At 50.4% G+C, this 562291-nt stretch overlaps 14 protein-coding genes and 1 long non-coding RNA gene across 59 annotated transcripts in view; 8 read left to right on the top strand and 7 right to left on the bottom strand.

Annotated features, from left to right (window-relative positions):
* EPB41L1 (erythrocyte membrane protein band 4.1 like 1) overlaps positions 1-67895 on the top strand; it is a 70797-nt gene extending 2902 nt beyond the window's left edge. Inside the window, exons 2-26 of one of the 15 annotated variants that reach the window (XM_068701072.1) lie at positions 6236-6285; positions 34067-34259; positions 34619-34783; positions 37800-37904; positions 37987-38029; positions 39106-39181; positions 39521-39739; positions 39846-39933; positions 40585-40737; positions 41503-41600; positions 42103-42278; positions 42747-42895; positions 43685-43720; positions 45794-45985; positions 47337-47435; positions 52408-55092; positions 55672-55779; positions 56969-57367; positions 58750-58857; positions 59297-59377; positions 59610-59672; positions 60566-60661; positions 62110-62190; positions 63190-63306; positions 64685-67895. In XM_068701072.1, the coding sequence (XP_068557173.1) occupies positions 34092-34259; positions 34619-34783; positions 37800-37904; positions 37987-38029; positions 39106-39181; positions 39521-39739; positions 39846-39933; positions 40585-40737; positions 41503-41600; positions 42103-42278; positions 42747-42895; positions 43685-43720; positions 45794-45985; positions 47337-47435; positions 52408-55092; positions 55672-55779; positions 56969-57367; positions 58750-58857; positions 59297-59377; positions 59610-59672; positions 60566-60661; positions 62110-62190; positions 63190-63306; positions 64685-64693 (5514 nt within the window). In that variant the 5' untranslated portion in view covers positions 6236-6285; positions 34067-34091 and the 3' untranslated portion in view covers positions 64694-67895. Of the gene's footprint in view, positions 1-6235; positions 6286-34066; positions 34260-34618; positions 34784-37799; positions 37905-37986; positions 38030-39105; positions 39182-39520; positions 39740-39845; positions 39934-40584; positions 40738-41502; positions 41601-42102; positions 42279-42746; positions 42896-43684; positions 43721-45793; positions 45986-47336; positions 47436-52407; positions 55096-55671; positions 55780-56968; positions 57368-58749; positions 58858-59296; positions 59378-59609; positions 59673-60565; positions 60662-62109; positions 62191-63189; positions 63307-64684 lie in introns of all 15 variants that reach the window. The other 14 variants (XM_068701070.1, XM_068701071.1, XM_068701074.1 and 11 more) reach the window with 14 other exon arrangements.
* Positions 67896-68463: 568 nt separating this feature from the next.
* AAR2 (AAR2 splicing factor) lies at positions 68464-74768 on the top strand. Its single transcript, XM_068701087.1, has 3 exons — positions 68464-69457; positions 70862-71091; positions 73529-74768. The coding sequence occupies exons 1-3, from the start codon at positions 68701-68703 to the stop codon at positions 73694-73696; spliced, it is 1155 nt and encodes a 384-aa protein (XP_068557188.1). The 5' UTR covers positions 68464-68700; the 3' UTR covers positions 73697-74768.
* A 39878-nt stretch (positions 74769-114646) lies between these two features.
* Positions 114647-261112, top strand: DLGAP4 (DLG associated protein 4). 7 transcript variants are annotated; one of them, XM_068700972.1, is made up of 15 exons: positions 114647-114813; positions 136294-136431; positions 190810-190903; positions 199376-200417; positions 201767-201937; positions 206711-206928; positions 209545-209659; positions 212636-212686; positions 213497-213740; positions 252290-252651; positions 254001-254092; positions 254547-254956; positions 256631-256722; positions 258295-258447; positions 259266-261112. In XM_068700972.1, exons 4-15 carry the CDS (start codon positions 199467-199469, stop codon positions 259479-259481), a joined length of 3075 nt encoding a protein of 1024 aa, XP_068557073.1. In that variant the 5' UTR covers positions 114647-114813; positions 136294-136431; positions 190810-190903; positions 199376-199466; the 3' UTR covers positions 259482-261112. The 7 variants fall into 7 exon arrangements, with proteins under 7 accessions (XP_068557073.1, XP_068557074.1, XP_068557075.1 ...); XM_068700974.1 differs by lacking the exon at positions 201767-201937 and adding an exon at positions 201040-201093 and having other exon boundaries at positions 114650-114813; XM_068700973.1 differs by lacking the exon at positions 212636-212686 and having other exon boundaries at positions 114649-114813.
* Positions 261113-261941: 829 nt separating this feature from the next.
* TGIF2 (TGFB induced factor homeobox 2) lies at positions 261942-268405 on the bottom strand. Of its 2 annotated transcripts, none has more exons than XM_068700186.1 (3): positions 268158-268405; positions 267106-267344; positions 261942-264596 (listed from the first exon to the last, which is right to left on the bottom strand). In XM_068700186.1, the coding sequence occupies exons 1-3, from the start codon at positions 268192-268194 to the stop codon at positions 264027-264029; spliced, it is 846 nt and encodes a 281-aa protein (XP_068556287.1). In that variant the 5' UTR covers positions 268195-268405; the 3' UTR covers positions 261942-264026. The 2 variants fall into 2 exon arrangements, with proteins under 2 accessions (XP_068556287.1, XP_068556288.1); XM_068700187.1 differs by lacking the exon at positions 268158-268405 and adding an exon at positions 267469-267728.
* A 5648-nt stretch (positions 268406-274053) lies between these two features.
* MYL9 (myosin light chain 9) lies at positions 274054-281477 on the bottom strand. Its single transcript, XM_068700188.1, has 5 exons — positions 281354-281477; positions 280400-280473; positions 275779-275982; positions 274937-275098; positions 274054-274764 (listed from the first exon to the last, which is right to left on the bottom strand). Exons 3-5 carry the CDS (start codon positions 275960-275962, stop codon positions 274592-274594), a joined length of 519 nt encoding a protein of 172 aa, XP_068556289.1. The 5' UTR covers positions 275963-275982; positions 280400-280473; positions 281354-281477; the 3' UTR covers positions 274054-274591.
* Positions 281478-283790: 2313 nt separating this feature from the next.
* Positions 283791-287444, top strand: RAB5IF (RAB5 interacting factor). The gene is made up of 4 exons (XM_068700365.1): positions 283791-284005; positions 284683-284786; positions 286021-286150; positions 286826-287444. The coding sequence occupies exons 1-4, from the start codon at positions 283877-283879 to the stop codon at positions 286865-286867; spliced, it is 405 nt and encodes a 134-aa protein (XP_068556466.1). The 5' UTR covers positions 283791-283876; the 3' UTR covers positions 286868-287444.
* Positions 287445-291807: 4363 nt separating this feature from the next.
* Positions 291808-311906, top strand: GGT7 (gamma-glutamyltransferase 7). 4 transcript variants are annotated; one of them, XM_068700363.1, is made up of 16 exons: positions 291808-292074; positions 292381-295130; positions 295620-295846; positions 296670-296821; positions 297596-297710; positions 298258-298325; positions 298966-299039; positions 299454-299647; positions 301768-301855; positions 302570-302697; positions 303140-303228; positions 303947-304099; positions 304863-304980; positions 306239-306376; positions 307086-307185; positions 308850-311906. In XM_068700363.1, the coding sequence occupies exons 3-16, from the start codon at positions 295679-295681 to the stop codon at positions 309011-309013; spliced, it is 1749 nt and encodes a 582-aa protein (XP_068556464.1). In that variant the 5' UTR covers positions 291808-292074; positions 292381-295130; positions 295620-295678; the 3' UTR covers positions 309014-311906. The 4 variants fall into 4 exon arrangements, with proteins under 4 accessions (XP_068556464.1, XP_068556461.1, XP_068556462.1 ...); XM_068700360.1 differs by lacking the exon at positions 292381-295130; XM_068700361.1 differs by having other exon boundaries at positions 291808-295130.
* A 3664-nt stretch (positions 311907-315570) lies between these two features.
* On the top strand, positions 315571-359678 carry NCOA6 (nuclear receptor coactivator 6). Of its 5 annotated transcripts, none has more exons than XM_068700632.1 (15): positions 315572-315780; positions 327735-327887; positions 327982-328256; positions 330716-330871; positions 331446-331568; positions 332903-333031; positions 334032-334847; positions 337687-337833; positions 338697-339816; positions 345307-345428; positions 346216-349191; positions 351182-351250; positions 352958-352994; positions 355716-355864; positions 359081-359678. In XM_068700632.1, exons 3-15 carry the CDS (start codon positions 327992-327994, stop codon positions 359125-359127), a joined length of 6156 nt encoding a protein of 2051 aa, XP_068556733.1. In that variant the 5' UTR covers positions 315572-315780; positions 327735-327887; positions 327982-327991; the 3' UTR covers positions 359128-359678. The 5 variants fall into 5 exon arrangements, with proteins under 5 accessions (XP_068556735.1, XP_068556737.1, XP_068556733.1 ...); XM_068700633.1 differs by lacking the exon at positions 315572-315780 and adding an exon at positions 322136-322253; XM_068700634.1 differs by lacking the exon at positions 351182-351250 and having other exon boundaries at positions 315571-315780.
* A 3018-nt stretch (positions 359679-362696) lies between these two features.
* On the bottom strand, positions 362697-381003 carry TP53INP2 (tumor protein p53 inducible nuclear protein 2). 3 transcript variants are annotated; one of them, XM_068700637.1, is made up of 5 exons: positions 380842-381003; positions 375256-375583; positions 371986-372292; positions 371039-371146; positions 362697-370538 (listed from the first exon to the last, which is right to left on the bottom strand). In XM_068700637.1, exons 2-5 carry the CDS (start codon positions 375377-375379, stop codon positions 370286-370288), a joined length of 792 nt encoding a protein of 263 aa, XP_068556738.1. In that variant the 5' UTR covers positions 375380-375583; positions 380842-381003; the 3' UTR covers positions 362697-370285. The 3 variants fall into 3 exon arrangements, with proteins under 3 accessions (XP_068556738.1, XP_068556740.1, XP_068556739.1); XM_068700639.1 differs by having other exon boundaries at positions 371986-372115; XM_068700638.1 differs by lacking the exon at positions 371039-371146.
* Positions 381004-398839: 17836 nt separating this feature from the next.
* Positions 398840-419323, top strand: PIGU (phosphatidylinositol glycan anchor biosynthesis class U). Its single transcript, XM_068700056.1, has 12 exons — positions 398840-399057; positions 400461-400525; positions 401701-401760; positions 402726-402788; positions 404129-404238; positions 405911-406011; positions 407718-407815; positions 409758-409912; positions 410379-410522; positions 412660-412784; positions 414721-414863; positions 417743-419323. The coding sequence occupies exons 1-12, from the start codon at positions 398928-398930 to the stop codon at positions 417854-417856; spliced, it is 1308 nt and encodes a 435-aa protein (XP_068556157.1). The 5' UTR covers positions 398840-398927; the 3' UTR covers positions 417857-419323.
* Positions 419324-419675: 352 nt separating this feature from the next.
* TLDC2 (TBC/LysM-associated domain containing 2) lies at positions 419676-424922 on the top strand. Its single transcript, XM_068700057.1, has 6 exons — positions 419676-421183; positions 421949-422110; positions 422821-422973; positions 423110-423205; positions 423665-423738; positions 423822-424922. Exons 1-6 carry the CDS (start codon positions 421148-421150, stop codon positions 423955-423957), a joined length of 657 nt encoding a protein of 218 aa, XP_068556158.1. The 5' UTR covers positions 419676-421147; the 3' UTR covers positions 423958-424922.
* A 53-nt stretch (positions 424923-424975) lies between these two features.
* On the bottom strand, positions 424976-449333 carry SAMHD1 (SAM and HD domain containing deoxynucleoside triphosphate triphosphohydrolase 1). The gene is made up of 16 exons (XM_068700055.1): positions 449076-449333; positions 448931-448997; positions 445239-445308; positions 443182-443342; positions 441932-442047; positions 441231-441301; positions 440044-440199; positions 438145-438245; positions 437930-438038; positions 437279-437370; positions 435537-435652; positions 432678-432817; positions 430026-430121; positions 429031-429135; positions 428533-428670; positions 424976-426924 (listed from the first exon to the last, which is right to left on the bottom strand). The coding sequence occupies exons 1-16, from the start codon at positions 449266-449268 to the stop codon at positions 426802-426804; spliced, it is 1854 nt and encodes a 617-aa protein (XP_068556156.1). The 5' UTR covers positions 449269-449333; the 3' UTR covers positions 424976-426801.
* A 2370-nt stretch (positions 449334-451703) lies between these two features.
* On the bottom strand, positions 451704-476916 carry RBL1 (RB transcriptional corepressor like 1). 5 transcript variants are annotated; one of them, XM_068700412.1, is made up of 22 exons: positions 476693-476915; positions 476468-476601; positions 475661-475861; positions 474181-474245; positions 473961-474089; positions 473681-473841; positions 472864-472913; positions 471105-471291; positions 469537-469703; positions 467918-468030; positions 467268-467371; positions 466265-466402; positions 462780-462944; positions 462467-462602; positions 460676-460942; positions 459518-459696; positions 457843-458019; positions 457258-457329; positions 456984-457068; positions 454978-455144; positions 454374-454538; positions 451704-454104 (listed from the first exon to the last, which is right to left on the bottom strand). In XM_068700412.1, exons 1-22 carry the CDS (start codon positions 476840-476842, stop codon positions 453934-453936), a joined length of 3183 nt encoding a protein of 1060 aa, XP_068556513.1. In that variant the 5' UTR covers positions 476843-476915; the 3' UTR covers positions 451704-453933. The 5 variants fall into 5 exon arrangements, 4 of the variants coding, with proteins under 4 accessions (XP_068556513.1, XP_068556514.1, XP_068556516.1 ...); XM_068700413.1 differs by lacking the exons at positions 451704-454104; positions 454374-454538 and adding an exon at positions 455967-456024 and having other exon boundaries at positions 454984-455144; positions 476693-476916; XM_068700415.1 differs by lacking the exons at positions 451704-454104; positions 454374-454538 and adding an exon at positions 455967-456021 and having other exon boundaries at positions 454984-455144; positions 476693-476916.
* Positions 476917-481315: 4399 nt separating this feature from the next.
* Positions 481316-548546, bottom strand: CHD6 (chromodomain helicase DNA binding protein 6). Of its 11 annotated transcripts, none has more exons than XM_068700406.1 (37): positions 548398-548546; positions 523076-523572; positions 520521-520668; positions 520024-520173; positions 518307-518372; positions 517838-517896; positions 517382-517499; positions 516072-516158; positions 515656-515805; positions 515256-515377; positions 514380-514623; positions 513744-513920; positions 513005-513148; positions 511965-512220; positions 511336-511546; positions 510747-510942; positions 510301-510465; positions 509348-509527; positions 508554-508664; positions 507234-507436; positions 506613-506815; positions 502240-502399; positions 501714-501803; positions 501133-501236; positions 500792-500921; positions 500442-500502; positions 500091-500148; positions 499071-499290; positions 496598-496806; positions 493898-495454; positions 493228-493376; positions 492736-492942; positions 491253-491699; positions 490378-490569; positions 488704-488823; positions 487281-487385; positions 481316-485221 (listed from the first exon to the last, which is right to left on the bottom strand). In XM_068700406.1, exons 2-37 carry the CDS (start codon positions 523537-523539, stop codon positions 484331-484333), a joined length of 8154 nt encoding a protein of 2717 aa, XP_068556507.1. In that variant the 5' UTR covers positions 523540-523572; positions 548398-548546; the 3' UTR covers positions 481316-484330. The 11 variants fall into 11 exon arrangements, with proteins under 11 accessions (XP_068556507.1, XP_068556508.1, XP_068556502.1 ...); XM_068700407.1 differs by lacking the exon at positions 548398-548546 and adding an exon at positions 530625-530742; XM_068700401.1 differs by lacking the exon at positions 548398-548546 and adding an exon at positions 530687-530728.
* A 9436-nt stretch (positions 548547-557982) lies between these two features.
* Positions 557983-561427, bottom strand: LOC137865378 (uncharacterized). The gene is made up of 2 exons (XR_011101878.1): positions 560914-561427; positions 557983-558278 (listed from the first exon to the last, which is right to left on the bottom strand). It is a non-coding gene; the product is annotated as an uncharacterized lncRNA (long non-coding RNA).
* Positions 561428-562291: the final 864 nt, after the last annotated feature.

Below are 562291 nucleotides of genomic sequence, written 5' to 3'. Positions count from 1 at the left end.
CAGTCAGGTGGCTGTGAGTCAGCAGGTTTGGGTTTGTCACAACCATGGTGATTGTGCCAGAAGACCTGGGAGGTTCGGCAGCCATGAGCAGTGTGGGCTCTTCCTCCACCTGGGCGGGCGGGGGTTTGAGCCTGGATTGGGGCTCACTGCTGGCTTGTGCTCTCCTCTGAGCAAGGAAGAAGTTGTGGTGGTGGTGGGAGTCTGGGAGCTGTTTGCCTTGGTATCTCCTTCCTGGCTGGATGGATTTGCCTGCCTTGGGCCTCCCTGTTACTCAGGGTGGCAGCCTGCCGAGCGAGCGGGTTTTCTCCTGCTCATCGCCTTGTCTGGATTACAGGAGATGGGAACAGTGGTGGGAAGAGACTGTCCTTGGTGGGGACGTGGCACAGTATTTCCTTGTGGTTCCAAACCCATCTATCCTCTCAGCCCTTGAGTGGAAGCTTGTGGTTTGTCCAAGGACTCTGAGTGTGAAAGGGAAGAGATTTGGGTGTCTGTGTCTGCTGCCGTGGAAGCAGCAGCTGCTTTCTGCAGCAGCTCTGCTGTCCCCATGGTGTGTCTTTGGTGCAAAGTAGGATGTTCAGCCCAGGCCTGTGGATGTCCCTCATCTAGGATGATAGTTGCTCCATCCATCCTTCCTTTCTCCAAGGAGGTGAACGGAGGAGGTATATAGGGGCATCCGAAACAGGAGGTGTTTTGGTTGAGCTTTTCTACAGCTGGGGCAGAAGCCAAGGTTTGTTTTCCTTGTGCTGGATGGGGGAATGTAGGGCTATATGGAAAGGGAGGGTCACCTTAGAACTCTGGTGATTTGGTACAAATGCTTCATGTCTGCATGTCTCAGTACACAGCTGAGGGTGCTTTGAATTGAAGCTGAGAATTATGTAGTGCCTGCTTATAGTGTATGCATGTACATGTGCATAGTCATGCACACATCACAGGCTTACTGTCTGGGAGGGAGGGAGTAATGGACAGAGCCTGAAACACAGAAAATAATGGTCTGGAAGGGGAGGGAATTTCCTTCCATCTTATGCTGATGGTCCCCTCCATAGGGGGCAAACAAAACAAAACAAAACAAAAAACCTCGTCCAATGTTAGCTGTCCTGTGGGCTTGACAGTGTCTCAGAACGACTCTGCCCTGTGTGGGAGCAGCTGGGTCTGGGCAAGGAGCATCCTGGCTGGGTCTGGTGTGATCACAGAGCGGAGAGGAGACTGGGCTGGCCCCATTGTGCTCAAACCACGAGACAAATGAGGTTGAAGCTGCAGATCTGCTGTTCCCAGCAGATCAGCAGTTTTATTTGTGTACTTGGTCTCTTTGTAGAGATGAAATGTGGTATCACTTTAATATCTGATCCATTTCCCTTTCAGAAGCCAGCTCTCTCCCCATCAGCTGTAATCAGACCCCATGGTAGTCTTGTTGGCCTTGTTTTGCCTTATCTCTTCTGTTTCCCAGTCTGGTCCAAAAGACTGATGCTCCTTTCCAGGGTATTGGAGACGTGGTCAAATCTGGGTCCAGGTGCTGTGCTAGTGTAAAATGCATCCCGCGTTTGAGCCGATGCTGAATGAGGATTTACAGTAGAATTTTTCTGCCAGGTTCCACCCACCTGACTCTTTCCTCTTCTGTTCCTACTAACCCACTGCCTTGGCCCTACTTACTGACTGGTGGCGGAGCAGAGATGTGTGCCGGTATACTTCATGGAGTATCAGATGAAGAGGAAAACACAGGGTGGAGTCATCTTTTGCACAAAGGAAATGCTGAAGTATCGTTTCTGACTTGGGTGGATTTTTAGGTGGCTGGGGAGAGGTTAAACAGGATCTTAACACATTCACAGCCCCCTTCCCACTTCATTTTCCTGTGAATCTGTTGCTGCCGTGGTATCCTTCAGAAGGTATTTTTAGCTTTGCTCCCCCGCTCCCTCTCTCTGCCCGTATCAGGCTTTTGAATGGAAACAGATTTCTATGGCAGAGCAGAATAAGCCATTTCACGAGGCATTTTGTTACGGGTAGAAGAGACGGGAATCTGAATGTTCATTTTACATGACATATCCCCTTTGTAATCAGCAAATTGTGCTTGCTGTGGTGAGCGCCAGCAGAAAGCTGGCCTGGCTCATCCGGAGGCAGCTAGGTGCGCACGCTGGCAGCCTGCTGCAGGGGGGACGGGCTGCAGGGGGGACAGGCAGCTCCTTCACACCCTTCTCTGGCCCTTCGGAGCCATCATCCAGGTGGCCCAACATGAAGGGCTGCAGCACTGGGAGTGGTCCTGCAGGTTTTCCTCTCTAATTATCCCGTTGGGGAACAGTACCCCTGAATACGAGAGAAGCAATTAAATGTTCTCGTTAGATGCACTATTGATCTGGCAGTGTCTGCTCCTGCTGAGCACGGTATGGCATGGCACCTGACAAAATGTTGCGTCTCATCTTTGCCAGTGACCAGAGGGAGGTGGCAAAAGTCACAAAGCGGGGGAGTGATGCTGTGCAAAGGTGCGAGGCACCCCTCGCCAGACAGTGAGGTTTACTGCTTTCCAAGGGAAGGTGGAATTTTTGCCAAGAACACAAACCCAACAGTGATGCTCACCTTTGGGTCAGGAAACTTCCAGCCTGAATTCTCAGTAGTATTGCCTTTTAGGAGAGATTTATTACAACTCCTGATAGGTGATGTTGTTCTACCACTACTCTGCAGAAACAAAAATACCCTTTGAGGTCTGGTCTGGGCCAGAATATATGCATGCCTACATGAAGCAAGGACCATTACCTGTGCAAATTCATTGGGGCTCTTCCCTGAGGAACCAAAAAAATGCTTTCTGATAGTATGGCATGAGTACATCCTTGCTGGTTACCTTGGTCTAGTGTGTAATACATCTGTAAGAAATACAGCTGACTTTAGGATGACTGTTGAAAGTAGCAGAGGGGGTACAGATAGAGAAAACACAGCTGCTCCTGCTGTGTTTTGGTGGCAATTTCCACTGTAGCTATAAGCCTGCTTGGCCACTTCCACGCTGTTGCGTTGAAGCTCAGTCCCACCACATGTGGGCAGGACAACCTGCAAGGCCAGAGTTACCCATGGTGGTGTTGTCCACGGTCATCTGCTGAGTGCTGGCTGGGCTGTGCATGCTTAGGTCACTGGAGCTGATGTGATCGCAGTTTGGGGTGGAGCTGTGCACAGCTGGATCTCTACCCAGGTGTGCTTCATGTTCCACTAAGCTGCCCTGGGGCTGCTGTACTGCTGTGCCCTACTCGTGGTCTCATTCTGGTGAACAAGTGGAGGGGACAGTATGAATCCCCTCCCTTGCCCTCTGTTCACAGAATATCCCAAGTTGGAAGGGACCAAAAGATCATCTAGTCCAAGTTCTAGATCCCTAGAGGACGACCCAAAAAATCAGACCATCTGTCTGAGAGTGTTATCCAAATGCTTCTTGAACTCAGCAGGCTTGGTGCCGTGACCACTGCTGTCGCAGCTGCAAGCTGTTCCCTCCAGTCCTTTCGCTGGTCACCAGAGAGGAGATCAGCGCCTGCTCCTCCATCCCCTCTCTTGAGGAAGGACTGATGAACATTTTTGCAATGCTCTGGCCTAGATTTGAGCAAGCTGGGCATGCCATACGGCTTCCTCCTAACCCCCGCAAGGAGCTAAGCCTGCCAGCATTGCTGGCTGGGCTCTGCCCCTTGAAGGGACTGCAGCATTTGTCGGGCTGATTCAGCCTCCTGCCTGTGGTCAGTGTCCCAGTGCCTGCTTTGACAGCCAGCCCTCACGCTTGCCCTGCCAGGGTCAGGCTGGATAATTGCTGTGAGTTTGTGACAATGTGGGTCATCACGGGATGTTTCCAAGCCGGAGGCACTTGTCTGTGGCTGAAATGGCGTACGGCAGCCTTGTGCTGGGAGAGCTGCATGGCAGAGATCGCGATACAATCTAGCAGGCATTTTTGCTAGCGGGAGTGTTACAGGGAGTCAGAAGCTAGCAGGGATGGGGGAGGGTTTGTTCTCAGATGCCTGCCTTCTCAAAGCACTTCATTAATATGATATTAATTGATGCAGTAGCTCAGATCCCAGAGTGTCTCCCTGCTGAAATGCAGACAGCCCCGGTGAAACCCGCTTCAGCAGCAGCAGCAAACAGGAGGGACGGATGCTCCGTGGCTGATTGGGAGCACAGGGCTTTGTTTGGCAGCACACAGGTGCTGGTGCCATAGCACACGCAGATGGGGGATGCTGGGTGCCTCTGCCCTGCCCTTGGTGTCTGCCCCCTCTGTCTTCCTGCTCTGGGGGAACGAGTTGCAGCCCCGGGGCTGCTGACAGATGGGAGCTGGGCTCCTGCTCCTGGGGGGACTGACAGGCTGCTGCGTGCCTGCTTGCTCCCCTCTACCTCTCGACTTGCCCTCGAGCTGGGACAGAGGAGGCCGAGTGCATGAGTTTGGGAGCAGCATGGGGACCCCCCAGGAATCTCTGGGCTTGGTAGAGTAGGAGCAGGGCTGTGGGGGTTTGTTGTCACGCCAATGAGGAGAGTGGCTGGGAGTGATCCCTGCAGGTCCCTGGGGTGTTGTGCAGCCGTCTCAGGGCAGGTCTTTGAGCCTGGTCAGCCTGGCCTGCTGGGCACCTGTGTGTCAGCTGCCGGCAGTGGAGCTGCACGAGCTGGGCTGCTGGTGGGGCTCCTCCACCTGCGTCCTCAGCCAGGGCAGCACCTGCCTGAGAGAAGGAGGCAGAAGCAGGAAAGAAGTCTGCTGTGGGATCGAGGGGTGTGAAGAGCCAGGAAGGTGAAGCTGCTCTTTCTTCCTTGGACTTTACCCCGTGCAGTGAAGGGACGCTGGCCAGGGCAGTGCTGGCAGCCGTGTCCCTTGGGATGGCCTGGGCAGTAAATTTGCCCTGCTCAAAGGTGATTTTGTTTCCCTGGAGGTGCTGAAGCTCCTGGCTTACTGCATCAGGTCTGATGGACAATGTAATGTCCTGTCCTTGTTCGCAATGATGTGGACTGGAGCCAGCTGCAATATCTGAGCTAGCTGCTGAAGGCTGACAGTGTAAGTGCTTGGATGCTGCGTGTCACCTTGTGCTGCTTGGGGACTCTGTCCAAATGGAAGTGGAACAGCTTTTGTGCCCTGAGCAAGCTTTTGAGAAAGTTGCTGTGGATCTGTGTTGCTCCTGTGGAGCCAAAGCCTGGTCTTGGCACTTTCATACAGTGCAAGCTGCGTAGGGCTGCATGTGGCTGACTTTTGTTGACAGGGAGTGAAAGGGTTTTACTGCATCTGTGTGAAATGTGGAACAAGCGAGCTCTGAGTCCTTGATGCTGAGTGCTCAAAGGGCTTTTGGTTTGTTTTTGTTTGTTTGCTTATGATGTTTCTGAGGTGATTGAATTTTGCATAAGCAAGTTATTCTGCTTTTGCATTTGTGCTTATGAGAGGATCGCCTGTGCATGTTGAACTTATATTTGAAAATTAACCTTTGTAAAAAAGGAGGAGGTGTCCTTGCTGTGCTGTTGGACGTTGCTAATTCCTTTATGTAACTGTAGAGACCACTGGACTGCAGCTCTTCTCTGTGCCTGCAAGGGTCTCCTTTATTTTTTCCTTGTTCCATTAGACATAGCTGTCATCCAACACATGGCTCTGAAAATGCTGTTGCAGGATCCGGTTCTTGGAGCGTTTCCTTTTAAAGCTGCTCATTTTACTACTGGTATGCCAAACCTGCCTGTCTCTCTGTGGATGGGTGAGCCAGACTGTTTCCCCATGTATCGTGCGTCATTGCCCAGGAGGAGAGTCCTGCAGACCAGATGTTGCCCTCACTGCCCCTTGCCTGGGCTATCATTGTCAGAGGGGCTGTGCAGGTGAGACAGAGGGACAGAAGACAATGACATGGCACAGATGGCCCTGAAATGAGAACTTGGGTAGCAATTGGCTGTGCAAGCCAAGAATGTATCTGTTTCACTTCTCAGAGGTGTCTTGGTTCTGCAGTGCTGCCTGTAGTAAATACTTGCTTTTACCAGTCAGATTAGCAGGGCTGGCTCCGAACACATGCAGCGAGCAGATATGCTGCTTTAGAAGGTGCTGTTTTCACGTAACTCTCTTTGAGAGTAAAGCTGCATTTAAAGAAATCTGTAGCGGAAATTCTTCAGCAAGCGAATTTGTATGGTGTCTAAATGCGGTGCTTGAGCGGTTTGGGCACCATCTTGTGATGAAACCCCTGGCTACTGCCTGTCCATGTGCCTGTCATCATCCCTGGGATGATATTTTTTTTCCTTTTAACCAAATCCGATTTCTTCTTTGCAGGTTCTGAATTGTGCCTGAGCAGAGTGCTGAGATAAGCCCCTGGAAGCAGTGTGAGTTTATCTTGAAAGCCTTTATTCTCCTTTCTAGATCTCGTGTCAGACCAACTGGATTTTGTAGGGTAGAAGGGCTTGTGCTGGCTGGTGGCAGGAGATTGGAGATGGTGCTGCAGTATGAAAGAGTTTTGTGTGGTGGCTGGTTCTTTGCTAGAAACCCACATAGGATTACAGGAAACCTGGCCTGCTACTGCTGAAGTGCAGAACTCTTGGAACTGGGATTCTTATGGCTTTTCTAATGCTTTGGGATTTTTCCTATTTTAGGAGTTAGGCAATAGCCCATTTGCCAACAGGAAGGCTCCTACCGGCTGTCTGAATCTTTGCTTATTGACAAAGCTGTTTTGGGTCACGCTTACATTAAGTTTCCATGTGCAGCCTTTTAGGGAAGGCAGTGCATTTGCAAACCAGCAAAATGTGCCACTGTGTTTTGTGAGGAGGTCCCAGGGTTTCAGGTTTGGTTGGGCACAGCTGGCACGAAGTGTGTCCCGGGTTTGCAACTTGGAGTCGAAGACAAGTGAGGGCAGAGATCTGAGCCGCAGATTTAAATTTTTGGGGAACCGGAAAGAGTGAAGCCCTTTTTTTGGAGAGGGCTGTAACACCTTGGGTCCCTCCAGGTGGGTGGTCTGCTCTGCTCCACTGCCTTGGTGCAGGTCTGCATTACACTGTCACCTCTGTACCTCCTCCAGCACCCTGCTGTTGCTGGTTACAACACCATGCACTTGAGGGTATGGCTCCTGCCTGTCTGAGGCAGGCAGTGCTCAGGTTATGGGCAGGGACTCCACATCCTTGCTGAGAGCTGCAGATGTGCTCCTTGGGGCTGGAGGTGTCCTTGGATCTGAACAGAACAGCTCGTTAGTTCTTAGGAGCAGTTCCTCACCAGCAGAGAGCTAGGAGCCTGGCCCTCCAGAGGGCTTCTTTGCAGGTCCAGTTCTGCCCATGTCCAGAGGGAAAACAAGGAGCACAGAGTTTCCTGTCCCTTCTCTCTGTGCTGCACAGACATTTGGGTGTTGGAATACCAGTTTTGGAATTAGAGAGGTAGAAGTGCAGTTCTAACTTGAGTGTTGGTTTGCACATGACCCTGCATCACCGCGTGCCTCATTTTCCCTCTGGCATGGGGTCTGAGTGCTGCTGCTCTGGGGTTCTGAGTGAGGAAGGCTGCCTGGCATGGCAGTGTTTGGCTGCTGTGTGATGCCTGCTGGGAAACTTTGCCCCTGTGCTGGAGGGGTGAGTCCCTGTCTTTACAACAGGGCTGTTGAGGTTCCCCTGCAGAGCCGTCCCCTTCTTGCTACAAGCTCCTTTTTCTTCCCTCTCTGGGGAGAGGAGTGTCCCCTCCCATCCTGGGCAGCTCCTGCCTGCCCTCCGCGGCTCCCTCTGCTCTGGCAATTAAGACTATCCCTGAGAAATGCTGGGGAGCCCCCAAGGGCTCCTTGCTCCCTTCTCACTGAACGTGAGCTTGGCTATGCTTGAGAGGACAGGGTGAGGTGTGTGGCGATGGGGACGGAGACTCCCCTGTGCTGGGTGCCAAACCAGAAGCTTTGAGTGAGCCCTGCTGCGACTCCCAGCACCCCGCCATGCCCTTGGCTTTGCTGGCAGCCTTGGTGCCCTGGGTGCAGCAGGATGTCAGTGGCTCAGCTCTGGGTGTGTTGGGTTTCTTGTGTCTCTTTCTTGCTTGTACTTTGTTTAATAGGTGTCCTTGTTAGCTGTGTGAGGCACAGATGCACCAGCAACTTGGAGAAAACACTTGCACATTGAAGCAGAACTGATTTGTTCCTGTGCAGTTCGGGGAAGCTTGCTGAGCCATGCGCTGGGGTGACAGCACGGAGCCTGTGGGCCCCGCTGCCTGGCAGGTCCTGGCAAGCAGAGCATCGCTGGGGCAGCACGTGTGGCCTGACCCGCTGCTGTGCTGTGCTGAGGAGCGTGTCCCTGCCCTTCGGTGGGGGCTTGTGATGCTCCCAGTCTTGGCGTAACTGTCAGCCTTTCATTCTACATTTCTGCATCTTCCCCACAGCTGACTGTACCTCATCAATACCACGAAGGGCTTGCTGCTGAATTTTGGCAGGCAGAGGTGAAGAGGAAGAACTCTCCTTGGGATCTTGCTCTAAGGAGCTGGCCTTCCTCCTGGAAAGTGATGCACAAGATGTGACTGGAGGAAATGGCACTTTGAATCCACTGCTTTTGGCCCTGAACAGGGCTCTTTTGGGGCTGAAGATCACGAAATGGTTAGGGTTGGAAGGAGAACACCTTGTCGAATCCCTCTGCTCAATCAGGAACACCCAGAGCAGGCTGCCCAGGATCATATTCAGATAGATTTTGAAGAACTCTTGAGGAGGAGGGAGACTCCGCAACTTCTGGGCAACCTGTGCCAGTGCTTTCCTCCCCTCTACAGTAAAAAGGAGGACTAAGACTGTACAGTATTTGCTGGTCAGCTTGCCTGAGAGCTCGTGGTTGCCTTTAGCAGGGAAAAGAGGTTGGGAGAAGGCAGGGCCGAGTGCTTGACTAAGCTGGGTTCCCTGTATTGGCTCCTCTTGCTCTGAGTGCTCTTCACCTGCAGCTGCTCACACTCTTCTTTCCCAGTGCTCTGCTTGGAGGCTGGGCTTGTAGTTTCCCGGCTGTCTGCTTCTGTGTCCTTCTTGCAGCTGATCTCCCTGGCTGCTATGGGCCAGTGCAAGACAACAAACCCCATAGATAGTGCCTTCCTCTTCTTGGTTTTGCCTGTGAGCAGATTGCCACAGAGGCAGCAGGTGACTTGGAGTGTGGATAGGAGCTGCTTTCTGCAGTCACTGGTGGAGGAGGAGTGTTCCTTGGTGATGCATGGTCCAGATGTCCTAACACCCCTGCCCGCTTCTGACACAGGTCTGAATGTCTGAATGATATTTCCACAGGGCATATGTGCACGTGGGTAAGCTAGAACTTCTTTCTTCTCCTTCTTAATGCACTAATTTTGCTTTTTGAAGCTGGTCACAGTTACCAGCCTTTGGGTCAGTGTCCCTCCCTCTTCTAAATATGCTTCCACAAAACAGCCCCAGTGTCTACTGCAGTACCTTCCCTGCATGGCTGTGAGAGCAGGAGGGAAGGAATGGCTGCGGTGCTCCAGGGCTGAGATTGTCATGGTCCTGACATCTCCCTGGAGAGCCTGGTCCAACCCAGGCTGATGGCTCTGGAGTGTGTGGCATGGCATCTCCCGAGCAGCCCCTTCCCTGCCACTCCCAAAAAAGTGCAGCGGAGTGTGGAGGCCTGCTGGGCATGGCCAGCTCTTCACATGGCAGTCCTGTCACCAGTGCAGAGACCCCTGTGCTGTCAGGACGTGCACATGGCACTGAGATGATTTAGCCCTATAACTCTGCTTGCAGGCAGTTTCTAAGAGCAGCAAAGCACAGATGAGCACAGAGCAGCTGCTGAGGTCCCACCCCAGTGCCCCAGGCAGGATTAGCTCCTTATTGCAAGAATTGGCTCAAGAAGTTGCACTAATCACATTTTGCCTGAGAATTGCTTTTGGTCCATTTCACAGAGTAGCTGGGAAGATGAAGGTGCTCTTTCTTCTTTGGACTTGACCCTGCATGGTGATGAGACTTTGGCCGGGTTGGTGCTGCCATCCCTGTCCCCCAAGGATGGCCTGGGCACAGCCCGCGGGAGCTGGCACCCACAGTGTGGGGCAGGTGTCTGCTCTGTGGCGTTACTGCCCAGGGTGGGTGCTGCGGCACCGTGCCTGCTCCACTGCCCTGGCTCAGGGGCACTTTGCTCTTCATCCAGGGCCTGTCCTCACTGGGTATGTGTCTTGGTCAATGAAGCTTGCTCTGCGCCATATCAGCTGCTTTGGCGTTGTCTAAGCAAATTGGTTTGTGGTATGTGGCAATGTGTGCCTTGAAGGCTGGTGAGAACGCTGCCAGCTCCCTCAAACTCGTATTGGGAAAGGCTGGCTTCTGGCCAAACATCCTGCTTGCTTTGGCTGCTACTTTTAACCTCTTCTGTATCGCCTTAGTTAGGAGCCTGCTTTCCCCCAGGTTGCCCTACCGCTGGGATGTAGGCCCACTGCTGACACACCCCCGTCTCCCTGCCCAGCTGTTGAAGGTTTCTCTGCCAAGATCCACGCTGGGGCTGTAATCTTGCCCCACCTTTAGGTGTGCATTCAGAGCCGGCTGCTTGGCTGGCAGGAGCTGTGGCTTTCCTTTGAAGATAGAGTTTTGCTGCTCTCGTGGTTGTGCGTCTCTGAAGGTGTTGTGTGGGGCTGCTGTGCTTGTTCATCTGAGCTTGCAGGGCTCAGCTCCCTCCTGGGTGCAGCTCAGGGATGCCGTGGCTCACCTGCCTCTCACTGCCCATCTGGTGCCAGTCCAGGGGCTGTGCCTGCCGCCGTGGCAGGGTGCTTTTTGTGCCTCTGTGTATAGCTTCTTGGGCTGCTGGGAGGGTCTTTGTCGTGGCTGTTATCTTTTATATTGTGGGATTGCATGAGGTTGCCTGGAAATGGCCAGTTCTCCATCAGGCCATGTGCTGCCCAGGTGTTCAGGTCTCGGCTGGTGTCCTTCACGCCCCTACAAAGGCTGCAGGACACCTGGTATAGCAATGGGGATCTGGAGGGAGCTTTGTGCTGTGGTGAGCAACTTTCGGAGCCTGAGAGGCAGCTGAATGTGTGGGTTGGAGAGTTGGACCCCTGTGGTGTCACGTGGGGGAAGATGTCCTGCTGCCACGTGCACGTAGTGGCCCAAAGGCTGTTCGGGTGGAGCTGGCGCTGTTTTCCTGCCCTGGAGTCGCATCCATCAGGCGACTGCAGCACAGGCCCCACCTGCCTCGAGCCAAACCGGCCCGGGCCACATGGGCAGGCTGGCAGGGGGCTGCTGCTCCCGGGGGCACAGCTGTGACCATGCTCCTTCCTGACCCTGAGGCGATAATTCAGTGCTGTGTTTTGGATGAAAAGGGCAGGAGGACGGGGAAAGAAAAGGCTTGCTGTAATTCTGTTAGGATTCTGTGTGATGCCTTCTTCACAAGGCAGCACGGCTGCGAGCGCCGAGGTGCCGGTATCTGTGTTGCCAAGGAAACGGAGGCTCGTGGTGGCTGGGGAGATGGAGATGGGGCTGGAGCCAGCGTTGTGGCTCTGAGCCAGAGGCCACCCCTCTGCTGCCACCGGTGGCATCCTGGTGGCTGTCCCCAGGCTTTGTTGCAGAGGACACATCAGATGGCATCCATGCCTGCATCTTCCTGCAGCAGTTCCCGAGGTGCTGGTGACAGTAGGCCCATGAGGGTGTTTCCCTGGTGGTCTGGGCCTGGGGCTCCCTGAGGGGGTCCCTTGAACCTGGGGCAGACAAGGGAGAGGCTTGCGGAGGTGAGACAAATGCAAGCGCTGCAGGTGTTCGAGCCACCTCCACACAGTTCCCTTGTGCTGGCCCCAAGGACTCCGCTCTTGCCAGAGGGTCTGGTGCTGGTGGGTGCTGCCCAGTTTGTCGCAGGTGATGGTTTGGAAGGGAGGTCTTCCCTCTGCTGCTCAGCTCCTCCATCCTGTAAATGAGGCATGCGGACCCCCCCCTCCTGGGGAGTACAGACTTGTACCCTCTGCTGGAAGGCACCCGTCATGGGCCACCTTCAGCTGAGGAGTGACCACGGACCAGCCAGCCCACGGCCTTTGGAGCTGTGGGTCTTCTCCTGTAGGCCCAGAGCTGGGTGTGACCTGTCACCCCTCTGCCGGAGCCGATCTGTGCCTGGTGGCCTCCTACCAGACAGACTGGGACACGTGGGATAGAAGAGGTAGGCTGGGATGGACACGGCTGAGACTGCTTGTCTGTAGCCCAGGGCAGTGCAGATCAACGTAGGAGCTGTCGCTGCCTCTGCTCCCTTTGTCCTGGCTGTGGTGTGGTCCCCAGTTTTGCTGCAAGGACAGGAACCACGCCATCCTGTGCCCAGCTCTGCTTGGCACAAACACCCTCACGGTGCCCGCCACTGTGCTGGGGAGGTGCTGCTGCTTCTGGCAGCGAGGCTGTGCCCAGATGGTCAAAAGTGTGTTGTGTGGCGGGGCTGTCCTGCACCATGGTGGGGCTGAGAGCTCTCCTCTAGTTCTGCAGAGCTCACATCCAGACCTGGCAGGTGTCGGCTAAGCCATGATGATATTTTGAAAATGTTTTTCTACCTGCCAGATCAGGGGAAAAAGTTATGATCAGGAACTTCGCGTATCGTGTAAACTTTAATCTTTTTCTGATTGCTTCGGTGGTAAAACATTAATTTCTTTCTTTGTGCCGTGACTGCTGAATGGTGCTTCCCCACTGCAGGGTGAGCTTAGCTGCGACCCCAGGCACAGCCAGCTGGATCCTGATCTCCCAGTTTAGGTCTGTCTGCAGCAACCTCCTGGGCAGGGCTTTGTGCCCCTACATGCCTGTGTTATTTAGTGGAACTTTCCTACCAGCCCTGTGTGACAGCAGGAAGCTCTGGTAGGCCTTTCACTGGTTCTTGCTGAGGGCTCTGCCCTTGGGTGTGGTGGAAAGGAGAGGCTTAATTCAGTTGTAGGTTTTGTGTTTTTTTTTTTTTTTTTCTCTTGCTTCATTTGTTTGTTTTTAACCTCTCCAGCCTTTCCTTTTCTTGTCATTTAATTGTTCAAGTTCGCTGAGTGCCTGTCACCTGCTGGGGGTGGGGGGCGAATTTGGAAAACAACACCTGCTGAGGATTGTCCAAGAGGTAAATGGAAGGGCTGGGGGAGAGCAACAGAAAACTAGCAATATTTGCTTACCAGCAGTTGCCCCCCTCATCCCTGGGAGGCCTGCTGGGATGTTGGGTTCCCCAGGGAAGATCTGGCTGGATGTTGAGGGGGGAAAACAAGGCTGGAGCTGGTTTACAGTGGGAACTGGGGGTCTCAGTGTGTCTCTCCCATTTTGGTATTGGCATGGGTTTGTGCATCTGTTTGTCAGAACTGTATTTGTGCATCATCTGTATGACTGACTGTGATATCCCCATCTACTCAGGGAGTCTCTGCTCCTTCCTCTGGAAAAACTGGGTGCTCATCTGTTCCTGTGCAAGCTTTCCCTCTGCAGCTCCCCTGCAATGGGGGAGCATTTGCTCAACGGGGTTCTTGGAAATCCAATTGTGTGTGGAAAGTGGAAGAGAGGTGCCAAGAATGAAAAGGGTTAAAATTAGGCAGCAGACTTGGTGCCATACCTGGGCTGGGTTCTTTCCTGGGCTCTGCAGGGGCACCGGGCAAGGCGCGCACTGCCCTGGGCAGCAGAGGGGCACCCACTGGCTGGCTGCGTGGGCCCAGGCTGCAGGCAGCGACTGCTGTGTTTGAAACCTGCCTGGGCATGGGGACTTTGACTTTCTGCTGAAGAGAGGAAAAAGAAATGAATTTTGATCTTTATATTTGCAAATAATACAAAGCAAACGAGATGAATTGGTGGCATTGTTTGCAGTCTTGGGACAAGTTTAAACCAGCGCCTGGGGAGGTGTCAGCAGCTCAGCCTCTAGCAGGAGCAGTCTGCTGTGCGGAGCAGCTTCAAGGCGCACGAGGGAGCGTGGTGTGGGCATCAGCAGAGGAGCTCCTCGTGCTAGCCAGATGCTAATCTGTCCTCACTCAGAAACGAGCTGAACAACAGCATACCTTGCAGGCACTGTCCAAAAAGATGTTTGCAAGAACAGTTCCTTCACTGAACTGCAGCTCCTGATTGGTTTCACTTACTGATTTGCTTCTTTTATTCCTGTGGACTTGCATCACTTTCTTCCTTACAAAAAAATTTTGCAATGTTTGGAAGAATTTCTCCAGCATGTTGGTCTGTATCAGTTGGGAAGCAGCAGCAATGTTGAGGGTTGTGATTTGCCCTTGGTGCAGAGCACTCCCTTCTTATGCCCCCAAAGGCTCTGTCCAGTGGGTTGGCATGTTATGGAGGTGGAGAAGTGCTGTCCCGGGCTCGTCGCTGGTTACAACCAGTGATCTGTCGAGCAGCAAATGTGAGCATGGTTTGGTGGAGGATGGAGGCAGTGTGGCAGGTTGGGAATCCTGCTCTGCTGACGTGGCTGATTGCCAGCGCACAGCGTGCAGGGAGCAGGTTGTTTGGGCAGGTGCTTCTGGGTTTGTAAGGCTTTGCTGAACCTGGCTGTGTCCTCAGCACTTGGAGCTCAGGGCCTTGGGGGAGGAGAGCCAAGCTGGAAAGGGTTATGCCGGTGAGAGCACGGGGGGAGCACAAAAGGATTGCTGTCCTTGGGAAAGAAGGTTGTGTGGTGTTATGGAAGTGCTGCTTCCCAAGCAGGCTGGGCTGGCTGCCTGAGATGGAGCGGAGTGGTTTAGATTTGTTCTTTTCCTTTTTGTATCCATCATTTGTCAGCTTCCAGAAGCAACTGGACTCGGAGTGGAAGGTCTGCCTTGTCTAAAAGCATTTCTCCCTTTCCTCTAGGCCTTGGGTACAAAGCGAAGCTGGGGGCCATGCAGTGGGAGGTTGGTTCTGCCTGGTTCTGCCAGCTTGCACCAAAACAGGGAGAAGAGCCAGGAGCCACAAGGCTCCTGCAAGGCCCCAGCACCAGATGCAGCCCCTCGGTCAGGGCAGGGGGCTGGGAGATGCTGGGCAAGGTGGGTGAGCACGTCTTCCCTCCAGTCAGTGCCAGGTTATGCAGGTGAAGCATTGGGGGCCTTTAGTCTTCATTACGTGGTGGCTGTGTCGAGACAGGGATGGGCAGAAGAATATCCAGGTGCTTCAGAAGGGTTCGGATGACCTGTGAAGGCATCAGTGGCTGCGCTGCTCAGGTGTCAGAACTCCAGGCTGTCCCCCAGGGCAATCGCAAGCCTGTCTGGGGAAGTTATTGCCTTGGGTCTGTTTTCTTAACAGACCATTCCCAGTCCCAGGTGTTTGTAAGGCACTTGGAGAATCCTTTCTTAGAAACAGCGAAATGCTTTGGATCAAATGAGATCCGCTGGTATGAGAAAGATCTGTGTTTGTAGCTGCTGTAGGCTGGAGGAAAGGGAGGCTGCTGTGGGTGGTGGCTTAAACCCTATAGCGCAGAGCATCCAGAGGGTGCATCACACAGGGGTGCTGACTGTGTGACACGCACCAAAGGATTTTTCATGTTGAATGTTAAGCGAACTGCTTTCTCCCTTTTCCTTAACACTTGGGAGGTCCCTGTCCACGTCCAGGACCTTTGCTGAAACTTTTTAAATGCCTGGGGTCTCATCATATTATGGTATCATAAAACTCCTGTCTCCCTTCTATGCTTCTAGCATCTCCCCTATACTCTGCTGACAGTGCAGATGTCCCTTTTAAAGGTATGTGCTTGCCTGGTAGAGGCACATTCCTGGCTTCACAGAGCTGCTTGACTTGGTGGAGGAGGCAAGCTGTGCAATGCTGTGTTTTGCAAGAAGCCTTAATGAACTTTGTGCCCCCTACGCTCGTTCCTGGAGCGGAGGGCAGATTTCAGGCAGCCAGTGCAGGGGGACAATTTGCAAGGTTTGCTGACAGTGGCACGGCTTGTGGTGTGTGGCTGCTGGGGCTGCTGCAGGCTCTGCTGTGCACAGGGCTCTGCCCTGCCAAGCTCTGTCTGTTCTGTGCCCTGCCCTGTGCTCCTGGGTGCCCGAGCCCAGCAGCTGCTCCCGTGCTGGCAGTGCCAAGTGTCCTGTGCCAGCAGTCACCACAGGGCCAGCTGTGGGGACACTGCTGCTTGTCACCACCAGCCCAGCTTGGGCACAAGGCACACTTGTACCCAGGACAGGAGAGGGCAGGTGCCTTCAGTGTTTCGACCTCTACTTTCCTGGAGGCAAAAGCCTCCTGGGCTGCAGGAAGAGCGTGGAAGTAAGGAGCTACCCAGCAGCTGCAGGGGCATGTGTCCAGCAATGGGCAGGGCATCAGCTGGGTGCTTGCCCTGTCCCACATCGCAGGGCTGGGTGCTGGTGTGGAGGACGGCCCTGTCCTGGCCTTACATGGCCCTACAAGAGCAGGGAGGAAAGCAAACTGCGATGTGAGATGTGGATGAGGCATCGCAAGTTGCAATCTGTGCCTGCGTTTTTGTCTTACTGCTAACGTCTCGGCAGCACTTGAATCTGGAGAAATGTATGGTGTTTTTGCAGGGCTGAATCATGCTCTCATCTGACCCACCAGTTGAGAGATCTTCATTTGCATGCTAATGAAGTAGTGTGAAAGGTATTTCTTGGCTTCCTGAGCTGTCCCCTGGGAAGGGTCAGAGCCATTTATTCCTGAATTTCAGCTGGGAGGTGTCACTTGAGATGGTAGGAGCTTGGTGGCTGAAACCCTGTTAAAATGTCCCTGGTCTTGAAAATCAGCTGTTTGCTGATGTGTGTGGTGGGAGCTGGACAGCGGGGAGCACAAAGTGCTGCTTTTGCATCTGGACAGGCTTGGGCGTGGAGCAGCCCAATCCCACCAGGATCTGTGAACTTTCTCATGGTTCATGTTTTACTGAAGTCCTGTGTGGCACGATGCTGTTGACTTTGGAGCCACAGAGGGGCTAAGCAGGCTTTCTGAGGAGAGCTTGGTGAGATCTGTATGGACCGTCTTATTGACACCAAGCTGGGGGTTATCGTTACAGGAGATTGCTGCCCATCTCCAGAGGGCAATGCCACTGGAGGAGTGGTGTGGTTTGTTGCAGGGGAGGCACTTTGCTGGCTGTCAGGCATGTTGGAAAAGTACGGCTTCATGCTCCAGGGTCAAATGTCTCCGTGCTGCTGGGCTAACACATGATGAGTAAGCAGATGTCCAGGCTCTTGGCAACTGCTGACATAATATAAAGACATAATTGCCCAAACACAGATTCAACATGTGTCAATGAAGTCTGATCTCACTGCATAAGAGCAACTTTGCCAGTCTCACTCAGAGAGGCTGCGAGCAGGCTGTCCTCACCGTGTCTGGGCTGGTACTGTGGGGATCTTTGTGAGGTGGACCCCAAAGCTTGTGGAAGTGTTGCATATGATGACTGTCCTTGTGTAAATATTTTACTTCAGGGTGACTTCCTCCTCCCATCTTTACCCTCGTATTTTTTCCTACTTGGACCAACTCGTAGCTCAGCAGCTCCAGCCCTGGCCTTTATGTGCCCTGAGGATGATGATCCACCATCTGCTTCTCACCACAGTGCTCAGCAGCTTCTTCAGCCCTGGGTTTGACTCCTTTTCCCCAGCCCAGCGCCCTGGTTGCTCCCAGGAACTCAGGATCTGGTCAGTAATTGCAGAGCACACCAGCTAAACAGCCCAAGCTTGCCAGGCCCTGTTCAGAGCTGGAAAGCAATCACCTATCCTGCCAAACATGTCTCTGTTTGGTTTGGTTTGATTTGATTTAACATTATAAGATACGGCTGCTAAAGGCATATATTGATTTAAGACTGGAGGAGACTGTTCCAGCCTGCCTCGATGAGACCTTCCTGCCCTCTGTTACCAGCTGGGCTTTGGGATAGAGCTGGCATCTGCTGGAGGGACAGGAGCTGATGTGTCTCTGTGGTTTCACTGGGAGCATTCCCTTGTGGTTAGTTAGTGGTGATCTTCTCCAGTGCCAGGATCGTGCTTTATTGTTCTCAGCTGCCTGAAGATAGGAGCTGTGTAGGGCCAGGTGCTGCTGACACTGTGCTGTTGTGTGGTGGGCCAGGCTTGCTCTGATGAGCAGAACGAGGCAGCAGAGCCCTGTCTGGGCAGGGCAAGGTCTGCCCACAGGCTGGTGGAAAAAGTGTCTGAAGTGAAGAGGGAATACACTCGCTATTCAGCATGTTTCTGGCATGACCTGCTCCTGCTCAGACAACATGTTGAGCAGGACATCATGCTATGTTGGTCTGACCTCTCATTTCCAAAATCCTTCTGGCAAAGGGATGGGAGGGAGCAGGTTTGAAGGTGATGGAGAAAGAGTGGATTACAGGGACTGCGGCTGTCAGATATGTTTATTCAGTAGTGCGGATGGACCTCAAGGCTTGTGGGTGGGTGGAGGAAAGGTGTCTGCAAGAACCTCGTGGTTCCACGGGGGCCGGGATAGTAGTGGCAGGGGATGGATGGGTGGGGGAGCCTTCAGGCTCTCCGGCGCCGTGCCATTGCTGTGGTAACTGCTGCGCATGGTGCCTGTGGGCTGCAGAGGCATGTGTTCATCTTGCCTGTTGCGTGCAGGTTGAAATTCTTGCTGGGCAGAGGAGTTGGGTCACTGAGAACTGGAAGATGCCTTGGGTGCTGAACAAAGAGGGAAATGCTTTAACATAAAGGGAGAACATCAAAAGAGCTTGTGATTGCCTGGAGAGACTTGGATGCTAGAACATCCTTCTCTGTGACTGATTTGAAGAAAAAGTGGGACATGAGGAGGGGATGTAGAGAACTTGAGGCAAACGTGGGGGTGAAGGGTCTTAGAAATCTAGCATTGCTGTGCTGCATCCGTGGTTACATACCAGCAGGTAAATCTCGGTGCTGCAATAGCAAAGCTTTGTTATCCTGGCTAGCAGAGATCTGCAGGAGCCAGGCAGAGAGGAGGGCTGAACCATAGTGTCTGTCCAGCTGTGGGCAGCAGGGTTACTTGGAACAGACCCTCGCTGCATGGCCGAGACCCCAATGGCAGGAGGAGGAGGAACCAGCGCTGCCTGGTTTGGACACAGCACTGCTCCATGGCCTGGGAAAGATGGGGAGATGCAGATCTGATATTGTGGAAAGGTGGGAGCAGCTCTCCCCTGGTGCCCAGGGGACAGGGACAGCCACAGCCCAGGACTGCAGGGCTGAGATTTGGATGAGACACCGGGGAACGTCTCTGATGAGAGGAGAAGCAGGCTGTGGAGGGAGAGGAGTTTCTGCTGCAGAAACTATTAAAGGCTTGTCGGGCTGGTGGACCAGCTCTGTGTGTTGGGCTGAAGGGGATTAAACCAACTCTCCAAGCATCTCTGCTGCAGTGCTTGCCTTGCTGATGAAAGGATGCGGTGACCTCCTGGGGGTTTGCAGGGGAGGCAGCGCAGGCACTGGAGGCCTGCGGGATGTGAGCGCAGGCGGCTGTGGGGACGAGGGCTTCCACGTCAGCAGCATCTGGAGCCTCACCTCTGTGAGTCAGCGTTTTGGGCACTGATGATTCACAGCCATACTGCAAGACAGCCACGGGCTGATGCAGGGCTGAAATTAATTGTCTGGAAGGAGGGCAGCTCGAGAGGAGGGAGACAAGCTGTTTTCCCTCAGCTTTTCAGTGTTTACCAAGCAGGGCTGTGAGTTATGCCAGCACTGAGATGTGCTCAGCCTGCAAAGCATGCTTCACCTTTCAGCCCCCTGCCCTGCCTCCTGTTGCCGTGGCACTTTGGTGAGCAGGCGGCTGATGCCCGGTTGTCACCGTCCTGAGGCTGCAGAGCACAGCCCCCTGCTTGGCTGTGCCTTTTAGGACATTGTTTCAGTCATATGCATCCCCTACCATCCTGAATCTCCAGGGCAGAGAACAGGATAATCTCCCTCCTCTGTGGGTGCATGTGCCAGGAGACACCTCTGATCCCCAAACCCACAGTACCAGGCTCCTTGTTCACTGCACGTGTTTTTAGAATTCAAATTAAAAGTGGAGACTGAGATGCAGGAGCCGGTGGCTGGAAGCTGCTGCCCTGTTGTGGGGTGGTGGGAATGGTCGGAGTGGCCAGGATGGTTTTGGAGTGGAGATGATCCTATCGTGTGCCACGTGCTCAAGTGGGGTGAAAAAGGAGGCACCACACCTCTGCTTTCAGGCAGACACTTCAAGAAGCAGCCTCTCCTGGTAGGAGTCTCCCATGTTTGTCTGCAGTATGCTGGTGACCTTGGAACACACGTGGACACCCCTGAAAATCCCTTGAGCTGTTCTGAACCAGCTCGAGGCTGAGTAACAAGTACCGTTTTTATGCTTCAGGAAAGTTAGTCAGGGTTTTTCTGAATTCTTTCTGGGCTCAGTTAACCTCAGCATGAGGTTTAAATTGTAATAACTACCACAGACGTGTTCTTCTCAGAAGGCCTGGCCCCATCCTCGATGCTGTAGCTCAGCTCGGAGTGTGGCGAGGTCAGAGGCTCAAGTAATGGGTCCTCAGTGCATGTGTGTCCAGCTCAGTGATTTCCAAGCTTGAGATTTCTTTATGGACACTTGAAGGATTTTTGCAGACGAGGTGCAGAAGCCCTGCAGCAAGCTGAAGCCTGACAGCAGTACATTTTTTGCTTTTATATTGCAAGTCATTGCAGGATTTTCCATTTGTCCTTTTTGGTTTTTGTGGTGTCTGGCCACTCCGAAAAGCCAAAGGGCAGATTTTCCCCAGCTCTGTGGCAGATTCTCCCTCTCTCTTTGGGAGACCAGTGAAGCGTGTTGCTAGCATGGTAGACCTGCAGCAACATAAGGAAGGTTGTGCAAATCCATGAGACTCTTGTCTTCCCTCTCTGAGGCAACTAGCTGAATTTTGTCTCTCTGCAGCTGAGCTTGATGGGGAGGTGTCTGGCTGGCCAGCCATATACACCGCATCCCTTTCCACATGCGTTGCCTGGGCTCCTGGTCACCGTTTCTGGCTCCTGCTCAGCCCTTTGACTTCGAGTTGCTTCGACATCTCATTGGTCCTACTTTGACATATCTGTTAAATGCTTTAGAGCATGAAAATTTCCAAGTCACAGATTTTCCCACAGCAGATGTAACTCATCTCTGCTGCAGGTATATTTTGGGACTCCGCTGTATGAGTGAGCACTGCAGCGCTGGGCACCGTGGGTGCGTTGGAGGCCAGCGTTGGGGTGGCTTTGGGAACTGGACCTGAGTTTCTGGTGATCGGTGTGTCACTGTGAGGATACAGCACTGCGTTAATGTGGTTTTGTTTTCTGTCCTGAATATAAAGCAAGGACAGAAAGCAGCACAGGCAGAGCTAATTGCTGCCGACAGACAAATGGGATGTGTAAAAGGTGTAAAGTGGGAGAGGATGAGGGTAAATCTGTTCCAGAAAGTCAGTTATTTTGTGTATGAATGCTTTGTGCGGCAGAGCCAGCCCAGGGCAGGGCTGGGCTCGCCACCCTCCATTCCCCAGAGGCAATACCTTGGCCCCTGGAGAAATGCCTGGGAGGGGAGTAGATAGGAGAGCAGAGTGGCCTGGCTGCAGGCAGGGGTAACTGCTGCTTGCATCCTGCTCCTGTGCTTGGACCCTGCCCTGGGGCTCACCCAGTGCCCAGGCTCTCCAGTGTCAGCAAGAGGAGGGCAGGGGACCATTTTCTTGTCACCTCTGAGGCATCCCATGCTCAGCCTAGCTGAGCCTTGATCTAGTGAAGTGGGCAAGCAGCTGTTGGCTCCATGGATGCTTTCCCTTGGCAAGCACCTTGGATCCAGCCAACAAATCTCCTGGGGAGCTTTGTTTTGGGTCTGGTACGAGGCATGGTCTGTGGGAACCCCAGGTACTGAGACACCATCTGAGACAAGGTGGAAGTGAGTGCGCCCGGCAGATGCGGGAGGCACTGGGAGGTTCCCCAGGCCAACTGGGACCATGGGCTTTGCCAGGGAGCAGAGCTGCGAGGCTGGAGGCTGCCTGGGGGAGGCTGCCTGAGGGATGCTCATCTCTGCAGCTTCAGGGCTGCTATCAGTGCTGATCATCTTGCACCAGCCCCAAAGCGTAGGCTCAGCACAGGGCGGATTGTGCACTGCATAGGGCCGGACAGAAGTGCCAGTGCTGCCAAAGGGGCGGTTTGGGCTGCTGGGAGACCTGGTTGTGCACAGACTGGGCACTAAGGATCGCTGGACTGTCCCACGCACCCAGGTCACAGTGAGCATGTCCAGTGCTTTGAGTGGAGGTGGGCAGGAGCTTGGTGACACTGCTTGCAGAGGGTGCTGTGGGTTGGGGGGCCGCCCACAGCGCAGAGGGGCAGCTGTGGTCCTGGGGCAGGAGATACCTTCTTGTCAGCAGCAGTTGTTTTTCTCAGCAGCCCCAGATCTGCTCGTATGTCCTGAGTCCCTGCAGGGTTCCCTTGCATCCCCTGTGCAGGTCAGCTGCTGAGCTGACGCATGCTGCTCTGCTCCCCACCCTGCAGGAGCTCCAGGATGACTTTCCCTTTCTTCTCCCTGCACTCTGTTATCCTGTCTTCCGTCTGTTCTGTGCTTTATAACATTTGCCTCTTATCTTTGATAATTGCCTGTGAGGCTTGAACGTCTCCAAGGCCTAAGAGATGTCTTTGCTTTGGAAAGAGGCCAACTCTCTGGCTAAAAAGGTCATTTCTTCCGTTCCTGGGCATATTCAGGGAGTGTGAGGCCCCTTCTCTGCAGCAGCCTGGGAAGACGGGGATATTTCTCCATTCGGCATAAGCCAGAGATCCTCCTTTTTGCATGTCCACTCTGCATTTGAGCTGTGGGTCTTCACCAGTGGCTGTGCTGCTTGCTAGCTTGATCCTGCCCTACCTGCCCAGCCCTTCACCCTGCTGCTGGTGCTGCAGCGGCTGCTCTGACTGTGTTGGGAGGTCAGTGCCCTGTGCTGCGATATGCAGGGAGCCCTTGCTTTGCAAGTTCCTCTCTCATCCTCTAGGCCTATTTGGAATTACTTGCTCTGGAATTTCCTAGAGTCCCAGCCTTGCTTTGATCTGTTCTCAGTAGTGGGAATGTGGTTCATGCTGCCTTTGGTGCTTGTAATGTGAGATGTTAAACAGGAGATCTTAAACAGGGACAGGTAGGTCAAGTCGGGTATTTCAGGAAAGGACCATTTTGGGCAGGGACCAGGCATTATGCTCCTGCAACCTGTGCACTGCTCCTGCAGCCCTTCTGCTCGGGCCACAGATGGACAGCAGCTGCCCCCAGCCGTAACTTCTTTAATGAGTTGATCCACATTGGTAGGCACCAGGCCCAGTAACACTTCTCCTCTGGTTGATGTCTAATATCTGGACCAGGAATTTATTCTCAGCACACTCCAGGAGTCTCCTTGCTTACAGCCTGCTGTGTGGCTCTTCCAGCAGGTGGTTGAAAGGATCATCAGGGTGACAGGACTCATCGGGATGAAGGCCTGTGAATACAATGCTTCTTGTAGTTGTAGGCCTCATCAGCCAGCTCCCCTTAATTAGGTGGCCTGTAGCAGACCCCAGCCACAAACTGTCCCTTATTGGTCTGCTCCTTAACTTTTACCCCCAGGCTCTCAATCTGTCCATGGCTGTTTCTCAGAGACCTCTGTTCCCCAGACCTCTGGTGCTGCTGTGGGGCAGTGGGTGTGTGGGTATGGGTGTCCCTGGGCATGCCCCAGGTATGTGGTACCCTTGTGGTGGCCTGAGCTGGTCCACAGCCGGGTGTCAGAGAGGCAAAGGGAGGCCTTTATGTTTCCTTGCTGTTGGGATGGGATTTTGGTTCTAGATTCCTTTTCTCTTTATCTCTAAACATCTGCCCTGCAGGACTGGCAGCTTGGGGACCGGTGTAGAAGAGGACAAGAGTGAGAAGATCCCTGTCTCTTTGTCCCTGCCAGCCCCCACTGGCTACTCCTGGCTTTTGAACCATCCTCAGGTCGGGTCCGGCCTTGAAGAGCCTTGTCCCCTTAAGCAGCTTTTGTGAGCAGGAGAGCACTCAAAATCAAAGGCTTATTTGGGGTTGAAGGAAACCTTGAATCAGGCTTGTAGATAAAACTGCGCAGTATAGGAGAGAGTATCTCTTCCTCCTGGTTTGTGAATGTCTCCAGAATAATGGCTGACAGACAGTTTCACCAGGCTGGCATGGGGGGAACTGAGAGCAGTACCTCTCTGCCCCAGCAGAGTGCTGCTGCAAGCCAGGCTTCTCTTGCCTCTGCTGGGATCTAAGGGCTTACTGTGTTGTTGAACTAAAACCTAACCCCAATTTAGCCGTGACCCCTTCTAAGAATTGAGACGCATCCCACACTGGTCAGAGGGAGCTGGCAGTCCTTCAGCATCTGAGTCACAGAGCAGCATTTTGAATTGCTGCAGGGAATACAAACGTTTGCCTCCTCTGTCAGCTGTGATTGCAAGGATGAGAGAGAATGGTGCTGCAGTTCAGCAGGGTGAGCAGAGGTGGTGAAAAGCAAGGGCAGACGAGTCAGCAAGCCACGGTGTTTGCAGGACCTTGCAGCAGGCACGCGTAGGTCAGTGCTTGCTCTGGGGGAAGCATCGCAGCCCTGGGGCTGGTCTTTAGACTGCTTCTCCCCTGGGAGGCCTGCAGTGAATTTTGGGGTGAAGGTGAGTGACCTGGGACAGCCCAGGCTTTGGCTGGCTTTTCACTAAGCCCAGTCACACCACAGCAGAGTTAGGGATGGCACCACTGCTGCTGTCTTTCTTCTGGCCCTAACTCTGCGCTAAAATGCACGGAGGTCTCCGAGACCCTGCCAGAAAACTGTGGCATGCTGCCTGGACCTCTGCTTCCCCGTGGGGCTCGTTTGCCTCTCCCTAGAGTTAAAAGCTAAAACCAGGGGAGCTTGTCCATGGGGGCAGCAGTTCTCACTCCAGGCAGTGCACACTGTGCTCTGCCACCACTGTGGCTTCCTCCCCTCTGGGGTGCTGTCCTGTGGCTTCCAAGCACCCATCTCCTGCAGTGCCTGAGCTGAAGCACCACTGGGTGTGCAGTGAGGGCCTCCAAGCATCCCTGGAAGGCTGGGGCTGCCCAGTGTCCTTGCAGGGACAAGTGGAGCTTGGTGGGGATTGTCCTCCAGGGAACATCCCTTTGTCTGTATTTGGGATTGTTGCAGTTGCTTGCAAGAAGTTGAATAAGGCATCAGGGCTACATTCACCTCTTTAACCACTGAGGACGGTCTCTGTGCTGGTCCTGCAACAGGTGTCCCTCACCTCTGAATGCGGTGATGATGGCTGCATTGCTCCTGACTCATTTTTTTTTGGGGTGGTTAAACAGATGGCTTTCCAAAAACAAAGACAGCCCAAGACAAAACTGAGCTAATTGTCCTGGCAGCGGGTGTGCAGTGACTGTCAGGACTGACTCCGTGGTGCTGATGTGCTGTAATGTGTTGCCACGGAGAGTGTGGCAGTTTTCTTTTCTACCAGGTTTTTGTAAAAGTCACTCTTGCTGTTCTGGCAGCATGCAGCCGCCTTAGGAAGGGGCTCCACGTTGTCCCACTGTGACCCACATACGCTGGGTCTTGCAGTTGAGCCCTGTCCTGCCCCCACGGCCCAGCATGGCCTCCTCTGCCTGTTCTCTATTGCTATTTTGGTGTCCCATTTCTACTCCAGATCTCCACTGCCTTCCCTGACCTGGGATTTTACGCAGATGTTTAGCTGTTTGAGGCTGAAAGGTGTTAAACCTCAGTCCATCTGTCTGCTGGCCCAGCTGCTCGTGCAGTGGGAGGGATGCTGCTGTCCCCACCTTTTATTTTGCTCTCTTCCTACTCCTGGAGCTGCCCATGCCTTGCTACCAGGGCTGTGTCCCCTTGTCATGGGGGCTGGGGGTGGCAGGGCACCCTGTGAAGGGCTGGGTGCTTCTGGGTGCTGGCAGCCAGGAGCGATGCAGCCTGAACCCCCCAGCCGGGAGGCAGTGCAGGCTCATGCCGTGGGTTGCCCAGCAGGGTTCTGCTGCTGGTAAGCTCTCAGGTGCCTTGTGATTCCCATGGGCTGAGCTGCCTGCGGGTTTTGGAGCAAGAGAAAAGCCTTCCCCTGAAGGCAGGTTGCCAGGGGCTTTACATTCTGCAGAGCCTCAGGCTGCAGCCAGCTGGCCCTTCCCTGGGTGCTCCCCACCGCTGAAGGCGTTTGAGATCCGTGTGTCTCCGCTGTGACATTTGGTGTGCCTTAATGCTGGCCAACGTGTCCAGCCCGATGCAGATACCTGCCATGGGGGCAGTGAGGGGCAGCTGCCTCCTTGCCCGTGTCCCCATCCCCGTTGATGTTCCTGGGCTGGAGGTGTGGGTGCTGCGGGTACCTCTTAGCCTGGCACCCAGGGGCTTGAGCGCCTTCCTGCCTCTGGCTGGGTGCACTGCTTCTTGCCAGGGGCTGCCGTAGCATCATTTCTTCTCCTGTTTTCCACACGCTTCCCTGAAGAGCTGGTGCAGGGGCATTTCGTGCGCTTAAGGGCTGATCGGGTGGTGGGGGTGTCCCATGGTTATTGGCAGGCCTGCCGAAGGCCCGCTAGCTGCCCTGGGGTGAGCGGCACGGCGTTAGATGGCAGCGCTGCTGCTGCCTCCCTCCTGCCACGCTGCTAAGGGCTGGGGAGTTTGGCTGAGCTGTTGTTGTGCCGGGGTGTGCATGACATGATAAATTAGGTCCTTCCCATCATGTGTCAAGTCCAATCGGAGCCATGGTTATGGGCTCAGGGTCTCTCTCTGACTGCTCCATCGCTCCCTTTCTGTCTGCTCCTCCTGTCAGTCTCCTCTCAGCCCTGGCCTGACCCTGTCCCTCTGTTTTCTGCTCATCGCTTCCCTGTTTGTGGTTGCTTCTCAGCTGCTGTGGCATGCTGTGGAAGAGGATTTTGGCTCTGTGCCTCCATGCCCTCCACGTTTTCCCCTTGTTTGGACACTGCGAGGTGGCGGTAGCCCCATGGCAGTGGATGGGGATCTCCATGGAGCAGCACCACGTCTCACCACCTGGCCCTGTGAGCTGTGGCCAGGTGCTGCAGTGGTTCTGGTGGTTTCACAGCTGCGGGTGCTGAGAGATGAGTGACACCAGATCGTGATGCCGTGATGCACTGTGCAGAGGGCTGTCCACAGGGTTTTGGGTCTGATGTGTGCCCACGTTTCCAAAGGGCACAAGGAAGAAGCTCATCTGGTGTGTCCCACTGGGAGCTGTGGGCTTGGCTGGTCCATGTCTGCTCTCCTGGGGTCAGGGAGTTAATTAAGGATCCAAATCATCCAAATTAGGGCCAAAATGTACTGAGCATGAGGGGCTGTTCAGAGAAGTGTGGGATGAAGCCTTTGACCTTGCTCTGTCCTGCTACCTCTTGCTGGCTGGGGAGCAGCCTGAGCCTTTCTCCAACGTGTCCCCGGCTGTAACCATGCTCTTGTCACCACCAGGGCACTGAAATTCCAGCATATTTTGCAGGATCCATGCTGGTGATGGTGGGGAAATCTTCACCTTAAAGCCTGTTTCTCTGAACTGTGCAAGTTGGGTGCTCTCCACGAGCCCCCAGCCTGCTGCAGCACGGCCCTGCAGCCGCTGCTTCCCTGCAAGAGTGAGTGTGGCACAAGGGCAGGGGGTGCAGCCCCCATGCTGCCTGCCCCACATGGGCTGCTCAGGTCAGGGGTGTTGGGCACTACCTGGGCTGTCCCACAGCAGCTCTGACAGTGCAGCTGCTTGTGTTTTGGGGTTTCCTGCCACTAACTGAAAGCGGGATCCTCTGCTGCAGTGATGTGAGCGCTGTGCTTTAATGGATACTCAAGCACTCTGTGCTGTTGGGTACCATGGGAGTGCAATGTGCAATCACACACATGTGATGCAGTAACTGGCCCCAGTGTGTGCTCTACGGTGTTTTTCCTCCCTGGGGGGGCAGAGTGGGACAAGGAGCCACATGTCCCATAAGCAGAGAGATGCTGGATGTCACACTCAGCTCTTTGGTGTGGACAGGGCTGATGAAAGAGCTGCTGTTCAGCTTTTGCTGTCAGTACATCTTCAATCTGACTGCAAGTGGGGTACCTGGATATCCTATTTCAGAGCTAGCATGTTATTTTCTGCCCTACAACCCATTAAAGAGACCTCGTCATGGCATCAGAATGATTGCAGCCTGTCCTCCGGTACTTGGCCTGGGATGAGTCAGATGTTTGCAGGTGAGAGAGGCTGAGCACTGGGATGGAGGCGGACAGGGCTGGCGTAATCTTCCCTGCGGGGTCTGCGCTGTGCCCGAGGACTGCAGTGTGGGTGCAGAGCTCCTGGTGAGGTGGGAGCCTGAGTGCTGCGGGGGGGAGAGCAGGGAGATCCCCGGCTGGCAGGGCAGGAAGGCAGCCCAGTTCCCAGCGCCGCTGCGGCTGCAGTACGCATCAATCAATGCACGGGGGTGTTGGAGTTGAGGAAGCGCCTGCTCTGCAGAAAGCGCTGCCTTGTGCACGGCATCAGCCCAGCAGAGAGGAGCTGTGCTGGCAGCATGGGGACTGGGAGATCGCACCAAGGTAGGAACTGCCCTGCTATGCAGAAGGCAATCCATGCAGGATGCTCTGTGGCACCGCGTGCTGCCCAGGGCCATCCGGACCTGGCTGCTTCCCTGCAGGCAGCTGCAGCATCTGGGCTTTCAGCAGCAGCACCTGCCCAGCAGAGCAGCAGTCTGGGTGGGCTGTGGGTCCTAGAGACCATGCAAGGGGAGAGGGGGCGGGCAGTTTTCCAGCTGGGGAGCAGGGTGCGGCCGTGCAGGTCTCCATCCCTTCCAGCCTTGCAGGAGGAGGAGTGGTGTTGGCGCTCCAGGAGCCGGGAGCACCCCATGTTCCTGACCTCCTCACCCTGCTCTCACCGGGGCAGCTGGTAGGATTTTTTGGCCCTGTTGTGAGGCCTGTGGCAGAGCTGTGTGTCTGCAGGCAGAGAGCCCTCTCACACAGTGCTCTGGGCTGCTCCTGCAGTGCAGGGGGCTAGCCACGGTCTGGGGTTTGTGATCCCTGCTGGGATGGCTGGGCACACGTCCCCTTGGGCTCCTCTCTGTTTTTTCCAGGATGACTGGAAGGCGCTGCCTGTGCTCCTTACCACACCTGAGGCCTGCCAGTATACCTGCATGGCTGCTGGGGGCCTGGCAAGCTCCTCAGCCCCTCTGAGGGCTGGAATCAGCTCTGGAAAGCTGCTGCCTGTGTCTGAGCGATCGGTGATGTAGGTGGGCCCCCACGTGTGGAGTCGCGAGGCTGCCACCTCCCTCGTGGCGCTCCCCACACTGGTGCTGTTTTGCTGGGAGCACCCCATCTCCAGCAGTCCCTGGGGCTGCGATCTGTCCTGTGGTGTGGCAGCGGGTTTTGCTGCCTGGAGCAGCCCTGTGGGGCCCTTGGCAGCTGCTGTCCGCAGTGGTGAGGGAGAAGGGCACCGCCTGGTTGTTGTCCAGCTCCGAGCACCCTGGTTACTCTGAGGTTTGGGATGTGCGTGCAGGCATTCTGTCCTGCACAGGAATACATGCTGCAGAAACAGAAACCTCCATCCCCAGCTTCTGCATAGACAGCATCCTCAGGGAAGAGAAAGGAGAGGATGGCTAAGCCCGGGAGCAAAGCGTGATGCTCAGCCTTTAAAGCTAACCCAGCAGCACAGAGTGAATGGGAAGGCTCAGGCAAAACCCGGTTTGTTTGGAGGCAGCAGGGATGGGGAAGCTCTGGGAGGGGAAGCACTGCGGAGGCTCAAGCTGTGATGTGCTGGGGAAGTGTGGGGGCAGAGCTTCTGGGTAATCCATGAATCCACATGCCAGCTTGAAAGGGGGTGAGGAGGAAAACACCAAGTAAAAGAGAAGAGGGAGGAGATTATGGGAGATCTTAGGCATTGCAGGCAGGTCCACCTGTGATCCCATTAAGTTTTGTTTTGGTTTTTTTTGCTATTCTGGTGTGCCTGTCTCTGCAGCGTGGAGCTCTGACCAGCTCCAGCTGTGTGACCTCAAGTTCACCGTGCTGCGAATATCCTCCAGCTGATTGTGTATCAAGTTTCAGCACTAGTGAGGCAGCTGTTGCCACAAATCTGGTTTGGGGAACCCAGCTGTGCATGGCATGCAGTCCTGTGGCCTGCAGGTGTGGAGGAGTCCTCCAAGTGCCCCATCCCTGCTGCCAGACACGGGGATGGTGCCCACCCCCTCCTGCCCATCCTGCCTTGACTGCTGCTGGCCTAGTCACAAGAGCTGGGGAGCAGGGGGGCAGCAGGGGTGTCTGGAGCAAGGCGTGGGTGGGCAGAGCCTGCGATGGGCTGCAACAGGGCAGAAGGGGGGCTCTGGGAGTAAAAGGCAGCTGGGCTGTGTGAGAAGGGCAGGGGTGAGGTGCTGGGTTGGGGGTGTAGGCAGAGGGCTCTGGGGCTACGCATCCCTGTGCTGGAGTGGGATCTGCAGGTCCAGCAGAGCTTGGTGGAAGCCACTGGCAAAGCCACCACTGAGTGCCAGCCTGCACCATGGCATGCCACTGGCCCTGGTAATGCTTTGGCCTCTGTCTCAGGGGTGCAGCAGCGGCCCTGTGAAGTCAGAACCTGCTTGCAGCTGGCTCCAGGGGTGCTGTGGTTTTGTCAGCAGAACTGGAAAGGAATAGTGGAGTTAATCTTGCCTCTGCAGATTGGCTTTGAAATGGAAATTGTGAGGCTGCCAGGTGGTGGGACAGGAGTGCTGAGGAGGTGCAGGGTGGCAGCCTCTGGCACAGGCAGCTCAGCCCACACACCAGAGGGGCTGTGCTGGGCATGGCTTTGCTCCAGGGAGATGCATGAGGAGTGTCACCGGGAGCCAGGGACAGCGACGGGACAGCATGGGCAGGCTGCTTACCCTGGAGGTTTGGGTCCTGTCCTGCTCCTGCTGTAGGCAATGTTTAGGAAAAAAAATGAACTGTTTGGGACAGCATTTCCACTGGTCTCAAACAGTTTAGCTGCACTTCTGATCTAAACCTCTCCTGTCAGTTTGTGGTGCCAAATGTATGTTAGGTCATAGCAAGCTGCCAAAAGGATGGTTTATTTCCTTTTCCTATTGCACCCATGGCTCTCCACATCAGGGGTTTCCTGTGCAGAGGTGCTGAACTTTCTTCTGCAAGGGGAGGTGGCAGGAGCTGAGTTTTGCATCCGAAAAGCAGTGTGAGATGGCAAGCACTGCGTAACCAGCTTCTTGCTGCCTGGAAGTGTGCTTTCCATCAGATAATTCCTGCTCAAGTCATATAGATACTCTGGTAATAAACATCCTCTGGTTTCAGAGCTCTTGAGTGATGCAGCAAAATCCTTGGGGGAAATAAGCTGCCCAGGCTCCCTGGGGGGGTGGGGAGAAGGGGCTGGAATTGCTTGTTAACAATGAGCTGGGAGTGTGGGCCGTGTTTGTCTGTATGGAGGATGGCTGGGAGACGTGGTGCAGCGGTGGGAAGCCAGGCTGTGTCCCCGAGCACTGTGGGGACAGTCAGTGCAGTGGTTGTTCCTGCCTTCCTTGGAAGCCTTCTCCTGTGGCTGGGCCTGCAGCAGGCATGGGCCACACTGTTTGATGGAGCTCTGGCAGTGCTGGAGGGTGGCAGCGTCCTGCACGGGGGCAGGAAGGAGCCAGGCTGAAGCTGACCCCCAGTGCCCAGCCAGCCCTGAGCATCCCTGGCCCTGTTTCTGCCTTCCCCATGCCCGTTTTGCCTTGGGGTGACCCCTGGGATGTGTTCAGCTGGGCTGGCAAAACAGGGCACAGCCTGGGCTGCAGAGGAGATGGGGTCTCAACTTGGGCCCCGGCTGCTGCTGGTGCTGCCCAAGAAAAGCTCCAGAAAGCTTGTTAGTTATGAACTATGAGTTATGAACCTGCCAGCCGCGATGCCCTTCCAAGCAGCAGCTCAGCCTTTTACTCCCTGAGCTGCTTCTGAGCCCTGACCTGAGAGCACTGAGGGGCCCCGCGTGGCCTCCTGGATGCTCGTGGGGATGGGCTCGATGGGCCCTTGCCGTGCCCCTGATGGGTTGCTCTTGTATCCATGCTAAGCCTTAGCTTCCCGCTGTGGCCCAGGGATGCAGGTGCTGGTGCTCCAAGGAGCTGGGTGGCACCTGAATCCAGAAGGAGGAATGGCCGGGGGGGGTGAGCCATGCTGGGACTGGTGAGAGGGGGCCAAGGGGGGTGGCAGAAGGCAGGAAAAGACAGGGTAGGATGTGAGTGAGGAGATCAAATGTCTTTGGGGCCACATCAGACCCCTTCCTTCTGGCTTGGTGCTTCTTCTGGCAACATTACACGTTGGCTCAGCCGCCCTGAAGTTTCTGCATTGTGCTCTCGCCTGCTGCAGCAGGTCCCCGTGCCTTATAGCCTGATGCACAGGGACCCTGGAGCTCATGCTCCAGGTGGGCACCGCATGCACTTGTGCAGGTGATGAGAGTGGTGATGAAGCCCCAGCCTGCCAGCTTTGGGTGAAACCGATCCGGTCATAGCTGAGGTGTTTCTGTGGGGATTGACATGTTGGGGTGGGGACACACGTACTTCATTTGTAGGAAAGTTTAGAAACTTTAAGTGAAAAATTTAGGGTAGTTTTGGCCCAAAGCGACCATTGCTATTTAGAGACTCCACATTAATTTAAAAAAATCACACATCAAGAAGTGTTTTGAAGTGTTTCACACACCCATTTGAAGTGGGAGCGCGTAACATTTATCTGAAGTTGAAAAGCAGCAGCCCTCCATCCCATTTCCTCCATGGAAAAAATAAACCAGTGGTGACCTTCAGACTATTCTCATGCCCTCAGCTGAGTGCTTGGGATTGTCAGGCGAGCGGGTGTTTCTCAGGAGGCAGAGGCAGGTCGTCCTGCCTGTCCCTGGCCACGTCCACGTGGGGCTGGCCACTCTGTGCCTCTTGGGACAGGGGCAAGGGAGAAATTCCAGCTCTTTTGGTGTCAGCTGAGTCTCTCTGTGGTGACCTCAGGCATTGCCTGCTGTGCCACACACCGCTGGGACTGGCCTGCCACAGCTGTTGTCTGGGCAAGCATGCTGCTCCTTTTCTGCCTGTCCCCTACCACCTGGGGAAGCCAGGTGTAGCAGTACTTCTGGATGAAGTTTCACAACTCCCCTCTGTGCTGAGGACACCTGAAAGATGCAATGTGAGATGCTGCGGGGGTTCCTTGCTGATGGCTAGCTGAACTCCACCATGCCGTGCTCTCGTTCCCCCTCCTCAAAAGAATGGGGGGGAGAAAATATGATGGGGGAAAAAAAAAAAAGAGCTCATCCCTGCGTTAGCACAGGCAAGCACTGCTAGGGGATGAGCAGCCCAGGTGGCAGAAGGGTGATGGGTACAAAGGGTGCTCCATGTCCTGTGGAAGCGGGGGCCGTCCCCAACAGCCCCCACCAGCCCCGTGGCTGCCCACACCTGCCCTGCAGCCTCAAGCCATGTGCTCAGACTGCCCGTGCTGCCTCTTCTATTGCTTCTGTGCCTTGTGCTGCCCTGGTGAGGGCTTGTCAGGGGCACTGGTAGAAACCAAAAGTGGGGCTCTGTGCCTCGGTTTCTCCACTTCATACTCTGAACAGCAAGGTCTACATGCCAGCAGATCTACTCTCTTAGTTTGCACTTTCCTGCCTTTAGTACAGCTTTTCTGGGGGAAGGAGATAGTGTGCTGCAAGCATAATGTGCAGAAAGGACAATGTCAAGGGCACCATTTCAAAAATACATTACTCAGCACCCCAGTAAGGGACAGTAAGCACTGAAGTTGCCTTCCCCCTGTGCTCCTGGCCCTAGTTTTGTTTTTGCATCTTACACAGGATGGACAGCTGGAGCTGGAGGCAGGTTTTGTCCCGCCTCCCGTGCAGGGTTCAGCCTTGCTGGCTGTGGGAACCCAGCGTGCTGTGCTAGTGGGAATAGAGGGGAGAAAACAGCCATTCCGGATGCAGGATGGAGAGTTGTCCGTGTTTGCAAATTCCTGTGTTAATGCAGCATTGTAACCTGACTCAAAGCCTGATTTTTTTCTTCCCTGAATAAAATATTTCATTGGTTTTATATATGTATATGTTGTGTATAAATATTTATACATATTTATGTAGGAGATTTATATATATACATACGTTCTGCTGCAGTTACCAAAAGCTCTAGAGCTGGGATACAACCCCAGCTCCCTGAGTACAGTGCTGGGGAGGGAGCCTGGCTTCCTGCCTGCCCCCACGCACCCTGCCTGCCCCCAGCTCCCCAGCAGGCTGCAGTTGCCGTGGGGTTGAGGTGCTGCCATCGCTCTCCACGCCTCAGGCTACCAAAAGGTTGGAGGCTGAGCACTCTCTCGTCCGTGGTTGGCAGGGCAGAACGCACACAGCAGTCTGCGTCAGGGCAGCTTGGTGCTAGGGACTTTGGGGCCACACGGGAGCAGGGAGCAGGGCTGCTGGTGTGGGACTGGGCTGCTGGTGTGACGCTTTCTGTCTCTGTCTCAGTGCCAGGGCAGGGTGACGAGCAGCCATGACAACAGAGACAGGTCCTGATTCGGAGGTGAAGAACGCACAGGAGGAGGCCCCACAGCAGCAGCTGGAGGCGGCCACCCACGGCCCCACTGCCGTGCCTGCCAGCCGGGAAGCTGAAGCCAACGAGAAGCCCGGGGCGCAGCCCGACGCCCGAAACATGGAGCCGGTGAGTAGGCAAGGGACAGGAGCTGTGGCCCAGGTGGGACAACATGGGAAAGACTGTGGGTCTGGCAGGGGAGCCCCAGCTCCATGCTGCTGCCAGTGCTTCCAGCAGCCACGGAGCTGCCTCAGCCCTGCCTGCTGCAGGAGGCAGCCAGATAGGGAGGTCTCAGCTGCTGAACCAACACCAGGCTCACAGGCATTCTTTTTGCAGGGTCACTCTTCCAACCATGTGGCAACAGTGGGGGGTGGGGGTTCGGGGGTGAGCTCCTGGCTGTGGGATCCTGCATTGCTAAGGGGCAGAGGAAGTGCTGGCCTCCTCTGCTGGCCAGTGCCAAGTAACTCTGTGCATCTCTCACCTTCCAGGGCACAGACATGGAGGAAAAGGACTACAGCGAGACTGATGGGCTCTCTGATAAAACAACACCTAGCAAGACCCAGAAGTCGCCCCAGAAAATTAACAAGAAAATCAAGAGTGCCCTCTGCAGAGTGACTCTGCTTGATGCCTCTGAGTATGAATGTGAAGTGGAGGTGAGTCAGAGGAGTGCACTGGCGCTGAGCAGGGGACGTGTCTCAGCCCAGGAACCCTGCCCAGCCCACAGCTGGCCTCCAGCAAGTCCTTGATGTCAGGGCTGTTCCAAGGACAGCTTTGGAGTACTTGTCATACAGACAAAATGATCCACAGAAATGACCGTTTAAGTCAGAATTTCAAAACAAACAAAAAATCTGGAAAGATAGACCTTAGCAGGAAATTTCAGCTTAGAGAGTCCAAATTTGTTAGCTACTCATTATGGAAAACAGTGTGTAGAAAGCAGAAGCTTAATAGATGGAGATAAAGCTCTGCATGAAAATATGTGCATGACACATATGTATGCCAGTGTTTCTGTTGACACCTCAAGAGCACAGCGTGTTTGCTGTCCCACTTGCTAAGGCACAGGATGTGTGTGCATGTGTTTGTGCAAAGAGGCCAACATGTGCAGATACACATGGCTCCCTGAGATGGGTTTGCATGTGTGCACACAGACCCACATGGGTTTTGGCAGCATTACAAACTGCACCTCACCCCAGTCTCCCTGTTTTCATCCCTTGTGTCCTTCCCCATAAAACTGGCAGGCCAGGGACCGTCTGGGACGTGTGCTGAAGCCTGGCAGGAGTGCGTGTGTGAATAAATAGAGGTGATACACATGCATGTATTTGGCAATGCACCCTCATGTGCGTTGGCAGAGCAGCGGGCCTGGGCACCCTGCTGTGGGTGTGTGGGCTGCTTGCTATTTGTGCAGTGTCGCAAGCGTGCAACGCGAGTGTGGGCGAGTGTGTGCTTCCCTGGTAGTGGCTGTTGCTGCAGGAAGGGACAGAAGGGACTGGCGCCCGCCAGTGGCCACCTTTACACTGGGATGTATTGCAGGCCTGCTTGAGCTGCTGTAAGCACAGGGTTAGGAGACACCATCAAGCCCAGAGTTTGGGCTGGGATAGGGGCTCTATGAACCCACTCTAGGGAAGAGGCAGCTCGGAGAAGGGTTGTGAGTCGGGCGTGCCCATTTCTGTACTTGCTTCTGTCTCCTGCCTGCATTCAAGGAGGCAGCACATCTCAGACCAGTAGCATCTTCCTGGTCAGAGGGACATTTCTGAGAAACTTTGCTTAAAAATGCAGAAGTTGACACTGTTCAGAAGCAGAGATCCTGGAGCCTTTGTCAGGGAGACCTTTGCACTTGCTGCTGGTGAGTGGGTGGACGGGGTTTTGTTCTCAGCAGGGTGGCAACAGCTCAGGCTGCGCACAGCAGACCTGCATCTGTATGCAGGTCCTGGCTCCATGAGGTCTCAGCTGCACAGGATTAATGAACATAAGGAACGCTCCTCTCTCTGTGGCTGCACAGGAATAGTGAATGCCCCAAGGCAGCTGGCGGGGGAGGTCTGGCCTCTGGGTTCCAGCGCCAGCAGTGGTGCCTTTGATCTCTGTGCTCCAGCAGCCCTTACTGTCACTTTAGTGGTAAAGTCTGTCACAGAGAGCTTTAGTGGCTGTGGAAAGATGGATTGTCATGAAGATGAAAGTCTCTCCCAACAATATAACCAGAGCTGAGTGGTCCTGTGACTCCAGTGGGCTCATGGGGCAAAGGAGTGACTTCGGTCAGCCCTGAAGCAGCATGTGGTGGTGTCATCCTTCCCCAGATCCCCATTCACATTTGCCAAGCAGAACCTGCATGCAAACACAAGTCTGGGATGTACAATGGCTGGCTGCTTTGTTAGCAGAACAATGATTCTCAACAAGCTTAGGAAAAGCAGAGCATTACAGTCCCAGCCCCCCTAGGCTTTGTTTCTGATTTTGTTCCCAGTGCTTGATGTTGGCAGTGAGCTGGGGCATGCAGGGCTTTATTCACAGTGAGGTCAAGTTCTCTGTTGTTGCAGTGCAGAGGACAGGGTTGACTCAGCAAACACGGAGCTTCTGCTCTCTAAAAGTGTAATTTGGGGTGTAGGGGAGAGGAGGAGGAATTGTTTAGCACAGAAAGGCTTGTGCTGAATTTCTTCTTTCTCTCTGTTGGGCCCCCTGGAAATAGTTTTGCCTTGTCTGCACACAGAGGATGTTAATGCTTAATTCTGTAAAAATCAAAAAGGAAAATCAAACCATTTGGTGTTACACCCCGCTGTGTGCTGTGTGCTGAACCCCTGTCGTGGAAATCTGGGTTAGCTGGAAGGGGAGGATACAGAAAGGGTATGGCAGGAACTGCTGGGGTCTGGAGGAGATTGGAAGTCAGGAGGAGCTCATGGCTGGGGTCTGGCAGCAGTGAGACATTGTAAGTTGTGCTGGTTTCTGTGAGAGTGGCTCCAGTGCTGCAGTGCTTGGTAGAGGTACTCAAAGAAATGGGTACCCCTCGGAGAGGGTAAATCAGGAGCTCGTGCTCAGAGAAATCTGTAAATACGTGAGAAACACATGAGGCTCTCCATGAGCAAGCATGGGCCTCACTGCCACCGGTAGTGAATAGAAAATATACAAGCGAGTGCAGAGGACCAGTAATGAGGGCACCCTCCATCGTAGCATGTGTCTTAGGCTCTTCGTGCTTCTCTTCCATCCTGCTGTGCTGTGAGGAGGGCGTTGAGAAGGAGCTTGGCTGGGATGTGTTTGTCCCAACCCTTTGCTCTGGAGCAGAGGTGCCTGGTCTGGCTGCACCCTGATCTAGTTTGGCACCGCTGTCCCCTGGTGTGATGGGGGATGAGCCAGGTGGCCGCTGGGTCTCCACCAGCCTGTGGGACCTGCCACGGGCTGCACTGTGGGCTGTGCGACCTGGGGAGCACATGGCACCCTGATATGGGGTCTGTGGGCCCAGGCCAAGCACTGCCAGATGAGGGGGCTGCTCTCAAAGGCAGCCCCCAGCAGTTTTGTGTGGTGGCCTGAGGGGACAAGGGCTGCCCTGATCCTGGGGCTGCTCCCAGCCAACACCGATGCAGGTGGGGATGGAGGTGTCCTGTGTCCAGCAGGCGCTGCCTTCGCCTGCTGGCTCTCTGGAAACACAAGGGAGCTGCTTCACTGTGAGCCTCTCTGTATCTCCTGCAGAAACATGCCCGAGGCCAGGTCCTCTTCGACATGGTGTGTGAGCACCTTAACCTCCTGGAGAAGGATTACTTTGGCCTCACCTTCTGCGACTCCGACAGCCAGAAGGTGAGCATGGGGGACCCCTCTACGGCCACCCCAATGCTGAGCGGGGTCCCCAGCCCCCTGACATGTTGTCTTCTCCTTTCAGAACTGGCTGGACCCCTCCAAGGAGATCAAGAAGCAGATCCGCAGTAAGTGGTTGGGGAGGGCCATTCCTCCCCAGCGCTGGGCTCCCAGACAGTTCGGCCCCAGCCACTGCTTGCGGTTGGGCTGAGCCCTCACCTCAACTTGTAACTCTGTGCCCTTGATGGGTTTCAGGTCCCCGGCTGATCACAGGACAGGGCAGGGATGTGGCCGGGAGCCTGGTGTGCCACAGGGTCACACATGAGAAACCTGGGAGGTAGTGGCTGGAAACCAGGCCCCGTGCAGGTTCAGCCGCTGTGGCAGGGAGCCTCCCTGCTCATTGCCCTCTCCCTAGCACACTGTCCCTGGCTGCTCAGTCCTTGCTGTGCCCTCCATCAGCTCATTTTAGTAGCATGGCAGAAAACGATCGTCCTTTTCTGTCAGGTTAGTAAGTTAAATCAACTGATGGGGCACTCCAACAAACTCAAGCACTGAGGCATGGTCAGGGCCAGGAACAGCCCATCTTATTCAGGTGCCTGTTAGCCCTGCCCATCTCCCATTCTGTTCATGACAGGTGTGGGCATCACAGACATTGTCTGTGCTTCTGGAGAGCATCTGAGACCTGGTCCCTGCCCTGGGTACCATCTCCTCTTGCCCAGAGCAGGGAGGATGGAGATTGGGTGGAGGCAGGGTGAGCGTACTGGGATGCAGGAGTGCCGTTGTCCAAGATGTTGCCTTGCTGCACCATGCACTGGAGAGGCAGAAGGGCTGTTGCCTGTGATGTCACCTCACTGGGACACGTGAGGCTTTTGCTGTGACAGTGTTTGTCTCTGCATGGAGTGAGCTGAGCCGATGGGTCCCAAGATGTGATGCTTTTCTCTCCCCGGCTGTTTGGGGACGTTTACCCGAATTGCACTGTTGTCCTGACAGCTGAGTGGCTAGAGCAGCTGGGAGCTGCACAACAGGGGTTCATCTGCCTCATGGCAGACTTTGGAGCTTCCTGACCCTGTGCCAGGCTTGGGTGGAGTCCTGGGACCCTTTAATAAATGCCTGGATGCTGTGTGCACGCCCTGTGCAGGAGTGAGGGAGATTCCTGCAGGCAGCCAGTGTAGCCCCTGCCCTTACTGCTCCCTACCTTTGCTAGGTGGACTCTGGAACTTCGCCTTCACTGTGAAGTTTTACCCTCCTGACCCTGCCCAGCTCACGGAGGACATCACAAGGTGAGGACTGCCCTTAGGAACCTACGATGTGGTGTGCCCTCGGGCACAGCTGCTGGAACAGCTTCCAGAGGGCCAGGTGGGAAGCATGAGGAGGGGCAGCACTCAGGACAGCAGCAGGGGTAGCCAGGGGAGTTGTTAGGGGCTCATTGTCTTTCCTCTGTGCATGGCATCTCTAAATCGCACAGAATGGGGTTGGGAAGGCATCTATCAAAGGTGGCAGTCGCACGGTGAGTGGTGCAGAGGGGGTGTTCTTTACATGCAGAACCTCCACAGGGAGCCCCAGCCTGCTTCTAGGGCACGCGCCTCTGCCTTGCTCTTACCCTCTGTCCCCTTCTGCAGATACTACTTGTGCCTGCAGCTGCGTGCGGACATCATCACAGGGCGCCTCCCCTGCTCCTTCGTCACGCACGCCCTGCTGGGCTCATATGCCGTGCAGGCTGAAATGGGCGACTACGATGCCGAGGAGCATGTGGGCAACTATGTCAGCGAGCTTCGCTTCGCCCCCAGCCAGACACGGGAGCTGGAAGAGCGCATCATGGAACTGCACAAGACCTACCGGTGAGCTGCGGCAGGGAACAGGCTATTGGTGAGGGAAGGCACTGGGGAGCTGGCCTGTGCCCCGTGGGGTGTCTGGCCATGTGTCCCCGTCTCTGTCTCTCTGCAGGGGCATGACTCCTGGGGAAGCAGAAATCCACTTCCTGGAGAACGCAAAGAAGCTTTCCATGTACGGGGTGGACCTGCACCATGCCAAGGTACTGGGCTGTGGAGCTGTGGGAGCGATGGCCAACGCCAAGCCCCATTATATCCTGGTGCCAGCATATCCCTGGCACATCAGGGCTTACAGCAGCTCCAGCTCCTGTTTCCTACAGTTGGTGCAGTAATGAGAGAGTTTAAATGTGCAAGCTGCTTTGGGTGCCCGTTGAGCGCAAGAGCTGAACAGGGCTGGAACTGTTATTTTAGCAAGGGAAAGTGCCAAGTCGTGCCTCAGGGGAGGAACAAGCCCAGACTCCAGGACATGCTGGGGGCAGCTGGGCAGGGAAGACCCTGAGGGTCCTGGGGGACAGCAAATTGAACATTGATCAACATTGTGCTCTTGCAGCAGAGTACGTCAGTAGTATTCTGGGCTGCATTAGGCAGACCGTTACCAGCAAGTAAAGGGAGGTGGTTCTTCCCTGCTGCTCAGCACTGGTGAGGTCACACCTGGAGCCCTGGGTGGCCTTCTCTGATCAAGGGGATTGAAACACATGGTCCCTTCCAACCTCAACCATCCTGTGATTCTGTGACCTCTGCCAGCTGGTCCCACTTAGCAGAGCGCTAGGCAGGAGGGAGCATGGCACTCTGGAATGGACTGGTCCTTACTGGGCTGCTGAACCGCCTCCTTCTGTCCCTCTTGCCTCCTCCAGGACTCAGAGGGTATCGACATCATGCTGGGCGTCTGTGCCAACGGCCTCCTCATCTACAGGGACCGGCTGAGGATCAACCGTTTTGCCTGGCCCAAGATCCTTAAAATTTCCTACAAGAGGAGCAACTTCTACATCAAAATCCGCCCTGGTGAGGTGAGTGCAATGGGTCCAGTGCAGCCTGAAGTGGAGCTGTGCGGGGTGGTCCTTTCCTAGCCTCATCTTCTGCCCCAGGAGTCCCAAGCTAATGGCTTCAGCTGGCCAAGAGAGGAAAGCTCTTGTGGTGAATGGAGGCTTTCAGCAAGTGCTTTCTTGTTTGCACTCTCATTTTCTCACTGGCATAATGTCTTTGGCCACAGCAATTCAGAAGGTTCAGGACACCCCACACTCCTTTCCCCATAAGCCAGACACTGTGACCCTGCTGGTAAAAGAAGGTGTCCCAGGAAGGGAATTTCAGGACCATTTTTGATATTTGTCTTCCATACTTTTTTTTAAAGAAAAAAAAATTTCTTTTCTTTCATTTTCTGTCATTGTTTTCTGACTTTACTTTCACTCTCTTTTACTTGCACTGATGGGAAAATGCATTTCCACCCACACATTTCCCAGTGGACAGTGCATCTGAGATGGAGAGAGAGACTCTAGCCAAAACAAGCCGTAAAAGTTTTATGTTTCTTGAGGGAATTTCTCTCACACTGAAAATCCATTTACAGTTGAGGAAAGTGCTTAGGCCAAAAATTTAGGAGGTATGATCCTACCACCCAGTGGGGCTGGGCATGGAACTTTCCAGCACTGTTTTGAAGATGTTTTCTGCGTCATGGCTCCTGCCAAAGCAACCTGAGGACCTTGGCAAGGCAGGTCCCATCCCACTGTATCCTTGAGGGCAGGATCTGCCTGTAACAGCATGTCTCTGTCTCCCCCAAGTACGAGCAGTTTGAGAGCACCATTGGCTTCAAGCTGCCCAACCACCGCTCTGCAAAGCGTCTCTGGAAGGTCTGCATAGAGCATCACACCTTCTTCAGGTGAGGAGTCCTTCTCCAGGCGTGCTCCTGCCTCTGGCCCATTCCAGCATATTTGTGTGGGAAAGGGGAGGTCCTGCCATGCCCCCAGCTGCCTGTGCCCTTCCCAGGCAGGAGCTGGCCATCCTCCCACTTGGTGTAGGTGGGCTGTCCCCTGCCTTTTAACCCCCTGGGTCTGGCCACTCTGCCTTTTGTGTGCAGGGAGGGAGCAGCTCTGCCCCTCTGTCAGCCACAGACCTGCTATGCCCCGGGTGCAGAGGCTCTGGTTTGTCCTCCTCATGTGTGGAGCCATCTCTGCTCTGTTGGCTGCCCTGTGCCACTGCTGCCCAGGACCACTTGCTGGTTCAGTCCTCATCTTACGGCCTTAAATTCCCCCCATCTCTCCTTTAGCCCTGCGCTGTGGCTGGCCCCTCTCCTTCACCACGGTCTCAGCTCTGCTTTGCACACTGGTGTTGGAGAGCAGGGCTGGGACTCACCGATGCGACCCCACCTCTCCCATCCCCAGGCTGGTGTCCCCAGAGCCACCCCCGAAGGGCTTTCTGGTGATGGGCTCCAAGTTTCGCTACAGCGGGCGGACGCAGGCGCAGACACGGCAGGCCAGCGCCCTCATTGACCGCCCAGCTCCCTTCTTCGAGCGCTCCTCCAGCAAACGGTACACCATGTCTCGCAGCCTTGACGGAGGTATGCCCCAAATTGGGGAGGGGGAGGGAGATTGGTCCGCTGGCGGGAGCAAGGAGGCAAGGAGGAAGGTTCAGAGGGGTGCAGCCAGGGTCGCTTCTGGAGGCTGTCCCTGACTAGGTGCCCCTGGCCTGTCCCTACACCAAGTGGTGGCTCAAATCCTGTGAGCAGCAGCACAGCTGGCTCCGCTGAGCCAGGGCTGGGGTCTGGGCAGCCTGGGGATGGGGCTGTCCCCAACTCCTTGTACACAAAGCAGGCGTGGAGGCCAGGGTGGTGGAGGGAGGGAGAAGTGGGCTGAACTTTGGGTCATCGACACTACCAAGAAGCCCTAGGACACATATTTCCTGCTACAGATGCTCTTGGGGCTCCACAGCCATCGTCTCCTAGCCAGACTGGGGTGGAAGGCTGGGGCAGGTAGGGCTGGGATAAAATGCTTGCTGCCTGTGACCTGGGCTCTCCCTGCACACACAGAGTTCTCACGCCCAGCCTCTGTCAGTGAGAACCACGATGCTGGAGCAGAGGGTGAGAAGCAGGATGAGGATGGTGAGTTTGGCAGTGGGAGACGGTCCGAGACGGAGGATGAGGAGGTGACTACCCCAACAAAGATCAAGGAGCTGAAGGTACAGACCCCGTGGGCAGAGGACTGTGAGTTAGATGGGTGGGCTGGCCCACGTCCACAGCAGACATGCAGCAGGCTCGGACGTGGGCATCAGGGCTCTGTCTCCCTGTCTCAGGGCCATTCTGCAGGTGGGAAGGATCACATCAGGGAAGAATCATCTGGAGCCCTTTCTCTACCAGGCAAGCCCAGTGCTTGGTGTGACCTGTCCTGCTTGGGGGCATGGCTCTTGGCCTCACTGCTGGACACAGAGCTGTCATACCCTACCAGCAGCTCCAGTTTCCCCAGCACCCTCCAGCTTTCCTCAAGGCTGGTCCCCCAGCAGAGCCCAGGCTCTAGGCAGGACTGGTCCCCAAGCAGGGCTGATCTCGGGGCAGTCCCGTGCTGGTGTGCAGGATGGGGAAGGACCAGGCATGCCAGAGGTCACCACTATGCAAGCAAGGAGTTCCCCAGCCATGGGAAGCATGCTGGGTCCCTGCTCCCTTGGCACCCTGTAGCTCTACACAACCCTGTTTGGGCACCCCATGGCCGTGCCCACAGCCCCATTCGTGTGCAGCTATGGCCCTCTGCTCTCTGCCCTGGCACTGGGTCGGCTCAGGGCACAGCCCAGCCCATCTCGGCCCTGTACTGAGCGGGGGTTCGGTCCTTCTGTGCTGATAGCCAGTTCTGACTGGGGGCAGGGGGGCACAGCCAGGCCCTGTGCAGGCACCTGAATTCAACTTAATTGTGATGCTCTTGAGAAGTTTCCTCGACTGACCCTGCTGGTTACTTTTAACCCTCTCTTTGCTGCCAGCCGGAGCACGAAACAACCCCCAGGCACAAGCAGGAGGTATTCTCTCTCTGGAGTATCTTAGTTCTCATCGGTGCATCATATTGTCCATCCTTTTCAAAGCACCACTGTGTGTCACCCTATTTACTGGAATACAAGATGCACCGAGGCAGGGGTTGGCCTGCTAGAGATGCCCGATGAGCAGACAGCTGGGGATCTGCCCCAGAGCACACACAGCATCTTCTATCCCACTAAGTAAGGTAGTCCTAACTGTATGTGTGAGCAAGAGCCCTCCCAAGGCTCAATGGCCAGGCCACCATGCCGAGGCCTTGGCCCACTGGGAACACTTGGCTTCTGCTCATGTTACTGACTCCTCCATGTCCTCTCCTCATGTCTCCTCTCTGTCCAACCCTGTGGCCCTATCTCTCCCACTGAAGAGACAGCACTGGCACAGGCTGGCCCCATCATTGCCACTTCCTGGCCTATGCTTTGCTTTTGGCTTTCCTGACTTGGGCTCTGCATCACATGCCCTGCACAGAGGCTCGCTTTTCATGAAGCCCCTTGCTGCCTTTCTGCCCTGCCGGGAGCAAACGAGTCCCTGAGCATCCTTTGGCACTGACCCGTCAGAGGCAGACACTGACATCCACCCCCATGCAGCGGAGGGGCTTCCCAACCAACTGTGGCTAGCCTGGCCAGGGTGAGCTATCACAGGCAGGAGGGAGGCTGTGTTCTCCCCTCACACAAATTACCTGTCTGCAGTGCTACCTCCAGCAGAAATGGGCAGCAGAGATCCCCCCGGCCTGGGTCTGCTGATTCATCCCAGCCTAAAATTCACAGTTGCTCTCCAGGTTTCTCTTCTACTCACAGTGGGGTTCAGATCATCGCTGAACCAGTCAACAGAGGCCAGTACAGCCCTAGCAGTGCTAGCCAAGTGGCCATGAAATGGGGCTTGCTGTACTTCCACTACGCAGCCCTCGGCATTTTGCTCAGCACAGCAGGGCAAACCCTGCTGGTGCAGTGGGCACCATGGCTCCTGCAGGCTGACATCTCGCCCCCCAGCCCAGCGCTGGTCACGGTCCCTCCACTGTCTGCTTCATTGCTTACCCCTGCTGCATGTGCATGTGCTGCTCCCGCAGCCCTGTGCCCCCTGGCACCACCCTGAGCCTAGAGGTGGGCAAACCATGAAGCACATGCAAGTGGACAGGAGAGTTTCTTCATTAATTCTGCTGAGCCTTCAGGATCTGTATAATTTGTCTGGGCTTTTCATGGGACTCCTTTGGATCTCTGGGATTTCACTGAGCAGAGATATGGGGGAGGGGAGATACTTCAGTCGACTCATTTCGAACCTCAAACCAGGTTTGAGTTTGAAGCAGAAGCCGGGTTCTTGTTCGGAGCTAGTTTGCCCACCTCTGTGGCAGAACAAGGGGAGCCACCCTGGTGCCTGTAACATCACCAAAGGATTCTTTAACACCTAAACGTAACCTCGCGCTTGAGCTCTCTGAGCTGTCCTCTTTCTACAGTAGGCAAGACCCAGTCCCACCCCAGACTGCCGTTGGGCCCAAGCTGGTCCATGTTGATGCAGGTTTGGATCTGTGTTGGTCATTTTTGACCAGCCCTTGACCTCTTGCCCTTCAGCAGAAATCCCCCTTTGAAGCCAGTCCTTTGGAAATGCCAATGGGCAACTCCCTGAAGCTCTTGCTCAGAGGACTGGCCAGTTTCCTGCCCTGCTGGGACAGAGGCTCTTGGTCCTTTTGTGCCTTGCATGTGAGAGCAGCAGAGATGAGGTTGCTGATATTTCCAGTGGGCCCCTATCCCTTGCCTGATCCCTAAGGAGAGCCCTCTCTCTTCTGTAGATGGTTCAGCTCATCCTCAGCAGCCTGTGCTGGAGATGCCGAAGGGGCATATTTTGCCCTGCACAGGAGGAGGGCCACTGTGGGTGTTCCATAATTGCAGTTCCCTGCAATGATTGTAGTGAGAACTGCAGCCCAGGGTGCTCTTATATGCTATTCATTTGGCTCTCGAGACCCTGAATTCAAGCCCAGTGTAAAGCAACCTCTCCCCAGTGTCCCTGATTGTCTCTTTTGCCTTGGCTAGTGCTTTAACCATGGTTACCTTCCTCTCTCCTTCCCCAAGTTTTTAGACAAACCAGAAGATGTTCTGCTAAAGCACCAGGCCAGCATCAATGAGCTGAAACGGACCCTGAAGGAGCCCAACAGCAAGCTGGTTCACAGGGACCGGGACAGGAGGCTGCCTTCCTCACCAGCCTCTTCCTCACCCAAGCATGAGGATGAAACACCAAAGGGAACCCCAGAAAAGGCCAGCGAGGTTTGTTCTGCTGCTTGTCTTACGGATCAGATCAAGCTGTTCATTAGTTGCTGGGCACCTGGTCTCTGCCTCTAGCACAGTCATGGGGAGAGCACGGTGGGAGCTATGTGTTGGGCACAGCGGGTAAAGCAAGGGAGCCTCTGGCCAGGCTGTTGTCTCTAAGTTTTGTAAGGAGCTAACTGTTTCCTCTCTGCTGGTAGTGATCTCCCTTTATCCCAGGCACTGCATGGGGTCAAACTTGTCCTCTTCAGAGGGATGTGTTTGTTGGCTGTGAGATGGGGCCTTCTTCACCCTTTATCCTATCGGGGCTCCTGGATGTCAGCACCCTGTGCAAGTCTCGTGCAGTGGGTGTCCCCAGGAGCGTGGGGCTGGGCTCCTGCACAGAGGTGTTCGGTGGCACACTGACCTGCCACGACCTGGTTGGTGGGAGCTGGAGGAGGGGTGCTGGGTTGAGTGGTGCTGTGCTGGGATTCTGCATTCGTGTCCTCTCCTCCTGGCATTTTATCTGCTGGCTTTGCAGTGGGACATCTGCCCTAGGAGAGAAAGGAAGATGCCTGGGTTGCTGGAGCAGGACATCTGAGATGTCTCCCCACTGCCCAAGGGGAGTGGATGCAGTGCAGCTGGGCTGCACGGGGTTGGGCTCGTGCTTGTCTCAGCCCAGGCAGTGGCCCAGGTCTCAGTGGTGAGGGTATTCCGCAGCTCAGACACCCTCTCCCTCCCATGTGGGCTGAGAGCACTGGACCCTCCATGCTTGCTCTCCCCACCTCAACGTCTTCTCCCCTGCAAGAGCTGTGGAGCCAGCAGCCGTGAGCTTCAGGCCTCATACACTCTGCATGTGGGGCACTCCCTGCCCCAGCTCTGTCCTGGAACCGTTTCACTGAGCAAGTGAGGTCATGGCACTGCGATACCAGGAGGGGCTTTGGGGGGAGGCTCGTCTGGGGCCTCTCCGTGGAGAATTTGTGGTGTGCACATGTGCCTGCTGGTCCCCTGGAGATACGGGGCTGGCTCGGCTGGGGCTGCAGAGCAACCCAGGCAGAGGTGAGTTACAGGAGGTAACGACCCCTCACCAAAGTGCCATGCTGGAAAGAGGAGGAAGGTTTTTAACCTCACATCTGTTTTAGAAGCATATGTATAGTGTGCAAAGAAAGACCTAAACATAACATCTAGACCTGGCATAGCTGGTGATCTCTGTTCATCCATCCATCCATCATCCACCAATTTGTTCCTTCATTCCTTCTCATGTGCTCTCTCTCTTTCTGTGTCTGTCTGTCTGTCTCTTTCCCTCCCTCTCTTTTCTCTTTCTCTCTCTCTCTCTTTCTCCATGGGTGCTGGGGTTTCTGTGCTGACACAGAGGATGGAAGAGGACACCTTAGACGATTTTGCATCTGAGCACGGAGCTGCCCTGTGCATGGAGTCTTTCACGCAGAAAAGCCTTGTCTCCTCTCCTGAGGTTATCATCATCCCCTTTCTCTTCCCACCATCGGCTTCACATTTTGCCCTCTCATGGTGCCCCTCAGGCAGTGTGAGGCGTTCCTGCCCTCTGAGCAGAGCCCAAGCTGTTTGCTGGCATCCCTGGATGGGTCTCTGGGGCAGGGCTGTTGGTGGAATCTGCTCCTGTTCCTATTGCTTAGAATCTGTGAGACAGTCCTGAGAGACCTTCCAGTGAAGCCCCACTGGCCAGTGGTGGCAGGGCATCCCCCAGGGCTGGCTGTGCTCTGGGTGAGGGTCCGTGCTGGAGCTGGTGCCAAGGGTCCCAGGAGGCAAGTGCTGAGCCCCACAGCACAGGTTCTCTGCAGGTGTCTCCTCCAGGAGCAGACAGGCACCCAGCTACAGGCTGTTTTCAGCAATCCCTTGTGCTTTCCCCTCCCTTCAGCTGCAGTTAGAGTTGCTGAGGCCCTGGCACCCAGAAGTAGGGCATCTCTGGATGCATCAAAAATGTTGGATTGGCACCTGTACAAAGCAGGATCACCCTGCCTTCCGAGGCCTTGTGTGCTCCCTGCCCGTGAGGGACTCCTTGCGTTCAGGGTTCGTTGTCGTGTGATAGCGATGGTTTCCTGGGACAGGTGAAAAAAGATACCACTGAGAAGAAGAAAAGTGGTCTTCGAGACTTGGTTCTGATGTGGTTGGATCCAATCGTGCTGAAATGTAGTGCACAGCGGTGCTGGGGTGCGTGTCCTCCCTGAGTGCCCCCAGAAAAGGCAGCAGGGGAGCAGCAGCAGCCTGGAGCAGGTGGAGAGGGTAGGGGTGGAGGGGGCAAGGGTGAGGCTGGTTCCACCCTGATGCTCCCTGATGTCCCCAGGTGTAGAGATCCCAGCACTGGCAGGGGCAGGCTCTGCTCCACCAGGACAGCTGGAGTGTGAACCTGGGCTGAAGCTCGTGTCCCCGAGAGGGGGGGGTGGATATGAGTGAGGGTTTGAGCATAGCCTCGGGCTTCAGCAAGGATGCATGCACCTTCGGTGAGGCTTGGGCTCTGTGGCAGCATCTCCTGTGTTGTTCTGGGGCCCTCTATGTGCCAGTACTTGGGGGTTGCTGTGAAATACTTCTAGGTGCCAGTACTGCACTAGTCTATAGAAGTGAGATGCAATCTCTGCCAGAGCAGAATGCGGCAGCCTTTGCACAGAAACAGCAGCAACGAGGTGTGCACGCTGCACTTAATGCACGCCTTCCTCTCTTCTGCCTTCCAGAGGCCCTCGGGGTGCCAGGGCTGTGCTGAGGTGCTGACAGCCAGCTGGTCTCACCTGAGGTTTCTCTCTGCACATCGGCAGCTGAGGTTCAGCATCCGATGCATGCAGCCTTGCCCACATGTGGCTGGTGCTCTCCGTGAGGAAGTCAGGATCCCATGAGCATGATTGTACGAAGACCGGCACGTCTGCAGAGCTTGCATCATGCCCAAGTGGAAAGTCCCTTGGTGCCCATGGGGTTGCTGAGGTTGGGTTATCTGCCACCCCTGCCTATGTGAGGTCACTTCTCCACCTTCCCCTCCTTGGTTCTCACTCTTGCTGGACTGGGGGTTGGATGGAGTCTCCTCAGCTTCAGGTGACAACAGTGTCGTCTTGATCTTGGATTCATTAATTCTTCCCTCCTTATTGTGAGGCTTGTGCATTCCTTTCAGGTGAGCTGGGTCTTTTCATTGCAGGGGAGCAAAGAAAAATGGCAGGTACCTTGAACAGTGCCAAAAGGAAAACCTCCTGACTGCTCTGGGCTCCTCTGAGGTTGTGAGCTTTGCCTGCAGCCATCAGGTGCAAAAGGCTGTCTCTGTTCCACATTGTCATTGCACTTCTTTCCCATCTCCGTGTTTGTCCTTTCTTGTGACACGAAGGCTGTGGTGAGAATGTCCTTCCCAGCTGCTCCTGTTCTCTGGAGAAGGCATGTTAGGGGAAAAAACAAACAAACAAACAAACAAACAAACCTCCAAAGCTCCAGAAGTTCTCTGCTTTCATTTCACTGAACATTCCCAGGAGTCCTCAGGCTCAGGGGGGCTGCCAAGAGCTGTGGGACCAGAGCTGTGGCCAGAGCTAGCCTTGAGCCATCTGCAGCAGAGAGTTCAGGACATACCACAGGGCAGGTGGCTGTTTCCCTGGCATGGGCTATGCTCATCCCAACAAAGTTTGAGGAGAAGCTGTTTTAGAGATAAATCTGGAGATTTCGTTTTTTCCTTACTGGTTATGAGGTACTGCTGTGGATCAACACATTGTTCCAGGCTTCAGAAGACTTAACCTAACGCTCTTTAATGTACAACATTTGTCTAGAGCCTTACCTCAGAGCAGGATCCTGACCAGGCTCATCATCTTTGTCTGGGGAAGGTCTCCTCCAAAGGACTCTGTCTTACAGACAGAGAAAAGGGAAGAAAAAGATGAAGAGATCTGTACCTGTGCTTGTGCCCTGTCTATCAGTGCATTTGCTGCAGAAAGGGTTGATCAGTGAGGTTGCGTTGCAGGACCAGAAGAGCTGTACCCTCAGGGAAATAAGCAGTCCTCTGGCTGAATCAACCGTGAGCATTCCTAGTGTTCAGAAAAGGCTGGAAACTGACCTGGGCATCCTGGTAGTACCCATTTAGCTCATGGTAGTGGTGCTTCCTGGGTCAAACTCACCCACGAAAGACACAGATGTGCCTGGGAGTCACTGAGTACCTCTGCTGTGGCTTCTGTGGACAAACAAGAAACAAAACCACGTGAGGAGACCACTCGGGGAGGCAGAAAGTGGCCTGCAGAACAGACAGTTTTGGGGAACGCGGGTACACTGAGAATTGATACCAGGAGGCTTGTGCAAGGGGTGCTGTGGGAAGCTGGCAGAAGATGGCTCTACTGAAGGTCTAGGCTCCTGGGTGCTCACAGCCAGTTTTCATGGTGCAGGCTTGCTCCATAGCCTCCTGCTGCAGTGCAACAGCCACTTGCTCTCACCAGAGCATGGCAGGGAAAGGAGCCAGCACTAGGCATGTTGACTGCCCAGGTGGTGCTAGCACCACAGCCTGGGATGCTGAGTGCCAGCAGCCATAGACCTTTCTTTGGCACCTGGTAAAGAAGGCAGGAACTAGGGGTTGGCATCTTTTTTGTTGAGGGCTCTCACCAATTTTTAAACTAACGTTTTGAACTGAAAGAGGGTAGATTTAGATTAGATAAAGGAAGACTTCTTTTACTCTGAGGGTGGTGAGGCACTGGCACAGGTTGCCCAAAGGAGCTGTGGGTGCCCCATCCCTGGAGGTGTTCAAGGCCAGGCTGGATGGGGTGGAGGCAGCCTGGGCTGGTGGGAGATGTCCCTGCCCATGGCAGGGGTTTGGAATTGGGCGTTCTTTAAGGTCCCTTTCAACCCAAACCATTCTGTAATTCTGTGATTTCTGATTCCCCTCCTTGTGGAGGCCTTTCCATTATCAATTGTTTTTCCTCCTTTCTCTCTCTCCTCTAATCTCATTTTCCCTTCTCTCTCTGTGCTTCCTTCTGTCCTCTGTTTCTCTTTATTCAGTATCAATTAGGTTTCCGTTCTGGGTGTAAGCACTCCCAACATTCACCCTGGCCCCTCTGTGTAGGGTACTGACAGTCCAGCTCTACTTTGCATTACTTTGTTTTCCTCATTTGAGTAGGGAGAGTGCAGCCAGCCCCAGCTCCCTGCAACTGACATGCAGGAAGGTGCTGCAGCAGGTCAGTTTCTCTCACCCTGCAACAGCAACGCTGGCTCTGTCCTACTGGCCAGTGTCCTGGACATCCCATGGTGTGGGCAGAGCTAGCCCAGAGTGGCCATGGGAGCCCCGTGGTGAGCTTTACAGGACCTGCAGCTCTGCCCTTCGTGTGCGTGCAGTATGTACCTGGCTGAGGAGGCTGCTGGGCTTCCTCATCAGTACAAATGCCCATTGCTGTTTTCCTGCTTGCTGCATTCTCATGGGTGATTTTCAGCCTTCAGTTCCAGAAGTGGAAAAATTTTCTCCATGTTTTGTCCTTGGAGCTTGTGAGGTCTTCAGGGGTCTTGCGGGACAAACACATGAATGTACCAAGTGTATGTACTAAAAGTAATCTAGCATCCACCCCTGCACAGCAGCATGTAGCTTCACTGTGTGCTATATCAAATACTCACTGTGTCTTTGCTGCAGGATGCTGCAGCCTTCGCTTGGTCCTTGCTGCAGTCCCTGCAGCTATCTCAGCCGCTGAGCCTGTTTTTTAATTTTACAGTTAACTGTTTACAGGTTACTTTTCTGAACTGCATGGTTTCAGCATTGCTAGAAACCTCTGCTAAATAATTGGTTTTGATGATATTTCCCAGGAGATCTGGAAAGGAAGGATGGACCTTGGAGTGAATCCAAGTGGCAGCGTCTGGTAGGAAGGGGAAAGGGCCTTGCTGATGCCTAAGGTGGCTTCTCTTCTTGCTCATGCTGCTTCTTGCTCAGTCCAATTTGGTATTAGGGCATGTGGATGAAACTGAGAGTAAAGCTAGACAAAACAACCACTGCTTACAACAAAATCTCACCCTTAGCTCTCATAGAAACTATTAGGGCCACCTAAAAACAGGAGTGAAATGGAGAGTCCCAGTTTGGTTTAATCTGCTGTATTCCCCTGCCTCGTGGGGAGCTCTGTTAATGTGCCTGCTGAGAGCATTGCTCCCACTTCTTTATTTCCAAAAAAGTGACGGATTTTGCAGGTATGTTGGTAGGCCGTTGCCCATAACAGAAGGTGGTCCAAGGCCCTGGAGAGTATAGAGGGGCTCAGCCACTTTCACAGCATCAGTCCCCTTATTTTAAGTACCTTCTCTCCATCAATGCCATCAGTTGTCAGGCTCTTCATATATACCCTGCCTCAACTCTTGCATGAACAATAATATTAATTTAGTCAAGACCATCTAAGGCACATCAGCTTTCTGTTATTCATGAAAGCAATCATCAGCTGTTAGGTAAAGTATGTTTGATGCTAACTCTTCTTGCTCCAATTGCAATGCAGGGCTCGGAGCATTGGGTATTTATAGAGAGAGAAACTTCTAGGCTGGAAGAGGTAGCTCTAAAGAAAGCTCTGGGAGTCAAGAAAGAAGAAGCACGTGCAGGTACTTCAGAGGTGGAAATGAGTGTGAGCATGTCGAAAGTGGAGATGGCAGTAGGGAAAGCCAAGGAAATGGCAGGCCAGGAAGAGACAACAGATGCAGATCTGGAGACCTGGAAGAGAGCAAAAATGATTGCTAGTCCCGAAGATTTTGAGTCTGTCTGGGAGGATGAGATCTATGAGAAAGAAACCAGGGAGGAGCCCAGCATGGAGGCAAAGTGCTTGCCACCTGAGAGAGCAGAGGAGCCCAAAGAGAGAGGTGAGGGGGTAACTGCAAGTGAACCAGGTCTGTCCAGGCCAAGCCAGAAGCCTGAAGAGAAGCAAAGGACCAAGACTTCGGGGCCAGATCTGCCCCAGGGAGAAAGCAAGATGATCCCTGAGGAGTATGTTTCTGCAGCCTCCAAGAAACAGGATTCCAGAGTGCTAACTGCAACCACAGAGTTCATTAAAATTAAAGTGAAGTCTAGTGATGACAACACAGAGACTTCTGCTACACAGAGGATCATCTACTTAGGAGACCTAGAGGGAGATGAGAAGGACAACAAAACACATCTGCTTTCAGAGGCAGGAGGACAGCTTGACTTGGTGGAGAGGCCAGAAACTACAGTGAATGGGCCAGGAGAGGGATCAGAGCCCACAGTACCCATGGAAGAAAGGTCCCAGTCCACTTCCTCAATGTATGAGCAGCAGAGAGCAGTATCAGAAAAACCTGCTGTAGTGCCAGAGCAGCCTGAGACAGGCTGTGATGAGACAAGCCCTGCAGGACGTCCTCCCTTGGAGCAGGAGCACTGTTTGTCAATGAAGCAAGAAGAAGCAACAGCGAGTCTTAGGGGCTGTGAAACACAGGAGAAAGATGAAACCACATTGTGTTCCCAGGAGGTGGGCTCAGATGAAAAGGATCTGCAAAGCCCAGAAGGAGGATTGAAGCTGTGTGCCCTGGAAGGGGAAGGCAGTAGGGCTGAGGACCCTAAACAGAGCCCAGCTGCAGGAGAACATTGGGGCACAGACATCTCTGTGACAGAGTGGAAGATCTCAGAAAGAACCATACCTGATAGGAATGAGGAGGAAAGCTCCAGAGTGGTTCTGCAGATGGAAGAGATAGAGACTAAATCATCCTCTTCAGCTGTGCCTCAGCAGGGCTGCCCTCATACCTCTGCAGGGCTGGAGGAAGATGAACCCAGCACTCCCACCCCTGGGCCCTTTCCCCAGAAACCAGGCCCTGTCCCTGCAGAGCCAGCCCAGGACGCAGAATCCGAAGGCCAAGACCTGTCCCGGGGCACCAGCCTTGTTAGAGGTGTGGGCACACTGGAGGATGTGAACCCCTCAAAAGAGGTGACATGCAGGGAGGCAAGTTCTGCAGTAGGTAAAGGGACTTTCAAGGACGTGAGCCCTGTGACAGAGTATGAAACACCCAGGGATGTGAGTCCTGAACCTGAAGAAAAACCACAAGACGTGGGCTTTGCTACAAGGAAAATACACCAAGATGCAAGTCCTGTTGCAGGAGGACTACACCAAAACATAGACAGTGCAGCAGAGCCAGTCCTGGTCAGAGATCCGGCCACAGGGGAGGATGTCCGAGACTCAAACCTTGTCACTACAAAAGAAGTCCAGAGAATCACAGAAAAGCCACTCCAGGAAGAAAAGCCTGTGATAAAAGAGCTCTCCCAGAACACAGGGCCCAGATCAGGAAAGCTGATGGGAGATGAAGGCTGTGGAGTGCAAGAATTATCCCATGACAAAAGCCTTTACATGCAACAGCAGCCTCCCAAGGCAGAAGAACCAGAACAAAAGACTGAGACCATTATAGGATACCTGCCCCCAAAGGGTCCTGAGTCTGGAGGGCCACTCCACACTGCACATACCAAAGCACAAGAACCGCCCTGGGACTTGGAGTTCAATGTGGGACAAGCTCTGCAAGGCAGGAGCTCTGTGGTAGGAGAACCTGCTAGGGACAGTGACCTTGCTTTGGGGCAGCCACTGCAGCCTCCCAAAGAAGCTGATGTCCTGCACTCCCACTCCACTGTAACGGGAATACGTCAAGAAAGCACGATGTTCCAGCTATCAACCTTCAGTGAAGAGCTGCAAGTGAGCAGTGGGATACAGAAAAGAGGGTCTGGGCCATCGATGTGCACTGATGGTAGGACAGAAACTGTGTCCCAGGAGCACAGAGGTGTCACCAAGGTCCCACTCCTGGGTAGCTGGCAGGACAGTGAGAGCTACAAGAAGACCTCAGTGGCCTCTAAGATTAAGATGTTTGAGCAAAGTGAAGCTGAGCGAAGGGCAGCCCAGGAGGAACAAGAGCATTTGCCTGAAACTGAGACGCCACCAAAAGCAAAGGGGAAGATGAATCTGACACAGGACGTGCCTTTGAGCACAGGCCTCATCTCACCTCTGTCGCTGACAGGTACTCCGGTGGAACTGGCATCCAGTGTGGGCTCATTTGCCCTCAAGGGGCAAGGGGCTAGTTCAGGAAACTCCTCTCAGCCCCTGTCTCTGAAGGAAGATGTGTCTGTTGATCTGGAGCATGGAGAAGACAGTGCTGACCTGGCTTCCCCTGACTCCGGCTGTGAACTCACACTGGCAGAAGCCGTGGTAACTCTTCCAATGAACTGTCCGGATGGAAAGTTCATGCGCATGTTGTGTGGCTCTTTATTTACCATGTCCAGTGGCACCTCACACATCCATTGACTGAGAACAGTCGCTTTGCATCCCCTGTCCTTTTATGTATGTGTGTGCGGTCAGGCTTATTTGCTGAATGCAGACCTGCTGGCCAGTTGGTTCATTGGCTTTTTGTTTTGTGATACGTCCCCCCCGCCCCCCCCGCCTGACATTTTGGCAACCTGGAGAACGCCACTTGCTAAACCTGAAAATGGGCACCCAAGCCTCATGTCCAGGAGCAAGAAAGGGAGATGGGGGGTTGGATTCAGGAGGTGTGGTTCTGCCACAGGTGTACATACACCGATCAGCAACATGTCCACGCTTCCAGCTTCACCCCTGCATTTCTTACGTTGATAACCCTTCTTGCTTAGCGCACCAGCCTCACCCATCCTCCCCTGTCTTCGGCAAGCTGGTGGCTGGATGATGAAATAGCTTTCTTCACTCTTGTAAGCATTAGATCAGCTCCTATAGAGTTAATTTCCTTAAAACTAACCATTTTCTCTAATCCAGAGCAAATCTCAGGAACCAAGTGGGGAAGAAAAGGATTTATCTGACCCGTCTGTAAAATCCAGCATGAAAGAAGAGAATTTAAAGACTGCTGTTCCAGTGGTCTTACAGGTCTCACTGCTGTTTTACTAACTGCTTTTTGCCATAGTATGATAGCTCACCTTAAGCAGCTGAGGACTGTATGCTTCCAGCTCCTCTCCCCCTGGTAGAGCTGTTGTGAATGTATTTATACACACACACACACACACACAAACACATATGCGGCTGTGTTCCTCTTGCATTTGTTTGACACCCTGTTTCTCATACCTCTCAACCTCCCAGCAGTGCAAACAAAAAGTGCCTTTGCCAGCAGAGCCTGGCACATTGCAGGGGATGGCTCTGGCAACAAATGCTTGGACCAGAGTCCAGGAGGTGGGCTTCCCGTGGCATTAGTGGGATGATTTCTAAGGGAGAAATGCCTAGAGCAAGATGCAAAATAAAGCAAACGCATGGGTCTAGATTTCCCATCACTTCATGACAAAATATGGCAAGAAGAGATGTACCCTCTGATGGCAGAGTTGAGAGGTATGTCTGTGTTTGGGGAGCAGCTAGTGGAGGGAGGTGGTCCCTGGGCTCTGATCGTGCTGTCAATTACACTGACCCAACACATGATCTGATGCCTTAAGTCACCCCTGGTTGCGTGAGGCCTTTGGAGGGGGGCTGGTGGGCAGCTGTGGTGTGTCTAGCCCTCCTCCCTCTGGGGCGATGTCCCCCAGTCCCACATGGATGCTCCACTTGGGCTGAGCTCAGTGCAGCTGGCACGCTCCTCTGCTTCTCCTTCACCGTACCTTGCTGATGGGGCCCTTTTCTTTAAAACTCTTCTTTTTTCCCTGTCTTTTTTTTTTTTTTTTTAATTCCCAGTTTTACCGGTGTATGATAGCATTGGCGTTTGAGCTGTTTCTGAATGTCTCTTGACAGAGCTGTTGTTTTGCATACATCTGCTTTCACCAGGTGCACTGATGTGCCTCTAAGCTGGCCAAGCTTTTCTGTGTGACTGACCCTTTTTTCCAGCGATTAATTACCAGTAGGCTTTTGGCAAAGTCAGATTAAATAACCCTTCTCCCGCCACCCCTGCAAAGTTGCTGCTGTCAGAAAGGTTTCAGTTTCCATGCTTGAGTTGTGTTGAACTCTACTCTGTGATGTTCGCTGCAGCCTTTTCTCCTCCTCCTCCTCCCCCCTCTCCTCCGTCAGCGCAGCCCGCGTTGCCGTGCCATGCCGTGCTCACTGTCTCCATCTCTCTCCATCATTGTGTCTCATTCAGAGAGCGGGCTTGAGGGAGGGCACCGAGGAGAAAGCTAAGCCACCTCGGCACAGGGCTCCTGAGAGTGACACTGGCGATGAGGAGCAGGACCAGGAGAAGGACGCGGTGTTTCTGAAGGACAGCCACCTGGCCATCGAGCGCAAGTGCTCCAGCATCACGGTCAGTTCAACCTCCAGCCTGGAAGCAGAGGTGGACTTCACAGTGATTGGTGACTTCCACGGAACAGCCTTTGAGGACATCTCCCGGAGCCTGCCCGAGCTGGACAAGGACAAGAGTGAGATGGAAGATGAAGCCCTGGTTTCCTTCCAGCACACTGACAAAGTAGTTCCTGGACTGGAAGAGGATGTCAAAGACAGGGAGAAAGTCTCCCAGCCCAGCACAGATGTCTCCCAGCCAGAGGTACACAAGGAAGCCGTTCCACCAAGATTGCTTCGGTGCTGTCATCTCTCCATGTTCTCTGTCCTGGTGCTTGGTATTGCCTTCCTGGTGTGCAGTCCCACATCAATTTGGAAGAGCATGCTAGCTTTCTGACTGCCTGGGTTCCTGTCTGGTGTAAATATTTTACCATGATGCATGCTCTTGTGTGTCTTGCATGGTTCTTTCTGTTTGGGCAGGGGCATGGCTCTGTCGCATGTTTTGTGCATCTGCTAACCAGAAGAAGTCATCACTGTCCCTTAATACACTGTGTCTGGCTGCCTACCCTGTCCCCCACACCACTACAGCATGTCAGCAGCTGGAAGGGCATGTTTTGCTAACTGATGGCTCTGGCTCTGTATTTTGCATGAAGTCAGTGCCCAGTTTGTACAGCGAAGAGAAATGTGCTGCCAACTATCCTGTCTGCTCATGCCTGGGCAGGAGAGGTTTGCAGAGTAGCCTGTGAGAGCAGCTCTGAAGGTTGTGGGGGACCAGCCATATGCTGGGAGTACTTATAGCAGGGCTAAGAAAGCTGCATGTGGCACATGTGTGTCTGAGGGGAAGCTGAGCATATGCTGCTGAGAGAGGACAGTAGAGCCAGCCCCACCTTGGATGAAATATAGCATGATCTCTGCACGGGACCAGAGCATCTTCTGCTTGGGCCAGTCAGTGCTGGCCACAGCTCCCCAGCCCCAGCCAGGTGAATTCCCCAATTGCTCTCTGGAGCTGCTCGCAGCATGAGTCCAGTCCTGGAGCCAGGAAGAAGCTACAGAAGAAAGCAAGTTGCCTCTGAGACAGCCCTTGTTTGGAGCATCATGTGCTGCTGGGCTGTGGGCTTGGATTATCAACTCCAGCTCTCAGCAGGGGCAGCTGTCTCAGAAATGCTGGGCACATGCTGGAAACCCAAGTTTCCCCAGGTTAGCCTCTGGCAGCCAAGTGTCACTGCAGCTGTCAGGAACTGAAGCAGATCATAGAAATGCCAAAGGTCACGAGAGAAATAGAATTGGTGGGTGAAGACCAATTTGCCCTGCCCTGTGGTGTCTGTAAATCTGTCAAAAAAAATCCCTGGCAACCTTGGGATGGAGCATCGGGTCTGATTTGAGGTATGTCAGTCCTGTAGGGCTCTTTGCATGGTAGCTATTAGCCCAGTGTAGCAGCTGGGCTCTGCTCTTGGTCTGGTGAGGGCCAGCATGACACGTGCAGGTTGTCACACACAGTGGCACTTGCAGAAGATTACAGTGGGGCTCTGATCAGGCACACTGGTGCAGGAGGAGCACTGAAGTGTCCTCCAGGCAGGGCTGCCTTGGTGCGCCCAGGGAAGCAGGTTTTGTGGGAGCAGTGGCTGACTTCCCATGTTTCTTCTGCAGTCACGAGCCCTGAAAACGGATGCTGTGACTTTTGGCCTGGGGTTGGGCACAAAGAATCCTGAAGACGCCTCTGCTCCTCACCAGATCAGCACCCCAGAGGCAGCCCAGGTGACGTGGCTGGGTCTGTCCTCTTGTGGACCTGCTCTCAGGTGGCTCTGCAGAGCCTCAGTCCAGCAAAAACTGGCCCCAGACACCAGTGCTGTGAGGGCCAGTAGCTAAGCTAAGACCGTTGGGGTTCTCTGCTTTCTCTTGTCTTGCTGTACTCCCCAGAACATCAATTCAAAGCCTGTCCAAAGTTACTCTGCATTTACTTTTCCATGCAGGCACCCTTGAACCCTTCCCCTACACGTGCTTCCCTTGCCCAGCCTGCCATGCTGCAGTGCTGGATGTGGCGATGTCTGCAGAGGGGTCACCGTGTGCTCCGCACTGTGCTGCTGGGCCCACAGGCATTGCTTCCCTGGCAGCAGGGAAGTAAAGCTCCATCTCTGTAGACGTAGCCCCTTCACAGGCACCTCCAGGCTCACGAGGCTGCCTTTGCCTTTGGCAGGTGGAAGGAAGCGCCCTCGGCCACAAAGACACGACAACTGCTGCTCAGGCAGTCACCGCAGAGACTGTGCCAACAACCTCAGTAAGCGGGGCTGGCCCTCACGGTGCTGGGGTTGCGGACATCCCGTGCCATCCCCCTGTTTTGGGGAGGGAGGCTGGAACAGGCCGTGCTGCTGGGGTGGGGAGAGGAAGACCTCGCCTCGCCAGCGAAGGCTCTGGGGCGAGCTGCCCTGCTCCAAAGCTGCCCTCTGGAGCTCGCCGCGCTGGCCTGCGCGTTGTGCCCGAGCTCACCTGCCCGTGTGCTCTTCTTTCAGGATAACACCACCAAGCCTGGGAAAGGGGCTGGCCCCGTGACAGAACTTCGCTCTGTGTCACCGGTGAGTGGGGTACGGGAGGGAGGGAGGGAAGGAGAGGGGTAGGCAGTCCCTCGAGGCTGTGCTGGCCATCCCGCTGGCCTCCTGCCTTCGCAACGCAGTGACTGTGGCTGATCCCATGGTACTGGGCGAGAACAAAAGGGTGCGTAGGTGCTGGGGAACCATGCCTGTGGTGTTTCTCCTGTGGTGCATGTACGCCCTGAGCATCAGCTGAAGGAGGAGGATAATTCCCCAAAATAAAGTAGCCAAGTTCCTGGTGAAGTCTCAAGTGGGCTGAGATACCTTTAGCGCTGAGGGTGCTGCCAGACTACCCGGGGTCATGCTTAATGACTCCTAACTCCCTGGAGGTGACAGCCGTCAACAACCCTGCCCAGCAGCAGCCCTTCCTGTATAAAGCATCTTCCTGCTTGATTATTCCTTTGAAATGGAATCAAGTGTGGCCAAATGCCATGTGCCACCCTATGCTGGTCACCCAGTGAGCCTGGAGCCCAGGGAGGCAGCGCTTGGCTCAGGCTTTCCAGATGTTTCCATGAAAAGCAGAAGAAAGTGCTGCGTTTAGGGACAGAGGAAGCCTGAGAGCCCTGCCTTTACAGTAGCTCTAAGGTACCGATGGGCAAGAGTGAGATGCTGCGATCAAATCATCTCCTTGCTGCAGAGACTTTTTTGTTGGTCTAGGCTTGGGGTAGCTGCACCGCATGAAAACACACATCCAGTCAGAAGCACAGCATGTCATCTTTTCCCTTGCCGTGCTCTCCCTTCAGCAAGGCAGACACACTCACCTCAGCAACATTGTCCCAGTGGGAAGGTCCCAGACCTTTGGAAGCGCCAAGGGAGCCAGTCCTAAATAAAGGCTCCCCCGTGGCAGCCCCTGCTGACACTGCTGCTCTGTCCTGCAGATCACCGGCAGCTCCGCTGGGAAGGAAGTGCTCACCAGCATATTCAGTGCCACTGCAGAAACCCTCTCCACTTCCACCACTACCCATGTTACCAAGGTAAGAGCATCTCCAAAAGGGGCAGCCAAGAGGGGGCTGATGAAAGCCAATGGAGTTTGAGGAAAGTGGAGTTATGCTGGTTTTGGTACAGAAGAATCATAGAATCATTCAGGTTGTAAAATACCTAAGACTTCGGACTTTGTCTTGAAACTTCATCACTGCCTACTTGAAAAAATACTAACGGGTAATAGTCTGAAGGCTGAAACAGGGCAGAAAGTTTTCTCTTCACGTCCCTAATCCAGGCCCCAGGGAGGCAGCAGACCTCCATGTGAAGTGGGTCTGGTCTGCATATTGGGCCTTCTGTTCCCTTCAGAAGGGAGTCTCCCATGACAATGACCTGTCTCTAAGAAGATGCCTTTCCCTTCCTTACAACCTAAAAAAGTGGCTGCTGGCCTGTGGGAGATCATCATCTGGCCCTTTGCTGCACTCCAAGAGCCCCTGGCCCAGTTCAGCCCTGCTGTGCTACCCATTCAGTGCAGCTAGGCATGACTCCAGGGGGTTTCAGACAAGGATAAACTGTGTTAGACTGACTTTGGGTGTTCAGCACCCCCATGGACTGTGCCCTAGTGCCATGCCCACCTCTGTGCCTTGGTATATTGGGAGTGAAGGGAGTCACTGGATCAAGAAGGAAAAGCAAAGCTTGACATTGCTGAATTATTGGTCCTCAATGCAGCAGTGGGGATGGAAGATACTGCATTAGGCTGCCACCAGTGTGTGTGCATCTCCTTGTCCTTGTAACTGGTGTGTGTTAATCCAGGCATACCTCGAGTCAGATCCCTTGTCCAGAAAACCCATAGCACAGCTGCCAGGTACCTCACATCAGTGCCAGAGCACCTCACCTCACCTCAGCTCAACTATGGGACCCATGTTCATGTTGGTATATTGGGTTTATTAGAGATTGGCTCAGGCAAGGGGGAGAGATGTTAGAAAATTAAGGAAGTATAGCTGCATCAGAGGACCTCATCCACAGCCACTTCATTCCCAAAGTAAGTACACATAAATGAAAGTAGAAACCCGGCAAGATTGGTGCTCCACTACCTGCCTGCCACTGGCCCTTTTCCTTTGCTGTTACTCCTCCCCTCCCTGTGACTAGGTGTGTTGTGCTAGCTCCAACCATGCACTGAGTCAAGCTTAGGGGGAGATGCATGAAACAACCAGGGAGTTCCTAAGATGATGCTGGCCTTGTCCCTCCTCTGGTGGGCAGTTACACCTGCCAGGAACTGGTTTGTTGGGTGCTCTCCGACTCCTCTCTTCCACACGAAGACAGAGGCAGCATGATGACTCTTGGTTTCTGAATCTTACTGTCTGTCCTGTGACCAAGTGGCTGCAGGCAAGGCCTTGTGTTAGTGTTTTTTCCCCAGAAGCGTGTAGGCTGCAAGGTGTGGGGCTGAGGCAGGGCACTGGTCCTGGGGGGCTGCAAGTGAGTGCTGTGTCTTCTTCTTGTGCAGACTGTGAAAGGAGGATTTTCAGAGACCAGGATAGAAAAACGCATCATTATCACAGGAGATGAAGATGTGGACCAGGACCAGGTAGGAGCAGAATACCCTGGCTTTGCCCAGCTGTGGCTGCCCCTGGCTATGTCACTCAGTGCTTCTGGTTCTGGCTTGTACATGTTTGGTCCTTCACTCTGAAAACAGAGCCCTGAGGCCCCAAACCTACCAGCACTGCACAGACCATAGCAGAGGGCAGTTGTGTACCTCCAGGAGGTACAGTGGTACTCACGGGAATCCCCAGCTCCATCTCGGAAGGAGTAACATCAGTCATCACCCACTTGGCCTGCAAAAGGACAGGATCGTTTGGTTTATACTGAGCAAGAGTTCCCAGCCCAGCTCCCATCAGCACCTGTTGCAGAAGTGAAGCAGCAGTACAGATAATGTTTCCAGTTGCCTTTTCTCTGTTGCAATACCCTGGAGTGAGACAAGTTCTCCCTTTCTTGCAGTCTTACTATGGGTTGACTCCCTCCAGGTGACTTTGTTTTGCATCTGCCTCCTTGACATAGGAACGAAAAGTGAAAAACTTCTTACTGACATAAATCCCTCAGGCTGCAGGGTCATTTCCCTCTGAGCTAATCCTTTAGGATTTGTTGCTTAAAAAATGAAATTGAAGTTCTAAAATACTTTAAGTGATCTTCAGCAGGCTCTAAAATTAATTTTAGATTTTTTAGAATTATAATAAATTTAGTAAAAACACTATTTTAGTTTTTTTCTAGGGTATTTCTGCAGAGAATCGCTGCTCTTCCTTTGCTTGGGTTTCTGAAGGGAGCCTGGGACATTATGCATCTCTACAGAAAAGACAGCAAATGAAGGGCAGTGCACAAGGCCTCCCAGTGCTGTACAAACACCTGGTCGGTGATAGGTTCCAGCCTTTTCTGCCAGGCCATTACGTGTAGCTTCAGCTTTGAATCTCTGCATCTGTGTCTGCCTGGAATCCCATTCAGCTCCAGCTGTTTTTCATCTGCTGGTTGAGAGCAATGCTAGTACCAGACTTGATGGAAATGTTAATGAATACTTTCATCATTCTGATTTTAGGCACTTGCTTTAGCAATCAAAGAGGCAAAACTACAGCATCCTGACATGCTGGTAACCAAAGCTGTGGTATACAGAGAAACAGAACCTTCTCCGGAGGAAAGAGACAAGAAACCTCAGGTAGGTGGAGAAGTTATCAGGTACAGCTTATACCTGCTGTGTAAGAGATGTATGTAATAAAGTGTCTCTGCATATCCCTTACACCATATCATGTGGAATAACGCAGTGGAGCCCTTTGCAAAGGTTCTTCACTGATGCTTGCTTAGGTCTCCATGCGATTGCATAGGCAGAGCATGCATTTCCACAGTGCATGGGCTTTGCTCACTTTCCTGCTCAAACAGCCCGGGCACATTTCCACAGCTAGTCATGGTCGGTATTTGGGACTGACCCCACCAGCTGCAGGTGGTGGTAGCAATTGCTGCTGCTTTGTGACACAGGAGTGGCAGCTCTCAGCCAGCAGTTCCAGTATGATGGTGATTGCAGGCATGGCCACATGGCTGTGGTTATAAAGCCAGTGCCACATCACCAGAAGCAATGTTGTATATGTCACCTTGCTCTCCTGCTCAGCAGGGGGGTCAGAACCATTTGCATGTAAAGAGGAAGGACCTGCTTATCTCCCTGGGGCAGAGAGTGAGAGAGGTGATACCGATATGGATAGCCTGAAAAACTTGGCAACAGGTTTTGTAAAGTCATTCCCAAGTATCAGATCAGTATTGGCAAAAGAGGTTTTTATAATCCCTGTTCCGCAGGTTGTCCTTTTAGAACCATGCAGGTGCAGGCAGCAGCACACAAGGTTTGCATCTCCCTGCAGGGTACCTCAAAGCAGATACAGCTCCGCACACATTTTTCTCCAGGGCAAAACTGGCTTGAGGAGTCCTGCTCTACCCTTACCCCCTTATTCTGACCCCTTTGCTCCCCGATCAGATCGCTACAGCTATTTTGTAGCCATCTGTACAGCAAGGCCATGGCACCTCTCAACAAACTTCTGTAATAGAGCAGCTAAGGGGCAGAGGAGCATGTTGAAAAAGGGAAGGGGAACTTTTGAAGGCAGCTTCACTACTGAAAAATGTTTGAGGAGCTGAGTTGCGAGCTAGACAATACATTTCAAGAAGCCTCTTGGAAATGGGATTTCATGTTTCTTTATTATATGAAGATTTTCAGTTTGGAAGGTCAGAAAATCTGTCTACTCTTACTTCTTTTAACACAGCACAAATAAGCCTAGACATTTTTGCACCTCTTAGGGAGCCACTCAATTATAATTTAATGGCCTAAAGTAATCAGTGATCCACTGATATCTCCCCCATACACCAACACCAGCTGAGGGAGAACTAAGAGGTCCTTCTAATGACCGACATCCTGGTAAAGAAGTGAAAACAGTGTCCCTAAATGTTTGCAAATTTACTGTCCATTGCCCTCATACAAACAGGAAACCTGTTATAGTTGAATAAGTCAGAAAAGGAACACCCCATGACCAATCATTTTCATCTGCCTTGTACAGGAATCTTGACCAACATGTTCTTGGAAGTCAACATCTGTATTCAAACCTGGAGAACAGTGAAGAAGGAGCCTTCATGCTGGATTTGTCAGCAAGACATAGACATCCTGGCTGCAATGTTTATGGCGAGAGACAAAATTTTTAAAAAAGGAATAGCAAATATATTATATATATATATATACATACACACACACACACACATATATATATATATATATAAAAACAGGAAACAAAATGCATCCTTGCACTGCTGCTATATGCTGGAAATGAATAGCAAACAACACCAACAACAAACAAAACCACCCTCTTTGCAGATAAATTGAAGAATTTACTGGATTGGTGATAAAATAAGATTATAAAAACATAATAATAACAATAATACAATAAGCCACCATCCTGCATGTTACATTAAAGGATACACAATCATGAGTTCATTTGTTGCACATTAAATGGAAAGGAAAACTGCTTTGCAACAAAGCAAGAAATAAGCAAACTGAAATAAAACAAACACAAGCAGAAGCAAAACCATTCCCCACCTCTGGAAAGAAGAGAGAAAAACATTGAGTTTATTACTTTAGAGTTATTTTCCGATTTGGAAGTTTGATTTCACCCTTCTCCTCATTCCATGCTGGTTCTTTTGCATCTTTTGGGGTTCTGTTAACTCTTCCCCTTCTCTGTGCACTTGTCCAACCTCTTGTTCTCTGAAGGTATTTAAGAATTGATTTCATTTCAAACAAAACAAATTATATGTATATGGTTTCTCATTTATAAAAATGCAGCCTGTAGGGGTTTCATATGGATGTGCATTTAAGTTATGTATATTATTATATATAACAAGGGGGGAGGGGGGGAACAATACTGAAATAATTCAACAGCACTGGTAAACATGATGACATTTTTAAATTATTACTTATTTGATTGACTGTGGTTGGTGTATTTTGAGACTCTTAGATCACATTGGGACTCTTAGTCCTGCAAGAAGAGAACAGGGAAGGTGTCAGCCCCTGCTGTTTGGAGGGAGGAAGGGGAGAGAGAGAGGTGGGAGAAGTCCTGCTGACTGATCCACATGACAGAGGAGGGCTGGGTTTCCTGTTGCAGTATGTGGTGTTTGGAAAAGGTTGCTCAGTGGTGAGTTGGCAGGGCGAGGAAGGAGGTTCAGGCTGCTCCTGCAGCCCTAGATCCTCTCCCTGGCTCCCACCCAAAGGCATCAGCATCAGCTGGGATCAAGGTTGCAGCTGCAGGACCATGTTCATCACTTCTCCTCAGCTCATTGAGCTGTGAAGACTTTTGGGTTGTTTTGGATTGATTTGCATTGTTTCTGGACCCCAGTAATGCAATTACTTAAGATTTGTAGTAGGAAGGGTTGGAGGCAGAATAGTTGTTTCTGCCCTGCTTTCCTTCCGCCCCGGCTGCGATGGTTAGTGATGGTGATGGCAGAGCAATGGCAGTCCTTCCCTGTCCTTGCCTCCAGGTGCTGCCCAAGGGCAGGCAGTAGAGAGACCACGTTGTCTCCATCACTGCAGTGTCCCAGATGTACGAGGCTGGATGACAGAGCCTGGTTCTTCTATGTAAGGAGGCATGTGTCAAGGAGATACCAGTGAAGCTGCCTGCCCCACAACTCACGATGACTCTGCCTTTAGAGACAGACCTTCTCTATGGCTGCCTTTGGAAGGGGATTATGGGCCAAGCCCAGGGTCTTGTACACTGTGAACCAGGCAGTTAGAGTAGACTTGGAACAAAAATCAGAAAGGAAAGGAAATTAACACATTTCTGTTTTGGGATTATCTCTGTCTCCTGCGTAAACAGAAGGGCCCACAATTCTGCACCATTTTGCCTTTAGTCTCCCATCCTTCAAATAGACTGCCCAGAAATAGGTGCATTTAACCGGTTTCTGCAATGGATCTGAGGATGACGGTGAGCAGGGAGAGCCTGAACCACTAGGATGTTGTGGGCAGACCTGCCTTACCAAATCTCCTGTCTTGGTCTCTGGCAGCCTTGGATCATCAGCTGCTTGCTATAGTGTCCTCATGAAGTCTGTTCTCCTTCTGGTGTATACGTTTCCCCCACAAGCATTGAAGACTTGAGCACAGGCTACTTGGACAGTGGACAGAGCTGATGGCTGATGCCAGTGCAGTCATGTTCCTGAAGTTGGTTATGGGGTCTCCCTCAGCTTCTGTCTGAGTGTGTTCATCTGCTTGTGACCTGCTGCTTTTAGAGACCGGACCCCAAAACAGAAAGAATTAAGCCAGTTGCAGAGAGGCTAATTTTCTCTCTTTCCTTTTTATATACATCCAAGCCAGCTGTCAATAGCAGTCACACTTTCAGAGGGACACATCGGGTGACAGAGGACCAGTTCTCAGTGCCTGCACAGGGCATCTAGCCCTTCTTGCCTATTAGCAATGACCTGCACACCGTGCTGGTTGTTCTTCAGCACACTGTAGTTTGTACTCAGAGCAGACCATGTGGCTTTGCTACCCTTACAACCAACCACAGGCCACTCTGAAGATAGATACCTGCATTTTTCATCATGTGTACCATTATAAAAATGAAGGTTACTCTTTAAATTAGGGGCCTTACACAGTTAGAATTGATGTGAGTTTGGACTCAGACTAGTTATGTGTGGAGTGAATGGATCCAGTTCCCTGGCTTCCGCAACTTGTTTAATGGGGGGTGACAATGTTCAAAAAAAAAGAAGAAAAAAAAAAAAGAAAAAAGAAAAGGAAAAAGGAAAAAAAAAAAAGAAAAAAGGAAAAAAGTTCACTGCTTGTTCACCTGGTGAGGTGTGGGTTTCTGCTGCTCAGCAACAACTGATGCCCCTGCAGGCTTGGCTCTTGCAGCCTGCCCCTCATGTTGCTGCCGTTCTGGATAGCTGATTACCATTTGTTTTCTTCCAGGGGCCTTTCTGTTGAAAGGAATGAGAGACATGAGTGCCTGTTTTTACCTGATCCCATAAATCCATTCCAAACCTGGCCTGCAATTGCATGAGTAATATTAACAGTAACAATAACAATAAATATTTATTTTTATTTGAAAAGCACCTTACCAACCAGCTGCAGTGCTCTGTTGTTCCTTCACTAACTCCCCTTTTCTCTTCCCTTGTTCTTCTTCTCCCCCCTTCGGTCATACTCCTTTTCAGTGCTCGGTGGTGTATGCGTGTGTGCTCACTGTTCTTGTATTCAATAAAAGTGAAATAAATGTGTTTGATGCTAAACCAGCTTGTGGCCTCATTGGACTCTTTCCCACCAAGAGGATGGACAAGCTGGGGGGTGGGGGGCATGTCCAACCAGGTTTTCTGCACATTAAAACACTGGCCTCTCCCTTGTATATAGCAAAGCCGCCAGTTTGGGTATTGCTGTCTAATGGGGAGGTGAAAGAAAGTCAGTTCTTTATGGCTTATCCCTCAGCCCTGCTGTGTGGCGTGTTTGTATGATGCAGTTAGGAAGGCTGTAGTGGCTGTGAAGATGTTCAAAACACGGGGAGGAGGGGGCTGCGCTTGTCTTTGAGGAGCTTCCCCTGCCCTGGGAGGTGATGCTGCTGTCCGGGTGTCTGTCCCGGGCTCTCGGTCTCCCTGTCCCACCACGGGGCTCTGGGTGTGCAGTTAGGGGCTGACTGCCAGCCTCGGGGGCTGGAAAAGCGACAGTCCTTCCTGGGGGGAGGAGGGACGCGATTTTGGGTCGAAACGAGGCAACTGCTGGCCTTGGAGCGGGAGGCAGCTCTCTAGGAGCAATGGGGGGGGGGGCACAGGAGAAGGGCGCCGGCTGCCAGGCGGGGAGACCTGCGGCAGCGAGGGACTGTGGGCAGGGAGAGGAACCCTGGAGGCACCCTGCGGGGTGCGGGGAGCCCTCGGGAGCCTTTGTGGCCCCAGCGGGCCCGGAACGGCGGCGCTGAGGCGTGGGGCTGCCCGGGCGCTTTCGGGGAAGGAGCGGGCGGGGCGGAGCGGGGCAGGGCCGCCTCTCTCTGCGGGGCCGCTCGGCGGTGGCGGTCGCGGCGAGCCGAGCCCAGCCGAGCCGAGCTGAGCCATGGCGGGGCCGCAGCTGGACCCCGAGCTGGCCAAGCGCCTCTTCTTCGAGGGCGCCACCGTGGTCGTGCTGGGCGTGCCCGAGGGCACCGAGTTCGGCATCGACTACAACAGCTGGGCCGTGGGGCCCCGCTTCCGCGGCGTCAAGATGATTCCCCCCGGCGTCCATTTCCTTCACTACAGCGCTGCCAGGGGAGCCGGCAGCCGGGAGACGGGGCCGCGGGCGGGCTTCTTCCTCAGCCTGCAGCGCCGCGAGGTGCGGGTGCTGCGCTGGGACCCCAGCAGCGAGGCGGTAGACCTGGCGGCCCCAGCTCCCGGGGAGGCTGAGGCCTTCAGGGAGAACCTGCAGGAGATGGACAAGTTCCTCGGGCCCTACCCGTACGAGAGCTTGAAGAAGTGGATTTCCCTCAGCAGCTTCATCAGCGAGCCGGTGGTGAGGAAGCTGCAGCCGGAGAGCGGGCAGATCAGCGCCTTCTCCGAGGTGCTCCCGGTTGCGTCAGGGAAGCGCAGCGAGGACCGTGCAGGGCAGCAGCTGCCCCCGTACGATGCGGGGTGCAGGAGCTATGCCGAGGGCATGGCACGGCTCCCCGAGATGAAGCCGAGGGCTGGCACTGAGATCCGATTCACAGAGCTGCCAAAGCAGATGTACCCCGATGGGGCTACTCCGGAGGAGATAACCAGGCACAGCATGGACCTGAGCTACGCGCTAGAAAAAGTGATCAACCAGCGATATGCCAGCCAGCCTCAGGATTTGCTTGGTGAGTACGGAGTATCCCACTTGGGTGCTTAGGAAAAATGAAGTCGTTTCACTGTAAAAATGAGAGCCCCAGCACGAAGCTTTTGGACCTTGTCCACATGTGGCCTTTTAACTGTGTGACTGCACGGGACAGAGGAAGTTTTTGGGGCTGCAGTCTCTGCAGGGCCTGTATTATTGGTGGTACCAGGGTGCGAGTGCTCACATTCCTAGTGTCTGTTGCTTCTCTTGCTCCTGGGTGCTGCACTAATGCATTTTGAGCCTGGATTGCCTCACATTAAGTCAAAAGCATCCACTGCAGCTGGCTGTGGTTGGGGGGCACTGCAGATCCCCCCCCGGCCAGCAGGCACAGCACGCTGCTGCTGGCGTGCAGGTACCAGCCTGGCAATTTGGCTATGAAATGATTTGAGGACAGAGCCAGTAGGGTCCTGGGAGCATTGAACAGGGCTGAACATTGCAGTTCTCAGATCCTTCTCCCTTTCCTGGTGGTGTGCTGGTATCAGTTCACCCACACGCACTGGCAGGGAGGCACAAGGAGATCCTGTACTGGAGCTGCGCCTCCTGGTCACAGTGCTGTAATTACTTGCTAGCCTTCTCTGACAGCTTGTGATACAAATAAATATCAAATCCGTGGCAGTCCTGGGGGGTGTGTTCAGTGGCAGCATGGACAAAGGACATGAGCCAGAGCGTCAGGATTGCTGAGCTTTGGAGTAAGCCTTTGTTTTTCCCTTCATCCATCTTTTCTATATTAATGTTATTTAGTTCATTCTTTATCAAAATTGTTGTAGACAATTCTAGCATATACAAAGAGCTGATTACATCGTCATATGTTAAGTTTCCCAGAGCCCTGGGAAATGGTGACACCATTTTTCTGGCTGATGCTAAGCATCCAGTGAGGACATGTCCTGGCTCTTAATTCAATGATGGAAAAACATCCATTAATCCAATGCTCACCTCTTCCAGTGTTCCAGCACCCTTCTGCTCAAAGGCATTTGCATTCCTGTATGGCTTTAGAAACCCAGGTACAGGAGGAACAAATGCTTGCAGAGTACCAGCTGTGTCTGTTTTTATAATGGTGTATCCTGAGTGGTTTTAAGAAGATGGACGACACTGAAGTCCTAAGGTAGCTCTGTACTTTGATTTCCAGCACAGTCACTCTCCAAAGATGATCATTAGAGTTACAATGAGCTCTGCCCAGTTATGCTAAAGCTGAAGAACAGAGCATTAGGAAATAGTATTTGGAGTATCAATTCCTGTTAGCAGAATCACTTGGAAGGCAGAATTTTGTTTATATGCAAAAGTTAAACCCAGCAGCTATGCAGTCATTTACAGAGATTTTAAGAGGACGTGTACTTTGGATATTCTTTAACTTATGTAGCTTTTATTTTGTTTTGTTCAATATGTGCAGCTGAGTTGCAGTTTGCTTTTATCTGCTTCCTGATCGGTAATGTATATGATGCATTTGAACACTGGAAAAGACTCTTAAATATTCTGTGCCGTTCTGAAGTTGCTGTTGGAAAGTATCAAGACCTTTACACCAATCTCATCTTTGTGCTGTATCACCAGCTCAATGAAATCCCATCGGATTTTTTTGTGGACATTGTCTCCCAGGATAACTTTTTAACCAGCACTTTACAGGTACGTCTGTGACTATCTCTTGAAAAATGGGAGTGGGAGGAGAGAACTTACAGAAATGCCACTTGCTTGTCATCCCCAAGCTTGATCTGATGATGAGTTTAATGATGAGTTTAATTGATCTTCTGCCTAAAAGAGTTTAATGTATTATCAACTTGAGTTAGTCCACATGTACAGAGGCCAGCAAAGTGAGGCAGTGAGATAAAACACAAATGAAGATAGCTACAACACAGAATGGGGACTGTGTCTGTTTTGTTTTCCTTGCAAATAATGCTGGAAGTAGTCTGGTACATGAGCACAGTTTTAGAGTTCTGGAGCAGCTCATCTAATGTGACTGGATTGTACCAGCATACTTTTTTCTAAAAATGATTCATGCTTTTAGCTGCATTAAGCTGAACAGCTGTGAGAGAGGCTGAGCAAGTGCAAGATGATGTCTGTTGATATTTTTTAATGTATTTATTTTTTATATTTTCTTCCCCCAAATACCATTCATTTTAAAAAAAAAGGGAAAAAAAGTGTAGCATAAAATACTGATGATGATAATTTTTGGTCAGCTTGAATGGTATGATTAGCATGCAGAAGAGTTGAAGTTAAAACTTATTGAGTTTAGGGTATTGATAGTATTTAAGAGGCCTTGCCATTCCTGCTTGTTTTATACAAAGGTGAAGGTTTTCTAGAATCAAATTCTTACTCATAGGAAATCTATGGTTAGTCCAAAATGTAGAAATGCTCTGCTTATACTGAGGTGGGCCTGAGCAAATCTATAAACCAGCAGCAGTAAAGCCACTTACTTCCACTCACTTTAACCATGCGAACAGATCAGCAAATAGAAATTTCATATCTAAGGAAAAACTTAGATTAAAAAAACAAGCCATAACCAAATACACTGGTAAAACTCAGCAATAGAAATTTAATCCCAGCAGGAACCAGTAGTAAGTTATGTTAGAGATGCTTGTGGCAAATTGATATTGCATTCTCCTTTCTTAGGGAATGGTTTCTTTTCTCTAGTTGTAACTCCAAGATCCTGCTGTACGTTTTGGGGAGTGGAGGGGGGGCTGAAGCAGTGCTAGGAGTTGTGTTACCCAGTCACTTCATGTGCACAGTCAGCAGAGTTAACAGTCTTACCTGGATGTGGACAGGTGGATGGAAGTGCCAAATGGGAGAGGCTGGGGGTTGATATCTGTGTGTTCAGCTTTGAGTGCAGCAATTTTATCTTTGGAGTTTGATCTAAAGCAGGAAGAGTGCAGCATAACCTCCACTGAGTATGCAACCTTGACAATGTTTAAAGAAAGAAAGATTGATGAAATAAGTTATGAAATTTAATGTGCAATTCATTGAGGAGAAGTGGGAGGTATAATCTTTTAATTTTTTTTGTCATAGCGGTCTTTCTGTGTAAGGGAGCTGTGTTACCAGGAGTTAGTTTTACACTACAACGATCAGGGAATGGGCAAATGATCATAAGCAAAGCAACAAACTTTGCTGCTCATTGTCAGTGTTTTATGCAGCTGTCAGTGGGTCTCTTCCAAGTAAGAATTTGTTTTTTACCCCAAGCAGTTTTTCCTTCAATTCCATTGTGCAATGAAATTTTTCTTTGACTTCTGAATTATAAATTTCTTCCTATGGAAATAAATTCTGGACCACAAATTTGGTATAGGATCAGGTGTGGGCTGATGAGAAATGGGATTTCAGGATAAATGACCTGTTTAATCGTACACAGGTACTTTAACTCTTAAAATGCCAACAGAAGGCTGTGAATTTATGAAAAGTTTACGGATTTGTGCATTTGAATGGTGGGGAGGAGCCAGCCTCAATGGTTATTCCAGATTTCAGTGCCCTGTGCTGAAATGAATAGCTGTGCTCGGAATAACTGGACTTTTTCAAGAGAGCTCCCATTCCTTTCTTACCTTCAAGACATTTTATTGCATTTCCTCTATGTTTCCTAAGGTGTTGATGATACAATATTACAAAAATATGCTGGGAGATCTCATGGTCCATCCAACCGTGAAAAAAAATAGTATAATTACCTGTTGGCCTTGTTGATTCATGCTGTAAAATTGGATATGTGGCAGATAAAAATTCACAGTCTCTTTTTTTTCCCTTCTGCTCTGCCAGAGGGTTTTTCTTGCTCACACTTAGGTATTGCAGAATTCTGAAATATACTTAATAACATATATACTTCTGCCTGAAACAAAGTTACTACCTTAGTGCAAATATTTCTAAGGCTAACTCAGTGGAATACAAGCAGAACGTCCGTCTGTCTTGGCTGTGGGATGAGAGGCAAAGTGCAGGCTTTGCACTTAGGTTGCCCCCAAGATGTTTTCCAGGATGTCTGATCTTTTCCCAGTGGACCTAACTTTAAACTTTACGTGGTACACACTGTTGATGATGCACAGTTTGTGCCACAGCTGAGTTCTTACTGACATTTGCTCTGTTCTTTTAGGTGTTTTTTTCCTACACATGCAATGCTGCCGTTGAAAGGACCCTAAGGAACAAGGCTGAAAAATTCAAGGCTCACCTAACGAAGAAATTCAAGTGGGACTTTGAGGCAGAGCCTGATGACTGTGCTCCTGTAGTGGTAGAACTTCCTGAGGGCGTGCAGGTGGACTAAGCAAATCACCCACATAAAAACAGCTTTTTAAAGAACTTTGTCTCTACACCCTCTTTAACTTTTCCAGCTTCCTAGAGTCTGTTTCTGCACCTAATTCCTCTTTGTGCTGTAGAAACAAATGTAGAAAACATGGAAGGAGGAAGGATTCATCACCTCATGAGAAGATCAGAGTTACTGGAGCTGTTTGAATACAGTCGTATGGATGCTTTGGACACTTTGTTCCTGTTTTCTAGCTCTTCTGCAGCAACTTCTCATTCTATACTGAACCAACTACTAGACCCTTGGTCTCTTCTGTCCTCCTGGACTGGAGGTTGCACCCAATTCAGACAGAAACTGCATTTAACACTTGGAGCCTTTACTGATCGTGTTTTCTGTCTCAGGAGTGAGGAGTGTAAGCCCACAGTAGGTCATCACAGCTTTTTGCAACCTGAGCCCAAACTGTGAATGGGGAACCTCTGCTTTTCTAGGCTTGTATTACAGGAATATAACCAGAACTGTTTCAAAACTGTTGGAGACTTATGCTGCTTACTGTGATTTATTCCCATGTTGTGATGGAGGACTCAAAGCCACAGCAGAATTCAGGCCTATTTTATACCACTTTTATACCGCTAATACTGATATTTTATACCACTAATACTGAGATAGCTTTTCTTCTAATTCTGTTGAAGCTTTTGTATTTACTGCAGATGCTCTGTTTAGCATGATGTAAACGAATGTTAAAAGTTTGATAATCAGAAATATAGTGACTGGACAATAGTCACACAGGTTTTTTTGGTTTTTTTTTGGAGAGTCACATGAACTGGACACTTCCACTTTGCTGTAAACAGAAATCTCAAGTGCTTTCACAGGTGATGGTGTTTTCTTTCTCCCCATCCCCCCAAGTTAGGCTGTAAGAAAATTCTGTGGGGCTCATTCAGAGCTGCACAAGGATTTAGTCCTGTAACTTGCTTGTTACTTTCTTAGCTGTTAGTCTCCTTCAGGTATTTGTTTGTATGCATGTCTAACAAAATAACATGCTTGTTAGTCTGTAAAGTTTAAAATAAATCTTACTCTCTTGGCTTTGCCTACAGAAGACATCTGTACAAATTTTTTATGAATTATTTAGCCCAAGCTTTTGGTATTATGACACTGCTGTGTCTCTCACTTTGGGATGTCCAGTGTCACAATGGTATCTGTGGTATCAAAGGACAACTCATAGTACAATGGTACATGGCATGATGCAGAGATGTTCTAGGAAGGAGGTATGTGGTGATGTGATATAATCAGGAACTCACCACAGGAATCAGCTGTCACAAGCCCTCATGTGCTGCTTCATTACCATTTCCTCACTTTCCCTATGGGATTCAAACTCCATTACTCTGTTGTCTTGATTTGTCCATTTTAAATACTCAGTATTGGCCAAATGCTCCTAGGGGAGGTTACTCCAAATTGGTGAGTGTTTTGTTCTTAAATCTTTCTTTACATGCTTTTTTGGCCTTGAGATCTTGTATACTGTTTGACTGTGCTCTTCTCCTGCCTTGCTCTTTGTTTGCTTATATCCACAGGGGGTACTGTTTTTGCAGTTGCCATTTGGACAAATAATTTGTAAGGAGTGTTTCCAGGTTTGATGAAAGATGCCTTTCAGTTTGTTGGCTCTTTGCACCAACCTGGTGACTGGTTCTGTTGCTTTGGAGCAGAACAGGAGTTACTGATGTAAGTAAGCAGCAAAGGTAGCATGGAGCCCGGGGGCCTTCCTGTGTGGCAGGGAAACAGGAGGATTAGTGCTCTGCTTTTCTTGGCTCAAAACCAGCCTGTCCCAGCAGCCTCTGTGAGTCTCAGCAGACTGTCCTGGCAGTGCTCACACTTGTTTGATGGATAGGTTACTTTGAATGTGTCTTTGGAAATTAATTAGTGGTTTTTGTTTTTGAGATTTAACAAAGTGTGTAAGAGCCAGATTCCTATAATGAACTACACTGTTAGCAACCAAGAACAGAAAATGTAATTGTCCTTCCATTGTGCTTTTTTTTTTTTTCTTTTTGCAAGGTTGTAATAGCAAGAGGTAATATCTTTAATTAGACCCACAAAACAGGTGGGGAAGAAATAGGCCTTTGGGGAAACTGTTGTTAGATGTGGAACAGAAGCAGTGAACATTCAGCTAAATACAGGTTGAGGTCAGGAGCTCAGAATTCACCTCTGTTATGTGAATCAATTGCATACTTGAGGGGAAGAGGGAAGCTGGCACATACAAAGCAACATATGTTGGTTGTTGGCAAGGGGAGGGGGGTCGTAAATCTGGGAGGGGAAAGAGGAAGGCTGTTATTCTTGCTGAAGTCTACAGGAAGGAGGATATAAAAGGAAAGTTGTAACGTGTAATGGAAGAAATATTTTCTTGCCTTTATATAGCCTGAGGTGATCTGTTGCTATAATAACACCACCCCTTCTTTCCAGCTAAGACAGATATAATAATCTGGAAGCAAAAGAGAGATTTGTGTGTGTGTGTAAATATACATTACTGCAAGCTAATGAAGTGTAAGAGGTGATGTCAGCAATGAATTAGGGTCAGGCTGAGCAGCTTCTGGTGCATTGTGAAATAGCACTGATGTGTGAGGTATGTTGGCTTTCTGATTATGTAGAGAGTTGTCCAGCTGCCAGAGTTGTGCAAATGAGGCAAACTGGTATTGTTTCTGTCCTGTGACTTGTGCTTGCACTGCAAATTGTCTTGAAGCTTGGACTCTGCTCAGTACTGGGTGAGGCTAATCACGTAGAGATCTACCATGACATGAGCTGACCACTGGATACCCTGAAGATGCACTGGAAACCACATCTACAATGCAAAGCTCATTGTGGTTATATTGAACCCTGAGAGCCACCATTCCATTTTTTTCACTTTACTCCTAGGCTTAGTAACATTAGCCAAACCAGAGTTTTGAGACTCAGTGATATTTATTCTGTTTGTGATGGCCTCTGTTCTGCACCAGACTGAAGAGAGTTGCTCCTGTTTCATCGACCCTGCAAATTCAAAGATGTGAAACGATCTAGCTGGGGTTGGAGAAAGCTGCCCTCCCATCCGAGTGCTGTGGCACGCCCTTATTTCATTGGGAAAAGAAATGGCACAACCTGCCCTGCCAGTTAATGCTGCCTCCTTTGCCATTCGACCTATATCTTTCCCACCATTTCCATCGGTTTTTAGGTGGACTGCTGCTGATGGCTTCATTGTGTCACCAATGAACATCTACAGTGTAGTTTTGCAGTTTGTTTTCACATGGGAACTGTCTCACCAGTGTTTTAGCTCCTGTGACAGCAATGCTTGCAAACTTCGCACAGCACCAAGGCCATGCAGTGCTAACGCTGTGCAGACAGGTAGAGGTATTTTTGTCTGCAGTGCAAACTGAAGATGAAACCGAGCAGATGCAGAAGCTGACACTGACACTGCATAGCTTGTTAGTACTGTGTTTTTAACAATCTGAAGTGAGCTTAGGGTTGTTTATTATTTGAAACAGCAACTCTTCCTCAGTCCTTTTTACACTGCTTAATGGTGAGTTGAGTTTGTAGTTATTTGCTGAATGGTCTCTAATGCTAACTCAAGCTTTTCTGTGTATGTCTTATTTCAGTTAAAATCTTCTCTGTTTTTATTAGGCTGTTCTATTGTTAGTGTTGTACCTTTATTTTTCTAATCCAAAAATAAGAAACGATAGATACCTATTTGTCATTTGTGCCTCTAGCAATTAGCAGGAGAGAGATTTTTAAGTATCTTGACATAACATCACCTTTGTTTGGAGCAACGTTTATTTCTGCTACTGCTCAGGTGCACCTTTGACAGCTGGACAAAGAAAATGCCAGCTGTTGTTGATGGAGCTGTTGGCACCGAGCTTCTGGAATATGGACAGAAACGAAACAGAATGTCTTGATCCCTTCCTCTGAAAAAGGAAATAACCTTCCCCTGATAGTGCTGTGCTTTGTCCAGCAGAGCTATGGCAGTGGTTTATTCTGCAGCCCTGTTACTATAAAAGGGATGTGCTGTGAATGGCCATTCCTTCACGATGTGGTCAGCTACTTCACAGCTATTTCTGCTCCCCCTCAGAGAATGTACACCTCCCATCTTCACTGCGTGCAGGCTGCTGAGCAGACTGGGAGCCTGTCCCACTGAGGTAAGTGTTGTACAGGCCACAGAGTGGAGCTGAAGTACAGCTGGGAGGATGCTCCAACCAGCATGGCCGAGCTGGAGCCTGTAATTAATACAGAGGAGTCATTGACTCTGCGGGGGCCACTTTAAGAGAGCATAAATGAGCTGCCAGGCAGCCTTACTACAAATAAATAAACTAAGTCTAAATGGGTTAATCAATAGGAGGAAAAATCCATACACACAGACTTTCAGAGCCACTGTTTTGGATTCATTGGGTGTGCTTCAGCCGGCTCTGAGGGCTTTGCACTTTCAGGAGGAGCATGCTGCTGTCAGGGCGCAGCAGTTGGTGCAGAAATGGGTCATGCAGCTGTAGCAGTGGGGCAAGGTCCAGACCTTGTGGGCCTCCAGCAGAGCTTGGCTTACGCTCCCAGCAGCGCTGGTCAGCTGCAGTTGGGAGGGCCCCAAGGATTTAAGCGAGAAGGCTGTGCGAGACTCATGGCATGTTGGTAAGCCCCTGCCGTGCCTCAGCTTTGGGCAGGCAAGAAGTGAGGTGGAGAAAGGATCACACAAGGGTTAATTGTTTGTCTCAAGCCCATTTGTAGGGATGTGACAGCTGTGCTGGTGGCCTGGCTGGTGGCCTGCCGTGTCCTGCACCTCCTCCAGCAAATGGGATGTGGATCTGAAGTGCAGAGAAACTTCCCAAATTTCACATCTCCAGAGCCTTAACGCTTGAATTTTTTCCCCATCTGCTTGTGAGCCTGCAGCTCAGTCACAGTGGTGTGGGTGCCCTGGAACACTACCCTGCCTAGAGAGAGGTGCTAGTTAGCAGGGGCACTCTGCCCTGCACCATCAGTGTCCCTTTGTTCATTCACCTCTTGCTAGGGTTCTTCATCTTGTAAAAGTCCCGTCTCTTTCCACCATAGCCATTAAAAGTAATTCCATATATCTAGCGGGACTTGCAAAGGATGGGTGGTGAAAAATGGGGGCAGTCAGCAGTGAGTGGGGGGGGGTGAGGTGGGGTGCCCCAGGCCTCCTTGGGAGCGGAGGGAGAGGAGCTCTTGGCTGCAGCTGGAGGTACTGAAAGCCTCTGTGCTGGGCTGCAGGCGAGGGATAGCCTTTACCTGGGGCATGTGCAGGACTTGCCAGAATGGGAGGTGATGTTACCCTGGGCTGCAGTTTTCATCACTTCCCCTCAAAGCTGAATCTAGCAACGTTCAATTCATTTAGGAAGCTGAGGTTTATTTTAAAAGCAAAAGTTGCTTTTCCTTCCCAGCCCTTGTCACTATGGCTGAATTCGTTAGGATGAGAAGACAGCATAAAAGTAATTACCATGGTTTTTATAAAGCAAGTTTAAACCCTAATACAGATGACAAACTTCAAATTTAAAGGTATTCATTAAAAAATAAATAAATAAATAAAAGAAAAAGAAATGGGTCTTTTGTTTTTAGATTCAAGACTCCCTGATTTCCGTCTACCTGAGGAGCCGCTTTATGGGTGAGGAAGAGCAGGTGACATCCAGAAAGGCTTCATCCGGGAGGAGCTGCAGTCTCACAGGAGGCTGCTGAGGTCTGGAAATGAGGGACATGGAGGATGTTGCTATCAAAAAAGCTAAGTTTGGAGAAGATATTCCCTCTCAGCATTGAAGTGCAGGCACTGTTTTGTCCTTGCTTTTGGAGGTATTGCATGTTGTATGAAATCCTGTGACAAAAGAGCTGCTTCTTCTGACTGAAAGCAGAATTTACTATTCTTCAGGAAACACGGAACAAGTGCACTTGAGCAAGCAGAGATGACTGTGTTTGTTCAGAAAGGATCTCCAAGGAGAATGGATTTCCTTGAGAATCTGACCAGTTTAATCCTCTTTTGATTTTGCTATTTTTGGGGGGCAGCAGGCTTTTCATTGGTTGTTGGTGGTGGTTGTTTTTAAAGATGCTATCTTTGTTTAGATGGAGTTCTGTTAATTGGTTTTGGGAGTCTGTGTTGGGCATCCCAAGCTTACAGAAAAACAATTTTCAGTGAAGGTGAAGGACCTTTGAATATCTCCATCTTCACCAGTTTGGCACTGGATATTGCAATTCCTGCATGCATGCTATATGAACAATTTTATTTAGCCAGTCCATTCTTGTGGTTTAGGCACTCAGCAGCTCTGGGTGCTCATGTAGGGAGCTAGAGACCATCCTACTCCAGCCAGTCCAAGGAATTGGTTGTACTGGCAGTTCTTCCACGGGGTGATCTCTTATCACTGGGTGCTGGTGACATATTCTGTGTTTGTGCTGGGCTTTCTGCCACAAAGGCAACGCTCGTGCTGGTGCTGAGCCTTACGTTCACATGCTCGTCTGGGAAGGGGCTGGCTGCTCGTGGAGCCTGCTCGCAGGAGCAACAAAACAGGCTTTGCACCAGACTGTTCTGGGACACCCCGCACTTTGGGGTTCAGCTGATCGGAGGGGAGTCCCAGGACCTCGCTTGACATCGGGGGGGCTCAGCTGGCAAGGGACCTGAGCCCAGGGGCACACCAAGGGGGCACGGAGGGCCCTGTTCCCACTGCCCTTTGATGCCCACGGACCTGTGAGCAGCAGACACGGCCTGGTGGTCATCATATCGCTGGGGAGGGGAGGCGATGCAGGGCTGGGTGCCCTGCAAAACACGTCCTGTTTTCACTTCCTGTTTTCACTAAGTGTGGTCTCTTGTTTGATGTCCTGTTTTTTTTTTTTTTTGTTTTGTTTTGTTTTGTTTTGTTTTTTGTTTGTTTTGTTTTTGTTTTTGTTTAAAAAAAAAACAAAAAACAAAAAACAAAAAACAGCCACTTTAGAATTTAAAAAAAAAAAAAAATCACTTGAGATTCTGCTGATCATTACTGTGAGCCTTACAAACTGGTGAGAGACCTTCTGTTTGCAATCCATCAGGGACCTGTTAAGCACATCATCCAGCGGTGGTGTGTGACCCCTTGGGGCCTCTTGTGGCTTCATTTCATTAGCAGGGGATCACCAGGGAGGGCTGTGCATGTGTAGTGTTGCCAGAAGTTCACACTGCCTAAGTGTATTCGTTTAATGGGCCTACTTTCTTAATGAGACCAATAACCAGAGTGATCTAATGTTTGTTTTGGGGGCTCTCATTCCCTTTATTCCTCAGCAGAAGCAGACAGGTCAAGAGTTCTCCACGTTATCAAGATGTTCCACCTTCCTTTTTATCCACCATTCCCTGCAAAGATTCTTTTACACTCACAAAGAAAATGTTATCTTCGATTTACATTTTTTTCACCTCTTCCTTTGCTTCTTCAGTGACAAAGCACTCATCTGTGCTTCAAAAGACCAGCCAACTTCTCTTGCCATGTTAGGGGTCCCAGTCCAATTCTAGCGTGATTGACACCTTCTGCCTCCCCTGTGCTGCAGTACTGAAAGGAAACTGCACTTTTTGTCTTCAACCAGCTATAACCTTTTTTTTTTTTTTCTTTTTTCCCATGTCCATCTAAGCTCACTACTCAGGCAGGTACTGCGCAGGTTCCCCGGGAGCTGACTGAGCAGCCTGTGCAGCACACAGTTCTGGAGGTGCAGATGCTTGCAGAGCACAGCTGCCAGCCCAAGTCACCTCTGAACCTTGCCCTGGCTCCTGCAGATGCCTCTCAAAACCTTCTATCTCCCTCTTGTTGCATGGTGGGTGGGCTCAAACCTGCGTTGTTTCAGTTCTTGCAGTGGAGGATGGAGGTGCTATAGAGAGGCATGCCTGGGATGAGACCTGTGGGTCTGCAAGAGCTCAGCATCCACAGCCAGCCCTCTGTTCTCTGAACACACTGGTGAGCACCTGTGCAAAACCGCTGTGAAACACTCCATGAAGTAAAGTGAAAGTGACCCAAGGCCTTGGATGTCCTGAGATGTGGATCCTCAGCTGCTCTAGGAGCAGCAGAGGGCACTGGGGTTGTTTAGTCTGGAGAAGAGGAGGCTCAGGGCAGACCTCATTGCTCTCTAAACTACCAGAAAGGAAGGTGTGCGGAGCTGGGGGTCAGCCTCTGCTCACAGGTAACTAGTGATAGGCCTAGAGGGAATGGCCTCAAGTTGTGCCAGGGGAGATTTAGGTTGGAAATGAGGAGACATTTCTGCTCAGAAAGAGCAGTCAGGCATTGGGACGGGCTGCCCAGGGAGGTGGTGGCGTCACTGTCCCTGGGGGTGTCTGAGGAAGGGTTGGATGATGTGGTACTTAGGGACATGGTTTTGTGGGTAATATTGGTGTTTAGGGGATAGTTGGACCAGATGATCTTGGAGGTCTTTTCCAAACTTTATGATTCTGTTTCAGTAATGAAAGCATCGTGAGGCAATGAAATCAGTCTCTGTGGTATGTGAGCAAAGGATTACTGCATCCAACCACTGGCTGTGGCTGGGAAGAGACACGTACAGCTGTGACTATGCTGTCTATGTCAAAGTCCTGTGCCCATAAAATCAAAGCAGCAGCATCTTTATGCCTGCTCTGCAGTTAGTGGAGCCGAGGGATGGAATGTCCTGCTCAGCTGCTCCCTGACCACCAGTAGAGTTCACCAGTAGCCACCAGTCTGCGCACTGGGTTTCAAAGCTGTTTCTCCTTCTCTACACCCCACTGTATATTCCCTCTGCTACTTATCTTTGCCACTCTTGACTCTACTGACTTGCCGAGAAAACGTGTACACCCGCAGATGTTATCCACCCATCTGGGGCTGGCAGGCTGCAGCTGAGGAGAGGGCTCTGGCACCGTACGCATGGCTGTGCAGGCTGTAGTAACAGGCGTGCTGAATCTTTATACCTCAGCACCAAATGAACAGGCCTAAATTGATGTAGGAAGGAGAGATGAAAACGCTATCGAGCATCCTTGTGCTGGCACATCTGCTGGTGCCTGGTACAGCAGCTCCCTTTGGTAAAACCCAAGGTGCTCTGTGTTCCTCTGCTTGGCATGGCACAAGCTACTGAGGAGGATGGGTTTGTGCATGGCTTTGTACAGCCCACAGGCAGAACCTGGCCATGAAAGAATACATCCTGGCTTTGTACATCCTGGTTCCCAGGCAGCCAAAGGCAGTCCTCTAGCCTGAGCCTGGATGGGAGCAGAGGTTCAAGGTGCAGTGATGGGTTTAATGCTTTCTCCAGAGCTGTGGCTTGCGAAGAAGGGCAAGGAATGCTCTTGCCCTGAATAAGGTTTCCAGCAAACCACCTACTGGCTGTCCCTGCCAGGGTGTTTGGCATCATTTCCCTGGGGAATTTCTGCCTTTGCCTGGCACCAAGAGAAACCTTAAGAGAGGTTTGGCTCTCATGGAAGTTGACAGCTTCCAAGGGAGTTACATGCTCTGAGGAAATGGCTCTTGTAGTGAGTGTGGTCTGGTGGGGAGACTGCTGAGCTGCGGTTCCTCCTGCACTTCCCCAGCAGGGAAGTACTGAATGAAGCACAAAGCAAGGAGACGCCTCCTGGGGAGGACACACTGTACCAGAAAATCGTGTGCGTGGCCTGATAATGATATGATATGATACTGTTTTGGTTCGTGTGAGCAGCAACAAGAGACAGGAGCAGAATTCAAGGAGCCAAGCACCACAACTGGCAGAGAGCTGTGGGAAGGAGATAGGGAAGAGCAGATCCAGCCTGCGACAGGATAGTTGTGTCTAGCTTAGGGCTATGGATCTGTCCATCCCTGGGGGAGGATGGGTGGGCAAAAAATGGCCTTTTGCTTTCCCCTCCACCTGGTAGAGAGATCCTGACTTTGGTTACGCTGTCACCTTTGCTGGGAGGTGGCAGTGATGGTGTTTGTTTGCCCCTCTTGTCTGGAGTCTGTGCTCCGTTGGCAGGAGGGGATCAGCTCCCCATGCCTGGGAGCATGTTTTCATTTTTGCTTCAGGCTTTGTTTTCTTAATTGGATGAAGCGTTTTGACATGCAGCCACCAGTTCTGTGAGCAGGCTGCTGAGGAGACTGGCATGCTCAGGGGAAGCTGGCTAACAATGCAGGGAACTGCATGAAGCTTCACTGGGGGATGCCTCATGCAAATGCATAATATGCATTATTTACTGGGACTTTAATATTAATGATCAACATAGCCTAACCCCTTGTAAAAACAATTAACAACAAAACTGCCTCTGCAGCTGTGTAGATGTCTTGTTCTTCCAAAGGCAGCAGTGGGGCTTTTCCTCCTCTGCTCCGTTTTGCCCCTTTTTTTTTCCCTTGGAGCAGGAAAAGGAAAAAGACAACTTTTAAAAGCTCCAGGCTGCTCTCCAGGGCCATCAAGGAGCTTGTCCTCTACCTCTGAAGATCAGCACAGCCCCAAGGATTCCTTGCCCAACCTTTCCTTCCAGACATGGAGAAGATTTCTCAAGTTGTGGCACCATCAAAGTTTAGGGGAGGTTGGCAGTGTGGAAGGATATGGTTGGAGGGGAGGAGGCTGAGGAAAGGATAACACGCCATCTGCTTTTCAGCCTGCCTTCATACCCCAAAGGAGGCAGGCAGCCAGCCCAGGCTGTGACTCACACGCCCCTTGCAGCATATTTGTGTGTCTGTACACAAACTGCTAGAAGGACCTGCAGAGAGCTCTGCTCTACAAAACCAGGGTGTTGGTGGCTCCCTGTGTTCATGACAACATTGTTCCTCTGTCAGAAGGCCTAAAGGTGAAGAACCCATGGCCTCTCAGCACTCCTGCTCTGACCTTCCCTGTCTTTTCCTTTCTGCTGATAGCATGGCCCTTTTTTTTCTTTTTTTTTTTTTGAAATTCTTGAATGGTACAATGCCGAGCAGGCCTTCCAGTCTGTGGGGTTGGGGTGCAGGAAATGCCTTCTACTTTAATGGCTGCACTTAAGCAATCTTTCTTTCTAGAAAATGGGAGACTGAATGGAGAGCATCAACCCATAATGCAGCTTTCCTTCTCCTGCTAACGCTCAGTCACCAGTGAGGGGGGAAGCACAGGCTCTCAGCTCCTGCCAACCAAGTGATGCACTGTCATTAAAGCTCTGAAGCAGGAAAATGCTTAGGCATATTTTTGAAGTGCCTTCCAGAGCCTGGAGTGAAATCTCACAGCTGCAGCACAAGGCTGAATCCCACCAGGTGCTTGGAGGAGCTCTTCTGTTCTCTGCCTGCGGGTCGAGAGCCTGTGCGCCTCTGCTCCAGGCCTGGCCAGCCTGGGGATCAGGCTGGGGGCCTGCTCTGCTCACGGGGGCAGGTGGTGTCCCTGGAGCTGTGGGCAGGTGGCTGCACGGTTCAGTCTGGCTTGTGTTTCCCTGGCAAAACTGACCGTGCAGTCGGGTTTCTCCTTTTGCCTCCTGAAGTTCTGAGACACGGCAGAGGGCACATTTGGACTGGGATGGTCCAACCTGGTGATCTTGCAGAGATGTTTTACCTTTCATTGAAAAAATGAGGACTACCATATGCCTCCCACAACGGGACATCACTGGGATGTGCAGGGTCCCAGTTCCCACACCTGGTGCCTGGTGGTGATTAAACTCACTAGGTGCTGGAGGCACTGCACGAGGCTGGCAGACCAGCACTGGACCCGAGTGGGAGGCTCAAATACTCCTCTCCTCCCTGCCCTCTTCTGCCCCTTTGGGGTCTGCTGCCCTGCTCCCTAACCCACAGCTCCAGCCCCCCACAAATGCCCTCACTGCCGTGGAGCAGGGCAGAAGAGGAGGGGAGCAGAGATGGGGCCAGCGGGGCACCCCCTTTCTCACCACCCCTGTGCCGATGGGGGAAGAGCAATGCTGAGCTGGAAGGCATCGCCTCTCTGCCCAGTGGCCACATTGCTTTGCTCATCTCTTCTCCTCCCTGCTGCTGCTGTCATTTGGCTGCTTTTTCTAGATGAAAAGCGGCCTTTAAAATATAGGACAAGGTCACCCTTCCCTTCTCACACAGCAATAGCAGTTCTGTGCAGCTGTGCTGTGGTGCTCAGTAACAGCAGTTTTGCAGAGGCACTGCCTGCACGTGCCAAGTGCCTGTGGGGACGCAGAGCCAGCGGTGACACGCAGCCATCAGCAAGGGCAAGAGGCAGTGCTGCTGGGGTGCCCTGCTCCCATCCCACCACTAAGCCCATCCAGGGCAGCATTGTGCTGCTGGCCAGAGGGCTGGGGCTGGCATCCAGCCATGCCGCCGCTGTTTCAGAGCAGGTTTCTTTGCATTGCACATCCCCTACACCCCCGCCACCAGCCGTGCTTCAGCACGTGCCATCGGCTTTGTGCCATGCTGAAGCCCTGCTGGCCACCCCACGGTGAAGATGCCCAGTCCTGCCCGGGTGTCTGCACAGCAGGGGGACTCTGGGATGGGTTCATGATTGCTCCTGGGCCAGTGTGAGCTACTGCAGGTGGAAGTTTGTTGCCTCATGAGCAGGAAATGTTGCTTGCTTGCTCCTCCTGGCACTGCCAGTGCTACTGACAGCTCTATTTGTTCATGGCGCATCTTGGTGGAGGAAACAGCACGCCAGCAGTCTGACGAGTGTTTACAGAGCTGATGCCTTGCAGACATAGAGATGTTACCAGAGTCAGGTGGGCATGTTGTGAACGTTCATGAGCATTGTCAGAATGGGACCCATGGGTGCTGTCTGGGAGGGCTCATCAGTGTCCGGCTGCCCCGAGCCCACTTTATTGCACCTTTCTGCTCACTGCTACCAGACATTGTCCTCTGAGTCCCGAAGCCCTCAGTGGTCTGGACAGTCAGTACTCCAGCCTGCTTGACCCAAGCTGAATGTGCATGTGCAAGCATGTGCAAATGAACTTCCTTGGGAGCAGTCCAAGCCTGGAAGTCATTTGCCCTCCCTCCAAGCATAAAGAGGTTGAATATAAACAGGCTTGTTATCTCAAGGGGAAACAGGACTCAAGGACTCCCAGAAGCAAATGCTGAGCAGTGGCAGCCTGTCTTGATGTGAAGTTTCCTCATGCCTGTCCTTGATGACTTTCCAGGTGGATGCCAGTACTCCCATAGTGCTTTTAATTAATGGAGAATGAAAAACCCAATGTCCTGGCCAGCACTGTGTCTGTGCAGTGCCCAGGGCTGTGCAAGCTACTGATGGCTGTTCTGTTTCCTTGTGCAGCTGCATTCTGCCAGGATCTAGCTCTCTGACTGGAGTGCCTGAGGCCCTGAGAAGAAGGCAAGCTGCTACCCTGGGCCTGGGACCCTCCTGTTCCCCAGGGTGCTGCAGTGTCCAGGGGGGAGTGATCCAGAGGTGGAGGAACGGGAGGCCAAGGGCAGCACTGGCATGGGTGCTGTGAGCACACTTTTACACTGAGCTGTTGGCTGGGTGCCTTCTACCTGCAGATTTTCCATAGCAATCTCTTGGCAAATAGATGCTATTGCTGGAGAGAGGTGGCCGGTTGTCAACCCAAAATAACCAGATGGTGTTGTGCCTCTGAATGTAGGACAAGGTGGACCTGTAGCTCCCAGTGTTCTTGAACTGAGTTGTGTCTGAAGGCCTCCTTTCGACTCTCTGACTGTTCGTGCAAGGCTCAGACATTTTATGCCAGCTCCTCACCCAGGGCAGGACTGGCTCGGTGGATCCAAAGCACCACAAGAGCTGAGTAGATCCACAGTCACCTCATGGGTGCAGTGCTGGAGGCAGGATAGAGCTGCTGCAGGGGTGTACTTGGCCTTCTGGCCAGGCTCAAAAAGCTCTTTTTGTCACAATACCAAGACAGACTACGGTTTTATTGTCAAACTACGGTTTTGTTGCTAATATTGTTCCCAGCCTGATTCCTGAGAGATGGAGTTGCTAGTGCAGCAGACCCTGCTGCCATGTCTGCACATCCCAGAGCTCAGGGCAAAGGAGGAGGTGGGATCTAGCTCTTCTGGTGCTGGAGGTTGTGCATGCTGATGACAGCACCCATCTCTTGTGCAGTCAGGTTCCTTCCTGCACGTGCAAATCAGATTTGCTGTAACAAAAATACTGGCTCTGCACATCCAGTGTGGCTGTCCCATTCGTGGACCTAGCCCTCTGAGTGGTACCAGGTGAAGCATCCAAAGGGTTGGTCTTTCTTCAGCAGGAACCTCCTGTGCCTGTCTCTTGCTGAGACTGGGAGGAAGCCCCTTTGAGCAGAGCCTGTCTTCTTTGAGTGATCACAAGAGCATTTCACTGGATCAAGTCTCTAACCCTATCTTTGTTCCAATAAAACCCAATAGTATTCAGATTTACAGAATCACAGAATCATCTAGGTTGGAAGAGACCTCCAAGATCACCTAGTCCAACCTCTGACCTAACACTAACAAATCCTCTACTAAACATACCACTAAGCTCCACATCTAAACATCTTTTAAACACCTCCAGGGATGGTGACTCAACCACTTCCCTGGGCAGCCCATGTAGGTTTAGTACCTAGGAAGTGTATTTTGACCATGCTGACTCATTTACACAAAACATTCACAACTGTGTGATGTTTACTCTGCTCTCTCATAAGCATAAATGCCACATGGCTCACCAGAGCTTCTTCTTGGTCCTTACAAGCCAGGTCAAGTAGACACAGAAGGGATGAGCTATTCCACACTGCCTCCACCAGGGACTCTGCAAAAGAGCTCTGCAGTGAAGTTCAGGCACCATTAAACATCATTAAACTTGTCCTAACAGACTGGCAACATGAAAATTTCATGTGGCTTATTGTATTTTAGTAACACTGGGCAGAGCATGTAAAAAACCTAGATCTTGAGAAGGATGAAGGAAAAAATCTGGGCCAAGCCAGGCAGTCAAGAAGTACATTGAAACTACACCAGAATGATTTCAGGCTGGTGGTGACCTGTGGGGGATATCCAATTACTCTACCAGAACAATGTGTTTAGTGGTGCTTTGTTTGTTTGTTTGTTTGTTTGTTAGTTTGTTTTGCTTTTAAGCATCTATGTGATTTGGGGGCAGGGATTTGGGAAGCAGTTGCTTGTTGCAGAAGATTTTAGAAACTCTGACCCTTTTATTCGTCTACCTGTGAGGGTGGGGAATGAATGGTAAGAGTTCAAAGGAGACTTGCACTCCTGCCACCATCTCACCAGCAGTGCCTGCCTCTAAGGCCTCCCAGATCACTGCAGTGTGCTGTGTTGGTGTTTGCTATGGTAATGCTGGTCCTGAGCCCCATGGGATATCTGTGGAGTCAACCCATCAACCCATCCCCATTTGTACTTTTTGGCCTTGTTTCCTATCAGAGCTGTGATATGCTGGGCTGTGTTTCAGAACTTGTCAGAACTTCAGTGTTATAGATGGGGCAGGACAGAAGCACCTGGAGAAGAGAAGCTGTCTGGGTGTGCAGTTGGCTGTGCTAAATGACCCACGTGGCAGCAGACATCACCCCAGGCCAGGGGTTTGCTTTTGGTCCTCCTCCAGGGACTGCTTTGCACTCCCATGGCCATACTCCAAGCAGGGGTCGGTGTCCTTGCTGCCAGCATGTTCCCAGCTGAACACAAGGGATTTTGTTTTCCAAACCTGAGCCATAAATAAAAAAATTAACATCCCTGGTACAGCAATGTTTTTCAGCAAAGGCAGCAACATGACTCTCTAGGACTTGCCATAGGGAGGGATAGGGATGTGTGGAGGGCAAGAAGCCATCCTGGAGTCTTCTAAGGATGTCTGTACGCAGGTTTCACTTCCAACCAGCCCAGGCTGCCAGCCTTGCCACCCAAATGATGCATGCAAACCCAGGCATGCTTAAAGGCATCAGCAACTTATGTGTGCAGAGCTGTGCATCCCTGTGCATTTGGAAAGCTGGTCAGCTCTCTTGTAGCTGGGGAGGGGAACAGGGCTTGTATTTGTTGGTGACCTTGGCTATTGTTTTGTATAAAATTAACCCATACTTGCTGCAGCTCATGGGTCTGCATGGGGATAACAGTGCAGTGAGTGTCCCACAGCTCTGCACACCTACCAGACCCTGCTGCTGTATCTTGCACTCAGGGACTGAACCCAGACTCCTAGGGCAGGTTTATTTGCCTGAGCTGGCTGCAGTCCCAGGCTTCAGATCACTGTTTCTTCAAGGCCTAAAACTAGACATTGCTATAAACCGCCATTTGCCTAACTGAGACTTCGGGGAGGGGCAAGGGGGCTGCACAGATCCCACTGCTCTGTCATAACACCCCTTGCTGCAGGGTCAGATTTAGAGGAAAACCTGAGAAGCCTCTTCTGTCACTGTTGGAGGGGCATGTAACTGTCCACACGCCTTCCTGAGGGGCTGTGCTGCAGAGCCTGTACACTCCTTGGCATGCAAGTGTCCATCTCCTTTTGTATGTCATTTTCTCAAAATCTCAGCCTGAAGGCATGGGCCTTTGCCTGTCAACCCTGGCAGCCTGGGCTCCTGCTCCCCTCCTCAGCTGGAGCTGCTGCCTGCTCTGCTGCTGCTGTGCGGCCGGTGCCAGCAGCTCCCTGTGCCCCGTGCACAGCCTGCCAGCCAGCCCTGCCTGCACCGGGCCCAGCCCCGCGCTGCTGAGCCCGCCAGAGACTTCGCACAAGAACGTCTGGGGGTGTGTGCAGGGGATTTATTTATAAGCTCTCTGGTTTCACCTGTCTGCTCAGTCATAACAGTCCCAGACACGCTGCCTTTCCTCCCCCGTTTTCCATATGCTAATGCTTTCCTCTCACCTGCCAGGGGCTGCTAATAGACTTGTTCATGTCAGCGTGATAGACAGCCCTTTAATTTTCTCCTCCTGCAAACTGCGTGGCTCCAGGAGAAGGAGGCCATCTGCCATAAGAAGCCTCATAGGCCGGCAGGTTTCCCAACCACTTGGGTCCCTGAAAGGTGGGAGCTGACATCTGGTTTGGGACAAGGCCCTTGCTCCACGCTGTCATGCCCCATTTGTTCCTGGTGTGTAGCTGGGGTTGGCAGGACACTGGTCTTCACCAACATTTGGTGTGTTTGCAGCCTGTCTCACAGTTTTCTGGGTCTGCAGCAGGGCAAGGTAGGACCTGGCCCATGTTGACTGTTCCTCAGCCACTGCCACACCGCTCGGTGCCAGTCCCTGCAGGCAGGGGGGCCCAGGGCTGGCCCAGGGCTGGCTATCTGGGGCCACCTGACAGCAGAACAGTGCCTTGGCACGGGCAGGGAGGGCCAGGCACAGAGCTCACTAAGGTCCACCAGCTCTCCTGCACACTGCTACCCGCAGGACCTTTCCTGCTCCTGTCCCCAGGCCTGTCAGAAGGGCTGAAACCATCCCCAGGTGGATGAAACCATCCCCAAGCTCTCTGCCTGCCTGCTTGCACTGTTCCTTCTGCTTTCAGTTCCACGGATCCTCAAGCCAAGGCAGTTCTCATCCTGTCCCTCACTTTGCTTTAGGGGCCCTCACTAATCTATTTCTTTCAGAAGGGTGAACATGAACCTCCATTTGTCACCTCTGTGTCTCCTGCAAGCCCTCCCATCCTTGCAGGGGTCTGTGCTGCCCACTGCCCTGCATCAAGCCCAAATGCAGCCCACTGCACTTCTCCTTGGGCCTCACTGGACACACGACTGTTTTTCTCACCAGATAATGCCCATGTTGAACACCTCCATCTGTTCTTGGACCTTCTGAGCATCTTACGTTTCCCATCCGTTATTCCCTTCCTCCCCTCCCCCACCCTCCTTTATTTTTAAATTAAAAAGAAAAAAAAATGTTTCCATAGGAACTTGGTGAGAGGCTGATATCCCGACCTCATTATTTGCTCAGTGAAAGGAACTTTATTTTCGTCTGTTTGTGTACATTGTCAGATTTTGGCTAAACCTACTTTCCTGACTTTGTACAGTGTGTTCTTTTAAACTTCATTTCAAATGCATTCATCCAGTGGCTTAATTTATCCCATATTGTGATCAAATTTAGCTGAAAGTGATCTGCTTTGCCAATTTTGAATATTCATCAGCTGCCTCATTCATTCACTGAAGCAAACCCTGCTCAAAGCAGGCGGCTGTGTCCGCAGCAGCCTCCGTGGTATGCTGGCAAGCGGGACATTTGCTCAGGGCGCTGCCTTTCCTCTTCCCATTATCTGCTGCAGACACGTCCCCTGCAGCCTGCCGCTGGTGCTAGTGTGAAGGCGAGCTGTGTGCTCGCTGCCTGGCGGTGCTGGCACACCGGGAGCCTTGCACCACGCTGGCTGACTCACCGGGAACAGCCGGCCTCGGCACAGGCTCCTTGGTGGCATGCTGCAGTGCAGCACAGCGTGGTGCAGGGCCATGATCACAGGGCTGCTGGTACCATTGATTTTGGACCTGTCTGAAGCAAGGGGAAAGGAAGCTGCCCTGCCCAGAGGGAGAATCACAGGATATTAAGAGGTGGATAGGGTGTATATCTTTGCCAGGGCCACCAGTAGGGCTTGGAGGTGGTTGAGGACAATTCTACTTCCCTCCATGCCTGTTTGGGATTTGTGCACAGACAGGAGCTCCCAAGCCTCTCCTTGTGATCCAGTTGGCCCCCTGTTTATCCAGAGGGTTTTATCCTCTTGGCAGTGTGTGAATGCACAGGGAGGTGATTCTTCCCCTCTGCTCCACTCTCATGAGACCCCACCTGCAACGCTGCATCCAGATCTGCGGCTCCCAACATAAGACGGACATGGACCTGTTGGAGGGAGTCCATGTGGGAAGCCCACAAAGATGATGAGGAGACTAGACTGCCTTTCCTATAAAAACAGGTTGATGAAGTTGAGGATGTTCAGACTAGATAATAGATGACAAAGCTCCAGAGAGTCCTTACAGCAGCCTTCCAGGACCTAAAGGGGGCTACGGGAAAGCTGGGGAGAAACTCTGTGCAAGGGTATGTAGTGATAGGACAAGGATAATGGTTTTAAACTAAAAGTGGGTGAGTTTAGATTTGATGTAAGGAAGAAATTTTTTATTCAGAGGGTGGTGAGGCACTGGCACAGGTTGCCCAGAGAAGCTGTGGATGCCCCATCCCTGGATGAGGATTTGGGCAGCCTGGTCTGGTAGGAGGTGTCCCTGCCTGGGGCAGAGGGGTTGGAACTGGGTGGACTTTAAGGACCCATCTAACCCAAACCTTTCTGTCATTCTATGGACTCAATAACCAAAGAAAAATTCATGAGACCTTTAGGGAAACATGGCCAGCTGGCCAGCAAGGGGCATATACTGTGTTTTCCAATAGTCCCCAGCTGGTGTTGGAAGACAAGCTGCCCCTTCCCAGTTACCACTTCCCCCTCTTCTGGGCTTGTCTTGGCTGTGACTGTCTGCACAAAGTGCAGAGCAATGATACCCGATCCCAGCTGTGTATTAGCAGTAGTGAAGGTGGGCTTGTTCTTTCTGTGGGGATGCTGCACCTGTTTGGGCCAGCTGGGTGACGAATGTAGCAGTTAAGTTTGCTTTTCGGTGTTGGGGAAAAAAAAAAAAAAAAAAAAAAAAAGGCTGAATTTGCTGTAAAGACTTGGGGTAGGTGTAGAGAAGGAGCGAGAGGATATATATATGTTTGTAAGGTCTCAGGAATCTACAAAATATCAGGGTTCCACCCTTTCCCCTTCTCCCCTTGGTGTGCAGAGCAAGAACCCCACACACCTGCAGCACTAAAATGGCATAAAGGTGTGTGGTTCTGGGGATCTGAACAGCCCCAGGCAAACACCATGACCAAAGGGAGTTAGCAAAGCGTGAGGCAACATTTGTAAAAGGGAATGAGCCATTTGTGCATCATCTTTCTCTGCAGAAGGGCTAGCATGAGATGCCCAGTGAATTCAGAAATTCATGCATATTGCTGCCTCCAAGTCTCCCATTTAATCCATCTCTTGGTATTAATGTCACTTTACAGCTCTTGCACTAGTGTTGCGCTGCCCCTAGAGACTAGAGATTGCTGAGGAGGAAGCACACTGGTGCTTTGTCATGGGCTCCCAAAGCACCGTGCCACTTTACACTAGCTGAGCATCTGCCCCTGATCTGGTTTAGCCAAATACAGCTCAAGAAAAACACTAAGTGGATTGATTCTTATCTCTTCTCCACTAACCCAATCTGTGAATTAGATCTGTCTGTTTTTTTCGCATGGTGTACAAGTCTGTCCCTGAATCATTCAGGAAATTTGTACTGTCAGGCTGCCTTGGTGGCTCAGCATAGTCCCGGAGCTGGCTGGCTCCACATCCACAGCTGTGCCAACCCCTGAGCTACTGGGCACAGTAAATGCCCCCCACCCCATCTCCTCTGCGTCCTGTGCAGACCCAGGTCACCTCCCATCTCCCTTTGGCTGTTGCAGCAAGGGAAGCAGCATGTTCCATCCCTGCACCAATTCATTTATTCCCTTATCAGCAGCACTGTCCACACTGAGAAGACTTTGAAGGCAGGAGCTGGGAGTCCTGCTGGGGCAGCTTTCCTGTTTATTACTGTGCTGGCAAAGGCTCTGGCACAGTGGGAGGGACAGGGGAAGATGAAGGAATAAGCGGGGTCAAGGCTATTGGAAGTTCCTGTCCTTCCTTTGACTTCGGCAGGACTGCTCCTGCCTCTTGAATCCTTCAGGCCACTGGGCCAGTGATATAGCACAATGCTCACAGCCTATCTGCAGTTCTCTGCCTGTTCGCACCAGAGACAGCACCTTACAGCCCTGGAGCAAAATCATACAGCCCTGCCAGGACATAGCATTGCTTGCCTTCTTCTGCCAGGTAAAGAAAGCCGAGGTGAAGAGCAGGTGGTCGAGGGCTCCACTTGGGCATCCATTTGATGCCCTCCAGGGGCATCATCTAAGCTCGGGGTGGTGTGATGTCCCCCAAGCCATCAGGTCACATCTGCAGGGCCCTGTGAAAACAGAGCATCCCTGCCTCCACAACTCCAGGCACAGGGCAGGAGCAACACTGTCCCAAAGCCAAGACTGAGACAAAATATCCTGGACTAAAAGCCCCTACTTATAGAAAGAAATAAGAAAAAAAAATACAACCCAAAGCATTCTGCTCCCTAAGAAAATTGGGGATGAAAGGCATTTTAGCCCCTGAAGTCCCACCTTAACCCCATCATCCTTTCGTCAGGGAGCAAGAGGTGGCCTTAGCAGAAATGAGCAGACTTAATTTTCTCCCTGCTGCTTGCCAAGGACAGGCTGTCTCCAACCAACAGCACTGCAAGATGTGCAATTCTTGCTGGAGCCACATTACACCAGAGATGTGCTTGGCCTTTTGCAACCATCTTTATGGCTCCCTGGCCTTTCTGATTACTGGGCTTGTTGCTATCATTTCTCGTTTGTGGCTGGTGCTGGCTTTTTAATTTGCCAAGCTGCTTGCTAGGCAAGAGCAAATTGCCAGTTGGAATCAATTGAGATTGGATATGTGTTCTACCAGGATAGCCACTGTCTTGGGTTTCTTTGTTTGTTTGTTTCTGTGTTTGTTTGTTTTTTTCTTTAAAGAAAAATATAACCACCAAAGCTTTCAGAGACAGGTTAAAGGTCACTCATCTCCTCAAGGCTCCAATTTAGTTCAGCTTATTCATACTGTGAAGGTAAAGGACAGAAAGGGAATAATTTCTGGAAATGTCCAGAGAGCTCTTCTCCTCCCAGCTGTACACCTGACACAGCTCCCTTCCAGTCCCAGCTGCAAGTGTAGCACCTTACGCTCAGCTGCTACCAAGCATCATTTGCAGACAGGGATGCAGCAGAGATGAACGTTAGATTGGCTTTGTGACACTAAAACACATTGAGAGAGAGGCTGGTGTGAGGTTTTATGCTTTGAGATGGCTATTCAGGTCTAAACCCGCCGCCCCTCTGAGACCACCTCTCCCCTCTACTCTGCCTGAGCAATGGCAGTGACCCTTCTACTTATGGTGCTCCCATCTCTCTCCAGTGAAGCCTGAAAATGAGGCTGACAGAGCTGGAAACCACGATTCTCTTCTATAGCAAACAAGGTAGGGAAAAGACACACACCTCCGAAACCCCAGGCCACCTGGGACCTTTACACCTCTTCCAGGTTGCTGTGCTTTTCCTCATGTCTTACCTCCTTTGTGTGGATGCACACGCAGTGCCCTGTGCTGTAAGTTCTCTTTCGCAATGTCCCAGCACGCCAGCATTCAGCACTAATAACAGCTAGTCACTGGGCTGACTTGATTTTTGATGGCAGAACAAGGTAAGTGCTGTGCCTTGGCAAGACCTCACCCTCCTCCCTCAGCAGTGCTGACAGGAAGATGAGGAAAACGAGGCAGACAAATGCTCCTGGTTGTGTTTTGTCCTTGGGAGCAAAGAGGAGTGGAGAGGAGCTTGTGGTATGTTGGCAGTGACACCTGAGCATCCGGTATGTCATGGGACAACCAATCTCACTTCCCCACTTCTCGTGACTCTTGGGATAGAGCCCTGATACCAGCCATTATCACCTTGTATGAACAACAGGCAGCAAATGCCTCTTGGTACAAACTGGGAGGGTTTAATCCCTCTGTGAGCAAACCAAGGTCAGAGGAGGTTTGCCATGTTCAGCCTCACCCATGGTGGTTTGGATCTGGTCTCAGCTCTCATGCTGTGTTGTCCTTGCTGCAGGCAGGACTGGGAAAGCCAGTGCCAGGCAAGGCTGTAGATCCATAATGGTTCCAGTGATGGTGGCTCTGAATGTTTCTTCACCAGTCTACAACTGTTGTCTGAGCACAACCACTGCTGTGGGCCCTGCCCACCCTGGCATCAGCCCACTTTGGCTCCTCTCACCAGAGCACCATGTGAGGATGTAAGATGGTCACCCATCTTTTCAGAGAAGGTCTCAAATCATCTCCTCCAGACGCATAACTGGCCTCTCTGAGTCTCCTAGCCCTGGGCTGGTGCAGGATGTGATGGCTTTAGGACAGACTTCATCAACCACCAGAGCAAGGTCATCAGCACCCCAGGGGCAAGTACAGACCTACAAAAAGCCCTGAACAAGGCATGACTTCTTGCAAAAGTGGCAGGGTGGGAGGGAAAATTTAAATGGTGCTTCCTTGTTTCCCTTCAAGCAGTGGATGAGCTGGAGAAGGAAGACTATCAGAAAACAGCTTCACTTCTTACACCTGCTCTGAAGCACGTGACGTTTTTAATACTTTCAATTAAGGCAGGCAGAGGAAGCTAACTATCACAGGGTATTACAGAAAATTGAGGAGTTCCGCACTCTGCACAAAACCTGAGCAGCTGAGAGGTGGCTTTGAATAAAGTGCAGAAATCAACACAGAGCGCAGAAGAGTTTGGCTCTTACAAATCTAGAAAGGCAAAATCACCAGGGCTAGTGGATCCCTGATAAGAGGTAAGATCTCTTAGCAATTCAAATATAGGGGGAAAAAAAACACAGAAAGTCAACAGAAAGACACAGAATTAACCTCAAACCAAGTAGGATTTGCTCACCAGAGGAAGATATCCAAGCTGGCTCCTGGAGCACGAGTAGTCCTGTTGCTGTTGACCTGTTAGAGGCCATTGCAGAGGGAACACCCCGGCTCAGAGTTTACAAGCTGCAGCACACGGGCACTCGAGTAAAGTGATCCGTGGGGAACAGTGGTGAAGGGGGACAGCCTCCCTCCCTCTGCAAGATGTTGCCCAGGATGGGGAAAGAAGCAGCTGGTTCAGCATTCATGCTGGAGGGGTGCTCTGGAGGGATGATACACAGCAGGTAGCAGCAGGGGAACATGAGAACCATTTTTGGTTCAGTGCCCTGTGCAGCATGGTGCAAACAGAGGGATGAAAAAAAGCCCATATCCCTTCCCTGGTCCTTGATGAGTAGAAGGAGAGCTGAAGGAATACAATGCATCTCTACACAAGTAAGCATGTTCTGCATGTTCTGCTGTCTCAACCAGCTCCCCCCACAAATTAATTCCTGCCCCAGGTGTATCCGCAGTGATTAATCTAAGGGTGATGCCCTTAGAGAAAGCGAGCACATTTTTTTGAGGATTCAGCATCTACAACAAGAGGTGTTTTCATCTTTGTCCCTTGTCTTCAGCATTGAAGTTCTTCCCAGAAAACGGTCCATTTTGGAAAGTATGGCAGGCCCAGGTTTGCCACTGATGTTTTTTCTATCTAAGAGAATCGATCAAAGAACATGACCAGACCTGTGAGAAGTTTTGTGAAGAGTCAGGACTAGGACTAATGAACTAAATTCATGAAAAGGATATCCTTCAGTAAATAACGTCTGGGACAGTGATGAACAACATGAGGTGCCAGACTTGGCTCTGGGAGATCACTGGAAAACGCCAATTATAGCAGCAGGAGGGACATCTGGCCCAATTAGCAGCTGTGGGAAGTTGCCTAATGTCATCCAGACACCCAGGATCCCCAAGTCTCACTGAGCAGCAGGGGCTGTGCTCTGTGCTGCTGTCACTGAAGGCAGGACTCAGAGAGGCCGTGAAGGAGCTGGGGCCGCTGACCCTTGGATGTGGACGTTGTCCGCACGTGACATCCATTGCCTGAGGTGCTGGTCTGTGCCATGAGGTTTCTTACAAACACCCATGTGGGGATTCTCCTGTCCCAGTACTGGAGCTGAGATTAGTCCCTGTGGTTACAAAGGGCTGTCAGTTTGCTGAGACAGCTTCACACAAAAGATCTGTCAGCTTCCGAGGCTGTCTGGCAGGAGGGTGACAGTGTGCTGTGCCAGAAGCTGCTGTTATCAGAAAGGGGAGAATGGGAAATGTAACGACATCAGAAACAAACTGGGCAAGAGAGGGGGAATGGCGAGGCTTGGGGTTACGTAGGCAGCAGCACATTTTGGTAGCTCAACTGGAGGATGAAGGATCTTTGCAGTGCCCACCTTCCCCATCTGCACGGCTGCAGCCAGGCCTTAATGCTGAGGAGCCCCCATCCCTACTGCTTCCCTGCACTGGCAGCATCCTCCACCCTCCTCCCCTCACTGTAGGGGAAGATCAAGTTCAAGACCAGGTGAGGAACCTGAAGGTGCACAAGTCCATGGGGCCTGAGGAGATGCATCCCTGGGTCCTGAGAGAACTGGTAGATAAAGTTGCAAAGCCACTGTCCATCATATTTGAGAAGCTGTGGCAGTCTGGTGAAGTTCCCACTGACTGGAAGAAGGGGGTTATGTTTATAACCCCCATTTTTAAAAAGGGAAGAAAGGAAGACCTGGAACACTACAGGCCAGTCAGTCTCACCCCTGTGCTTGGCAAGATCATGGAGCAGATCCTCCTGGAAACTGTGCAAAGGCACATGGAAAATAAAGAGATAATTGGTGACAACCAACATGGCATCCCTAAGGGCAGATGTTTCCAGTCAAATCTGGTGGCCTTCTACAATGGGGTTAAAGCACTGGAGGATAGGGGAAGAGAAACTGACATTATTACGTGGACTTGTGCAAAGCACTTGATACTGTCCCATACAATATCCTTGTCTCAAATGGAGAGAGAGAGATTTGATGGATGGACATCTCAGTGGGTGAGGAATTGTCTGGATGGTCACACTTAAAAAGTTACAGTCTCCAGGTGGAGATCCTCACAAGTGGTGTTCCTCAGGGGTCAGTACTGGGACTGGTGCTGTTTAACACCTTTGTTGGTGACGTGGACAATGGGATGGAGTGCAACCTGTGGTGCAGTCAACACGCTGGAGGGAAGGGATGGCATCCACAGGGACCTGGACAGGCTGGAGAAGTGGGCCTGTACGAACCTCATGAGGTTCAATAAGGCTAAGTGCAAGGTCACGCACCTAGGTCAGGGCAATCCCAAGCACAAATACAGGGTACAGAATGAATGGATTGAGAGCAGCTCTGATGAGAAGAACCTGGGGGTGTTGGTGGACAAGAAGTTCAACATGAGCAGGCAATGTGCACTTGCAGCCCAGAAAGTCATCCGTATCCTGGGCTGCATCAAAAGAAGCATGGCCAGCAGGTCGAGGGAGGTGATTCTCCCTCTCTACTCTGCTCTCATGAGACCCCACCTGGAGTCCTGCGTTCAGGTCTGGGACCTCCAGCACAAGAAGAATGAGTCCAGAGAAGGGCCTTGAAAAGGATGAAGGGGCTGGAACACCTCTCCTGGGTTGGAAGTGACCCCAAAGACCTCCCAGTTCCACCACCCCTGCCATGGGCAGGGACAACTCCCACCAGACCAGGCTGCTCAAGGCTCCATCCAACCTGGCCTTAAACACCTCCAGGGTTATGGCATCCACAGCTTCTCTGGGCAGCCTGTTGCAGTGCCTCACCACTCTCACAGTAACAAATTTCTTCCTTGCATCAAATCTAAATCTCCCCTCTTTCAGCTTAAAACCATTACCCCTTGTCCTATCACTATACACCCTGGTAAAGAGTTCCTCTCTATCTTTCTTGTAGGACTTGTAGGAAGTATTGGAAGGCTGCTTTAAGGTCTCCTCAGAGCCTTCTCTTTTGTAGGCTACCAGGCAATATTTATCTTCTGTAGGAGTTAAACGACCCTGTGTGGTATTGTCCTTAGGCTGCTGCTGGCTGCTAAGCCTGGGTGGGCTGCAGGGTCCTACCTCTGCCATATGAGAGTCCAGAAGAGCCTTGAACTGGCAGGATGGAGTGAGAAAGGGGGAGTTCCCCCTGCCTTCAGCCGGTTCCCTGCCAGAGGTTTGTTACACACCAGCTGCTGGGGATTGCCCATGCAACACTGCCACGCTGACCAGTGTGATGTTCCTTGGTCTCTCACACAAGGACAGCTGGCTCCTTGGAGGAGTATTTCTTGATTTGTGTACATGTGCTGGCACATGGGGGTGGACAGCTTCGCCTCACCACACCAAGCCTGCCAACAGCAGTTGGCAGCATCCTACACAAAGTGACATTGCTTTCTGGGTACCTGTCACACCCAGAAGCATCTGAAAGTGCCATTGTCACCTTCCCTGTTAGGCGTGCGAGCCACATTTTGCCATCCCAGCATCTGCACCGGTGGGACGCTGCAGAGCTCCTGGGTGTATCCACCCACGAGGGCAAGGCCGGCAGGGCTCCAGGCCAGGCACAGCACGGCCAGGGGTAGTTCCAGGAGGCTCCGTGATGGCCAGCACTTGCCACAGCCCAGCCTGCAACCGGCTGGGCCCTGGCTCTGCTGAGCCCACGGGTCAACTTGGTGGCATCAGCCCCGGCATTCAGCACTGCTCTGGCCTTGCTGGGTGGTCACTGCGTGTGTCCAGCCCCCGTTACTGCCACCACACCTACAGCGCAAGGCTGAAAGGGTTAGTATCCTTTAAACTGTGGTAAAGGAATACAGAACGAGCAGAAATCTTGCTTTATATAATATGCCATGCGAATAAACATGGTTTATGCATCTGGCTAGGAATTCCTGCAGTGCTTCTGGATGTTTCCTGCAGCCAGGGGAGCCACAGAGAGCAGCAGACTGCCTCTTGCAGCACATTATCAAGGATCAGGGACCAGGAGGACAAATTGCCTCTGCTGCCCGATACCCAGCTCCTTCCCAGACCACAGGCTAGGCACTAGAAGCCATACACTTGCTGTACATTTGCACACGAGAAGAGCAGTTACCACACAGAGGAGGATTTTGAGGAGAGGAGCTCAAAGCTCTGCTGCCAGAACAGGCTGTGGCCAGTAGAGGATGTTTGTGAGGAAAAGCTTAAGAAGCAGAACAGGCCCCAGCTGCCCTCCCTGGCCATCTCATCGTGGTGTCATGGTATTCAGAAGCTTCTGAGGTTCTGTGCAGATCGTCATCTCAGATCATTGTTCTAGACCTATTCCATCTTGAGTCCCTTTATTCTCTTTGCCAATCTGATGCCCTGTGGAGGTCCACAATTTCCTCGTACATTTGTATGGACAGACCCTTCCATTTCCAAGTTTTAAACCTAACAGCTTCCTTGCTGGCTCAGCTCCTGTATAGTGAGAAAGAGTGAATAACTCTCTCTGACTTGTGTTCCCATCCTCCTTGTCTCATCACCTATATCCCGCAGACCCTGCAGGAGCGGTACCCAGCTACTGGGCAATGTTTGACATTTCTGATGGAATGCTTCCCTTCATTATTTATTTATTTATTTTTCTCAGAACAAAGTCTTTTGTCTTCCTGAAATTCTGAAATAAGGTGCAGGACAAGTTTATAGTCTGGCTAATGCTCACAACAGGCAAGCAGCAAACTGGATTTCCACGGCTTTTTCTGCCTGGGTCCCTGGGGCTTTGGCAGAGCCAACAACAGGAGGTAACCTGCGTTTCCCTGCCCACCTACCCATGCCAGCCAACTGCTTCTCTTCTGATCTGATCCTGCTGCAGCAGGAAGTCCAGCCCTGGATTGTATAGCAACTGGCTAGACAAAACCCATCTGAATTAGCAGAAATTAAGCAAGCTGTATGTGAGACAAGGAGCCTGGACTGGGCACGAAATGGCTCTGTCCCTCCCCTGCAGTTAATTTCTAGATTGTCAGAGCCATTTACAGATGTCTTCCAGCTGCAGTCTTCTTGTTCAGGAATACAACAGTAGCCAAAACAATGACAAATAATAAAATTCAGTGGTTTTATATATTAACCGTGTATTTCAGGCACATGCTCACATACACAGTACAGAAATCTGCAGAGCACCAGGAAAGCTCAGCCCCCTGTCCCAGGGCACTGCAGCTGTGCAAACACTTTACCTAGACTACTCTTCATCTAAGTTTAGAGATGGACAGGAGACAGATAGCTTTCAGATCCACCCACCTTCAAATCCCGTCAAGTCCTAACATTTTTAATTTTTTTTTCAAATTTCACTTGGGAAACAATACTTACTCGCAAAACTAATTTTGTTTTCAAGATCATTACTCTAGTTCTCTGTTTTGTATCACTTATTATTTTTATATGGTGGTCCAGTGTACATATCACCTCATCAAAAGACACATCACGGTGTGTACAATCATTACTGATGAATCCTAATACAATTGTTTTGTAGTGAAATGTTTTGACAATTCACACAAGATAGGAAGACAAGCACACCGCATACTAATTAGAGGACCAGAAGTTTTCAATATATTAAATAATGATTTTAAACTAACACAGAGCTATTGTGTCAAAATATTTCATTAAAACACAATGAAACACTTTGATCTAGAAAATAAGATGTTTCGGTCTATGCTAAGTATATGCAGAATGATATAAAACAAATACAGTAATTTGAGTAAAATAATGGAAGAGCAAGAATCCTCTACCCCGGTGTGTCTGATGCATGTTACACAGTACTGCTGTTGACACATCTTGAATGACGGAAATGTAAAGAAATGCAATTTGTATCCATGATGGAAAGAATAAAATAAAATAAAATAAAATAAAATAAAATTGTATGAAATGAACATTTTATTTTGAAACACAATTTGTTCTTTTGTCTTCCAAACTATATTTGTTCCAGAATTGCTTATTTTATAGGACAGTTTTCTCCTGAGATGAAATTAAAGCAGGTCCTCAAATGTGCCAATTTCACATTAAATGCAGTTTCCAGGTTTCGGTGAGTGGTAACAGCAGCTCATTGTCCCTCCTTTGGATATCTCTTGCCTGCCCTTGGATGGTGCAGGCCAAGCACCGCCTGCCTGAGCCGAGTGGCAGCGAGTGCCAGGCTCCCTGTGGGCTGGTGACTTGCAATGACCTGGTGACTGCAATGACCATGGCCCCGACTGCTGCAGCGGGGCCAGAAGTGGGTCTCCCTACTCTCCTGTGATGCTGACACTCTTTGCAAAGCTTGCAGGCACACAGGGATGGAGCTGATGCTGCTGGTTCCTTGCCAGGCTCCCGCCGGCACAGCGCAGGGCAGTGCTGAGGGACAACTCCTCTGCTGGGAGCACTGGGATCCTCCATGGACCTACAGCATCGTTGGAGAAGACAGCATCAAAGGGCGTCACTGTCAGCCTCCGGATTTCCCTCTGGGCTCTAATTCAGTTCCTTGTTTGCACAGGTGAGGCCCGGCTCCCTCGTGGGGCTATGGTGTCACTGAGTACATCCTGAGCTTCCCGGGAGCGTATCCGAGCTGTGTGGTCTGTCACTGCTAACACTGTCACCGTATCAGACAGAGGACCTGTTCCCCATCCCACGTACTGTGAGGGGGCAGCCTGGGGTGAGCTGCACGTTGTTCACCCACCCCTGGTTGCTCTCGTGGCTCAAGCAAGTCCAAGGAGCCACACAGCAGTGTCCCCGCAGCACCATGCAGCATTTTCCTCCTGTCCCCAAGACATGACCCTGTTTCTCTTCTCACTCTGAGCAGTTCTCTGGCCCCCATTCAAATTTCCACAGCGCACATGCCAGCCTGCCCCAAGAGCTGCACGCAGCAGCCAGGACATCCCATTGCTCAGCCTCCCTGGTCAGGCGGCAAGCCTCATGCCTTCCCTTCAGCTGGGTGTTTCATATATATGCTAAGCAGGTAATCCTGGCTGGAAGACATAACCCATTCATCTTACCTTGGCTTGAGATTCATACATTTCTTTCTCATGCTTTGCAGGGTAGTGCCAGAACTCACTGGCAGTACCAGCAGCTGGGGAAGTGCCGAGATGCTGCAAATCTGTCAGGGGCACTGCCCAAATTCCTTGTTAGGCACACAGGTAGCGCAGCTCTCAGGCATGTGCACAGCCAGTCCCATTCGCCTCTCACAGCCTTAGCGGGGCAGACAAACCCCACGCCCCAGTGGCATCTCTGAAAACTTGCGTGGCCTTGGACCAGGTGCTGCTGCTCCATGAGAGGCTCCAGGGAGAGGAGCTGGGATGCTGGGCTGTGCCAGAGATGCTACTTTTAATGCCCCAGTCCCACACAGGTAGTAGCAGCCATCAGGAAATGTACAGATTGTCAGTAAAGGAGAAAAAAAATGGCTCTCAGTGAAAAAAAAAATATATATATGTGTGTATGTCACTAAGAATGACAGGATAATTCAGAAAAATCTGCTTTTCTTCCCTCAGCTTCAGTCTCTCAGTGGTGTCAATGCCTTGAACAAATGTGGATGTAAGGGCTGCTGCTTGTTTCAAAGATTCAAAATCATGGATTTGGTATAAAGGGGAGGACTGCTCTCATGGTGCATGCCTGGTGTGGTCTGTCCGTGCTGTTGGTCTGTCCCAGTCGTCCCCGGCCACAGGCAGGGTTCTTCCTCTGCATTTTGAAGCAGGTGATGTGCCTGAACCACCCTGGTTGTGGCCCAGGCACAGCTGGGAGATATTCCCATGCAGGTGATTGCTGCTGACTGGGTGGGCTCCCACCTGGATATGTCTTGGGGACAGACATGATGGGGACTTGGTAATTTTTCCTTCCAAAACTGGCCCAGGGAGTCAGCCATCTGAGTCAAGTCCCGTTGTGAACCTCCATCCCCAGCACAGATGTGATCCGATCCTACTTTGTGAAGGGCAGGAGGATCTCCTCATCTCCCAAACGCAGGGACAGGCTCTGTGTAACCCTGGAGAGCCCTACTCACAGCCAAGGCTTCCCTTCCTGCCTGAGTTCAGCCCTAGCCTCCTCCTGCAGCTCTGCTTGCTCTCACCAAAGGACCCTTCCTCTACCGACAATATTGTCAAGGCTGTTCATGGGTTTTAGAGATGTCCATTAAAAATAGGCCTCAAGGAGATCTGTGCTTCTGATCTGCTCACAGCAGTGCCAGATGTACCAAACCAGATGTGCTATTTACAAGGACTATTAAAATTCTTCCCACATTAATCTGTCCTCCCCAATAAGGGGTCTAGCTCCCCTCTCAGACTAGAATCACTGCTGTAAGTGGTACAGGAAAAAAAAAAAATCTCAAAACCCAGTGACAATAATTAATGTATGCCCAGCTGTGGGTCCAGCTGGCCCTGGCTCTGGGCTCCACCCATGCCAGCAGGAGCAGATGTCAAGGAAGGAGGAGGAAGAGGACAAGTTCACATCAACTTTTCTCCTAGTATTACCCAATGTTTTCAGCTCAGGGACTACACAAGCCAGATCTGGTTTGTGGATATTTAATAACCTCCCTGAGGATTTCACTTATTTCCATTTATTAATTTATTTTCTTGCTTGTTATAGGTGAACCCTCATGCATTTCTCTTTCAAGCAGTTACCTGGTCTCCTTCTATTCCCATATGTTCTTGGCACCTGCGACATCCCACGGCAAAGAATACCACAGGCCTGCCCCTGCTGCATCCCAACACTCCCATTTGGCCCAAGCCTTGCTGCCATCGGTTTAGTGAAACTGATGAAGTAATATGCTGTGAACTTTCTCTAGTTCTAATGTCTTTGTGTGCTTGGGGGAGCAGAACCGCAGCTGGTGTTCAGGAGGGCAAAATCATGGTTTTCAGATTGCCTGGTGGCTCTGCCATCTCCTTTCTTCTCAGCCTGACCACTGCAGGACCAGGCAGCATCATGGTGCTGGGCAGTTCCTGGGGTCCCATGCAGCTCCCCTGCTCCATGTGCCCAGGCCATACGTCCTCTGAAGGATCAGGGAGCCCTTCCACTCCTGAGGCACCACAGCATTCCCTGCACTTTACAATGGCCTTTTTATTTCATCTCTAAAATGTGCCTTGTGTGCTTTCTGTGTCTGAAAAATAGAAAGAAAAAAAAAAAAAAGAATGTGCTATCTCCACACTGCAGGGAGGTAATTAAGACTAATAATGATCTGTGTTGTAAGTGATTTTAAAAACAAAGCACAGCTATTTCTATTTCTATTAGGCTTTTGTAAAGCTTTTATAGGCTTTCATGAAGCTTATAGTTGGCTTTTTTAGATAATTAACTGTTGGCCCTATCCTATGGGATGCTGATGCTGCACCTTCAAACCCGCCATACTCTGCCACCCTGCACCAAGAACCCCTAGTCTGTGGATGCCTCTCAATCCATTGAACAAAATACCTCCTTGTGTTTCTTGACTTTCCTCCATGCAGGTGTTAAGCTAATTGCTCTGTGATAGCTCAGTGATGCCACTCGTTGAGTTTGCCAATCCTCAGCCCCTGGAAATCTTGCCTTTTTTGAGGGAACTCAGACCTGATCTTTATCTGCAAGCTGCATTTCTCTTGTCTCCAAGTAAAAGCTGGTCCTTTCCTCAGCTGAGTTTTTCTAAAGAAGCACCCTGCAAAATGGGAAGTGACACCTGACAGCTGGGTCTTCACTTTGGGCAGGAATGGTATTTGGAGATGGTACCTGGAGATGGAAGCTCCTGGTCACCACCACCTGCCCTACCCTCACCTCTGCGGCCACCACTTGCTAATGAGATGGAGCAAGTAAAGGAGATTTTTGCTGATATGCAACTGCTGCGTTTTTTATAAAGCAGTAGTGGATTTGAACCAAGAAAAGGGGATTTGATTCCTTTTGTGGTAACTTGATGGGCTTGATCATTAAGCATGAGAGAAAAAAAGAAAAAAAAAAAAAAAAAAAAGGAGTCCCTGTGTTCACCATTGCACATTTTTGCCTCACTAACTAGAAAGGATGATTTTATGGCATACATGATGTCAGACCCTTAGCCCCCTCAGAAAAACAGAAGTGTTATTTGAGACATATCTTTGAGAAGAAATATCTCACACTGGGCACAATTTCAGAATTGCTTACTATATCCGAAGCAAATAAAGTAAGGTATCAAAGTCCTTTTGAGAAAGCCTTTTACAAGGTAACTGGAAAAGCTAAAAGAAAATGTGTTAGGTATGACCTGCCAATCAAACGTCTTATGAGATCAGCTGAATATAGCATGAAGAAAGGCAGGGAAGATGATGAAAAAGATTAGTCTGGTACTGAGGCCTATTCATCATGGTAAAACATCCCCAAAATAGCAAGAGCTACTGCCCAGCAGGTCTGTGCATACCTGGTTTCCAAACCAAGTCCTCCCTGGGCAAACCCCAGTGTGGTTTGGGTCAGAGGTACTGGCAAACAGACAATTTTGGAAAGGTTTCCCCAGCCTGAGCCAAGCAAGTACAATCCTGCAGCCATCAACGTGGTGGTGGATGTCTGCCCACCTCTGCTTTGCTCTGTAGATGACAGTTTCATCATTTCTAAGCGTTTTGGTTTGAATTCAGTGAGGTTGTAAAAATATTCATTTTATCACTAGCTCAGATGTTGAAATCAAATGTCATTTAGAAGCAGAAACCCAGAATTATTCTGTGAGAAAAATGCTAAAAAGAGGTTCTTCAAACTTTTGTCCAAAAATAAAATTTTCTACCAAGGCAAAGTGCTCCTCTAGCTCCCGTGCTCCCTCAGCCCGGCTGCCCCTAGAAGAGTCTGGTCTGTGCATCTGCTCTGGGATCTTTCCAGCATCACTGCACCCATTATCATACACCTCTGACAGCGGGATGAGCACACCCAGCAGCTCCAGGTTTCACCAGGAACTTCACTGTAGGTGCAACCTGCGACAGTGCTGGCTCACATGCAGGCGGGTGTCCCAGCTCCTCTCCATGCTGGGGGCACGCTCATGTAGAGAAATTGGAAAAGTACAAGGTGTAAAGGTTTATATACCAGAAAGCAAATACAGCTACCAAAAATTATTATTTTTAACTTCTCCAAATCTGTAATCCAATCACATGGATTTAAGAAACAGCAATTTATCCTATTGTACTTTTCAGCGAGGCTGTTTTTTTCATGCTTGGACTTCACCATGGAGTTACCCCTTGCTCCTACCAGAGAACTGGTGCCACAGCAGCCTGGGTTTATTGTGTCTGCTGACTGAGCAAAATCAGGAGCTGGGCTGGGTGAGAGCTGGGCTGCCTTGGGTATTATGGCTTGCCTTTAGACTCAGCTTCCTGGCATTCCACACACCAGTTTCTATAAGGAACCCAATTCTCATCAATCACTGACCAGTTGCCAGTGTAGGATCCTAGTGCCAGGGGAAGACACGGGTACCCAGAGGGATGCTGCACTGCGAAAGCCAGGCTGTCAGCTTCTCTGTGCAGCCTGTTCCCAGGTCCAGCCCCTGTCATGGACATCTCGTGTGGCCAAGTGACATTACACCATTACACTGCCATCTTTTTGTGGTTAGAACACTGGCTTTTCTGTGCACATAATTCACCTGCATCCTCCCTGGCAGAAACACGACTTGCTCCTGGTCGTTTGCATGCTGAGAGCTATTACTGTGCCCACTGCAGCTGAGAGCAGTGTATAAAAATACTGAGTTTTGGGGAGGGTGCGTAGATTTTGGGTGCATGGTTTTAATTAGAAATTGACATTTCTAAGCCTTTGGCTGCCAAGCAACAAGCATCTAGAAAATTATCTCAGTTGTGATATGTAGGTACCCAGAGTCCATCCAGTATTCATTGCTGCATTTAAAGCCTCAGACAGGGCCACCTCACCATTCATCAGTGGTTGTTGGCAATTAAACTGGAAAAGAACCACAGTACAGTGGCTGACTCGGGATGCCGTCAGCCCCCCTAGCACTGCTGGAGTAGCAGAGCATGAACATGAAATGAGGTGGGAATGAAATTTGGTACCAGAGGCAGCAGGATGCTCTAAACATGGAGTCTAAGCCCTGGCTGAACGGGCCACGGCTGCTCTCTGTGGGTCAAGCCCAGGGCTTTCCACATAGCAGCCTGGGAACTCATCCCTGTATTCGGAGGGTGACCGTGAGAATGCAGCCGCAGCCCAGAGCCCATACAGACAAAATGGAGCAGGAGGCAGGGAGCACAGAGAGACACTTGCACAGCAGTGCTGGCACTGCCATCTAGCCTCCCCAGCCTCATCCCTACGGAACAAGCAGCTTCTTCCTCATCCTTCCTTCCTTTCTGGAAGGGATTCTCGCCTCGCATTAGCCGACTGACTCACTGCACTCTTCTCAAACTGTTTTGTCCTCCCTGGCTCACAGCACCTCCCCTGGAGCTCTGCAGCTGGGCTGGCAGCAGAGGAGAGCAGCGAGGGACAGCCTCCAGGAGCCGAGCGCTGCAAAGCAAAGTGCAGGCACTGGCACCTGGGCACCTGCTGGCTGGTGGGGAGGTGTGGGTGAGCGCAGTGTGCTGCCCTGCGTGGCCCTGGCCCTGATGGCTGTTACACAATTACCCAGAGCTTTGCAGGGATTAAGTATCTCTCAAGGAAGAGCTGGGCAGTATTGTGAACTGTTTCCTAGTGCCCAGGACACGATTTCTTGCACTAGAATGTGCAGTCTCACTGGAGCAGACCGATGGCCTGTCTGGTGTGGCACTTTATGTCCAACAGTGGCTCGTGGCAAATGCTCCCAAGGAAGTCATGAAGTGCGGATAATGTGCTTAACTCTGCAGTCCCTCTTGTTGGGGAGATTCCCCTGATCCAGCTTGCCGGCAGCCTCTGTTCTGCAGCAGGAGGTCAGCTGTCCCTCATTCCCTATCTGGCCTAGTGTGGCTGCAGATGCTCCTCTTCTCTCGAAGTGCCTAAGCTTTTTTTCTGAAGTGCCTGAGCTCTTTGATTCAGTTTTATCCCATTACTCCTCAGCCTTCCTTCCAGACATCCCTGGACGTAGCATGATATGGCCTTACACTCTTAGCTCTCCTGCACTCGTTGCTCGTCTTATGTATTGAATTGACTTTGGTGCCTTACAAATACTAGAGTGTGGCTGGGTTTTGTCCAGTTAATTATTTCACCTTCCCAAGTCCTTAGTTCTTGGTGTGCTCCCTCCTGCACACTCTCTGAGGTGGTGGTTTACCTTCAGCTACAGGTGATGACTGTAGTTTGCATGGAACCTGCTTCTCTTCAGGTGTGCCAGTGGTCTGTCTCATTCAGGTAGGGTAAGAGATCCATAATCTGGTTTTAGTTGCCCAAGGGACAACTGCCCCATCCTTCCTCAGAAAGAAGGTGAGCTTCAAGCCTCCAGTGAAGCCACATTGTTTGGAGAAATGAGACATTACCTACCTGGTTAGGAGAAATTTTATGACAAGGGGTAGAAGAGGCTGGTGTGATGGACCATTCCTCTTTGGAGGGAACAGACTTTAATAACAGCTGCCACCAAAAACGAGTGCAGGGGGACAGGGAGTTATCTTCTGTGAGAAGGATACAGAGAGCACAGGGAGCCTGGGACCAAGGTTTGGGCATGTGTGCATGCTCTGAATAGTGTTGTCTTGATTTCTTGGTGGTTAAGCCAAAAGATCAGCTGTGTTGGACTTTCCCTCATCAGGCAGGCAGCACTGGTAGGCACTAGTTTCACACTCTGAGTTTTGTTTTCTGTCTCCTAAAAGACAAGGCTTTGGTTTTGCCTGGAGACTCCTCAAAGTGAGACTGCACTAAAGCTGAGCAGTAAGGGGGACCCTGATGGGTCAGTGCTAGTTTTTGTGACATCTGGCTTGATTCTAGCTTTCACCTTTAGCGATATTTTTTTTCTTTTAGGGGTATTGCAGCCAGGCTGTTACTTAACAGTGTTTGCTTTCAGCAGGGATCCGAAAGGAGAAAAGTTTATTTCTAAGTATTTCAAGAATCAAAGCAAACCAGGCCTGTGCTCTGCCTAGCTGGGACACTTAGGCCTGCACTGAGCCTTTCTGAGCTGTGCACATGGCTCTGAACATTACAACCCAGTGCTGCTTTTCTGTCCTTTCACCCCTCAGTAGTCTCCCGAGGTGCCGGCAACATCCTGAGCGTGCAGGGGGCTGTAGGTTCTCAGAGGAAGAGCCACATCACTCTTCATAGGAAATGCCAATTTGTCTCGTGTTCAGTGCATCTCCCCTTTTCTGTCCTCCCGTGTCTGAGAGCACAGGCACCTGGTCCTGAGCATGAACTGCAGTGCCCCTCTTCGGGCTCACTATGTGCCTCTCCTTTGCCCACTCCAGCTCCACAGCAGGTACAGTTGTTATTCTCAGGGTCCTATAGACTCAACAGCTCCAGCACTGCTTTGTGCACGATCACCACTACGTCTATGACTCTACACTGCCTCATACAGAGCTGTAGTGCAAGTCTCATTGAGATCTCAGTGAGAACTAAATCAGTTTTCTTTGGCTTTGGTTCCTCCCTAAATGACTCTGTTTCTCTCATCAAATTGACCTCCCACACAGCCTCCTGCCACCACCTTCATAAGGGGTGTAAGAGATTCTGACTTGGCCAGTGCTGTCCTCTTCTGCTCCTCTGTGGAACAAATCCCCCCTGGCAACTCAGTGGGATTCTTATAGACCCCCCTGCTTCCCCTGGCCACCCTGTCCCCTCCATCCCACGGGGACAGCCCCCTCACACCCTTCCTCTCCTCTGTTCTGCTCACTCCCTAACATCCTGCTGTGCTACAAGCCCTTATGCCTACAGTGCAAACATTTCTGTGCCTTGAGAAATCCCCTCAGGCTGTTGTTCTTCTCCCTCAGGCCTTCTCCTCCTCACCTCTGTAACCACACCATCTCTGTTCTGTCCCACTTGCTCAGCACAGAGTCCAGGTTTCCCGTGGTGGTTTCAAAGCTATGCTCATTCTTCATCTTTGATCTTTCTCCTAGTTCTCTGCACATTCAGCCATGCTGCTTAGAAGTCTGATCCTTCTGGGGTTCGCTGATGTCCTTCCCTGGTTTTCTGCCTGCCTTTCTCATCTCCACTTCTCTGCCTCTTCCTTACGCCCGCCTCTTCTGCTGGATGCCCACAGCATCCTGTCCTTCAGCCCTTTCTGTTCTCCTTTCACACATTATCTCTGGGTAATCTCCACCACCCACCAACTCCAACTGCTATCTCTATGGTGACTCTCAGATCTACCGTGCTGTGCCAGACTTGTCTCTTTCTTTCAAAAAAAAAAAAAAAAATCAGCCAGCCTGGCTGATGTTTCCTTGTGGTCTAGCCCATCAGCCCAATTCAGCCTAGTGAAAGCAAAGTTCACCATCCCTCACGGCAGCTTTCCCTTGTCTCTGCTGAGCAGACAAGACCTTGGTGCTGCCCTGCCCAGCGCCACCTTCAGCTTTGCACCTGTGGCCCCAGCTATGCCTGAGTCCCACAGGTTCTCTCCGTAAAGTGCTTCCAGATAAAGCCTTTCATATTAATTCGTCCTGCTAGAATTCTTGTCTGGGCTTGAGCACACTGCAGTTTGATTATCACCAAATTCTTTTGTCTGGCCTGACAACAGCAGCCTTTTTAATGAACTACACTGGTTCCTGTAAAGATCTTCACCTTTGCCTTGACTCTATAACATATCTTCCTATGCCCCCTTGATACTTTCCTTTACCACCAGGAATGTGATCCATATGTCTTTACATGGAAAGGCCTCTACAGCCAGCTGCAGCTTTCCTATTAGTGTCCATGTCCCTTCTTGATTCCTGGACACCTGAGAAGTGAGATTTGGGGCTGTTTTCCAGATAAACCTCTTTGCACTCTCTCCCCAGCTGCCCTGCATTCCCAACATCCTTCCTTATTTCCCTCCTCCCCATGTTGAAAGCATACAGGTAGCCTTCATTGCTCTGCAAAAGGAGCCAGGCACCCCTGGAACTTGGGAGAGGAGATTGCCTGGGTTAAGAAAGCCTTTAGAGGGTGCAGAGAGCACTGTGGGGCTTGTTGTTCCTCTCTACTTGGTTATTTCCCCTTGGGGATGAACTGAATGGTCAATTCTGTATTCAAGGCTGTGAAAGCAGCTGCACTTTTGCTGAATCTGCTGCAGGAAGGAAAAAAAAAAATCTGTATATTTCCATTTTCCTTAGAGAATGAAGCTTTTTCCCCAGAAAGCCAAGCTCTCCATTTGGAAAAGGACTAGGGTGAAGTGATGAGAAAATATCTGTGCATCTTGTACCCCTGTTATCCCTCAGGCCTGACTCCAAAGCCTCTGAGCTGCACAGCAGCTGCAGGGTTAGTCTGCAGAGATGACCATGGCTTGGATCCCCAAACGCCTCACTCTCATATGGGGCATCCCTGGTCATCAGGCCTCCCAAACTCCTGAGTTAGCAGCCACCTCCAAAACCACAGCTAACCGAACTGCCCGTGGCCAGGCTGTGAATCCATAGCAGGGGAAGTAGCCCAAGAGCCAAAGTCCTGCCCCTGAGCACAAGCAGAGCTGCCCCCTTCTGCCTCAAGCTGCCCCCTTCTGCCTTGGGCCCACTGGAACTTAGGAGCTCCTTGCTTGTCCAGCACACACCAAAGGGGTATCTGGACAGAGGGACCACCTCCGTGCCGGTGCTGGTACCCAAATAGGATCCTAGGAGGGGGCTGCACAGGGGCAGGGGGAATTCCTCCCACCTGGCTGCGGATAAAGGGCACTAGCAGGGATGACCAAAGGAAGCTTGAGGAGTGGGGCTCCTGCCGCAGCCCACCGCCGGCTGCCAGGCCGGGCAAGGTCACCCCCAGCCCATGGCAAGCTGGTGCCTGGGAAGACACCAGGCAACAGAGCCATGGGCGAAAGAGGAGAGACAAGTGAACAGTTGATCCTAATTTGTGCAAGGTTGTAAATGAAAATCGCTGCGGCAGATGGTCAGTGGATTAATTTCCAGAGGGTTAAGAAGGCCTCAGATTAGGAAAATCTGAGCAACTTTGATGTGGGGTGCAGGATGCTGTGCTGGGGTCCAAGACCCACAGAGGTCGGTGCTTTCTGAGGGGCTCCCAGATGCGCGTGGGGCTGGAGCCTTGGCTGCGGGGTGCAAAGCAGGGGCAGGGGCAGGGGCAGGGGTAGGGGCAGGGGCAGGGGCAGGGGCAGGGGCAGGGGCCGGCCCATCATGCAGGCTCCTTGGCAGTCCTCACACTGGCCCAGCTGCACAGAGAGGGTGCCCCTGCACTTGACGCACGTTGGAAGCCAGGCTGCTGGCTGGGGAGGCTGTGCCCTGGCTGGTGCCAGCCCTGTCCTAGGGGGACACGGTCCTGTTTCCTGGGGGGCCCTGATGCCAGCCTGCCCTGACGGCTGCCCACATTCCCCAGGCTTTCTCTTGCCCTTGCCACCAGCACAGCATCCCCGGGCGCAGTGCTCGGCCCGCTGGGGGGGCTCGTGCTGGCCCAGCTCTGCTCCCTGCTCCAATTTCCTTGTGGAAATCCCGGAGTCTTCTCCAGATCCAGCTCTGGTTTTGGGGGCAGCCATCGCCCGCTGTCTCTCCCGCTCCCTCTCTCTCTCCCTCTCTCTCTTTCCTCTTCCCTCCTTCTGCTCTCCTTCCTCCTCCTCTCCCTCCCTCCTCTCCGCACTGTGCTCTCCGGGGGCTCCGGGTACCGCTGCAGTATCGCCAGCCACCTCCATCCAGGAGGCTGGGAGCGCGGGGCGGAAGGGGAGGGCTGCGGGGGGGACAAGCTGAATGAATGGGCATCGCCTCGGTGCTGCTGGAGCCTCCGCATAGGGGCGAGGCGGCCGGACCGCGCCGCGGGCAGGGGGGCAGCGGCTGCCGGCCAGCGGCCGGGGCCGGGGCCGGGGCTGGGGCCGGGCCGGGCCGGGCCGAGCCGAGCCGGGCCCCCCGCCTGGCCCTCCGCTGCCGGGGCGCTGCGAGCAGCGGGCGCTGCCCCGCCGCGGGACCGCTCCGGCACGGGCGCTGCGTCCCGGCGCTGCGGATCGAGGTGAGCGGGCGGCGGGGCTGCGGCGGGGCCGCCCGACGGGGCGGGTGCGGCTGCGGCTGCGGCTGCGGGAGCGGGTGCGGGTGCGGGATGGGGCCGGCGCGGCCGGGGAGGGGTAAGGATGCTTAGGGTGCGGGGTGAAGCCGGGCCCCAGAAGGGCTAGACGGGGCGGGCACGGGGCTGGACGGAGCTGGGGCCGGGATGGATGGATGGTGCTGGGGTCGGGATGGACGGTGCGGGCACGGGGCTGGACGGGGCAGGCACGGGGCTGGGTGATGCTGGGAGCGGGGCTGGACGGTGCGGGCATAGGGCTGGATGGGGCTGGGGATAGGATGGATGGTGCGGGGACCGCGTTGGGTGATGCTGGGGCCGGGATGGGTGATGCTGGGGCCGGGATGGGTGATGCTAGGGCTAGGTTTATGGTGCTGAGGCCGGGCTGGGTGATGCTGGGGCTAGGCTTTATGGTGCTGCAGCCGGGATGGATGGTGCTGTGGCCGGGCTGGATGATGCTAGGACATGGCCGAGTGGTGCTGGGGCCAGGCTGGATGGTGCTGAGCAGGGCAGGATGGTGCAGGGCCAGGCAAAGAAGGAGTTAAGTGTGTGCGGAGCATTCGGTCTCTGTGTATGTGTGATCAGCACCCCCCGGGGGGCGTGGTCCCTCCCACCCCGGGGTGTCGGTGCGCAGGGTGAGCACGAGGCAGTGGGGAGGCCGAGGCATGCAGGTGCTGGGTGCAGCGTGTCAGAGCTCCATGGCTGCACAGGGGTGTGCGACAGCCACGGCGAAGCGTGGCCCTGTCGCTGTGTCCCTGGGAGCCACACTGCACTTGCGTGTGTGAGAAGCCCAGGCTGTGTTTGTGTCTGCGTGCATGCGTGTGCGAGCCACTGCGGAGCCGGTGTGCGCGTTTGTGCCGGGGTGTGAGCTCCACAACAAGCCTGTGTGTGAGATGCAGAGCTGAGCGTGTCCTTGTTTCTGCAGGCATGCAAACTGCACCGAGCCTGTGTGTGGGAGCAGCCCCAGCCTGAGCGTGTATGTGCATGTGTGTGCGTGCTGGTGCATGCTTGTGCACTGCTCCCCTGGTGTGCAGGGTGTGCATGCGTGTGGGCTGGTAGTGATGTGGGTGTTGGTGTGTGTGTGTGCTGCAGGGTCTGTGTGCATGTTGGTCTGCGTGTGTTTTGGGGGCTGTGGGTGGGTGCTGGGCAGCACACAGGCGTGGAGAGAGCAGGCGCATGTGGGGAAGGCAGGGGGGTGAGCGTAGTCTGCGAGCACCCATGTGCAGGGCCGTCCACTTCCCCCGTGGGCTGGGGATGGTGTCTGAGAGGAACCCCTAGCCCCAGGCTGTCTCTGGGTTCCTCTGAGTGAGAGGGGCTGGGGGCTCCTCCAGCCAGCTGCCCCCTCTCCGGAGGCTGCTGGCACGGGCTTCAGGTGCCCCAGGGGAGGGAAGCAGGAGCTCAGCCCTCCCTTCCCTGGTGGCCCCCCTCCTTTTCACGGGTGTGTGGGCAGGCAGGGCGGCCAGCCTGCGCCTCAGCCTCTGCTGCGCTGCTAAAGGCACTCCTGCTGTGTGCTGGACAAAACTGACCTGGCGGGCCTGCAGGGAAATGAAACCTGCTGGCAGCGAGCAGTGGGGCTGTGCTCTCTGTTCCCACATGGATGCAGCTGCAAGTAGGCCCCCTCTGTGCATCTCTGACAGTAGCAATGGCACAGATAAGCCCTGCAGCAGTGGCAGGGTTGCTACATTTGCATTAGGCTTTTGGGGGGCAGACCGTGCCCCTCCAGGAAAGAGAGCAAGCTCCTTTGTGCGCCTTTGCCATGACGCAGTTAGGAAACACCAGTCCAGGATGAGGCCCAGGCAGAAGCAGGGTTTAGAGCCTTGTTGCCATCATTTTGATCGGTTTGGCACTGAAATGCCTGTGAGATCTTCCCTTGGTGATCTTCCCACCACCGTGCCACCATCATGACATCGAGCTGGTGTTGGCTGTCCTGTGCACAGATGTGGCAGGGGACTGGCAGCCCACAAGACCTGGGCATCGTGCAGCGCCTCCTGCAAAATGGACTCTCAAAGGCTTGCAAATCCACCTCCGACTGCTGCTCCTCCAGTGAAGCACAAGGCAGAGCTCGCCCAGAGGCTTCCTGCAGGAAGCTAATGCCTGCTCTGAGCACCACTCCCGCTCCTGAGACCTGGGGCTGCTTCGCGCACCAGCAGGAATACGGCGCTTTAACAACCTGGGGCTCGGCAGCTGGTGTGTGCGAACCCAGGTCTGATCTCCACAGAAGCTCAGCTCCCTCACTCCTCTTTGTGTACATGACATACCAGTGCAGTTTAAGTGGTGAAGGAACAGAGCAGTTCAAGGGAAACGTGCCACTGTGCAGCAGGAGACCTTCGTGCCTTCTTACACCCTCATGCCAATCAAATGGCACTGGGCTGAATTTCACCCTTGGAGCATAAACATCTGGCAAGACAGAAAAAATGTAAATCAAATAAACATCGGTAGTAACTGGAGACCTGTTTTGAAATTGATTTGATACCTGCATGCCTCCCAGGCAAGCTTTTCTCATGTTAACCATTGTGCATCTTTGCATGAAAAATGAGGCTTTATTTTCAGACTGGGTAATAGCAGCACAGCATGGACAGAAATGAACACGCTGTTTCCCCTCTAATCTGTCCACAATCAGCCTTCACCCAAGCACTGAGCTGATGCTGCAGTCGTCAGAGATGAATAGTCCTGTACCCAGATGGCAGCCTGCTTTCCTTGGTGCCTGCAACATCCCTTCGCCATCCGCAGAGGAGGGGAGCAGCATGCGAGGCAGTGTTCCCGGGAGGACCACGGTGCCTGTAGATGCCCTCGTCCCTGGTTTTGCTGGCCGTGTCTCGGGCCAAAGCTGTCAGCTTGTGCTTAGCGGCATAAACCACAGGCGAGGCATCACCTGTTTGCCAGAAGCTGTGCTGACTTCCGATTTGCTTTTGGCCACGATTCAAGGTGCTGATTCTGAGTTCTGAGCTCGGCGTGGTTGCTTTCCTCACCGCCTTCCAGCCTGTGTGTCCCGCCAGGGGCTGAAGCTGCAGCTGACAGGTGTGCCCCTGACGGCTCCGCCAGCCCCTGGCTCAGGCTCTGCCACCCCGGGCAGCCTTTTTGGCCCCCTGGATGTGGGTGAGGAGTGCTGAGTCAGACCTGGCCAGGCCAAGCAGTCACCCTGCCCTGCCCACGGGAGGCTGGCTTGGAGGAGGTGACTCTCAGCCATCTCTACCGAAAGCAAAGGGGCTGCAGGCAGGCCACAGGCCGCAGCTAGAGGAAGCTGGGGGGATCATAAGGAGTTATTTTGATCCAGGAGCCAGCTTGATTATGCTAAATTTTGGAGGGGATTTTAGGTGCGTGCAGAATAGATGGACGTGAAGATTCAGCTCTTCTGCTTAGGGCTGGGCTGGGGGTGTGAGGGAGGTCCTCAGCACAAGCAGCTGTTCCAGGTGCTTTGTGCTGCTGCGATTTGGTTACGTGACAGTGAAGCTTTGCTGAAACCACACTCCCTGAGATGTTTACCAATCTCAGCTTGGACTTGATGGTGTATTCCACTGTTTGTGGCATAAATATGGTGATGCTTTGTAGAATGTAGCCACATTTCACATTTCATAACTGCTTTCCATGTCTCGTTCGGGAGCTTAGCTAGGTTCCTCTGTGGATGCTGTCTGACAAGAACCTTGCAACTGCTAGCAGTTGTCAGTGGACTCCTTGTGTGAATTTGCATTACAGTTTTGTGTGCTCAAGAAAAAGGGCACCTCTTGGTTGTAAAGGCATTATGCAGGGAAAGTTCCCAGAAGGCTGGGCTCTAACGTGCCTGCTCTGCTTTTGCTCAGGCTCTCATGGATGTCATCCTTTCCTGGCTCTAATGGCTGTCTGTTGGGCTTAGATCATGGGCTGTCAGGAAAATTACCTTTCTTGAGAGCTTTCTCTGAATGAGGCCTAGCTCACTGCAGCTTTTTCCAGCAGCTTGAAGGAAGCACGTTTCAACTTCCAGAGCTGCTATGGCAATCTCCGTGGTTCCTGAAACTTTATGTCCTCTAAGGACAGAGGGGATGTGTGACAAGCAGCCACAAACCTACACTCTGATGGCTGCATGATCATTTAGGCATGTCCCCTGGGTCTGGCTCCTGCACTCCCTGGCAGGGCATGGACCCTTCTGCACATCCCTTGGGCAACTCTCACATGGAGGGACGCTGCTCCCTCACGTCCCCATCAACTGCATTCGGGTTTGGTACCCCCTTTCTTCTCCAGGCCTGCCTATAGATAAGACGCTGAGTAGCTGGAGAGCTCTGCTGGGAGGGACCCAGGAGCTTTGAAGAACGGTGTTGACACTTGCAGGTGGGCAGAGATCTACCCTGTGGGCAAGGCAAGTAGCTAGCAGCCTGTGTGTGCATAAAATATGTACAAGGCAGATGTATTAAAACTACTCAGCACTGGCTTAACCCTGCGTTGAAGAGGGAGCAGTATGAGACCAATGACAAATGTCATGAAAGTTCCTTTACATAATATTCATAATATTGCATGACATATATATATTCATAATATTATATATTATATGATGCATAATATTCAAATCCCTCAGCCATTTGTTTCAACGTGCCCTGGCAGGACAGGGGCCACCCACATAATTTTCCTTGCAAGATGACAAATGCATGACAGAGCAGCAGTCCAGCTATTCCCCTCATTCTGGCTGGCTGGCATGGCCGGGGTGCCTGGACCCTGTTCCACCCTCTTCCTTTCCATTTGTCATTCACCTCAGACATGGTATTTTCTTCATCCACATTATCTCAGGGCCTTGGTAGAGGAGTAGACACTGGAGGTGGGTTATTGAATTGTCACGTTTGGTGCCCAGGATGGCCCAGATGATGCCCAGGGCTTTGCAGGGAGCAGCTTCTCTCTGTGCTGTGTGCGCTGCAAAAAACTTGTGGCAAATGTCACTGGGATATTTGAGGGGACCTGCTTGTGCCTGAGGAACCTCAGCTGCTCTTGTGTGAGAAGCCCCTCTACTCCTGGGGAGCATAGGGAAGGGCTGGCTGTGTGTATCAGGCTGGTCTAAGTCAGTCTGAAGTCCTCGGATGCAGAGACAGGGAGCCTCACCGTTTGCTTTGCAAACATCCTTTGAGTGCTAATGCTTTCCACCTTCTTACCTCCATCCCCTCCAACATCTCCAGGGCCTATACAGCCCATGTCACATCCGTGCCAGCCACAGCTGTCACCCAGCCAGTGGGATGCTCCAGCTGCCCCAAGTGAGCCCAGCCATAAGGCGTCCTTCTGTCCTTGTGTCCTGGGTCCCCTCCCCTCAAGGAAGGGCCAGGCAGCTGCCAGCTCTGCCGATGGCTGGGGCTTCCCCGTGAGGCTGCTGGGACTGGCACTGTGGTGGGCAAGGGCCATGTCCTGCTGCTCCATCAGCAGAGCAGCACCCCACGAGATATTTATAGGCTCCATAATGTTATTCCCCTGCCAAACTATTACTGAAATAGGCTCAGTGTGTGTCATAGGAGAGAGGATTTTAATGGCACAGTTTCTTCACTGCAGGAATGAAGTTGATGCTCCCTCACCATTTCCTTCGTCTGATTAATCCTTTCGACACACAGCAGCTATGAGGGGTTGGCTAGTCCCGTGCCTTGGGGGGTGTTCAGCACCTTGTTTGCCACACTGCCCTTCGTGAAGTCCCCGAGACAGGCAGCCCAGGCACATATTCCACACCAAGGGAAGGCTGGGCAGGAATAGGGCACCTGAGCTCTTCAGCCGTTCCCTGGGTCTGGCCAGGCATTGGCATCTTTACTTGGTTGTCCTGGTCCCAGAGGGTCAGAGAGGTCTGTCTGTGGGGTTTGAGCCCTGAAGGAGGCATGCTGAGGAGACAGCAGCCCAGCACATGATGTGCAACAGCACAGGAGAAGAGGTAGCCGTGACTGCCCTAAGGTTGTGGGCTCTGAGCCATGGGGAGCTGCATGATGTGGGAATGGGAGGCTTTTGGACATTGGGGCTCCCTGGGGCTTGTAAATTTCCTTGGGACACTGGGAGGAGCAGCTCTCGTGTAGCTGGTGGCCATGAAACCCTTGTTCTTGAGATCCTGATCTCTCCAGCTATATGCTGGGGACAGAAACCTCCCTAACCCATTGCTCCCGGTCCCTGGTGGCCTCTGGCGCTGCCCACGTGTGACACACGCAGCCACCTCTCCTGGGGGTCTGGGGCTGGTGGCCAGCAGCTGCCAAACACTGGGCCCACTGGCCACGGCCACCCCACAGTGCCGCTGACAGCACAGCAGACAGGCCCTTGCGGAGACAGATTGGAAACGGAGAACCAATGCGCCGAAGAAAAATGTCCTTCCCACACAGCCCAGCCTGTCCTCCTCCCTCCCCCAGCAATGCTGCTGGCGAGCTGCAGCCGTGCCAAGCCAGGGCACTGGGGGCCTGGCAAAACACTGGTGCCTGTGGGAAGGAGAGAGCCGAGGGCAAGGGCAGGGAGCGCAGATGGAGCAGGCAGCCTCGGGAAGGCTGCTCCTGTGATGCAGCAGGCACCTCCTAGAAGAAACACCTGGGGCTCTGCAGGCCTCCCTCTGCCTCCTGGCTCAGCAAACTGCCTTTCGGTGGAGGTTGTTTTGGATGGGGCACTGGAGGTGGCTGTGTGGCTCCGGGGGCTGCCTCCCTTCCCTGCCCTCCTCCTGCCCACCCATCTTTTTTCCTCCACCTTTGCCAGTGGGCCAGCTGGGCCCCTCATCCTTTCCTCCCCAGTTATTTTCTGGATGGTTGTTCCTCTCCTTCCAGTGGCTGTGTATCCTGAGATCAAGCACTGAGTGCTCTCCTCCTCCTCCTTGCTGTGTTGTCCCCCAGGACAGACCCATTCAGCTTGCTCCTCCTCCTCCTTTTCCACTTCATTAATGAGTCTCTGTGCACTAAGAAGTAGCTGCTGGGGGACCTGGGAGGACAGGCTGCACTGGGGACAGCAGTGGGGCTGTCAACCAACCCAGCTCCCATCAGGATCTAGGCTTTGGGGTGCTGGGCGCTGGCTTGGGGTTCTGCTGTGGTTGCGCGATGCTGGCTGAACCTGGCACTGGCTGTGCAGGGCTGGAGGGAGGCAGGGAGTGCTTTGTGCTTCTCACCTGCAGTTGCAGGAGGTAAATGAGTCAGTGATGGGCAGCTCCCAGCTGCTCCACTCTGGTTTTGCACTGTCGCTGTGGAGCACAGAGCTCCCCACACTGCTTCAGGGCTTCTCCGTCAGGGTTGTCCTGGGCAGAGGGTGTGCAGCCCCTGGGGTGCCCTCCCAGCTCCATCCCCACTGCAAAGCTCTGTGTGGCCACGTAAGCTCCTGAAAAGGCCCCTGCCTGTCACAGGGGTCTTTCCACCGACTTTGGTGGGCTTTGGAGCCAGTGGGCTCCGTGGGGGTGTGCAGCAGCCTCCAGACCCTCACCCAGCAGCTGGTGCTGCAGCCCAGTATGTGCTTGTTGGCAGCAGGGGGGCCTGTGCATCAGCTGTATGTGGCTCAGAGCTTTCTTAATGAAAATGACTTTCAACGCACATTTTGTGGGCAAAACGTTAACTTCACCATGTCTCAACACTCTCCAAAACCTGAGAAACAGAGATGGTTTCTTCTCGGTGGGGAGGGAGGCTCTTGTTGTCACTCTCTTTCATATGCACACACACGCAGACACACACACACAGTGGCTCTTCTTTCTCTCCCATCCCACTTTCCTCCTCCAAAAGACTTCGAACACTTTATGGAAATGTTATTTTCTCCCCAAACTGTTGCCTTTCTGCTGCGTTCTCACCAAGCAGCCTGCTTGCTGGCTTTCCCTGGGCTCCGCTCCCAGCGCGGGCAGTTGCAGCCGTCCCACAAGTGCAACGTCAGCGATGTCCCTGTGGTGACAATGCTGAGCCTGTGGAAGGCAAAGGTTCTGGGGTGGCCGTGCTGGGCTGCCAGGGGTCGGGCTAGCAGCACACCTCCCTTTGCTTCTGCTGGGGCTGATCTGAGACCTCTTAAATTACTCTAGACACGATTAAGGAAAACCCTCCTTCCACCATCCAGCCATGCTCTTCAGGATGCCAAGGAGGTCCTGCTCACCAGAAGCACATTTGAAGACGTCCACAGCCCTGCCCACAGCTGGCCTTCCTTGGCAGCTGCCCTGCCCCAGGGGTGCTGTGCATGAGCCTGCTCCCCTTGCACATGCCCAAGCGTGGGCTTCATCCAAGGGTCCTGCAGGAAGGGACAGGGCCCAGAGACAGGCTGGAGGTGGGCTGGAGTTAAAAAACCCTTTGTTGTCTTGTATGAAGGGGACTGACTCACTGCTCTCCCGTGCTGTCATAAGCAGATGGATGATTTAATCACCTAGCAACCAAAATAACGTCAGGTGAGGAGCGCTACCCCAGCCGCTCTCGGCCCACAGCCCCTCCATCAGCCTGGTGGCAGGGGCCAGGCAACCTCCAGCCTCTCCCCAGTCCTCGGGCTGCCCTGGGCTGAGGCTGGCAGGGACCCTCTCCTGTCTGCCCCACCACGGCGCAGTGCAGGGCTGTGCCATGTGTCGCACATGCAACTGGCAACCCAACAGAAGAGGCTCCCAAACCATGGCTGGAGTGGGGTGCACAGGGCCATGAGGGGAGCCCCCAAGGCCAGCTCCTGGGAAGGCTGAACATCCTGCCAGCATCCACAGAGTGGCCAAACCTCCAGCACTATTTCATCAGGTTTCTGACTATCTGGAGCATCCAGAGGTCCCTTATGAGAAGAGGGTGGCTGGTGATGGCTGGGATCCACGAACTTCTCTGGACCCCCTTGTCTGCATGCACTGTTCCAGTGCCAGCCCTGAGCATCTCTGGCTCCTGCCAGGTCTTCTTGCCTGGCACCTTCAAAGGGTGAGAATAACCCTAGGAGCCAGTGTGTTCCTTCATCGTCTTCTGTTAAGGACAGAGAGGTATTCGCCTCCCCTGCATGTGCTCATGGCATAGACCTGATGCTGTCACCCCTGTCCTGAGATGTCAGGTACCTCCTGATGGCTCCAGTCAGGCTCTTGGCATGAGCCATTCACTACAACCCATCCTGGCCCAAGCTGGGGCTGCAGGTGACAAGATCTCATGGAACAGATTCTGAGCTGAGAGGGATAACCAGTACTGGGCAGGGACAGGGCTGCCACAGCCTGACCTGGTGAGGCTCAGAGGTGGACACAGACATGTGGCTGCTGTCACCATGTGCAAGGTGAGGACGCATCCGCTCAGGCTATGAGCACCATCTTCCTTGTGCATTCACACTGCAGGACTGCCCAGGACTCTTTCCTTGAGTACCTGATGCTTGGACCTCTGTGTCAATGTGAGATTGCTCCCAGTCCTGGGCTGGAGGGTGGGATGGGACAAGGCTGCTTGATGAAATGCTGACCTAGTCCCATGCAACCATCTCCCTCCCTCCAAAACAGCCAGCAAATGTCTGGACTGGGGATTGGGTTGTGCCTCACTGCCTCCTGGATGTGGAGATGTGGGTGGTGGGGAGCAGTTTCTCCCCTCCTCCAGATGATAGGCCCGAAGGATGCGGGGCCACCATGGCACCTGGCTTAGGGACAGGCTGGCACCAGCATTGCATCTGCCAGAGGCCACGTAAATAGGGCACCCTGTCTCCCAGATCCTCTTTGTGGGACAGAGCTGATAAAATTAGCCGATACACCCTGTTCTGTGCAGCATGCTGAGGAAGTCTCTGTGCCACCATGGCCCAGGGGAACCAGGCAGCCCTACTTCGGTGCCTGCTTGTCCCGGTGAAGGTGAGCCACTTCCAGGCGACGAGTCCCAGCCAGTTTGTTCCCTGTGCTACTCCAAGAAGTTGCAGGTCTAGGCAACCATGTCCTCTCTCCTTTGCTTTGGGGCTTGATGGCTTTGGTAGACTCTGCTGACTTACGAGGGAGGCTGATGAGGGGTTGCTGACTGGAGCTGAGCACAGGTCAGCAACTGAGACTCTACACAGGCTGATCCAAACCCCTGTGGGTGAACCAGGGAGGGTTCTGTATGTCATTATTTCACATCCCAAACAGCATCTGCCTTGCCCCTGGAGTTCCATGTCCCTGAAAATATGCATGCAGCCATTCTGGGGTAGCTCAGAAGTGCAGACTCCTGGTAGCATGTGCTCCTGTCCAAGTCTGATTGGGATCTGTGAGTGCTCCCCTTGGAGCTTGGCCTAGGAGCATCCCTTGTGTTACCTCTGCCACAGTCTGCCTCAGAAACAGCCGAAGTCTGTAGAAACCCAGGCAAATTTCAGACAGAGAAAAGGGTTTTAAATCCTGTTTCCACAAGTACATGTTTATCCTGGTCTACTGGTTGACACTGGAGAAGTAAAGCTTTGTTAACCTCCCTGTCTTAGAGAGGTGTAAAGGGTTGTTTACATACGTCAGATGAGGTACCACCAGGTTGGGCCTTGGATCAAGTCCCTTTAGGGTCATACTGGGGTGGAGGGGAGGAGTATGTCTGCCTTTGTGCCTTGAGTGTGTGGGTAATGCTTTTGAGGTCTGTCTGTCTCCTATGGCAAGTCATTGCATGGAGCTTGGAGCCCTTCTGGAGGTAGTTGAGGTGGTGGTTATGTACTCGTCAGTGGTTTGAGTTTTAGAAGGCATGTGATGCTGGGGAGTGTGTCAGCACTCTTGGGCACACCATCCTTTGGATGGCTTTTGGGAATGCAAAAGTTGTAGAGGAACTCCTGAGATGGTCCTAGACTCACTCACCTGATGTACTATTTGCCCTGGAGCAAGGAGCCCAGGAGAAAGGAGCCAAGTCCCACAAGGATCTACATAGGAAATAAGGAGTCTAAGACCCCGACTAGGGACAGCAAGGGCTCCTGTAGGGGCAAGACCATCTCCACTGTCCCTCTTTGTCTAAGAGCTGTGTCTGGACTCCAGACACTGTCCAGAGGAAGTCTACGGAGAGGTCTCCACACACATGATGGGTATCCCCCAAGACACATGCATTCATGAGTGCAGCTTCAAGCCCTGACTTTGGCCTCGGGGCTGGAGTTGTCTCTCTGGGGTGCAGTCAGGCCTGGCTGCACACACAAGGACTGTATTGCTCCACGGCCCTCAGGGCGTCCCAGCAAAGTGCAGAATGGCCAGGCTGGGCTTTCCTCTTGCAGTCCTTCCCCAGTCAGAGCTGCTACCGCCCTGCAACCTGCTGCCACATGGAGAAGGAGACGAGGGGGGGAGCTCCAGGAAAGGTGGGAACAGCCTGCGGCGCTTGCTGTGTCCCTGCGGGACTTGGCAAGAGGAGGACAGGAGGGTCTGTGTCCTCCTAGGGACAGCACAGGTGGCTCCAGCCTGGCACCAGGCTGCCCTTCTCTCGGAGCAGTGTGAAGATTCAATTTGTCTCCCCTGCCTTAGATTGGCCCCACTAAGCAGGCTTTAATTTTGTTAAGTAAATATAAAGTAATGGCAGCGGGGATAGGAGCCAAATGGCCTGGAGACATCCTGGAGAGCCAGACGAGATCTGCAGCAAGGCAGGGCTCCCTGCAGGAGCTGGGCATCCAGCAGAGCCTCCCAGGGAGAGAGGGAGCGGGACTAGTGGGGCGGGCCTGGGTTTGCTGGCATGGAGCAGATGCAGCTCCATGCTGCCGTGTGCTTGCAGCACCTCCCTGCCTTCAGAGCAATTTCTAAATGGCTGCTAAGCATCACTGTCAGAAGCATGCTCATCTTCCACTCCTAATTAGTGGATCAGGCAGTAATTTGTAATCCTTTTGAATAGGACTATCTTAGCATCTAGCACTGGAGCCTGGGAATGACATGGGGGAGGGCAGAACAGAACAGAGCAGAGGTTGCTCCAGAAGGCAGGACTGAGAGGAGTGGGAAGCAGAAGGGCTTTCTTCAGTTCCCTTGGTGTGCACAAGTATCACTGCCTCCTGCTTCTGTGGTCCAATGCACCTTCCTCTTCTTTCTCTCCTCTCCAGAGTTTTGACATTTTCATTTCTCTCTGTGTGAAGTAATCAGCATGGCAGCCCTAGCGGGCTCGCCACTCAGCTCATCAAGGCTGGTGGGGCTGCAGAGAGGTGCACCCGGCAGGAGCTGGAGCCCCGCACCCATGGCCAGGCAGTGGGTCACAGCCGTGCCAGGGCAAGGAAGGCCCCCCAGTGCAAACCTGCTCCTGTGCAGCTGGGAACAGGTCTGGCCTTTCCTGTGCTGGTTTGCATTTTGCATTTTCAAGGGTGAGGATAAGATGGCACCTGGGAGAAGAAGCAGCAGCAGCCAACAAGCTGAAAAATAAGATGCAAAGAGTCTGAACTCACAGGGGCTTGGGAGAAGGTATGAGGGCAGTGTGTGGCTCTGTCGTAGATGGGCAGTGGGTGATGTGTTAACAGTGTTAACAGCTCCGTGTGGCCTTACTCATGCTCCAGGGGGTCCGAAGAGGTTGGGATGGCAATGGAGGCTCACAAAGGGAGTGCAGCAGTTCCTGTGCATGTGCTAGAGCAGGGGAGGGGAGGGCGGTTGTGCTGGAAGTGGGGCTGAGCCAGGGAGGTCTGCAGGCATGGGGTGACAGCTGGTGTAGGGCTTACGGAAAGCTCTGGGTGACAGCGGTGGTAGGCAGGAGTGGGGCTTTGTGTAGGCTGAGGGGGCCAAGTAGTAGTCCTGCTGTGCTGCATGCAGCACTGAGCAACTCCTTGCTGTTGGTTGGTGTCTTTAGCATCAATCCATCTGGTAAAAGCTTATCTGTCCTGAATGCATTAACCTTTATAAATGACTTAATGTAAGGTACAACCACAAAGAAGGGGAAGGGTCATGGGAGTAGTGCAGATGCATTCAAGTTGTCACCTTGGGCCCCAGTGGCATGAGGGTCCTGGCCCCAGGGGCCACAGCCTTGTGGGGGCAGGTGCCTGGGGGGCAGACAGGGGAGGGGGAACAGAGGGGGAACAGAACCGTTCCAGGTCATGGAGCAGAGATCTTGCTAGACGAAAACAGCTACTACCAGTGACTTCAAGGAACACCGCTTCCCTACTTTATTTCTACAGCCTTTAGAAGAAAGTGTTTATAATAGCATCAGTGACTCACTGAGCGCTCTTTACTCACCAGTTAATGACTGAGCAGAGTTCCAGGGCTCTTAGTGATTTTGGCTTAAATAAACTCCATCCTTCTTTCAGATTTCCAATAATATGTGAGAGTGGTCTTGGGCATTCAGAGAGGGCAGGAGATAAGCACACAGAAAAGGAGAGCATCTTCTTACCCCAGTGTCAGCACCCCAGCTATTGTGATGTTGAGGGTCTGCATCACAGGTAAAGGCAAAAGGAAAATAAAGTGATTCGGCAGGAAGGCCAGGCAGTCTCGTATGTAGAGACTTCAGAAGTCACAAGTTCTGGTTTTGGTGTTCATCCTTGCAAACAGGTTTTATTCACCTCCCCAGCCATCCTCCATGCATCTCCACCCAGAGGCGGCTGCCCACATTTGTGGAGAGGGTGGTGAGAGCCACCCCATCCCCAGTCCTTCCATCTTGGCATAGCCTGGCTCCAGAGAGGGACAAGCTCTGGCTTTCTGGGAGGGAATATGCCTGCCCTGCAGAGATGACCAAGCTCCTTGAGACATGCTGCTGCCCCAGGGAACTGCTGGTGCCGTTCAGTGTGTGCTGACTGCAGGGGTCCCAGCCTGTTCCACGGGTACCAGGGGTGCCACAGGGAGCCTGTCCACTGCATGCCAGCCAGCACGGTGCCAGTGACCTTCCTTGTGCCATGACTGCTGGCTGCTCCTGCACCCACCTTGTGCTGCTGGGCTCTCACCCCCGGCCTGCCACACTGCACTACCAAAGCAGTGAATCATGAAGCCAGGGTGAGCAAGTGCTTGCAGGTAGTCGCAAACCTGTCATCACGGTCGTGGGCTTTGCCCTCCAACCTGCCATGCTTGTCATGCTCTTCAGGTTTGGTGGCCCCCGGCACACCAGAGTCAAACCCTCCCCGGGTCCTCTTGTCTTGGTGCAGCTCTGAATAAAGCCACTCTGCATGAAGTGGCAGCACTGACATCAGCAGTGGCACTGATGAGATAAACCACAGAAATGGTGCAGTCAAAACCCTTGTGTGCCCGCAGCACACACAGATTCAGTTCGTGGGGGACAGGGCTTGGATGGATGCAAGGGCTGCTCTTCTCTGCCACACGCTCTCCTGGCCTGTTGTGAAGCCAGGAGGTGAAGATGAAAATACAACTGATGCTCAAATGCCTGGGATGGGGAGGGGACTCCTGGGAAAGGAGATGGGGAAGGTGAGCTCTGCACTGAGACCAAGAGCCAAGGAAAGGGCCCAGTGTCTGCAAATAAACTTTGTCCCCATCCAGACCAGCTCCTGGGGTGGTTCCTGCCTGTGACAGCCCCAAACTGTGCCCCGAACCCAGCCAAGGACTGTGCTGAGGAGAGGGCTGTGCTGGCTGCTGGGCTGGAGGGGGTCACACTGTATCCTAACCAGGCATGCGCCAGTTCGTATGGACCAAGGAAACCCTTTTTCGGTCAGAGGACTGAGGAAGAAGGAACAGTGTGGGAGCTCAGAGAGGCTTTTCAGACACCTGCCCCAGGGAGCAGCTCCTCAGGAGTCACTGCTTCGAGCCGAGCACAGCTCATGCTTAGAGCTCTTCCTGATGGGGACATGGGGTGCAGGGCTGCATTCCTGCAGATCCAAACTGTTTCCAAACTGCTTTTGACAAAAACTGCGTGCTTTGGGCTGCTTATTCTGCTGTAACGGGGTCCTTTGTGGCTGCCCTGCAGCCTCTCTGGGCTGCAAGGTGTCATCTCTTCCATGTGCTGGGATCTGCCCTGTACGTCCCCAGCCTGGGTCCCCCGGGGACATCAGGCTGTCCCATTCACCCCCAGCCCCCAGCCAGGTCACAGAGCTCATCTGAGCCATCAGCCACAGCTCTGCGTGCGTGTGAAGGATGGGGAGGTTGTCTCAAACCTTTGCACCAGGAAGGGGACAAACAAGTATTTATAGAGGAGATAAGGGGATTGAAGAATTCATTTCAAGATTTTTTTCCCCCACTTTTCCTTTTTCTCTCAAAATTACCAAATCTGAGCCAGAGAGCTGGCTGTTTGCAGTTGTCACACATACACACGATGTTATATCTATACATTATCTTGACATCAAAGGGAAAGTGTGACATTTTTCTGGCTGTGCAAGAAAGGAAGGACACTGACTGCTTTTGGGAGAGAAGCAGTTATTAACAAAGAGTTAAAAGACAGCTCCTGGAAAGGAGAATGAGAAATAAGGAAGGAGAGCACAGAACTGGGAATGACAGCCAGGAGCTGCAAAAGTAAATTTTCTCCTGGCCTTTTCATCTTCCCTCTCTATTAAAGCAGGGTGACAGAGAGTCTCTCAAGGCACTCACTGAGTTATTATTTTAAAGAAAAGGAAGCTGCAAATGTGGTAACAGCAGAGAGTTGGGGGATTTTGTTTGAGGAGGAGACCAAAGGAAACCTGTCTGCACGCAAGGCATCACCACAGTGAGGTGCGAGGTTAGGCCGACACAGCCATGTCACGCGGCAGGCCCAGCCCAACGCTGCGCACCTCATGCTGGTGGCAGTTGTGTCACCGGGGCCCAGCCACGGGGATGGTGCAAGGCCCTCATCCTGTGCAGGACACTGATCCTGCCCTGCCAGCAGGCATTGGGCAGGTCCCAGAGGCCAGCTGGTCCCAGGGTGACTTTGGTGTTGGCATGTGTTGCTCCATGCAGGGCCACGTGTCAGGCAGCTGGGCTGGGCAGCCCAGGAACCCTGTGCTTTAGTGCCCGTCTGCTTTCAAACAAGAGAGAATTGCTTAAATCCTTTTCCTTCTTTCGTACAACTTTGACATGAACGTTTTCAACTTCCACAAGGCCTGCATGAAACCAGACTTGTGGCAAAGAAGCAGGTCTGGGCCCAGCTCCCCCAGGGCTGGTGAGCATGAGGACAAGGGGTTAATGGCAGACACACACCCAGCTGCAGTGGGGGATGCAGAAAAACCCATTTGAGCACAAACAGTGCATGCATGGGCAGCTGTGTGCCTGGTGCAAGAAATGTGCCTTGCCCCAGCAGGTGTTTCCCCAGCCCATCCGTGCTACACGCTGCCAAAGCAGTGCAGCTGGCAGGAGCAAAGCGCTCTCAAGGCAGAAGGGGCAATTCCTAAAGTTCCCAAAGCTGCCCTGTCAGCTCCGGCCAGCTCCAGCAGTGCTGGGTACTTGACAGGACAATCACTCCTGATGCAGAGAGCTGCAGAACCACCATCTTTCTGCTCCATCTGCCCCAAGGCTGTGGTCTGGGTAGCCAGGAAGAAATGCAGGGCTGTGGCTGCTGCTGCCCAGCTGGGTTGTTTCCTAAGGGACCCCACTTTCAGCCCTTGCTCTCCCCTGCTGGTCACTACATCAAAGCAGTGTGGCTGAGCTCCCCTCTTCTCTGTGCACCCGCTGTGGGAATGCAAACAAACCCAGGGCTGCAGGGAATCTGGGTATGAAATACAGTCAGGAAGAAAACTTGCAAGCCTGAGGCCAAGGGTAAGCCCTCATGTTGAGTTTCTGCGGGAGCAGCTGTGTCCCACCCGGCACGCAGCACAGTCAGCCTGCAGCATTTCTGTGGAGGCAGTGGCAAATGGAGAGCTGCAAAGCAGGCGGGCAGGGGGTGCTCGTTGTCCCTCCTGCTGGAGCTTCTCATCTGCCTCTGGGGGAACCTGGAAGGTGAAAAGGCTCCCGCTGTCCTTGGAGTGACCAAGGTCATTCCTGGGACCCAGAGCAGATGCCAGATGTCCCATGGCTCATGCCCACAGCACCGCACGGCAATCAGCTGGAAAGATGGTCAAGCAGCATGGGCAAGGAAAGAGGGAAGACTACAGGGCAATGCCTGCACAGGGGCAGAGGAGGAGGATCTCTTCATGAGGGACCTTCACAGTCAGATTTTCAGACCCTGGAGGTATGGGAGGACTAGGTGAGATGAGGACGTGGGCTGTCTGAGCTGCCCAAATGGCATCTTGGTTCTGCATCAGGGTAGCGTGGTCTCCCCATGGGGCCTTCGCGGTGCCCCCAGACATCCCTCCCCAGCCCTCCATGGACAGATTGTGTTTGTTTCAGCTCAGCGCGCTCATTAGATTAAAGTGGAAGAGTCGATCTGATCAAACTTGGAAACAAAAATAAACGTGCTGGGTTCAGCAGATGGAGGGAACAGTCTGGCAAGTCGGGCGAGCCCTGGCAGTGCCCCGCAGCAAACACAGCAGCTGTGTCGCAGCAGCCCCCTCAGACACATCTTCCCCGCACCGGTGTGCACAGTTCTGGCCCAGCGGGATCCCAGCTGTGGCCTCAGAAGGGGGCTGTGGGTGATGGGGTGTGCGCTGGGGGATGTCTGGGCCCAGTGCAGGCATGAGGTTTTTCCTCCAGCACTCGCAGCTGCATGCTGTGGAGGGGTTCCGACTCACACCTTTCTTTTCCCTGTTTTGCTGTCCCACCACTTTGCATCTCCTGAGCCCCCTTGGCCATGCATGAGCCCAGGGCACTGCTGCTGCTGCCCCCAGGTAGCCTGTGCTGGGGATCCCAGGACACCCACCACTCCCACAAGCATTTACCAGGGGCACAGATTTGCTGTGTGCTTCCATCGTAAACTGCAGCAGTGCAAACAATTATTCTTGATCTCAAAGGATTGTGCTGGGAACAAAGATGAATGAACCTATGTGCTATAGTACAGCTGCCAGATGAACATTTTATGGGGTGTTTACTTTGCTTATGCGATGCTGAAGTACCTCTGGAGTTCAAGCACTGCTGAAACACATCTCCTCTGTTCATTACACATCTCATCTGCTCATTAACACCCATACCCAGCCAGGCCCACAAAATAAGCAGCAATGCCTCTCCTCTGGGGACCTGATGCATGCTGTCTTAGCAGAGAAAGCCCCCTCCAGTAGAGCAGAGGAGTCAGGGGGAGTCTTACCCTCAAGCCCTGCCCTCGTCCTTTCCTGGATCTCACCTCCAGGCTGGTGGCACTAAGAGCCTTCCTGGCAGTGTCCTGCCCTGCATTCCCGTGAGCTCCCCAGCACTGAGGGGGTGACTATGCAACCAAGGGCTCAGCCAGCAGAAGGGAAACTGCTTCTGCTGGAGACATCCCTGGTCTGTCTCAGCTGGGATATTCCCATATATTTTGCCCCTTACGTTTGGAGTCGACTGACCCCCAATTACTTCCCTGCTCCGCCAGCCCAGTGAGGGCTGCTTGTGCCTAGACCTTCTTAGTTAAATCTCTGATGGGTTTTGCCCAAATGGGGGGGGGGGCTCCCACTGCCTTGTGCCTGGGGGTGGCATATATATCCAGGTATATCTCCTCAGGGTGCACAGTGGAGATCTGCCCAGGGTGGAGACACTGCTCCAGCGTGACTGTCCCTGAAAGTAGGTCTTGCTCTGTTTGCATGCTAGAGGACCAGGCTCCCACACTGATACTACAGAATGGATTTTACACCCTTTTTGGCGGATTTGAGCTGTATTTAAGAGAGAGCTCCTGGCAGCAGTGATCCCAGGAGCTCTACTCAGATCATGATCTGGTGGTTCTCTGTTAAGTGCATCTTGCTGCCCAGAGTGTGCTGCTGATGAACCAGAGTGGTTTTTGGGGAATGGTTCTGCACAGACCATGTACCTTCTTATCCATAACCCCCTTGCCTCTGAGATGGATGCACTTGGGGTTGCTCTGGGTTGCAGCCAGCTTGTGTGCTGGATAATGAGGCTAAAAGTGTGGGAGCTGGGAGATGCAAACTCTATTCCTGGGTCTTCTGTTTGCTCCCTGATATCTCCTGGGCAAGACATTACTCCTCTGTGCCTTGTGATACCTAATTGCAAGGCAGTTGTAAGGATCATGAGACATACTGGGGATGGTGTTGTGCAGTGGTGGGAGCTGTAGCGTGGTGGAGCATTTACAGCAGAAGCAATACAACCCCTCTCTGCAGAGTGGTGGGACAACCTGGGCCAGCCCAATGCCATTGGCCCCAACCTACTGGGAAACAATGGGGCTGGGATGAATACCTCTCCCTGAGCTTCTCTGGGAAACATCCCTACTGGCAAATACTTCTGGGTTTGCAGATCTCCTCATGGGTCTGCAAATACTTGGGGTTATCCAGGACACTGAAGCAAACTGGTTTTTAAAGAAAAGCAAGACTGCAGGTCAGAACTATACTTTGCATTGTAGCAGGTGGCCTGCTTGGGATCAGGCAATCACATCTGCTTGCAATTTCAGCTGGGTTATAGAGTCAATAGAGAATGAAATGACTTGGGAGACAGCTGGACAGGAGGACTCTGATTATTGCTTGGTACTGAGGGAACAAGAATTGAAAGCTCGAGGGAGCTGCCTTGATCCTGACAAAAATGGAGGTGAAGCATGGGGAGACTCATCCCTGGGCTGTGCCAGGAGGGTGTGGAGGTGCTGTGGAGGTGACCAGGTGCTAGGCAGGGAGGCTGGTACAGCAGTTTGCATTTTCTAATGGGCCTGGGAGCAAATAACTGCAGCGTTGAAGGTAGGAGGTGGAAAGTCATAATGCTGGGGGAGAGGGAGCTGTGACCTCCCCTGTCTGCCCATACCACCACAGGCAGAACCCCCTGCCCCATGGATGGGACTTATCTCCAGGCTGCTGAGCAGTTTGACTGCTGGCCACAGCTCCTCTTTTCAGGGGTGGCCTCTGTCTGCTGTATCCTGGAACAAAGAGGGGAGTTTTGAACTCTCTTCTGTCTTATTAACTCAATTTGTACTTTTATATACAAATGTCTTTCTCCCCTCTTGCCAAGAAAGCTGTCTGATCAGCAGCAATTAACAAAGCAAACTGCAGTGATGACTTTTATAGCATGTTCTGTGTGGCCTTGCTGAATGCCCTCAAGAAGAAGATGCCAGAAGTTTGGGAATTTCTGCTGTGCAAAGGCAGGGCCAGGACATGACCATGTGCAGAGAGAGGGGCTGTGCTGGGCAGGCAGTCATGGTCACTGGTCTCTCTTGGCCTCATGCTGCTGAGCTGTGCCTGGGGCAGGCCTCCATAAGCGTAGCATCTGCAGGCATCCTAACGCCAGCTGGAGGATGCAGGACCAACGCTGGCTGCAGGGTCTCTCACCAGGACTGGGAAACGTAGAGCTCAGCAGGGACTGTGCCTCCGGAGCTGCGTAAGTCCTGCAGGCACCTGTGGCACCCCAGGCGCTTCCAGTGGTTTGATCTCAGCCCTCCCTGTCTTGCTGCTGTTCAGGAGTAAATCCAGGAAAATGCTGGACTGCTTTTCCATCCATCATTGATGATTCTCTTTTCATTTGCTTTTTGGGCTTCACCCTCTTAATCCAGCTGTCTCTTGCCTTACAAATGTTCTTTCCTCAATTACTTATACCAAGCTGCAGGGCTGTTTCGGTTCGTCTCAGGAGCACGATGAAGCTTTGCTGTCCTGCAGGCACAAGCCTAGTGTGGGAACAGATCGCCCACCTCTGCCTTCATCAGAAGCTTCATCATTATTCCCTCCCTCCCAAGAAGTGCAGATGCAGGGTTATGTCTCAAGGCAAAAGGAAGAAAAGTCCCAGCTTGGAGCTGATCTGCAGTCGGTGCTGGGAGGTGCCAGATGCCCTTACAGAAAGGAGGGAATACGGGGAGAGATCCCTCCCCACTCCAAGATGGGGAGGGATGGTGGGGACTGTGCCATCCTTGTTCCCACTTGGGATTTCAGGATGCTGGTATGAAATATGAGCTTTATGACCAATCCTGACTTCTTTGCCTCACCCGTCTTAGAACTCCTCCACCTCTTGCACTGAGGCATGGAAACACAGGTCTGGTCTTTCTAGCCAGCTCTGATGTGCAACTTCCCAGACAGGGGACCAGTTCAGGCCATTCCTGCACCAAGGCTGCTTTATCCCCACTTCATAATGCTCTTATCTTGAAGGCTCTGCTCAGATTAAAGCCCAGGCAGTCAGTCCCCTCCCTAGATGTTTTGCAATGAAGTTTTCTTCCTTTAATCCGATGAGAGTGTAAGCTGCTCTTTTCAAAGTGCACAGATGTACATGTCACTGGTATGGTGAACTAGACTGACTGAGGGCAGAGGGAGGGTGCCCTGTGCTTCAGCTTGGTGGCACTTGTGGCTGTTGTCACATTTCTCCTCCAGGCCTCCGGGAGCAGCTGTGTAATGCCCAAGTCCACCAGCAGTCATAAAGGCTAAAGGCTCACATGGGAGCAGGATGAGTTGTTCATCAGACGAGTCTCTTGACCTTCCCGGACACCTTCAAAAAGCTAAATTCCAATTTTGGTCTCAGACAGCCATGGAGGTCCTAGAATCAGGGGAATGGTGCCGGCCATTTCAGTGGGAACCCAAGGGTGGAAACCTCAGCAGCTGTTTAGGTGGTGTCCGAGGACGTGGCCTTAGCTGTGTGACTGTCACCTAGCCACAGTGGGCTGTTTTTTCTCAGTGAGCTCTTGAGTCCATGGCCATGAGTGGGCTGTGGGAAGGCTCGGGAAGATGGTTCTCTTGCAGCGGGGAAGGGACTGGAGTTAATCCACGCCTTCCTGAACTTACAGCTGTCTTTGTCCTCCTCAGCCCAAGGAGCATTGTCAAACAGCTGCCGCCTGGCTCTGCCTGCCCCACAGCCAGTGCATGGACCAGCAACATCCTCCAGCTCATGCATGACAGCAGTACACTGGCAGAAGAGGCACCTCAGACAGCAACGTTCAGACTGTGAGTGCTCTGGGCACCATGGGCGGTGCAGGACCCTGGGGTCATGATTCTGCTCCTGCATGGAGTGTCCCTGGGGTGAAAGGCGACAGGAGCCTGTGGGTCTGGGGAAGCTGTGGGGTCCTTTTTTCCTATGGGGACGGTCCAGCATGCAGAGCTGAGCTGCTGCGAGATGTGGGCATGGCCTCAGCAGCCTGGAGTGAGCAGATAACTTGGGCACAGGGTGGCTCAAGGACTCTGTTACTGATGGGCGAGGGGGGAGAAGGAAGAGCTGTGATCCTCTGAGCAAGCCAAAGGAGGAGATTGTTGCAAGGGAAGGCTGAAATTGCCTTCAAGCCACTGCTTTGCCATGTGGAACAAGCTCAGTATGTCTGTGCATGGATGCAAAGCCAGGTACTGCTGCATATTTGCTGAGAAAGATTGTCCAGTTCTGCAGCCCTCTCAAACACACGGAAAGCCTGTATTTCTCCCCCACGGAGAGAGATGAACTCGTGCCAAGGACAGTGCTCTGGATTTCAGGAGTGTTGTCGCAGCTGCTGGGGTCCGTTGGGAAGGAACTTGTTCTGGAAGCAGCAGACACTTGAGAGGTGGTAAATAGGCATGTCAAACCTATGGAGGAATTAATCACATGCCTCTCCTGCATCAGGAGCAATGTCTTGCCATGTTCTGGGGTGTGACACCAGCAGCTCAGACAAGCCCAAGTTTTCAAAAGGCCTTAATTTGGCCTCCCAAAAGGAGGTGGTCATAAAATCCAGTAATCACCATGAATATGTAAGGAGTCTGGTTCGATTCTCCTTCACAGCCCTGCAGCCTCAGTCAACAGAGCAACTAAGGGATGCCAAGGGGTGGTCGAATGGGAGACAGTGCACAGGCTGGTGTGGGTGCTCTGTCCTGGCCCTGACACTGTTTGGAAGCCAATAGCTGTTACTCCAAAGATCACATACTATGAGGAAGCTCCTGACCCTCACAGGACATGGCTTTCTCAGCAGTTACAGCAGCTCCTAAAATCCTTCTCTGAGCTGTTGTTGCAGAAAAAAATAAATAAATCCATGACACTTTATAAATCAAGTTGATCTTTTTGCCCTCCATCTAGGTCAATAAAAGAGTGTCTTTGTAACCTTCTGGGGTCATTCAGAAAGAAGAGGCATGTGATTTTCTGCAAGCCCAGAGCTGACATATACGGAGATTTCTCTTTGAAATTAAGTCTTTGGCTGGTGGTGCAGACGTCAAGTAGATCTGAGGATGGGGTAGAGGTTGGGTATGTGTGCATTGAGGAAGGAGTCATGCACCTGGCACGGCTACTGCGTTGGGTTGTGGTTGTCACACACAACCCTATCCCCTTCTGTACTTCAGGAAAGACCTTCTCAAACCTTCCCACTGAATAACACATGCACAAACACAACCCATCCAACAAATTGAGCACGTAGTTTGGTGATGAGTGAGATGCAGCAAAGTTCTAGGTATCTCCTGCATGCTGTTGTGCTATGGACAAGGAAAGGCCAGAAGGAACTGAAATCTGATGGGCTTGGGTTCTTCTTGGATGTTACATCCAAAAGAATGGGTGAGATGGAGTCTGCTGTCTAATTTGGGAAGGAAACTGGCAAACACACATCTGCACCAACCTGACTCTTGTGCCTGCATACTGGAGTCTTCCCCTGGTCTGCACTGGGTGGTGCCGTGCTGTGTCCCACACCTTTGGGAGGAACATGTGTCTCTTCTGTCTTTTCTGACTTTAAATACCGGGGAAACACCAAGGAAGTAAAAAAGGCAAGTCAGTCCCCAGCAGAGACCTGAGAGCAAATGGTCACAGTTCCTATGGGGCACAAAGGTGGATGGGTGCGTGGGGGGACAGTGATGTCCTCGAGGTAGGAGAAATTTATGGGGTCACTCCTGGGCACTGGGACGCCTCCTCACTGGGCACATGGCTGGGACTGCCCCTGTCCCACAGGACCCATATGGCAACACTGGCCCTGGTCCCAGGCTGAAGGAGCAGTGAGCAGTGGCAGCAGGGACTTCCCCACTCCCTGGTAATCACCCACCCGCCTCTTTATTCTAATTGCAGTTGTTTGATCTCTCTCTGGGTTCTCTCTCTCTCTCTCTTTTTTTTTTTTTTTTTTTTTTTAATGTAGGAGACACATGTTTTGTTCCAAGCACTTAACTACCTCTTGGGCTGTGTTTCATTTACTCACTACGATAGAAATCGGAGTTGTCAGGTTTGCTTTTTTATTTTTTCTGTTTTTTTTGTGTTTTGTTTTTTTTTTTCCTTCTTTCTGCTCCTTCTCTATTTTGTAACGAAAGTGATAAAAATCCCTGCATACTCCAGCGTGCCCAGCCCATCTCCTGGCCCCAGCTACCTCCTATGGCTTCGGAGCAGAGGAGCAGCAGTGAAGAGGAGCAGTCCTCCTGGGCAGGCTGCTGGCTCACATGGCTCCTTGGGAACTGGGAGGTTACTGGTGGTGCCAGTTCAGCTGCCACACTGCTGGGAGTTGCTGGGAGAATTTGTCTAGGGCTAGAGAGGTGGGTGCCTGTCTCCCTGCCTGCAAAGCAGCACTCCTGCTCTGGGTTTGGTGTCTCTGCCTCATCAACACCGTCCTGCTCAGTGAGCAGCCCGTCCTCCTGCTCGTCAGCCCCTGGCACCTTCCCTTACCAAGAGCCTGCACAAATACTTTGCACCTCCTGTGCTTGAAGTTCAGCAAGGTCTCGAGGCAGTGCTGGATGGCCCAGGGCCGTTCCCCACCTCTGTCGTGCAGCCATGCACACCTCTTCTCCCTGGCTCCACAGGACAGGCGCTGGTGTGTGCAGGGCACTGCAGGCTCTGCTGGGTGCAGCAGTGATCTCAGGGCAGCCTGGCTGTGGGCATGCATAGCGGCACTGTTGGATCAGCTTCCCACATCCTTTAACCTATGGCTAGGTAGCAGGTTGGCACCCAAGGCAAGAGTTTAGTGATGCGAGGTGGAGGGGAGAGGGGGCAGGGAGCAGCAGTCAGCATCTACCTGTTGCTACAGCTGCCCGTCCCCCTGCGGAGGGCACACAGCAGGGGCAGAACACAGTGGTGGGATGCAAGTACTGCATTGGCACAGCAACCTCTGAGTGCCTCTGCCCTCACATGTTTGGGGACTGGAAAGAAAGGCCCAGTCTCTCCTTGAGCCTCTCCCTGGCACAAAGGTGCGCCCATCACCAGGCCAGGCTGGGAGCCCTGGCTGCGTTTGCAGTGGGTTGTTTCCCACACTTGTGTGTGTGCCTGCTGCCAGCCCAGCTCCCTGCAGGCAACCCCTTGCGTGCCCACAGGTGGGGACAGAGCTGCAGAGCAAGACCTGGATCTGCTCTCGTCTCTGCTCACTCAGCCAAGGAGGCCAAACCCCTTGTGGCACTGGTCTGGGAGCAGCTTGGTCCTTCTGCAGGACTTTCATAGAACCACAGAATGGCCTGGGTTGAAAGGGACCTCAAAGACCAGTACCAACCCCCCTGCCATGGGGAAGCCACCCACTAGCATCCACAACTTCTCTGGGCAACCTGTGCCAGTGCCTCACCACCCTCTGAGTGGAGAATTTCCTTCTAACCTCTAGCCTACATCTCCCCTCTTTTAGTTTAAAACCATTCCCTCTCATCCTGTCATTATCTGATTGAGCAAAGAGTCGCTCCCTGTGCATCCTCAAATGCAGCAGGAGGTGGATGGAAGAGGATGGCATGGTGGCCATTTGCACTGTTGAACTGAACACCTGGCCCATACTCACTGGGTTTCCTCTTGAGAGAGGAATGTATTCCCCGAGCACATCTGTAACTGCACGTGGCTGAGGACCCATCCGTTCTCAAAGGGTCTGGCACAGCCCAGAGCAGTGGTGTTTCCTTAGTGGTGAGGGTTTGCTGGGGGGGGTGCTCTGAGCTGATGTTCAGCCTGGAGAAATGCTGGTGTAGGAGAAGGTGAATAAAATGGAGCCATGAAACCTAGCACCTGACTTGCAGGCTCAAACTTGCAGTGGGTCCTTCTTTCAGAGAGAAGAGGTCTGTGATGTCTGGAAAGTCAACTTTAACATTTATACATTGAGAGTTTGTGAGATTGGTTTGTTTTTCACACTCTGAAGGCCACTGGTGGAGACAACTGTGCTCATTCTGGGAGCTTGCTTGCTTAGAGACTGAATAAAAGCAAAGAAAACACTTTAAGGCTTGGTGACTTAGTCACCAAGCACCCAGACCTCTGCATTTTCTGGCTGGCCCAGAAGTAGAGCACACTTTCTTCCGTGTGGAGAAGCACACAGACGCATATTGGAGCTAATAAATGGAGATCTTACTAGTTGCCTGGCTACCTTGCTTGACAAACAGCAATCCAGACAGCCAATGGATTTGGGATGCGTGTAGATAAAAGAAAACTACGAAAAGACTGATGGACAACAGTGCAGGTGGATGGATGGATGGATGAATAGTTTGTTCTAAAAAGATGAGCTGAATAAATTCTGAGGTGAAGAAAGCCTATGGCTGTAGTGGGGAGGATGGGACTGGACAGGCAGATCTGCAGGCTAGCTTGAACAAGGGCAGATGGGTTGGGCAGCCTCCTGAACCTGCACATCCTGATGGTGCTTCTTATCAAAAGTCTTGGTGCACAAAATCCGGGACCTTGTCCTTCTCATGAAAGGGTCCCTGGTCCAAATGTGGCTCTCTGTAGAAAGCCACCTGCACACCTACTGAACCTCAGTTCCGTAGTGCTGCTGAACCCCCCCCAAAGGCTTGTCACCTGCAAAAAATCTGCAGATACTTTCCCTGGACTTCCAGACTCTCAGTCCCTCAGCACCTGTGCTAGGGAGCACAAAACCAACCTCTCCTCGGCAAACATTGAGTAAGTTAGCTCCCAAAAACTTGGCAGTGGAGGAACTTGTACACCAGCAAACACAAGGATTGTTTTGCTGTGGATTCCCAAAAGATCTGCATAGCCAAGTAGTGCTGTGTGTCTAGCCTGACAAATTGCTGTTCAAAGTGGGAGCTTGCAGTTGCAGATGAGCCCTTCCATGTATTTCTAGGTAAGGACCGTGGGTCTGCTCTTCGTTATTCTCTGTAAACCTCAACAGTTTGCAGCATGCGGTCACTCCTCGGGGAGCTCAGGGGGCTCAGGCCACAGTCTCTCATACAGACCAGGCAGAAACAAGCAACTTGCCCAACTTCACGTGCCAAAAGGGCAAAAAATCCCCCCAGTCCTCATTCTTCCCATCCTGGAACCTCCAATATGTCGATCAGAGGGACTGCACAGAAGCACAGGGCACACAGATGCATGGCAAGGCGCTTCCCAGGAGCTATCTGGGCCTCACTGCTAAGGGGCCGCAGCCCCGCGCCATGAGCCCTTGGCTGTGTCGCTCCCACCATTTCTCACAGCTCTTGTTCTGCTGCCAGCCAGCCTCCGCAGACCTGGAAGCCTTCCTCCCTCTGCCTTTTCCTCCTCTCCTCCTGCTTCCTAAGTTTGAAGAAAGAGCCTAGCCAGGACTATCAGTGCCAGGGACAAACACAGGAAAAAGGGAACGGATGGTTCTCGCTCTCAGCCAGCCTCTCTGCTAGGGAAGCTTTAGCTTTATCTATAGAGCTAGGCTCTCCTGGGGTCAGTCCCTGGACTTGCTTTGGGCAGAAGATGCCAGTGCTATTCCGGACCCCTTTCCTCTCCAAAGTGGTTGTTTTCCTTCTAAGCAGCACTGCAGTGCTCAAATAAGAAGGGATTTGCAATGCAGAGAAAAACCTCCCACCCGCCACTCAGCAGCGTGTGGGCTGAGAGCAGAGCTAGGAGCAGCTGTGCCACTTTGCTTTAACTGCTCAGGCTCAACAGTCCTCCTGTCCGTACCCTCAAGCCTCGGCCACTTTACAGCAAGTTCTGGGTCAGCCTGTGGCTCTGGTACCTGCCAGGTAGTGCCCTGGATTGTGGAGTGCTGCCCAGGGACCATGGAGGTGCTGGTTTAGGGCTTACTGCTTCCTTGCAACATTCCTTATTTTCCTGATCTGCTGAGCAGGGACAGTACAGCTGGCTTCACTCTGTGCCTTCCTAGGCATGAAAAATGCTATAGAGGGAACAGAAGCATAGAAGACAGCAAGACTTTTATGTCCACGATCCAGGAGATTACTGTGTTCGCAGAGGAAGTCGGTGGGTGCTTTGGGGCCCCAGGGAGAGGGCCAGGAGGGCCGAGAGGGACTGCAGGTTAATCCTGCACCAGAAGGAATGGCCCTTGATACTCAGGGTCCTCTCAGGTCTGGGCATACTTTGTTTTCTTGCTGGGAAAATGAGGATGAGTGATGGAGGCTGGTTTTGAAGGATCAGTGTATGCTTTGTCTTGGCTGTCCCCCTCCACGCTGGGCCAGCAGAATTTCAAGCAGGCCAGGTGGGATAGGGCCCCAACCCCAGACTTGGAAATTGAGTGCTGACCATGTGTCCTCTCCTGGGAGGACCACCACGCTCTGTTCCCTGGGGAAGCTTCAGTGTTACGTACAGAGAGAAGGAAGCTCCCTGCTGGGCACAGGAAAGCTATTTGTGCACTTCCCAGTCTCAGTGGGACAGGAAAGGTTTGGGTGATCCCAAGGTCATCCCCTCACTGGGGCTGTGATGAGGGAGAGCACAGTGATGATGCTTTGCACTTCGGGCTGCTCTCCGTGCTTCCAGCCTGAAAAAATTGGTCGTGATATCTTACATGGCTCCACCCCAAACTGAGAGGAACCTGGGGATCAACTGTAGGTAACATGCTGTAGTTGCTTGGTTCAAGGGAGCCCCTGAGCCCATGCAGGACAGGCATCGTTTCTCCAGCACTGGCTAATGAGCTCAAGCATAGAGTCCCATCTCTCTTCCACCCTTATTTTCATCTTACATGGCTGAGTGTGGGGTCTGAATGTTAGCTCTGGGCAGCTGGAACAGAGCGGGAGCACTTCCCTTCCCCAGGGTGTCGTGCTGCTCTGGTTCCTTGAAGAGTCATAGCGTGGCCATGGGTCCCTTGTGGCCCAAGCACCTGCTGAGAGTGGCCAGGAGCACTGGAGGCCCAGCTGCTGAAGCCTCTGAAGCTGTACCATGAAAGCCTGGGGTTTACCTTCCAGGAGTTAAAGAAGATTAGCTTCCACTACTCCCGTCTTGGTTTGCCAGTGGCTGCTAGGTTGCCTTTCCTCACTACACTGGGGGGAATTTCTGGGGAGCTGGAAAGAGGGCAGCTGATAACCTCTGCGCACATCTGCAGGGATGTGGTGGCTCAGCACAGGGGGATGCAATGGGTGCAACTCAAGTGATGCTGCACAGACTGGCAGGGACATGGCTCTTCCCTGAGAGACTCCACCACAGACACGCAGGTGCTGTGAGAGGAGAGGAATCTGAGTTCAGTGCTTCTTTTCACTGGCGCAAGAGAGAGAAGCAAACTCTGTCCCCCTCCCAGGTTCTGGTTGCTCTGGCTTGCAAGGGGAGGCAAAAGACCCCAAGGCTCTTGGGCTAGGACCACCTGGGACCTCACTGGAAGGATGTGTTTTCTTGCTTGGAGCACAACTGTCAATGGAAAAGTCTCAGCACAGACTTCAGTGCTCAGAAACACTGTGGGCTGGGACACTTTGGGGAAGATTTTTAGCTGCAGCAAAGAAATTTGGCAGCTTGGAAGCAATCTAATCATCCTCCTCCCATATGCTTGGTTCTATTTAAAAGGGAGCATGTACCCAATTCCTTCCGACCAGCACGGTGACATTTCCAGAGTGCGTTTGGAAATAAATTTGGCATCCGCTGTCAAAATCTCAGATTGAGCCCAGTGCAGCTAATTTGGGCTCTGAATGCCTTTGCCACTGCAGAGCACCTTTCCCTGCTGACAGATCCTAAAGATGGCAGTGGCAGGGGTTGCTTCCCGCCACCGGGATGGGGCAGGCACTGGCCAGGCTTTAGGGGCGAAGGGGATGACCTCTTTCTCCAGGAAAGAGGGCAGCATTGGCAGCACAGTCCTGGTTCAGGAGAAGGCACAGTATCTACAAACTCCAGAATCAGCATCTCTACCACAGGGTTCTTCTGGCTGTGTGCAGAGCAAACCCCAGCGTGAAGCTGTTTGCTCATCCTCAGGTGGATTTAAAGCCTCAGGTGACTTTTGGCAGTATACGTCCTGTTTCCAGTGAAGTTTCCATTGACTTCCCAAGTGATTTGGTTACTGAAGGTGGCTCAAGACCCTTTTCAACTACCACTAAAGCTGAGGAGGCCATTCCCAGCTGAGCAGGAGCTGCGTGCCTGGCTTTGCTGAGCCATTCACAGCCCAGCATGGAGGCAGCAGGAGCAGTGGACACAGAGGCTTATCCTGCCAGCCTCCCAGCACAGACAGGGTGGCCTCCTTCCCCTTGCTCGCTAACAGAATCCCAGACTGGTTGAAGTTGGAGGCACCTTTGGAGAATATCTGATCCAAACCCCTGCTCAGGCAGGGCCACCCAGAGCAGGTTGCCCAGGACTGACCATGTCCAGATGCCTTTTGACTATCTCCAAGGAGGGAGACTCCACAACCTGTGCAGCAGGCTGTGCTGCTCTGTGCAGCCTGTGCCGGTGCTCAGTCACCCACCCAGTAAATGAGTACTTCCAGATGTCCTGTGTTCCAGTTTGTGCCTCTTGCCCTGGCACTGGACAGCCCAGAAAAGAGCCCATCTCCAGCTGTCTGCAGCTGAAAACTGGAAGGCAAGTGAGTCACTCTGTGGGTATTTGTGTTGGGTACCTGAGCAGGTTGGTGGGCCTGTCCCCTTCCTGCAGATGTGGCTCTGTTCTCCTCAGGAAAGTGAACTTTTCTCTTTACGTCCTGGTCTTTGCCACCTGCCTGCAGCCAAACCTTTGCTCCCTGGGCTCATAGGCTGCGGGTGAGGTAGAGCCCAGATGGTGCTCCCAAGGAAACCTGTGGCTTTGGGGCTGGGATGCACAACTCATGGACAGCAGCAGTGGTGACAATAAGATTCAATGCCACATGGGTGCTCCTGGGAACACTGCACACAAGGCACATCACCTGGTTAGATTAGAATTGATGAACTCTATCTAGAAATGAGAGCAGGTACTACATCTCTGACCGGGAGCAGTTCACCCCCCTCACCCAAAATCTCCACTCCCTTACCCGCTTTGTCTCCCTGGTCCTACCAAACCTCTGCTCATTCCGGTCTCTGACACCAGCTGCTGCAGGCTGGTAGTGTACAGAGATGGGAGTGCACATGTCCACCCCTTCAAGGGACACTCTTTCTCCTTTGCTCTTTCTCCCTTAAAGGTTTGTTCTCCCCCAGTGCTTCAGAAAACATTGGGGTGGGGGTGGAAGAGTAAAGCAGGTCGAAAGCATATGGCCGGATTAATGCTTTATCTCTGCCTCCTAGCTATACATGTGTTCCTTCTCTGACTATACCATTAGCTTCGTTAGCACCACTGGAGTGATGGATTAAATCCAGTGAGCTGTGCAATGAACCTCATTGCTTGAGTCAGTTTTAAGGATTATGGCAAATTATGTAGATCAGAATCAGACAGCAATCCTAGCATGGCCTGTTGTCTCGAGGGGGTGACAGGGCTGTAGATTTGCCATTCGGGAAGTTTGCTGTAATCTAATCAGATGTTCAAACAGAGCCTCCTGGCCACAGCTACGCAAATGCCTGCCTGCACTTACCATTCTCTTTTCTGTGCTCAACTTTGCTCAGTGTCTGTAAACTGCACGGTCTGGGCTAGGCCAGGGGACAGAAAGGGGCAGGATATGTTGTGATTAGTGTCCAGCTGGCAGCGGGTCCTGGAGCCATGGAGGGAGTGAAAGGAAGGAAAGAAAGGTGGGAAATGAACAGATCCCATCTGGCATCAGGTAGGAAGCAGGACTTGATGTCTCCCTCTGCCCAGGCTGAGTAATACAGGACTGCAGGGATGTGCCTGGGTGCGAGGCGCACCCCTGTTCCCCACTGTGCAGGACTGTGTTGAGACAGACGTACATACTGTTTTTTCCTGTCTCTCTCCTTGACCCTGTTTGCTCTGCAGTGATATGAAGTGACACTGGCAGCAGCCAAAACGCTGTGGCCCTGGGGGCAGGGGAGCAGCCTGTGCTGCTGGAGAGGGCACCAGTTGCCAGCATGCCCTTGCCATATCCTTCAGCATGCTCAGCCCCAAGGAGAAGCCCTTCCAGGAGAAGGGCTGAAGGGCTGGGGCTGCAGCATGTAACCAGTGCCAGTGAGCCAAGGCCAAGGTGTACTGGAATGGAGAGGTTTCCGATCTTGGCCAGCTCTGGGTTTCCCTGGCTGTTTCAGCCAGGTGAGCATGACAGGCTTGAGGGCCTGAGATCAGGTTTAAACATTACTGACTGGAGAGTACCTGGGCAGACCCCTGTCCTGTTCCTCCAGGCTGATGCCTGTACAAACCTCATGACGTTCAACAAGGCCAAGTGTAAGGTCATGCACATGGGTGGGAGCAATCCCAAGCACAAATACAGGCTGGGTGCAGGATGAATGGAGTGAGAGCAGCCATGAGGAGAGGGACCTGGGGGTGTTGGTTGGTGGGAAGCTCAACATGAGCCAGCAACATGGGCTTGCAGCCCAGAAAGCCAACTGTATGCTGGGCTGTATCAGAAGAAGCATGGTCAGCAGGGCAAGGGATATGATTCTCCCCCTCTGCTCTGCTCTTGTGAGACCCTACCTGGAGTGCTGTGTTCAGCTCTGAGACCCCCGCATCAGGAGCACATGGAGCTGTTGTAGCAAGCCTAGAGGAGGGCCACAAGGGTAAGGGTGCCCGGAGGGCTGGAGCACCTCTCCTATGAAGACAGGCTGAGAGAGACGGGGTTGTTCAGCCTGGAGAAGAGAAAGCTCTGGGGAGACCTAATAATGGCCTTCCAGGATCAAAGGGGGTCTGCAGGAAAGCTGGTGAGAGACTCTTTGTCAGGGAGTGTAGTGATAGGACAAGGGTAATGGTTTTAAACTAAAAGAGAGTAGGTTTAGATTAGACATTAGGAAGAAATTCTTTACTCCGAGGGTGGTGAGGTACTGAAACAGGTTGCCCAGAGAAGCTGTGGATGCCCCATCCCTGGAAGTGTTCTAGGCCAGGCCAGATGGGGCTTTGGGCAGCCTGGGCTGGTGGGAGCTGTCACTGCCCATGGCGGCTGGAAGTGGAATTAGATGGTCTTTCAGGTCCCTTACAATCTTATTAAATCTGGATTTTTTTACAAAAAAATAAAATCCTTTCTATGACTCTGTGACTCTATGGCTCTCTTCGGGACAGGAAAAGGACAGGCCTTGCAGAAGCACGGCAGTAGCTCTCCCCCAGAGCTCAGACTGAGCAGTGAGGGCAGCCAGTGCCCAGCCCTGGGCATCCTGCTCTGAGTGGCCCTGCTCAAACAGGGGGTCAGCCCAGAGGGCCTCCAGAGGTGCCTTCCATCCTAAACCAGTCTGGTTCTCTGGAGTTCTGAACAATAAAACCAAAGGTGTCTGAGGATGGCCGGGGGAAATGTACATATCTTCACAGCCTGCTCTAGCTGCTGCTTTGCTACAATAAATCCATTAGGATTAAATGAGGAGTGAAACTTGCCCTTGTGTCTCTCTGTTGTCACTGTTGTTCTTTGCAGTATGAGGCTATAAATTCTCTGCCTTGACCAGGCATTAAAATGCTCTCCCCCTTCGCTGAATGCTGGAAACAGCCAGGCTAAGGCTGCAGTTCAGCTGTACAAAGTGTGCACTACCTCACAGCTCCTCCTTCACCAGGGCTTCGAAGGCTGTGAGCAACGTGAGCTTGGCAGTCCTCCTGTAAGCCAAAGGGGAGCCAAGACATTCTGCAAGAAGTGTGGAGAGCTGAGGCTGACTTAGGTTTGTGCAGCAGGTCAGTGGCCCGGGAAGGGCCACTGTCCTCTTTGCCAGCCATGGCTGGGGGACAACAGCTGTCCTCTGCATTGTGGGGCTGCTGCTCTCAAGAGACTCCACAAATGCAACCTCTGCTGTCCCCAGCACCTCCCTGTGAGAGGTGCATGCATGCACTGCCCACTCCCAGCCTCCCAGACCTGCTGTCTGTGGGACTGTGATGACCCCACTTGCACCCCAGGCAAAGGAGTGCTCTGTGAGCCAGGGAAGCCCAATGCCCACCGGTGCTGCCTAACCCTGACTCCTGTCTAAATAACAAGGCCAGGATAGCCAAGAGCCTGTGCAAATCTTCTAACTGTGCCAGAAAATAAGGAGGCTGAATCCTGCAAGACAGGTGCACAACAACAAAGAGTTTCTGACTTGCGGGGTGTCCCAAGCTGAGCATTCCTCTGAGCTCTGCCCATCCTTCCTGCTTCATTCTTCAGCCACCCCTTGTCTCACTGAGCCCTACCAAATGTTTGCACCACAGATGAAGCACAGCAGAGAAGGAGCTTGTGGTTTGTATTCATTGAGCCCTAGGCAGAAGTCCTAGGGGCAACCTATGCAGAGACCATCACATGAAGTGTTGGATGCAGAAGGGATTAGTCTAGCCTGAAACATCTTTGGCATCAGTGGTAGCAGTGCTTGTCATGAGTCTGTTCCTGATTTTATGGATGAAAATATATCTGTTGGTATGAATCAGGATAACCTCAGCAAAATCTCGGATGGGCACACCCCAAAACAGGAAAGGTCTGGCTCGCGTGGGTTATTCACAAGGCCTGTAAACAAATGGGTGACAGATGCAGTCTCCATGACAACCCACAGCTGGCTGGGCAGGCAGTAAAGGGCACCGTGCTTCAACGGAGTGCCAGCGTCTCAGATTCATCTACTGCTTGTAACTTGGATAATTACAGAGGCACTTGAAAATGTGCAGATCCAAACATGTTCTCATTTTAAGCCCTTTGGAGATAAGCAAATCCAAGTACAGTCATCCAAAAGGCTTATCTGCTGCTCGAGCTCCTGCCTCCCTGCGGTTTGCCTCCACAGCCGCTTCCCCTGCGCTCAGGATGGCAATGTGAATGGCGAAGCCTCGCCTGGTCGCCAGCAGCTTGCTGGAGGAGGAGAGACACTGGTGCCAGCACACACGACTTTTGTGTTTTGCATCGGGTTGTCTGGTAAACTGGTGGTTTGCAAAGAATCCTCTGTGCTCTGAGCCATGCAAATTAGCTGTAATAGGTAGAGAACAATTAATGGCAGGTTTAACTGAACGCCATCTCGCAAAAGCTCTGCCCCATGGCCTGGGCTTCCTTTGCTGTAAGGACACAAATATGACGGATTCCTGATGCTGGAGAAGTTTGTCACTGAGATGCTGTTCTAAGTAGGGCTGCTGAAAGCAGAACCTGCCCCATTTAAATTTGTGAAGGGACTTCATCAATGTAAAGAAACAAATGGAGACTGGTCCTCTCCTCTGAAAAATCTCTTGCTTGTTATTACTATAATAAGTCCCAAGTCATGTGTCTGAAAGGGCTGAAGGGAAAAATCTATTTTTCTCTGTTTTTTTTTAGGCTGCTGCCTCTGTGACAGTCGCTCTGCAGTCGCTGTGCTGGGTTCTGCGTAGAGGTAGCCAGTTTTTCCTGTTGTTTGTGTGGGTTTTTCACATGGCAACGACAGAGAGAAAATCTTTTTTTCTTTCTTCTGTGTTTTGAAGAAGCAAATGTGATTGCATTTGCAAGGAAGAGAGGGGAAAGGGACAGGAACACAGGCATCAGTGTACTTCACTCCTTTCTCCATTTTGGGACCAGTGCAGTTATTGTGCGCTTCTCAGACAGCCAGGCTCAGGGTGTCATCTGCACCATCTCTCCAGAAAGAGACCCCAACTGAGCTGCCTGTCTACGTTTCCAAATGGCCAAGGCAGAAGGAGCTCAGCCTGATGCTGAAATTTTGCAGGCAGGCTCAGCCATGCAGTGCTAGAAAGCATTAGGGGTCTGGATGCTTTGGTCTTCAGGGACCCTTCAGAAAGCTGACATAGCAAAGGGAGCAGGAGGAGGCTGCTGTCAAGAGAGTGGTCCTAAGCCCACAGGAGACACACCAGTGCTAATGCACCCTGTGCTAAGGCAGCTCTGGTGTGCTGGTGTCTGCAGGGGAAGGTGCCACCCTGCTACCCTCATGCAGGGCAGCCTTGACTGTTTTTGGGCACCTCCCTTGCTGCTTGTGCCAAGCTGCTCCTTCCCAATCCTCCTTGCTCTGACCGTGGCCACTGCTGGGAACCACGTGCAGGCTCCAGGCACGCTGTGCTGCTCTCTGCCCACCAGGCTGTAACAGCCCGCCATGCTCCCTTGGGAAACTGTACCCTTCTTCAGTCCATCACATCCCTCCCACGGCTGGTGCATGCGTCACTTTTTTTCCCCTTCTTCATACAACTGCCCTTTAGATATTTATATAGTGTTATCATGTTCCCCCTCAGGCATCATCTTTCTAGGCTATACAAATTAAATTCCCTTAGTCTCTGCCCATAAGTCATCCTCACCAGTTCTTGTATCAGTTTGGCTGCTGTTTTCAGGGTGGCTTTTTACTCTTTCTCTATGTGATGTCTCTCTTCCTGTAAAAGCCACACTGGGTATTGTAGGGCACATTTACTACCACAGTGTTAAAAATAGGATTAGGACCTGTTTTGTCCAGTGAAAGATCCATCAGGGCTCAGAACTGCAAACATGCACTGCCTTTCATCAGGCTCTGTGCTGCATCCCCACCCAAGCGCTTCCAAATCTCTGGTCTATGGTTGCTCTGTAGCTGATTGTGTGCCTGCTTTTTCCTCACCAGCAGCTCCTGCCCAGCCTGTCCTCCTTCCCAGCCCACAGGGTCTCAGTGTGAATCCTCAATGTAATTCTTGGCGTGAACCCATGGGAAAATTTTGCCTGCATCTCCCTGGATGCCCCCTGGTTTGTGGTAGCCCCTCATCAAAGCACTCGACCTGCTTGCATGCCTGCTGCCTCCACTGCCGGTAGCTTGGCAGTGCCAAGTGCCCTGTGACATCCCACGAAGAGCAAAGGAAAAGCCTCACCATTCTTCTGGACACACCTGGCTCAGTGACCGAGGAGGCAGTTTGGGAAGTGCAGGGAAAGGTGGCGTGGTCCCAGCTCCCAGCTCCTTGCTGCTTGATGCCAATGAAGCATTGGTTTGTCCTTAGCCTGTAAATGAGTCAGTTACCAGAACTGAATGCAATTAAATACTTGCGCGCTCTACCTCAGAAACCTGCAGCTGTGGTGGTAGAGCTTGGTGACATTTTGTGCTGCAGCCATGGCTGTGGCAGAACAGACAGGGAAGAAAACATGTTAACATCGCCTACCCTCAGTGCGACAGAGGCCATGCCAGCGCAGTAACAAGTGCTTAACAGAGAATAAACTCATTCACACAGCAGCTACATTCTATTTTACTCATATTTTCCCCCAGAAAATTAGATTTCATCTCCAGCTGTTGCTTCTTTTTTACACTCAGTATAAAGTTAACAGAATGATGTGTGTTAATGGGGTGCCCCAGAGCAATACTAGCAGGGTTTTCATGCCTGCCTAGCAGACAGCCTGGCTCTCACTGCCTTTCCAGTGAGCATGTGCAGTTGTAGGGAGGCTTCTTGGGGGGAAACTTTGTAAATTTGGGAGTTCCCATCAACCAAAATGCTTTCTGTAATTCCTGCCACCACATTTGGGATTTGTTCTTATATTTTGTCGGGCTCTATATTCAACCAAATCTATTTTGGGGACAAAATACGTGTGTGCGTGTTCACCAATACTCAGTCACAAGGAAACACCTGCAGAGGACGGAGGGAAGCAACACGATGGGCAGAGGCCAAGGGGATGACATTCAACATGGCCAAGTGCTGGGTCCTGCACTTTGGCCACAACAACCCCATGCAGTGCTAGAGGCTTGGGGCAGAGTGGCTTGAAAGCTGTGACAGTGGTGGTGTCACTGTCCCTGGGGGTGTTCAAGGAAAGGTTGGACCTGGTGCTTAGGGACATGGTTTAGTGGGTGACATTGGTGGTAGGGTGATGGTTGGACCAGATGATCTTGGCAGGCGTTTCCAACCTTAATGATTTTATGATTCTCTGATTCTATGAACAGTGCTTGGCCTGTGCACATCAGCACCAGGGACACAGGGTGCCCACACCTGACCAACAGCATGCAGCCAGCAGGCCTACAATGGTGTAAACGCCTTGACACGTGTGTGCTTGTGCTAGTTTTTCTCCTAGACTCTGCCAGCAGGGGTCCCGAGTGTGCTGGGGTGCAGAGAGCTGCCTGAAGGCTCAGCACACCACTGCAGGGAGAAGGGGGATGAACCAAAGCATGCGTGTGTCTGGTGGGTTTGCAACCACCAGCCCCCTGAGCAGGGGCTTGCACCCCTAAAGGATTTTGTTCTTATCCTGGGACCTCTTGGAGGTTGGCTACTGCCAGGCTTGACTTTGCCAAGCTGTTTGCCTCCTGGGCTGTCTCCCCTTTCTCTCCAAGATGTGCAAACACAGCCCAGATGCTGCCCTTCTCCAAACTGCCGCAGCACTGAGCACAATACAGCTGAAGGATTCGGAAGCAGAGGGATGGCAGCAGGCTTGGACAGTCTCTGACTTCCACATGCCAGGTTAGGTTTTTCTCTTGTTGCACTTGGAATGTCATCTGGGGTGGTACCATCAGAGATCTGCATAACAAATGAATAGAATAGAATAGAATAGAATAGAATAGAATAGAATAGAATAGAATAGAATAGAATAGAATAGAATAGAATAGAATAGAATAGAATAGAATAGAATAGAATAGAATAGAATAAGGAACGGAACGGAACGGAACGGAACGGAACGGAACGGAACAGAACAGAACAGAACAGAACAGAACAGAACAGAACAGAACAGAACAGAACAGAACAGAACAGAACAGAAAAGAAAAGAAAAGAAAAGAAAAGAAAAGAAAAGAAAAGAAAAGAAAAGAAAAGAAAAGAAAAGAAAAGAAAAGAAAAGAAAAGAAAAAAGAAAAGAGCAGCTGATGCAGAAGGGACCTTCAAAGATCGTCTAGTCCCGCTGCCTGACCTACCTGAAAAGTTAAGGCCTGGTAACAAGGGCATTGTCCAAATGCCTCTTGAACACTGACAGGGTCGAACACTTCATTAACCTCCTTGCTAGGAAGCCTCATCCATTCTTGGCCACCCTCACAGCCCAGACTATTTTCCCAATGCCCGGTCTGCCCCTGGCACAGCTCTGTGCCCTTCCCGTACATCCTGCCATCGGTCCCCAGGGGCAGAGACCGGCACCTCCTTGGGAAGCTGCAGAGAGCAGCGAGGTCGCCTCTTGGCCTCCTTTCCTCCAGCCTGGAGCACCCAGGTGCCCTCAGCCTCTCTCACAGGACAGGCCTTCCAGCCCTTTATCCAGCTTTGTTGCCCTCCTCTGGACGCTTTCAAGGACCTTAACATCTTTCTAACACTGCGGGGCCCAGAACTGCACACAGTATTCCAGGCGAGGCCCCAGCAGCAGAAAAGCATCTCATGAGACATGATGAGAGGATTACAAAGGTAAAGTTAATAACATATTTTACTTTGCAGCTTCCGTTTAAGCTGGGTTGAACTGCCTAGACAGGTGGGGACATGTGAGAGACAACATATAGACTGTCTTGGATGACTTACAGACTGTTATCCAGCAGTCTGGATTCAAGCAGTGAGTGCCTTGCTGGGGGGCTGTCAGCCACACAGCCCTGCCTCACTCTTGTACTGTGGCAGCCTGCACATTTGGGATTGCTTGAAACCTTCTGCTTTCGTCCTCTTTTCCCTTAAAGGGGAAAATCTCCACAGGATTTGCCCTGTTTTTAAATCTGCCATAACAGCATCCCAAGTCTTTGCTCTGTATCGGTACTGCTCTGACTTCCCCTCACTGGTCACATCAAATTTGACAGGTCCTTTTGATGTCCTGTTTAATTCAGTCGGGTGGCACTGGAGAGGCTTTTTGCCTGCTGGAAAACAAAGAGTTACCTCTTTAATGTCTGTGTAAGCCTTTGGGAAGAGTGGAGCTGGGGAAATTAATCCTGAAATGAAAAACCTGCTCTTTGCATTGACAAGGGTGGCTGAAAAAGGAAACCATTAAATTACTGGAAAAGCAGACACTCTGGGGAAGACAAAGAATTAGGGTAGCATGTGTAGATTTGGAAACATAAGAGCTGGCAGAGGAGCAGAGGACAGCAAGAGGAGATATGATATGTTTTAGAACTCATTGGATGGATTCTGATCTCAGCGACAAGCATTTCTCCTGGAAGCAAGGCTGCTGGGTTGTTCCTGCCGTGCCAGACCTGTCTAGATTTTTTTCTCCCCCTACTGCTTCTGACTTTCTGCTCAAGGAATAAGAGCAAAAGGAAATCTTGTTTTCCGAGCTCTTGCAAAGCTGTCAGCATCAGCAGGGAAAGTACAGCATAGCCTGGATAGCTCCTGCCTGTGATCTTGGATAGCTCCTGCCTACCCAGGAGCAGAAGCCTGGGTAGCTCCTGCCTGTGCTGAGGACTAAACTGTGCAAGCAGGGCAAACTGAGCCCAGAACATGGACTCAGAGTACAGCTAGACAAATACAACACTGAAAAAACTGCTGCCTGAAGGAAAAAATCCCTGAGCAGGACAATTGGTCTCCATCCCTTTGAATAACACGATTGGACCGTTTTATTCTGACATAAAGCAACACTTTAAAAAGCGAATGAGTGAGAGCTCATCTTGCTGCGCATGCATGACAGAGAAAGAACAGATTTTCTGCAAGACTGGCAAAGCATAATTAGAAGTTTAGCCATTATAATCTGATATGTGTGTCGTCCATCCCCCCCCCCCCAGCTTCTCCCCTGGTGTGTACAGTTGCTGTGGGTGTGTCTTGCTCGTCTCCTCACCGTGTAGGCATGCACAACATCCTGATGTGCTTTGTTTCCTAGCTGTCTGGAGGATAATCTGAAGGGTAGGCAGAAAGGCTCGTACCATGGTATGCTGAGTCCTCTGCATGTCGGAGCCACTACAGGGCACCAAGAGTCTGTAGTCCTTCTGCAGAGCTGTTTTTCCTATCCCCAGCATAGTACACAGTGCCTACAGCCTGCTCTGAGCATCTCCTCTGGTTCTCAATGTCTCCTTTCAGCTCACCTCATGACAACAGGCAGCAGGAAAGATATGGCAGAATAACCTTGGAAACATTATAGGGAGGGGTTGCATGAATGAAGCTCATCTACCCTAGGTGTAGACAGTCCCAGGCACTTTGTTCAGGAAGGACACTGCCAAGGCAGGGGCTAAGCAAGTGCCAGACCTGTGGAAAACATGGATCTAAGATGATAATGGGGACCGGAAGTGAACATTGCACTGTTCATCACAAAATGAGGGCTGCGAAGGAAGATGGTGACTCCCTAAATACAGCTGGGTGGGCACAGTGGAGGGAGAGAGCAGCCCAAGGTGAAGAACACTGCTGGCACCAGAGCAAGTGGGTTTTGACAAGTGCTATTGATTATAGGGCAGCTGTGGAGGAGACCTCCTACTACTGGAAATGTACTGAAGCCAGCCAAATGTCAGGGCAAAGTCTGAACTGCATTTTGGCTGGATGTTGCTAAAAACACTTGGCTGAATGCACAGGACAAGCCCTCCTATCCTGTGTCCATGCAGAAACTCAGGGAAGTTAGAGACATCTACAAAGATGAGGCTCCTTCAAAGGCATGTATTGAGCAGCTGTGAGGAGCTCCCATATCCATCAGCCGACAGAAGCAGAGCTACAGATGGACTTTGCAGCTGGGCCTGAATCCCAGACCTGCTGAAGACAGGATCCTGACCCAAGCATTACGCATCACTGCCCACCAGTTCCATCTTCTCCCACACTCCATCGTCTCCTCCCTCTGGTGCCTGCCTGTATCACAGATGCCAAGTTCTTCTAGGATATGGTAAAAGGGCTGCGTCTCCTCTGCCTGCAGCATTGCTTGGCCTAAGGTGGTTGATGCAGGCAGACTGGAATGGGAGCCTGGTGGCACAGGGGCACAGGTTGGTCCCTGGGGAGCACTGAGAACACCAGAAAGGGACAGCTCTCCAGAGCTCAGGTTAACACTGGACAGAAAAGCCTTTTTAGTTTCCAGAGACATAAACTGTCCTACACTAATGCCAATTAAATTTTACAGGCTTTTAAAAATTTAATCTGAGTATAATCTCCTTTGCCAAAGCCATGAGTCTCTGATAAATACTTTATTTTCCTCCATTATGAGTCCTTTACCCCGCTTTGGCCCAATCACAGGATCCTGCTTTCAGGCAATGCTACCACCTGCCCCACGCTGCCCAGCATGCCAGGCCACAGAGTCAGCAAGCAGGGGCCAGTCAGATGCTTTTTGCACTGTGTGCCTCATTGAGCAATTTGTAAAAACTGCTTCTGTAGATAATGAGAGAGTTTTGCTGGTTGCAGCAACATTTGAAGAAGGAAGAAAGAAAGGCAGATGAGAAGGTCGCTGCTTTCTCTTTGGAGGGTTCATTTTTCCCTCAATGAAAGAAGCTGCTGTTTTCCTGGTCATTTGGAAATTGTGCTTATAGTATGATGACATGCTGTGTTGGCACACTTTATCAACACCTTCTGCTCTCCTCAGAGCAGGGGAGTTTTAAAAAGCATTTTGTTCAAAACCCATTGCAGGTTATGGGAAATGCAGCAGTAATTAGACTCCAAGTATAGCAGCAATAGATGAGATTTTTGGCAGGGAAAGATCTTCTCAACTTGCTAAGGCAGGGAAGAGTTTTCTGTGGATTCATGGACATGGCTTCTTACCTGATGAATGAGCAACAGTAGTTGCAGGAAGATGAATGTGAAAGAAGCAAGCTTTCAAGGGAGGGTGAGTGCAGCTTCATGGTAACATCGGATTGATGGAGCTTGGCTGAGTTATAATGGCTTTGTCATGGAGCAAGTGGCTGCACAGAGCAGAGAAATTATATTATCACAAAATCTCAACAGAAGGAGTCCATGAAAGTCCATTCAGTGCACACACAAGGAAAACCTGTCAGGATAAATCTGCTCCCCAGCGAGAGCAGGAGGACTGCTCTTTCTGCATTGGCAGAAAGCAAGCCAGGAGGGGTCTGGAGGAAACAAACTGGGCTGTTGTTAGTTTTTCCTGCTGTGAAATATTCATCTGACCTGTGGTTTTGAAGCCTGTGGTAGATGGCTGTTCCCTGGGAGCCTTATAAGAGCCATCTCCATCATCCACTCTGTGTTGGAAACTATCTCTACTGTGGCCCTCCATGGGCCTCCAGGGTCAGCCACAGCTGATCTGGGACGTAGAGGTGGTGGGACATGGTTCCTGGTGTGACAGGTGACATTCTGCTTGCCCACCCAACATATCAGAGGAAAATTGAGCATCTTCCCCTCACTCCATTGTCAGCTTGTCAGAGGAGGCAAGAGTAGGCTGCCGCAGATGGGTAGATTATGGGGAGGGACCTCAGGAGATGTGCCCCCCACTGCCATCACCCCATGTATTGGACAAACTCAGTAGCATGGAGGGAAGCACGGCAGCTTGGTCAGCCTAGGCAGGAGCCTGCATGCAAACCAGACCTTCTCCCAGCACCTCAAACCAGTCCAAAGCACAGTTTTGTAAGTGAATCCATCCACTGGCAAGTGGCAAGCAGGGTGGGTGGCAAGGCTTGGCTGACAGAGGTGTTACACTGGCCCATCAGCTGCAGCCTTGCTCCCCTCTGGGCAGGGAATGAGCCAGCATGTTACACCATGTGCACTGTTGTGGCAGCTTTTTTCCTGTAATTCTTTATTTTTTTGGCTGAAATAGTGCTTGTAAAAACAGACATAAAGAAGGTAAAAGCAATGTGCTGGCTCAAAGGAGTCATTCAATATCCTTATTAAAGATCTGCACTGCTAGAGCCATAATAGTTCGTGGCACTCTGAGGACACCTTTCATCTCACAAGTTCAAGTCACTTTACAAGCACTAATGAATTAAGCTTCATAACAGCTTCCCATGAAGAGCCTAGCAAACAAATTATTCATCTGTTCTCACAATATAAGCATTAAATAATAATAATAAGCTGGTTAATTCTGTCTTTCTTCTGGTCTGGGGATTGCCTCCGAGCTGGTATCAATTCCCTCCCATTTATCCAGGTCAATATTTCTAATGTGCAGGATTGGGTGAGCAGGGTTTTGCTGGCACACTCAGCAGCCAGCCTTTGTGTGGGCACAAGCATCTGGCTGGGGGTCCTCCCCCAGGCTGGGGATTCACGCTGGCCAGGCTCTGAGCCTCGGACCCTGCCAGGGGCTCTGCCTGGCCCAGTAGAGCTGCCTTAGCTGAAGTACACAAGCAGATAACATCCAGGAAAGCACTAACCTTCCAGCAAACAATACATGTTCTGTAGGGTTTTCCTGGCTGGAGATAGAGTGCTTCAGAGGGTGAATCCAGAAATATGTGCTCGTGGAAAGATTCAACAGTCATTCTGAATTGGTCCAAGTGCTTAAATTAAGCACATTCTGAAGATCCCATTGCATCAGAGTATGGGTGAATGGTCTGTTGATGGCAGATATTGCCATCAGAAAGTTGAGGTGAGTGCAGGGCTTCCTGGGGCAGTTCTGCAAGTCTGCGAGGGAATCAGTTTGGTTTGGACCAAACCAGGAAGCAGTGACACTTCTCAACCAAGCAAAAATCGTAAAATCCACTCTGAAACAACTTGAAGTGTTTCATCTAGTGGAAACTGAAGACTCTCATGCCCCTTGGGACTGTCTAATCTCTGGGACTATCTGATCCTCCTGCTTTTGCTCTTTCTCTGCTAATCTGTGAGGTTTTGATGTTTAAGTTTAAAAAAAACCCTCACAGTTTCAAACTGGCACATATAATGTTGAATAGAATAAAGCAGCTGCTTCTGCACACCTAACACAGAAGTTATCCCTTATATACAATAAAAGGCTCTTCAAAATGCCTTTTAGATTGACACTTCCACCTTCATTTTTGGCCAAACCTCTTCACCCAATATTTAATTGAAGCAACTAGATTTAGTCTAGATTAGTTTCGGCATCAGATGGTTTCCCTTGGTCAGGGCACATTATAGAAAGATGCCGCGTTGTATTGATGACATTGGTGGCACCTTCCTGGAGACGCCTGCAGAAATATTGAGGGGCTGAGACACAGTGAGGACTCTCCTGGTCCCAGTCCTAGTGGGTATCTCTTACAAAGAACCCAGGACTGATAGCCATGGGCTCTGAGGCCGTGGCACTCTCAGTCCTGGCCCCAAGGGCAGTGGTGCAGCGGGCAATGCAGAAGCACAACTAGTCGGTATCTCTCCAGCCCTTGTTCTGTGAAGGTCACTGGTGTTGTTAAATGGGGTCAGTCAGCACTGGGACATGCCAAAAACCCCAGGAGCTTGCCTGTGCTGGAAACTGGGACAGTTAGGCCACACAACTGCTCCTGGAGGCTGCTGGGGCCAGCACAAGCTGGCCATGGCAAGCTGCAGGCATCTGCCCTTGCAAAGAGGGGCTCATGGACCTGCTGCAGAGAAAGCAGAACAGGCAGTGAGCCAGATCCATCTACAAAGTGACTTAGAGCCAAGGCAGACCTCTTGTGTTCTGGGCAAGGCTCCAGCTGTCTCCCCAAGGCATCTCTCACAGCCCCTGGCTATAAAAATTGATACCTGTTTTGTGTCTCGATGTTGCCAGTCTTGTGGTGGCCACAGGGATGTGGCACTGTGATGTCCCTGCTCTGTCCCTCACACAGCACATTGGTGAGAGCAGGGGAGTGCAGCACTTAAGTTGGGCTCTTCCCTTCCCAATCCCAAAAGCAGTAACAGCAACAATGTGGACATGCTTGTCTTCTTCCTGGTCCCTCCCCCTCGTACCAAAGTCTCCCCCCTTCTGTTGTTTTCCATGGCATATATTTGGGCAGTAATTATAAGGATACTGCGGATGAACTCACTGCTATATTAATTTGTCTGGGTGCTGAGGTCACTGTCTTCACACTAACAATAATTATAGCTATAAAACACAATAAAATAAATCTCCAGTTGAAGCCCAAGTCTAAAGGAAGAAAAAATAATCTCGGGAGCTGTTTCTCTTGCAAGGATGTGAGATAAAGGGATGCTCACTAACAGGGATCTGCCATTTTCTCCCTGTGATCTGGAGAACACAAACACATTAATGCGCTCCTGCACAGAATTTGGATGGAATGGTATGGCAGAGCATGAACAAGTCAGGTGTTCATATCACCATCATGGGCTGGGCAGCGTATCCCAGCAGGGGGTGCCAAGCCTCCCCAGCAGTGGGGCCGATGGATGTCTCAGTCCAAAAAGCCCAGGGGAGTGAGAGCCGCACAGAGCGGGGACACCGGGGCATCGGCCCTTACTGTCTGCCTCCAGCACCCAAAGCCTCTTGCTAGGGGTTCCAGCACTCACAGAGTCCCACAGATAATCTGTCCTTGACACCTGCTGTGCGTGTACGCGTGTGCAAGGGACTGCACGTGGCCCTGGGCATGGGTGTGACAGCAGTGCAAGGCCTCGTGCTGGCACTGCAGGGTACTGTCACCCGTGGCACCTGGCTCTGCTCCACCCGAGCAAGAGGGGATGTTTGAGAGCTTGGAGAGCAGAGCCCGTGATCACAGCTTGATCTTGCCTGATCATTGCTGTGTCAGTGACCGGAAATCAGAATGATTTTCATGCCTTTCTGAGCATAAAAAACAGTTAGGAACCAGGCGCTGAGTGTCAGCGGAGGGGTATGTGTGCGTGGAAATAGCATAAGATTAATTACAGGAGGAACAACTACAATTGTTGATAAATCAGCTCCCGTTAGGAAAGTACCCATGGTCCTGTATCTACCATTCTCAAGCTGAGATGAATGAACTAGCTAATTGTTTGCTGTGCTGAAAAGCAATCTTCAGGGAGCAGCACATTACATTAAATGAGTCAGCTCCATGCTGGCAGGACTATTATCAAATATTATAATATTTAGCTGGACGATTTCTACTCAAGCTCGGAGTCGACAGAGAAGGGTGTTGTTTTCATCAACGTATAAAGAAAGAAAGACATCAGATACTGTTTGTTTCCTGATGAGCAGAGATCTGGCAAAAAAATGGGATCATTTCACTTGTTAGTGCACTTTTGAAATGAGTCATGCGTATTTCAGCACTGCTTTCAGAAACTTAATTGAAAGTTCTGGTGTCTGTTGTTGTAAGGGGAGAACCATATGCTATGGAAAGACATGACTTGTTTTTTATAGTCCAGAATGATTATAACAGCATCAAAACCCAACTGTTGTGGCAATGAATTCAGAGAGCAGGAATAAATCTAGGAGCTTCTACTGTAAGGAGATCAAAAACTTGACAACAACAGAAAAGGAGAGACTGTGAAAACACAGCTTTGTTGCGCTGTGTGATATATATAGGTATAGGTAGTCATTGATGACTGATCTACTTGAGGGCAAATGGCTGCAGGACTGTCTCACTCTGCATGCAGTGGTGCTTGGCTGTCCTGATTGCTGGCCCATCTTTGATATCCTGGTTAATCATCCCATACCATCCCATTCATCCTTTCTTATTATTATTTGCAAAGCTCTCTTGGCTGGAAAATAAAGTCAGTGAATAACACGCTGAGAAACAAACAAGCCTCATGATGCCAATCCCCAGCAGCATCAGGAACTGAGCCGTGAATCTGAGGAGTGTGGTGGTAAGAACATTGCTCCCGACATCCTCGTGTAACAGCTTCCTTGAGAAGTGCTGGAGTCCCTCTGTGACCATCTCATCAAAGACCGCATCCAATTGTAAAACCGAAGGCTTGCTAAGACGGCCTCTGCAAAATGACTGAAAGAAAACAAAATGCATGAAACAACAAGAGTGATGATGTAAGTTGTTTTGCGTAGCGAGAGCAGTGAGGGTAGCTGAGGGTGTTTATACAGTGCCATCCCAGAGAGACTAAGCCCTCATTCATCTATTGGAGATGTGTGGACATAGTTTGCCAAGCACGAGTGTCACAGATTAGAAGAATAAGTTTACTTGGCAATGTCATTGAAGAGTGGTAAGAGTTGGGTTATTGACTTTTGCTCCTTTAGTTGGGATTTCTATTTAGGTAGACTTTGAGCAACCCTTTCATTTACATGGCAATCCTAGTACAACCCCACACCTCTCCTGTGCCTCCTCTACCCACTTTCACATTTAGTCCCTTCTTTCTGAAAGTCGTCTTCAGCAAAGCTTGTAAACAAGTGCATAGCTTTAAGGATATTCTTGAGCTCCAAAATAAATTGAGCCCCTACTTAAAGTTAGAAACATGCTTAGTGTTTTGTGTGCTGGGGATGAAAGGGACTGTCACCCAAGCAGGGGTGTGTGTCCTGGACTGCTGTATCCCAGTCAAGAACCAGTTGGAGCAGGAATGGCCCCAGACCATGTTTTCATGAGGCAGCGAAGAAGAGAGTCCTTTCAAAGTCATACTGTAGGTGGGACTGCAGTAGATACAGTAATGAAATAATAACAGCCACGTCAGAAGTGGTAACTCAGCCTTTTCCTAATTCTGCATTTCCTTCTTTTATACATATGCCATATGCTACAGTGGCATCTGTCAGAAGATAAATTGCATGTGGCAGAATAGTACATTATGTATAACTTGAACACAGTCTTCCTATCATTGATAGATTTTTTTTTCCTTTTTATTTCTTTTCCTCCATTGTTTATCAATTCAGAAAACCTCTTTTCCCCCAAAGACGACCTGAGAGCGTGCAGAGCTGTTCACTGCAAATTTAGACAAGGGCCTATGAAAATGAGCATAATTAAAGAGCAAAAAGGGGAGAAACTTGGCTGAGGGGTATCAACTTAAAAGTAGGGTGATAAAATTGAATTGGGTTTTTCCATGGGTACAGATGATATCCTTGGGTTATTAGCACGAGGAAAAGGTAAGCAAATGCTCAGAAGTGTGATGCTTTGCTGTTGGAAGGAATTTTATGAGGGCCCACCAGGCCTGGCTACTGAAGCAAAGGTACTGAGTTCATTTTAGCTAACATCTATTCCTCTCCTTAAAGGGGCCCTGTAGGATATTATGGAACCAAAAAACAACAACAACAACAAACCTGCAATTTCTAGTGCTCTAATGAGATACCTAAATAGCTGGGGGAGGGGTGGGGGAGAGGTGTTTTGTTTTTTTTTTTGGTTGGTTGTTGTTTTTTTTTTCTAGTTATTTTGTCTCAGGCACAGGAATGAAAACTCACTTTGGCAAGGCTGATCCTGCAAGTCTGGGTTGCTGTGCTCCATGAATGGGGGAGAACGACCTAGGACTTTCTGGGGTGTGTTTAGCAGCTTGAGTGATGATGGGATCAGACTAAAGGTTCAGAAAAGCCCGGTCTGACCTAAAGAGACAGTGCTGGGATCCAGCACTGCTGCTGGGATCCAGCAGCAGGCTGCTCTCAAGGCCTTAGAAGTTTGCTGGTCTATGAAACCTTCAGATAAAGCAGCTGCTCTGGAGCACATTCATTCACTTGCACTGCAGACAGGATGTGACTATCTCCTAGACACAATTCAGAGCAAAGAGTCAGGAAGAGCATCTCTCAGAGCACTTACAGCCTGGAGTGACACAGATACAACAATCATTTTCAAGTACCGCAGCGAACTCCCCACAACTGCAAATGGGAAGCCAGGGCAGGGAGGTGAGGATACAGATGGGCACCTCACTCTGAGGCTGTGCCCTGGGAGGGGGGAGATGCGCCCTTCTCTCCTGGGGCCAGAAGTTGCAGAGGGCACAGCAGTGGGGAGGAAGGCACAGAGCCTGCATTTAGGTTGGGGTCTCTGTAGCCTCCTTCCATCTCATCCAAGTCACCTGCAGTAGCCATCCCTTGGAAGCGCCCTGGGTACTGCGCTGTCAGCAGACTGTCAGAGATTTTCAAGAATTTATCATTCGTTTTGGAAATCACCATCTTCCTCCCTCAGTGTTGGCAAAGCAGGGCTGTGGAATGCTTCTTCTCTGCACTGCATATGAGAACAACAGGAGCACTCACAAATTCAGGGTCATGCAGGAAAAGCAGATTTTGAATGGCTGGATGGGTCTTTGATTCCAAATTTATATATATATATATATAGCATTATGAGTCATGACAGTGCTCTGGAAGAGCATCAGCTTAATAATCCACAGGAGGACAGTAAAAAGTGTGTCTGACCACTAGCTAATTTTAAGAGCTCCCTCTGTGCCAGATGCTCACCAGTACTGAGACACTGCTGACCTAGCAGATCACAGGGCGTTTGGGAACTCAGCAGCAACCAGGATCCAGCCTCTCACCATGTAAATCAAACAGCAGCCTGAAAAATCCCCTGTGTGCCTATTCTGTGCAAGGCATTGAAGAATATCCTGTTGCCTTTCATTGTGAAGCACCATATTCGTTTTAAGCTGCAGATATAGGAAATGGCATTTCTGAAATAACCAAGTGTCTATTCCTTCCATCTCTTCTCTGTAGAGGTAAATTCCATCTTGCAAGGGGCTCACACAAAGACCATGTCCTCTTGCATCTCTCCTTTGTTCTATGTTACAGAATTTTTGGCAAACAGCAAAGGTTGTAGCAACCGTTACTGTAGGCCCACAAGTTGATATTCCTCCTGTTCCAGTGGCTTAGGAAATCCAAATGGTCTTGCAAACCCAGGGCTGGCTGTATTGTTTCAGAAACAAATTGCAGAGATGCTAAAGGAAGCAGACAGAAAGAAGACACACCAGTGTGTGCTCTTCTGGAAGCACACAGAGAAGTAGGACCTCTTAAGGGGGAGATGTCTGCAGGTGGCTGAATTTAAATTCCCAGTGATTTGGACACACAAACACATCATGGGAGGCATGTTTTATAGATTCGTGCTGTATGCAGAAGCAAAGCCAATTACAAAAATTGCAAACTGGAAATTTGGCAGCACCAAATAAACCAAATTCTGCCATCAGTCAGAGGAGAGGGGAGCTTTAAACACAAGCATGAGATGTTGTCCATTTGCCTGCCAAATTTCAGTCCACATCTGACTGCTCTAATGGGCCCAAATGCTGCAACACCCCACAGGGCATGCAGGGATCTTTGTGAGACACGAGCAGTCAGTGCCTTTCCACATCCCTCCCTGTGTCACTTCTTCTCTGCCAACAGCTGCAAAGGCTTGCCAGAGGTTATTGACAGAATGTTTCTTGCCATTAGGAGTGTTGGTTTTGCCCTTCGTAGAGGCCCAGCCGTGGCAGCCCCAGGGCTCAGAGCCACCCAGCAAGCTGAGGGCAGCATGTGGGCAGCCCCAGGGTGCTGGCACCTCCAGAGCACCCAGTGAGGGGCTGGAGGCCACTTTGCTCCCATTCGAGGGCAAGTCAGCGAAGTGGCCGAGCTCACAGGCTGTGACCAGGCAATTCTCAGCGTGCTTAGATGAACCAGTTGGATATGTTTGTTGGAGAACAATAATTTGCCCATGCTGGCAGGTCCCTTCCTCTCACTTCTCAAGTAGTATTTATGTTTTACAGTGCACGGAAAGGGAGAATGAGCTCAAGCCCATCAAGAAAACGCTGAGGAAGGAGATCTTGTGAAGGTCATAGGTGATGGCTTCCTTTACTATTTACAAGTTTTGTCTCCTCAAGAGCTTCCACATGATGCTTTTGTCCTTCATCCTGTTTTGGAGAGAAATACTGTAAGAAAGCACAGTCTACAGTAGCTCTTTCCTCCTTAATAATTATTGCCCTTGCTGCAGCTGATGTATACACAGCCCAGGGCAAAGGTTTTGTGGTCCCTTTGCAAGATGCTCTATGGCCAGGATGCTCTCTGGGTCCTGCTGACATGACTGGGTGGAGGGAGGGCAGGGTTGTGTTGTAGGGCTGAGGAGGCAAAGTCACTTGGAGGAATCACCTCGAGTGAAATCCTTACCCACAGGCAGCAAGACAACAATAGTGTGTTTTCCGAGTTGTTGAAACAGGAGTTGATCAGCTGTGCAACGTAATGCTGCTTGGTAATCTACAACAGTAGCACACTCCATTTATTCTAACGCAGCTAAATATTGTCCCAGTGGCACAAATGATAAATACAGCACACCGCAAGTCGTCTTCACCACCTTCACGGAGCAGGCAGACAAGTGTCTACAGTCACCCAGGAGGACAGGGACCAGCCACATCTGGGAGCTGGGTCTGGGGAATAAGCAGCCCCTGGGGACAGCTGACCACTGCCTCTACCAGAAGACAAGGGAGTGAAAAAGGGGTGGGAGGGATGGGAGGTTACAAAGAGCCCAAGGGCAAGTCCTGGGGCTCTTAAAAGAAAGATCAAGCCACAGACAGAGCAAAGATCCAGCTGCGGTTAGCCCTAGTGCTGTGCTGGAAGGAGGGCCCTGGCTGAACGGGGGAGGCTCAGGGCATTCACAGGGTGGTTAACAGGATGGATACCCTGCAGTCTTGCTGGCTGCTGGACTGAGCACTGCCAAAGCTTGAAAATCAACTCGCTGGAGCCTGAGCTTTGAGCTCTGTGGCATCTTTTCACAAACACGGGGCAACATGGGAACTCTGTAAGGGCCTTGAGGCTCCACGGCTTCATCTTCATTACCAGGTGTTTACACCTGTTTGCTGTCTCCTCTTCACAGTGCTTTGATTGTGCAAGCAATTAGCAGGTCTGGCACTAGGGAAAGGTGTTGTGGCATGTGCTGTGGACAGGAGCAGGAGTTATTTTTAGTTCTGTAGAGCTGCAACCATAGCACCCCTGTGCTGCACCTCTACCCAAGGCGGCACCCTTCTGTCTGTCAGCGTTAAGATCTGCCAAAGGGGGCAGAGGGCTTAGCCAATGACCCCAGCACCCCTGAGCTGCTGCCTGCTTGCTAATACTTGTGTCATGCCGCACAGCTGACACCCACTGCCATGCTCATGTCTCTTCACATTGAAACAGGCAGGGAGACTGACTCTTAGTGGGCCAGTCAGGGGTGCGTGTTGGACCAGCCAGGTAGGCCAGTGGAAAAAAGGCATCTTCACAGCCAAGGAGAAGAGTGTGTTTATCTGGACCACCAGTGTGAATGTGGAAAGACTATGGCTAAATCAGCTTTTTTTTTTTTCTTCCCGTTTGCAAAAACAAACAGTCTTGAGTGCCCTGCTGCAAACTCTGTGCAAATCTATGCACATTTAGACCTCACACATCTGAGCCCTGCTGGAGGGCGGCATATGTTCCTGGAGCTACTCCTGGTACAGGATCAGAAATCTTTGGCAGCACTCAACCCTATACTTGCAGAGTGCACACCTTCTTAGCTCAGCCTGGACCAAGAACATCTCGAGAAGGTGACCCTGAACATGCCTTGACCTGTGAGGCTGGCAGGAACAAGGTGGCACCCTGGGGCAGCTGGGCAGGCAGGACCCTCGAGTTGGATACAGTCCCAAAGGCAGCCAAGCAGTGAGCTGAAGCTGACAGCTGCCTGCAGGGGCCAGGGAGCTGTGGTGAAGGAGTCCCTCAGCTATCCGGGGGAGCTGTCATCATCCCTGTGGCTTCAGGAAACTTCTCATGCTGTGGGAATGATTCATTAGCAGCGTCTTGGCCTCCCTTCTGGCTGCTACATGGGATGTGACATGCTGCACTCCGTCCCAGGGGAGCTGGCTTTGCCCTGAGTGCTGAAACTTAAGGAGTCAAAAACCAAACCAGCTGGAGAACTCTGGAGACCAAAGGCAGAAGTCTCTGTAGGCATGGTGCAAAGCCTTCCAGCAGGTAGCTGTGTCATCTGGAGCTGGCCCTGCCCTGTCCTGCCAGTGGTGTTCATAGAATCATAGAATATCCCGAGTTGGAAGGGACCCATAAGGATCATCAAGTCCAACTCCTGGCACCACACAGGTTGGTGTTGATTTTCTTTTCCTAGTCAGGGGATTGAGTGGAGAAGATACCAACCAATACTTATTGGAACACCTTGTATTAATGAAGCTGTTATTATTAATAGAATCAAGCTGTTAGCAACAGGTTGGTATTCACACAACAGTAACTAACTCCTACCTGCAGTTCCCTGGCTGGAACCCCAACAGGGAGCTGACCCTGGAGGGTCACAGTGATGTGCCAATGTCTTGTACGCTGAGAAAGTCCTTCAGGGGTCCCTTGCATTCATCAGATGTATGTATAACCTGTAGCCATAGTCTGCAGGTAGCGCACACACCCTTTTGGGTGTGATCCCAGAATGATCCATACACAGCCGGCTGTATATGGCAGTGATGCTGTGCCTTGTAACCTTGAGGTTACTGGTTCTTGTGGAACCAACAGCAGTGCCAAACTCCTGACCATATCCATCTTTGGGAGGCTCCACACACGTGCTTTTCTTTTCCTCCCCACAGCCCATGTGCCTCTTGGCACAACCATTCCTGGAGGGTGCCCTGGACTGGAGGCCAACAGCTCAAGTTGGCTGATGGCCACCCAGTGTGTCTCTCCTGCCACCTCAGCCTTGCCAGAACCCAGGGCAGGCATGTTCTTGTGCTTTAACCTGGTGGCAGCTTAGCACCATGCAGCCTGCACTGTGTCACTGTCCCAGAAGAAACTCCATGCAAGGTATGATGTGACTCACACGGTAGCTTAGGTTCAGAGTGTGTCATGTGTGCTGTCTTCAGGTCTACAGACCATTCCCCCAGGCTGCTGAAGTCTCCACTTCACTGTGCTATTACACTGAAGTCCCGCTCCGATCCCAGGATACTTGGGCCCACACCAGACTTCTGGGACCACTTCTGCCAAATGCGAGGTAGAAGTCTCTGGGTGCACAGGCAAGCACAACACTGCTGAGTTGGAAAGGGAGAAAGGAGGTGGCTGGTGGCAGCAGTGGTGCTCCCTGGTCACCCTGTGCCACAGCCAGCCTTGTGGTCCAGCAGGCAAAGGAGCAGTTCTGTCACAGGAAAGAGGATACATGAGGTAGGAGGAGGAGGTGATGCAGCAAATTTGCCTCTTCAGAAGCAGGTCTCCGAGTAAGTAACAGGCTTAGCACTTCATCTCCACCTTGCCTGACCCAATTGCATCAGGGAGTCTCTGTCCTGAAGGCCATCTGTCTTGGCATCTGGAGGATCTTCTTGTTTGCTTCTGCCGTTATTTACTTATTTAGTCTTACATCCCCCAACCTAGAGCCCAAGTAGAAGACCTCTAGGAAAACCATGCATCTCTGTGAGCCTGACAGCTTGATTTTTCTAAGGCAGAAAGTCAAAGAACAGCACCAGCTTACAAGACCTTGGAGACATCATGAGAAAGTAGGCAAAGATGACCAGGAATAGTCAGGAGAAAACGTGACGAAGGTGATGAGAACTGTTTTTAAACATCATGAGATGATTCCTTGTCTCTGGTACACAAAAAACAGGCCCTACAGAACCCCACACGGAGCTCAGCACCGTTGATTTGAAGCAGTGTTGCCCAGTGACGAAGCAAAACAGAAGAAGAGGGTGGTCTCAGGACAAGTTGACTGGAACTTTGAAAAAAATCATCATCTCTGGGAAAAATTGTGATGGTGGCCAAACCCCCTGCAGCCTCAGCAGGGTTTTGGATCTGAGGTGGCTGGAGGAGCTTTTACTGTGACACGCTGTGCAACAATACACTGCAAGTCTCTGAGCCACTGAATCCCTCGTGCCCTGCACCCCTCACCCTAAGCTGCAGGGTAAATGATGGCAGAGGAAGGAAACACCGCTTCCTCCTGGAAACTCAACGCAGCCAGAGAGCTGTCATCTGGGGCCTGCCTTTTCTGACCTGCAAGCTGAGAGCCTTGGTCTGGAGCTGCTGGGGGCTTTCCACTGGCCGCATTCTCTCCGCCTGGGTACCAGGCTCCTGTCCACATTGCTCTGTTTCACCAGCTGGGCTCTAAAATGGATACAGTGACATTTGCTGCCAGAATAATATTTTCTGCAGGAAGAGGCTGAAGAAAGCAAATTAGGAGGGGAGTTATTTGTCCCTGGCGATGCCACAAGCTGGTCATGGATATTGTTTATATCCTGTACAAAAGTCCCTTCCCTCCACCCCAGGGCAGAAGCAGCACGGACAGCACAAAGAGGCTCTACGTGCCCGGGCCGTGCCCTCACATCTCCCCAGCCTCGCCACAGCAGCCAGCCCGCTCCCCCAGCCAGACCAAGGGATCCGTGCTGTAAAGGCAGAAGCAGAGCCCGTTGCCATCCCCTTGTGCTGGCTGTATGCTCTGGGACACGTCCGTCTAATGAGGCCGTGGAATCACCTGCGTCGCTCACTGACCAGCTGGCCAGCCTGGCCAGGCCCTCAGCCCCCGCTGCTCCTGCGCTGCGCTGTGGCTGTGATGGGACCCGAGGAGCACACCAAGTCCTGGCCTTTCTCCACACGGCTGCTGCCAGCAGCTCTGCTCAGGCTGGGCTCCACCACCCGCAGTGAGTGGGCACCAGAGACACCCAGACCCGTGAGGGGAAGGGGAAGGTCAGTCAGCGTGAGGCTGGCGGGGCTGTGCCAGGACAAGGGCTCGGGCAGAGCAGGGCAGCCAAGCTCCCTGGCTTACCCACAAAACTGGCCCGGAGGTGCCAGACTTTGTCTGCAGGGAAGTGAAATACCCTGCCTGGCCTGCTCTGCCCATGCTGGAGAGGCTGGCAGCACAGCGACCGGAGCTGGTGGAGGGACCAGGGTTAAAGGGCTGATGGCAGGGCTGTGGGTTCAGCAGAGAGCTGCATCCTTGTGAGGGAATGTGGGACCCTGTCAGTGCCATCACGCGTGGCTTTGCAAAGGGACACAGCACTGGTGCTGTGCCAGGTCACTGGGGAAGTGTCAAGGAGCATGTGTGTTTCTTTGTTGAAGACAAATGAAACATTTGTCAGTCCCAGAAAGCAACATCTGCACTGGGCCTTAATGAAAAGTCAGGTAGCAGGTAATATAATTACCATCTGAATTGTCAATAACAAACGAAGCCCTGTGTAGGCTGGATGCTGGCTTTCCTCAGGGGTTATTTTCCACAGGTAGAAGATCATGCAGGCGCCTGGGGGTCAGAGCTTTTCTGTTATTTGTGGGGATCTTCTCTCTCATGGACCAGGTCCCCAAGTTTCTCCTGCCCTGGAGCATTCAGCCTCCTGCCTCTTCTGATGCTGCACAGGCACAAGAGGCAGCCTGACCCTTGATGCCCTGTCCTGCAGGGACAGATGACACCACCAGGACAGTCAGAGCCCTGTCTGTAGGGTGCCAGATGTGCTGTTTCAAACTCTGCTCCCAGCCTGGGCAATTGTCAACTGTGGGAGAAAATTCAGGGCATGTCCTGAGGGATGCTGAGCATTTTCAGCACCCCAAGGAGAGGCTTTGTACACACCACAGCTCTGAGAACAGTTGCTTACGCGGAAAGTGACTGGTCTGCTACCTCACTCCTGTGCCCTGAAGAAAGACCTCAGAGCAAAGGAAGGTTGAATGTACTAAACTGGGTTGCAGTAGCTTTCTGGGTGCAAAGTTCTCCTGGGTCCCAGTTCACCAAGTTAAAGCTGGTGCCAGTGTCACCCCAGAGCAGGGATGAGCCTGAGCAGATCTTCAGCACCCAGCCAGAGGGTGGGCCCTACACAGGACCATGCGGAACTGGGATCACATCAAAAAAAAAAAATTGCTTGGCAGCCTCCAGCAGAGGTCCTTAAAGCTGGGAGAGATGTGCTAGGACGTGAGTGGCAGCGCTGCCACTACCCCAGGCAGTGAGTGACAGCACATCTTTTTTCCTTTGCCTCTTCCACACTCCTTGTGCTTCCAACTCCCTTTTTTGACCATGCATGACATTAGCAGCTGTTCTTAGATAATCACAGATGTACGGGAAGCCAAGACAGCTGACGGAACAAACATCCCGTCTCTTTTCCTTCCCCTGTCTGATTCTGCTCTTGGTTCCTCTGGCGTGGAGGAGACCGGGGCATGTCACCAGGCAGCTCTGATGAGCGTGTGGCCTCCCTGCATAGCAAATTTCTCTGAAAGCCCCAGTGCCAGGAGCCAGGTGAGGATTTCAGTTGTCCCCTTCCCTAAAAGAGGATTTTGTCCTCTTGGTGGCAAAAAATGTGCTTCCAAAACATGCCTTCTGGTGGGTTGACAGCCAAAATAACTGCCTTTGCCTGCATCTCCCATCAGCCCCAGTCCTCTAAGTGCAGCCTGAGAATTTCCATCAGGAGCCTGGGCTACAGGAGGCCAAAAGAGAGTGAGGCATCCTGTCCAGTGTCCATTTGGGAGGGCTCAGAAGCACTTTTGGGATCTGTGGGTCAGAAAGGCTTGTATAGATGGGCTGGTCCAGTCTGCTGCTGCAGAGCAGGTGAGGGCTGAAGCCACACCTGTAATGTGCAGTCTATTCCCCTTCATTCTCTTGCTTCACATTTAGGCAAAATCTCCTCTCCTGGCCCTTTGAGTACGAGTGCTGGCTATTGTGCCAGCCCAGACCCAGGCAGCCTCCTCGGCAGCAACCCTCAGAAGCGCTGAGGGTTCACAAGCGCCTTGGCTTCTTGTGCCATATGCACAAACAGCTGTTGGGAGGATGGCTTTAAATCCCACTCTCTGAGCAGCTGGCAAATGCAAGCTGGCGCACACAGGCAGACCAGGACCCTATGGAAGTGCTGGAGCATGCAGATCAGCGCTGAGCTGTGCTGCCAGTTTCCACCCTCCTGGCCTCCCCAGGCACCACCAGGCAGGCAGGGGTGTAAGCAGGCTATGCCAGCCTCTGGGGGACACTGTCCCTGGGCCAGGGCAGCCCCACAGGCTGGTGAAGGGATGGGCTTGGGCATAAGGGCATGTTTTTGCCATCCTGGGTAGTGGAGGATGCTCCATAGCATCCTGATGAGGTCTTGTCTCTTGAGGTGCTTCTGATGATAAATCAGCTCATCCTGCCTGGCAGTACATCACACTTACCAGGCAGCACAAGATGCCCTGATAATAAATAGTTTCAAAGACAAGACTAGGTAGGGCCCAATATATTATCTTACTATTAACACAGAGCTTCAGGTGCCAAAAAAAGCAGCTTTCCTGGCATGCTTTCAGGGCCATTATGCCAGACCTGTATCCCAGCTGTAACTTTGACAATGACAGTCTTGAGCTGTACTTATTCAGGTGCAGCAGGCAAACAAACCACAGAGCAACCAGGCAATTAATAGGATTCTCAGCCTGGCCTGGCCCAGATGTTATTTCTGAGCGTGTCCTTGGCCAGGACTGCTCAGGGTATTTCAGTACCATGGACTGAAGGTCCCAGGGATCCCTCCCCTCTGGGGCTGGTGGAGATGAGGAGCTGCCTCCTGTCCCTGTTGGTAGGTCCAGCCAGGAGCAGGGCTGAGCCAGATGCCCACGCAGCCTGCAGGACTGCTGAGCACAGAGGGACTCTCAGGCATGAGGGCAGCACTGTGTGGCTACCCATGGAGATACAGGGTACACAAACAACCCCATCCTCCTTGTGAGGCTCGGTGAAAAACCCTTTCATGAGCATCCTCGGTACGCAGCTCCCAGGCCCTCCATCTCTCTAGGATTTGACTCCAGCACTGCCTCTTGCACTCACTGGCTGGTCTGTCTCAAATTCACTGCTGAGTCTGGATCACACAAGGATGATCCACACACATGTGAGGATGCACAACAAGAAAATCAGAAATGAGGACAGACTGCATGCTTGTTCCTCTGTGATCACCTGGGTCCCTCCCTTCTTCCACCAGGAAGCCTTCCCTTAAACCTTCCCATAACAAGCCTTGTGCAATACCCAAATTGACATGTTCAGTCCCCAAACTTACCCCACATGTCCCACAGGAGGCTCCTGGGCACTTTAGCTTGCACAGCTTTCCAGAGGGTTTCTTCTGCTCTATCCCTTCCACAGCAGCAAAGATGTGACTTCACCTGTGTGATGGTTTAGGGGTACCTGTGCAGAGAGGCCAGGTTAGCTGAGGTCAGCACTGCCTTATCCCCACTGGTGACTTTCTACTTGAATCATCCTTCTACAGCCACCTTGAAGGAAAAGCACTGGGAAGCAGCAGGGAAAGTGTGAAAGAAGGATGTTTATCACAGCTCTAGGTGAGCATAACTCTCATTTAAGGTGTTGCACTTCTGTATCATGTAAATATGTGTGAACACACAAGCACCATAGCAGCCCTGTCTTCGAAGAGTATTTGTGACCCCTTATCAAAGTCTGCAGTGAAAGAAAAAAAAAAAAAAAAAGATAAACTAGTGTTTGTGAATGCTGAAGCTGAGACCACCATACTTGTTACATGGAAGTGCAATTTGCTAAATTCCTGTCTCTGAGTACAGGAATAAGTACCCACAGCATTGTATTTCTCCTCACTAGATGCAGCACAAATGATCACATTAGCCCCTAGAGAGCCCAAAGCCCCAGTGTGCAAGTCAGACACAAATTCATATTCAGTCCCAAATGGCTTATGAGTTTTCCTGGTAAGACAGACAGATGAAATATAATAAGCCTTGCTTTCCAGATGGGAAATCGAAGTACCAAAAGGTTGAAGTGATTTAACTGGGCTTTGGAAAGGAGGCTTGCTGCAGCCCAAGCACTGAAGCTTCGCTGGAAGAAGTCTTGACCACTCAGCATCCACCTCATCTAAAATACTGGCTGGCACAAAAAGGGAGGTGCCAGCACCTATGAGAGCAGCATTCATGCTGCCAGCCAGCTCCTCCTCACTGCAAGGGGCTGGCGGGATGGAGGGAGCCCTGGCAGAAAGCTGTGCCCCTTCCTATTCCAATCCTGTGGGCAGGGGCTGCCCCCTCCTCCGGGCAGCATGCACAGAGGGCACACGGAGCAGCACACAGGACATGAATGATGCTTGCACAGAACTGATGCCATGGTTAGAAAAGCAGCTAATCTATAGACGTGAATGAGGTTCATCAGCAGCCCATATTGCTGGAAGCCTCCAGTGCACACTGGCACATGTGAGGAGAGCTCTGGGGCTGGGTGGGAGCTTGCTTGCAAGTCCCAGGGAGCCCTCCAGGTCCTGCTGAGGTTGTACAACTCAGTTTCTCCCCTGCCAGCTGCTGTCAGCTAGACACTCCTAGGGTTTTCTCAACTGATTAGTCTCCTACTGCTTTGCTTCTCCTTCTCTTGGGTACTTGCGGTGTCTCTAGTGTGTTTTGTTGTTGCCTAGGGAATTGTGTCAGCACCTACCTTGTCCCTGCTCATGTGTATGTGTGTGCATCAGCATGTGTTTGTACACACGTGTGAACGTACAGACATGCCTGAAAGGGGAGGGAGAACCCCACAGTGTAGATAATCTAGCTCGGTAGCCCTTGGGGCTGGGGTTCCCCAAAGATTCGTCACCCAGGCACCTGAGGTGGGATTACAGAGTCAGTCCTGGCTTTCTCCTTTCTCTCCAGCACAGACAGGTTTGGTCAGCACGGGGTGACAAAGCTTTCCTGCACTTTGTAAGACTTCAGGAGGAGGCCTGCAGAAAAACGAATATTCTTAGAAACAACTCGGGTTTCCATACATGGGAGACCAGGATACTCAAAGCTGGATGCTGGGATGTCACATTTGGCTTTCTAAACAGTCAGAGATTGAAGATTTTGAAAATGCTACATGCTGAGACTTTTTTGATTCTTCCTGATTTTACAAGCTATTTGCCATGCTGTCAACTCACTGCAATCAGAAGACCATAGCTTGTTACTTAAAATACAGAAAATCAAGCTCAGATTTGGCATAATCCCACAACTCCAGGAGCAGCACTGCTTGAAGACCACACCAAATACTGTGAGCTGAGAAGTTCACACGAGTCAGCCAGGGGCTGCGCATGTTTGTGAATGAATAAATCAGCGGATGGACTCTGAGCAGGGGGGGGAAGAGCTTTAGAAATTTCCCGCAGAAGTGCGAAGTGACAGAAAGGCACTGCAGCATTTGCAGCCTTGGCACGGAGGCTCCTGGCTTCAGCCAGGGAGGGACATGTCTCAGAGGGGCTCCTGCAGGCTCAGGTGTGAGTTGCTGTGCAGCCAAACTGCCCCACGCTGCTTCACACCCCCAGCAGGCGGGCTGGGAGCTTGGCCAGGCTGCAGCGGGCGCATGGCCCCTGCGTGCTGGCAGCACTGTGCAGCCCTAGAGGTTACCCTGTCACCCCAAGGCCCAGCAGCAGTCTTTATTTGCAAACCGGTACTTTGGAGGGTTAAAAAAAAAATAATAATAATTCGCTGCTGTTCTTTTTCCCTTGCCTTGCCTTAAGATGTAAAGTGCTTTAGCAATAGTGGTGGATGAAGGTGCTGAGATGGCACAGGACTCGAGGAATTGCTTAAGAGAGCAGGTGTGTGGCAGTGTAATTGTAGGTGTGAGTGCCGTGCTGCAGGCAGTGTTGGGGGGGGGGGGGGGGGCAGGGAACAGGGATTTGCAACACAGCTGCTACAAAGCTTGAGCAAAAGGACCTTGGTGGTTTTTAATCTCCTTACCTGGAGATAGAAACCTATCTGCGCAAAACAGAGCCTCGCAAGGCAACTGAGACCTGGTCCAATTTTGGCAAGGGAAGTGCTACACAACTGCTGTTGCTGAGCTGGCCTAAGTGTTTTTCCTGATGATTGAGGGACCACAGTGAGGAGGGACGGCAGAGCAGGGTGCTTGGCTTCATAGCCACCCAGCACAGGGCTCGCCCTGTCACTGTCCTTGTCCACTGCCAAGCACTGCAGTGCGTGCTCCTCACAGGAGGCTCCCACTGATAGCAGCTCCTGGCAGAAGCAGCTCCTGGGGCTCCCTGCCTGCCCATCTCTAGCACCGCACCTCCTGGCAACAGGCCTTCCCTTCCCTTCCCTTCCCTTCCCTTCCCTTCCCTTCCCTTCCCTTCCCTTCCCTTCCCTTCCCTTCCCTTCCCTTCCCTTCCCTTCCCTTCCCTTCCCTTCCCTTCCCTTCCCTTCCCTTCCCTTCCCTTCCCTTCCCTTCCCTTCCCTTCCCTTCCCTTCCCTTCCCTTCCCCTGAGCCCCATTTCCTGGTGCAGGAGCATTGAGCACTCCCCACCTGCCTCTTGCTAAGGCTTATCCCTTCAGGGTGGGTCCTCCTCAGCCCTTGGCCTATTTTGTTTCTCTGATTGAGTGTGAGTCACAGAACGAATGTCTCTGTGACTTGTCTCTGCCCTTGTTATATTTTTTTTTATTTTTTTTACTGCTGACCTATTTTAATGTGCTTTGCTTTGCACTCTTCATTACCTCACCTTTGTCTTAGCAGTGGCTGAACCTTTTGAATGCAGACCCGTGCACTCCACAACAGTACTTTAAGCTCAGCTTTTTGGTGTTCCCCTGGTCTCTCCAAAACCATCCCTGTGCACATCCTGTCTACACCATGCCCCTCGGTGGGGGCATCTCTTGAGCTGAGGCCATTCTGCTCACTGGAAGCAGGGGCTGGGCACCAACATCTGACTAAAGTTCAAGTGCTGGGCTATGGCATGGAGGGGGTGGGGAAGTGGTAAGCCTTGTGCACAGCCAGGCAAACCCATCTCTGCTTTTTGGAGGAATTTTGTGCCCCTCTGCAGACCACAGGACTCACACACAGGATAGAGAGCCCTGCAGCTGCTTGCACTAGGGCATAACATCATCCTGTAGCACCAACCCAAAGGTTTACTTTAGAAGGAGCCAGCTGAATGTGGACTGCAAGCAAGAAGGAGAGCTGCAGCTTGCACCGACACAGGCAGCTGGTGTGCCTCCGAGGCAGAGAGCACGCAAGCCCCTGCAGTAGTCATCGTGGCCAGAAATACTGCTTTATTTCTTCAACAAAAAATGGTATTCAAGTGCAGTGTGCAAATCAGGCGCTTGGAGTATCAGAGCCAGAGAGTGCAGGTGCAGGACATGGGGAGAAAGCAGAGCTGGGGGTGATCCACCTGCAGGGGGGCAGGCGGGGGGGAGGCATTCAGATGCAGCAGGCTCCTGCAAGCACCAGGCAGTGCTGGGCAGAGCTCTGGTGGGAGAGCAGGGCTGAGTCTGCTCACCCCCTGCTCTCCCACCCCTGATCAGACAGAGCAAGAAACAAGAGACCCAAAACCTAAGTCCACGTACTCTGGCAATGGGGAGTTTCTTGTCGGTTCTGGTGTCATCCCCGAATGACATGTTTGGTCACAGTCTCCAATCTGGAGATCCCCATCTGGAGATTTCAAACCCCAAACATGACTTCCCAGACCCCCCAGATTTCTTCAAGCTCCCTGCCCATCCCAGATGAACAGAATCCTTGTGACCCATCACTTTGGCCTTTGAAGTTTGGGTCAGCTCTGCCTGGAGCAAGGAGAGCAGTCACCTCAGCTCAGAAGTCACCCCATCCATTTGGGGTGACTTGGATGAGTCACCCCATCCATTTGGGGTGACTTCCGTCCTTTTCTCATCCTCTGACTCTCCGAGTCTGAGTGACGAAGGGCTAATCTCTGCCTCAGCAGAGGTGAAGGCAAGACAGGGCAATAAGGTCCCATGCCCATAGGTCTCCTCTCCATTGCTGAGTGTTTGCACAGTCCTCTACTGGGAAACAGCTCAAAAGGCAGGGCTGGATGCATTATGAGCTGGGACCCATCCCATAAGAAGGGCTGTTGTAGGAAAGACAGCAGAGGAAATAGCAAGGTATCTCTGGGCTAGTGCCAGCTGACCTGACACCTCAAATTAGTGTGTGATCGGTGCAGGGCCCCTTAGAGGAACAGGAACTAAATGTACTGGAACCCATCCCTGTATGCAGAAGGGCCAGAAAAAAACAGTCTTCTACCAAGTGCATGTGTCTGTATGAGATAGGTCAAGGTTTACTTCAAAAGCACAGCCTGTTCTGTAGCAGGTTTTCTCCAGCCTTAACCAAGTGAAGCTCCCAGAACCAGACATAGCCATCTCCAGAAAAATTCTGTGAAAGGACTGTAAGATCTTATGCAAATGGACTGTGTCTTTCCAGACCTGTGGGCAGACGAGTGAGAAGAGCCTCTGATCTCTATTTTTGGCCTTTGTATGCTGCTGTGTTTAAAAAAAAAATATTAGGTATAATTTCGGGCACAGCAGGCAAGTCTCTCTGTGATGCAATGGACTGGTCCAATTGAACTCAACCTCCATGAAATCAGCAGGACCTTGGCTTGACTTTGGGTTTCCTAGATCCCTGGGGATTCCCTGAAATTGTAAGCCTGGAGGAGTCCAGGAGGTGAGACACAAAGAGAGGGAACAGCACCAGCTGTCAGCAGGGACCCCTGTCCCCTGCCAGCCTCAGTGGCAAGCACAGCACGGTCTCACAGATGGACATGCATCACCTGGCAAGGGGGGTTGTAGCCAAAATGCTTCCTAACAGCCGGCTGCAAGAAGGCTGAATGCAGGTCACATCTTACAGGACAGGGAGTGACATCCTAGTATGCAGTGATCCTGAAAAGGAATTAGGGGTTGAGATAGAGGAAGCATTGAATACAAGCTCCCACTGAGGCAAGTCCTAAGTGAGTACAGTCAACCTGCAAATCCCAAGGATGATGGGCTTGTTCAGGCTGTTGAAAAAAAAAAAAAAAAAAAAAAAAGCGTGATGCAGCAGCTCTCTAGTGATGCATAATGGGGTAAACACTAGAGAAGAAAGATTTCAGCAGGAAAGGTCACAAGAAATGGTGCAATGTTTGGAGATGTTTAAGCTGGGAAGTCATACGAAAGCACAAGCGAACACTGTAGGGAGGTGCTGCAGCAGCCCCGGCCCCAGCTCCGTCTGGTTGTACATCAATAGTGGATGAGTTCCGGCTTTGTCTGGGCTGGGGAATACACGTTGCAGCTAGTGATGCTAATTAAATGGTAACTAGACTAATGGAGATTTATTTTCAGGCTTCTTGATAGAAACTGGTTATACACAGCTGGGAAATTGAAATCTGACCTCCTGCTCATTTCCTCTCTTCTCCAGAACAGCAGTTAATTACTGCAGTAGCCTGCAGAAGCTATGGGACAGGCTCGTCCACACCGTGTTCCCTTGGGGCCACCCAGCCAGGCCTGGCAGGAAGCATCTCCCCAGCCTGGCTCCAAAGGCTGGGCCTCATCTTCCTGCATCCCAGACCCAGATCCAGGTGATCAGCCCTGGGGGTGGCCTGGTGTGGTCTCCCAATGCCCCTGCCTTGCCTTCCTGCAGCTCCCCAGGGAGAGACAGGCTGTTCATAAGTGTAGAGATCTCAAAGCCGTGATCTGCTCCTTGATGTGTTTTCCTCCCTCTGACTTTGCACACATTTCTATCTGTGCATTGCACAGAGCTGCTGGAGCCCTGAGATCTTCTTGTCTACGTGGAGCTAACGGGGCACTGCTGGACCACCCCGGGTACCTCCCCATCTCCTGGGCTGGGTGGGCTGTGAGTTCCCTACTGTGGGGCCAGCTCCACACCCCTCATCTCCTTCTGCCCGCAAAGGAGAGATGGTGCCAAAGGGATGCAGGCAGAGGGAAAAGCAGCAGCTGCCTGAAATAGGCCTAAAGGGCTTTGCAGCACATCTGGCTTAGCGCTGGGGGCCGTGGGTCCATCTGCTCCCATCACAGCCAGCAGGAGGGGCACAGTAAGTGGCACTCAGAATTTTTGGGTACCTTTAACCCTTGCATTTCAGGTGGCGTGCAAACAAAGCCCACTGCCTACACACAGTCTCCTGGTTAGCACCAAGAAACGACACAGCAGTCACCCACAATGCTTTTATAATCTGCTTTCTGCGAGATGACTGTTCCCACAAGAAAGGAGGAGGAGACATGATTAATTTTCATTAGCCTTGTAAATAATAAGCTAGTTTCCGCTAGTCTTGCCCTGTAATTAGGGCTCTGGTTCCAGGGACCTGCAGAATGAAGCAGGTGACTCATAGGAAGGCAGGACAGCCTGGCCATCTCCCATCCACCCACACTCCCCAGGAAAAGGGAAGCGGCTGAGGCACCGCTCAGAAGAGGATGGGGTTAGGGTTGGGGTTGATGTTAAGGTTAGGGGAGGTTAGAGGGCAAAGCCCACCCAAAGGAAGTGCAGGCTGAGGCTGGCACATCTTAATTATTCAAACAAACAAAAAAAAAATAATGCAAAACTTCTGGTCCAGGACTGGCAGTGTCTGACCTGAACATCTGGATGTTGTGTGGATGTAAGGTGGTCTCAGGAGGAGCCAGTGACACGGAGGTGAGGTGCAGAAGGGGCGCCTGGGTGCCTGCAAATAGTCCAGTACTAAATAACCAGCAGCCAGCAGCACCCAAGCACACATCTTGTGTCCAAGGTAACAGTGGAAGTCACACTCAGGAACCGGAGTAAACAAACCTCTACAGCTGAGGACACCACTGTGCCTCTGTGAGAGACACCACACAACGGAGATGGGTGATCTTTTGGGTAGGTATGTGACTTGAGGGAGCTCAAAAACTTTCATGAACAAGAGAGGAGTTTTTGGAACCTCCATTTCCATTTTGGTGCCTGCTAAACTAAAAAAATAAAATAAATCAGTTTTTAATATGAAAATATAATTCTGATATATTTTAAAAAGTGATATTTTACAACAAAAAGACTGAATGGTTTAATAAACCCAATCCAAATGAAAGTATTTTATTATAGACCAAAGAAAATGGTCATTCTCATCCCCAAACATTTTTCTTATGCCAATTCCTTAAGGAAAAAAAAAAAAAAAAAAAAAAAAGTAATTGAAGAAGAACCTTCAAAAATAAGCACTTTTTTTCCTAAATTTAGCCAGAAACTGAATAGTTTCTGTGCATGCAGATTCCCCTGGCCCAGTCTCCAGGAGCTGTACATACGTGGCTTGACCTTCCCTACTCGGAGTTGCTCTGGACAAAGTGGCACTCACCAGAGGAAGAAAGGACCTGGCTGACACTCATCCAAGGGAATTGTATGAGAGGTAGACCTCGAACCCAGCTCATCTGTGCCCAACATATGAAGAGCAGGGCTTGGCCCTACCCTACCATACACCCGGTGCAAAGCAGGGGTGCCATGCTCACCACAAACTCTTCTGTTTTTCCCCACAAGGAACATGCATTTCACTGCCTCTCTGATTTTATTTTTCCATAGTTTTACTGAGGCTGCATCATACCCTCCCTTGCTGGAGGCTGGATCCTATGACTCTGTGTGCCGCAGAACGCCTTTCCACCAAGACGTGTTTGGACACAGGGCTTTGGCTTGGCTGGAGACAGAGGTGGCCAGGGAAATGCAGCATTTGCAGTATTTGGCCATTCACTTCACCCAGTGTAGCCTTATTGCTTGGAGCCAGACTGAGCACTGTGTTTGCCAGGTCAACAGCTCCCCCAGGGGCAGAAGATGCAGGATATTAGGCCAGAGCAGAGGTGACACAGCCACTGTAATAGATGTCTGCAGAAAAGTGTAGTCAGAAAATGTAGTGCCTTTAGGAGATCTGACGGATAACTCCCTGCTGGGAAACAGCATTCAGGCAGCGTGTAGGTGGCAGAGGGCAGCAGTGCTGGAGGCAGGGGTGCCTTTAGCTGGTCCTTCCCTGCAGTGCGGACTGGTGTTCAGGGAATGCTGCCCAGCCCGCCTGCCCCACAGCAGCCACACAGCAGCAGGAGGCTCGTGGCTGAGCAGCACAACTTGTTCTGACCCAAAAAAATCACCTGGGGAGAAATACAAGGGAACTCATGGGGCTGAGGTCTGTGAAACAGAGCATGTTCCAAAGCAGGGAACTCTGCTGCTTTCGTGAAGCTTTTCCCTAACACAGGGACAAGGTGAGGTCCTTTTTCACAAGCAAAATTTACCTCTGGCACTCACTGCCATGAGATAGGTATAAGAAGCACAAAACTAAAAACATTTCAAAAGGGGAAAAAAAAAAAAAAAAGAGAGAGAGAGGTGAATAAGAATGTCTCTGCCTGAATGAAGGAAAAACACTCATTGGGCCCCCTGAAAAATGCCAGGGCACTACTACCTGCACAGATCACTTCCAGGACTGCCCCCGTCCTGGAAGCATGCACATGATCCCTTCTCTCTGCAGGGCTCTGTGTGCAGCTCAGGTGGTGTGAAAGTCTCTCTGTGCACCTCAGGCAGCCTGTGAGCTGAGCTGCCTCTGGCATACCACAAAGCCAGCCAGGAGCCACTGAGGCAGGGCAGACCTCCAATATCTGTATGCAAGGGGGTGCAGTCTTTCATCAAGGCAACAGCCTGTCACAGCTAAACACTACAGCAGTCAGGGAAGTCATCCCTTGTTGAGGTGACCTTTTATTTTACAGCCACCCCAAAAGTCAGAGAACAGCAAGTGGCTCCTCTGCTGGGCACTCATCCCTGGTGTGAGCCATGGGCTGGCAGGACACAAGCCCTGTCCTGCAGCCTCCTTGGCAGGAGCCTCCTGCTGAAAAACACAGCCCATTCTGGGAACAGACTTTACCCAAAACAGCAGATGCAGTACTAACCCATCTCGAAAGAACAGTTCACTAAGGAAAAACAATTGGCACATTAATTAGAAGTGACTGATTAAAGAACTGAAAGGGAATTACTCATCTTGTTAGAGACAGGCACCTGCAGAGTTCTTGCTATCAGAGCAACAGCATCCTCCACACCACTGGTAGGACACTGCTGCTCAGCAGCACAGCACATCCTCATCCAGCACAAACACACAGCCACCAGCCCAGTGCATTCCAAAGCCCCACAAATCGATCCACCACAAGGCAGTGCCAGCCGTGGCCATCAGGATGACAGCACAAAACAGTGAGTGTGATGGGCCAGGCTGCCCAGACAGTGCAATTCACACCCAGACACACAACACAAGCAGAGATGCATACAGAGGGGAGCACACATGCATGCTCCCTCTTCTGGGTAGGCTGTTCTCTTCTAACACCAGCCTGGTCTGCCCTTACTTTGCTTTTCCACATACAGCTTCTCCACGTGCTTTGTCTCTTCCATCCTTTGCAAAGGTACAGCTGGTGGCCGTGTCAGAGCAGGATTTGGGCAAGAAGCACAGAGTAGAGACCTGTTCCAGGCAGCCCAAGGGTTTCTGCATCACTGGCACTCTCTTAGGTGATTCAGGTTATCCCAGGTGTTGTGCCAGGAGCTTTGCATAAAAGCTCCTCTATAAACGCTCCATAACACCTCACTGGAACAGGGAAGTTCACCACTGCTTTTCCTGGCCCAGTAGAGGGTCTGGCATTTGGGCCAACCCATCCATGGGACTAAACAGTACTGAGATGATATGTCCATATGATGCTGTTCTGCAACTGTGGTACTCACGGTGCTATTTTAAGAAAAAAAAAGGGAAAAAAAAAAAAAAAAAAAAAAAAGCTGGTCTGTTTCCTGGAAGACATAAATGTGAAATCAGAGGCCCTGAACTTGTGTGACTGTCCCATTTATCACAGTGTCCTAACACTGAAGTACAGCCACTTCTGGAAAGGTAAGAGCAACAGAGGAAGAAATAGCTGAAATCATCTATCCTTCAGATCTCTGAACTGTGTTTGAACTAAACATCTTGGGAAAAACCTCCCAGGTAACTTGAACTTTTGCCCAGGATGGAGAATGCACTGCTGCACTCAGTGGAGAGTAATCTTTTTAATGGCTGATTGCTCTTTTTAAAAAATAATACCTTACCTTTCCTGTGGTCTGGACTGGCATACACTTTGCACTGCCTGTCCCTGGATGTTGTTGGTGTTCTGGAGCCTCTGTTGTCAAGCTTTTATGGACTTGTGTTCTGCAGCTAAGGCACTTCTGTTCCTGGTATCTCCCTGTGTGAGGCACATCATGCACTCACTCCCTGTGGCTCTTCTCTAAACTATCTCTAATTTATCAACACACTTCCAGATACCACCTGCTATAAAAGGACCCTGTTTTCCTGTAAGATACCATCTTTGCCACACACAGGTCCTGCTACTACAGTGTCCTTCACGCATCAAGGCAGAGTGCATTTTAATGATCATTTTGTACAGATGTCTTGAGTCCAGCTGCTGAGTCACCGTGGCCTTCGAGTCCATGTCGGAGGGTCATACTAGGACACAGTTCTCAGCACAGGTCACTCCAGTTAAGTTCCTTATACCAAGGCAACCTGTTTTCCATGTGTATCTGTGGTGATTTTACTCAGGAGCAAAATGCTCCAGCATGGGTCCCCCATGGGCAGCGGCTCCCCCCAGACCCCTGCTCCTGTGTGGGCTCTCCATGGGCCGTAGCCTCCTCCAGGCCACATCCACCTGCTCCACCGGGGGCTCCTCCACCCATGGGGGGGCTGCAGCGTGGAGATCTGCTCCATGTGGGACCCATGGGTGCAGGGGGACAGCCTGCTCCACCAGGGGCCTCTCCACAGAGGGACATTCAATGTCCCTCTTTGGACCCTCATTCCTCCCTAACGGTGTTGATTTTAACATTTGTTGATTTTAACATTCCAATTATATTTCTCTCCTAGCTGGATTCATGCTCGTACGTGAGCAGAGTTTATTATCCAGGCTCCTTCTCCTCAGTGTGAAGGCAATTAAAGAATTTCTTCTCTTCAAGTCCTCTTCAAGAACTCTTCAAGTTCTTTCTTAAAGTCTGGAATGACTTTATTCTCAATACCATGATGTCAGACTAAATGAGGTCCTTCCTACTTGTCCTTCTCCTTCATTGTTTCATATCCTGTTGGGTACTGGATGCCCTGTGCCCTCCTTGCTCCCCATCCCCTCGGAGGCAGGTCTACCATCATGAGCAACATCTCCTAGTCTGCTGCCATACCAGACCCACCTCACTCCCTCAGGCTGCCTGCTGGGCACTGCCACAGGAACCTTCATTATGCAGAGACATAAAGGCTCTCCGGGGCAGCTGTTGCCTGTGAGAAGAGGCATTAGTGCAGATTAATGAAACCCTCCTCACCAAGTACGGGCTGCCCAGCCTTGAGTATCAGGGCCCCGGGGAGGGAATGAACCACCTGTCTGGGGACACCTCAGTAGGAGTATCCCTCTTCCCTGCTGGGTGTCATGATTATCCTACTGCATGGACTGGACAGGATTCAGTCTTGTTCCATCTCTTGTTCCTCCACCAGGAAACTCAGAGCTGGTTTCTGCTGTTTGCACGCTAAGAGCTGGTCACCTCCACTCACAGGGAATTGTGTCCTCTGCTCTTCTCTCCAGTGCTGCTGGCCTCTCTCTAGTCAGGCAGAGCAGAACCCAATTGTCTCTGTGCTAATTTAGTAAATTAATGAAATAAAATTTAATAAAGAACATTACTGGAAGGGAAGATGGTATTTCTTTCAAATAAAACAGATTTCAGTCACTCAGACTTATTCTCTTCTAAGTCTTAGTCATGATCTCACAAGCTCCAAGACTTGTTTCCTGGTGGTCTTGCTAGTATCATCTGTAAACAAGAAGGAAGAAAAGGAATGCTGCTGTTGAGTCCCCACTACATCTCTTGGTTCTTCTTGATTAATAGTGATGTGGATTTTGGGTCACCCTTTAAGAGTTAATGGTCACTATGGGTGGATTTTGCCACAACTTCTTGCTTACTTCCATTTCCATAAATCTTGTGCAAGAATAGTGCGTATTGTCTTTGTGTCCTTGTTCACCATATCTTCCTGTCAGGAAAGTAGGAAAAGAAACAGCATATGCAGTGTTCTATAACCTCGTTTTCCTCCTCCCGTGACCCAAACACAACTCTTCTGCTGACAAATCATCTGTGCAGGGACCTTCACACAGCACAGCCCTTATGGACCCAGAGCAAGGAACACAGTTTAGCAGGACTTTGTCACTCTTCCCACCCTTGCTTTATTGTTTCCTCTGATGCTTTCATACACAGATTTTCACATTCATACCTCCTTCAAACCAATCTCAACACTGACTACAGATCTCTTTGTTTATGAACAGACACATCTCATCTGTGCTCTCCACTCTATACACAGCATCTTTTTTTTTTTTTTCTTTCTTGAATGTGAGGCAGTGATAGCTCTCAAATCAGGCCACAAGCATCCTTCAAATAAAATTTAATTCTTTCTAGGAGACACAAAGGAGTTCAATCTATTTGTTTTAACCAGATAAATGGTTATAGGATTAAAAGTACAAGAACACAAATATATTTATTTTCATTATTTCTGTTCCTGGTATTGCACAGAGAGATGTTATGGTCTATTATATAAAGGAGAGCAGAGCAGATATTTGTAATGACTATAGCTGAACTTTCAGCCTGTAAATCTAGATATTAGGGGGAACTTGAGTTATGGATGATAGCAGGAAGAGGGGAACATTGCATTTTCAGCAGTCCCTGCCATTGCTGGCAGCTGGCATGCCTCACTGTGCTCTTCACCCATTTCTTATCGCCCCTGTGTTGGAGCTGCTAGTTGTGGTTGTCTCTGAAGTGGAAACACCAGAGATTACAAATCTCAGATCAGTATCTCCTCAAGGTCTTTCCCAATCACATTTTAAAGCCAAAAGGACCATGTGGGTACAGATCAGCAGGCTGTGGCCCACCTCTCCTAGACCAATGATCAGAGGAACAAAAATCATGAGCTGATTTTATTTACATCCCTTCTAAGGCCTTACTACTAAAGTCATTCCATATGCTGGTTACTCACAGCAACTGAAATGATGAGGAGACCCCTCTGGGAAGGGTGCTGCTCTCCCACTCCTTCCTTTGGTGAATAGGAAAACTTCCAAGTGCTAACATGGGTGATTTGCAGTACCAGGCAAAGGAAAGGCTGGGCACGTGTTAGCCTCAGGCTGCAGACGGACAAGAGGAAGCAGGCTGCAGTAGTCAGTCCTGACAGCCTTAGAGGACAGAACCTCAGCAAGAGGTCTTGATAGAGAAATGGTCTCAAACATCATTCTGCAGGTGACATGCAGCCTGAAATATGAGCAGATCAGTTCCTCCAGTCTTGAAGGAACCAGGTTCAGGGCAATTTGGCATCTTGAAACCACACATCACACTCAGAAGGACTATACCTGCACCGAGGAGACACTTAGGGCTCTAGACAGCAACACCAGGCTTATTTGCTCTGTGGGCACTGCTGTGAGGGTGACACTGGATGGTACAAAGTTAGGGCAGCCTTGGAAGGGGCTGGCAGGAGGACTGGAGTCCAGCAAAGCCCAGGAGGTGACCAGGTTTCACCAGTGAGGTTTGGCTGCAGAACATCTGAGGCCTTGGGTCACCAAAAGTGTCTCAAACCACGTGGCGGAGAAAGATCAGTTTGTCAACAGGGCAGCTCTGAGAAAACAAGGTGGGAGCATACAGACCATGTTGGCAGCCTCCTGTGCCTTCAGTGCCTGGAAGCTCAAGGGCCCCAACGTGCCCACAGCTCCCCACCTTTCCCCTCACTCTGCAATCCACTTGCCTGAGGTCACACCACCTCTCATAGGTGTCCTTCCACACACGTCTCCAACCTCACCCCCTCCATGCAGCAGCCATGAGGTGGTGATCGAGCTGCTCCTGAGAGTAGGAGAAAGATGGGGATGATCGACATGGATGTCTGGTGGTTAACATAATGTAATTGTGCTGGTGGCACAGTGGTTCATTTGCATTTCCTTGAGATGTTTATGTTAATATTAATTAAAGGTAATCATAGCACTGCTTGCTCAGTGCAACACTAACATACAAAGACAAAAGCAGTATTACAGAAAAAAAAATGCTATTTCCTCCAGAGTTTCACCTTTTGTTTTGAGAAACCTGCAAGGTGAGTGGAGGCCTGGAGCTCAGGCACTGCTCTTCCCACCCCTCACAGCCACTCTGTGGCAAGGGGCTGCAGGATCATCACCATCTCCAGAAGTACCCCGGGATACGCTGACAGTGCTGGTGGCAGACACAGAGGTGGTGGGTGATGGTGTTGTGGTGTTACTGGGAACAGATACTTGCAGCACAAGGAGCTACTGGTGGTGATACGGGATGCTGGGCAGTAGGAGTGAATACCTGGGCATGCCGGAGGGATGCTGAGAGCATTGCTAGCAGACACTGGTGACTTTCATAATGGACACTGGCGGTTCTAGTGACATATAGTGTTGCCCTTTGTAACAGCACTGGTGGCATTAGAGCAGGAGGGCAAGATGCTGGTGCTGTGGGTATCTGCGGGTGGCACTAGGCACAGATTCCGTCTGTGCTAATGGCTGCTGCAGTTCCTGCATGTCTGGGTTACTGCCTCAAAGGTAACCCAACTTGTCATGTGGGGAGTGCTGGGAAAGTGCTAGGTGGTGTCAGTGCAATTACTGCTGCATGGCCATCTGCAGCAACCAGGCTTGTCATACCTAGTCTTATCACATGCACAGAGTGCTATATTTAGTGATGGGAGCAGTGGCCTGTGAGCAGCAACTTGCAGCCTCATTCACATCTCTGAGCTCGGAAATGTCTGAGTTTGCAATGAGGAATTGTCCCTTGTCTTCAAGAGCTGATGCCTCCACAGTGAAGGCCTCCTTGGTTAGGGGAAGCATGTTTGCTGAGGCTGCTGGATAGAGTTTCTGTCTAGATTTCACAGCTGAGTACATACTCAGCAGCAAGAAACTCAAAACAAACAAACAAACAAAAATGTTTTGGTGTAGACAAAGACAGGTGACTTCTGGGGAAGGACACAACTGCCTTGTCTAAACAACAGCTGTCTCTTGCTTGGTTCTCCCAGGGCATTTGGTTTTCCTTTACCCACTTCCTCTGCAGCACTGGAGTTGAAGTGGTACAGAACTGGTGGGAAGCAGAAGAGGGCTTGTACCAGACTTAGGAGGGCAGTCTTCTGATCTTTCCAGGCTTTCCATTCTTCTGTCTGTTGGGATATCCATTGAGAGTCTCTAAACACCTCTTGAACACCAAATACTTCTACCTGTGCTGTATCTGTCTGTCCATCTTATCTAGCCTTTCAAGACCCAAGGGGCTCTTTGGTCCAATGAAGAGAACTACTAGCAGAGGAAGGCTGACTCCTCAGGCTGTTACTGTGCTGTTCCCGTCCCTCGCTTCTCAGCAGTGAAAAGCTGAATGCCCCAGATTGTCCTAGCAGAAAACACACACACGCATACACCCACCTTGGAAATTAATTGACATAAAACCCAAATAATATTTAATCTCGCTAATAAAATAATGCAAGCTGTGCTCTATGTTGTGATGCATAGGTTTTAGAGAACATTAAGAAACGTTATTTTTAACCTGTATTTACTTTTTCTTTTATTTACTTTCCTAACAGGGAGTATTTTTTTCAGTTGGTGGCAGTGTGGTTGATGGTGAATGACGATAAGGGAAGAACCACAACATTTTAGCTGAAATACAGTAGCACCTAGTGACCAGTTACAATGTGGTCTGCTCAAGCAGAAGTTTAATGAGTACTGATAAATGAAAGTAAGCTGCAGATTTTGGCAGGGGTATTAGCTAAACACACCAAAGGTGGCTGGCCACTACAGGGAAGGTGTTTATCCCCAGGACCAGACTTCCTTCTGTTCCAGACTGTGTTCTCCCAGGACTCAGAGCAAAGTGAAGAGCCCAAAGGATGAGGCACAGCGGGCTGCAGAACCATCCCTGCTCAGGACAGTAAGATCCTGGCATGGCTAAGAAACAAAGACAGAGCCATGGGCAGCAAGGGGAGTCCTTGAGGGATTATTTCAAGACAGAGAAACAAGGGAAGGAAAGTCAAAGAGCCCTGTGCCCCAAGGCTTGCACAGTTTCCTCCCCACCCAGCTGATTTCCAGTCCATCCTTTCGCTCCATGTGTGATGCAGAGGAACATGGGACTCACTGCCACATCTTCCCACCACAGGCATCACCTTTGCCTTTCTGTGTAGGATGCTTTACAGCATTTTCCTTGTGCCTTTGCTGAAACTTAATGAAGACAACCTGTGTGTCAATCAGAGTTGCAGCAATTTTACATCTGGGACATTTGGCAGGGAAGCACTGTTGTGCTCTGTGACCTGAGGACATTTTCCCTTTTCTCTTTGCCTGGCAGGTCTTCATGAGGGACAACTCTGGAGCCCAGAGAGCAACACGGTGCACAGGATGCTGAATCTGGCCTAGTCCTGAAACCCAGCAAGCTGTGAGAGGTACGGCATGGCCCAGGGCTGGCTGCGGGGCTGTTCAGAAATGGCTGGGAAGGAGGGGGGGGGTAGCTCTGTGCATGTGATTTAAGAAGCAGTGGTGGGGAGGGAGAAGGAGGCTGGGGAAGGGAAGATGAAGAGGGCGTTTCAGTAACAACCCTCCCTCCATCTAGTAGTGAATCCTGCAACACACCCATCGCCATTTATGAAAGTTATGAAATCTAATATTGATTGCTATAGTAACATCACGCCTCCACGCTGACCTAGTTTGAGACAAAGGAAGTACTCCGGCAGCTTTGAGCATGCAGGATGCTGCAGATGAGTTTCAGTGTGTTCTCCGGGAAGAATGGCAGACGGAGCTGCTGAGTTTTCCACCTGCTCCCCCTTGCCCCAGGACCCTCAGGCACCATGAGCTGCTTTGTCTCGGGCACGGAGCAAACCAGTACCAGACAGCATCTCCATCCTGCCTCCCTCATGCAGGCATTAGGGCCCACCTAGCTTCATCCAGGCATTCAGGTAACAGGAACGCCTGCCCTGGAACCAAGCAACATCCTTGCAAGCTGCAGAGATCCTGTGGTACAGCAGTAACAGCCAGCGCCATTCAGAGCACCCTGTTACTGTGTCACAAATTTTCACTGCAAGCACAGAAAGCCTCCATCCCCAGGAGCAGCAGCATACTCTGTAAGGTCAAAGGCAGATGTGTAAACTGCTCTTCATCCTCTGCCTGCTCCATGGAGGGCTCTGCAAACACACACACACCCCTCCAGGCCTCTTGAACAGCACTGAACAGAAAAAAATCATTTTTTTTTCCCAAGCTGTCTCATTAGCTGCTCTTCCAGAGAAGCCACAACATGCACCACCATGTGCCCAGGGTGCCTTGTAAGAGAGCACATACCTGCAGCTAGGCTTCAAACCACAATGACCCTCACTGACTTCCCTGGTCCTTCTGCCCCATCTCATCAGCTCTCCTGCCTTCTTCCTAAAAACTGGCCCTTTCTTATCCTATTCGCCCTACTTAGTGTTTTGCATCTCTTTCTTCAGAGCAGATCCCATCTCCTGGAGAATTTTGAGAAACTTCTATTTAGGGACAGTCAAATAGGTTGTAAAGTTTCTGGGTTTTTGTTCCCTTGAGAGTTGATTATATTACCAGTGACATTTGCATGAAAATAAGTTCTCTCTCTCTGGGGCTCATCTGCTCCTCCAGATTAGTCAACATCTGAAGTCAAAAATCTTTGTCATATTGCAGTTACTGATTTTCACTGAAATTGGTTGTGCTGATACAAAAAAAAAAAAAATGTGTCTAGCATACAAGGAAAAAAGTTATGTTCTGTCTGTTTTGGGTGTTTTGGGATGTCTCCAGCCACATCCTGTCCCTCCCCATCACCACAGTGGGCATCAGTCAGTCCCAGAAGACCCTTCCCTTTGCCCAGAGAACAAGAAGAAGATGGCAGCTCCCAGGGCTGCTGGAACACACTGTTTATCTACCACAAGACCCTGGAAGCTGTATGCAGATTCTTTTTTTACATGGACACAAAATACTCATTCTGGTGTGAAGTCGGATGTGAGTCGGTCCCTCCAGTGGTGATACGGGACTCGGTAGTTTTGAGAGGTCAGTGCTGCATGCTTTTTTGGTCTCGAACACCAGCATAGCCATGCTGGGATTTGCTTCATCTATCTGTAACTGCCTGGAATGTGGGTGAGTAGATGGGCTGGGTAAGCCCAGCGGGACACCTTCAAGCAGTGGGACAGACTGGCCCTTCTAAAGCAGGTCACCCACCTTCCAAGGAGGTATCTTAGGCAGATGGGCCAAATCACTTGCAGGAACCCCCTGTCCTGCTCCCTTGCTGTACAGAGTGAGGGGGAAGGGTGGGCGAGCCTCAGCTCCTGGTGATGCTGTCACACGTCTCAGTGTGATGTTAGCCCTGGGGGGGCTCCCTGGGAGACCCTGGCTTAAGCTCTCGGTGGTGGTCCACAGCATGCAGCACTTCTTGGCCCTCAGTCCACTGGAAGAAAGCTCCCTGGCAGCACTGGCAAACTGCCACGGGAGGAACAAGAGGTAGAAGGAGCCTGGAGGAAGGTCTGATGTATAATGAATAGCACTAAGCAGAAACTGGTTATTTTTATCCCCTGCGATTAGATTCTGAACTCTTTGAATCATCATTAATGCAACGCCCTGGAAGCTGGCGGCCCCCCTCGCTGAATGCCACATGAAGTGTTCCTGCTAATTCAGGGAACATTTGAAATCATGCGTGTAGGCAGACCAACGTCACCCACACCACAGCATACAATTTTAAGCTTCTTGAGGTAGGGTGTGAGGAGTCATTTTTCTTGTGCAGGTTGCAAATCATTTATTCCGTATCTAGCTAGTTATTAGCATGCTGCTAGGTTGCTATATATAAAAGCCACCCATGTGTTTGCAGCCAGCTTGGATGGCTGGGCCAAGGTTTACGTGGGCGGTGATGGTACACGGAGCCCTGGCAGAGCTGATCAGCAGAGGGCACAACTAGTCGACTCCCAAGGGTGTCTGCAGCCCCATCAGGTTTGGGGCTGGTCCCTGTGGAGGGCTTACGTCCTGAGCAGCCTCGTGTTACGGGCTGCCAGCACCTGAATGGCCTCCTGGCCCTTCATGGACAGCCCTGCCTCAGGACGCGTCCCTCCCCAAACACTCCTGCTCAGGCAAACCCTTCTTCAAAGGTTATGATCTCAGGAGGTCTCTTCTACAGATTAGTCCATGATTTTTATCTGGATGCCAGCCAAGACGGCTCTCTGACTTCTCACTTGGGCCAAAGTCTGGTGTCTGGTGCATTGATTTTGTGGTACGTTATGATTTAATAGGGGATATGTCAGAGGTTAGGATGAGAGAGCTGAGCTGTCCTAGGAGATATCCACCGGAATAAGGTCCTCCTTCTGCTTAGCAAGGACAAAGGCCCCTGGGCTGGCATGTGGGTGGAGGCACAGCTTCGGTGTTTCCACAGGGAGCAAACTTAGAAGCTGGTGGAAAGCTCTGCTGCTGTAATTCACTATGACTGTGAACTGACCTGGAAGAGAGATGGGAACTGCAGGAAAAGCATGGCTAAGCTGTGAGGGGGAGGCAGAAAAGAGAGGGAAGCAAGGAAGGAGAGGAATTATGCTTTCAGTTGTGATTATGTAGCTCTTCAAGTGCCTCTTCAAGGCACCTCTCAGGCAGGGCAGCCACAGCTGTGTTTGCAGATGAGGGTGGCCAGGGGGAGGACATTAACTTTGTGCATGGAGGATGTGTGCCAAGGGCATGGTAAAAGGGAGGGAGGCAGCACAGAGCCTGCACCTACAGCTGGCAGGCAGGAGGTGAAACACATCCATTCCTGCAGCTCTACTGCTTCTACAAGAGCAGAAGCACCCGCATGCAGATTGCAGTCCCTCATGCTGTAGAAGCTGCAGAGGTGCAGCTGGCCTCCTTCTAGGCCACCTCTAGCGCCCGGCAGGGCGAGCCCAAGCCCTGCACATGGGTCTCCACCATGCACACGCACAAAATCCGCAGCCCCACAGATGTGTTTGTCCTCATGGTCCACTCCCAACATGCATGCACAAGCAGCAGGAGTCTGTAACTTGCTCATGCAGTTCCTCCAAGCAGGCATGACAAAGTGTGATGCTCCAAACAGCCCAGGTAACACACACCGTTTAGTTTTTAACACATACATATCTCAACAACCCTGCTCTACTGCTGGGGGCACACTGCAGCATTCACTGTCCACTCTTAAGGTGAGTTTGTAGAATTCAAGTTGGGAATTTGGCCAGCAGGAATCCAGAGACATGAGAAAAATTGTAGTTTCTCCTGGCTTCCCCCTAGAAGTTACAATGCAGGCACGGTGGGAAGTGACAGCTGGTCTGCCCAAGCCCCTCACACAGTGCAGAGTCCCAGCGCAGAATTGGGTCAGAGCGCAGAGGGGTCTCCCAGACTTTGTTGCTCCATGTCTTAGGGCTCAAGCCTGTTCAGAATGGGCAAGTAGCAGCCTCCATGGAGCCTCCAGTGGTCCTCTGGCAGGACAAGCACCTTCTGCTGCCCTCACCATGTTAGGGCAATGCAGGAGGAATTTCTATGGAGAGATGGAAATGAAACTGGCCAGCATCTCCTGGGCAGCCGTCCTCTTGAGGACATAGTGCACAGTCTGGTGGGGGCACCTCCCAAAGGACATGCAGTTAGTCTCCAAGGATGGGAGGGAGAAAAGAGATCTGTTCTCCATGTGGAAAGGGGACAGGACAAGACATCACAGGCTGGAGCCGCCACTAGAGAGATCCTGGCTGGACAGAAGTAACTTCAGAGGGCTTACAGGATTGCACGGAGAGACAGACATCTTGAGAACAGCTCATTGGACTTCAGTCCTGGGTGACGTTTTGACAGATCTCTCTCACACTTTCTGCCAGGAGTTACAAACCATAATTGCAAGGACTTTTGTCAGAGTAATTCAGAGGCTGCCAGGCTGCTGGGCTGGGTGACTGGGTGGATGGACAGACAGAAGCTGAGCAGGCATGTGAGAGTGAGGACAAGATAGACAGCTGGGAAAACTGTGCCTTACTAGTATATGCACTGCATTGCAGCTGGCTTCTCTTCTCCATCCAGTTCCTTTTGGATCTCCTGCTCTGTCCAGAGTTCAGGCCAGCCTAATCTCTTTGCTTTTAAAAAGAGACTGAAAAGCAAATATTTGCACTCAGTGAAGTATCTCTTACAACAATGGAAGATTTTCAGCTCACGATGAAGATGTGATTCAGTCTTCCTGGAGTGGAGTGAACCATCTCCCAACAGCTTCAGCAGACCGTGGACCAGCCCCGTCTCCCACACAGCATGCAGCAGCTGTGGGCCCTACAGGAGGGAGAGGTTGGCAGCTCCCTGCCAGGGGAGGAGAGGACTCCCTGCTAAGCAGGAAGCTTCTTCAGGCAAAGCTATCATCTGCCTTGTTTGAGATCTCATATGCTATTCAGTCTTGGGAGCTGCAGATGTATTTTGCAGGATGTGCTGCTGCAGGTGATTCAGGCCTGAGCCTGCAAGCAGCAGCCCCCGTGCTGCTATCATAAACTGTGCCCAAGAGGAGGATGACTCCAGCTGGGGTTTGGAGTGGCTTGGGGCACATAAAACTGCCATAAATCAGCTCAGGTCGTTTGCTGCACCTCAGGGACCTCCAAGCATCAGCAGAGCTAGTGGGAAGAGGGACCCAGAGAATGGAGTCAAGCTGTGACAGGGGAAGTTCAGGCTGGATATCAGGAAAAGATTCTTTGCCAGGAGGGTGGTTGCACACTGGGACAGTCTGCCCAGGGATGTAGTCACAGCACCAAGCCTGAGAGTTCAAGAAACATTTGGACTATGCTCTTGGTCATATGGTCTGAATTTCTGGGTAGACCTGTGTGGAGCCAGGAGTTGGACTCAATGATCCTTGTGGGTCCTTTCCAGCTCAGGATATTCTGTGATTCTATGAGAACACAGGCTGAGGGGAAGGAAGGTGAAGGGGCCACATAGCAAAAGCTGCCCCTTCCCCTGGGCTCAGGGATGCATCCACTCCATGCTCTGGCAAACCCCTGCTATGAGCATCTCCTAAGCATGGCCCTCCCCTGCTAGAATGTGGGTGAAATGGGGGTGAAATGGCAGGGCACCGGACAGCTGGCAGGGGACACCACTCTTGCCAGATCTAATTCTAAATGGGCCTTGGCCTTCCTTGTCACATCCCTGCATACTCTGACAGTGTCCCTACATTCCTTCCTCTTGCTCAATTTGTGAGCTTCAGAGTCATGGATTTGGGAGATTTATTGTCAAAATGCCAAGATATTTCATCTCTCCAAACTAAAAAAAAAATAAAAAGTATGGAAGAGGCTTGGTTTTGTTCCTTCCCCAACACCACCTCTTGAGGAACTGCCAAGGGATGCAGAAGGGAACTGTAATGAAAAGAGTTTAATTCATCGTAAAGAGAAACCAGCTCACAGAGGATGCAACAGCCACCGTGAGGTGGGTGCCAGCAGCTGGAAAGCCGTGACCACCCCACCAGCCTTGACCCACATATGCCCAGCATTGAGGCTGCATCCCACATAGCAGCTGGCAATCAAGCGAGGGGATGCCCACAGCAAGCAGGACAGGATCAGGACTGGTTGGCATCCTTGCAGGAGGCCAAAGGGGGGAAAGGGAATTATAAACTCTGCCATACAGAAGCAAGTGTCCACCCTTGGCAAGAGCACAGCAGCCTGGGAGAGAGGGTGCCCCCTGTCCCCCCTGCTCCATGCCCACCCACCTCCTTTCCCCCTATCCCTTCTGCTTCCATCCTCGCAGCCCCTTGCACAAACTTCACTTTTCCTCCCTGCCCACTTGTTCCAATAGCCCCTCAGTCTTACCTCCCCACCCCTCTGCTTCTTGAGCCTTCCCCAAGCCAGGCCGGACCCTGGCCCCACTTTTTTCCCCTTATAAGTCAGGCTTTCATTTTATTTCATTTATTTTCACGTAATTTATTTCATTTCATTTCCCTATTTATTTTTAATCCTAGGGGCATTTTTACTTTATTTGCGGCCCAGTGCCCAGGGAATACTAAAGCAGTGATGCTGATGTGCTTTATGCAGGCACTGGGCTGAAGTCTTTCTCAAGACTGCCTGGGAGATTTCTTCTTCAAATATTGACTGCCCTTTGTAGGAAAAGACATATTTATTATCAATATCCAGGGACATCCCATTATAATCAAATCGGCAGCTGCATTGTCTCCTGAGGGAGTGTCTGACTCCCACAGGGTAATGTTGCACGGTAGCCACCAGAGCTGGGATGTCCACGTGTGGCAGTGCCAGAGTGAAAAACCTTGCCAGGAGTCCGGACCTGGAGAACAGAAGGAAGGAAAAAAGAAGAGAAAGAGGCCATAGTGGGCAGAACTAAGCTCGGGCAGGTCTTGCTGGCATTCCAGGAGGATTTGGGCTCCCTGCTGCCTGCAGGGCTTCCCCTCCAAGTCAGGCAGTGTTGAGCCTGTCCGTTCACAGCCAACTGAAATTTAGAAGACACACCATTATCTGACTGGCTTCTTGAGGAATAAGCAAACAATGCTTTTTCCTCCCACAAGCTCCCTGGGGCCTCTGAGGGTCCAAGCATGATTTCCCCTTCCAGTTGCATGTTGAGGAACATTGGCTCAACCTAGGGTTGGCAAATGGCTCATCTGCACAGACCCCCTTCATCCCAGCCCCCAGGGCAGCCAGTTCATCTCACCAAGGAAGAGCCATTCAGCTACATTTAGATGTTTTGGCACCCTGGATTTTGCAAAAGTAAGCTAGGATCCCATTTCTCAGAATTTTTACACCCATAATATGCTTCAGTGTTTGCTAGTTATCTTTAAACTGCATTCAGTCGAAAACAAGAAACTAAACTAAAATGTCTAAGGGAATAAGAATTAGCTTATATGCTACATGATTCCAAAGCAGTTTTAAATACAGTAAATCAACTAATTGATTGATCACCTTGGCTTATCCGTATGTTGATTGACTCTCTGTAAACTGAAAGTTTAAAAGTTTGTCTTTTCTCACTGTATAAAGCAGCACAGACGGGGATTCCTCTGAGTAGAGCAGGACAGAGTCAGTGCACCTCGGTGCTCCCCTCCCCACACAAATTAGTCTGTCCCCTCCAGCACGCTGCAGGGATGCCTGTACCTGCTGCATGGCCCATGGAGAACCAGCCTCAGCCCCTTGCTGTGGCAGAGCAAGAGTGGCACAGCTCCCCCAAGAGCAACGCAGCAGGGCAGAAAAGATCAACTGAGCAGCAAACAGCTTCTCAGGTCAGGCTCGGAGTGTTCAAAAACACCTCTGCTCTCATCATAGCTACTGAAACATTTTCCTCTGGGGTAAAACATGCCATAAACACCAGCGCTTGTTGGAGAGGAGACGTTTGACATCATATCACATTAGTGCAGCTGCAAGCAGCACAGAGCAGGACTGCCAGCTCCCTTCAGAAATCCAGTAACCACCGAAACACAAAACATAATGCAGCAGACCGGATGCTCAGCTCCTAGCTTCCCTTGGCTCAGGCAGGGCCTATGTGCAGTGTTTGACAGCAGATTTTTCTCCAGCCCCTGCAAACCAATGGGACAGGAGCAGTGATTTGCTGGCAGTAGCCCTGCTATCTTTTGTTATGCTGGCCAGGGAAGAGACTTTATTAAATAAACATGTGCAGAGACCAGAAAAATAGCTGCAGCATTATTTAAGCAGCCTGTGGATGAGCCCTGGGTCCCACAAGCACTCAAAATGCAACTAAAAAGAAATAATCCTTCCTGTGCTCCAATTCTGTACCCTGTTCTCTCCAGTCCCTGGTTCTCATGCCCCTTCTCCTTCCCTCCTGCTGTGTGATCTCTCTCCTGTCCTGCTTCTCTCCTTCATCCCTTAACCTTGAGGCATTTCCTTTTAGAGCTGGTACAGCCCTGCTAAGGTTGCCCCAGTGAGCAGTGGGCTGTAGAGCTTCTCAGCACCCTCTGAGCATCTCTCTTCTTCCTCCAGGTGCAGAGGATTCTGCGGGGAGCAGGGTCAGCACTTGTGCAAGGGCTCTGCTGCACCATCCCCGAGCAATGCTCTAGAAAACGCTGGGATCATGAAGGGCTTAGGAGATAATAGAAGCCGCCACCTCTCCGATAACCTGGACTCCCCTCAAGACTCTCTTTATGCCCCTCAGGACAGGAACCCTTATCTCCTCAGCCCCACTGACTCCTTCACCATGGACCCCCGGTTCCCAGCCCAGAATACCCTCCATGGAGACTGTCTCCTCCCACTCAACAACCAGATCTCCAACAGCAGCACTTTCCCCCGCATCCATTACAACTCCCACTTTGAGGTCCCAGACGAGAACCCTTTTCCGAGCCATGCCCAAGCCACTAAAATCAACCGCCTGCCTGCAAACCTCCTCGACCAGTTTGAGAAGCAGTTGCCCATCCACAGAGATGGCTTCAGCACCCTCCAGTTTCAGAGGAGCGATGCAAAACACCGGAGTGAAAGCCCCGGGCGGATCCGGCACCTTGTCCACTCTGTCCAGAAACTGTTTGCCAAGTCCCAGTCTCTGGAGGGCCCCACCAAAGGCAATGTGAATGGCAAGAAAGGGGCTGATGACCCCAAGCAAAACCGGAGGAGCAAGAGCAAAGACCGAGCGAAGACATCTGAGCCCAAGCGCAGGACCAGATCCAACATATCAGGCTGGTGGAGCTCAGATGACAACTTAGACAGTGACACCTGCAGCTATCGCAACCCCATGGGCCTCATGACACTGGGCCGGCAGCCGGACCACAGCCAGCCTAAGTATTTCATGCATGCTTACAACACCATCAGCGAGCACATGCTGAAATCCTCCAAGAGCAATAATGACCTCAAGGTCACCCCTTGCACCAATATCCCCATCAACAACGACTCCAACTACATTAAGAGGGGCTCCTGGTCCACGCTGACACTCAGCCATGCCCGGGAAGTGTGCCAGAAGGCCTCAGCCACGATTGACAAAGCCTTGCTGAAATCCAAGTCCTGCCATCAAGACTTGGCCTACCACTACCTGCAGGTGGGTGCAGTGGCGGGTTATGGCATGCTCCGTGAGGGGACAGTGCAGGAGAGCAGGGGACACCCTCTCAGTGGGCACCCTATTGCCTGGCAGAACTTATCAAACAACTCCAGATGTTTCAGCGGCCACTTCAAGTCGCATTGCCAGGAGAGGGCTAGGGGGACATGGAAAGGGTGAAGTCACCCAGGCCCCAGCTATGCCCAGGGACAGCCCACCACATCTTCCATGGGGACATGGCACTGTCAGGGTCGGGCTGCTCCAGGCTTCCACCAGCCCCTGTGCTGGGCCACGGCAGTGTGGTCAGGAGACGCAGTGCCCACAACACGGGTGACCTGCCAGCCCCCTGCTCCCTACCCCACAGCAGCCTCAGTGCCCTCTGCTGTGACCCCAGTTTGCCGGGAGACCCCCTCGCACCACGCGTGCCCTGCTGCCCACTCAGACCCTGCAGCCATCGTGGCCGGGGCAAGCCCAATGCTCGGGCAGCTGCTTCTGTGGGATGCCCAGGCAGCCAGGCACACCGAGGGGCCACTGCACTGCATGGCCTCCAGCCAAGCATTGCCGCCATCCCATGAAGGATTTCAGTAATAACTGATGTTAACCCCTTATATCCATGTGTCGCAAGGACGTGCCAGCGTGCCCCATCAGTCCCGCTCCACAGAGTTTCCCTGGAGTGCTGGTAGGACCTGCAGCGCAGCGGGGCTCAGCTCCCTTTGCTGCTTACCCCAGGGCTGTGGCGTGAAGAGGGCAGCGCCAGCCACCCGGCTTGCATGGCAGGGCCTGCATGGCTAACGCTGGGGGCCACAGAAGCCCCATGGTCACTGGGTGGTCCAAAAAGCTGCACCTGAAGAACCCAGGCCTGGGAGATAGGAATGAAGACAAATAAGCCAGGCCTGGATGGGGGAAGGCAGGGGACAGGATGATTGAATGGGCTACCTAATGTCAATCTCCAGCATACTTTTCTAATGCAAAGGTGTCATCAGCTCCCCTGGCTGTGGCCAGCAGGCTTAGGGGCTTTAAAGAGCCGTGAATTATTGAAGCACATACTGCTTCTGATATCTTGCTGGCCACTGCTGCACATCAAATTGTGGCGGGAGTTATTGCATCGGGTATGTTGTCAGAGACATGTCCTCGGCCTGGTTTCTTTTTCTTTGCTCCCTCCTTTCACTGAGGAGTTTAAAAAGCCGCAGACCCCTTCTGTGTGAGCCCAGCACAGGTGGCCCCAGGTGCCAAGACCCCGCAGCCCTTGCCCAGTGCTCACTCACTCCCCAGGCTCTGGCCAGGCCCAGGTATGAGAGACCACCCTGATGGTTTGTTCCCCACCCATGTAATGAGCCTCCGTTTCTTGACAGCCTGACGGAGGGCTGTGGGCACAGCTGGGTGGCGTGAGCCCAGCCAGCAGCTGGGCAGCCCCACCGCTCGGCTGGGAGGACACGGGTGCTGCCCCGCTGCCACCGAGCGAGCCCCCGCGGAGGTGGGACCAGCCCCTCAGCCCCGGGCCAACCGACGCAGGCAGCGGCCAGGTAGGGATCTTGTTTTGAGGGGAAGATTTGCCCAGTTCCCTCCACTCCCTGACCCTCCTGGGACTATCGGATGAGGCTGGCAGCCCCCCACCACAACTCTGGGTAGGGCACAGAGCCAGCACCACGGGCACTGAGTCCAGGAGACACGATGCACATAATGTACCCCCACCCCCAAAAGCCAATAGACCATGGGTGCTCGTGGCCAGCCCCGGCCAGACTGCATCCAGCCCTTAGCTTAAGAAGGGACCTAAGGCGGAGGTGAAGTCACCTCCGATGTGGGAAATGTCCCTGTGGAGTAGGACAGGCCCTCTGCCAGCACCTGCTCCTGCAGTGCCTCTGCCTTCTTGCAGAGCCCGGTGTGTGGGGCCCGGCCCCAAGGTGCAGAAATGCCATTTTGACCCAAGGGAGGGCAGGAGAAGCAAAATGGGGACAGGTCCCCCAGTCTCCAGGCTGGAGTAAGACTCTAAGGCTTTTCACCTCCCCTGCTCCATTTGCAAGCCCTGGGAAGGCTCCAGACTCATCAGAGACTATTGGGGCTCTTATCATATCTTCAGGCCCATTCCCAGAACCAGTCAGTCACTGGAGCTGAGAGCAGCTGATCACCCAGCTCCGCTCAGGTGCAGCCCTGTCCCTCAGTCTGGGGCTTTCTCTGGAGCAGCCCTCAGGGCAATGGCCTGGAAGAAAGTCTGGAGCACAGCTCCCAAGAGATGGAGGCCGAGCTCCCCATCCCCATGTCTTCCCCTCCTGGTGGACCCCATGCATGGCCAGCAGCCATGCAGCCTGTGCCCAAGGGGATCTCTGGAGCAAGAGATGCCCTGGGCCGGGAGAGAGCAGGAGCGGGCAGGGCCAAGCAGCCTCTGCCCCACAGGCACTCAGGCCCCCATCTGGGCAGTGCTGTCCATTTTGGGCAGCCCACCCTATTTACACACACTGTGTGCAAGGGAGGGACAACTCCATGCTGCCCAGGCACCACGGCATCCTTCAGAATTTTCAGGGGACGCTGTGGTTCAGCCTTGCTCATGCCCTGGGTGTTTCCCTCTCATAACCATATCCCAAAATAAGCAGTGAGACAGTCGGGGTTGTGGCTGTTCTGGGCTGTGGGGAGGGGGATGAAGGGCCCCAGCTCCAGCGACACAGCCCCCTGCCTCCCTGTGCTCCTGGGGTACAGGGTCACACCACTGTCCATTAGCTTGGAGCTTCATCCAGGTTAGCCTCCCTGACCACACCAAAGCTTCCTCACCCCCCCAGTAGCATCAAATATGAATTCATGAGCCAGGGCAAGCAGCCTATTAAGTGTCAGACATGCTGCTGATTGCTCCCATGGAGCAGAAAACCCAGCCCTGGTCCCTCCCAGAGCCACCCCTGCCAAAAGGCCAGGTCAGGCATGTAGGCAGCCTGGGCTCCAGCTTTCTTTCTTGGGGACACACCTGAGACCACAAGGAGCCCTCAGGACACCACAAAGGATCAGCTCTGGAGGGAGCGGCAGTGTGCCCCCATCAAGCTCATTCTTACGTTGCAGCCTGGCTGCATGGCACAGGCATCCCTGTGTGCTGAGCCCAGCTCCGTGGGTGCCTCAGCGGGTACGCTCATGTGTGCTGCATGTCCGCATGTGCCAGGCTGGGCTGCATGTTGGAGCTGTCACATACGCAAACTGGAACCCTGCTTGCTCTGCAAGTCTCTCTGCCCCGTGCCCTCAGAAGTGATGTGAACAGCAGGGCTCTTCTGTCCCTGCCAGTGCCAAGGAGGTGAATTTTCCCTTTCACTGCTCCCTCACTTCTGGTAATGCTCAGTTTTTTTCGGTGACTGGGGAATGCTCCATACTTAAGGAGGGGAGAAACCCCCATGTGGCCCCTTCTTTTCTGTCCCCTCTGTGCTTAGCTCATGATAACAGGGTCAGAAGAGCAGTATTGCACAGAATGGTGCCAGTGGAGCCCAGCTCCAAGGGACAGTCAAGTGCCTGTGCCAAAGGACACCATGCAGCAGCAAGACCAGGCAGAGAGGAATCTGCATCCCAAGCCCTGGCAGATCCTCTGCTGTCCACTTCTCCCCAGTGCAGCCCCCTGGGCAGGGAGGATCCTCAGCTTTCTGTGGCCACTGGCCACCTGTAAGAGTAGTGGACCTGGGCATCCTCTTGCTCCCACTCCTTTCACACCAAAAATAAAAAAAAGAAAAACCACCATGGGTAAGACCAAGCCTACATCTGAAAAACAAAGTACACAAGGACTCCCCACAGCCTGTGTGGAGCCTCCTGATCCTTCCTGTGCCAGGCCTACAAGTAACACATGGCAGCTCTCATTTCATTTTTGTCCTTGTTTTAAAACATGGGCAGTGTGCAGAGCTCAGGGTTCCAGCTTCCACGAGAGATTCTACCAGGGAGGTGCTGCGTCAGTCACTATCAAGGTCTGTCCCTTGATATTAGGAGATGCTCTGGGTTCTTCATCCCCTATTTCAGAGCTTCAGAGTCTGTTGGACAGGCTCTTCTGGGCCTTGGGTACTTGAAGATGCAGAGAAGCAGCCAGCAGGATCCTGAACAGCGCCTCAAATACCTGCACTACTTTAGAAGTTCCCTGGGGGCGCCTACGTGAAACGCTTACCCTGCACTCTGGTCCATGGGCAGCAAAAGCTGTGGGAATCCCTGTGGACTTTGTGTGCTGTGCTGTACACAGGATACACTCCAGACTGGGTCACTGGATTCAAAGGGTATCCTGGCAAGCATCATCCTTACCCTTGCTGCTGCTAAACTGAAATGTGGAGCACACTGAGAGTAGCTTTGTTTCTGGCACCAGGTAGGCTGCCCTGCAGCTAACTCTCCCACAAAATACAGCATCTGTCTCTATATAGGGTGTGGTCTTCTGGCCCCTGCTTGGCATGCCTGGCCACTGAGGAAATGCCACTCTTAGCCATGGCTGCAGACTCCAACCCTCTCTGACCCCCCACCCCAGCTGCTTGCTGGCCCAGGAGCTGTGTGGGAGGAGGCTGCAATTCATCCTCGGGAGAAGGCAGGCAGCAAAATCCAGCCTCAAGCCAGACCTGCCGCCAGGGCCCATACAGTAGGTATAACAGTGACATCCAGGGCTCCTGCCTCCTTTAGGAAGGGTCAGAGCCAGCTACCCTGTGACCCAGGGGCATGGAGAGCTCTCCTGCAGCAGAGACTCAGCTGGAGCCAGCAGGATCCCTCCTGGCTGGCCTCAGGGCCACTCCATGCGGGTGGCTGGCTGGGGCAGCTGTGAACAAGGTGGGGAACAGGAACCAAGTGGTGCTTAGCAGCTCTGGCTCATCACAGTTAGCCGCAACTCAGCTCTCTGCATTCCCAAAGTACTATATGAACACTGGCTGATTAGTCCCACAGCCCCCCAGGGAGCTGAGTAAATCCAACAGCTCCATCAGCACAGTAAATGCGGATGCTCTCAACAGCATGAGCTGATGCAGCACATGGCCCTTTGTTGCTCCCCATGGCGCTCTCCAGCCAGCCTGCTTCCCGCAGCAGACTGGGCAGCCTTGGGCTGTCCTGGTCTGTGTGTGTTTGTAAGAGGGTATCTCCTCCAGACCCACTTTCTATGGCTTTCCCTCACCATCACCTCTATTTGGTCCTGTTGTAGCTGCAGTCAGTGCAGGTGATACTGCAGGGTGCTGGATGTCCCAACCAGCCACAGCAGACCCTGTCTCGGGGAATACTCTTGCTGGGAATACCCCAGGCTCGCCTGCCTTCCCACACTGTTGCACACTGGATATGCAAACACAGCCAGGCAGACTGCTGAAGATGAAATCCCTTGGGAACCATTGCAGCAAATTGCTTCAGTCCTCACCTCAACCCTCACTTCTCGACCATGCTTCCTCGTTCCAAGGACTGGCTGTGGCGCTTCCTTGCTCCTGGCAACTCGGGTAGCACAATCTTTCTTCTGGACTGTCCCACACCACTTGTGGCTCCTGTTTTGATCAGTCCTAGGCTCACATCTGACTCTGCTGCTGGCCCAGTGCCTTGGCCATGCCTCCGGTCACCTACATAAACCCTTTGCAGGGCAGACAGGCAATGGTGTTAGTTCCTTGAGATTCTCAGCACTTCAGGCCTCATGGAAAGCATTAGCTTGCCCATCTCTATGGAGGGAATGAAAGAAGGCCTTAAATGAATAGCAGAGTTGTCACACTAGTGAAGATAGAAATGCTTTTTTTGCACAAGTTACTCACCTCTGTGCAGGCACCACTACAAAGTCTATGTAACCAAGCTGCTCTAGGATTTGTGAGGGCCTGGCTTGGCTTTTGAAATGAATTTCAGACACTAGGAGTCCCATTCAACTCAGAAACCTTAGAAGGAGGGCTGGGCTCTGATCCGTAGGTCCTGTCTATGACAGCTTTTACAGACTTTGACCTGAACAATGTGTGCAATTACTTTAATAAGCATGGGCTTTGTGTTAAATGAATGTGTGCCGCTCCTGTCCCAGTGTGCAGTGCAAATCTGGTGAGGCTCTTCCCTCATTATGTCTGATGTTGTGCAGCTTATATCAACTGTGTAAGCATGGTCCTGTGTGAAGTTGGTCTGCAGTGGTCATTGGGTGAATGCGTGTGGGTAGATGCTGAAACGGAGGCAATCAAATGCAAGGCTGCCTGGCTCAAGCTGTCAAGGGAGGGCTGGAAAAGAATTGTGTTTCCCATTTCCCCTGTGCTCCATCTGAGGGTCCAAAACTTGGCTTTGCTGCCAATTCCCAAAATCCCCGTGGTCCCCTTGGTCCCAGAGATGCTCTCTCACAAATGCTCATGCTCCCCTTACTCTTGCAGGTGCCTCAGGGGGAGTGGAACAACACGCTGTCTCGGGACAAAGACAGTGAGATCCCGTGCCGACGCATGCGAAGCGGGAGTTACATCAAAGCCATGGGGGATGATGATAGTGAAGACTCAGAAACCAGCCCTAAACCATCCCCGAAAACTGCAGCTCGGAGGCAGAGTTACCTCAAGGCCACCCAACAGTCCCTGAGTGAGCAGAGCACTACCCAAAGGTAACTCTGGGGCTCCCCTAGGAGCTCTGTACAGGTTCCCAGGGACCACCCCAGAAGCAGTCCTTGGGGTTTGGTCATCAACACCCACATGGAAACCCCACATGGGGATCAGAGCCCAGCAGAGCTCCCACACACCAGCTCAACTGGCCATGGGACAGGATGATGAGGAAACAAGCGTGACAGAAGAAGATGTGGCAGGGGACTGAAGAGACCTGGTGACTCCAAATAGCCCTGGTGCTAGGAGTCTGCCCCAGGTCCCTGCACTCTTGGTGATAGGGGGAATCCTTTGGTGGAGCTGTGTGGGTTTTCTCTGGCTAAGGATCTGCTCCTCTAAGAGATTGTGGAGAACCCAACCCAGGGATGCTATTTAGATGCTCAGCCAGTGTGGCTGGGAACATGTGGCACACAGGCCACAGGCTACTGCAACTGTGCCATCTGCTTTGCTCCACAGGTGTCCCAAGGTGTCTGGGACCAGCCAGAGAGTGCCCCCTTCACACACTAGGCTGGGTGGTCCCCTGAAGACAGGAGAGATGAACTAAGAGGCCTGGGACCCAGTGTGGAGGGAGGAAGACTCACAGCGTCTTGAGCTAGCCAGCCTGCAGAGCAAGGGGAACACAGCAAACGTGCTGGGCAAGGGGCTAGCTCCCTGGATGGGGTCTGTGTGAACCACCTGAACAGAGGTTGTGCTTCCCAGGACAAAGCACCCAGCGGCTGTGAAAGGCTGTGGGGAGTTCAAATGCTGTAGTCAGCACCAGACCGTGAGTGGCACAGGAGCAGGAGGAGGCAGGAGCAGCTGCAGATGAACTGCTCACAGTTTGGCAGATAGAGCCAGAGAAGTGAGGAAAAAGCAGGCAGTGTGGAGACCCCTCACAGTGTCATCAGACTGTGGAGCAGATGCTGTTTTCTGGTGGGAGATGGGGACAAAGCTAGCTGCAGGGAGCCCTGGAAATGCCTGCTCTGAATCCATCCCTGCTCCATGGCCTCACACGTACTTAAGGGGAAGCAGAACTGGGTCCAGGGGTCTCTGGTGTAAAATACCCAAGTTGAGACATTCGGGTTCTTCCTGTCTTGGGCTAATTAACCACTCAGGTCACATCCATCAGAGTGTGAAACTTCACTTGGGCTGCTGGGGCCCTGCACCAGGCGGGAATGGAGCATGGGCACGGCTGCCATCTGCTGACCACCCCCTCGGCTCTGCCCCCACCAGGGAGCCTTCTGGAGCTGTGGCCACTCTGTTTTTTGCAGGGTCTGGCCGCTTCCCCAGCCTGTCATGCCGGTGGGACAGCAGCTAGAGCAGAGCCATGGCCCCATGCCCTGGCATGGCTGTACACCCACCCACAATGCAGGCCTCAGTCTCCTCAGCCAGGGCTGCTGGGCCCCATCCTAGCGAGGGGGTCATGGACAAAGCCCTGTCATGCTGAGGGGAACAACAAGCTGAACAGATAGCCCAGGGCTTAGAGCGCCAAGGGACCGTTGGTGGGGGTGGCCAAGCTCCACAGTGAGTCCTCTGGGGGCTGGGTGTCTCCATCACCCCTGGCAGAAGAGGCCCCTCTCCACGCTCATCAGCTCTGGGATGGAGACTCAGGAGGTGCCACCATCCTTCCTGGAGGTCTGCCTGGCCAGGACACTCCCTGCACTCCGTCCTGCTGGGGTACAGACAGACTGACCTCCTGCACACCACAGCCTCCCCAGGTGAGGCAAGAGCTTCACCCCCATGCTGCTCTGCAGGGCCCACAGGTGGTTTAAGAGGCAGACCCTCTGCAGCTCACCCCTCACCACGCCTGTCTGTCCCCTGCTACATGCCCAGAGCCCCAGCAGTCCACATGGAGACCACACCAGAGAAGTGCGTGCATAAAAGATGGCACTGAGCTAATGTGCAGGGCTGTCACACACCTGCCTGGTCTGCCCCCCTGCCAGGCAGGATCACCTAGAGCACATTGCACAGAATGGCATCCAGGCAGTGTTTGAACATCTCCAGAGAAGGAGACTCCACAACCTCTCTGGACAACCTGTCCCAGTGCTCTGTCACCCTCCCAGTCAAGAATTGCCTCCTCATATTGAGCTGGAACCTCCTGTCCTTCAGTTTGTGCCCGCTGCCTCTCGTCCTGTCGCTGGGCACAACTGAAAAGAGACCAGTTCTGTTGTCTCGACACCCTCCCCTCAGATACTTATACACATTGATGAGGTCTCCCTCAAAAGCCATCAAAAAGTTTTGAAGATGTTTCTAATTGTGAAGTCAATAACAGTATCATTGAAAAATCGTTCCCCCTAACACCTTCCACCCCCTGCCCGCCAGTCCGGGCAGGGAAGAGCAGGATTCCCCCAGCATCAGCCTGTGCAGGAGCAGGTCTGTAGCCAAGGCTTTGACTCTGGGGGCTGGGACAGATACCATGTGCTCCCTGGGCTTGGGTTGGACAAACCTGGCATCTGCATTGCATTCCTGGGGACTGGGGGACACAAGGTTTTGTCTCCTCTCCTTCTTCTGCACCCCACAAAACCTTTACCCATGTACCAACTTAAGCCAGTGGCCAGCAAGGTGAGAAAGTGTTTCCAGCTTCTCCAGCAGCTCCAGCACAGCCCCAGCTCTGCCCCTCACACCCTCTCTCTCTGCTGCAGGAGCCTGGACCGCCTGGACTCTGTCGAGATCCTCCTACCTCCAAAGTTCCCAACCTGGGAGGAAGAATACAACCAGATCTCCGACAGCGTCAATGAGTCCAGTTGCATCAACCAGGTGAGATGCCAGGAAGGCAAACCCCACTGCACACCCAGCCCAAAAGAGAATGGAGGCTGGCTGATTGGAAGAGGAATATCCTTTTGCCCCCTAAAAATAAGGCACCAGTTGCATTCCAGTAACAGGGGTGCTGTTCTCTGGCAGTGTTATTAAACTCTCAGGGACAGCTCCCTAATTCACATTAGACCTCTCTGGCTCTAGCTTTTGCCTCCTCTCAGCACTGCTGGTGCAGTTGCAGTCCCTGCAGCCGTGACCATGGGTATGGCAGCCCAGAGCTCCCCCATGCTTCACAGCAAGAGGAAAAGCTCACTCAGGGCTGCTCCTTGTGCAGGCTCACGCTGTGCACCACCTAGCAGCTGCCTGCAAGGCCGCCCACTCCTGCTGCAAGCTCCGTTCGCTCGCGGAGTGGGCACAGAGCCTGGGCCAGCCTCACTGGTGCAGAAGGCAGCACGCAGCCTGAGGCCAGCTGCCAGGGAGCCTGCAGAGGTTCACAGGGGACAGAAATCCTGCTCTGCTCTGAGGGTCCCGTCCTCAGGAAGCGAGTTGAACCGAGGCACAAGGTGCCTGGAATTCAGGAGGCTGTCCTGCCAGCTAACTGGGGGTGTCTCTTGTGTATCCCTGGTTCTCATGCCACAGGGAAGTCCAGACAAAGCCAAGTGGAGGTGCCAATGGTGGGTAGCAAACCCTGACCTTGGCCTCTGGGTTTAACTCCTGGTCCCATGCTATGTCCCATCCTCCCCTTGGTATGAAACCAGAGTGGCTAAGGACCTGTGGCTGTAAGCCAGGTGCCAGCAGCCAGGAAATAACCCACGCTGGCATAAGGCCGTTGCACAGTTCCCATGTGCTCATCTCCACCCCAGGACAGGGACCCCTCCTTTTGGAGGGGGTGTCTGGGGCATCAGTGGCTCCACGAGCTTTGCCCAGCTGTGTCACTGTCACCCTGGGCCTCTGTTATGTCCCTTCTCTGTCCTTGTGTGCCTACGTGGGAACATACACACACATGCCCCCCTTCCATGCTGCTCCAGTCTGCCTCCCCACACGCTGCCAGTGCTCCCCGGTCAAGGGAGGCAGCACGAGGTTAACAAAGTGGGCTGGACACCAGGAAGCACAGCATGGAGGAGGGCAAGAGGTGTGTGCCGGCACTCCCCTCCAGGTGCACAGGGCTCTGAACCCACATCCATCCCCACCTGGCTGCTCCAGCCACACTGCTGGCTTCTTCTGCTGCTACCTGCAGCTGGAGCCATTTGTGGAGAGCTCTGGGGAAAGGCACAGAGCATTGCTTGTGGGTGTACATGTTCCTTGTGGTCAGTCTCGTTACTTGTATATTGATAAAAGCGTTCTGGATGTTTTGTCGCAATGAGAAAGAGGTCAGGCCCATTGCATTCCTGTCCTTTGCATGTAAACCTGTGTCTAAAGCCAGGCCTTTGCAGGGAAGGGGAAACCACGGGCAAGCTGAGTCTGTGCTCTCCCCCACCCCATGTTTGCCTTTTAGCAGACAAGTGCAGCATCCTCACGAAGGCATCAGAAGTATCTCGAGGGGCTGAGCAGCCTGCACTGTGCCAGGAAGTGCCCAGCACATGCTCCTTTCCAGACCCAGACCTGCAGCTCTGTCATACTGACTGCCATGGCACCAGCTCAGCCATGGGGCTGGTGTCATCATTTTGCTTTGCCTGCCTTCCTCCAAACCAAAGACAGTCCAGTTGCAGCTGAACTGGGATTTAGAGGCCTCTCACAAACTGCGTAACTCTTGATTCAGGGTGGAGCTAGTACAGCCACCTCGCGTGTGCTGGCCTGATCCTCTGCCAGGCCTGCCCTGCCTTTTCGTAAGTGCTGCAGGCAGCTCCTCCTCCGCCCTCCTTTTTGGGTGACCCCCAACATCTTCTTTGTTTGTCCAGCAAGACTTAGCATCCTCCCATACAGAAACATATCTGTCTCTCAAAGACAAGTCCACTCTGCCTGGCTTTGTGCAAGCTGAACTCCACCTTGCAAACCTCTGGAAGTCCAGGGTTCATCTGATGTGTGTCAGCATCCACCTCTCACAGGAAGGGACCTGCTGCCAGACAGAGCCAGCTGCTGACCCCCAACACTGCCGAGACACAATTTGAGCTGTGCCTTATGTAGGATGGCCAGACCCGACCCCCAGAGCCAAGGCTCTTCCCTGAGGTACATTTTGAACCTGGATTCTTCCCAAGATGGGTCATCTTGAGCAGCTCGTGAAGGGAGGAGCTCCTGGGGTGGTTGTGCTCTGCAGAGCGGGGATGGAGGGAACAGCCAGGAGATGGGGAGAAAGAATTCCTCCTGGCAGGCAGTGCAGTGTCTGTCAGGCGTCTGTCCATCTGCCAAATGTGTGCCATGGCTTTGCTATGGAGAGAAGGGAGCATTGCTTCCAGGGGGCCTCTTCCTGGTGCAGGGGCAGAGGAGATAGCAGCAAGGTGGCCAGCCCAAGTCCCAGCAGGGCAAAGGATGGTTCCCCTGATGCGCAGTGCTCAGCCTGCCCGTGCACCCAGCTCTGCAGCCGCAGGGCCATCGCTGCTCCTGGCCATGCCACGAGCACTGGCCAGTGCTGGGGCTTTGCAGGGTGCTAACCAGGAGCCACACACCTCATCCCACAGCCACAGGCACCCTGTGTGCGCCCAGGGGTGCCCCAGTCAGGGCATTGTGTTTCTGCTGTCAGAGTGCCAGTATGCCCTGTGTGTGTATATATTAACACACAGTGCATACAACGTGCTGAATGCATCAGCAGCTTATCTCCATCTCAGAGGCGTCCCGTGGAGCTTTGCTGTGCCTTGTTTGTGGGGCCTGTGAGGCATTTTGTTTGGCATCTTATGGGCTCTGAAGTTTGTACTGAAGTGTCAGCAGTGGTGGCCCAAAGGAAAGGGCTGTGTGCTCCCCTCGTCCTTGGTCCCTGTGCAATGGCTGTCTCTGTGAGGGCTGCCCCTTTCCTGGCCTTTAACCTTCTCCAACTCTTTCTTCCAGATCTTTGGACCCCCCTCACTTATCCCTCAGATATTTACCCATGGAGAGCAGGTACCGTCCCGCTGCCATTCCCTCTTCCTTCCTCATGGAGCTTCCTTAGGTCTCCCTGGACCCCCACTGCAGGGTGCGAGGCAGCTGTGGGGTACCCTTGCCCAGGGCCACAGGAGGAGGAGAACGATGCACTCCCCAGCCCAGAGCACTGCAGGGTGACTGGACAGTTTGGTTCCCCCGGCCTCAGCAGAGGGTTCAGGGGTGTTTTTGGGGATCATGATGAGTTTTTTCAGCCAAACCCTGTGGAGCTCGGGGAAAGGCTACAGATGCCAGCACTGGTCATAAAATCCTGTCCTTGAAGCCAAAGAAAGGGCCAGGAGAGGTGGAAGTGGCTGACAGGGCAAACCTCAGCATCTCTCATCATCAGTATTTCAAAACACTTGCTGTTCCAGGCTGGCTCTGGTTTGATCTGGGTGAGTCTCCCGAGCTGAAACTGGATCAGCTACTGCCCCTCAAGGACAGGGCTGGGCCAGGGGAGGTGGAGGCAGCAGGGGAGCAGGGAGTGGAGCTTCCCTGCTCAGGTCTCAGCCTGCACCGAGCTCTCTCCTGCTCCCCATCTCAGGGAGTGCTTTACTGGCACCGTGGTGCTAAGCGCCTCCTGCTCCCGCAGGGATCCTCTGGCCTGGAAGGAGGAGCCCCTCTCCCCTGGCCGGGACCCCCATGCCAGTGCTGCTCCTCCAGCTCTGCCTGTGCCTGGCTGAGATCGCTTGGGAGCCACCACACGGAGGGGAGCGGAGAAAGCTGCAGGAGGGAAGGGAAGGGGCCCAGCCCTGGGCAGGGGGTGACTGCTCTGCCCCTCTTCCTGTGCAGGCGAGAGAGCCGGAGCTGGGGGAGCAGTATGAGGCGGTCTGTGACTCTACCTACAGCGAGGCCGAGTCGGCTGCCGCCGAGGTGCTGGACTTGCCTCTGCCCAGCTACTTCCGCTCCCGGAGCCACAGCTACCTCCGAGCCATCCAGGCGGGCTGCTCCCAGGACGAGGACACCGGCTCCATCCGCTCCATCTCCCCCCCACCAGCGGGCAGCCTCAGCGGCAGCAGGACCCTGCCCACCAACAGTGAGTGCCAGCGAGGCCACGGCAGTCGTGGGGATGGGGTGTGAGTGCCCAAGGTGCTGGGGGTGCAGGGCGCTGCCCTCAGACACCTTGCAGGGTGTCTCCAGCCTCGGTTGTCCAAGATTTCCACGGGGACTGCGTCTCTGAGTTTGCTGTGTGCTGGCAGAGCACGGCAGGGATGCTGCCAGGATGGCCATGCCCAAGTCCCTGGATGTGGTGCCGAAATGGCAGACGGGCTCTGGTTGCACAGTTGTTGCAGGCTGCAGAGGTCGGACTCAGCGCCTTCGCTCAGTGAAGGCAAACCCGGCTGGGAGCGCCCCATGGGATGCCCACCTCACCCTGCTGCGTGTGGGGAGCACTGCCTGCCCTCCTCACCCCAAGTCCCACGGGGCTGTGGGTGCAGTCCTGCTGCCTGCAGTGCTGATAGCTTCCCTCCTCCTCCTCCTCCTCTCCGTTATGCATCTGACCGTAACTCCTCCAGTCTGGGCTGCGCTTGGCAGCTTTGGCCTCTCCCTGAAATTCCTGGAAGCAAAAATTGAGGTCAGGGACTCAGCATTCATTTCCCCTGAGTCTGAGTGAATCCTGATCTCTTCAGCCCCTTCTGCCAGAGGTGGAAATTGGCGCTGACAGAAGGAGGGAAGGCAGAAGATAACTGCCTCCATCCCTCAGTGGCAGAGAAGTGACAAGGCTTTGGGGTTCACACAAAGTCTTTTACAAGAGAATCATAGAATTGTTTAGGTTGGAAAAGACCCATAAGTTCATCAAGTTCAACCATCACCTAATGGTACCAAGTCCACCACTAAACCACGTCCCTCACTGCCATGACCACACATTCCTTAAATACCTCCAAGGATGGCGTCTGTCTTCCATGGGCAGCCTCTTCCAATGCCTAACCACTCCCTGTGAATAAATTCTTCCTGATGTCCAATCTAAACCTTCCCTGGCACAACTTGAGGCCATTTCCTTGTGTCCTATCACTTGTCCCCTGAGAAAAGAGACCCACACCCTCCTTACTGCAGCCTCCTTTCAGGTAGTTGTAGGGAGAGACGAGGTACCTTTTCTGCAGACTGAACAACCCCAGTTTCCTCAGCCGCTCCTGGTAAGTCTTATTTCTTTGCAGACTCCCGTACAGGGCAAGACTCCAAAAACAGGTCTGGGGTGCCAAGTCTGGGGAAAAAGGTGAACAGTGCAAGTTTGCCCCCTCTGGACCCTCAGGGTTTGTGATTTTGCCCAGCAGTCGCAGGCAGATCAGACCATGCCCAGCTAGGAGAGGAGTGTGCATGGCCAGAGGTGCTCCTGCGCAGCCCAAGCATTGGCCCAGTCCGTGCAGCAACCAGGGCAGAAGAGGTGACAGTGACAGTGTCACCTGGCCACCCCCAGCCCACAGGCTGCTGCTGGCATTATAGCCTGGAAGAGAGTCTTCCAAAACCTTCTGACAAGGAGGTGCTGGGAGTTTATCCTTTGGCTGGACTGGCTCCAATTGCTTTCTTTCCTGGAGACATGCTGGGTGGCGGCAGCCACACAGATGTCAGAGGCATCTAGTCGTGTATGTCCCTCACCCCTCAAACGTACTAACCTGGAGACCCCCGTCTGACATCTCGGGTGTGAGGTACAAACAGGTCTTGCTCTGAATTTCAAGGCATTAAGGAGCCTTTCTGAGCTCCAGTGCCTAGCACCTATAGCCTGAGTTCTTGTCCCTGAGTGGTTAACAGCGTATGCCCACCTCTAGATGCCTCTTCTGGCATTGCTCACACCGGGCAGGCCCTTCTCTTTTGATTAGTAACTACAGTATTGGACAAAAGCCCGGCCTCTTCCTCAGAGGTGACTCCAGGGCAACTCCTTCCCCTTGGGCAGGGCAGAGGCTGGAGGCAGCACTGTTCAGATGTTCCTGACCCTTGGGCTGTCTCTCCCAGCACCGCAGCAGAGCCGGTAATTTTGCAGAATGGTTGCAGGAGCCAGCTCTGCCCCACTGAGCACCGCTGCTGGGGTGAATCACTTTGCCAGGGTGCTGGGGTCACCAGCCCAACACAGCAAGGTACAGTGAGGGCAGCTCAGACCCTGTGGACCTGGCATCAGGGAAGCCTCAGAGGGCAGAGCTGGTGCACTGTTGCTCCCAGCTCCTTGCCAGTGCCCCAGATGACACTCACCTGTAACACAGAGGAGCAGAGGTCTCCCCTCTTGCCTGTCCAGCACACCCTATGTATCCTGTCAGTGGTGTCACCATGAGGCTGGGACAGCAGCGGCAGCGCTCTGTCCTCAGCCAGGCTGCACAGAGCACATGGTTTCCGTCCACAGATCCAAATTGCTGCTTCAGCCCCGTGATGAGCTGCAAGGAGGCTGTGTGACTCTCAGTAATGCTTTTAGGAACACAGATGAAAAGATGATGCACTGGATATGGTAATACTAGGCAGACCGCAGAGCAGGCAGGAGTGAGAGACAGCATCTCAAGCAGCAAGCCCTGTCAGCCACAGGGACACCCAGACAGGTCCAGCCAGGCAGGGTGATCCCGGCATGGAAGCACTGGAGAGCACACGACCCAGCGCTGGGTTGGCGCCCTGTGCCAGCAGTAGGGAGGGGGAGCAGGAAGGGGAGCACGGGCAACCCACAAGCACAGCCCACTCCCACCCTGCTCGTCCTGACAGCGCAGAGGATGCAGAGCTCAGCACTGCTGCAAGCCCCCACCAGTGCTGGCAAACAACAGCAGGTGGAGCACAGGAAGGGGCTTTCAAGGCTTTCAAAATGACTCGTTGCCACCGTTCAAGCGTCACCTCTCTGTGACATGACCCAGCGGAGATTTGCTGATTTTCAGAACACCTTCCATCCCTTTACTTTTGCTGCAGGGGCTTCGGGAGGGAAACAGATTTGATGGGGGGCGTGGGGGGGAGGAGGAGGAGGAGCAGAGAAGAGCATCTGTGTTTGTGTGTGTGCACAATGGGGAAGGCAGGAGACATATCCGGACAGCAGTCACACCTTTAATCAGCCACATGGTCCCAGTTCCTCCTGCAAATGCATGTGTTCATCCCTGAATTGTTTGCAGCCCCTGCTCCACGCTGGGCTCTGGGAAGAAACAACCGGGAGTCCTCCCCCCGTCCCCCTCCCGTGGGCACCCTCCTCCTCACCATCCACGCACTGGCCCAGGGGAACTGCTCCCATCATGTTCCCGGTCACCAAGGGGAGGAATGGGTTTCTTCACATCCTACAGAGGCACCAGCTGCAGGAATGCTGTGCCTCACACAGGTTTCTTGATCTTTGAGGGGCCGAATGGTAAAGCTGAGCAGTACTGTGGGGGTTCAGCCCCCAGCTGAGGAGAAGAGGACATGCAGCAGGCTGTATTTCCTGGAGGACTGCGAGCCTCAGGGTCTGCGGTGTGCGCAGACAAACTCCTGTGTCACTAGCATATTACAGGGCAATTAACTCCCATTTGACAGCCAGCTAGACAGATGATGAGCTGCCCTTGATCAGCCTTAAACAAAGCTTTGTGCTTTGCAAAGCGGGAGACTGAAAAGCCCCAGTGAAACCTATTCATCTAATTGCCAGGCGTTCTGCTGACAGCCACAGAGACTCCTGTGTATTACAAAGGGCTCCCCAGCCCCAGTTCCTTCTTATTAGAGGCATTACTGGGAATTGCTTGCTTAATAGACTGCGTGAGGATACAGAGCTGCTCTCAAAGGGCCTTGAATATTTGATGTCCAGGGCAAGAGGGAAAGCAGAGAGGTGAGCAAAGCACAGAAAAATAAGGGGAGACCCCAGCCCAGCCTCCAACCTATGCCCCAGTGACAGCAGGGAAAGCTTACACCAAACCAGTCCCTGCTCAAGCTCTTCTCCTGATGCTTTTTGGTAATGTCAGCCTTGCTCATGGCAGCACCCTGCCCTGGGATTCAGCAGCCTGTTCCCAGAAGCCCAGGTGCCCATCTCCTTACTCTGTGCCCAGATCTCTTCTGGAGAGGCCAGGAGATCCAGCTCTTACTCCTCCTTCAAGGCCTGGGCTCTGTTGATCTCTTTTTGCTATGAGTCGCTGAGACAAAAGACATCCCCCAAAAAGAGAGGGTGAGCTCCAGACAGCAGGTGCCCTCCAGTTCTCCCTCTCTGCTGGCCCCGTGAAGCAGAGGCTGCAGACCCTGAGCCCAGCCTGGCAAGGGAATCACAGAACCTGGTGCAGAAGGAGCCCAAAGAAGCCCAGTCCTTGGCTCCAAGCAGCAGCAGGCACGAGGTCTGTGCCTACAGCGGCCAGGGTTGCACACACCTTGTGCCCATCCGCAGGCCGTGGCTTTGCCAAGCCCAAGCGGGTATGAGGCTCTCTACCTGGAATAGATACTTCTCAAAGGCATGACAGAATAGCTCCTCTTCTGCCTCCAGCCGGTTTTGTGTCTCCTTTGTATTGCTTTTTTTTTCCACAACCCAGTTAGTGAGATGGTTCCCAGGACCGGTGCCGTGCCAGGAACCCTGCCCTGCCCTGGGGGAAGGCAGATCCCAGCCCTGGCACTGACAGCCCCGTGCAGGGCTCTTGCAGGAAGGGGCACGGCGAGACAAAGCACCTGCACACCTCCACACCGTGTCACAGGACAGCAGCACTGTGCAGCTACCCAAACCCCCAAAGGCTGCTGTGCTGTGGAACGAGTTTCCATGGCTTCCAGAAAAGAGATGTAGCAACAGCTTTTGAGGGAAGACTCCCTTCCTCCTCCTCTGCAGGTCCCAAACAGACAAATTGTGCTCTTCTCCTCCCTCAGCCACAGAGGCCACGGGCACACCTGGAGCTGGAGCAGAGCACTCCCTTGGTGGGGAAGAGCCAGCGGTTTGAAAGCAAGGCACAGGCCAGGACACACTGCTCAGCCAGGGTGTGAGGGGCTGCAGCTGAGCAGTGAGGTACCGGAGTGGCCCCTTGCTAATCGTATCAACCAGGGCTGACCCCATACGGCCTTTGAAGGGAGAGACTCTTATCGTTTCCTTCAGATTTTCTCCTTCTTTTTGACCTAGATTTCACGTTCCAGAAATAGCTTTCTCTGACATAGCAGCAGGAAAGAGATTAAAGAGAGAGAGAGAGAGAGTTGTCTGTGTGCGCACCAGAGAAAGATTTATGGTGTGTGCTCCCTGAGCACTTGTAAGGGAAAGGGGTGTGTGTGCGTGTCCCATGGTCTGTTCTGCAGGACACAAAGCAATGACATCTGTTCCTCTCCACACCTATCTGCTCATTCCTCATCTCTAACCTTTTCCTTGTTATTACGGAAACTCCACCACCAACCCCTGACCCCATCCCGTTCCCTTTCCCCCAGGATCTCCCTAACGCTGCTCCCCGCGCCCCCCGCCCGGAGCCGAACCCGCGCCCTGCGGGGCGGGGCGGGGCGGGGCAGGGGGCGGGGCCTGGGGAGGAGGGGGCGTGGCCAATCCCGCTCCCGCCGCGCCTGCGCGGTGACGCGCGGGGCGTGGCGGCGGCTTTAAAGGCGCGGCCCCGCCCGCAGCGCGCAGGCGGAGCGGCGGGCGGGCGCGGTGAGTGCGGCGGCTCCGCGCGTCTCCTACTTTCTCTCGCCGGCCGCGGCCGCAGGAGCACCGAGCGCGGCCCCAGCCCCGGCACCCGCCCTTCTACCGCCGGGCCCGACCTCCCCGGCGCGGCCGAGCGGCCCGCAGCGCCCCCACCCACCCACCATCCACCCACCCACCCCCATAATTAATTCAGCCTAGGGGGCGAGGCCGAGCAGCGCCTCCCGCGCCGCGCCTCTCCCGTGTTCTCCGGTCCCCTCCGCCCCTCCTTTGTGTCTCCCCATGGCTTTGTGTCTGGAGCTCCTCAAGCAATGTGAGTGAGTGCCCGGGGGCGCGGCGGGCGGGCGGGCGGGGGGCCGGGCCGGGCCCTGCATGGCTCCGCGGCGGGGGATGCCGCGCCCCCGCCTGCCTGCGCCGCTCCGCTCCGCTTGCTGCTCCCCCCACACACACACACCCAGCGGCCCGGGCCCTGCTTCCTTCCCCCCGCTTCTTGCCGTGGCTGCCGCCGTGGGGTCGGGGCCCCCGTGCTTCGCTCCGCCCGGCCGGGGACGCTCTGCAGCCGGCCGGCGCCGCCCCGAGGGGCGGGAGGGCTCCGGGAGGTGGCCCCGGGCCCTCGCTCGCTTTTGTGCCTCGGCCCAGGGAGCCGGGAGCGGGGGGGAGCGGGGGGAGCTCCGTTCCCGGCCGGCCCGCACCCTGCTGCTGTCCCCAGCCTGTGCTGAGCGAGGCGGGGTCACGGCAGGTCAGCGCCCGGGGGCCCCAGCCCGGTGCTTAAGGGCTTTAAAGAGTCCCTGGGGGCTGTAGGGAATGAAATAGTGTTCAGATCGCACGCTTCCCGGAGTGACACCCACCCCTTGTCAAGGTGCTGTTGGGATCCGGCCTCCCCTTGGGAAGGGGTGTCTGGGTGCTGAGTGAATGCTGAGGCTTCCAGGGGCTGGCGCTCAGCAGCACCCCACTGGTGCTGGGCACAGGGCTCCAGTCTCTGTGGCCTGGGATGAGATCAGGTCGTAGCTGAGGCTGTCTGGTGTTCCATGGCAATGGTGAGCTGCCCTGCCCTCCTTTATTTAATTGAATGCCTCTGAATTTAATAGCAGGAACAGTTCTGGTAGTGGTGTGAGCTGTCAGAGGGAAGGGTGTTTGACAGTTGCTTTAAGCACTGAGTAACTGCAAACTCTTAATTTCTACTGGAGTCTTTGTTAAGAGGTTCAAAGAGATTATTTCTAGGATGATGTTGGTAGGAGAAATATTACTTATTCCGTGAAAGCATGGACCTTGACCTCAGGTCATACCGGAAACGTGTGTTTGAGATGGGAATGGAACTGGGATCTCTGGCTCCTGGGCTTTAACTTGTGAGTTGGAGGAGGGCAAAAAAAAAAGCACCACAGCATGTGGCATTGGATCCTAAAAATAAATTCCAATCATGTGGGATGATAACAAGCCAGATTGCCAACTCGTGTAAGTTGGCAGACTTGACTCTGAAGGGTCCAAATTGCTTAGCTGGTGCTTGTTGTTCCAGGAGAAATTTGGTGGTGTGAAGTTAGTGCTTTAATTGTGTTTGTGGGGAAGAGCACGCATAACTAGTGATCAGATCTAGCCTGCTTGTCTTTCAGATAAATGTGTGCTTGCTCTGCAGCAGTACATGGGTTTCAGGAAAAGGTTACTTGTGGCAGACAGATGTTGTAGTTAAGGAAAACCTAGAAGCTTGTCCTTCTTTATTAAGATGCAGGTGCTAAACGGCTGTAAGGAGTTCTGCATCTGTAGCCTGTTACTTCTGTAGTGTCTGTACAGGACTTTTCTCTGTAGCTGAAATAGGCGTCAGGAGGCCCCTGGATCTGTAATGTGGCTCTTAAGTACCGGGGCACAGGCACTGTGTGGCATGGCAGCTCTGAAAGGACAAGAAGGCCCTGTGCATCCCCACCAGATCCTTGTCAGCAAGGGCAATAATGACAGAACTTAATTTTCTTTACTTGTGAGTTGGCTGTATGGAGAAGAGTGAAAATAGAGTGTGAGTTGGTAAATCACACAGCCCTCAGCACCTCTGAGGTCAACAGGTACCTTTGTGGAACTTGATCAGCTGTAGCTTGTGCTCTGCTTCTCTGGCTGAAGGGGCAAATGTTGTCAGCTGCTGGGGAGAGCTTGCATTTTGCTTTGCAGCTGTGGGTGAGTCAGTAGTTGGATTCCTAATCTGCATGTGCAGTTCAGATTTGTGGACACTTCTGGCTACTTAGCTCAAGGTTATGTCTGCTGGTCTAACGTACTGTGTAATGCATGGGAGACCTGCTGCTCTGTGAGCTCGCTCTGAGCTGTGCATGCTGCCAGAGCAATGTAATTTTAAAAGCTTTTAATGCATAACTAATAACTGCCAAGCACTTACAAGTAACTGTGTGTCAGTTCTGGTCTCCTCTGTAGAGTTGAGTCCAGCCTCCAGTAGTTTGGAGTGAACAATTCAGTGGTCCCTGTAAAAGTCTCTGATGCTAATTCTCTTACTGCTGTAGGTGTCTCTGCAGAAATAAGGTTGCAAAGCCATGCTGCAGCAGGGCCTGTTTTCGTCTCCTCAGCTGATATTTCTGCTCCGTGCAACCTGTGTGACAGCCTTAAATATTTTTTTAATGGATTGAGGAGGCATAATTGGATTCAGTGCAGTGCAAGTTACAGTAACATATGTGAGCTGCAAGGATTAAGGCTGTGCAGGCGGGTGGCCTTGTTCAAGAAAAATCTACTTTAATTTCTTCAGTGAAAAGTTGTCAGTGTGTTTCCTGTCAGAGCAGATTTTAAAGGGGAGGGGAGAAATACTAAGTATAATTGCAGTTGCTTGGAAAGGAGATTAGAGTTCAGGCTATTGGATCAAGTTCTGTGCTGGCTGTATTTGAGGCTTGAGGGATGAGAATGGTTGAACGAGGTCCCCCTGGGAGAGCTCACAGAATGTGTTTATCCTTCCCTTCTCTCCTGGTCTGCAGCCTGTGACCTCTTGCTAGCCTACCACCTGGACAGAGGGAGAAGTGGGGGGACAGGATGATACCAGGGTGTTTGAAGTAAACTGTCTTTAAACAAGTGAAAGGTAAACTATTCACAGGTGTGCTAGTTAATGAGGAGAGCAGGAATTGTCTGCTTCAGTTCCTCTCGTGGTATTAATGAATTATTGGCCACTTGGTGCAGATGAGCACCCTGTGATTCTTCTGTCCTCTGGAGAAGCAGTAGGCAAGGGAAGTAACTGCCCCATGACTGAAGTCCTGGCTTCAGTTTAGCCCTCTGCTTCACTTCTCTGCCCTGCCAGGTTATGGCCTATGAGCCTGAAATGTGCTGTTTCAGAAGTATTTGCAAGCTCTGCTGAAGATAGTTAAGTGTTCAAATACATAAATGTATGAATCCATTCTTTAGTTTTTATGGAGACTGAGCGTAACAGACAAGGTGAGGTAGGGCAGTAATAGCATTTACATCCTGCAGTGTGGGAATTCCGCTGTCCAGGTAGGTGACAAGCAGTCCTGGGGGAAGTGACAGTCCTTGCCTGCAGGTGATAATGAAGCAGAAAGGTTGTAGGGAAGTCTCTTGGGCCATGCTGCTATAGTGACCTGGAAACTGTAAGAAGGTAAACAGACAGATTCACCCAGCAGTGTGTAACAGTAAGGTTATATAGGAAAGAAGTAGGGGGCCTGAAGGCAGCACTTGTGGCTGAGATGCTGGGGTCTGCTGAAGGTCTGAAACCTGAGCAAGTGATTTGTTGGACAGGGCTGTGAGGAGAAGATGCACTTGATTAGGGGCTTCACAAGCTGCCTTTCTCTGTCAAGAAGAGGAAACTGGAATTCCCCTGGAGGAATTGTTCCTGAATTTTTGCTTGCAGCATTTAAATACTCTGGAGAAAACAGCAGCAGAGTTGTGGTTCTCTTACCTTGCCAGGGCTGGTGGCTGGGTCTTGTGAAATTACTGCTGAAGGGGCACGTACATGTACTGGATGCACGAAGGATGCATATGATACCTATCTGATACATACCTGATACCTATGTGAGTTGAAGTATTACAGCCTGCCTGCTGCTGCTCCCTTGTAGCAGACAGCGTGTGCAGGAACTTGATCATCCTCATTGCCATATGGGATGTCTGGGGGTTACGCTTGTCATCTCTTCTTGCAACACTGAGAGAACAAAAAGTCTCTTTACACTGGACTTGCCAGAAACAGGCTGCATCGAATGGCAGCACTCATAAGAGAAGCAGTACAAGGATGCATAAATTTAACTTACCACTAGTATTTACATTAAGGACATGTTGACTCTCTGTTTTGTATGTGCTATTCAGTACTCTTTGTTAAGAAGTCCAGGTTTGACTGCAGCGATCTCCTCTTTTAAGCCTAATTCTAAGATCAAAGCTTAAGCTACTGTGTTGTCTCTCCAGTTTGAAACTGATGGAAAAACTCAAGTAGTGAATGTCTAAAGTAAGTTCTTACGTGATGTCTAAAAAGTAAATTCTTATGTGTAGTGTGAGCTGTCAGTGTAAAATTAAAGCAAAGATTAGAAGCCGAATGTGACTTTCTACTGATGCTGTCATAGTGCAAGGTAGCATTTGATGAAAGCTGAAAGATATTTAAGAGTTGATAAAAGGGAATTTTTAATGGAAGTTCTTGTCATAAGATTAGTCAGACTTCTAAGAAATACTTGCATTTTTTTTTATATTTGGGGAATGTTCAAACTGAACACAGTCCCAGCAGGGCATTTGCTGTGCTCAAGAGGGATCTCAAACTTCATAGCCGGGGTGGGGATACCTACAGTTGCAATAAACTGAAACTCAAAACTGGGAAGTTAACCCATATCTCTAGGGCCTTATGTGCAAGGCAGTGTGGATGTCTGATGCTAGAAAGTGCCCCAGGCCACAATGGAAATGTCCCCATGAGGATTCTTGAGCCTTCCTCTAAAGGTGCTGGTTAGGAGCTGCAGCACTGCCTGTTTGGCTGCCAGACTGGTTAGTGCTGCTCTTACAGAGAGCAGCATGCGTCAGAGCAGCTTGACTGCCAGCGTGCTATTGTACAGCCAGACTCCCCTTGCTTCTTGTAAGGTCATTTCAGTAACTGTTTTGTTAAGAAGCCTTCCCTTCCTTCTTTGAACCCTGAGGCTTTTCGCAGTCTCTCAGTGTGGCCCAAACATGAGGTCCTGAGTCACAACTCTTCTGTCCAGGAACTCTTCCAGGTTTTCATGCTTTCTCTATTGAAAGGCTACCAGTGTTTTCTCGTCTGACCTGCCAGTTGAGTAACAATCCTGGGCCGAGGATTTTGGCCTCTTAGTGCTGCTCCTCTGAGCAAAGCAAGCTCCTTGGCAGTGTGGAGCTGGTGGCATGCCCAGCCTTGTACGGTGTGCAGGGGGACTCCCATGGGGAGAAGATGGGTTTGGGAAGATGGCCCTAGTGGAACAGGGATGGGGAACTTCCACCCCCAAGTGCTTGAACAGCTGCTTATTCTCCTCCATTGGAAGGAGAAGGAAGTTGGACAGTGTTTGCACAGCCTTGAGCTCTGGTGCTGCTTGGATTCAGAAGTGCTGGATTCATAGAATCATAGAATATCCTGAGTTGGAAGGGACCCTTAAGGATCATCAAGTCCAACTCTTGACACCGCACAGGTCTACCAGTGACCCTCCAGGTTGCAGTGTGCCAAGGACAAGGCCTTGAGCAGGGAAATCCTGGGTACCAGGAAATGGAGCTCTGTAACCTGCAGCCGATGGTGCCTCGGCCACCAACCTTCTGCTGCTTGGGCTTGGCTGTGCACTTGGCACCTGGCTCCAATGTCTGCATCTCACTGTCACCCTGCAATCTCCTAGGGTGCTCTGGAGGCTGCTGCTGCTAATAGTTACATTATGCCTCACATAAGCTTTTATCACTGCTCTGTTAACTTGCTTACTAGAGATGAGTACTGTAAAATGCTCTGGGTTGCTGAGGGGAGGCTGCCAACGCAGGCTCTGGTGTTTCTGCTATTGTGGAAGCTGCTCGTGCTTCTCAAGCCAAATGATGGGGAGGAACCAGAGGCCTTTTGGGAAAGGAAACAAAAGGCCTGTGTGGATCTGTCCCCAGTCCTGAGCAAATGCTGTCCCTGTCTGCTATACACATTGTGCATGCCTTGTGTGTGCTTTCAGTGGACATCTTTGTCCCTCAAGAAGAGGCCAGTGTTTAAACTGACCTGCCTGGTGGCTGTGGACTGGTATCTGCAGTTTCAGTACATTGGCTCTCTTGGCTTTTCATTTTTGTGATGCTTTAATTCCTTTTCAGAGCGCTTCAGGGAGCTGATGTCAAAGAGCCATCAGATCTGAAGAAATATATAAATGTTAGAAATAATGTAAATAGGAGTTAGGCCACTTTAGCTGTGAACATCTGGCCTGCAGGAGATGTAAGGGGCATGAAGGATGGCAGCTGGGTGCAGAGGAGCTGCTCTGTGGTTCTGGCTGCTGTTCTTTGCTGTAGGGTGAGGTGAGTGGTTGGGCATGGTGGTACCATCCTCCCTGGGAGGCCTACAGCTGACAGGATCCAGGCACGCTGGCCCCTGACCCCTGCTGCTGTCCAGTTGTTTGAGAGGAGCATTAGGTCTCCGTGTTGCCAAGTTCTGGGTCCTACACTTCAGCCACAATAACCCCATGGAGTACTGTGTTCAGTTTTGGGCCCCTCACTACCAGAAGGGCATCGAGGCCCTGGAGCGTGTCCAGAGCAGGGCTATGAAGCTGGTGAGAGGCCTGGGGCACAAGTCCTGTGAGGAGCAGCTGAGGGAGCTGGGGGTGTTTGGTCTGGAGAAGAGGAGGCTCAGGGGAGACCTCATTGCTCTCTACAGCTCCCTGAAGGGAGGTTGTGATGAGGAGGGGGTTGGCCTCTTCTCCCAGATAATGAATGATAGAACTTGAGGAAATGGCCACAAGGTGTGTCTTAGACTAGATACCAGGATTTTTTTCTCTCAAAGAGTAGTCAGGCACTGGAACTGCCCCCCCAGGGAGGTGGTGGAGTCACTGTCCCTTGCAGTGTTTAAGAAGTGCCTGGACGAGGTGCTATGAGATACGATTTAGTGTGTAGAATTGGTGATAGGAGGACAGTTGGACCAGATGATCTTGGTGGTCCTTTCCAACCTCAGGTTCCTATGATTCTGTGTGTTGCTGTGACCCTCTGGAGCTGTGCAGTGACAAAAGGGGGCCAGCGCAGGGCGCACCGAAGGCTCCCAGCAGGCATGAGCCTCGCCTTGTCTTCCAGCCCCGAAGCGGTGTCTCCAATGCTGTTCAGGGCTGGAGGAACAAACGCTCAGCAGTGAGCTACTGACACCACGTGTGGGTGAGGTATGTACCCCTCCTCCTGTTGGGGCCTGCCCTGGGGAGGTGGCTCACCGGAGGGCTATTGAACATGCAGAGGAAACTTCCTCACCTGTCATCTTGGGTGTTAAATAGAGAGCTTTAAAGAGCAGAGATGAAAGTGTCTGTCAGCTTGCCTCTTTGAAGTGCTGCGCTTTGTCCTGTCAGACTGACATTCTGCTGCGTTCCCCAGGCCTGCTGCAGCTCTCATCAGCTGCCCCAGCATACACGTGGCAGCTCTCCAGAAGAGTTGGTGGAGTTGCTGTGTGCTTGCTCCGCAGAGCAAAGCAGGACTCGGGCTAATGAGGCCTCCTTGAATCAAAGGACAGAATTGGGCCAGCCATTTAGGCTGCTGGTGTTGTGACAGCATTAGGCTTTGAAGCACTGTCTTCTGGCATACTATTTGTGTGCTTACCTTTGATTTTTTTTCTGATTTTTTTTAAAGTGTCTGAGTATCCAGGGTGCTGGGAGAGGTAGCTCTAAAAATAACTTTAGAGGCTGGTTGCTTCTGAAGTTGTTGTTTCTGCTTCTCTGATTTCTTTCCCTTCTGTTGATAATGTGTTTTTTTCCCTCTGCTTCAAGGTCTGGTTCACACTTAATCATGTGTTCCGCTTTCTTCTAGTTCTTGCTATGTTAACAAACATGCTTTGGGTATGGGTGATGGTATGTGTTCAGATAGCTGGTGGATGTGAATGCAGTTCTGGGTGAACTAGGTTGTGTACAGTGACTCTCACCTGGATGGATTTATGGCTAAGAACTGCTTCTGCTGTAGTTGTTAAGGGTACCTGTTAAATGTGTTTTATGCTATTTCTTACAGTGCAATGATTTTCAGCATCACTTTTTAAGCAACTCAATTACAGTTCTTGCCATCTGTGCCTCTTACTATAAAACAGCTTCTTTCCTGATTACTGCCTGGCCTCCACTTGACACAAGGCAGCCAGGGCTAGGACCTGTGCTCTGTTTCCCCTGCCAAGAGTGACAGGCCTCTTCTTCCCATCAAATTGTATGAGAAGCACAAAACAGGTCTGCTCATTGCAGGTCTGGCAAGTGGTGTTATCCTCGAAGGCTTAATGCCACAGCTCATGAGCATGATCAGTATTGCTGTGCTTAAGCTGCTCTGCTGGGTGCAGCTGTTCTCACTCCAGCCTGACTTCATCCTGTGGCTTACACCTTCACGTTTGCTTTCTCAGAAAGTAACCCCAAGTATATTCATATCCTGCTGTTGTGTTTAGGCTACCTGAGAAGAGTGCTGTAAAATGTATTCCTGAATGTAGCTGTCTGAATCCAGAGACGAGAAGTGTCTGAGGCTTAAAGCCTGACTGTGGTACGCTCCAAGCAGCTGCTCTGTCCCAGGGACTTCCTAGTAGCTTTGTGGTGCTCCAGGCCACTCTGCAGCAGTGCAGCTAGCAGTCACCTCATCTCTGGGACCAGAGGAAGATTTTCGTGGTTAACACGTGCAGTAGGATGGAATGTGGGGAGCAGTCAGGGAATTTGGCTGAAATCGTTTGGATATTATTAGAGGCAAGTTACCTTCCCATAGCATAGATGGGTTCTTTCTTACTGCTTTGGGTGTTGAAAACAACATGGTGTAGATACCTAGAACGTGCAGATCGTGTTCATGTAATCCGTTTCAAATCCCAAGTTTGTTCTATCTTTGAAGGTAGTTTTAGCCGGCATGATTCATTGTGTGGATTGGCAGCCTTGGGTTGGTTTCTTTTGTGTTCTCTTGTATGTGTGTGCTAATTGTAGCATGCTGAAAGGCACTCGGGAAGATTTGCTTAAGAGTGATGGGCTGAGAAGCCTCTGAAGCATGTGGGCAGGCTACAAAGGAAGGGAAAACCTGGTATGAGAGAAGAAAAATGGTATCTCTGATCCAAGCTGTGCTCTGTGTTCTCAGAGCTAGGAAAGAGGCTAACGATATGATGACTATTCCAGTGTTAGAAGGGCTTCTTATGCATAGACATGGTTCAGGAGCTTTAGGTTCACCTGGCAAACTCAAAGCAAGGTTTTTGTTGTTGGAATGATGTACTTGCTCTAACAGCTTCTCTTATTTTTATCAATTACTATGGTTCAAACAACAAAAGAGCTTTCATTTTCTAACTGGCCTGTTCTGATTCAGTTGTGTTGCTCTGTCCCTGTGTTGACAATCATGATGTCCCATGCTGTGGCATCACTCAGAAGTAGCTGCGAGGCAGTTGCAAATATTCCCCTGCACTCCTCCACCCCAGTAGCCAATACCTGGGAGGAGAAGGCACAACAGCTCAGATGTCTGGGATGATGCAGAGCCCTTAACTGAGGCTGAATGTGGTGGAAGAGGTGTAATACAACCACTTTCCTGAAACTGTTCATTGCTGTGTGTTGAGCTCACTTGAGGGAGGAAAAAAAAAAATGGCAGGAAGCCCAAAATCTCCAGCTATCACAGCGCTGCTTCACTTGAGCCCTGTTAACAAATGTTTGATGCCAAAAACCCAAGTGCCTACTCGGCTGCATTCCAGTCGCCTTGTAGTGGGCTGGGTGCTTTTTGTGGCTGGATCCCAGGTACACTGAGCTTGTCACAGAAGCTCTGGTACCAGCTTAGAAAGCTGGTACATCACCTTTGTGGCCATTTGAGTGAACTCTGGGGGTCTCTTGCTACTTTTCTAACTTCTGAAACAACTGTTTGCATTGTGGGAGCACTTAACCACATAATGGGGTAGCAGGGCTGTTGAGAGCTGTGCAATGAGATCACGAAGGCCAACAGGATTTGACATGTATCCCCTCATGTGTGAGCTCAGTGAGGACGGGAATGTAGCGGAGAACTGGGCTTCTTTTATGGCTTAATTCTGTTCTTTGCCAAAGTGCTGGGAACTTGCCTTATTTCCTGGAATGCCATGAGTCACCATTGCTAAAACAATGTGTGAGAAATGTGTTCTGGTGTGTGCAGTCTCTTCCATGCATTTATCCTCAGCTTTGGCTGTTTTTTGTAAGGTGGCTGAGTGCGTGGCACAGCGTGCTGTGAGCTGTAACCACCTCTCAGTCTCCTCTTGGTCAGTGCAAAGCCGGACTCTGGTCTTCAGTGCTTCGCCTGGCAAACACATTGTCTGTGAAAAGGGGGCTTTGTCATAGCTATCACAGAAGCACATTGACTGTAACTCTTCTGTTTGCATTTTTCTGATATTATGGAGGAGGAATGTAGTTACCCCCTGCACAGGAGGGGTAGCTGGAGCTCTGGGATGAGGTTGGGGTGCTCAGTGTGTTGGCCCCACTGTTCAGCAAGAACCCTCTGCACTTGCATCAGTTGGCTTGGGCTGTTCTGGGCTGTGATCTATCGGGACTGGTGCTTGTTTTAAGCGTCCTTGTGTTCAGACAAAAGGGATAAAATATCTTGTAAGATGGAAGCTGAAACATTCTTTTTAGTGAGAAATTTCTGGCTGTATTCCTGAAGGGATCAAAACTGTTTTCCGACAGTTCTGCTGACAGACGCCTCTTCTTGTTTTAATTTACTTTGTGAATTGCTGGGTTTTCAAGCTGAAGGGCTAGAGCAGCTTGTAGCATGAAGACAGTGGTGTTCGTGTCATTCGGAACTGTTTGAGTGTCCTGTGGAAGGAAAAACATGACCAAGGTCAATTGCATTTGAATCCATGTTAATTGGTAATGGTGTTGATCTTAATACAGCTGTCTGGCCAGCTTGGTTAAAACAGAAGGGTGTAGAAAATGTTTAGTTTTTCACCTGGCATAGGTCACATCTGTCCTGATCCCTACAAGGGGTGTGGAGCTGCCTGTACTGAGGCTACTTGACTCTTCAGACTCCTAATGTAATAGTTTCTTAAGAGAAGAAAAGGGATGCTAAAAAGTCTGACTAAAATTGCTTTAGACTATAGGTTGCAGACAGAAGTAATTCAGGAAAAAAAGTTAATGGCTCATCTGTAATTATACATGGTCTAAGTTTATATGTATTTAGCATGCTTTGAGTTCTCAGTATGTGTAGAAAACTACCTCATCTCTGGGAAGGACAAGACAGTGTTTCCCTTGTATACAGCAAAATAGCCAATTCCAAAGTATTTGGAGATTTCCATTAAAGGCTAGGAATAGATTGCTTACTAGGAAAAAATCTAGTCCCTTCATTACGCATGGGCTTGTCTAGCCAGCTGTCCCCAACAGATTTCTTTATTTAACAGAACAAGTGGCTGTGAAATGGCTTATTCTTTCAGGATGAGACTGCGTGGAGTTCCTTATCCCCAAACCTATGCCCTCTAGGGAGTTAACTGGGGGTAGTTCTGTGGATGAGTCTGTGATCGAATATTTGCAGTTGCTTTGTTCTTACGCCAGTGATGGCTTTTGGCGCACTTGAATACCAGCTATCCATCAGATAATCTGATGACCAGATAATTTCTACTACGAAGTTCTGAATAATACATTATATGTAATGAGCTCAGTGGAAGATCCTATGTAGGTTGTCTTTTGTCTTTCAAAAAATATGAAGTACCTGAGTGAATTCATGGGGCAGCTTGGAAGCTCTTCTCCTTTCTCCGTGGTTTCAGCAGGTGACCTCCGGCAGTGAGAAATGGGCTCATCCAGCTCAGGAATGGGCAGAACAGGAGAGGCTCTCACAAGTGACAGATCTCTGGGTGTTGCTTTTTGATCGGTTCTTCCATGGTTGCTATTAGATAAAGGAAAACTAGGTCAGCATGGTGCTGCTTTGGGGAGCAAGAGGTTGGCAATAAACAGAGACCTCTTCTGTTGCAGCTGTGTGAACACCAGTATTTTGGGCTTCCTTGCAGGTCATCTGCAGCCTCTGAACTGTTTTCAGCAGCATGTCTGTGCTGACCACCTTGCACTGTAGCGTAGATGCTTTAACGTGTTTGCATGGTAAGATATCCTTTCCCCCATGCTAACCCCTTTTTCTACTTGCAGATTTCTTGAATTAATGCAATCCCTCAGACTGACTTGGCTGACATTTATAACGGTTGCACTGCAGAAGGAAAAAGAGGCCAGCCAAAGTAGACAGCACTTGAGGAGGATAGGAGCAGAACCAAATCGATATACTGCAAATCAGTGTATTCCACTGTGTTCTCTGAAATGTAGACGGAAGGGCATGTATCTGTCTCTCAAACAAGATTTGGCTGTAGATGGTCACCTACAGGATGAAAAGCAGTTTCCAAGTTAGTAGCCCACTCTTCCCTTTTAAACTTTTTTCTTTGCAGAATAGCCCTCTGAAATGTATTTAAGTTGTTAAGGAAAATAGCATTTCTGTCTGAAAGATAAGGTAGTGAAAATCATTACAAGTTTGTCTGGGCATCTTTCCATTGCTGAAGCTGGAGACATTCTTTCAGCACCAGTTAGCTAAGGGTTGTGACACCAAGTGCTTGTTCAGATTGCAAGTCATCAGGTTGCGTGCTGCAAGCCAGGACCTGGAGATAAAAATCAAGTTGTCTTGTGTGATTTCTGATAGACTTGGAAACTAGAGCTGCCTGATCATGTAGCAGCAATGGCCATGCAAACTTTTTCAAGGGTAAAAAGCTCCTGCATACATGCAGAAATCATCCAAGATACAGATTTGTGCTCAAAGCAAACTTGCAGAGAAAAGTAGGTGGTGTAAAGCTGTCAGGTGCTCTTAAGATAACTAGAAGTGAAGTCACTTAAGTGTATCTGGAAGCCTCAGGCTCCCTTCTAGCTAAGCTACCATGCTTCAGAGTGGTAGAGTAGGACTCTGTATTTTAAGTCTCTCTACCATTTGGTAACTTCTGATCAGTGAGTGGCAAGAGATAATGGAACCCTTCTCTCTTTCAAGAAAAATGCAGTTGTTCTTTGTCTTGTACATTCTTTTCCAGTCCCTCACCAGAAGGAAGATAACGTACTGAACCAAGGTCTGGGCTTGTCTGGGCTCTTTCCAGTCACATTGAGCACTGCTTACTAATACAGTGTCACGTACAGGGCAAGCATAAAGACAACAGTAGCACTTTACTGTTTCTGTGTCCAAGATCTCCTGGCCTAGCCAGTAGTGACATACTTCCAGGATGTGAATCAGTTCTGTGTCAGTGGTACTTTTTTCAGACAGACTTTGTGCACTGTAGTTTGGGCAACGCTGAGTGAGGATAGGGTAGAAACATAGGTGGATAATGTTCTGCTGCACTGCTTGATCCGAACTCCTCACGGCTGAAAGTGGAGCTGCTGGTTTACCTCTGGTGCTCAGGTTGGTGCTGAAGCCTGTTTGCAGGATTTGAAGGCCTGGCCTCAGAGGCAGCATAACCTCCTCCTGCATTGCGCTTCACCAGAAACTGCAAAATCCTCCAAAATCCTTTGAGGTTTTCGTGTAGAAAATGTATGCAGGAGGAAGCTGGTTTGGGAGATACCTGTGCATGCTCTGCTGTGACACCGACAGAATTGTAGACCTGTTTTGTCTGCCCGCTGCATATGGTTGGCTTTGAATTATTAGCAGTCTGTCTCCCTTGAAGGGGGAGCTGATGCTGTTCAGCTGGCCCTGTTCTGAGGTTCTTCCCGCCTGTCCATGTGTGCTGTACCTGATCCATGCCATGCTCAGCACTGCTTGTGATTGACTGTGACAGTTCACGGCTGCATGGGCACAGGGTTTGTTGTGTGTAATGCACAGCAGCCCAGCACGCAGGGGCAGTAGGCTGCCACCCGTGTCCCTTGCAGGAGCGCTGATCGCAGTTCTCGGCTCCGTGGGCTGGTCCTCTGGTTACTCTTATCCTGTACCACAAAGTGGTGAAGGTTGGAGCTAAGGCTTCTACACAGCCATGATCATGAGTGTAGGAAGTAGTCCAGCAGTATCTACCAAAGGGGGAACTTCACATTTTCAGCAGTGGAGTTCATGCATATGTGAGCTTTTGTCCCTGCAGTTTATACCTGTTCCAATATCTAATTAAAAACTAAAGTTCCTTTTTCTTTTTGTGGATGATATTTATGAATAACTTTCTTAGCTGGCTTTATGGTAAAATCTCTTTGACAGAGGAAAGGAGTGAGGTTCCGCAACACGGAGTCTGAATAGGTCTACTTTTTTTCTGATATTAACTACTACCAGAAAGCAGAATGCTTGTTACCCCGAGTGGTACACTTTGGTGCCAGACACACTATGAAGTGAAAACCTGGGACGCTGTTCTCGAAGTAACCATCTGTTTCAAATGCTGTGATTCCAGCTGTGCTCATCCAGCTGTGTTCATGCTCCTCAGTGCGGTAGCTCTGCTGCTCGCATCCCCATGAGTGGGACATCACAGTTTTTGTTGGTTTGTTTGTCCTAGGTGGTAAGTCAGATTGCAAGCTAGCTTTAAAATTTCAGAAGTACCTATTCCATGTTATTGCACTGTTGCTCATGTACATATCTAATAGAAACTAATGAATGTTCTGGTAGTAATGTGCAAAATATATATTCTATGTATCTAAAAATCAAACACTTTAGATTTAGGTAACTTAAACGTTAATGTTTTGAAGCTTCTTGCATCTCGTGCAGGAGCCAAAGCCCAAGGCAAACTTGTTCATTCTGGCAGGGACTGCTGAATTAAACCACAAAACAGTTTTCTAGTTAGTCAGGCTCCTGAGAGTTTTCTCTAATAACATCCTGGATTTGAGAGCAGCAATAACATTTGCCTACTTGAACCCACTTCTAGCTTTACGTGTTGCCATCTTCCGTGTTTTTCCTCTGCGTGGAGTGCTGCATGTACCAGAGGAGGTGGCTTCTCCTGGAATCTGGGTGGGCAGGCGAAGGACAGAACATCCTGGAATGTAACTTCCTAATGAAAAAAGCAGTGTGGTAAAGCCAGACATCCAGTGACTGCAGATTCACACTGTGTTAAAATTTGTTTTAAATCATGCTCTTGCTTCAAGATCACTGCTGAAGCAAGCCAAGAGGAAGAACAGGTCAGAGTCCTTAGTCTTGAATTTATTAAAGAATTTTCTTAGCTTGCTGGATGGTGGTACTGGACATTCCAGTGAATTTGATTAAGTGTTGTCCTGAAATTGCGTATGTGCCTGGGTAACAAAATACCTGCAGAACTTAGGTGAAATGGTTTTGTGCAAAACTTCCCTGCTCATTCAAAATGCATGGTGAAGCTGAACCTGGGTGTTTTCCTTCTGCATTGCTGTAGGGTGTGAACTGTCCTTTAATTGCAAACAGGGAGTGGTTCTAAAACTGTCCCTGACAGAACAGTCCTGGGGTAGAGGCTGAGCTGCCCCAGAGGCATGTGTCCAGTAGGGCAGGAGTTGGGAGGCTGTGTCCTATTTCAATTAGATATGACCCCGGCTCCAAGCAAAGTGGTGCTTAATTTAACAGAATACTGTTAATACTGTTAATAATGTTAGTGTTAATTGTACTGCAAATTGCCATATGCTTGGTTTCCTGGCCTAGAGAAACCACAAATCATATGGATCCTCTGTTCTGTGTGGTCAGTGGGATGCAGGTAACAGCTGCAAGGAGAAAGAAAAGGGTTTGAGTCTCTGGGTTGCTTTCATAGCCTTGCTTTTTTTGCCTGGCCCCTAGGTCTGCTCCTGTGGTGCAGAGCGCGTGGTGCGTGGCTTGGCTGAGCTCTGTGCTGCCCATCCAATGCAGTGCTCCTGTGCAAAGTGTTCCTTCTGGTCTCACAGGTGTGGATCGAGGTCTGCTGATGGATCTCATACATACTAATGTGAGCTTGAGCAACATGAAGGGTAGTCTTTCACACAAATACCTTGTTTTCATGCCTTGCTTTCTTGGTGTCTGAGCTGTTTGCATCTTTTTTTAAGCACTCATTAATGACTTCCTGGTGTGAGGCCTGCTGAGGTATGCAAATGGAGTTGAAATCAGAATGGATCCTTGTGTAAATCCCCACACCATGGTGGCCTCCCGTGTGCCCAGCGTGACTCACTTGGGTTGTTACACCCTTTCCCTGGGGACAAGGCCACCATGCTGGGAGGGTGGGGGATAGCAGAGGCCTAGGTTGCATGGGGCTTGGTAGCAATTCTGCCAGGTGTCCTGTCAATTAACTGTTAATTAAGCTTGATGTAGAGGTGCCTCCTTTAACTGTCCTTGTAGTTGTTTGCAGGAGGGGGAAGCCCTGCAGGACCAAGGGAGGTGGCACTTCACAAACTGTTCCAGGTGTCTTGCAGCGCAGGCTGCTGATGTTGCAGCTGCATGGGAATTTACTGCTGAAGGTGATGCAAGCTGCTGAAAGCTTGCTGTTACATAGCCCTATGAGCGCTCTGCTGTTCTGTCAGAGCCTCCTTGTACTAATGTTCCTGTGATTAGATAACTGGCCATGCATCTATTTACAAAACAGTATCCAAAATAACTTGTTGCTATTGTTTCCTCAGCTGTGTGGTGCATGTTGGTTACAGATAGAGAAACAGAAGAACTAGATGTCTATTGCTGAATGGGAGGCTGGACTTTTTTCCCATCAGTGCTTCAATGCATTGTTGTTTTCACAATCTCAGAACTCAGCCTTGTTGGTACGTAGTGTCTGCTATCATCTCCCAGGTGTCTTGGCTTCTGGAAGTCTGGGCCAGTAACAGAAACAATTTCACATTGCTGCCTGAAGTTTGGATTCCCTCTTGGTGTGACTGCTGAAGACACCAGCCCTAGCAAGCAGGGAATAGTCACTGGTGCAGGAAGGGCTCTCCTAGCTACTCATTGCACCCCTGTGAATCAGTAAGCACCACCCTGCTGCTGGGTGCACAGAGCCCCTTGGAGCAGGCAGAGCAGCAACCCCATGGTGGGTGCGGGGGAAAGTGTCCACCCATGTGGGGCTGTCTTGGGACCTGATAGTTGAAAACTAAAGGCACTCATTTGGTGTTTCCCCACCTCTTTACTTGTCACAGAGGTGGGGAAATTTTAATTTCTAAAGCACTTGGTTGTTTTGGCCTTTGAAAGACTATTAAGGAATTTATATTTTTCTCTCACTGCAGTATATTGACAGAGCTGACAACAATAGTGGCTTCTTTATACAGGGGAAAAAAATCTGCAGCATGCACTTCAGGTTTTTAACTTACGTTGTAATGGGAACAGTTTCAGCATTCCAGTCTTTTAGCTACTTGACAGCACTTCTCTTTCCCTGTGTCATTCTCATGTTGATGGCATGTTCACACTGCATCTGCTGCCTGGCAGGAGCCATGCAGAGGAGGTTCTGGTGGTGTTATTCTGTTCTTACCCAGCTTTAGCTAAACCCTGGCTGAGGCTTGGTAGGAGGCTCAGTAGCTGTCTTGTAAGGGATGGAGATCGGGTGCTTAGTTGCTTACTGAGCATCTTTAGTCAGCATGTAGTAACTGTCTCAACTCTTCTGGCAGGGCCTGGATCCAAGCAGCTTGACTGGTCTCTCCCACTGAAAGTATGGCTTGAGTATCTGAAGCTGAATGCTTTCTTGAAGGTACTTCACAGGAAAATGTAGACAGCAGTGGTTAGTTTGCTTCCCAGTCCAATATCACAGGCATCAGGACTGACTCTGAGGCACTCAAGTGCACTGTCCCCTTACTGGAGACAGACCAGCTGCAGCATGTGGTGGGGCAGAGCAGCTCCCTCTGCCTTGGTGGTCATGGTAGTTCCTACTTGCAAGGATGTGAAAGCACTTGCTGACCCCAGAGTGCCTGACATGGTGTGAATCTATACTGGAGCTTACCTTGTAGTAGCTACTCATGTATCAGTGTGCTCAAGGCAAAGACTGAGCTGGTGGAAAGCACTTCATCAGAAGATGGGCATTTTGTTGGGAAAAGTCAGCTGCTCTTACTGTGAATTTCATCCTACCGCCAGTCTTGGTGTTTGATAATTGGCATGAAGAAGAGTGGATGCTTGAATGCAGTGATTCATTCCAATTCAGTAATTGTTCCTGGTCCAAGTGTGGGGAACTGGCTAAGTGGAGAAATAACTCCAGCCTTGGGCAGTTTTTAAAGTGTCTGGGTTAGCTGGGCTTTTCAGAGAAATACAGAGGGTTGGTTTTGTTGTTGTTTTTTTTTTTCCCACTAATTGCTGGTAGAAGTGTGCTCCCCTTAGTGTTGGTGTGGGAGCAGGATCAGGCCAATACTCAATGCTTTGGCTCCTTGTCCTGGAAAATCAAAATTCATTTTTTCTTCAAAGCCTTTTTCATCCTTATTGGTGTAAGGAAGTCTCCCCAAGGAGCAGTTTCAGTTTGTTCATTCCATTCCACCCTTGCAGGAGGAGTTTTCTTGGCATGTGGACTTTGGAGTTGTCTCTACCATCATGCTGTAGCAGCTGTCTGAACGCTCAGATTTTGGGCAAGGGGAAACTGGGAAGAGAGAGGGTTGTGGTTAACAACTGCCTGGCACCTGCTTGCTGAAATCTCTGATCATGTTCTCCAGAAGGGTTGGTAGCACAGCTGCTTGGTAGGGTTGTGACTCCAAAGACCCTTGCAAGAAGACACAGAACTTCCCTTCCAGAACTTCAGACAGGGTAAGTCCCTGATGTGAGAGGCAGGGCTGTTCCTCCTGTAGCTGCTGTGTCAGTTCCAGTGTTGGACTTGCATACTGCTGTACCAACAGAACAACAGATCCTGTGTCTTTGCTGTGGTACTGCTTCTTACTGATGAGGTTTCTCTAATGGAGAAAAGACTTGTGTATGTTTGGAGTGTGGGATTTGCAGCTAAAAAAACACTTTGTGGTGTTTGTGCTGCCTGGTACAGGTGTAGATGTCTGACATAGCCTTATGAAACTGTTGGATGTGCTAAAGAGAAAGCTGAAAATGAACAGGAGAAAGCAACATTTTAGGCTTCTGAGGCTGTTCTGTGCTTCTAAAAACTGCCGTGGAAAGCTTGCTTGTGACATCTCTTTACAACTTTTTGACTACAGAAAGCCAGAGCAGTGTCTTTCAGCAGGCTTCCCTGGAGGCTCCTCCAGCTTTGGGCAATCAAGTGAATGCTGTTCTTCAGGGTTAGACAGCCGTGGTTGAGCAAGGAGTGACTTCTTCCAAAAAACATCCCTGGTAAACTGTTTTCTACTGGAATAACTTTAAAACAGTCTGGCTCGCAGTCATTCTCAGCGCTTTCCTCAAGCCACTCTGTCAGTTTGCTACCTTCTTCCAACCTGGTCAGACTAACCTTTTCTGTATAGTGTGGTGGAACAAATTTGGAAAAGCAAAAGTGCCAATGCTGGAAGCTCTGCTTGATCTGCTTGTTGGTATTTAGCTTTTGCAAGTGGAGTCCTGGGAGTAAGTGTGTTGGAGTATCCTACACAACAACCCAAAGACTCCTGGGAGCCTGAGCTAGATGATGTTTGTTGCTGAGGAGGTTATGCAAGTAGAAAGCTGAAAGGTGTGCAGGGAAATTAGTGATCTGTCAATAGCAATAAATCCCATGTGGAAAACAGAGCCCAGGCTGGAATAAGCAACAGGGGAGGTGAAGCCCAGAAGTCTTACAGCACAGAACTTTCAAGGCAGGAAAATAAGCTGCTATGGCTGTACAGGTTCCTGACAGCAGCAGGCTATGCTCTAGTGCCATACAATGCTCTTCCTTGAGAGTGGAGTTCAGTGGTAACCCTGCCTAGAAGGTCAGGGAGTTGTCGTGTACAATACCGAGCTCCAGACAGCTGAAGACAAAGGGTTAGGTCCTGAGCCTACCATGGTGGGCAAAATGTCAAGAGAAGCAGCACAGCTAAAACGGTGCCTTCCAGGCTTGTTGCCTAGTGACTGAATCTGTGAAATTGATGCAGTAGGAGTCTTCGCCTCTCCTCGTGTTCCTTTTCTAGGTAATAGTCTTAAATCTTTAAAGAATCCATATGGCAGGTTGGAGGACCAGGTTAATGTGGTTGTGGGTGAGCAGCTCCTGCGTGTAAATCCGTGTCTCCTTGATTCCTGAATCAGAATAACCCACCACTCTCTGGAATTACTCTAGGAACCCCCTCACCCCAAAGGCTGGGAGAAGGGATCATTGTTATAGGGAAGTGTTTGTGGTCTTTGAAATTCCTCAGAAACCAAAGTTGAGGCCTCTGGGCAAGCAGTGTAGGTTAAGGAGCTGCGGATACACCCTATGGTACCAACGTACCCCCTCTGTGCACAGCAGTGTGGAAGGAGGGGTATTACAGAGTAGTCAGCTCAGCTTTGTAATGTGGGTTAGTTCACATATGCAGAAACCCCAAGCAATGATAACAGCTATACTTTCAAAAGCTTTTGAATACCTCATCCAAAAGGATTAGAAAGCTGGTGTATTTGCTTAATTGCATGCCCTGACTCTTGAGCACTGATTTTCTCTTTAGATCAGATGAGAGGTTTGCAGCACTGCCTGCTCTGATTGGTGCAGCAGCTCAGCGCTGTCAAATTTAATGCTAACGAAGGAGAGAGGGAGCAACCTGATGATAGGAGCCTACTACAGCCCTTTGCATCCGTGTTTTTAATCTTATAACTAATGCCATATTAGATTAGGAATTAGAATGTGGAGTCGTTTCCTGTAACTTGGAAAGCTCACACTGTCAGCAAACAGAAGTTTCCCAGCAACTTTGACTTTGATTCTCTGGTATTAGCATAATGTTGCCACATCTTGGTTTGTACATACTTAAGGGAGGAAATAGCTTCAATTGAATCTAAATATTAAAACTTGTTGATGACTGCAGCTTTGAAGATGTAAGCCGTGGTTGCTTGCTGCCTGAAAACAAATGTCCAAGTGGAAAAAGGCCATCCTGATTAATGTGTAGATTTTTCATAGAGTGGGTAAGTGCAGGGAGAAGTATATCTAAGCCTGATGGTTTTCCCCATCTCCATTGCACAGAGACTGCTCTATTGTTGTCTTGTCTGCTGACACATGTGCTTTCCCTGGCCCTGTGGGTACAGGGTGTGGTTTGTTTTTAGCTTACAAAGAATTTCTAGTCATCTGGGTGTGGGGAGCATTTTTCATAATGTTCTGGCAAAACCACCTCTGCTGCTCTTGGTGGCATCACTGAATATTTGCTGCAACCTAAAACAGCTGGAATCTCATCCTGTGAGCGCAGATGCCAGCAATTCCCTGTTTGGGTAAAAACTGGAACATAGTAAGCAAATACTGTGGTGAAAACCTTGAGACGGAATAAAGTAATGGGGGATTTAATTCTTCTCTTGCCTTGAGGCTTTTCTGCAGCAATGGTGGCAACTTCTAGATATTCTGTCTGAGGTAGGCTGGAGAACTGCTGCTGCTCCTGTTCTTGGGAGTGAAACAATCTTCTAGGAGCCCTGTTTACACCAGGGGAGTGCTAACAAGAGCTTGGTTGTTGCTGACACCAGTGCAGCCCTGTTGCTGTTATCACGGTATCTGACAAGCTGCTGACTGCCATCAGCACTTTCAGCACCCTCTTGGCCAGCTCTTCTATGAACAGTGTTTAAATGGCACACTTGAAATAATACCAACCCATCCACGATGCTTCCAGGACTGTTGGTGGGACCAAGCCACTACTGCAAGAATTCTACATCTGTAGAAGCTTCCTGCAGGACCTCCATCTCCCTGGCCAGGCTGGCGTTGGTGCAGTTCCACCATACTGCAGTGTGTTCCTGCAGCTGCCCAAAGACCTGGACCAAAAGTGAGATTGAGATTGGACGATGGTCACTGAGCTGAAAGGGACATGTGGGGAAGTACTGCAGGATAACATTGCTATTCGTAGCATGGTAGGTGGACAAATCCTTTCTTAGAAGGCAAGAAGTTGGGTTGTTGCGCTCTGCAGGGTTTCAAATTGCAGGCAATAAGCTGCATTTGAGCACCATGTGTCTCCTTTCATGTGAACAAGTGCTTGAGAATGACTTTGTGCTTTAGAGGTCATCAACTGCTAAAATAAGTCTGGGCTGTCGTTCTTTGGCATGGACGAGAACAGACTTGGGTTATCGAGCTGTCCTGCATGGGTTTCTAGCAGTGTGTTTTTTGACTGGGTGTGACTTCGAGGAAGTGTTAAGATACCCTGGATTTCCACAGTGACACAAGTTAAAAGCATCTGCAATGCCATCCTCTGAATGAGAGTAGTGTGGCATTGCCTAAAGTGAAGTGATGGCAAGCAGGAAGGAGTGTTTCGTGTGATGCATAATTAGCGCGTAGAACCTACCTCTGCAGGATATACTAGAAACTCGGAGAAAAACTAATAAGAGCTGCTTAATTATACTAGCTTTCCTAAATACTTTAATGCTAATACTCTAGGTGCACTTAGAAGTGGCTGTAGTAGTGGATGAAGAGAGGGTTCTCAGTCACTTGTTATTAGAGCAGTGTCTCCTAAATACCTGTCCCTGGTTGCTGCAGCTTGCTACTTCACGTAGCATCAATCGCTTCTGACAGCGATGGATTAATGTCCCCAGTGGAGAAGGGAAGCAGCCTGCAACACGGTGGCACTGGCTAATTCATACCTGGTTCATGTATGTGCTGTACGCTGTCTCTGTCCTTCTGAACAGAGCTCCAAGTGGTGTTGGGACAGGGAGAGGTGCAGAGACTGCTCAGTGCTCTGTGTGACAGCAGTGCTGCAGCAGCCAGCTTGGGCAAGTGCTCCTTCAGTGCTTCTCTGCGTATGTTGGCTGTGGTCTTGGATGTCCTGCACAGCTCTTGCTCTTCATGAGGCCTTTCTAATACACCCAGGGCTGCTGACCAAAACTGGCCCAGATACAAGCTTCAGTGTGCGGCCTGCTGTAACAGGCTCCTCCGGCCCCTCAGTGGAGGAATCATTGTTTCTCGTCACCACAGTTGGCCTTTAAAAGGAAGGAGGAATGAGGTCTGCAGTAAGTGCTGTTCCTGGAAATGTTCTTTATGGAAAGCAAGACTCTTTATGCATCTTAAAGCACCTTCTCTCTCCCGTTTAGCTAGCAGATCAGTCTAGTCTCTCCGCTCTCCCTGCAGGACTCTCAGGAGAGGACTCGCTGCAGTGCTTTCTTCCCTCTGCCCACGATGGCTCTCAGCTGGGGCAGAGCTGCTGTGCTGCTGCTGTGATGGGAACGATCCTGTTCACATGGATATGAGAGGGGGTGGGAGTGACACATTCAAAGCCAAGCTGAGCTTCTGTTGCTGCAAGCTTTCTATGCTTGTAAAAAAACCTACTGTGGGGTTAGGATTGTGCTGGCACCGCTCTAGCTGCTGCTGTCTGCTCTGCTTGTTGAGCTGTGCTGCACTTGGTTGGGAAGTGGTCGTGCTGTGGTTGTGGGGGAAGGCAACTCTTTGCAAACCTGCAGGCTTGCCTTTGTAGGCTTGTGGGGTCCAGGTGAGACAGGCAGTGGAAGGAATCAGCTGGTGTCTCCATTGCTGCCCAACCTATGCAGGGCAGATGCTTGGTCACCCCTTTGCTGCTGCCTGGGAGCCTGCTGAGGCTCTGGTGACTTCTGCTGTGCTGGCTGAATTTGTAGAGGAGGATCCTGGCCCAAGAGGATAGAATCCTTGGTAGAGCTTGTGGGGATGTGATGGGTGAGCAGAGCCCAGGAGAGGCGATGGGGATGTGGGGATGGGCATCTGGTCCTGCCTGAGCTGGAGTTCTGCCTCCTCTGGCACCATGCATGTGGCATTTCACTTCTTAGTGATGTCTCAAGGCAGGGCTGTGGCTTTTTCCCAGATTCTTTGTGCTTATTAATGAATTAACAGCTTGGGGGGAGTAAAAAAAAAAAAAAAGCTCCCTTACAATGCTGCCCTGTGCTAGTTGGATTGGAGACTGCCTGACTGCACAGTCCAGATGGAGAGCCTTCTGCATGGGCATCTGCAGAGCAGGGTGGAGTTGTGCATTGCTGCTCTTACTTGCTTCAGAAACCTGTCCCGAAAATTACTTTGGGGAGGGTGGGGAGAAATTACAATGACACTTCTGACACGAATAGAAGCCCCAGTAATAGTTACTGCAGATGGGTTTGGGAGTGTCTGTGGCTGGCGTTCCCTGCAGCATGTGTTGTCCTGACAGTAGTGTAAACTGCTGTAGCAGTCAGTGGCCAATATCAGTCCGAAGTCCAACTGTGCAAGATGCGGTATTTTTAAACCCTCAGCATTCCTGGATGGTGTCATCTAATGCTTTATACCTCTTCTTAAATTTGTGACCTTCTATAAGTGGCTGCCCTTTTTTAAAAAGGGAAGGGGAAAAAAACCTGCCTTCCCAGTGAGGCAGTTCTTGGTGTACAAGTACTTACTGTAACTTCCCTGCTTCAGTATTGATGTCAGTTCCTAATAAGAGCATCTCCAAGGTGCTCAGACCTCCGGTACATTGAAAAATCCAGAGCCCCTAAGGTAGAGATCACAGCCCTCTTAGTGTTCCCTTCACTGCCTGAACATCTGCTCCTCCTGCAAAATACCAGGGACTAGTCATCTCACCAGAGGTCTGAAAATGTACTGCAGTACTGTGTGGTGACTTGTGCCATCCTGCCTGCCCTCCTTTAGCTGCCTCACCCTGTGCCTGCTGTGCCAGCACAGCTGCTCCTTGCTGTTAACTAATGCCCCTCTTCACCCTGGAGGCATCTCCGTCATGGCTGGGCAGAACACAAGTGGTTGTACAGAGCATTCTGTGGTGGTTCTGGGTAGAAGCGGTACCTTTAGTCCAGAAATCAGCGGCTGATATCAAATAAATACCTGCCAGAAATGCTATCCAGTCAGCTTAGCGCTAGAGATTTGCAAGGATGCTGTGACCAAGGTGGGTACTGAACCAGGTGCTGAGGCTCTGCAATGTCTGTGCTTGCTTGGCCAGAAAGTATTGTCCCAGCTAGGAAGCAAAGACCTCTCTGTGTGGGTCTGACTTTAATACTGTAGCTCTAGCAAATGTGGTGGTGTTTGCTGCTTAGTGGTGAGGAGACAACTGCTAGCTTCTTGGGCTGACCTGTGGTTGGGTTCAAAGGAAGTATTTCTCATGCCTTAAAGCTCAAAAGTAATTTTTCTTTCTGCAAAAAAAAAAAAAAAAAGCCAAGTAGCAGAAATTTAGTCTAGAAGCCTGCTACAGGCCCTGGGCAGCAGTGAGCTGGGATATGCATCAGGTGTGTCCACGGTGTGATGGTGAGTGCTCCTGGAGGAAAGCACTGTCTGTGTGGGAAGAACAGTGCTGTTAGGGCACATCTGGCTGATGCACGTTCATCTCACAGGTGAGGTAAGGCTTGTGCGAGTGGAAATAGCCAGTTTCTGCTGCTGTTTGGGTCAGGAAAAGTGAGTTGGGCACAAACTGAACTGAGGTCTGGTTGTTTCCCAAAGCTGCTGCTGGTAACAGCTGCTGTGTGATGGAGCAGGGAGCTGGGGTGTGACCTTCAGCTGGTTCTTCCTCAGGATGAGGTGCAAGGGATGAGCGTACTTCCCTCCACCTCTCCTTGACCTCGGCTGCAGATACAGCTTCACTCCCTGTGGCCTTTTTGGTTGTGTTCCCTGGTGTTGCAGTAATGTTGCATCTGGCTGGGTGTCCCAGCAGTGCTGGTGCTCTGCTCCGGGGCTGGCTTGAGGGGGTGCCCGCTGCCTGGGAAGAGATGGGGCAGTGCACAGCAGCCCCAGACCTCACTGCATCTGTCCTGGAAGCAAGTGTGGTGGTGGAAGAAGCAGTGGTGTGGTGGTGGCCACCTTGCCCTGGCTGCAGTTCAGATGGGCTCGGTGCTCTATCTCCAGAGCTGTGTCATGGCCAAGGCCTGAGGATGAGGGAGGTGATTGAGGGGGAACATGAGCTTGGGTTTCTCTAACCTCCTCCCGAAGTACTTGCAGCGTTCTGGGTATGTGCAGGCCGTTGTGTGCATGGCATTAAGCAGGTGCTATAATTTTATGCCTGGTGGTGCTTCCTCCCAGATGTCTGCACACAGCTCCTGGTGGTCACTGAGCATCACCTGGTGCACATGCTGCCATCTGACTTGAGACCACAGCCAGGGTTATCTGCGTGATTACACAGTGGCAGCAGCTACAAGGAAGGCTGGGTGGAGCTGGTTGGGTGCTGAAGGAGTTGCTCCTGATGATCTGAGAGCTTCCAAAGGGCCTGCCGTGGATGTAGTGGCTGGTGGGGAGCCTGAGCAAGAACTCTGCTTCCCACATTGCTCTTCTGGCCTGGTCACTGTCAGCTGCTCGTTTCCTTCTCTGACGCTTATTTTATTCTATGTAGTGTGGAGATCTTTTCTCAAAGATTGCTACTGCTAAAATGGACAAATGGGAAGCACTGAAGGAGGAGGCATTTACAGCCTTTCCACAAACAACATATTTAAACAAGTATAGTCACTTAGTTTGCTTTCCAGGAGTGTGGCTTTGTTTAAGTAGTGTAAGTCTTCTGTAAAGGCAGTCACGTGCTCGTTTGAGGAAATGGGAATCGTCATGTGAAGGTGCCCATCTTGTCTAGATGGAAATATTTTCCTGTTGATTAATAAAGGTACCTAGATTTCTCTTCGTGCCTTAGCCAGTTTAAGTATCTTCATCAGTTGGCAAATCTTCACCTGTCTCAATGGGGGAAGTGTTTCATGGCCCATAATCTGGTGAGATGGATGGAGAGGGCTTTAAACTGGGATTGAGGGAGGAGGGGTATACCATTAGGAGCACTGAGGTTAAGCCAAGGGATCGGGTGGCACCATCTGAGGTGGCAAGGCTCATGGAGCATCCATGCTGCTCCGGGGAGCAGTGAGGCTTCAGGAGCATGTCTGAAATGCTTATCTGTCGATGCACGCAGTATGAGAACAGATGTGATGAGCTGGAAGCTCTGGTCCTCTCCCTGATGATATCACTGATAGTAGTGGGGCTTGGTGGGATGAGCCCCATGGCTGGATACTCGATAAAGATGGTCACCCAACAAGTAGGGATGAGGAAAGGGAGGCATTTAACGCCTTTTTTCCCCTCTGTTTTTAATATTGTTAATATTAGTGATAGATCCTGTGGTGCCTGGTCTCCAAAGCTGGAGAACCATGAGTGGGGGAGCAGTGCTTTCCATCCAAGATGTTAAGGGCCTTGAAAGCATCCGGAGGAGGGCAACAAAGCTGGATAAAGGGCTGGAAGGCCTGTCCTGTGGGAGAGGCTGAGGGCACCTGGGTGCTCCAGGCTGGAGGAAAGGAGGCTGAGAGGCGACCTCGCTGCTCTCTGCAGCTTCCCAAGGAGGTGCCGGTCTCTGCCCCTGGGGACTGATGGCAGGATGTGCGGGAAGGGCACAGAGCTGTGCCAGGGTCAGACCGGGCATCGGGAAAAAGTCTGGACTGTGAGGGTGGTCAAAGACTGGAAGAGGCTTCCTAGCAAAGTGGTTAATGAAATGTTCGACCCTGTCAGTGTTCAAGAGGCGTTTGGACAATGCCCTCGTTACCAGGCCTTAACTTTCAGGTAGCTCTGAAGAGGTCAGGCAGTGGGACTAGAGGATCTTTGAAGGCCCCTTCCACATGAGCTGTTCTCAAACAGACCAGTTTCTGGTCAGCTTCTATACAGTCCAAATACAGTTTCAGGTAGGCCTGTGTGCTGTGGCCACTGTCTCAAGGGCTAGAAAGACTTTGCTTAAGCACAAGAATAAGGTCTGAAGAGATCGCTGTGAACCATAAAATCAATAAAAATCTGTATTGTGTTCAGTAGCAATTGTTAGTGGGAATCATTTTTACTTGGACTTCCTACAAATAAAACATCCTGCAGTCCATTATAGTTTTAGCTTTGAAGTATTGTGCAAGTTCATGAAAGTAGAGGTCAGACTGTTTGGAATGTGCCTGTTCTGGTTCTATTTGCTATTGAAAACCACCTCTAAATGTATGTACCCCTTAAACGAGTCCAGAGACATGTGACTAAAACCTATGGGGTTAATGCAACTGAGGGTTCTTGTTTGCTGTAATATTAAGATGTTTAATTTAAATGGCAAATGAACTTGTAGTGGGAGAGATTTGGGAACACACTGCCTCAGGCATGGGGAAATGAGGTCATTTCTTCAGATCTTCCCATGGAGAAAGGGGATGATGCACAGGGCAGGAAAGTGATAGCAATCTGAGCCCTGCTACAGTTGAGGGAGATCTAACTTGTCATCACAACTAATTGTGGCTTGCAGCTTTTGAGATGATTTAATAAAAATGAGGATGGCTTGAATGGATCTTCAAAGCCATGGGAATGATTATAAATACGACCTGGCTGTATTGAATCAGCAATAGCAACAAAAGAACTGCACTTCATGCCAGACACACACTTGACAGCAATTTCAATGTTTAAATATAAAACCAAATACCTTGGCTATGATCTTGGCAGTGCTGCAGGTACTAAACAGGTAAGCACTGCCTCGTGGTATTTAAACAGGGGCCTCTTAAAGCACTGCTGGGTTTAATATTACTTTAGGACTCCTGTGCCTTAGTCTCTCAAGATGCAGTTCCCTGATTGTGCAGGAGAAGGAGAGGATCATGGCATGCTCAACTGTTCTTGAGGGTCAGGAATGCCTGTCCAGGCTCTGAAAGTGCATCTCTTCTGCCTGAGGTGAAGTCAGTGGGTATTGCCCAAGCCTTCAAGAGCAGCAGGTAGTGTCGTGAGGAAGATGTTAACTTTCATACATAATGCTTTCTAAAAACAGCTACACAAGGAAGACTATAAAAAGACTGCTCCCCCAACAAATCAATCATCCACATCAGCTATGAATTCAAACAACTTACTTAGGAGTTCCTATGGGCAGGATATTTAACTGGAAGCTTAAGCAAAACTTCAACATTTCGTGTTCTTCTGTGCCTTTTTGCGGTGTGGGCTAATGTTCACAAGCAAATTTAGCTGATGGTGCTGTACACAATGGGCAAACAGCAGAGTGAAATGTATACCTGACCAACTACCTGTATGGATTGCAGCTCCACATAACATCACAAATCTCTGGAGGGTTTTTAAATACCATAGGTTATGACCTCCAGCAGCTCTAGAACTGAGACCTGGTGGGATTGATCTCTAGGAGTCCATGCGGGTGTGCTGCCTGCTCCTGGTGCAGCAGTATCTCCCTTACAGAAACAGCAGGTGGCACTTGGTTTCCTCACTGCATCCTTTGGCTTCTCGTCTCTTCCCATGGACTGAAGAAATGTTGAAATGTGGTTCAGAATTGCATTGAGGAAGAAGGGAGCTGTTTTAGGTGTTTACCCAACTTTGGCTTTTGAAACCCATTTTAGCTAAGGTGTGGTTTCTGGGTTTGCAATCAAAAGTCTGTGCTTTAGGGTTGCAGAGGGCTTCAGTGGGATTTATTTCCAACTGTGCTCATCAAGGCATTCTGAGGAAGATCAGGAGACCTGAACTGTGTTCCTTTCATTTGCATGAGATCTTAAGAGCCATAAACTCCTATAGGTCACAGTCAATTCTCACTACACTTACATTAATGGGGCATTTTGTGTGTGATGGGTGTGATGGATTCCCTTCTAACAATCTGTGCCCTTCAGCTGGCCAGGACAGCGCAAAACCATCCCCTGGAACAAAAGTCGCTTCTTTGTTCCATATATACAGCACCACAAACAGTATTCTTACTGCCTGTAGGTAAATGGAAGGCTGAATTTATATTCCTGACCCTGAACACCACCCATCTTTCTCAGGAAACTCTACTGCCGCCTTCTGTCTGACGTGCTACCCTCCCCTTGTTTTTCCTAGCTGCACTATTCAATACCAGATAATTGATTAACTTTCCTAAGTGTTACATACAGCCCTGTGGGCATAAACAGCAGCTGGGAAATTCAAGCTGTGCTAATTCATACACACGGCAGCAAACCACTGAACCCCTCCCATGGGTTCTGCCCCTGCCCGCTGGTGTCACAGAGGCTCTCTGTGAGGTGACACGGGGCACGCTATGTCTGAGTGCCATGCGCAGAATGGAGGTGATGTGTCAGGTGCGTATTTTCAATTGGAGGGGCAGGCAGGCTTTCTCCCCTTCCCCTTGGGGTGGTTTTTGCTTGTCTTAGTAGCTGCTGCAGCCTCCTGGTACATGTGGCAGCATGAGCTTCCTGCGTTTTGGTGGCATAGAGTCACAGAAGGGCTGGAGTTGGAAAGGACCTCAAAGACATCCAGTACCAACCCCCGCCATAGGGATGCCACCCACTAGATCAGGTTGCTCAGGGCCTCATCCAGCCTGGTCTTGAACACCTCCAGGGATGGGGCACCCACAACCTCTCTTGGGCAACCTGTGCCAGTGCCTCACCACCCTCTGAGTGAAGAACTTCTTCCTAACATCCAATCTAAATCTCCCCTCCTTCAGATTAAAACCGTTCCCCCTTGGACTCTGCTTGTGTAGATAATGATAGGACTTCTCTGTCCTTTTTATAAGAACCCTTTAAGTGCTGAAAGGTCACGAGGAGGTCTTCCTGGAGCCTTCTCTTCTCCAGGCTGACCAGCCCCAGCTCTCTCAGCCTTTCTCCATAGGAGAGGTGCTCCAGCCCTCTGACCATCTTAGTGGCCCTCCTTTGGACCCACTCTAATAGCCCCACATCTTTCTTGTGCTGGGGGTCCCAAAAGTGGACACAATGCTCCAGGTGGGGCCTCACCGGGGCAGAGCAGAGGGGCACGCTCCCCTCCCTCCCCTGCTGTGCTCCAGCAGGCAGCAGTGAGCTCAGCACCTGAGCAGACACATGCACAGGCTGCTTTCGCTTTCACACTCCCTAGCACATGTCTGGAGCTGAACTTTCTTCCTCCACTTGCCAGAGCAGTCACCAGAGAGTCATCCTGCGTGAGCAGGTGTATGTGCAGATGAGCTATTTCACCACGCACCCAAGAGGCCGTTCAGGTGTACAACTGGGGGGGGAATGCTCTCCTGGCCGTGCTGACATGAGCACTGCACCAGTCTGACCTCGTGGCTGTGGCTGTGTAGGTGCAGCCAGGAGTTTGTCCTGAGAGAGCAGAGCAGGCAAACATCTGTAACAGTCAAGTTTTAACTTGACCAGGTTTACAGCATACTAAAGGAGGTGTTGGGATGTCCAGCAGGGATCATGGGGAAAGAGGGTGCAGTCCTGCAGTAGCTGGTGCTCTAGCATCCCTCTGCCTCCTGCTGAGCTGGCGATTCATACATGCGACAAACAAGATGCAGAAAAGCAGCGCTGTGGGCAGAGGTCAGCTCTGTGCTGCCATTCAGCCTGTACAAGTGGTGCCATCTGATCTAGGGTTTCTGCTGAACTGAGCATCCCAGGGGTGAGACTGATTGAAGACAGTTCTGACCTAGCGTTGCTTGAGCATCTGCAGCAAGTCCCGCTGCTGCCCTGCTGGATGAGCTTGCGCCCTGCTGAGGAGGGAGGTGGCGTGGGAAGGGGATGCCGGTACTGCTGCAGTTAGCAGTGACCTTGCAGTGCAGGGGCACGCTGTTACATGACTGACCCATTGGCTAGAAGATGCGTGTAGCTGTGTTTTGGTCCATAAATTTAACAAGTTGCAATATTTGTATCTGACCTTCTAGGAAATGACTGTGGGTGGTTCTTAAAGTGCATAATAAGTTCCTGTCCCGGCTGGACATGCAGCAGCTGTGGGCTCAGGCTGCCCTGGGCAGTTTCTGTGGCTTGCGCCAACACAAGGAATAGTACCAGGAACAGGTCAGGGTGAATTGTCCTGGATATATTTCAGCTGCGTGGCTCCCTGTTGCATGGCCCACAAGGCTGCAAGAGGGACTCACGTCAGAAGGTGGTGTAGGGGCTGGGATGAGCAGTTAGGAGAGGTCCTGCTCTTGTGGCCATCAGGACACTGCTCAATTTGTTCTGGAATTCTGTGTATTAAGGGCAGGAGGGAGCAGCTATCAGCTCTGTCTTCCTGAGTTCCTGTTTGGATTCACACTGAAAGGCAGCCTGTTTGGCAGCCTCACGGGCTCCCTAGTTCTCCTGTAACAGCAGGACCATTACAGGACTTCTCAGCATCTTCAGGCACATAAATACTTCTGGAAACGTAGATCTCCTTCTCTGTAACCCCTTCCTTTTAGCTCCCTTTGGAATGGAGCTTGCAGCTATTAATGTGGTAGATGTGGGGATGTGTAACAAGTCAGCAGCGCACAATGTGTAGCTGTGCAATTTCGCTGCAGAGGATGTGGCTGTGGGAAGCCTTGGGAACAAGGGGATGAGGCAGGCCTGGAGCAAGAGCACATGGTCCTGTGTAGGTGTGATGGCCTGTGCTGCAGCTGGGGTGTTACTTCAGCATCAGGCTCAGATCCAGGGATCCAGAGGCCATCCAGTGGGCAGATAAAGTGAGCCCAGCTGCTGGAGGGTCCACCTTGATAAGGCCGCTGCTGCTGTCACCTCTTCGTTTAGTTGCTCCCGTCTGATGTGTGGCTGGCCGTGTACGTGTATATATACGTATGTACTCGATGTGTTTTCTGTGCGTGCTCACACTGGGAGCACATCTTCAGCCTCGATACTGGTTGGACCTGGGGATGTGGAGCAGCACTGCCTGGCCTGTCCCAGGCTGTAGGATCCAGCACGATGTATTTTGCTGTAAATGCATAGCAGATAGTTTTGTTTTGTTTTGTTTTTTTAAGGTTCTTCACAAATGTTCATTCCTACTATCAACATCTAATACACTTTATGGCTTCTTTCCATTTTTATAGGAAAAACCACCACCCTGATCCAGACACTGAAATTTGTCAACTGATGGGACAAAGAGCTGAGACACTTGGCTGTACTAGGACACTAAAACATAGTGCTTAGCCAAACAGAATTCCCCCACCGTGGAGGCTTATATTGGCTAAACTTTGTAGCATCCTTGGGAGGCTTCTCTGTACTTCTTTTCTGCTTCTAGCCTTTCACCCATCATGGAATTTCTTTTGACTTCTTTTGCAAGCTAGCTCTGGCTCTGCCTTTTGCTTCCCAGTATGCTTTGGTGTGGGTTACCCAGTGTGAGTTGCTGGCTGTAGGCTGTTGCTGCATTTTTGCCTCCAGCTTCTACTTGGAGGCTCTTCTTGGATGTTGTGACTGACCTGCTTTTTCTTTCTCTTTTACTGTGTTTCTCCCTCTCTCTCTCTCTCCCTCTCTCTCCAATCTGTCTCTTGCATTCTCCCTTCTTCCCACCTCCATCCCTGCAGGTTCATCATGCCTAGTGGCATATAAAAAGACTCCACCTCCTGTCCCACCTCGGACCACATCAAAGCCGTTCATCTCTGTCACTGTGCAGAGCAGCACTGAGTCAGCGCAGGACACCTACCTGGACAGCCAGGACCACAAGAGCGAGGTGACCAGCCAGTCAGGGCTGAGCAATTCTTCAGACAGCTTGGACAGCACCAGGACACCCAGCGTGACACGGGGCAGTGTTGTGACTCCAGCAAGAGACACTCCAGAATTACCACAGAAAAATGCAACCTTGAAAAGTGACAAAGGGACTCTGACTAACGAAGAGCCTAAAGTGGAAAACGTCCCCAAGAGAAAGCTGTCGTCTATAGGAATACAAGTATGGAATAGTTTTGTTTTCCTCTGTGTCCTCAGGAACGTCCTTAGCCCATCCATTTAGCGTGTGCATTTTGTGTGACCAGGTGTGCATCTGAACTCACCTTGAATAGCAAGATAATAGCTTGTCAGACTAACTTCCCGTGCTCCCAGGGTGAAATACAGCAGAAGCTGTTCATAGCAGACCAGAAAGGAATAAATTATTTTAGTACAAAATTAAAACACTTCATAAAGCAGTGGGACCTGTTAACCAAGTGTCTCTCTAAAGAGGCCTTGTGCTGCTAGTACACCTGCGGGTGACCCTGTGCTCTGTATTGTATTACATAGTGTCAGTCTGCTCCTTGTCCCTCATGTTTTTTTGGGACAACTTTCTGAGTGGTGGGCTGTCCTACTTGCTGTCTGTGTGGTGTGGGCTGCTGCAGTGTGAGTTGGTCCCAGGGCTGTAGGCATGCCAGGAGCACTTCCTTGGTGGCTGGCTGCGCCAGTGGGTTGCTGCTGCTCCTGCTGGAAGCACTTAACTCTGTGGAAACTGGTGGTAATGAGCTGTAGGTTATACAGTCAAATGAGATCCCCCTGAGTAGCATAAACCCATGCTTTTATCCAGCAAGGGTTATCATCTGCAATTGTCAACCTTTTCGTGAGAACAGATTTCCCAGGTACAGGTGGCTGGTCCCTGCAAGCAGTGGTTCTGTCCCAAAGCGCTGGCTCCGTGCTGTGGGTTATAACCTGCAGGTGGGACCTTGGGCACTCGAGCAAGTCCCAATGTAGGAGCTGGGCTAGGCTTCTTTGCGTGGCTAGCAGGGCAAAATGTGTCAAAGAACAGTAAGCAAGAGAAGTTGCATTGGAGATGCTGACTTCTCTCCTCTTCGTTTTCTGAGATGGTTCCTAGCCTACCTGCCCTGCAGCTGGATTTCCTTTCTAAAACCTTCTAAGCCTCTTATCCAGGGCTATGGAAGGTGTCAGTCCCTGGGAGAGAGGAAGTTGGGTTTTGCTGTCAGCCTCAATCAGATCGCTGCCCTCTCAGGAAGCTCCCTGGTCTCGGCCAGTCTCTCACCCACCACATGCAGGTGCTCCCTTGGGCACATGCAGCCCTTCCCCAGCCACTGCTGTGCAAACAGCAGCAGATATTAGAGCCAGGTGCCCTCAGAGCAGACACCTAGCAGCAGTCCTGGTGCTCAAGTGGAGGCAAACACGAGCAGCAGCCTCGCACCTCTCCTAGCACAGCCCTCCAGTTGATGTGTGGTGTCTGCATGCTGTGCGTGTGTGTGTGCAGCAGCCCTCCCGGTCTACTAATGTGAATTCCAGCAGCAAGTTCTTGTGTCTGTTTTTGTCTGTATTTTTTTGTTCAATAAGGTTGACTGCCTTCAGCCAGTGGCAAAAGAGGAGCCTCCTCCACCAGCCACCAAATTCCAGTCCATCGGGGTACAGGTAGAGGACGAGTGGCGGTAAGTGAAAGACGCAGGCTTTTGCAATTCTTACTCTTTTCTTTTAAATTGCGCTTCCCTCTAGTTTTGCTTAGGCCTTCTCCTTCTCCCGTTCTCTGTTCTAATGCAAGTGGGGTAGAATGGGGGCCCGTGGAGAGCTCTTCCTCTGCAGCACACACCGCTGAAAACAGCACTTGTTCTGTAAACAGCCAAATCAATGGGGGTTCGAAATGAAATAAAAAGTCCAAGATGTAATTATAGATGTGCATCAGTCCTCTCATCTGAATGGCCTATTGCAGTAAGCAGGCAACCTTATAATTCTGTCTGTCTGAATGTGTGGTGTGTGTTTGTGTGTGAGGAGGGGCAGGGGAAAGCTCAGCTGCAGCCTTAATAAACAAATGCATTTCATTGTTGATGTGTGCAGCCAGCCCCGTTGTGTTCTGCTATTTAATACGTTTGCTTCTGATCTCTCTAGAAACAGTCGCTCTCGCAGTATGTCCTCCAAACAGGACACAGACTCTGACACGCAGGAACCTAATAACTCTAGCTGTAAATCATCTGAGAGAAGTGTTGCTGAGTGCCCCCAACACAACAACTCCGTTAGTGTTGATACTAGTACCAGGCAACCAGCCAAGCCCTCACAGATGAAGAGAAACCTCTCCTATGGAGATAACAGTGACCCAGCCCTGGAACCTTCCTCTCTCCCTCCTCCTGACCCTTGGCTTGAGACATCCTCCACCTCGCCATCAGAACCCATACAGCCAGGAGCCTGCCGGCGGGATGGGTACTGGTTTCTGAAGCTGCTTCAGGCAGAAACAGAACGTTTAGAAGGCTGGTGCCGCCAGATGGACCAGGAGACCAAAGAGAACAATCTCTCTGAAGAAGGTAGGTGCTGCCAGCCTCTGGATGCTAAACTGGAGCAGCCTAGCAGCTCTTCCTTTGAGAAAGAATTCAAGCCAAGTATTGGTTTAGCTTTCTGTGGTTAGATGGCTGATTTGCCACAGGGTAATGGCGAAACCTGGAGGTGAGAGTGGGACAAGAAGCAGTTTGTCCTTGGGAAGGATAGGATAGGAAAGGATAAGGCAACTTTCTCTAGCAGATTGGGTAAGAAATAATACTAAGATGCAGTAGAGAAGACTTCAGAAGCTGCCATCATCCACTGACAAGTCAAAACAGCTGAAAGCTTGACTAAATTGCTTTCAGGGAGGCTGTGCGGTCTTTGTCCCTGCCTAACCCATTGTAGCTGAGTGGACAGGTGAAAGTTTACTTGGTGGTGGGGCAGAAGGAACTGCGACTGCTGAGCCTGCCTAATTGGGCTTGTCTTAACAGCAAAGAGGAGGTTTCTTCATACAGGAACACTTTAATGAATTCACACTAAATACACCAAAAGTACGCATACAGGAAACATAAGGCCACTTGACTTTATTGGGTTCAGCCCAGTTGGGCTTGTTTCATTATTTTAAAATGAGATGGCAAAAATTGTACTGTTTACAATTAAAATCATGCCTAGATGCGTACAGAGTGACAAAAGCGGCTAACTAGGCAGCAGGGGGCACGATCTTTGGGGCCTGTAAGTATCTGAGAAAGTTGAAATGATGATGAGACTTGATTATAGCTCACTGTCACTGCTGGGGGTGGGGGCAACTAATCCCTAATCCTGTTGCACAGCGATGCTGCACTGGCTGCCAAGCTGGACAGGCAGAGCCAGGGTTCTGGTTGCCTCCAGGGGGTGGGGTGTATCAGGTCTCCCTGCCAAGAAAAGACAGGGAGACTGACCTTAAGAACAATCTCCTAGCAGATCCTGTAACAGAGAACATAGTGCATTTAAAGGAAGCCCAGCTTATGGCTGTCTGGCCAAGCACAGATCTATAAACGTTCAGAACCAATTCAGTAGATGCTGCAGCAGGCCAGGGAGGAGAAAACACGTTTCAACCCTTTTCACGATGTATTTGCATACGCTGTGGGCCTCTCAACCCTGCCTTTGGAATGGAAAAGCCTGTATTCGGTGTTCTTCCATTACTGAGCAGAATAATGTTGCTATACTCAAAGGTTTCTTGGAGATTCACTAAGAGCAGCATAAAGTCCTGGATTTTAAAAAACATCCTGATTAAAATCCCTTGCCAGTCAGTATTTGAATTCCTTCTGGTAAATGGAGATCAGAGGCAGTTTTCCTGCCCCTTGCCATCTTTGCCTTGTACATGACCAGAAGAGCAGGTTATGGTCTGTGAGCAGGTGCCAACAGATCTGCTCACTGAGGTGGTGCTTGTGGCTTGTTTGATGGGCTGAAGCCTGCTTAAGGAACTTCCTGCGAGCTCTGATATCACGATCTCGGTCTGTTGGCCTGCTTTTGGCCTGCTCTAGAAGGAGCAATAACAGATTGCAAAGCCAATCACAGACTGCAGTTTCAGTGCAGTGTCTTTATCAGAGAACAGGTAGTTCCTTGGGGATCTCTGGAACTCCTAATGACTCAAGAGTGTTCCTTGCTCCAAACACTTGAACTTGTGGCTCTATTTGATGGTCTGTTCAACTGAGGTCCTTTTTTCTCCCCCACTACTGCAGTCTTAGGAAAAGTCCTGAGTGCAGTGGGCAGTGCACAGCTACTAATGTCACAGAAGTTCCAGCAATTCCACGGCCTCTGTGAACAAAACTTGGTGAGTCTGGCTCTTTTTCCTGTTTGTTTGTTTTGGGGAGGGTAATGCATCTGTTTCAACAGCAAAACAGGAACGCTATCGGGTATTAATTAACAGGCTGCTGTCAGTGGGACAGGGTTGCAGGCCAAAGCCAAAGCAGCTGTACACCATGCCACAATGGATGAATGCTGTTTTTAAATAGCAGGTGAGCAGTGGGAGGTTGTTTGGGCAGTTCTTAGGCTGTGCTCTGTTCAGGGATGAGTGTTTGCAGTTCCTTTTGGTGCTCATGCTATCGCAGGAATTTTCTTGAACTGCTAATCAGGGTACACCAAATACATTGACGCTGTCTGTAGCTCTGGTATGTCAGCTGGCCATTCGGCTGCGTGTCCTGGAAACCAACTCTCCTTTGTTACTTCCAAAGGACTTTTTGAGGTGAACCACAGATTTTGCCAAATGGGGGCAGTGTTTGAAAAGGCTACTGTTCCTCTCCAAATATGCTTGCTTTGCATGTAGTTTATGTGGATGGTTACTGTCCCAGTATCACTGACCCTGGTTGGTCACAAAGCACTATTTGAACTGGATCTCTATGAATGTAATGCAAAGGCTTGCCCTTGCTGAGATCTAAATGGAGATAACTTAGGGATGAGTGAGAATCTGGGTTTGGGTTGGTTTTTTTGTTTGTTTTTTTTTAACCCCTCAAGCTTTATTATGGCATGGATTTTGCAAAATTCTTGAGGTACATTCTCCTTTATTTGCAAGAAAATTGAGAAGGAAGGGGTTGAAGCACTGGGCATCTCCGTGCTAATCTCTGGCTGAACGTGGCTGAGAGATTAGCAGCAACACCACCAGCAGCCAGGCTTTCAGCAGGGTTCTGTGCTGAAGCTTTCCTTAAACTCTTTGTGCTGTGCTGCTCAGATTTGATCCCGTGCTTCCCTAAGAAAATGCAGGCTTATGATGGCAGTTCATATGCCTGAAAATTGGGGAAATTCTGTTTATAATGGGGAAAAACTTACTTTAGCTACTTAGTTTTTCAACCTAGCCTGAGAAATACCGATACTCTCTCAGGGGCATGTAGAAAAGTGATCTGAGTGAGACAATTTTGAATTTTGCTTGTGAGAAGGCCAGCGTGCAATTTCTCCAGGTGTCAGAGCTGTGTTTTGCATTGTGCTGTATCAATTTCCCTTGTTACAGCCTTTGAAGTTATGATCTGAGTACAAAACTGTGTTCTAGCTTAATCACATGCTGGGGAGCTTCAGCTGGGTGTTACTGCTGTGGGGCTGGACTAACTACGGGTGCTTTGGGGAGAAGAGTCCTATTGCTTTTTACTACAGTGCCTTTTCAGGATTACATTTCAGGCTCCTAAAGGAGAAATGTCATCAGGATTTCTGCCTCCTGTTTGCTACAAAAATATTCTTGACCGTAAATGATGGTCATGTGCCTCTGTCCTCTTCGGGCTGGTGTCTCTTATGTGTTCTTGAAGTTTCAGTCATTGGGCAGCTGTAAGGTTTAAAAGGGGTGTATATGTACCCTGTGCGGACTGCTCTACTTGTCAGGAAGGTGTATTCTAACATGCTTTTATGCTTTCCCTGGTAGAATCCTAACGCCAATCCCAGACCCACAGCCCAGGACCTAGCTGGGTTTTGGGATCTCCTGCAGTTGTCCATTGAAGACATCAGCATGAAATTTGATGAGCTGTACCACCTGAAAGCTAACAGCTGGCAATTGGCAGAGACACCAGAGAGAAAGGTGAGTGTGGGGCAGCGTGGAGTGGCCAGAGTGCCTTGCATCAACTCCTGTTTGTAATCAGAATGTCTGTAGGACCTTTACCACCTTCTAGTTACGCAGTGTAATCTCTCCATATACTACAGCTGCCTCTGATAATGCTTTTAGCACTTGTACTATAAGATTGCATTGTCTGTCAGCCATCTTCCCCGAGCATGCAGTCACAGCCTTGCAATGCATTGAGAACATTCCTCTTGAGTAACAGTGGAAACAATTTTGTACAAGAGGAAGAATATTACGATGGGGAGAGAGGAGTGGTGCTTTTAAAGCAGTGATGCAGAGGAGGCCTCTAGTGTTAAAAGCACTGCATAAGTAGGTTGCAACTATTCCTGGTATCTGGGTGGTATAAAAAGCATCTGCTGGAGCCTTTTCAAAATTCAGGGTGGGCTGTGTACCAGGGCCAGGCTGCTTTACCAGATATGAGGGGAGGAAAGATTCTATGGCTGCAAGCAGGACAGCGTATTAAAATTTTGCAGTTCCAGATGCTGTCTGCTGTACCCTGACCCACAGCTGGGCTACAGACATAGCCAGAAAACTCCAGTCTGGGCCACAGAACACTTCTGTACAAATTTGAAGTACAAAATGTTCCATTTCTAGAAGTTGGGAAAGCTGAATTTATGATGAGTGTCTTGCTTGGGAAGCGCTCCTGCTTCTTTCTCCTGACACTCCATAATCTCATTACTTAGTCCCTCAGGACGTGAGTCCCCACCATAGCAGAGAGCAAGCTTCTGTATATGCATTTTTATTTTATGTTTGGGTTTTTCCTTACTGTCTCCCTAAAGGAAGAGAAGAAACCACCCCCTCCAGTGCCAAAGAAGCCAGCCAAGTCCAAATCCCAACTGAACCGGGACAGAGCCTCTGATTCAGACAAGCAGCGCCAGGAAGCTCGCAAGCGTCTCATGGCAGCCAAGCGGGCTGCTTCTGTCCGGCAGAACTCGGCCACGGAGAGCGCAGACAGCATCGAGATCTACGTCCCTGAGGCACAGACCCGCCTTTGAGCAAAGGGGCAGAGGAAGGAACCGCGTGGTTTTTATAAGTCATTAAAAAGGAAAAAAAAAGGTTCTCTCTAAACTAGTGTGATTTATTCAGTCTAGAGACAATGAGCCATCCTTGAAAAGGGCTCCTGAGTTGGCTTTTTTTTCTCTCAGCTTTAAGTAATGAAGATTTTAAAAAAAGAAAAAAAAAAAAGGAAAAAAAAAAGAAAAACATACCCCTCGTTTTCTCACTGGCTGTGGTGTTGCTGAATGGATTGAACATACTCCTGGAAATTCCAGCCCCTCAACTTGGAACTTCAATATTTTTACTTGTTCTATCTAATGAGAATTATTAGCTTGTTTACAAGAAGAGGACAACAAAAAACATGAAGCCTTGAGCACTTGCCATCCTATGTTCTTCCTCCTCCTTAGTTCTGTTCTTTCATCCTTTATTTTTCCCCCTTCTGCTCCTTTTCTCCTACCCTCTGCATGGCTTTGTTTACTGTGTTAGAAATAACCTCTCTTCCACAGAGCTCCTGAAGAGAACACCTATTCAGTGTGTACTACTGTTGCACTCTGCTAGCAAGCAGCCTTTCTTGGGTTTTGTTTTCCTTTTGATGGGGATATTGGGGTGGGGGGAGAAGGGGTGGGAAGGGACAGGGCCATGGGTTTGTATTCCTGTGTTAATGAAGTGAGAGGATGACAGGACCTGTGGAATGTAATGCAGAGTTGCTGAAATGCAGTACAGAAGCAAATGTGCAATAAGCTGGCAAAGAGGGGCAGGGATGGTGGTTGGCTGGCTGATCCCGAGAGCAGTACCCTACCCCAGGCGCAGGAGGGGAACAGAAGGACCACAGAGCAACTACGGACATGATCCCCACATGCTTCACTTTGATTTTTATTTTTTTTCCTCTTCCCTGCCCTTCACAAAATTATTTTCCCTGAATTGCTTGTTGAGAAAGAAGCTGCTACACTATGGGACCTGTTTCAAAGTGGGCTGGGGCAGGGGAGGGCTGGGTTGAGTATGCTGGTATTTCAGGGTGGGAGGATTGGGTTTTGTACAAAGAGGAAGGCAGGGGTAGCTGAGAGTAGGCTGCCCGCCTGTACGTATGTGTACATATGCACATATACAGTTAGTAGTACCTGTACATTTAATTCATACACATGTATACATGCCCACACACACAGTGCAGACGGTGTAGTAAAGGCACCTTGGTGAGAATGGGCATATGTATAGCATATATTTTTACATGTACTATATCTAGATGTGTGTAAAAGTGTGTGTAAAAATATATACCCTGTGTGTAATCAGATGACTATTTTTTCCTTATCTTCCTGCTCTTTGGGTAGAGGAAGGATTGCTAAATATTTTTTAGCCCATTTTTCCCCTTTGTAGGCCTCCTTTTCAGTCTGACTTCTTGAAGCCAGGACTGCCACCACCCAGTTCTCTGCCACCCCCTCAAAATAAGCATCTGGTCCCATCCTGAGCGATCTTGCTGGGGATTTTTTGTTGTTGTTGTTCACTTGTTCGGCTGAGCTGGGAGATAGCGTGCTACGTTCACGGGGGTGGGGGTGGAATCCCAAAGAAGTTTCAGCGAGGGTGTTGGTGATCCAGAAGGCAAAAAAAATAAATAAAAGTGAAATCTTGAACGATGCCGGAGTGCGCCTTGTCTGTTGTTTTGTCCTGTGAGTGCATGGTACTGGGGGTGCTCCCGCTGCCATCAGCCAGCAAAGGCGATCCCACCAGACCCTGACTGTGATGCAACCTGCATTTAATGTTGGGCTCTGGGTGTGGACTAACAGGGTGTGGGTATTTTATTTTTTTATTTTATTTGGGGGGGGAACGGGTCGAGGTGTGCGCGTGGGGCGGAGGACCCCTGAGGAGCCCCGTGACGTTTAACAAAATGGCCGCTCCCGCCATAAAATGGCGGCCGAGACAAAATGGCCGCCCCCGCTGCGCAGCGGGGAAGGGCCTGGTGGGGCCGGTGTGCTTCCGGGGAAAGCGCAGGGGGCGGGGCGCGCCCGTCCGCCTAGCCAATGAGCGCGGGCCGTGCCCTGAAGGGGGGAGGAGCCCCAGAGGGGGTGGGCGGGGCTCTGACAGGGGCGGAGCTCTGATTGGCGGGCGGGGCTCTGAGGGGGGCGGGGCTCCTCCCCTTGGCGCTGTGGCGAGGCGCAGAGCGGCGGCCGCCCCCCGGCGGCTCGGTGCGGAGGGGGGAGCGCTCCGCGGCCCGCACCGGCACCGGGCCCTGCCCCGCTCTGCCCCTCCACAGAGCGGCCCGGGAGCTTCCCCGGAGCTGCAGCAGTGAGGCGCGGCTGTCCCCAGGTGTCCCCAGGTGTCCCCATCCTTCCACAGCCCCTGCCCAGGACATGGGGTCAGGCAGCAGCGTGCCCGTGAGGCACCAGCGCATGAGGTGTCCGTGAGGCACACAAGAATGACATAACCCAGCCTGGCTCAGATCTCGTGTTTTTAAAAAAAAAGAACAAAACCAAAAAAAAAACCTTTTATTTGACAACAGAAGAACAAAGAAAAATATATTTACAGTAGTTTTTTGCTCCAAAATTTCATTCAGAACATCACCCCCCCCCCCCCAGTCCATCCTCAGGGCAGCGACACCAACCCCACCCCACGGGGACAGCGGCAGCGCTCCTGCCCCCAGTGCAGCAGCACTGCCCCTTCCCGCTTTGGTTTGACTGAGGCAAAAACAAGAGGAGGCGAAGGAAAAGTTTCCCCCTCCCCTGGGAGGGAGAGAGCGCTGTAGGGAAGGGCTACCTAGAAATAAGGGAGGCAGTCCCAAAATAAAGGACGTGCTCCAGAAAGGGGGCAGAGGGCAAAGGCTGCACATAAATTGGAGCAGGGGGAGCTGAGAAGGGCAATGCCTGTAGCCACAAGGTGAGCCTCAGCCCCAGCAGTACTGTGCTGGTGCCCCTGCCCAGCTGGGAACCACCAGCGTTGGAGCCATCCCTGCACTGCATGGGAGCGCTCGGCAAAGTGAGGCACCACCGGTAAAACTTCCCCAGCCCCTGAAGCACTTGGTAACGCCCCCTCCTTTCCTCTGAACAAGAAAACGGGGAAAAAACAGACCCCCAAATCACTGCCTTCTTCTGGCACTGCTGGCTCCAGCTGCTGCAGAGCACCAGATCCTGTGGACGTCATTATCTCTATTCATGCAACTTAACAATCAGGCTAATAACCTAGGATTAGTGTTTCTCAGGATAGATTACATATGTGTGTACGTATCACTATTTAACTTAAATTTACAGTGAAACAATAGTCCCAGGACCTCTGCAGTGCCCGGGCTCCTGCTCCCCACAGACGCCGGCTGTCACTAGAGGTCACCAGCACCACAGCACCGGCCCCACCACGCTCCCCCGAGCACGAGGGGAGCAGGGAGCAAAGGGACTCGACACCCCCACACCCCCCCCGGCCTTCCATGCGGCTCATCGCGCCTGGCTGATGAGACAACTGCATTCCGGGGGCTGCACCTGCAGAGGGACACACAGGTAGCCCATGCCCACAACATGCTTCTTTCCAAATATTTTTTAAAAATAAAAGCGTTGGATACAAAAAAAATTCACAGTCTCAGCTTCGCGTCCGCCCCCAGCAGCAGCAGCCTGCAGTCGGCGTTTCCCAGGCTCTGCGACGCGCTCTCTGTTCCAGGAGACAACGTGCACATCTTCAGCAGGAACGTGAGAGAAATACAGGGAAGTCGCGGAAATGTTTGTAGAAGAAATTAAAAAAAAAAATAGAATAAATCACAATTAGAGGGAAAATGTTTCAACAAAAAACTGCTAAACAGCACCATGGAGTTTTCTACTGGCAGCATCTGTAACACCCTAAGGCAGAAGAGGAGACTCCCAGGTTTTCTGTGCAAGAAAATCCCACGGATTTCAGGTTTCCAGTTCATCTGTCCTTTGCGCCTCCCCAGGCAAGGCACGGCTCCTGGCCAGCACGAGGTACCAGAAAGGTCCTCCATAAAAATAGGAGAAAGGTAGAAAAAAAGGAAATCAGAAAGATTTGGGAGAAAAAGCTTTTCATCTGTGGTCCTTAAAACAGACACAAACTTTTTTTTTTTTTTTTTAAACGGAAAGAGAGAAAGAACTCTCTCTCCCCCTGAAGAAGTGGTGTTGGCTGGACCCTTGTTTACAGGACAGGGCAGTCAGCAGGTTTTCCGAGGGAGCTCCGTGGCCTCGCACAGTGAGTGCCGGTCGTGGCAAGGAGACGTCGCTCAGCTGCAGAGGTTTTTTTCCGCACTGGCCAGGCTGCAGCAGCCACATCCTCCTGCCTACCCGGCGTCCTGTCCCTACCAGGAGTGCAGACGGCGAGGGCTCTGAAGGATGGTGAGCGTTTCCCCAGGACAGGACGAGGACAGCCCTTCCTCTCCTCTCCCCCATGGCCAGCGGAGGTACCGGAGCCCCTTGGGACGCAGAGTCCGCTTCTGAGATGAGCTGTTTGGGGGTGCAGGCAGACAGGGGATCCTGCGGACCGGAGAGAAGGGACCCTGTGGGTGGCACGAGGCTGGAGGCTGGGTGCCCCCAAGGAAGGGCACCCCGTGGGACCTGGCCCGGGGGCTATTTGGCGACGGAGGCCCCTGGGGGCTCAGGCTGGGGTGAGAGGGGCAGCTGCCCGCCCTGGCGCTGCGACTCCAGCTCGGCCGCCTTCTGCAGCGCCACCTCCACCAGCAGCTGGAAGCTGCTGAAGTCATCGCCGAAAAGCTCCGGGGGCGTGGGGGGCGGCGTGTTGAACAGTCCGCTGGTGGGGCTGGCAGCCTCAGCCCGTGCCAGCAGGGCCATGGTGCTGCCGGCGGCACCCAACGGCGCTTTGGGGTGAGGGTCTGGCTCCGTTTGCTTCTCCCGCTCGGGGCTGCGGGCACCCGGCACCGTCAGGTTGCTGCCCAGCGCCTGGGCGGGGTGGCACAGTACCTGTGAGCACATGGACATGGGCAGCACCTTGGTGGCCCCCGCCGCGGTCATGGGAGGAACCACCAGCACCCCAGAGCCAGCAGCAGCCCCCCGGGGCAGGGCCACGTCGCCAGCCTTGCCACCCCTGCGGGAGATGGTGAACTGGTTGGGGTCCTTGCCGTCCTTGCGCAGCATGTCGGGGAGCAGCCGCCGCCGGGCGTTGATGAACCAGTTGCAGATCTGGGAGGAGAGAGGCGTGCAGCGCTGTCAGCAAGCAGCTCCCGAGCCCCCCACAGCTCTCCCCCGCCTCGCACCTCCTTCACCCACGGCTCACGGAGGCAGAGGTGCCCCAGCAGGGGCTGCACATGGAAACCTCAGCGCCGGCTGCTTCCTGCCTGCCTGGGCAGCCCCTTCCTCCCTGCACCTTTGCTGTGGTTGCCCATGGGCAGGCAGAGCAGGGCGCAGCTCCCACACCCTCCCTCGACATCTCTGACACCAAACTGCCTGCTCACGGAGCTCCCCATCCCCTGAAGGACAGCAGGGATGGCAGCAATTCACTGACGTGTTCCCGTGCCTCCTGCTAACTAGCAAAGCTGGCTTTGAAGGCATTTCCAAACAGCTGGATGCAAAAGAGGCAGACCTCTGCAGCTACACCTCTGGAAGCCCCTCAGAAATGCAACAACCACATACAAAAAGCTAGGTTAAAAAAACTGCCTTCTTCCTAGAAAACAACTAGAAGAGAATAAATCAGGCGAAAAAAAATCTTTCCTAAATCAGTGTCTCTGTAAAATATTTCCCCTGGGTAGAAAGAACTTACCACAACTTCAATCACAGCAAGATCTCAGCTGTCCTTTTTTTGTCTTTCAGACAATATTTGGCATTTAACGCTCTCAAATATGTGAGACTCACCCCCTTTTTCCTTGTGTGTGAACACACTCCCTTGCAACCCCTTTGCCAAGAGCCCTTGACGTGCTCCAGCGCTCCCACGGCCATCAGCAGCTGTAAATCCCCAACCAGAGGGCTGCACCCTGGCACCCACAGAAAGCCCGACCGGCTCTGCAGTGCCCAGGAGCCCCCACGAAATCCCAGCTCCTGCTCCTTCCACGCAGCGAGCAGGGCAGACGGGCACGCTCAGCCACCCGGCCGGGACGCAGGCTGCCGCATGGCATTCGCTTGCGGGGGGGAGCTAGACAAGCCTCAGCAGTTCCCCTTCCAAGCAAGCAGGCTTATTTTTAACGTTTCACGTTTTTAAACACCGCTGCGATGAGAGCAGCATCCTCTGCGCTCTTGGGGAAGAAAAGCCTGGCCCTGCTGCACACCCCTCTCCCTCAGGATGAGGGCAGGGAGGCCGGTAGCCGCGGGGCTGGCCCAGGAGCCTGCACAGCTTCCTGACCCCGGCTTTCTGCGTGGGGCTCGAGGCTGCCCGGTCGCCCTGGAGACCTGGGGCCACCGCACTGCCGCCGCCTCGTCACTGGCAGCCAGGCAGGGGCACACATAAACAAACTGCAGGGCGCAGGGCCCGGCTCGGCCACTGCGCTCAGGAGGCGCCCGGGGGAGTGGGATCAGCACTGCTGGTTCAAGCACCCCTCCTGAGGCTGGCCCCCGAGGCCTCTCCGGCCTTGCCTTGCCATGGGGTGTCCCACTCCACCACCCCATCAGGCAGAGGATGGCCGAGCAGTGCCCCGTGTGTCACCTCAGAGCAAGGGAGATCCCACAGCAGGAGAAACCTCACTCACACCTCCTGCCAAGGGCCAGCACCTTCTCACAGCTCCCCACCACAGAATGAGGATGCCCCACTCCATCCCTGGGGTGGCTGCATGGCTCTGTCCGTTCCCACTGTCCCCGGTCCCACTGTCCCCGGTCCCACTGTCCCCGGTTATGGCTGTGGCCCCCATGGAGCCAAAGCTCAGGCAGCACCCAGGCTGGGTACAGCCGTCAGGCCCAGTAGCACCAGTACCATCCTGGGCCAGTCACCACTTCACAGCCGATCCGCCTGACAGCGCCCCAGCACCACCAGCCTGCCCTGCAGCATAGCCCAGCTGCTGGCTGGACACAAATCTGTTGCTTTCAAACATTTCAATAGATAAGTAAAACATTAAAAAAGAAAGTTTGCTGTGCCGGTCAGGGAGAGGGAAACCAGACAGACTGTCACGGCCCACACACCAGTGTCTGGGCCAGCTGGCCAGGACTGCGCTGAGAGCAGGGCAAGGAGACAAGAGGTGCAGAGGAAGCCCCATGGAGGTGAGCTCGGCTGGGCTGGGCTCCCCTTTACACTGCCAGTGTGACCAGGGCAAGCAGGAGAGCCAGCACCCGGTGCTACCTGTGGTCCACCCAAGGCCCGAGCCCAGCCCTGTATGGCGCACTCTCTCCGGGGACACTTGTCCCCTGCCCAGCTCTGACCTGGAAGGTGGCCTGGCCCCTTTGCTGGGGGGTGCCCAGGGAAACAGGATAAAGCAGCCTGAACCCCTGGAAGCCCCCACTCGTGGCAGCATTTACTAACAGAGTGGTATCGCTTCCTTTTTCCCAATCTGGGTCCGTCTTCTGGCCAGCCGAAAACGCCTGCTCCATTGCTCCCTGGGCCACAGACCTCTCCCAGTTAAAGGCTGCCTACACACAGCACTTCTGCCTCCCTGCCATTCCCTCTCTGCCTCCTTACTGTCCCATGCTTCAAGCATGCCAAGTCCTCTGGGGTCTTCAGAGGGGTTGCCCCAGCCCGTCCCTTCCCCAGCACACGGGGGCCGGCTCATACCTGCAGCACGGAGAGGCTGGTCTGCCCTGAGAGGCTGAGCTTCTCCTGCTCGGAGGGGTAGGCATTGAAGCGGTGCTCATACAGCCAGTCCCGCAGGATCTTCACAGACTCCTTGGGCAGGTTGCCCCTTCTTTTCCTCTTGTTCAACTGAGACGCCTCCAGACATGTGGTGCCGTCGTCCTCCCCGGGGTCGCTATCCGACATGGTGGAGCTGCCTGCGGACCTCTCCTGGTGAAAGCCTGGCGAGGTGGAAACCAAACAGCGCACACATCACCTGGTGCCCTGGCTGGGGGCGCGGGGCACGCAGCCACACAGCCCCCTCACCGCCCGAGCATGGGGGGCAGCTCCCCCCCCAGCACCCACCCCACAGCACTTCCCGAGCACAGCCCCCGGAGCTCTGCAGGGACTTCACAGGGTCCACGAGGAGCTGCCCCCGCAAAGCAGCGAGAGGAGCCGGGAGGGGGCAGAGCCGGGGGGGCTCCGCTCATTGTTCGCCGGGGCTCGGGGCGGCTCCGGGCGGCCGCTGTCAGCTCCGGGGCAGCCCCGGGCACCCCCCCCCCGTATCCCTGCCGCAACAGGTAGCGGGGCGCTCGGCCCACACAAAGCCGGGAGCCCGCCCCGCACGGGGAGCTCGGGAAACGGGAAAGAAACCCGAAACCGCGGCGAGAGCAAAAAAAAAAAGAAAAAAAAGAAAAAAAAAAAAAAGAGGCCAGAAACCAAACGCTGCCCCCCCACACCCCCCCCCCACACACACACCCCCGCCGCTAAGAGAACCCAAAGCCACCAAAAAACCTCCCCCGGCCCCGCAGCAACTCTCCCAAACTCAACACCCCGCGACAACAAAGAGGGGAACGGCGCCGAGCGCCAACAAAACCCCCCCGGGCGCTCCGAGACGGCACTCGCCAAAACTTTTCACGCCGCCCCGGCCGCACAAAGGCAGCGGGGGCCGCCCCGCACGGGGAAGCCGAGCCCCGCAGCGCCCCGCCGCAGCCCGGCCCGGCCCCGGGCAGCCCGCGGGGGCTCCCCCGTTGTGCCTTGTGCCCCGCTCTTACCCCCGGGCCGCCGCCGCCGCCTCCTGGGGCCTTGCATGGGCCGTACCGGGGGGGGGGTCGCGCCGCAGCCGCCGCCGCCGCCGCCGCCGCCACCGCGCCGGGGCCGGGGTGCGGCGGGGCCCTCCCGCAGCGGCGGGGCCGGCGGCGAAAAGTTTTCGGGCCGCGGCGGTGACAGATGCCGAGACAGAGTTCCCTTTGTTCCCAAGGAGGCAGGAACTTGGGCCGGGCCCCCCGCCCCCGGCCCGCCCGCCCGCCCCCGGCTGTCACCGCCGCGGCCCACGGGGCAGCCGCCCGGCCCCCGCCCCCGCCGCGCCTTTGTGCGGCCGGTGCCTGGCGGAGCCCCGGGACCCCCCCCCCGGACCCGGACCCGGACCCGGAGCCCCGCTGCCGGCGGGGAAGGGGCGCGGTGGGCACGGGCTGCAGGGCCCGGCCGGACGCGTGCCCGGGGACGGGGGCTGCAGACCCCGGGGCACCGCCTGGGCTTCGTTTGGGGGCTTTGTAACTTAGGGCAGGGGAAATCAGAAACTCGGCAAGCACTGCCGTGCTGCTGGAAAGCGTTTCAAAGTGAGTGTGGTGATTGGGAAAGCACCAGAGGATGTTTGCTCAGAGGACAGCACGCCTGCTCCTTCCCTGACCTGCCCGCTGCCCTGTCCCTGTCCCTGTCCCTGTCCCACCACTGGTGTGGTGGCATCACCCGTAGGTGCAGGGCAGCATCACCCGTAGGAGTGGGGCCAGCCAACGCAGCGAGGTCTTTGGAGGCCTTACCGTGCTGCCACCACTCCCTGTAACCACAGCGACCCTTTCGGGTTTTGGAGACCAAGCTGCTCTGCTTACCCCCAGGCACACTGCCAGTCCCAGATGAGGCTTCCCGTAGGATGTCCCCGTCGCGTGCTCTGCGCCCTTCTGCAACGCACAAAGGTCACTCTCAGCCGGCCAGAGCCCACGCCACAGCTGGCCAGGTCACGCACGTGAGCAGCACCAAGCCCAGCAGGGGCCGTGCCCAGCATGGTGGCACATTTTGTCAGGGTGAGCCTTGGGAAGGAACCACAGGGAGAGCCGCTCTGAGCAGCAGTGCCACGTCCTGTGTGTCAGGCACTGAAGGGTATTGAGAAGGGCTGCCAATAAACTTCTGTCACAGCAGGCTTGTTTTCATACCGATACAAGCCTGAAGCAGGAGAAAAAAGTTCAGCTTGGCAGCACCGTGAGAGCCCAGGAGGCCAGGCTGGAGATCTCTCCTTCCCCAGCCCCGTGCCCAGGAGGGGACAGGTCTGTTTCGGAGCAGCAGCGCATTTGCCGGCATTTTCAGGCAGCCCTGATTCAAACCCCTTCACTTGGCTTTCAATAGGAGCAGGCGCCAGGCTCTTAGCCCTGAATTGTCCATCCCAAATGTGTGAACTGAGCTGATTATGGTGATTAGGGGGCCTGGGCGTGGGAGAGGGGCTTGAGTCTGAGAGGGAAAGGAGCTGGAGAGAGCTGCCATATACTGAGGCTGTTTGTCATGGCCAGCACCTGCATGGCTCTGGTTTGCAACGCGAGATGGGCCGGAGCAGCCGCGTTTCCATGTGGTGGCTGCTGGCAGCAAAGCTGCAGATCTGCACAGAGCGGCTTTCGTGATGCAGGAGAGGATTAAATAACAAAAAAAAAAGGAGAACTGCTTAAAGCCTTTCTTTAGGTGCTGCTAAATCTGCAACGTCCTGAGTGAAACAGTACCCGAATCGCTACTGGAAGCGCCAGTGGAAGTGCCATGAGGGACAGTGAACCACAGATGAGGCATGGAGCCCGTGCAGGGTGCAGAGCCCCCCTGCTGCCCCTGCCCACAGCACCTTGCAGCCACCACTGCGGCCTCAGTGAGCCCATGGCCCTGCCCCGGCTCCTGCCCAGCGGGGCTGAGCTGGGCCCCGAGCCCCCCGAGCCCCCCGGGCCGCAGGAAGGCCCAGCGGGCCGCAGGGGCCGGGGAAGGTGGCAGCAGCCCCCGGCTGAGGGCTGGTCCAGGCTGAGTGTCCCAGCCCAGCTGGGCCACCTCCCGGGCAGCGCCATTGACATGATCGCACTGTTAAACCTCTGCAATTCGGAAAACAATCGGGCAGCCAAGGCCTGAAAGGGGCTGCTGGAAACCTCGGGCAGCCTTCGACAGGGCCGCAAGCTCTGCCCAAACAGGACTCCTTCTTTACCCACCCTCTGCTGATCTGTATTATTTATCTATCTATTTATTTATTTATTTATTTATTTATTTATTTATTTATTTATTTTTGCTAGGAAAGGGCTTCCATTCCAGCTGTGGGGTTCTGCTGGGGTGCCAGTTGTCCCACGTTCAGGGGGCCACTGGCTGGGCTTGCCCCACTGGGACGCCTCATGTGCTGGCGTTTTGCTGGGAGCAGCTTGCCTTCTCTGCAAAGGCATTTGCCAAGGCTGCCGGGGTCACGCTAGTATTAATTAGGAGGGAAATGAAAGCGTTCCCAGGGCTGGCCTGGCTGCCTTCATCATTTCCCTGCTCAAGGGCTGGTGTGCTCCTTTTGCCCAGCTCCAGCAGAGCTTTAAGGGCAAATTTCTAAATATTCAGTGACGAAACTGGTGGCTGCCTCAGGGCACTTGTAAATGCTTGGGGACCAGCACTGTGAGAGCAGCGCACAGCCCAGCCCAACACCCAGGCCTCCCACCTTCAGGTGCCCTGCTCTGGCCTCCTGTGGTCTCCCACCTCCCCTCATTCTGCCCACTCTCAAATAACCTAGAGCTGGGCTCCCCCACAGCTTTTTTTTAAATTATTTTATTTTATTTTATTTTATTTTATTTTATTTTATTTTATTTTATTTTATTTTATTTTATTTTACTTTATTTTATTTTATTTGTTTTATTTTATTTTATTTTAAGCTGGAAAGCAGCAAGGCAGAAGAAGACCTGGCTTTGAACAACCTGGTCTGGTGGAGGTGTCCCTGCCCATGGCAGGGGGTTGGAATTGGGTAGGCTTTAAGGTCCCTTCCAACCCAAATTATTCTGTGACTCTGTGATCTGAGCTGACCAGGAGCCACCAATGTGCCCTTGCTGCAAAGAAGGTCAGCAGTGTCCTGGGCTGCATTAGGCCAGGAACAGCCAGCAGGTCGAGGTGCTCTTGTCCCTCTGCTCAGCACTGGTGAGGCCACATGTAGAGTGCTGGGTCCAGTTCTGGGCTCCCCAGTGCAAGAGACACGGAGCTACCTGCTCTAGGTGGCCCTGCCTGAGCAGGGGTTTGGAGCAGATGAACCACAGAGGACTCTGCTCACCACAACCATCCTGTGATTGAGCGGGCGGCTTGGTGGCAGCATGCACTGGCCACTGAGGAGAAGCCAGGAAAGAAAGTATTTCAGGGTGCTGTGCTAACTTCAAGCTTCTTGGAGCTCTGAATGCAGGAAAAGCAGCAAACAGGTGGGGGAGGAGGGAGGGGTGGTTTGCCAGATTGCTCTGGGTGTAGGCAGAGAATCAGCTCCTCTCAGCAGAAACAGGCAGCAGCCACTGGTGGGCCTCGTGAGCCAAAATCCAGGCAAAGCTGCTGGCATCAGGAATCAGTGGACTTGATGGCTGTGCACCTCGGAAAATGATCAAAATCCTTCAGTGTTACGGGAGGAGGCAGGAGACTGGGTAAGTCAGCAAGGAGAGGGGAAAGAAGCTGCGACAGGTTGACCCCCAGAAGTGTATTCTTAAGTGTCCCTGCCCCAAGCAAACACTTCTGAAATTAAATGTCTAGTTTTGTTTTGGGGATGTTTAATACGTTTGAAGAAACTGTTTTTATTTTTCATTTATTTTTTATTTTTATTTTTAAAGAGAACATCCCCTAGAAGTAAAGCCTGGGAACCTTTCACAAGAAACTAGTTTGGAGGTTTGCTGATGTTTCTTTCTCCCTCTGTGGATGAAGTGGCTTTGACCAAAGTGGATGAAAAACATTTGGGGCATGCACAGCTGACAGCACAGAAGGCAAACAGCCCCAGCTGCTTGTGTTGGTGACAAAGCACAGAAAAGGCTCTGAGCATTGCTGATAGAAGCCCAAACACGAGCTCAGGAGGTAGCACAGGAGATGCAGTCAAAGGGGAAAGGGCTGAAGGAGCCAGTACCCAGAAGCTACTTCTGCACCACTCTGTGTAGCCAGCACAGCCCCGTTACATGTGTGCCCTTAGTTCCTTTTTCACCTAGTTTAAGTCAATCTGCTTTAGTAAACTAAGTTCCTTGATGTCAAACCTCCCTGGTGCTCTCCTCTGCATGCTCCTAGCTTGGTGAGATCTTTTTTATACTCAAGGTGTGGGGGGCATAGAGACTGAGACAATGGCCAAACAGCACTCCCTCTTGGAATCCCTTCTTTTCCTAGTAATTCCTAGTATCTGACTGTTTTTTTTTTTCTTTTTCTTTTTTTTTTCTGTTGTTGTTGGTTTATTTTTTTTTTCTTCACCAGCTGTTGGGCTCTTCCCTTTCCTTGGGGCTGCCCCTCACCTGCTGCTGCTCAGGGTGACACGCTGAGCTGGGGCATTGCAGCTGTGAAGCCGGGGCTGATCTTCCCCACGTGCTTGACTTCACATCAACCCACTCAGAGCAGCACCTGCCTTTTGGTGCCTCCCTGCAGTCTCATAAGGCCCTCTGCAGCCCTTTATGGCAGCCTCATCTCCGTGTGCTCCACCTGCAAGGAGCTCCAGCAGCCAGGGGAGGCGGGATGGCACCTTGCAAAGCACAGATTTATTCTTCCCACACACACCCCTGTGTCCACTAACAAGGTTTCTCTACTTTGCTGGCATCAGGGTTGAGGGATATCTTCTGAAAATCAGCTCTGAGATCAGACCTGTGAGTGGATGGAGCCGTTGGCCCTGTGATGTCTGTGAGATGTCTGCTTTGCCATAAAGCTCAGTGAAGAAGCTTTTTAAAAGCATCCTGCCTTTCAGCAGCCTTCAGGCCTGGGACTTTGCTTTGCAAGTGGGAGGACTGCATGTTTTTCCCCAGTATGCAAAGCATTAGGGAATAAACAGTGCCCAGCTTTGCTTTGTGAGCCTGGAGGTGGGCTTGTACCTGGCTGCTGCTGCAGAGCACGAGACCCCCTGGGAGAGCTTGGCCTGCCCTCTCCCCTCTCTGTGCCCCGATAATACAGCTTCTGCTTCCTTGCATTGGCAGTGCCTGGGAAGCAGAAGCACCAGGAACCGAGGACAAGCTCTCAGACCATGGGCCATGTCCCAGGCGAGGACACGGCCCCAGGCCTGGCAGGTCTGGGGTAGGGGAGTGCCAGCCCCAGCTCCACATGTTCCTGGGGCGCCACCAGCCCCATCTGAGCTCTTCTGGCAGCTGTGCCCTGGGCACCACCTCGCCAGGCTCTCTGGGTTTGTCATCACATTTCCCTCCTCAGCCTTTGAAGGGATGGAGGTGGAGTGACCTCCAGCAATGTGGGAACCCCCTTATCCCCTCCCGCTGTGTCAGGATGGTGTTAATTAATCAAACCACTGGGACAAACAGCACAACAAAGCTGACTGCTGAGGAAGGGCTGGCAGTGCAGGGACCGTGCTGCCCCAGCAGTCCTGGCTTAAACAGGGGTGTTGGCAGTGGGCATGGGATGATGCTGGGTGCTTGAGGAGAGGGGAGGAGAGGAGAGGAGCAGAGCAGAGAGGAGAGGGGAGGATTCCACCCTTTTATCTCAGTCCCTTTCCTCTGCCTGTCCCAAAGCACAACTATCAGCAAAGGCAGAAAATGATGCTTAAGCCAATTTTGCACAGAGAGGTTGGAAATGATTCGGTTTGAAACAGGGTGTCGTCAGGAGGAGACCCCGGTGGGCAAGGGCAGATGCTGGGGGATGTTGTGTGGGAGCCAGAGGCACAAGTGGCCCTCAGCCCCAAATCTGAGTGGCACAGCACCAGGGCTGTGCTGGTCAGGGAGGGAGCCACACAGCACCGTGTTGTGTTACACCATCAGACTTTATAGGCTGCTTCAGCTTTCTGACCCCCTCAAATTACAGGCTCTAAAGCCATAAAACAGACATAGATGGGGAAACAAAAGTGTTCTTCTTTTTCTTTCCTAAAGGAAGGGAGTGTGGGAGGTAAAGGGAGAGCTTCTTTCTGCATCAGGTCCCCTGGACTGCACTGGTTTGAGCCAGCCAAAATCCCCACCGGCCGGTGCTCACCTGGGCTGCTCGCCCCTGCCCTAGGACCCCCCCCTGCTCCACGGGGAGAGCAGCTGCTGGGTGGGGATGGAGCCTGGCTGGGTCCTGGGGGCTGAGCCTGCAGGCAATGAGAGGCGATGGGGAAGGACGGATGCGCACGCAACGGCACAGTGAGGGGAGTGTTCCTCCAGCAAGGGCACGGTGCCACGCGCCAGCATCGGCATGACATGGAGCAGGGTGACGTCCTGGGTGAGGGGAAGCCTGCTGTGGGGCTGGGCAGCGAGGGGGCAGGGGCTGGGCAGCATGCACAGGAGGCAGGGAGCGGCTCTCGGCACTAATCGTCTTTGTCCTTGGCCCCGTGCTTCAGAATGCGGGTGAACTCCACGTAGTTGAAGTTGCCCTTCTTGTCGATGGGCGCCTCCCGGTACATCTCATCCACCTCCTCGTCGGTGAACCTGTCCCCCATGGTGGTCAGCAGCTCACGCAGATGGTCCTCGTGAATGAACCCTGCGGGGACAGCAGGGACTGCGTCAGCACGGGAGGCCAGAGGGGTGGCCGGGGACCTTCACTGCCTCCCCTGGAGGCTCCCTGCTGTCCCGCTCCCAGCCCTGCACCTGAGGCCATGCCCCACACTGCTCCAGAGCTGCCTGGGGGCTCTCCCCAGAGCTTTGCCCCGTACCTGATGCCTCCTCGTCGAAGCAGGCGAAGGCGTTGCGGATGACGTCCTCCGGGTCGGTGCCGTTCAGCTTCTCCCCAAACATGGTGAGGAACATGGTGAAGTTGATGGGCCCTGGTGCCTCGCTCATCATGCCTTCCAGGTACTCGTCGGTGGGGTTCTTCCCTGCCGGGCACAGGTGGGGGGGTGGGTGTGGGCAGCCCCCATCCCATCCCCAAAGTCAGCCCCCCCACCCCCAAACACCTTTTCATTCACCCACGCCACGAGCAGTGGTTTCTGCAGCACCCACGTCTGCTGCCTCAGCACCTCTCCCCACGCCGTCCCCGGCCCCTCTCCGCACGACCCCATGGCAGAGGCAGTGCTGGGATGTCCCAGGCACAGTTTGGGCTAAGCTGAGTGCAGCCTTAACGCCTATGGGCCCCTCAGTGCATGTCCCCTCTGCTCTGAGATCTTTCTCTCGCAGGCAGTACCTTCAGAAGGGGTCTGGCCACCGTGCCAACGGGTGCCAGACCTTGCGGTGTGGTGCTGAGGCAGCAGGGAGCTTTTCCTGACCGGTGAACATGGCTCTAAGAGCAACAGCCGAGGCTGCTGTCCTTAAATACCTCCATAAATGCACTTTCTAAGGTCAGCTAGCACCAGCAGAGCAAGTTGCCCATTTTTACAGCATCAAACAGCCCCAAAGCAGGAGGGCTGTGCCCCAACACCACCCCAACAGTGGCTCCTCAACACAGGCAGTGACCGGGGCTCCTCGCATGGCACCGTGTGCCCCCAGCAGCAGTCCCTGCTGGCCGTTACGAGCAAAGGGGCCGAGGGGTCGGCCGGGGACCAGGACAGGGTCTCCTCACCCATGGAAGCCAGCATGTCGTGCAGATCCTCCTTGTCGATGAACCCATCGCGATTCTGGTCGATCATGTTGAAGGCTTCCTTGAACTCCTGGATCTGGGACTGATCAAACATGGCGAAGACATTGGAGGTGGCGCGCTGCGGGCGCTTCTTGGTGGTCTTGGCTTTGGCACGTTTGCTGGACATCTTGGTGGCTGGGGGGGTACCTGCAGGCAGGACATGGTCACAGATCGGAGCACAGGGACAGGTGAGACTCAGGCTCTGCTCAGTCCCCTGGGAAGTCCCACGAGCAGGCAGCTCTCCCTGTCCCCCTTCCCAGCACGTCCCAGGGCTGTCCCCACAGGCTGCGGGCAGAGCTCCCCACACCCTCAGCCCCCACACCCACGTGCTGCCCGTCCCCTTCATCCCGGTTGCAGAGAACGATGGTGAACCCAACGCCGCATTGGGTTTGGTCTGTGAGGGCACCCAAGGGTGCTTTCTAGGTGCTGCCTTGGGTTTTGGGGCAGCCCCCCCCCCTCCTGGAGGCTGCCCTGGGGTGAGCAACCGGTGCCTTGCCGGGCTGGGGGCTGAGCCAGAGCCAGGGGTTATCGGCTGCGGGCGCATTCCTCGCGTGCCGCCGCTTCCCTGCCCTCCCCCCTCACCCCAGCTCCAGCCCTGCTCCTCGAGGAACCCCGAAATGCGGGGAGGGGAACACCCAGGGGGGGTCACAAGGAAGCAGCTGAGGGCAGGAGGATTCAGAGGAGCTGTGAGGTTGTTGCAGGCGATGAGCAGCACGAGAAGGGAGCGGGCTGGGAGGGCAGGAAGGGAACAGTGGATCCACAGGACGAAAAGATAGACCCAGGGGGAACTCAGACAGGGAAATACATGGCCCAGAGGGGATGGCAAAGGGGACAGCCACCACCTTCCCAGCAGGAATAGTGTCCGGGTGAAGCAAAGAGCCATTTCCCAGCAGCGAGGACGATCAGAGATAGCACCTGAGCCCCTGAGCAATGGTTTGGTGTCACCGTCCACGCTGCCAGGCTCAATATTTAAGACCTTGCACCATGGTGCTGGGGACCCAGCCCTGATTCCCACAGGTTGTGGCTGCCTCTGGCGTTACCCAGGATGAGGATGCTCAAAGCTCTCCCAGCCAAATCCCGTTAAGTGAAACTCAGCAAGCAGCTGTCAGGGACAAGCCTGGCACAAGGACACTTCCAGTTGCTGCCAGCTCAGCATGGCCCTGGGAGAAAGCCCGGGGTGACAACAGAGACAGTGGCCACAACAGAGATGCTGCTCAGATTTTTGAATTTTGCCCGTGGTCAATTCTAACTCACAGAAAGCCCCGTGCCTCAGTTTCCCCATCTGGGGCAGGGAGCCCATGCCTGCTGCAGGGTGGGGAGTCAGAGTTAACAGACTGTGAATGAGGTTCCTCAGGTGAAGAGCAGAGTATTCCTGTAACCGTTGTGTGTTACAGGGAGCATCCTGCCCGGCTGACAGAGCGAGCAGCCTTTTCTCACAGCTGCACAGCTCCTGCGAGCCCTTCCCAGGCTGTGCCTGCCTTCCAGCCATTTCCCTGCTTCACTCTGTCATCTCTTCACTCCCTGCTACCCCTCCTTTGTTGGGGTAGGAGCACACAGCCCCCCCAGCCTGCCCTTTCCCCCCCCCCAGCTGCAGCCCCCAGGTTCCCCTGGCTGGGCTCCATGGGAAGGAGCCCCGGTGGCTGCAGGCACTGGGATGGAAATGCCACTGCCCCCATCTCCCTGCCCACCACCACCTTTGCCTGCTCTGGCTGGCACCCAGCACCTACCGCCACTCGTGAAATCACCCCAGATCGCCCCCAAACCTTTGATCCTTTCCCAGGCATTTGCCACCAGCCTGCTGAGGAAAGCAGCACCACCAAAGAGCCACGGCATGCCCACGGCTGTGTGGGCAGACAACAGCCCCGTAGCCCTCCTGCCCACTTCTTCCCCTGCCCCGCTGCACCACAAAGCTCCTTGCAGTGGCACAGCCCTTGCCCGTGTACCCTGCCAAACACCAGCATGCGCGGGCATCAGCCCAGTGCAAGGAAATTCAGCTGAGCAGCGTGGTTCACCTTAACCTGCTGCACCGGCCAGAGCCAGCAATAAAAGCTCTGGTGCCGGTACACGGCATTGCTGCAGCTCAGCCAGCGCTGAGCTTCCAAAACACAGGGAGCTATTAGCAGAATTATTAGCAGAAGACTCGAGAAATAAACAGGAGCTTTGCTCTCACCGCAGGAGCTAGCGTTATCAAGATATTTACCCTGCCCCAGCTGTGACCAGTGAGCATGAGCACAGCTTGGCACGCTCCCCTGAGAGATGGTTCTTGTTTAGGGGGATTAAGCGCGATTTGGGCAGCCCATGGTTTTGCTGTTCGATTCTGCTGTTTGATCCAAAACATTCCCTGGAAAGATGCTTGGTCCCAAGGACAAGCTCAGCTCCTCATTTTATTTCTCTTTTTAGCAAAACTCCTAGGAGCCAGCTGGGACTTGGAAAGGGACTTTTTTTTTGGCTGGGTGCAGGGAAAAGCACCCCTGCCAGGAGGCAGAAGTGATTTGCAGCCAGGCCCGATGTGCCGCGGGCGATCCATGCCCTGCTGGAGGCTCGATGGCTCTGCACACAGCTCCAGGGCCCGGCTGCAGGGCTCTGGCTGGCCAAAAAGCCCCACGGCCAGACTGTTTGGTGGCCCGGCCACAATGTCCTGCATGCCTCAGTGGCCTCAGGCAGGCTCAGGCAGTCTGAGCACCCAGCTTTTCCTCAGCAAAAAGAAAAAACACAGGATAGGTCCTGCTCCTCCAGCCCCCTGCCCTTGCCCCCGTGTCCTTCTGCTCCCTCTGCAGCCAAGCGCCATCCCTGCAGCCACGGGGCTGCCTTGAAAAGTTATTAAATAGTTGCAGGTTTAAAGAGAAAGAGCCACGGCTCGCTGTTATCGGTAAAACAAGCCACCATACATTTCCTCGCTGGGAAACTGCAAGGAATTTCACCCTGCTGCCGTTTCCTGACCATGCTGGGGAGGGCAGGACAAGCCAAAGGCACATCTCGGTGCTGCCAGGAGGGATCTCCACCTCGCAGCTGCAGCACAGCCCGGCTGCTTGTGATGCCTTGAGGCCGTGTGGTACAAACACAACGTTGTCTACGTGTGTGCTGGGTGCCCCATTTCCCAAGGGTGGCTCCTCCAAGGCTGGGCAGACAGCTGCAGGAGCTCTCTCTGGAAGTGCTGACAAGGCTCCCGCTCTGCACGGGGCTGCTGCAAGATCTCCAGCATAGCTAGAGAGGGAAGGACGTCATCTCCACAACATCCCGGCACCCAGATGCACGATGTACATCTGCTGGATGCTTTTGGTCAGGCTTTATAGGGTAGGGGGAAGGGCAATGCAAACAGCCTGAACTGTTCCACAGGACATCCCTGCGGGGATAAATGCTGGGCTCTTTGAAAGACCGTGGTTAAATCTCTGCCCCAAGACTCTTCCCAAGGTTAGCTGCAAGTAGCAGCAAGCCAGAACACGTTTAGCGACAGGTAAGTATGCTGGGGGAATGAGCAGTGAGCAGCCCATCTTCCCTGCTGTTAGAACAGCCTTTTTCTCCCACTAGCCCTGGGATTTAGCATTGCTCAGCTCTGTCCTCACTGCAGAGCTGCCTGGGGGGGCAGTGCCAGGGTGAGCCCAGGAGCTGCAGCAGGATCCTCCTGCACCACTTGGCGTGGCTGGAACAGAGACGGGCTCTTCTTTATGGCCTTAGAATCATTGAATCATTCAGGTTGGAAAAGCCCTCCAAGACCATCTGGTCCAACCATCCCCCTACCACCACTGTCACCCCCTAAACCATGTCCCTCAGCACCACGTCCAACCTCTTCTTGAACACCCCCAGGGACGGGGACTCCACCACCTCCCTGGGCAACCTGTCCCAGTGCCTGACTGCTCTTTCTGAGCAGAAATGTCTCCTCATTTCCAACCTGAGCCTCCCCTGGCACAACTTGAGGCCATTCCCTCTGGTCCTATCAGTTACCTGTGAGCAGAGGCCGCCCCCCAGCTCCCCACACCTTCCTTTCAGGCAGTTGTAGAGAGCGATAAGGGAGATCGTAACACAGATGGGTGGGGAAAAGAGAGCTCGGAGCATGGGGAAAGCAGAACCTGAGTCCCGGGCTGTGTCCCCCAGACCAATTGCAGCCACCAGCACTAATGCCAGTGAGCAGGATGTAAGTGTGAACGGAGCAGGCAGGTGTTGAAGAGACAGAGCCAAGGGCACAGGGACAAGGTCCCCACAGTGACCCGACAGGACACAGAGGCTCTGGGGCTGGGTAGCAGCAGGGGAAGAGCCCTGAAGCCCTGTCCCTCTCCGCCAGCCCGGCAGCGCCAGGCACTGCTCGGCTCCTCTGGCAGAACACGAAGGGCTGGAGGCTTCTGTAACTCTGAAGATTTTGGGGTAAGAGAGAACAGCACGGTTTCTGGGCCAGCTCCTTCCCACTGCATTTAGGGGACAAGGGCATCACCATGCCTGTGAGCATCAGGAGGGTGATGCAGAGGGTGTCGTGGGAGCGCGGGGCTGGAAGCCTTTGTGGCCTTTGGCCACCAGCATCATGTGCCCTGGGCTGGCTTTGACATTCTCCTAGGGGAATGAAGGGGCTCACCTGGGTGGGAGAATCTGGCCTCTGGACGTCAGAGGGGGAGGTGACCGCAAACTCCTCCTACAGCAACCCAGAGCCTGCCAGTGACGAGAGGAAAAAATTCAAGTGACCGAAGAAACCAACCATCTTTGGTAAGCAGCGCTGCTTGTTGACACTTCGGGATGTTCCATTCCAAAGAATGCTGCTGCAGCCACTGCTTTCTTTTACACGTCGATGCTTAAGAACCTCCCTGGTTTTTATCACCTTCATAACACTTTGTACCGAAAAGGCATGCACGGAGGGAAGCAGCTGAGCGGAAGAAGCCAAGAGGACCTCGAGTTTTCACAGGCAAAACTACGTAAGACACAAAGTTCCTCTGCATCTGAGGGAAAAGAGCTAAATAAAGCTTTTCTGCCTCCCAACAGTTTATTGCCTCAAGTCGCTCGCAGGTCACTTGGGACATCTCTGGAGTGTCATGCATGCATCTGGATCCTGCCCCTGGCCCTGGGTGAAGACTTGCGGGGGGGAAAGCAGCAGATCCAGCCAGCAACAGCTCCCACTTCAAGGAGGCAGGGGGAGCCTCGCTCAGGCTGCACGGATCAGCTCCTGCAGCTCTGGCAGCCCGGGCAGGTCACCGCAGTGCCCGGGAGCTTTGCTCAGCGCCGTCCCTCGCCTCCCCCGGCTGGGACACCCCGAGCAGGGTCCCCGGGGCGAGTGGCTCCCCGCCTGCCGGCCCCCGGGGCTTCTCCTGCAGCCTCCTCGCCCCCCATCCCCCGGCTGCCCCCTCCCCGGCCCTCCGCGTCCCTCCCGAGCCGCCTCCCGCCCCGTCGGGGCTGCAGCATCGAGGGCAGCCCCGGCTCCCTCCCGGTCCCTCCCGCCCCGTCGGGGCTGCCCAAAGCTCTCCGGAGCTCGGAGCCGGGGGCAGGGGGGAGCCGCCCCCCGACGGCCGCCCCCCGACGGGCGATGCCCGAGCCTCACCTGTGCCGGAGCGGGGGCACTGCGGGGCGGGCGGCGCTGCTCTGCCCGGGACCGGCCGGTGGCTCGGCCCTAGGTGCTGGAGGGCGACCGGGGCGGTGCCGGGCCCCTCGTCCCGCCCCGGCCGGCCCGGCTCGGGCCATACAAGGCAGAAAAATGCGGCGGGGCCGGGGCGGAGGGGCCGCGCTGCCGGCCTTGTACGGACGGGGGGGGCTCCTGGGGGGGGCACCCCTGGGAGCAGGAGGCTGTGGGGGACCAAACCCACGCGGTGCTGTGCTGCCGGGGCCGGGGGTCGCGGGTCTCGGTCCCCTCTCAGCGGCCGCCCCCCGCCCCGGTCCTGCTCAGCTCCGCGGGCACGGAGCGGCCGCCGGTGCCGTGGGGTCCCCGACGGCGAGCCCGGGGGGTTCGCGCATGGTGGGGGGCAGAGCTCTGCCCGCAGCCGAGCGGTGGCACAGGGGGGATTTGGGAACGTTTCCGAGGGGGATTCGCCCTCCCCGGTCCCCAGCTGGGGGAGGGTTTGGGCGACACCGCCCGCAGCGGGGTCCGTGCACCTCGGGGGCTGCTCAGCGTGGCGAGGGACGGCCCGGGGCAACGCACGGGGATCGCTGCCACGAGCAGTGGTGGAAAAGTTCACCCTGATGTGGGGCATCCATCTGCAGGGAGCCCAGCAGAGCGCAGGGCTGCGCGGAGTCTGCGCTGAGCCTGAGCTCCGTCCGGGGCTTTCCCACGGAGTTTGCCTTTTAAAGAAAAGGAAGGAAAGGGAAAAAAAAAAAAAAAAAAAAGGAAAGAGAGAAAGAGAGAACACGGTCTCAGGAGGCAGAGAGGCTGGGGGCAGCGATGGAGCAGGATACTGGACGTGGCAGCTCCTCGCACGCTTTGCAGCCTCTGCAGCTGCGTGCACATAGGGAACTGCTGCTGGAACACCTGCAGGACTCTCCTTCATCCCTTCCAACCCTTCCCACCTTCCCCTTACTCCTCTCAGTGCTCCCTGTGTACTCTTCCTCTGCCAACTCGTGTCCCTTAGCAGGGAGCGTGTTTGTTCCTCCACACTATCTTGTGTCACCTCTCTTCTGCATCCTCCTTGTTCTTTCAAGCCATAATTTCACTTGGTTTTCTCTCTGAGCAGCAGGTCAGGGAATGGAGATGGGGTAAAAATACAGTTTTTTAGCATGTCAGTTTAGATCTGTTCCCTGATCCAGGCATTTCATCATCATGTAAATGCTTCTGCCTTGGCAAAGCGGCATGGGGCAGGAGCATGAAGCTGGGGATGCTGAGACTCAGCACACAGGACGCAGCCTGAAGTCCTGGAAGAGATGAGCTGTGGTGTCCCTCATCGCTCCCGCTGTGCTCCGTGACCATCTCTATCACAGGGTGAGGGCACAGAGCAGGCTGCCATGTCCCAAACACCTGAGGAACCCCAAGGGCAGCAAGGACAGGGCAGGATATGTGAGCCCTGGCCCCTCAGCAAAGGACTCTGCCATAGTGGGGATCAGATACAAAAGCTGCTGTGGGAGATACAGCAATGACCCCCCTCCACTGGGTGTTACCTCCCTGCTAATGTGACAAGGGTCACAGAATCACAGAGTTTCTAGGTTGGAAGAGACCTCAAGATCATCGAGTCCAACCTCTGACCTAACGCTAACAGTCCCCACTAAACCATATCCCTAAGCTCTACATCTAAACGGCTTTTGAAGACTTCCAGGGATGGTGACTCCACCACCTCCCTGGGCAGCCTGTTCCAGTGCCTCACAACCCTTTCGGTAAAGAAGTTCTTCCTAACATCCAACCTAAACCTCCCCTGGCACAACTTTAGCCCATTCCCCCTCGTCCTGTCACCAGGCACGTGGGAGAACAGGCCAACCCCCACCTCGCTACAGCCTCCTTTAATGTACTTATACAGAGCAATAAGGTCACCCCTGAGCCTCCTCTTCTCCAGGCTGAACAAGCCCAGCTCCCTCAGACATTCCTCAAAACACTTGTTCTCCAGGCCCCTCACCAGCTTCGTCGCCCTTCTTTGGACCCGCTCAAGCACCTCCATGTCCTTCTTGTAGCGAGGGGCCCAAAACTGAGCACAGCACTCGAGGTGCGGCCTCACCAGAGCCGAGTACAGGGGGACGATCACCTCCCTAGCCCTGCTGGCCACACTGCTTCTGATACAAGCCAGGATGCCGTTGGCCTTGCCCCCCTGAGCACACTGCTGGCTCATACCCAGCCCACTGCCCACCACCACCCCCAGCTCCCTGTCTCCTGGCAGCTCCCCCCCCTCCCCCCCCGCCCTGTGTCTCTGGGGCTGTGCCCCAGCCGCAGGCCCCGCCCCCTTTAGCCCCGCCCCCTTCAGCCCCGCCCCGCGCCCAGCGAGCTCCGCGCCGCGCGCTGACCCCCTTCCCGCGCCGTACAGCGGGGGGCGTGTCCCGAGCCATCACGTGCCTCTCCCTCCGCTCCCTGATTGGCGGCTGAGGGGCGCGCGGCGGCCGCTTCCGGGCCGGTCGGTGTGGTGGCGGTGGCGGTGCCGGTGCCCGGTGTGCGATGAGCGGCGGGCGGCGCAGGGAGGAGGCGCCGCACCCGCAGCAGCACGCGGTGCCCGACGGCGGAGCGGGGCCGCGCGGCTCGGCCTGGGGCAGGGCGCTGCGCAGCGACTCCGCCTGGCACGACAAGGTGAGGGGTTATGGGGGGGGCTGCCTCAGGGGGGAGGGGGAGCGGGGCCCGCCCGGGCCGTGAGGGGGGGGGGGGGTGAGGGAAGGGCTGGGGCAGCGCCGTGCGGCCCTGCGGTGGGGTCAGGGCTGCGGGAGGGCAGCGGTGAGCGCTGCTGCTGCCAGGGGAGGGTCCCAGGGAGGTTACAGCAACGGCCTGGCCTGGGGTTGGCAGCGGTAGGAGAGGGCCTGGGGCACCCAGAGCGGCTCCAGCAGGCTGAGAGGTTCCCACAACGTTTTACGCGTTGTTTTTGATGGATTTGTACAGAATGGAGTCTTCAGCAAACAATGACCTTAGCTGCTGCTTCGTTGCTGCCGCTAGTGTGTTAGAGGGCAACGCCGTGTGTTTAATCTGGGAGCTGGAATGTCCGGGGTGCACGATACCATAAACTGCTTTATTTGCTCAGAATACAGAACCACAGAATCACAGAACTTCTAGGTTGGAAGAGACCTCAAGATCATCGAGTCCAACCTCTGACCTAACGCTAACAAGTCCTCCACTAAACCATACCCTATATACAGCTTCTAACAGAGGGGTGTTCGGTGTTAAAATTTCACTTGTCAGTCATATGATGGCTTTAAAAAAAGAAAAAAGAAAAACATAATCAATGCCAAAATACTTATTTTGCTTTATCTCCTCAGGATGAGTTTTTAGATGTCATCTACTGGTTCCGGCAGATCATTGCAGTTATTTTGGGAATCATCTGGGGAGTAGTTCCTCTGAAAGGCTTCGTGGGAATAGCAATGTAAGGTTTATTTCCTTTTCTGTCTCGTGTACTTTCCCACATTTGGACTTTACTTCTTGTCTGTTTTAAGCTTGTGTTATAAACAGTGGAGTGGCCAAATGCAGTGTCTGTGTCTGTCACATGCCTTAAATCCAGCATCGCGTTCCAGACTGTTATTTGTCATGAACTTCATACTAATTACAACACGTTGTCACCAGCCTCTTTTCCTATCCTTGACCTAACTATTGTTTGTTTTTTTTTTTTTCTCCCGTTTTCTAATATATTTGCTTATTCCTGTTAGAGGGGGGCAGAGGTGGAAGAAGGGAATAAGAAGCTCAATTGGCTTGTGAAGTGGCCTGTTCCCGTAAATGCTTCTATTGGTTTGCAAATGTCTCTGCCTAGTCAAGGTCCTGCATGCCCTAGCTATGGCAAGGAAGTGGAAGGAGCGTCTCTAAGGGAAAAAAAAAAAAAGAAATTTGAAACTCACAGACACATGCTATAAAGCTGTGGTGCTTTAACAGGAGCTCATCAGCTACGTGCAAACAGTTAAATCTGAATTGCTCCTGGTAATAGATGTGGAGTGGTTGGGAAGCATTGTCCTTACTTAGTCATCCATTAATTCATGAGACACCTTCAGGCACATCAGCCAATTCCTGGGCTAAATGTTAGAAATAAAAGCGATGTGGTGTCCGATGGGAAGCTCAAAGCTTCTAGAACTGTGTCCGTGGTTTCTCTGTGCTGTATAGGTGAACAGCTGCTCACAGCTTGCTGCCAGTCTTTGAACCCGTGAGTCTTCCAGTATTGCCTTTCCTACACAGTTTTATTTCCAGGAAATGTACTCGCTTCTTCCCAGGTTGTCTCAGCCCTAAGCTGGGCTGGTATAATTCCAGACTGTTCTAAGAAAAAATAGGAGGCCCCATTTTTTTTGTTTCTATTGCAGCAGAACTGTTGGTGCAGACTACAGAGTGCTAAGACTTGCCTTAAGTTGAACCCCAGTGCTATGGCTCTGAGGGCGGTACGGAACCTTCAGTTCTCGTCTCTGGCATGTGGTCATGAGACACTAACACAAGGGTTTAACATGGAGCGGAGAGCCTAACGCTCTTCCCTTGGCAGCCTCAAGATCGAGGAGCGCATGAAAGGAAATTGGATTCTGTGTTGCTGTGCACAAAGTATGCTTTGTATGTGGCTGTATGGTATATTGGGTATCTGCATTCTGGGTCCTGGAAAATGATGGTTCCTAATCTCTTTCTTCCAGATTCTGTCTGATCAATGCTGGTGTTCTGTATCTCTACTTCAGTAGCTTCCAGCAGATAGACGAGGAGGAGTATGGTGGGACATGGGAGCTGACAAAGGAAGGATTCATGACATCTTTTGCCCTATTTCTGGTAACGTGTCTCGCTTTAACTTGATTTGTGAATTGTGTTGATAAACTTCATTGGGAAAAAGGCCTGGAAGAAAAGTAGGTGAGCTGGGGATCTGGTAGAAAGAGATGTGTTAGTGTCCACTAATAAGGGAGATTTGATGGGAAAGAGAAGCCTGAAATCTGTTGTTTGCTGGTTGTGAAATAAGACAGTATTAATGCACAGGATTTCAGTGTCAGAAAGGAAATGGGAACGGAGTGCCATGTTTCTGCATCTACCGCTTTTATGCCATCCCTTCCTCTGTCCCAGATACACTGCTACCTTGTCCTAGCAGTTTCATCTAGGTATACCCAAACTGGTCTAGGTAATACCAGCTGATGTTTGGGGTTCTTTATGTTTTCCCCTGTTACTGCCCTTCCACAAGTCCCTGAATATGCTCGTGGCTTGATTTGCTGGTGTTTCTAAATCACTAGAGAGACTGTGATGGATTTACTGGAGATAGGTTAGTCACTCTGGAAGCCGATCAAATGGAATGCCACCGTTTGTGCTGTACAGTGACCCTCATATATCTGATACAATCTCAAAAGCTAGAATTCAGTCCCCAGTGCTCAGCTGAGGGCAAGGCCTAAGGCTTGTTTTCTGTGTTTTAACCCTTTTCGGAGGCATGAAAACAACTTTCCCTTCCTTTCCTCTCCACAGGTTGTTTGGATAATCTTCTACACTGCCATCCACTATGATTGACACAGTCTGCAGCTTTTGTCTGTTAAATCAGTTGTCAGTAAATCAAGAAGATTTTTAATAAATCATAATCTCTGGCAGACTGGTGGGAAGGTTGGGGATGTCACATCAACTCCCTTCTGTACCAGCGGTATGATTAGAATGGAAGAGCCCCAACTCTTCTGCTGGAGAAGCCAGTCCATCTCCGTTTTATATACCTGTTAATTACTGGAACTATTAAAAAAGCCATTGGAATTTTTGGAAGCAGTTCAAGACTGTTCAGATTTTGAACTTTCTGCAACTCTAGCCAGTAACTGTATTGTTGTCCATTGGGACTGCAGTATCAAACGCCTGTATGCTGAAGGTTGTATCTGTTAATTTAATGTATGTATGCTCCTTCGTTTGAAATCTGTCATTACATCCTGACTTGTCTTCCATTTGTTGTCCTTTAGACAGACGGTTTTTAAAAAGTGATTGTAGGGTACGTGGGAGGAAGGCACTGCAGCATCCAGGATATGAGTTCAGTGGCTGTCCTCAGCATGTTCTGTAGTAATCAAACCTGATTTGATTAAACAGACTGTGTCGTTACCATTTCTAATAAGTTTTGTTTTACTTGTGGATCATTTGTTCACCAGAATTTTCAAATGCTGAAATGTTGTCTTTGAAGACAAATTTTTAAGCAACTTCACTAGAATGAGTTGTGATTAATTTGGTTAATGAACGTTTAACTTGCGAGATGTGTTTGGGAGGTTTGGAAACACCCCTGCATTCTGCTGGCCTATGAAGTTGTCAGCATTTACCTCAGAGCTCAGCAGTCTTGAAGAACAGTCATTCTGGAGGTACACTTTTAATGTTATGTATGTAAATTCTATTTTTTTTATTTAATTCTTGATTTCAGCTGGCTTCAGATGCTCAGTGCTAATTAATGCAAGAGACTAACACACAGTTGAGGCAGCTAATATCTTAAAAGCAGAATTACTAGCTTGCAAATGAGGCGCATTCAATATGTAGTGCATTATCTCTGGTTAAAGGGGTGCTCTTTGCGTTGGTCACTTCATAGTGCAATTCTTCCCTAGTCCGTGGGAATTTGTGCATCAATGGGGGAGTAGTCTCTGCTCTAAAATATTTGTAAGGACCTGTATTTCAGAAATAGATCTTGGGAAGCATGCACAGTCCTTGTTTTTGTCAGAGGACCTTGCAGTCTAGCTGCCACGTAGTCCTTGTTTTTCTAAACAGCTCGTGCTGCAGCTCATGCTGTACCCAAAAAGAGTACTGACCTAGAGGTGCCTTATAGTAAGGAGTTGATAGTTTTGGTGTACTTTTGGTGGAAGTCTGTGTTACTTCCTTGTTGGCAGAAGTCCAACAGCTTGGTTCTCACATGTGACTATGCAAAGTCAGGGATCTAATTCTCCAAGTGCTGAGCTGGGGCTCCAGAATCACCTACCTATGCAGGCCTCCATGCTTACCAGGGAAAATGGTGTCTGTTTTTGGTGAAAAAGACACACCTGGCTATCTTAGATCCTTGGAATGCAGAGGGAAAAATGCAATAGCAGACAGCTTCTGCTATGTGAAAGTTGCCAATTTAAATGATATCAAACAAAAATGTCTATATTTGATCTCCGCATCCCCAAACTTGCTCAACCTTTCAGTCTGATGCTTTCAGCTGAAATAAGAGGAAAAGAAAGCATTAATCTCCCACAAGAATTACATAGCCTGCTGGTTCTAGGTCACCCTTTGCTACTGGCATTGTTTGCATCTTAGCTGTTCTCAGCCACCAGTAACATCACTGTATACTTGAAATGCTGTAATAAATGTGGCCTGAATAATCCACTGTGGAGCTTCTGTATGCTCTGGTCTTTGAAGTTCTGCAAAATGTTGGGAGTGTGGGATTCCATTAGGAGTTTTAACTTTGATAAATACTTTAGCTAGCGGTTCTCTGGGATTCTTAGGTCTCTTGTATTGTAGGCTTGACTGCAATGCTTTCAAAAGTGGTTAGAAACATTTCTTGTGTAAGTAGGTAGCTAATGCTTATATCCATGCTTTAATGGGTGATTAAGAAGGTTAAGCCACGTGTTGCCTCTGTATAAGCTCTTCTGCCTCTTCAGCCCCTGCATGGCGACGCACAAGCATGGCAGAGCTGCACTGCAGCATGCCCCTGTCAGGTCCAGGGCATGACTTCAAGCACCATTGTAAAACCTGCAGAGTGAAAGAGTGGAAAACAGGAGGGTTGCTTATCTGCCTTTTCCTCAGTTGCTCACAGCCCCACCAGCTAAGTTTCTTGGTCTTTGCAGTTCATTACTATTATGTTGGACAGAAGCTGCCAGCCTGAGCTGAGGAGGATCCTCTGTTGAGGACTGTGACCACGTGGAAAAGACATTGGTTTCTGGATCTCCTCGAAGCTCCTGGTAATTTTTGTTGGTGACTGCAGTTGCTAAATGGCAAGTTTTTAACCTCTTAAGGTTTCTGCTTTAAGGAGTACCTCAGTGGCTGGAAGCAAATTCCTCTAGTGCTGGTCTCTAAGAGAACTAAACTCATGGCATCTGCCCTGAAAGAAGGGAGGTCAACTTTGAGAAGCCCACGGGGAAGGGGCAGCCTGCAGAGTGGAGCTGAGCATCCTTCAGTGATGAGCACTGTAAAAACAAGGTATTTTTGCAGAGCCTCAGGTGACTGACAGAGGAATGGTCTAGGAGAAAACATGAAGGTGGCAGTATGAAAAACAGCAACAGCTGGGATGAGGCAGTGCAGTGGGTTTGGGCAGCACCGTTGTGCTCAGCAATTTTGGTACTGGCACCATGAGCATGCTTGCTTTGCTCTTCCTGCTCCTTGAAGAGTTGGTGATTAAGCTGATGGCTGGTGGGAGTCTGCTGCCGTGGAGCTGTGACCAGTGGAGAAAAGGAGTCAGAGAGCTAAGTTGTGCAAGCTGCAGCTGTTGGGACACAGTTCCATCAGGAGGCCACATCCTTCAGGGTCCACATGATGGTGCAGAGAGGAGGCTGTACTCTTTGCAGGCTCTGTGAAATTCGCTGCTGGAGGCAGCCCTGTAGGAATATCAGTTTGGCTCTCAGCAAAAAGCTGTGGGTCCCTGGCAGGAAGGAGCATGAGGAAGATATTCCCTGACTTGATTGTGAGGCAAGGATCTCATGTGGAATTGGCAGAGAAGTTTTCTGTGGTCTTTCTAGAGCTGTCTGACCCTAGCTATAACAACTGCTGTCAGTGTGGTGTAGCTCTGCAGCAGTTACGGCTGAGTACACAGCATGGGGTATGTTTGTTATCTGTAGTTTTGGTCCAGCAAAGGAATTTTACGGACATCACTTTGTTTAATGGAGCTTGGGATGTCCTTAAATCAAACAGTGTCTCTTGAGGATGGAGCACACCGATGAGGTTTCAGAGTCTCCGTCTGCTCCACGGAGGTGTCATTTGCATCTTCCTGCATCTTCCCAGATTGATTTCCAAGCTTCCAAAGGCTGTGCTTGCAGCTTGCTGGGATTCAGCCATATGCAGGTGACAGAAATTATTTGGTGTGGTTCACCAGCAAACATAAGACTAGTAGGGGCTAGAGTTGGGTTGGTCTGGGCCAAGCAGGGTCAAGAAAACCCAAGAAGCGTGAAGTAGAGCTGTGTCTTCAAGCACTGTTAAATCATGTCACAGACCAGACAACTGGTGATGACACTGAGAATTTCTGGGACAGTGGGGTTACTAACACGGTGAAGGGCCTAGAGGGGAAGGCGTACGAGGAGCAGCTGAGGTCACTTGGCCTGTTCAACCTGGAAAAGAGGAGGCTGAGGGGAGACTTCATCACAGTCTGCAGATTCCTCATGAGGGGGAGTGGAAGGGTGGGCACCGATCTCTTCTCTTCAGTGACCAGTGATAGGACCTGAGGGAATGGAGTCAAGCTGCAACAGGGGAGGTTCAGGCTGGATATCAGGAAAAAGCTCTTCACTGAGAGGGTGGTCACACACTGGAACAGGCTCCCCAGGGATGCAGTCATGACACCAAGCCTGTTGGGAGTTTAAGAAGCATTTAGACTATGCTCTTGGTCATATGGTCTGCGTTTTTGGGTAGACCTGTGTGGTGCCAGGAGTTGGACTCGATAATCCTTGTGGGTCCCTTCCAACTCAGGATACTCTATGATTCTACTTCCTAGGGTGTTGAATTTCAAGATGTCTGTTAATACTTTATCAGGCCAGTGAGCGTAGGAGGATGCAGTATGCACGAAGTTCCCAGCCTTGGAGGAGATACTGTGGTGGGGAAGGGACCCCCTCCAACTCCTGGGGATGGGAAGACTGGAGAGATCTGTGAAAACAAAGCAGGCTGAGAGGGGCTTCCAAAAGCCAAACAATCCTCCCGTGAGCCTTTATCTGGTTGTGCCCATCATCCCCTCTCCATGAGCAAAACCCCTGCCCCAGCAATGGTTAGGTGTGCATCTGTCTGCGTGAGGAAGCATTGAGTAAGCCAGGAGAGATCCTCCTGTGCTTGAGCCTGAGAAGGGCAGGGGGCTTTAGCTAGCTCCTTGGAGGCAAGCGGGGCATGTACCCCGGGGGACTTCCCAGGGCCAAGCAGCCTGTCATCACGCAACATGTTCTGCTTACAAAAGCAGCAGCTGTCCAGGATTAACCAGGGCAAAGGCTGAATTCTGCAGATTCAGCAGCCAAGCACCACGCATCAAGCTGAGAGAGACAGCCCCGTGTCAGCATGGGGGCACAGGGAACTCATTAGCACAGTGCTTTGGTCAGCCCAGAGCGAAACGACCTCTTCCATCTCCAATGGAAGATTTATTTATTTATTTATGTATTATTTATGGTCAATTTATCGCTGTTTTTTAGGTCAGCCCCTCAAGCAGCCCCCCTCTCTGAGCTCTGGCCCGGCCTCCCTCCCTCGCCGGGGGGCGCACGGAGGCCGCTCCGGGCCCTTCCCGGGTCTCGTCAGGCGGGGCCCGGGGGCTGGGGGCGCTGCGGAGCCGCCTCTGAGCGGAGCCCGGCGGGGCCCGGCCCTTTCCGGCAGCGCGGAGCCGGGCGGGATGGCGGCACCGGGGGGCGCGGCGGGGCCCGCGGTTGAAGCGGAGGCGGCGGCGGGGGGGGGCCGGCAGCGCGCCCTGGGCGCCTACTCCCCCGTGGACTACATGAGCATCACCAGCTTCCCCCGCCTGCCCGAGGAGGAGGCGGGCGGAGCGGCCGAGGGCGGCCTCCGAGCCCGGAAGGAGGAGGACGCGTTCCTGGGCGAGCAGGACACGGGTGAGGGGCGGCGGCCCGGCCCCGCATGCTCCCGGCCCCCGCGGCGCCCCCCAACCCCGCGCCGTGCCAGGGCCGCCAGGTCAACCCGGCACCCACCCACCTCCCCCCCCGCCCGGTCCCTCGCGGCCTCCCCGGGGTCGCTGCCGTCTCCCCCCGCGTTCCCCTCCGAGCTGCGGGCGGCACGGCCGAGCCACGGCGACCCCAGGGCCCTGGGGGCTGCCGCACGTTGTCGCCTCGCTGCCCGGGCAGAGCGGATCGGCGTGGGGGATGCCATCAAAGCACAGCTCCGTCTCATTCATTTCACAGCTCGCATCCACATTTCAGCCTTTCCCACTGCAAACAGCTGGTGTTGCTCGTCCTGTCTGCCTCGGCCATGTGCTCCAGGGGGGCTGAGTGGTGCCTTCCTGGCCTTGGTGCTGTACACAGCACGCAGGAGCTTGCTGGGCTCCCACCTCCTTATTTTTCCCAGTCCTTGCAGAGCCCCTCATTGGTCTTGCTGGGCCATGCCTAGAGTAGCAGGCACTGGGACTGCCCTGGAAGATGGTGTTAGCAGCAGATACAAGGACTTGGGCAAAGAGCTAGCACTCCTTCCTGCCAGATGCATGATTTTAATAAAGCCAGGTGTACCTTTCATCCTTGAGAAAACCTTTTGCCTGTTTTTATTTTATTGCTTTCTTGTAAATAGTCCAGAGTATTTTTTTTTCTCCTCCATGTCATGTTTCCACAAGCAACATAGGCCTTCACTGCCTAAGATTCCCCAGTAACTACCACAAGCCCTGAGCTCTTCCTTGTGTAGCACCACTGACTGCAGTTCACTGCACGTGGTTTCGTTAGTCCCAGGGCCTGCTCCTGCTCTGACCCATTTGCTGAGGGAGCAGGATTTGGGGTCTGAGGAGTGACAACAATTGGTCACAAATTGCTCCGCAGCCAAGTGCATGCAGCTCCTGGACTGCTCGATAACCCGCAGGTGGATGTCAGCGCCACTCGTACCGTGTCCTAGGCCTCATCTCACTGTGTCCAAGTGGTTTTCATTGTCCTCATCCCATTCCTCCCAGTACTCCCCTGTGACTGGACCCTGCAAGGTGAAGTTGCCGTGGGCAGTATGGCAGGAGTAGCACGAGATCTCTTGTTTTGTGTGTGGGGCACAAGCAGAGGTTTCTGTGGTTTGGGCTATGCTGGGGTCCTGCCAGGTGCAGGTCTCCACTCCGAGCACTTGGTGTCCCCAGGTGCCACCTGGAAGAACTGCATTTCCTGTGCTGCCACGTGGAGCCTCGCACTCGTCTGACATCATGTGTGTGTTGCAAAAGCCATCCATGCTTCTTCATGCCACATCATCTGCCAAACCCATAGGGGAGGTAATCCAGACCTTTGGTTTCTGCCACACAGATGGTCTCACTAACAGGGGTGTACACTGTTGTGCTGTTGGTGATGGGGAGAACCACCCCAAAGGACTGCAGAGTGCCATGTTCAAGTGCCCACTGGGGCACGCAAACAGCTCTGGCCTCTGCTGGCCCCACCGCAGCATGTCCTGAGCCAAGGTGGTCCTGTGTCCCCACAGCGCCGGTTCCCACAAGAAAACAGGCCTCCTCCACAGCTCCTGTGGAAGCCAAGTAGGGTTTGGTGGCTTCTCTTGCAAGGAAGAAGGGGGAACACTGGTGCTGGGACAGGCACCTGCACATTAACCGCACAGGATGCTTCTTGCCCTGTGCTCCAGATCAGCCCGTTCCTGCCAAATCATGGCCACGCTGTCCACGTGTGTGGTGGTTTTACCTTGCTAGGCAGCTGAACTCCACCACAACCATTCTCTCATCCCCTCAGAAGAGGAGGGGAAGAAGAAAAGGAAAGAAACAACTCACGGTCTGAAATAAGGATAATTTAATTAAATGAAAAATAATTATTAAAGGAAAAATATTATTAATGAAACAATTTAACTAAAGGGAAAAGGGAAAGGGAAAAAAACAAACAAAAAAAAAACACAAGCAAAGGCTGTGTGGAAGTGCAGAGGAAAGAAATTACTCTCTGCTTCCCACCAACGAGCGATGCTTGACCACGTCCTTGCAGCAGGGCCTCAATGCATGTAGCCGGTGTTTGGGGTACTTTGCCCTCAGCTGGGTCCCCCTGCCCACACGCTGCAGCTCCATGTGCTCAGACCAGAGGTGCCAGTTCTGTGGCCTTCCCAGCTCTGCTCCTGAGTCCCTGTGGTATGAAGGGGATTAATCTCACTCCAAGGGGATTCTCTGGCTGTGGGGTTGCAGCGCTACTGAAATTAGAGCTGCCACCCCCCTGCCTGGTCCCAGCGACCTGCCTGGGGCTGAGCATGGCCCTGGGGTACTGTCACAGGACAGGGTGGCAGCCCCCAGGGAGGTGCTTCTGACAGAGGAGGCAGAGGTGCAGCGGGGCTGTGGGGCTTTCTGCTTGCTTGTCACCACATCCAGAAATGTCCCCAGAACAGAACGGCCCCAGGACAGGCACACAACCCTGCCACCACCATCACCACCCCTTGGATGTCTGCTGAGCGAGTGACGAGCTGGGCTGTAGGGACCCCTCAGCCTTCATCTCCCCAGCCAAAGTTCCAGGTTTGTGCCCCAAACTCCTGCTGGGCCCCAGCAGCTCACAATCCCCCAGTCCAGGCCAGCCCCGCTGCAGACTGGTGGGGAGCAGTCCTGAGCACCTCGCCCTTGCTGCTGAGTGCTCCTCTTCCTGCCCTGCTTGTTTTTGGGGAGCCCCAGGACCTCCTGGCTGCCCTGAGCCGATCGGGGCCAGGTGGTGACCATCAGGGACAGCCCAAACGGTGCTGTCTGGGTGTGCTCAGCAGGCCTCCTCCCTACCTCAAAGGCAGCAGCTGATCTGGGCAGAGTCAAGGTATGTTTTGGATCTTTTTGGTCACCCTGAGACTTGCTTTCTGCCTGGCCAAAACTCTCTCCCATTGCATTCACCACCTGGGCATTCAGCACGCAGCTGGATCTCGTAGGGGATCTCGTCAGCCAGAGGAAGGAATTCAAGCAAAGCCTGTCCTGCAGCCAGGCCTGGAGGACCCGCTGAGGTCCAATTTGCAGGTTTGTTCTTCTCTGCCCCCCACTTCGTCATGCTTCAGTGGATGTTTCCTGTGCCTGGGCCTCTATTTTGCTCAGATGCTCAAGCATAGCTCCAAATAAGGCTGCTGCTCTTTCAAATCTGAATTTCCTCTTCTTCAGTCTTGATGCATTTCTGAGACCTGTTTGCAAGTCAGCCATCCAAATGGGTCCGTCCCTGGAAGCTTGTGAACAGACTAAAATGGAGAAAAATTCCATCTTTTTTTTTTTTTTTTTTTCCCTCTTAATCTCCATGGAAGTCATCTTGGAATAGGTAGAGCTAAAGGAAGGAAACAATAAAAGAGCCCAGAGCAGCATCTGAGCCAGAAAGTCTATTGAGAGCTGGTATCAATAGGGAAGGTAATAGCCTTGCTGGACACAGCTCCATGTAATGTTAGTGCTGGGTAAACACTGCAACAGGAGCCCTGTGTTGCTCAATACCTAACCCTTGTTTTCTCCCTGCTGCTCACAAAGACCCAGACTCCTTCCTGAAGTCTGCACGTCTCCAGCGCCTGCCCTCGTCCTCCTCGGAGATGGGCAGCCAGGACGTGTCCCCTCTGCGGGAGACCAGCAAGGACCCGTTCTCCGGAGACTGCAGCTGCCGGCAGGATGGGCTGACTGTCATCATCACTGCCTGCCTCACCTTCGCCACAGGGGTCACGGTGGCCTTGATCATGCAGATCTATTTCGGGGACCCTCAGGTAAGATGAAACTGGCTTTAGAGCATGCTGTGGGCTTTGGCTCTGAAAACAGAAGAGGTTCCCTCATCTGCCTCCTTGCCAGTGGTTTAGCCCTGGTAGGTGTCAGCGAGACCCTGGGTGCTGAGTCCCTCTCTCAGCAATTGTCCTAAATTCGTAGAATCATAGAATATCCCGAGTTGTCTGAAAGCTTTATCGTGTTGCTTTTTTAGGAGCTGGGGGCAATTGGTGGTGTCAGACTGAGGTCTGAGCTCCTGCACCGTGCTGGGGCAGCTGTGCCCAGCAGGTCTGGGGGTGATGTGGGGGCAGCAGGCAGCCCCACTGGTGTCTCTCCAGCCATAGTCAGAGCCAGCTGTGAATGCTTTTCAAGAGCTGCTCTTAGAACAGCAGGAGGTAATGTCTGTGCATCTCCACTTGCAGAGTTTTAGGGATCCATATGTCAGGGCCCATCTCTGGAAGGATCTGTGCAGGGGGATTGCTGAAATCAGAGCTGACCCCTCAGCAAAACCCTCCCATGGAGCAGTGCTCCTCTGCAGAGCAAAGGCAGCGTGGTTGTAGGGTCATGCCACCTTCAGGAAAAATACACCACAGAACATTTTCAGCTGTAGCCTGAGGGGCATACAACCATCATGGTCATCTTCTCCACCTCATGCCCATCAGGGCAGACCTGGCTGCAAATCCAGAATGGGAGTTTTGTGCATTTTTTTGATTATTTGCTTTCTTACTGGAATTCAAAACGTGGCTGTTGGGAGCAGAGCAGCTTGGCCCTGCGGCTACCTGGCCGAAGCGGGTTGACAGCCTGGTACAACCATCTCCTCTCCGGCAGATCTTCCAGCACGGTGCCGTGGTGACGGACGCTGCCCACTGCACAGCCCTGGGCATCAAGGTGCTCAACAAGCAGGGCTCCTCGGTGGATGCAGCCATCGCCTCAGCCCTCTGCGCGGGAATTGTGAACCCCCACGTGTCGGGCATCGGCGGGTAGGTGGTGACCCCTGCCCTCTGCGGGTGGGCTCAAGCGTGTTGGTTCCTGTCCTGCCAAGCTACAGCATGCAGGACCAGGACTCTGGCCTCAGGACGTGTCCATGTCTGCATGGGGATATTGACCTTCCCACAGGCTGCAGCCACTGAAAGGGCCCGATGTGGCAGCAAGGGACAGAGCCCCCTGTGAGGGAAATTCTGTGCCTGTGGTAGCAGCTGCCAGCACAGTGCCAGCCGCAGGCTTGAGAGAGTTGAAAAGTGACTGTGGGTGACTGAGCCCCAGTGCGGGGTGCCAGCAGCTCACAGCACCCAGGGTCAATCCCAGCACCTGCAGAGATCGAGCGCTTCCCTCTGTAAACTCTGCTTCTCGTTAGCAGGAGCCCAAGGCCCGATTCCAGCCGGCCCCGACTCCCCTCCTGCTCCCGGTACATCCCTGGGCTGGCGCCTGCGTGGGCCCAGTGCACTTGGCTTCACAGGAGATCCTGGGAGCATTGCATAAAACCACCTGATAGCTCCTCCAAGCTGGGCAGGAGGTTGCTCCGTTGTAAGCAAAGCACCTGCTTTGTTGCAAAACAGCTAGTATTAGAAAGCAAATCCCACACTGTCCTAGCCCAACAGTGGAACAGAGCCAGTGGCTCTCTGGGCAGGCTGTCAGGGGCTGACCCGGCCTTGCTGCAGGCTCAGTCAATTCAAACCCATGCTTTGTGCTGGCATTATGGCAGTGGCTGCATCTGGGACAGACGGTGCCATGCCATGACCCCACTTTTGCCACAGGGGTGGGGTGATGCTGGTCCACGACATCCGGAAGAACCGGAGCCAGGTGATCGACTTCCGTGAGGTGGCTCCCCTGGGCATCCCGCTGGAAGGGGACCTGCAGAAGGACACCAAGGTGAGGAGCCCTCCCTCGGGGCCAGAGCTGGCTGGTGTCCCCAGCTGTCCTCTCCCAACAGCTCCTGGGTCCAGTGGAAGATGCCCAGGGAAGTGGCTGGAGACCTCGTCCACCATGGGACGTCCATGCCCTGCAGACATGGGGAGCCTGTGGGAAACGCTCCTTCATCATCCCTGGAATGCCTGGAGTGTGCAGGGCTTGGGGAGCAAGGAGGTCCGCTGGGGTGAGGGCAGGGAGTAAGGCATCTCCCTCCAGCAGGGGGTAGCTGGGAGAACAGAAGTTCCAGGAGGGAGCAAGGTCCTGTGTCATTCTGCTGGGTTATTTCTCCTGACCTAGTTGGGCTGACACTGGTATTGCAGTTTCCTCTTTCCTTCCAAGGACTTATTCCCTAATTTAGTGTGTTGCTACAGACCCCTTCTTGTCTCCTAAAAACGATGCAAACACCTTCCTTATGAGCATGAAGTGCAGCTCCTTGACTTGCAGCTGGGGACCATGTCCTCACAGGAAGGAGACTCTACTCTTCTTTTTCATCCTTCCTTTTCTACAGCCAGGTCTGCTGGTGGGGGTGCCAGGCATGATACAAGGCATGCACCAGGCGCACCAGTTGCATGGGAGGTAAGCTCTCTGCCCCGCGCAGGCTGTGCCCCACGGTCCCCGGGGAGCTGGGAGTATGCAGCCCCTCACCATCAGACTGTGCTCTCAGCCACTAGTCAAAAACATTAGTAAGCGGGTAGCTGTGGGCTTGTGTTGAAAAGTACCTTCATCTTTTGGCGCTTTATTTAACGAAATAAATCAGCTTGGTCAGATTTTCTACAAAGTGAAATTCTGGCAAATGTTTTCTAACAGGACAGACAGTTAATGTTATCTTAGAAATATGTGCAGAATATTTTCACGCATTTTCATACATTTTTCAGCTCTCTCTTTAGATAGACACTGAGAAATGTGGTTGTCCTTGTTGCCCTACTGGGACAGCAAAAGGGAGAGTCTGAATAACTGCTCAGGAATGTGAGGTTTTGCTCCAAAGATGCCCATTTCCCCATCTTTGCATTGTCATTTCCTCTGGGGCACAACACGGATCACTGCGATGATCCTGCTGAAAAGAAATGACAAAGCTCAGTGCTCATTTTGGCCACAACTGGCCCTGCAGCCTGGTGTGCCGAGAGCCCCCAGGTGCAGAGGCCAGCCCCTGCCCGCTCCGGTGGCTGTGCCACGCACCTCCAAGGCACACGGCTCCTCCTCTGCTCTCCTTTGGCAGGCTCTCCTGGTCAAAGCTGCTGGGCCTCGTGGCTGCTGTTGCTCAGGACGGGTTTAATGTCACACATGACTTGGGTGAGCACATGCTGGGGAGTCAAGGTGGCTGCTCCGTGCAGAGGAAGCCACCACAAGGGTACCAGGCTGTAGGCAGGGCTTGAGAGGGAGTAGGTGGTTGTATGTGGGGTATCAGAACGCTTTGGAATTGGGAATGGGTGGTGGTGGGAGGTGAGCAAGTCAAAGCAGGGGTCTACAAGAGGGGAGCACGGTGACAGCTAACCTGGAGCCCTTCCCCCGGGCTGGTGGGGAGGTGGTGGGGTTTCTTTGGGTTTCCTTCCTAGCTGCAGTGGGGATGCAATCTACCCGCCTGTGGTCTGTCTCGCTGGTTTGGAAATGGCAAGAGGCAGCAGCAAGTCCCCAGGTCCCCTGCATGTCCACGCATCCTGGGGTTTCTGGATGCCCTTCCCCTGCCCCTCCCCTTCTCACCCACAGCCAAAGCTCTGACTGAACTGAAGGACCTGAACTACTCTGACAAATTCCGGGAGATCTTCCTGCCAGACGGCCAGCCTCTGCTGCCTGGCATGTTTGTGAGGCGCCTGGACCTCGCAGCCGTCTTGGAGCTGGTGGGAGCAGAAGGGCCATCAGCCTTCTACAGCGGCAACTTGACCCAGGAGATCATCTCTGAGGTGAGACACATCTGTCCTTGTCTCTGCCCAAGGCCACGGCACAGTACAGCCTGGGAGGGGAATGCCACCTGTCACATCACCTCGTTAAGCTGGGACAACACCTGGAGATAAGCTCCTCACTCCTTATTGGAGAGGTGCACTACTGGTGAGAAGAAAATTGTTGTCGTTAATGGGACTGTGTGAGTTACAGGCTCTGTGAGGATGATTTGAAAACAAAACTGTGAGCTTTGTGGGTGGATGATCAGACAGTCTTGGTTCCACTTAGGTTTGCCCAAGTTTAACTCCTGTTGCTGGAGGTGCTCTAGAAAAGAAGGAAAAAACAAGGAATTACTCCAGTAAAAAAAACAAACAAAAAACAAAAACTACTGTGGCCAGAGTGGGAGAGGTGATGAATATTTATGAGCACACTAAGACAATTTTTATGTAAGTTATACTGGAAATCTACTTTATACCTGTGTAGCTGCAGTCAGGGTGGTTAGTGGGACCATTTTCCCCTGTCACCATGTTTCAGGTGATGCTCCTTCAACACGTCATCAGGAATCTGGGCTGGGCTTATTCAGCTCCAGCCTTAGACATGTGAGCTCTGTGTTAGGAAACCTTCTCCTATGGTTCACATGGACCACAGCGGAGGTGGAGAACAATGAACAGAAGTCCCAAGCTTGTGGTGCATCTCCACAGCCTAACCCTGCTTTATCACTCCTTTCCCCTGATCTGAGGGCTGCTGCAGGGAAACACAGGCTCTCCGTGGAGGAGCAAGGCCCAGGGTTGCAACACAAAGGACCTCACCAGGCTCTGGATCAAGTGTGCTAGCCCAAATTCGGTTGCAGAGCAAAGTGCTGGCTTCCCACATCAGCTTCACAATGTTTATTGTTTCAGCAAAGGAAGGGGTGTTAAAACTCCAAAACACCCTACCCTTTGTTTCTATCATGAGCTGGGAAGGCACTGGTGCAGAAAAGTGTTATCCAGGGAATTTGAGACGGTGTCTGCAGTATGTGGCTGAATGGGTTTTCTGTATTTTCTGCGCCCTCTGACTCCACCTGCCCCATGTCCTGCAGCTTCGCCCCAGCTCTCCTTTGGCCGAGCTCCAGGAGCTTCTGGCACAGGCTGATCTCAGCCACTGAGAGCAACATGGCTGGCTCTCTAGGATCGCCTTAGGGAGGGAACAGGCACTCCACAGAGGAGCTACAATTTCTTTTGCAGTTTTGGGGTGGTTTGACATGCTAACCCCTCTAGATACACACTACTTTAGCTTTCCTGCTTCGGTGACTCCACCACTTCTGCTGGAGTTTTCCTGCCAAGTTGGGTGTTCTGGATAGAAATCCAGAGGTCACACAGTAGCAGAACCTCTTAACAGCCTGCATGGCTTCTCCTGGGAGAAAGACAAGAGGTGGCCCACGAGCACAGTACCACCTGTGTACTGACTGTGGTACTTGTGTCAGGGGATTTTAAGGCCAGCAGAGTGATGGTCTATTTCCATCATGATGGTCCATGATGGTCTATTTCCATCATGATTCAGCCATAGAGGACCTGCAGTGGAGGGAATTACCCACCTTTACTGCATACATGAGAATTACTAAACCCAGTACGTTCTACCTCTGGGAAAGTATTACAGAAAGACCAAGGGTACATCAACATTTCTATCACCTGAAATAATTAAAAATAGGGCGGGAATTGAGGCATAAAGGTTTCTTATGATAGGCACCTGCTGCACCCAGGGTCCTTCCTGGAAGTAGTCAAATGCTTCATAACCATTAACATATGCATCCTTGCCACCGGGGGGGGGGGGAAAAGGGGGAAGAAGGCTGCAAGGCAATGCAAGTCCCCATCCTCATGGGTTGGCAGAACTTCCAGCACAGCTAGAGTGAGCTCAGTGGGTGAGCTTTTGAAGGTGAGCTGCAGAGCTTCCAGAGGTAGTGAGTGGTGAGCTAGGCCACCAAGGCCATGAAAACACAGATTATTCAAGGGATCCTGAAAAAAATAGCGCCTGGATTGCACTGGAAGTGGTCAGAAATCTCACAGGTATTTAACAACATGGTGATTGCTCACCCAGGCCAGCATGAGGAATGCAGAAAGCCTTGACCCAGCTTTTTCAGCATGCACTGCCTTGTTCTCCCACTCAGGTGCACAACTATGGAGGAGTCTTGGTGGAGGAAGACTTCAGCAATTACAGCGTCATAGTGGAGGATCCTGTCCACACGGTATATCGAGGTAAATGCTGCTGCCTGACCCACTGCCACGCAACTGCAGTTAAAAGTTTGCTTCATCTGGCAGGAGGTGACAATGTCTATAATGGCATCTGCAGAAAAGCCCTTCTGGGAGATTCCTTCTGTTTCCTACTGAGCCTGATGCATCAGAGGAGGTTCAGGAGGTTTCTAGAACTTTCAAATGGGCCTGTTTTTTTCCTTGGTAGTGACCCATTGTGTTTTGATAGAATTTTACCATGTAAAGATGCAACATGGTCACACATTGATGCAATATCTAGATGTAGCTGGATCACACACTACTGCCTACATCTGAAGATGACTCCCAAAGTTGATCTACAGAGGAGAAAAGTTTGTTTTATGCAAAAAAAAAGTTTATAAAATATCATATTCTTATAGAAATCCCTGTATTCACTCTCCGTACAGCTGTAACATTACAAACCCATTTCATCTCCATTCAGCCATACTGAAGTCCAGAAACCACACAGCCAACCAACAAGAATTGAATTTCAGATGTAAAGAAACATCCCTCTCTGGACTTCCTTTATGCATCTTAAAGAAACAGAAAGACACAGCAGGAATATTTTAGGAAACACTTTTTAATTATCTCCCCAAATCTGGAAAGGCTTCCCCATCCTCAAGAATACTACTTTATGGGAAAGAATTATCACTGAACAGTATCTAAAAATGGAACTTCATTTCTCTCTTCTTCCCTTCACAGGTCATCTTGTTTTGACTCCCCCACCTCCACATGCAGGTCCTGCACTGATCACAGCACTGAACATCCTTGAGGGCTTTAACATCTCAAGTCAAGCATCCAGGGGGAATATCTTGCACTGGATGGCAGAGGTAAGAGGAGATTCAACATTTGTCTGAATTTGTTAGGCTGCTGGAGAATAATTCATTTATTCCTTGGTTGTACAAAATTGTTTTTAGGTAATTCCCAGAGGAGAATGAGCAAATAGACTGCTAAAGTGTAAATCTGAGCTGTGCTGCTGCCTCAGATAGTTGCAGATTCTGGAGCCTGCTGCTCCCTCATACATAAAATATCACCTGATACACTCAGCTCCCTCAGCATACAGTTTGCCATGAAAATCTGATGCCCCTTGATCCCCATACCCATGTGGCAGCCCTTTTCACTGAAGTGGACATTTGAGTTCATAGGGTTTAGCCAACATGTTGGATGAGCAGGTACCTCCTCTTTGGGGTATCAAAGATGGTTTTCCAGGTCCACCTAAATGATGCTATATGTCTGTCTGTCTTTCTTTCTTTCTTTGTGTGTTCAACTCAGACCTTAAAAGTAGCCCTGAGTCAAGCTAGCAACTTGGGAGACCCATCCGATGATGTGTCTGTCACTCATGCTGCAGAAAGCATGTTGAGGTAGGTCTGAGGCTGATGGGCACAGTGGTAGTTGCAAGATGTCTGATCTGGATATCATTTGGGGATTTACTCTTTTCAATGCACAGGGAGACCTGAGGTTTTTCTGCCTCTGTTTTACTGAGGAAAGGTCAGTCTTTGAGTGTCCAGCCTAGCGATCACTTTCCCACAAGGATCACAGCTGGTACCACAGGTCTCTGGAGATGAATCATCAAATGTCCTTACACAGAGGTTTTCTGGAGCCAGTTTGATCTTGAGGGTTCCTCCCACTTTCTGAGCCCTCTAACTATTCCTTCTCAGGAGGTCAGACAAACTCTCTCTGCAGTACATCCAATGATGCAGGAGAGGCCAGACTCAGGACTTCAGCCCAGCCTGCTACCTCAGAGCCAGGTTTAGCCATGGTTGGTGGCCAGTGCTGGATCTGTCTCACCCTCCTCTGCACTCAGAGGACCAGCACTCAGCCAGTGGTGACACCTCATGACTGTCAGTGGGTGAGTTCGTGCCCACAGATAGAGCCTGGGAGGTTCATGGTGTTCCCTTGTTTTGTGGGCTGAGCCTACTCATTTCCTTCCATCAGATGAACCAGAGGAGCTCCCTGTCCTTAGGACCAGCCTCCTCAGAGAAGCACAGCCCTTAGCTATGTAGATGTACTCCCACCAAGAGATGTCAAGCATTCTAAGCTCATTGCCTTCTTATCCCTTTCACTCCCTCATTGCTGAAGCAAATCAGAAGCTAACTCCTTGCGCCAGCTGATTAACGACTCCCAGTCCTTCTCGTCTGATTTCCGCCTGCCGCACTTCTCTGTGGAGAGCGGACCTGCTGCCAGCCAGGTTCTTGTCATGGGGCCTGACGACTTCATTGTTGTGGCTGTAAGGTAAAGGAGTTGCTTCTCTCCACAATATGCTCAGAGGGTGGGAGCGGCGAGAATAAAGCAGGTTCAGCAGGACAGGATGGAGCCATATCTGAAGCTCTGTCACAGGGGGCGGCAGGCTTCCCCCCCAAAACAAACCTAGCCTAGAGCTGCTGCTTCAAGCCTACTGGGTCAGCCCATGGTCTGCCCCTCAGAGAGCCTCAAAAGGTAAAGTTTAGTGAGAGAGGTTGTGCTTTTCTAGACAAGATTTGTGGTCACAGAATAAATTTTGAATTGATCCTTAAAGTAAAAACAGCATTTCCAAGCTCCCCAGCCCTGATGGTGCTGTTCTGTCCCAGTTAGTCCTGCAACAAGAAGAATGGGGAAGATGGGATGGAGATATGTGGGCTGTGAAGGCTTTGAGGTACTGCTCTGCCCTGTGCAACCTTACTAACTCTGCCCACAGCCCTTGTGTTCCTGGTTTGGCCAGAGTCTGCTCCCTAGAGAGGTGATGAATTCAGCAGCATGGAGACAGACTCATCATCTAGAGGAGAATCCTTCAGTACAACGAGGGTCTGGCCCACCATTACCCATGTGGTCACTGTGCCTGCTCCCAAATACATGGAGACTCCTGCTGTGCACATCTTACTGACTGTAAAAAAAAAACAAACATAGAATATTCTCTGTCAAACCAAGATTGTAGAAAAAAATGGAGGACTGAAGGCCTCAAGGTGTACAATAAATCACCGAGAGGAATATTATGAGATTTCTTCTTGTTTCTTTTCAGTTCTTTGAATCGTCCCTTTGGTAGTGGAATAATAACACCTTCTGGAATCCTTCTGAACAGCCAGATGTTGGACTTCTCCTGGCAAAACAAAACAATGAACCACTCCATTCCCAGGCCGGTAATGAACAATGTGACAATTTTTTTTTTGAGTTGTCTGCACAACTTTTTTTTTCTTTTTTCTTTTCTCCACAATGGTGAGGCTGTTTGTTGCCTTATTAATAACTTAGTAGCTTTCTATAGACAGTTCTTTGTATCTTTTTATTATACAAGCCACTGAAACAGAGTAAGCAGAAGGCTTTTTGTGTACCAGTTATCACTATAATGCAATGTTGTCAAATAGCATAGTGCAGCTGCATGTCTAAGGCACCTATTTTTGTGCCTGAAGACTGGAGGATAGCCAGTGTTGCTCCGGTCTCCAAAAAGGGCAAGAAGGAGGATCTGGGAAACTACAGGCCAGTCAGTCTCACCTCTGTCCCTGGAAAGGGAACAGCTTGTTCTGGAGGCCATCTTCAAGCATTGGGTCTGTTCAGCCTGGAGAAGAGAAGACTGAGGGGGGATCTTATTGATGTTTGTAAATATCTGAAGTGTGGGAGACAGAGGGATTTGGCCAACCTCTTTTCAGTGGTTTGTGGGGACAGGACAAGGAGCAATGGCCACAGAATGGATCACAGGAAGTTCTGCACCAACATGTGAAAGAACTGCTTCACGGTGAGGGTGACGGAGCACTGGGACAGGCTGCCCAGGGAGGTTGTGGAGTCTCCTTCTCTGGGGATATTCAAGACCTGTCTGGATGCCTACCTGGGCAGCCTGCTCCAGGGAACCTGCTTTGGCAGGGGGGTTGGACCTTATGATTTCCCGAGGTCCCTTCCAACCCCTACAATTCTTTGATTCTGTGATTTTTCTTGAAGCCCAAATGCACTTTAGAGCAACTGTCCTTTGGGAACTTGAATTAAGAATTCTTTTCATGAATTACTACTCTGAATGTTTAACAGTAATAGAAGAAGAAAAATCATAATTTCTCGGAAACACAAAATTACAGATCAGTACTGGTATCTTCCAGTGCTGCCTTGTTGATTCTTCTTGCCATGTATCGCAAAACTGTCCCATTTTGCTGAGTTGATACTTTAGGAGTGGGTGAATGGCTCTGTATTTCCTCTGTAAAACTTCCATGAAAGCCATGGCAAGAAATGGGCTGGATCCTGTTAACATCAGAGAACATTGTCATAGTAGTGACAGTGGCAGCCTTATCAAACTACAGAGGTGTAATTGCCGGCTCAGACAGAAAGAGTAAGAAGTTAACTTGCACAACTTGAACACCAGCAAAGCCTTTGTCGGCTTGCTGAAATTTTTTTGGTGTGTCTTTTCCTCATCTGCAGCAAAACCTCATTCAGCCTCGGAAACGGCCCCTGTCTTTCTTGTTGCCCACCATCGTGAGACCATCTGAGGGGATGTGCGGGACATACCTGTGCCTGGGAGCTAACAATGGGGACAAAGCCTTGAGCGGCATCGTTCAGGTCAGTGCTGTGTCAGGGTGCACACTCCCTCAAGCAGCTGCTGGGCTCAACGCCAAGGGAGGGTCTCCTCCTGCAGTGCACATTTTCCATCCTAACGTCCTAGTCTGTGTAGCTCTGGTAGCTCTTTACCCTATGGAAAGCTCTTTTTAGTGCACTTTAGCCTAAATTCCTCCCTGCTCAGCACTCACTACAATTTGGGGATCTCCTTGCAATTTATTATTTGTAGTTGGGTGAAGTACTTGCCGGTAGCATGACTGTATGCACAACAACACTGGATTATTAAAAGGAAGGTTGGCTCCCATTTTCCTTACCCTTGAAAAGCATAATTCAGGGCAAAATTAAAGCCAACCATTGTTTCCTATTGTTTTGTGAGAAGTAACATCTTCTGGCTGTAACAAATACAGTTTTAGAGATTATGTCAAGTTCCAGACTTACTAACTCTTCTAATTTAGCAGTAACTATGTGGCAAAATGCCCATGCAATCCTGAAGAGCTACCATGTTTCTATCAATGATACATGGGATGCATTTCAAGGTTCTCTTTGTGTGTTTGAAAACCTGCATTAGTTCATGCAGTTTGGCAAGCAATTCAAATTCTTCTTTGCCTGCTGCAACTGCAGATGTTGGAGCCACCTATTAGGGAGATGCTCAGGAAGTTCACTTCTACTCTCATTACTTTTTTACTATTGAGGATCTTTCATTCTCTCGCAGGTTTTGGTAAATGTTTTAGCACTTAACAAGAATCTGAGTGAAAGTTTGTCACTTGGTCGACTTCACCCACAGCTTCAGTCCAACACCTTGCAGGTTGACAGTGAGTATGGATGCTGGGTGTGGTACAGTCTAGAGGTCTGGCATGTTCAGGAGAGTAGCACCATTTCCATAGCACACTGCTGTGGAAGTGCAATAGCGCAGTGTACAGCTCCCCATGTTGTAGGATCCCTGTTGGGTACAGCAGGTTTGGGGTCAGACAAAAGTAGTAATCTAGCTTCATCAAAATTTGGAGCCCTTGCTGAGCCATGCTGTTGTCTTGGGAACAGTCCCTGGCCCCTCCATCACTACCTCTTCCAATTCTTTTGGGTGCTTCTCACCTACCCTCCCTCTGTCCCAACCCACCTCTGAGCAGCAGCCTTACCTGAAAACCTTTTGTGTGATCTGATATTACGTCACTGCGTGTATCCAGATAAACAAGATTGTAAACACATCTTCACCCAGACAGGTTATGAAAGCTAGCAGATCTTCACACACTTTATTACCACTGCCATAAATGCTTTCCTGTCACTTTCCAGTTTGTCTCTCTAACTCTGGGAGCTGCAGAGAAGACAAGGCTTAGGACAAGGCTTTTAGGCTGACGGTACTGGAAATTCAGCATCAACGCTGACACGCTGGAGACTGTACTGCCAGCTCTTGTCCTTGTTATTGCAAGTCTTGGTCTATTTGGTGTTTTTCATAAAGCCCCATATCTTAGCACAGAGAGTCATACATGATATTTTGTTCTTATTTCACACAAAATAGCCAAATTTTCTAGGCCTTCCCATTTCAGAGGAAAATCTAACAATGCCTGTCAGGTGTGACCCACAGGCTTGAAAACTAGAACGTAATTAAAACAAATCCAAAACTTCAAAAGGCCCTAATTTGTAGTTTTGGACATTTGGAATCAACAAGGTATATGTATGGGATTTTTGTGTGCCTGCTAGATTTCTCCAGCTGCATCCCCTGTTTTGTATCCTCAGGCACTTCTGTTCATATGAAAATTACAAAACACCAAATAAAAAAAAATAAAAGCAGAAGAGTGAACAGCCTAAGTTAGGCTGGAAGATTAAGAATTACATAAAGAGGAGGTTGGAAAGCTTATCACGTTCTAATTTACATTTGGCAACTTGGTTTACTGTCATTTGTTTTGAGTTGCTTTGTATCTTACTTTGATTAATGCCATTAGTATTATTTCGAATTGAGCTCTTCAGAGCAGGGACTGCCCTTAGTTCTGTAAACAGAATAATTAGGATCACAGAAACATAGAACTGTTTGTTGGGTTGGAAGGGACCTTAAAGACCATCCAGTTCCAACTCCCCTGCCATGGGCAGGGACATCTCCCTCTAGATCAGGTTGCTCAGGGCCTTGTCCAACCTAGTCTTGAACACCTCCAAGGATGGGACATCCACAGCTTCCCTGATCTATCTGTGCCAACAACATATTTTTCCCCTTTTCTAAAGAGGAGGGTCTTCCATGTGTTTGACTGATCCTCAGGATCTTCTCATTTCCTCCCCTACACAGAACACTGTCCAACTCTTTGCTGCTGAGAGCATGCTCAGGGCGGTGAATGCTGGTCCTCTTCGGCCACTCAGGTCTATCTGGGACACCTGAAAACACCACAGGCAGTTTTGTAGACACTGGAGATCCCAACAGGATTAAGACAGAGCTTTGTATCAAAGGCAACAGTGGCTTCAGTTACAAACCCCTCTTTTAAAATCCCTACAGGTGAACTTCCTGAAGAAGATATTGAATGTCTTGTAGCCAGGGGCCATGAAGTGGATAAAGTCAAGGTGATCTCACTAGTTCATGGGGCCAGGAGAACCAACAGCTTCATCATTGGCCTGAAGGATCCCAGGAGCGTGGATGCTGCTGGAGCCACAATATTATAGCACCTCCCAAACAACATACTCACTGAACAAGGCTTTAGAGAGATCAACCCAAGTGATGTGCATGTTCTGAAATGGCTGCCTCCTTCTCTCCAGAGTGAGACCACTGCATTCACACACATGTATCTACACTGCTGAGTAAACTTTCTGTATTCCCTACCCAGGGTGACACAGGGGGGTTAGTGGTGCCAACATACATCTCTGTTTTTTTCTTTAAAAAAATATTTGAAATGTAAGCAGCCCAGTCATTGTTATAGGAATGAAGGGAGGACACATCTTTTGGCAGCATCTTATCATTAATTTCAGTCTTTTCAAAAGCCCAATTCTAATCAACATCTTAATTTTAATGAGCAGGACCATTAGCAAAGAAAACAATGACAGGAAAAAACAGCTGCTGATAATACTGTAAACTTTATCTCTGTTTCTTTCCCAAGTTCATTCTTTGCCTGTTGTGTAAGTCAATAATTAATGCAGCCTAATGTAGTATTTGTAGGTGCCTGTATCTGGAATATCAGGGAATCCTTTAATGTTCTGTATGGGCCAGCTGACTTTTACCAGCATGCAGCCTCCTGTATTAGTTGCTTTTCTCACATCACTGCATACCTTGATTTTTTTGAGTAAATATTTTGAATTAAGTAGCTGTGCATACTCACTGGAAGACCAATTTTGAACCAGTCTGCCTCTTTATTAGCGTAGACCAGCAATTCACTGCTTTTGTTCCCATAACAGCTGCCCCACCACACGTTTTGTAACCAGAACAATGGTTTTCAACTTTTTACAACTTATGGACCCCCCAGTAGTTTTCTTACATTAGTCCAGCCTCCTCCGTAGTGAATTTACGCTTAGTGGTAATGGACTTACTTTGCTTAGATACTCTCTGGAGATATCTTTGAAATACTACACATACATAAAAAATGCACAGACCATGGACTGAAAACCACATGGAAACAGATTAAGTGGATTCAGAGCTTTCCTTACACTGCCTTATCTCAGTCTGCTTTGAAAGCCTCAGTTGTATAATCCCTACAGAGAGGCTTGGGATTTTCTGCCTGCTAAATTCAGGCCTGTACTTCAGCTCAGGTGGCTATTAGAAAAGCTGAAGAGAATGAGAGAAACGGTACAATACAAAGCAAAAACCACTGAGATATTTTTCTGTCCACAGCACGAAATACAGAATATACGAATACTTCTGCATTTCTTGACTTTAAAAAATGAAAAAAGCACCACATCTGTTCACTGCACCATTTCATTCAATCTGTGCTTGTACACTTCCTCCTATTTTATTTTATTTTATTTTATTTTATTTTATTTTATTTTATTTTATTTTATTTTATTTTATTTTATTTTATTTTATTTTATTTTTTGTTTGTTTTTACTAGAAAGTTAGATAGAGCCACCTGGCACTGAAAAATCTGGAATTTGATCATTTTCTGAAGTCTAAATTGTGATGATTTCCTTCATGGTGCAAACATGTCTATGGCCATTGTACTTATTACATATGTATGTCTGTTTGTTGTTGCCTTGGTCTGTCATTTGATGCACGTTAGCCCAGCTGTCTTTCTGAGGGAGCCTCTCAGACACCGATTTGGTTAAAATGCGCCTCCCTCACACAAGCTGCCATTTAGCACAGGGCATGCATGGGTTGCTTTGAGGTGGTCAGGAAGCTACCATAGATAATTGGACTAATCGCTCCTGACACCAACCAGCTGAGCATCTCAAAGCACCTTACGCTAATTCTTGCAGGTTGTGCTGAGGAGGGAGAGAGATGTTTTTAAGCTCCACTGAAAGGCAGCCACCCATGAGGCAGCTACTTGGCAGATGGGAACATCTACAGTATTTTCTGTTACAAATGTTAGCGGCCTCAGCCAAGAGACGGGGCAATTACAGTGTTATCTTTGGGAAGTTATACACTGTGTCACCAAACTGCCCATATGGCAAGAACAGGCTTTCCTCACGAGAGGGACCTCGAATCTGTTTATTTGTTTTTCTGTCATAGGCGATAGAACTCGTCACTGCCCAAAGTTGGAGCATTCACAAAACATGACATGTCTTGCAACAGACCTCCTTGGGTTTAACAGGAAGGGGAGGATGCATTTTTGTGTGTTGAATCATACTGGTGGAAATTTGGGACTTTCTGGTAGGGGACAGCAATGATGTGTCCTTCAGACATGGAGGTTTACTGGGCACAACTGCAAAATAAATAGTCAGGTAACTGCTGTTACAGTACTTTGCATGAAATATTACAGAACACTTTGAAAGATAACATTCCTATTTATTCATTCAATTATTTTCCCTAATTCCCTTTTGATGCTGCAAACTGTATACATTTGTAAGATAAAGACTCTGGTCTTGACTCAAAAGGGCACTTGAAATCCTCAAGGTACAATTTCAGAGCAATTAATTGCAAAAAAAGATAAAATTTAGAATAATTGGAAGATGGGTCTTAGTCCCCTAAGTAATGGCTAAGAGAAATAAAGATATTTTGAATTATTTCCCATTTTCTCTGTTTAAAATGGCATCAGTGTAGCACAGATGTATTCAGTACTGAAACCTTTCATCAGGTAATTGGCCCAGCATCTCTGGTACTTTGACTCAATCTGTTGTGAGGAGATCTGATCAAATTAATTTGTGGCACCACGAAGTTCCTGACACTTCATTTTGTACGGGTAAGACAGACATTGTAAAATAAAGGGCCGTATCTGGAGATGTGGGTGTGCAGCATCTGCATTGATTTCAACCCAACTATTGCAGATATCTAACAACTCTGAAGCAGAATTTGTCCTGAAACTTGTACAGCAAAGTGTCTGAGGAGCTCAGAACACAAAATACAGGATGGCTGAGAAAAACAATAAATAAAATATTTTAAAAAAGAACAAAATAAAACTAAAAAAATAAACAGATGCCTTTGTCAAATGTAACTATTATGGTCTCGAAAGCAATCTACTTGTTTCGGTTCACATTCATGTTGCTTCCCATCGACGTATGCAGTTTTTTCATTGGGATAAGCTGATAACAGGATCTGGCACTAAGTGTTGGCTCAATCAGTGGCTTCTCACAAAGGTTCAATGCCATTAATGAGTGCAGTTAACAAGCAGTGCTTTGCTAGCTCTGGATACCTCTGTTGACCTGTGTATGTAAAGCCCAGAACACTGCATATAAAAGCCTAAAGGAGGAACAAGGCCAAGGCTGACATCCAGGGGGAATAAGGATGGTCTGGCTTCTCTGCTGTGCCGCTCTGTTCCCATCGTTTTCCTGTTTGCTGCATGGACATGGGGACAGGCTGGAGCCTGCACTGCTCCCACCAGCCTGGGCTGGGTGAAACGCTGCTGAGCTCACTGGGGTTATTAGAGCCACTTTGCTGGTGATGCCTGGGATGAGGAAAGGCTGGAGGCCCCTGCTGCCACTCAGCAGGGCTGTGGGAGCAGGGCTTGCCCTGCCCTGTGCAGCGCTGCCAGCATCTTGTCAGAGGGTGTCCCAGCTGAGGTGGTGGGTTTCTTCTCATGAATGTTCATCTCTTTCATGATCGACAAAACTGTATCTATCCTGCACCAAAGATGCTGCAGATTTTGAAGTTTGAGGACAAATCAGGTGGAGTGGGAATTGCTCCTGCAGCACACAGGTGTTTTCATAACAGCCTGGGAAAGATCTTTCCTGCTTCTGTGATGGACTTCTGCATGTTGGTCAGCGCAAGGAGAGCTCTAGCAGGCAGAGAGAGCTTCCAGAGAGGCAAGGTACCGCATGGAAATGAAACAGGCTGGAGCAGAGGGCAGAAGGCATTACACAGCCATAGCTCTCAAGCACCAAACTGCGCTGCCCACGAAGGGCCCTCCAGTGGCCAGAACATTTTCAGATGCAGATTGTCTTCTGCAACTGAGCCTGTCATAAAGTCCTGTGTGACCACAGCTACTTGACAGTTGTGGCTCTTCCTGCTGGCTACAGGCTGTCTGTCCACCACGACTGTCCCCCAGCACCTCCACGAAGGCAGGGGGATGCTAACACCAGGGCATCCCCAGCCTAGCCCTCGGGTTTGCAGCCAGCTGCCCACCTCTCTCATTCTCACCATGCTCACTCGCATATTAACAAAATCCTAGATAGCTATGGAAAGCAGCATGTTATGAAGTACTAAATGGATGTGGAAGATGGCAAGCTGCTAGTGAAGGAAGGGCTTTTTTTTTCTTTTTTTTTTTTTTTTTTGCAGCTCCATGTGTGATAGACACAGGAAGGTTCTCTGCATGGAGCCCCTCAGCCCAGGGCAGGAAGTTAAAGCACTTGAATGGCTGGAGCAGATCTCAGTGTGCTTCCAGAAAACACCGTACTTTCAGAAAACTCAGTTGTTGAAAAATAATGCCCTATTTGTTATTGTTTGTTATGGTTTATGGCACGTGCTCTGTACTAATGAGGATAACGTATACAAAAACAAGCACACAGAAAAAGGTCAACTTTGCATTAAGATTGTAACTAGGACAAACACAGCAGGATTTGGAGGAAAACAGGGATTTTTTTAGAATTGCATTATGATCTGTGTGCTAGATGGGGAAGTGCATTAGCTTTTATGGGAAGATCAGACTGGTGAGAAGAGGAGGTTAAATACATCCAGGTAAAAAAGAGTGTCCTTGCATAGAGGAAAGTATAAAGAAAAATGTGGAAGAAAGGTAATTCTCAGATACTGAAGAAGTCTTTTAGCTTCCTGTTTCCAACTCTAAAGACATGAACAGAGTAAAACAAAGCCCAGGAAACATCTGCTGTAATGTGGAAGGCTCATGGCAGAGAAACTCCCTGACAGAAAATCAAACAAGCCTGATGTTCCTTGTTGCTAACCCGTGGCTGATGCCCCATCTCATCTTCTGGTATTTCTGAGGGAATTTCTCAGCAGCTGGGGAAGGGTTGCTCACCAGACCTTGACTCACAAGGTTTTGGACTGGGAAGTGAGCTCTGGGACAAGGTGCATGCACCCCAGCTGTCACACACTGGTCCCAATATCAAGGTAGCACTGCGCCTGTAACCAAAAATGCCAGCACAGTTGCAAGCCTGGACTACGGGCCTGTGTTCATTGCCACCTCACCTAGCCCCACTCTTCATGACTTTGTCCCCCCACGCTTCTTCTCAGACCTTTGTGGTGCCTCCTGTTAGGGAAGAGAGGCAGGAGGAGAGGCAGGGCCCCGTGTCCCAGAAACAGAAGACATACATGAGGAAGGACAAACACAAAAATCCTTTAGCAAAGAATTACTAAATGTTTGTCCCTCAGCAGGCAGTGTTTGAACCACAAATGCTAAGTGAACAATCTGCTTAAAGTTCTCCATACACCAAAAATATTTGATATAAACATAAGCCACATAGTAACAGGTTTTTTTAATGTAATGGATTTACATGTCAATTAAAAAAATTGGATTTTTTTTCTTGTGTTGTCAGCTTGAGTGGCAAATGAGATTTGAAGTTACTGCATTTAAAAGGTTTTGCAAAAAATGTTTTCCTCTTCCCGTGTCATTTATACTGGGTACTGAGCAGTAATCTGCATACAGCCAGCGTCAGGAGGGTTTGCGAGGGCTGGCTCCAGCTGGATCCAGGCAGCTCCACGGGCCTGTGCACCCCTCTTGAAGACAGAACTTACTCAAGTTGCTAATCATACACATTTTATTCTTAATTTCCATGAAGGACTTTTGATCATTTTACTAGCTTTAAATAGTAAGAGCCATGTGCTTCCTTTGTTTACCACGAGCAGATAATCATTTTTCTGATTAAAGCAGTGACTGTCAGGAAGAAAATCAGACATTTCTACAATGGCACTGCTTCTTTATGAGACTTTAGTTTCCCTGTGTTAATAAAGGTTTGCCAGATCTGATGCACATTCCTGGATGGGATCTGTGCCCTGCAAGCTGCTTCGTGGTAGATCCCTGCTGTAAACCCCCGGTGTGCTAATGCGTGATTTTAGGCAGTAACCACCATCATTTTAGGAAGAGCTTCTTTACCGAAAGGGTTGTGAGGCACTGGGACAGGCTGCCCAGGGAGGTGGTGGAGTCACCATCCCTGGAGGTCTTTAAAAGACGTTTAGATGTAGAGCTTAGGGATATGGTTTAGTGGGGACTGTTCGTGTTAGGTCAGAGGTTGGACTCGATGATCTTGAGGTCTCTTCCAACCTAGAAACTCTGTGATTCTGCGATCTGCATTAAAGATATTTTATCCTAGTAATCTTCTATAAAGTTCTTACACTTTTATTTATTTATTTATTTATTTATTTATTTATTTATTTATTTATTTATTTATTTATTTTTAAGCTTCATGCAGGAAATCCCTTTTATTATTTTATTTTCCCAAACGGGACTCTAAGCCCACAGGGCTGCCCCAGGCGAAGGGTCTCTCACCGGGCTGCCGGTGCAGACAGAATCCCGCTTGGGCTCCCCCCGTTCCCCGCCCGCCGCCCCCTGCTGCAGGACGCGGCCCTTGGGGACAGCACCGGGACCGCGGCGGGGACCGGGACCGGGGGGGTTCCGTGAGGAGCGGCCCCGATCGCGCTGTGGCGGCGCCGGGGCCGCGCTCGGACGCCTGCGCGCGGTGCGGGCGGTCACGTGGCGGCGGCGGGAGGCGGAGCGGCGGCGGCGGCGGCCTGCGGAGGGTGTCCGGGCGCCCCGAGGGCCGACCGCCACCTCCCGCCCCCGCCGGCACGGGGCGCGGGCCCCGCGCGCCCCCCCCCCCGCTCGCCTCACGGCGGCCCCCGCCCCTCCCGCGCTCGGCGGAGCGAGGCACGGAGGAGGCGGCGGCGGCACCGGCGCCAGGTGAGGGCGGGGCGGGCCCGCGGCGGGGCCTCTCCGCGGCCCCCCGGCGGAGCGGAGCGGGGAGGGGAGAGGGCGCGGGGAGCGTGACAGGGCCGGCGGGGCGGAAGCGGCCGCGCCGCGATGTCAGCGCCGGCGGGGCCCGGTGCAGGCCGCGGAGGGCCCGGGGCCGGGCCGCTCCCCCCCCCCCCCCCCCCTCCCCGCCCGCCTCGCTCGGCCCCCGGGAGGCCGGAGCGTGTCAGCGGGGCCGCGGCCTGGGCCCCGCCTGTGGTGGGGGAGCCCCGGGCCGCTCGGGGGCTGCCCCGCGCCGGGAGGCGGCTCCGGGGCCCTGCGCCGGGCCCGTGCCTGAACCCGAGCCCGGCCGGGGCCCTGGAGCCGCTCTCCCGGCTGAGGCCGGTGCTGGGTTTGGTTTCCCTGCCGCCCGGCCCGCACCGGAGGTGTCAGCGGAGCTGCGCTGCCGGGGCCGGGAGCCCCAGCTTTTGTTTGGAGTTCCCCGTAACTCTTCCAGGCGGTAGCAGAAAGGCTTCTCGGCTTATTCCTGTAGTTTTCTGCATTTCCATAAATTTAATCATTGTGGATTTAAACATCTTAGAAAACTCGGGGTTCTGATTCCTTCTAATTTCTATTTATTTTTATTTTTTTGGGGGTGGGAATGGGGGAAACAGGAAGCAGCAGGCTTTGCTGTTGCTCTCCTTGGCTTGGTTTTGAAAGCTGACGGCAAGCTGTAGCTTTCTGAGCTTTGTTGCTAAGACTTCCTAACCCCTCACCTTCCAGACCTCATGCGTGTCATTACCTTAACCAAATCGTGAGTAAGCTGTGGAAAGCTAACAGAAAACTGTAATAAAATCTTTCTCAGTTGAATGTTATTGTAGGAAAGGTAGTGTTTCCTATCGGTGTCGATAGTTAGTGTTCTTTATAGTCTGTCTGTTTCTCTACATATATACAGCTAAAGCATCTTTCAGTGTTCCACGTATGAGAAAGCAACCACAAAAAACAAATTTGGTGTTCTCAAAAAAGAGTCACCACATGAGATAACCACAACTTTTGGATGTATTGGCTCTTTTCTGGTCACAGCAAGTATTCCCAGCTTCCGTGGGTGTCTTGTGGAGTGAGAAATGAGCACCTCAAGATAGGTGTCTGTAACGTCTGGGTCTGCAAACCTCTGGACTAAACATACTGCATGCAGTGAGACACCAAGGTGTTTGCTAGGAATTCATATGCTTTTCAAATACCTGTATTCACTGAGCCACATGGCTTCTTTTTCAAGTTAACCGGCTTTACCAGGAATTGTTTCACAGTTGTACTGGATCCTGACTCTCCTGTTAGAAGTTGTAAATCAAAAGGGGAGGGAGGGCTGCACACAGACCTGATTTTTTATTGAGAAATGACATTTTTCAGTATTTTATAAGTACAGAAAAAAGTACAGAAGGGTATTCCATTAGACTTCACATTTTGGCTGGAAAAATTCCCAGGCAGCGCTCTGCAGCCATTCTCTGTAGAAAGGCTGTTCAGCTATAGAACTTGCAGGGAGGAGTTGTTAACAGCAGGCTTCCAAGCGATGCAGTAATTTTATGCTATTCTACTAAAAAATAGCTGCTCTCTTTTTTTTTTTTTTTTTTTTTTTTTTTTTAAAAAAAAGGGGGGGGGGAAGGAAAGAAAGAAAACGTGAAGGGAAACCTGAGAAATCCAGATCCCCACCTGCATTTGTAAACTAAATGTTTTCATTTTTTAGATGCTTAAAATATTAGAACTTGAAAAGCATTGGGGTATAGAGTTCAATTCTGATGAACAATTGTAACATCCCTCAGTTCTTAGGTATGATGCTGTCAAAGATTGCGTGCATCTGTAGTAGATATTAAATATTTTAAATTTATACAGTAAACCTGTTTAACAGTTTAGTTATATTTTTATTTTCTAATACTGTATTGTTTGTTCTTGGTTGGAAGCTGGAGTTGCAGTTGAGTTACATACACGTAGATATACTAAATGTAAAAGATTTGCAGAAGCGAAAGATTTGCTACTGAAGATATCAGCGGGTTAAAGGAGCTGTCACAGTTCAGTTGCATTTGGAATAGTGAAATTTTATAGGTCATTAGCGTCCGCCTGAAGGACAGAAGGTGTGATGTTGATACCTGTTTCAAAATCATGTTGTCTCTATTGAGAAATACAACTGCCGTGTGTGCAGAGAACACTAGTGCGTGGAGCACCTGCCAGTGTGTGGAATGTGCAGTGCCCGCTGTATGAACAGCAGCACTTACACCTGGCAGAGTGTCAACCTGAGGCAGGGGAGATGCATCATCAAATTCCAGGTGAGAGATGTTCCAGCTGTTTGGCAGATGACCGAGTTTGTTTTTTTTCATGTTTGTTTATTGAGACAATGGTGATGGTGCATTCTGTCTAACGCTAGCTCTGTCCTGTTTTCAAACTCTTCCGTCACTTCCAGAGCAGATCACTCGTGATCTTCAGCAAGAGCTACCTTGTGTGGATAACATTTCAACCATGTAGGCGGTGCGTTTCTTAGTTTGTACACCTTGACAGCTGAAGGTTTGGCTCAAGATGGTATGAGAAACTCTTGATTCTCTAGTGACCTGACTGATTAGAAGGAAGAGAATTAATAATAATAATAATAATATCAATAAAGGCTTTCCAGTGGTGCAACTGGCATTGACAGTTCAGCTAGGCTTTGGATTGCATAGGAGCGGTAGTAGTGGAAGTGTTCCATAGTCCAAGGAGCATGGGATTTTCATCAGTTCGGGGCTCATTTCCTTTCCATTGTGTCCGCTGCTGCTGCTGCTAACAGCAGCCTGTCTGCGTTCTGAATAGCCCTTCCAAAATTGTTGTTGACATACTTACAAATAGGAACAAGAAGTGAATTCTGGTGGGTGCCTGTGTGTAGTGACTTTCGTGCTGTGTCACAAGAAATAGCTGTTCTTCATGTATTTGGGGAAAAGAAAGATGATCAGTCAGGCTTACGCAGAGTGTAACTGGTGTGAGAGCTTGTACATGTATAAAGAAGGGAGGTGCTCTGTAGACTCGGCAGCATGCAAGAACCATCCTCTTTTTGGAACTGGGAGGACAGTTGCTGCCTTCTCCAGCTTGAATGAGTAGTCTTAAAGGATAGTCCTACATAAGGCTTTGGATCAGACTTGCACAGTAATTGAGAAGTGCAGCAGAAGAATGATACCTTGTCTAAGTTCGTTTGTCCTTATATAAGCTGATAATACAGGCAACTTCCTGTCCCCAAATTGAGTTGTGTACGTGGGAGTCTGAATTTTCAGTTTGTGATCTATGAAAGGGAATCATGTATTTATTACCAGTAAAAGTTGCATGCTGTTATCTTCTCCAAGTCCTATGTTTATCATTTTAATTTTATAATTATTACTCTTTCAGTAACCAAGTAAGTGACATTCCAGACGCCTGAGCTGGTACGAGATTCTACTTCTCCTTATGCTTTCTGGCCTCTCTTTCGCATACATGTGCGCGGGCACGCTCTCCAAAGTCTCTTGGATGCTACAAGGAAATCATGAAGATTTTTTCTGCCTTGCTTCCTGCTAAATTAGCAGTTTTGGCTTGTGTAATACATTACTTTTCAAGCAGTGGGTGGAGAGAACGTGAGAGATGAGAGAGAGGGCTCAATCTGACAGTTCTGATGGGTCTCTGCCAGCTGCTCCAGAGAAATGGAGGAGTTAGTGGTTGCAGATTTGGGACTGCGGCTGCAGGAGCTGAACCTCCCAAGGCAAAAATATTACCAGTTTTTTTAGTGAGGCTCAGTGAAGAATAACACGGGACAAGAAAAAGTGTCTCATTTTCTGGTTGCAATGTGGAAGGTGTTCCTTCTGAGGTTTTCTTGGGGTATTTTTCCCATCCCCACAACAATACATTGCCATCTAGTTCGGTTGTGTCCTAGTTTTACCATCCTAGGGATTATGTGGTTCATAATAGCAGTAGTGGCAATAAATAGAAAAAAAAAAAGAAAAAGCAAAAGCCTGGGAGAATGCCAAGTATGCTGCAAGTTTTTATACAATCAGGAAAATCTCAGAATAATCTTGATTTTTAACAAAAGCCACACCTATATAATGTGTGTTTATGATGGTTTTGGTTGGCTTGTGTTTTAGTTAGGGAGAACATTCTCCTTACCGAGTGCTTCATATCAAAAGAATTACTTTTAAGCCATTTATATTAGCTTTATTTTAGTTTTAATTTAATTTTAATTTTAGATTTAATTTAGAGCCTAATGAGGAATATTCTTCAGTTTTCAGTCAAATTCAGTTCAGGACTAGTAATCACAAGAATACCCACTGCTGTTACACTGACAGTTATGGGCCTCTGGAAGAATGTGGGGATAAGGGAGTTACCTTCTGGGGTACATCAGCCCAGACTGGTTCAGCTGCGGCTAAATTCGGCTTCAAATAAAAAGCTTGTCACAACAGACGCAATGAATAGGTTGCTACTTGAAAAGGTGTTTTCTCATAGCCTTCAGAAGATGAGATAAAATAATTTCTTGTCAAGATGCATCTAATTTTAAATAGCTTTTCTTCTTACTTATTTGCCAATTGCGTTGATGGGTCTTAATGAAAAGTCTCATACTGCAGGATTCTGTCACAGTATTCATCTGTTACAGGCTATGGTATCTTTCTTCCAAATAGGAATAGCCTTAATACGTGAAATTAACAATTCAGCTAATGAGAAGTATTTGATCAGATGCTATGCCACGTAGCCTGTAGCTTCCACAAGTGGTGCTGAAACCGGTTAGCTCGTGGCAGAGAGAGAGGGCTGGGAGCCTGCAAATGGGAATCTTTCTATGTGGCTAACTTAGCTGCAGTTAAAACTTGTTCTGGAGTTATCACCTTGCCTTCTTATTTTTAAAGCAGTCCTGGTGATCAAGTTGGTCAACTTCCATTGGCATAAAAATGAATTGCTCAGATGGAGACGTGTCTGCTGCAGCATGGCATGCGTTGCGGAGTTTCGGCCAAGTTCATAAATTGTAGTTTCATAAAACTTCAACAAGTCTGTGTTCCACTAAACAGCCTGCTATCAAAATGCAGCACGATTACAAAAGGTCAGATGTGCTATAACAAGCTGTAGTTTTCTACTTTGCAGAAACATTGAGGTTTTCGGCATTTTATGCATGAGAGCTATGGGAGTTTAGCAGAAAATTATGAAATCAGTGAGTAGTTGTGCATCAGAATGAATGTAGCCTTCCGTCCTGTGCGCTTACTTATTTAGTTTTCTTGACATCTGGGGAAGCGTAAGTTCAAACCGAAACTTTTCCTGTTGACTAAACTATTAAAAAGGCTGTTTTTGTGGATTCTTTGGTGTCTCCTATGGTATCTGTTTAATCTCTAGGCATTTCCAGGGTCCCTATCAGGTAACTTATAGTAATGAAAGGTGGACGTAATGAGCCGCTGTTGATCAGTTATCTTCCATAACCAAATCTGATATCATTGCATGTGCTCAAGGTTATGAAGACAGCCACCGTGAGCTGTTCCTTCTCCCGTAGCCCGGGCTAAATGCCCTCGCTTTGCTCCTGGAGCTGGTGAGGGCAGCCTACTGCTGTTTCCGTCCCCTGGAGCTGCTTGGCAGGCAGAAGAGCAAAGCATAATACTAAGGCTTTTAAAGCTATTAACTTGTTTTCTATGTAGAAAATACCAAATTTCTGCGTTGTCTTTAAGTTTAGTTCCCTCACCTGCTTTCTTGCTGATGAGCAGGTTTGCGTGTAGGCAGAAAATTTGCTCGAAAACCAGCACTGAGATGTTAATATAAATCATCCTGATTTGGAGGGAGGCGTTTTGTTTTTGCTGAAGCCATTAGTTTTACTGCTGTGTTTTCATTACCTTGAGAGGTTTGAGTGCAACTTGATGAAGCTGTGAATAGAAGCATGTTCTGGGGATGGATTGGCCTCGCTGTGTTGGCCATCTGCAATAAAAATGTCCATGTGAGATCTGAGGTGGTTGTGCGGGCTCATAATGTGCTTCTGGTGTGATTAGCAGGTTAGCCTGAGCAGGTTTAGGTTTCTGCTTATGAGAGGTGAAATGCATTGTAGTTGTGCCAGTTTTATTTTATTTTTTAATTAATCTAGAAGAGTTTTTATTGAAAATGGATATTAGAGTATGATCTTTTTTCCAGCCAGAGGGAACATACAGGAAGTACACATTTTTTGCCTCTAACTGAAGGTTGGTTTTTCTAGATCCTTGTTCTTAGTGTTTGCTCTTAATACTTGAATATAGTAAGAAGTGCTATTATTATTGCTAAGGAGAGGGGTGGAATTTGCTGCAAAACTGTGTGTTAAAAACCGAGGTATTCACTGTGTTATACTGAGTATTTTTGTTACTTTGCTTCCTTGTCTTATGAAACATGATGGTTTTCTTTCAGGATTACATTTCTGGGAGATACTGTTTAACAGTGTTTGCCAGCTTGGAATTAACTGAAGACCTGTTGCATGCCACAAAATAACTAAAGTTTTGGAATTGGTTTTGGTAGGTTAAAAAAAAAAAAAGAAAAGTATATGATGCCTTTGAACATTTCTTGTTCTTATATATTCTACTTCAGACTGTCCACTGTCTGCAGTGCTTGTGTGTGTTGGGTGGGCAGGGCTGGGCTGCACTGAGAGCTGACTTCTCAGTTACCACGCTGGGTTACGGTGTTTAATGTGAGGTTTCTAGCAGTTCGCAGGCTTTCTTCCAGAGAAAGACATCCAGCATGGGTTCACCAAGGGCAAATCGTGTCTGACCGATCTGGTGGCCTTCTAGGATGGAGCGACTGAGTCAGTTGACAAGGGAAGACCGACCGATGTCCTCTACCTGGCCTTGTGTAAGGCCTTTGGCACGGTCCCACATGGCATCCTGATCTCCATATTGGAGTGATGTGGATTTGGTGCGTGGACCATTCCGTGGATAAGGAATGGGCCTGAAGGCCATACCCAGAGTGGTGCTCAACGGCTCCGTGCCCAGGTGGAGGCTGGTGACGAGCGGTGTCCCTCAGGGGTCTGTCCCTAGGACCGGTGCTTGTTTCATATCTTGATCAACCACATAGACAGGGGCATCGAGTGCATGCTCAGCAAGCTTGCAGATAACACCAAGCTGAGAGGTGTGGTTGATACCAAAGGAGGAAGAGCTGGCATCCAAAGGGACCTGGGCAGGCTGCAGAAGGGGGCCCATGGGAACCGCATGAGGTTCAACAAGGCCGAGTGCACCTGGGTCAGGGCAGTCCCAGACATGAGTACAGGGAATGGGTTTAAACTAAAAGAGGGGAGATCAGATTAGATGTAAGGAGCGAATTCTTCATTCAAAGGGTGGTGAGGCATGGGAACAGGTTGCCCAGAGAGGTTGTGGATGCCCCATCCCTGGAGGTGTTCAAGGCCAGGTTGGAGAGGCCCTGAGCAACCTGATCTAGTGGGTGGCATCGCTAGGGCAGGGGGTTGGTACTGGATGGTGTTTGGGGTCCTTTCCAGCCCAGGCCATTTGACGATTCTATGCCAGTTGGGCTGCTTTCATGGAGTTACCTGTCTGTAGTGACAGAGTTTGAACTTCCATGTTGTTGGAACTCCCCCAGTCTGAGGTGTTTTTAAAGGAAATGTACTGCATGTTTAAGTTTATTTTTAGATATTCCTTTCATGTTATAACAGTGATTCTTAGCTGTATCTAATCTCTTTCTGTAATGATATGGCACTTGCCTACTATCTATGTGAAAGTCTTTTTGCCAAAAGCAATTATGTAATTGTAGTCTTTGTATCACAGACGCGCTGCGTGTGAATAGATGTGGTCACTGCTCGGGTTTAACAAGCTCCGAGGGCACTGTGTTAGACAATAAAAACCGTGTACATGGTTGTAGGAGGATAATAAGTTGTTAACAAGTCTGCAGTAAGGACAGTGTTGTGATCAGGCTGTTCTTGGGATTTTTAGGTGCTGTGTTTTGAAAATATGCCTGGGGTGTGTGTGTGTGTATGTGATGTATTGAAAGAAAGCCATCTTCTGACAGTATTCTGGCAATGCTAAACATCCTTCATTCCCATCCTGAAAAAAATGGTACCTTTATGTATTTTCTCACCGACACCTAAACCAAAGGAAAAAAGAAAGCTTTCACTTGCATTATCCAAGGCATTTTTGTCTGTTTGTTTTGATTTCCTTTTATTCCTATTGGGCTGTTTTAACAACGTTTTTTTTTCAATGAAGGCAAAGGCAAGGAGGGTTCTGTGTCCTTTGGAAGTCATTTCACTGTTTGCTGCTATCAGAGGCGTTTTCTTCTCCTCAATTCTGGACTCACTGAAGGACTTGGTTGTAGTTTCATTTCTGGATTGATTTTTCTGCTTGTTTCCAGCTTCAGCAGCTGTAAATAATAGCCACTGTGGGGCTGAGGACCCTGCTTGGTGTTGGCTTCTGGCATCAGCTAAGGATTAACATCTGTCCATCCTTCCCTCTGGTTCTTTTGTGTTTGTGAAGAAACTGCTGTCACCCTTTCCAATCCTTTGTGTAACTCTGAGAAGTACCATTTCAAACATACGGCAGGATTTTAGTACCTTTATTTAATTGGGCTCCCTGCATATTTGTTTGAGAGGGTGCATGTTCTGTTGTGACATCAGTTGTGAAAGTGTTTATTCTGAGTTGTCCGAAATACATAAACAGCTTGTAAATCGATAGACTGTGTCACAGCAAGGGCTTTGTTCAGTATCTCCACCAAGGTTATTTTGTTTTGCTTCATTTTGTGCATTTGCAATGAAGAGAAAAAAGCAACACAAGAGGGTTCGAGTTCTGTTTAACAAACAGATGGGCATAACCCTAAGTTTGAATCAGTCGAGCTCATCTTGGTGTGAGAATCCCAGGACATAAACTTATTTTTTCCCCAGACACCAGCACTTCCAGCTGGCAGTGCTGGTGGTCCAGAGCCTGCTGTGTCCCTTGCTGGGGATGCTCCAGGCTTCGTGTGCAATCCCCTGCCACCCGCACCATGCTGTGGGTACGTGGGCATTGGCCAGAAAACCGACACACTGCTGATGTTTTGGCTACTGGTCTGTAACCTTGCTACGTATCCTCACCTCTCTTAATTCAGCAGCACTTTTTTTTTTTAGTAATCAGCAAATCCTATCTAAGGCCAACCCTGTTATAAACAGGTATAAGGCACTCCTCATGCTGTTGTAGCTTGCTGCAGTCTCGGGTGGCAGTTTTTTTTTCCCCCAAAAGATACTGCTTATTTTACACTGGATGCTCATTCAGAGCACAGAATGGTTGTGCTTTGTCCTTAAAAGATTGTTATTTGTGTAGGACTCCAAGTTCATTTCTTCTGCAAGTCAGTGTATGTGTAATGAATAATGCAAGGATGCGGGAAGAGAAGGAACTATCTCCGGGGTAGGGAAACCAACCTAGTGAGGAGCTTCTGTGTGACAATCAGTTAAATCAGCTTTTCACAGAGGGTTATCAATTGTCATTCCCATTTTCTGGGCACCTGATGTGAAACTGGAATTTGGCTTAATGGAGCTGCTGAATGCTCAGACCTGTAAGTTGGATACAGAGGAGCCCGGGGAGAAAATAAAAGATTTAATTGTCTCAGCGTTCAGTTTGTCTCTGGTATTTATTTTTTTTTAATTTTTATATCAGTTCCCCATTTTTTAAATTTCTGTGTTTACAGTAACTAATTTATGAAAGCACAGTGTAAGCAGATCAGTGACTGTGCAATATTTTTACTTAACTTCAGTGCACGACCGTAGAAGAGTTTGGGATTACAAAATCAGAATTCCTGTTAACCCCAGATTTTGAGTAGTGTTCAAGAATGGGGGTCTGGTGCTGCACAGTGCGAAGAGAGCAACTGTATGTAAACTAGATTATTACTCATTAATGTGAATAGCATAAATTCATTTAGTCTTCGTGGTGTGGTGTAGGGTTGTAAGGGAGAATTAAAAATTGAGTTTTGTAACATCGCCGCCCAGTGAACGTGTGTGCAGAGCTGCCCTGGGGCTGTGCATCCTGACTTTTGGGTGCTTGTTTCTTCACGTGTGGTGCTGTCCCTTCAGCAATGGTAGGAGAGTGTGCAAGTAAGGTAAAGCTGAATCTAAGCTTTTCTAGCACGGTTACCCTTTTGTATTATTTTTTTCCCAGCCTCTCTCTGTAATTCACCTTGAATCTCTGACTTGTGGTTTTAATTTGTGTTGGGAACTTGAACCTCTGCCAAAAACCCCAATCTGTATCCCATTTGATGACATCTCGTCCTGAGGTAACAGTTTGTGGTGCATCATATTTAATACTGACAGCGTTGGAGTTACGAGGTCTTGACAGCCTTGCCTGTTGATTTGATGTGACAGTGGTGGTCAGGAGCAGGTCCCTTTTTTAGCTTTGACATCAGCTCTGGCTCGTGATGGAGATGGTTTTAATTCCTTAAGAAATACTCCCGAAGCATCGAGTGTGAGAGCAGAGGTAGGAGGCTGAGCTGCCTTGCGTGGAGTTTATCCTGGAGCCCTTGTCACAGCCTGCAGTGACATGGAACGATGTGCGTCCTGCCTGTACGTTGGCATTGCTCATCGTGCTTGTAGGGGTGACTTCTATCTCAGGTTGTACTTTTGTGTAGATAACTCTCATAACGTAACTAAACTCACAGCTAAACTGAGGAAGTGTGGTCTGGAAGCTCAGGTGGTGAAATGGGCTGTGAGCTGGCTGAAGGGAAGAAGCCAGAGGGTTGTGGTCAATGGGATGGAGTCGAGCTGGAGGCCTGGGTCTAGTGGAGTCCATCAGGGGTCGGTACTGGGACAAGTGTTGTTCAGTATATTCATGGATGACTTGGGTGAGGGAAAGGAGTGGAGAGGGACCTGGGGCTCCTGGTGGACAGCTGGATGACCGTGAGCCAGCACTGTGCCCCTGTGGCCAAGAAGGCCGGTGGCATCCTGGGGTGTATCAGGGCTGTGGTTAGTAGGGTGAGAGAGGTTCTCTTTCTCCTCTACTCCGCCCTAGTGAGACCACATTCAGAATACTGCATCCAGTTCTGGGCCCCTCAGTTCAAGGACAGGGAACTGCTTGAGAGAGCCCAGCGCAGAGCCACAACGATGATTAAGGGAGTGAAACATCTCCCATATGGGGAGAGGCTGAGGGAGCTGGGTCTCTTTAGCTTGGAGAAGAGGAGACTGAGGGGTGGCCTCTTTAATGTTTATAAATATGTGAAGGGTGAGTGTCAGGAAGGAGGCAGGCTCTTCTTGGTGACATCCAATAATAAGACAAGGGGCAATGGGTGCAAGCTGGAACATAGGAGGTTCCGCTTAAATATGAGCTGAAACCTCTTCATAGTGAGGGTGACAGAGCACTGGGACAGGCTGTCTAGGGGGAGTCTTCTTCTCTGGAGACTTTCAAAACCCTCCTGGATGCGTTCCTACATGACCTGATTTAGGTGTTCCTGCTCCGGCAGGAGGCTGGACTAGATGATCTGTCAAGGTCCCTTCCAAACCCAAACATTCGGTGATTCTGTAAAAATTTATTGCAAAATCTGGATCTTTCATAAAGTGAAAAACATCAGGGGTGTGACATGATTGACTGGATTCATTCTTATCTATGCTCTGCAGGGAGATGGGGGGGAAGTTGTGGGCTGGCACAGGAAGAGTACATTTCAGGTAATAATATGCATAAGCATCTGAGAACCACCTACATTTTCACAAGTTTTTACAAAGCACGCATAGCATGCTTAAGATTTCCTTGGACATGGATAAAATAGTTGTCAAATGCTAAATATCTCCTGGTAAGAATGGTCTGTGGCTTTCCTTCCACTTTGTTGTACAAAGTATCTGCAGTCCCTAAAGTTAAATTTGGTGTTTCCCCACCTGTCTTGGTGTAATTGTCAGTGTTACTGTGTGTTCCTCAGTTTCCTGGCAGTCAGGCATTGTAGCATTGATACTGGGTGCTTTGTGTCCTCTGTACAATGTGGAGATGAATGTAATTGATTTTAATTTTTTTTATCCTCCCCCCATCTACCCAACTATCGTTTAGGTCAGCTGGAATACTGCTCAAGGCATGTGTGGAAGGATTCCGTCCGGAGCACACTTCTGTTTGTTCTAGTGGACAAACAACTTGGCTACTGCAATGGCCCCGGTTTTCAGAGTCACACAGTTTGTCTCACAGACCCTCGCACTGGGTCACCTGGTAGGTTTTCTGTCAGTGTTCTTTGCAGGCTGTTGAATGCCATAGTTAGTGTCTTTACACACTGTACTTAATATTTTTTTTCCCCCCTTCAAAGCATCTTCTTAATGTCTGATTGGCTCCCGTTGTTGGACACAATGGTTTTGGATGATCTACCAAACCTGGAAGATACATATGCCTCCTTGTACTCCTCAGCTATGGAAGACTTAGAGGTGGAGTTTGATTCAGGACTGGAGGAAGATGAACAGAAACAGGAGGCTACTCCTGAAGATTCCACAATCTTTGTAGCTTTTAAAGGAGATATAGGGGACAAAGACTTTGAGCAGAAACTAAGTGTCATATTGGAGAATGTGCCTGGCCTTTTACACATGGGTAATGTATTTTTTTTATCACTTTTCAATTGTCCTTAAAATGCTTAATTGCATAATTGGGGTGCTTGTAAAAAGAAGCTGATTATATTGTTTTTGAGTTACTTAGTTGGTAGTAAGATTTGTGGAGGTTGTTATTAGTGAGTTTGGGAGCTATCTTAGGCACAGAACAGGTTTTTGAAGTTAATTTGTTGTTTCAAACTGATTTCATTAGTGAGTTCATTTATTCCTATTCAGTTCCAATGTTTTACTTGTGTTTTTTTTTTTTTTTCTCTTTCATTTCCTTGCATTACATAATGGTTTGTAGTGTGAAAGTGAAACCAGACTTGTCCAAAGAGGACATGTTTTTTAATAGTGAAACCACCCAATTTAAACTACTGCAGTTGAGAATAGATTTGCTCTGAAATAACTGTGCTAGTTCAAGTCACTGCTGCTGCTTTGCTGCTGTGCTGACTTAACCTATGTGACTTTTTCAGAAGGGGGGGCTGTGGAGTGTTTTCATGGCTCCATGTGTCCACTGAGGTCTTGTGACAGGCAACTCTAGCTAGTAAGTGACAAGAGCTTTTAGGACAGCATCTTTTACCAGCACAGATAGATTTGGAAAAAAGGTATCTGTCCACTGTACCTTATAACTAGTTGGAAGTAAGTAGGTATGACTGATGGTGGTATAAAAGGGAACGTGTTGATACCATAGCTGAGTGCTGCAGTATTTGAATGGAAACAAATTCAGTCTGTCTCTGTATGATGCTGCCTTTGTTACACAGAGACATCTGCATACTGGGTTTGTAACAAGTATTAATGACAGGATCAGTGCATATGATTCAGACTTCAGTTGAGAAAGCAGGAAGCAAATTTTTTAAATCAATGTCAGATTAGTTTGAAGATGATCAACGTGACAAGTTATTTAAGGCGATTCAGAGTAAAACGTGATATATAGAATTAATAAAGGTTAGTAAGTAACTTTAGACTTAGCAGATTCAATGTTTGAAAAATGAGAGATTGTTTCCTAACGTCGAGAAATAATGAAACTGGTAATGCGTTTTTTGTATGTAAAATGTTGGAATGTTAATGAGATTCAATATAGGACTGTTCAAACCTCTGCAAAATGGGGTTTTAAAACCTCCTGTCATGTGTCCAGCTAAAGAAGTTTGGTAGAAAGGGGAAGTTAATACTGCAATTACTGTAGCAGCAGAAGGGACTTAGTGAACTAATTAAGGACAAGCCTTTCAGTACTCAGAGGGTACCTATAAAAAAAGGTGGAGAGTGACTTTTTGCTTGGGCAGGTAGTGACAGGATGAGAGGGGAATGGCTTTAAACTAAAAGAGGGGAGATTAGATTAGATGTAAGGGGCAAATTCTTTACTCAGAGGGTGGTGAGGCACTGGCACAGGTTGCCCAGAGAGGTTGTGGATGCCCCATCCCTGGTCGTGTTCAAGACCAGGCTGGATGTGGTTCTGAGCAACCTGATCCAGTGGGTGGTGTCCCTGCCCATGGCAGCGGGGTTGGTACTGGATGGTCTTTGAGGTCCCTTCCAACCCAGGCCATTCTGTGATGCTGTGAAGTTAGGAGTGAGTTACTGACACTCTTAAATGGCATGTTCTTCCGAAACAAGAACTTAGCACACTTTTTGTAAGTCTGCTGTTATAGTAGAAAACATAGCTGACTAAAATTTGAGCAAATGCTTATTGTTTTCAAAAGGACTTCACGTTCAAAAAGCTTGAAACTGGAAGCTTATAAATCTGTAGTAGGAATGTATATTTTAATGACCCTAAAAAGCATTTTGTAGCTATATTTTAGCTAGGTATCACTTAGAATAAATATATCCAACATCACTTGCCTACCTTTTTTCTAATTCTCACGTGTTACTCTTAAAACAATTGATCAGCATAGAAACACTCGTTTATAGAACAGGTTTACAAAAAATGTGCAGCTAAATATTTTGCACAACTTTAACATGGTTTTTGCAGGGGGGTGAACATCCCTATTCAGACAAGTTAAATAATATGATATAAATTAATGAAGTACAACTAGGTCTCTGGCACCTGCCTTCTGCGAAGAAGTTTCACAAGCATCTTGCAGAGTGAAATCGGTGATTTCATTCTTGTATTCACTTATATATGTGGTATGCTAACAAATGTATTTTATCTGATTTATTAGGTAGGTATTCTCTCTTTCCAAAGTAGTTTATTCACAGAAGATTTCAAATCTTGAGTAATATTGTCAAGTATTTGCGTTGCCTGTTTTATTGTTTATAATTTGGGAAATTCTTATTTTGCTAATTTTTGGAAAGTACTTCAGTGGTTTGGCAGTATGAGTCACTTTACATCTGTTCTGGAGAACTCTCCAGTATTTGAGACTATCCTGGAATAGTTGTTCCAGATTTTTTTCAGCTGTGCTTTTTTAACAAGTTATTTCACTATACTTGTTTGAAAACTGACTTTGCGGTGACCTTTTTTCTTTTAAGAATCCAACCAGTTAAAACTGCAGAAGATAGAGCCTTGGAACAGTGTACGTGTTACCTTCAATATACCACGTGAAGCTGCAGAGCGGCTGCGGATTCTGGCTCAGAATAATAACCAACAACTTCGTGACCTGGGAATTCTCTCAGTTCAGATTGAAGGTATTTCACACCTAAGTTATTTTCAGAGGCATTAAGCTGCAAATGCACTAGAATTTAATTATAGTCAACAAGTGACTTTGTGTACTTGGTTAATGTTGCAAAACTTTTAATTCAACAATTTGGAGAATAACTTCAATGAAGAGGTAGCTCAAGGCTTTTATTCTTCTGAGAATAAGTGTAATAGTAGAAACAATGGCTGAAAATCCTCTAAGTGTTGGGAAGCCCCCTGAAAAATGTTTTTGTGAGTGCTACTAGCAAAATGTGCCCTATTTTTTTTCCAGGTTGTTTCATATGAGACTTTCTTAAAAACAAGTTTTACATGGGTTTCACAACTGAAATATCTGTGTTGTTCAAGATGAAACTGAGGGCATTTAATGTTTGTTACAGTGCTGTTTTTTCTTAAAATTGAAGCACTAATAATAAAAGTAGTCTGCATAACTGTCCTTCTAAAGTGCATATTATTGGTAAAGTTTGTCCTTCCTTCCTTTAAACCTTTTAAATGTCCTTCTGAAATTGTCTGCATTCTGCTTTCCTGTATATCATTCAGTTCCCCAAAATTGTGTATTACTTCTAGGGGAAGGTGCTATCAATTTAGCTTTAGCTCAAAACAGAAGCCAAGATGTCCGAATCAATGGGCCCCTGGGAGCAAACAACTCAGTACGAATGGAGACAGGATTTCCCATGCAAGGAGGACAAGGTAAATTTTTAATTACTTAGTTTTATACGGTTTGAAATTTAATAAGCTTATTGTGAAATTTCACTAGTTACAGCAATTATGATTCACAGAATTATAATTGCCATTAAATTATCCTATGTTCTTGTTTCTGTACTGTACTGTCAAACTATGTCCGATATTATGTAAAGTAAATGGTTGGCTGCATTGTGCCCCAGAAATGTTGGAGTGATTTGGGTGTGGTTTTTATTATTTTTTTCTATAGAGACTGTAAAATCACTTTAGTATAGTCAATTCACTTCGTGCACAAATTATCACGCTTTCCTGTCTTATGAAAATGAGCATAAGCCTTTATAAGCACAAAAATAAGCTATTTTAGATTAAATCTAATAGGGGAGGACAGGACACTCATTACTGTTAGTCTCTCTTTATCTGAAAATAAACTTTTGAGATCTGATAATAGAGAATTAGTTTTCTTGGAGAATTGTAGTTTTGTCGGATGGTAAATTTTTATATGGATAAGTAATTTCTAATTACAATAGTCAGATTTCATGAAGAGTTGAAAGAAAAACACGATGTTTTATTTCAACAGCTGAGTAAAAGGCAAGATAAACTAGTTAGCACCTTAGTAAATAGGATTTAATGCAGTTAAAATACTGAGACCATTTTTGACAGTTTAAGATACATGTGTGGCTGGTGGTGGAATGAATGGAAATAACATTTTACCTGATTACAGTAGTTTAAATCATAGTGCTTAGCAAAGAACATAAAATATTTAAAGGAAGTTTGACTTTGAAGGCAGTTGCTCTGATCTTCCTTGTGATGATCATGAGCTTCATTTCCTGCATACAGGTAAACAATACAAATAAAACAGTTTAACCAGCAGGTCAACTATACAAACCATTTTACACGATAGCAGCCTTTGTAAAAGAAACAATGAAACTGTTTATTCTTACAATGAATCAGTTACTTTCTACTATCAGATTTTGCAGAAACCTACTACATGCGTAACTTTGACAGTATCATCACTTGGTGGAAAGTGACTTTAGTGGCTAGTCAGGAAACTGAAGTCTCAAATAATTCACAAGTAGGCAGTGTTTTTTTCTATAGCCTTGAAAAGGCTTAGTGCTAAAGGAACAGCTTCAGTATGATGTTCACTTCTTCTATTACAGACAATCTTAAATTTTGAGGCAGAAATCTGTGTCCTCAGGTTATTTTGGAGGAACAACTCATCTAAACTGACTTCTTTATAAAGACACGTTTTATTAACAAATCAAAAATCTTAAAACTCTTTTGATGTAAAACTGCAATACTTGATAATATGTATTGTGTTTTTGTTGGTTTTTTTTTTTTTTAAGGTTTAATAAGAATGAGCAATGCTGCAGCTGTCATGATGTCCCAGAGTGGGAATGTGCCCTCCTCTATGGTGGCAAGTGGTGCTAGTACTGAGCTGCAGCCAAGAACACCTAGACCTTCCTCACAGCCAGGTGGTAACAGTTAGTCGTAACACTGACCTTTACCTGAAAATATTCTTTCTTTATCTTTTCTTCAGCATACGTACTTGTAAATGAACTACAGAGTTGTCCTGCATTATTTCCTTTACCTTTTCTGAGAGTTGGTCTTTCTGGGGAACCCTCCCTGCCCCTATTAATACAGTAACACTTGTCAGATAATTTGGGTATCTAGAAGTCACCAGGTTGCTTGTTATTTTGTTCAAATACATTGCACAGTGGCTAGGAGAGCACTAGAGCTGTTATGATTGAGCTTTTTTTTAAGGAAGGGATTGGTTGAATGCGAGGCAGGTAGGAGGCAAATGCATTAGACAGAGGAAAAAATGCTTTTCCAGGAGTAGATAAACTGGAAGCTTAAAGTGTGGGGATTTTGTGGGGGTGTAGGCGCTGGGGGTTGTATGTTCAGTTTTGTTTTGTTTTTTCTTCATAATTTTGGTAGTGTAAGCTAATTGCATTTTGGGAATATAGAAAAAGAGGAGGTTATTACTTCTCCCTCAGTAAAATGGTGGTAATACTTGCCAGCTTCTATAGAACTTTGCAGTATTTATTTTTACAGTGTTTTGTGGTAAATGTTTTAAATACTCTATGAATGCTAGTTTATGATACTGTCTTAATTCATTGTTATGCCACATTTTTAGTTGGTAGAAATAATGCTGCTAATAATTTGTATTATTCTACCAATACGTATGTAGAAGGCTTACGTTTGTAGGAACAAGTACAGTGGAGTTACCGTGTTGTTTTATTGGAGAGGTTATAAATTCATGAGACCTTCTCAGGATTCCCAGACACTTTGAAAACTTTCAGAGCATTGCCTGCTCTGTCTATTGGAGAAATTGAAACACTGGAGCATTTTGTTAGACCCTAACTTCAGCAGAGTGAGCATATGCAAGCAAACAATCTATCCTTTCTTGTTTTGTGGTGTTTTTTGCCTACAGTAGGTTATTTACTTTTTTACTTTTCTTTGCTATTTTAATAGATGCAATGGACCCACTTTTATCTGGGCTAAATATCCAGCAGCAAAATCATCCGTCTGGATCTTTAGCTCCGCAACTCCATCCAATGCAGTCAGTTCCTGTAAACAGGCAAATGAACTCAGCCAACTTTCAGCAATTGCAGCAACAAACACAGTTGCAGACACGTCCTCCGCAGCCACATCAGCAGCCCCAGCAGGGTATTCGACCTTCATTTACTTCACCAGCACAGGTTCCGGTTCCCCCTGGCTGGAACCAGCTTCCTTCAGGAGCACTTCAGCCTCCTCCAACCCAGGGAGCACTGGGTACATTGACAGTAAACCAGGGTTGGAAAAAGGCCCCATTGTCTGGACAAATGCAGCAGCAACTTCAAGCAAGACCATCTCTAGCCACAGTACAAACTCCTACTCATCCTCCACCTCCATACCCTTTTGGAAGCCAGCAAGCTTCCCAGGCTCACTCAAACTTTCCCCAAATGAGCAATCCTGGCCAGTTTACTGCTCCTCAAATGAAAAGCCTTCAGGGAGGGCCCTCACGGGTTCCTACACCACTACAGCAACCCCACCTGACCAACAAATCTCCTGCTTCCTCACCCTCCTCCTTCCAGCAGGGATCTCCTGCATCATCTCCAACAGTTAACCAGACGCAGCAGCAGATGGGACCAAGGCCTCCCCAGAGTAGCACACTTTCCCAGGGATTTCAGCAGCCTGTCAGTTCTCCCAGTCGTAATCCTATGGTGCAACAGGGGAACGTACCCCCCAACTTCATGGTGATGCAGCAGCAAAACCAAGGTCCACAAGGTTTGCACCCTGGCTTAGGAGGTAAGAAGTACTGAGACAGTCTTTTATTTTAAAAGGAAAAACATAAAATGTCTAGGTTACTGTTCCTTTTGAAAAGATCCTTGAAGAGACAAAATAAAGACGTAGATAGTCTATGGATAAGGTGGGTGTGGGTGAATTAGCATCAGCGTTACTTCAGTTCTACTACCTAGCTTTCTGTAATAATCTAGAAGCAAACTCTTGGCCAGTGCAGAAAGAAATTGCTGTATGCAGTTGCTAGTTACGACTCCCAGTCATCCTCTTGCCAGTTCTTTCACTGCCTTACAGCAAGTTCAGGATATTCAGAGGTATTTTGGGTTGGTTGTTTTGATGTTGCTTTTTTGTTCCTTTTTAGAAAGGGAGAGAGTGACAAAAACAAATGAACCTTTTCTTTTTCTCTTCAGCTTCCTCTGTCACCACTTACATTTCTGCTGTAGAAGTGAGGTTTTTTTTTTCTTTGAATTTTCCCTTCTAAGTTGTGTGTACATCTTGTCTTTATTTGTCATCAGTTTCTTCCCATACAAAAGAGGAAAGAGCTATTACTGCTACAGTAATTTACTCCCTGCACTAAAACGAGGAGGTCAAAGCATGTTTTCACTTCCTCTTTGGTTGTGTGGTATTTAGTCTTCTCCTTGGACCTCTGCACACACATCTTTGCCTTTTTGCTCTTCGAAGGCTTCTGTAACAGTGAAAGAATTTCATTTGTCCATCCAAAGATCTTTTGTGTCCTTGTTTTTCTTTTTCTCTCGTGAGCCTTTTCTAGTACTTTGCCTGACTTCTTCTAGCACTTCTCTCTCTCTCTCTCTTTCTCTCTCTCTCTCTTTCTCTCTCTCTCTCACTCTCTCAAAATACTCATTTATTCATCTTTCTCTTGAATGGCTGCTCTCAGATACCTGTACACAAGCTCTTGGTTAAGTCTTTAAATTTTTTTCTTTCCATACGTGTAAAATATAAGCCATATTCTTTGTCCACAAATACACACAGTACTGTATGGATTTTAGTTTCCTTTATTTTCACACTGCACATCTGAAATCTGTAAGGAATACCTGTTTTTTGGTATTTAGGATTTAGGCAAGTGTCCTGTGTCTTCACTGTCTGCATTGTGGATCTCATTCGAATTTGGATGAGTTTGTTTTACGTGAATTGTCTTAGTTTCAGGATTTTCCTCTTCCAAACTGTTCTTAGGGCCTGCCAGCACCCTGTGCTTGCTATATCTTCTCTCATCTCCATCTTCAAACTGTTATTATTAGAAATGTCACGTTTCTTTTCAGTTTTGTCTCACTAACTACATATCCCCAGTCAGAAATCACTATCTTCTAGGTAGGGTAACCCTGACCTCTAGATAGCATATAATCTGTGTTCTCTTTGTTTTCTACGTAAACCTGCTACAGACAAAATCCTGCTTCTGCTTTATTAAATAATAATATTCCAAATAAACTATCAAAATATGTTCTTTGGGACTCACTCTAGAACTTAATTGCTAAAATCAGTAAGCCTCATCTGATTTAAAAAGACAGAATTCTGTTGATTTCAGTAAAGGTATTTTCCACTTGCGGAGGTTTTTGCCTGGCTTCTGTCCATGCTAATGTCCATGCTTAAGCTGTGTTTAGGGATCTTTCAATTTTTTTAGCTATCTTGCCTTTGAACACTTTCATTTCACATAGTTAACTTTGCAAATCAGAATTTTTATTAGATTGAGAATAGGCCAAATTAACATTTTTTTTCTCATTTCAAGCATTTCTGTATGCAGAACTTGCCTAAAAGGTTAGCAGAACTAAAATTATAGTCCTGTGAGGTGATGCTTTAAGAAGCATTTGTTCCCTATTTGCAGATATACCTTGTGTTTGACCTGTAAACTTGATTATCTTAAAGTTTTAATTGTAGAACTAAGAGCAGCTCACTTTACATAAGCAATACAGTAAAGTGTGTAAGGAGGCTGTAACCACAGAACCAAGGTTAATTTCTGTCTGTGGATAAGAAAAATGCAGGAGGACAAGGTTCCTTCTAGGTCCGTGGCACTATCTATGTGATGGTGAATTAAAAGAAGCAGGTTCTGTTAAAATTGTGTTAAAGTGGGTTTTGTTCATGCTCATGTTGGTAGGCACAGTGATGTTTTTGCTCTCTGTCCTAGAGCAGCAGTGGTGTTTTGATGTGTCAAGGTGTGGACATTGTGCCAGATAGAGAGGTGTCATGTCTCTCTCTCTGGCTATTGGAATAGCAGGGTTACTTGTGTAAAGTTGGGACTTGCTGCAGCCTTTCTGAACTCTTTGTATGTAGCCCTGCCCCATTCTTTCTCATTAGCCTGGAGATTTCTGAACCCATTTTGGGTGGAAGAGTTTTTCTGATCGTGCGTACACACACCGGTAGTGCAAAGGAGTGCTAAAAAGTGTGTACCTGTTGTGTTATGGTGAGAGTTCCTGTTCAAAAAATTAAAAAAAATGTAATAAAAATACAAGATGTTTGTGTACATGGATGCAGTTAAGGGTCTGATCAGAGATGAGATACAATAGAGAAAACAGTGAACTATCTTACATGAATTTCTAATTTCTAAAAAGTCAAAGTTTTCCCTTTTCCATGGGTTTAATTTTCTGCTTAATCTAGGAGCAGAATTACATTTTGAACTGAGTAATAGTGGTTTGTTAGACAGAGCTATTGCACAGATAAGAACTGTAAACACGCCTTCAGTGTGTTTCGTATATTGGCAGAAAACTTCCTGCCTAAACCAGTAATGCGACAGTACAAATTCAAAGGTATTTTTCCTATTGTAATCCAGTTGTAGAATTTTTTTCCCTTTTTTCTTCCTTCTTTTCACACTTACTAATAAGAAAATTCTTGTATCAAGGAATGCCCAAGCGCCTCCCTCCTGGGTTCTCTTCAGGCCAGTCTAACCAGAGCTTCATGCAAGGTCAGGTGCCTTCCACCGCACCAGGAACACCGGTGAACAGCGGAGCTCCACAACTACAAACTAGCCAAAGTGTGCAGCACACAGGTCTGTTTGGAACTAGTTTTTCCTCCTTTTTTTTTCTTTTTTTGTAGAAAACTGTGCTTATACTTGTGTAACACAATTACTAAAATGTTAAATTATTGCCAGTAATAGAGAGTTTTAGCTACCTGGGGCTGAAAGTGCTGCAGCGGTGTGCTATGCATGTTGTTAAATGAGGAAAATTAAAATGGGAGGCTGCTTGTGGTTTTCAAACAACACAAGTATTATTGCTTAGGACTGCTATACTAGGATCCAGAAGTATCCGTTTAGAAATTAAATAGAAGTAGTGTTGACAATTTAAGACTAAGGGTAATATGGTAAAACATAAAAGGAACTTCTTGTCCAGAAAAAAAAAAAAGATATCTTAGAAACAGAAATAAAAATATAATAAATAAATAAAAAGCTCTTGTGATTTGAAAAGATAATTATTTCATTCAAAAGCTTTGGAAGTCTGCTTACAGACAGTCCTGTAAAAATTAAATCCTTAGTTCACAAATGCCTCCATTTAACAATTCTGTTATTAGCATTTAATCTGGATTATGGATACCCTGATAATGTGATGTCATCACTACTGTGTGTGTATTTTGCAATCCATTCTAAAACAGCCTCAGTTTTGAAGTTTAGTTTTGTTAGAAATTGTTCCATTGAGTTAGGTGCTATTGTGGAATATTTTTAAACTTATGTGCAGATGAGGCTTACCAGGAATTTCAGTCATTCTGCAGTGTCGTATGTACATGAAGTGCCAGGCTAAGCATTTGTTTTGGAGTGCCAGTATGATTTTCTCTTTTGACATGTATCTCTTTTGAAGTGCCAGATGTGAAAACTTTATACCACTCCAATTGTTTCCTAATTGGCCTTTTTTATTAAAGGTGGTCAAGGATCTGGACCTCCTCAGAATCAGATGCAAGCACCACATGGCCCACCAAATATGATGCAGACCAATTTAATGGGACTTCATGGAAATATGAACAACCAGCAGGCTGGTGCTAGTGGGGTGCCACAAGTTAACATGGGCAACATACAGGGCCAGCCACAACAAGGACCACAGTCTCAGCTTATGGGAATGCATCAGCAAATCGTATCCTCCCAAGGACAGATGGTAAACATTCAGGCTCAGGGATCGATGAACCCTCAAAACCAGATGATACTTTCTCGAACTCAGCTCATGCCACAAGGCCAAATGATGGTAACACCACAAAACCAAAATCTTGGCCCTTCACCCCAAAGGATGACCCCGCCCAAACAGATGATTCCCCAGCAGGGACAACAGATGATGTCTACACACAATCAGATGATGGGACCTCAAGGCCAGGTCTTGTTACAGCAAAACTCATTGATGGAACAGATGATGACCGCTCAGATGCAAGGAAATAAACAGCCTTTTAATACTCAAAACCAGTCCAACGTTATGACGGGGCCAGCTCAAATGATGAGAGGACCAACCCCAAACATGCAGGGTAACATGGTGCAGTTCACTGGGCAGATGATGGCACAGCAAGGCCCTGTGAACGGTAACCCTTCTCAGGTTATGGGGATTCAAGGGCAAGTTTTAAGACCTACTGGACCTGGCACCCACATATCTCAGCAGCTTGGGGATACTACCACAACCACGAATAATGATGTGAACTTGACACAGATGTTACCTGATGTTCCCGTGCAGCAGCCAAACATGGTGCCTTCCCATATGCAAGCAATGCAAGGAAACAACAATGCTTCGGGGAGTCATTTTTCTGGCCACGGACTGCCTTTCAGTACTGGGTTTAGTGGAACGCCAAATGGGAATCAGATTTCATGTGGACAGAACCCTGGTTTTCCTGTCAATAAAGATGTCACGCTCACAAGCCCGCTCTTGGTTAACCTTCTACAAAGTGACATATCGGCAGGACACTTCGGTGTGAACAACAAACAAAATAATCAGAATGCCAATAAGCCAAAAAAGAAGAAGCCTCCAAGGAAGAAGAAAAACAATCAACAACTGGAACAGACAAAGTAGGTTTATTATCACATTGGTTTTATATGGGACCTGGGAAAGTCCTGCTGGCAACTTGTCAGTATTTTTTTCAGCAAGCATGCAGTGAGCCCTGTATTATTTCATATGTTAGCAATTTCTCTTAAGCGTTAAATGATAGTGCCATGGCAAGTCTGCCCCTGGAAAGTTCATTCAGGATAAAGAAAAAGATGGAAACATCCTAGTTCAGTTATAAATCTACTCAAAACAGCAATGTTCACTACATTTACTGGGTAGAGGAGGTATAGAAGTTGTTTTTAAATGCCAGTGGACACATGGGGCCGTGGCCTTTGGAGAGGAAGCTGCCACTCTTGGGCAGTCTGACAGCCACCATCAAAGGTTGGGAAGTACTTTCAGCTTTCAGAAGAGTTACAAGCCTCTGTATTACGATGTGCTGTGTAGACTAGGGCTGGGGGGGGCAGCTGTTTTCTGAGATGTGTGTATATCTGTGTGTTTCTGCTTGGGACTGAGTTAGACTTCTCTTTTAGTTGAAGCTGCAGCTAGGAGTTTGAGTGTGGTGCTCTCTGGTATGGGGATAACAAGCCCAAGCAATGCTGGCCTTCCTGCCCTAGGACAGGCTAAGAGGAAAAAGAAAGCCACAAGCCTTGAGAAAGAACCTGCAAATGCAACAGTATTTGAGAAAAAATGAACATATCAATGTAGTAGAAATACAAGATTGCTGAATCTTTTGATTCTTCTTTGACTGGTGTATTTTGTTGGCCAGCTGTTCTGTGATCTTTTGTTGGTGGCAGTGTATTAATGCCAGCACAGGGTGGTTGACTACTGCTGCTGTGTCTTTAATGAGCTAAAATGAATATGTAGGTGGATATGGTATATCTAATTATGTGCTGTATATAACTTCTGGCTGCAGGTGAGCCACAGGGTCATTGACAGGAATCCATGTGATGAAATGTCTTTTTTTGTCTGTTTTTTTTTTTTTCTCCCAGTTCCCTTTAGGAAAGAATGGAAGAACTTTGCACAAATTTACAACACAAGAATATCCAAATTTGCATAACCTGTTGCAAGGGATCTTTTGTGACAGTCCTTAACTATCTTAATTCCATAGTACTGTAAAATGCAGGAGCTGTTACTTGTATTTTGGTGGTCTAGAAATGCTGCATAGAGAAGGTAAAGCAAAGCAAAGTAAAATATGCAGTCCTTGTGTCTTTATTCATCATCTGCGTCTTTCATGGAAAGCCAGTTCTTTTTGCCCCAAATTAGATGCAAAAACATCCATGTATTTCTAGGAGGGAAGGTCTGGTGCTATGTGTAGAAATAAACTGCTTCAATTCTAAATAGATTTCAATAAAATAATAGCAATCACTGCTGTATTGCCATGGGTTCAGAGGGAGCAGAAGAGTTGGCACTCTACTCTGAAAAGAAAGTCCATTAATCATTAAAGAAAAGCCTTATTATGTTTCTGTTCTCATTGGTCTTGCTGATGATCACCCAGCTTCAGTGTGGCCTGGGAATATCAATAAAGGGATAGATAAAGTTTCCCCGAGCTTGCCAAGCCCCAGAAGACTATTTGCTTGTTATAAAGTTTTCAAAATAAAAGAAGCCTAAATTAAAGATTTTCCTATTGAGATCTAAAAATTTAAAAGAATTTCTAGCTCATAAATGATGCTTTTAATGAGATTTCTGTTTACTTAACAAAAGAAATACTACTTTCTACTTCTATCACTTTGATTTTCAGTGAACTTTCTCCTGGCTTTGTTACTTGCAGAATAATGTGTTTGTCTCCTGATATGGATTAGCATTTTGTTTCTTAACTGGCTGTGTGTTGATCCCTTGTCCTCACAGGAGCATGCAGAAGGGTGTTATCCTCATAAAGGGGTTAGAGTGAAAAGTTGAGACTGCTCTCCAGCAGAAGAAGGGAGACTGCAGTGCAAAGTCAAAGCTGGTCATGATTCCTTCCTGCCTCACTCACTGTCTGCATCCTTGGCATAGTTCGCCAAGCTCAGTGCTTACTTGCCTCGGAATTGCGGATTCTTTTATGTCTGACTTGGATCAATACCTTTTGTATCAGAAATAAATAGGTGCTTCTCATCACGGCTTCTCTGTAGTTATTCTTCAGAACTGTAGAATTCAAAGCAGCAAACCTTGTTTAGAAATGCAGCGAACTTGATAATAACACTAAAAATGATTCCATTTTTGTTGTTGTTAGAAATTGTTGTGGAGTTGTAATAATGCAGCAGTACCATTAATAAAACGGTTTGTAGGCTGGGCCACATGGGGTTGTTAAATGGGGTAAGTGTACTGTTGAAAAACTTTATTCAACTGAATCTAAAAATAGCTTTCAGGATTTGCCTAACTGAGCAATTCAAACACTGGAATAAAAAACGAGACGTTTTGAATAAATAGGTGGTTTAAAAGTGATTCTGTCTGTTTGTGGAAAAACATAGGTAACAGGATGGAAAACAAGGAAAAAGATGCTAGATGAAAGGTGATGGTGGAGAAAAATGTGTTGTTAGTGGTATTAAACATCAGCACAAGCACGTTGCCCTGTTGGCAGCCCTTGACCACATGTGCTGGTAGAAGTAAGGTGCATGGCAAAACGCTGCTGCCGCTGGCATCAGGGCAGGTGGTGCCTGGCACTGCACCACGCCAGCAGGGCTGGTCCTGCCCGCCTCTTCTCTGTAGCTTTATTTTTGCATGGCTTATTTCGCCATCTGCAGCCCTGGTTTTTGTTGGTTTGCTTTCTCTCTTCTGGAGTTCTCTTCCACTCCGACTGGGATTTTACATCTGAACGCTGTGCTTGGCAGTGCGGCTGGTAGAGCTGGGGGTGTGCTTAGGAAACACTGATAATCCGTGCTGTGCAGCTGGTGCCTTCTTACGCCGAGAGCAGTAAGAGGGAAGAACAAATAAGGAATGTTTATCCCTGCCACACAGCCTTATTGTCGTGCTAGTTATTTGTGTTTAGAATTTGATGGTTTTTTAGATATCTGGTGGTTGTTAAATGCGTTCAATGAATTTCAACTCCATTTGAAATTCAATTTATATTGAATTTTTCCAGTAACTATAGTAGCAGGTGTTCCCACGGTCACTGTTATTCTTTGTTACTGTGTAATAAAACTCAAGGTTTGTTCTGCAAGGATTTGTTTGTAGCTCGCCTGGTGGAACCCATCAGGCAGGAGGCATTTTTTAAGAATTGGTTTTACACTAAGATTGTTTTCTAGGTAAACCTGTTTGCGTGGTAATGCTCTCACACCAGCTTTTTGTCTAATCTTTAGCTGTTGCACTTTTATTCCCCACTCCCGTTTTAAAGAATCACCAGTGGCAAAATTACAAATTTAAGGTGGTATTCACAGTTTTAGGCAGTTCGTCTTGCCTGCACCACGTGGCCTACAGCAAAGGCTGAGCTGCTGTGGGAGATTTTGTTGTCGGAAATTCTTCCCACTCGTGTCCACTACGCGTTGCTGGGACGTGTGGCTGCGTGTACAGCGGCGTGTTTGTGGGCTGCATTAGCAGACACCCCGGGCTCGTGTCCTTGCTGCAGTGCTTGCCGGAGGCTGTGTACACTCTGGGGTTTCATGCCAAGTGGCCATTCTGAAGGAAGAGGTTGGGGTTTGCCAGTTTTCATCACATTTATTAGCAGGGGCGGGTAAGCCTGTAACAACTGCATCATAAAACTTAACGGCGTGCTGGATTAGACAAAAGATTTAACTCCAAATACTTTCCTTGGCAATGCTTGCTAACTCAGTAGTAATACTTGGAGCTGTTCTGTTTCTGAGCTTTCTTCTCAACTTGATTTATGTTCTCCCTTCTTTCGACCTGTGAAAGTTCAGGGACCTTCATGTCACACTCTGCTCTTTAAACATGTTTTAGGTAGTTAATAGGACATCAGGACAGGCCTGGGTTTCTCCCCATCAGCTGTGCAGATGCCAGAAACTTTCACTGTCAAGTAAACTTAAATAGCAGAGATCTCTCCACCTTTAAATACTTCAAGTTCTTGTTTTGCTGAAAATTTCCTTTGTCCTTGGCATTTCTGCGTAATTCTGCCTCTCCTTGTAGGCAGTGGACCTATTTTGGTATCTTTAATTTTAACTTCGAGCTTTTATCACGTAGATCTCCCTACAGCCTTGGTGTAGTCGTGAAGCAGATAAGCAGTTATGGTCTTCTACTCTTCATCCCTCTTTATCTTGCATTCTCTGACCATCTGTATTGATAGTTATAAAAAGGTGGTTTATTCCTAAGCCTGCAAAAGCTGTCCTGATTGGAAGTATTGAGCACTGAATCTCAACAATGTTAAATGCTCCTGCAGTCTCCTGGAGCATCAGTTCTAGAGCCTCAGCATCCTAGAAAGCTCTGCCAGCTGACCTTGAACATCTGATATGTCGATGCATTTGTGCTGTGGCACTAATAGTGGTCGCCAACACCCTGAGCTAGTCACCTCTGGGTATGTGGTGATACCAGTGAAATAAAACGCTGTGCATCTACTCCTTATATTTGTTAATAGAGATGTGATGGCAGTATGTGAGGGAAGCCTATTTATATATAATTTGGAGTATCCCTTGCCTATTTTATTTTTTTCTACCTTGAATTTGAGTTTTTTAACTAAGGAAAGAAGCAAATAGAATCTTACAATATCCCGAGTTGGAAGGGACCCATAAGGATCATAAAGTCCAACTCCTGGCACCACACAGGTCTACCCAAAATTTTAGACCATGTGACTAAGTGCACAGTCCAATCGCTTCTGAAATTCGGACAGGCTCGGTGCAGTGACCACTTCCCTGGGGAGCCTGTTCCAGTGTGCAACCACCCTCTCGGTGAAGAACCTCTTCCTGATGTCCAGCCTAAATCTCCCCTGCCTCAGCTTAACACCATTCCCGCAGGTCCTATCAGTGGTGCTTACAGAGAACAGGTCACCTGCCTCCCCACTGCCCCTCGCGAGGAAGCTGTAGGCTGCGATGAGGCCTCCCCTCAGCCTCCTCTTCTCCAGGCTGAACAGGCCCAGTGCCCTCAGCCGCTCCTCATGCGTCTTCCCCTCTAGGCCCTTCACCATCTTCATGGCCCTCCTCTGGACACTCCCCAACAGTTTCAGACCCTTCTTGTACTGTGCTGCCCAGTACTGCACACAGTTCTCGAGGTGAGGCCAAACCAGCTCAGAGCAGAGCAGGACAATCACCTCCCTCGACTGACTAGCGATGCTGTGCTTGATGCACCCCAGGATATGGTTTGGCCCTCCTGGCTGCCAGGGCACACTGCTGACTCACATTCAACTTGCTGTCAAATGCTTAGATGAATAGAGCAACAGGCATCTTGCTGCTTCTTGAGTAGTATGTAAGGCACGGGAACGATTGTCAGCAGACCTCAAACAAGTGTTCACGTTTGTCATGTTATACCTGAAGCATTGATGTATTTCCATGAGTTGCTTGCAGGTCTGTTCAAAAGTGCTGAGACAATAGTAAAAGCGGAATTCAAACACTGGTGTTAAGGCTGTATCTAAATTGCAGTTATTTTTCTTTCAGCTCTTCAGAACCTCGTCCAGGTGGTCTGGAGGAGAGTGATCAGTCATCAATGTCTGGAGATCAAGGAATGAATGTAGATAACTCAGGCCCTAAACTTTCAGACTTTGCAAGTAGGCCACCAGGTAGTAGGATTTTTATGTGGATTATTTGAATGTTGTAACTTAAATAGATATTTTTACTGATCTTTGTGACGGTATTTTTTTTTCTTTTCATTCTCGCATATTCAAGTCCAAACCTTTTTTTTTTCTCCTAGTAAATAAATGATGCCATTGTTTAAGTGTGTTATTTGAATTAGCTCAGTATGAATAGATGGCCGTGTTCTCATGTATCATTCTGCAGGTATCATGATGAACTCTGCAGAATTACTTAGCAGTATCATAATTGATAAAGATTCCTGTGCATCCAGCAGTAGTACAGACTGGTGCCATAAAATCTGAGCATTAACCAATAGGTGATTTTTCAGAATTAAGAAATGAAGGTTACAGTTGGAATTACCCTTTATAAATAAGAAGGATTAAATCCAAAGTCCTCAGGAATTTAATGTTATAAGCCACGTGGGTTATTTTTAGCACCATTTTTGGCTCAGTGATATATCGTAGAATCTACTTTGTATGCTAGGAGCAGCCAGATCTGTAACAAGCTTGCTAGTTCATGTTCCACAGTGGCTGTCAAACTTTTAGGTTTGCTTTAAGGATAACTAACTTGTGGAAGTCCAACTCTGCATTTTTAAGTGAAAACAAGCCTGGGGACAGTTGTAGAGACTGTTTGAGGTGGCAGGAATCCAGAGTAATAGCTAGTAGCTGGTAAAAGTTGGGAGTTCTCCAATTTGGTGTTGTGCAGGTCATTCATAAATTAAGTAAAAATGTTTTCAGTCTCTGTGTTTTGATGAATGTCACCATGTCTTCTTAGGTTATCCTTCTCAGCCAGTGGAACAAAGACCACTTCAGCAGATGCCACCTCAACTCATGCCACATACACAGCAGCCACAGCCACAGCAGCAGCAGCCGCCACAGCCACCACCACAGCAAGCCCAGGCACCACCACAAACACCGCAGCAGCAGCAGCAAATGATGATGATGCTTATGATGCAGCAGGATCCCAAATCAGTCAGGCTTCCTGTGCCACAAGGAGTTCACCCACCTCGAGGACCTCTGAATCCAGATGCTCAACGAATGCCAATGCAGCAGAGTGGTAACATGCCAGTAATGGTTAATCTACAAGGTCCTGGATCAGTGCCTCCATCTCCTGATAAACAGAGAATTTCCTTGCCAGGCAATCCTTCTCTGGGAAATAATGCAAGAAAAATGGTTTATCAAGATAATGTACAGAATCCTTCCAGCTCACCTCTAGGGGAGGTTTCATCAGTGCCTTCCATTCCAGAAGGAGGTGGAACTGAAGTCCCCCCAGCATCGGGAGCTCAGAATAATTTGACATCTCATTTAGTAGTTTCACAGAACCAGTTAATGATGACGGGACCCAAACCTGGACCATCCACACTTTCAACTGCCCAAGGTGCAAGTCCTCAACAGCAGTCTAATTCTCTGCCTGGCACTCTCACACACCATTTTCCAAACGTTGCCACCCCATCACAAACTTCAAGGCCTAAAACCCCAAACAGGGCTAGCCCAAGGCCATATTATCCTCAGACTCCTAATAACCGTCCACCTAGCACGGAACCCTCTGAAATAAGCCTGTCTCCAGAGAGACTCAATGCTTCTATAGCTGGTCTTTTCCCTCCTCAGATAAATATTCCTTTACCTCCCAGGCCTAATCTCAACAGAGGATTTGATCAGCAAGGTCTTAATCCAACTACTTTGAAGGCCATTGGACAAGCCCCATCAAATCTCACAATTAACAATCAGTCTAGTTTTGCTGCTCCACAGTCACACAAATTGGAAGGTGTGGTCATGAATTCAGGAAAGCAAACCAACACTGGAGGAACAAAGAGAGCAAGTCCAAGCAGTAGTCGAAGGTCCAGTCCTGGATCCAGTAGGAAAACGACACCAAGCCCTGGCAGACAAAACTCAAAAGCAGCTAAATTATCATTGAATACTCAGCAGAATCCATCTCTCTTGCAGAACATAGATATGCAAAGAAATATGATGGTTGGTCCCACTTCTTTGCCAACACCGGTGACAAGTTTTCAAAATAATAGCATGCTAAATAATCAGAATCCCACAGTTTCTGTACCTGCTGTTGCTGAAGACAGTAAAGAGAGCCTTAGTGTTCCTCAAGATAATGAGTGCCAGAGCACACAAGGTGTCCAAGGTAACAAAGACCAGCCCAATATTGAACTAAAAGCTATCCCTACTCCGGAAATAAAAACATTGGTTCCAGAGGAACAGTCAAAAAAAGATGGGCAGGCCTTAGACACAGGTAAGCTTCCAGTTCTGGAGGAGAGTAAACCCATGGTATCTCCAGCTATGAAGGAAGCACCCACTTCTTTAAGTCAACTTCTTGATAATTCTGGAGCTCCTAATGTAACCATTAAGCCCCCTGGGCTGACTGGTCTTGAAATGGCACCAATAGTCACCACTGTGGAGGACCTAAAAAAGATAGCTGTCATTCCTCCACTGCAAGATACATCCTCTAGCAAAGAGCCATCTAATTCACTTAGCTTGCCTCAAAATAATGAGTCCTGTTCAAATGCAGGGCATCAGGAACTGGGAGAAATAAACTCAAGTGTTACACAGAGCATTCCTCCAGTAATGCAAAGGCCTGTCAGCTCTTCTTCTGTTTCAGGTCCTTTACCACCCAACCAGATAACAGTTTTTGTAACTTCAAACCCTATTACATCTTCTGCTAATACGTCGGCACAATTGGCATCTCACTTGCAACCTGCGTTGGTGTCTACTGTTGTCACAATGCCTAACGTAGGCAGCAAAGTTATGGTTTCTGAGGGACAGTCGGCAGCTCAGTCTAACGCCCGGCCGCAGTTCATTACACCTGTTTTTATAAACTCATCATCAATAATTCAGGTTATGAAAGGGTCTCAGCCAAGCACGATTCCCACAGCACCGATGACATCTAACTCTAGCCTAATGCCTCAGTCAGTCGCTGTTGTGGGTCCCTTACATATACCACAGAATATAAAGTTCTCCTCTGCCCCTGCACCTCCTAGCACGTCCTCTAGCAGCCCTGCTCCTAGTATTCCCACCAGCAGGCCCCTGGTTCTAAATCCCTTGGCACCTCCTGTTCAGCTGCCTTCTCCTGCTACCACGACTTCAAATGTTTCTTCACATCTTCCTGCCCAGCCAGCGAAGGACTTCAGCCTCGAGGAGGCAGCTTCTCAAAGCAATGGATCGAGTGACCAGTGCTCTGTTACAGTGACACAGTCTGGACCTGTTGTTTCACCTCTTCTTACCAGCAGTCCAGGATCTGGGAACAGACGAAGTCCTGTTTCATCAAGTAAGGGAAAGGGAAAAGTAGACAAGATTGGTCAACTCTTACTTACAAAAGCGTGTAAGAAAGTCACAGGCTCCCTCGAGAAGGGGGAAGAGCAGTATGCTTTGGATGGAGAAGCAGAAGGTCAGGGACCAGAAATGTCAGTCCCAAACAGTTTGGCAACAGAACAATCACCAGCAGAACTAGACAATAAAACTGTGACACCTCCAGCACCCAGTCTTACAAAACAGAGCACTTCTGGGCCTGGCAATGTGAGTGTTAGCACTGCTGCTGCTGTTTCTGCTTCTGTATCTCCAAGCTTACCAACAAGCACTCCTACAAGTGCACTGTCAGCTGTAACCACTCCAGTAGTCCCAGAGCTTGCACCTGCAACACCATGCACTAATGGTAGCAACCACAGCAACTTACCAGCTGAGCAAACTGGGGTTGGTTTGGTGGAGGAGAAAACAGGATCACATCAGGAACTGCTACAAAATACAGGTAAGTTCACTGTTGACCTGCTTAAATGGAAGACAGCAGATTGCTTTCATAACTTGCGTGCCTTTTTCCGTGAATGCAATAATATAGATGCTATAAGCAGACCACTGCTTTTTGTTCTTAATATCTGAGCAATACACAGGCTTGTATTTCAACAAGATTTGCATTTCAGATGTTTTATCTTAATTTTCATTTACTGCTTAGATGTGGTGTTTGATGTGAACGTATGATGCAATAACAGAAGAGTGACTTCATATAACTTTTAGAAGTGGGGAGGCAAAACTGGATGTATCGGCAATGACAGAAGCAATGCTTAAGGCATCTTTTAAACTGGTAGATGGCTTTTTCTGCTTTAGCCTTCCCAGAGAGCTTTTATAAATGTAATATTTAAATACATTGACTTAATTCTGATACTGTATGTTAATTTTAATAATTCTAGTTCCCAGTGTGGGGACCTTAACCTTCTAGGGAAATAGCTGAGCTACTCCAGGGAAAACAAAAAAAAAAAGTCCCACACCTTATGTCGAGGGAAAAAATTAAAATGTTAATTTCAGAGAGACAGTTGAAAATGGAATTATGAGTAAGTTGCATCCAGTGACATAAAATATCCTCATACCTGACCTGTTTCCTTACGGCTTTAATTCAAGCATCTGGCAAACTTTATGATATCGCTGCTATTTATTAAGGCTGGTTTTAATCTTTTGAAAATGGTATGGAAATAAGCCATCACTATTGAATCAAGCTATTTGAATATCTGTTGTGCTTCATATCTTGCATTTAGGCATGAATTTTATCTTTGAGAAGATAAAATCATAGAAGATAAAATCCACCTAAATCAGTAGAATTGAGAGCTTCAGCTTGAGTGTGAATTTCCATTTCCCTGTGGATAGATGTCTGAGATGTGGATACATACATCTTAGCTGTATGCTACTAGATGTTGTTATTAAATGTTTACTTTGAGTTTCACAGAAGGAATCCTCTTTTGTTAGGAGAAAAAGTCGTTGACAGGAGAATCACGACATAAAACTGTAAAGCAGTCTTAAAGCAGCAAGCAGTGATAGCACTTCTCAAATGCTCTTGCTGCTGCTCCACTTAGTGTGTAAGAAAAAAATCAGGAAATGTATCTAGCTTCAACATAAAGAGTATGGATACAGTTACTCTTATGCGTGAAGCAATCTGTGTTTCCAGTCTGGAATATTCTGGTTGCAAAGTAACGGTGTGTACATTCTCTCTAGATTTGGGAGGTGGTATCAACTAGTGAAGGACAACGATGTAAGCATCTGAATGTACCTGTGTTTTTACAAATGGAAGTTAATATTCTTTATTTAAATGGGAACCTTTAACTTTACATCTCCATGCTCTTCATTAAGTTCATTATCACACCTAAGGGAAAACTGAAAGGCATTTGTCTAACAGGAATTGTTTTTTTATCTTATTTTTAACTTGGCAACCTAAGGAAAAAAAAAAAAAACACATTAAAAGTCACTTTATCTTATTGACAGAGCTCATCATGCGAGCCTCTGAAGCACGTTTTGCTCTTTTGCAGTTTGAGTGAGGGAGGGTATGAATTCAGATTAACAAAGATGCTATTTTTCGTTTGAAATGAGCATTAAGCTGAGAGAGAGAGAAAACTATTTAGTTTCTAGGTCTTTCTTTAGTTTCTTTGTCTAGTGAAAAAAACATTACCTTTAAAAATACACTTTTTTCATACTTAACTTCATCACTTATTCTAGTTTGGGAAAACTTGCTTGGAGTAGCTTTGCTAAAGGGTTTTTGTGTGTGTGTTTTGTTTTCATTATTTCTTTTTTAAAAGGGAGATGTATTAGTGTGGGAGGGAGTAGTGGATGGGTTAAAAAAATGCATCTATAAATGTAAAAATGCAGTAAATTGGAAGATTCAGAATTTTGCAAAAGCAGCCCAATTGCATGATAAAAAAAAAATAAATTGAGATTCTCTTTGAAAATAATGCTTTTCCCCTCCACTTCTATTCTAGCATCCTCTCAACATTTAACGCAGAAAAAAAGTTCAGTTGCAACATCAGAAAGTACTGTTCAAAGAACAGGTAAATCTTACTTTGGAAAAGCAGAATTTAGGTGAACTAAGCTCATTTTGTTTTTGCCTCAAAATGGTAAATCATGAATATTTTTATCAATCATGAATATACTTTGTAGATTGGTGGTGGTTTTTTATTATTATTGTTGTTGATGGGTTTATTTTTCTGTTAGATATGCTGTGCTTTAGAAATCTCCAAAGCCTTGCTGGAGCTTCAATTAGGGGAATGAATAAAATGAAAGAAAAAATCCCCAAAGCAGTTTTTATAAGTTCAAGTTGTAAGCATGGAGGACTGGATTTGTAATGATGCATTTGGTGTGTTTGAGTTTTGAAGTTTTTAAGAGCAAATAGGAGTTTTCTCTGATATGGGACACTTCTGAAGATATTTCCCAAAGCCATGGTAGGAACATAATTTTTGGAGTTCTAATCCTTTTTTTTTTTTTTCCCTCTCTGTTCAAAGCTTTTAATGAACTCTCTGCAGTGTTTCAAGGATTGAGTCATGACAGATGACTTTCTGTTGTTGCCATCTATTATCATGCACATCAATTCTGTGGGGTTTTTAAAAAGCAGCTTCTAAGATGAGTAAGGGAAGTGGATAGATGTGGACGTGAAGATGAAAAGTGGCACTTCCATCAATTTGCTTTATGTAGTACGATGAGAATTTAAGCTTGAAGAAAGTAAAAGTTGTACTACATTACTTTCATAAAACTTAATTTTAAAGATGTTCGTGCACCCTGACAGGGTTACATCTGTCTCTGCACTAGGGCTTATGTAGTCGTATTAGGGAGTTCCTGCTCAGGGAAAAAAGCACTGCTGTTACTGATTTTTGTTATTGGGTGTTCTGTCCATTCAAGTTTTAAGTAGGAAGAAAAATAACTCTTCCTATATGTTACTTAGTCTGTTTTTTTCTTTTGTCACCGAGACAGTTTTTTGGACATGGTAATATATACACTTACAATGAAGAGTCTGATGTTCCAACAGTACAAATCATAAGGAGTTGTTTATCATAACAGGAGTAGCATTATGCCTTCTTACTCTTTTGACGGTTTTGTTCCTTCTGTGCATTATAGCAAACTTGGAGTACTAAATTGCTCCTAAAGGCAAAGCCACAGTTTTGTGCATCACTGTCCTGAACAATGTGGGGTGTTCAAGGGTGAGACGAAGTCCAGTATAGGTGAAGTGATAAACTAACAGTGAATTAAGATGTTACGTTTCAATGATAATCCCTAAATCAGTGGCAGTTTCTCACATCAGGTACTGTGTTTAGATACAGGTACTCCATTTGAACTAAGTGTCTGGTACATAAGGGGATAACTAAAAGTACAATTTTACACGTATGATAGATTCCAATCAGTATTTTTAAGGTGTAAAGCTGATTACATGTAGAAGCTCTAGAAGGAATAAACTGACTCAAATAGAAATTTTCAAAGGGAGAGGACTGTAGCCCTTCTTGAAAAGTTTCTCTGTAGTTTCCTTCTGCAGGGTTTCTTTTAACTTTTCTTTGTCATAGCTGATGCAGGCCAAAATCAGAGAGAGCACTGCCTGATGTCGCACTTCATTTGATATGTGAGTTTGATTTGCTTTGAGAGTAACAGTAGATGAGGGAAGCTTATTCATCAGATGTTAACACATAATGAGACAACTGTGATATAGTCATGCCTTGTCAGCAAGTATGTAATTCTACAGCAGACCTAAAAATTATCTTTTTCTCTTGTAGAACTTGAAACAAATGCTCCCGTAGTTGCTGGTCAAAGGTAAGGAGATAGTTTATATAGATTCAGAATAGATACAGCTTTCATGCAAGGAAGTCCTTTTCTCTTTGCTTCAATTGCGCAACTTAAAAAATTCTTCTATGTTGTCTTGTCACTTTCTTGGCCATACCCTTTCTTTCATGCTGAAGAATTGGGCTAGATGACTGTTTCAAAATGTTACTGAAATGCAGAATGTAAGGTAACTTTTTCCCAAATCTGTCTTCATGATTTGAGCAGTATTTCCTTATATCCTTTCAGACCTGAGTGTTTCACATCCTGGAAGGGTCTTGATGGTTCTGGCATTTGATATTTTCTGAAAACAAATCTAAAGTGCAATCCCAAAAGCCTTCAGAGTAGCTGTCATGTAAATTTTTGTTTTCTGAAAGTAGGTCTTTCTAAAGTAGGTCTTTCAAAAGTTTTTTTTTATTATTATTTTATTTTTTATTTTTTCTTCTTCTTATAATTTACATGTGCTTTAGTTATCGTTTTCTCCGGAGTTCCTCTGTGTTTGATTTTTGACACTTTGTTGAAACCCGGTAGGAAAGCGTGGTAGAATCTTCATCTTGTCCTTTTCAAGACATTCACTGATTAAAAGAATAAATTTCAAATGGCTGTGTTCTGTCTAAAGAAAATACTGTTTTCAAGATCTATTTCTGTTATATGTCTGTTATTCTGTTCTAAAACTACCAAGCTCTTACACTCACTCTAGGCAACTATGACAGACCTTTGTAAGGTGTTTGATAACTGCTGGCACAACTGGCCATGTTTTTGATGGTACCTTTATCAGACTGAAATGATCCCATAAGTCAGGGTAAATGGATTAATTTACTTGATTGGTTCATCAGGAAATAAGGCAGTGTCTTCTTTTGGAAAGGAGATAATTCAATTTATTTTCTCAGATCAGGAAAGATTCTGAATTGAATATGTAAATATATTTACCTTCAGATGGGTTGGGATCTTTCTGTAGTTGTATCAAAGATGAACTAAAATTCTGACAAGTTTGCTTTAGGGCGGAATTCTTCTAAAAAGCTGAAGGTGAGACTCTTGACAGATGAGGGGATTGTCCAAATGAAGTGTCATTGAGCACATCAAATGATCCCAAGTACCTTTCTGTTTGGATTTTTTTTGGATTGGTGTCTTTCTGAGCAAGACTGGAAAAGAAGGAATGTTTTCAGGCAAACTAAAAATGTAGTGATGTCTGATATTCACAGCAGTCAGCTTTAAGTTCCCAGGGTGAAATGGTGAACAATACAAACCTCAGAGCAACCTTGTAGCATACAAAACACCAGAAATATTTTTACTTGGGCCAACTTTAGTTCTTTCTATAAAATCAAAGTAGAGTTCTATTGGTCCCTATGAAACTCCAAACTTAAGGACACTCATTTTAACTCTTCAACAATGATCCCTAATAATCGAACTTTAGCTGATGATGCCCATTTGCTTATTCAATCCTCCAGATCTCCTCTGAAGTAGGTGTCTGTTGTTTCTGCTGTCCAGGTTACTTACTGGAAGACCAGTTTGTCACCTGGTTGGTTCAGTTTATAGACTACCCGTAGTACTGACTACTGGGGAAATTGATTTCAGTATTTGTTTTGTGTCTGAGACAATTAATGTGCTTCCATATTCTGCTTTACTCTGTGTTCCCTTGCTTTTGAGAATGCGTGACTATCTTTCCTTATTATTGACAAAGTGTGTTTTATTTCAGATAACTGTTGCTTAAAACTGCAAGTATTTGTAGTAGTTTCTTTCCTCTTAAAGCAGGACTTCCTCTGAAATACTGACACTGTAGTAGAACCTCTAATGCACAGGTCTGCTTTGTGTGTTTTCCCATCAGTTCTCTGATTAAGGCATCCTTTAATGAAATCTTGCAGGTTTCAGACAAAGGTCATAGAATGAGTTTTCTTTCTCCTTTTCCATTTTCAGTGGAATATTTTATTTGATTAATTATCTTTGAATTCACAGGAGATAAGTGTAGCTTAATGTTCAGAAACTACTTAGTCAGCAGTTTGTCTGGCATAAGCGCATTAAATAGAAAACCCCCAAACCTCAGGGTGAGTTTACAGGGCTAATAGTAACAAAATAAGAGGAGTTTGATTACAACATGTAACACTCCATTTATTGTATTGGTGACAAGAAACCTAATTTCCACACTACCTAAAACTATTTTTTTTATAACAGAAGTTCGCTGTAAAGCTTGAAGAAAGTTTTAAGCAAACCATAAGCTTTTTATTGTGTAAAGAAATCATATAGATCAGTTAACTGAGTCTCTGTAGTGAAAACAAGAGCTGGCATACTTGCTTAAGCGTTCATAATTCCTCCTTATGTTCATCTGCAATTTCAATTCTGTATTCCCATATCATAGCAGTCTCTAATGTAACTTGTTTGCTTTTCCTAGACTTCAGTAATGGTGGCACCTGTGGAAAACAGAGCAGACAATTTATAATGCATCTAATTTCTTGGTCTTCTAATGTTGAAAATATTCTCTTTGAGGACTTCTCAATTCTGTATCCTCTGATAATTTTTAATAGAAATGGACTATACTCTGGCTTACTCAGGTCATTCTTCATCTGATAAAACTTCTGGTATCTCTAGCATTTCATATCTTCAGTGCTAATAGTCCGGAACTGGTACCTGTGTCGGTCCATCCTTCAGCTTGTCTGAGTTGCATAGAAAAACATAATCCTTCTTACACTTCATCAGAAATATTTTGTCCCACTTTATTAGTAATGAGACAAAAGAGAATTGTGAAAAGTCTAAAACTCCAAGTAGAAGAAATTCAAGAACAGAGGATTCTGCCGCTTCACAGGAAACTGTAGAGAATGGACAGCGCAAGAGGTCCTCCAGACCAGCATCTGCATCCAGCACTGCAAAAGGTAAAATGCACAGCCATCATTTCTGTGGAGAGGGCAGGAAGTAAAATACTTCCCAGAATATAATCCTTTCAGTAACTGGGTCATAACTATGGTTTACAGTTTGTAAATGTTGTGTGCTTTTAACTCTAGTTTCAATGATTTTAGACACAGGTTGGGTTAAAAGTGTTTACCAAAATCTGTACTGGCAGTAAATCTTGTATGGATTTCCTATTGTTAAATTCGTGGAACTTGTTTTCTGCAGTACTAATCAACGTAGTATTCAGCAAGCTTGCCTAGTTGAATTCTCTTGGCAGAAGTATGTTGTTCAAAGGACTGTACTCGGGTTTAAAAGCGTCTTTTTATTTTTTTCATCAAGTCTGAAAGACATGAGAAAAATGCTTAAGTCTTCCCAAATGCATGGTCAGCTTTTGCAAGCCAAATGCTCGTGCTCAGGCACACTCGGAATGCTGCCTGGGTGGCAGCCTGCAACCATCGAGGAGCGCTGTGTGCTTGTGCACAGCTCCTCAGCTGTTTTTTCCACAAACACATGAAATCGTAAAGTTCAAGATACTAACCCATGGCATTGGCAGATGCTGACGTGCCTTACTTCTATACGGGTTACAATCTTTAACAAAGTATGCAGCATTTGTGTGATTGACACGTTCGTTACCAGAATGCATGGTCCATGGTGCCATTTTGCATTTCTGAAGCTAACTGTGTCAGCTCCTTATGTTTAAGGGTCAGAAAAATTCTGATGGATGAAAGTTGTGCAAGAGGGTAGAGAGACCACCAAGAGGAAACGTTTGACCTATATTTTAAAGATAACATACAGAACTAAGAGGTATTAATATAAAATTATTATAAAAGTCAAGTTGAATTCAGCAACCATTTTCCGTATTAAAGATGCTAAAGTTTGCTGGTAAGAGTATTTGCATTTATAAGAGTTTGAGAGATTTCCAGCTGTACGTAATTGTCTAATGACTCTCAAAGATTATATAAAGAGCCCTATATGTTCTGCAGTTTTATGGCTGCTGAATTTAATTAAATTTTAGTGCTGCTTACTTATTGTGGCAGGATTGTGCAGAATGCAGAAGAATCAGTCTGTATTGTAAAAATAAATTATATTTCATGATTGTGAAAAAAAAAGTTTGAAAAATGTGAAGCAAATGTAAAATGGATTCAGTGATGCTTCGTGAGTTTGAGGCTATCTGAAACGTGTGACCTGCCCCACGTACTGTAATGAATAAACCTAAAGATGACAACCAGTGGCATGTCAAATTCTGAAAATGTGGGAACGTAAAAGTATATTAAATTTAAATAATAGCAGAACTGACTTAGGGGTTTTGTACTGAATTACTTGTTTACCTCTGTAACTAAAATAATTGTTTTTAAAACATGTATCTGAAACTGCTGTGGTGTCTTAAGGGTTTTGCTTGAAAGCATAGGTTCAGTTTATCATGTAGTACCCTGGGCTTTGATTACCTTATCTCTGTGCAAGCAACTGCCTACTTCAAAGCTGTAGACAAAATAAGTAAACCCGAACACTTCTGTGGAAGAGTTCAGCATGAAGACTTAGTGAGGTGTAACGTGAGAAGCGTAAAGAGGTTTGCCACTTGTGCCTACTCTGTTCTTTGTATTTATTAGTGAAACATAGCTTAAGAAAATGTATATTTTGTATGACCCTGGCCTCCTTCTAGATGTCTATGGTTATATTATCTATGTCCTGACAGACTTGCTAATTCGTGTTAAAGAGAATGCAGGGTTGGGAGAAAATAACTTTTGAAATAGAGACTGATTATAAAAATGGCCTTTAGAAAAAACGTAGGTATAGCAGGGAGAGAAAATCAGATTTTGACCAGTTCATGTATGTATAACCCTTGGAAAGTATCAGGAGGAAAGGAACAGAAGGATAGCTGTAAAAGAAGAGGGCAAACAGAAAATCAGCCCTCATCATTACCTGCATCAGGGTGCAGGTTTGGGGCAGAAGCAGATGAGGGACGACTGGTGGTGCTTACAAAGGAGCGGGGGCTTCAGGACTGCACGGCTGCACAGCCACTGAAGGCTGCTGAGAGCTGACCCATTTATTCTGTCAAGCACAGACTTGGGCAGCAATGGGGATGACTAGAGCTAATGCTGCAGGTGAGCAAGCTACTTAAAAGTAGCGTTACTGCTCGAAGGGAGCTCCAGTAACTGTAAGTCAGGCCTGTTAAGATGTTTCACTTCTGAAAACTGGTACTGTACTGGTATTTTTAGTCATTAGAGTACCTTTCCAGCAAGGGCTGTTTCAGTGTTTACTGTAGCTTTGGGGTTGTTAAATTTTGAAAAGTTTATCTATTTATTTATTTTTAATGCAGCATTTAATAGCAATGGAGTTGTATCATTGCTCTTCTAATTTTAGAAGTTTTGGGATTTTTTTCCCTTTTAACTCTGAAATACACACAGCTCTACTAGCTATCAAAAAATATTGTGAAGAGCCAAAGATTCATTGCCAACATTTAAAATCACATTTAAAAAAAAAATCTAAAGATGCAAATTCTCAATTCTCTCTTTTTTTCTGTTTTGAAATGGAAACGTAGTGCCTTGGTAAGTGCACTGAAAACGTCATCTGGTTTCACTGTAGCTTCTGCAAGTGCTTCTAGTTGTTTTGCTGAAGTACTAGATAATATTTTGTATCTTCTGCATAAGCTGTTTTTTGTGAATCATGTACACCGAAGACACTTGTTTACTAATGATCTGACTTTCCAAGGAGTCAAACAACTAGATTTTTTGTGGCAGAGTCCAAAGCATTTTTCTAAGTTTTCAAACAACACCATGTCCAACTACTGTGCTTGGATATAATTTATGCAGTTTGTGTCCAAAGCTGCACAGGATGTTTCAGGGAGACTTACTTCCATGTTATGTCTGAGCAAGTTGTGGCATGTGGGGAACTAAAGTTAAAGAACAGTTTAAAATACAGAACATCTATTTTTAAGGCCATTACATTAAGACTTCATACTCACAGAACTCTGAAATTGCATCTGCGTGTTTGTAACAGAAGCTAGTGGGGACTTTTCATTATTGTGTGGCTGCTGGTGGCTGTGATCAGGATGAAGGGTCCCTTGGTGTTAAGTGTTGTGAGAAATCGATTGCTGTTTCCACTCTGGTGTGATTTTAGGAACATAAAAGGGCAATCTGTGCAGCTCTCATGAATGGATTACCAACTTAGTATCCATGCTTTTTTTCTTCTCTTAATTTCAGAAACGAGTGCCAGTGCAATGCAGTCAAAAAGAAGAAAATCCAAGTAAATTACTGCATGGAAACATGAAACTTGTAAATGAGTGTGAATTTATCAATAGCAATTTTGAGCTGTGATTTTTCTTTTTTAAATAAAATTCTGTACAGTAAGTCATTTTAATATTATTCTGTTCCCAATAAATGATTTTTTCTAAAAAAAAGTGATAAATAGATATTAAAAATGGGTTCTTTTAAAACCCTCTGGATTTACAAAGTGAAGTCCAGGGTTAGCACATTAGGTTAACGTGTTTGTAAGAAATGGAAGGGGAGGGGAAGACAACTGTAAATTTATTTGTTTCCACTTTTCATAAACAAATTAGAATACAGGGTTGTCATTTTTAGGTATTAAAATGATGTATTGTGCTGTTGTTTAAGTACTGTATGTGAATAGCAGTAAGAGGGTTATAAACAAACCCAATCTTGTTTGGAAGTGTAAATAATTTTATTATATAGTAGATCTGATGTATTTGTTGTAGAAATGGACCAGTGAAACAAAAATAAATTTAAGGGTTTGTATAATGTGGAATCCCTCATGCTCTAAATAAATGTTATTGTCCTATAATTTGGGTTGTATTATTATTAGCAGCAACAACAACAGCATCATTCCAAACAGAAAGATTGAACGGATTATTTAGAGCTCTAGGCCTGCAAGCTCCTTATATGGAGCTTTAGAAAGGAATTTGTTTAACCACAAATGAATTAACTAATGCAGCTGTTCTTGCAAAGCAACAAGAAAAAAATCAAATGCAAGCCTCCAGCCCTCAGGATATGTGCAATTAATACATATTGAGGACACCCAGAAGACAGCTCTCCCCACAAATAATGCTTCTCAGCAGGAAACACAGCTGAGAAAAATACTGTATTAAATGGTTTGAAGACTTTCTGAAATGTGGTAGCCTGAAGCATGTTTATCTGGGTAGCTATACTGCCATCAGTGGTGACTTGTTTGTATGTGCTGCTACAGAAAGTAGGTCAGCCTTTTTGTTCCCGGGAGTTCTCATGGTGAGAAACTGAGAAGCGAGTCTTTCTAGCTTGCTTCTTGCCTTCTGCATAAATAGGTATTTACACTTTTTTTCTTAGGGGTTTTTTTACATACTCATATTTAGGCAGCCTTTTAATAAATATAAATTGTCAGGTGCTGCCTCTTACAATGGCAGAAATTGCCTATTTGTGCACAAGGTAATGGACATGAAGCAAAGCTAACTTTTCCCCTTCCTCCCTGTCAGAGTTTGGATGCTCTGTGGCTGTTGTATGGTCAAGTCAGATTTTGGTGTGGGTGCACTTCTGCCTCGGCTGTCCCTGAAACCCCAACTGTCCCCCGGGTGCTTACACTTCTCATCCGTAGCAGGGGGTGGTCTGAAGTTGGTTTCCAGAAAAAATACCTACACCTGTAGGATTTCATATATATAAATCTTTATAATATTTATATATAATATACATGCATTTCACACTCCCATATGCAGTCAGTAGGAAGCCATTTGAGTTTCTGAAGTGCCCATTTTACTGCTTCCAGCCTCCACCATGTTTCTTAACCTTGCCTTTAGTTGGTTTTATTCTACAGGTGAGCTTGTGCTAAGGACATGGGAGAATTACTGCAAGCCTGTCAGAAATCCTGGTGACTTTGCTGGAGGTGGAAAGGCCATGCTGTGGTGTTACTGTCCCACGTCCTACCCCTGAGTCTGCCTGAAATGTCAGGGGTAAGGGTTAAGTGTGCGGCAGCCTGGGGTCTGCTTCATCCTGTGCCTGGCCTCGGTGCTGCTATTGCCTGTCAGGTCAGGGCAGGGGGGATGGGGAGCTGGACAAAGGCCACGAAACTGAAGGGTCATGAGATCCTGCACCTGGGAAGGAACCGGGGACCCCTTTTGCTGGTGCCTGGTCATGGCATGCTTCAGTTTTTTATTGGTGTCCCTTTCCTGGACAACTCCTCAGTGGCTGGCTCAGGAGCAGCTCCGCAGGAGGAACCCTGTCCTTGGGCAGCAAGGAGGCTTAAGCTGATGCTGTTCATGGAGGTGTAGCCAGTGCCCCTTCCCTCGGCACTTGTTAGACCAGGTGTGGGGTATTACCACCCAATTTCCACCCCCACATGCAAGAATATTATTGATAACCTGGAGGAGGCTGAGTAGAGGGCCAAGATGGCCAAGGACTGGGAACACTGGGCCAAAGAGGAGATTGAGGGAGATGGGTCTGCTCAGCCCTACAGGTACTGGAGCAGATGAAGCCAGGCTCTTAGAGAGGTGCATGGGGGAAAGAGGGGGGACCGCTAGCAAAAATGGAAAGAGAGGAGCTGTGGGTGTAGCCAGACATTCCCCTGGGGACAGACAGGTGCTGGGCTGGGGCCTAGAGAGCTGGTGGGGTCTTTGGGGATTTTCAAGAATTGAAGCCCTGTACAAGAGGGTCTGAATTTGGTGCCTAACCTGCTGTGAGAAGGAGGCTGGACTGAAGACCTCCTGACGTCTCTCCACCCAGAACTGCTCTGCCTTGTCTCCTGCTGCTAACTGTGGTTTTCCCACAAGGAGGTTTATCAAAGCTCTCTTTTACCCATGTTCTATCCCAGCTACCTCACCGAACAATTCCTTGCAGTGCTTCTCCTGGCAAGAGGGGCGGGAGCTGTGGGTGGCTGCTTCTTCCTGATGTCCAGCCTAAACCTCCCCTGCCTCAGCTTAACACCATTCCCGTGGGTCCTATCACTGGTGCTTACAGAGAACAGGTCACCTGCCTCCCCACTGCCCCTCGCGAGGAAGCTGTAGGCTGTGATGAGGCCTCCCCTCAGCCTCCTCTTCTCCAGGCTGAACAGGCCCAGTGCCCTCAGCCGCTCCTCATGCGTCTTCCCCTCTGGGCCCTTCACCATCTTCATGGCCCTCCTCTGGACACTCCCCAACAGTTTCACATCCTTCTTGTACTGTGGTGCCCAGCACTGCACACAGTACTTGAGGTGAGGTCAGACCAGCACAGAGTAGAGTGGGACAATCACCTCCCTCGACTGACTAGTGATGCCGTGCTTGATGCACCCCAGGATATGGTTGGCCCTCCTGGCTGCCAGGGCACACTGCCGGCTCATACTTAACTTGCTGTCAGCCACAGCCCCCAGATCTCTCTCTGCAGGGCTGCTCTCCAGCGTCTCATCGCCCAGTCTGTACGTGCAGCCAGGGTTGCCCCTTCCCAGGTGCAGGGCCCGGCACTCGCTCTTGTTAAACTTCCTGTGGTTGGTGATCGCCCAGCTCTCCAACCTGTCAGATCTCTCTGCAAGGCCTTTCCCTACTACTCCTCCCGTCGGGTATTTATACATTGATGAGACCCCTTCGCAGCCTTCTCCAGGCTGAGCAACCTCTCAGCCCCTCACCTGTCAAACCCTCCAAGCCCTTACTTGTCTTAGAGACATGTCTCTGCCTCTCGGTTTTCAGGAGGGTGGCACAAGCACACGGGGCTGTTGTATATTTTTGTTTGAAGGAACAGCTGATGCTGTCTCCAATAGTTATGGTATTGACTTCTAAAAGCTTATTTTGAAAGCAAAAACTTTCTGCATCTTGCATACAGTTTGTAAACAAGTTCTCTTTCAGGCTTCAGAGCAATACACATCAGATAGACTTTAAATATATTTTTTTTTATTTCTTGTGTTTTTTCTTTATATTCTTTTTTTTTTTTTTTCAGTCAAAAGACAGCATTACAATCTAACAACCAAAACCAGGTTACACACACACAGGCACACTATGCAACATATTCCAGGCAGTCATGTCCTTCAGTCTGTTGACAAATGGCAAATTTTTGAACAATGTCCTACAAGAAGTAAACACCCTTTCTCTAGTAACCTTGCTTACATCGATTTAACACGTAACACACAAAAAAAAAGGACGCATTTTGTTAGCTTTGAGTTTTGAACTAGTTTTCAGTTCTACAGCATAAGTGATGTAGAAAATGTGGGGCATTTTCTCCCTTCTTAAAATCGCGTGGTCAGAGTTGTCCCACTGTTGTAAGGCATTCGACAGAGCCCCTTGGGCAGGACACAGCTGTGTTCATCTGCTGGAACGCGTGGGCTCGTGGCTTCCCTACAATGCGCCTACCCCAACCGGGCCGGCACGGGCCCTGCCGGCCATGGGGCTGGGCAAGGAGCAGAGCCAGCAGACGTACTCCAGTGCTTTTGAGGGAAGGCTTAAGGTGACCTTTTAGCCCAAATAGCACTTTCACTTCAGACGAGCCTTTGGAAGGAAAAGCTGGATGTTGAGCGTGCCACCTGTCCTGGCGAAGCGCTGGGGGCCGTTCAGCCACTGCTGCTCAGCCTCCATGCACAAACCGGTGAGGAACTGGGCTGGGGGGATGAGCTTTTCAAAGCTGCCTAAGAGATTTAGCAGCTGAAATGGTGGGCTTTTTAGGGCATTAATTCTGTTAGGCTTCTCTGAAAAGCCTAGCATCTAGTTTTAAAACAACATAGAAATGCAGAAATATCAAAAAAGTAATTCCCAGTCATCTCTTGCATAGGACTTTTAACTATAGTTCACAAATTCAAGTTCTACAGTTGTTTAAAAAAAAAAAGATGGCATACCATGAAAAAGGGTGAAAGGCACATATACAGACATACAGCATGGAGATGTACAACGTGTGTAGATGAGCTTTACAAGCAGAATACCTAGTTGTAGGGTTGATACAGATAAATAAAATATTGCAATACTTAACTGCTCCGTACAGATACATTTATGATACAAGATAAAAGACTATTACTATTTTACCATTACGCCTTGTGCTGTTCTCCCATCCCTAGATTTCCCAAAGCATAACCGTGATGAAACAGAGCTGAAGATGAGCTTTAGCAAGGTGGGCATAGCTGCTTCCAGCTTCCCTGACAAGGACAAATGGGTGGACGTGAAGGAGCAAAGAACCACTGGGCTCCCCTGGGCTGTGCAGCCCATTTTTGAACTACAGCCTGGAATTTGCTGTGCTGGTTTCCCTCTGTTTGCAAGGAATAAAATCTTCTCGCCCCCCGCAGAGGTGATGGATTACAAAGGTGGGGGGGGGAGGCAGCAGGAGTTCTGCCCTTGGCTGCCGTGGAGCCGAAGCGTCACTTTGGTGTTTCTATGCTCCAAGTTCACACGTTGTGGCTGGAAGGGGGTGCACGGCAAATCCCCCCTAAAAGAGCATTTTGGTCACTCTGGGCACAGGGCTGGGAGAGCAGCACCCTTAGTGCAGCCCGGTGGGTGTTAAGATGTGAGAGTGGAGTGGGTACCCCACACATCGCCTCCCCACGAGAAAGAATGAAAGGACTGTCATCAAGGGACAACTTCGTTATTAAATGGAGCTGCTCGCCTTTTTCATCTTCATATTTAAAAAAAAAAAAAAAAAAGAATATTAGCTGTCATTAATGGCACAGATCTCTTCTCAGAAGCGGGAAAGCTGTTTGCTGGTGCGTGGACAAATGGCACGAAGCTCCAGGCCACGGAAGATGCCGCACACAAGCTGAGTCCGACCACCAGGGCTGGGAGCACTTCCACCACGCCAGTCAGGCGACCCGGCCCGTCACAGCCTCTGCGGTCACATCGATGGGACAAGGACAGAGCCCTTGAAGACACCAGGGAATTATTCATGATCCTGAACGGTACTGAACAGATCTGAGAGGAGCGGGTGGAGGAGGAAAGCTTTCCCCAGGTGACAAGCTCTGGGTCGATCAGCCCCAGCTAAGGCCCTTGGGTGTCCCAGATGGCTCCGGGTGCAGGTCTCTGGGGGCAGCAGAGAGGGAAGAGGAGGCCTGGGGGGCTCCAGGGGATGAGGTCTAGGAGGGGGCATCTCCCTCCCACTGCCAGTAGCTGCTTCTGAGTGCTAAAATCAAGGTACATCTGTGCTGTCCGTGGAAACAGTGGCAGGGTTGTATTTGCCAGGCACAGATGAAGGGGCACAGCGGCCCTGGCCACACAAAGTTGCTGGCCTCCTGCTGTAAATCCAGGTGTCTGGGGGAGGCTCAGGTGCTGCCATTGACCCCGAGCTGCCTGGGGGGCAGCAGCAGGTGGAAGGCTGAGCACCACGTTCTCCAGCCACCTCCACCGGGGTTTTCTGCTACTTCTTACTGTATTCCCTTTCTAGCTATTAAATAATTTAATATTTGGGACTTGTTTTTCGATAAATTTACCCCAAACCTAATTTCCACTTAATGCAGGGCACTGGAATTGATGTTTAGCCTCCACGGGAGCAATTGCAAAGCTGTGGTTGGAGTGTGAAATCTCATTGGAGTATTTTTTTCTTCATTTTTTTTGCTCCGATGACAGGACGTCTGGCTTTTCCTGCCCAGTGGGGCTGAATGGAGGTGATATCAGTGAAATGTAAAGGTAAAAATTACGTATTCATTAGATATGTGCCTAGAGGTGACGTGAATATTCCCATGGTGGTGATCTTTGGGATGAGCTACGTGTTTAACATTTTCCATTACAGAAGAGAAAAGCTGGCTGTCATGGAAAGAATTGTTTTCTTCCCAGACCGAGCTTTCACAACAGTTTTTTGAAAAGCGTATTTGTGGGCGCGTGCTTCAGCAAGCCAGGTGACTGGGGCCTTCTGCCCCACCACCTCACAGCCTTCCAGTGCTGGCGAGAGCCAAAATTCAGTAGCGGGACTTTGTCACAGCTGCCGCAAGCTGCTGGTGAGGAATCCTGCTTGGGTGATGCCAGAGCTACTGGGCTGCCAGGGCAGGGTCGGGCAGCGGGGCTGCCCCAGCGCTGCCAGGGGGGACACACGGGTTCAGATGCATCCTGCTGCAACCCTGCTTCGTATCAAGCGGTGGCACTTCTCCAGGGCACTGCCCCTGCTCTTCTGGCGTTTGTGGGAGCCTTGCCGCTTCCTTCCAGGGTGAAACAAGAAGTGCGGTCCTGCCTGTCCCCAGCACCAGCATTCCTCTGTGACTGCCCCGCTGCCTCACCCGCTCCCAGTGCCCAGTGGGAGCCAGGTGAGCTGGGGCTGATTCAGAACTCACAGTGCTGCTTGAGTCCCGAATCCTTGGGGGCTCTTACACGCTGCTTAAAGTCGCGTCTAGTTGCTCACAGCCAAAACGCCTAAGGAGGGAACTAGCTACATCCTAGCGGTACAATTTGAATTGTGGGGACATACACAAGGGAATTGGGGGTGATGCTCAGGGATGCTTGCACCACGAGGAAGCAGCTGCAGCTCCTCCGCCTGGGCCACTCAGTCCCTGCATCTTCAGCAGGTGGCAGCTGGCCAAATCCCCTCTCCACCGGGGCCACAGCAAACATCCTCACAGCTTCAACATGCTCTGTCAGGACCACGCAGATGAGTAACCAACAGCCTCACAGGCAGAAACAAACCCCACGTCTGAACAGCAGAGTCCAGAAAAAAACACACTTTTAAAGACCCCAGCCAATTTGTTAGTCCCTGAGTCCACGCTGTAGTTTCCTCCTACACAAGTAACAGACAAAAAGAAACCAAGAGCTCATCCTCGCCGTGTAAGCAGGACACAGCCCAGCACCTCCCTGCCAGCCCTCAGCATGTTTGCTTCAACTTCCCATTGGGAGCATTGCACAGCTAGTCACAAATTGAAAATACTGGATGCAAAAAAACTAAAAACCCCAAACCCCAAAACAACCTACCAAACATCCACAGTGTTTTAAAATATTTACACATGTACACATGTGCACAAGCAAAAAAAAAAAAAAAATTTTTTTTTTTTTTTTAAGCACCTTTCATTTGTTTTAAGATTCGAGGAGACGCATAACCTCAGTGTAAAGGATTTTCCTTGATCTTACAATACTAGGGCAGGAGATTTGGTATCAGGCCAGCTGTAGTGATCACCACTGTACAGGACAGGAGCATTGCAGGCCTTCTGCAAAGCACAGTTCAAACATGTCTCTGCCACAGCATAAGACGTGTCGGTCACAATGTGTGATGGGTACATCAGTACTCACTTTTTGTATGGGGTTAATACATGATTAGTAGATAGATTAACCTCTTCATTAAAACATTATTAATAATTTATTAACCCTTTATAAAGATACTCTTGATATCAAGTGTGATAGTAGTTCTGCTTTTTTTTTTTTTTTTTTTTTTTTCCCCAGTGTTGGCTGGGAGTAGCATGGTGAAAGATGTCTCAGACTGGCACAGAAAGATGAAAGGAAACCAAAATATTTTGCAGTCACTTCCCCAAAACAGGACATAGTAATAGCATTAGCTGTTTGAACCAGATGATGGGCACTAGCAGGGCACAGCCGGCACTGCTGAGCCAGCGGGGGCTTTGCCAGGGGCTGCACAAGCAGGAGGCCGAGGATGGTGTCGGCACGGGGCTCTCTTACCAGAGCAATGCTTGCGAGCACCTGGGGTAATTCACCACCCGGCGTGGTGGCCCCAGCATATTTGCACCTCTCAGCTGAGGAAGGGGCAAAGGTATCACAGCCAGCCCTAATTTCAGGAGCTCTCTGCAGCAGCATCTCAGATGTGCAGAACTTGCAGCAGGTTAATATGAGCTGGAGGCAGAAATTGCGATGGTTGTCCACTTCTTGATGTATATTTGAGCTAGAGAGACAATTCTTCCTCTGAAGGCATTGCCTGGGCAGGGAACAGCCTGGTGGCCACAGAGGACACAATGCAGAGCCATGGGAAAGAGTGAGATGAGGGGTGCGGCTCCAGGATTCAGCCCCAGCCCTCCTTTGCCACTCTGAACCTTCCGGGCAGAGGCACCCGAGTGCTCAGAACATCTCCTTTTGCCTTCAGCAGCACTTGTGGCAGCGTTTGTTTGCAATGCTCCCAGTTTCTCTCAGGGATCACTTTAGAAATAAGAAGGCATTTAATGTGAAGCCAAGGAAGCCAAAGGATGTAAACTTGCCCCTCGAGTCAAGGTGTCATCGGTCTCTGGCGGAGAACTGAAATGGCGCGTGTCCTGTCTGCCAGGCGATGGTGTGCTCAGCACAGCCTCACGGCTCTGCTGCAACGGTGCCCAGAGAGAGGCAGGGAGATGAGGAAGGCCCGAGGGAGCACCGGGCTCCCCAGCTCGTTCATGTCGGCTGTGAAAATAAGCTCTGCTACCTCCGAATTTATCAGAAAGGCTGAAAAAGCAGCGGAACAGAACAGCCCATTTTCTGCCTGGGAAGCTTTTACCGTGCCTTTTATTTAAATTAGAAAGCAGAATTTGAAATGGGGGGTTCTGTTAGAAATGGGACTGTGGTGCAGGCGCCAGTCCCGGAGCAGGTACTGGCTGCAGGTGCAGGATGTGGCCGGCATTGTGCCTGGCACAGGGCTTGTCGGCCGCTGTTGCTGCCCGCACCGTTTCTCAGCAGCATGGCAGCTGGTGCCATGCGCATGTGATGAGCGTCGCAGGCCTCTGCACCATCCCAGCAGGAGTTGAACAAGAAACTGGCCTGGAAGAATTGAAACCGAGAGGCTCTGACGTGTGGCTTAAAATAGATATTTGAAATAAATTTTCATTCTTTCTGTGCTTTTGGGAACACTGTGTCATCAGAGCTAAAAATACACTCTGCAGGCAAACAGTATCAGCCACTTCCCATGAGGTCCAGGTTTCTCAGTCACAGATCCAGGAGGCTGGTAGTTACGGAAGGACTTGTGGGTGTTTTTTTTTCCTCTCATTAGAAAAAAAAAATATAATAATAATAATAAAAAATCAACAGTCCAAGCTTTGACCTACCACAGTGACTTAAAACCAGTTCAGACACTGATGTTATGGGTGTTGGCAATGCTGAAGGGCAGACTCTCCAGTGGGGTGCTTGCTCTCTGGAGCAGCCTGGGTGCAGCAGCATTAAAAATCAGCATTGCCCATGACTGAATTTGACCCATCATGTGAAATATGCGAGTGTTGGTGGGGCCAGATGGGGAGTTTCCTGCGTGACTGCAGTCCAGTGGCAGTGCCAGCCCTGGTCTTGCTCCCACCGCAGCCAGGGCCACGGTACCTCTCCACATGGGCTCGCGCATCACAGCCGCTCCATTTCCATCCTCGCCCTCAGTTCAGCCTCTTCCCCTGGCCTCTTGCTCACAGCCGACCTCCTCGCCGCTCTCATTTCACATCCTCTCACCACTAGCTCCAACGTGCTTCTACCACCTCAGGGAGGCTGCGCGAGTCCCCTTCTCTGCTCTCCTCCAGGGAGTGATGCAGGGCAGGCAATGCTCCTTGGCTCAAACAGTGCCTCATCCAAGTGCATATAAACAGACAAACATGTACAGATCCGTATGTACGTCTAAATGTGTTATGTGGGTACAGCCAGTGCAGGCGAGTGGCTCCAGGAGGAGCACACAACCTTGAGGCTTGCTCGTGGCCAGCAGCTTGGTGGGACCAACACTTGCTGGAGGTTGTGGTGACCCCACCAACGTCCCCATGCTGACGCCACTTCCCTGCAGACCATGCTCTCCTCAGTGGTGCTCAAACAGCTCCTGGGTCAGTGCTTTGTTTCCTGAGATTTCTTGTAATGTTGTCTTTAAAAACACAAAACACCGAGACCTGCCTGGCTTTCTTTTGGGAACAGCAGTGGGGTTTTTCTATTATTGTGGTAAAAGTACAATTAAGAAATTTCGGCTGGGATGGGGTTTGCTGGTTTTACCTGTGCTGGAGCCACCAAGGCCACCTGCTGAGAGCATCACAGGCACTGCCAGGCCTGGGGCTGGAGCAGGGCAGTGCTGTGCCATGGGGCCACGCTGAGAAGGGACAAGATCAGGCCCTAGCAGCAGTGTCACCAGCATGCAGTGACAGCAGGGTCCCATCTCTGCTCTGGTCTGAGACACTAGGAGGGGAGGAGGTGTGGGGGAGGAAGCATAATTTAGTGTCATTGACGATATTTTCCTAAAAACACCAAATCTCGTTGCTTTGTTCCTCTTTGCACTTCCACTTGGTATCCGCTTGTGACATCACAGTCTGTTTACACGGAGGAGTACGATGTCATAAAGAAAGGCACTGATGTCACAGGCTCTTCAGGACACAGAAGAACAGGCTTCTCCATGAATTTTGGAAAAGGGGCGACTTCACAGGGGGCACCGCCGCCCTGCCCAGACGCTGGTGGACGGATGGGCAGGGGGCAGAGGACGGCACCGCTCTCCCGGCCTGCGCTGCGTGAGGCAATGCCAGCGTGGGCCTGGAGACGGTGAGGGGTGAGGGGAGGCGGAGTGGCAGCACTGGGGCTGGTGTCGAAGGGAGGCCGAGCCCCGCCGGGAGGTGCCGTGGCGGCGGGGCGGCCGCTGGCGAGGTCAGTAGTTGCAGTGGCGCTGGCAGGGCTGGTGGAGGAAGCTCCCCGCACGCTGTCGGGCCCGGCGGGCCGGGCGCTGTCGGGCCCGGTCCTGCCGCTGCAGCGCCTTCTGGCTGAGCCATGGCTTTTCTGCCAGCTGCTTGGCCCGCTGCACCCGCCGTGCCTGGCTGACCTTCTCCAGGATGGCAGCCTTCACCGACAGGGACGTGGTGTGGTGCGGTGTGTGCCGCTCCAGCCGGGGCTCTGGCACCTCCCTGCGGAGAGACGGGACCGTCAGTGGCCAGCGGTGCCTGGTCCCCCCCCAGCCATGAGGCCATCGCGCCCACGCACCAGAAGCCCACCCTCGCCCACCCTGCAGCCCCGTGGTGGCCTTATTGTCACCAGTACCCTCAAATCCAGTGGGCAGGAGCCAAGCACAGCCCACAGCCCCCTCATGTCCATCCCGCTCCTAATAAGATTTGTTCCCTTGCCTGTTCCTAGCTCTCTTTGGCCCCTTTCTTCACCCTCCAGCACTGAGGTTTCTCTTCAGCACTGAGACCCTCAGGACAACTTTGCAAAGGGAAAGGCCCAAGAGGGATAATGTGCCCTGGCCAAAAAAAGGATCACCCCAAATTCTGCCTTGTGAGGCTGGGTAAATAAGCAGGCTGCAATGCCAGGGGACACTTCCCTCCCCGTCAGGGGGCTCACAGAGGAGGTGCTGGAGGGCCGGTGTGGGGGTAGCAGCAACCCACAGCATAGTGGTACCGGGACTCACCGGTGGGTCAGGGCTTTGCCGGGTGCTGTGGGAAGAAGGCAGTGCTCCTCACGCTGCAGAGAGGCTGCGGCCCCAGGAAGGGGCAGGGGGGAAGAAGGAGGGGAGTAGCTGGGAAAGGAGATGGCACTGGGGTCAGATTTTCCTTGCATCTGTTAGGTGGCAGGCCGGGGCATCTCTGATTAACGCCCCTGTTACACTGGACTGTGGGGCAGGGAGAAAGGTCTCACAGCCCAGGCCAGCAGAGAGCCAGGAAAGAGAGCTGGGGGCAGGGGTCTGCAGCACCCACCTGTGTGGGGAAACCAGGAACTCAGGGGCACCAGTGCCCAGGGGCCATCCTCTTCCAGTGGGGCTGCTTTGCCCCAGACTGGTGGTGGGGTAACACACAGCATCCTCAGTGGACTGCCATGTGTCAGGAGAGGATGAGGAAGAGGCCACTGCTGTCTGTGCCAGCAGTAACCAACCGGCAAGGGCTTCACGTGGCTGGTCCCACACCCACAGCTGTCTTAATGCGGACCCAGTGCACATCAAGGTCACTTTTCCAGAGTATTTTGGGGCACAGAGGCTGCTGCCGTTGCACAGCGCTGGCTGGGACACCCTGCCAGGTGGGACAAGGGGACACTGACGTCACAGAATCCCAGGATGGTTTGGGTTGGAAGTGACCTTCAGAGATCACCCAGACCAAGCCCTGCTATGGGCAGGGACATCTTTCACCAGATCAGGTTGCTCAAAGCCCTGTACAACCTGACCTTCAGTACCTCCAGCAACGGGGCATCCATAGCTTCTCTGGGCAACCTACACCAATGCCTCAGCAAGAAAAACATCTTCCTAATAACAAACCCGAATCCACCCTCCTTCAGTTTAAAATCACCATGACTGGGTCCCCTGGGCAGCACGGGTGAAATGCTGCGGTCACGCGCAGCCGCCCTAGTCCTTGGCCCCAAACTCACCCAGCAGCGGAGTCCTGCGGCTCCTCCGCGTCCAGCTCGAGGGTGCTGGTGACATAGACAGACATGCTGGGGTGCTCGATGAGCAGGTCCTCCATGGGGCTGCTGCCCACGCCGTCGGGGCCGGGCTCCTCTGCAGTAAAACATGGGGGAGGGGTGACAAACCAACTCTCGTCCATCAAGCAGGGGCCGGGCAGGGTGGGCACGGGGCTGCGGGCGTGGGCCGGGGCGGGTGGCGGCACCAGGCAGGGCCTCACCGAGCACCCGCAGGCCCCGGCCCGCCGCTGTGCGCCGGGGCGGGCGGCACCGCCTGGGGAGTGAGCGGGGTGCGGAGCCATGCGGGGCGCAGCGGGGACACACACACACCATGTACAGTGGGGAGGGGGGGGGAGAGAAAGGGGCATCGTTAGTGCGAGAGGCACCCCACGGCGTCGCCACCACTGCCGCGGTCCAGGGGAGTCTTGGCAGGGCAGCCATGCCCCTCGCGCTGACCCAGTGCGCAGGTTGACAGCTTTGGTATGGGTGGATTTACCAAGCATTGGGGTTTACAGTAGACATTTTTTTTTTCCTTCTTGAAGTGGAGAAAGAAATTTGGCCAGAAGAACATATTGCTTTTGTCTGCAAGCTTTCTTAGGTCACCTAAACAGCGGTGCTCACGCACAGCTGCACCACAACGTGCACCTCCAGGCGCACGGCGCTGTGCACGTGTGGAACCAAGCAGACACACATGCACACACACGTGGCGCGCACCTTTTTCCTGGAAAAGACTTTTCTCTCGGGGAGTAAACTCTTCACTGCAAGCTTTCACTTTGGCTTTGACTTCAGTCCACCAGGGCCAATTTTCAGCTGGCTGAGCACGAGCAGCCCCCATGTGCTCTGGCCTCCAGCCACACGGGCCAGGGCTTTTCCCATGCCGGGAGCCACAGCTGTGCCTAGCAGGACACCGCGCTCACCACAAAACCCAGACCCGCTTCTGGCTCATCCCGGGGTCAGAGGAACCATTCTCTTCAGGGTGGGTTCAGTGCAGGGCTGTATGGACATGTCTGACTCTGCTGCTGGGTTAGGGTGCAGGAGAAATCAGAGGTGAATGTGAGCTTGCAGTGCCCAAACAGGCTAGAAAAAATATGAAGCACAAAGTATGGGGCAGGCATTCACCACCTAACATGTTCCAGCTCCTCCAGCCTAGGGCTTAGGGCCGGCCACAATTAGCCTTGCAGACAGGAGAGCATCTTCCTTCAGGTCAGTGGATATGAGGCTATGAATAGCTGCTGACATGCCAGGCTGCAGATTATTTGTCAGCCTGCAGCCAGACAGAGCCTGGCTTGAACACTTCTACCCCTGGGGTCAGGTGTGCTCCCATGACATGGAGCCATGTGTGCTTATCTGACCCATCCACCCCAAAGGTGGCTTCTGATGTCACAAGTGCTGTTACAGGGTTCCCCCGTTGCTGGGGGACTTGCAGCCTGAACCCTAAGCCCTCAGAAATGCACCCAGAACGCTCCCAGGAGGGTGGACGCATTCTGCAATGCACGGGTCAAAGATCTGCCGGGGGTGCGAGGATCCGGAGGCTGCTGGGGGAGTGCCAGACTGCGACGCGCTCGCCTGCCACCACCATAACGTGGAGGATCAGGGCTGGAGCCAAGAGGCTGAGGTTTTGAAGTGCTTTGCATAACTCAGGGCTCCGAAAAAGGGCTGAAATAAATCGATCCCTTGCTGGTTGGGGAATGCTTAGGCAGCCGTGGTGCCTGTGGGGATTAGCAGTGGGGTGCCAGGTCCATGCAGACACCCTTCCAAAGGCTGGGTCTGCACCGAGGGCCTGGCTGTTTAATTAAAAAAAGCAAAAGACAACCAGAAATACAGGAGCCTTTAGTAACAAAGTCAGCCCTGGATCCCCACCGAGCCAGCTGTGGGCTCTCACACAAGGATTCACGGCACAGCCCAGCATTTCTCTGCTGGAGAAAACTTGTGGGTTTTGTGGCATGTTCTGGGCACGCTGTGGCCACCACTGGCAATAGGACTGAGGCCAGCTGGCCCTGATGCATGGCAACAGCATGCCCTGTGCTGCAGGGAACTCCTTGCAGCCCATCTCCTCCTGCATCACTGCTATGACCCCCCAGGACAGCCACCAGGGAGCCCAGAGAACTGGGACTCCTCCACGGCTGCCCACACCACCCTCCTGCCTCCACCAGCTCTCCACAGGGCTCCCAGGCTGGCACCAGGGTGTCCCTGTCCCCTGCCCCAGGCATGTTTGAGCTCTGGTGCCCTTTCCAGCTCACTGCATGGGGCACAGATCCCTAATGAATGACACGCATCAGCTCTGCTCAGTGCATGTGGCAGGAGCATCCCTGTGAGGGAGACGAGCCCCGGCCCCTGCAGGACCACCAGTGTCTCCTGGGCTGGGGCTCTGTGACTCACCAGAGGCTGTAAAAGCAGCTGGAAGCCACCAAGGAGCAGCAACCCAAAGGCTGCAGTGCAGACAGGCTTGTTTGTGTAAGTTCGCTGTGCAATTTGCAAGCAAAAGGTCACAAAATGATCATTGCAATTGGTTGAGTCATAGGCCCTACAATAGCAACGCAGAGATCTTAATGGAGCTTGAGAAGCTCTCGTGGCACAAGGAATGTGACCTGCCTGGCTGCTGTCGAAGGGCCTGGGATGGTCCCAGCCACCCCTGGGAGCAGGGAGCCCCAGCAGGCAAAGGGCTCCACGGGGACGTTACAACTGTGGACCTTGCCCGAGTGGTCCTGGCAAGGACACTGGGAATGCTTTGGGAAGAGAAACCTTTGCAAAAACTTTTGGAGTGGAGATTGGCTCCCCTGGGTGGCCTCAGATGACCCCAGTATGGCACGGAGCTGGAGATGGCTGCAAGGGGACAGGCACCCGGCTGAGCCGTGTGGCTGATGGCACCATGCCACAGTGGAGGGGACATGCTCATCGACCCCATCCACCTGTGGCTCAGCCAAGGCCACAGTGCTCTGTCCCCAGCCCAGTGAGCCTCCAGCAGGTGGGACTGCACCAAAACTCAGGGACACCTCCTGACCTGGGGCTGTGTGAGGATCCTGTTCTAGTGCTGGGGGCTCAGGAGCTGGGGGGCAGCGTCACCTGCCAGCCCAGAGTGCCACCACTGCTGGTGGCAAGGCAGGAACCTCCCCTGAGAGAGCAAAAGGAAGGCTCCCAGGCAAGGTCTGCTATTGCCTGACAGGGCTTGTCCAGTGCTGGAAAGACAAGACCCTTCAGCAGCTACGTGAAACCAGGGTGAAACCTTGCTTTTCTCACCTCCAAGATCGATTACAAGCCATCCATCCTCCTCCTCCTCCTCCGAGACAAAGGGCTTGGGTTCCTCCAGGCCCTCAGGCAGGCTGCTGTCGCTGAAGAAGAGACTGGTGAGACGCTGGAACATGGTGGGAAGTGGTCAGATGGGGCAGGACAGGAAGAAAACTACTGCTGAGCGCCTGCTTCAAAGCAGGGAGAGGCAGAGGGGCACGGAGCTTGACGGCGTTGGAGGTCCTTCCTTGGGGCAGGGGTGCTTTGCTGCTAACAAAGTCCCAGTTACAGGGTGTGCAGTGCAGTTATGAGGTTCTTCTCTTGGCTTCAGTGCAAAGGCCTACCAAAGAAAACAAGGAGAAACGCATTCAGACTGGACATGTAGGATGTGTGGTGCTGGAAGGGACAGGCAGGCATTCCAGCCCCAATCCCTGCTGTGTCCTGGAGCACCGTGCTACACGTGGCTGTGCCAGGACAGGTGCCCACAGCCCCTAGCCTGCCCCAGCCCCTCATGGCATGCACCACCGCCGCATCCCCTCCCTGGCCAGCCGCACATCCCAGGGGCAGCACCAAGCACTGTCCTGCAGTCAGGCTGGGACCTGCTTCCCTCTCTGTAAACCCGGACCTGTCCAGCACCAGTTCCTCCATCACCGCACGCAGGCTGTGGCGTGAATCTCCGTGGGACAGGCAAGGAACAGGGTGATGATGATGCTGTGTCTGAAGAGCTGGCATGAGCCAGGGCGATTGCTGCAGTGCAAGAGGGGTTGGGCCCTAAAATCCACTCTTAGCAGGGTGCTAAATGCACACCTCACAAGAGGACAGAGGCACCAGCACCCCTGCCTGCCCCAAGCTGCTCTCCAAGAAGCTGTTCAGGATTGGCCACAGACCAAAACTGCAGCTGGAGGCTGGGAAGCAGCAGGGGAGCCTTTCGTTTGATTTTTCTTTCTATTAGTAATGTGTGCTGATTGGAGTCGGGCTCGAGAACTCAGTGCTGGTGCCTCTTTTACACTGGTGTCATTCCGAAAGCTGTCACTGCTATTTTCTCTGTGTGCACTTCCAGAGGTGCGCTTGTAAAGCAGCCGCACGCAGTTCCAGCTCCGGTAGGTGACACCGTCACATGTGGCATCGCTGGTACTTTTCAGCAGCGCCCCAAGACCAGGCAATGTTTCCGTACAAGCGAGGTTCTTCAAGATCACAGCCCAGCACTGTGGGGCAGAAACCCAGCTAAGCGCAAGGGGGACAGGGACAGGGACAGCTGTCTTGTGCCTGTCCCCTCCCTGACAGGGGCGATTGGGCATTTCCAGCACAGCCACTGCTGTCCCTGTGAGAGGCAGACCTAGGGCCTTGGGCAGGTGTCGTGGGCAAGGCTCTTCTCCAAGCAGGCTACATTACTGTGCCAGTTTTACCACTGGGGAAAAAATTCCCTGCAGCTGGGAGGAGGTCAGGACTCCAATTTCAGCCGTGTCTGCAAAGCTTTCAGAAAGCCACGCACAGATGGCAGACACAAGGCACTGAGTATTAATCGTGCAGAGAAAATGCATTTGGTCCAGAGACATAAAAGGGCATTAAAATGCCACCAAGGGCGGGATGTGGGGGAAAGGCAGAGTCCCTGACCAGGCTAACTGCACGCGGTCCTGCCCAGAACACTGAGGGCAGAGCCCAGCTGGCAGCTCCAGGAGGAAGGTGGTGAATCCATGGGATCTGCAGAGCTGCCAGCCTGGGGACAGGACATCCTCAGTGCACCTGGCTTCAGAGGTGAACGGGGGTCCCCATGTTGGCTACCAGCTGGTTGCTGAGAGCAGGGACCCAGTGCAAGCCCTGGGCAGCTCCGGGGTAATCAAGGGGGGCTCCGTACCACCAGGCAGCTGGTGCAAGCCAGCCCCTGCAGCACCAGCCAGGCTCACAGTGGGTATGTGCAGTGAGTCCAGGTGCTTGCTCCTGAGCTCTGGCACGCTTGTATTTATTTATTTATTTGTTCTGGGATTGCTGTGCATTTTGGCTTCTTGCTCACAGATGCACAGGAGATCTAATGCCTGCTCCACAAGGCCAAAAAAAAATAATAAAAAATAAAATAATAAAAAAAAGAGGGACCCTTGAGGATGATGGGATCCCACTAGCCTCCAGGGCTCATCCTGCATCTCTGCTGCCACAATTCGCCCCTTCAGCAGCACCCGAGAAGTGGCAGTGGCTGAGCGAGCCAGGTCCAGGCAGGACGCCTTGCTCACAGCATGCTCAAGCCACCTCTTGGCATAAAGTCAAGAAGGATTCCCCACTACTTCTAGGAGTAGGCACAGCCCCCCGCCCGCCTCGAGGTCTGCTGGAAGCACTCCTAGCTTGAGGGGGGCTGCCCGCCTCTTTTCCCCAGGCACACGCACCACAGCTTGGCAGGGGGAGGCCAGTGGCTGGGAGAGGCCCCGGACAAGGAACTCCTCTCCAGCAGGCTCAAAGCTGAGCTCAGGATAAGTCACAGTCATAAAGAGGGCAGAAAGTCTTGGCTTTTATTTGTATTGTTTAAACCCGAGAGCTGCCTTCCCTGGACGACAGCAGACTTCAGGAAATGCGCTCCTCCTTCCGTCCCTCCAGGCCTCTCAGGAAACCGGTCCCAAAGCACTGCGGCTGCCACCAGGAGAGCGAGGGACAGAGTGTCTGGGCTCCACAGATCCTTACCCTAATTCATGGATAAATCCCCTTTCCTAAAGGCACAAGGCACGGTGGATGCTATTAGTTCCAATTGCCACCCCACCCCAAATTTAGCTTCTTTTTCTAAAAACCCTGAGGTAACACTTCCATTGGCAGATCCCACCCCCGCAACAAGGCAGGACCCCTTGGTTCTCTGCCTTGGGGATCTTTAATCCTCATGCTCAGGTCACACTGTCTGCTTGTACACTGTGTTAAAGAGGCAGGATCGGGCTCTTCACCTCCCCTCCACCATAGAAGGGAGCAGCTCCCAGCCGCACGACCAGCACAGAGTCCTTGGTCCCCTCCAGACCCTCCTTGCAATCCACCAAAGCCCTCAGCCCTGTGTCCTTGTCACAGAGGGGCAGCTCTCCTGGGTCCTGATGGGGTGAAAGGCTCTGGGGCTAGCCATGGGGACAGCTGCCCCTGTCCCAGGCTTCCAGCTTGGTGCACCAACCCCACCCCAGCCAGTGGGGAATGCCTGCAAGGGCCACGCACTTGGGGACAGAGACGTTTCCCAAGCAGCCCAGCCCTTCCAGAAAGCCCAACAGCCACAGCATTTAGAACTTGCTGGAGGGCATTAAATAATACACATTAAAGTAGGAGTATGGAAATTATAATGCATTTAGTTATCCCCCCCGAAACCTCTACACAATAATTAGCTTCCTGAGTCACCGTCCCTGCGAATAACTCCAGGAACTAAGAATAGGCGAGAGGAATGGCAGCACGGCCCCGAGGTGCATGAGGAGCCCGCGGCAGCCTCAGCCTCACAAGGGCTGGCAGCTCCAGGCAGCAACTCCAGCAGCTGCTCCGCCTGGAAACAACACCGGGCTCCTTGAAACTTCCCACCAACACCCCACAGCACAGCAGGAGGGATGCTGATGACAAATGGCAGAGACGGGTCCTTCCCCAGCAGGGCTAAGAATACTCCGAGCACTCACGGTGGCGGAGGGATAAATCAGGTGTGTGCCTCCAGCACAAGCGGGAAGCGTTATTTTCAGTTCGCTTCACCTAAATTAGTCAAGCACATCCCAGGCTGCTCTCTCCACGCAGCGTGTACCAAAACCCTAAAGCCAGCAGTGAGACAGAGAGCAGGGAGTGGGGATGCCCCCGCTTAGTGCCCCAGGAGGGGTTGATGAGGCATCCCCGCTCTGCCCCCCATCCCTCCCATCCCTGGCAGGACCCGACCTGCCACAGGCTTGTCCTCTGCAGGGCTGTCCCTGTGTCCCTGTGTCACACCCGCGTTGCCTCAAATGGAGCAACAGCAAAGGGAGGGGGAAAAGAAGGCAGGGAGCAACAAGAAAAGCCCGGAGAAAGAAAACTCTAACGTGAAACTTTATTTACTGATGGGAGACGACCCTTTTGGCTTGGATCACACCAACCAAGTCATTTCAGCATCCAAACCAAGCAAGACTCCAGAGACAACAAAACCCCAATGCTGAGGCAATCCCTGCAAGTGCCAGGACATCCACTCCAGTGCCAGCTGCGCAGGGTCCCTGTGCTGCCACTGCCGGGAAGGTCACTGCCCCAAGGACAAACCTCATCTGCTGCCATCTAATGCCACTGCACACGGAGCCCTGGCAAGCCTGCCAGCAGCCAAGCCGGCAGGAATTTTTAGATTTGCTGCAAGCAGACCTAGGAAATGCAATGAACCCAGATGTTTCCTCTCCGGGATACGCTGTGTAAAACATCCCTGGGAGCACACGTTGGGAGGGAAGCAGTCCCAGCATCACAGCCTTGGGACATCGCAGGAGGCCCAGCGCTGACGGGAAGGGTGGACTTTGGCACCCCGGGCTCACCTTGGCATCCGTCCTGAGCCTGCCTGGGGCCATGTGGGGCCAGGCAAGCCCTGCTGAGCAATTCACCCTAAAAAGCTCTGCGACAAGAGTTCACAGCCCAGGTGATACTGGTTTATTCCTGACAGAAAAGCTTCCCCTGCATTTTTTCCCTTTTGCATCCGGCCAGACAAGCGCGGGTTGATGCAACAGATTCCTAACGGTGACAGTGAGGGAGAACAGAAATATCGGTGTTCTTTGGGGGGGAATTAAAAAAGGAGAGGAAATATTTATTCCAGAGGGAAAAAAAGAAAAAAAAAAAAAGAAGTTCTTGGCACTGCACGGCCCCAGCCCGGTGGGAACAAAGCCGCAGCACCGTCCTACACCCGGTGCCTGTCCCCGCAGGGGCTCAGTGTCCCAGCAAGGCGTTGGCCATGCCCGTGGCCACCCCTGGCACCCACCCAGCCCCCGCTGCCGGCACCGGGCGCTGCCGCCTCGCAGCCGGGGCACCCGCAGCGCCGTGCGGGCTTCGCAACTCCGCGCCCCCCCCGGCCCCCCCCCCGAGGGCTCTGCGCCACGGGCCCGGGGGAGCCGCTGCCACGGCTCGGGCTCGCCCGGGGGAGCCCCGCAGCGGGGCCGGGAGCGGCCGCACGGCCCCGGGCACCCCCCCCGCATCCCGGGGCAGGGGTCACGGGGGGACAGCGCTGGGGGGGGGGTGTGGGGGGGGTGCTGGTGACGTCCCAATGTCATATGCAAATGAGGTGACGTCACAGCGGCCTGCCAGCGCGCCGCAGCCAATGGGGGCCGCGGGCGGCCCGGCTCCGAGCGCGGCGGTGCCGAAACAAACAACAGGCGGGGGGGGGGGGGGAAGGGGAGGGGGGGCGCTGCCCGGCCCGGCCCCGCCGCGCTGACCTGACCCGGCCCGGCACGGCAGGACAAAGGCTCCCCCCCCCCGCCGCCACCACCGCCACCCGGCTCCGTGCCCAGCCGAACCGCAGCGCCCCCCCCGCACCCCGGGGTGAGGATCCGGATCCCGCTGCCGGTCAGCTCGCACCGAGCCCTGCCCTAGCCCCGCCGCCCCCCCCCCAGGACACCGCGAGCCGCCCCCCGGAGCCCCCCCCCACCCCGGTCCTTGTCCCGCACTCACCTCGCCGGTGCGGCCGTGGGAAGCGGTGGCGGAGGCCGTCGGAGGGAGGAGGCGGCGGGGGCGGGGGGCGCGCACCGCTGGGTTCTGCGCCGCGCCCGCCGCTGCCCCGCACAAATCGGGACCTCCCGACAGCTGATCGTGACGTCACAAAGCGGCCCGCCCGCCCCCGCCCAACGGCCAATGGGAGGCGGGGCCGCGCCAAGCCCCGCCCACCCCGGGGGGGTCCCGGTACCGGGGGGGTCGGCACCGGGCATGGACGGGGCGGCTCCGCAGCCTGAGCCCCGCGTGGGGGCTGTGGGCAGAGCTCCCCCGGGCCGAGCCGGGCGTTTCCAGCCCGGTGCCCCCGGTGCAGCTCGAGGGGTCCCCGGGGGTCTCGTCCGTGCCCGAGGAGGAGCCCCCCGGGGCTCACCGCAGGGTGCGGCCCCCGCCGGCCGCAGCCGGGTGTAGAAATCCCCCTTTAACGGGAGTGGGTGTGAAGGAGCGCAGCGGGGCAAATCCCGCTGGGCTTGAGCTTACCCCGGGACAAACCCGTCCCGTCCCGTCCCGTCCCGTCCCGTCCCCCCGATGTGACCCCGGGTGAGCCGCCCCTGCCCGTCCCCACCGGGCCCGGAGGTGTTTCCCAGCCCCGCTGCCCGGCTCCACTCTGCACCGAAACCCGGTGCGGCAGCCGGGAGCTACGAGGCACGGATCCCCCCCCCCCCGGCAGCGGGGTGACCGGGCCGTGCCCCTCTGGTGGCAGCGCCCAGCGAGGTGCCCGCAGGTCTCCTGCCGGCGGGGAGCGGCCACGTGGCGGCACGGGACCGGGGCTGCTGAGCTCTGTGTAACCGCTGGCACCCCGTGCACTCGGGTGACTGCTGAAAATAGGATGATGAGCACGTTGGTTTCTGCTTCACCGGAGGGGTTTTGAGAAGCAGCTCCAAAAGCTGCCGGCAAGGTGCAGAGCCAGCATGTCACGCAGGTGCTTTGTTTCAGCGCTGACACGCAGCCATTGGCATGCAAAGCAGCCAGGGCTCTCATTAGTTCCCTGTCCTTTACTGCAAACAGGATGCTGCGCCCAGCTGCACAAAACTCGAAGAAACAACAGACTGGGAAAGGGTAACGCGACTGGATCTTTGCAAAGCCCTCCAGGAAGGTGTCAGCAGCAGTGGGGTGGGCTGAGCACAGGCGTCCCTCCAGCAGCCCCGTGTCCCTACAACATCCTGAGGCCACCTCGCTGCAACCTGGCCAGGGGCTTGTGCTGGCATCTGGGACGTGGGGCTCCCTTCATCCCCGTGAGCGTTGCCCCAGTCATTTCCCTGGCTGATGACAGGGTCACACAGGCAACTGCTGAGCACTGTGAAGAAACATTTCATAACCGTGCCCCCTGGCCTGGGGTTATAGGTCAAAAGTAAGCCTGAGACCTGGCAGCTCCAATATGCCCGTGGATCAGTTTGAGTCACATGGCTTGCTGCCTTTTTGTGAGTTGCATGCTCATCATTTTGGGGCTGGGAAGAATTCTTAATGAAGTCATGCACAGAGACAATGCTTAAAACACACAGTTTGTGCAACAGAACATAGAAAAGGAAAAGGAACTGAGCTGAAGTTGTTCCTCCCTTTTCAGAAGGAGCCCCCAGCCACAGGTCACCCCTGGGCTGCAAGCATGACCCATGGGTGTGCCCAGGAAGCATGGCCCCCATCCATCCCTCCTGCCACTTGGGGTCTGGCTAAAGGAAAAGCTTCTGCTTTGACCACTGATCCATTCCCTGTCCCCCTCTGAAATGGTCTAGGAGGTGCCACTGTCACCCACACCTCAGGCGTCAGGGTGTCTTTGGCTTCATCTCCTCATTGTTTTCATGTTGAGATGGGGTTTCTTGGAAGACCTTGGGAAAAGCTGTTTTTCTGTCTCCTGGATCAAGGAAAGACCGAACACACTGCTTTACAACATTAAGAGTCCTCCTTGTTTTCTTCACCTTTGCTCTGGCCCTTCAAGCCGCAGCCCCAGAACAGGGTGTGCTGGCTGTGGGTGCGAGCTCTGCCTCTGCTCACTCTTATTTCAAGACTGGGGATGAATCCTTCCCTGGGGACACCTCAAGCTGTTCCTGGGGCTGGACACAAGATCCCAGCCTGAGCAAGGGGCTGAGGGGTGGAGGGGACAGATGCCACCTCCCAGCAATCACAGCCATGGGACAACCACAGCCCTGCAGCCCCAAGAAGCCTACCTAATTCACTCATATGCCTATGGCCCATGAGGCACCTGAGGATGTGGGAAAGCTCTGCCCTGGGTGCAGCAGCAGGTAGGCAGGCTTCAGACTGCACATTTGTCCCCAGGGAGCTGCCTGTCACCTGGGATGGGAATGGTCCAGGGTGCTCAGAGCTGCGGCCCAGGGCCTGGGGCTGCTGCAGGCTCTGAGAATGGGTTTCCAGTAGTGAAGAAGTTTGCCTACAGCAAATAGCTGTGAGAGTGCTCAGAAAATGCGCAACATCAGCTGGTGAACTCAGCTGAAATAAGTCTGGGTGTTATATTTACACTTCTCTGGGAAAGAAAAAAAAAAAATAATAATAAAAAAAAAGACTTGCTCTGTATTTGGAGTTTGGGTCAATTGTCCCCATATTCATTTGTGTGAGAGGTCATCAGCTTTCTGCCAGGCAGTGACAAAACATCTTTTGAAACAAGGATTGCAAAAGATTTGGGCCCTGGGAGGTTGCCCAGAGAGGCAGGTGCTCTGGGGCAGCCAAGGGGGGATGTGCTGGCCCCCTTCTGCACCCGCATGGCCCATGGTGGGGTTTCTCTCCCAGCCAGGGAGGTTGCAGAGAGCCCAAAACACCCCCTGCCAGGACGTCCCCGTGAGCATCCCCGCCTGACCCTGGCCGGGAGTTCTCTGACTCAGTGCCTGTTTGATTGACATCTTGTTTTCTACTGGCTTCTTGCTTGGCTTTGGGACAGGAGGAAACGGGAGCTGTCACGATGAGCCCAGCAATTCTCCTCGGGGCAGTTTTGGGGTGTGTGCCTCAGCCAGGGGCGCTGCCTGCACGGATGAGGTGTCCGATGGCTGCACTGGCGCTCGTCCAGGGAAGGTGGGTTGGTAACAGCAGCAGCCCGGAGGGGAAGCAAGCAATATTTTCCCTCCAGCCTTGGTAAAATCATTTTGGGTGGTAGGAAAGTAGCTGGGAAATTTTGCCTTCCCAGCTCCTTGCTCCTGGGGAGGACTGGGAGGACAAGGCTGAGGGGGAACTCTCAGGCCACCCAGCTCTGTGTCACAAAGTAGCATCAGAAGTGACGAGGGACAGAGCCGCCTGCAAACAGGGCCGTGCTGCTGACATCTCCCAGCCTAGAAGGTGACACTGGAGCTGCAGGCTGCTGTCCCTGTGGGAAAGGGAGCCATGCCCCTGGTGCCCACAGCCTGAGTGCAGGAGGTGCCCATCCCTTCCTAAGGAGCCACCTGGTGAAGTGCAGCAGCTCCAGGACGTGCTGTACTCGGGGACAGGAGCCCCGCATCCCGCCCTCCTGGGTGCTAGGCCCCTGCCCGCCCTGCTGGGCCTCGTTAATATCAGGGCCAAATCCTGCCAAGCTGACCCTGGGCAGGGTCCCAGCCTGGCCGTGCTGTGCTGCAGCCACTGGGCACGGACAGGTCGGGCCAGGATTTCATAGGGCTGCCTCTGCACCTCCAGCTTGGGTCAATCCAGCAACCTGCAACAGTCAGCTGTTGCAGAACAGCGTTTCTGTCTCTTTTGACTCTAGCCACATATTCGTCTTGTGCACAATGAGGTTTTGGATGCTGGGCAAGCTGGAGAACGGCGCTGAGCTGAGAGCTGGACCCAGCCAGGCAGGAGAAGCTTGGTCCTAACAAGGCAGGAGTGAAGAACGGGGCTGAGCCAAACACAAAGCAAAGCCCCGGCCATCTGGCCAGGCTGCCCTGCTGGAATTTCAGCATGGATTTGCTCATGGCTTGCCTGTCCGAGCTGGAGCCCTGGGGCTGTGACCGAGAGGCACTCACACTGAGGAGCAGGTGCCTCTGGGTCAGGACGCGCAGCAGCAGTGTCCGTGGAGGACGCCTCTTGGCAGCAGCACCCACATGCTTGTGGCAGGCACCGAGAGCTTGCTGGCCCATCCGTCAGCTCAGCCTGCTCACTGGTGTGCACCAGTTTATTTTAAATCACTCGCTGTCCCAGGAGGCAGGAGCTACCGACACTCGAATTCAAGCCAGGACAGTTAAGAGCAAATAAAATGAAGCCTCAGTCTTCCATTCCTAGGGCTGGGAGAATTAAAGGTGAGGAAATCACTCGTCTGTGCGTGCCCAGCCTTGCCTGCTCAGCGAGGGCTGAGCGTGGGCTGAGCGGTATGTCCCACAGCAGCAGTTCGCTTTGCTGCTGTGATCCAGGCTTGCCCCTTCCCTTTGGCCCCCCACCCCTCGGCACAGAGCCACACCGTGCCTTCCCCCAGCTGCTGGCCACAGGGGACACTGCTCTGGCCACCACTGTGTCACCATGGTGCCGTGGTGCCATGGCCCAGCTCTGGCATGGACACAAAGCCGTTCCTTCGGGCATTCTGGATCACCTGCTCCTCTTCCTCAGTGGTGACTTTCCTGCACTCTCCAGGGCTGGTGCTGCAGCAGGTCCCTGGGACAAGGGATGTTTATCCAGCACTCAGATCAACCCTGATCTTTAAATAACACACTGGGAGGATCTGTTCCAGGCAGTGCCCAGGCTCCTCAGCCGTGCTGCTGTCTGTCCTTGCAGTGACTTCACCTTCACTATTTCCGTACCATCTTCAGCAACACGCAGGGCAGCTGCTGTCTGTGGGCAACAAGTGAAGGACGGAGCAGACATGGGGCAATTTTTCCATGTGCTGCCCATGAGCAGGTCAGTGAGGTTCTCTTTGTGCAGAGTGCTTTGGTCTGGGGACCCTGTTTAGCAGCTTTTTATGTGCTTCTTGATCAATATTGTGCAGCCAGGTGTGAAAAGTGGGGGACAGACCTGGGGAGCTGATGGTGAGCCTGGAGCAAGCTCCCCTTGTGGGGACTTTCCTCCTTGGTGAGCTCCTGTGGCTGCAGTAAAGGCCTTATGTTAGCACTGAGCAAAGTCTTTGGAGCCTAACAGCACAGCTACCCACAGAGACAGAGGGACACCAGGACAGGAGATCTCCTCTGCCTGCTGCTCACAGAGAAATGTGGCTGTGCCCCGGTGCCACCCAGGGCTTAAAGCCAAGAGAGCTCCCAGTACGGGAGGGCAGCTATAGATGCCCCATCCTCCCCACACCCACCTCAGCAGCTCAACCATGGTGAGAAAGTCGGGGCCAAATCCCAGATGGGGCTGGCACCCGCAGAGTGCCAGGGGGTGCAGCTGCCTGCGGCACGGCCACTCTGCTCCATCCTCTGTGCTCCTAGGGCCAGTTGTGCTTCCAGGGTTGTCCCCAAGGCCATGTGAAGGCACTGGGGGAGTAGCATCACGGGTCACGGTCACACCAGGGCCTCCATGGAAAAATGTCCCACCCCAGCACAGTGCAGCTTGTGCCTGACAAGAGCTGACAGTCTCAGGGCTGCGACACCCACAGGTCACAGAGGGGTTGGGAGAAATGAAGGACGCTCAGCAGGAGGGCTGAGTCCCAGTCTCGTCTCTCACCTTTGTCCTGTCTGGGGACAGCGATGGCCTTTCCTGGGTGCCTGGGTGCTGCCAGCCCTGGGCCGGCCCTGCCAGGCACAGCTTGTGTTACCACAGGGATGGGGAGGGAATTGACACCATGGAGCTTGCTGGCAGAGGAGCAAAAGCCTTGGCGGCCTCCCAGGCCTTTCAAAAACCCTCCCCCAGACGAGTGAGGCCAGGCAGAACCTCAGCACCTCTCTGCGGGGAGCTGGGAGGGGAGGCAGGGTCACAGTGACATTGGTGATGGGGCTCCAGACTGGAGGGTACCAGAGGACAGGGGCGAGTCTTTGCTGTCTGGGCACCATCCCAAAACCTTTCACACACACAGGAGTTTTTAAACAAATACATGCAGCCCCTGATCGTGGTGTGGGTCGCTGACTGTCGCAGTCCATTCACATCCTGGCTGCAGATCAAGCACAAGGCACGGCTGAAGCACATGAGCAGTGTTTGCTTGGCCTGGATCTGCCTGGGTTCATCATCCTAGGGCTCAGTGCTGGGCTGAACCCGCAGTGCTCATGCCTGGGACATGTCCATGTTTCTGCTTGCAGCAGCACTGCACCATCCCCCAGCGACGCGGGGCACCTGCTCCCCACAGCCTTGCGTGCCGCAGATGCTGTTGGAGACCTCAGAGAGGTCTGGCTTGGCAGCAAGCTTTAATGGCCCCAAGAGGGTGACCTAGCATCTGTGCCTGTCAGTTTGCACCTGGGGCTGTGGTCTGCCCCAGCACAGAGATTTCCGAGGCGCTGACCTTAAAAAGTGTACATCATGGGCTGCTTGGAAGGGTTCTGCTCCCAGGCTTTTCCACTGGGCCTTGGCAGACACCCCTGCCCTGCCAGCTGAGAGCTCCCACCCAGCGTGGCTGTCACCCAGCCCAGCCCCAGCAGCCTTAGAAGGCTGCCCCCACAGGGACCAAGCCCCAGTGTGGCCCTCAGAGCCCTCTCCATGATGAATGTGGAGGAAAAGCTTCATTCCAAACCCACCCAAGCAGCAGATGTACTGCTATCCCACACCCTGAAGCCCAGGTTTCTGCTGTTCCTGCTGAAAGTCTCCTTGGAAGGAGGGAAAGCAGCAAAGGCCTTTCATGGCATTTTGGAAGAAAGGTTTTTGCTTCACCTTTAGCAAAGATTTACCTTGGTTGCACTGGTATTAAATGCAATAAGCATACAAAGCCATGCCACAATGCATTTTAAGTGACTGTGGTGAAGACAGCACTTCAGTCTGCTGGATGGGGCACTGCTGCACAGCTGCCTCCTGTGCACCAGACCCTAGCCCCACCAACAGCCCTGGGGACAGTGGAGCCAGGCAGGCTTTGAATTTCTGCTGAAAAACCCTAGGAAGGAAAGGGGGCTTAAAACATTAAAACATTCTTCTCTCTCTCTCTCTCTCTCTTTTTTTTTTTTTTTTTTAATACTAATAAAAGGACCCCAAAGCCCATTTGCCTTCTCTTCAACCCCCTTCCAAACATTTGGGTATTGGACAATGCTGAAAACTCGGAACCTGTGATGCATCAGAGCACGAGAGCGAGCAGGGGCCATAAGTCAGCACACAGCCCAAAAATAGCACAAGAGGGTTATCTGAAAAATGCACTAAATATAGACAAAACCAGTCCAGGCCCCCAGCTGCAGTGCGGGCAGCCTGGCATGCAGCTGAGCACCCCTCGCAGACAGACGTGCCCTGAGGGGGCCTGGTTGCCCCAGCTCAGCACGGAGCAAGCCGGCAGGTCACCACCCGCAGGGCCCGCAGGCAGGGCTCCTCTCCAGGGCAGGGCGTTCAGCTCCATTCACAGCAGCGACTGGGAAACCCTGCAGTTTTCCAGCACTTTACAGCACTGTAAAAGCTCTACCCGGCAGTGGTACCTCAGGGGCAGGAGCCTCGCCCCGCACTGCTCAATGTGGTGACCCGGGGCTGTGGCTCTCGGGGCAGGGGATGAGCAGCCCTGGGCCTGGGCCTGCGGCTCCGTCTGGGCACCGGCATCCCACAGCTCTGCCCCTTCCTGAGATTTGGTGATTTCTGGTTATTAGCTCCTTGGATTAAGAAATAAAACCTCCCCCTAAGGATGAGGAATGAGACAATGGCAGAAAATGTGTCTGACAGGTCTTGGTGTGGAGGCTTTGAAATGTGGTAGGCAAATCTCCTTGAAATAAGCCCAAGAGCCCTCGAGGTCCTCAGGGCTCACTGGAGCCAGGCACGTGCTGCGGGTCCCAGCCTGCCTGCTGCCGTCGGGTCGGTCTTGTGAGCGGGTCACACCTGTAGCACGAGGCTGGCCCCGTCAGCTGGGGTTGTCAGCGTGCTTTATTCACTGATCCGAGGTAAATACTTTGCCAGGCATCTCTGACACAGAGTGCAGAGGGGTTGTGAAGAGGTGCTTCACCTGACAGCACCGCTGCCCCCGATTTCTTCCTCATCTCCAGCTGCAGTTTCGGCCACCGAGGAAGCTGGTTTTGCAAGGTCAGCGACACAAACACGCCCGGTGACCAGACCTTCCTTGATCCGCTGGGCTGCGGGGCTCTGCCCACACGGTTAATCACTTCTTTCATAAACACTGTGTCATGGTGCTGTAGATTAGCTCTCACAAAAAGCACCAGCCCCCCCCCTCCCTGTCCTTACCCGTGCATAGCACCATGAGAAGGGGCCAGAGAGGTGAGGTTGGGAGCAGGAGGGGATGCACTATGCCAGGGGCAAGGGTTTGCAGGGCTCGTGCCCCCTGCAAGCCCACCCAAGCAAGGAGAGCAAGCAAGGAGGTTGTCAGGGGCTGATCCATAGCAGGGGGATGGAGTCAGGCACGGGGGGCTCTTGGGAGGGGTCACAGCCATACCGTATCCTTCACCTAGCCCTGCATCAGCATTCCCAGGTCCAAGCAATAGCCTCCCAAGCAGTTCTGCCACCTCTCTTCCCTGGTGGGCCAAACACAGAAGTTTCATTTCAGTGAGCTTTCCTGGTCTCATCTGAAGGAAGGCAATGACACCAGAAAGGGCATGTTTTGGAGAACTTGTGGTTTTCTGCCTCTGAACCTCTTCACCTCTGAACCCTCACACACTTAGATAAAAAGCTCTTGCAGAATTGCTTCTCCTGCAAAACCCACGTTGCTCCAGTTTGAATGTTTGTGTGTGTGTAACTCGGGTTGTAAAAAAAAAAAAAAAAAAAAAAAAAAACACCACACAAACAAACCACCTTTTTACTTCCTGCTCTTCCACCACTGAAGGCCACCCTGCAGGTGATGCAAGAGCTGGCTATGATTGCAGTGTGGCTGCAATCCCTCTGCGCCTGGGGCAGTGGGGGTTGCACAAGGGGTATTGGTGGGTCAGGTGTGAAAGTAAAGACAGCAAAGAGACCACTGCTCCCCTCACGCTGCAGGGAGGGTGTAGAGAAGCAGTGGGGAGGACTGAAACAATGCTTATGGTTGTGATGAAGTGTTTTAGAGGTGCCTGGTTCAGCCTCCAAAATGCTGCATTAAGCCAAAATATTTTATTTCCATTACTTGCACTTTCCACTTGGGGCTGGCACCACTGGTGCCGATGCAAGAAGTTGCCACTGAAGAGGACAGGACTTGTGTATGTGCTTATCTTTAGGAGCACTGTTGTCCTCTAAAAAGGCCAGGAAGCTAAAGGTGGTATCATCATCACAACCCTTTCCACCAGCAATCTGAAGAAACAAAGACGAATCTGAATGATGATGAGCTAATTTGGCTGACACCCTAGGGAGGGAGGTGCCCATCCCTTCCCTGCTTTGCTGAGCAAGAGCAGCATGCCAGAGATGGGAGAGCAGCTCAAAACAACGGGTGTCACCCTGGGGACAGGAGGTGGCCCCAGCAATCCAGCCAGGCAGGTGGAGCTGGGGGCACTGGGGAGCCGGAGAGACAGGTTTGGGACAGGGACACGGCACCTCCCCAGGGCCTCCTCACTGGGGAATTAGGTCACAGCGGGGCCTCCTTGTGGGCACACACTGAGCCAGGTGGGCTCCTTGGCCTCTGCTCTGCACAGGGCTCCCTAAAATTGATAGCAATGAAGTGCTGGGGTGGTCAGGCTCCCTTTCAGGTGGGGGGATTTGGCTGTGGCTGGATGGGGGATGCAGAGCAGGGCCGGGTGCTGCAGCTTGTGTGTGGTGCTGGTCCTGGTGCATGGTCCTGTCTGTGCTCACTGCTGTGTGCCTGTGCAGTTGGCAGGGGACTTTTTCTGGAATGAAAACAGGAGAAATGCTGCAAGCAAGACACTGGCATAAGCATCTTACGGGGCAGCTCACAGCTGTATCATTCACAGGAGACACTGCTTTCCAGGTGTTTGCCAGAAATTGCCCATTGCTTCCCCAGTGCTCAGGCACTGGGAGATGCCAAACTAGCCAGAGACCCCTCAACTTGCTTTATCCAGTGCTTAGTGGCAGGGGCTTGTCTGCAGCAGAATAACCCCCTTTTCCAGAGGCAGCAGCTGAGCAGCCCCTGTCCACCACGTGGCCAGCTCAGGGCTGCGGCGAGGCCACGCGTGATGGCACGAGGGAAGGGGAAGGGTTCTGAGGTTTCCTCCCAGGCCTCTGCCCCTGGGTGCTCTGGAGAGACTCACACACCATGGGATGGATGGGTACAGACTTCAAAGCGCCACGTCCCACGGGACAAAACTGCCAGGGGGGAGGTGACTCTTCCCTGAGAGATGGTCACAAGTCTCAGCACCCAGCAGCAATGCTGAGCATCTGGAGAGGTGGCAGAGTCACCACCAGGCGAGTCATGCATCAGGATGGCCACGTGCATGACAACAAATGGCCACAGGTGCAGGCCTGGGGAGGGAGAAGAACTGAGGTCACCAGCGGAGTCACCGGCATGTCTGAGCATCAGCCACCTCCATTCCAGCTGCCCAGAGCATCTCCCAGTGCCTCCTGCTGGCACCATCCCACCCTGACCAGCCTCTCCCTGGGAAGGCTGTCCCCTCCTTTTCTTCCCAACACCCCCACCTATAACAGGAGGCTCCATCCCCACTGTGCTGGTGCCGTGGGGATACCCCGGGAGCGCTCCAGGTTGGGGTAACCCAACCCCAGGCAGCAGTGTCACCCTCAGCTCCAGCAAGGATCCCGGCCTCAGCATCAGCTGGCACCAGGAGAGGGAGCTGGAAGTTCTCTGCTCAGAGGACCCATGTCACCCATGCTGCTGCCCTCCTGCTTGGGATGGGACATGCTGCTGCCCACACCTCTTGCCTGGGCACTTTGAGAAGTGAGGGACAACCACAGCCACTTTCCTGAGTTTGTAATGACCACCTTGCATCAGGGCTGGGAGAGGGCAGAGATTTTTTATTTTAATCTAAATGCCTGGAAGCATCTGGCTGAAAAATTTACCACTGCCTTTTTCTTTCCTTCCAGACATTTCTGTGGAAGGTTTTTCCTCTTTTCTGGCTAGTGCTTTAGTCTGTTGTACTTCAGCTCACTAGAGAGCAAGAAGAAATCAGTATTTTAGCCTGACTTATGCCTCCCAAGCCCCAGGAACTGCAGGAGGCATCGACTCAACAGACGACCAGATCTATGCACCTAAATCCCCTGCACCTGGCAGCCACCTGTGCAATTTTTTTTTTTTTGCTCTAGCATGTTCTTTTCAAACTACTAGGTATGCAAATACAGAGCAATCAGTGTTTCGAATAGTCTGACCTAAAATATTCTTTAGTGAGACACAAAAACCTGAGCCTCCACCTGTGCCTGTGTCTTGGGTTTCAGAGTGAATAGGTACATAAGGGCTTATTTCAATATAAAAAGCGTCATTCCCTGTGAGGAGGATAACTAAGAGGAGCAATTAATCTTGTAACACATTTGTATGCCAAGTTTTAAATAGTTACAAGAAAGCAGGTAGAATGCTTTGGCACTGCCTCCCATTGCAAACGTTCAGATGTTGAAGCGTCTCTTTGCAAGTGCTTCATCTTTGGGGTGCTTTGAAAGTGAACATCTGATGCTTTCTCATGTCTGGTGGTATTGTAATGTGGGAGAGATGCAAAGCATGTCTTAGCTGTAAAATAAGACATTAAGGGTTGTGACAGGCATATAGCCCCTGGGAATTTCTACAAATACATATGCAAGCAGGTGCCTTGGGGTTTGTAGAGAGAGGGTTTTCCACTTTGTTGAAGTGGAAAAAACAGGCTTTGGGCACACACTAACTCTCCTTCGAGTCTGAAAAATAGGCACACACCTTTAAATCTAAAAAAAGTACAAGTCAAAAGGATTAACGCTGAGAACAAGCTATTTGATAGGTAGGCTGAGAAATCTCTGATGCCTGCACTTGATCTGGTTTCTCCTATGCTAGAGCAATGCCTGCCACTACTGAGAACTGCCAAGGATTTGGGTCTGCTATAAATTTCATCTCATATGGGGAAGAAGATGGAAACAGGACAGTTTAAACACACAGGGTTCCCTAGAGTAACTTCAGCACATTTCCTGTGGCTGTTCAGAAGAGCAGATGCAACTAAAAAGGTTTTTGGCCCTGCAGTGCGTGTCTGCACCACTCCCCAGGCAGGGGACAGGAACAGTGCTCAGGTACCATTCACCCCTCTCTGCAGCACAGGAGCTTGTGCAGCCCCTGTGAGAATTTTGGAAACTCTTCCTTGTGGCAATGTGGCACTTTTCTGAACTGACTGAACTGAGTTTCTGTGGGAAACTCCCTGAAACTAACAGTGTTTCACCAGGCCAAACGAAATGTACAGAATCCATGGCATTGAATGAGGAGTGCTTCTAGATGTCATCCAGGGTTGCCAAATGATGGAGGTGAAACACATGCACTTCCTGGGGCCGGTGTTAGTTTTGTGACATTGGTTTGGCTCAGAATTGAGCTGAGTTTGGGCTCAAAGCTTAGTCAGTGATTTTTGGAGGAGGTTGCAAGACACCTGAGTTCAAAATCTTTGATGTCGTCATTTAATCTCCATGGATTAGCTGGAAAAATATTCATCCAGACCTTTACGCTGTTCCAGCTTAGCATCAGTCTGAGGGAGGTGGGGCTGTTCAGCCTGGAGAAGAGAAGGCTCTGGGGAGACCCCACAGCAGCCTGACAGCACCTAAAGGGGCTGCAGGAAAGCTGGTGAGAGACTCTTTGTCAGGAGGTGTAGGGATAGGACAAGGGTAATGGCTTTAAATTAAAAAAGGGTAGGTTTAGATTAGAAGTAAGGAAGAAATTCTTTACTCAGAGGGTGGTGAGGCAGTGGCACAGGTTGCCCAGAGAAGCTGTGGATGCCCCATCCCTGGCAGTGTTCAAGGTCAGGCTGGATGAGGCCCTGAGCAACCTGATCTAGTGGGAGGTGTCCCTGCCCATGGCAGGGGGTTGGAACTGGATGAGCTTTGAGGTCTCTTCCAACCCAAACCATCCTGTGATTCTATGAATGGATTTCCACGTGGGGGCTGCTCCCTGCACTGCTGTCTTCCTTTATGCAGCAGGGATGGACAGAAAACATGTCAGAAAGAAGAATGTATGATTACAATACTTTAGACAAAGAAATATTTTCACTGTAACTAAAACTGCACGCAACAAGGTGGATTCTGTATTTCTGCTGCCTTTATTCCCAAGGAATACAGATTCTAAATTTGTCCTCTAGTGCTTTAAACAACATTGAGCTTCCACAGTGCAAAAAGACAGAAAAAAATTGACACAGGAGTGCCAACCCCAATAACCCTCCAGCCATCCTTCCAAAAGCCACTAGGTGCTGTGTGATGAAGCCTAACAGAATTGCCTGGCAACATGTCACACATGCATGTGGACAGCAGTCTAGCCTCTGGCTCCACCACACGTTCACAAGAAACACTTACTAACAAGGACTGGTTTTGTAGAGTGTCGGAAGAAGGCGTTTTGCATTGAAAATGAACGCAAAGCATCAGCTCGGTGACATGGTTTAGTTCTGATGAGGAGAAATCATGCGCATTTGCTTGCCTCCACCTCTGTCTGTCAACAGCTTTTCCCTCCAGGCCAACTTCAGGAGAAGCACTCTGCTTTCAGGACTTGACTGAGCAGGGCAACCCTTCCACCACGCAGTGAGAGGCTGTCCAGAGGAAGAGGGGACTAAGATGCTGGCTGTAGGGATACACATGTGGTTTAATAGGCACAGCACATGCTTGCAAGCGCTTGGGCAGATGCACTGCTTTCAGGGGGAACATCCTGGCTCACTGGACATTTAGGGTTTCCCACAGCCACAAAGAATAGGGCCAAAGAGATCTACAGTCATAAAAGACGTCTACAGTCAGGATAGGGAATACTTCAGTATTACCTGTTCTTAAAATTGCTCATGGAAGCTGGCATGCAGGAGGGATGTGACACAGGGCCAGTTTGAGCACCCTGTCTCTGAGCATCAGCACGGCACACCTCTCTGGGGGTTCATCCCAGTCAAGTGGCTCTGTGGGTCTCTTGATGCATCAGCTCACTTGACAAGCTGAAAGCTCAACGAGACACACCAGCCCCATTTCTGTTTGTTTTCTGGGCTTCACCTTTGCTGCACTTCTTTCCTTCCAATGTCATTGTAAGACTAGCCCCTGTCCATTATTTTAGGTCTTTCCTCTTTTCCCGTCCCTTTCCCTGGCTTCATCTTGCAAAAGCTTCTCTGACCTACTCTCTGTGACATTTAATGTTTTTATATAGACAAGTCAAATGAAATACTTTTGAAAATAGTTCCTCCCATGCAACCAGGTCATACAAACTAGTATCAATATATATATATATATATTAGAAAATCATACAAGTTGTAAACAAGTGGTAAATATCTCCCTCCACCTCCTCACAGCCAGGTGCTAACACCTCCCCAGGCTGCCTCTTCTGCACTGGCCGCACTCTGCCTGTCCTCGTTGCAGGGACTTCATGCCGACTGCTGAAGGCCATCATCTTCCTGGACTCAGACAATGCTTCTAGGGCAAAACTGCACAAAACCCTAAGGATTCTAGGTTAAATCATTTTGCAAACTCTTTCAGGCTTCCTGAAATATTTTGGTCCCTTCCAGCCCTCCTTCCCCCACAATAATTTTTTCACCTATTAAGCTAGACATAAAACATTTTTTTTTCCATTTCTCAATGAGGTTTAATTGCAAAACAGTGTGCGGTGCTATACAACATCAGGGTGCTTTTTTTCCCCCCTTTTTTTTTTTTTTTTTTTTGTGCATTATTGGTAAAATGTAAGGAGATGAGACAGGACAAATCACAGGTTACTGACCATAGCACAGACTGCTACAAACCAGATGTAGCTCTTAGCTGCTCTACCCGGGGGCATTACAGGCAGTTCTCAAGTATGCAGAATGAACAGCACTGTGGACAAGTACTGCCAAAATGCTGGAACAGAAATACTCTGAGCTGCTACAGCAGTGATCTGTGAGTTCATCACACCTGAAGCGCTTCTGATCATATCACAAATGACCTAAAATACCCACTGGTCCATTAGACCCAGGGATGAGCCAGCCACTCCACCTCCTGCCTATTTACCCTCTACTCATTCCTCAGACTTGCCAAGAAAGGCACAAAGCAAATGAGTCTGTCAAGGCACCGACTAGGATGAGAGGTGAATCCAACTGTTAAATCCATAAACCTCTGCAAGTCTGGTGTGAACAATGATCTCTGCAGCCCAGCAAGGGATTTTAGCCAGTGACCTTCCCAGAAGAAGAGTGCCACGTCCATCATAATGTTAACATTGGGAACCAGCTACGCACCTGGGTGGTGCAGCCCTGAGTAGGTTGAGTGGAATGACAGCAAAGTCAGTGCCAGCCGATGAGACAGCCTGTTTTTCTAAGATGCTGCTGTCAAGAGTTGTTAATGCTATGTTTAGACAAGGCCCAAGAGCCGAACAGTGTTTCTTTGTCAGACCTTTTAGTTTCATCTTGTCTGACTCTATCTGTCAAGAAGTTTGGTGTTCAGTTTCCGTAAGCATCTTGGCCCTTCCCCACCTAGGAGAGATGACTAAAATAAGTCTTTGGCTCTCTGGACAAGCCCACATCTCCACAATGCAGATAACAAGCTTCCACCAGATGATTAGTTGGCTTAAATTAGCAGGCAGGAATTACAGCTTTCCTCTCTGGGTATTTTTTTATTTTATTTTTTTTTCGATTTTAAACTCACTCTGGAAAATGTTCAGAGTGGCACCAGAACTATCTTTCTGGAAACTGAGAAAATCTGATTTCCTTTCTTACAACACAGTGATTTGTCTTTCATATATAGAAAGTTCCTGGCATAGCAAGGCACTTAGAGAAATCTGAAATGTAATTTATTTGCTTCTGTCTCTGAAGCCATAGAAGAAGAGCTGATCAGACAGACTTTATTTTTTTTTTTTTTACAGATGTCTTCTAACCTCTGTAGAAGAGGTGAAAGTAACTGAGGTGTTTTATCAAAAAAAGATCCTGGTATATAAGATAGAGGACATAAAAGTGGGCTTCACAAGAGAACCAAATCCACTGGGGAACAGTAATGATTTCAATGCAGCTATTGCTCTGTAAAGTCTCTGGTAGGAGCAACAGAAGAGAAGATACCGTAGCACTGGAGTGGTTGACTGTCAGGAAACAAAACATGACATCATTATTAAAATAAAATTAAAAAAAAAAAAGTGAAAATTACCTTTCTGGGACATGGGGATGTGGTGGAATAGACCCCACAGCCATAGCAAGCATCCCTGCACTATTAACACTATTGCACAGGGCAGTGATGAGAACGCAGTTAGAGTAATATTTGTACTTGTGGTATCCCGAGTTCTAAAAGACCGATTTAGATTGGAAGAGATGCAAGGGAGGGCTTTAGGGTGCCTAAAGAATCATAATAGAATCATGGAATCATAGAATATCCCGAGTTGGAAGGGACCCTTAAGGATCATCACGTCCAACTCCTGGCACCACACAGGTCTGCCCAGAATTTTAGACCAAGTGCAGTGCAGTGTCCAAACGCTTCTTAAACTCCAACAGGCTTGGTGCTCTGACTACTTCCCTGGGGAGCCTGTTCCAGTGTGCAACCACCCTCTCGGTGAAGAACATCTTCCTGATGCCAAGCCTAAACCTCCCCTGCCTCAGCTTGACACTATCCTCAGCTTGACACTAGAAAAGGACAAACAACAAGTTTTACAAGGAGCAGCTGAGGGAGCTGGGCTTGTTCAGCCTGGAGAAGAGGAGGCTCAGGGGCGACCTTATCACATTCTACAGGTACCTTAAAGGAGGCTGTAGCGAGGTGGGGGTTGGCCTGTTCTCCCACGTGCCTGGTGACAGGATAAGGGGGAACGGGCTAACGTTTCTCCACGGGAGGTTTAGGTTGGATGTTAGGAAGAACTTCTTTACTGAAAGGGTTGTTAGGCACTGGAACAGGCTGCCCAGGGAAATGGTGGAGTCACCATCCTTGGGGGTCTTTAAAAGACATTTAGATGTAGAGCTTGGGGATATGGTTTAGTGGGGACTGTTAGTGTTAGGTCAGAGGTTGGACCAGGTGATCTTGGAGGTCTCTTCCAACCTAGATGATTCTGTGATTCTGTAACATCGCTTATAGGCTCAGCTCTGGGCAGCAGCAGGACCCTTATCTAACATGGGACAGCTTCTGGATTCTTCTCACAGAAGCCACCCCTATGGCTCCCTGCTACCAAACCTTGCCATGGAAACCCACTACAAAACACCTGAACTTAGATTGCAAACATTATTCTGTTGCTTAGTCCCAAGATATCCTACACTGGAAACATTTGAGCAAACTTATGCTCCAGAAATTATTGCTTCATTTGTCACAAATTACTCTGTTGACTTTTCTTTTTATTTGGCTCTTGCACTTCATTTAAATACAGTAGTGGCATGGTTTTACATCTGGATCGTGGTGCCATCTGAGGTTATCTGAATCTCCCCAAAGCTTCCATTTCCTGTGCCAAGTCAGATGGTTCTGGAAAGCATATGGTGTGGATCAGACCAGCAACACCAGCATCTTAGAGCAATACATCTTTAACTCCCCAACTGCACTCCAATTATTCAGCAAAGCAGTGCTCTCGGGCAACTGCTGTCTGTTACACTAGATCAGAACTGTCACTTAGAGAGCAAACAGTGCTGAAAAAATTGCATTTCTGGTCAGAAAACTGAAGGCATTTGTTAGCAGCTACTGAGAAGAATTAGCATTTCTGGCTTCTAGTAAGAAGCCAGATGCCCGCACAAATTCTTTAACTTGAACAAATCCACTCTGACTGATCGGAGGATGTGCCAAGTCCAGTCAGTCCTCTGGCTCAACTTGAGGCCATTCCCTCTGGTCTCAATGCTGGTTATTTGTGAGCAGAGGCCGACCCCCAGCTCCCCCCCCCCTCCCTTTCAGGTATTTGCAGAGAGCACTGAGCTCTGCCCTGAGCGCCTTCGCGCTCTGACCATTTCGACCCACGGCGCTCTCCGTAGCCCTCGGGTCGTATCGGGAAGCGGCGGGGCGGCGCGGCGCGGGGCCTGCTGGGACTTGTAGTCCTCCCGGCCGCGCCGCTGCATTGGAGCCCGGTTGTGGGGCGCCGCCCGCGAACTACAGCCGGCGGCCGGCGTCTGCCCGCGAGGATGGCGGCTCCCTTGGTGCTGGTGGTGCTGGTGGCCGTGACGGTGCGGGCCGCGCTGTACCGCTCCAGCCTGGCCGCCTTCATCGCCGAGCGGGTCGAGGTGGCGTCGCCGCTCAACGCCTGGAAGCGAGGTGAGGGCAGGGCCGGGCCGGGCCGGGCCGGGCCGCGGTCGTTGCCCGCGCTCGTTCTGTGGCCTCTGCGGCTCCTTCTTGCTTCACACCGTGTCGCGCTTCCACGAACAGCTCCCAAAAATCCCCTCCTGACAACGGGGACTTCCTAAATTTGCCACAGAGCGTCAGGTTAGGCCTCCAGACAGCGAGGAGCACGGGGCCGCTCAGCCCAGGCAGAACCCGTCTGGAGGAAGCAGCTTTGTGGCAGGAACAGATCTGTTGTCCCAGCGCATTGCTGGACCAAAAGCCTTTTGGTGCTTCCTGCGACCTCCTGCTTCAGCTCCCTGCGAACAAACGGACCCGTTCTGCATCGTTTCTTTCACTATAAAACCTGTTCGCTTCCCAGGGAACCTCTGTGCTCAGTAAGGTGGAGGAGACCTTGCAGAAATAAGCGTGCAGGCGTTGTAGGGCAGTTCAGGCTGCAGAACGTTAGGAAATTCCAAGGACAGGTAAAACTTTTAGCTTTGCTTGGGGATTCTTTTCTGTTCTTTCGTATCTGGTTTCAGACATTTGAGTCTTCTCTATATCTAATTAGGCAAAAAAGTAAAAAAATGTGTGTTTTATTAAGCTATGCAGGTAGCTAATTCTTAGTGTCCCCTGAGAATCAGCTCTAGAGGGTTTGGGGTCCGTTGGTCACTGGTCAGTTTTCAAGAGCCATCTTTTAAAAGCCCAGGGCTCGTTTCTAGGGCCAGGCCTGTTCAACATCTTTATCAGTGATTTGCCAGCAGCAGGGAAGCATCCTCTGCGAGTTTGCTGATGGCACTGACCTGGGAGGTGCTGCTGACTCCCTGCAGAGGGCTCTGGATAGATGGGAGCACTGGGCAGGCAACAAAGGGAAAGGCCGGGTGCTGCCTCTGGGACAGAGCAGTGCTGGACATGGGCACAGCCTGGGAGAAGCGTGGCTGGAGAGCAGCTCAGCAGGATGGGGCCTGGGAACTCCGGCCCAGGCAGTCCCAGGACAAGCAGCCAGGCAGTTGGACTTGATCTTTGTAGGTCCCTTCCAGTTGAGCTGTTCTCTATTCCAGCCTGGATTGTTTGTCTAGCATAAATACCGCGTGTCACGCAAGAGGTGACTTCAAATCAGTAAATATCGTACGTGTGATTTATATACAGCCAGTTGCAAAATATTTCAGCTATAACATTGTTAGTTGTCTGAAACAAATAGCATGATTGCATGGCAGAAGTAAGAAAACAATCAATTCTCACTGGTTGATTTTGTGAGATTTTGTGTCACCCATTCAGATAGTGATTCCATGTGGGATACTCATGAACGTAGGTGTTTTAAAAACTATATTTTAATTGTCACGAGGTTTTTCTCTGCCAGCGTTACAGGATTCTCATGCAGGTGTTTCTTTATGTTTCAGTGGTCGAAGGATTAGCTCTGTTGGATTTAGGGGTCTCACCATATTCTGGAGCTATTTTCCATGAGGTTGGTATGCATGCTTCATTTTAAATGCGATATTCCAGGGGTTCATTTGTTAGCCTTACTGCTTGTGACTTGGCAAAGGCTGGGGATCTGCTCCATCCCAAAGACTTCAGAAAATTTGGAGTTGTGTAGTTGTCTGTGCAATAGTTGCACCTATTTGATCATGCTAGCAGAATCAGGAGATGCAGTTCATCACAGAATAACTAGTTGCTAAGCAGCTGATAGGCACTGCAGTATTTGTGATGTGTAAGGAGAATCCGAGAAGTAAAATATGTTGTTCACATCCAGATTTTCTGTGAGCAGAGGCAGCAGCAGGGAGAGACAGTGCCACTGACAGTGTGAACACAATTTTGCTGAATAGCAGCATCTTGGGTTTATTCCTCATTTTGGAAAGCACATTGTTCTTCCAAACCCCTGGGGGGTTTTGTGGCCTTGAATGGTCTTATTTGATATGAAGGTAGACTCGAGCGTAGTGTCACCCAGGTGTGAGTCTCATACTTCATGTATCTCTGAAAACTTGTGTCAATAAATTCTGCTTGAAACATATTTCTCACAGACTGAAGTATTTTCACATGCTTTTTTATATCATCGCTTTATTTTAAAACTATTTTAAAATAAATATATTTTCTTACAGTGAAGACTGAATTTATACCACGTAAATGTGATGCCTCCAGATTAAGCTTTTCTGTCAAAGGAAGAGCTGTTGGGAGTATGAGGATAGATAGGATCTGCTTCAAGTTTTTACATGCTTTCATTTTACTTTGTAAAAGACTCACCCAAACAATGAAACCATCTGTGCAGGAAATGCTTTCAAAAAACATGCAAACAACCTGAAAATAAAAAGAGATTTTCTAGGAAAAAAAAAAAAAAAGAAAAAGATTTTCTAAAACTCTTCTTTATATGTTTCTATTGTAACTCTACCACCATTGAAAAGGCGAAACAGAATATGACTTCCAAAGTTGATGATGTTTTTAAGAAATATATTGAGAACTTTGCAATGAAAAAGATGACTGTGATTTTGATTATTCACTTTACTCTGAAGTAATAGTGTTGAGGAAGAGTCTAAGGAAAATTGCCTTTTGCAGTCTCTCACCTTATACTCCACTGAATTGCCAGTTGTTCTACCCAAATGGAGATGGACAGTATTTGACATAGGTTTCTCTTCTGCTCTCTCTTAGACCCCGCTGATAATATATCTCTTTCACTTCCTGATTGAGTATGCTGAATTGGTCTTCATGGTGAGTGCTTCTGGAAAGTTCCTCTTGAAAGGTCTCATTCTGTGAAGTGCTGAGTACGACTTTCCTTTTGCTTATCAGTCAGGGTCCTTCAGTTGTCTCCCTGGAGTTCAAATTCCTGCTGACCTCACACGTTCATTATAAAGGCAGCATTGTGTATACAAACCCGAGTTCACGCTTTTCCCTTGCTTTACAATTTATTTATTTATTTATTTATTTTTGTGAGTACTTTTGTTAGATAAGTATCCTCTTGGAGGGACGGGAAGTTGACCTTTGATTTCCACTTTCAAAGGTTACCTCTTGCAGGTCAGAACATTTTGCCAGCCCCCCCGCCCAGTCCCTACGCTGCCGTGTTTCTCATTAAAACCCACTCCCAAACTCCAGGCCTGCAAGGAGAATGCAAATGGGTTAGTAATCCAGATGTCTCATGTTGTAAACTATTCTGTGAGTCCTGAATAATCCAGGACAGAAATCACATAGCTGGCTGTGCATGCCACCTGGTAGAGCCTCTCTCCCCAGCTCCCTGCTGGGCAGCCTCTAGTAGAGCTAACGATGCACTGATGATTTCGATGGCTGTACTGCTGCCTGCTGAGTTTGGGACAGCTCAAGCCACTGTCATGCTGGACAGCTGGATTTAGCCCCCTGGCACTGCCCCAGTGCTGCCCATGCTCTGATTAGAGCAGTGATTCTCTGTTATCCTTACATACTTCTTGCCGTGAACCTTTTCTTTGCCCTCAATTCCCCATTCTCTTGTTCTGTAAGTACTAGTATCTGATACATCTTATGGCTACGGAGGTTAGCAGTGGTGTGTGAACACTGTACAAATCAGCAAGCTAGTTAGTGTTTTTAAAGCCTGTTTTTACATGATCTGAGTCAGATCAGTGTTTGCTCAGGATTGCAATACTGACCAATATCTGTTTCCAATTCATTTATTTTACTTACAGTTTGTCTGCACCTTGCTTTTTTAGATAACTGATGTACTAACAGCTGTTGCCCTTTACTTGGCCATCCAGGACTACAACAAAGTTGTGGTAAGCTGACTTGCCAGTGTTGCTGACCCTCTTCTCCCAACGAGTATACATATTTTGTACCAAAGAAAACATATCAGAAGATGCAGTATCAACCAGTCCTTGTTGCTTAGCAGATTTACTTGTTTAGCAGTAAATCTGCACGTACCTGGATGATCACAAAACAAAAATGGGGACTGAATGTTGTAAACCAGCTGAGGTACTTAAAGTTCTGTTGTGCCCATATTACAGGGTGAAGCAAATTAGTGCCCATAGCTATTGCACTGCACTTGAATGATGATTGCAGCAGTGTTTATTCTTTGATCTGGAAGGAATTTAAAGAATTTGAGAAATTCCCAAGAATGCAATATCCAATAAAATGCAGACAGCTCAAGGGACACAATAAAGAAGAGGGGTGTGAAAATTTAGAAAATGTATTGAAAACCCACCTTCAGTTGTTGCAGCAGTTTGAAGTATGCAGAATTACTCAACTATGGGTTTGGGAAGACTTGAGTGATCACTTTTCTAACTTCTGCTACAATCTTCTGTATATTTTGTAGCTAGGAAATGAAACGTTTTATCCTGAACCCAGCTTCAGGATGAAACATTGTTTATGTTTGCAGCCAGCGTGTGTTAATAGAGGTTCTGAAAATGTGTAAAGGAAGGAACTAACCTTCTAAGGATGCTGAGGAGATGTAAATCGTTCTGCTGAGCAAGATGAAAGTCCTACACCAAATATAATTTGTTCCCTTCAAATTATAAACATATTTTTGGGAGTGAGTGATTCCTCCCAGTTTTCTCTCTTAAGTAGCTCAAAGTACATTTTGTGTAAGCAGTGCTGTGCTCTCTGCATTCCTAGACGTGTGGTGACACAGTACTAATATGAACAGGAACACTGCATTTTCTACATGTGTGGTCTCCCATCTACCTGAGCACTTGTCCTTTGTCCACTGAGGCTGAAGAAATAACGCATGATAGAACTGCTGATATGCAAAAATCCTGTGTGAGAGTTATTTCGCTTGTTGAGAAATTATTGCCAGCATCTCTTTCCTTTTGTCTCGCCATGACATAGTTCAGTAAGTTCATAATACAGATTTCTCCCTTGTCTCTGTAGGGAACATCATAAAACAAGATATATTAAAGAGAGAGATTTGGGATCTCTAAAGGAAGTTTGACATAGAGATATCCATCTTCAAAATAACGAGGACAGTGTAGTTCTGTGACTTCATGTCTTTGGGCCTCATGTGTTGAGCAGTGAATTTACAAAGTCAACTTGTGTATGTTCTACAGTAATGAATATCCTAAGTGGTAAGAAATAGTGACTTTCCTCATCTGACAGTCTTTGGTCATTCTGCCTTGTACAGTTCAAAAAGCAAAAGCTCCTAATAGAACTGGATAAATATGCACCAGATGTGGCTGAACTCATCCGGACACCCATGGAAATGCACTACATCCCCCTCAAGGTAGCACTATTGTGAGTATTGCTTCTTTCAGGTTGTAATAGGCTGCTTTGATTCTTCTGCTCTCCTTGGGCTTTGTCTGATTTGGGGTTTCAACATTTGCTGAAGATTTTACTTTTTCCATAAATTCTGAGTTTCCTATTATGCATAAAAGTCTCCCCATCCCTGAAGAATTGGTTTCAAAGTGAAAAGCATAGGCTTTCCTAAAGGCATGCTGCTGACAAGTAAATTTACTCGTGCCTCCTAAGAAAGGCTCAACATGATGAGATCAATAATTTGGTAGCAAGAATGTTGCGTCTCTGTAGACCACATTCCCATTTATTTTGCTGGAATGCTACTGTCATCAGAGTTGATTTAATGCCTTCCAAATATCTAGTGTGTCTTTTCAGTCAGGATAGTTTTGAAGCAGTCAGATAAAATGTTTTCTAGGTATCGCAAGTTGAACATCCCAGAATTGAGTATAATAATGCAAAGATATTCCAGGTTGACTGTTTAATAATGTCATGTCTTGGTGTTCCTCTGTATATTAATCACTTTTTAATTTCAGAAAGCATCAATTAAATTAAAATAAATAATATGCAAATGAAATATTACAAGAAATAATTATTTTACCTGAATAAATTATTATCTAAATTATTCTGTGTCAGAAAGAATTCTCCATTAGATAAGTTGTTATTTTTTCTTACTTTCATATGAATTTTTTAAAGTAGTAAATTCCCCATTTTGAGAAAGGTAGAGTTTTGCCTTTTGAGTTTGTAAATCTGAGACTGTTTTATATTTGTATATGACACTGGTGCATGTTACCTCAGGAAGGTTGTCATTAAATTGTACCTGTCCTGCTATAGGCTGTCCATCTTTGGAAACAGAAAAAAAGCCAGACCAGGACTCAGAGAAGTAGGAATAATGTTCATGTAAGAAGGTAGTTGGAAGATCACCAGTCTCATCTACTTAATTCTGGTGATTGATCTAGTTACTATACCAAGGCTGATTGATCCATTATCTCACTTACTGTATCAATAAGCCTTTCAAACATTTTTTCTGGGCTTTGGACCTAGTCAAATGAGATAATTGTAAATCTCATTTCCAAAAGGAGCAGGCATCCTTACAAATTAAAATGTAGCTGCATTCTGGAAGGTAAAGGTGTTTAGCTTTTGCTGTCTTTCCATAATTCTAATTAAAATGGGATGGATTTTCATATTTGTCAGGTTTTATGCTCAGATCACGTCATGATAAACCTAAGTGATTGCTCTGACATAGTAGGAGTGCAAAGATGCAATTGGGTTGAGGGAAACACTCTGGTAATGTACCAGAAGGATACATTCCCATCTTGCTATCTTCTTATTTCTGTTAATTCCTCATAGCCAGTAAACATGAGAAGCAGAAAGCGTACTTCAGACCCAGTATTCCTAGGTTTGACTGAGTAAATGCACAATGTCTCTGAAAAGCAAGGAACATTTTTGGTAGTCATTTTATAAGACAGAAGCTGCATTTTAGACATTGTCCCATCTCCTTTTTTCCAGTGTGCTCTCTATTCATCTGAGTTAATCTGATGATGAGAGAAACCCATAAAATGTAAACAAGCAAAAACAAATTGCAAATTGTGTCTGGTTTTCCTTTCAATATATTCTTAATTAGGTTAACTCTTTTGAATTGTCTGAATGTAACTTGAGCTTTGCTCTTTTTCAGCTATCTGTTAAACCCCTACACTGTGATGTCTTGTGTGGCAAAGTCCACCTGTGCCATCAACAATACTGTCATTGCATTCTTCTTTTTAGCTACAATAAAAGGTAACGCAATGAAGAAAAAGCATTTATTTATGTCTTTCTGTAAAGATTAGAAAAGTAATGGAAATCAAATCTGCGTAGAACTTTACAAATCTGATTGCTACAAATATGTGAGTGGGACACATCAGCCCTCGAATGGAGCAATAACTTAGTTCTACTTCAAATCACAAGAGCCCAAGAGACTTTATAGTCAAGTCAAAACTTACTTTCATTTCAGTGAACCTAGGTGATTCCCTTCTGAATATTGACTCCATTTCCCAGATGACTTCAAATAGTTTTCTGTTTATGAAGAAATCTTGTCTTTGCATAGGAGTCTGCTCTTCCTTTTGTATGTGAATATCCACTTAAAATATATGCCTTGAGCTTTTATTCAAAAGCAAGCAGTTACCTGCAGCTATTTGACTTTTACTTACAGTTGTAACCTGGGTTTGAAATTAGCTAATGGAGTTTGGGTTAGGCAGAAACAGTAACCAAAGGCCTTTGCTAGCCCAATTGAATAGACTGTGACAGAATGGCTTCCATTAATTCTGTACATTCAGCCAGGTTTCTGTTCCTCTTATGAACCCCTGTGCTAAAGTCTTTTGGCATTCGTGCTAGTCACATAAGCTTTAGGAGTTCTCTGCTGGATTATATGAAATGTCAGTTTGATCTGCTGTCTGGTCTCCAGCAGTGCCCAGAACCAGACATCACAAAGTAAGCTGGTATAGGTTATTGTTACTAGTATTTCCAAAAGAAAGTTTTCCTTCAATTATTAAGTAATTGAGGCAGGAGGGGGTTCCATTTAAAAGCATTTGTGAAAGCAGATGTGCAGGATCCACTTATTTAAACTGAATTTTGCTGCTCATTGATAGTTTAAGGCAAATAGTTTTGTCATATACAAAATTGTAGTTGCTGTTCCCTGTGTTTTCTCCTTCATTGGGAGAGTGGCAGCCTCTAGTGTTTAAAGCCAACAAAGAGAGAATGCCAGATTATGATTTCTGGGTACCAGTTATTTAGATATATGCAGAATTTAACACAATAAAATAGAAAATAAGGTGATTTGTGTCTAGGAAAGTGTAATTGTAGAATGGAGAAGACTCATTGCTAGGAAACTCTATACTTTACACAGATGGAAGCAGAGAGAAGCTTACTGAGTGTTTGATGTCAGTCAATGGACACAGGCTGACAATTAGCCCAAGGGGTAATTGTCAAGTCAATGCACTCAGTTTTGGTATCTGTAAAATAGGGATAATGCTCCTTCCTTCAGCTACAGATTTTCACTTGCTGTCTTTCACAGAGCTTTGCTGAGGACCCTCACTCATTCTGCTGACCAGGGCATCCAGGATGCTCAGTGGGACGCAGCTATTATAGCAGACAGCTAATAGCAGACAGCTATTTCATGCAGATAGGAATTAAGTGAATGCATTCCCACATACAAAGAGCAGCCAACGTGGTCTGTATGTAGACTGAATTACACAAATCACTTTCTGTATGTGAATTATAGGAAATAGAAACCAGTCAGTGGTTCTTTCTCATACAAGTCATTGTCCTTTCAAAATGTAGTTAAGAAAAAGGCTACTCTCACAGACACATTCTGCTACTCTTTATGTCATGTTCTGATATTTGTAAACCCATCACAGAGGATTGTGCATTTCTTCCTTTTTGGACTTCCTGTCTGTAAGGTTGTATAAAATATTACTTACAAATGAACTTATTTTTTCTCCTTGCAGGTAGTGCCTTCCTCAGCGCTGTATTTCTGGCGTTAGCAACATACCAGTCACTCTACCCTATCACGTTGTTTGCTCCAGCTCTACTTTACCTTCTACAGGTAAATGATTTCTAAGCATTAATATCTGTTGTCTTACCGTAGCTGTGCAGGAACAGTTCTTAGCTGTTGAGAGTGAAGTCAGGGGTAGGCCCTGAGTTGCAGAAAGAGTGACTCCTCAAGCCGTGGAGAGTTTACAGCCTTAACGGGGTGGCCTTTGCATATAGAAGGTGGAGCAGAAGGTCATCTACAGAACTGGTTGGTGTTTAGCTTGCCTGAAATATATTCTAATCTTTGTGTCATGTGAATTGCAACAAGGATTTTAGACCTGGAGAGTTTCCTTTGCACTGACATGGGTCACTGAGCTGTGTTAAAATGAAGAGCTGTATGTTTGAATAACCAAACTCGGAAAATTTAAGTGTAATGGTAAAAGTCATGTGCTTGTGAAAGCAGCTGGTTTCCCTTGTCCTATTTCCCTCCCTGTTAACAGGACTGTGGTTGAATTCCCACAGGGCTGACTTTGATCACTCATGGGTGCACAACACCTCAACAGACAGGCACTGCTCCAGGCAAAACCACCCCATCAGTAGGCTGGTAGGCACATCTGCAGGCATGGGTAGAGTTTAAAGCCGAGGCAGCCCTTTGCTAGTGTGCAGATTCATCAGTTTGCCTGCATGCTTCGCCAATCTCTGAACTTTTGTAAAGTTCAGTAAAATGACATAAAGAAGAATTACAGTGTGCTGAAGGAAAAACTGATTATTTGCTATTCTTCTCCTAATGTAGGAGCAAGGAGAGGCTGTAACCACTAGCAGATGACTCTTACCCTATATTCACAGATCAGTTGGCGATTACTTTTATGACAACCAACTTCTTGTGATCAACCAACCAAAAAATCATTTTTATGATTTTTGTCATTCTGGAAGTCTTGCTGTTAAGTCAGTACCAGTCTTGGTTGCTTCTATCCTGTTTTCCTCATGTTTTTTATAGTTAATCTTAACTTCAGGTTCATCACAGGCTGTTCTCAAATCCCTGAGATTCAATGGGAACAGAGGCAATTCTTGTCCATTCTCTTCCCCCAGTTATGTCTTACTTTTTTAAGGATTTTGATTTTTCTTACTCTTTGCGAGACAAGAACTTCTGTTGACTCAATGTTGCTTTTCTAGTTAGTTAATGTTTAGGAACATCTATTTTTTTTATATGTTGTTACCATTTCAGCTAACTTGAGTCTGAGCTGGTTTTTATTCATGGCAGTAGAAAAGTAAAAGTGTTGCATTTGCAAACAGCAACAAGTGCTTTGATATATGAAAGCATGATTTATGACTGACTTGAAAGGGGAAGAGGCTAGTGTGTCTTCTTTACCTGGATTTGTAAATGAAGTTTCGTGTTTTCTTTGTACAGAAGTAAATAGCTTACCTCCAGTAGTTTCCAATCTGTCCTGCCAAAAATCCTTGCATGCTTTACAGAGAGCCCATGCCAGTTAGAGTTGGCTCTCTGTACATCTCTTGCCAGTATAAACCCTAGCAGCAAGTGGAAAAGCTGACTTGGAGCTGCAGAACTGTGAACAGTTCCCAAGGTGTTTGCCCCTGTGTGTATACTTGTCTTTATAAATGCAGTCAGGGAATCGTAGATCTCTTCTTTGTGGAGAAGAAGGCAAGCAACAGAACAATACTGCAAACACATAAACTAAATTGTAGATGTGAGGAAGTGTGTGCGAATCTCACGTTGAACACCTGAGACTTGACTCATTTGTAGCATTACAAGCAGAAATGGCCAGCTTAGCATGTTGATTTTCAAGCATAGAAAAATATGGACAACATGTCTGGCTTAAATGGAGAGAGTGAAGAACATCGAGCAGATTGTGCTTGAAAGTTGCTCTTCCCGGTGCAGCAGTTTCCAGTATTTGATGCTTTCTTTCAACAATTTGAGAGGATGTTCTCAACAATTGGACTTTCTTGTGGCTTTCCAACTGATGAGGGGTATCTGCCTGCTTGTGTTTTGTTTTCAGCGTCAGTTCATACCGATAAAGCCAAAAAGTAAAAGCTTCTGGCTCTACACCATGCAGTATGCAGCCTTGTACCTGTGCAGCCTGGTAGTAATCATCTGCCTCTCCTTCTTCCTCCTCAACTCCTGGGATTTTATCCCATCTGTTTACGGGTTTATGTAAGTATAAGAATTCTTACTATTTTTGTGTTGTTTCATACATATCATGCATGTGTCCCACTCCCTGCCCTAAGGAGCATGTGATCTGTGATTTTACTGGCAACACAAGAAAAGAAAAAAATGTGTGTGGAGGAGCCGTGCCATTAGCCAGATGCTGTTAATAAGTAGCAGCAAGAATTAGGTAAGACAGGAAATGTTTTCCACCAAGTACATTAGAAATGGATTTGTTTATTGAGCCACTGTCGTTGTAGTATTTTTCTCTGAAGACGTCTGCTCAGGAGTGGTGTAAATCCTGCTGGGGCCATGTGAAAGGATGTGTTTTCCAGGTTGCCACCTCTTTGGTTTCTCTTCCACAGATTTAAAATATAGGTCCTCCTTTCAATACCACATAATGATCAATTAATATAACAGAAGCAGGGCAGTGAAAAACAGTCACTTAAAACTGTCTTTTCTTTTCAAATTTCAGCCTTTCTGTTCCAGATCTGACACCCAATATTGGCCTTTTCTGGTACTTCTTTGCAGAGATGTTTGAGCACTTTAGTCTTTTCTTTGTATGCGTATTTCAGATCAATGTGTTCTTCTACACCATTCCCTTGGCAGTAAAGTTAAAGTAAGTATGTTTCTTTGCTAGTTTGTTTGTTTGTTTTTACTCCTGTAGTTGTACAGTGGAAGTTTATAAGACTGGCATCAGATGTCTGAATCTATGAACCTTAAAAAATGTTTTTAATAGAGCCTATCCTCATTTCCCAAAGTCTCAATCTTTTCCTCATAAATAGAGTAAAATATTATGTTTGTGCTGGAATTTAAAGGGAAAATGCCTGTTATGAAGCCATGTACCAACAGGAGTGGTGGTACTCATTAAACCCCATCAAGAATACTGCCTCTTGTTTTCAGCTCCTCGGTACAAGAAAGATGCTGATAAGTTTGAGCAAGTCCAGTGCAGAACCTAAAAGATGGTCAGTGGTTTGAAGGCTGGCGAGCAGCTGAGGGAACAGGGCTTCTTTAGCCTGCCGAAGAAAAGTCTTAGGGGATACCTGATAGCATTTCAACACCTAAGAGGAGGCTACTGAGAAGATAGAGCCTTTTGCTGAGATCGCTGAGGTGAGAAGGAAGTGATCATAATTTGCAAGAGGGGAAATTCCAACTGGATATAAAGAAAACAGTCATCACTTCGAGGACAGTCACAGACTGGAGCAGAGATCGATGGCTTGTTCTTGGAGGTTTTCTAGATCTGACTGGACAAAGCCCTAAGCAGTCTTGTCTGAAGTCAGTGTTAACCCTGCTTTGAGGAAAAGATTGGACTAACACCACACCAAGTCCCCTTTCTCACATGGGCTGTGACTGAGAAACTTGCTGCTGCTAAACACTTGTACACTCTTGAGAAGGCCTCTTTGCCATCTTACCAACCTGCACTCAGATTTGGAGATGGAAAGATGATTTTCCTGAAAAGTATTTCCTAAGCCATGGTCAGGTTTCTGTGGAGACAGCAGTCACTCCTGCCCCTGCTGGAAACCCATTCTGCTCTGTATGTTTTTGAAAAACTAAAAGTAGCCTGGGGTCAGAGGTAGTAACCGTCACTTACATGACTCCTCCTTGTGATTTCAGCATAAGAAAATGCCTCCATATCTCCTGGAGGTATATTAATTAAGATGTTCAGAGGGCTATATGGGACCTGGGAGCCTGCATTTCCTAACAAGTTTCTGCAGTGGAGATATTTTTCAGGATATTTTCCTTCATCTTATTTCCCTTCCTGCTGCTGTCCCAAAGAGCTGCAGTGGCATTATTGTTACTGACAGCTGAAATGAAATGTAGTGGGCCCTGTTTTTGGAGGTTATTCTCGCTTTAGGTACAAGTCAGTCCAGTTTCACTTTTAATTTTTAAATGTGATTTAGCACCATGGATAGAGGATAAAATCCATCTCCCCTTAGGTTCAAAATATGAAAATTTGCTTCATACCTGTACTTAAAAGTTGAATCTAAAGGTCAGTCTGCCCAGAATATTATGTTCTCCATCACTTTTCATTTTCATTTCTCTGCACTACTGCAAGGCTGGTTCACTCATTCTAAAAACAAAGCTGATTTTTAGACCCTACAATAGCAATCCCAAGCATCACCACCTCAGCTCTTTATAAAGTGCACATCTAGAAGATGCTTCCTACGGTTTTAGTCCCTTTCTTGCATGCAACACACAGAAAACTCCATGCACTATATACCTGAACCTGGGAAGGATATTTGAACTGACAGTCCTCTGACAATGAGGCACCTTATCACTTTGATGTTGAGAAACTATTTGAGGTACTTGATTTGTTGCTTGCCACAGTGTAGTTAACTCAGCTGGAATTGTCTCATTCATTTTTCATAGCAACTGTGATTAAAAAGAAATACCAGACCCCTACAGTGATCTGTGCAGATCTGGGAGTTGGACTCTGCTATGAAACAGGCATGTTACATGCGTCAAAAGAGAGAGCAGAGGTTTAAGCATAAAGGTCCCTGCTTGCAGAAGCCGGTATAGTCAAAAAGCAAGAACTCTTACCTGGAACTTCAAGTTCTTCATTGCCAGAAAAAATGAAAACTTGGGGACAATCCTAGCAGCTCAGTCTGTCCCATCAGAGGCTCATTTGGAGAGAATGGAGTACCAGAGCCTTTTAAAGCCTGTCCCACAGTATGTTTGTGCCCTTGCTGATCTTTATTTCCAGTTTGCAGAGACCCAACTGTGTCCTCTTACTCTTTGTGTCTTTTCCCTTTTAGGGAACACCCTGTGTTCTTCATGTTTGTCCAGCTCGCAATCATTTCTATCTTCAAGTCCTATCCCACAGTGGGAGATGTTGCACTGTATATGGCCTTCCTTCCAGTCTGGAGCCACCTTTACAGATGTAAGTTCTTTGTGTTTGATTGTTTCTTCTCTGGAATGAGAAAGTGTCTGTCCAATAATTTGTTGCCACTAAGCCAAACCACACCTGTGGTCCTGCAGGCTCTTGTGGATTCCTTGGGCTATCCGGAAAAAAGCTTGATTTCTGGTGATACGATACAGTCTGTAACATACGCTCAGGACTAGGGTTGTAAGAGGTCGAGGAGAGAATTTTCACTTGGACGTTATCTTCCTCTTCCAAGTTATTCTGAAGATTATTTTTTTTTTGTAAGAACCTTGTCCTGCACAAAAGATGTTCCTTATGTAAACTACATCCATCCTTTCAGTGTTTCACTCCCATGGAAGGGTGTGTAGAGTGCTGCTTCTGCAATTGATGAGTCCCCTAGCCTTAAAATCCCACACTTTGCAGCAGAACTGCAAGGCTAGAGTAAAAGTAACTGAATTACTCCAAGTGTTTGTCCAGTCTTTCTTAAATGCTTCATAAAGAACCTGTATAGTTCTTTAAATCACCAACTACCTGATGATTTTCAAACTCTGACTGTAGAACTTGTTACAATGAGGAGATTTTGCAAGTCTGCCAGTGTAGTGCTCCTGGAAGTGCTGTTTTTTTTCTTGTGTTTCTTGCCAAAGTCAGCTTAAACAAGCTGCTTTGAGCAATCCTGCTTATTGTCCTTGGCTTTGACTGCAGTCTTCTCTACCCAGGGTCAAGTTTGTGCAGGGCAGCTAGTCTACCTGGTGTCAGGAGACATAACTGGGGGTCAAGATGCCAGAGTAGTTTGCAGATGTTTGGCTTTAAGCTGGTCCTCTGCAGCATCAGTAGTGGGGAGTAAGTGGGGCATTGTCTGCTGTGGAGGCCATCTACTCCATTTGTTTCAGATGAAGGAAAGCTAAGGCCAAAGCAGCTGTGATGAAATAGAGCAGGAAGCTCCAGGCTGGCCCTGAGGATGTCACAGCCATACCAGGTGACATATTTTTGAGAAATCCTAATTCAATTTAGGTGAGATGTATGTTCCAAACTTAGAGAGGAAAGCGAGTGTGAGCATGAGAGGGACAATCCCATAGTGAGTGAGCTATTGAATGAAAAGCTTAAAAAAGATGGATGTGAACAGGTTTGGATGTGATAATAGTCATCAAACGTCAGAGAGTTCCCTTCAGCAGCAGAATCATCGGAAGTCTTTTTTGTTTAATTTCAGGGATGTTGAGCTACAGCCAAGCACAGCTGCACAAGTGCCAGGATAAACTATACTACTACTGCCAAAGAACAGAAAACAAAACCTCTTCTGGCCTAGTAGTTCCTAGCTCTTTTAGACAAAGTTGTATTTGTTTTTTGTCCATCTGGCACATACTCATGCAGACTAAAGGATTCTTGTATCTCCCAAGGGCATATGTTTGTCATCACATTTGGCCTATAAGGATGTCCTCTGTTATGGTTCTTTCGTTTCCTTACCATCTTCTTAGAAAGTATGACTTTTCCTTATGGTCCACAGATTAGCTTTTTCTATAAGTAGTCAGCTTGAGGAAGCTGGGGAATGGCATGCTCTGCTCTCTGAATCTCAATGCTGATGCAAAGGCCCTTCTCAAAACTGCTAGCTGCTGTAGTGCAGACACCAAAAAAAAACAAACAAAAAAACAAACACAAAGTCTTCAGAAGAAGAGTTTCTCTTTGGAAGCACAGGACGTAGAAGAAAAGAGCTACAAATGAAGGATTCACGCACAAGCCAAGGCAGAAATGTTTGTTTTAAGGAGAAAATACAGTGAATGTCTTATAAAAGGTACCCAGGGGATTATCAAAACAAACTGCAAAAGCTTGATTGTTGCAGAGAAGTATGCTTTGGCAAGTGCCTCTCTGCCACTGCACAAACCTGAAATACCATTGCTGGTTGCATGAGCATGGCTGTTCAATAAAGCTTCATTTTAATAACTTTTTATTTCTTTTGCAGTCCTCCGGAACATCTTCATCCTGTCATGTGTGCTCATTGTCTGCTCCCTCCTGTTTCCTGTTCTGTGGCATCTATGGATTTATGCAGGAAGTGCTAACTCCAATTTTTATTATGCCATCACGTTGACTTTCAACATAGGGCAGGTTAGTAGAGCAAGGCAAACCAGGCTGCACTTTGAGGATTGCACTGGATCGGGTGTCCTGTCAGCAACAGTGAATTCTGCAGGATGTGTCTGGCCCATACAGTCCAGCATAGCAGCTTCCTGCCTCTCCTGCTCCAGCTGAAACCTGCCTAGTCCTCACCTTCTGGCACACTAATGGGGAAAGAGTTCTTGTAGTGTTTAAACTATAGCTTAACAATCCAGCTCACTCTGCATGTTACACAGTCTGCTGCTTGATAGCAGAGGAAAGGCAACTCAGTATGGCAGGGTAAATAGCACATGAATCGAGAAGAGAGGGAATGGAAAAGACCATGGGGCAGCAGCAGTGGGTCCATGCAACAGGCAAATGAGAACTGCCTAAATGTTGGGCCATGGCACCAATTTTTCTAAGCATGACACCTCACTGAAATGTAGGGCTGTGGGCATGTGTTTGGTCTCGCTGATGCCAGGGCTTGCTCTCCCTCCTCTCCAGGCTGTGCCCTTCTAGATTCATGACTTTCACTGCCCCCAGAGAAAACAGAGCTTAGCAACCTTGGAGGGTGAGATCCAATGTACACAGTTGCTAAAACCCTTCCTAAGGCTTTCTTTCCTCTTTTCTGCTAGTTGTTATGGTCTGTAGATAATCCCCAGGTCCTGGGACATTTTCACATGTGGATGAGGAAATAAGGAGACCGTTCACTTGATGTTAAAGTTGCTTTGATTATCAGTGCACCTCAGCCATTTATATTGACATTGCATGTCCTAAAGCTAGAGGAACAATTTTGCCAGAGTCTGAAAAATCACTTGCTTGTATGTTCCCCAGCCCCTTGATAAATGGGGGCAAGCACCCTCTGTGATATAAAACCCTCTGTTCTGTAAAAGCAGAAAGGGACTCCATGCAATGAGTAGAGTTAGCATATAGATGCATATAAGCCTTAAGAAAGGCTTATAGAGAATTCTCGTTTGTTGGCTGTCTATACACCTTGCTGTGGAATTAAAGGAATAGTAAAATTTAAATGACAGATAGCATTTGATCTAAGAGGATTTTATTTCCTACCTGAGAAAATCACGACAGGTCCTGCAATGTATTATGCTCTGTGCCAACGCAGACAGAGCAAAACTCTCCTTTCTGATTTCTTTCTGAGAAAGAACTAGCCCGCACCCCTGCCATCCCCAGTTATTTCTTTTCCCGTTAAGATATCTGCAGAGTCATTTAATTAAAAGTAAAATCAACCATATTGATGTAGCATGCTAAGTAGTCAGCCATAGTGTAATGCAAAACAAACAAAATAAGCACTGCTGCTCTCCCTCTTCCCTGGGCACCTCTACCCCTCTCTGTCTGTTTTCCTTCCAGCTTTCTCCTCTGATCCCAGCAGCCTACAGCCCTCTCCCTCAGATTTCACCCAGTCCTACATATCCTCTCTTCCTGCTGCTGAGCCACCTTAGCAGCAGCTGTATTTAACAGTAACCCAAGCAGGCTCTGGCTGACAGACCAGCTCTCTGTCTTCCTTTGTCCCCGTAGCAATGCAGCATACTTCAGGTGAGGCGCTCCCAGGCATGAATTCCCCAGCGATGTGCTAATGGCATCTGGTCATTAAGGACAGCACCTGCTGGTCTGCTTTGGGACTGTAACTGCTGGTTAGGTTTGGCACTGATGCTGTTTCCAGTGGGAAGGGAGGGTTGCACCACAAGAGGCTGGATGGCAAATGGCATTAGTGAGACAGCAGGGCACTCACTGCTGCTGTGCTTACTGCAGCCCAGCCTGCCTCTGCAAAAGCAGTTTGCCCAAAGTGGCTGCTTTAGAAAAAATATCCTTTGTTTGACCACTCCAGCACAGCTGGCCCTGAGACCCACTCTTACTTTCTCACCTATGACTGTTTTTAGGCAAGGGAACAGTCAGCACTCTAGTGCCTCAACAAAACAGAAGGGTGGCCTGGGGAAGGCAGGGACCGCATGGTTTCCATGCCAGATTTCCACGTTCTGTGCAGTTCTTGAGGAAGGTGCATCGATTGTGATTTCACCATACAATGTGGCCAGTGGCAATACCAGCCTGAAGCATGCAAGGGAAGTCCCTTGCAACACAGGATGATGCCAGCATCAGTGTCTACAGAAGTATTCTCTGGCTGGATCAGGGGAAAATCTGGGGGGTAGCCAGCTCTGTTTCCCACTGAAAGGGAGCAAGTGTGCAAACAAATACACAGGGGTTGTCTGCCCCACAGAGAGGGCACTACAGCACAGCGGCAGGAAGGAGGTGGGAAAGTGGTGAGGGTGCTTTTATCTGTTTTTGCTCCTGGACATTGTTCTGTGAAGCCACAGCCTTGACTTTCCAGCTCTTCCCTTCACCCCTCACCCTGGTACGTATTGTTAAACTGCTGAAACTTCTGTTTGCTAAGGCTGACCTGTGAAGTTTCTGCTGCTACTTGCAAGCTTCTTACCCTTTCTGACTAGAAATGGCAATTGAAACCTACTTAATGCCAGTCAGCAGCAGGGGACTTTCAGCATCTGGGTCGAGTTGCATGACAGCATTTGCATGCAGAGGAGTCCTGTGGATGAGGCTTAAAGGTGGTCTGTAAAGCTGTAAACAATGTATGGACCTACCTTTGTTGTACTTCTTGGCCTTTTTATGGAGCTGCTGTCTCCTTAGCTGAGGTGTCTGTGGGAGCAGACTGGTAGCACAATAAATGGGTTAGTTGAAGTCTCCTGTCGTTTTGTACTGTAAGGCCATGGCCAAGGAGTATTCACAAGATCCCAGTGCCTCATCTGCAAAGCATGATGAGCAGCCAAGGAGCTTCTTAAGCCCCTTCAGGGTTTGTCACAAACACATCCCCATTTTTCTTTTGTTCTGAAGCATCACTGATGTGTCTGAACGTCTCATTTCTGCAGATCCTGCTCATCTCAGATTATTTCTATGCCTTCCTCCGGCGGGAGTACTACCTCACTCACGGACTCCATTTGACAAGACAAGATGGGACAGAGGCCATGCTTGTTTTGAAGTAAGGATTGTATCCACCAGTCCTTGGGACATGGACCACTCTACGGAACAGTAAAGCTTGGTGTATATGGGGTGGGTGGGGAAGGTTCCTTGGATGAGGTCTGAATTTGGGGATGATACCTACTGAAAGAAAGAGCTGAGGTTCTTCTGGGAATACCTTCCACAGCAGTGGACGCAGTGCAGGCTAAGAGCTGCAAGTAGAACCTGCAATGCCTCCACCAGAGCATCTCCCTGCTTCCCTCAGCTGCGCTTTTTGCCTCACCTCACCCTTCAACTCTGGGCAGTCCATCAGGAACTGGAAGAAGTGTTTGAGCTAAAACCAGGACTGAATCTCTGGCCCAGAAACAGTTCAGCCCATAAACTGTTTACTTCATTGTCACTGGTTCTTGGAGATATTTGCTTCTCCTGGAAATTTCCCCTTCACTGCTTTTCCCAGTAACATTCCTGCTTGACACAAGACAATGGCTGTGTACTTGGTGATAAGCCCTGCCTGCAGATGCCCTTTTTTGGTTCTTCTGCTTTTGTGGGTTCTGGAAAAATCACATGCTCAGACACAGTGGGAGCTTGTGAAACAAATGGGCAACCAAGGATGAATGACCTGTTGGAAGGAGGACAGCTGAAGCTGCTGCCACAGGTAATAATCTTGGAGCTCAAATGAAGCTCAAACGACTACTGAGAACTGGAACCGGCAGGGGAAAGCAGCAGCAGGATGCTGGGTTAACTGGTCTATCCCGTTGAAGTAACACACACCTTCCTGTCCAGAGCTGCACAGAAACACTACTGTGGAGACAGACAACCACTACTCCTTATTTCTGTATTTTAGCAAAGCTTGGCAATGCTGGGCTTGCACTACACTGTTGTGATAATTTGGGGCAGCAGCCTGGACGTGGAATGGGCAAGCTGCCTGCCTGGGCTAGGGACCAGGAGGTGTCAAAATCTCCCCTTTAAGGCTGCAGACCAACCTCTGACGGAGCCTCAGACACTGCTGTTGTGGAGTTGCTGGGCTCTTGGTGTTCCACAGCAGCTTACCAGTACAGGATAGCCACTCCCAGTGTTACCCGTTGCACACAGTGATGGTATCTTGTGGCTGTGCGTGGAGGGCCCCATTAAAACACTGTCCCTCAGTTTCCTCACTGCTTCCCCCATCTGCGTTCAGACCTCTTCACTTCAGAGCTTCTGCTGCTGCTCACCCCATGAATGTGACCCACCACAAGGGAATACACTGGGCTCTACTGGTTGCATGTGGCACTGAGAATCATTACTGACGGTGTTGGAAGCCTTCTCACTGGTGTTGGGACTGGAAGCAGCCACCGTGCCTCATTCATCCCAAGAAAAAATTTGAAGGGCTGGTGGTTTGTTGGTACAGAAACCAAACTGCATCTGGTACAGAGGAATTGAGAGAGCAACATGCCAAGGACCTTCCCAGGCAGTTTTATGAACAAATCTTTTTTTTTTTTTTTTTTCTTTTTTTTTTTTTTACAATTAAAACTTTTGCCTTACTGCACTGCTATTAGCGCTTTTGCCAGGGGACGTTTCTGCGAGTCCAGCTCAGCCCACCCCGTCCTGCAGCCCTGGGCTGGGGGGGGGGGGGGGGGTGTGCAGGCAGGGCTGCTCAGCTGCCGTGTGCGTGGCATGGCAAAGAGCACAATAAACTGTGCCAGTTTTAAATGCCTCTTGTGTGCTCTGTGCTGAGCGAGAGGAGGGTGAGGAGCAGAATTTGTCCCCTGCCAAGGTGAGGATGTGGGGGAAAGTCTGCTCAGGAAGCTGTCTAGGGCAAGGAAGTCAACGCCATGCCTCAGGACTGCCTCCACCAAGAGGGGGGTGTCAGTAAAACTGCTGCCTTGGACCTCCAGAGGGCAGACTTCGAGTTGTTCAGGACACTGGTAGGGAGCGTCCCTTGGGAGCCAGTCCTGAAGGGCGGAGGGGTCCAGGAAGGCTGGATGCTCCTCAAGAAGGACGTCTGAAACGCTCAGGAGCAGGCTGTCCCCGTGTGCCATAAGATGGGCTGGCAGGGAAGAAGACCAGAATGGCTGAACAGGAAACTTCTGCTGAGTGTCCAGGAGAAAAAGAGAGTTTATGTCTGGTGGAAGAAGGGGGTGGAAACTCGGAGAGAGTACAGGGAAGTTGTCAGCTGTGCAGAGAAAAAATCAGGAGCGATCTGGCCAGGTTGGGCCGATGGGCAGAGGCCAGTGGGATGAGGTTTAACACGGCTCAGTGCCAGGTCCTGCACGTTGGCCACAACAACCCCATGCAGTGCTACAGGCTTGGGGCAGTGGCTCAAAAGCTGTGCTGAGGAAAAGGATCTGGGGGTGCTGATTGATGCTTGCCTCAACCTGAGCCGGCAGCGTGCCCAGGTGGCCAAGAAGGCCAACAGCATCCTGGCTTGTCTCAGGAAAAGTGCAGCCAGCAGGAGCAGGGAGGTGATGGCCCCCCCATGCACTGTGCTCTGGTGAGGCCGCTGTTTGAGGGGTGTTTGTAGGCTGCTCAGCAGAGCTTGGATATAAATTTGTGGCCTTTGGCAGAAAGGAAGACTTCGAAAGTGGCATGGAAGACTGGTCCTTTAACTTTTTCTCGGAAAGAAGGAAGAATCTGCATGTGGCTGCTCCCCTCGCAGCTGACACTTGTCCGGCTCCATGGGCCCTGCACCCATGGACACGGGGCCCCTGGGGTTGTTACTCCACATGTGCAGAACCTCCCAAAATCCTCCCAAAGCTGCTGGGGGAGCGGGCAACGTGCAGCAAGGCAGGCGCAGGCCATTGCAGCCATCGTGCTACCATGCAGGGTGCTGCCTCGCACGGGACCCACCTTTAATTACTGTCTGATCTCTGCATAAAAGGGAAGTTATTTTAGGGTTGGGCCCTCCTGCTGCAGGCTCAGAGCCCCAGCTTGCCCGGCTGCCTGGCCACAGGACATGACCCAAGGCCACCCAGCCTTGAGCACGGCACCGTGCCCTGTGCCACGCTGGGACTCGATGTTGACAGGTAACAACTATTGCAACAGTCGTGTTGCAAAGAGCAACACACGGAGCGCGACCCGCCTGTTGATCCCAAAACACGGGCTCCCCACACTGTTGGGGATCAGCTGAGCCCACATTAACAGCCGGGGCGCAGAGGAGGTGACAGCCCCCAGCCACCGGGGGAGAAGTGGAGGCGGACACCTGGGGACGCATCTGGGTGACCCGGGCTGCGGGGCTCCACGCCCGGCCCTGCGTCACAGCGGAGCGCTTGAACATTAACCCCGGGTGGCGGCGAGGTGGCCCTGGCAGCACGGCTCCCAGCACCCCAGGAGCACCCAGGATGATGAGGGGGCTCCGTGCCCGCTACCACCTCCTGGTAGGTCTGGCCCTGCCGTGCCTGGCGTGGGGCCATTTGTGGGGTTGCCCCTGGGGTGGTGGTGGGGAATGGGGCACACTGGGGTTCTGCCCTTCAGCCTTGCTGTGATTTAAGCACCAGCGGGGATCCCTGGTCCCTCTGGGGCTGCCCCTGCCTTGCCCCCTCGTCCGTTGGTCCCCTGGGATGTTTTCTGCCTGTCCCCACTGCGGGGAAGCTGGAGGAGCTGCTTGGCTCTGCCCCAATTCCCCCCTTGTCCTTGAGCAGGGGTGCGGGCTGTGCCCAAATCTACCCTGACCCCATGGCCAGCCACCTGCCCCAAGGCTCCTCACCATCCCCACGCACGGGGCCGGTCCTGCTGTGGGCAGGGGAGGGCACAGCCGGGATTCACTGCTGCAAGCTCTTCTGCCGGGGCTGAGTTTTAGCCGAGGCTGTGGAAACCTCTCCTCGTCTCCTCTTCCTCTTTCTCCTCCTCCACATCTCCTCCCTGGGCGGCCCTGCACCCGTGAACTTCCGTGCAATGGAGGCACCGCCTGGCAGGGTGCCAGGGCCCGGCACGGCAGCGGGGAGAGCAGGCCCAGCCTGGCACCCACCCCTGGGGGGTCCGAGGGCTGCAGAGGCCTTGGGGAACCCTTCCCAGGGCAGGAGACCCCTGTGCGGGGCAGCTTTGGGGACACTGCGCCCCTGGGGCAAGGCTGCTGGTCTGGGGGAGTGGGGTGGGCGTAGGGGAAGGGTGGGAGGGAGGCATTTGACTCCTTCCATCCCCAGCCCGACCAGGACGAGGACCTGCCCGTGGGCTGCGTGGAGCCGGACGGCGAGGGGCGGCCAGGCTGGGAGGGGGCCCCAGCTGCAGGCGCGGCGCCGGAGGAGCCGTGTGGGCTGGTGCTGAGCACACCGAGCCGCGTCCTGCGGGACAGGGACACCAAGGAGGTGAGGAGCTGCCAAGCCACAGCCGTGCCAGTGTGAGGTTGGATGGGTGATGCCCCCCCTCCAATGGACAGTCGTGTCCCCCTGCCCCAGCTTATGGCCCGTTGCTCCTCCTGGAGGACCAGGGGCCGTGAGCAGGACCTCAGGGCTGGCACTGCCAAAGAGGGACCCAAATCTGGGGAGCCCCCACCATGGGTTCCCAGCACGGTGCCCCTGTTGCTAGATGCCCTGCATGGGCTTGGGTGAGGGGACGGTAGGCACAGGTGGCAGTGCCTCGGCCAGGCTGCAGCTCCCCAAGGCCCCAGTTATCTGGGGGACAGCCCCGGAGGTGCCAGGCCCCACACCCTACCAGAGGGCAGAGCTGTGGGACACCTCACTCCAAGCCTGGTCTCCTGCTTGGATCCAGGCAGGTTCTCTGGCTTCCAAAAGGGTGCTTAGGGTGAGAACGCTTGGGGAGTCCTGGGAGGATGCTCAGCAGGACCTTTTGTGAAGATGCTTGGGGGAAGAATGCTCCAGGAGGTGTCTTGGGAGGCTGCTTGGGAACGCCTCTTGGGCATAGGAATCTGGGTGAAAATGCTTCAAGGGAAGGGTGCTTGGAGGGGGGAGGATGCTGGGGGTGGGATGTGCATCGTGGGAGGCTGGGGGTTGGGAGCGGCAGGGCTGCAGGGGAGCTGGGACAGCCCAACAGCCCCTCTGAGCCCACCCTACCCCAGCTGGGACCCCACCTGCCCCCCCGGCTGCAGCAGCAGCCCTGGAGCCTGCTGTACTGCACCGCACGGGACGGCTTCAGCCTGAGGACCCTGTACCGGCGTGCCGGCCCCCTCAGCTCCCCTGCACTGCTGCTCATCCGAGACACCGATGCACAGGTAAGGCCAAAACCCACCACCCCACGGCATCCCCCACCCCACAGCAGCTTCACGCTGTGTGTGCCAGAGAGCCCTGGCTCAGCGCACGCCTCAACCCCGCGGCACGGCCCCATCTGCTCGTCTCTCCCCCTCCCAGGCCTTCGGTGCGTTCTTCGCCACCGCCATTCACATGAGCAACAAGTTTTACGGCACAGGGGAAACGTTTCTCTTCTCTTTCTCCCCAGAGCTGAAGGTGGGGGCTGCAGCTGTGGGGTCAGAGGAAAGGGGGGGAGGTCCTGAGGGTGGGGATCAGCCATGCCCCACGGCCCGGCCCTGCTGGAAGAACCCTGAGGTGCTGGTGGGAGGTCTGGGGATGGGCCAGGGTAATGCAGCCGCACTTGGTCCACCAGGAACAAAGCCACCAGGTCACCACAGCACAGGACACAGCCAGTGGGATGGCAACTGGGGGAGGGAGGGAGAAAAGGGATGGTCTGTGGGTCTGAGGGGGCTGATGCCTGATGGTGCCATCAGGGGGAGGCACCAAAAGGGCTCCGATGGCTGCTGGTGGGGACAGCTGGGGGCTGGGACCCGGCCCTGTGGCTGCAGCCGTTCCTTGCAGGGCTCCAGGCTCTGAGCCCTGAAGCTGGGACTGACAGGGCCCGGCCCCAGCAGTTGGGACAGGGACAGGGTGGCCTGATCGCTGTCCCCACAGGTGTTCAGGTGGACGGGCAGGAACAACTTCTTCGTGAAGGGAGACGTGGACCTGCTGATGGTCGGCGGGGGCAGGTAGGGGTCCCAGCTGCTGTGAGGCTCAGCTGGCCAGGCAGCAGGAGAGGGCCTCGGCTGAGCACAGCCTCTGCACCTTCCAGCGGCAGGTTTGGGCTGTGGCTGGACGGGGACCTGCACCACGGGGGCAGCCACCCCTGCGAGACGTTCAACAACGAGAGCCTCTCACCGCGAGGGGATTTCTGCGTCCAGGACCTGGAGGTGTGGGGCCTGGCCTGACTGATGGACACCGCTGCCAGGGGAAGAGCCTGAACTGATGGCTCACGGGGCCAGCCACCTCCAGCGCCCATCGGGACAGTGCTGGGGGAAGGCCACAGCTGCCTCCTGCTCCCCAGCCCTGCAAATGTCCCCACCACACGCACCCGGTGAAGGGTGAGGGGACAGAGCCCTGCAGGAGGCCAGCCCCACAGTGCTGCTGCCACACCAGCTCTGCCGGTAGCACCTGAGGACCTGGCCTGGCAGGGATGGGGCAGAGCCTCCCCACGAGGCCAGATGAAGCAGCAGACTGAGAGCAGCGTGCTGCCCGCAGGACCAAGCAGCTGGGACAGCCTCTGCCCTGCTGGCCGCTGCCATAGGGCTGGTGGCACCAGGGCAGGTGTGTGAGTGGGTGCTGATCATCAATAAATGGGAAAAGCCATGCTCCAAGCCTTGTCCCTGTCATGAACACAAGTAATAGCACCACGAAGTTGTACAAGGAAAGCGGCACAAGCAGATGTGCACGCACATCCTGGTCGATGGCTCAGGCACTGGGTGCAAGCCCTCCTGTTCATGAGACATTCCTCCCAGTTTGGCCCCTCACACTCCTTCCAGTCTGTCCATCTCTCTTGCACCAGAGAACCCAGAACTGGACCCAGTGCTCCGCATGTGGCCTCACCAGGACCCCCAGGACATTCCCTGCCCTGCTGCTTCCCCCAGCTGGGGGGGAATGTCCCAGGCCTGTTCCTCCCCAGGGGGCAGCACTTTGTCTAACTGCAGGAGATTCCTGCCAGCCCCTTTCTCCAGCTGCCCAGGACCCTCTGCACAGCACTGTGACCCTCTGGTGCCTCAGCCACTCCTCCCAGCTCCATGTCACCTGCAAACCTGCTGAAGGTGCACTCTGCCTCCTCAGCCAGATCCTTCACGAGGATGTCCCTCCCACAAATCAGCATTTGTCCTTTAGAAGAACATCGGGCTGGTTTTAACCGTGCTGTTTTTAAATGAAGTTCACACACTGAAATTCATTAAAAGAATATTAAAATCATTTCTTATACATTTATTTTAGTACAGAAAGGCTCAGATTAATGTGTTTGAGAAAAAGAAATGCTCTGTCTCAGAACTTAGTATCTGATAGACTTAAGTACAAGTTTTTGCTTAAACGTGAGCAAAAAGCTTTTCCCAAATATAAAGTGCACCTTTTGTAACATCAAAACAAATCCAAGCAGCCATAACAAAATTACATTAGTCTGAACAATACTTGATTTCATGTGGATAATGGAGACAAATGCCTTTACTCTATGATGTTATTTCTTGAAGCATAATACATTTTTTAAGAGCTTTTCAAAAGGTCAAGACAGCTCCTAATAGCTACCTGGTACACTGCAGATCTGAAATACCATTAAAGATATGAACAGCAGAGGCTGTGCTGCATCACCATTAAACACATGAGCACAGGTTAATAAGCAGCAGAGCGCAGAACAGCTTCTTACTATTTCAAACCAAATCAGTAACATAGGTGAATACTCATTCTCCTTACCTCCTGCCTAATTGCTATCAGTTTCCATGATACAAAAAGACAAAGGAAACAATCAGATATGAAAAGTTATACAGTTTTCTTACACAGTGGCTTCCCACTGTGTTAGTTTCAAAAGCTTGGCTGTTAAAATTGAATGCTGAACTTGTATTTTCTCATTTCAGATCTAAAAATCCAAAGCTTGTTCCAATTTCTGAGCATTACAGAACCTTTGCTTTGGATATTTAATGTTGAGGGTAGGCTTTTCAAACTTTTAGGTTTTATTTAATGAAAGCAGCCTTCAAATAGAACATCTTAGACCTGAGTAAAAAAACAAGAGGGAAAAAGTCTTTCTAGTTTGCTTTTCCAACAGGACATTTAGCAACATTCACATTAGTTTGCCCATAAGGAAAATTGTAAGAACTCTTACAGTTCTACGAGGATGAGAAATATACACAAGAACAGCAATCACAGAGCCAGGAAATACAGGAAAAGGATACAATAACTAAAGGATTCCTGAAGAGCCTGTCTATCTGGTACAGTGAAATGCAGAAACAATGTGCACTTGTGGCTCTGCTCTAGCAGAGGTGCACCATGCAGCACCCTGACGAGACTCACTAACCATGTAAGAACTGTGTGCATGACCACATACCTTGACAAACATTCAAGTAGCTCTGCTTTGCTGCAACCACTCCCATAATAGAAGTTTTGAGCAGTTTTTGCAGTTCAGTGTAGTAGTAAAAATGTAATATTCAACGTATCAAAAATACACTATAAAAACAATAAAATGCTGCATGTAAGGGCAATGCATTGTTACTTCAATAAAAGCTGCGTGGTCACTTTTACAGCAAGAGGTCTGCATCTTCATCAGCTTTTTCAATACCAGGAAAGTAATCTTTGGATATTAAAAAGATTCTTCTCTCCCCTCCTCTATTTTTTTTTTTCCAAAATGAAGTTTAAAGAGAGCTAGAAGTTTTTCTACTAGCTCAAGTAACATCACAATTACCTTAAGAAAATATCAGGACTAGAAGGAGCAGTAACACATTTTCAGCACTTCTTGTAACAATTATGATTTTTTTTTTTTAATTAATTTACTCTTGCTGTAACAGTGCCATTACATTCAAAAATAAATGAGAATTGAGTTTGCTCTGCCGTAACAGATTACTTGTTAATTTTGTAGAAGTCCATTCTGAATATGCACTTAGTTTAAGTGTCTACATAAGAACATACTGTATTGTAAGATGTATTGCTGCATTGTTCTATGCATTTTTTTTTTACAGAGCATTTTAGAAGTTGCCACTGAGGGTCAACTATCTTCTGAAGAAAATAGCTGAATAGTGCAAAAAGGAGAAGTGTTACTTATTGAAAGAAAGCCTTTGCTTGCAACTTGGTTCCGAAGCTGTATTGAATTCATCCCCACTTCTGTTATTCCAGCTTTGTTTCATTGGAGTTAGATGAGGGGCAATCACATCACCATCCTGTTATTAAAAGTCAGGAAACATTAATGATAATGAATTAATTTTTTCTTTCTATCCTAAACCAGGGGGAAGAGGCTCACTATCAGGCATAGGAGAAAAATTAAATGCAAGGTCCTAGAAGCACTGGAAATTCATAAGTATGGAAGACCATGCATCACAGAGATGGAAACTGCTGTAGTTAGTGGTCGGAACTGACAGGGAAAAAATCCCCCATATATTTGAGAAGCTGGCTTGCATTTTGGGCATTGGTATATGAATTGGAAATATTGTTACAAGCTTTTGTTCCGAATCCCTCCCAGTTTCTAATTTAAATCTATTGCAGTCTACCAGGTGTAGGTGCTTGGAGGTGCCCTTCACCTTCTTAAGGTATATAACAGTACAGTAACTGGTACGGTCTAGGCTGCGGTGCTCAGCCTTGTCAGACCGCTTATCTGGTAATAAGGCATTACAAACAGTGGAAAGAACAAGCAGAAATAGACTGGTGGGACTATCTTGGCATGTTATATAGGCCCTGGCATGCCGCAGGACATATAAGATGGGTAACTCTGAACCAGAAAAATACAGTTGCCGGATACAACCATACTTCATGAGCTACAAGCAGAATAAGCCTTTTACTTAATCTGTTTGCAAAAAGCCTTTCAGAAATTAACTGCTCTCGTAAGACAGACTTGACTGAGAAAAACTTACTTGATACAACCATAACTGATTGTTTACACTGATATATAATACTGGAAGTATCAGAACATCGTAGTTTTATTAGACAAAGGCCACCACCTTCCTGCAAGGGGGATGTGATGGGGATGCTGCATCACACATCACCAGTTTACAGCCACAGATGTTACAGGTTTCCCAATAACTTTTGGCAGGAGGAATGCAAAACAAAGCATATGAACTCAAGTTCTGCTTCAGGCTTTCATTTGAATTGCTATGGCAGCTCTTGCACTGTATCCAGTGCAAAACTTCAGATGAGCTGTAACATACAGCCCTCTGAGGGCTGTATGTTCCATCTGAGAACATACAGTCTTTCAGATGGAAACTTATATGTCTGAGAATTGACAGGAAAAGAGAGCACAGAACAGCTAAGGCTTTCCAAGCACTCAGACTACAGATTAGTTGCCCAGGGAGTAGAGGTTTGCAAATTTGTTTCCCAGGGATTTTGCACTCTGACTCAGATCCAATGGAGTGATCATGTATATCCTATCAGAGAGGTAAATTTAACAGCTGGTGAACGGGAAAGGGAAAGAGCCAAAGCAATCAGAAGAATTGATAAGACCACTCTAGATCTTTTAATCTCTCAGTGGCATTTTAAGTATTTGTATGAGGAAACCTGCATCAATACACTAGTGAGTTGCTGCATGGATGTTAAATTTTGTTATAAAAATACGGCTTTTCACATCACCTAAGTTAAACGAATGAAAATCCATCACTATTCCAGTGAAACCAGAGCATGTCCAGATGCAAGCCACAACAAAAACAGAAGCTAGGTTAGTGGGAAGCAGCAACGCCACAATGACAAGGCCGAAATCCCTAGATTTTTTTATGAATGAGCAAGCTTACAGACAAAGGTAAAAAACACTAGAACAAGAAAATAACATACAAATTTGTTACCTGTGGTTTGGTGAAATCCCTCTTTATACACCACTGAACGAAATACTGTTTTGCAGCTGAAACAATATTTGGATCCAGATTTTTGCAATAAACCCGAATAAGCTGTTCTGCAAATATCCTGGGTAAAAGCCTTGAAACCTTTGGAATAAAGAACAAATAAGCTTCATTCTTTAAATTTACAGTCCAGGGAACTTCAATTTCTTCATCTAAATACAAATTCAAAACAATAAAAACATCTCACTATAATCCATGTGCTTTATCTAAGCAAATTATATTTCTGTAAGAACAAAAGAGTTAAACACTTCATATGTAATGGATGTTGGGACTCCAGATGACTGTACTCATCTTGTGACATACGCCCAGTACCTGCAAAGACATGGATTCCACCACCTTTCCACAACTACTGCAAGAACTACCATGAAGGACAGCGATTGCTTCCATTGCAAGCTGTAAAGAAGATCACTTTCAGAAGGCCGTTTGAGGAAGATAAAAGACTACCTGTTCTTTACTGATCTTGACAGCCTTGGAAGGATCAGCCTTGCAATAGAAGAGAACATTATCAATGGGATTCTGATCTTTCATTCCATAATCCATACTGATAACCTTGCATGCAAAACAAATAAAATGACATTTGTTAATGCTTGTCATTGGTTTTCTTACAATAAATACAAGTACATACATACTATAGTTCTGTAAATGGCAGTAATAAGAAAAAGAACAGTAATTAACAAATTATTACCTCATAAAACAATCTGGCATTTGCATTTTTTAATCTTTTATTCCATCACCTCTCAAGTCTGCAGCTGCCAGGTGGACCTTTGCATTTGTACCCACCAGCATTCTGAAACACTGCAGTTTCAAAGAGTAAAACCATGCTGCTCCCTCAACACACTGTGCCTTCCTGAGTCACACAACCTGCTCAGACAGCAACAGAGCTTACAGTTTTAAACATGAGGGTTAGCCAACATTACTTACATCTGCTTGGGACACTTTAAATTGTGTGGTCAGAAGAGAGAGAAGGGCCCACTTCCCCATTATGTCAGTTTGTGGGACAATGAAAGTAGTCAGCTACTTTAAAGCTACATAAGCTGCTGGCATTTTCCCCAACCTGAAATGAATCTTCAGTGCAAGACAGCTTTAGAAGTGATTTGTGATGTACTTTGCAAAAAGCCATTCACTAGCTCCTCTGATAATTAACTGAGAAGAGGGTTTAAGCTATTTGACAGTAGCAGACTGCTCAAACTTTGCCCTGTCACAGGCTCCCTCCTTACACTCCTGGTGGCTGGAGACTGCATTGCATGCACCTGGGAGCGACTGCCATGCCCCAGGCATGAGATGCCTGCAGGAATCGCCCTGCCTGTCTTCCTCCCACCGGAGCAAATGGTTCACTCGCCTTCAAAAATAATGGCCAGTTGCTGGACTGCTGACTTTAACACCTGTATGTGATCAAGTAGTTTTTACTCTAAGGTCACTCCAAAAGCAGAGATAGTTACATCAACTATGAAGTCTTCAGCTTTTAGATCCACATTTGGAGGATTCTTTTCTGGCTTGGAATTAGCGATTTCGTCTGCCAGGCCATCATATTCATCCTGGAAAAAAAAGACAACAGCTCAGACCGTATTTTTGCATTATCAGGTCAAGACCTAAGCAACAAAGCACATAACAGAATATGGCATGAAACCAAAGCTTTAATTTCTTCATGCTTGACAAACTCTTGCTACAGTAATCTGGTTGTCAGAAGCCTTCTATACCTTCAAAAGTCACAAGTCTACTATTATTGTTTTATTTTTTAGAAACAAACAAAAAATCAGCTTATAAAATTACTAAGACCGAAAGAGTTTCACACCTGGCAACAGGAAGGAAGGACAGAGTCCATTCAGGATATTGAAGTTCTCATGAAAATAGAAAGTAAGTACCTTCAAGCAAATCTTTTACTAACACAAATGTGTTTTTCAGTTAAGATCCCCAAAGGTGAACACTAAATATTTTTAATGTTTTTTTTTTTTTTATTAGATGTTGGAGGATCTCACCCTCTAATAAAGGTATTATAACTGCAGTTAAAAAGAAAAACATTGAAACATAAGTAAACAAAAGCCAAACAAGATTAGTGATCAGTGATGTTACTAAAAAAAATTAAAAAAAAACACAGAAAATAAAACAGAAAAAAAAAAAGATCCTAGACAAGCTTTGGAGGGGAAAGCAGAAAGTGGAAATCTACAAGTTTTATCTGGTTTTGGACCTTGAAGACTACTCCCTGCTGATAGTTAGGTTAAAGCTAAGTGTAGGAGTATGGTGTGGTAGAGAATAGATGTTCATGGAAATGTGTAAGCTCTCTTTAAAAGGCTGTGGCTGGGCAGGAGAGAGAAGTTTGCCTGTTTACCTTTGCCCAGGGCTGCTACATTCTGGGCGAGATGCAAGATTTGATGAAGGAAGATTTCCTGAAACTGAAAGGAGAAAAGCTGAGTGCAGCACAGAGCAGCCAGGGGGCAGGTCCAGAAGGGAAGGAATTCAACAAGCAGGTTTGTCCATTGCAAAGACAGGGAGAAGAGCAGTGAATTGCACACATCGACAGGCTGAAGCACGTGTGGCTTGCTGTGACTCAAGCCAAGGAAAGGTTTAGAACGAGGGCAAGCCTAGAGGAAAGAATCACCAGGAGGTAACTGATGGGAGGCAGCTGGCAGGAGACAGAATATAAGCTTTTTTATTTGTATTCTGCATCATTTATAAATTTTTTTTTTTTACATTGCCTATTCCAGTTCGTACTAACTGGAAACTGAGCACTCTAGCTACTTGAGATTTTTCCCTTGCTGTGGCCAGCAGCTCATGAAACACAACACTGTTGTCTCTTAAGCAGCAGAACAGACAGCTCCATCTTGTCTGATCGCTGCCCATTTTCAGTGCATCAGGGGAAGCAGAGCCTCTGACACTCCTGCAAGGGAAAATCCTCCTCTGCCAAGCCCCCAGCTGATCATCAGAAACTGCAAAATGTTGGCTAGATGTAATTATAAGACCACTAGTGATACCGTCTCCCTTCAGAACAACACACACACACACAAGATTCAATGTCTCAGGCTGGATTTTCCAAGTAAAAGTTTTTCTTTCCACTAACCAAGCTTCTACTAGGTGCTGTTTGAAGGTAGAACTCATGCAATTTATACTCCTGCCCATCTCCTTTTTGTTAGGCTATCCTAGACTTCAGAAATTTTACAATCAATATGCAACAACTTCGCACTGTGCTGATGTGTGTCTTAGAATGCTTTCCTTCCTCTTCAGTATTTACCCTCACCTTTTTTTTCCCGTATACAGAATCTCTTAACACTACCTTTCTTAAACAAAGAACAGAACCCAAGCCTCTCAAGTGATAAGATGAACAAAGCAATAAGGTATTTCCCTAGTCTCTCCATAGCCTTGTTCTTTAGAAAAGCTGAGTCATTTTTATTAAAGCTTTCTAGATATTGTCAGGCATTTCAGGAAATCTGGCATGGAAAATTTTGAGCACCAGGGCTCAAGTTTACAGGTTATTAACTTGTCAACGCAGTATACCACTTTACGAGACCAGGTGAGCCATCAGAAGCAACAATATCTCTAATACAACATTATTTTGGAATAAGACAACAGTAGATAATCCAATGTCTGATGAGTGCTTTGAAAAATAAACACTAGAAAAAAATATAAATGCCCATATTAAGTATAAAAATCTAACACCAAGAAATTGAGAAAATATTATTCACATTGTTCTCAAAGTAAAGCAAACAAGTTATGATTGAAAACAAGTATCTTCTAATGTTTGTTGTTATTTTGAAAATTTAATGAACACAAGATGATAGTAATAACTTTCTCAAGTCACTGGAACGTAATAGCATTTTATGCAACAGGGTTTTTCTGAAAATATTCCTGCAATAATCAACTTCTGAGTTTATATCTCTTGCTGTTCTTCTGTCTGTAGATAAAAACCCTTCCCAGTTTTCCGTAATGTCTTCCACATCTCAGCAACATAAAAACAGCGTGGTGGAGATAGAACTTTTGACACTATTTTTTTTTAATAACAAGTTTAAAAAAATAGGAAAGAAAAAAAAAGAAAGCCAGCAACTTAGAGAATGGTTTTAGAAAGACAGAACTCAGAATCTTCCAGAAATTGATATTACCTTTGGAATTTCATTTACTCTTTCAGGTTGAGTCTCTCCTAGAAACTTGTATAATTCACGCCGTTCTATTTTACGCAAAATTTCTCGTGCCTCATTCAGTTCTGGACGGCTTGAGTGCAGAATTTCCAGGTAGATATTATCTGTCAAAGTTGTATTATTTCAGTTAACTATGTCAAAATTCAGTGTCACAGCAAAATACACGTACAAGGACAGTGGCTTAACCAGTAAGAAAAACTGCTGATTCAGGAAAAATGCTCACTTTCAGTGAATGTCTGAACATATCAGGTCTGACAACTGAGAATTCTATTCCAACGTAATTTTGGATATCATTGGGTTCGTAATAAATTTTGACTAAAATTCTAGTTCAATTCTCACCCTTGCAACAAACAATTATTTCACTGGAGGTTGCTTCCTCTTTTTGTTTATCCAGCCTTGGTAAGCAGCACTAACTGCCTCGGGGGGGAAGGTGCTTCATCTTATTAAAGAAGAAAGCACTTCTGTTAAATCTTCGGAACTTCTCAGTCTTTGGACAGTGGTAATGAAAGCCCCCCTTCCTGTCTCCACGTGACAGCGAAGTACGCAGTGGCATTTCCACAACGCATATGAGTGGCAAGAGGCAAGTTTCCAGGTTTGCTTGGATGTGCCGTCAGAGCAGAAGGGTTAATTTTGCTGTCCTGAAACCACTGGTGTCAGGATGCTGCTCACCAGTCACACAGCCAACACAGCAGCACTCCGTGCACCTGTTTGCATTACCCAGCCAGGAGCACCTGTGCAGCTGTGACATGCTGAAGGTACAGCTCTGCAACACCCTGCCTGGCACAACAGTGCAGCAGGAGGGCAGGAGGTGCTCCAGGCACACAGCAGCAATTCCTCTGCAGCCTGTGGAGAGGCCCCTGGTGGAGCAGGCTGTCCCCCTGCACCCATGGGTCCCACATGGAGCAGATCTGCACGCTGCAGCCCCCCCATGGCTGGAGGAGCCCCTGGTGGAGCAGGTGGATGTGGCCTGGAGGAGGCTGCGGCCTGTGAAGAACCCCTGCCAGAGCAGACTCCAGGCCAGAGCTGCAGCCTGGGGAAAGGAGCCCATACAGGAGCAGGAGGCCTAGGGGATGCTGCTGCCCTTAGGGGACCCAGATAGGAGCAGTGTGCTCCTGATGGATGGACCCCGTGGTGCGGAGCCCTCTTATTCTTGAAGAGCCGCTGTCTGTGGGAAGCCCAGGCAGGATCAGTTCAGAAGGACTGTATCCCATGGGGGGACCCTGCATAGGAGCAGGGCAAGGGAGTGACTCTGCAGGAGCGGTGGAGGCAAAGTGCCATAGACTGACCCCCCATTCCCCTGTGCTGTTCAGGGTGAGGAGGTGAAAGAGGATGGATGAGGGGAAGGTGGTTTTAGTTTGTTTTCTTTGTCTCTTATTTCTTTAGCTTGTTAATAATAGATAATAAGTTTCTCTAATCTCCCTACATTGAATGTTTTGCCCATGATAGTTGTTGAGTGATCTCCCTGTCCTTATCTCAACCCCTGAGCCCTTTTCGTTCTACTTTCTTCCCCTTTTCTTTTGAAGAGGGGGAGTGAAAGAGTGGTTGTGGTGAAGCTCAGCTGCCCAGCTGGGTAAAACCACCACTAGGGTCATTAACATAAGACTCTTAACATGACACTGATTATGGCACACAGGAACATCTGCAACTGTGCCCTTAGCTTCTGTCACCTTGTCCATAGAGCAAAAACAGAAATTCCTGAGCCTCTCTGCTGACCAGCAAAGGCTTGATGATGGAAACTCAAGAAAGTAGCTCTGGGAATCCTTGAGCTGTAGCTCCCAGATGGAGCAAGATCTGACTGTCCTTGGGAGCACCTTTCTGCAGGGTCTGTAGCATCCTCTGCCCTGCAGCCACAAAACCCCGAGTGCAGCAGGGTTCATGGTGTACACTCTGGCCTCCGTTCCAAATGCTACACAAAACCAGTAGGGGGATGCCATGGCACTGAACACCAACCAGAGGAACTTGTGGCGAAGACCAGGAGGGACAGACAAATCCAATACACAGCACTGGTGGGAAGACGGTGAACTACATGATAGAGAACATTGAATTTAGTAATTTCTGTAAGCATTTGTTCCTCACAACACTGACCCAGACACTGGAGAACCAACTTCCAGCAGCCAGACTATTTTTTCAGGAAACCCTCACAAGCCTTAACTAATTTGCATAACTACATAATCACACTGGAATTTCCCCACATCTCTAAGTAGCCTGCTCCTTGTATTTACCCTACGAGAATAATTCTCACAAGCTCTTGACTAAGCAACCAGAAACTTTCAGCAATCAAATAATTTGTTCACATATTCCATTTTCTTCAGATGCATTTACAATCAGGGTTACAGTGCCTCAAACAAATTAAATCAGATTCCATCTGAGCCCTTTGAAACCTGTCTCAGGGTTAGTTTCCCACAATGAAACAAGTGCAGTACTTGTCTACCTGATGGAGTTAGATGTAGTATCACTCTGACCTGACCTACATCCCACTTGTAGCAAGTACAACAAACCTAGGGCACAGACATGACTGCCTGACAGCACTGCTCACAATAACCTAGACTTGAATGCATGCAGAATATCAGAAGTTGGTGCGCCTCTCTCTCACCACAAACATAAAGGTAATTTAAGCTAGAAGGTTTTGCTCTCTCAGCAAGATGTGAGAGCACAGAGAGTTTCAGGTCTGACCCACCATCTGTGCACAAAAGCGGTGCTTGAAGAATCCTCATCATGGGCAAGGACCTACTGTGCCAACAGTTCTACAAACTAGAAAAAACAGTCCTATTCTAACAGACACTCATGTTCTGTCACTTTAAAAAAAAAATTGAGCATGCTTACCAGTTAGCTTAGTGTAGGCTTCCATGTCTTCCATTGCTGTAGAAATCTGGTACAATTTTCCTTCAGAGCCTTCTATTTCAATAAACCTGTCTGCTTTCTGAAAGGCTTCTGTAATCCTAGTGTGAGGCAAAAGTAAGACTTCAGTATCATTTAGCTTAGTAGTATGGTTTAGTGGAGGACTTGTTAGTGTTAGGTCAGAGGATGGATGATCTTGAAGTCTCTTCCAACCTAGAAATTCTGTGATGCTGTGATCATCTTTAAACACTTTATTGCTTAAGAGTCAAAACAAAAAAAATGCTTTAGCACACAATAAATAGGAGACTAATTAAACTGCATCCTAAACATGCAGTAGAGCCTGACCACATTGCAATGTCCTATTTCCATGCTGCCATTGCACATTTCAGCAGTCTTTCCATTTATTGAAAATAGATTCAGAGCAGACCTTAATTTTATTTCAAGAAACGTCCACTTTTTTCTGCTTCAGACTATGAGCTTGATAATGCTCAGATGGCTGCAGAGGCTTACAAGACAGTGACAGTCAGTCAGCTGCAGTGACGCTACCTCATAGATGACCACATCCTTTTTACAGACCTATTGCTCCAGAAGTTAATAGAGTGAACACAAAGCTTCCTAAAACCCATGTATGTGCGGTATTTTTTCAGTCGGGAAAACCTAATGCTCTAAAGGTCAAGTTTTTCCAAAGCTCTCAGTACACTTGCTGTCATTTCTAGGTTGTATGCTCACTTGGTTGGATAAGCTGTTATAATTATGGTAAGCCAAGAACTACATTCCTTGACTGTTCTGTTTTACTTCTTACACATAGGTCCTACCAAACCTTAGGATTTTTAGCCAATGTAACTGACTGCTCCAGAGAACCACTGCACAACGAGCAGCAGATTGTGAAATGAAACCATTCACAAGTAGTTTTTGTATTGTATAACCCTCTACATTGCTTTTTCCAAACTCAGCAGATGCTTACTCAGCAAGACCATTATTTGGGGATACCAATATTTCTTCTGCTTTTGAAAAAAAATAAAAATAAGAACATTACCAGGAAACTTCTATAGATATAAAGAGAAGTACAAATGCTGGTAGGTAACCAAATTGATCCTGAACAATTCCTGCTGTGGCATTACACGAAGACAGGTAAGCTTGCTCCTTATTTTGGTCTGCTAGTAATCTTAACATTAACCAGTCATTAACCAGTCAGTTTGAGTCAAACACTCTCTTTAACATGTAGATAAAGATTCAAATTCTGCTGTCAGCAGTTACAACAGCAGAACTGCAACTCGGTCCAGTGCTTCTTCATGGCATTATTCATCTGCTTCTAGTCGAATTTCCTGCGGAAGGAATGCTGTCTGGCCAACCCTACCTCCCCTTCCTTTTGTTGTTGTTTTTGCCTTTTTGTTGTTGTTGCTTTTTTATTATTATTTTTTAATTATATACTTATACAGTGCTTAGAGTGTCAAGACGTCTGTATACAGTATAAGGTCTCCCCAGAGCCTTCTCTTCTCTAGGGGCTAAGTAACACCAGCTCTCTCAGTCTTCCTAGGAGATGTGCTCCAGCTCTCTGATCATCCTTGCAGCCCTCCTCTGGACCTGCTCTAACAGATCCAGATTTTGGTTATACAGCCCGGTGACTTTCATTACGTCACATCTTATGGATTAGTTGAAGATTCCAAATGGATATACAGTTTCAAAAAAATTAAATGATGTGCAAGAAAAGGATGTATAATACTTGCATTATTTCAATGATGTTGCCAATCTTATGCTGGTATGCTCGTCGATGCAGGCAATTCCGTGTGTGGAACATATCATACAAATTTCCAACTTCCTGAATCAAAAAAAAAAAAGAAAAGAAAAAGAATCTTTTACTTTTCGCATTGTCTCAACTGCAAAACTAAAACAATTTTGGAATCAAATGAATTGATGCTTTTCATTTGCTGCAGAGCAGAATACTTATTTTTCACAATTTATAAATGTTGAAATAGACTCAAGCCATGGAAGAGCTTGGCAGTGACCCCAGACAACCCAGACAGAGAGAAGCACTTCTAGCTGCTTCAAAAGCCCCACATTCACATGTTGTTCAGAAGAGCAGAGCAGGAGCACACCCAATTGGTGATCATCTACTCACCCTCAGAAGGACTTGCCACGTGCCCTTCCAGAGGCTAGCCTCATCCCTCCCCTCCTGAGACTGGTAAATTCTGCCAGCAGCTCCCAGAGCACCAACTACTTCATCCTCTTGGGCTGCAGAGCATCCATCTAGCAGCCCCCTTCAATGCAGCACGTGGCTGCTGGCTGGCTTTACCGTGCCTTGGCTATCTGCAACCTGCTGATACACCTCACATGTATTTTGCTACTGAGTGCTGCCTCAGCTCACACACACCGCTTACCTTGTCACGGGCACAGATATGCTTCTGGTTTTCTACTTCACAGACCCGAGTGAATTTAATTAACCGCCTATAATCAAAATTATTCTGGATTCCTAGGTGATGGCAATCCCTAAAAACATTCCACAGAAAATGCTTAACAATGAGCTCATACTTGTAAATATTGCAACATTGTTTTAGTAGGAATTTAATAAAAACAGAAACTGTAAGATTTGTACCTTGCAAAATAATCCCATTTGTCAACATCAATGCCATTTTTTTTGTTAGCTACTATCTCATACAGGAAACTCTTCTCCTTTGGTCGACCACGGTAGGGCCACTAAAGACACAGGAATCAAGAACAAAAATCAGAAATAAGATATTAAATGCTGTGAGAAATGTTGGAATATTTTTCAAAGACTGTGCCAATACATATTTTCTTGCCTATGGTAAACATCCAACCCCAAACTAATGAAGAACAAAGACAATAGAAGAGCTTTCAAAAGTTATGCTGGGCATTAGAAATCCAGAACAAGGGTGTAAGCAGATGATTTCCCAGAATATCCGGAAGAACAAAGGTCACGTACACTACAAGTACTTAATTTTCCACTCTACTGAAATGCAAAAAAACAACATGTAACAACAGAGGGGAAGAGGTTGGAATTACTTAACCTTCAGAGGAATTAATTAAACCCACACACATCACTGTCTTGCAGTCTTCTGCGATCTCTGCAATCAGCTATACAACTTTATAGAACATACTTTTAAAACAATTATTTAGACTAAAAAAATAATAATTGTTCAAACTGACAACTACTTAAACTCCTAGCCCACAAACGAGGAATGATTCAGCCATGGTGCAAACGGGAAATCAACACCAAAATAATAAAATACAAATTACACATAAATATTTCCTTAAACATGTAATGATTCTTTAGTTAAACAAAGATTGCCATAAACTGGTCTTGATATTTGGGAGAGGGAAGTGGGGGGAATTATCTAAGATATATATAAACAGATACATGGCTTTAATTTTAACTGCATTGCAGATATATTAAAATTAAAGTGAATAAGAATGGAAACGTGTAAACAGGGAGGAGAGCACTTCAGGCATAATATTCTGTACTGATCACAAAATGCTCTGTTACAGGGACAATGAACAGGAGCGCAGCTCCCAACAGTAAAATTGATAAATGCATTGTTTTCTTCAGGACCAGATGGCCTACTGCAAGGTGACATCAACACAACACAGGCACTCATCAACAGAAGAGCCTGTACTCTGCTGAAACCACCACAACCCAAATGACCTCCAGCAGAAAATTGCAACATAACACCAGGAGGATGTCCAGGTTGGCACAGATCACATTTGACATTCCTTTTCCTGTTATTCTGCTGGAAAGTAGGCATAAAGTCCAAATGAGAAAAAATAGACAATGGGCAAGAACTTGGCTCAAGATCAATGGTAGCAGCAGGCAGCAAGTTTTGTGTTCAGACGACTGCAAATGGGTACTATCAACTTCCATGGCTTTCCATATTGCCTTCCTGTTAGATCTCAGACTGAGTTTTTTTATGCCAAGTTCCCTACGCTTTGTCATTGAAGTACTCCAGTACACATGGTAGCACTACACAAGAGAAAATAACGGGTAAGTGCTAACATTTATGGGTGATGCTTGGGACAATATGCAAGTTTTTATTAGGACCTGATTGTCATGACAGATCTCCCACTGGTGGGATCTTAATTATGGTAGCAACTGAATGGATATCCCTGAAGAGATGACAAGAGCTGTAAAATTAAAGAGTGATGACGTGATTCTTTTATAGAGTTACAAAGAGGATTAATTATGATCTCTTCTTCCTTGTCTCGAGGCAAGCCATTTCTTCAAGTCTTATCCCTGCCTCTGTATCTGTTACTGCAATAAATCCAAGTATTTTGCTACTGTCGTCAAAGATAATGAGGCTCTGGCACCCACCATATAATTGGGCTGTGCTTTGCAGCACTCACTGCCTCATCTCTGCCAGTTCTCAGTTCTGTTATCCATTATTGGATTGTTAACCTAAACTGCGTTTTCTTTGTATGGCCACTTAAAAACATGACCTCATGTGGTTGGAATAACCACAGTAGAAATACAGTGACTCACCGATTTCTCACAAATGTTTTCATCGATAGGCCCTCCTATTTGTTCCTTGATGAAGATCATATCTTCTTCCAGGACAAGACCATATGACTTCATGACTTCTTCTAGTCCATTGGATGTGACTAAGTGCTCAAACATTTTAACAGAAGCAGTTTCGTGCTGTGAAAAATATGTGAACATTACATTACAACGTTCATGCACCTTTCCTGTGGTGACACAGCTTTCTCCTAACCCTGGAAGAGCACTTGAGCGTGGGAATGTGAAAGTGGGTCATTTGCTGTTCATTTTGTATCTACACAACAGAAAAACATCCTGTCTACAGAGTCCAGAAACAAGCTCTTCCACTGAGAACGCTTAATTATACATTTTAACAAACAGCAGTGACTGTTACAATGTAAAAAAAAAAATAATAAAAAAAAAAAAATAACCAAGTCTGCTGTACAGTAAATTAACAAGTTTACTCAGCTGATTTTCCTAGTATTTAATAGCTGACAAAAACCTGAAATGACTGTGTTACATTTTATTAAGAGAAAACAGCCCTTGAAGCTGTTCAAAGTTTCAGAAAGTTTAAATTCTAAACACTGTATAAAATATCCTGGCTTTGAACTAACATCTTCAACTGAAAAGGAACCTCCCAGTTGTTTCACACCTGTAAAATACGTGCTGGAGAAAGCTAGCACGACATGTTTTAAGGTATGATGCAGGCTTAAAATGATCAGTGAAGCCGTAATGAGTTCTGCCTCTTTAGTACCTCACCACAGGGAATGACAAGACACAGACATTTCTTTTTCCCAGTGTCACCCAGTGAGAGGTGGTGGAGGACATGCTTACACAAACACATCTCAAGACATTACACAGCAGCTCAAGAGCATTTTCACCTTCAGGGAGGAGATGCTGGTGACAAATGTCACCAGCCCTCACTTACTTATCACACCTCTATTTTACTAGTAAGGCTGTATCTGTTCACAGTCACACTAACAGGGCAGATATTCCCCAAACAAACAAAAGAACGAGAAAATCAATATAAGACCATGAAACAATTTTCTGTTTTTCAGTTATACCATGAAAACAATGCAATAAGAAAACATGATGGTCACTATATGCTCCCAAACATTGGCAATCTTTAAATATAAATTATCTTCCCTTTAAGAATGCGAGTTTTCTTTTTACTTTAGTATTGAAATGCCTACCTTCCACTTCAAACCTTCACGAGTGAGTGGAATAAATCTTCCATCAAACATGTGTGAAAATGGTCCGTGACCTTAGATATAAAGATTATGCAGGTTTAATCTGAGACATGGCTGTCAATAAAAGTATCTTGAGCAAGCTGAGAATCTGCATTCTCTTGTATTTTATTTGATCTTGACATCATCTATGAAGAAGACTCAACTACAGCAAGTACACCTCACTAACATGTCACCTTAAGTACTACTGCACTTAACACAGATGGTTCCATTACTGGCACCACAGGAAAGTATTGCAGTAACACCGAGTACGTTAATTGCTCTGTACCAGCTCTGAAGAAAATAAACAGCATTATAAATGAATAACAAATTTGGAAAGGGTCACTAATTTTCTCTCTGAGATGTTACTGGAGGTTTTGAGAGACTTGAGAACATCACAGAAGGAAGCACTTGACCACTGAAGAAGAACTTTAAAATACCGTATGAAAATAACACAAAAAAATGGCTAACAGTGGCTACATATTCACCAAGTGGATTTGCCTCTACAGAGGTACTCTGAACCAAACAGGAACAGATTAATCCTGTCTTGGAAGATGGTCATGAACTGAGAAGCCTGAAACAGCTCTCGTGTTCTGCTCTCACAGCCAACTCTTCCTTCAGGTTAGCTTTCAAAGAGAAACAGGCCAACTCAACTGTTGCTCACTTACCCAAATCATGACAAAGACCCGCAATTTCTACACAGAGGATGTCTCGTTGGGTTATATCCAATTCTGGTTGTCTCTCCTTCAGTGCACGTACCAGGCATCCTGCTAGGTACCCCACCCTGTCGCAGGACAAAAATAAATAAATAAATAAATAAAAGGAAGTGAATATAATAGCATTTTAGCCTGAACAGGAAAATAGCAGTTCACCTATTCTATTTCGCTACTTTAAGACACAGACTTGTCTGAAACATAGCACACAACATGTAATGAAAACCTGACCTGCAAGATGATCAGAGAAACATTTTTTTTTTCCTGTAGTAGAGCTTTAGCCATCAGTAATGCATCTGAATGCAAAAAAAGCAAAAGATAACATGCCCAAAACATGGAAGAAACAGTATCTTAACATGGTACTCAGACAGCTCTAAGCAGATCCTGCATTTTCTTCTTTCCCATAAACACATGAGTTAAAATCTGCCTTCTGTTTTGCTTCCAGTTTAAACTTCCTCAGAGTTCTCCCCTTAATTAAAGCAAAACTTCAGGTATTTCCAACCTTGCAGACATTTGCTTTCTTACAGTCATTATGGCCTCAAAACTCTACAGGAACATAAGACTCCCCTAGCAGATTGACCTAGTCTATACAGAATCACAGAAATGTAGGAGTTGGAAGGGACCTCAAGAGATTATCAGGTCCAACTCCCCTGCCAACGCAGGTTCCCTAGAGCAGGCCGCCCAAGCAGGTGCCCACCTACTTTCTCTTTAACTTATATTACTAACAGCCTGACAATTTGGCATCGACTGCATGAAGCACACTTAAGTACAAATGCAAACATTACGACTAAAGCCCATTTTATTTGTTCTGGGAAATCTAAGGTGATTGCATCTGTCTGACAGTTCATTTATAGCAGCCTCAGTACTCTTCCCAGGCTTACGCTTTTAAACTCAATTTTCAGCTGGGGAGAACATACAGCACTCACAGTCTCTAATGCGCATTACCAGAAGGAAAAATAAAGGGAGAAAGCATTGATCCATATTGGGAGTTTCTTTATCTCTCTTTGGTAAATGAAGTCCAAGAGAACAGCCTATAATCACGAAGGATAAACAAAAAGATTCATGTGACAGAAAATGCCACCACAACAGTATTCATAAACCCTCAAAGGTAAGTAATGTACCTTGGCTGGCACTCCACACCAGCGGAACCAATCTCAGGGAAATACAAATACAAGAGACGTGCATACAAGACTATGTTACCTTACCCTAAAGAGTGTTCAAAGCGGTTGTGAGAGGCTCCTGGAAAAACAAAGTAAGTGCCACCCAGCTGCTTAATGTATCGCAGGCGCTGAAACTGAGGTGTGTCAATGATGCGAACAAGAAGAGGGTGCATTTCAATATGCCCATGAACTGGATCATTAAAAACCTGCAAAAGCCAAACAACAATGCAATCAACACTTAACATATGACTTTGAAAATAAACAGGCACAAAGGTAAAAGGTATCTAGTAGGGTCAGGTATTTTGTGGGAGAGGTGGTATTGGTGATCACTTGATTTCACCTTTGTAATAGGCATATCCTGTCTATCCTATACCAAGATTTATCCTGGAGAGCTACTTAGGCATGACATCAGAAAAGACAAAGCTGTGCATTTCAGGTGGTGAGGGAATTCCAGACAAAAGTCTCTAAAAGTCTTACTTGCATTTGTTTAATTCCAATATTTAACACTTGAGAAAACTGCCTAGCTACATCTGCTCTTCCACTTAAAGGAAGGTACTGCCATACATGTCTGTGATCATAGAACGGTTTGGGTTGGAAGGGACCTTAAAGATCACTCAGTTCTAAGCCCCTGCCATGGGCAGTGACAGCTCCCACCCGGCCAGGCTGCCCAAAGCCCCATCTGGCCTGGCCTGGCCTTGAACACGCCCAGGGATGGGGCATCCACAGCTTCTCTGGGCAACCTGTTCCAGTGCCCCACCACCCTGAGTGAAGAATTTCTTCCTCACATCTATTCTAAACCTGCACATTTTTGTTTAAAGCCATTACCCCTGGTCCTACCACTACATTCCCTGACAAAGAGTCCCTCACCAGCTTTCCTGCAGCCCCGTGAGGTACTGTAGGGCTGCTATAAGGTCTCTCCGGACCTTTCTCTTCTCCAGGCAGAACAGCCCCAGCTCTCTCAGCCTTCATAGAAGAGGTGCTCCAGCCCTCTGATCATTCTCACGGCCCTCCATTGGACTCACTTCCACAGGTCCATGTCCTTCTTGTGCTCGGGACCCACCCCAGAGCTGAACACAGGGCTTCAGGTGGGGTTTCACGAGAGCAGAGCAGAGGGGGAAAATCCCCTCCCCTACACCCTGCAGCCCAAGATACAGATGGCTTTCTGGGCTGCAAACTCACATTGCCGGCTCGTGTTGAGCTTCTCATCAACCAACACCCTCAGCTCTTTCTCCTCAGGGCTGCTCTCAATACCCAATAAGAAGTGTCTGGTCTGACACTGCTTGTTGCTTTTTTAAAAAAACAAGTGAGATTTTGCATGGTGGAAATTATGTCTATATATTAATATTATATGTCTATATTATTATAATATTATCTATTTTTTTTCATAAAAGAAAACACAAAACCCAAGACAAAATCTGAAGAAGTACTCCCTGATTACCTCTAGGTTTGCATTATCTGAACAATGACTTCTACAATACCATAAACACATAGATTTAATCCTTGCATCAGAAGAGAACATAAAGCCATTTCATGATACACTTATCTCAGTAAAATACTGAGTCAAATAAGTTTTTTTTTCCTGTGTTCTCTCTACTCCTGTTGCCAAACTGGCAGTGCTGCAGTCAGATGCACAGACTGCCAGGGCTGTCCTGGCCTGGGTTAAACTAACACACACCACTGTGAAAAACTGTCGGACACCACAAGAAGCGGAAGCGAGAAGAAGCCTGTTAACACAGTCCTGAGGCTAAACTAACAAAAAACAAGAAGGGGACACTCCACAAGACAGAAGACGTGAAAGGAGAGCTTCTCACATTTCAAACAACAGCTCATTTGCTCATCCAATCTCCCACAACCACCAGGTGCCCACATCAAGCTCTTAACTGCTCATTTTAACAATTTTTCTGGTTAACATGGTTTTTGAAAGAACATTGACTATCGAGAAGAAGGGCTTGGAGCGTGCTGCTCTGCAAAGGAAAAGCACCACTGCAGTACTGGCCGGCAGGACAGAGCCAACAGGAGGGGAAGCAGAAAGACACAGGCAGATCGCTGCAATTGCCAGCAGGGCAGTGGAAGCAGAGTCCCCCAGGCAGCACCACTGTTACCTTCATTATGTCCACTGTCTGTCTCAGTTTGTTCAGGCAGGCGAGCACCTTCAACCTCTCATCTGGGAGGCTAGAAATAAAATAATAACAGTTTGTTTGAGAGCAAAGTTTGGTAGGTATTTTCCTTGACAGTACATATGGAATTACTTGTGTGAGTTCGTATTACTCTGATGTGCATTAACTCTTTTAAGGACATACATATTGTGTGGCCTTTTCATAATAATATTGAAATATTGATCTTTTGTGAACTCTGTCTTCAGGTTTCATCCTTGAGCAAACTGGTTTCGGCCTCAGTACAACAGCAAACACTTTACCACTAGAAAACACAGTCTGTTACCTTTTGCACTCTTCAGCAGTTAACCATTCTTAGTCCAGCTTTACATCAGTCTTTGCATTTAAGGTTTAACAGAAATTAATACCATAAAATGTCAACTATTAACAAAAACAAATACAGCAAAATGCACTGAATATTTTCATCTCTATCATTTAATAATTCACAGTCCATAAAAATATTAAATGCATATGATGCCTGAGCTCCTGGTGAGTTTTTTTGTTTGTTTTAAACAGTTTGTATCCCTGTCCCCAGCAAAGGAGTTCTTGGCTGCAGCCTGGGCTGCTGTCACTTGCAGGTCTTCAGCTGCCTCTGCTCATGAGCAAGATAAAAAACACTGCTCTGAGCATCACTGCCAGTATGTTACTTCACACCTCGAGCAGCTCAACCTGGAGGAATGGTCACAAACTCTCAGATAATTACAAGGGAGATCCTGAATGAGGCCACTATTTACAGGGCAAAAGAAAACAGCTAAAACTGAAGACAAGAGGAGGACCATCTGCATAAGCCTGTCCTTCTCCGCTATGATAAGATGAAGAACTTGGGCATGGTGGAAGAGCAGAGGAACTCTTCTGCAGCCACCAAAACTGAAGCTTGCACATATCTATCTTCATGCTTCCAGGAAACAAAATTGCAACAGCTCTTTGAGGTCTGTCCAGAAAATGGGACAAAGGACATTCAACTGCTGTGGGTAAGAAACACATAAACTTTGCAACTATGTGTCTGGCTAACTTGGACAGGATGAATGCTTGGGGTGGTAGCCAAGCACCACCCTCTAAAACATTTCAGGATTTAAAAAGTAACAACCAAACCTGATGTAAAAAGATGACCCGCACTTTACCAATTACAGCTGAGGGGTGTTTGGGGGATATCACTTAAAAGCATGCTAGTAATGCTGATCAAATGTCACAATCATGTTTTTGAAAGAGCCATAATACAGCAGGAGGTACACTGACACCATCATACAGCCATGCCATCAGATAACAACTGTTCAACAGGACATTTTGGGTCACACAAAGTATACGAGCTTAGTCACATTTACGGGAAGGTGATGCAATGCAAAGCAGTACCAAACATTAAGCAAGCATTAAGCACTTCTCCTCCCAGTGCTGAGTACATGGCACAGTGCTGGTTGGAAGCACCTGACTGTACTTTTAAGTGCCACAGAAATTCAGGAGCAAGGAGAATCTTCACTGGAAAATTATCAGGTGCGTACAGGGGATGGCACATGGGCATCTACCCACTACTACTTGAGAAGTGACTGCAGCTACAGAAACAGCAAAGGACATATCCATGCTATTTACACTGTAGTTTGTTATACAACTAATTGTGCAAACATTGTCCACAAAGTGCATAGCCAGATGTGCTCTTTTCTTTTTTCCCCTCCAGAAACTCACCTCTCGCAGGGTTGTATTACACATTGCTAACGCAGCTCTCTACACTGTAGGACACATCTGATGGAGGTGCCCCTGGCCAGACTGGCGCTGCAGATGGATGCTACAGAGGCAGGGAAGTCCATGCCTGACCTACCTACCAGTCGCTGGCTCCTGCCTCCAGGAACGCTGACCCCACTTTGGGGCTTGGTCTCCCGAAGACAAAGCATATTGCCAGTATGGTCATGGTGAGCATAAAATCACAAAGAGCTCTTTAGTGATCTTCAGAGAAAGAAGAACAGCAAGGAGTTGTTTACATTGTGCCTACACGATAGGACTGCCTCAACCAGAAGATTGCAAACAACTCATATTTTAATACAGTTTTCTCAGGGTGTGGCTGATGTAGTTCTTCAAACTGCCTTTAAAGCAGATGTCTTAAGGGTGAACACTTCCATTTCCCCAAGGGTGAACACTTCCATTTCCCCATCCATTCCCCTCCACCCACGCCCTCCCTTGCACCACAGACAAGGAAGAAGAAAAAAACAACAAAACACAGCCTCTCTCCTGCACCCATCAGGAACTGAACTATTCCAGAGATGTCAACCAGACAGCCTCACTCACCACCCATATTTAACATGCATCACACCTCAATCTGCACGGAACATCCACTTCTAGGAGCAGGAGAATGCGTAGACAACCCATAGCTCAGCCTCCAGGCCCCTGCTGTCCCAACTTCTCCTCTCTGTATGTCTGAGAATGACTGGGAACTATACTCTAAGTGTGCAGTCATTACTGGTCTGACACGGAGAAATTATTAAAGTTATTGGAGGACATGACATGCAATGGAAAAAAGCACAGGAAAGATCACTCTTCATTGCAAAGCCAAGCAGAAGTTATATATATACAAAAAGCAAACAGCTCTTACAATTTCTCATCCAATTGAGAGTATTTTCAGCTCAACAGAATCGAGATGTCAGGCTGCACGGAAGTAAACACCTTACAGTACAAAACTTGCCAACACATCATTCCGTATGTCCCATGCAGTTTCTGCACCGACTGGGAGCTATCCACGGCCGTTTGGCTCCACGCTGCACCAGCAGGACTCAACCTACATGCTCCCAAGGAGCCTTGAAGCAGCCTCTGTCTCTCCTGTACGTACAAGCACCCAGCACGGGCACATGCTGCTCAAACAGGCACCGAGGTACTGCAAGCAGCCAGCCTTGCGGTGGCGTGGAAACAGAAACCACTCTCTGCTTGTTCTGTCAGCTACACAAATGCCTTTGGCAACAGAAACTAAGCAAGCTTTTAGCCACCTTCCTTGCGATTCCACACCATTCCTACCTGCACACTTAAAACCATTCTCACAAAACCCAAAACCACCTTATTACTGACTTCTGCCAACGTCTTACCTCCTCCAAAGCACGACCCTTCTGCCTTGCCACCTTGTGCCTCGCTGCCTCTCCTTTCCCTGCCAGCAGACACACCCGGACACTTGCTCTCTGAACACACCCTCCTCAACCTGACAGCGCTCTTCCCCAGCCAAATCTCTAGACATCGTAGAGGTGTCTGGAGATCATCCTCGGCACACTGTTAGCTCCGGCAACCTTACCTGCAGGCAGCCAACCCACACACCGACACGCTCAGCATCCTCCTCGCACAAGCACGGCTCTGCACTTGTGCACGCCTGCCAAATAACCACACCGGGAGCTGCCCTGGTACCGCTAACCACAACAAGAGAAAACACGGTGAGGGGAGCAGAGGAGCTGGAGATAGGTGCAGGGGGAAGCCCCCAGGGCGCAGCTCGGTCCCTCAGGCACGCAGGACCTTCACCTCCCCTTCTGCTTCTGGAGAGGGAGGGAGCTCCTTCACCACCCGAGCACCGACTCCCCTGCCTGCTGAGGGCAGTGCCCCCTGCCCGGGCTCCAGGGGCTGCTCCGGGACCCCCCTTCCCACAGCCCCCCCCCCCAGCCCGCCCCGTCCCCTCTCACCACACACGCGTGACCTCCAGCGCGCAGGCGGGCAGGTCCAGCAGCATGGCCCCGGTGACGCCGCTCTCTGAGGGAACAAGCAGGCGGTGAGCGCTGCGGGGAGACCCAACACCCCTCGTTTCCCCCCCCTCCCGGTCACCGTTACCTCGGAAGCGCCTCAGCAGGTCGGGCTCAGCCACGCCGCCGCGCGAGAGGTGCTGGCAGAGCCGCTCCGTGTCCCACAGCCGCGGGTCGCCGTCGGCACCGGCACCACCGGGGCTGCCGGGCCCCTCGGATGGTTCCTGGCGCCGCGCACGCTTGGCCGGAGCCGCGGCCCATCCCGCCGCCGGGCTGCCCATGGCGCTGCCGCTGCCGCCACACCGCCGCCGCCGCCGCCCCGCAGCCGCAGCGCCCGCTCCGCTCCGCGCCCGCCCCGCCCTGACGTCAGCACCGCGCGGCCCCCGGCCCCGGCCCCGCCGCCGCCGCCGCGCGCCAGCGGGCGGGAAGCGCCGCGTGGCGCCAGGCGCCAGCCCCGCCTCATGAGAGAGGCCCCCCCTGAACAGAGCTTCCACATAAGGGTTATGGTTGTTACACAGAGTTTCTAGGTTGGAAGAGACCTCAAGGTCATCGAGTCCAACCTCTGACCTAACACTAACAGTCCCCACTAAACCATATCCCTAAGCTCTACATCTAAACGGCTTTTAAAGACCTCCAGGGATGGTGACTCCACCACCTCCCTGGGCAGCCTGTTCCAGTGCCTAACAACCCTTTCAGTAAAGAAGTTCTTCCTAACATCCAACCTAAACCTCCCCTGGCGCAACTTAAGCCCATTTCCCCTGGTCCTGTCACCAGGCACGTGGGAGAACAGGGCCTCTGAGGGTGCCCAGATGCAGGGAGCCACCCTTTCTGATCTCAGACCACAAGGTTTTTCTCAGTGTTTCCTGCCCCCCCCATGCTGCTGAGGGGCAGTGAGAGCGGCTCGGTGGGCACCAAGCATTGAGCCACCGTCAGACCCCACTTCTGGGAAGCACTTCTGGGAGTTGCTGTGTTTTCATCACACCACAATTCAGACGCAGCAAAATGAACAAACAGAAAAATTAATAGCAATAAATAAATAAATAAATTATATGCTTCCTGCAAAGTCTTAGAGTTTACATCATGCTATAGTGATTTGCTTTTGTGAGCAGGTGTTTCTGTTTTCTCACTTTCTATTTCTTGTCGGGAAAGTGCACTGTTTTTCCATCTGTGTCTTTCTATGCCCTCTGGGGCTTTCTGAGATTTCCATCAGCAAATAGCCCTCACTGCCCGGAATGAAGCAGCCTGGCTGAGAGCAAATATGCCTCTTCTCAGAATGAACATTAGCAGACTAGATCCAGTAAGGAACATGACCACACCAAGTAGTCTCACACCTTTTTACAAAGCATAAAGCACATGTTAGAAAACCAGGTAAAGAGCAATTATTTCTGAGTAGAGTCTTTTTTTTTATTATTGTTATTTTGGGTGGGCTCCATGAAGCCATGCTACAAACACTTAGGCTTGTCTGCCTGAAGGTAGAACTATCAAAGCATTGCTAAGTCCACAGCAAAGCAGTCATGACCTGGAGCCTGTTCTTTCCACCTCACCTGCTTGATCCCTGTATTTACGTTAGCTAGCTGATGTTCCTGTGACTGAATTCTTGCAAAGCTGTTTTTGTTACTGGGAGTCATGACAACAAAAGGCAGAGGGTATTTGCAATCAGTACCTGATTTGTGGAGCAGTGCTGTGGGGTGTACGGGGTGAATTGGGCACCCTAAAACCAAAGCTTCCCGGTTACTCCTGTGTATTAACCTTCAAGGCGAGGCACAGCGCACGGCCCCACGCTCATAACCCTACCAAAGCCTCTAGCTCATGTTCAGCAGGGCAGAATGGATGGGAACCACATGTGTAATCCATCTCTGCAACTCATCTGCCTTCTGATACTCTTTTGGTCACTCAAAGAGGTCAAAAAAAATGTAATGCATTTGGTATTTAGATGACTTGTCAAAGCAACATCTTCATGTTCTTCTCTTTATCGTGAACTGCTACTTAGGTGATTTAGATTACAATAGGCTTAATTTATTTGTCCTGGAGACAGATTTAAACATGCTCAACTTCCTTGTTCTGCAATCACAGCACTTACAAACTCACTTGTTTTCTGTCTTTCTGTGTTCCTAGCTCTTTGTTCCTCAAATGTCAAGTAACCAAAACATCCTGCATGAATCACAGAGCTGGAACACAAGAAGAGCATTTCCTAGCTCAAAACTAAACTGTGTTTCAGTTTCTATTCCCCACAGTGCTTAATCACACGATGTATTTTCTCAACACGACAGCTTAGTATGCAGGAGATGTGGCAACCTAATATTAATATAATTCTTACAGCTAAAATGCTAGCAGATTTATTGCATCCTCCCTGGTGATGTTAACCTTTCTTCCTCCGACTTTCCGAAATACTCTATTGTAGTAAACATGAAGCTCTGAACCCACTTTAGGCAGTGTTAAGGTGGCGATCTTTTCAGTTAAAGAATTAGTGTGAATCTGTTTGGCTGGGAAAAAACAGTGTCTCACTAGATAGCATGCAGTTTTCAAGACTGGTGCTATAATCCTACTTCTCATTTTACACCCCCTGTGATGCCTTCCCCTCATTGGCATTTTTATCTGCAAAAGGAAGTTTAAAAAAAAAAGAGAAGCACAAAAATGATAAAGGTCTTATAGGAACATTACAGGAAATGCAGAAAGAAAACATCATGTAATGAATTACCAGAGGAAACAGAGCAACTCAGGTTAAAATATTTTTGTTTATTGTAAAATACATATTTACATGTGAAGGCACTTTAAACCGTTACAAGCATTTCATATAATCCATTGTTTTAGCTGTTTAACAAGTCCAATAATATTTTTCTACCATCACCTAAACAGGTGAAAAAATCTGAACTGTATGCAGTTGCAGTATATTAATTTTTCTAATGAAAAAACACTATGGTTAATGACAACTAATAAGGATTTGAGCACCATCAGTTCTCTACAGTTTCAGAAAATACTGTAACAGTGTGATGAGCATATACATGAGGAGGAAGAGAGATATGCACATGATGTTAAATTACAACCAAATCAAGTACATTCTTATCTTACAATACTGCTGAAAGACTTACGCTGTTAGGCCTTACATCTACCATCCAGAAAGACTGCAATTGTCCATGCAAATAAAGCAGACTCCATGGAAGGCTAAATCAAGATTCCTTATTACCCCCTAATAATGCAGGAGGCTTTTAGGGACAGGATTATAATTTAAATGGATATAGTCATAAGAGCACCAATGAGCAGATAAAGACAGATAGGTTGTTTTTCTTCTACACTGTGTCTCAAGATCTGAAGACAAATATTCAAATAAAATTAAAGGAACCGAACAGAAGAATCTACATTCAACCTAGTCGACTGTGTGTCCTCATACTGCAGCTCTGTATAGTCTCAACTTTCAGAAATAAGCCTTTTTCTGAAAGTCAAAAATCAAGTATTTAACAACTCAAAAATGATTTACACTTTGTAAACTTGCTATTCCTTGATGAGTAGGGTCCCTGCACATGTACACTTCTAAATACATTTTCCCTTCATCATTGCTGACCAGATTCACTAGCTGAGACTGAGATCACACTAGTATTCTTCCCTGGAACTGTGGCACAGCAGATCTTGCAGCACATATTAAAACCAAACAATGAAGTAAACAGAGCTCTACATACAAGTCCTATGTATTTTTTTTCTCCAGTACAATATACACAAAACAAGTTGAAAAATGCAGTGCTGAGAAATTTCTGTATGTCTCTAACCCTAAATGCAATTATGAAATAAGATCAAAATACTGGTTTACAGTAATGAAAAAAATTGACTTTTTCCGTTTTGGGAAAATAGATCCTATCAAATACTTCAGTGTTAACAGCTTACTTAAAAGAAATAGATCCTGGAATTTATACATTTCCAATGAAACCGAGCCTTTAATAGCTATAAAAACATATATACAAATATGCCTTATCTGACGGGCTTACATTCAGTGTAGATACTACACAAGAGACTACAATCTTCAGGAAATAATAAAATGAAGAGATACAATTTGTTAAATGAATTTACACATTTCAACAGCTGTAAGGCTGGCCAGAGCCCCAGCTGTTTTTCACCTGTAACCAACTTGTACTTCTTCACATTTAAGCTACAATTTATATGAACAGCTTCTACAGCAGGGTTGCAAATCAAGCTTCTGATTTGAAAGGAGTAGCTTCCATGGCAGCATTTACTGGCTCGGGATAAAGTTAGTTCGGACTTATTCAGGAAGTTATCTCAGTGCTTTTTCAGATTTCAGTGTCCAATTTAAGCCACTGCTGCTTCTACTTTTTGATTATTGCCTATGTTATTGCAGAAGCTCTCTGATCCAGGTAGCAACATACATATTTGGCGAAGTTCTCATCGGAGATGACATCTACAGTTCAAAACTATTCAGCTCTTACTGAGGCTGAATTATCAATCTGTTCTCCACACCAGTTATTTCACTGTAATGCATAAAATTCCACATTCTTTTAAAAATAAGGCACTTAAAAAGCTTCTTCCCCAAGTACCAAAAGCTTGAGAAAATTAACCGACTTCACTCATTTCCTTACTGTTTTTATTCCAAAACTAACGCCCCTGTTCCTAGAAGCTGAGTTACGCTCAGAAATCAACTACTCTGTATTAGGTTCAAGAACACCCAACATGGCTTTCTACAGATCACTCATTTGCTAAATCAGCTTGAAGAGAGTACCTTCCAGCATAGCAGGTTCTTTAGGAATAAAGATCATCATCACTTTCATTCTCTGGCATTAACTACTTATCCCTTACTTTTTGCATCTTGCAAAAGTCAGGTAAAAGTTCAATGTTAAACTTCACAGTTGTCTGTATATACCACATTGGAAATGCAAGAAATAAATAGCACAACAGTTGTATTAAGCTCCATAGTTTCTAGATCCCACAGAAAACTGGCAGTTTTAATGATTTGCTCTTTCACTGACAACATCCTGGAGACGTTTAAGTAGAACATCATCGTTTTCCTGGCAGAGTCGCTTCGTAGGGGATTCAGTATCACTATCAATTGTTATTGCTCGTTTCTTACTCCTGTGTTCACCTTGTTTTATCATATTGTTGATATCCTTCAAACTCTGTGATCAAGAAAAAAATTTAAAAACAATGTGATACAAGTTAATATGACTCCATCTGAAACTTGATTTGGTTCTCAATTACCTGAGAACCAAGAAGTTTCTATTTTGAACCTCTCTGCTGAATGAGTGAGGGATTCTACATAAAAAACTCTATCCCTCACCACAAACTGAGAAACTGGTTCGGTGAATCCCCATTCTATTAGAGCATGTTCTAATTATGAGATTAACACTCCCCCAAATCAAACATTTTCAACCCTTTTATTTTCTACCTTGGAAGGGCTCCCATTAAATTTGTATAGTAGTGCAGTTCGAGGTGTCAAGCAAGCACCATTCTTATGAGGCGAAACATAAACTGAGTGCTGTTGAGAGATCCGTCGAGGTGATACGGGCTGTTGCTTAATGTTGGGGAATGGAGACAAAGGAGGGGCTTCCATCTGAAAGAGGACAAATCCCCATAGGATACGAGTCAAAAATTACTGAAGAGGTGTAACTTCACAGAAAGACAAGACTAACACGCTTCCAGGTTTCCTTTATAACATTTTATCCCATAGCAGTTAAACAACTGAGCAAAGGTCTGCCAAACCACAGAACAAGTTTATTTCCCGTATGTGTTACACAGATGCTCCACAGGTATTTTAGCCAATGAGTACTGTTACATAAAGAGGCTGAAAATGGGGTTGTAAACTGAACTGCGTCTGCAGTTTGTCCTTTTGAAAGGCTGTTAAAGCAAGTCCTCATAGCATTACCTATAACTTCACAACTTCTGTAACCATGCTAGGTGAATAACTATGCAAAATACTGACACAGAGTGCCAGGAAAACCACAGTGTGTCTGATTATTCAGTAGAGCAAAACTCCAAAATAGTTTACTTACTACATGATCCTGGTTTGTAATATCGTACTTCAGTGCAAATGATTGTACTCTTCCTACATAAACCGCATTGTAAAATGTAATAAGATCTCCTCTCTCCTCTGTTCCTGACTCACTGGACTTCTCTGCTGCAGATCTTCCCGAGGAACTACCAGTTTTCACAGATGAGTCTAACAATAAGAGAAAGCTTCAGATTTCAGAATACAGTATCGGAAAACTTCATTCTTTAAACTTGTATTCAACTGATAAGAACTCATTCATAAACTGACCAATTAATGAGATGAATTCAAGAATCATGCTTGAGCCAAGGGTGCATTTTATGTGGTTATGAGCATTAGAAGGAGTTAAGAATCACTGCTAGCAGGCTAGTGGATTATGACTAAAAAGGCTAGTGCAAATCTTCACTTCTGTACTTGAAAACTCTGTAGCAAAAATGGGTGGCAGTATCTATCCTTTTTCCATTTTTTTTGTTTGTTTTAAAGGAGTGAAAGTCATAAAAAGCCATTTTTTTGCTCATCTTTTTTGGACTGCTGTACAATCTTCATATAGCAATAATCAGGTTAGCCAGTATGTAGAACAATGTTAACATGCTCAGAACCTTGACCTTGCCAACACTTCAGCACAAATGCTATGCAAACTTGCAGCAAAATTTCAAGCAGCCTGAGAACTTGCAGTTTTTAGCTTCTGTGAAGCTTTCTAGTGATGAGCTGGCAAAAAAATAGCTTTGTACTCAACTCACATCTACCACGAGGAAGCCAGGAGACCATCTTTTCAGGCATGTAACTAAATGGATGTTCAGTAGAAAAAGCTGCAGCTGCACAGCAAGTATATTGCTGTTAACTCTTGCCTGCTTAAGCCAGATCCCTACTGAACACAACCTTCTTCTTCATTCCTCCACACTGTTTACTACCAAGCAAAACAAGGGAACACAGAATAAAGCCTCTTGCAATCACTGCAACATGGAAAGAAACATCAAAACCTGCAGTTGATACCCATAATTCCTTAGCGTCTGTCTTGTGTCAGAGCACAAGCACGTGTTCCTGTAAGCTGCTGTCAAAATAACGTTAATTAACATAGCAAAAAGAGACACTAGTTTCCAACTGATGAAAAAGTCTAATAGGAAAAGGAACTGAACAACTTTGTAACCAAGTAAACATGTTTGACAGAACACCCTATGGCAGTACCACTATAGATGCCCTACGACATCCAAGAATTGTGGAGCTGTTAGACAGGATGCTGAACCTACAGATCAGCACTTTCCTGGACCCAGGCAGGACACTGTAAGGTGGCAGTAATGGCACTAATACTCATTCAAGCAGTTGAATCCCACTCACCATGGGATTTTGCCATATGGAACAGCCTTCTAAATTTCTTTGTGTGTCTTGGCTGAAGATCCGTTCTACTCATGGGCTCATACATGGACTTGTGATCTATCCTTTTACTGACAAGTCAGTAACAATGGGCATGGAACAATTTTCATACTTCTTCTCGAATCCTATTTTTATCTCTTTCTTCTCTAACCCACAGCAAATAAAATATCAGCTATTTAAAAGAAATCTACTTGTATATGCAAATTTTGGTCTAAGACAGCCACTATTTTCTGGAAAAAAGTAGTCCATATTTAAACCTACAGAATAGGCAATAGCATATTAGAAAAAAAATTGTCATAATATTCAGATACTGTTCATCTTTCTTTGTTAAATGGTGTTACTGTCCACGATGAACCGTAGTAACACTGATACAGTAAGGAAATGCTTCAGTATCAAGCTATCAAATTTAAGAAAACAAAATAAAACATTTGTTCCAACTGGAAAGCATATTCTTTATATCTAACAAACAGTAGGGCTGCTGATAAAGTATATTTATCAGTATTTTCAACAATACATTTATTTATTTTAAATGCATTTTAAAATCTAAAACTTATTTCTCTTGTCATTATTTGACAGTTCAGTTCCTTAAAAACATGCAAGTACATTTTTAAAAATACCAAATTACTTTGCTGTACCTACCTTCTGTCATCTCTACATCTTGGTTTTTATTTTTGTCCAAAAGGACATCATCAGAATAATTTCTCAACAAAACACTCCTATAAACCTATAGAACACAGAGGGAAAAAAAACGTTCTTAACAAGGAAAACATGGAAGTCAGATTAGATTATATCTATCTGAATAAGAATGAATCTAATTTTGAAGTTGATTCGATTTTTCCATTATCATCATAAACATTTGAAAGCCACGTCTTTCTGAGACTTATATGAAGGAAAGGTTATATCATTTACTCACATGGCTGTTTGCTTGCGGCTGATTTCTGTAACTTTTCATTATGTCCTGAAAAGTTCTTTCCTCTTTGGTTACCTGGAAAAGAAAAGGCTATTGAAGACCAAGTGCAAGCAGAACAATCAGGCTGCTCAGGTCCAGTCTACTCAATTAGCTTCCCTCTATATAGCCTTTTCATGAGAATTAATATGGTGATAGGATAGTTCTGAAGATGGGAATATGAAAAAACACACATTTTTCATGTTTAAGCATTCTTTTTTTTTTTTTTTTTCCGGCTAGTAAAGCCTTTTTTTTTTTTTTGCATAAGATACTTAAGAATTATTCCTTTTCAAACTTTTCTTCCAGTGATACTGAAAATTAAAGAAGGGAAGCATTATTGCACCAGAAGACATTTGTGAATTTAAAAACTAGACCTCTTAACTTTTCTAAGTAGAAAATGAGAAAATCCTGAACAAAACAGCATACATATAATTTCAGCTGTCCTTCATATGTCAAAAATGCTCATTTGTAACTGGATGGATGAAAAAAAAAAAAAGTCCTTTTTATGTTTTCAACTGAACTAAACTCAAGTTTCCTAAACCTGCATGTTACCTTTGCCATGATATAAAAGGCACAGAGAAGGAGCTGGTCCAAATGTCTGTCCTTCATTAGATCAGCACAATGAACCAATGTGAATTCAAAACACGTCCATATCTTCCTGCGCAAGTCATTGGAGACATCCAATTTCAAGCACAGATCACGCAAGCGCACACTTGCCAGATGATAAACCTGGAAGAGAAAGACATGTAATTAAGAGTCAAGCCTGCTGATCTTAACCTAGTCTGCAAAAACGAAAGCTCTCACTAAAGTATAACTGTTTTATACTTCAATACTTTGTTTTCACAGAACTTCCCCCCTTTGCCCAAGTCAATGTCTCCAAATATTAAACTGTCAACTCTTCAAACGTTGGATGCTTATAGAAAATCTAATTAAAAACATGATGACTATGCCTTCTATAATACACTGCTCACTTACTATAATGGAACAGTTATGGCAAGCTAAAAGGGACATACTTTAATTACAACTAAGTATAATCTTATATTTTTAAGCTGACAGATTTTTTTTCCCCATTCTGATTACCAAAAACCTGTTTCAAAATCTGAAATAACTATCAAGTGCAACATTAACATTCTTCCATTTATTTCAAAAGTTGATAGTAATCTTCATTGATATCTTCATTACTTCATTGATAGTAATTAGGTGCATTCTTTATGTTCAACAGCAGGAAGAATTCATCTTCATTTTCACTTGTTCTACTGAGCAGGAACAAGAAATGGAAGCAGGGGAAATCTATTATTATTGTGAATGTGTTGATCACTATAATGAAAAGGTCAAATTTGTCTTCAAAAGAATTCTAAGAGAAGACTTTTGTTCTTCCTAAGAGGAATGTTGCCTACCACAGTTTTTCAAATACAGTATTTCCTTGCTGAGATTAAAGCTTCCAAAAAGCAGTCCATGTTCATGCCTAGCAGCTAGTTAATCAATTCTTAATCAGTTCTCAGAAAAAGAGAGAGACTTACTATTAAAATAAAAGAACCAACACTTCAGACACAGGATGTGGCTTTCAAGTGTTTCCGGGAATGAGTTTCTGTACATATAGATACCATAAAGGTGAAAACTTCTGAAAACAACTTCTCTTGTAGCCAATAAAAAAGTTTCTCTCAAGCACCCAGTTCTTAACCTACTCTTTTATTCCTCGTTGTTTCAAGAATTTATTTTGTTCTAGAAACTTTTAGATAGCATGTTATTCGACACTGATTTTTTGAGGCTCCATGCCGGCAAGATCAGCACTACTGGGCAAACCTCAGAAAACTCCAAACAAGAGAATATTGTACAGGATACAAAACAATTCAGTTTTTAATGAGCATGACACAGGAGAGTAATCTCATTTTTAGTATATCTAACCCTTGCAAATGTGGGAGGCAATAAGAACAAATGAGGTAATTAAAAACTGACAATATTTCCTAGGTAGTTACAGAAGCTACTAAAGAAAGAGAAGAATAACGAAAAATTGAAACATCTAATGTGTCGGAGGGAGGGATGGAACAATATGGGAAATTGAATTCTCTGCAACGTCTTTTCTCTTCTCCTCCCAGCTACATGAGAATTGTTCATGCCAAAGGAAAGGTACGTGAAGACTGAAAAGTAATATGATGTAAATTGCTCAAGGATTTTTAGCATGGTCACAAATAGAAGTAAAACACAACTTCCTAACAAAGATACTTACCTTTCTGTAAAACAGTGCCAAGGATCCAGTTTTCTTTGGTTTGCTTCCTGATGACAGATGCCCTTCTTGTGCTTGGCTCACCTGGGGGTGGTAGGGAGCCTGAGCTTCCATTTTAGGTGGCTGACCTAAGTTCATGGAAATGGGTATCAATGTGATCCCACCCATTTCATGCGCAATACCTGGAGATGAAAGAAAATTATGATGATCCAGAAATAAACTGCTTGCTGCCACCATGCTGCATAGTTAGATTGTAAATTCTAAACAAATATTTCATACTGAAGACATTTCATCCTTCTATATTGGATGCTAAGAGGACAGAGTCTTCAGAAATTATTAAAAAATACATTTCTGGTAATGCTTACAGGAAGAAGATGATTGTGAATAGCCATTTCTAAAACTATCTAAAAGTACAATGTTGACAAGGAATTGCAGTCTCTGTAATCAGTGTACCACTCTTTTGGGGAAGATGAGCATTCCAGTTCTTTTTTTTGCTATTATTTTGCAAATCTAACAGCATATTATATACAGTCCATACTAGTTTGTGCAGTAGTTGTAGTCAAATTCTCTTGCTGAAAATCTCCTTAAGCATTAAAAGTAGAGAATTTTTCAATCCATCTAAATATACTTAAGACACAGACTTTAAATCCAGAAAGGCTACAAAAATAATTTCTCATGTATCTTTATCAGAAGTATAGGCAAGCATCAGCCAGCTTCAATAAAACTTTAAAACCACACTATTTTGCTGATACTTATATGTAGCCCTTACCCAGTAATTTCAGAGTATTTTTAGATTATAATAGACTAAAAAGTATTTTTAGATTATAATAGACAAAAAATAAATGAATCAGTATTGGAGTTGAGAAGCGAAGTCACACTTAATCTGTTATGAGGTGTAATTGGAAGAAGGAAGAACTCCATAACTGTGTTTGCAAGTTGGAATCCTCAGGACACTTGTCAGATATCCGATCAAAACACAGAATGAGATGTTAGTATAAAAATTTAAGTTTTGCTATTGTTTGTTTTGGTTTTTAATAAAGTCATTTATGCTCTTTTAAAACAGAAAAAGTGATACGTGTTCAAGATGTATTGTCAGTCTACATGGATCTACAAGAGCAAGCAAAACATCTCATACGGAAAGAAAACAGAAAGAATTCATACCATGCAGTGGGATAGTAACCTTCTGTCCTGCTTTTCCTGGTACTGTAGCTGTTGTCATGGTCAGTACTGTTTGCCCAGGAGAAACTGATATATTTTCAGTAGCAATGCTTGATGCTGGAGCAATTGTCAATTTAGTTCCCTCAGTTAAAATCTTTTCCATCTGCATTTCTTTGGGACTGTCATCTCCAAAAAGTCTTCTCTTAGCACTTCCTGCTGTAGGGGAACTGTAGCGCTCATGAACAGAGATTGGTGACAATGGCTGCAAGTCTAGTATGCAAAGAAGAAAAAAGATCATCTTCAGAGCAGCTGCTGAATAGGGATTCTTCTCCACAGGAGAAGAAAAGGCTATTCTCTCAAACTACAAAACCAGAGTGAAAGAAATTGTTTCTGATTAAGAAGTAATCTCACCATTCACTGTTCTTAGGCAATATGAATAATGACTATACTCCTCTAACTCTCTCCTTTTACTCTGTAACAGAGTTTGGTTTTCATAATCTGTTAAATCTGTTATTAACGTGAAAGAAAAGATTGACCAAGCTATCAGTGCCACTTGTGGGCATACCATTTTCTATCAAGCCGAAGCCTTCTGGCTAACTGGCAAGGTGAAACCAATTCTAGACGTTACTTCCAGTCTGCCAGGATGGTCTTCTCAGTATCAGGAGCACATAAACATTTCCAATCCCAACCATTTTCAATCTGAAGTTAAGAAGAGCACTTGGTACCAGGTTCTCATACAAGGCAAGGCCTCACACACTCCTACACTTCTGTAGGATACCATCTCCAAGTTGCTTTCCTTTCTATTGAACAACTCACCATAACATCTACAACAACTGCTTATACATCACTTTCCTAATGCACTTGAGTATTAAAAAAAAAAAGTTTTGAGTTTTGTAATGTGATTTGCCAGACAAACTCAAAAGGAGACAACATCACAGTTCATAGTGCACAAGCAAGAACTTACGAACTATCATTTGGGATACAATGAAAGCAGCAATTCCTAACTACTGAAGTGTGAAAAAGCAACAACTGTGCTGCCACTGCTTCTTCACCCTCACCCTTAAGAAACAGTTCTACGCGATACCTGGAAATCTGCAAAGAGTAAGGCAGTTCTTCAGAGGAAAAGAGTATTGCAGACAAATTATCGTCTTCCCCTCCTGCAAAAGAAAGTTCTGTAGGAAGAGGACTAAAGGCAGCCCTAATCATTCTGTAATGCAGTAACAAGAGGTGCCAGTGACAACCACCACTGGTCAAGGGTTAAAAAAAAAAAAGCAGTGACAGGGAGAGCGGGGTCTGATGGATCAGAATAATGAGAATGCTATAGTAGTTAGTGCTATCAAAAGTGCTGGAAACTGCAAAGAGGAGGTTATACTTTAAAAAGAGTCACCAAAAATCCAGTCCAATTCAGTGAGACAATAAAAACAGCAGCAACCACACACACACACCAACAAAAAAATCCCAACAACAAAAAAACTCACAACCAGGGAAAAATCTGACCAGCCAAGGACAATAAGCTACCAGATGACATCCTACCCCAAGAGTAGGGTAACCATCTTGCATCAAAACAAAGGCAAGTTCTGTGCCAGTTCAGATGTGAAGCCTTATTACCAATGACTACTGCTGGTAAAACACATTAGTGGTTTGACTGGACACATCTAGACTTTTTCTAGATGAACTGAGACTGCACAATTCTGAATGCTTAATCCAGATTCAAGACTGCTCAATTATAAAGTATGAAAAAAAATCCCAATCCAAATCTGCATGTTCAAAATATATCAGAAACCTTAAACATACCCCGTCTTAAAGTTCCACCAAGATCTGTCCGAACCTCTTTAACTCGAGGATGAACTATGGGAGATACTGGCATCATAGGCAAATGCCCAAGCCCACTTCCTCCATTGCTTGCTTCAAAATTACTGGGAAATATTACCTGAGAAATAAGAAATACCAATGTAAGATTAACACATAACTTTCCCTTCATGTCAATGTATTAATAAAAGATTGTTGTTTTCATTTTTTTTCCCAGCAGATAATGTAAGTGTTGAACAGAGTTCTGTATAACAGCAAGAAAAACATCATGATTTTTTTTAATAAAAGGCTAACATACTTCTTCGCATGTTGGGACCCTGTTTTCTGAAGCCTGGAGAGCACTCCAGAGTGCCGAGTCCCGAGTCCAGGCTAGACTCTCAAGAATTTGTTCCTCAATGCTGTTAAGGTGCTTCACCATGTCTCTGGAAAGTCCTTCCTCAGACCGAATCAGTACTTCAATAACCTAATGGTAACAAGACACACATACAAAAGCAAAGTCATATCACTCATGTTTAACACTATCAAACCACTATTCATTTCAGGATCCTGTTCAAAACCTCTCTTCAATATAGAGCACTCCAGTGTCTTCCTCACCTTGAATCTTCCCAGCCCTCTCTGATTCTCTTACGCAGCCCAGCTCCGAGACACCATAAGAAATTTCATCTCATGTCACATCTCGACAGGCCTTTGTCTCCCCTTCTTTTCCATTTTCAGTACAACTGTGCATGTGTGTTGTGTGTCCATACAAGCAACACAATTTAAAATATCCATCACCCATGGTAAATTTACATGAAATAGAAACGTTAAGCCCATGCATATGCCTTTATTTACTTTTTAAGTACAAATAACTAGGGAACCCTTAAGATGGAAATGGACAGCGAGTGTCAACTCAGTGCAGAACAACCCCTCCCAAGGTGCCTTCAGGCCCCTCTCACCACCACCGAGCATACATGAAGCATGTGCAGTGCTCACCTGGTCAGATACAAATAGTAGCGCACCTGAAAGAACCCCAGCATTTAAGCTTTCCCTCCCTTCAAACAAGCAGCCCATAATCAAAGAGGTTGAAAAGCACTGTTTTAAAGTTTAATTTAAGAAAAGGCTGTAATTTAAGAAAAGGCCTTAACATGTACAAATCAGGGTTGACAAAAGCTGGAAAGGGCCCTTGGAATACCATGATCCATGTGGGAGTGTGGCCATGGGGGTCGGCAAGCCCCATGGTTGGTGATAACATCAGACTCTTAACGATGAGGCCATCAGGAACATAAAAGAGTTTAGAGGGAACAAAGAAGGGTGATTCAGGAGACGCCTTGCCATCTTGGGTTGCTTGTTCTCTAGCCGTTAAGGCATGGAAATTGCTGGGTGTTTGATGTTGCTGTTCTATGCAAAGTTGTTTGAACAATGAAAAGTTGTTTTTGAAAAGGACTGCTGTGGGGAGAAGGGTATAAGAGGGGAGCCTGACCTCAAGAAAAAAAAAAAAAAAAAAAAAAAGGCAATATGATATAATGAAGTTATGTCATCAGTAAAAAAGGAATGAAAAGGAACAGGCTAGCAGAACGGAGACCAGGATGGGAACAGGCACACTGATCGCCTCATGAAGATAGGTTCGGCCAAACTCGGCAAATCGCTCAGAGGAGCTCGTGCAGAAAGTCACTGGAAATGGGTGCACTGGAGCTGGAAAGAAGCTCAAGCTGAGAGAAGCGGACCCGTGCACACAACTGCCCCTCGCTGGTAAGCAGTTGCGCATTATGGGGAATCATACGTCCTTAGGAACAAAGACTGTCCTGGTAACCTTACAGCTCATTCTCCTTCTTAACAATCGGACAGTTTATGAGCCTGAAACATGGGACCAAATTGAGGTCAGGGTGGGGGACTCTGCAACTAAAAATGACAAGGTTGCAGTGGGATTGCTCGGCACCTGGCGAGCAGTCCCTGAGGCCTTAAAGAGCCCTGTGGGACCACAGTCAGAAACGTGTGGTTTGCCAGACAGTGAGGGAGCTGCGGGCTCCTTTACTGATCCGACTGCTATGCCATCGGCCCCTCTGCTGCTACAGCCATCTCAGGCCTTTGCTGTTTCGCCCCCTGCTGACCTGGACGTGCCTTTGGACCCAGGCCTCTTGGCCTTCACAAGGAGATGGCTATGCTTTTCTTCAATCCAGGAAGAACAGGATACATAAGGCCTGAAGGCCGAGTTGCTTGACAACTTAAAGCAAGACATATTGTTCCCATGACTAGCCCTGGAATTCTCCGGTGTTCGTAATCAAGAAAAGGAATGGAAAATGGAGACTGTTAAGTCATGGAACTTAAAGGATTGTTTGTTACCTTTTCTGATTGTATATATGTATAGGTGTAATAGGTGTACTCGGCTTTAGTATGAAGGAGCAATGTTCTGTATATTTAGAAGGTTTGATGTTCGTGTGTGCGTGTTGGTAGAGCATAGACTCCCCGTGCACCCAGCACTGTTTACTTGCCTTTTATAAATATTACTAAATTCAGATTGAGTTGAGACTTCATTTATAACAGTAAGTCGTTAGATATCTCAAAAACAGTAAGCATAAAAGGATCAAACTGAATCATTGGGATTAGAAATTAGAAAGCAATTGATTAAGAATGTATAGGTGCTATATTTGTGATGTACTGTGCCTGTGCTGCGCTTAGGCTTCCAGATAACAGGAGCCCCTCATGGTTCAGACTTTAACCAATGGGTCAGAGATAAGCAGGACTGCTTAGAAAGGGACAAGATAAGGAATGTTAAACATACAAGGCCTCGAGATAACAGGAGCCCCTCTGACCCCAAGAACCAGATCAAAACAACCTTATGGCCCAGATTGTGACCAAGGCCTCAGAGAGCACATGCAAAGAGACGAGGCAAAAAGTTCAACCCTGATGAAGACATCTTACTTCATCCCCACGACCCTCAACGCCCACCGCCACAAGGCACTGAGCAAGCGCAGACAAGAGGAATTTATGGAAGTGACTTCTTGTAGCTAATTTTAATACTAAGCGGGGACAGGTTATGCATATGTATAGGCATGTTGGGAAACTTCATGCATATGTAACTCTTTACTGCATATAACCATGGCAAGTTGCTGCATTAGGCGCACACGACTTTGGTGGGACTACCCCCTGTGCTGCCCAGCGCTGAATAAACATACCTACTTTACAATCATACTGATTGTGGAGTCAGTTTTCTGTGAATCAAAACAAGTTCAAGAATAGAAATTACATTGGGAGCAAAGGGGAAATGAGTTTAAAAAGAGCAAAACTAAGAGAACAGTCAGGAAAAGAGATTTTATGCTCTATTCTGTAAAAGGAGAGGAAAAGAAATTTTAGCTGTACAAGCCTGTGGTAAGTAGTGGTACTCAAAAGCAACTAAGAATATTTTTGTTATTTTACCAGTAATAAGCAGAACTAGAATGCAACCAGTCCTACAGCTTGCAGTCAATAAATACAAACATTATTAAAACATATGTCTGAATGCTTTAGTCTACTAAAAGTTGTGTGTGTGTGTGCATGTGTACGTATGTAAAACAAAAGTTTATCAACAGCATGTTACCATTAAGTACCATTTACAAAATGGTTTTATTGCTTTAAATTTCATCTTCAACTCAAGCATTACACATTCCAGGTAATATTAAAGACAGACAGAATTTAGAACAGGCATGAGACATATTAACATCTGTTTTTCTCCTGTGTGGCAACCTAGGAAGGAAGAACATCATCCCTTGAGACTGTCAATCCAGTAACATGCCACTTTGAACACAGATTTAGACAATATGTATTTACCTTATAGAAATAGAATGGCCTGAGGTCAAGTACTTCAATTATCCAGGGAAAGGTACGAGGTGAGCTATATGCAAAAAGCACAATCTCCAAGCAGCATGCCATGAGGGAGCGGTGAAAGACATCTTGTTCCAAGAGAGCCTGAAGAGATTACAGAAAATGTCAGTGATCTGAGGTTAGGGAAACAGAGGCACGTTTTTTTAGACAAAAAAAAAAAAAAAAAAAGCCTTCTAGGCAGAATTAGAGTCATCTCAGGAAAATCCATCTTACATGGATTTTTTTTTAAAAAATTTGTTTTTTGAAAACATACAATCCTTCTTAGGGGAGAGCAGGAAATATGGGCTTCTCAGGAGATCTAGGATTAAAAAAATCTCAAAAGATACTTAAGACTTTGCCACATATAAGAAAATTCACAGAAGAACTCTGAAAAACATTTAAAAATGCAGACAAATAATGCAAGCTTTGCTCTTCACAGTCAAGCCAGAAAATGACTACAGGAAAGTAAATCCACAGCAGCACATCAAGTCCTTAGACTATTTCAGTACTGTGCCATTTGAGATTGAGTTATTGCTTTATTCTACCTCCACACACAATCTCCTCTTTTTACATGGAAGTTTACACTGGAAGTAGATTAACATTTTGAAAAGCATCACTGTTTTCGTACCACAGTCAAATGAATTGTGTCCGTATTGTGAGTCACAAAGCGGATCAAATATGTTGCTGTCTAACATGAAATATTGATATTGTTAATGGAATAAAAAGAAGAGAATAAAAATTATCTGCCCTAAAATTAATGATTCTGGAAATAAACACAGGTTAACATAATTAATAATGCCAGATTTATACCATTTTCAATAGTAGTAAAAACTATATTTAGGCACCTTACATACACTTCTCTTTCATTAAAAACAACAATGTATACAGATTGTCAGCGGACTGATCTGTTCAGGAACTGTCTGAACATATCCCCCTACAAATTCTCCTCTTCTGCTAGTTCTTTACTTACAGTCATGTCCTTCCCATGTAGTCTTCGTGTTTCTTGTACCATTATAGTCTCCAAGATTTTATAATACAAGATCTCTGCCAGTTTTAATCTGTTTACAGCAAAGTCTGAAATTTAAAATCAAAACTGATGAAGCCCTATGCTGTTTCCACAAACAGCCTCAGACTAAATTGACTTGTACTTGGCCTTCTCTAACAAAATATCGAAGTGTATAGATTTTCCAAATCCAAACAGTATGCTTAGAAACACACTAGTCACAAGAGCAGCACACAAATCTAGGAACATTTTAAACAACTGTGTATTTTCATATTTCTAGTGAAGTCATTCTGCAAACAATTGCAATGATGATTTTCCTATTTGTATTTCATTTCCTTTAACTTTTAGATTTAAGATGAAAGCACACTTAAAATTTTTGATAAGATATTTATAGATTCAGTGCTGTCTTGGTTATCCCATTTTCAACTGTAACCTTGTTTTTATTTTTAATAAAATTTTATTCTTTATAGTATTCTGCTTGACAGCAACGATTTTCTGTTTGGAAGCGTTTGTTAAAATAGCTCCACTGTATTAAGTAGTCATATGATAGCATACATATTCATTTTATTTGCCCTCATTTAATATTTTGAAACATCCTGTGCATTTCAAGTTCATACCTATATGAGATCCTGGTTGTTCATCTGTTGACTGAGTGTAGCTGCGACAAAATGTCTCACCTATTTCTTTTACTCTGTTTGTAATGCTTTCCATAGGACTGCGTGCACAAGACCTAAAGCAGAACACAAAGAGAAAGCCTTGTTTGTATAAGAATATATCCTGCTTGCATAAAAAAATAATAATAATTTTTTTTAAATCTAATTTTACTGAGCTTTCCTCATCAGGCAATAACGTGTATTACCACGAGCAACAGAGGAAAACATAAAACACAAAGAAAGATTCTTTCCTGTTTTCCTTTCCTAAGAGAGCCTACGTAAATTTGAGAGCTCTTTCTGAACACTTCCGTATTTGGAGCAAATCTGTACTTAGAGGAAAGTGGCTTGCATTTAGGTCAAATTAAGACACTGAGTTATGCTGAAAAGCTAGCGTTGAAATAAATTATGGTTTCATTGAACAAAGCCTTCTAATTAAAAGTTACACTTCCATGGAATTTTTACTTGAAAGAGAAAAATACCTGAAAGCATAGATTATTCCACATAGTCAAAAGCACAGTTATTTCCCATTTCCCCCAATCAGACAATACATATCCTATCATTTGCTGAACTCATATCCAAGGTGAGCAAAGCATTCAACACGTTTCTTATCTGAAGATTACTCAATTAATGTTTCTCCTAGTTTTAACATTTAAAACTCCCTTTGACAGACAGGTTATTGCTTCAATGAACTCAGTTTCGTTACAGACAGATATGCTAACATTGTAATAATACTGATTGACTTAATATCAAGCAATCTTTAAAAAACAACAAAATAGGAACCTGCAAAATAGAAATGCATCTTGCTAAGCATTTGTAATGCAAACTTTTAAGAACAAGTATTAGAAAGACCTTCAAAACATATAATTTCAAAGATGAGAACTAAAAGTAGTATTTTCACCTAGTTATGAAGGTTGCTATAAACTATTACTTGCGCGCATCAAATATTAAGTGTTAATTATAAATGCTCACTATTACTGAAAAACATCCGGAGACCTTACAACACTAAAGTAAGGCCATGCTTTGCATGGAATTAGACAAATGCCCAACACCTTTACAATTCTTTCACATTACATTTTTACTTGTTACAATCTATGAAGCAACATTGATCTAGTTTTTACTGCTGAATTATTCTGTTTACACTCATCTGCTTACACACCAAGATTTTCCAGTGCATTTCACTACAGTCAGCATGCAGACATGCATCTATGAGCCAAAAGTCTAAACTGATTTACAAAACAGGGACTCTGTCCTAGAAATGGTGATCAGGAAAGCCTGGGGTTGTAATAAGTAGTCACTTAATGTATGATTTCCCAGCATCATACAGTGGCTGAAAGAGATGAATGAGATGTTGGCGATATCTCAGGGGTAGGAGGGTCTAGCTCTCCTTCTCGAGAAAAACAGATCATTTAAAAACCAGAATGTTTTACTTATGTTAAGACCTGTTAACTGGAAATAATACAGAGGCAGAAACAAAAAAAAAATCTGCACCAAACAAAAAAGTCAATTTTGAGCAAGGAAATAGGCACAAGCACGAGAAGATGAATTTTCACTTGTATGAGAACAATCACAGTGGATGTACTTACTCAAAAATAGCGATCAGTTGTTCACTTGGTGCATTTTTCAGTCCAGCCACAATATTCTGTAACCGACTCACACTTTGTGTGGCTGAAGCAACAGGAGTGATGACAGCTTCCTTTTCTCGTAGGTATCTTCTTCCAGTCAGAGGAGTTGAAGGTGCAAATGACCTTTTCTGTGAGACGGAAAAATAAGCAATAAAATCAGTCAACAGCAATGTTTCAAAAACATGATCTCATGCAAAATCACTTGAAAGATTAAAATGATGCTACTAACATACTACCTGAAGGCTGTCTGTGGTCTCAGAACTCACTAAAAAGTAGTTCAACTACAACAAATCTCCAGATAGACAAAAATAATAAAGTTTTTTTTTTTTTTTTTAATAAAATCTAGAAAAAATGGGACTTTATATCTTAAAGTCTGTATATCTGCTTACTTAAATACTGGAAAATACAGAGCAAGAAAGAGGAAGCACATGCTTCCATTCAAAACCCCTGGGTTAACTGGGTGACATGGAATAAGTGGCAGAGCTGCCTGGGAGAGGGTCACAGGAAAACATTCTTTGTGAAACACCGTTCTGGTGCACCTAGAGCCCCCTGTAATAGAAGTAATGAAATAAAGTATTCGGTTTTGAATGATCAGAACAGACCACATTTTGAAGATACAAGGAAAAAAAATGATGAAAAGTTAGGCCTGTAATCAGCACACATAAATAGCAACAAGGTCATTTTTTTATACTACAGAAACTGGAGTTTGAAACTGATAAACTCATTCCAATCCACCATGTTTAGTTTGCTTGAATACGAGACATTTATATTTGGGACAAAAACTTAAACTGTATGATTCACTTATACCAGCAGTAGCATCTCGTAATAAGCATGAGTATTTTAATTGCCGTGAAATGGTAGTTATCAAACAGCATGAGCTCCTTTCACACAGTGTGGCACACTTTTTTCCTTATTAAAGTTCAAAAAGTTATCGATTGAGTATTTTCCCATACACCAACTTCATTAAATACATTTTACATTTTTCAAACATAATGAAACACTACCTCTGCTTATAGGCTACTTTTTGTAACAAAATTACATAGAGTGAGGCTTTGGTGGGTTTTATATCTTGAATATTATCTTTCATTGAATAGTATACAAGTTATCTTTTCCTGTTATCAAAAGGAAACATCAGAAAAACAAGTAAATTAACCCAATGTAAAGATTTCATGGTGTTCTTACTGGATATAAATTAAGTCTGAAATAACCCTAAGTCCATATAGTTAGGTCTCAACTACTTACAGATTTTTCTTGGACATAAAAAACACTAACTCACACATAGAAATGCTCCCATCCAGCTTAAGGAGTAGGTATTTACTGAATTACATAGGAAAGAAGACACTGCCATTTCTCCTTAGCAAAACTGTCCACTGAAGCCTGCAAATGTCACTCCTTTCTCTCAGTAAAACGTTCAGCTTTTCAGCTGAAATGCAGCTTTTCAAAGTCATCTCAGGGATTCAGATTGCATATAATGACGAAAAAACTTGACAGGTGTACTCCAACTGAAAATGACAAGTTAGATGAACCACCTTTTCAAAATGCTGCTGAAGATGACACTCCACATGAGCTCTTGCTGCTGTTTTCCCTACAGGCATGTCTGCAGGAAATTTCCGAGGAGTGCCTATTTCTTCTTCAGCATCTGCTCCTAGGAAAACTCTCTCATCAAAGTCACCCACTGTTAGAACATACTCTTCATATTCTTTATTCAGCGCTTTGCTGGAAGAGAAACCAAAGCATTACATCAAAAGTTTAACTGCTGAAGAAACCAAAAATATGCCAGTGGGGCTAAAATTCAAAACTGAAACCACACAAGCTCAAAGCATTTAAGTCTTTCAGACATGGTACTGCTTGTACAGGAAGCTTCACTCCGATCAGTAATCTGCTCGTGCACATCCTTGCCTGCCTCATCACCCACCGCAAACCTCCCTGATCCCTGCAGGGCCTGCTCTGTTTCCACCGACACTTAGTTCTCACTAAGTAGAGGAGAAACAACTTGGCTTCCACCCCAGTTGCAAATAAAGTGGTTTTGAAGTATTCAATGGATCAAAAGTTAAATCTTTGCATATGAAGAGCATGCAAACAGTGGTTGCATTAAACGAGCTAAGTTTGAGCTCTGCTTCTGCCACTTGGTATTCAGCTATTTTCATAATGGCATACTCGAAGGGAAATTTAATTCCTACAATCACCACTGACATGTGATACTGAACTTTATCTTTTTCCAGCTAACCCATCTGTAAAATAGTTTAGACAAAGAAACAGGCTTCCATGTTTCCTCAGATGTTGTTTACAAAAGAATGGGGAATACTATATTATTCTACACAACAGTAGTTATTAAATTACTAGTACTCCTATTCAAGTAGAAACACTAAGAGAAGTTCATATGGACCATAAAAATACTGTTTTCTATCTAAAATTGAGGGTGTCATCCACACTGTTAAAACAACTGAGTCATTGCTCGTAATTCTTAGAAAGCAAATCAAAGAGTTAAAACCTCACTTTGCAAAAACAAATGATTAGGTAATTTTTGGAAAAGGCAAAAAACTCTTTACAGGATCCAGAACAAAGCAGCTGCTGTTCATCTTTTTATTTAGATTAGTTTTGAGGAGTGAATTCAATAAGTTTCTGAAACAACTGTATTTGCCTTCCACTGAATTTTTTTTTGTGGTTTGGAAGAAAAAAAAATCTATTGAAAAGAGAATTGCCTTTACAGATTTATACACTCAACTGGAGACTGATAAACAAGTCTGAATACTTCCCTACTCAGGTATAATATTTGATTACCATCAACTTACCATCAGGTTACGTATAGAAATACATCCATGAACTTCAGACTCAAGGCTTTGACTTGCATTCGACTACTCAAAGGTAACAGCTGACAGAAAATCAGAATCCTAGAAGGCTGTAAAAGACCCTAAAGATCAAGTCCAACCATCAACCTAACACTATCAAGTTCACCACTAAACTATGTCCCTTAATGCCACATCCACATGTTTCTTAAATATCTCCAGGGATGGCAACTCGTCCACTTCCCTGGGCAGCCTCTCCCAGTGCCTAACCACCCTTGTGTGACCTGACAGTAAGGAAGACCCACAGCCGACCCTCTGATATTTGATGCATCTCAGGTCCAGAATGCATTTTAGGCAAGTAACAGCAATGGTTGTCAAGTCATTACGAGCAGCTAGTTATGATAAAACAAGGGCACAGATAAAACTGAGACTTAGTATTCAAAGACACATATTTTAAAAATGAAACCAAAGCCCACAATTAAGAATGTAAGCTATAACTTACTTATTTTCTGTAAAATTGCAAAGATCCAATAGACATTCTCCTTTTAAGATCTAAGAAAAACAAAACAAAATAAAAAACACAGAAATATCTTACATAATAAAATCAATAACATAATAAACATAATAAAAACAATGTGAGAGCATGATGGCTTCCACCTAAGTGGAAATGAGATTTAGGAGCATAATTGGATTCTTTTGTGTATACCAAAGCACTACAATGCAATTAGCAAGACAATCAGACAAGGACAAATCTCTGTTCTACCCAAGCTCTAGAAAAACTCATTTCTCAGAAACAGCACTGCTATTGGAAATCTGTTCCATTGGCAGGTTAGGGACCTGATGAATGACTACATAAACATTTCCACAGAACTTGGAAACGTTTTCCAGTATCAAAACCAAACAGAACAGTCTGTCCAACTGCAATCTCAACCTCTTAATTCCAAAACATCTTGCTTAATTCCAAGACAAGTGCTAGGATCCAGACTATCATTATGGTTACTCCACAAAATTGTTTCACAAGGTAAGATTTTCTTCAGAAAAAAAAAGGCTATCATCCATGACCCAGTTTTCACACTGCCAAGAAAGCAAAGATTCTTCACTGATGTAAAAAGCCAAAACAGAGAGGACCGTACAGAACGTAATTCAAAATGAAAGTAAATTCTGCTCCTGCTAACATGCACACAAAGGAAAGCTGAACCAGACCAAGTTCATTTGCCTGTTACTGCACTTTTCATCAGCACCTGCAGGTTTTAAACAGTTTCAAGACAGGACCATTCATAAGAGCACTATCACACATCCTTAAAAGTAGTAAGATGTACCTTCCTATCAAATAGTTTTGAGATGTATGGTTTAAAGTAGTGTTCCTTTATTCCTTTTGCTTCTACTAAAAGCCCATCATGCAGCTCACACAGCGTGGCAATAATGCAAGGAGGATCTTCAGAGACTTTGATCTCTGTTGCATGGAAGTCCTCTGGTAAGCCTGAGAAGGAAGGGGAGGGGGGAAAAAAAAAAAAAAAAAAGACAACCAACCTTCAACTTCACTTAAAAGAAATTAAAAACCAAGCATATTTGATTTTAAATAATCTGTCCTCACCATACCTTTAAACGATGGATTTAGCAAATCTCTTCTATTTGGACACAAAAGGGCATTTGCGAAGACCAGGTCCAAGCAGCAGAGAAGCAAATGATAGGAATTTACTAAATCATCCCCAATCATACGGAAATTACCTTTAAGAGACAGCATATCACATCAAGCAACATAACAGAAGTTCGTAACTCCAAATACACACAAAACATGCAGCTAAAATAGCCAGCCTACCCTTAGTGTACACAAAGAGAGTCCAGCAGAAGTTGAAGAGATCTTTAACACTGCATGGCACCCGCCTGTCAATGAGGAGGACAAGAAGTCAGTCTCCAGGGTCAGGAAGCTGAAGCTTGTTACAAGGTAAGAATTTCATTCCATTTCCTTGCTCAAAGCAAGCTGGAGCGACCACCTAACAATTTCACGCTCAGACACACCGTAAGCTACATGTGCATATTTCAGCTTTCATCGTCTCCTGTATAGCTCTAGAGGGCTTTCTGCACAGCATCATTAACCTTCCAGCCCCTTTTTGAGCTAACAGTTGCCGTTGGTCTGTGACCCTGGACATACCATTTTGATAGCGTCAGGACTGTAACAGAATTCTCCTGGAGCTGCAGGCAGTGAGATGCCCAGGACAATACAAATTACAGTGATTATTTTCCTAAATATTTCACTATAGCATCAACCACCCCTTCAAAACATGCAGCTACAACTTGTGTTACAGCTCTTACAGTGCAAAATGTTTGGAGTAGAGACTATCCAACGCCACAGAGCTTGAAGACCAGGGAAGAGATTATTTAAGACACCCAATGCGGAAGCTAATGGAAAGCTAAAGTTACAGTAACAAACACTGTTCTGATGAAGGCACATTAACAGGGCATACAGATGAAATTTCCCCTGATACAGATGCAGCAATGCCCACAAAAGCATCCTTTCTGTTTGTAAGGAGCTGCACTAGAGCATTTTACCACAAGTTATCCCCCCTCACATCCCAAGGACACACAAGTCAGCAAAAATCACTGGCACAGGCCCAGCTCAGCTCCCTCATTATCAAGGTTACATCCTCACTGTAAAGCTGCCAGAGTCAGCCACACGGTCAGCAGAGAACATGGACAAGTCCCTTTAATTAAAAGTACCCTGCATCTGGAAGACACCACCACCAATTACTACATTTGTCATAAAAATGACATAAGAACGAGCACATTGCCTGTAATTTTCTCCCATTTACGTGTTAACGCTCATTTGTGTTTCTGTGCTCATCTGACTGAGCATGTTAAAGTCATGCTAAAATCACAGTGATGTGGAAGGCCTGCTGATGCTTTCCCATTCGGTACAGCTACATTTGCACGGGGGGATTAGGTCACAGTATCAACTACAAGTCTATTGCCACAAAAGAATATCCCCATGCTAAGCGCTGTGACGGTCTGACTGTATCTCAAGTTGATGCTTCACTCTGCCTCTTCCACCATGCAGAGCCGTGCTCACTAAGGGCCAGGTCCTGAATTCACAGAGAACTGCGTAAACAAGAGCCAGACGCAAAGCTCTGCTGATATGAGCTGTGCTCCACCACGACTAGGGATCTTCCTCTATGCACATTTCAGAATCAAGGCCATGACACGAAGCAGCCCTATCGCTTTAGTACTTTACCATATTCTTTAAAAGCATAAATAGTGGTCTTAACATTTGTAAACCTCTTGAAAAGTCACATGAAAAATACCTCTGCTTCCTGCTTCGTTGTGGCTTAGAAGTTTCTTCAAAAGGGTTTTGAAATACATCCAAAAATATTGGCTCAAACTTCTTGAAGATCACAGTTGACACTTCAAAGTTTCTCTCCAGCCTCTCTACTCGCTCACGGAATTCCTGTGGTAGATTTGACATGTCCATCCACTTCTTCATTTTGCTGAAAAACTGAATTAAACTTAAAAGAAACAAGAAAATACGTTTATTTTCAGCTTCACCTAGCTTTCTTTATTCTGAATTTTGATAAAGCCAAGAACGCGTCACATTTACTCCTTAACGACTACTTGGTTTAACACATAGGTTTAACACTTATTTTGACAGCCTCTATATTGCAAGCTTTTTCGCCTCTTTATCACTCAGGTTCCCCTCCTTGGCTCACTAAGGCACAGGCATGGGGACGCTGGTTTGCGTTGAAGGGTGCAGAGGAAAGCGGGCGCTGCTTTGGGTGCCAAGGGAAGGGAGGAAAGGCAGCAAACACACAGACACGAGTCTACACCTATCGGAACCACCTACACAAAAGCTGTAATTACAGGTGTAATTAAGCCGGCTTCCCCCCCCCGGCAAACAACTTGGAGCCCCAGCACCCTCGGTCAGCCTGCGGAGCCAAGCGGGGCTGGGAGGCCCCCGCAGCACCCCAAACCCTGCCGGGATGGGCGAGACAACGCCGGGACGTCTCGTTTGTGGGATGCCCCGTCTGTGGGACGCCCCGTTCGCGCCTCATTTAACCACCACAAGAAGACCGGGAGCGCCCCCCGAGGGGGCCGTGCGGGGCGGGGAGGTCAACCTGAGCTTGGCGGAGCGCAGGATCCTGGTCAGCGACACGCAGTTGCCCTCCATCAGGCCGCTCCCCACGGTGGGCAGGACGCTCTTGCGGCAGGCCACGTAGAGCGCGCAGGCCAGCCAGTGCAGCGCTTCCCCCTGCCAAGGCAAGCGGCGCCGCTGAGGGGGGCAGGACGCGAAAGCGGCCCCGGGACCCCCCCTCTCCCCGTCTCCCCCCGTCCCGCCCCACCTCCAGGCTGTAGGTGCCGCGCAGCGCCGTGAAGTCGCGCAGAGCCTCGGCGGCGCTGGCCGCGTCCAGGTTGAGCTCCTGGCAGAGCCGCTCGATGGCGGCGCCCGGCTCGGCGGCCCCCGACGGCGGCGGCGGCTCCGTGAGGGACATGGCGGGCCCGGCCCGGTGCTGCGCTCAGCCCCGCGCGCCAAAAACGGCCCCGCCGGAAGGGAACGGCCCCTTCCGCCGCCGCCGCCGCCGCCGCCGCCACGGGAAGCGGGGCCACGGCGCTGCTGAGGGAGCCTTGGGGCTCGGAGGCGCCCGCAGCTCCCCGCATCCCGCCCCTGCCCCTGCCCCTGCCCCTGCCCCTGCCCCTGCCCCTGCCCCTGCCCCAGCCCCTGCCCCGCCGTTACCTGCTGGAGCAGCGGCTTGGGTCCAAGCTTCAGCCGTGCTCAGTTCAGGGAGTGAAGCGCTTCGAGCTCCAGGCAGGAAGGCATCGTGCAGGCAGGGCGCCCGCTGTGCGCTTCAGCACCCAAACGCCAAGCGCTGGGGGCTCGTCACCCTGTGGTGGGTGCTGGGGGTCACGCTCCCAACCCAGGGCTGAGCCTGCAGGGCCCCAGCCTCGCCGTTTCACAGCCACATGGGCCCGGGGAGCGCTTTTAGCACCGTCTGAGGGCTCATCTGCAGGCAGCTGCTGTGGGTGCACTGCCCAGTCCAAGCTGTGTGCTGGACGGAGGAACGCACAGGGTGGTGTAGCCAGGGGGTAAAATGCACTGGGGATGCAGGATGGAGCCTCGGTGCTGGCAGAACGGCCCCAACCCGATGCTGGAGGCCTCCCCTCTTGGTGACTCAAACTACTTGATGCTTAGGGGTGAGCTCCTGAGCAGCCCCGGTGATGCCGGCCTCATCGTGGGTCTCATGAGCAGCTTCTGACCTGCCCCAAGCTATGGTCCTACTGTGCAAACACAGGCTGGCTTTTCTTAAAATGCTCACTTGCAAAGCCCAGTGGCCTAGGGTCAGGACCGTTGGGCAGCAGTCCATCCTGCTCAGCGGCAGAAGCTGCAGATGATGCAGGCACTTTGCTCACATCGCCACGGGGCCATTCCCACTGCCTCCCACAGCACTGGGCTGGAAGGAGCCATGTGGCAGTGGAGCCTGTCCCCACCGAGCACCACCACAGCTTGGGCGTTATCCAAAACGTTACTTCATTTGAGCACTAGCTTTTGTCTGAGCACCTAAATGTCTTTGCAAAAATATTTGTTGTGAGAGCAAGGAAAACCAAATGCCATGAAAAGCCACCAAGTGTCTTTTCCAGACAATCCAGGAGATTCCTGGAGTCTGTTGAGGATAACTTCCTGGTCCAGGTAATAGATGGACTGGCTCGAGGTGAAGCCTTACCAGACCTGGTGCTCACCCCTGTGGAAGAGAGCAATAGAGCGGTTAAGATCGGAGGCTGCCTGGGCTGTAGCGACCATGCCCTGGTGGAGTTTGTGATCTTGAATACAGGTCTGGCAAAAAGCAGAGTCAGGACCCTGAACTTCAGGAGAGCAAACTTCCAACTGCTCAAGGAATTGCTGGCTGGGATCCCTTGGGAATCCTGTCTTCAAGGGTATAGGAACAGAACAGAGCTGGCAGCTCTTTAAGGACACCCTTCTGAGAGTGGAGGAGCTCTCCATCCCCCAGCAGAAGAAATCGAGCAGAGGAGGCAGGTGATCAGCATGGCTGAGCAAGGACCTGCAGCTTAAACTGAGGGAAAAGAGGGAAATGTACAGAAAGTGGAAGCAGGGTTGTGTAGCCTGGGAGGAACACAGGGGTGTTGTCTGGATGTGTAGAGATGGGATCAGGAAAGCCAAGGCACAGATGGAGCTGAACTTGGCGAGTGATGTGAGAAATAACAAGAAGGGGTTCTACAGATACATGGGCAGGAGGAGACAGGCCAAGGAGTGTGTTCTCCCTCTGATAAACAAGACGGGAGAACTGGCTTCCTCAGACAGGGAAAAAGCTGAGGTACTCAGTACGTGTTTTGCCTCAGTCTGCACTGGTGGTCAAGTTTCCTGTGTCTGTCAGGACCCTGAACCTCAAGGAGAGGGTGAGAGGAGTGGATCCCGTCCCACTGTGACAGCAGAACAAGTCCAAGACCGCCTAAGGAAAGTGGATGTGTACAAGTCCATGGGGCCAGACGGTATGCATCCCAGGGTGCTGGGAGAGATGGCTGATGTGGTTGCCGAGCCGCTCTCCATCGTATCTGAAAAATCATGGCTGTCGGGTGAAGTCCCCAGTGACTGGAAAAAGGGAAACATCACCTGGGGAACTACAGGCTGGTGAGCCTCACCTCTGTGCCTGGGAAGATCATGGAGCGGATCCTCCTGGAAGACATGCTAAGGCATGCATGAGATAAGGAGGTGATTCGAGACAGCCAGCATGGCTTCACCAAAGGCAGGTCTTGCCTAACCAATCTGGTGGCCTTCTGTGCTGGAGCAACAGCATTGGTGGACAAAGGAAGGGCAATGGTCCATCTACCTGGATGTGAGTAAAGCCTTTCATATGGTCCCTCACCACATTCTTCTCTATAAATTGGAGAGGTATGGATTTGAAGGATGGACTGTTAGGTGGATAAAGAATTGGTTGGATAGTCACAGCCAAAGGGTTGTGGTCAACTGTTCTGTGTCTGGGTGGAGGCTGGTCACAAGTGGTGTCCCTCAGTAGTTGGTCTCGGGAGCAGCACTCTTCAACATCCTGGACAGGCTGGAGAAGTGAGCCCGTGAGAACCTGATGAGGTTCAACAAGGCCAAGTGCAAGGTACTGCACTTGGGCTGGGGCAATCCCAGGTATTTATACAGACTGGGCAAAGAACTGGAGAGCAGCCCTGCAGAGAAGGACGTGGGGTGTGAGAAGATGAACAAGAGCCAGCAGTGTGTGCTTACAGCCCAGAAGGCCAACTATGTCCTGGGCTGCATTAAAAAAGGGGTGGCCAGCAGGGAGAGACGGGATTGTCCCCCTCTACTCTGCTCTTGTAAGACCCCATCTGGAATACTGCCTGCAGGCTTGGGGGCCCCCAGCACAAGAAAGATGTAGAGCTCTTGGAACGGGTCCAGAGGAGGGCCACTAAGATGATCAGAGGGCTGGAGCACCTCTCCTATGCAGAAAGGTTGAGGGGACTGGGCTTGTTTAGCTTGGAGAAGAGAAGGCTCCGGGGAGACCTCATTGCGGCCTTCCAGTACTTGAAGGGAGCGTATAAACAGGAGGGGGAATGCCTGCTTACATGTGTTGGTAGCGAGAGGACAAAGGGGAATGGTTTTAAACTAAGACAGGGACATTGAGGTTAGATATGAGGAGAGTTTTTCACTCAGGGTGGTGAGGCACTGGCACAGGTTGCCCAGAGGAGCTGTGGCTGCCCCATCCCTGGGGTGTTCAAGGCCAGGCTGGATGCGGCTCTGGGCAGCCTGCTCTAGTGGTTGGGAACCCTGCCCAGAGCCGGGGGTTGAAACTAGATGATTTTTAAGGTCCTTTTCAACCCAGGCCATTTTATGCTTCTGATAAGTGTATCTAATTGATGATAAATAGGCCACGTACTCTGAATCCCACAGAATTTCTTCCTCTGGGTAGAAGAAAGGATGTGCCTTCCTTGGGCAGGCCTGAGCGTTTCTTTGTCTAGGTGCGTCTGCTTGCAAACTACAAATTTGAGTATGGTTTCTGAAAAAAAAAGCCAGTCATGGTGGAGCTTTCCTTTTAAAATATGACTTTATAAATAGTATTGGCTATTCCTGTAAAATGGTTCTTTTTTCAACAACACATCTGAAATGCCTGTCAGATGCAACAGCCAAAGGCTTAGCAGGAGCCAAATGAGGAGACAAGACATGTTGCAGAGCATCTGCTACAGACTCCTGCTCCTCTCAGTTGCTTGTGCAATAGATCAGTGATATTCCTTGAATATCCTCCAAGGGATGGTGCTGTCTTGCGTGAAATAACGCTTTCATCCAGACTTCTGACTGGAACTTCGAATTCCAAGTTAAATCATTAACACATCCTAATCATCTGGACCACTGAGAAATAAGAGACAGTTAAAAGCCCAACAGGACCATCCCAGCCTCCTTCTGATAAAATCAAACTCAAGTCTAAACTAGGCGAGACAGGGAAGCAGAACTGATTTCCTGCTGTAGCTCTTGAATTGTCTGCATCTTGGGAATTCACAGAGATAGGGTAAATGCCAGCACGAGTGCTTCATGTATCAAGGGACTACCTGGTTTCTGCAGGTGCTTCAAGCAAACTTTCCCGTCAGCGATGAGGGCAGTGGAGAGCTGCAGTGTGCAGAGCCACAACACAAAAGGAGGCTTGGGAACAGGAAAGTCATCACTCATGGGATCGTTTTCCCTCCTCTGCCCCCAGGCGATACCTGATATTCTGACAGGTTCATGCCTCTTCTGCCCAGTGCGCTCCTGTTTCTCACCCCAAGATAAACACAGCAACAAAATGCAAGGAAATGCATTTATGCAAGAGCAAGGGGAGCAAGCACAAGCTCTTGGTTTGCTCCACAACTTTAAAGTTTTCTTGCACCTTAAAGAAATTTAGCTTCTCCCGTGCATTTTTTTATTCAACTGAAAAACTGAATTAATACCTGCTTTTCTAAAGCACGAGATCCTTACATTGAGATTTATTACAAGCATTTATTTGGCACCTATTAGCATTTTACAAGGCTTAGATGGAGACACAATATCTCAGTGAGAGAAACCAGAGCACCTGCTCCCCTTCTGCTGAGAGATGCTGCAAAAGCGCTAAGGACTATTACTGCTACCGGGGGATTTTGTGCCTGCTCCTGGGGCTCCTACCGACTGTCCGGGCAAAGAGCCTGAACAGACTGCCCCCGTGCACTGCCACAAGCTCGTGAGTGTGCTGTGAGCAGGCACTCCCCCGAGCACGTAAAGCACAGCTCACGGTGCGTGATGAGCCACCCTAAAGCAGAAGCACGCTGGATTCAACAGCTTCTCAAAAGTGTTCATGCTGAGAGAAAGGCAAGTAACTTTTATCACTGAGTCAGGTGAATTAAACATTCACATATATTTGCTGAAAAAATTATATACATCTGTAGCAAGGCTCTGCCAAGTCTGAAAGATAAGCATCATCTAGTCACTAAATTAAAAAAATAAAAATCTGACTTTTAAATCTTTTTCTTTTTATCCATGTTCAAGAGCACAGACAGTTTATTTTGTTAGCACATTTGGTGAAGAATGTATGTTTGTGTGAGTATCCATGAAAACTGGTGAAAATTTGGCATTTGTTTTGGATATGATGGAAAAGTATAAGAAGCCACTTATGCCTTACAGTCTAAATAATCCACAGAGTATATCAGGTTGCAAAAGGGTCACAAAGTAGCAGTCAAAGAGAAGCCTAAACACCCAGAGAATTAGCATACATGTCCGATAAGTAAGAACAAGGTATAGAGCATGCTGGCTAATTAAATAAATTTCATTTTAAACCCTGTTCCTTATGAGTGTAACCCTGGAAAAACCATCCCATACAAGAAATGGACTCTGAAGAGATTTCTATATCCATTCACAGTAAGGCTTTGAAGATATATGAAGTTTTATAGCATTTGTATTTTAAGGATTTAGGGCAAGTACATGTTCTTCTACTGAATAAAAAGAAAGTTAGTACTTAAAAGGTTCAAAAATATATCAATCGTGATTTTTTTTACATAAATAAATTATATTGATTTTGGATTTAACAGCTGAAAAAACCCTTTCTGCTTCCACTGGAGGCAAAACTGAACAAAATGTTAGTTAAATAGAGATAGCAGCATTTCTAAGAAATCTGTCGATAGTGATACAGTATCTATGCTACAAGGATGTTATTAAATAGAACACATTTAATTATTGGGGGGGTGGAGGGGTTGCATTATGATTGGTTACATACTTAAAAAAAATCATCCAATCCAGCAAACTGGGAATAAATTCTGTGAAAGTATAAACCGAATGTTTTTTAGTTTGTGGGTAACAGACTTCTTTGAGATGCTAATTTTAACATGTACATAATTTATAATCCCAAATGTATAAAAGACAATGACAAAAAGCATCATAAATAAATAATGCAAACTGAAATAGTTATGTCAAAACATTTGGACCATCTGATAAATTAGCAAAACTGTAACAGAAAATAAGTAAAAAATACAGTAAATTGTGACAACCAAATGTGTAACTGATTACTAGCACACTCCCAACTCCCTCAACAGCCTGCCATCTCACTGCTGCACCACTGTGTGTTTATTTCAAGTCTCAAACCATGAGCTGCAAATTAGAACAAGCCCAAGTGAAAGAAAAACTAAATAAGGAGTGAAGGGAAGGAGAAAACAAAGAGTTGCCTGTGGAGGTGTCTCAATACACAGAGTTTCGGGCACTGATTGCATTAAAAACCTGTCCATTTAAAATGCATATATCAAAATGATTTGCCAATGGGGGGGCTTGGAAATACTGTTCAACAGCAAGTAGAACAGAGAGGAATGGAAAGAAGAAGCAAAAGTGATCTCTTCACAGTCTAACACTAGGAAAGAAGAATAAACTCAAGCTTTGAAAATCTCTATTGTCCTTCTTGAAGGACTCTCAAAATAGTAAAGCTGGCCTACAGCTTTTTTCTTGTTTTCTGAAAGGATGCTGCATCTGGGGTACAGATTGTAAAATCTAAAAACTCAAAAAGCCTCAGTGTTTATATAAGAGCATTAAAATCAGTGTGGCCTGTTCATGGCTGGAAAAAAATAACTTTACAGCAATTCTAACGCCACAGATGAGAACTAACGCCATAGATGAGAACTGAATACTAGCAGAATGATGAAGAAACTGGTAGCTACAGGTACAGTAATCCCAAAAAAGTCATGCAAGATGTGCAAAACATTTTCAGCTCAGGCTGAAAAGTTCTTGTAACTATCAAGGAAAGGGCAACTAAAACTCCACTTAACATAAAACCAAACTTTGGTTTTAAAAAATACAAAATAATGTCTACATAATATTTTCACTCACTGTAGTTTGTCTCCAAACTTTTGAGGTGTGGGGGGTGTGTGATAAAGAAATTATATCACTACCAGTTATGTTTTTTTCTTTCAAAGAAATGAATATATGCATTTTCAATCATTAGTTATATACTTCTGTCTATACTACTATTCTAGTAACCATGATAAAATAGGGAAATACTTCAAATCAAAAATACACATTAGCACTTACTATAGCTGTGCTTTTTACCCCCAAATACAGGCTTTTTCATTCAGTGTTACGGTAAAAAGAAATACCCTTGTCTGTGTGTAGACCAAGAGGTAAAAACTTTTCTTTTGCTCTGTTTTTGCTTCTTTTTCTTCTCAAATATGTGAGCAGTTTGGGGGGTGACCAAGAACTGGATTTGCTATTGTTGGTTGGGATGAACAACTGGAAAACAGAACGAGAATTCTGTGCCTCCCATACTAGCTAGACAACACTGTTTATCTAATAAAGTGGCAAGACCCTGCAACTATTAACATATAATATGTCACCATAGTTTTCTGACAGGGAATTAGGTAGATAATATTACTCATGGAAACACAGGTTTATGAAGGTGGAGTGGGGGCAGGAGGGTACGTAACAAATAGTTATGGGATAAGAAACTTACAAGCCACCATCTTTTTTCAATGAAACAAAAGTTCTAATTGGTATCATTAACTTCTTTGAGCTCCTCCTCTGCTGGTACATCCTGTTCTTTCTCTGCTGATAAAGGTGGTGTTTGCTCTGTACAGTTTTGACCGTTTGCAGCTTCTTTTTCAGGCAGCAAGACAGTTTCTGGTTCTGGATTTGCTGATTCCCCTTTAGCTTTCTTTCTCTTCCGCTTCTGGCTCTCCAGGTTTGCTGCCTCCGAATGTCTGGTTTGCTGTATGCCTGGCAATGCCATGCCAATGCCAGGGGAAAGAAACATTGACGGATAGATCAGTCCAGGTGACATCCCTGGGATAAGAAATGGGTTAAAAGCTACAGGACTACTGGTAGTTATTGCGGATTCTGTCTGATTAGAAAACGAACTAGGACCAGGCTTATCTTCAGAGAGAGTTTCTTTTTTCACATCCTGGCTACTCTGTTTATCCTCAGTAGCTTTCTCTGTGTTTGACGTACCACTTTTTGTTGTGCTTGTTAATGAAGTTGGAGCAGTCGCAGTACAAGTAGTTGTCATCGGTGGGTTCAGAAGTCCTCCAACACCAAACATCTGTGGTACAGTAGCCATGCCTGGCAGCATCATAGGCAACATACTTAGGGTGCTTTTCACATCCTCACCAGCAGGCACAGCTGCAAATCCAGCAGGAAACCCAACCAGCCCAGTCAGGGGGATCCCTTGCATGTTTCTCATGTTCTGAATTCCTACCAGATCCATTCCAGCAATCAGTCCATTCATGAATAATGGTCCCATTCCAGAAGAGGAATCTGCTACAACACCGGGGGCTTTAATGAGTTCACTTCTGGGCCTTCTCCCCCTCCGACGGGGCCCTGCGTCTCGGAGCACGGGCTCCGTTAGGATACGGTTGAATTTGCTTTCTGGTAAGTAGCCCTAAAAATGAAACACAACAGAAAATGCCTAACAGTTATTACTACATCAAGGAAAATCTGGCTTTTCTGTGCTTGCATCTGCATCCCAGATGGTGTCAGCACAGAAATATTTGCCTACATGATTCTGGATATGGAATTTGAGAGGTATACACAACTTTTCCCCAAGGGATGCTGCCAAATGCAGAACACCCTCACTGTGCCCTGGCCCAATACTGCAGAGCATCAAGTGAACAAGGAGGAAAGGAGGAAGCACAGACAGCAGCCTTTCCGGCTTTACCTGAGCCCTCACCATCAGCTGTTCCTGAGGACTGAAACCCTTCCTAATATGAGAAGCACCGGGGCAGCTCCGTGTCAGAAACTTCAAGTTCGTTCCCACCCCAGCTTTATCCTGGCTTCAGCAACAGCTGGAGCATTAGCTCTTTGTAAATGCTAAGGGCCAAATTTTCAATTCTCTGCCAGACAGCAAGGCTGCATGGAATGGCATACAGACAGCGGGCGTGCTGCTCAACTGCTCCCAGCTAGAGCTTCCCCGAGTCACCAGCGCAGTTCTCGTGAGCACTCACGTATGGGAACACAGCCCAGTGACTACAGCATGGGTGCGACAGTCTGCTTACATGGAGCAGTGCGGGGAGATCCACAGCACAGCTTAAAACTCCATTTTTCAGCATTCTCATCACAAATATTTAAACGTTTCCTTTTGTGTCTCCCTTGAATTTCAAAGACTGCCGGCCTCTGAACAGTTTCCAATAATAGGTTTGCAATATGGAAAGTATTGCCCATTGACACCTGAAGTGCAAAAAGTTGACTCAAAGGATTCGGGAAGTTTGCACAGCCCAACTACTCTCCCAAGAGGGAGAATTTTCTGCTCTGCTCCCACTGGTGTGTGTGAAAATCTGCACAGGATTATGAATATGCCTGGGCACTGCAGGGCAGCCTGCCTGATGCTCAGCCCTGCCCAAGCACCCCGAGCAGCGGGACGTCTTTCTGCATGCACGTGTTACAACGCCAGATGCATGCTTGCCAAAAGCCAAGAACTGATGGGGCTGGAGAATGCCAATGGGCGTGCAGCTGCTGAGCCGGGGTGCACGTGAGCCGGTGTGTGTGGCAGGGGCCAGGTACACGGCTCTCCTAGTTGGCAGTGTGGGGGTGCCTGCTGGGGCCACCCATAGAAATGGAGGTAATGCAAAGCAGTCACTTGCAGGGGTGCCGGCTGCCTGGACATGGGCACTGATGCCAGCCTGGATGTAGAGCTGTTTCCTGGGGGAGTGGGAAAGGCTATGCCAAATTTCTAGCACTAATTAAAAGCAGATTTCAGAGTAGTACAAACCTCTAAGCCAACTAATTCCCCCTCCAGCCCCTGTTGAGCAAGGGCATCACAGAAAACAGCCACAAAACAAGGAGCGGGTGAGCAGGACCACAAGGAGAAGCCTGGGCAAGGCCAGCCTGCACGGAGGATGCTCCTCCCAGATCCTGCCACTCATTGGGGCAGGGATTTGCAAATGAATAGGGCTGAATGAATGTGGCTGATAAAATCCTTCTTCCCTTCTGCCCCTTTCTCTGTCTGTGTTTGAGTCTTCAAGTCTCATGATCTGCATGTCCGCTAGCAGGCACAGGGCTGCACACAAAGAGGTTGCAGGAGCTGATTAAAAGCCTCAGCTGAAGGTACGTTTTTTGAAAATTTGACCAGTGAGAAAGCATTTTGTGTACTCCCTGCCATCTGGTGGCCCGAGGTGGATTGCTGCTTCTAGTGCGCTTCTGTTGCCCCAGCTGTTTCTCTATATCCCAAGCCTTCCAGGAAGGCGTTCTGGATGGTCACCCTGAGCTGCTGTGCCCGTCCCCGGGGCACCGACCACCTTCTCCTTCCCCTGCTGTGCTGCTGAGTCGCAGCAGGCACTGAACCTTCCTCTCTGCCGCGTGACCACGGCCGGACCTGCGGCTGTTCCCTCCCACGTGAGATCCTGCCCTGCAGCTCACGGATCCTCACTGGAGAAAGGTTGTGGGGATGGGGAGGAGAAAGAAAAGATGACATGATACAGATTTCTCCAAAAGCTCTAACTTACTGAAAGCTTAACAATGTCAGCCCAGTCAGCTGCAACAGCATACTCCAAGTTTGCATCAAGCCACCTTGGCAATTCCTTCAATGCTGGTGCCGTGGCTCCCCCTAACTATAAAACACAGCAGAAGGATGACCTCTATTGCAGAAAGAGTTATGCAAAATAATACAAGAAATATGATTACAAGTCTAGGCAAACACACAGTTTAGGAGCATCTGCCAGCCTCTGAAGGGGATGGCTGCTACACACCTGAGAGATGCAAAGCTCATGCAAAAGGAGGCCGAGAAGACACAGGCCATCCTGTTCCTGTTCAGGCAGAGGAAGGACACCCTGAGGCCAAGACGCTGATTAAGATGCAGCTGGGAGCTGAGGCCAGGGTTTCTCTGCTCATGGCTGTGGGCCAGTCCCTTTGCCTGTGCTGTGACGGGGGTGACAGCGCTTTCCCCAGCTCGTCATTTTGGGCTGCAGTTTGTTTGGGGCAGAGGCGCTTCCCTTGCTACACATCCTTGTAGGACTCTGTACGTGACTGCTGCTTCCAGTCATACAGCTCATGGAGCAGAGGGCAAATTCAGCCTCTGTGCCCTGTCCCATCGCTCTTCTTTGCCCTCCCCGTGAACGAGTGGGCCGAGAGATGGGGACAGAGCTTTTAGAAAAGACATACTGAGAACTGGAGAAACCCACCCAATTCACCCAGGTCTCCACCAGCCATCGGAGGTGTAACATGGGGAAACAGATGTGGCTGAATCTTTCTACCTCACCACTTTGTTTTGTTTTTAGAGGTGATTATTCTCATATCACCTCCTGACCTCATGAAGTCCTGGGTATGTTTAACAGCTGAATTTGGGTGGAAAGCTTCCTGTCTCATTCAAAGAAGTTAATATCAATGCACAGATTAAACTGCAGACAGGTAAATCTGTGCTCCCAACTCATGTTTCCAGCTGTTTAGTAGGCACATTTCAATAAAGCAAGAGAAAGCACTTCACACCCCTCCATCCCCTGCATGCCCATCACTGGGGGGTATCAGTACGCTCTCGCTACACCTTGTGAGGAGGAACAAAACAGAGACATTTGCAACACATGGGAAGATTACAATTTCTGGAATATTGCAGTGAGTTCAAAGGTGACAATCATATTCAGAACGGGAAACAGCAGCCAGGGCTATGCTGATGGCACCTTTAAAACCAAATGCCACTTTGCTGTTGTGGGGCCTTTGCACAGCAGCAGCTGTGAAGGCCCAGCCTTCCCTTACTTCACGTCAGTTATTTTGTAGCTGTCTCCTCTGTCACATTTCACATAAAAATGCAGATCAATGGTGTTTCAGATTTGTGTCCCATCCACATGCTTCCCCAAATCTATCCCCAGGCCAGCTCAAGATCTGATAAGCATTTCAAGACACCATGGGCACAGCAGAGAATAGGCCTGTGCTTACCCTCCGTCCGGTACCCTTATGTACCACTGGCACCCGCTCCTCTCCCGTGAGTGCATTAATATCCAATTTGCTGGGGTCCTTGCAGCGTTGCCTCCTCTGCTTGGGCTTGTCTGAAAAATTCTGGAGTGCAAACAAGACAATCTTAATGAGACCGGACAACTTAATGAGCCCGGATGGCTACAAGCCCTGCAGGAGAATGACGCAGATGAACACCCACGGGACAGGGATGTCCCCTCAGACTTGGGCAAAGCAGTGGGAGCAGCATAAGCCGGCCTCTTGCTGCAGTGCCGGTTTTCAAATGAGTATTAATTGTTTGCTGTAGGCTTAAAAGTGTTTGCAGTGTACCCCACTTTGCCTGCCTGCTCCACCACTTTCTAATTCCCTGTCAGTCCGCTCCCAGCTGATGTACAGGCAGCTGTGAACGGGGTGCCCTGTTCCTCTGCAGCTCGTCCGTGCTTTGTTTTGCCTGGATTTCAGCTGTTCCCACTGCACGGCTGCTGTACCTTTTCTTTGGGATCACAGCCCTTCAGGATTGCAGTGCACAGTTACAGATGACTTGTTGCACACCCACTGCACACACCAAGCCCCAGACAATGTGCAGGCATGGATGCAGCATTACAATAAACTACTGCAGGCCCTGATTCCCAAGCAAAGGTAACAGAAAGTGGTGGAAAGGCACCTTCACTCCTGTTCCACCATCTGACTGCTTCTAGCAGTGCTCCTGAAAGCCTGGCCTGGGGCACAGACCTGTGTGTGTCTCTGGATCGTGAAAAGCAAGCGTCCTCCTGCCCAAGCAAACACTGAGCTCCTCATCTCTCACCTCTGAAGAGCCCCAGCACATCACCCATCTCGCCTGTGCTCCAGGCTCCTGCACTGCAAGCTCCAGGTAATCTCTACTTCAGGCACACAACCTCCTGCAACTAAGATGCAGTCTTTTATACATGTTATCACATTTCTCCCTACTCCGTTCTGTGCGCTGTGCTCTGCCTACCACATCATCTAATAGGCTAAAGAGGCTGAAACCTGAGGAGCAAATCAACCTGTGAAGCCAAGAGGGGGATGTTCCTGCTACTGCCAGCACAATCACATTTTGCATTCCACTCACTGCCACTCTGCTCTCTGACAGTGCCTGTGGCTATGTGCCCACAGCCTGTGCAGCCTGCAATGCAGTGGCTTTGGTTCAGTTTTCAAAGCAAGGAACGCTGCTCTGCAGAGAACCTGCTCTGAGGGCCTCATCCAATGCAACACCACTGCTTAAAATGACCCCAAGTGCAAGGGAACCCTTAGGCCTTGAGCATCCCAAATGCCTCCTTCCGTTTCTCCCCCTATCCCCAGTGCTTCTGAAGACATCAGACTAATTCTGCGTGTCACTGGGCAGCTGGATGCCCTGGGCTGGAACCGGAGGACAGACCCTGGGGCAGGAGCACGCAGCTCAGCAAGAGGTTTTTGTTGCTGCACAGTGAACCATGCCCACCTCCCAAAAATGTGACACAGCCTTGACGACACCACAAGCCATGGTGCAGGGAAAGAGGATAAGTTTTGAGACACTTCATGGAAGCCCTGAACTCAAGAGCAACCACAAAAAAACAAACAAACAAACAAACAAAAACCAGCACTAAAGGCAACAGACAGGGCAGACAAAGACACACACACGCGACCAAAGGCCACCCTTACTGTGCCGAAGCCAGGAACGTCGAGTGTGTAGTCAGATTGCTGACGGAGCCAGTCAAGGAGACTCTTATTTGGGACAGCCTTCTCTGCTTGGCTGCCTGCAGCTGGGACTGGCTGTGGAGTTGAGGTAGCAGCAACCGGCCCATCTGGGAGGGGGGTGTTCTGGGGAGGCTGCGGCTGATCTTCCTGAACGTCCTGAGGTGAAGGGAAGAGCCAAGGGAGCCCATCAGCAGCACGCAGTAATGCATTCACACCCTCACAGAGATCCCAAATCTGCCTCCACTGGTTGGAAGCCAGGTTGGCTCCTTAATCCCCATATTCCCATTGCCTGTTCCTTAAATCACCACCTACCAACATGTTATGCTTCCACTCAACTCCCAGCACTGCCAGCACAGTCAGCACAGATGGGAGATGCTTCTGCATCTCACCTGGAAACACCTTCATGACCAGGAGAACTGACTCTCCCTCAGGATCACTCCTAAAAGTGGTCTGAAGGGACTGCTCTTGCTCCCAGTGCTCATTCTGCCTTGAGTGGATCCCAGGGCAGAAGGAAAAGGGATGCAAAAGCCTATTGGCAACAGTTCAAATGCTGTCATGGACCTTTTCTCATGTTCTCTAACCTTATACCCTCCCTCATCTGGAACAGCTGCTTGTGATAATGCTTATCAGGACTGAAACACTCCAGAGAGAGTGTTGCAAGACAGAGAGTACTTCCCTTCCTCCTTGGAGTAGGATTTGCTCCTGCCTGCTCCAGCACAAGCCCAGTTCTCCTGGAGGAGGCCCCACAAGGGAAGCAGATCTTGTAGAGGAGGGTTGGACCATGAGATAAATTGTGCTGATTGCATCAGAGCCATGTGAAGGGGGAAGCATTGACCCACCTGCAGCCTTGTTGGAAGAGGCCTCTCCTTCAGGAAGATGAGGTCCATCCCTTCTACATTTTTTCTCCTGCCCCGTCTCCTCCTCATGGCAGCATCATCTCTTCGGAGGCTGCCATTTACAATTTGTCCTGTGACAGGATGGATTAACCCTGCCTGGAGAATGCCAGATAAGTCCATGCCCAGGGAGCCTTGGAGGGTGTTCACAGTCCCCAGTTTGGGCATGTTTGCATTCAGGGGGAACGGAGAGGAGTTCCCTGGGGACCCATCAGAGTTTCTGGACAAGTCCACAGCTGCCTCACGCCAGCCGTTCAGCACGATGGGAGAATGAATGTGGGTTGCTGCTAACTGCTCCAAGCTCCTCTGTTTGGCATCTCTCTCCACCTCGAACTCGTACAGCCTCCTGTGTTTCCGCTCATCCTTTGCAAAGGCAGGAGTCAGGAAGCCTTCCTGTGTGGAACAAAGCCACAGAGAGGTTTATGGCTGCTCACGCACTGCCACGGGCCACAGCTCACGCAAACATCCTTCTGCCAAGGTGCTCGAGCCCTGGGTGCTCCACCAGCTGCTGGAGGGACGCGTTGGGGTCCTAGGCCAGCTCCTGGCTCAGTGCTATTCCCAGCAGTGAGAGATCAGAGACTCACGGGGCAACGCCCTTTCCTTTGGGACAGCAGGACATTGTCCTCTTGTCCTCCCTGACCATGCCAGGGGTTTCAGCAGCAACTCTGGAAGCCCCTCTGCAGCCACAGGAGCTGTGGAGCTGCCACTGAACAGCCTTCCCCCCCCAGACTGCCAGCCCTCAGCGGAGGGGACCGAGTGGCCTAAGCTGTGTGTTACAGATGTGAGAAACAAAGTTGTGTTTTCCCAATAAAAGGTGTTTTTGCAGTGGGAAATTCCACTAACCTTGCATATTCAAAAGTGATTGTGTAGCACAGCAGTGGGGAGTATGTTAAGCTGATAAGGGGAAGGTCCCACTGTCCCAAAATAAGGAGGAGAGCTAAGAAAAATAGGACGAGCAGCATGAAATCAGTAAAAACAAAAATCACAGGCCTTCTAGTCATGAAAGAAGAAGGAAAAAAAAAAGGAAAAGGAGAAATTAACAGCTGGAGAAAAGGAGAAATTAACAGCTGGTCAAACAAAATTGTACACGTGGTATAGAACTGCGTTGAGTAGGTTGTGAACCTGCAGTACTCAGCCAATGAGGAAACGGGAGAAATCAGGTGTTGGGAAATAGTTTACCACTCCCATGGTTATTGTAAACTTTTACTGTGCGCTCCTGCTTGCAGGACACTCGCCATTGCAATCGCGAATAAAATAGCTTCACAGAAGATCCTGTCTGAAGAAAATTACTGAGATTTTTCTCACATCGACCACAAGTGGCACCAAGAGGCAGTGAAAACCCAGGCCCTGATTAGGAAGCTACTGAGCACTTGTGGGCAATGCTTCACCACAGCGTCCTAAACCTGTCCCTGTCCAAGGGCCCCCTCACCTTTTGTACCTGGGAGATTAACACTCCGTTGTTGAAGCTGGGATCAGGGGCTTCTGACTCTGCAAAGCTGTTCCTGCTGCCGGCATTGCTGGCTACTGCTGGGGCCGCGATCAGGCTCTGTGTCTCAAACTGCTGGCTAGAGGAAGGCCACTTGCCCTTCAGGATGGCATGGCAGATGTTGTCAATGCGATTGATGATCACACGGTCCTGCAAAGAGGGTCAGACAATGGCAGGCTGGGGCTTGAACGACGTTAACTCAGGTATGTCACCTCAGAAGCAAAGGCAAACACAAACCCTTGTGACCTCTGTGCAGCAAGGAACTGCCCTGGGCCGGGTGGTCTCTGGCCTGCTGAGAGCAGCCTGAGCCAGAGCAGCCACGGGGAGCCACGTGCAGAGGAGGAGGAGGGGGCAGAGCTGGGGCTGTGTGAGCCTCTGCTTGTCAGGACGAGGCAGTAACATTTGCAATATGAACAGCACTCATTTTTAACTCACCTTAGGCCATTCAGAGAAGGAGTAAAGTGTCTTCTCCTGCAAAAGCTGGGCTATGGTCGGTGCCCGGGCATCCTGAAGATCATCAATCTCCCCAGGCAGGACAGAAGTCGAACTCTTGCTCTCTTCCTCCGAGTATTTCTCCAGACCATCTGAGAAAATGACAGAACAGAGCCCATCATCACCCTCCCTCCCCTACCACCTCAGGTAGCACCTCTTCCCACCTTCCCAGCTTAGTGCCCAGCAGGCCCCACACAAATCCCATTCCCCAGCCAGTAACCAAGCAATGCAGCAGTCCTGGGCCATACTGGGCAGCCCATAGCAGTCAGGAGTAGGCAATCGGCACTCCTGTGAGCTGAGTTCTGGGGCTTTTATGGCAGTGGCCCTCACACCTTCCTTCCCCAGCGACACAGCCAGAGCCCTGGGCGGGCAGGCGAGGAGGGCAGGAGCCTTACCAGAGAGAGCCTTCGCTGAAGGGCTGCTGAGGGTCCTGGTAAGCCCTGCCAACAACTCTTTTCTCCCCAGTCACATCAACTAGAAGGGCCCCAGTGCCTGCAGAGGGGTGGCTGCTTCAGCTGGCTGCACAGCCCCGAGGCTTTGGCACTGAGGACAGTGAGCCCTCCCATCCCAGTCGGAGGTGACTGTCAACCAGAGGGAGCTCTCGGAACCCTACCTTGACTCTGGCTGCTGCCAGCTTTCTCCTCCTCATCTCTGATCTCACACTCTTCTTGCTTCATCCCCGGGGGCTCAGGGTGCGGGGCTTCTCTACAGACTGCCTGCCCCTCGGACCCTTGTCCCCAGTCCTCCTCCCTGGCATGGGAGGGTTCTGCCCCTGGGGGTCCCACTGGAGGTGCAGGCGGGCTGAAAGCCTGGCTCTGAGCCTGGCCAGGCAAGTCCTGCAGGATGCTCTCCTCCTCCAGGCCGTGGTCCTCCCTTCCCTCTGGCCCAGGTTCCCCAGGGCCTTCGAGTGTCCCTAGCCCCAGGGCCTCTCTCTCGCCATTCACTGCTTCGGGGCAAGTGTCCTCAGGTGTGGGGAGGCCAGGGCTCTGCTCCTCGCCCCCCAGTTCGTTAGTCTCAGGGTCACAACCAGCTGTGGTCCTTGGACCACTCAAGTCTTCTGCAACATCTGCTGCCGCCTCAGAGTTATCATCGTCCTCTTCCTCCTCCTCATCTTCCTCACTGTGGCTCTGACTTGGGGCTGACTTTGCTTCCATTCCTTTCTCCTGCAGCAGATTAATGAACCTCTGCTCAGGAGGAACCTTTATGTCATAGTTATGAAGACTGGAACCATACAGCCCCATGCTTATGACTCCTTCCATGGCACCGTGCTCAGGTGCAGGGCTGGTGAGGTCTCTCTTCTGCTGCAACGCTTCACAGAGCTCTGCTGGGATGCTCTGTGAAGGGTCACTTTCGGGAGTAGAAGGCGAAGGCTCAGCTTCTCCATTCTGACCGTCCATTTGGTCACAGCCAACCTGCAATCCCTCCAGGAAGGAAGTCTCTCTCATGGCCTCTGCATCACAGCTGGACGGATCCTCGTCCCCCTCTAGCTTGCCCTCAGAGAGTTTAGCAATACCGCTTCCAATATCTGTGCAACTTGGGCTGTCCCGGGCAAGGGAGCTTTGCTCGCTGTTACAGGCCTTCTCGTCGTACATCATGCACATCAGTGAGTCTGGCAGAGAGCTCTCATCGTAGTTACTGGACATGATGTCCCGGACCTTGGACATGAATGTTTCACAGTTTGCATCTGGCGGGCTGCCCCCAGACTGGGACATAGTGTTGTCAATGCTTTCTAGCTTGATCTGACTCTCAGATTCAGTCTCCATGGATTCACAGGTTTGGTCCACCTGGCTGTACAGAGGGGAACTGTAGAGTTTGGAGTTAGTCTGGTAAAGGCAGCACAGGGTTTCTGAGCCTGGGATCCCTGTTCTTTTATGCTGGGCATAGTTTCTGTACGCATCTAAAAAAGACAGCTGAGGGTCATTCATGATGTAGTAGTCAGTGCGATTCAGGCCATGCTTGGCGGTGCCGATTAGCAGGTCCCGATCGTGTTTGCCACACTCCCACCACACTGGCAGGTAGAGGCTCGGCCGGCACAGCTTGAGCCGCTCGTGGAGCTGTGGACACTTGAGCACCTGCTCGCGCACCTTTCGCAGAAGCTCGATGCGGTACAAGGTTCGGGCAGCACGTTCCTCTGTAATAGGCTCCACGTAGATGTCAGGGTCGGGGGGACCTACAACAGGAACAAAAAAAACAAGGCCCCATTATACTGGCTGATGAGGGTTACTCAGAGGCAGCGATAAGCTAGGTGAATCTTAACTCTTGCTCAGACTGCAGGTGAGGTGGGGGCAGTGCTTGATGCCACCACTGAGCCTGAGTTTCCCAGGGTCACCACCTTCCATTTGTTTGCCACCGAACGGCCACATTAGAGTAAACTCTCGACTTGATCAGCTGAACCAAAAGAGGCACTTGGCTGCAGAGGATTTCAACATCTTGCCTGAGCTCTGCTCCGTCAGAACCGGCAGTGCTGCACGGAGAGGGACTCCCTGGGGTGTGAGCCTCTGGCAGTCCTTCAGCGGGTTCTCAGGGCAGGGAGTCTTTCAACTCATGCAGCTCTTTTCGTAAGTGACACCTCCATATCCATACCTAAGGCTTTAGCACACAGCTCTAAGGAACCGTGCACGAGACCAGACCTCCAGGTAGCTCTGAGCTGGGATCCCTTCTGCTGCCATCAGAAGCAAATCACTCTGTGCTTAAACAGCAGCCAAGCAGCTTTTTGTCTGCCACATCCCATGTGTGCCTCATTTCTGGGGCTATGTTGGGTGCTCCCAGAAGATTCCCAGTGTGTTGGCCAGACTTCCCAAGTGTCTTGTGGCAGCTTCAGACCCCTTTTGCCTTGCAGGAGAGCTCCTCAATTAGCAGGGCAGCATGCATGGGCACTGTGCAGACTCTGTCCACTCCTAGCAAAGAGGTGCTTGGGCAGAAAGCAGCAACACAAACTGCACAAACATCCCTCAGCTTCAGTGTGGAAGCGATATGAACTGCTGCTTCTCTACTTCTCCTCCCTCACATCTAAAGGTCACTATCTCGGATAAAATTAAGTGCGATTTCATGGGATAACTCCATGAAATGTGTGAGAACAGAGGCTGGAGCCTGTCTGGCAGCTCTACTTCCCTGTTGCACCAGAGAGGTGGTACAGAGTGGTGGGAGGGCAGCCAAAAATACAGGTGTCTCCTGTAAGCCCATGACTCTTGCTACCTCCTACCCTCCCTGAAACTCCTCCCTTGGTGTTCTGCTCCATGACAGGAGCTCTAGTGAGACAATTTCTGGCCCACGGCTACACGGACCTCCCACAGGCCATACAGTTCTCACTCACCATCCTCTTTCCACAGCGGGAGACCACAGACATTCTTGCACATGGCCACAAAGCTGTAGAAGTACTTCTCTAGGCTCTCATCTGTCTTCTTCTCCAAACGAGAGATGGCTCGGAACTGAGTCCAATCAAAGGTCTTTTTCTCCTGATCATAGATGACCCCAAAGGAGGAGACGGTGCGGTAGAAATCTGCCTGCTCCCTCCTGGTCCACCTGTGGGGTAGAGAAGAAGATGTGAATGCCACTGAAACATGCTCTAGTGCCAGCATGGGCAAGACAGCAGGCTGAGAGGATCGGAGGGAACTATCAGTTACTGCACAGCAGTTTTGGGGGAGCTGGCAGGAGGAGCACACTGAGGAGCACTGAGATCCTGAGGTCTCAAGGTGTATAGCGAGGCGGAGTGAAGACCGTGGGCACTCTGACTCTTGGCTCACTGTGGTGTCCAAAAAGCAGCACAGTTCCTGACTGTGCTGCCAATGGGACACAGGCTCCAGCCCAGCTTCTGTGGAGGCACAAAACTATCACCCCTACTGGCTTTCTGCCAAACTGAGGTTGGTCTCTTGCCCTCCATGGAAAAGTCAACCCTATGGACCAGGAAATTGAAAGTAAGCTCCTTGCAGACAAAGCTCTCATCCAGCCTCTTCAGGAGGTGAGCCGGGACTGGGGCTCATTGTTATTAGGGTCCTAGTAACAAGCACCAGCCACCCTGATAACAGGAGTCAGCAGAATTCCTGGGTGGCAGGTGTAGGTGTCACCCCCTCCTGATTAAAGGAAGCAGCCCTGGTGATGGAGGCTTTCAGTCACAGCACAGTTACAGCAGAATTTTCACCCTGCCTCAGACCCTCTGAGCTTTCATCTCATGGGGATGAGGCAAAGGAATGATCCAGGACAGAAATGGTGAAGGGCACACTGGGTACATACAGCCCTGGGCAGGCAGAGCACAGAAAAGCAGGTTGCAGAGAAGAGGTTAGGGTACAAAAAGTAGGGCAAGAGCAGGAGCAGGTCACGGCAGTAGGTGAGTGCTGTGTGCTAAAGAAGTCTTGAAGTCAAATCTGAACTCCTCTGAATTACATCTCTGTGCCAGTGCCTGCAAGCAGCTGGAACATGTCAAGGGAGATCAGAAGCGATGACAGCTCCCAGTGCTCCAAAAGCAACCAAAATACACCCGGATTAGCATTTCCACCCGTTTCCAGAGGCTGTGAGTATTCTGTAGTGCTGTTTTACTCCAAAACGAAAAATAACATGAATGAAGCCAATAAAAAAATCAATGATCCAAACCACTGAGCCCAAAGTGGAGCTTGTTACAACGCTTCAAATTAAAGGCTGGTAGAAGCTACCTAGGACACACCTGGGAGGAGACCACAGAGTTAAAATGCAGAAATATCAGGGCTGTTGTGGTGTCCACAGCACAGCCATGTCCTGACCACTGTGAGGAGCACTGGTGTCCCCCACCTTGGAGAAGAGATGGTACAACTGGAAGAGGATCAGGTGAAGAGCAGTGGGCTGGAGCAGCTTCCTTACAACCACGCAGTGAGCAGGGGGATGCTGCGCTTCCAGTAATACCATCCTCAGGGGCAGTTAAAGGCAAGTGGGAAGGTACAAGTGAATCAGAGCTTCCCATGGCAGAACTAGGGAGAAGCATGCTGAATGACAAAAAGATATGCTCAAAATGGGTGAAAGGGGAGAATTCAGCCAAGGTGTAGCTAAAACACTGAACTCCTGTCGCAGGGCAGCACAGACACCAAATGGTTACGTGGGCTCACGCAGCATGGACACGTTCACAGAATACAACACCAGGGAGTACTGCTGACAACGGAAAGGGTCTGCAGTGCAGGACACGCCAGAGCTGGGTGCTGGGGACTCACAGTGGTGCAGCAAGGACCCTGCCTCACACCCTGTCCAGCTCCTGCAGAGCCACTCTGGGTGCCAGACCGTGGTCCTGCCAGCCTTCCACTTGCTGGAATGCAACAAAATGGGAGAATGCTGCAATATGCCACCAGCGGGCTCCTGAGACTACTAACAGGAGGCTAAGGCAGTGGTGTGCGAGCCACCAGGGGTGGAAAGTCTAAGCATGCAGGCTGAGACAGCAGCCATCCACCACCCCTCATCCACGATGAGTCCTGAGTGCACAGAAATGCTCAGCAGTACCCATTCTGCTGGAGGGCAATCCCTAGCCCAGCCGATGCTGGATTTGACCCTGAAGAGATATCCCCAGCTTCCTTTCATGCTGTCACCAGCCGCTACCTACAAACTACAATGGAGGCTGACCCCTGGGCTGGGCTGGCAGCTGGGGCCACAAGGCTCCTTTGGGGCTGGGAGCAGAGTTCCCAGGCGCAGGAAGGACCCACACACCTGCGTGGTACACATGCAGCCAGCCTTGCTGAGATCCACCTTGGTAAACCCAGGGGGGCAGGGAATTCAGCAGCCCTCAGTCAGCCTCGAGAAGGACCCTCCGCCTGGGTCTGCTGCTCTGTTACCTTTTCTGCATTTCTTTGTTCACCGAGTCCATCTCTGAGGCTCTCCTGAACATCTCGTCCTGCAGCCAGTATCCATGGTTACCGGGCACCAGCATCTCGGCGCGGGGAGGCAGCTCTTTGCGGTTGCAGCGCTGGTAGACAGTGACGAGCCGCCGCAGTCTGGCCGTGAGGGCGGATGAGACAGGCCAGCAGGATCTGTCTGAGTCGGAGCCATCCTGGGCTTCAAACATCAGCAAGGACATTAGTATTTAATGCACGCCGCAAAGCCACGAGTTCACATATGCTGCTGCCCAGCTCTGAGAGCTCCCTCCTGTCTTCTCCCAGGGAGCATGAGCGACCACGGTTGGGAAAGGGGGGCTGCAGTGACCACCCCTGGGCTTTGTACCCGTAAAGCTGCTGGCTCACACACTCACCATGTCTGAGCTTCCTTCAGAGAGGGCCCAGAGGCAGAGGTCTGCAGTCCCCAGGACTCCCTCTGCCTCCCACCTGCTCAGCAGAGCGGCTGGCCAGCCCGTGGCATCCACCAGCACTGCCCACTGCACTGCCAGCACACACCCTGCACAGGCAACTGCACAGCCAGGACAGGCTGACAGCTTCCAGCACCCATGGCTGGCTTTGGTACCACTCTTTTTTGGGACTCTGGCTGCCCTGCCACAGGGCCCATCCCCAGGTCTTGCATGACGAAGGCTCTCAGAGCACATCTGCGCTCCCACCCCCAAAATGCCCTTGCCGTAGTTGTGCTGGGCTATGGCAAAGCAAAGCCAGACACCCCTCCTGCAGTGCTCCTGTAGCCTGGAGGCCAAACGGGCTTCAAATGAACCTCCTCTTCCCTTCATCTGCTTGTCAGCCAGGGTGTAGGGTGACCACTGTCACAGGTTAAGCTCTCACCCACTACCACAGGCCAGCACATCCCTAACCCTAACCCCCTCCTGACCTCAGCAGCACCAGGGCTCTGGCTCAGGCTTTCCCGTGCCTGACCCCAGGCAGCAACGTGCCACGCTGTGGGAGATACAGGCTCACCTGCCGATGGCTCATCCCGCTTCTCTCCAGCTTCGCCCACGCCAGCAGCCACAATGTCCTGCAGAAAAAAGCCATCAGCAGGGAGCTCTCCAGACCTACACTGAAGCCCCTGCTAACCCCCCTGCCCCAGCTCCGTGGCCCTGGAAGGGTCTGGGGCTGCAGGACTGGCAGGGCCACGTGTTCTGTGCCCTCACACACATCCCTCAGCACACAGGATCAGAGCAGTGTGGGCCACGGGCAGCACTGGTTCACCCGCACCCCATGGCAGAGCTGAGCCAAGTCTGCAGCGTGAGGCAGGACAGCAGGCAGGGCAGCAGCAGGTGTGCATCGATCACCGTGAATCCCACTCACCTCCTGCTTTGGCAGCCCTTCCATTTTTTCTCCACTGCTCTCTTCCTTGTCCATGCTGCCCCTGAGTAAGAGAGTGAATTAGTCCCTGGCAGTGGCAGTGCCACCTCCCTGGCAGTGCCTGCTGTCTGCAGGAGCGGGGGACCAGCAGGGCCAACCCTCTGACTCGTCCCAGGGATCCAGCTCCCCCCTGCCTTCCCTGCTCCCTGCTGTGCTCACATAAACATCTGCTTCCTTCTCCCCTCACTGCGCTCTGTACGCACAGCTCACCCCTCAGCACCACCCCACTTCTAACGCGGCCCCCAGGAGTGAGCTGGACAGCCCGCAGGAGCTCAGTTCCATCACCTGCCCACCTTTCAGCAGCGTCCTGAGCCCCGTCGCTGACGCCCTGCTCCGCAGAGAGCAGCTTCTCATCTGGCATGCCCACCTTCTCCAGGAAACACAGCGCTGGGTCTGCCCGCATGGCGTTGTACCTCTCGTAACCTGCCAGTGGCCACAGCCATCAAGGAGGAGAAAGACAGCGTAAGACCAGGCCTGAGCATGGTTCAGGTGAACCTCCGAATGTCCATCTGGCTCTCACACTCTTATTTGTGCTGCCGTGAGAGCAATTGTCACCCACAGAAATGCAGAACCCTGGCCAGCTGCTCGGGTCCCTCTCACACACTGGCACCCAGAAGACCAGCAGGGTACATACCATGCTTGAAGACGCCAATGAGCAGAGATTTATCAGCCTCAGCGTTCCACCAGTCCACGGGGATCTCCACGTAGTCAATGTCCGGCAGCAGCACATCCAGCTCTCTGTGGCAGACAAGGCACGAGTGCTCTCCCAGCCTCACCAGGCACTGCAGCACACTGGGCACTGCACACCCAGGGGCGGAGCGAGACAGGAACATCTGCCCCTTGGCTTGGGGGCCGATTGGTGGTGTCTGCTCCACTGCACCCACTGCCTTCCTCACCCTTTCTCCAGAGATGGGGAGAGCGCACAGCCCCTCTGCCCTCCCGCCTGAGCAATACCAGGGGAATGGAGCTTCTGTCTGCTGGGAGAAACCACCTCAGGCCAACCAGACCCAAAGGAGCTGCACATCTGGCAGGGTGGATTGCAATGCCCCCTCCAGACAAACTTATGCTGATGGATGCAGGTACAAACCACCCCGGGGAAGGCAGCTTGTCCTGCTCTAGGAAGTTAAGCTGAGTGTATCACAGTCCCCTCTGAAGCACCAAGAGCCCCAACCATTCCCAGAAGAAGCAATGCTGGGGTTCACTGTAAGCTCCTACCTGGCAGGGGTGCCCTCGAAGGCTTTGTCAGCAGCCTCCCCCAGCACCTCGGCCTTCAGGTAGTAGAGCATCCGCACCCGCAGCAGCACCCTGCCGCGGACACACAGAGGAACACACGCTAGCACGCAGGTGCTCAGAGCCAGCCCAGGGCCTGACCCAAAGGCCATCACTAAAGCATCTGCAGGGGCACACTGTGAGGTCAGTGAGGGCAGGGAAACCTGCCCCCGATGCTGTTTTCCCATATGGGATGACACATTTTCTCAAAGCCATCTGTCCCCCTGCAGGGTAGGCACCGGTCACACCCTGCCATGCCGCAATTCCTGGCCCTGAGCTTTGCTGGGCCCTGTGGCCATGGGTTTGCTGCCCAGAACGCTGTTCCCACCTTGTCACCTGGAGGAGCACCACGAGAGCAGCCCAGCACGATGACCTGCATGGGCTGAGCCCTTCATGGCTCTCTCCCACCCCCTCAATGCTAAAGGAGCTCAGCCCGTGGCCCCCAGAAGCTGCTGCGGGCTCCTGCACTCACTTGTTGCAGTGCTGTTTGAGGTGCTTCTTGTAGCTGTCATCGTGCAGGACCACCTCAGGGTTGCAGGTAGCAAGCCAGTCTGCGTTCTTTATCTCAGGAAGCAGCATCTGGTTCTTTGTTTTCTTCCCCTTCCTGCCTCTGGGCACCGGCGCTGACAAGCCTGTAAGAGCAAGCGGCAGCAAGTGAGCATCATGGGCACCATGGGCCAGGCCAGGCACCCCTGGCACGGCACTGTCCGGGCACAGCAGCACAACCGGGAGCTGGAGGAGGCCTTGCGAGGCTCCCAGCTGCAGCTGGGCGAGCCAGGGTTAGGGAGATGAGTAGAAAGGCGCACGTGCCCAGGGATCCAAACTGCTGTTAATTAACACCGTGCCACAGCTCAGAGCCCCCTGCACCTCACACCTCTTCTTCCAGCCCCAGAAGTGGACTGAGGTTGCACAGGGTGATGGAACTCCTCCAAACGCAGCTGAGTGCCACAGCAACCTCACTCCTGTCTCCACGCCACGGTTTCTCCTCTACCCCAAGCAGTGCCTAGGACCCAGGAGACACCTGAAAGCCCTCAGTCCAGCTCATCGGCCCTCCTGTGTCTCCTCCTAGCACAGAGCACCAAACATCACCGCAGTCTTTGAGATTTTGTGCCAGAGACTAGGGGGGGACTTGACCTGACAGCTGAAAAGCTGTTTCAGAAAGGTAAAGGGGGATGACTGGAAGGAAGGACTGGGCTGGGTAAAATCATGGGAAGACTCATTCCTCTGTCACTGCAACAGCTCTGATGAAACTGTCAGCCAGCACTGGATCAGGAGAGGAAAGATTTTACAAAACAGGCTGTTATCTTTTGATAACACTACAGGGCTGGCTGATAAAGCCAGTGAGCAGCACTCTGACATCCTGTTTAACATGACGTGCCATTTTTGTTTGCATCACATGAGACAGACATGACACATCTCAGATGGATCAGAGCTGACAGATCTTGGGGTATTTATAACGCTTCTCAGCTCCGCCAAGTGTAGGTGCAGGATCTGTCAGTGAAGTGTGTGGGGTAAACCTGGAGTGGGAGACTATCTCCAAGAAAAACGTGGGGATCACCACACAAACTGCACTGCTGTGAGTGCTAAGTGCAGTGTTGATCCCAAATGATAATGAGATGTATAAAATTATCAGAGAGAAGCATGGAAGAGACCTTGGTCCCTGGGCACAGCTCTTAGAGCCTTACCTAGACAACAAAGCTTGCTCCGAAATTCACTCTCCAGGGACGACACGGTAATTTTGGACACGAGCTCAAACAAGAGGCTCCAACATGCTCAAAGAACAGAAAATAATCCCGATGATCTGATATCTGGGGGTTGTTTCCTATTCCATACATCATGTGGAGGGCTATGTGGGAACCAGATCACTGGGGGGGTATTTGCACTGGGCAAACACACCGAATGGCAAAGCGATGCAGTTCCATCTGGCTGACAAAGATAAAGCAATATCCAGTGGCTGGAGCTGAAAATTAAACACATTTCCAACCTTGAAATAAAGTGTGAGTTCACAGCAGAACGGGGAAATGATGCCCGGTGGGGTCACTACTGCTTGAAGTACTCCAAGAGAGATGAGCTGCGCCCTGGGCAGCCACTTCGAAGGCAGCATCTTGCAACTGTCCTGTCCTGCATGCACATATGAAGGGGAAAGAAGAGCTGCAGCACTTCTGCCCCATCCATCTGTGAGATCTCCTCAGAGAGCCACAGCAGCACTTGATGTACATGTATGTCTGCTCTGCAACGGAGGCTCTGCTCTCCTCCATCTCCTGTGGTCAGGCTAGATGGTTTTGTTGTCCCCCTGGTCAAGAAAACTGAGATTCCACAGCTGGGAAAAGCTGTTCCGAGGAACTGATGGAGAAGCTCCAGGTTGCTTTCCTCTGCTAAATATCCAAATGCATCAATTATAGTTCTGCTCTTTCAGTAGAGCATTACCGACCCTTCACTGAAACCGCAGCTTGTTCATTACTTGGCATTACCTAAACCAAGCACATTCGTACCAGCCAGTTCATGTCTTACTCTTGCTCTGTTCTCCACAAGGCTCTCAAGTTCAGCCCCAGTGCTGCTATGGGCAGGGCTGCACGGCAAGAGCACAAGGCAGCACTGCTGAAGTGGCTCACTTAGCAAGAAGAGATTGGAGAAAGCCACTGAAAGCCACACGCTCAGAGCTCACCCTGTACAGACATTTCCAGACAGAAGGGAATGGTCACAGAATGGTTTGGGTTGGAAGGGACCTTAAAGGTCATCTAATTCCAACCCCTCTGCCATGGGCAGGGATACCTTCCATCAGACCAGCTTGCTCCATGCCCCATCTGGCCTGGCCTTGAACACCTCCAGGGATGGGGCATCCACAGCTTCACCGGGCAACCTGTGCCAGTGCCTCACCACTCTCAGAGTAAAGAACTTTTTCATAACGTCTAATCTAGAGCTACCCTTTTTTAGCTTAAAACAATTACTCTTTCTCCTATCACTACACTCCCTGACAGCCCCTCTCTAGCTTTCCTGTAGCCTCCCCTTAGTTTGCTGGAAAAAAAAAAGCTCTCTAGAGCCTTCAGGCTGAACAACCCCAACTCCCCCAGCCTGTCCTCACAGGAGTGCTGCTCCAGCCCACTGACCATCTTCATGGCCCTCCTCTGGAGTCACACCAGTACACGTCTATGTCCTTCTTGTACTGGGGTCCCCAGGGCTGAACACGGTGTTCCAGGCAGGGTCTCACAAGAGTGGAGTAGAAGGGGACGATCGCCTCCCTCACCCCGCTGGTCACAGGATGCCGCTGGCTTTCTGGGCTGCAGGCGCACGTAGCCAGCTCCTGTTGAACTTCTCTTGAGGGTCTCAAGACTGCAGCATGGTGTTTGATCACCAAGTAATGCTCAGCATGCCCTTGGGGTTCAGCAACAGCACATCTCCAGAGGTGCTCCACCTGCACGCCACTGTCTTCAAACAGGTTGAAGAGCCTGAGGCTTCAGCACGGCTCGCTGTCCTTACTACTCACCTTGTGCCATACATCACCAGCTGCCCAGCAAAGCAGCACACAGCCGTGGGGCTTGACCACCCTGTGGGAGTGCCAAGGACTCCCCCAACAGCTCGCCCAGCCCAACTCACCTGTCCTGAAAGTCACACTCAGTCGGTGGAGTCCTCTGACACAGAACAGGCAGTGACCACATGTCCCCGGCTGCAACCCACCAGCTGCTCCAAGGAGCCAGCACAGGCTCTGTCTTCGTACCATTAAAGGCAAAGACCACTGTGGCTGAATGATGCCATCTACATCTATGTGCTGTGCTGCAAGAAATGCCTACAGAGAGCATATGCTGCAATGCAGGCATGGGGGTGAGTCTGCAGTGCCCCACTCCCCAGGCAGAGTAAGAGGGATGGCAGGAGAGCAGGGCAAGAGCTGTGTGTGGACCCTATCAGAAGCTGAGGACAAACTAGGAGCCTCGGCCCAACAGAATCCAGACGCAATTAAATCTGAACATTTGGTATGATACGTGGGGTATTTAGACATCACACATGCTGGAAAATACATGTAGTAGTCCTCTGAACAGAGAAGGCACAGGCAAACATGAGGTAAAGGGTCTGATTAGGTGGAGTGGGAGAAGGCAGCATCGCCTTGCGATGCAATTCTGCACTGCAGAGGTCTGGACAAACCAGCAGCACTGCACCTTCATTGATGGGGACACGCACTGCAGACCAGTGTGTCAGGGACAGGAACCACAAGCTGGTGACTGGGGATGAGACAGCTGCACAGACTACATCGCCAGCTTTCTCTGCCACAGTCAGGGCACTGGGCAGCCACAGGCAGTGCCAGGCAGTCTCAACATCAGCTTTAGCACTGGGCTGACCAGCAAGCAGGCAGGTCCCTGTGTGATGATCCACTCTGCATCCTGTGATGCCCTGAGGAACAGCCAGGCAATTCTGCACTCAGAGTGGAATAAACAGCCTCATAACTATCCCAGACAACATATTCACGTGGTCACCTACACCCCACGAGCTCACTGCACGATGTCCCCCAGCACACAACAACTCTGAGAGTATTCATGAGCCAGGGAGAACTTTGTAGCCCCCTCTCCGAAAGCAGGGTTGCATCTCTGCTCCCCCTGCAAGGCTCTGTTTGGCACCAGCCAGAGCCAAACAGGCACTGGGAGCCATGAAATGTCATCCCTCACTCAGCCAGCCACTGATGCTGTCTCTGAGGTCCATGGAGAGGCCAGCTCCATGGCAGCCACTTTCTCTGTGCAGAGAGCTCAAGTGCTTCCTGGCTGTTTCAAACAGCTTTGCTTTCAATTCTGCAGCCTTGGTCCTGCACACGGGCACACTGGTGGCGAGTACTGGTGCAATGGCAGAGAGAACACGCAATACCTGAGTGATTCTGCAGAGCCTGGTTCTGGCCATCCTTCGTTGGCGTGATGAGATCCCAGATAAAACTCTTTATCTTCTCATCCCCTTTGTAGTGTTTGACGCAATAGACCAGCAAGGCCCGACAAATCATCTCCATGTCCTTCTCGTTCAGGTGCCACTTGAACCGCCCATGGGTCAGGATATCTTTCCAACGTCCCCAGCTGAAAGAGCAGTAACAGAGATACAATAAACTCTCCTGTGCAGCGAGAGACCTCGTTGGCACCTCTCTCCACAAGCTCACACAATGGCACAGCTCCCAAGGACTGGGGGTGTTACGTCCCCTTATTATAGGAGCAGAGATGGGGAAGAGGTTTGCACGGGACTGAACAGGCCAGAGGTAGGAGCAGATGCTGGATGCCCTGACTGCCAGCTCCTGCTTTGCCCCCTAACTCTCCTTCCAGTCCAAAAGTTTGCTTAGAGCCTACCAAGGCAGGTCCCACTAGGGAGGCCATTGCTTGAAGAAGGGAACACTGCCTCAGGCATTCATTGCTCCGGATGGACAGAAAGTGACTGTGGCAGCTGGAGGCCCATCTCTGAAGCAGGCTGTGGTTGTTGACTCAAGGAGGGGGTGAGACTCACCCGAATATGAGCAGATTCTTCTCCACGCGGAAGCACTCAGCCCGCAGGTAGCGCCGTGTCTTCTCATTGAAGCGCCGTGAGCGCGTGGGTCGCTCATCCGAGTCACTGTCCAGCTCAGAGAACTCCATCAGCTCGTCCTCCTCGAAGGAGTTGTAGTGTTTGGTTTGCTTCCGCACCCGGGGCCTGTCAATGACCAAGCTCTCCTAGAGGGGCACAGAGAACACATCCAGGGATGGGTGGAAAAACCTGCCCTTTATCATGGCACAGTAAGCCCACCATGCGGCTCCCTGTCTCTGTTCACAACTCCCAGTACTGGCTCACCAGCCCTGGGGCTGGTCACCACCTTGCCACTACGATATCTGCTCCAAGCTCACTCCATGTGGCTTTGTCTGCACACACGAGGTAATTCCTGGCCAGCAGAAAATTCACCCTGAACAATCACAGGCTGAAAGTTGGGCTCTCAGGGTTCAAACTACTGATGTTCAGCACCTGATTCAGCTCTGAATTACGCTCCTGGCTCTCCCAGGAATGCCTGGGACAAGCTGTGCTGAAGGAGGTGTAAATTCTGTTGGTAGGTGGGAGGAAAGAGAAGAAAGGTGGCTACCAAGAAGGTGCAGGAGGGAGCAATATGAAATTAAATGGTATGTACATACTTCTTTTTCTTCCCATCACCCTGCCAAATATATCTATGTCATCAGCAGCCCAGCTTGGGGCAGGAGGAGAGGGCTGGGACCCCGTCTGTTCTGCCTCCAGGCACGCACTGAGTCTCCAGCATCCCCTCAGCTCTCAGGCACAGCAGGCAGAGCTGAGAACAAGAACGCTGCCCATGGGAGATGCCCCCCAGAGACGCATGGGGAAGGTTTGGCAGCTTTGCTACCAGAGCAGGGGAAGCCAAGCACCAGCTCCCTGGAGCTCCAGCTGCCACATTCCCCATGGTGGCTGTGGGAAGGAGCCTGTTTGCCAGGGGGAGCACCAGGCAGGACTGCTGGAGCACCCATTCATGGTCTGTATCCCCTTGCCCAGCCATGGTGATGGGCCTGCTGAATCCCCCCAGCTTTATTCCTTGCTCCCATCACTAGCCTGAAGGCAGGACAGCAGAGCTGCAAATGCAGATGGAGAAAGGAGCAACACAATCCTTGCTTGCTCCACCAGGCCAGGAGAATCCCTGGGAGGCTCCCCTTACTCCTATTCATGTTTGGGTTTTAGTGTGGTTTGTTTCTAGCAAGCAAACTCCGATACTGAGCCTCACCCACATGGCCTCTGAACAACCCCCCAAACTTGTCTGAATGTGGGGCACACAGGCCACGAGCTGGATCTTACCTTTTCGTTCTTGGCATCTGTATCAAGCTCTGCTATTTTGGCCCACTTTTGCCAGAAGTTTGGGTCATCTAAGGAAATGTCAGTTCTGTTTCCTGATGCTACAAAGCTGGCCTGGGAGTGAGAGAAGATGAGTGAGCAGGATACAACCCACCATCCAGATATGCTTTCCCCCCACAGAGATCTGTAACACATCTGCCTGCAGCGGACAGCCTGGCTGCCACACAGAATCACGGGATGGTTAAGGTTGGAAGAAACCTCTGGCGGTCATCTGGTCTGACCCCCTTGCTCAAGCAGGGATACCTGCAGCAGGTTGTTACACCCTGCACTGACACATGCCAGTGGGCTCTGTTAGAAAAGAAAGCTGATCCATACCATAGCTTGGATTGGAAGGAACCTTAAGGATCACCCAGTTCCACCTCTGCGATGGGCAGGGACAACTTCTACTGGACCAGGCTGCCCAAAGCCCCATCCAGTCTGGCCCTGAACACCTCCAGGGATGGGGCATCCACAACCTCTCTGGGCAACCTGTTTCAGTGCCTCACCACCCTCTGAGTGAAGAATTTCCTCCTAATGGCTGACATCCTGAGACAGGGTGTCCTGTTGCCTCCATAACCCAGCAAGGTCTCACTCCTGGGCACAGAGAGGTAGGCAGGAGAGCTTGGCCTCTAGGCAGACACAGCTCCAGTCCAATGCAGGGAAGAGCTCAGCCCAACAGCACGGCACTGCCCCTGCCCAGAAGTGTTCCCCCCCACCACGGGAGGGAGTCCCCTTCCCTCCCAAGGAGCATGGCACACCTTGGCAAAGGTGGAGCCCTTCCCCTCAGACTGGATTGTGATGGTCTGCGTCCTGCGCTGGAGGATCTGATCGATGTCCTCCTCGCAGAACTTGGATCCTTCATCCTCCTCGTCCATGAGAGCACCATAGGCACCCTTCCGCAGCAGGTCCTCCACCTCCATCTTTGAGAGCTGCTGAACCTGTCCGAAACACAAATGCATCACCAACCCTGCCAGCTGCTCTGGTGGGAGAAGGCTCTTCCCTGCCCCAGGAGGGAGGGTAGAGATGTCCCAAGCTAGCCCAGACCTCCTGCTGCCATGGCAGAGGTCACTTCAAAATGCTGCTCGAGGGACTCAAGGAATTCTGCCCTTGTCACACAGACACAGCGCCACACGTGTCTGCAAGCCCCGTGCTAGCACAGGGACAGCCTGCAAGGCTGAAGAGCAGCAGTGTGAGCGTGTGGGACTGGGCTCTCACTCCCCGGGAGCCTGCCCAGGTCTCTGCTCCAACGTGACAGTCACTTGTTTTTCTTCCAGTAGTTACCCAGCCTCTTCCTCTCTCCATTCTTCTTTTCTGCTGTGCTCAGTACTGCACAATGCTCTCAAAACAGCCCTGCATGACTGCAACGGACTGGGTGGCCTGCTAATAAAGCCTGCAAGCTCTTCTCATGAGGGAGTGCAGAGTTGCAACACAGGCTTTGCCCTCTTCAGCTCTTGGTAGGAGAGCAAGAGACACGCAGATATTGGCCAGCGTCACCAGGCAGTGGACCAGTGTCCTTGTGACAGTACCAATTGCTGCAGAAAGCTGTGTGGTTTGAGCCCAGGTGGTGTCCTGAGGCTTTTATCCCCACCTGGAGACACGGCCCTGCACGCCTGCCCCTTTCACAGAGGCAGTAGAGGGACGAGATGCAGGGTAAGGAGAAGCACCCCCCCCCACAGCCTCCTGCCCAGCCCCACTCTGGCAGCCAACCTACCCCGTTGGTGCTGCCCTTGCGGTTGATGTCCTGCAGCACAGCCTTATCCAAGCCCAGTTTCAGGCTGGCCTTGTCAAACATCTCCCGCTCGTAGGAGTTCCTGGTGATGAGGCGATAGACCTTCACTGCCTTACTCTGCCCGATCCGGTGGCAGCGAGCTTGAGCCTGGGAGGAGGGCGGAGGGCACAGCTTCAGACACAGAGAGCCCGGCACAGCGGGGGTGCTGTGGCTTCTGGTAGCCCTACCTGCAACCCCTCCTCACCCACCACAGCCAGGTCAGCTCCCACTCCCCAGGGCACCCTCCCTGAGCACTGTCAGCTCTCCCAGTGCTGCACCCCCCGTGCCAGAGCAGCCAGGTGCTGCTGCGCCCCTCTCTCTGGCTGGCAGGGGTGACGGGAGCCCTGCTGGGGGAGCTGCACGAAGCCTGTCCCAGGCTGGCCCCTTACCTGCAGGTCGTTCTGTGGGTTCCAGTCTGAATCAAAGATGATGCAGGTGTCAGCAGCGGTCAGGTTGATGCCCAGCCCACCTGCCCGCGTGCACAGGAGAAAGACAAAGCGATCTGAATCGGGCTTGCAGAAGCGGTCGATGGCAGCTTGGCGCAGGTTTCCTCGCACCCGCCCATCAATTCGCTCATAGGTGTACCTGGTCCGAGAGGGTAAGACGTGAGAGCAGGGTCACAGCAGGGCCTGAACTAGCTGCAGCTACCAACCCCTTCTTGCTCCTTCCCCCAGACTGTGTGCAGGCATGCAGACAGCCAGAACCAGGACCAAAGGAAGGGCCTGTCTCCGTTTGGTCACGCCTAGGACTAGCACAGTAGACCAGCAGCCCTGCAAAACGGCCAGGTCAGAACTGCCCAGGTTTGGAGTCTCTGCCCCCATCAACAGTAACTTGTAACTTGGATCCTTTGGTACATGGATGGGGACAGAATAGCCAAATCCCCACCCTGGGCTGTTTCCACTCTGTTTCCATGGTTTCTGCAGTGCAGGATGGACAAGACATGGAGGAAATGTGGTGAATGCTCAAGCCTGTACTAACCGCCTCTGAATGAGATAGTCTTCCAGGATGTCAAGGCAGCGCACCATCTGGGAGAAGATGAGCACCTTGTGCCCCCCAGCAATCAGCTTGGGAAGGAGTTTATCGATGAGCACCAGTTTCCCGGCTGCCTGGATCATTGCCTGCAGCTGGAAGTCCGGTGCCTCCGGGCTGTGTGTTTTACGGAAGTCTTCCAGGATCTTCTCCTCCGCCCCTGCCAGGTGAGAAGGGATGTGAGCTCTTGGTAAGACCTGCAGTGCAGCTGCCCCCAGCCTCCTGTCCATGGCAACAGCATGCAAGGAACTGAATCCATGCAGTTGCTCGGATCTAGGAAGGCTGGCTAGAAACCTCCAGAAGCCCCTCTGCTCCCGTGACTCTACTCCTTCAGGGCTGGCACCAGCTCTTGACAGAACAAGCCATGTTGGGATGCAGTAGAGGATTCCACTCTGAAATGCCCCAGGAACAGCTGTACATGGAGAGCCTTGGCAAGACCCTGTGGCTGGCAGTGCCCCTGGGGGCAACAAGGCAGGTCACTGCAGGTAGAGGGCCAGAGCTGGGTGAGCCCTGCAGGCAGTGACCAGTAAACAGTGCAGAGAGACATAACCCCCTCACCTCCTGTGCACAGCCCTCACCATTGATGAGATACGGGTGATTGCAGCACTTCCGCAGCTCCATCATGGTGTTGATGAGGTTGGGCATGTTGTGCTGGTTGGCACCCTTGGACAGGAAGGAGAAGTTCTTCTCCAGAATCGCCCGGTAGTATTTCTTCTGGATGTTGGTCAGTTCCACCTCAATGATGGTTTCCTGCTTGGGTGCCAGGTTCTTCTCCACATCATCCTTCAGCCGTCGCAACATCATGGGCTTCAGGATGGATTGCAGCTTCTTCACCTGCCAGAGCAAGCGCAGAGATTCACTCCCTGCATGGCAAGCATATGGTGACAACAGCAGAGGGGCCTGCAACACTACAGCCTCTCTAAGCTGGAAATCCTCTACAAATGGTCCTGAAGCACCTGCACTGCTGACAACCAGAATAACTTCAGGATCTAGCTCCCCTGGAGCAGGCATGTGAGTGGCTGGCCCTGGGCCATAAACTCACACACTGTGGGCAGCCTTGGGTACATGTGCCTGCTGCAGGAGGAGGAGAACTGGGAGCTTTGCTTGCAGCTGAGCTGATGGGTGCTCCACGTGTCCATGCCTGCTCCCCTTGGATGATGAAGCCAGACACTTAAATAGCAATGAGGCAACCCAGGGGACCGTGCTGCTCCCCACTACCCATGCTCAAGGGGAACTTTGGAGGATGGTTCCCCAGGGTAACCTGACAGGGTGACAGATCCATGGGCTTACTGACCTCCTCACTCACCCTCTGGCCTCGGGAACAGACCAGGTGGGAAAGCTGGGTGTGCTGAGCTGCTCAGGCATGCAAGGAGCAGTGTGGAGACACACAGGGAGCAGAGCCTGGCCTTGGCACAGGCTGGTCTCCTCTCTCCAAAGCAGCACTGGCCCATGGGCTCTGTCAGAACTTTGCATGCAGCACTGCACCTTGCAAGGGGCAGACCTTTAAGCAATGAGGGGTCTTGTTCACTTCCACAAAGTACATCCGAGTGCATGCCTGGCGTGTCACCAGGAGTGCCAGTGACCTGTGGGAAGTCACCAGCCTCACTCTTCTAGGTACCTGCTCCTCTGTCTTCAGGTCCCCAAACTCCTCCAGGAAGGCCGTCTCCGAGGGAAACTGCTGTGGCTCCAGGAAATTCAGGAGGCTGAAGAGCTCCTCCACTGAATTCTGTAGGGGGGTGCCTGTCAGCAGCACCTTGTGCTCCTGTGTATACACAGAAAACAGGTTGAGGGCTCAGGCCCACTGATCCAAGGGGCCCTGAGATCACCAAGCTCCTTTTTCTTCCAGACCCAGAAATGCACTGTGGGACCTGTAGGCACAGGCACCCCAGAAAGGCTCTCTTGGCCATGGTGCCAGCCCTTAAGCAGCTGGGTAGGGCTAGGTGATACAACATGCCTGATGGCCCTCAGTACAGCAAACAGCCACACTGCTTGCTCCAGGGCTGTGAAGGATCTGGACATCCAAATCCACATCCCAGAGCAGCTCATTGATCCCTTTTTCATTACACACAGTCCCGCACCCCCAGCCCTGCCACAGACTGGTCCCATGCCTGGAGAGTGTTAAGAAACCAGCCTGAATATGGCAGCCCTGCTCACCACAGGGTACAAGGCACATCACAGCGAAATGATCAAACTGGCACTTCTCCGGTGATCTAATGGGTCTCTCCCCTCTGAGACGGGGAGCTCTCAGCTCTCAGCTCCGGCCCTGTGCTAAGCAGCTGTCAGTGACACCTGATTGCTTGGCACGGCCACCTCTGGCCCACCCTGCTCTTGCATCAACCTGGGCAGGACGTGCTCACCAGGGCCATGAGCTTCAGCCCCTCCAGCAGCTTGCAGTTCCTGTTCTTCAGCCGATGGGCCTCGTCAATGACCACGCAGCGCCACTGGATCTTCTTCAGCTCTGGGCAGTCAGCAAGGATCATCTCAAAGGTGGTGATAACCACCTGGAACTTGAAGATCCCAGGGAGAGGGTTGCCCTAGGGAGACATAAAATGTACTCAGTGCTTGACTGCTGCAGGCAGCAGGACCCTGTCAAACATCCTGGCAGTCCACACAGGCTGGCCACCATGGCAGGGCTAGAATCTGGATCCTGGCTGTGATTCTTCCAGATTCGTCTCCCTCACTCAGTGAGCAGGTTCCTGCAAGCCTTCATGCTGGCTGCATGTCTCCAAACCAGACACTACTTCAGGGCAGAAAAATAGGCCTGGACAAGAGCTGTGGCTGGGACTTAGCTGCATTTTCCCCCTTTTACAAGAATAGGGCCTGTTCTTCACTCATACACTGTGCACTCTCAGCCCACACCGGCAAAGAAGTCTTAAAAGACCATCTTGCTCTCCCTGGATAAACCACAAGCTCCACATGCAACAAAGTGCTTCCCAAATAAAGGAAGCCAGAGCTGGAGGACATATTCTGGGAGTGCTGTGTGCATCAGTCACCTGTGAGTCCCTGTACACCATCTCATACTGCTGGATCATCTGCCGGCTGATCTGGCTGCCGTGGTACACGATGGCATTCATCTCCGTCCAGGTGCGGAACTCCCTCTCCCAGTTGGTGATAGTGGAGAGGGGCGCGATGATGAGGAAGGGGCCATGGATGCCCATCAGGAAGATTTCTGAGAGGAAGGTGATTGACTGGATTGTCTTCCCCAGCCCCATCTCATCAGCCAGGATGCAGTTCTTCCTGCAGAGATGGGCAAGAGCAGGTTAATGCAGCTCTAAGGGGCAGGAACCAGCCTGTCACTAACTCCTCGGTGTGGTGTCAGGCATGTCACCTCCCCTCACATCTCTCTGACTCCATGGTGTGGAGGGTAGGAGACATCAGGACAGTGCTCCAAGTGGCCCAAACTGGGTCTGGGTAAGCCAGCCCATCCAACCTCTTGCCGATGATGGACTGTGTGAAAGACACTGCCCTTCAGGTGCACGCCAGCCTGTGAACAATGCATCTGATTGCCTGCTGCAGATGAGGACACGTCTTATTTCTGTATTACTGCCACAGGAATGGTCACCATCAGCCTGACCAATACCAAAAATCAGCTGTATTTTAGAACCATAGCTAAGCCTATAGGATCTCCAGAACCCATCAGCATTCACCAGAGAGAAACATTCCTAAATGCTCAATTGCAAAGCTAACACAAACACAGTTTTTCTAGATGCCGCCTGTCAAGTCCAACACTGGCAGCACTCAGCAGCTGCTGTCAGGCCCCTCCTTCTTGGTTCTGCTCCCCCAGCCCCGCTGTTCTGCAACAGCACAAGCTGGGGCCCCACTGCCAATGGGACACCTCACAGGAGCCCAGGACTCCAGCCCCTCCTCACCTGTTATACCAGTTAAAGAGCAGCCAGTTCATTCCTTCCAGCTGATATTCCCGCAGCTGGTTGCTGTTCTTATACTCCCTGGACTTCTCCAGTTTCTGCCAGGACTCCGATGCTGGGCGCTCCTAGGAAGAGAGAGCAGGAACAAGATCCATGGAGATGAAAAGACTACTGCCCGGTGTGGCCAGGCCACGCTTTAAAACTGTCACTGACACTCAGCAGATTCACAGAGAGGCCTTGGCCTCTGGATCCCACCCACAGATCCCACTAACACCTCCAGAGGGGAGGGTACTGGGCTTGCACTGAAATAGCAGGGCCACACAGGTCACCACTGCTGGGCCTTAAGAAAACAGAGAGAGTCCCTTCCTGCCCAGGGCACTGAGCTGCCAGCTGGGTACGTTACCTCTGGGTACGTTACCATGTGCTTGATTTCTGGAGGGATCTGGAGGGCTTCAAACTCTTTAATCTTCCCTGGGTCAACATCTTCCTCCAGCTCCCAGGTGCTTTCCTCATAGGGCAGCGAGCACCACTTCACCAGGTAGTGAGTCACCTCCTGCAGCACACAGAGAGGCGTGCAGACCAGTGCAGGGCTCACACTGCTCAGCCCCAAGGTGCAGGCTGCAACTGAGACTAAATCACAGCAATACTCAGTGGCCTTTGAATCCCCCCTGTGCCAGGGGCCCCCCAGGAGTAGGGTTCAAGCTGTGCAAGGCTGGGAAGGCCTCGGGTTGGTCAGAGATGACATGTGATGGATGTGCTGGGTCCAGATCTCCTGCTGAGCTTCCCTCCCTCTGTGGGACGAGTGATGTAGCCACTCACCTCCCCAGTGTCAGGGTCTTTCGTGTGAGCCACCTCCAGAATTCGATCTACCTCCACGTAGTCCGGGTTGAACAAATCCTCATCAGGCTGTGAGATCAAAAAGAGAGGTAAATTCAAGGTGATCCCAGGATTAAACAGATGGTGGGTGCAAGAAAACAGCTGGGGGACATCTGTCCCCAGGACACTGCTGGCTGCACACAGCATTCCAAGTGCCTGTGGACACAGGTAGGTGACATCTGTCTCTGAGCAGGAGGATGCAGGGAGCCTTGCAGAAGGCAAAGCCCTCACGTTGGAGCAGCTGCTGGCTCCATGCTGCCCTTGCTGGGAGGCAGGACTGTCTGTCCCAGCCCATCTGGCCCTGAGGTACAAAGCCCTGAGCTGTGTGCTCCAGCTCATATCCAGCATCCAGAGCTGTGACTGCCACAGACCGGAGCCACGCATTGCACCACCTGGGTCTCTCCAGCTGTCCCCTCGTACATCTCAGTCCTCTACAAGGACTTGCTCTCTCTTTCTGCTTCTCTTTCCCTCCCCACTTTCAGCTCAGCAGTCACCAGCACCAACTGCTCACGAGGCAGGGGCTCATCCTCACACCAAAAAAGCCTGGGGAGGATTGCGCTTTAGACTAGCAGTGGTCCTTTGGAGAGACACATGTCTTGGGCTTGGGAATGAGAAAAAGCAGGCTTCTATGTTCACAGCATCCCAAGCCCCACTTAGTCACAGGAAAGAGCAATTTTTCCTTGCTGCACTGTTAATGGTATGATGTGTTCCAACGCATGCTTTTTCTTTGCATCCTGGGAGAGACCCCAAGCAGACTCAGGAGTGAGAAATTTAACACACACACCCAGCTTTGTAACTACAGCCATGGAGAAATTTTCATAGCCTACTGGCCCAATTTACACTCCTAGGGGACAGCTTGAGGAGATCCAACAACTGTCTCCGGAGCAGCAAGATAGGTTACAGAACACCTTCCACACTGAACACAATTAATCTGCTTACAGAACAACGTAGGCAGGACCTGCCCTAAGCCCCAGTATTTATAGGTCTCTCTCCTGCAGCATCTCTGCTCCACCATGAGCAGGCACATTCCCCAAATGAGCACAGGAAGCACCTTCAGCACTATGTGCTGCCCTCCTTCCATCGAGCAAGGCTTCCGGGGTTGGCAGTACTCGGCAAGTGACATCTGGCACCCTGTCTGTACCTGCTCTGGTGGCACCGTGGGTGTTCAGGGCACTGTTGTGGCTTGCTCAGCCACACACTGGGCCCAGCTGTGCTGGGGAAGACAGCGGCCACGCACTGCACTCAGCTCTCACCTCTGTAAAAATATGCTTCATCTGAGCCTGCTTGTTCCGGAAGCGTTTTATCTTCTGGGATATCCTGGGATCCTTCTCCAGCTCCTCCAGAGTCGCCCACTTACAGTGCAGGTAGGAGCTGCAGAGGGAAAAAAAATCAACACAACATGACCAAAGAAGCCCTTGGGCAACAACCCCATCCACCAGATAGACAAGCAGGAAGCTCCCAGCAACCCAGAGAACATCCAGCTCATGCCTCGCCATGTGGAGCCCCAAACTGAAGAAAGCCATGGCCAAGACTGAGCACTGCAGCTGCAGTGGCTTCCCTGCCCTGCACAGGCTGGGCCTGGCTTGGGAGGGCAGCAGTAGCAAGGCAGGGATGCCGGGGCTGCAGCTGGGGCTGGGAGCACGCAGACCTCATTCCAGCACACACAGCGTGTGCCGCTGTGGCACAGAGGACCACAACACTGCACGTACAAGTTCCTGTACTTGACGTAGAACTCCTCCATCTCAAACGTCAGGCCTCCAGGGTGAGCCTGAAACCAAGGGAAGGAGAGTTAAGTTAGAGGCACCCAGACCGTGTAGAAAATGGGGGACAGGCACTTGGCGTGGCGCCTGCCTCACAGGCTGCGGCCCTGGAAAACAGAGGGCAAAGCCACCCGTGAGGATGAGGGGACTCAAACACCTCCTGGGGACCAAAACCAGGCCTGACTCCTATCCAGAGGCTTTCTAGTGCCCAGGACAGGACAGGCACCGCGTTACGCCCCAACCCAGAGGGATGATGCTCTGGGTAGAGCCCAGCAGCATCCTGCAGGAGCAGGTGTCAGGTTTGGCATGGCAGCACGGACTTCTGCTGCCTCTCCCATGACTGATGAGCAAAGGCAGCCAGGCCTCACCCCTCCTCTGCCCAGAGACCTTCAGCCCCGCTGGCACCTCTGTCACTCACCTCCTTCTGCACCATCCTAGAAGCAAGGATCTTCTCGATGATGTTGGCATCATCCTCGGGAGGCTCCTGGGGACAGTGGGAAGAGAGCAGTTTTCCTGGTCTCTGGCACCCTCCCAGCATGGAGTGGCTGCTTGTCCTCTCCCAGCCCACCAACCCAGAAAAGAGGAGGGAATTTGGGAGCTTCTCCACTGAGACTCAAGGAAGGAAGCTGCCCTGCCACCAGCAATCTCTGTCACTGCCACCTGCCCTTGGCCAGGGTGCTTGGAGGGGGCCAGGACCAGGGTGCTGACATGGATGGGACTGGCAGAGGCTCCTGGCCTGCTGGGGCAAGTGAGCAGGGTCAGAGATGGTGAGTGAAGGATGCTCCAGCCAGGGCCACGCACTTCGGCAGCCAGCATGGGACAGGACAGCCTCCCTCCCTGCGTGGGCTTTGGGCCTGCCATGAAGAAACAGCCCCACGAGGCCACAGAGCTCTTCCACTGGCTGCCTACAAGCTCCCACTCCACAAACTCACGGTGGAGGTGGCCCTGACATCATCCTGCCCCCAGCTCCCAGACAGAAGGCACAACCGTGGCCGTGCTTTGTGGCAGGAACAGCCCCACCGAGCACTGCAGGCTGGCAGCTTTGGCAGCCTGAGGGCTGCTGGAGGAGCTGTGCACCGCCCCAGAGAGCTCCTGAGAAACACGGTCAAGGTCCGGGGAGGAAAGCTGCAAGTCCAGGCCCTGGGGAGAGCAGCCCTGGGGCCTCAGCATTGCCATCCCGCCCCATCAGGTCAGTCCTGATACTGGGAGCAGCCACAGCCAGGTGAGACTAAATGGAAAGGAAAGCAGGCTGCCAGTGTGGACCCCTGCCAAAGGCAACCTGTTCCCTCTGGCTGTTTTGCAAATCTCACTTAAAGAGATCCCTCCCAGGAGCCCAGCAGGGACGTGGCCCCGGGCAGCAGCGGGAGGAAAGGACAGCACATCCCCAGGGTGCACAGCAGCCCTCGGGGCAAGGCTGGGGCTTCAGGCCAGGAGCCATTTACTGGCTCAGCAACAGATCTGGCTAATATCCACCCCGAAGCCTTGTTAGAAGGGGCCTAGAGAGGGACACAAGAACACCACGAAAACAATTAGTGACGATTATTAACATCTGGCAGCTTTGCTGGTGAGCACGGAGAGGCAGTGAGCTGCAGGTATCTGGAACGCAGAGCAATGGGAATGAGGAATGAGCTCAGTGTGCAGAGGAGGTAGGGCAGTGATGCCCAAACTGCAGTGCCTCCAGCTGGTCCCTGCCCGCAGAGCATCTCTGGGCATCTCTGTGCTCAGAGGGACTGATGGAGAGCAGCGATATGGGCAGTAAATGATGCCCTGGCACCTACAAAGACCTTGGCTGGCATAGCCGAAATACTCGGTCATGGGCAAGAGCTACAAGGACAGGATCCAAAGGTGGGCATGGGCAGAGGGTTGGTCATGCACTGAAGGACATCTCCAGCTACATGACATGTCCTGGAGGCCTTCGCTTCCCAGCAGGAGGGGGGAGGTTGGACCTGCACGACTCTTACCTATCCCTCTTTGTGCTCAGACTCCCTGCAGAGCCAGCTGGCACACTCCTGGACACATGCACTCCCCCCCATCCTTGTACTGGGATCCTACACTTCCCTGAACCTCACAGTGACACCCCGGGGATGTCCTGAGATGCAGAAAGCCCCACCACCCAGTCCCAACTCCAGCCCTACCTCTGCCTGCCATGCCAGAGTGGAGGCGGAGAGCGCAGAGGTTCTCCCAGCTCCCAGCACGGCTATTGTCTCACCGTCATCATCCACCACCTTGAAATCCAGGTCCTCGTTGTATTTCCTCCTCTTCACCTGCCGGCCAGAGCGGCGTTTCTGTGCGTGGGATGAAAGAGGCAGTCATGGGGGAGACGGTCAGCCCAGGTACCCCCCTTGACTGGTGTGGGGATGGGAACTGGAGAAAGCCCCAGGTCTGCCTGATCTCCATTTCCCCCCCTGTGCTGCTGGGGTGGAGGTGGTGGGACAAACAGGCCAGACGTAAGGCCCTGCACTGCTGCAGAGGCAGAGCAGCTTCCAGCACTGCTGAGGCCTCTGTCAGTGCTTTGGACCAGAGCAGGACCTGCACAGCTCTGCTGGCCCCAAAGCCAAAGGCAGAGGAGCCCCATGGGGTGCACAGCTCCTGCAGTGCCCACCGGCCTCCCTGTGCTGTCCCTGTGCCATACCTGGCTGTCAGCCAGCTCCACAGACTCCTCCGGGCTCTGCACGGACGGGCTCAGGAGATCCTGATCCAGCTCCAAAGTGTCCACCGGGATCTCATTTTTCCTCTTCCCTTTCTTCTTCTTCTCCACGGGGGTGGGCCCCTGCTCCTTGCTGAAGGACAGACTGACAGTTAGACCGTGCTCCTTGCTACCAGGACAGACTGGCAGCTGGGCACTGCTCCGGGGATCCTGGAGATCAGCCAGCACCCACCCGTGCTGGGCTCTGCTCCGGGCCCTCCTTCCCACCCTGTCACACCATGTCAGCTCCTGGGCCTCGCTCAGCACAGGACGAGCCCTTCCTCAGGCCACCAAGCCTCCAAGTGAAGGCAGCACAAGCTGCGAGGCCCAAGGCAGAGCCGAGGCACAGCCAAGGAGGGGATCTGGGCCCTGCTCCCAGTCAGTCCCAACACCTCCCTGCAGACGCAGGGTGCCAACAGGGGCCACTGCCCCAGGCCACGCAGCCACCCCCAGGCACACAGCATGCCCCGGCCACAGCCACAACCAGCTTGTGGCAGGGGATGTGCCCAGGAAGCAGCAGGGTGAGCACAGGCCCGTCCTTACCTGCTGCAGCAAACACTGCTAGGGGCAACATCTCAAAGAGCTGGAGCCTGCCCCCGGGCTGAGTGAGGAGCCCCGGGAGTGGAGCTTCCCTTCCCCGCTCACCCTCAGCCCCGTGTTTCGTCCCCTCCTCTTCCAAGGCTTGCACAGCTGCAGAGGAACAGCTGGTTTCAAAACCCTGCCTGGGTTTTACCCCCGTTTCACGAGGCAATCACTGCTGGTCTGGGACTCGCAAAAGCCACGCGGTTCAAACTCTGCTGCTCAGGCCAAGAAGGACCTGGCCGCGTGGCAGCGATTCAATCAGAGGCCCCGAGAACGCGCTGAGAGCATCGCTTCCACCGCGCGATAACTCCCAGGATATTGATTTGTAAGTCACAATTAACAACTGCTTCATTCATGAGCCAGTAGTTGGCTATGATTAGAAACAATTTAGAAGAAATTATGCCACCATTAGCTGCCACTTAGAGGCCTCCCAGCAATCACTCCGTTTGCACAGAGCACCCACCCCGCCTGCTGCCTGCCTGCCGGGAGCCTCTCCTGTCACCCAGCCCCACGTCCCCGGCCAAGAAAAGGCTCCACAAGGGGTTGTAGAGGGGCTGAGGACCAGGCAGGAGCGGGCCCTGCTCCTCCGGGAGGGTGCAGATGGGTGGGAGGAGGCTCCCTCAGCTCAGGCTCAGCTGGGAACGAGGAAGCCCAGAGCTCTGTGGCACCCCCAAACTCCTGCACAGCTTCTTGTGGCTGGATGATGTGTTCGAGTTATTTCAATTGGGAGTTTTTCGCACTGAACAACCTCTTCGCCGAGGCTTCTCACTTTGTCCCCAGGCACCTCACCCGGCCCCGGCACACGCGGGTTCCCCCTCAGCCCTCTCCTGCCCCCAGGCCCTGAGCTGGTCCCAGCACAGGGGTGGCTGTGTGCGAGCTGCCCACGCAGCAGGCTCTGACCAGCGGAGCGGAGGCGGCGTTAGGATGCCAGCTGCATCCCCTCCTCCCTGGCAGAGGCAGAAACAAGCTGCCTTCAAGGCCTCCAGCTCAGCCTCCTGCCGGGCAAGGCCACGGCAGCCCCGGTGCGCCGGGCACGAGGCCAGGCTGGGCTCGAGGCCAAGCCGGGGGCTCTGGGAGAGCCATGGGAAGGGGTGGCCACACGGCCCGCCTGGCCACAAGCCATAAGGTCTGGCCAGAAATCCTGCGTTTTGGGAGCAGGGAGGGTTACCAGCAGGCGCTCACCCTGCAGGGCTGGCACAGCCACGTGTTGCTCCGGGACCGCCTGCGGTCTGTGCCTGCCAGGAACCCTTCAGGTGCCCGGCGCTGCCTTTGCACGTCCCTCATGGCAGGGGCAAAGTGGGGTTTGTGCCCCTCTGCACACAGGCAGCCGCAGGGGGAGGCGGGCAGGAGGGTTCAGAGGATGCTAGGAAGCCCGTTCTGGTGAGCATTTCCAAAACGGTTCCTTTGAGAAGCCCCACCAAACTGACGTTTTCCAACAAAGAAGGGCTTTGCTGAAAAATTCCCAGCTGGATCCTGCCCTAGTCACATTCACAACACAAATACATCTGTCCTGAGGGTTATTTACAGCACAGGAGGAGGGCCCAGCTCCGATCGATAGGCCTGCTTTTCACAGGACTCTCCAAAACATTTGTTCTTGCCAGTCCACGGCAGTAAATCAAACGGTGCTGGTGCCTGCTGACACCTGCTCTGCTATCTGCATACATTCCCAATTAAGAAGAAATGGGAGCTAAGAAATCAGAGCTCCTTTTCTGGCCAATCAGCCTGTTAATTAATAGGATGAGGAATTACCAGAGGCTGTGGCATTCAGCTGCACGGTACGAGGGAGTCCTCAGGCCTCTCAGCTGCAGCCCTGCTGGGAGCCTCCAGCTGCAGCCGGGGGCCAGCTCCTGGCTCCCCAGGAGCCCGCGCACCCCGCACGAGTTGCAGTGGCACAGAGACAAGGTGACGCCAGCACCCACCTGCTCTTCTTGGGTCTTGCTCTGGAGGCAGGCTCGGAGCCACTCTTCTTGTCTTTAGGTTCCTTAGGGGCTTTGGGTTCCCGAGGTTTCCGGGGCTTCTTGGCCACCTCCCTCTGTTTGGGCTCCTTCTGCTTCTTGGGCTCCTTGGCCTTTTTAGGCTCTTTTGGTTCTTTAGGCTCTCTTCTCCTCTTTGGTTTCACCTCCACAGCTGCTTTTTCTCCCCCTTCCTGTTCTCCCTGATCCTTTTTCTTCCGTTTCTTTTTCACCCCCGTGCCTACACCCCCGGTGTCCTGCATCCCGTTCTGGGCGCTCGGCCGCTTCTGGGGAGCTCTGCTGGGCTCCTCCTCGGGGTGCTGGCTGCCCACGGCCGCGGCCGTCGCCTGCTGGGGCACCTCGTCCTGCTCCTCGCTGCTGGCAAAGGGGTCCTGCGCCTTGCACTCCCAGGTGTCCGAGGCATCCGACATTGGGGAGCGGCTCCGCACTTTTGAGCTCGACAGCTGCGGAGAGAACAGAAACGGGGGGTGTGAAGCAAATGCCACGTAGAGAAACAGCAGGAGATTGCAGGGAGGCTGCCGAAATACAGCCCCAGCAAGGCTCCGTGTGCTGGGAGCGTGAGCCGTGCCCCTCGATGTACAGGGGACCCTTGCTGAGGCCAAGCAGCCACCCCATGCAGACAAAGTTCAGAGGGCAGGACCCCCTGTCCCTGCCTGGCAGAGGCTGCCTGCTTCCCCGCTGGCCCACAGAGGCACGGGGACGAGGTGGCTGGCACCTCTCCTTTGCCTCCAAGCACAGCCCCAGCTTTGGTGGCACCCTCCAGCCCCTTACTCTGCTGAGACCCCGAGTGACCACGCGCTCAGGTCCCCTCCTGCCCCTTGAGCAGAGCCCGGATCAGCGCGGTGCCTCTCCCAGGGGCTGCTCAGTACCTGGGTCCCCCAGCCCCAACCAGCAGAGCTGCTCTCCCTCTTCTTCCTTCATTTCCTACACATTTTCCAGCAGTGACACCAGCTCCTCTTGAGCACTTGGGATGGTGGGGCTGGTATGGGACAGCCCGAGAAGGAAGCTGCCAGGCCAAGGCTCATCCCAGCGGGGACACAGACTTCTTGTGAAAACTAAAACACGTTGGGGTGGTAACAGCTTTCTGTCCTAAGACACAGAAGCGCCTTAATTCTCTCCTAAAGGCCGGTCCCGCTGCGTATCGCAGCAGCCGTGTCCCAGGTGCAGAGCCTGGGAGCCGTGTGCTGGGCTCTCCTGGCACCCCGTGCCCTGCCAGCCAAAAAGCTCGCAGACCCCCCCCCCCAGGCTGCATCTCCTTTTGCTTCTACGCTGCCCAGCGGTCAAGTACAGATACCAGGCAAAGAGCAAACCTGCAGCATCCCAGCATGGCAGGAGCATGAACCACTCCTTCCTGGCCCCAGCTTGTAGAGCAAGGCAGAGCTCCCAAGAGGGCCAGGGCTGCAGCCAGCAATTTGGGCAATTTGGGTGCCCCCCAGCAGCAGCGAGGCCATCTCCTGCTCACTGTCGGGGCTGCAGCAGGCACAGTGCTGAGCACCTGGAGCAGCTCAGTCCCTGACAGCCCGTCCTGGGGGCAGAGGCACTGGGAATGGGGTCCCTCTCATCGTGTGCACCAGCTCATCCCCGAAAATCAGCGCTCCCCGCTGCCTGCCCACACAGCTGGGAGACCTGCAGGCTGGCTGCAGGCTTCTTCCGCAGCGCCCGGCACTGCTCCTGCCCTGAGCAGCAGCCCTGGAGATGAGCACACGTGTGTGCTGGGGGAGCTGGCAGCCGGGCAGCCCTCCAGTGACCTACTTGGTGTGCCCGGTCTGTGCCCGCACGGTGCTGCTTCAGCAAATCACACCGGGCTCCTGGGTGACTGCTGGCAAAGCTGTCCCTGCCTGCCACAAACGGTGCTGAGCGCTGTACAGAAACAACCACGACCCATCAGAAATTCTGTGAAACTGCAAGCACGCCACAGGACCTCTCCTCTCCTCCCACAACGCCGCCAGGCAGTGGCAGCCCCTGCGCCTCCGAGGCAGCGCCGCAGGCTCCAGGTCCAGCAGAGCCGGCACTCCCCTCGGGACATCCCGCGGGCATCAGCTGTCAAAACCTGCCCGGATGGGTCAAAGCTGAGATTTGGGACAAGTCAGCAGCGCTCGCCTGCAGCTAGAAGAGCCCGAAGCTGCCCTGCCAGGAAAGGGTCATTGAACAGCAGCTTGTGGGGCTGCACAGCTCCCGGCTCGCACAGGCAGCAGGAGAAGAGGGGGGAACCCAAATGAGGCACCTCCAGGCCAACTGAGCACGGACTGCCAGCCCCTGGCTCCCTTTTGCACCTAATGCTAACCCTAAACTGCTCGGTGCGTCCCGAGGGCTCCGTGTCACCTATGGCAAGCCCTTGCTGTCCCCGTGGGACTGTTGGTGCCAATATTTGTGGTCGGCTTGGCGCACTGGGGAGAGCCAGGGACAGGGACAGGCTTTTCCTACTTCCCCTCGATGAGGTTCGGTTTCTCCTGGTTTCTCTTCAACAAAAGTCAACAGGAAAAGCCTGGGAAAGCAAACCAAATGTGATCTGTGCTCCTGCGTGGTTCAAGGCGTGTTTGCAGCTCCCAGGAGCACACCGTGACTGTGGGCTCCCACACACCTGGCGGCGTTCAGCACTACCAGCTGATAAGATGCGGGGAAAAAAACACTCATTTTGGTCCTGCTGCCCTCCTAAGTGGCTTCTAATTCCCAGGAGGTGATGATAAAGCAGCATTTCCTCACTGTCCTCTGCCCCGTTCCCTGGTTTGTCATCCTCCATCACATCTCTCCTCTGCAGAGCTCTCCCTGCCCGGCACAGCCGCCGAGCAACCCAACCCTCTCCTCCACCACGAGTCCAAGCTGCTCCCAGCCCTTCTGCCTTACCCTTCTCCCTGCCTCTCCTAACCCCACTGGGCTTGGGGTGGCAGCAGGAAAGCGCTCGGTGCTGAAGCGGGAGCACACAGCAGCAGGAGGATTCCTGCTCTGTTCTCTCTCCCTGTCCAAACCCTGCCCCTTGCAGTGTTTCAGTCTCCTCCACGAGCGGGGACAGCCCCAGAACCCATGGGGCCAGGCCCCCTGTATGCGTTACTTGGCGTATCTTAGGATTTTTCTACAACTCTTCCAACTCGGTTTGCATTTCAGCACCTCAGGTAATCGCACGTTAGTCACTGCACACCCGCCTTCCCTGGGATTTTGGGGAGTGTGGACTGGGCAGCACCAGCAGGTGCTTTCTCTCCATGCTGAGCAGTGAAAGCCAACACAGCCCTCCTGGTCTTTAGTTGGTTGTTAATTCACAGGAATACCTCTGATCAGGACACCACCCATCTTTAAAAGCATTTTGTGAGGTGGTGTTGGGAGCTGCTGGCGAGCAGCTGTCTGCGAGTCCTTCTGGTCTTACCCTCATCTTTAAACCCACGACAGATTGCAAGGGGCGATTTTTCTTTACCAAAGCTATCCTGACTAATCACTGCTGTAGTATTTTCACATAAAAAGGCATTAAACTGAGCATTTATTACAGTTCCCAGTGATTTACCCAACACACAGGTAAACCTGTTGGTCTCAGAGGGGCCCCAGCACCTTCCCTTCCGCAGGCACAGCCCCGACAGGTGACGGCTCCTAACAAGTGATTCCCGGCATCGCATCGGCTCCTTTGCAGTGACAGAGCCAATTCCATCCAATCCTGCTGGCACGTGTTCCTTTGCTCAAAAAAAAATTCATCAAACCCCTCCATTGAAGGGCAATTCTCCTGCCCGCCTGCCACCGGGGACGGCTGTGGGTTCCTCGCAGAGCTGTTGTGCCAGCGCCCTGTGCCGCCAGCACTCGCTTGACACCTCGGTTGCTTTTTTACCCCGTGGCTCCTCTCAAAGGCTTTTTAGTCTTGAGATATTTGAAACAGGATTTATCAGATTTCATGCTTTTAGCAAGCTGCTCCTAAAAATATTTTTAGTCCTGCTTTGTTATGGGTTTATTTTGAATTCCCCGTGTGCCCTTTTTCTCACAACTTGTTTAATTAAAGATGAACATATTTTTACATTGAACAGCCTCTTTACACGTCTTCTGCGTGCCTTGCAATGTACCTGTCTAACCCTGCAAGTTTTGGTGTTCCTGAGGTGTTTTGGCGAGGAAGGGGGGAAGGAAAGAAGAATAAATCCAGGTAGTGGTAGGCAATGCCCACCTCCTCCGAGCCTCCCATACAAAACCCAAGCAGCCTCCACACTCCTTGTATTTTATCCTTAGAGCTTTTCCTTTGAATTGTCTCTCAGCTAGCATTTTTTTGGTGAGGATTGTAATGATTTTATGTTTCCAGAATACATTTTTATGTACAGTTTATACATTCTTTAATTCCCCGAGGAACCTTCTACAAATTACATTTAAGTCAGATCCCTCGGCAAATCCCTCGGCAGGAGCCGGAGCACAAAGCCTTTTCCCATGTGCCGAACTACTGTCAAAGAGAAGGTCAGGAGCAAAAAAAATAAATAAATTAAAAACTCCCCAGAGTGCCATCAAGGCTAATGGAGAGCACTTCTAATTGCACTATCCCATCAGAGGGCAAAGCCAAGGTTAGGGTGGGCTTTAATGGTGTGTTCCCTGAACTTAAAATTGTTTTATTTCACGTGAAGTCCCAATTTGCCAAAACTTTCAATTTTTTTAATTCAGGACGTGTGGGAAACGGCACCAGAAGGTGCCCAGGTACCTGGCAGGGTACAGCATCACCCCTGGCCAGTACAGGCAGCGCTGGTCACGCAGTGCCAGGGGAGGCTGCCCAGTGCCCCAGGCGGGCAGCATCGCCCAGCTCTGCCTCCCCAGGACAGCTCCAGCCCCACAGCTGGCTGCGGGGCACCCCAAAAGGAGTGGAAAAAGGCAGCTTTTTCCATACACTGCATTTTCACAGGCTGTTGTTGAGCCACCCTCGCTGGCAGCTGCAGTCCCCACCGGCGGCGCGCACAGCACGGGCTGTTGCATCCTAGCTGCTGCCTGTCCACACCCCTCGTTTCCAGCTCTTCTTGCAATGCAGCAGAAGCTAAAAATACACAAGTGCCACCCTCCGTCATGTCTCTGAACAGGCTCCGCAGTCGCCGTGGGATGAGCGTGACGGAGCTGGGGGCTGGCTCCGTTCCCACCCAGCCAGGTCCTGAGGCTGGGGCTGGCCCCAGCAGCGCGGGTGGGAGGCAAGGGGGAGGCAGGGGGGGATGCTGTGGTTTGGGACTAATGGCACGGTGCCCAGGGGACCCTGCAGAGAAGCAGAAGCAGCAGTGGGGTGAGCAGCCCATGGATGGCGGCTCTAGGGGTCAGCTCGAGGAGCAGGGCAGCCCCAGCTCACCCTGCCTTCACCCTGCCTTCACCCTGAGCAGAGCAGCTAGCCACGGGCTGCTCAGCACAGCAAGGCTCCTCCGTGCAGCCAGCAGCAGGGCTGCTGCACCTGACTGCCTCAGCAAGACAAAAAAGCCCCAAGTATGCCAGGAGCCCAGGGACACAGCTCGGGATTGAACCACAGATGCCCTCCCAAAGGGAGCCCCAGCCCTCCGGCACGGGGTCGCTGCGCTGTTGGGCGAGCTCTGTTTACGGCCTCAGCACCATTTGCAGTAGGCGAGACATCAAAGCTCACGTTTCACTACAACAGACCCATAAAATTCAGGAAATAGCCTCGGCTCATGCAGCGAGAACTGGAAGGGAAGGCAAAGCAGAGCTTCCTTCAGAGGCACTGCGGGACGCCGGGCTGCTGGGGGGCACAGCGCTGGTGGGAACGTGTGCGCTGTGCCCGCCAGCACCGTACCCACAGTCCTGGGATGTTCTCGCTGCCCACGGCCTCCCCACACCGCTAACTTTCTCCAAACCCAGGCTCAAAAAAACAGAAGAACCTCCAGGACCAGGCAGGAGCCTCGGACTCGCAGTGCTTCCCATCCTCTGCCACTCCGACAGGCGAGAAACGTCGCTCTGCTCTTACAGCGTGTCGGAGCTTGGCAGAAATCAGCAGGAGCAGCGCCCTGCTCACTATGGCAGAAACAAAGCAGACCCTTTAGGGCCCAGGCAGGAGCAGGGCACAGCCAGGAATGGGAACACTGCCCGGGGATCCGCTGAACCTCCCGGAGAAAATCCATCGCCTGCCACCACGCCCCAGGGAAGCAGGCACCCTCCCCACCTCCAGCAGCCCTGGCACGCCGCCTCGTAAGTCACGAGGGAGGTGACGGCTTTCACGAGTTAGTCACAGCTTGGTGACAAACCCACCAGATCTCCACGCACTGCTCAGGAAGAACAGCGACGCAAACACCTCCCCTTCCTCACTCCAGCTCACCTTTACCTCCCTCCCAGCCTCGATCTGCAGGCACAGGGACACAACACGCTGATGGCTGAGCCATTTCCAATCCCCACGTGCCGGAGGGGGCTGGTTTGGCCGTGCTCGTAGCCCACATCACCTCAGCAACCCCGTCTACGGAGCAGCCAAAGCTGCTCCATCAGCCCGAGGGTGAGTGCGAATTGCTCACCTGGCCTTCATCCCCCGCGGACGGACGTCATCCTCACGCATGCCCAACAGCCCCTGCTGGGGCAGCAGCGACAGCAGCGCTGGTAACCTCTTCCCCTCAGCTTCAGGCTGGCTCTGCCTCCCCACAGCACCTCTAGGACCCGCTGTTATCAAACTCACTGCTCCGTCTGGCACCAGCACCCTGCACTCACCTTCCTGCCTTTGCCACGTTCAGCTTGCCACAAGCTGACAGCCCCAGCACCCCCTTTTCCAAATCCTCCCCCCCTTCCTCCTCACAACCAACCTGGTGCAGCAGCGCTGCCCCGAGCAGCACCGAGGCACCGCCACGGAGCTGGCCAGGAGCAGCCCCAGCCCGTGCCCTCCAGCAGATTTATCCCTCGGCTCCACGGCCAGTTTAATGGTTTCCCATTAAAGCAGCACAGCCACAAATCAGCTCGGGGAGGACCGGGTTGTTTTATACCTCCTGCCATATTTCACCCTTGCTGGGAGAGCCTCCGTACACGTAACGGGTCCTCTCCCCTTAGCAGAGCACGGACGGGCAGGTTGTGCTGTGCACACAGTTAACACAAAGACCACGGGCTCATAAATCTCCCCTGGGAACAGCAGGTAGTTAGGAGCCGAGGCAGCAATTCGGAAATGGCAGCTTGGTGGGATGGGATTATTTCTGAGCAAGGGAAGATTTGCTGGCCGAGCTCTCGCAGCCCTGCAGCTGTGCTGGTCCCCGGCCTCCCCGCTGCTGCCGGTCCCGGGGCGCTGCGTCGTTAGCAGCAGTCACAGCACAAAGTAACACAGGCACCATCAGATTCAAACAAGAAGCAACACCAGTGACTTTGGGGGAAAAGAAGGGCTGCTCCTACACGAGGAATGAGAGCAAATCGAGAGTGTTTTGATTACTGAAGACAAATCCCACCCTGTTCGATTGCCCAAGCAAGGCTTATCCACTCCAGGCTGCGGCTCTGCTCAAATTTCACCATCCTGAGCTGTGGCCCTGCCTGGGAATACAATGAGCCCTCCCTGCCCCCTTCCCACCACACATGAGCTGCAACAACTCACACGCAGGACAAGGTCCCAAGGCCTCGCCAGCTCAGCTAGGAAAAGGAGAGAGGGTCACACACCTGCTTGTCTCTTTTCTCTATTTTCATTACCACCAAATCTGGGCTGAGCGTTATTTCTGTAAGACACACACACACAAACATTGACAATAAAGAGACTGGAGAACCCCAGGTACTCGACCCGTCCACCTCACCCCTCTGAGACCCCCAGTCCCACCCAGAGTAACGAGGCTGCCCGAGTGAAAGGCTCTCAGGGACAAACTGGGGACCTGCGGTCTGCTGAGCCACGGGGACCCTGCAACCCCACGCAACTCGGCGCTCCCTGAACCCAGCATCAATACCTGGGGCTGGTGGAGACGCCAACCTGCCTGCCAGAAGCCCTACAGCAGGCACCCGAGCGGCGTCAGGTGCTGCCAATGCCGCAGCAGCAAAGGGAAGCAGCGAAGCAGCTTGTGCCAAACGGCGACGACAAAAGTACGGGATGCAGATGGGACGCAGGAGCTCGGCGGGCTCTGGAGGGGAGGGATGTCCCTGCATCCCATGGCTGGGAATGGGGAAAAAACCTTGCTGTGGTGTTCCTCACCCTGGCTCGGAGCCACGCACCACTGGGGACAGCCCTGAAGGAAGCAGCAGGCGCTGGGAGGGCAGAGGTGAGGTGGCAGGGGAAGAGTCACCTCCTAGGTCCAGGGCAGGGCCAAAAGAGAGAGGTTCCAAGGGTGTCTGCAGCTGTCTGAGCACACAGGTGGTTTCACCCAGCCTCTCCATGAAGCAGCTGGAAGCTGCCCAGCCCTGCACTCCATCCAGCCCAGCCCCGGGGCAGCGTGTCCCTGTGCTCAGCAGCGGTGCCAAGCCCCAGCACACAGCTCTGCTCTTCTGCCGCAGCTGGCAACAGGGACCCAGCACCCGCAGGGTCCCCCTGACTTATTTCCATGGCGCTGACACCAGTGCATGTACCTGTCTCGGAAAATCAAGGCCGAGATGCTCGTTAGTCCCAGAGGAGACGACTTCAACAGAGGTATCAGCTCTGACAGTGAGCAAAGCCCTTTTGGCACGAAGAAAAACCCAGCGATGTCACCGCCAGTGGCAGGAGAGGGCACCTGGCCTCCTGCCCGCACACAGCCACCCGCTGCAGGAGGCTGCCCACGAGGATGGCAGCACCCGGGGCCCCACTGTGCCTGCTCCTGCTCCCAAAGGACGTGAGCTGTGACAGTGAGGGCAGCTGGCAGGGCACGCGCAGCAGCCAACGCCTCGGCTGCTCGTGGTCCCGAGGATTTGCCGTCACGGACAGCCTGGCCTGGGAGCCAGGAGCTGCTCCCACATCCCGAAGGAGCACCAGCACCACTGGCACGGGAACACGGGATGTGTGTTCCGGGATGTGTGTTCCGGGAGCCCATTTAAGTACCATTTCCATGCTAATTGAGTATTTGCAGATTAAAGAGAAATTCTGATCTCAAATGAGCCAGCCCAATTTTCTAAACGAGCTTATGGTTTTCATATGGAGATCACTATGCTCTCGCCACCACACCATGTAAGTGCCCCAGGCTACTACTTTATTGCCACGGCTGCAAACGGGGAGCTTTTACGCTCCGTGCCGAAGTTTTTCTGCCTTTTTAACCCAATATAATTGATGCATGTCCCATACCAGCACTGCCAGCCTACAGCAGCCCCAGCACTGAGCGGCTGCCGGAGCTGCAGGGCACCCCAGGCAAAGGCAAGCCCTTCGCCACGCCGTGCTAGCAGCTCCTCATGCCCCTGGCTGCAGGTACTGGCACACATCGCGTCCTGGCTGTGCAGCGGGAGCTGCCCTGTTGCACTCAGAGCCCAGCAAAGTGCTGCTGGAAGCTGTTTTGTCCCTCTGCACCAGCAGAAGACCTTCTCTCTGCGGCACGGCCTCTACAAAGCAGCTGCTGCTAGCAACGACGCTTTCAGTTACACAATTTGGGGCACGCCGGGTTACTCTCCTCCTCCCCTGAATTTATTTTTGTTGTTCTGGAAGTGCCAGACGTCCCTACACCAGACCGAACCCACAGCACGCCTGTATTTCCTGGCATGCCTGCCTGGGTTCCTCCAAGAGTTGAAATCTTTGTGCACGAGCCAGAAACATTATCAGAAATTCCGTGTCTGAGCCAACACCACCCCAAGCCCAGGCAGTGCCTGTGTGCTCTTCCCCTTTTACCAGCCTCCTCACAAGAGTGGCCGGGCTCTGTTCTGCAGCTGGAGGATTGATTTCCCCCGTTCAGAGGCTGAGCGAGCCCGTCTTAGCCTGGATCAGGCGCGGTGCTCATAGGGCTGAGCCTGTGAGGGCAGAGCCTTGGCCACGAGAGCCAGCGCTGGAAGGGGCCGCCCAGCGCTCTGCACCTCCCTTGCTCCTCTCCTCCTGGTATTTTAGAGCCATTTCACACAAAGCTCTGTCAGTGTGAGCTGCAGAGAATGCCCTGGGCTCAGCTCTGGCATTGTGCTGTTCCAGGGACTGAAACGAGCAGGGCAGCAGCCTCCCAGCCTCTGCTGCGTGCTGCAGTGCCTGGGGCTGTGCTGGAGGAGGGCCGGCCTGCAGGCAGAGAGCTCTGAAACTGAAAATCCAACAGCAGCAGCCCTTTCTGCACAGGGAGCTCCAAGACAGAACTCTGATCAGGGTGATGAGCTGTTTCCTGGCTTGGTCAGGGCTTACAGGAGCTGGCAGGGCTGCTGGAAAGCACACGGGGCACATCCAGGAGGCTGGGGAGGGCTCGGTGCCACCCCTCCTGCTCCTTTCCAGAGGTGCCACCATGTGCCACCAGAAGGGCACCCAGGCCCAGCCCCAGCACACTGAACTCCCTCTCCCCTCCTGAGAGCATCCCAGGCTCCCTGGCTGAGCTCCAGCAGCCCCAAGCAGGGGCCTGCCCAGGAGATGTTTCGCAGCCCCTCTCTGAGCCTGCCAGACCTAGAGAAGGTACTGCAGGGGCAGGCTGACCCATCAGGGGCTTTTTCTCTCTTTTTCACCCACCCAGAAAGCTGAAAATGTCCCAAACATCACTGCTACTACTGGGCCGGGGGCAGGACTGGGTGGCAGAGCCCCCCAGGCACGCCTCAGTGCTCCCACGGCACCGCTGCGAGACCCAGACAGGAGCCCTGCAACACGGCCACAGCAGCAGGGCCGCAACAAATGCTGCAAGTCCCAGTGCTGGAGGCAGAAATCTAGGAGCCAATCTGCTGCAGGACACAGAAGAATTCCTAGTATGTGGGTTACAAAAATAGTCTCACAGCTAGCTTGCCTGCTACTGGCAAGCAGCATTAGAGCAGGCAGCTCTTTGGGTCCTCCTTTACCACCAAACACACCTCAGGTAAGCTCAAACATGCTGCACTGCAGCCCCAAAGCCACTACCTGCAGACGTCCCCCAGCTCAATGGGAAAAGCACGTCGTTAGCCAGGGTTTGAAACTTTGAGGACAGCAAAGTCTCAAAGAATGTCTGATACTCTAAGAATTTCATTTCCATACTGCACAGCTCGTGGTCTGCAGCCACAGAAAGCTGCATTTTTCTGCTGCTTGGGAATGCCGGCTACAATGCGCGGGCTTTAGGCTAAGGACAGCCAAGAGGGAAATCCCGAAGCAGTGGCCAGAAGCGTACGAAGCTCCCAGACAGACACTGCCCACGCGTTACCCCTCCAGCCTTGCTTCCAAACCCGACAGGTTTCATTTTCCTGCAGGACTACAAGCAGCTCCTAACACTCATCACCTTGTGCATCAGTGAGCGCTGCAATGAAGTCCGCTGGGACACGCGGCCCCTCCGGGCACTGTGGTCCTTCGGGCACTGCATGGCTGCGGTGCCAGCACCGGGACTGCTCACAGACAGAGCTCGGGGTGCTCATTCCAGAACCCAGCACCGCCCCGTGATAATGGGCCCAGCCCGGCCAGCTGCCGGCTCCTAGAATAGTTCTGATCAGCTGGGGGGGATCACGTAATGGCCCCGGGGATGGGAAGCACTCACTGTATGCGGCTCGCTGGAAGCTTTGCTGGGCTAAAGGAGAGCAGTCACGAAGGGCAGAGCGTCACCCACCGAGCCTGGGCCTTCGGCTTGTTGTGCTCTTTCAAGGTCTTGTTTGTCCCAAGAAAATGAAAGGGTTTCAAAGAAGGCTTAAACTCAAACTTAAAAAAAACAACAAAAAAAAACAGTTTTCCAAGAGGCCTTGAGGCTACAGTTTTACACAAAGAAAACAAAAATCTTCCCATCTTGGCATCGCCCATCCTGCCCTCCCGGAGCAGAGCGCGGCTCCTCCCCAGCCTGCTGCCCAGGGACCATGAGGGCAGTTGGGGCAGGGCGCTCTGCTCCTGGCTCCTTTTCCCTGACATCTTTGTGCGTAACTTTTAAAAGCCACACGAGAGCCCAAAAACTACTTTACGGGCTGCAAAATCAGTTGTGCCCAGAAAGCTGCTGAAGTTCTTCAGGGCTGCAGGCGATGCCAGCTCAGGGCATCACTTCTCCCAGGCCTGGGCAGAGAGCAACACCAGAGTCCAAATCCAAACCTTGGCTCCAGAACTGGGAAGGAGCAGGCTCCACGTTACGATGAGCATCCTGCTTCAGCCCTGCAGCCAGGAGAAGGCTCCGGTGCGGTGCCATCCCCCAGAAGCAAACGAGAAGGAAGGGGGAGAACAGAAGTGAGTTAATATTGCACAATCCCCTGAGTGCTCGATTTTGAAATAACAGCTGACTTGTTTAAAAAAATAAATCCAGAAACGTGCAGATAACATTTTAAGGTATCAGAAAGGGTCTCACAGCGGCCGAAACACCCGGCCTGGGAGAAGCTCGCACCGCTAAGAGCTTGGGGCTGGGAGAAAGCCCTCACCAGGGAAACGGCCGCGGGGCTCATCCGGGGCTCTGCAGGAAACAAGGGTGAGGGGTCAGGGAAAGAAAAAGCCTCCAGCTCACACAGGCCTGGGAAGGGGCTGCCCAAAGGAAGCTGGGCTGGCAGAACCTCTCACTGGGGTTTTGCACATTCACACCTAATGCTCAGACAGAAAACGAGGGCTAAGGTTGACAGAAAAAGGAAAGCCCAGGGTTTCTCTTGGAAAAGTACTAAAAACGGGCTACTAAAGATTTTAAGCTGCCAGGAGACCTTGACTGGGAGCAATCTTTTCTATGGCAGGTTTGTCAAAAGGTTCAGCTGGAAAATTAGGGAATTTTCCCTAATTCCCTAGGGAAAAACGGGGAACAACCTCCTGCGGGGGGACTGTGAACCTCTGGGTTGGGAACTGGCTGAGGGGCACATCTGGGGCTACTGGGAAGGTGAGCGTTAGGGGTAGGGCTGCCAAAGCAAACTGGGGGCTTCCAAGACTCTTGGGATGAAATTTGTCACCTGCGCAGTGCCTGGGGGTCTTTGGCTAAGGCTCAGCACAAACCGAGGGCTGCACTGAGACGAAGGCTCCTGGATTGAAGGCAGCAGAAGCCGGTCCTAGGAACAGGCTCCTGCCCTCCCTCGTTCGGGTGCAAAGGGAATAGAGCACGGAGACAAACAGCAGTTTTAAAAATCAATTGTTTGTTTTCCGAGACTGAAGCTCTGCTGATGCTGGCTGAATTTTTACAAGGACAGGTGAAAGATCAAATTTTGCCTTTTTCTTCCTCAAAAGCAACATTCTTGTGGAAACCCTACAAAAGAAAGCCAGCCCGAGGCACCGCAGCGATTTGCGCTGTAAACCAGCAAGAGCTAGACGAGGATTATTCCAACTGTGCCGAGCGGCTCCACCACAGAAAGCACCAGAACCACCTTAGATTGAATTATATTAAAACATTCCTTGTGGGAACAAGCCGTAATTAGACTGGCCCACAAGTCTGACAATCTTCACAGCCGAGGAGCTCAGAGCATAGCATGTGTTAGCACGCAGAAGAGCGCCGTGCCCAGGGGTTACGGCTTCCAAGAGAAGGCACGGGGTGAGTCTCAGGCGATGCCCCGCTCGCTTTTCGGGTGACCCTGCTCCTCGCCAGCAGCCAGCAGGGCTGCAAACTCAAAGCAGAGGCCTCAGCGTCTACAGAACCTGATGGTGTTTGCCCAAGAAAGCTCCCTACGCAGCACGGCAGTGAGGACAGGGGTTTTGTGCTGTATCAGACACGCATCCCTGCAGCACGGTGCCGATAGCAGCTGCCTGGGAGAGGCAGGTGGCTTCCTTCTTGAAAGGGGAGAAGGAACAGATTTTTATCTGCAGAAAGGAGCTGCAGCCAGGAAACAACACGTGCAGTTAAAACAAAAACCAACCCAGCCGTCAGGCCCCTAGAGACTCCTGATCTTTTTCAGACAGACGAGCAAAAGGGGCACGGCAGGAGGTGGGATGCAAGGGGCGAGCGCTGCTCCCAAGGCGCCTCCTGAAGGACCCAGAGCTGCTGCTGAGCATGCCTAGCCATGTGCCAGAAACGCCGGCGCTCACACGCTCACAAAACATCCTCTTCCCACCTTCTGAGCAGGAATTCAAGCCCGAAACACACCTCAGGCTCCCACAACCTGAAGCGACACAGAGCAGAGACAGGCTGAGCCTCAGCCACCCGCACCGCGCTCATGCACCAGGGCACCCTACCGGGGGCTCTGCCTGGTGGAGCACAAAAACGTCCAAAAACGAGAGCCCCGACAAGCCGAGCCACTTGGCCTGGCCGCAGCCCCTCCAGCAGCTGCCATCGGTGCCAGCCCCTTGCTGTGCACGGCGATGCTGCCAGCACCACCCCACATCACCCCACACCACCTGCATCCACACGAGCTGGGACCACGGCTCAACACCAGCCACTACGCCAGGTTCAGCTGCTGTCCTGATGAGTGCCTTCACCTTTTTGGGGCGGCAGCTCCTGGGGAAAAGCAGAGATGGCTGTGCCAGCCCTGCCAGCCCGAGAGCTGTGCCCCATCCTTACAGCTCAGAGCGAGCAGCACCTCCTGCCCAACGCCGTGCCTTAGGGCCTCGAGGAAGGGGGAGAGGAGGCTGCAGCCACTCCTCACCCCGCAGGGAAGGCATCAAGCCGTGATGGTTTTGGATCAGGGTTAGGCATTGCGCGAAACCTTTCAGGCTTTTACAACGCTGAAGCACTAATACCAGTGCACCAGCACAGAGCCCCAAAGTCCTCGTCCTTGCAGACGGTCAGAGGTGGAGGAACAGCCCCAGGACCCTGCCTCACAGCACGCCCTGGCCCATGGTGCGGCCACCAGCACACCCAGCAGCAGCTGGATCAGTGCTGGGCGTAAGGGACCAGCCTCAGCAAGCAGGCACGGCTCACTCCCAGAGGAGCAGGAGCGCCTGCATCTGCCTGCAGACAGCTGGGGCCAGCGAGTCGTGGCTGCTGCTTGCCAAGGGAAGTTTGCTGCATCGCCCTGCTACTCGCTCTCTGATCACAGAAGCATGACAGTGGCACATGGACAGGACAGGACCATAGCCCAAGTCTCTTTGTGGTTGCCAAGCCAGAGAGCAAGTCTGAGGAGAATCAAGCATGGCCCGGTCACCACACGGCCACCCCCTACCTGGCACATCCCCTCTGCAGGCGAGCGGCAGGAGAAGAGCCAGGGGTTCTCCTGGGACAGAGCAGGAGCAGAGCTCCGGGCCTGCCCTGCCCTTCATCTGCTTGGTTTGGCCGGCAGCCTCCTCCGGGTCACCGAGCAGCAGGCAGACAGGCGTCTGCAGCCCCCTGGTGCTGTTGGGTTCCTGCTACCTGATCAGTCCCTGCTCCCAGGCAGGGCTGCGGGGCACATCTCAGCCGGCAGAGCTCCCGGAGCCCAAACCCTGAGTGCCCGTGGTGCAATCCAGAGGGACTCAGGCTGCCACGGCACCGAGGGCTCCTGCTCACCTAGAGCCCGCGGCGCTGCCGAGGAAACCGCCTGCACAGCGCTGGAGAGGCAGAGCGAGGGGAGGAGGAAGGAGAGAGGCAGCGGGCAAGTGCCACCTCTCCCCAGCTCCTCCCATCCGCACGCTCAGCTCGGCGATGCCGCGTGGCCCAGCAAAGGCCTCTGCCGGGCGGCATGGCCACCCACGCGCCCCTGGAGGTGCCTGGCCCCATGAGAAGCCACACGCCTGCAGCCCCATGCCAGGCTGTCCCCTGCCTGCTGTTGGTGTCCACAGCAGCTCCACGCAGCCACCAGCCCGGCAGGCAGGCGCGGGGGCTCCTGGAAGCATCCTGCCGGAGCCCGGAGCCGCATTCCCGGCCCTCCGCAGTGCCTCCCCCACATCCTGCCTCCAGCCCTCCGCCGGGGGGGTGGGGGGGGAGAGAGAGAGAGAGAATGCAAATCTTCGGTTGTAATTCTTCCAAGTTAAAAATAACCCAGTAGTTCAGCGAGAGAGAATCGGCAGCAGGGAGGCAGGGGGCTGGGGAGCCCGTGAGCTTGCTGCGAGGCAGCCGCGGCACACATTTTGTCTTTCGCGAGCGCAGGATCACGGAGAGGCGGCTTCCCAGCTCTGCGCACGCAGCTCCAGACACCAAGAGCCCTTCGGCATCCCAGCTGCAGTCGCTGTGCCGAGCAGACAAACACTCCTTGGGTCTGAGCTGCCCTCAGGCCCCCTCACCACCCCCCAGGCCCCGCTTTACCGGCAAGGCACACGTGGCAGCACCAAGGAGGCGATGGGAAAAGGAGCAGGCAGCCAGAACCGGGCAGGAGCACACCTCGTGTGGGTGCACGTGCCCAGAAGAGCTCCCTCCAACAAGCTCGCTCAGCACCACCGCTGCTTCTCCCAAGCCATGCCAGAGCCCGGGGCTCACACGGGGCTGACGATGCTGTGCTGGCACCCAACACGCAAGGAAGCCCCCAGGGGCTGGGTACGGCCCCCGGTAACACAGCCTCAGCCAGCCGCACTATGTGACTCTCACGACAAGATCACGTGGCAAAAACAGCAGCGGCTCCTTTCAGGAGAGCTTTCAAGCACAGCTCCTAACCCAAGACCGAGACCACAATGACCTTCAGCAGTTATTTCGGAGCTGCACGGTGCCACAGGGCTGAGAGTGGAGGGTTTGCCCAGGCTGCAGCGAGCACAGCAGCAGACGGGGACCAACAGCACGAGGAACGCCACGGGAGGGCTGGCGACAGCCACGGCAAGAGGGCACCCCGGCCTGCTGCTGGGGAGGGGATGGTCGGGGCTGAACAGGTCTTAGCCAGGGGACACGCTGCTCCCGGGTGGTGCTGGGGGCAGAGCAGGGCCATGCCTGGTGCCTGCAGCGTTCCCTTCCCACAGCAGCGCCGGCCGTGGGGAAGCTGCCAGGCTCAGGATGGGTTTCCCAAGCCCACGCCTGCCGTCTTCTGACCAGCTGCGTGCGCAGCTCACGAGCCCTGGGCGTGGAGCTTTAATCCTCAGCAGGCGAAAGCGGAGGAAAAGCAAAAAGCAAAGCTCGGTGGCTCCGTGCCCGTAGGGATGAGGGAGAGGAGGGAGGCAGGAGCAGCCTGCAGAGGTGGCGAGGGCTGGGATGCAGCGTGGGGCACCCCGTGCTGCCCTCCCAGCAGCACAGCCCTGCAGTGCCTGCCCCTGGCACCAAGGACGCACGAAGGCTGCCGAGGAACCTGCGTGAAGCCAAGGGCCAAAGGACACGAGCGATGGTGCAGCTGCAGTTGAATTTTACATGAAGCAGGTGAAGAAGTCGCTCTGAAGATGCATTCCTGGTGCTGGGAGCACGCCCTCTGCCCTGGAGTGTCTGGCTGTTAACCCTGGATGGAGATGGGATCCTGGGCTCAGCTCCTCAGGCTTCCTCCAGCAGCGGTCAGAAGGAGCCCGACGTGCCAGCAGCATCCAAAAAGCCTCCTCTGAATCACTGGGCCTGGGGGGTCCCAGCTGGCACCTTCAGAGGCTTCTCACAGCAGGGCAAACCACCCAGCTGCTCTCTAGCTGTCGGAAGGGATATGCAGGCTTCAGCAGAAACAAGTGCCTGCGCACTCCATGTGTTTTCCTGCTATTTTTTTCTTTTTCACTCTTTGGACTTCCATTAAGTGCCGGAGTCAACCCTCAAGGTCACCGGGCCAGTAAAGATGCCACCAGGCAGATAATGTAGCCCACAGCACCTTTATGAGTGCTGGAGGTGTACAAAAGCCAGCTCAACTGGCAGACCTTGGTAGCTGGCCGATTCAAAGAGCCTTTTGTACGGCTGCTGCTCGAGAGCTGCACACCGAGGAGCACCGAACACAAGCTATCCCAAGGCAGGCAGCCAAAAAGTGAGATGGCGTTTCGGAAAGCAGCGATCCTCCTCTCTTGCTGTTGTTGATATCCTGCACTGCAAACTCAAGCTGTCAGAGAGCAGCTCTGCCACACTGCAGACAGCTCCTCGAAGGCAACCAGAGCCCTTTGTGCCTCTATTTTCCAGCTGTAGAATGGGGACAAAACCGGCCTGTACAGCAGGGTGAGGAGAGGATGGATGAGCAGGCGCTCGCAACGCGCCTCAAGGTTGGCCTGTAGGTAGGAACGAGCACAGCTGGTGCCCCTGGGCAGGCTTCCAGCCGGGATGGCCGAGCAGTTTTCTCCAGCTGGAACTCCCTGCCCAAGACCCCCAAGGCAGCCAGGTGGCTGCTGTGCCCCCAGCCCCACGTGGTGCTGCTCGTAGCCGACTCTAAGTTATCCCCCGCTCCCTGCACAGCAGCTCCCAGAGGTCACTTGCTTGATGCTGCCCAGTTGGAGAAGAGCTGCTGCACGCACGGAGCCTGCAGCTGCCCCACTGGTACTGCACAGCCAGAAGACCCCAGCCCAGAACAGAGCAGACAGGCTGGCTGGCCAGGCCGATCCTCAGCACCCAGGGCGGTGACATCCTGGGTGACATCCCCACCAGACAGGGCCCAAGCGCTCGCTGCGTGCTTCGGTGAGGTCCCGCGGCTCACAGCACCTGGTCTGTCTGTACATCCCCAGAGAAACTGGTAAACATCCACCCAAAATAGCAACAGACAGATCTGCCGTTCTCCAGGCCCGAGAACTTGCACGCTGCAGCATCAGGCCCGTTTCTCAAGTGCCTAAAGGACAAGGAGAGAAAGCAAAACGCAGCCACCTCTCCTGCTACAGCACCAAGCAGCAGCGCCCTTCCCAAGCCGCGTGCTACCCCCAGGCCAGCCTGCTGCAGGCTGTGCCACTGCCCTTACACACGCCTCCACCCCGGCTGCCCTGCCCTGCTCCTGCTGGCTGCCAGCGCTCACCTCGGAGGGATTCCAGCCTGTTATAAATCACAGCCCTCGGGGATACCGGTTCTTCGCAATCTGAGGTTAATCTACTTTGAAGAACGGTCTCTAGAGTTCAGACACCATCTGTAAGTCGACATCCCTCTCAATCATCTCCATGCTTCCCTGCGTTTGTGTCCTTTACGCCATCCCAAGAAACACTCCGGCACGGGAGGGAGAGAGAAGTGCCAGAAAGAAATTCATCGGTCCCTTGCATGCAAGCGCCTGGATTTCAGCAGCGCCAGGTCTGGCACCCCCGCAGCTACAGGCAATTCCTTCACACACGAGGGGACCCTCTCGCGAGCACCTGAAGCCCTGCCCAGACACGCTCAAAGTAAAATGCTACCAATAGCACACGCTGAGAAGCAGCCCCCTCTTGTCCCATTCCTTCCCTTCCTGCCAGCCCTGCCCAGAAGGGGTGCAGGGTGCCTTGCACATCGTCCCGCAGCCACCGGCCAGCTCCCGGCTGCTGGCACACGCCCGCGAGCATCCCCCAGGGACGGAGCGTGACGGCCGAGTGCCCGCTCCTAGGCAGAGCTGGACCTCGGAGCACACCGAGAGCCTTCAGCACAGACAGGGCAGCTGCAGGGCTCTCGTGGAACCGGGCTGCTCCCACACGGAGCACAGCCCCAGCACGTGTCCACGTGGGCTCAGCGAGCCGGGTGGCACCCACGTGCCATCACCTGCACCCAGCCACCCGCAGAGCCCCGCAGCCCAAACACCACCCTTCGCTCAGCAGAGCCTGTCCTGAAGCTGAGGAGCAGCATCAGGAGGGAAGCAGCGTGCTGTGCCTGCCAGGAACGGACACACAGGGCCTGCAACCCCATGCAGAGCCACACGGAGATGCAGGGCTCCTGGAGAGGCCACTTGGGGTGAAATCACAACTGTAGCAAAGAGCCTGAGCCCAGAGCAACCCATTCCTGCCTTCAGGTGCCGGATTCATGAGTCCATTCCTCACTCTGGAAAGACAACAAGAGGCTGGCCTGGCTCCTGCAATGTTATTCTCAGACAGAAATTCTCCCTCCCCGGAGCAAGGAGGCGGAGCAGGCACAGGGACCTGCCCACAAATCTGTAACCACTTCTCTGAAGAAATCAGGGTAACCGCAAACCTCAGCACCTTCGCAGTAAGCGCAGGCTTCGCTTCAGTCGGCCTCCCGCAGCACCGGCATGCCGAGAGCAAACAGCACAGCCTGCTGTCTGCGGCACGGAGAAACCTGCCGCGGTGCGGGCACAACACGGCATGCTGGGAAGAGCTCAGGTACCCCGGTGAGGGGCACCCTACAGGGACCAAGGAAGATCTCGGAGAAACGGGACTTTGCTTGCCCTAAGGCAGGGAGCAGCAGACAAATCAGAGACAGACGCCGTGCGCCCCCCGGGCACGCTGCTCTCCTGCCTGGGCTGTGTGAGCACAGGGCACAGCCGGGGTGCACCGCGCACATGGACTGAGACAGAACAGCAATCCCCAATTAATGAACACGAAACACTTCAGCTCGATTTTATTTTCACTCATTTTAATGTCAAGTACAACCCAAGTAGGTGAAGCATTCAGAGTTAGAGGTGCTCTGCATGCAGGACTTGGAAAAGTCAAGGCAGCAGCTAACACAGCCCGGCTACAGCAAAGCACTGCTGCCTGTTCCTGTTTCTAGAACTAACTTTAATTCTGCCTCAATGCATGCATATAACAAGGCAGTAATGTTTCCTAAGAAGCAGTACTTCCCCTACCTATATGGCAGGAAAGCGAAAAACCCCCTCGGGGATCACCCTTGCAACTTGACATCGCCCTTGCTCCTGCACGTAGCGTGCTAGCACATCGCTAATGCTGCAAGTCACCTTCAAAGACAGACATTGAGCATCTGCTACAGCACAAAATGAGAAACAGAAAGCACATAAAAGCATGGGAAAAACTTCTCTGCCTTCATGACTTCCGACAGAAGGTTTAACAACCGAAACGTTTTTGGAAGGAAACTGAATGATGCCCACATAACGAACAGGCATCACTAGCACAATGCTGAGGGACCAAAATTCTCAGCAGTGGCTGCTAACACGCAGCACCAGGTAGCTAGCTAGGGTCCTGCAATCACTGCTTCTTCCTTCAAACAACAGCAAACGTGAGAAACCTCCTGGGGGGTTCTCACATCCCGGGAGAGCTTTTGCAATCCTCAGGACTGTAACAGCTGCAGCTCCTATCAGCCCCAGGGCTACCTTCAGCAGGCCAGCGCGGTCCCCACCAGCAAGGAGGTGTTCCCATCCAGCAAGAGCTACACTCCTGTGCCAGAGCTCCCAGGCTGTAACGTAAACATGTGCTTCAGAAGCACACAAAACACCAAGGGGAAGACCCTTGCTCCTCTGCCTCCTGCCTGTGCCCCCTGGCAGCAGCACACAGCAGGCAGGGACGTGGTCTCCCCGCTGCAGCGCGCTGGGCCACTCTCACCTCCTTTTGCTCCAGTGCCAAACAGGGCTCCCCAGATCCCACGCTTCCACGGAAATGTTGAGGCAACACAAGTATTCTGCAAAGTCTTGCGCTGACAAGCTTAACTTCCAGCTGCTTTCAGCACAGGCACCCCAAAAGGAAGCAACGAGCTGCCTGCATCTCAGTCCCGACTTCCCATGACAACTTTGAGCCAAGAACCAAAGAGCCAGACAAGAATCAAAAAGTGTCACCAGAGGAGATCTGAACTTCATCTCAGCCATTCAAATACAACTGAAACAAGGCAAAAGCCAAACGGTTAAGACTCCTTACACTGCTGCAACAAGAGAACTGCACAAAGCTGGGGCAAAGACAGGACTAACAGAAAGGAGGGATCCCAGGAAACGCTGTGTGATGTGACATGCTGAACCCCTTAGGGAAGATGTTCCTATCATCATCAGACTGCTAACGAGCAGCCTCTCGTGTGGGGGAAACAGGGCTGGAAAATGTGCTGTGCACTCCCCAGCCAGGGCAACAGCTCATCGCCACGTTAACACCGCGCTGCTTGATCCATGCCCAACGCACCTCTGTGGGCACACCTGTGCTGCCCGCATTAAAAACAAGCTGCAACTGGAGAATCAGCTCCCTCACTGCTCACTTTTCTTTCCTGGACTGGAGGAGCACTTTGCTCCTGGCGGAGCTGGATTTGTGCTCGCTGCAGGCTGGAAATCCCCTAGAGGCAGCAGCACAGGAACAGCGTACAGCCCCTTCACCTCCAGGCAGCACCTCCTTCTGCACGGGGGTAAACCCTGATGCTAAGGACAGCCCAAAACCTCCTCGGTGCTGACCTCAGATCCCCAGTTCCCTGCAGGGCCCAGAGGCAGCAGCAGCCCGGCTCCCGAGCACTGATTTCTGCTCCCGCCCGGCTCCAGGCAGGGTGCGGGGACCTGCCTCCGACCCCGGAGCCCCGCTGCAGCACCCCAGGTATTTCCTTCTCCTCTGGTTGACTGGGCACAACCAATGTAACACTGCTAAAAATTAATAGCCACATATTGGCAGATTGCTAGGCTGCATACCAGATTTTCCCATATAAGGGAAAGTTGAAGGCATTGTCCTATCACACGGAAAACATATTGCACCAGCCCAAGATAATAGAAAGCAAAATCTGAATCTCCTCGTGTCACAAGCGGACATCCACAGCCCACGTCTGTCCCGTTTTGCTGTCAGTGTGGCTGGCTTTGCATGGCTCTGATATTCCAGCTGCTGGCTCGTGCCTGCGGAGCAGCAGGAGGCTGTTTGGGAGCGGCACGCAGCTGTGCAGGGCCCCGCGCCCCCGAGAGGAGTTTTTGGTGCCACCGCCACGCGGGCAGCACCAGGCTCACTGCCACCGTTCCCAGGGGGAGCACAGCTCCGTTTTCTTGTTATTTCAGGGTGCTGAGAAGCGGTCACATAAACCCCGCGTGCTGCCACCAACATGTGTGCAGCCAGCCTTGCCTCCCAGCTGCATGTCAGGCGGGCACCCTGAGCGTCTTCTCGCTGCTGAGAGCTGATCGCCTCCCCACCGCGGCTCTGCCTCCGGCTCCACGGAGCAGGATGAAGTCACCGACGTCGTCCCAAGCAGGAAACGGGGGATGAGAGGAGAAACTTTCACTGCCTCTTACACGAGCACGGAAAAGGAGCCCCCTCAACTCCCCTGAAGCCCAGAGAGGCAGCCAGCCCCTGCGTTTGCCAGCGTTTCTTTAAAATCATTTCCGAGGAGTCTCCCTGCACGTGCCTATTCCCCCGTCCCAACACACCAATATTCCTGCACTGAGGGCTCGCTCACAGCGCAAGGCTGATCAAACCTCTCCCTCCTGTGCAAGGGCAGGCTCCTCCTGCACACTGGTATGCAAGGTACCCGCTCTTCTCTTTGCTAAACTGAGACAGGCCAGGACGCCACTGCTGCATGCCAAAAACAAAGGGCTGCTTTGGTGGCCAAGCTCTCAACCTTGCCACCTCTCTACAACAAGCTCTCTTGCTTCTGCAAACTCTTCTTGAAATAACACAAACCATTAAAGTGAAACACTTTATATTAGCTACCTGTAAAACTTTATTGTCTTTAGAGAACCTCTTAAGGAGAAAATATGAAAGATCTCTGAAGGAAGATTAAATCTTAAAAATTACCGTAAGATTACACATCCAGAGGGGGGAAGAAGGTAAAGTTTTGCTTCCTGGTACAGAAACATGGTACAAAGCAGTCAGGAATCTAAGACAGTATTCTGAGAGCTCCCTAAGCCACTGCCCATCGGGGCTAACGCTGCCATACCCAAGGCCCGCCGCTCGACGACCAGCAGCTCAGAGCAGAGCCGGCCTCCCCTAACACAGGACAGCAGGTGGGTACATCAACTTTAGCAGAAAGGCACACACTGAGAAGCCAGACAGCAGCGCTCCAAAAGGTATTAGGGGACAGACAGCGGGAGCAGCGGTGTGAGAGCTGGCCTAGGCCCTCGGATTCACACAGGTTAATTTTTAACATGCCCGCTGCAGCCTGCGGCGAGGGGCCGCGATCGCCATCTCAGCACCAGCGAGATCGCCGCCTCTGTCTGAAGAAAGAGGACAACCTGCAGAAGCCGACAGCCACGGGCACAGGGTGGCCTTCAAACTTTTCTAAAGGGAAATCGCACCAAGACCAGTTTTTCTCCAAAGCCTCGTGTTGACTTTGGCTTTTATTTGAAGGATGGCGATACAGAGCTTCAGTTGTGCCACGCAGGGCACTCGCAGACGCTTTGACGGGATGCAACCCTACTGGCCAGCACGCTTCACAACTTGAAGAGCTCAAGGGTCAGCATCCAGGAGCAGGCTTCGGCAGCACACTGCCCACCTTCACAGCGGGGGACACCCAGAGGTACTCTCAGTGCTCCTGAAGGACCTGCAAGTTTCGACAGCTGTACTGATTCAGGGACGATAGGGAGAGCTACCTTCCCCAAAGCAAACAGACGGCAACACCAAGCTTTAAAGTGGAAGAGGAATCAATTTCCCACTTAAAAATTGGGAAATGAACCCTGAATGAAACCAGCCCTGCTGGAGGCCAGAAGCCTTGAGAGAAACAACCGATTTACTCCGGGAAGAATTAACTCCCAGAGCGAAAATATGCTGCTATTGCTTCATACCCCAACAGCTGGACCAAAACAACAATTTCTCTGCAAAGCAGTGCCGTCGAGAGCTCCCACATGAATGAAGTAAACAAAGGGCAAGGAGAGGCAAGAAGGCACCTATCCCTGCCCCATCACCTCCCAAAAGCAACACCAACACTCTGCTGTGTGAAGAGATTTAACATCGCTCAGCATTCCCTCTCCTCCAGCAGCACCCTAATCCAGCTGACCCCACCACGGTGACAAAGGTACAGGCAGCGGCTGCCGAATAGCTGCAAGCGAGCGGGTCAGGAATAAACAACTCCAGCTAACAAGGACACCCGCATCTGCCTGCCCACGGGGACCAGGGCTGGACGGGTGCTGGGGGCTCCTGCGCAGCTCCACGAGGAGCTGTAGGAGCACGGCCACTGACCCGCTGCCTGCACCCTCTGTGCCCTGAGGCGTCTGCTGCAATTCTCAAGCAGAAAGGGGAGAAATATAAAAAAAACGAGAAGGCTGGGTTTGGGGCCCAAATCACCCGAACCAAGCGAAGGAATAAACGGAGCCCTTTTCCGAGCAGAAGTGCTGACGAGCAGTGCCACAGCCCAGGCCTGCAGCAGCAGCTCTGGGCCTCCCGGTGCCCAACTTCGCCCTGAGTCCTGCGGCGGTGTCCGGAGGCCCCTCGCTGAGGTGTGTGTGGTGTGTGTGTGTGTGTGTGTGGCAGCGGGGCCGCCGATTCCTCCTCATTTTTTCCCCCACGTTTCGCTCCCCGCTGGCTCCCCGCAGCCCTCACCCCGCCGGCACCGGGGGCTCCATCCCGGCGGCTCCCCGGGGGCAGCGGCGCCGGGGCCTCCCTCAGCGTCACCCCCCGGCCTCGACGGCTCCGCGCCTCCCCCCCCGGCACCCCCCAGCCCCGAGCCCGCGGGGGCGGGGAGGGCCCCAAGGACGGCGCCGCGGCAGGGCCGGGGCCGGGGTCGGCGCCTCCGCCGCCAGCAGCCGCCGCCGCCGCCGCCTCCGGGCCCGCCGCCGCTCTCCTCGGTAGCGCCGCCCCGCTGCCGCCGCCGCCCCCCGCCCCGCCGCCGCCCCCCCCCGGCCGCGCCGGGCGGGCGAGCGCCAAAGTTCGGGGCAGAACTCACCTAAAATGGCTCCCCGGCAGCCCCGCCGCACACAGCCATTATTCGCTGAAGTTTAGCCCAGCACCCCGCAAGGACACCCGAACCTCGCCCGGGCCCGCCCCCTCCTCCCTCCCATTGGTCACCCGCCGCCTCTCGCCGCCTCCCATTGGCCGCCCGGCCCGTCAATCGCGCGGCGCCCGCGCCAAGCTTGGCTGCAGCGGCGCGGCCGCGGCCCGCTCCATTGTGCTGCTGTTTGCGCCCAGCCGAGCGCGGCGCCCATTGGCCGCGCCGCCGCCCCCGCGCGCCGCCCCCCGAGCCCGGGCCCGGGCCCTCGCCTGAGGGGCCCGGATGTGGGCGCCCTGAGGGGCCCGGGGCCGGTGGGGAGCCCCCGGGGGGGGGTTGTGAGGAGGAGCCCCCAGGGGGGTGTTGTGAGGAGGAGCCCCCAGGGGGGGGTTGTGAGGAGGAGCCGCGCTGCCCTCCCGCTGCTGGGTGTTGCTGTGGAGGTGCCCGTGCGTGCTCCGGGCCGGTTCGTGGCAGCGCCGCAGCGCAGCGCTGTTGGGGCTCCTGTCTCTGCTGAGGCAGGGCTGGGGAGCCCAGCGCAGCGCGGTCCTGGTGTGGCCACAGCGCCTGTGGGAGTGCTGGCCCAGGGCTGTGCTGTGCCATTGGGAGCCCTGGCGTGTCCAGGTGTGCTGTGCGGGCTGGCACCTTCCCTTTCTGCCTCCTGCCTTGCCCCAGCTCCTCTCCTTGCTACATGTTTCTCCACTGGCAGCGTGCTGTGGAGGCGCTTGCTGCTGAACGCACATGGATCAAACAGAAAAGGGGCAGCCCAGGGGTGCAGATCCATCAGAGAGCTGCACCCCTTCATCCGCCCCCATCCCACGCCTCTTGCGGGCCTTCTGCATGAGCCGTCACAGCCCTGTGTGCTTCCCCATGAGCCAAGGCTTCCTTCCCTAAGCGTTACCCTTTGTGCCATCTCGCTTGCTACCAGCCCACAACGTTACTCTAAACTTTTTTTTTCCTCAGCTGGTATCCCTTCAGATGCCATTTGTGGACTTTTCTGAGGTCTGACATTTACATTTTTGTCTTCATGCCACATTCAGCTTCTTGTTCTGCATATAGGACATCAACATGTGCAAAGTATTCCTCTCCACTGCCTTCTCTTTTCCCAAGCCCTTCCCATTCCCTCGAGCCATCAGCCATGCCTGTGCCTGATCTTTTCGGTTGCTTCCTGCGTTGGTCAACCTCTCACCAGCCAACGCTACCCTTTGCTATCCTCCCTCTGACCCCAGAGCAACACCTTGTTCTCTACAGGAACACCTATAAAGGTATCAATTAATTGATGCTTTATGATCAGAAAGCCCATGCAGCTTATTTTTATTTTGGGAGGAAGTTTTACACCTGTGTTACACAAGTACAGTTGTGCTGGTAGGAAGGGACCAGAGGAGGTTGTGTCAGAAACTTCCAGAGATTCCTTCCCCTCGCCACACTGGTGACAAACACAAGGTGGGATCTGCCATGGCTCTGCTTACCTGAGCATTAAACCCCTGTATGGCCGGGGATTCCCCCATCTCTGGTGTCCTGTGCCAGAGCTGCACTGTGCTCCCTGGAAAAGTGTTTTTCCTAACACCCCACTTGAACCTTCCAGGACATGAGCAGTTCGTTGTGCTAGCAACACCCAAACAGGATTGAGCACGTGCCCACACATCCCAACAGGGACGGTTCCTGCCTGGTTCCCTCACAAGGCCAACATGAGCTCCGTCATTGGATGGTCCCAGGACTTTTTTACACCAGTATTGGAAATCCAACCAGCCTCTCCAAAAAGCGGAATTAAATCCTGAGCTTGGCTATTCCCAAATCCTTCGGAGTACAGGATGTGACACCCTGTGAGTGCAGGACACTCAGCTGAACAAAGCTGGGGCCAAGCATCACCCAGAGCATAGACATAGTTCTGCCCAATCTTTGGGCTCATCATCCCCCCTCCCCAATATGAGCTGAGATGATAAAAAACAACTTTTGGCCTCTACAGGGAGGGAGAGTGGAAGTCCCCCCGGGCAAGCTGTTCTGGGCTCAGGACACCTCACCTCTCCTCCACACCTCGCCACGTGGAGGGGCTATCCTCGCCCACCGTGTGCTGGGGGAGCTGTGCTGGCCACGGCAGGCATGAGCCACCACCACTGCCCTGATACGCAGATTTGAACCATCCTGAAGAGGAAATGTGTTACTGTTACATGTTTACCTTAAATTAAATGTTAACTGGAATCAGGAGCAGCAAAATGCAAATGAAGGAGCTTGCTCGCAGCACCTGAACTAGGCAACAGTGACAAACACAAAAGAAAACAATGAGGAAATTGAAGAAATAACGTGCTTAGCTGGCTTTCACAGGAAGCCCATGGGGAAGGCAGCAGACTCCTGCCAGGGTCCAGCTCTTTGGGTGCCTGTGCCCTTCTCCTGGCTGGTGGCCTTGAAGCAGGAGAAGCAGCCCCATGTGGGAGCTGGCAGCCTCTGAGACCTGCTCCTGATTACAGTGAGGTCCTGAGGATTCCCAGCGTCTGCGGGGAGGTGGCCGCAGGCTGTGCAGAGGTTGGCAGCTGTGACCTGAACCGTGTCCCCCTTCACTCTAGCGGCTGTCCCCTGCTCCATGGCAGGAGGCTGTGAGTGGGCACCCAGTGGGACACGAGCCGCATGCTACCCGCCAAGGGCAGCGTTAACTCTCCCACTGCTGAGCGTGAAGAAGAGAGAAGCCTGAGCTGGCCGCCAGGGAAGGAGACCTTCCATTTCACTCCAGAAAATGTCACTGAAGGCAGCTGCAGCCTGGCAGTGACCATGCTGCTTCTCCCAGACAGGAGCCCCAGAGATTTCTGATTCCTGTTTAATATTCAGTGGCTGTGCAGATTGCCAGGACGCGGCTCCGTGCCGCAGTGCCTGCGGCCAGGCAGTGTGTGTGCACCACGGGGCAGGTGGCCCTCGGGCAGCCTGGGGACAGGTTCTGATGGGGAAGGAAGGTGTCTCTTGAGGCAGAAGAAATCCCAGGCATTTCCAGGCTAGGCTCGTCTTCGTGCAGGGAGGGACACTGGTGCTGTTTGTGAGAGGCCACCTGGGCGCTGCTGAGCCCGGGGTGCTGGGTCTCCGTCCATCTCACAGGCTGGGACAGCACCCAGCAACACCCAGCAGCAGGGCAGCCAGTCCACAGCTCTCTCTGGAATTGTGTGGAGAGGTCATTAACGGATTAATTATCTGCTGCTGGATTTATTTATTTTTTTATTTATTTTCAGTACAAAGACCCAGGGCTTTGTCCACCCCAGTACATCAGCCTCAACCACCGATCGTAGCAGCTCTATGCATGTTGTGGCTGCCTGTGCACATCTTGAGTCCTTCACTTCCCTGTTTTTGGGGTGGTTCACATGTCCCTGGTGGTTATCTGTGGTTTCTACAGGCTGGTGGCCCTACAGAGGCCCTGGAGCCGTGCCACACTGAGAAGTTTGTGTTGCAGGAGGATGTACCAGCCCTTGCTGTTGATATTGTTGCATCCCCAGGGCGGAGGCAGATTTGCTGCTTGTGCTGGTGGCCCTCCCAGTGCACAGGTCCATCTGCAGGAGCCATGGTGGAGACAGGAGCCAAGGAGAGGAGGGGGAGACTGTTGGGCTATATTGGCAGAAGAAGCCTCACTTGTGTTTACAAAGGTCTTTTAGGAAGATTTTTCATGGGAGCTCTTGATGGTGAGCTGGAAGGGCGGCCTGCTTTTGGATAGAATTTGAAGGAGACTGCTGGCGCAGTGAGCTACGAGTACCAGCTCAAAGTCCCCGCTGCATTTTGGAAGTGCATCTTTCATGGCTTGGCTACCGCTTCAGTGGGGGAGCCTGACGTGGCAGCGTCCTGTGCCCAGGAAGAGGGGCCAGAGCCAGTGCAGCGAGAGGGAGGGGGATCACCTGCCCCACAGGGCCATGTGCCTGCCCGCACAGAGCCTCAGGCAGCCAGGGTGGGGAGTGACACATTTTTAGCCACCCTGCAGACAGTGCCGGGTCCCTTGGGAATTAAACAGTGGCATCATGCAGGCAGGATTCAGCAGCACGCACGCCACGCTGGCTGCTGCCAGGCTGGGTGACAAGTGGGAGGCTTAGGGTTGCATACCCAGATTGCACAGCCATGATTTTAGGGAGCCTGTTGAACAGCCCTGAAGCTGGAAACTCCTGGTTCAAGGACAGGTTTTCCTTGGATGTGTTTTTTTTTTTGAGGAAATTCCCCTGCCTTCGGGAGCTTGGGCAGGGCCTGTATCAGATAAACCACATGATTGCTTTTGTAAATTTTCCCGTACTTTGGCTTTGCCACCACAGATTATTGATAGCAGAGAAGAAAGTTTGGGGAGCTCCCAGGAACGGGCAATTTCACGGCCAGGCCCCCGAACCATCGTGATACCCTGGCACCAAGCTGCTGCCCGGAGCTGTTGCTCACCCCACAGATATGCACGTTGCATGAATTACACGGGGAGTTTTGTGTCTACAGAGAACTTACCCTCGGTCTTCTTTCAATGCTGCTCTGATGCACCTGCACCCCCAGGCCGGTGGTGAGGTGCATCCTGCCCCGTGCTCCTGGGAGCTGCCGGCCTCGGGCAACCCCTCACCGCCCCTTGGATGAGTGCAAATGCCACTGCCCGGAGGGATGGCTGTGACTTAGTGTCTGCTCAAGGTTTGTGGTCCTGTTGCTTCAGACCCACTGGCTCAAAGGTGCTCCTAATCATTCCTCCAATTAAGGAGAAGGTGCTTAATGTGCTGCTCGTCATTATCCAGGCCGCCGGAGCATCCATTACCTGCCCCTCGAGTGGGCTCTGTTCATCTTGTGCCTGGAACTGAAAGAGAACTGCTGGCCAGGACCACCCTGAGCACAGACAACAGCGATAATTTAACAAATCCATGCTGTAAAGCCCCCAGCACTTCACGCAGAGTTTCTTCTTCCAGCACTTCTCCCCTTGCAGACTCCATTTGATTTAACTTCCAGACAGGTCTCCTGGTGGCTCTCCTCCACCTCTTCTGTGTGATGGGCTCTGCTGCCCACGTGAGCTTCTCCTGCTTTCTTTTACCCAAAATGCTCATTTCTGTGGCTGCTCCCCATTCCTGGGAGCTGCTTTGCTGCTGTGCAGCTAACCAGAATGGGGCTGGTGCGGCCCTGTGCTCCCTGCAGACCCTGCCTGCCCCTTGGATCTCTGTGGCCTTGCCTTCGCTCACAGGACTACCTGGTTGCTCCTCTTTTTTTTTCTTTTTTTCATGGTGTGAAGCCAGTCAGGTCTTTAAGGATTTTTTTTTTTTTCATATATTTTTATCCAGAAATGTAAAATCCTAGAAAAGAGAGAACCTTCGGGACCAACTAATGCTCTTCTGTCCAACTTCTCCTTGGAACCTCACTGGTGGACACTCCACTCCCTTACCCTCCTCATCACGGGGAAGATTTTCCCAGCATCTACCTTGCATTTCTTCATGATAATTTAAGCCTGTTTCTCCTTGTTTTATTCAGCATGGGCAGATTAATCCTTTCCTCTTTACAGGAGTCATTTGCATTCCTGCAGACAGCTGCACCAGCCCCCTCTGCTCTCTCCTACCAATTAAGCAGTCCCACATCTTGCAGTTTTTCCTTGCTGGTCATGTTTTCCAGGTCTCTGACATCCTCCTCTGGACTCTCTCCAACTGGCCCAAAGGGCATTGTCCAGGCGTAGCTGCCATCTCCTGCTGCTCTCAGTGCCACGGTGAGAGGCAGCGCTGCTCACAGCATCCTCCTGCCAGCCTCCCTTTGCTCTGCCATGATTCCCCCGGAGTCACAGCTTCTTTCCCCTAAAATCCATCCTTCTCTTTTTGCTCCCCATTTCTTGTTTATGCAATTGCCTGTTTGTGCTGAAGTGCCAACGGCATTTATCTTCACTGCACAGCATCTTCTTCCCTGAGACTATTTCTCTAATGTGTCAGCAGCGGAGGCGTGGAGGAATATTTTGTGATTAGGAGCCTGCCTTCCGACATGCTTCCCATTCTTCCTATCTCCATATTTTGTCTGCAAGTTTGAAAAGCCTGTCCTGTATCCCTTTATCTCACTTGCTGGTCGCTGAAGCCTGGTGGTGCTTATCTGGGCTGGGGACAGTGCTCATCTTATTGCAGGTTTAGGCAGAATGTGATCTGTAACTTGCTTATGAGCTTTTTTTACGAAGCAGTGTCAAACATCAAGATACATACCGCCAGTCCAGTTCTTCTGTCAAAGCAGGACAAGTGATCGGCTCATCGCAGTCTGCCCATCAGCAGCCTTTGCTGGCAGCTGCTCCACGGCCGCTGCCCCGCAGGCGCTGGGCCTTGCTGCCCGGTGTGGAGGCTGCGTCCCAGGGCCGAAGCCAACCTGAGCACTCCGAAGGTTTCTCCTTTTCTGAGAGCCACACAGCATCACCCTGCTGCCCCTGCCCTGCCCCAGCTCCTCTGCACGGCCCCATGAGGCCAGCCTCCTGTCCAGGCGTCCTCATCAGCCTCCCACTGCTGCTTGGTGCAGCCTCACTCAGCCAAGCACAGCAGAGGCTGGCGCAGCGAGGCCGTGTGCTGCTCCAGTGCTCCGCTATCCCCTGCCTGTGGCTTTCCCCTCTTCCTCACATCCATCAGCCCTCCCCCTTCTTCCGCACACACTCATCGCCTTGCTTGCTGAATCATTTTTTTCCTTTTTGGTATTTTTTTTTTCCTTTGCCTGCCTTGATTTTGCCTTACAAGTTGTTGCATTTACATTCAGACCCACCAGCCTGCTTCCTGTTTGCTCCCCAGCCAGGAGCCAAGTCTCATACTTTGGAGAAAGCCTGCGGTGCATGCACCCTGCCATCACAAGGCCTTCGAGGTGCTCTCCTGTAGCATCCTCATAGCCAGACCAGCAAGACAAGGACACAGAAACACCAGCTATGGGCAGGTTGGCTGCAGTGTCAGACCCTGGGGTACCCAGGAGCAGAAGCCACAAATGGGCACAGGGAGCTGAGACGTGGCATGAGGACAGGGTTTTTCCCATGAGGGCGGTCAGACCCTGGCCCCAGACTCAGAGAACTTTGTCAAGGCAAGTTTCAAACATCTTCAAGGACAGAGAGCCAAAGAGACCCGTTCTGACCATCCCTGCTCTGAGACATTCCCAGAGGTCCCTGTCCTTAGCTCAGAGCTCTGTCTCTTCTCCTTCACAAGACAAAGGTCTCCTTCATGTCTTGGCCGTGCTAAGCCAATTTATCCCCCCCACTGCTGCATCCACACCCGGTACGTCAGACACAAACCCAGACAACTTTTTCTTCTACTTGTCTCTTATCTGCTGCTAATGCCCTGGAAGTGTTTTCTGGGCACTGTCACCTGCTGTCCTCTCTCGCACTGGCTGCTCGGGAAGGGAAGTTTTCCATCCCTGCCATGCCCTGGGTTTGGCTGAGCCAGGCCGTCTCACTTGAAGCCCCTCCACATGCCCCAGAGCCACTGGCAGCGTGGCATCCAGGTTCTCCCTGGAGCGCAGAGAGAGGGAGTGCAGAACGTCTTCATCCTTAATATACAAAGCAACACATTCCTCCCTAATCCCCTGCCCGTCTTTCCAGAACAAGCGGCATCCTCTGGTATTAATATTCCAGTCATGTGGCTTAGCCCACCAAGCCTTTGTTATGCCAATTAAATCATAATCTTGATCATGCATTAAGACTTCCAGCTCCTTTTGTTTATCCCTCGCCAGCACACCGACGCAGAAGCCGTTTGGCAGCTTGACCCCCCCCCCCCAGTCCTCTCATGTCCCCAGGGGCTGCATGTGAAATGCCACCTCCCGTAGCACAGGCAGCTCCTCCCAGCCACCGGCGCTGGCCAGGACCTCACCGTGGCCCCACGGGGATGTGGGTGGCTGTGCCTCAGTGGCACCACTCTTTGTCTGTTTCCTCATGCCATGCCCATGCACTAGGAGCCTGGCATAGGAGCCCAGCTGCTGCCCCCCCCCAGCTGTGTCCCAGAGCCACAGGATCACAGAATGGCTGAGGTCAGGGGCACCTGGTGCAGCCCGTCTGCCCCAAAAGGGCCGCCTGCAGCAGGACTGTGTCTGGGGTAGGTCGCAGCCTCCTGCAGCACCGAGGCTTCCCAGGTGCTGCACGTGATGCAGGAGGAAAGTGGCATGAGCGCTGCACCCATTTTTTCCTCACACTATCAGTGCCAAACAGGAGACGGAGCAAGGCTGCCCTGAATGCTGGGGTGGCAGAATGAAGGCGAGCAGCAAGCACCAGCGCCTGGACAACATCTTGCTCCTTGAAGTGGTCTCAGGGGTGCTGAAGAGCCAGAGGTGACTGGGGGCAGAGGTGATACCAGTCCGTCCTTTGGCCTTAGACCTGCATGGGGTAGCCAGGGGGACGAGGCCTCTCTCAGGGCCCCTTTGTGCTGACTGCAGAGCACCGCGGTGTGAGGTAAGGTGTCCCTGTAAGTGTGCACATGAAACAATAACGAGAGCCAAACCCACTGTGCACAGCCAGTTCCCAGCACAGAGAAAGGTTTGGGTTCTTCCAGACACAAGGCAACACTTCAGCATGTGAAGGGCCTGATGCACATCCTAGTTCTGGACACATCTCCCCTGGGTTCGAGTCCTCTCCCAGTGCAGCTGAGGCCCCAGACACCACTGAGCTGTGCAGCGGCACCAGCCCCTTCCTGAAGCAGCTCCTTGCTCTGTTTTATCCCACCCTGTGGGGCTGAGGCACGGCTCTTCCAGAGCAGCTGAGTTACTTCTCATTGCCCAGAGGCAAGCGATCTCAGCAGAACCCAGGGAAATCAATGGTGCAAAGGAAAAATAGCTCATTAAACAGCCATAAACACAAATGCGAGGATCACTCACATCCTACCACTGCATCCATACAAACATCTGCTTGGCTTCCCAGATCGGCCCGGAAGGGAAACTGGTGAACGGGCAGTGGCACGGGGCAGCTTTGCCAGGCTCCCTGTGCTCCATCAGCACCTGGAGTGCCAGAAACCCCCTCCACACCCCACTGAGCATGGCTTTTGGGAGCTGCTCAGCACAGCACAGGAGCACTGCCGGGGTCCTGGCAGTACAGCCACACCAGGGCAGGGCAGTGCAGATGCACCAGCCCCATCCCACCCAAAGTGGGCATCGCCCTCCACCACAAGGCGTCCATAACCTGTTCTCACCCCAATGAACCTTCCTTCAGCTGCAGTGCTTGCAAAGTGCTGCTGGGCCAAGCTGGTACACATGGAATCAGGGTGTTCCCAGGACCAGGAGGCTCCTTTCTCCTGCCCTGGGGCTGGGAGCACACCTTTAGGCATCATCAGCATCCTGAGCCACTGTGCTGTGTGCCTGCACCAGCCTGGGGCTATTCTTGCCTCCTCCAGGAGGAAGAGACTGGAGGGGAAGAAGCCTCTGGTTATTTAGCCCAGCAGCAAGGACAATGTGTGTCAGCTCATCAGCCACTTGCTACTGCCAGGCTCTGCCACCAGCTGTTTAATGCAGAAAAAACTTGTGTCGCAGTCTGCATCAGGACCAGCTGGCAGACGAAACCCTTTTGTGGGTCCTCAAAACATGTCCATAGCATGCAGAGGGACACAGGAGGTCTGGGGCTCTGGCCAGTAGCCACCCCATAAAATCCAGCAGGGACGGGAGCTAGGGGCTGCCCAGGGAGACTTGCGAGAGCCCTCAGGAGCACCCAGAAGTGGAGGGGAGGTGTGAGCTGGAGATGAGAGGCTGAGGCTGAAGCAAAGGAGAAGGTTCTCCCTCCCTGAGGACCTTCAAACTGCTTGGTGAGTGTGGACTCCATCCTTGGGGGGGTTTCAGGTCCAAGCTGGATAAATCCCTGAGCACCCAGTCTGGTCCCACTGCTGACCCTGGATGACGGAGCCTGAGGGCCCAGCCTGAGCTGCCCCTGGGCCTTCAGGCCGGGGTCTCTTCTGTAAAAGAACAGGGAAAGGAATAATGAGTGAGTATCTCAGGTCTCATATTTTACTGCAACAATTCTGTCATTGAGCAGGATGTTGAATAAGGAGAGTTTCCTCTCTCCAGACACGACAGCAAAACTTATGTTCATTTTTTCTTGAAGCAGTAAAACAATCTGCTCCTTTTACAGGAGTTATAGAAAATTTTAGGGAATAAAAATAAATTGAAAGTCTCATTGCTTCATTAGAAAGCCTTTCAATCCAACACAACTGTGTAGCTGAAATTGATGGCACTAAATACTTCCCCAATACTACTCCCTGGGAGCAGCACTGCCCGCTGTGCTTCCCCACACCCTGGTCCCCCAGGAGAGCAACTTGGACAGAGGTGCCCTCGTGCCACCGCATCCAGACGCTTGTGGGAGTGCGTGGCACTGAGCCCGGCACCAGCACAAGGGAGGCAAGCAGCTGGGCTGGGCTGGAACTGGGGTCTTGTCCCTTGGGGGGGACACCTCAGTGGTGTCTGTAGGAAGGAGGGTGGGAGGAGAGGGTGGTTTGGGGCCTGAGAAAAGAAGCTGCAGGGAGGGCTGGGGCAGTGTGAAAGCAAGCCAGAGAAACTTCAAAGGCGTATTTTGAAGCAAGAATGAGGGCTTGTGACAGGACCGGTTGAGCAGGTAGCAGGGAATGGGGGCATGAAGAGCACCTGGCTGGGGTGAGGGTCCAAGGAGTGCCTGAGCTGGGGGATTGGGGGGGGGGGGGGGGGGGGAGGAGGCACAGGCAGGGGTGTGCATGCTTCAGGGTGCCCTCTGTAATTTTAAAGATTTTGGAACATTTGGAAAATAAATAAATAAAAACAAGCAGCCAAGCCAGGCATTCTTCACCGTGCCCCAACAGCTGGGGCTCAGCAGCTGAAGCCTCCCCCTCAAACACTGACGGCTTTGATAGCCCTGCATCCAACATCCCTGTGAGCACCATCCCTGTGTGCAGCACCCCCTTGTGCACTGTCACCTGTGCTCACTCAGGCTGTGGCTCTGTGGAACCTCTAACAGAGCTAAGGTTCATAAACCATTGTGAAGGGCTGCCTCACTGAGAGGTTTGACCCCTTGTGACCAGCAGCCTGTGTTGTGTTCCAGGCAAGCAGATATTAATAAGACCCAAGTCTGGAGCAGAAATGCCAATGCCGGGCAGTGAATCACTGTCCTGGCCTTTTCCAAAGCTGGGGCTTTCTGCACTTTTTGATGGCACTGATGCTTATTAACATTACCCCTTTAGGGAAACTTCGAGCAAGATCTGCCTGAAAGCCAGCCTGGAAATGCCTCCCTAAGATCTCTTCTGCTCTACAATCAAGGAAGGCACAATCATTTCCAACGCCACAAAAAAAAACACAGCTCAGTATTAAATCTTCCCTTGATACATTCATAAATCCACAGTTTGGGGTTCCTATTTGGAAATCTGGAAGCAAAACCTTGGAAAAATACTTCAGCAAAAGTGAATTGAAGGGAGAAGGAGGAGGAGGAGCACACTGTGAACCCCAGCGCAGTGCCTGTGGCTGCAGCATGAAGCCTGTGTCCTGCAGGGCAGGGGCTCCCTCCTGGCCCAGTGCTGCTGGGCCCCTTGGTCAGGCCTTCGGGGACGGATTAAGGAAAGGAGCAGGGCTGGGATCCCATGGCCACCTGGGGCCCCTCTGTCTCCCTGGGGGTTTGGCTTTAGGGCCAGTGAGGGGCACAGGCACCTGCTCTGCTTCCCAGGCCCGCATCCCACCCCGCTCAGCACCCGGCCTTGGGGCCCTGGGCTGCGGCCACCTGTGGGGACTGAAGGCAGCAGCCCTGAGCGTGCCCCAGCCCTGCCGGGGGTGCTGGGTGGTGGTGTGAGGGATGTTGCTGCTCAGCCCCAGGGTCTCGCTCACTGCCCTGATGAGAAGCAGTAATTAGGCTGCTCCTCTCTGCCCTGCATTCTGTGCAGCTGGTAAGGCGGTGCACAGTGTCACAGGAAGCAGTTCGGGCCCTGCTTGTCACAATGTGGGTTTTCTCCTCTCTCCCCGGGATTTGGGCAGAGGAGGATGAGGACAGAAGGACCAGCTGGCAGCTCGGCACACCGAGCTGCCTGGCTTTGCGTGTGCCCCCTCCAAAACTGTGTCCGTCAGCTCACCAGGGGTGCCACAGCCTGCAGGCTCCTCTGCTTGAAGTTTTGGTCCTCTGTTGCATTACTCCCGGACACGAATGGACCATGTGAGCTCATCCCATCCCATTTACACTGCCAGCCCCTCCTTTTCAAAACCCATACTGCCCAATAAAGCTTGTGGTCCACGGCAGATTTATTACACGCGTTTATACTGTCATTGCATAGCTCTTGCTGCCTGGCCTGTGGCCCATCAGCCCGGCTGCACACGCTGTGCCCGGCAGCACCTCAGCAGTGGGGTTCTGTCACCTTCTTTCTCCTGCAAGGCTCAGAGGACAGGGAGAGGCAGGGCAAGGGGGCCCAGCCAGGACAGCCTAGAGGCACTGGGGGTGAATCTGGGAAAAGCTGCGAGACCTCGCTGCTCTTGGTTGTGTCTTGTGTCCCCGTTCCCATGTGGGACACCAGCAGCGTGGGTGTCCTCAGCAAAAGATGCCCTCTTGCTCCAGTGTCCTTCCTGTAGACTTTCATACAGGACCTTGCTCTGGGGACTGCTCCAAGCTCCAGTGCCCACCAGTTCCCACTGTGACTGGATCTCACCAAGGCCGTGGTGTCCCCAGTGGCTGTGTCAGCTCCCTCATGAGGTCTCATCTCCTGCAGCACGAGCACAGGAGGCAGCATGAGGCATTGGAGATGCCCTCACCTCCAGCACAGCCCCCTTTGGACCTGTAAGCTGAAAGCAAGCACCGCTATGACCAGCCTCAAATCCCTCCCATCCCTCTGAGTCATTCTACAGCTGTAACAACCCGTGTGTCATCCTGCCATTTCCCCACCTTATTTACAGCTGTGATTTAAGAGCTTAAAGGTTGAAGGGAGCAGAAGCATCCTCTGCCCATCCTGCCCATGCTGGGAAGGGTCCCAGCTGCCAAAACAGAGGCTGCAAGCTGTAAAAGCACCACCAGCTGCCTCCCGCCACTGAGTGAGAGGATGGAAATGAGCTCTGGGGGCAGTGCAGGAGGGAAGTGCTAACAAACCCATTCTGCTGCAGATTTACGGTGCAGCACTCAGGCAGAGCCAGCCCACGATGTCTCCCAATGGGGAGCACCTGGGATGCAGGTGGGGAGCACAGCACCTTGCCAGCACTGCCAATTAATTTCAAATAGTGCTGCTACCAGCATGTGGGGTCCTCCCAGCACAGGCTACCCCTCCAGGCAGCTCCAGGCAAGTGGCAGCTCTGCAGAAAGCTGCTTCTCCAAGGCAAACTCTGCGTCAGCTGGAGGACTTTGCTCCCCTCCATATTTTTCCAGCTATATGCCCAGCGATGGAGGGGATGGAGCAGAAGAAAACCTGGGGAAGAAAACCCATCAAGTCCTCCACAGGGATGTTGCTGGAGCATCAATGGCACCTTGGTGCCCTGAGCTCGCTCTCACTGAATTTTTTTAGGAGCAACAAGCCTCTGAAGAAAGCTGGGGGGGAGGTGTGTGGGGGGGACAGAGACTTGGGGCTCCACCGAGGGCCTCTTTGCTGCCTCTCCAGAACCACAGTCTCTCCTTCAGCCCCCAAGGACAGAGCAGAAGCAGCATTTCTGCCCTCTGCGCCGATGATTCCTTGAGCACCCTGCTACATTTTCTAGTGGTGCAGAACCAAATGCTGCTGGGCTGTGCAGGATGCCTGAGCCGAGGAGGCCCTTCCCACAGCCACCCGGCATCCTGCAGGGCCCAGCCAGCAGAGCACAAGCTCAGCAGTTCCGGGGCTCTCCTGGGGCCATGGGTGGGCTCCGTGCTGCTCAGGAGAGGACACCCCCTGCCCTGGTGCTGCAGGAAGACCCTCCCCAGGCCTGCCCATCCATTGCCCTCTTTTTTCATCTTCCCCTCCCTATCCCCTGTTCTTTTGTGTCCTCCACACATCATTTCTCC

This window comes from Anas acuta, chromosome 16 (genome assembly GCF_963932015.1).
Source record: "Anas acuta chromosome 16, bAnaAcu1.1, whole genome shotgun sequence".
NCBI lineage: Eukaryota > Metazoa > Chordata > Aves > Anseriformes > Anatidae > Anas > Anas acuta.
This window is presented reverse-complemented; position numbering and strand designations above follow the sequence as displayed.

Coding starts and splice junctions, on each gene's coding strand:
- AAR2 (XM_068701087.1), top strand. CDS start 68,701: ATGGCGGGGCCGCAGCTGGACCCCGAGCTGGCCAAGCGCCTCTTCTTC. Junction 69,458..70,861: donor CCAGCCTCAGGATTTGCTTG/GTGAGTACGGAG, acceptor CAATATGTGCAG/CTGAGTTGCAGTTTGCTTTT. Junction 71,092..73,528: donor TTTTAACCAGCACTTTACAG/GTACGTCTGTGA, acceptor CTGTTCTTTTAG/GTGTTTTTTTCCTACACATG.
- DLGAP4 (XM_068700972.1), top strand. CDS start 199,467: ATGAAGGGCTTAGGAGATAATAGAAGCCGCCACCTCTCCGATAACCTG. Junction 254,093..254,546: donor CAGGTAGAGGACGAGTGGCG/GTAAGTGAAAGA, acceptor TGATCTCTCTAG/AAACAGTCGCTCTCGCAGTA. Junction 256,723..258,294: donor GCCTCTGTGAACAAAACTTG/GTGAGTCTGGCT, acceptor TTTCCCTGGTAG/AATCCTAACGCCAATCCCAG.
- TGIF2 (XM_068700186.1), bottom strand. CDS start 268,194: ATGCAAGGCCCCAGGAGGCGGCGGCGGCGGCCCGGGG. Junction 267,345..268,157: donor GCGGCGGCGGCGGCCCGGGG/GTAAGAGCGGGG, acceptor CCACCTCGCCAG/GCTTTCACCAGGAGAGGTCC. Junction 264,597..267,105: donor CCAGCCTCTCCGTGCTGCAG/GTATGAGCCGGC, acceptor CTCTCCTCCCAG/ATCTGCAACTGGTTCATCAA.
- MYL9 (XM_068700188.1), bottom strand. CDS start 275,962: ATGTCCAGCAAACGTGCCAAAGCCAAGACCACCAAGAAGCGCCCGCAG. Junction 275,099..275,778: donor CGACATGCTGGCTTCCATGG/GTGAGGAGACCC, acceptor TGTGCCCGGCAG/GGAAGAACCCCACCGACGAG. Junction 274,765..274,936: donor CTTCGACGAGGAGGCATCAG/GTACGGGGCAAA, acceptor CTGTCCCCGCAG/GGTTCATTCACGAGGACCAT.
- RAB5IF (XM_068700365.1), top strand. CDS start 283,877: ATGAGCGGCGGGCGGCGCAGGGAGGAGGCGCCGCACCCGCAGCAGCAC. Junction 284,787..286,020: donor GGCTTCGTGGGAATAGCAAT/GTAAGGTTTATT, acceptor TCTTTCTTCCAG/ATTCTGTCTGATCAATGCTG. Junction 286,151..286,825: donor CATCTTTTGCCCTATTTCTG/GTAACGTGTCTC, acceptor TCCTCTCCACAG/GTTGTTTGGATAATCTTCTA.
- GGT7 (XM_068700360.1), top strand. CDS start 291,861: ATGGCGGCACCGGGGGGCGCGGCGGGGCCCGCGGTTGAAGCGGAGGCG. Junction 304,100..304,862: donor TTCATTGTTGTGGCTGTAAG/GTAAAGGAGTTG, acceptor GTTTCTTTTCAG/TTCTTTGAATCGTCCCTTTG. Junction 306,377..307,085: donor CCTTGAGCGGCATCGTTCAG/GTCAGTGCTGTG, acceptor ATTCTCTCGCAG/GTTTTGGTAAATGTTTTAGC.
- NCOA6 (XM_068700632.1), top strand. CDS start 327,992: ATGTCTGATTGGCTCCCGTTGTTGGACACAATGGTTTTGGATGATCTA. Junction 352,995..355,715: donor CCCGTAGTTGCTGGTCAAAG/GTAAGGAGATAG, acceptor CCACTTTATTAG/TAATGAGACAAAAGAGAATT. Junction 355,865..359,080: donor TGCATCCAGCACTGCAAAAG/GTAAAATGCACA, acceptor TCTTAATTTCAG/AAACGAGTGCCAGTGCAATG.
- TP53INP2 (XM_068700637.1), bottom strand. CDS start 375,379: ATGTTCCAGCGTCTCACCAGTCTCTTCTTCAGCGACAGCAGCCTGCCT. Junction 371,147..371,985: donor CCGCAGGACTCCGCTGCTGG/GTGAGTTTGGGG, acceptor CTCCTTTCCCAG/CTACTCCCCTCCTTCTTCCC. Junction 370,539..371,038: donor GGCAAAGCCCTGACCCACCG/GTGAGTCCCGGT, acceptor GTCTCTCCGCAG/GGAGGTGCCAGAGCCCCGGC.
- PIGU (XM_068700056.1), top strand. CDS start 398,928: ATGGCGGCTCCCTTGGTGCTGGTGGTGCTGGTGGCCGTGACGGTGCGG. Junction 404,239..405,910: donor CCCCTCAAGGTAGCACTATT/GTGAGTATTGCT, acceptor GCTCTTTTTCAG/CTATCTGTTAAACCCCTACA. Junction 407,816..409,757: donor CTCTACTTTACCTTCTACAG/GTAAATGATTTC, acceptor TTTTGTTTTCAG/CGTCAGTTCATACCGATAAA.
- TLDC2 (XM_068700057.1), top strand. CDS start 421,148: ATGATGAGGGGGCTCCGTGCCCGCTACCACCTCCTG. Junction 421,184..421,948: donor GTGCCCGCTACCACCTCCTG/GTAGGTCTGGCC, acceptor TTCCATCCCCAG/CCCGACCAGGACGAGGACCT. Junction 423,206..423,664: donor CTTTCTCCCCAGAGCTGAAG/GTGGGGGCTGCA, acceptor CTGTCCCCACAG/GTGTTCAGGTGGACGGGCAG.
- SAMHD1 (XM_068700055.1), bottom strand. CDS start 449,268: ATGGGCAGCCCGGCGGCGGGATGGGCCGCGGCTCCGGCCAAGCGTGCG. Junction 443,343..445,238: donor AGACAGTGGACATAATGAAG/GTAACAGTGGTG, acceptor TGGCTTTTGCAG/GTTTTTAATGATCCAGTTCA. Junction 426,925..428,532: donor GGGATTTCACCAAACCACAG/GTAACAAATTTG, acceptor TTTTAATAACAG/GATGGTGATGTGATTGCCCC.
- RBL1 (XM_068700412.1), bottom strand. CDS start 476,842: ATGTCCCTCACGGAGCCGCCGCCGCCGTCGGGGGCCGCCGAGCCGGGC. Junction 469,704..471,104: donor TTCAGCAGCATTTTGAAAAG/GTGGTTCATCTA, acceptor TCCGTCTCACAG/AAAAGGTCATTTGCACCTTC. Junction 458,020..459,517: donor TGGCACTGTTTTACAGAAAG/GTAAGTATCTTT, acceptor TTTCTCTTCCAG/GTTTATCATCTGGCAAGTGT.
- CHD6 (XM_068700401.1), bottom strand. CDS start 530,713: ATGAAAATAGAGAAAAGAGACAAGCAG. Junction 514,624..515,255: donor CTCTTTAACTGGTATAACAG/GTGAGGAGGGGC, acceptor CCATCTCTGCAG/GAAGAACTGCATCCTGGCTG. Junction 487,386..488,703: donor ATAAGGGTACCGGACGGAGG/GTAAGCACAGGC, acceptor TGTGTTTTATAG/TTAGGGGGAGCCACGGCACC.